This window comes from Malaya genurostris, chromosome 3 (assembly GCF_030247185.1).
Source record: "Malaya genurostris strain Urasoe2022 chromosome 3, Malgen_1.1, whole genome shotgun sequence".
Lineage (NCBI taxonomy): Eukaryota > Metazoa > Arthropoda > Insecta > Diptera > Culicidae > Malaya > Malaya genurostris.
In genome coordinates this window covers 291865155-292441870 of record NC_080572.1, presented here as the reverse complement: position 1 = coordinate 292441870, position 576716 = coordinate 291865155, and the positions used below count along the sequence as shown (strand labels likewise).

At 37.2% G+C, this 576716-nt stretch overlaps 14 protein-coding genes across 20 annotated transcripts in view; 10 read left to right on the top strand and 4 right to left on the bottom strand.

Annotated features, from left to right (window-relative positions):
• Positions 1–103938, bottom strand: part of LOC131434845 (ecdysone-induced protein 74EF) — an 854531-nt gene extending 750593 nt beyond the window's left edge. For all 3 annotated transcript variants that reach the window (XM_058602044.1, XM_058602047.1, XM_058602045.1), the window contains exon 1: positions 102502–103938. The gene's annotated coding sequence lies outside the window, so the exon portion shown is untranslated. The remainder of the gene's footprint in view (positions 1–102501) is intronic.
• Positions 103939–175509: 71571 nt separating this feature from the next.
• LOC131435427 (RNA-binding protein 1) lies at positions 175510–179375 on the top strand. Of its 5 annotated transcripts, XR_009230495.1 has the most exons (5): positions 175510–175669; positions 175950–176205; positions 176272–176361; positions 176842–177980; positions 178617–179375. XR_009230495.1 is itself a non-coding variant. In XM_058603301.1 (4 exons), the coding sequence occupies exons 2-4, from the start codon at positions 175997–175999 to the stop codon at positions 178714–178716; spliced, it is 399 nt and encodes a 132-aa protein (XP_058459284.1). In that variant the 5' UTR covers positions 175510–175669; positions 175950–175996; the 3' UTR covers positions 178717–179375. The 5 variants fall into 5 exon arrangements, 4 of the variants coding, with proteins under 4 accessions (XP_058459284.1, XP_058459283.1, XP_058459281.1 ...); XM_058603301.1 differs by lacking the exon at positions 176842–177980; XM_058603300.1 differs by having other exon boundaries at positions 177043–179375.
• LOC131435429 (anaphase-promoting complex subunit 15) lies at positions 179368–180002 on the bottom strand. The gene is made up of 3 exons (XM_058603302.1): positions 179800–180002; positions 179631–179724; positions 179368–179564 (listed from the first exon to the last, which is right to left on the bottom strand). Exons 1-3 carry the CDS (start codon positions 179917–179919, stop codon positions 179416–179418), a joined length of 363 nt encoding a protein of 120 aa, XP_058459285.1. The 5' UTR covers positions 179920–180002; the 3' UTR covers positions 179368–179415.
• A 54700-nt stretch (positions 180003–234702) lies between these two features.
• Positions 234703–571888, bottom strand: LOC131436695 (putative uncharacterized protein DDB_G0271606). The gene is made up of 7 exons (XM_058605561.1): positions 570354–571888; positions 517428–518284; positions 341870–342053; positions 341693–341750; positions 341242–341402; positions 340584–341178; positions 234703–243313 (listed from the first exon to the last, which is right to left on the bottom strand). The coding sequence occupies exons 2-7, from the start codon at positions 517504–517506 to the stop codon at positions 242846–242848; spliced, it is 1545 nt and encodes a 514-aa protein (XP_058461544.1). The 5' UTR covers positions 517507–518284; positions 570354–571888; the 3' UTR covers positions 234703–242845.
• On the top strand, positions 250126–263200 carry LOC131436705 (uncharacterized). The gene is made up of 4 exons (XM_058605571.1): positions 250126–250341; positions 250407–250498; positions 262766–262880; positions 262948–263200. The coding sequence occupies exons 1-4, from the start codon at positions 250197–250199 to the stop codon at positions 263058–263060; spliced, it is 465 nt and encodes a 154-aa protein (XP_058461554.1). The 5' UTR covers positions 250126–250196; the 3' UTR covers positions 263061–263200.
• On the top strand, positions 263474–264572 carry LOC131436701 (uncharacterized). The gene is made up of 4 exons (XM_058605566.1): positions 263474–263734; positions 263989–264080; positions 264158–264296; positions 264362–264572. The coding sequence occupies exons 1-4, from the start codon at positions 263569–263571 to the stop codon at positions 264490–264492; spliced, it is 528 nt and encodes a 175-aa protein (XP_058461549.1). The 5' UTR covers positions 263474–263568; the 3' UTR covers positions 264493–264572.
• Positions 292853–310915, top strand: LOC131436698 (uncharacterized). Its single transcript, XM_058605564.1, has 4 exons — positions 292853–293247; positions 293486–293577; positions 310162–310306; positions 310506–310915. Exons 1-4 carry the CDS (start codon positions 293088–293090, stop codon positions 310664–310666), a joined length of 558 nt encoding a protein of 185 aa, XP_058461547.1. The 5' UTR covers positions 292853–293087; the 3' UTR covers positions 310667–310915.
• On the top strand, positions 324054–327441 carry LOC131436696 (microfibril-associated glycoprotein 4-like). The gene is made up of 3 exons (XM_058605562.1): positions 324054–324678; positions 324739–325416; positions 325481–327441. The coding sequence occupies exons 1-3, from the start codon at positions 324542–324544 to the stop codon at positions 325590–325592; spliced, it is 927 nt and encodes a 308-aa protein (XP_058461545.1). The 5' UTR covers positions 324054–324541; the 3' UTR covers positions 325593–327441.
• Positions 352085–363564, top strand: LOC131436697 (uncharacterized). The gene is made up of 3 exons (XM_058605563.1): positions 352085–352459; positions 352574–352843; positions 363288–363564. Exons 1-3 carry the CDS (start codon positions 352312–352314, stop codon positions 363446–363448), a joined length of 579 nt encoding a protein of 192 aa, XP_058461546.1. The 5' UTR covers positions 352085–352311; the 3' UTR covers positions 363449–363564.
• On the top strand, positions 363763–364645 carry LOC131436703 (uncharacterized). Its single transcript, XM_058605569.1, has 3 exons — positions 363763–364055; positions 364124–364360; positions 364428–364645. The coding sequence occupies exons 1-3, from the start codon at positions 363914–363916 to the stop codon at positions 364550–364552; spliced, it is 504 nt and encodes a 167-aa protein (XP_058461552.1). The 5' UTR covers positions 363763–363913; the 3' UTR covers positions 364553–364645.
• On the top strand, positions 369544–370594 carry LOC131436706 (uncharacterized). The gene is made up of 4 exons (XM_058605572.1): positions 369544–369841; positions 369908–369978; positions 370040–370154; positions 370307–370594. Exons 1-4 carry the CDS (start codon positions 369688–369690, stop codon positions 370384–370386), a joined length of 420 nt encoding a protein of 139 aa, XP_058461555.1. The 5' UTR covers positions 369544–369687; the 3' UTR covers positions 370387–370594.
• On the top strand, positions 378322–379343 carry LOC131436702 (uncharacterized). The gene is made up of 4 exons (XM_058605567.1): positions 378322–378570; positions 378702–378793; positions 378858–379002; positions 379064–379343. Exons 1-4 carry the CDS (start codon positions 378444–378446, stop codon positions 379210–379212), a joined length of 513 nt encoding a protein of 170 aa, XP_058461550.1. The 5' UTR covers positions 378322–378443; the 3' UTR covers positions 379213–379343.
• On the top strand, positions 379557–390431 carry LOC131436704 (uncharacterized). The gene is made up of 4 exons (XM_058605570.1): positions 379557–380141; positions 380257–380348; positions 380422–380566; positions 389654–390431. Exons 1-4 carry the CDS (start codon positions 380018–380020, stop codon positions 389782–389784), a joined length of 492 nt encoding a protein of 163 aa, XP_058461553.1. The 5' UTR covers positions 379557–380017; the 3' UTR covers positions 389785–390431.
• On the bottom strand, positions 427069–427964 carry LOC131436700 (uncharacterized). The gene is made up of 4 exons (XM_058605565.1): positions 427777–427964; positions 427622–427713; positions 427415–427562; positions 427069–427352 (listed from the first exon to the last, which is right to left on the bottom strand). Exons 1-4 carry the CDS (start codon positions 427904–427906, stop codon positions 427195–427197), a joined length of 528 nt encoding a protein of 175 aa, XP_058461548.1. The 5' UTR covers positions 427907–427964; the 3' UTR covers positions 427069–427194.
• Positions 571889–576716: the final 4828 nt, after the last annotated feature.

Here is a 576716-nt window from a genome sequence, read left to right as displayed (position 1 = left end):
GTCATATAGTTTCGAAACCGGAAGTCGGATCTGGATGAAATTGCACAGTATTTTTTAAGACGATGGTAGCTTCAATTTGAAACATGTGAAAATCGGTTCAATGCGGAAACTGGATACTAGTAGTCCCAAAGTAGGTTTATATATCCACCAACTAACAAGATTGGCTAATAAGCTGAATTAACCAGTAGGTTTAATAAAAAAAACTGCATCTCGTTTCGCCATGACTTGTCAGAAAATACTTATGAAATTGAAAATTTTTCACTTATCGCACTGTACTACCAGATCTGGATGAACTTTTCGGGGACGTTTGGAAGAATTTCAAGACCTTTTAATTGCATCTTAATTTGTGAAAATTGATTAAGAAATTTCCGAGAACATTGAGTGCGCATTTAAATAGATTTGCACATATTACCTTGTAATTCCGGAACCGAAAGTCGGATGGAAATGAGATTCAATAGCAGCAACTTATGAGATCATAAGACCTTTCATATGAATCTTAGTTTGTGAAAATCGGAGAAAAGTGAGTGACAATTGTTAACATTTTTTTTGTGCCTTTCACCCTGTAATTTCGGAACCCGCATATGTTTACGGATTTACAGCATATTTTTGACAAATTTTTAATCTATTCCAGTCAAGTTTGGATGGTGGGTTTGGTTATTATGCAGATGATAATAAAAACAGAGACAGAAAACACCTTTGTAGAGACATTTATTGAAATTTTCGTAACCGACTGTAAATTGAATGTTGATCGTTTTAATGCCCTTTTTAGTTTTTAGTAGTTTCGATTCGCCTTCGGTTCACCAATGCGTTAGCAGTTTATATTGAACGGCAAACGAACCCTAACCGGTTCAACGTAAACAGACGTTAAGTTAATGCTATTTTGAAAAGTTAAAAGAAATAAACACCTTCTGACGGCTTCCTGGCCGTCAGCAGATGGTCTTGTTTCTGCTTCATTGTTTTGAATGCGATAAGTTACATAGGTGAAACTACTAGAGGGAGTCAAAAATATTCTGGACACAATTCGTTTGCGTCGCTCGCTTTATATATCCGATACTGGAGTTTATTGAACAAAATAGATGTTTTCGAGACGAATAATGAGTAAGTATACGTGAGAAAATAGATAAAAAGACTCCTAGAACTAAGAATAATGGTACTTCGTCTGCGACCCCAAGCTCCAGTAGTACCCCAAGTAGCAATAAAAACTTGTTGTAATTGGCATGTTTCACAATTGCTTCAGATCGGTTATATTTGTCAGATATGTTAGACAATTGATTCAACACGTTTTTTGTAAGGGATGTAAAATTCATTCATATTACTGCTTGTGAAACCAACTCAAAAACCTGAATGGATTAAGTTCCACATCCAGTTCTTCAACTGACTGTACGACAAGATCATTTAAACAGTTTCAATTCCGGTTTCCACTTAGCAAACATTACTGTTGTGAAACATATGAAAATTGTTGCACATCTTACAAGAAAAGGGCACTTTTACAATCGCATAATTGTTGCGAGAAGAGTTCATAAATTCAGTACTAGAACAATGTTTGCTACTTGCGGCAGCACTGTCATCGACTACAACACTGTGTCCAGTGAACTATAAGCGGGTCGTCGCAGCAGTCCTAATTGTCACACAACGTCACTGATTTCATCAAACCCCGCACAGTCGAACGATGAGCAACCATGTTTAGGATGACACTCACCCGACCAACCACGGCCACGATTAAGCAAGCCATGATCTAAATGATTTTGACATTGAGGCTTCGTTTTCAGCGTCATCATTTTGATGCGTTTCCCATCATCATCGGTACGGCTGTGAGTGTTAATGAATGAAAAACATCAAAATGGCAGACTTTTTCGCGATTTCTCAATCAAAATCAAACCTTCTGTCACTACGCAATGGTCGTAACCTAAGCGGATACGCATGTTCCGCTACGCACCGGGTGTCAATGATGAGGATTACCGCATCGATGGTTGACGGTCGATGCCGTAATTTATACCGTCAGCCCTTTTTGTTACTAATGGAAGGGCTACCTTTGTTTATTTCTGTTTTAGGTGATAATTATGATGCGGTTTGACTACACAATACAAACCGAAATTATTCAAAGTTTTGCAATGCGCTTTTTTTTTCAATGACAAACTTAATTGCTTACTTCGCACTGCTATAAAAAATTTCACCAAACTCACCGCCTACTGTGTTTGGTGGAGTGACAAGCATACACTCTCAATCAAAATCAGTATCATTCTGCTGTGATAAAATTGAATTCAGTGATCACCAGCTGAAGTAGGTTGGCTCTCGAAATGGCGCAAATAAGGTTACAACCCGATTCCATTAGGCAACCTAATAATGGAGATCGAGTAGCAACAAGCAAGATCGATCCGAAAATTAGCCACCTTTAAAAAGTGCTCTCCAGCCGGATCGAACCGAGATGCCAATGCGAAATCGGCACCGAATTGGTGCGTTTCGGTGCTCACGCACAGCACATGCGTAATTTATCCACATTCACATACACATACGTTCAAAGTCTGATAGCAACACTGAAGCTGCAAAAGACGATCTGACGATCTTCAGTAATTTCGATTGGTTTTCACTTTTGGATTATTAAAAAAATATACATGTATGATTATTTTCTATCAATAGCAGCAGTAGTTCGAATAATTCAATTGTGACACCAGCAACCGAACACTGATTTCACGATCCGACGCTAAATACCAAGACACGGTTCGTGTCGTCACGTCACACGCTCGTTATCACTCATGTTCGTAATAATCTGTCGAATCAAGTAACGCGCACTGAAGTTTCGCTCGTAAACGATATTAGCCATGACCTAAATCGGATTATTTGTTTTTGATTCGAAAACTTCTCCGATTCGCCAATGTTCGTCACCCTTCGCGAATCGTTTTTTTTTTTCATCTGCCCTGTTTCAAAATTTCCGTGAATGAAAAGATTGGTGTCATCGCCGGCGCGTCATGCGTGCCACGTGAAAGTGATTCTTTATTATCAGGGTGTCAAAAATTTACGCGGAAATTTGCGGTTAAGCGTTCGTTGAGAAATAGTTTTTTTTATAACACCCGAACTAGAACGGATGGATCATGATCACGTTTATTACGATTGACCAAGACACTTAACTTACTCTAGTAACTGAAATTCATTTCAATGAGACATTATAACCGTTCTGTTCCACCAGTAGGCTGTGATATGAAAGTGCTGCCAATTTAAATTTTATTCTAAAACGAAAGATTTTCAAATCATCCTATTACAACATTCTAGTAAAAAGCATTCGAAGTTGTGGGCAGTTGGGTAAATAACAATTCTTGTAAACGTTAGCAAAGTGGTTCATATCATAAGCGTAATGACCGCTAGCCAAGTTTGGTCAGAGTAACGATTTTGTTAAATGTTCATTTAATAATTGAAGAAAAAACGAATTCTGAGTTTCTTTTGTCGATAAATATCAGTGGACATCGTATCAGTTTTCATATAAATCGCTGTTTTAACCCACGGCTACAAAGCTCTTACCAAACAAGATATTTTTCAGGACGTTAAATTTTGTGTTCTCGTTCCACATGTTTGAGGCAATCTTTTCTATTTGCAGTCGTGTAAAATATCGATCCCAAAAGATACTAGAGCGGAATAATATTTCATTCCTAACAACACAAGCTCTCTGCTGTTCGTTGAATCTGCTTTTTGTTATTTCGCATTTCGGTCCGGATGAAATTAAACTTTATAAGATGTTGTTGACTATCTGATGTAACGTTCGAAAACAATAAGGACAAGTCAAAACGGAGAACATGATTTTTTTTATTACCAAGCTCAACTAACTACAAGTAGAATATGAGTGAATACTGACACTATTCAACGATGTTTTCAAGAAGCAAAATTGGCATATAGGCTGGTGAATTATGAAGTCACAATCCATAGAATAATCAGTGCACGATTTAAAGTAATATTTGACTAATTTCGCTCCAACTCGAACAAATGTTGGCAACATACCCTCTCAGATTTGAATGAAACATTCTGAGCATGTAGAATTTGTCACTAAAAGCTACTTCGCATACTTTGTTTTCTCCAAAATTCCACTAGACTGCCTTTGAAAAGGGTCAAACTTTTTTAACCTATTTTTTCAGTTATAGTGAAAAAACGACAATCCCTACAAAAACACTATTGTGCTGGTTATTTTCACAAAATCAGTCAAATCAGAAAATACTGCCAAAAGTTCTTATCGAGTCCTGCACTGAAAAACTTGATCAGGTTCATTTCACCGAAAGCCGTTTCGCTGAAAGCCGTTTCGCCGAATGCCGCTTCACCGAATGTCATTGTGCAGCCGAGCCATCTTGGCTTCGGTTATGTGCCTGCGCCATATCAATTATCCAGAAGATATAAAAACAAATAACCCATTCGGCGAAATGACCCGCTCCCGAAAAAATGACTTGAGAAATTTTTTTTTGAAACTGAATTTAGTTTCTCTATTCAGGTTCGGAATTCGAACTCAGAATACGGTTTTATAATTTCTGGATCCTGAAAATGAGTTCAGTTTTATAAATCTAGAACCAAATTCCTGATTACCAACAAGAAATTGAAACCGAATTCTGAATCTGCCTATAATTTAAAATTTAGCGCTTGAATTCAGTTCCAGTTGCTGAAACTTGTTTGTTGTGATTTTTTACCCTCATTTGTTTCATATTATTTATTGGCACGTAGAGCATGCCTGCCGTCAAAAAGTCGTACTTTAGTTTCAATTTTGGAAGCGAAGCTTTAGCAGTTGAAAAATTCATACAACCAATTTATACGAGCGAAGATATCATTCGGAAGTGTAAAAGAAGCATGTCAGTTTGGTTCGTATTCATGACTTCCAGTTATATCCGCCTTTTTTTGCACCAACAGATAATTTCCATCCTAATGATATATGATTAGTTCAGTAGCTTCTCGTGATAAAATTTACAGTTAGTTGATGGTGAAGTTACAATATTTGCTTGTGTTTTTCAATACAATGAAATAACGATATACTTTTGGATGGGAATTTTTCTATCAAACTAATTTCATATAATGATACAATAGAAGAATTTGGAGCTTTGCACGTCGAGCAAACCTATTAATAGCTTCATCAATAAAACCGCTTCGAAGTTGCAAGTGAGACAGCAATTTATTTTTAACTACCATAAGCATAAGCCACTGAAGTCTCTTCTGGAGTTGCGTGCACAAGTTCTCACAGAGCGAATTATGATAGAGAGAACAACAAAACTCAGAGCTGAGCTGAGTCATTACTTCTTATCTTGAATCTGTGCAGTAACTCATGTGCGTGGAAAAGACACTAACTCTTCAAATTCGCTGTATGCCGATTAAATGGTGTGCAAGAATGATAGCGCCACGTTCAAGCGTCGAATAGACTACAACGAGGTATTTTTTCGGTTTTTTATAAGCTAATTTTTACCCGGATTTCCGAAGTTACGCTGTCTCAAATTTTCAATGCCCCAAAGACATTTTTATTCCGAATTTTTTTTAGATTACTCCATATTTCAACTTTTTTTTTTGATTTCAGGAATCTCAAAACTTTTCTCAAAGTTGATTTTCTTCAAAAACAATTTTCTTAGATTACATCTGGACGTTTCTATGATTACACCAGATCTGGACGTTTCAAACATTTCTAAGACTTTTGGCATCAGAAATTTCTTTTTCTATTTTGCGTTTTTTTTTCTACGCGGATTTCCGAAGTTACTCGGTCTCAAATCCTCCCAAAAAGTCCCAAAGACATTTTTTTCAATTTTTTTTTGAGATTACACCAAATGAACACGTGATAAGTCAATAAGTTTACATGCATTTTTAAAACATTTGGTATAAAGAAATGTTTGATTTTGGAAATCTCAAAGCTTTTCCCGAAGTTGATATTGTTCAAAAAATGTTTTTTTAGATTACTCCAGATCTGGACATTTCATGAATTTCTAAGATATTTGGCATCAGAAATTAAAAGGTTTAGTTTTGCAGTTTTTTACGCAAATTTCAGAAGTTACGCGGGGTTTTTTACGCTGCACGTACCCCCTGTGAAAAAAGAGCCCTAAATCTAGTGCTGTAAAACAAAAATTACGATCACGTGAATAATTGAAGCTAAAAGGTTTAAAATCATACTGTCAACAAAAATTCATTCAGTACTAAAAACAAGTATCATAACAAATTGGCTCAAATGACACGTTCCCCTTGATATTTGGAGATTTGTGCCTTGAAACAAAAAGAACAAGTAGCTTGAGAACGAGTTTCACTTGCACTCGAAATTTGTGAACTAGTGTTTGCGATTTAGTTTTTTGATGATGTGTCTTCTTGAGATTCAACTAATAAAGCTTGAAATCACCAACGAAAGATAGTTTACAGTGTTCTAAACGAGAAATTGAGCTCGTTGAGGTAGATTAAAACTATAAATGGGCTCAAATGACTGACCTGTCGTGGAATGACTGGAGCTAGCTCAGAAAAGATTTTTTAAGCCCAAGCCAGTCGAGCTGGGCAACTGTTATTTGTTGATTTATTTTGTCGGTGACAGCAGAGAAAGTGGGATATCGTATTTGTATCGTCTATCTGTATCGTCTAGCGACAGGACGATAAAGGATAAATGGGATAGTGAATTAATGTATAACGATATAGAATACAGTAAATACAATAGTTACGTATCTGTTCCTTACACCTCGAGTTTATATCACTAACGAAATTGAACTTCTCTTGGACATGAAACTGGAAACCATTCAATACAAAAAAATGGCAAAGTAAAAGTGAATATAGACATGTGATGTGGTGTGTGTTTGATTTACTGTTCGATGTGTTTCCATAAGAATATGACTATAATTGAATGCTGTTGTGGCCAAGTAAAGCGAAGCATGCTTGGTTCTTTTAATAAATCAATTTTCAAGTGTTTTCATATGCAAGGTAGTTTAATTAGCAATACAATTTCCCTGGTTAGGAGTTAATTACGGGTTCGAGTCCCGTCTCTGCGGTCATAATATCGAAAGTGCTTGAAAATCGTCGTGTTAGCATTAGAAAGATAGCAGAAGATTTTGACATCTCTTATGGATCGACTCAGCACATTTTAGTTAATGTTTCGGATATGAAACGCGTCGATGCCAAGCTTGTACCGAAAGAACTGATTTTTTTGCATGATTGTGATTGATTGAAGTCATCGCTCAGCCACCGTTTTTGGCCAGATTTGGCCCTCTGTGACTTTTTCCTGTTTACAAAATTAAAACGTTCACTCCGGGGAACGCGCCATGACCTGATTCAGGTTACAAAAAGTAATTCACTGAAGGAACTGAAGGCCATCCCGGCAAAATAGTTTTGACCACTGTAATGCTTATATTGGTTCAAAAGGAGCCGATAATAATGGGTGGGTAATGTCACCGACATAACTGGAGGACGTGAATACGAGTAAAACGGATTTGTTTCAATCACACTTCCGAATATCGATAACCGTCCGTATTAGCTGATTGTGTGAATATTGTAAAAAACAAATGTTTTAATAGAAAAACTTTACATAATTCTTTGGGAATATTTTATTGATTCTAAAACGAACCGATTTTCGGAATTGTTCAGTGCTTTATGCTATCACTACGCCAGAGCCTTAATTCAGGACCAGAACTCTGGAAACTGGAACTTAATTCAAAAGCTAAGTTCGGATCCTAGTAAAGGCTCATAATTCAGTTGCAAATTCAGGTTCGGAATTCAAACAAAGAATTCAATTCATGAGTTTAGTGCTAAGGTTCTGGAAAAAGACACATTTTCGAAACTAATTTATAGGTTCCGAGTTTAGTTCTGGAACTGAATTTTAAACTTGAACTTCAAATGCTGTGCTTCCCCCGGTGAACGACCATAATTAGGCTAAGACCAAAATTCATTTCCCGATTCCAGGTCCAGTATTCATAAGTTGAATGTGATTATTGATTATCTGTGGCTGTTGCTGATTGAGCAGCTGAATGCGAATGCTGCATGAGTGTCTGGGACTTTCTACCACGCAGAATTCATCTATGTGTCGGTTTTGTACGATACGCTTTGTGCGATGATTCAATTCATGCAATTGAAATTTTGGCACTAAATTTCACCTCAATGCTTGTTCATACCAAACATTTTAGAAGATTTCAATTTTGAGTTATTTTTGGTTATCTTAGGGCATGTTCAGGAGTGTTTTAGTTCTAGATGCATAATTTATGTCAGTTACAAAATTTAAATCTGAATTTTATAACAAGAAAAACTAGCAGCCTCAGCAGTGTTTTCCTCGTGTTTCAAATATACAAAAAATAGAACGGCATCGTAGACCAGTGTTAAATTTGACAGAAGAACTGGTCGAATAAATAGAACTAGAACGGTTTGCTGGGGATACGGTTGTTCCAGTTGCTGCTTTATTATAGATCTTCCATATACAACTTCTAGCTGCTTAATTTGCTCTTATACTATACTGAAAATTATTTGTCATAAATTGCTGAACATATTTTTGATGATACGGAAAAAAAATTGTGTCCCTGCCATTAAATACATCAGAATTGAACAGAGTGAATTTTGAAAAGGCAGTCAGTCCGGGTCAAGCTTTCGCCGAAAGCATTTCGCCGAAAGTCATTTCGCCGAAAGCCATTTCCCCGAAAGGGTTATTTCGCCGAAAGCCAATTCACCGAAAGGGTTATTTCGCCGGAAGAATAATTTTTACGAAAGTGGCGAAGCCGCATTAGATATTTTTTCATCTGCACTCAGTTATCGGAAAATACCACAAACAATTGCCTGATACATACACTAATAAAGTCAACAAGTTTTTTTTGGGAATTCGGTTCTGAGGATCATTGCAGAAGTAAGTTCTCTGGATCATTGCAGAAGTAAGATTGTTGGTCAACAAAACAGGAGTAATCAGTTTTGATTTGTCTTTTCTTTATCATTTCCAATCACGAAATTAAGACTAATGAAGAATTCTGTGAAATTACCCTGTCGGCGAAATGACTTTCGACGAAATGGCTTTTGGCGAAATGGCTTTCGGTGAAATGACTTTCGGCGAAATAACCCTTTCGGTGAATTGGCTTTCGGCGAAATAACCCTTTCGGGGAAATGGCTTTCGGCGAAATGACTTTCGGCGAAATGACCTGCTTCCGGTAAAAATGGTGGGAAACTTCTGATTTCCTTTTAAAACATTGAAAAATCGTGACACTAAAAATCCAGAAAATTATTGGATCTCGAACACATGATAACTGATTTGCAACAGAAACTCATTTCATAGCCACACATTTATTCTTCAACTTCTGAAGAGAGGAATTGATGCACAAAAACTGACAATTTTGCTGAGTGCTGAGTGGAATTTTGGCAAAAGTAAATCATTTTAGCGATCTCTGATTCAACGATTTTATTCAGTTTACTATCATTATGTTTAGCGTACTCCTATCTGATACGTCTCTCATATACCAGCAATTATACATAATGAATATGGAATTGGAACACAAAAAAAAGAAACAAAAAAACTATCTGTTTCATCACAACACACCCAGCCATAATAAAACTCACTTTCAAACAGCATCAATTTTCGGCCTCCCCACCTGCCTCCACCTGGTGTGGTGGTCTAGGTCCCCGGAAAATAACGAGGCTCATCACGAAAAGCTCCAAAGCATGCTTCGGAGGCCCCCGCACATAATTTTCCACTAATAGGCAGTAAAACGCAACCACTCTTGTGCGATACCACACTGAAAAGCGGCTCCGCAACGAACATGTCGCATCACTACGACAGCCAACCGCAGTCAATCGGCACACGCACTCAAGGCACCTTAGCAACCAACCAAACAACCAACCAACCCACACACATCGATACAAAAAAAAACCAGCCACGAGATAGTGTTCAGAGAGTTTCACGGTTGCAGCGCGCCGGCACCTTCGAACAGCCAGCCGATGATCGTCTGGTCGGCCGCAGAAACGAAGCAAGCAACGCTCTGTGCCAAAAGCGAGCGGTCGGTGGAGCGGCAAAAATTTAAACTTAACACACTTTTAAATTTCAATAGCAGGCCAGGGTTACCTTACATTGAAAAATAAAATTCACCGTTCCCTCGTTCTGCCTTCGCCACCACCGCCACCAACCGTACTCTTCGGAGACGTGCGCGCGCTGCGGCGCAAATTGCCGTGAGTTGTGTTGCGATCGAGCCGCGGCACACGAAGCGACGCTGAGCCCGAGAGTAGAGCCGAAAGCAGTTGTTTTTTTTTTGTATTTCTCCAATTTCACAGCAAAGAACGCAAACTTGATGGCGCTTGATCAATTGAAACATGCCGTGAGTTTCGCACCGTGCCAGACCAGACCAGGCCAGGCCAGGCATGCTGGGCTGGGTTTTGGCTAGACGATGCGTGCATGGATTTGTTTGGAGGTTGTTTGGTGGGTTGTCATAGGGATGCAACTGGTTGAACATTTCATTGTATTGGGAGATTGCTCCCATTGTTGAACTCAACCTTCATACCTGTGCCTATGAATAACATTGTCCTTCAAATTACTGTTCCCAACCGCCAGAGTTATCACTCATCTGACAGACGGATGTTCAAAGTCACAAATCAATCGTTTGAAACTAGCCAGAAACCATAACTCAACTACAGTCACAACATGTCAGCGAGAGGGAGAAACAACTTCCCAAAAAGCAGACTAAACACAACTTGTCAATTGTCAACGGTCGAACGGGTCTAACCTTGAAATCGAAAGTGAAATTGAAGTGTAAATTTCACATTACATATTAGCTGAGCTGTTGAACGATGTTTGGAGACACGATCGTGTCTGGCCGGAGTGTTACGTAAAAAAAAACAGTCTATGCGGCAATACGAAACCGCCGCAAATTTAGCCCAGACCCCCAGACGGATTACCAAACTTATACAAATACCACCACCACCACCACCATCTTCGCACAATGGCGTTGGTTGAGTCACACCTTCTGTCTGTGATTTGTGTTGAGACCTCCGGACTGTCGGCATGAAACCGGCACGCTGGCTACAGTCAGCTGATGTTCGTCCGAATCGAATCGATAGACATCGAAAAATTTATTAATGTGATCCCAGCCAGTCGCCAGTCCACTGTGTAACACTATGTGATTACTGTCCGCGTTCGAAATCTCCAATTGACGGTACCCCGCGATGGCCCCGCTTTCACCGTAGAGCACAATATTTGTGTCAGGGTCGCGAGGCGAGCACAAACGGAGAGGAGAAAAAGAGACAGAACCGTCACCGCGTACACCGAAATTCGCAAAATTAAACTTGCAAGTGCGCCGAATATGGTCAGCTTCCAGCCATAACCGGACCGGAGAAGAAACCAGTCAAGCATCTTTTCTTGTTCGTACTGCCGAACTTGCGCCTTGGTTACGATTCTGTTGTTTCTTTTTCTTATGTTGCAAGTCTGGAAGAACGAATCGCACGCACTTTAACACCGACAGCCAGAAGAAACGGACGCGAAGCGTGACGATTGAGATTATTAAAGTTGCTTCAAGGTCGCGATTCTGCTAATGGGCACGGCCCGTTAGAAGATTGCGTCATCTCAATCATTCGAACAAACAAGAATTTGTGATTTGGCAGGCGATTTGAAGGTTAGACTGAAAAGCGAAGTCTCGACATATTACACTCCTTTTGTGGAATTTGGCCTTTCTGTTTCAACAGATTTCTTAGTGTACAGAATCATTGCATGGCTGGTGCTACGATCTTACTGACACTAAGAATCCTTCATCAGCGATCAGCTTCCTTTTCAATAAACCGCCAACCCGGTTTAGACTGAACCACGATCATATTTGCAGTGCAGATTAGAGACGGGCGAAACGGCTCATTTCAACGAGCCGCTCAGAACTACCTACGTTCTACCGAACGAACTAAGACAAAGAGAACACAAAGTTAATTTTAATTCAAAATTAACTTCAACGATTTATCTTTTGCCTCACACTTTCACCGATAACCTCTTCATTCGTGTGAAATTTCTTACCGGCGAGCATTTTTTTCAGGTCGGCGAACAGCCAGTAGTCGCTGGGAGCCAAATCTGGCGAATGCGGGGAATGAGGGAAAAAATTCGAAGTTCAGTTTATGTAAAGGGTGATTTTTTAAGAGCTTGAGAACTTTTTTAAACAATAAAACGCATAAAATTTGCAAAATCTCATCGGTTCTTTATTTTAAACGTTAGATTGGTACATGACATTTACTTTTTGAAGATAATTTCATTTAAATGTTGACCGCGGCTGCGTCTTAGGTGGTCCATTCGGAAAATCCGCTTTTTTATCGACAAATTTTGTTCAGCGATGAGGCTCATTTCTGGTTGAATGGCTACGTAAATAAGCAAAATTGCCGCATTTGGAGTTAAGAGCAACCAGAAGCCGTTCAAGAACTGCCCATGCATCCCGAAAAATGCACTGTTTGGTGTGGTTTGTACGCTGGTGGAATCATTGGACCGTATTTTTTCAAAGATGCTGTTGGACGCAACGTTACAGTGAATGGCGATCGCTATCGTTCGATGCTAACAAACTTTTTGTTGCCAAAAATGGAAGAACTGAACTTGGTTGACATGTGGTTTCAACAAGATGGCGCTACATGCCACACAGCTCGCGATTCTATGGCCATTTTGAGGGAAAACTTCGGAGAACAATTCATCTCAAGAAATGGACCGGTAAGTTGGCCACCAAGATCATGCGATTTGACGCCTTTAGACTATTTTTTGTGGGGCTACGTCAAGTCTAAAGTCTACAGAAATAAGCCAGTAACTATTCCAGCTTTGGAAGACAACATTTCCGAAGAAATTCGGGCTATTCCGGCCGAAATGCTCGAAAAAGTTGCCCAAAATTGGACTTTCCGAATGGACCACCTAAGACGCAGCCGCGGTCAACATTTAAATGAAATTATCTTCAAAAAGTAAATGTCATGTACCAATCTAACGTTTAAAATAAAGAACCGATGAGATTTTGCAAATTTTATGCGTTTTATTGTTTAAAAAAGTTCTCAAGCTCTTAAAAAATCACCCTTTAGTTTTGTCATTGTTTTAATTGACTTGTGACACGGTGTGTTGTTTTGAAGAAACAAAATTTTTTTCTTTGCCCTATGCGGTCGTTTCTTTACAATTTCAGCCTTCTAACGCTATATAATATTTACTGTTAATGATATTTCCTTTCTCGAGAGTGTCGATAAATACTACACCACGCACATCCCAAAATACCGAGGCGATAACCTTTCCAGCCGATTGTTGTGCTTTCGGGCGCTTTGGCCGCGGTTCACAATTTGCTTTCCACTCAGATAACTCGTTTTGATTCCGGAGCGAAATGATGAATCCATGTTTCATCCATTGTCACATATCGACGCGAAAATTCCGGCTTGTTACGTTTGAGCTTGGCCAAACACTGCTCAAAATCATCAACACGTTCTCGTTTTTGGTCAACAGTGAGCAAACGCGGCACCCACTTTGAGCAGAGCTTTCTGATAGTCACGTTCTTTTGATACCTTACGATGTCAGCTAACTAGCGCAACTTCACTTTTCGATCATTCAAAACAATTTGGGGGATTTTTTATGTTTTCTGGTGTTACCGCCTCAGTTAGACGTCCACTGTGTTCTGCATTATCGGTGTCTTTAAGACCACGTTTGAAATCAGCAAATCAACGTTTTATTGTCTTTTCTGATGGAGCGGAGTCTCTATAACTCTATAAATTAAAACACGAATTTTTTTGGAGCCATTGTTCTGAAAATAACTAATGAATAGAATGAATGAAATTTTACCAGCTGTCTTTTGAAAAACAACTTTTCAGCCCATGTGCTTTAGTGCTAGATTAGATATATTTTCAGTAAAATCATTCTCATTGTATCCCAGATTTTTCCCAAACTGGTCCCTACAGCCCACTGGGGGGCATTAGCTCATTTTCAGTGGGTTACTACCCAAAATTATTACCAGGTGTTGTTGTTCCTGCTCTTTTTTTCTTCCATATTCTATATAGATGGAAATTATTGATTCGAATGTACACCTACTACTTGACGTCTAAAATTAGTCCACTCAGTTCGATTTAATGCTTTTGTTTGGTTTGAATTTTTGATTGTTTGTCATTGCCAAGATTAGTGAGTGGGCGTTGAATTCCCTGCGATTGCCGCTGTTTTCCAGTCGACGTAGGTTCTTTGCCAGTATAATAAAGCAGATAGTAAACTGTTCCACAGTCCACCAAGTGAAAAAAACTGAAAGAATTCGATGTCAATTAGGGCTTTTGGAAGTGGTCCTACACGATTGAAACTCAATGTTCAATCAAGATCTAGTTGATTGGTCAATTTTTGAACTTTTAGTTACACAATAAAATCTCATATATCATTACCCTGCAAAAGAATTGATAACAATTTGTGTGCGAAATCAGAGCACAAGGGCGACCCTGAAATTCGGAGCACACACACGGAGAACCCTCCGATCATAAAGTTGCGATATCGCAGTTTTTGATTTTTGCGATAGTTGATTCAACTATTTTTTTTGAATCAACCAATATGGTTTTTGACTTGCGTATGTTCAAGTAGTTGAAAAATGTGTTGTTTTGAATGCTGTCAAATGCCGGAGACAGCTGAATGCAAAACAATAATTGCAATGGGAAATCAAATTTTTTTTAGTTGAAATCTGTTCGCGTCGCTTGAAAATGTCAATGAAAACAACATCGATGGTTAAAGCGTTTGGTAAAATTGTGTTCATTCGATTTGAAGAAATTTATGATTCCATGACAAGTGTTTATCGAACATCGGTGTTGCGATAAAGTAAACCTTGTTTCAGTTGAAAAAAGTTTGGTGACAAATAAGAAAACGTTTACTGACTTGGTGTTACAAAAATCGTACAAAAATCAAAATCACCATTAGATCTAATCAGTTGTGATTTCGTAACGATGATTTATTCCTTGGTTAAGATCACTTGTGATGAAATCAGTAGTGATTTTTTATGTACGAGATCAGTGACCTTAAGATCAGCAGTGATCGGTGGTTTTCCCAGCTCTGTTAATAACTAATGATATTACTTGTTTTATTACTGTTTATATTGGAACAACGATACTTATTTCAAATAGATCATGACGTATATCAATAAGTATAGTTTGATCATTATCGCAAATCAATAACATTGTTCGAGTTGATTCAACTAATTGCAATGTCGAAAACAATTAAAACCGATTCGTTTTTCAACTAACAGAATTTTGTTTCAATAACAACGCCAGTTATTTCAACTAAAATATTTGTTGAAATTGAAAGGTATGTGTCCTCACTAATTGACAGTATTTTTTTTCAACCAATTAAATTAGTTGTTTCAACCATCGTTTCTACTGATCGAAAAACAAAAATGACAGTTTAGTTAAAATAACAATCGATTAGTTGTACCAAATTTTAACCAATCAACTTCAGAAAATCAACTAATATTCTGGTTGAAATGGGATCGCAGGTGGTTCCGTGGCACCGACCGTTCAAAGCCTGAACACATCTATGAAGTACTATTTAATCGAGTTGCGTTTCATAAAATCTAGATTAGATCCGTTGACAAGAAGAATTGAACAGGATTGAAGAAGGTTGCGAGTAGAGGTCCGAACCAATTTTGATTCCATTATCATTTTTAATGTTTGTCCTTTCCAGTGACGTCCCGTCCTTACGTACACTTCGTGCACTGTACGACCGGTCAAATAGAAGGAATTAACTGCATCTCCATCCGCATTATATTATATTTTAGATTCTTAATTTATCCGATGAAAGCAGGTCGGATGGTACCGAATATAAAATAATGAGCGATTTTGTCCACAATATGCACAAAATCGCCATAAGCTACTTGCACTTGCTAAACAATGACAGTCAAAAAATGTTGTCATTTCGCATTACCGTAGCCAGAACGTTGGCGGTACGCTCTGAACACGAACACTTTACCTTGTGCACCGAAATTGCATGTATTCACACCCTTGTCATGTACATCCAACTTAAAATGTCAAGTATCTCTTGTCGCAGTGTTAGTGTCTTTTCCGTGCACATGAGTTATTGCACAGATTCAAGAAGAGAGTCCATTACTTAGCTCAGTTTTGAGATTTGTTTTTCTCTCTGTCACCTTTAGCTCTGTGAGAACTCGTATGCTTCAGTGGCTTATGCTTATGGCAGTTGAGAACAAATTGCTGTCTCCAAAGATACCAGGTTAATCTGAGTTTCACAGATTCTCAATATGCTGCATAGATTTTAAAAATGGCACAGATTTTAACAGATTTCTGAAATCAATCACGGACCGGAAATGAGCCCCTAAAAGTCTTCAATTTTTTAGGGGAAACAAAGTTTCCTACAGAGCGTTTGAAAATGAAGGGACCTTTCTTTTGCTCAGACTGATGCACTGATTAAAAAAAATGACCTGGCATCCTTGGCTGTCTCAGTTGACATTATTGACCGATTTTATCGACATACTGTGCGCGGATTTCTTCTATTGTGTCTATGAAACAAAATAAGTTTAATAAAATAAATCCCCTCCTAAAGTATACCGATATTCCATTGTATTGAATAGTAAAAGCGAACATATATATTTCTGATATTACATCTTTTAAGATTTTATCTGATCAACAATTCTTCTCCATGTAACTCGATCCATGGCTGCTTGCCTCCAACCACGTCGGCGCCCGATACTATCCAGGTTTCGCTCCACTTGGTCCAGCCACCGTGAACGCTGCGCTCCTCTTTGTCTTGTACCTGCCGGATTAGAGGTGAACACCAACTTGGTGGGGCTGTTGTCCGGCATTCTCACGACATGCCCCGCCCACCGTACCCTTCCAGCCTGGGCTACTTTCCGGATACTTGGCTCACCGTAGAGTTGCGCTAGTTCGTGGTTCATTTTTCTCCTCCACACTCCATTCTCCTGCACACCACCGAAGATCGTTCTCAGCACCCTCCTTTCGAAGACTTCGAGTGCTTGCAGGTCCTCCTCGAGCATTGTCCACGTTTCGTGCCCGTAGAGAACCACCGGTCTTACCAGTGATTTGTACATGGTGCACTTCGTGCGGGGGTGAAGTTTCCTGGATCTCAATGTTTTGTGGAGTCCATAGTAGGCACGACTTCCGGATATAATGCGCCTCCTGATCTCCCGGCTGGTGTCATTGTCCGCAGTCACCATTGAGCCAAGATAGATGAACTCGTCAACCACCTCGAACTCGTCGCCGTCGATCGTAATACTGCTGCCCAGACGTTGCCTATCGCGTTCAGTTCCGCCAGCCAGCATGTACTTTGTCTTAGACACATTTATCCTCAGTCCTACTCGTGCCGCTTCGCGCTTTAGTCGGGTATACAGATCTGCTACCGTCTCCTTGTTTCTACCGATTATATCCACGTCATCAGCGAAGCACACGAATTGTCCGGACCTCGTGAAAATCGTGCCCCGCATGTTGAACCGCGCTCTTCGCATAACTCCTTCAAGTGCGATGTTGAACAGCAGGCAGGACAACCCATCACCTTGTCTTAATCCCCTACGTGATTCGAACGGTTCAGAGAAACCGCCCGCAATCTTGACACAACACTGTACACCATCCATCGTAGCCTTAATCAGTCTTGTCAGCTTCCCAGGGAAGCCGTTCTCGTCCATAATTTTTCATAGCTCTACACGGTCAACCGTGTCGTATGCGGCTTTGAAGTCGATGAACAGATGATGCGTCGGGACCCGGTATTCACGGCATTTTTGGAGGATTTGCCGTATAGTGAAGATTTGGTCGTTTGTTGATCTGCCGTTGATGAACCCGGCCTGATAACTCCCGACAAATCCATTTACCAGTGGTGATAGGCGCCGGAACAGGATCTGGGATAACACTTTGTAGGCGGCATTTGACACTGTGATTGCCCTGTAGTTTGCACAGTCCAATTTGTCACCTTTCTTGTATATCGGGGTGATGACCCCTTCCTTCCACTCCTCCGGTAGCTGTTCTCTGTCCCAGATCTCTTCGATTATTCGGTGCATGCATTCCGTCAGTTTCTCCGGTCCCCTTTTGAAGAGTTCTGCTCCTAGACCATCCTTACCAGCTGCTTTGTTATTCTTGAGCTGTTGGATAGCCTCCTTGACCTCGTTCATAGTGGGCACTGGTACATCTCCGTCGGCTGCAACACTGACATAATCTTCCTCCTCCAACGCCTGATTGTCCGCCTGTGCACTATTCAGATGTTCATCGTAGTGCTGCTTCCACCTTTCGATCACCTCACGTTCGTCCGTCAGGATGCCACCTTCCTTGTCTCTACACATTTCGGCTCGCGGCATGAAGCCGTTGCGAGAGTCATTCAGCTTCCTGTAGAACGCCCGTGTATCCTGAGAACGATATAGCATCTCCATCTCCTCTCTCTCCGACTCTTCCAGGCGGCGCTTTTTGTCCCGGAAAAGGCGAGTTTGCTGCTTTCGTCTCTGTCGATACGATTCCACGTTCTGACGGGTGGCTTGACGCAACATCGCTGCGCGTGCTGCATTCTTCTCGTCCAATATCTCCTGGCATTCGCCGTCGAACCATTCGTTCCGTCGACTCCTTGGCACGTATCCCAGGACGCTCTCCGCAGCATTGCTGATGGCTGCTTTAGTTCTGGTCCAGCAGTCCTCCAGGGGAGCATCATTGAACTCCTCCTCCGCTAGCAACGCTGCTTCGAGATGCCGCGCGTAGGCAGTCGCGACCTCGGTGTCCCTCAGTCGGTCCAGATTATACCGCGGCGGGCACCGGTACCGTACGTTATTCACAACGGACAGTTTTGGACGCAGCTTAACCATCACAATGTAGTGGTCCGAGTCGATGTTAGCGCCCCGATAGGTTCGTACGTCGATAATGTCCGAGAAATGCCGTCCATCAATCAGGACGTGATCGATTTGTGTCTCCGTTTGCATGGGTGATCTCCAGGTGTATCGGTGCAGGAGGCGGTGCTGGAAAAAGGTGCTTTTTATGGCCATGTTCTTGGAGGTGGCAAAGTCGATGAGTCTTAGGCCGTTCTCGTTCGTTTGCTGGTGGGCGCTGAACCTTCCAACTACCGGTCTGAACTCCACCTCCTGGCCAACCTGAGCATTGAAATCGCCGATGACGATCTTGATGTCATGTCTTGGGCAGCGATCGTATTCACGTTCCAGCTGCGCGTAGAATTCGTCTTTGTCGTCATCGCTACTTCCGAGGTGGGGACTATGCACGTTAATTATGCTGATATTGAAGAACCGGCCCTTGATCCTCAACCTGCACATTCTGTCGCTGACCGGCCACCATCCGATCACACGCTTTTGCATCTCCCCCACAACCATAAAAGCTGTTCCCAGCTCGTGTGTGTTGCCGCAGCTCTGGTATATGGTGTGGTTCCCGCGAAAGACCCGCACCGTAGACCCCTTCCAACACACCTCCTGCAGCGCTACGATGTCGAACTTGCGGTCTTTCACTATATCGGATAGTATACGCGTGCTTCCGATGAAGTTGAGAGACTTACAGTTCCACGTACCGAGTTTCCAATCTCTTGTCCGTTTTCGTCGCAAAGGTCTGAGCCGATTAGATCCATCCGAATTTTCTTGTTGAACTTCCTGAGCAAGTCCTTTTTATGGGCGGCTAGCTAGGCCTGCGCCAACCTTGCAGTAACGCTGAAGGACCGCGAGAAGAGAGAGATTTGGGCCAGGTGCATATTGAAAGGCGGCGCCAACTCGCCTTGTCAGGGCCAACTACTTTAGGTCTTGTGGTTTTTAGGCCTAGAACGTGTAGGGCCCACTACCTCGTCCTACCCACACCTGCAGTCAGCCCCCGCTACATGGTTCGGGTCGCGAGTCACAACGAGTTGCTATCGCGACTAAGCATTATCCACCACCTATGACCCGCCCGGTTGCTTGCAGCTCAGCTTCCCTCATAGTGCTCCTCCTCCACCACAGGGCCCGAGCAAACATGAATTCCTCAATTTGTGTTTTTTTTTCTTACAACGAACTGTTACATTTGATTTAATCGGTGCACAACCCGTAAATTTTGTCACGAGACGCCACTGGTCCTTTCGTTTGGTAAAGCAACGTAGCAAGGTATGGTAAAGTATACCTGATCAAAAATTCACATTTTTCGGATAAACATTCTAAAAGTTGTTGTATAAGATTTAGACTAAAAAACTGTTTTGATAAAACCGGTTAGCATCTCGAATAACTCTATAACTTGGAGTATGAGGAAGTGCCGAAATACGATAAAACTGACTTTGGAGAAGTCAAGCATAGACTAAGTATACCAAATTGGCGAAATGTATTGAGTGTAGAGGGAAATGCCGACGACGAAGTAGACAAGTTTTATCATATTATAAAAGGGGCTGGGGTCCACTAGGAGATTGATAGTACCTATTAGCGTTCTCCGGACAGTACCAGCCTAGATGCCGTGTGGAATCCGGCGGAAAAAAATGAACCAAGAATAGATCCACTGGGTTCCTGCTTCCATGTCGTGAAAGGCGACAATTGCAAGAGTTTCTTTTTCCTTTCAGTTATTAGATATTTTCAATATCTAACTGTTTCAAATAATTCACTTCTGATTACTCCATTTTACTCAATTATCTCTTCATTTACCATTATTACCAGGTGGACAATGAGTCGCAAATACTGGGCTTCAATACTTGGAAAATCTTTCTGAAAAAGGCCCTGAGTAAAATGTGTTCAAAACAAATTTATATTGACATGTGGGTAATATATCATTGCGAAAAACAATTCCGTTCCAATCTATCAGTTGCAAAATTGATGTGATTAGTACATCATTAAATTCTTGTGAGATTTGTGATAAAGGAAACGAAGGTAAGAAGATGAAAATTTAAGTGCAGTTACGACCAAGAATTAGTCAAATAAGAATGAGTGTAAATAATTCCAATGTTTCGTTAGATATCATGTCAATATTTCAAATTCAAATCATACAAAATACAGAATAAAATGTTCGGAATTCAGACCCAGAATCCCGCTTCCCGGTTCTGAATTTGGGTTCAGATTCAAAATCTCTGTCAGGAATTAAGACTCATAATCTAGACCTGGGATCAGAACTTATGTCCAAAACACACGAAAGCTTATGTATTCCTGTCAGGAGTTCAGGTCTTTAACCCAGTGCCAAAATGCAGGCCTTAGATTCGGATCACGATTTTCGCTCAAGAAGCCAGGTCCATGTTTAGAAACAAGGTCCAGAATTCAGCTGAAGAGTTAAGTTTCAGGACCTAGTTTCAGGTTCAAAAATTCTGTCAGAAGCTGATCCGGGGTCAGAATTCCGACCCATAACCAAAGCCCAAGTCCAGGTTGAAAATTAATATCCAGAATCCAGATGCAGAACTCAGGTTTAGGTAAAAAATCTCTGTCAATAATTTTGGTTCTGAATCTGAGTCCAATTTCAGAATTCAGATCCAGACTAAGAATTCCGATCCAGAATCGAAGTCCCGATTTTAGGTTCAGAATGCAGATTCTTCACTCAGATCACAAATTCATGTTCAGAGGTTAGGTCAAATTACTCAATTCAGTTCCAGATCTTGTATTAGAATCCATGTCCTGAGTCAGAATCCAAATAAAAAATCCTGTATCTTATCCAGAAACCTTGTTTAATAGTTCAAGTTCAGTTCAGTGTTGTCCACATGCGACACAAGAAAACACGCCTAATGCATAACTTTTCTCCATTATCCAATAAAAAGACGGTCTGAGATTATGACTGATTAAATGAAAATAATGAAATAAAAAAACTGGCGTCATAAGCTTTCAGATACAGTTATAAATCCGTAACTTCGGAAATCCGCGTAAAAATAAACCGATAAATTGAAAAACTATTTTTTTATGCCAAATGTATTGAAAAAGGAATGAAAAGTCGAGATCTGGTGTAAACTGGGAAAACAAAAAAAATCCGTTCCAAAAGTATCCCAATTATAAGAGTTTTCGAAAAATATCGATAGACCGAAAATCGCCATATTGGAATTTGGATCGAACATAAATATCGGTTTCGGATATCTATGCATTATATCGGTTTCGAAAATATCCATTTTGTAAAGGTTTTCAAGGATTATCAATAAGCCAAAAATCGCTATCTTGAATTCTAAAAAACCTCAGATATCATTCTCCGGAATGTATGTTACTTTTTAAACCCGTTCCAAAAATATCCATATTGTACGGAGTGTATCGAAAAAAGCTATCCAAATACGATAGTGTTGTACGCATGTATTTGTGATGGTTTTTATGCTCAGATCACAGCATGCTCTGCGTTTGGCTGTCAGCTTTCGTTTGTTTCTTTGTTTGTGCGGATGAAATTCTGCGTTTTCAAAATGTCGCGTATTGAAGTGAAAATTAAGGTTCTGGAGAGTGAGAAGGGTATTACTATGCGAAAATTAGTGAAGCGGTTTGGAATTCATTATGCCATCATGTGTTAAAACCATCATTAATAAGTTTGGGGAACACTATTCTTTAGATGAGTTACTAGGAAGAGGCAGAAAACCCGGTTTTTCCAACCCGAAACTGGACCAGAAAGTGGTATCTCTAATCATGAAGAACAAATCAATGTCAATACGTGATTTGGCCAAAAAAGCAGGAACGAGTGTCGGAATGATCCAGCGTATCAAGAGGCGAAATCACCTGAAGACCTACAAGAAGCAGAAAATGTCGAAACAAAGTGTAGAACAGAAGGAGCGAGCAGCAACAAGGGCCCGGAAATTGTATTCGTGCCTTTTGCAGTGTCCGGATGCATGCGTTTTGATGGACGATGAGACTTATGTAAAGGAGGACTCAAAAACCCTTCCAGATCCATAATACTTTACTGTCGTCGTTGGGTAGAATGTGAGCGAAGCGAACAGGTCGATTCAAGTGGAGAAACTCGGTCGAAAGGTACTGGTATGGCAAGCAACATGTTCCTGTGGTTTGACCATTACCATTTTTTACACTACCGGAACTATAAATGCAGAAATCGATCTGAGTGTCTCCAGAAGAGATTGCTGCCTTTATATAAGAAGCATAGTACATCTCCACTGTTTTGGCCGGATTTAGCGTCGGCTCACTATGCCAAAACCACTCTCAATTGGCTGGCGGAAAAGGGTATAAATTTCGTTGAGAAAAATATCAATCCACCAAATTGCCTTCAAAAAGACTGGTAAGGCAGCTGGGAACATGCAGGAGTTCAAAAAGATTTGGGCTCAAGCGTCTAAAAAAATGCGATGCAACACTTGTCCGGAACTTGGTGAAGAGCGTTTGATCAGAAGTTCGAAAATTCCTTAAACCTTAAATTTCATCCGGTTTTCATTATGCTCATGTTTAACCTCGTACAATGAAGGATCAATTTTTATTTTGAATAAAATATCGTTATTTATCATAATTTGAAAGAAAAATTTGTGAATAGCTTATTTTCGATACACTCCTTAGTAGTTTCTATGGAATATAAATGACCCGGAAATCGTTTTCATTGTATGCTAAAACTTCGTTTTACGAAGCAGGCTCGTAAAAAAAAGGTTTACGTTATTTGGAATTTGGTTCGTAAAAAGAGATACGTAAAATGAGGTAATGTGAAGGAAGTGTTCGTAAACGGAAATTTTGGACTGGATTTGGATCACTATTTCCGGTACACCCAAATCTCTGTTTACGAACACTTTTTTACGTTACCATTTTTTACGTAACTCTTTTTACGAAGCAAACCCCAAAAAACGTAATCTTTTTTTTAGCCACCAAATCCCAAATTTTTAACTTCAAATTTTCAGAGATGTCTGAGTAAATTTTTACAAATTTAGGTTCGAGTAGAAGGACTTACGCTAAAGTGTGCTTAAAATCTCATATGCAGTATGCAGAAAATTTCTTACGAATTTGACTCAAAATTGTTTCAAATTGTAGATGCTGGCCAAACGAAGCGCTTTCGATTATATCGGTTCCTAGTTCTCAGTTCCGAAAGTAGTATCGGAAACAGTGATCAAAAAACTCAGAAAACAGAAATTGTTCCATTCATTCTTGTTATTATTCAAGATTCTTTGAAACATTGTTTGAATAATTGCTTAATAATATTCATGAAAATATGAGTAATATGAGTGTAACCAATTGAAAAAGGTCTCTTTTTTCAATTAAATTTATAAACATTTCAATTACCATTTGTATACAATCCAAAAAGAGTTAAAAGTTTGCCCGTATAATATTTAATTGTATCTAGCCTTAGATTTCAACGATTTAATAAAATAAAACAACGAAAGGAAACAATTTTTTTTTGGTTCGGGCCATTTTTGGCCAGATTGGAACCCATTGGTTACATGAGAAAGGCATCATCACACCACTAGGAAGATCAAAACAAAATTATTTTGTTAAACCACCTACACAGAAAAAAATTATGAATTTCACAGGTGACATAATTCTACAAACGATACAGTTCATAGCTACTAAACTTGTCAAGTAAGGCAATATTCCATTCGTACAAAATTTTACTGGCTCCGAGAGTTATTTTCACTCGGCTGTCAAGTGCCGATGTAAGGATTCATATGCATCAATTATTCATTGAATATTAGATATGTGCTTCTGTGGCTCAGTCGATTAACGGCGTGCTTTGTGATCTAATGTTTCGCGGTTCAAGTCGCGCTTTTGCTATCGATCTTTTGTTTTTTATTTCACTCGATTTCAAGGTATGTAATTTTCGAATCACACAATTTTACATGTTCTTGAATACAGATTTGTGTGAAATACGACGTTCCATTTATGTGCATCTTATAAGATGTGAAATCACAAGATTTTTCCAAGCTATGTCTGGTTTTCAGAACTTTCAATTTATTCTAAACTTGTTCGAAATTTAATTAAAGGAATTCAAATAACTTTAATAATTTCTCGCTAATTTATGCGATTTGCAGTCAAATTCTGTTGGAAAATTGAAGTATTAATAAAATTAACTGCTTTAGGGTTCTATTCATAGCAGTTTCAATACGAAAGAATCTATTTTAAAATTTATTATTACTACCGTCTTCGCGCTTATATCAAGCCGTTCTTAGGTACTGACGCTTTTCAATAATTCGCGATAAATGTTCAAAGTTCATGATCATGTTTCAAGATGTTCTGGAGGACATTCGAAAGACCAAGATTTTTTGTTATAATGTTCTTTTCTTGTTGTACTATGGATTAATATTTACATTTTTATAAATTCAAGTTGGGTGTTCAGTCACAAGTGTACCATTGTACCTGAACATCTTATATCGTTCATTAACATCCAAAATCTTACATTTTTCCTACCTTAATGTTCAATCACATACCAGCTGGGAACTTTGTTAAACAAAACACAAACATGTGGCATTTCAGGAGCAATCTACCATTTCACCTTCCGCTCTCTAACGAGCCGAACCGCATCCGTCGCTCCACCCTCATACCTGGTGACCTTTGCTGCTGTTAGCTGGTCAGTAGGTCAGTGCATTACCGTGTATTGATGAGAATCAAACGTCATAAACCGAACATCGTATGCGATCGGATAGCACGCAATGAATGTTCCAACCAACCACTATCGTGCATGTTAATCGAACTGAAACATGGGAAGAGGGGCCGCTATTAGTAGTACAGAGAAAAGAACAGAAAAAAAAACTCTACGGAAATCGTGAAAACTTTTTCTGTCTGGCTGCCTGGCGTTGCTAAGTTGAACGGAGAAAGACGCCTACTATAGTAAAAGGTCGAGAAAAACAAACGTCGAGCGTCTCGCGCATGCATCAGTTCTATCATTCAAAGCCTACTACTACTACTTCTACTACTACTGCTATTATTGTTCTGCCTACTATCAACGATCGATGGAGTGCACATGAACTTGACGGAGGCTTCCACACGTACCAGTGATCTCAGGGACGCTCGGCAGCATGGCTACAGGTTTTCCCCGCTAGGTACGGTCCGTGTTAAATTTTCAAGCTGAATCTTGTCTATCGGACCGTCAACCGCACAGTACGAGACACAACTGTTTGGGTGGGGGGAGGGGAAGGGTTTTCAGCTAGACGAGAGAAGCTGAGTGTGTGTGTTGCATTTTTTAGTATGCAGTTTTGAACTTGAACGCATTGGATCAGGGTAGCGTGACTTGCTGCAGTCGATGATTTGCAACCCTCCGCGCGCGTTCATTCATTGACGGGGGCGGGGGCAATTAGCTGAACGTTGTGTGGTTATCAGTTACTTCCGAGTTCGTAGTCCAACTGGCTACGGAGTTGGTGATTTAATTGCACTCGATCGCTCTGCTAGTGCCAGACTGGTGAGGCTAGTTTTGCTTATTTAAAGCGTGACAGATAGTTGACAGATGAAATACCTGGAAGAGAAAAAAAAGAAGAGGAATATTAATCAAGATAAAAAAAACATTACAACAGTTAATAAATTGATTGAGAGAAACGAGATTGTTTTGTTACATTTATTAAAACGCTGCTGTGCACCACTAGCGAATTGCTTCATTTGTGCAACAATGTGCATCTCAGAACCCAAGCGACGCCACAGCGTTTTGTTTTGATTTACGGTCGTTATCGTTTGGCTGGCGCTTCTTCCTCATTACACATCTCAACGCCGATGCACTTGAATGATACTCGAAAATGTGGCACCCGCACTATTCCTACAGAGAGCCAAACAGAGAGCGCGGGACTTGGTCTGGCAGCGCGAATGATTTTATTTAGAATGAAAAACCGACAGGAAGGGCCGCCACGAAATGGCAATAAACAATTTACGGTGTGTGTGCGGAAAATATCTCTGCGGCAGGAATTCGTGTCTGTGCGCGACAATTTGTCACTTTTCGGAATGTTTACAAAGTGTAGAAAATCACAGTTTAATTGTTGGTATAACACGTTCATGTGTGTTTGGAACGTCATACGAGCAATTTCAATGGATACGTGATCTATGGACAACAAACCGTGATATTTACATATCATGACATGTACAGTGCTTTTTTCATCCGAATTTATCAAAGGTGAACGAAATGAAAATAACATATCTTGAATTCATTTTTGCAGCGAAAAAGATTTGAAACTGATTTTTCGTCACTTTCTATTTATTATATTTCTTTCGAACCTTTAAACTTCTGTTTCCAATGAGAAAGATTAAAATTTATTTTGGAGCAGATATTACAAACAAAAATTGAGAACCGAGTAAAAGAAAATGTCTGGATACAAACATACAAACATACAAACATACAAACATACAAACATACAAACATACAAACATACAAACATACAAACATACAAACATACAAACATACAAACATACAAACATACAAACATACAAACATACAAACATACAAACATACAAACATACAAACATACAAACATACAAACATACAAACATACAAACATACAAACATACAAACATACAAACATACAAACATACAAACATACAAACATACAAACATACAAACATACAAACATACAAACATACAAACATACAAACATACAAACATACAAACATACAAACATACAAACATACAAACATACAAACATACAAACATACAAACATACAAACATACAAACATACAAACATACAAACATACAAACATACAAACATACAAACATACAAACATACAAACATACAAACATACAAACATACAAACATACAAACATACAAACATACAAACATACAAACATACAAACATACAAACATACAAACATACAAACATACAAACATACAAACAATAATAACAGACTAACAGAATAACAGAATAACAGAATAACAGAATAACAGAATAACAGAATAACAGAATAACAGAATAACAGAATAACAGAATAACAGAATAACAGAATAACAGAATAACAGAATAACAGAATAACAGAATAACAGAATAACAGAATAACAGAATAACAGAATAACAGAATAACAGAATAACAGAATAACAGAATAACAGAATAACAGAATAACAGAATAACAGAATAACAGAATAACAGAATAACAGAATAACAGAATAACAGAATAACAGAATAACAGAATAACAGAATAACAGAATAACAGAATAACAGAATAACAGAATAACAGAATAACAGAATAACAGAATAACAGAATAACAGAATAACAGAATAACAGAATAACAGAATAACAGAATAACAGAATAACAGAATAACAGAATAACAGAATAACAGAATAACAGAATAACAGAATAACAGAATAACAGAATAACAGAATAACAGAATAACAGAATAACAGAATAACAGAATAACAGAATAACAGAATAACAGAATAACAGAATAACAGAATAACAGAATAACAGAATAACAGAATAACAGAATAACAGAATAACAGAATAACAGAATAACAGAATAACAGAATAACAGAATAACAGAATAACAGAATAACAGAATAACAGAATAACAGAATAACAGAATAACAGAATAACAGAATAACAGAATAACAGAATAACAGAATAACAGAATAACAGAATAACAGAATAACAGAATAACAGAATAACAGAATAACAGAATAACAGAATAACAGAATAACAGAATAACAGAATAACAGAATAACAGAATAACAGAATAACAGAATAACAGAATAACAGAATAACAGAATAACAGAATAACAGAATAACAGAATAACAGAATAACAGAATAACAGAATAACAGAATAACAGAATAACAGAATAACAGAATAACAGAATAACAGAATAACAGAATAACAGAATAACAGAATAACAGAATAACAGAATAACAGAATAACAGAATAACAGAATAACAGAATAACAGAATAACAGAATAACAGAATAACAGAATAACAGAATAACAGAATAACAGAATAACAGAATAACAGAATAACAGAATAACAGAATAACAGAATAACAGAATAACAGAATAACAGAATAACAGAATAACAGAATAACAGAATAACAGAATAACAGAATAACAGAATAACAGAATAACAGAATAACAGAATAACAGAATAACAGAATAACAGAATAACAGAATAACAGAATAATAGAATAACAGAATAACAGAATAACAGAATAACAGAATAACAGAATAACAGAATAACAGAATAACAGAATAATAGAATAATAGAATAACAGAATAACAGAATAACAGAATAACAGAATAACAGAATAATAGAATAACAGAATAACAGAATAACAGAAATACAGAAGTACAGAAATACAGAAATACAGAAATACAGAAATACAGAAATACAGAAATACAGAAATACAGAAATACAGAAATACAGAAATACAGAAATACAGAAATACAGAAATACAGAAATACAGAAATACAGAAATACAGAAATACAGAAATACAGAAATACAGAAATACAGAAATACAGAAATACAGAAATACAGAAATACAGAAATACAGAAATACAGAAATACAGAAATACAGAAATACAGAAATACAGAAATACAGAAATACAGAAATACAGAAATAAATTATTCGAATAACAGAAAGTTGTAGAAAAAATAAAAAATTCAAGAGACACAGGATGAATAAAATGAGAAACAAAACAGAAAACATGATAAAAAAAACTTAGAAACGGGACTCGAAAACCCAGACAACAAACTTCATTTTCTCGGAGACGGTTTTACAATTTTTCGCAAACTGGAAAAAAAGATTTGTCAATGCCTTCAAAACAGGCTTCTGTTTCTGCAATGACCTCAATATTCGAAGAAAATTTATTTCCCTGGAGAAACGTTTTCAGGTTTGAAAATAGATAATAGTCGTTGGGGTCCAGGTCTGGAGAGTGCGGGGGATGATGGACAAATCCGTACCGGATATTATTCAATTTCACCGTTGCTTTTATGCATGAAACTCGCCTTTTTCCAAAGCTTGATGAAAACTTGAACTCGTCTGACACGATCAGCTGTTATTCAAACACTAGTGGATGGATTGTCATGAAATTTGGTATTGGGTCATCTAGAGGCTTGTTCTCAACAAAAATATACACAATTTGAAACTATTCACGCCTTTTCTGTTAGAGACCTGGGAGTTTTCATTCCATGTAGTACTGCTTCAACTTAAAGGTAATGATGATTGATAACCAATCAAAACTTCAAAGTCCCAAAAATGGCGATTCCAAATAGAAATCAATTGCTTTAAATTAAATATCAATTATTATTGTGCATGTAAATTAGCAAGTTTCAACTATTCATGACCGAACAAATCCTTCTGAATTACTCAATGCTTTGTTCTGGAAACTACTAGCAGCGAAAAGGGTTCTAAATTGATGCAAGACACTCTCATCAATCATCAATGGTTTCGTCAACATTCTGTCCTCGTCAAGTTCTTTCAAAAATGTGTTTCAGTAAGGCTCTAAAAAAAACCAGAAGCATCATCTCAAGGGTTCTTTACCGAAAACCACGTAATCATCAATTTATTGTCACCTGTTTGTGCAAAGTGTACAGTACTTTAGTTATTCTTCATACTTTTTTATGTTTCGTCTTCGACTCATCAGTGCATTAGCAGATTACGTTGAACTGCTAAAGCCACCTTGCGGATCAACATAATCCGCAAAGCCGACGTGAAGTTAATGCTTTTTGCAAAATATTTGCACCACAGTTCAGTGTCTTTCCTCACGTCACGAAACGTAAATAAAAATATCATATTTCTAAATTGCAAGATTACATACAGGCAACATAATGCGCATTTCCCCAGCATTGTCAACTTATTTTATCCATAGACACACGAAGCCAAACTAAGCAGACGTGTTATGGCAGCTAACAGAGTTTTCTAGCGACTCTGTGGCCTGCTTACATTCCATAGTTTGAAGACTCGCATAAAACTTGCTCAATACAATTCGAGTGATCATGACGTATGAACGTAAATGGAGGGAAACTTTCGAGTACTCGGCATGTTAGAGGAAAAATTTGCACTCGATACTCCGCAATAAAGTAGATAATGAAGAAAAGTGCATGGGCATTAGATCTTCGATAAAATACAACAGATAACAGCGAGTTGGACATACAGCAAGAATATCAGAATAAAGCATTATAATAAGTAATACATTGGCTGAAAAGTTCCGGGCCTAATAAAGAGAACACGATTTTTTTGTTCAATATCAACTTTATTCATCAACGTAATCTCAACGCAATCATTCCAGCGCCGCTCTAACATTCCACTACCAATAACCTCTTCATTCGTGCGAAATTTTTACCGGCGAGCATTTTTTTCAGATCTACGAACAACCAGTAGTCGCTGGTAGCCAAAAATGGCGAAAACGGTGGATTTAGGAGCAATTCAAATATCAATTCATGTAGTTTTGCCATTGTTTTGATTGACTTGTGACAAGATGCGATGTCTGGATAAAACAAAAACTTTTCCTCTGTAATACGCGGTGGTTTTGCTATATAATATTCACTGTTAATGGTAATTCATTTCTCAAGACAGTCCATAAATATTACACCACCCACATCCCAAAATAGCGAGACCATAACCTTTCCAGCCGATTGGTGTGCATTCGGAACGGCTTTGGAAGAGATTCACCAGTTGCTGTCCACTCAGATGACGATCGGAATCCGGAGTGGACCCATGTTTCATCCATTGTCACATATTGACGCAAAAATTCCGGTTTGTTACGTTTAAACATGGTCAAACACTGCTCAGAATCATCAGTACGTTCTCGCTTTTGGTCAACAGTGAGCAAACGCGGCACCCACTTTGAACAAAGATTTCTCATAGTCAAATGCTCCTGCAATGTAAAGCCAACACGTTCTTTTGATATTTTTACAATGTCGTCTAACTCACGCAACTTCACTATTCGACCATTCAAAACGATTTTGTGGATTTTGTGATTGTTCTCATTTGGACGTCCACTGCGTTCTGCATCATCGGTGTCCCTATGACTACGTTTGAAGTCAGCAAACCAACGTTTTATTGTTGTTTCTGATGGAGCGGAGTCTCCATAAAACTTTTCAAGCCATTGCTTTGCTTGAACGGTATTTTTTCCCAACAAGAAGCAGTGTAAATAAAAACAGAAATTTTTTTTGATCTATTGTTCTGAAAACAAAAAAAGCAATAGCTCACAATCTAATGAATAGAATATAATGAAATTTCAGCAGCAGTCTTTTTAAGGTCAGTATTAAATTGTCCCGGGTTGGCGGTTCAATGCATAGGGCGCTGGTCTTACAAACCAGTTGCCGTATGTTCGAACCCCGACCTGGAGGGATTCGTAGTGTCAGTAGAATCGTGGCACCAGCCATGCACTGTACACTCTGTACACTCTGAATCGGCTGCGAAGTCTGTTGAAACAGAAGGTCGAATTCCACTACAGGAATGTAATACCAATGCTTTGCTATTTATTTATAAAAAGATTACTTCAATAAAACTAGCACCATTCAAGTGTTAGGCCCGGGACTTTTTAGTCCATGTGTTAGATAACCTGGAAAATGTCGTCGATTGCAGGACAGACTTTGCGCTAGCTGGATGTTCAAGAAATCTAAAAATCGTTCAGTAATGTGCAAGCTTAGAAATCGAACGCAGGTAGGATCCTTGAAAAGCTTTGTTTGTGTCCCTACCAAGAGGAATAGATTTTGTATGATAATTGTACAGGTGATTATTGTTAACATAAAAAGAACAACAAAAAAGAGTAATAGTTCGGTCATTGTATCAAGTTGTAAAAGTAAAAAGTGACACACTTTGTAGATAAATTATTATGCCGTATTTGTATTATTGAGAATTAAAATTATCATGCGCATAAACTACTAGGTGTTAAGAATTTTTAATGAAATTAAAAGTTTGTAGTTTATCTTCTATTTGCATTACCCTGTTTTAAAGAGCGAGTAGCTTAAACTGTTTCAAACATCAGCATTTAAATATTTTTTGTTACAGTACTACTCGAATTACAGGTCATCGAACTTTGGAACGGTCTGACTGAGTCAATTTTTTCTCTAGATTATACGAGGTGTGAATTGTATCCAATACGAAACCTACTGACGAATTTCGCGCTAAATCGTATTCAGAGTTGACAGCGCGCTCTTAGATTTTAAAAAAACATGAAGATTTTGTCACGAAAAAAAAACAGTTTGTTTTGTTAAAAATGACTGAACACATTCTACGAAAAACTGTTGTATGACTGGTTTTTACAAAATTAGTCAAGTTTTTGAATTAAAATATTGAAAAAATCCTAATCGGCTTCTACACGAAAAAATAATCGTTTTTGAACATTCAAAGTTGATTAGCAAAAATCAAATAATTTTTGATTTTGGTGAAATTTTGTTACAAATGATTCCTACTTATTATAAAAAAAAGTTATCTGAAAAAAAAGAAGTTATGATGCAATATTTGTTTAATGACATAAACTCTTTTCAAAGGACTTCTTGATTAATAAAAATATACTTAGTTGCTATATTAAACAATAACTTCTCACATTTTTTTTAATTTCATTGAATTCTAAGATAATTATGACTTTCGTTGGTTCAGTTTTTGATAATATTACACCGAAAAAAAACCAGTTTGGACAAGGAAATTTTTTTCAAAAAATGTTGTTTTTCCTTCAAAGTGCCCAATTTGATTTTTTGACTGTAGTTAGAAAACATAATCACTTATTAATCATAATATTTTTTTAAATGCAAGCAATACTTTTTTGTAGGAGTTTTCGACTACAGCCATTTGAAAAAAATGGTAAAAAGAGTAATCCTTTTCAAAAGACAGTTCAGATCATTTTTGGAAAAATAAAGTATGCTTAGTGTTTTTGTGACAAAGTCTCCTGACGCATTCTAAGTACTAAAATTTAATTCAAAAAAAAAAACAATATAAGGAGTATATCGATAAGTAGTTAGAAACATTCAAACAGTTATTACTCTGAAATGGCTTAATTTTTCGCAGCGTGTTTTGTTTACATGTCAATAACAGCTGCGCAATCGATTGGTTTCGGTACGGTTTATCGTTTCAATGATGAGTCGAATTGATCCGGAAACGCGAAAGAAAATTCTGCACACTTGGTGCTCAGAAAGTGGTGTCACGTACAACGAAATTGCAAAACGGGTGAAAGTGCACCACACCATTATTATCGAGAAGTTCGGTTAGACCCTTTCCATGAAGGATTTGCCCCGATCCGGTAGGAAAACGGGTTCCAGCCAGCCCGACCGGGACTTAAAAGTGGTTGAGAACATCAGGAAAAACCCATCGGCGTCGACGCGGGATTTGGCCAAGCAGTTCAACACCAGGCAGAAGGTGTAGGTCTGGCTAGCAATTTGTACCTGTGGTTTGCGGTCGTCGATTTTCTTCACGAAGGGCACAATTAACGCCGAAATGTACGAGGAAGAATGTTTGAAGAAGAGAATGCTGCCACTATACAGAAAGCATAAGGCTTCTCCTCTCTTCTGGCCGGATTTGGCTTCAGCCCACTACGCCAACTCCGTTCTACAGTGGTTGTCAAAAAATAATGTACAATTCGTGGAAAAGGACATCAACCCACCGAACTGCCCGGATATTCGGACAATTGAAAGGTATTGGGAAATTGTCGAGCGGCACTTTCGGAAGGAAGGTACAGTGTCCCAAAACATGCAGGAGTTCAAAAAAACTGGACAGCTGCCACCAGGAAAGTCACAAAAGTAACTGTGCAGAATTTAACTAAGAATGTCAAGTCCAAAGTGCGAGCGTTTCACAGAAACTAGGATTTTCTTCAATATAATCAGTGAAATGCATAAAAATGTAATTTTTCTGCAATATGTTGTTTTTTCGCTTTTTTATTCAATAAACAATGTTGCTACTTTTCGATACACTCCTTAAATCAATTATTCAACTTATTTCGATTTATCAAAAATGAACCAAAACAAACTGCGTCAGTTGATGAAGTGAAAGTGAGATGTCAAACATTAAATAGCACCTTCCATTGACGTCCGAATCCCGATCCCAACAGAGGCAACAGAGTCGCACCATTTGGGGCGCAGATAATGAAGTGAGTTTCTTGTCTACTCACGACAAAATGGAAAGAAATTGCTAGCTATGATGGTATAACTATTTTATATACAAAAACCCTTTCTTTGTTCGTCAGCCGTCAGCTCGTCATTGACCAGTCTCATTAGTGATCGGTAGATGAGACCGGCCGGACACTATAACCGATCATCTTCCTATTCGATGATTGATGGTGATGGTTGGTAGAGCTTCCGAAGCACCTCCCTCCCTCGAGGAAACGGTCACGACGCCGCGGTCACATGCAAAAATGCTTTTTACTTACTACTGCAGTCACTCGTGCGATCATTTCGCGTATTGGCGTGAACGGGATCGACAGTGGAGTGTAAGTAGAAACAGAACAACCCAGATCTAGGTCAGTCGAACAACACGGAGGTTGTAGGCCAGTGGCAGTGTCGATGATGATGATGATGATCACGAAGAGTTAAAAAAAAACGTTCTTTTCGTTTGCCCCCTTTTTGGGGACAATACACGAAGCGCGAACACGATTTGCAGGTGAAATTTTAACGACGTAACGAAGAAAAATTAGACGCCACTGCGAGAGAAAAAAGAGCTTCACTCGGAACATTTCGGTTGAAGTAGATTCAGAGTTTGACCAGCGATAGAAATTAAATATCGATCGTTTTTGATGTTTTGACACAATAACATAGAGAAGCATCACAGATGGCTTTGGTTTTGGGTTGGTTAAAAATAGAAATGCGTTAGTTTTGCGAATAAAATTGGCGGATCCAAGTGAGCGAGCACATGGGTTGTTTGTATTGAAAACGCTAGTTTCAATCTGAAAAGCCGTCGCCGTCGAAGGTTAGTACGGCTTTTGAAGTACGCATTTCAATCGCATCACCTTGACAACCATCCAAGCAACCAACGAACCACTTGTAGCGGTCCGAACGATAAGATAGTGCTTACACACATACACACACAACCGGTCAAAACCCTTGTCAACAGAGTGAGCACGGTGACAGATAGTGCGTTCGGATGTTCAGGCTACTCCATTCGCTAGGATTTGTCGATTGTCCGCTTGTACGGTAGTGAACGCGTGCCAAAGCCATCACCGAAGTCAATGTTTATCGAAAAGCTGTTGTGTGCCGCACCGCACGCCGAAGATTAGCTGTTAGACCAGCTGTTGGCGGGGTTCAGTTTCAAGTGCATATTGCATTTTCTCCACTAACGGTGCAGATAAGCGCACTTACGATAGCACAATAGTTGCGGACCATTGTCAGATTCCCAACCAACCAAAGTTGAACCAAAAATTCAATCGATTCCTAGTGAAATGATAAGCTATAGCTGCTAGTTGTAAACATACTTTACATTTTCTAGGTTATCACTGATAAGACAACGGAACGACAGAAGCTTATCGATCGCTCATAAATTGCGCGGTCAAACAGAAACTAGTATTTGCAGCACTATTCGGTTCATTACTCGGCAATCTAGCAGCAGGCGATTGTTGTTTCCAAGGCGATTCCTCCCACTCCACCGGTGCACCGGGTCTGTTTTTGACATTGAATTCAAACAATCCGATCCGTTCCGTTAGATTAAGTCTGACCTAGATTAACGATCGAAAACATGACCGGACAATGTAGTTTTCCATCTGTTTTCATCGTGCGAAATCGACAATCCTCATCCCGCGGCAAAGTCAGACAAACTACTAAATTCATGGACATATACACATTGCGCATTTTATCTCTATTTTATGGGCAACCTTCAACTGTAAGCTGCCAGTGAAATGGAGAAATTATTGTAACGGGTGCGGCCGTTCGCCACTGATGAGTCCCGGAAGTTCGTAAAAGTATCATTCTTGACGAAACCTACCTAATTACGATTCACGAATCACGCGCTTATGAGACAGAAATTAAACGTCAAATCCGTGCACTGAATGTAGTGCACGATCATTCACGCCAACCACTATCGTGCGAAGTTGAAAATGGCATCACTGGTTGCACCACTAAATGACGAATGAACTGACTCATCATAGTTGGCATTGGTGTTAATTTATGATGAACAATTCACACGATCCAACAGTGCTCCTCGTCATTGATGTCAGGCGTTTTCACTGTACAAAACATCAAACGCTGGCGGTGTCATTTTCTTTGAACAAGTTTGAGTTGTTTTTTTACGTGACGTCTTACTTTACACTTTTTCAAACTTTATCATATGGGTTTTATTAAACGTGTCAATATTTTTTTCTCCACGTGATTTGTGATAGAGTGTTTTATTAGTTTTAGCCAAAAATAACAGTTTTCCAACATGTTTTTATAAGTAAAGAAGTTAAAAATTTGATGCTTCATTCATTCTAGCCTACGTAGTTTGGTTCAGACAAGAATCTAATTCTAAACTTCAGCTCTGAAATTCAGTATCAGAATCCAAGACCCGATTTTCTTTTACATTTCCAGAATTCATATCTAAATTTCAGTTCCTCATCCATAACCCACGACCGCAATTGAGTTTCAGGATTCAGAGCTCAGTTCCAGAATGCAGGTCTAGATTTTGGTTCCACAATTCTAGAAGTTTAACTGAAGATTTTAAATACAATTCCAGATCTGTTTTCTAGAATTAAACGTTGGAGCTGAATTTTTTCCGAATTTGAAAATTGAATACTGGACCGGAGTTCCGGAAACAAAAAATTCCGCTACAGACCAGAATCAAGCTCCAGAGATCAGTGCTTGGATTCAGGTTCAGAATTCAGTAGCCTTTAGATGTCGCAATACCAAATTTCATGACTATCTATCCACTATCTGCTCGAATAATAGCTGATCGTGTCAGACGAAACGCCCAAGGACATAATGAGGAGTGTATCGATAAGTAGTTAGCAACATTCAAACAGTTATTACTCTGAAATGGCTTAATTTTTTGCAGCGTGCTTTGCGGTGACATGTCTTGGTTAATTTTTCAAAAGGTCGTATAAGCAAGTGACAGTTTCTCTTTGTTTACTTTCTCTTCTATTAATTACCAAGCGGTTTCCACGTTTATCACTCAAATCTTTGCATGAAATGATACCCGAAACTTTCGACTTTCAAAGAGAATAGTGATATCAAAGAAGATCTTTTTAATCACATCACAATAATCGAAAGAGAGAGTGATTAAAGAGAAACTGTCACTTGCTTATACGCCCTAATGAAAAAATCAACCGAGATATTTGTTTACATGTCAATAACAGCTGCGCAATCGATTGGTTTCGGTATGGTTTATCGTTTCAATGATGAGTCGAATTGATCCGGATACGCGAAAGAAAATTCTGCACACTTGGTGCTCAGAAAGTGGTGTCACGTACAACGAAATTGCAAAACGGGTGAAAGTGCACCACATCAGTATTATCGAGAAGTTCGGTAAGACCCTTTCCATGAAGGATTTGCCCCGATCCGGTAGGAAAACGGGTCCCAGCCAGCCCGGCCGGAACTTAAAAGTGGTTGAGTACATCAGGAAAAACCCATCGGCGTCGACGCGGGATTTGGCGTCGATGCGGGATTTCAACACCAGCATCGGAATGATTCAACGGATCAAAGTTCGGAACTCCCTGAAAACGTACAAGAAACAGATGGTGCAAGTACAGCAAGTTCAGGCCAAAACAAGAGCGCGGAAACTGTATAACCGGATTCTACTGAATAAAGACGGATGCATCCTGATCGACGACGAAACCTACGCCAAGGAAGACTGTCGAGCGCTACCCGGACCGCAATGTTATACGAAATCGGTGTACCAGGACCTGGACGACGCTGATACCACGGTGGCGATGAAAAAGTTTGGACAGAAGGTGTTGGTCTGGCAAGCAATTTGTACCTGTGGTTTGCGGCTGTCAATTTTCTTCACGAAGGGCACAATTAACGCCAAGGTGTACGAGGAAGAATGTTGGAAGAAGAGAATGCTGCCACTGTACAGAAAGCATATGGCTTCTCCTCTCTTCTGGCCGGATTTGGCTTCAGCCCACTACGCCAACTCCGTTCTACAGTGGTTGTCAAAAAATAATGTACAATTCGTGGAAAACGACATCAACCCACCGAACTGCCCTGATCTTCGGCCAGGAGTTAAAAAAAAACTGGACAGCTGCAGAATTTAATGAAGAATGTCAAGTCCAAAGTGCGAGCGTTTCACAGAAACTAGGATTTTCTTCAATATAATCAGTGAAATGCGTAAAAATGTAATTTTTTTACAATATATCGAAAACTGATATCAAAATATGTTTTTTTTTTTTCGCTTTTTTGTTCAATAATCAACATTTATTATTGAATAAAAAAGCGAAAAACACTTATTTTGACATCAGTTTTCGATATATTGTAGAAAAATTAGATTTTTAGCAACATTGCTAACTACTTTTCGATACAATCCTTACAACAACGGTGCAATTTTGGTGAAATTTTCGTTACGGATTGGTCCAATCTTTTTTTTTTCAAAGGGCATCAAAATGTTGGAGGACCAATAGGTCATGTGTCAATCGCTCTAGATGGAGATTATACTGCTGAATAAAAAAGTTTTCATAATAAAAAATCGAATTTTTCTATGTTAGGTGCAGGTCATATTTCCCATTCAGAATGCACTTCATTTCCGTCTTGTTCGGTTAGAAAATTTTGATATTTGAACTACTAACGAGACCAGACCTTATGTCAGCACTTGCTACGAAAACATCTTTTTGTTATAAATTTGTTACAGCTTGTTGATCGGGTTACGATTCTGTAGTTCGTTGTTGAGAACATTCTTCGTGGCTTCAGGACCGGGTTCCAAAAGATGCTGTCTTTCTAATGGCTGACAGATCCTATGCCGAGATGGATTTCTGACTGTTTTATCAGTACGGGCTGATGTTCCAAGCCAATTCAGTATAGTTGGTTATGAAGAATTCACCTACTATACCATAGCAAGAAATTTACAGAAATTTATAGGTTAAAGCCGGATATACATAAAAAAATTTCCACCAAGAAAAAACAAATTGAAAAAAGACTGACGGATGTAACTGCAGAATTGAAAGTTTGCGAAAATGTTACCACAAAGACAAAGGTTTTCGGTAGTCTTATTTCTGACGAAACTTTATCGCGCATATTCTTCATTCTTCTTTCGTTCAGTTTTTTTAGTGGAATTACCTTGTTAGATACTGATAAAAGCTTTAAAAAGTGCAAGGCAGCTCCACGTCTTCACAAGACGTTACGAAATTTACAGTTGAAAATATTAAGTCATGTATTTCAGCTCGAACACCTTGATGAACTCGAAGCAGTATATGTCTATAGTGTCTGAAGTTATCACGCCTGATTTGATCAATTAAAATTCTATTCATCAGGGCGAAATTCGCGGTACCACTGAAGTATCTTTCGACCGTAATGGCAACTAGTCAAATCTCACCTGAACGTTACAAAGCCTCTGTGTATTTTTTTTTTCATAAATACATTTATTTCTTAAGGCAGTTTACATAAGTTTTTCTTCGCCGTAGCATCACTTTTACATAATATTCTTATCCTAATTTAATTCTAACATAGTCACAACGTTTTGCATTTATTAAAACATATTCTCCTATTACTTAAATATCATCTTAGGTAACTCGTCATTAATTATGAAATCTACTCGGAAATATTATTTGAACCAAACGATTAACTTCTATAAATTATAAAATAAGCTGTTATTTTCAGACATTTTGTTAATAATTTCATAAACTGTTTCGAGTTTGTTTGTATCATTACATTATTTTTATTCTAATTTAGCTATTGGTTGAACTCATGGACGCAGCTGGGATCAGAACTAAGTCTTGAAAGGGGCCTTTATTAAATTGAAACTCCAGTTTTCTTTATGAAATGATAAATAAGTTTCATGTATGAAAGGTCACGACAAGCAAGAATGTCTCGAACTGGGATATTGGATAGTCTACCTTGGGTACGCAAAGAATTTATTAGTTGAGATCTGACATCACGATACTCCACGCATGTCCAAACGACATGATCAATATCTCGATAACCTTCGCCACAAGCACAATGATTAGTCTCGGAGAGCCCAATTCGAAGGAGATGTGCATCTAACGTGTAGTGATTGGACATGAGTCTGGACATCACACGAATGAAATCTCTACTCACATCCAGTCCCCTGAACCATGCCTTTGTCGATATTTTCGGAATAATTGAGTGCATCCACCGACCCAGATCATCTTTATCCCAAGAAGCTTGCCAGCTGGCAAGTGTTCTTTGGCGAGACGAGCTATAGAATTCGTTGAAAGCAATTGGTCTCTCATAAATTTCACCCTCAATAGCACCACGTTTGGCTAAAATATCGGCTCTTTCATTGCCAGGAATGGAGCAATGAGCCGGGACCCAGACTATAGTGATTAGATAATTATTGTTCAATATGTCGTTCAGGCACTGTTTTATTTTGCCCAGGAAAAACGGTTCAGTCTTGCCAGTCATGTTTGAGCGAATGGCTTCAATTGCACTCAGACTATCTGTGAAGAGGAAATAATAGGTTGGAATTAATGTGACGATTACACTCAAACTATAATGAACTGCTGCTAGCTCTGCTATATAAACAGATGCAGGTTCTTGAAGCCTAAATGAGGCCGAAACATTATTGTTGAACATACCAAACCCTGTCGCTTCTTCAATTCGCGATCCGTCCGTGTAAAACATTTTCTCAGAGTCAATATGCCTGAACTTACTTGAAAATATTTTTGGGATTTCCGTCGAACGTAGATGATCCGGGATTCCACGCACTTCGCGCTGCATGGATGTATCGAAAAATAAAGTTGAGTCAGGGACATTTAGGAGGCTGACACGGATAGGAATATATCTTGAAGGGTTGATTTCCTGTGACATATGGTTAAAATATACTGTCATGAATTTTGTTTGAGATCGAAGCTCGACTAGTCGTTCGAAATTATTAATTACCATGGGATTCAGCACCTCACATCTTATTAGCAGGCGTGATGAAAGCTCCCAAAATCGATCTTTTAATGGAAGAACTCCCGCCAGAACTTCAAGACTCATTGTATGTGTCGAATGCATGCACCCTAAAGCAATTCGCAAACAACGATACTGAATTCGCTCCAGTTTCATAATATGAGAGTTTGCAGCGGAACGAAAGCAAACGCATCCATATTCCATCACTGAAAGTATCGTTGTCTGATACAATTTTATTAGATCTTCCGGATGAGCACCCCACCAAGATCCTGTTATTGTTCGAAGAAAATTTACTCTTTGTTGGCATTTTGTTATCAGAAACCTAATGTGTCCTCCCCACGTGCATTTGGAATCGAACCACACCCCGAGGTATTTAAAAGTTAAAACCTGTTGGATCATTCTTCCCATCATATGGAGCTGAAGCTGCGCGGGATCATGCTTTCTTGAAAAGACGACTAACTCTGTTTTCTCCGCAGAGAATTCGATACCAAGATGAACAGCCCAATCGGACAAGTTATCTAAGGTATCTTGCAATGGTTTATGCAGATCAATAGCTTTGGGTCCAGTAACTGAAACCACGCCATCATCTGCCAATTGTCTTAGTGTACATGGGGTTACTAGACAGCTGTCAATGTCATTCACGTAAAAATTATAGAGGAGCGGACTGAGGCATGAGCCTTGCGGGAGACCCATGTAACTATTTCTGAGTGTTGCCAAATCGCCATGTGAAAAATGCATGCGTTTCTCTGACAAAAGGTTGTGCAAATAATTATTTATAACCGCTGGGAGTCCATTTTGGTGAAGCTTGTCTGAAAGAACATCAATGGAAACTGAATCAAATGCTCCTTTAATGTCTAAAAATACAGATGCCATTTGTTGCTTTTGAGCGAAGGCAATTTGGATGTCAGACGAAAGTAATGCAAGGCAATCATTCGTCCCTTTATTTCTACGGAAGCCAAACTGAGTATCTGACAACAAACCGTTCGTCTCGACCCAAGTGTCGAGACGTCGTAGAATAATTTTTTCGAACAATTTTCTGATGCAGGACAACATCGCAATGGGTCTATATGAGTTGTGATTGGAAGCTGGTTTCCCCGGTTTTTGAATGGCGATAACTTTCACTTGTCTCCAGTCAGGTGGAACAATATTTTGCTCAAGAAACTTGTTGAACAATTCCAACAAACGTCTTTTTGCGAGGTTGGGCAGATTCTTCACCAAGTTGAATTTAATTCTGTCCAACCCAGGGGCGTTATTGTTACAAGACAAGAGTGCTATAGAAAATTCCATCATTGAAAATGGGTTATTAATAAAACCATTGTTTGGAGGAGATTCCCGTATAATGCTCTGCGTAGGAACAGAATCTGGGCAAACTTTCCTAGCAAAGTCAAATATCCATCGGTTCGAGTATTCCTCACTCTCATTGCCCACGTTACGATTCCTCATTCGTCTGGCCGTGTTCCAAAGAGTGCTCATTGAGGTATCTCTTGACAAACCTTCGACAAAATGTCTCCAATAGCTACATTTTTTGGCTCGAAGTATGCTCTTGTACTTGGTTTCTAAAACCATAAGTTTTTCAAAATTCTGAGGAGTTCCTCCTCCCCGTTTTAGAAACGTCTTGCAAGCATTTTGTTTTGCGAGTTTAGCCTCTGAGCACTCTTTGTCCCACCAGGGGTTGGGAGGCCTTCTGTTAGTCGTTGGCCCAGGAAAGCGTTTAGTTTGGGATTGTTCTGCTGCCTCCAGAATCGAACAAATGAGGAAGTCATATTCTTCAAGTGGAGGGAGCTCTTCCATTGAATTCAAAATACTAGAGATCCTACTTTGGTATTTAATCCAGTCGATATTTTTTGTCAAATCATATGGAATACTAGCTGAATTAGCAATACATTTGTTACAGCTAATTGAGATGATGATTGGTAAATGATCGCTACCGTGTAAATCAGGCAGTATTTTCCAGGTGCAATCTAGTCGAATTGATGTTGAGCAAAGAGATAGATCTAATGCACTTGGGCGTGCAGGAGGTCTTGGGATCCGTGTCATGCTACCCATATTTAATACCGTCATGCTAAAATTGTCACAAATGTTTTGTATTAAAGATGATCTGCTATCATTGTAAACGGAACCCCACATAATACCGTGCGAATTTAAATCCCCCAGAATCAATCGTGGTGCAGGAAGGGCTTCAACCATTTCGTTAAGCTGTTGCTGTCCAACTTGTGCTTTTGGAGGAATATAAACCGAAGCTATGCAAATATCTTTGCCTTTAATGTTTATTTGGCAAGCAACAACTTCTATACTAGAAGTTGAAGGGATGTTTAATCTATAAAAGGAATAGCATTTCTTAATTCCCAAAAGCACTCCACCATACGGAGAGTCTCTATCGAGACGTATAATGTTAAAATCATTAAAATTTAAAGCTATGTTTGAAGTAAGCCATGTTTCGCATAAAGCAAATACATCACATTTTTGACTATGCAATAATATTTTAAATGAATCAAGTTTTGGCATGATGCTTCGACAATTCCACTGCAGGACAGTGATTGTATCATTTGCGACGGGTGATAAATTATCCATCAAAAGATACAAAACCTGAGACAATTGGCCATTGAGCTGATAACTGCTTCAAAAAGGTTCTAGCTATTGGAAGGAATGCCATTATGAGGGTCTTTAAGGGTTCAGATATATTGAATGCTGAGAAAATCCATTCAACAATTTCCGAAAACTTCAGTAATCCTGTTGGTGGCTGTGAAATGGAGCCCACTGGATTATTATCTTTTTCTGTACTAGATCCTGGATTGGTTTGTGAATTTGACAAACCAGGAGGCACAGTCTTTGGTTTTGACTTTTTTTGTTTAACACGGGGATCTTTTTTTGAAGATGAAATTTTAGGTGTCTTTTTTGGTAATTTGGAGGAAGACTTCTTTCTCTTAACTGACCCTTGGGTAGTGATAAACGAATTACCTTCACTATTTTCGTCAGATTCAGAGTCCTCTGGTTCCTCTAGATTTGAAAACCCGTTTTCGGTTTCCAAAGGGGGGACATCAATGACCGTTTTAAGCATTTCTGCATATGTGCGCTTAGACCGTGCTTTTAAAGAAAGCTTAATTTTGTCTTTGTGCACTTTAAATGCAGTGCATACTGAAATATCATCATGAAGACTATTCCCACAATAAATACATTTTTCAATTTCCTTGTTGCAATCATTATCTTTATGAGGCCCTTCACACTTAATACATTTTGGTTTATTACTACAGTAAGTAGCTGTGTGGCCGAATTTTTTGCAGTTCGTACAATTCATTACATTTGGAACAAAAAGCCGAACAGGGAGGCGAATTTTATCGACATAGACATGGGACGGCAACGCAGACCCGGCAAATGTCACTCGAAACGAGTCTGATGGGCGATAAACTTTTTTTTCCTCTTCATGAACTACTGAGTACAGTTGTTTGCACTCCAGTATTTTCACACCCTCAAGCATAGAGTTCTTGAAACGACCAACACCATGCTTGAGTAAATCATCTACCGAAAGACTCGCTTCGGTAACAACACCGTCAATTTCGACATCTTTGGAGGGTATGTAAACTTTATACTCTTTATTGAAATGTTCCGAAGAGACAATATCATTCGCGTGTTTCAAATTATTTACCACAACACGAATTTTATCGTTATTTACTTTTATGATCTCTTTGATTGAAGAGTATCGTGATGTCAAACCTTTATTAATTTGTAAAATGTTTAATGGCTTTGATATACGTCTAAAAAAGACTATCCAAGGCCCAGAAGAGCTCTCCTGATATTTTTTCGTTCGTGGGGGTATCGGATTCATGCTAAGATTTACGTCCATGGATTCATCCATTACATTAAAATTTTTAACCAAACTTTAAAATAAAATTTGAAACCAACACTACACAGTACTCAATCAAAAGGAAAAGAAAAAACTTCTACCTTGAAATTGTTGTCTATCTCCGTTGCACTGCCGTGTAGATCCTCGTTGCTCTAGATGTTCTTGTTGGGTGTATCTGGACGTTGATACAATTCTGAAGCTCACTGTAGCGATAGAATATGATGTGATGCTACTGCTACCTGACATCCAGCACCACTCGAATTCCGATTTGCTTTCGTCTTCGCCAGCTGTAACCAGCGCAGGTCACCGGTGTATACCTGCGTGTTGTATGGCAGTGGAAAGACCGAGTTGTCTTGTCTCCTTCTTCCTAGTGCTCCGCACCGATATGCTTCTGCACCGAAGTGCCTTCGCACCGGTGTGCCTTTGCACTCTCCTGCTTCTATGTGCCTTTGCACTCTTCTTCTTCAATGTGCCTTTGCACTCTCCTGCTCAGCACTTGTGGCTGTATATTGTGGCCTGGGTAGAGCTTGGGAAACGCCCTTTGTTGTTTCCTTCACCAGCTTGGCCCAGCACTAGGGCTCTCTTATGCAGCACGACTATACGTTTTAACGGCTGCTGTCAACAGGTCTCTACCTGTAGTTCAACCGTTGTTGTATTTAACGCGTGTAAACCAACCAGCGTTATTAAACTGTACGCTTCTATACACAACCTTCTCGGTTGAACGGCTATTACTGAAAAAAAAAATGACTCTGTGTATTTGGATAAATTGGAAAAATTCGTTTTCAAGCACTTTTCCTTGTAGAACTTCGAGCTCATAGACGTATTTGTAACACAAACTTGAGTTACTTATCCGAGGCAATCAATCGCTTGACAAATCAAATCTTTTTCAGTTAACTATTATTGATCTAACAGACGCAACGAAACGCCATTTCTTGCTATTTTACAGAAAAATACATTCAAATGTGCTGCATTTGAACAACATTTTTTATTTTTTTCGTAGAAAAATATTGAGCAATAAGTTTCAGAGACAGCAAAAAACTCTCAAATCGGATTTTGACGGGAAATAGAAAAATAGAAAGTAGACTTGTGATTGCTGGCGGAGATATTAACATACAGGTATGACTATAACTGAGCTGTGTGGCGACCGAGCACAGCTGAACATGATCGGTTCTTCTTTTTTTTCCAATTAGACTGTTTCTTCGTGTGTTTCACATGCATAGTAGTTCAATTGGCTAAACGATCTCCCCGGATAGGAGCTAGCTACGGGTTCGAGTCTCGTCTTAGCGGTAGCGTTTTCGCGGTTTAGTTTTATTCGAAAATCATTTTTTGAATGTGTTATTCTAGTTAGAAATTGATCAAATTTTTTTTTATTTCGATTATAGAAGTTTTAACTTTACCAGACTTTTTCATTCGCATCTAAAGCCGGACGTGCCAATTTTTAGGAAACTGAGAACATATTTCTCCTTTTTTTTTGCAGTTCCAGAACAGAAAGACGGACCCAATTAAACAAAAAAATTTTTCGTCCGAGAAGTCAGTTTAGACATTACACTCCGGTGTAATAGTAAAAGTGTTTTGCGTTTATGTTGAGCCGTCAGGTCGCGCTAGCAGTTCAACATAAACTGCTACGCACTGATGATTCAAAGACGAAACGTAAAATCAAATTAAAAATATTGTACGTGAGACAGTGAAACCTTTTATTTGAGCTTGAGTTTGTAAAAATTGAGTGCATATTCTTTCGACCTCAAACGGTTAGATTCTTTAATGTAATTTAATGTTCTGTTGGCACAGAAAGGCCAATTTCCTCAAAAGGAAAGCGATGACAAGAAATGAGCATTGCTTTGTTCCAAAGGTTTTTACCGGATAAGATTTCTATTTCGACGAAAAAAGGTGGGTGGGTAATTTCGAGGACAAAACTGGAGGACGTGAATACAAATGAAACTGAGATGTTTTTTTTCACACTCCCGGATATTAACAATCGTTCGTATTAGTTGATTGTCTGTGAGATTTTAGAGTCCACATGCTTAATGGAGGAAATCTTTGCACATTGAGAACATCGTTCTAATAAGAACCGAATTTATTCGATGTTATGTTGACTGTTCTTCTGCCACCATTTATTATCTACACCAGTCGATCTGAATTCTGGAACTGAATTAAAGAACAAAATTCGGAACCGGGGACTGGCTTCGATTTTAGTTAAATTATTTAGTTCTAGAATTCCGTAACCGAACTCAGTTTTAGAATCCAGGCTCTGAAACGAAGTCTGAACTTGAATTTCGAACACAAAATTCAGTTCCAAAATCCAGTTCCAGAACTCAAGTTTTGAATGCCATTTTAGCATGCAGATTCTGAATTCTGGAAATGAATTCTGAAACTGAATTCAGGAAGTTACACAATACAGATCTGGAATTCATATCTTGAATTATATTCCAGAACTTGGAAGTCGGATTCCTGAATTGTAATTCGAGAATAATGAATTGGATTTTTGGAAATAACAAGAGCGCAGGATTTCGTTTGTCTCGAACGCCCAGCAGACGCAGCGCTTGGGCGTTTTTTTTTGTGTTCGTTGTTTTTGCTGATATCGCCAGACAAGCGAGACAATTCGGCACCTTCGCTACTTCCAAAATATACAACTAACAGAACGATTTTAAGATCAGCACAACTCGAGATACTCATATTTAAGTTCTATCCATTCTTCCTCAGAGCGAATTTTGAAAAGGCGCTCCATATTGAAATAGGACGTATTCACGTCAAAATTGGTTCATTATGATGAACCTATGCGCAGAAAGTCTTGAAGAACTCCTGTCTCTTCGACGACGACGACGACGATGACAACACCTAGCTTATGGTCTTATGGTCCTCACAAGGAATCGATATCAAACGCAATTGTTGTCTTTGATAAAGTCATTCGCCAGTATCACAATTCTCAACCTCGCAGTCGCAAACTGGTGAAAAAATGCTTGGAAACGCTAAAACGGGAGATCTCACCCCTCCCATCGTACTCTCCGGACGAGGCTCCATCCGACCTGACCTGACGAATGATGTATATCTGGAAAGTTTTTTCGATATCAAAAAAAATTGATTCATGAATCAACTCGAAAGATAAGCTTGACCCGTGAATTAGAACATAAGATCTGAACGGAGTGTACTTTTAGTGTCAGTAGGATCGTTGCACTATCCATGCAAAATTGTCCTGTGTGCCAAAATTCAGCTGTGATGTTCTTTAAAAGCAGAAGATAGAATTTCACTACTGAATGAAAAATCTTTGCTTATTAAAGTGAACAAAATCATTTGAAAAAGTTTTCGAGTATTTTGAAATGTTGACGTAGGTCTACGTTTTGCATTACCATGCTCACCAGGGTTATTTTCAAAATTTCACAACACGAAAGTGTACCGAATTTACTCCGGATTTTGTTTCTTAATAACTTTTGTTTTGCTTGAGTTATTTCTCAAATTCTTTTACGAAACGTATGGAAGAAGGTGTAAAATAGCTGTTAATGCCCTGATTATTATGTTAAACATTGTTTAAATAGTGAAAAAACAGGTCCAACACGAACCATAAAAATCAATCGAACCCTGTTGCACGTTTGCTTGCTTCAGTCTATGAAAATCCACGAACGAAAACATATCGAGTGCGCGGACCGCCATCTACGTTTAGAAAGTGGAACTACGCCCGGAATTATTCAACTCCAGATTCCATTCCCCCAGCTTAAGCGCAGAAAAAAGAACAACTAGTTCTTCTGTGAGCAAATCTGCTGGTGGTCGTTCGCAGTGTAAGTTTCGCTTCAAACAAGAGCGATTGCGTCATCCAGCTGCTGGTCGTTGGCATTGGAGAGAAAGACAACGAAATGAGGACAACGATGGGTAACATTATACAAAATCAGCGGTTCTAATGGCTCTAATTGTTTTCTAAAGAACTACGAATCGAAGGTAAAAATCATCAGTTTAGTGCAAATCTAGATTAATTTGATTGGTTTTGTGAACTTTTCGCTGTGGCAAATTCACACCAAACGAATGCAAAATGGCGGGTGGGTAATGTCAGAGACATAACTGGATGTCGTGAATACGAAAACAACTGACATGTTCCTTAACACTTCCGAATATCAATTAGTTGATCAATTGTATGAATTATGCAAGCATTCCCCTTTTCCACATTTAGGCTTCACTTGATCTAGATTACTGTAAATTTCACACAGCGAAAAGTTCAAAAATCTAACCAAACTGTTCTCGATTTGCACTAAACTGAGAATATTTCCTTTCGATTTGCGAACAACAAATCCTAATAGTTCTTCAGAAAACTTTTAGAGCCATTAGAACGGCTGATTTTTTTGTAATGCTCTCCACCGTTGCTTTTTCATCCATGCAAATGACTGGCAGCTGTGACGTAATCGCTTTTGTCGGAAGCGAATCTAGCTTTGCGAACGGCACAAAATACATCTGCTCGCATTGGCGAGGCGATAGAATCCAAACTGATTCAATTTTTGTTAGGAGCTTTCTTTTACGTGATTTCGTTTGTAGCTTTTTCACTAATGGGCGGTCCTAACGGCTATAAAAATAGCCGCATACAGAATTTTAATGTCGATTATTTCATTTCGGATTTGCATAATTTATTGAAAGAAACTATTAATATGCTATAGGGATTCGTTTCTAGCATTCAGAAGGACCAAATTGAGGAACTCACTACGATATTCGTTACTTTTCAGAACATTTTTCTCGAACGATTTGTTGTACAGCAGCAGATATTTTGTTCTCTTCCTCAGAACGCGTTCTGATTGGCTGGTGTTGACATGGGTCAAATGAGACAGGTTTTTCAATAGTGTACTATTGAAATACTTCAATGTTATTGCTATACACGTTTAAGTTGAAAAATTTCGATTCTATTGGTAGTTAGATTATATAAATCCTTTCACAGATCACTGAGCTATGAGCTTTCAAAATACGAGAAAGGCAAACGCGCCTTATGAATTATCCTCCTTGATACTCGTTTATACCAAACATTTCAGAAAAGTTTAATTTTGAACTATTTGAGATTATGTCACACAACTGAAAATTTTATCATAAAATTGTGATCATATTTCCGATGGCAAGTAGAAAAAATTATGTTGATTCGTTAGATACAACAAGAGATATTCGCGATCAAAAACTTATCACTCTCTCAGAGGGTAAATTTTGAAAAGGCACCCCATAGTAAAGTAAGTCGTATTCACGACAAAAAGCCAGCATTTGACTGCTTCGCATTCCAGATTCGAGATAGCTCCGAACAGTGTTCAATTTCGTTGAAAATACGACCTTCTGAAAGGCTGAAATGAATCCCATGATTACATCATTCAGCTGTTGGTCGTTTGCGTGTGAGTAACAGGAAAAATACATTTAATCAGTACGAAAAATGAAAATCTGAAGTCTGAAATGAAGTAGTGAACCTTAAAATTTGCCGTTAGAACCGCTTTTTTGAACCTTTGATCTATTATGCTCATCGTTCGCTCCGTTCACAGTGCGGCTTTCACTTCAAACAAGTGCGGAAAATTCATCAAAGTATGAACACAACGGAGAGAATACGTATACAAATCGACAGTTCTAAGGGCCATGTCTCCACAGAATCAAGATAAGAGTTAATTGAATGTCATCCTATACATTGATATGATTTTATAACATCGATTATCAATCATAATAAGTGTCGTCACTAATACATACATACAACGTCCAAATTCATGGGTGCTAAACATTTGCGCTGTAGGGAAGGGCACACAAACAAGTGGAAGATTTACTTTGTGCGCCGTTCGCCGTTTGTCCCGTGTTGGCGGTTCAATGCATAGAGCGCTGGTCTTACAAACCAGTTGTATGTTCGAGCCCCGACCTGGAAGGATTCCTAGTGTCAGTAGAATCGTAGCACCAGCCATGCACTGGTTCTGTACACTCTGAATTGGCTGCAAAGTCTGTTGAAACAGAAGGTCAAATTCCTCTACAGGAATGTAATACCAAGGCTTTGCCCTTCTCCAAACGAGAGGTAACCGATTTTGCTCATGGAAATAATTATCAACTCTGTTGAAAGTTGGAGAAATGGTAACCTTCGGTTCTTTTCTGAATCCAAAGCATTTTACAAAGAACTGATGAGATTTTACTTGAAATGGATGATTTATTAGTAGAACAATGTACCAAAAAAATGTGCATGTTTTAAGTTGTCGACAGCAGCCCTACGTCGATCTCGAGGTTATATCTCTAAAATCGGGGGGCGGCCCGTTTGGCGTAAGGTCATTTGGCGTAATACCGTTTGGCATAAAATATATCGATAATATTAGGTGAAATAGCATTATTATTTTTTATTTTTAAAATTCTGTAGTAAATAGCACACAACCTTTTTATATAAGCAACTCACTTAGTGCCAACACAATATTCTGTTCGTCATAGATGATTCAGGTCGAGACAACCGAAGGCCGCGAGTGCGCCGGCGACCCGCCGTCGTAAGCGCCGACTAATGCAGGGGGCAGCGACCCCGCAGAAATCACCTCTGTCTAGTTGCGGGCGTTTGCCCGGATTACCCAAAGCTAGGAGCTATCCCTCAGTTAAGTCCGAACGATCGGCAGCGAGTTCGGACAGCAGGTCATTGAAATGATGCGGCGTAGCCGCATTAGACCTTTCAAAATTGCACTAAATTAGAACAATTTCTATTAAGCAGCAGGTCCATCTGTTATGTATAATGATTGTTATGCCAAAAGACCATTATGCCAAACGGCGTTATGCCAAACGGTATTATGAAAAACGACTTTATGCCAAACGTGGTAGCCCCTCTAAAATCACCTACTATAAGTTTTTAAAGATATGTTTTTATCATTATCTCTACCTAAAATGGAAACGTCAAATACTGTCGAATATGGTATAAAATCCAGTCGAAATGTAGAAAACCGAGTCGAAATGAAATTTAAGCTTTTTCAGTTTGATTGACAGGCAAATTGAATTATACCCATCCATATTAATTTACAGTGTAATTCACGAGCGATATTCTCGACTCCTAACTGAAAATCACTTTCAACCGAAACACGAAAGATACACGGCGCAGCTGAAATAATGTAAACACGCTTCTACTGACGCGAAGCTCAAGCTCAAGCTCAAGTTGGAATGCCGCGCGTTCGCCCAAACTAATTCGATCCGAGCAATCATCCGGTAGCTGCTCACTCACCGAAGTTTCATGAGTGGCCTCCCGATCGATTAGCACCAGGCAAATGAAATGACAACATCGCGCGACTACTTTCGGACTAGCCGAGCTGCACTGTGGCCTCCTCGAGGTTGGTTTGTGTACAAAGTTTTTCGTGTTTGCTTGAACAGATTTTGACACATGTCGCGTGGTGGCAGCGCATGGAAGGAAGCATCGGCTGTCTCTGCCTGCCTAGCCTAGGCGGTCGGAACTGGCGAGGCTGGCTGGGTGGCTGGCGGGCTGGTTTTGGTTGGAGGTGCAAACAATTTTATAATTTTGTTATTGAAATTGAAGGCCAAGCTCCGACAGTGCCGTAGCGGTTGCGCGCCCGCTTGCAGCTTCGTGCGATGCATTTCGCTGTGCGCAAATGTGTGTATATTTATAAAATGCACTTTTCTATCCGCCTGCACAGGAGAAAGAGAGAGATGGCGATGATGGTTGTTGTTGTTTATGCAAAAGGTTATTCGAAGCGATTAGAAAAGATGTATAAAATGACCGAGCCACCGCCGCCGCCGGCGGCCATGGCGATGGGGGTGGAAATTTATGGCTTTGCTTGTTACTGCGTGGAGTGCAGAGCACACAAATGCAGTGCACGGATCACCAACAACGCAGTATAGCAGACAGAACACAGGCCACACTCTAGCTCTTGCCACACGGAGAACCCTCCGATCATAAAATTGCAATATCGCAGTTTTTGATTCTTGCGATAGTTGATTCAACTAATTTCTTTTTGATTCAACCAATATGGTTTTTGATTTGCATATATTCAGGTAGTTGAAAAATGTGTTGTTTTGAATGCTGTCAAATGCCGGAGACAGCTGAAAGCAAAACAATAATCGCAATCAAAATATTTTTTGTTGAAATCTGTTCGCATCGCTTCGGAATGCAAATGAAAACAACATCGATAGTTAAAACGTTTGTGAAAATTGTGTTCGTTCGATTTGAATAAATTTATGATTCCATAACAAGTACCGAACAGCGGTATCGGGATAAAGTTAACCTTGCACAAAACGACCGAAATTAGCTCTGCGCCTAATTCGTATTACTGTTTTTGAATTAGTTGATTTTAACATAAAAACTGCCCAAATAACTAATAAATTGGATGATATTCAGAATTTAAATTGCTGAAGAAAATTCTTGTTTTTAGAAAGTATTTTTAGTTGGCGAAAATCCTGGACACAAACCAGCAAAAATTCAATCCCACACAAAATTCTCTTTGGCAACTATTTTGTGGTTAAAATTCATCACTGTTGAAAGACAGCACAAAGAAAACAAAAATGCAATTGGTTTTATTAACAAGTTTATTAGTCAAAAACTCATGAGAAGTGTCAAAGCAACACAATTTAAAAAAACAAAACCAACATAGTCTTAGAAATTGCTTGTGAATTGTTTTGATATTTTTGTGTTACATATGAATATTTGATTTTCTAACTGACAGTTATGTAATAATGCAGCAAACTTGCTTTGTTTAAAGTTATTTGTGAAGTGCTTCCAGTTCTCAGTGAATATTGGTGAAAACATAAGATTAAGTTATTGAGATATTGTTGGGACTTGATTCTAGTGCATCGTGCTTTCGAACATTTCAAATCGTGCCAGTGAACGACAGTTTTATTTATAGATTAACTAACAATCATTTTTGAACAAGGGCAGAATGTACTCAAACGTGTTCATTGCATACTCTTTGTTCATATTAAATATATAGGATTTTTGCATAATGCCATACTCATCGAAACAGAATAAACGATATTGTTCATTTAATCACACCCGATATACGAAAAGTCAACCAATAAAAATAGGTTAAGCTCTGCTCCGTGTCGGTATTTTTCCATACGTTGTATTCCGATATTTTGAAAATAACGCTAATCTATTTTAACACAAGAAACAATCTTTTCTCGGTTAATTTTTTAAATGAAAATATAGTAAGTGACAGTGACTCTGGTTACTTTCTCTTTTCTATTGAGTTTTATGTCGTTCAGGAATTTAACTCTGAACTCTTTGTATGAGACGACACCTGAATGATTTGGCTACCGTTTAATAACGTTTGAACGGAAATATTCATAGCTGCTTCACAATATCATATCAATAGAGGACAATTTACAAAATGAAAAGCTACTATCAAAAATGATAAGATTTTGATTAGCTGTTAAATTCTGTGGTTAAGTAAAGCAAATCGTTTGGAATTACACTTCGTGATAGTTTACAAAGAACAAACAAAAATTTGCTTGGGAGAAGCATATCATTTTTACTGTGTATAACCACGAATAGAATAAGTTTCATGAAAAGATTAATAATATGCAGAACACAAGGAAGAGAAGGTTAGTCAGAGTCATTTCGTTTTCTGTCAACTTCCTACGAAGCAACATAAAAGATTCAATAGAAACAATTCGGGGAAAAAATCAAAAAGACTTACTTTCTATGTAAACATTTTAACATTCGTTTAGAATGTAAATTAACAGTTTTTGTGAATGTTTTTTGTCCCTGCTTCGTATTTTTGTTTATATTTTCATCCTCATTATATTCATCAACCAAATTATTTTTTCTTTATCGAGTAATTTGCATCGTACTGACGAGATCAATAAATGTATGAAGAAATTCTATCGATGTCGTAGTATTTTGAGGCCAGTGGTGCGAATCCTGAGCATCTCATAATACCTGAAACAAATAAACCAAAACAGCTGATTTTGGCGAATAAAAGCTTCAATTAGCTTAACAAATAAACGATACATAAAATTTAATACTTCCCTTATTATTTTTCGAGCGTTTTAGTTTTTATTTTACTGTTTACGAAATAAGCAATCAACCCTCAGGGGTGCCAGGTCAGGGTTTTTAAAAGTCGGTTCGGTAGCACTTCAAAGACTCCAATTAAAGTGCTTCACTTTGTAGATTTAGGAATAAAAAAAAGCAATCTGGGTTAGTTTGAAGTGCGTAAATGTTTTAATTGTTTCAGAACAAATTGGAAATCCTTAAAATATCTTCAAAACCACTAGAAAGTCTACAAAAATTTCTCGCATATCTGCAGCTTTTATAAAACCTCTGCAAAATTTGAGACAAATGTGCAAACGTGCCATCACTGTCCATCCAAACAGTTTTTATCAGCCCGGTGGCAAGGATGGGGCGCTCCAGCAAGTGCTATCGTAGCTAACATCTGGGGCATTTGGTGGGCAATCAGAGTGCTCAGAGTATGGTAAACAAACATTCGAGCATTTCAAATCGAGTAAAATCTTAATTTCCTTATCGTAGTGATGATATTTTGATCGATAATTTGCGGGGGAGTGTGGTAAAGGGTACTGAATAAACAAGTAGTTTGTAATATCCAATTTTTTGCCATTCTCCTTCATTGTTTTGGGTTATCAAAGTTTAATTTTTTCTTTAATACTTTTGGTGAAATCTGTATAAATCTGTATTAAATTTAAGAAATCTGTACTCTGTATTAAATCTGTGTGCGCATGTAAAAATCTGTATAATACAGATAAATCTGTATAAATGGCATCTCTGGATGAGAGTATGGAATCCACGTTGTAGAACTAACACTGGCGGCGAGATAGGGCGGTTTTGGCTGAGTTTGTTATTTTCTCACAAAATATAATATAGCGCCGGAATCAACGCAAGTAAACATCGGAACAAAACATGGCTTAACATTCTATTTCAGAGCTAATATCTGTTTTTTCGGGTATATAGTTTAATTGTCCAAGTTATCAATGTTTTCTGTCTTGGTAAATATGAAAAAAAAAAAATTTGTTAACGGTTATAGTCTATTCCAGACCTTATGAATTTTTCCAAAAATAAGGATAACCGACCTCAAGATGGAAAAATATCGCCACCTGTCCATTCACCATCGTGAGTCTGAGTACTCTCCCGTTATCGGATCCGAATGAATTCGAAATCAGAGATGCCAGGTCTGCAGATTCGCAGACAAATATTTCTTAAATAGGACGTTATATTTTGCAGATTTTTTTTTCGAATTTACAGACTTTTGCAACCTTGTCAGAAATTTTTACCTGGCATCTCTGGTAATTAGTAATGGCAGAAGTTTAGATTGGTGTTATTGTAGTGGTGGATGTTTTTACGCTGATCCTAATCGAAAATTGATCGAAATTTCTAAAATTTTAAAGATAAGTACTCTTTTATTATGTATCGATTTTTTTGTTAGGCTCATTGGAGCTCTTATTTTTAGTAAGACGAAGTTATTTGCTTCTCTATCGGACTGAAATAGATAATCCACAAGATGGTGAAAATTACGATAACCTTGAACATAACAGATTCTGAATTTTATAAAGAACGAGCCCAAATGAAACTTGAAACGTGAAAATACCGCGAAAATGTGAGTATCAATTTTGAATATTACTTTCAACTTTAATTATTAATGTTACCGTACACGCAGAGAAAAAATTGTAAATATAACCAAATTTGGGTTTCACGCAACGATTTTTTTTGTTAAAATAATGACAAAAGAAAATCTGGTTTGATATACAAAACATTGCTACTTGAAACTACAAAACATGATAATCAATCTTACTCAATGTGCTAGTTTATGTCAAACGACATTTTGATAAAAAAAAAACAAATGTTTCATCTTTGCGTTTCTGTCAATTTCTTGACAAACAATTTTACAGTGAATTCAATTTGAAAAATTTGTTATGAATGAACGAAATTTAGATAAAGTTAAGAATTTTTGTGCTTTAAAATCACAATCTTTTCAGTTGAAATAAAATACCTAAAATTTAGCTATTTAAACGAACGCTAGTGTTTCTTGAAATCATTCAAAATGTTGCCTTCGGTACGTGAATATTTTTCAATTACGATCTCATCAGTTACCTCGAATTCCAGTCAAAATTTATGCTAAATTGAATATTAATAATTATTGCTACTGCTACTGTTATCAGTTTTATATATTTTTTCATATTCTTTTCAAGTGAATTTGTTATTGTAAGTCGTATGTATAATTTAAATTAACTAATCACCAAAAATTTGCCTGTTTCTTTTTCTTGTGGATGTACCATGTACGGAAAATAAGTGCTAGTCTAGAGGAAGAAAGGAATGAGTATAATAAAACAATTGCTAAATTACAACATTAAGAACGTAATTAACATTCAAACGGAAAGGAAATAACTGAATCGATAGATGCAAAAAATATGTAGAAAAGTGTGTGAACCCCTGTTGGCGGTTCTCGTCGATGCACAATCCCGCGATTGATTAGCTGCCCATGAAGAAACAGGGAGGGTCCTCAAACGGCGCCTCACACTTCGACCAAACATTTCATGTCAACAAAATGAAGTTTCGGATTATAATTTTTGAGCTTTCTCTGTAAGGTAAGTTGAATTTGAATTTCTGTTTCTGATGTGAGTTATTATTCCACTTAAGTGAATTACAGGTGTTAAAGGTTGTTGTTCTTAATCATTAGAATATGAACACTCCCCAACATTCTAACCCGTGTGCATATATATGTATATATTTATACATATAAATGATTGATTTTATTTCACCAATTTTCATATGTATACAAAATTTTACACACATACATACGTATATGTATACATATATAAGGTTCGTGAATGGAAGTTTAGGTTATTAAATTTTTGTTTTGGAAAAACTGGACCATTTCATTTGTTTCCTTTGCTACAGTTTACTGTTATAAACAGTAGAAATATTGCTGAACTCAAGGTCTATTTATCAAATAAACTGACAATTCCAATAAATAAACTAATATAAATTAAACTCGTTATCGGCTGTAGCTAAAATTAACAGTTCGTATTAGTTAATTCAACAACAATTTTTACTGAAATAAACAATAATTATTGGTTAAAAGCAACCACAATTTTTTTGATTCTCCAAAAAACAACTAAAATCGATTTGTTTTTCAACTAACAGAATTTTGTTTCAATAACAACGTCTGTTATTTCAACTAGAATATTTGTTGAAATTGAAAGGTATGTGTCCTCACTAATTGACAGCATTTTTTTTCAACCAATTAAATTAGTTGTTTCAACCATCGTTTCTGCTAATCGAAAAACAAAAATGACAGTTTAGTTAAAACAACAATCGATTAGTTGTACCAAATTTTAACCAATCGAATTCAGAAAATCAACTAATATTCTAGTTGAAATGGGATCGCGGGTGGTTCCGTGCATCCGGGGTCGAGTGTTTATGACGCGTCGTCGTTGGCTGTTCTAATCACTCTTTGAACTGTTCGGATTGCTTCCGGGATTCCTGGGACCGGCGTTTACTCGATGGTAGAATATCAATCTGTGAACGATTTCATTGAGCAATTTAAACTGGTTGAAAATATTGTTTCTTAACAGCAATCAGCAACCTCAGCAAGTGTCATCACTGCGTGACAGAACCATAAGTAGAACATTGCAAGTCATTGAATTACTGCCCAGCTCAACACACGTCGGCGAATTTCCCCCTGCTTTCGATACTAGTTCTGTGGGTCAATCGAGTCAGCCGATTTTGGCTTGTTTCGCAACCGTCGACGTTGTCAATTTCGCATAGTAGGCAGTGACCAATATTTCTGGAGCAGTCGACAGCACAATAACAAATGCCTACTATAGCAGTTCGACCTCGGCCCGCGTAGCGAACAGCAAATCAGGAAGCAACCGTGTCTATCTAATCAGGGTAATCTTATCACGTTCCTGAAAGCCTCCGTGTTCTAATCTGTAATTTGTTCCGCAAAACACAAACCTGCACCGGCGCTTGGCACTCGGTGGCTGGCAAGGACAAACCTCATAGTCCCTATAGCTTGTCAGTAGTCAGATGTGGGCACAGACAGGTAGACAACGGCGAATCGGAGAATCGCCCGAGTGCCGCAAAAAAATAGCAGGAGCTCGACACCCCTCCCGGGCACGTCACCGCAGCCACTGCTATTCGGTGAATGCAAATGAAGCCCCAGCATTAGCATAATTAATAAATTATTATTAAGTGTTGTTTCATTCCCTCCTAAACGGTTTCTTGCCCCCTGCCCTCTCATTCCTAGTACGACGCACTTTCGTTTGTTTTAATACGGACGGCGGACGGCTAATTGGTGTTGATGTTGTAATAATTTACCGATCGACCGTGAAGTACCAGCGATCGATCGATATGATCTTGAAACATGCTTCCAACATGATAGTTTTATAATCAGCGATAAGCATTGCAGACTCCAATTTGCAATTTCTTCCAAGGAGCTCCGCTCTGGAGACATCTCATCGTTAACGATCGGTGTTTTCGCTGATCTATATAATTATTTAACTGTTGTTCGAGAGAAGATTGCTTCAATTAGGAGGTTAGAATGATTCTACTGAGAATCTGTTGTGCATATTATATAACCAGGAAACGAGAACACGACACCATAAAAATCAATAAGTTAGACTATAAAGGTCAAATATGTTTACACGAAAGAAAATGTTCAATGGTTTTAATCATAAGGATTTAAAAATGTCTCAACACCGAAGGAATTAATTAAACTTCAGTTTACATCCATGGTGAAGCAATACCATTGAGAAATACAGTCAACCGAAGCGGTCTCAGAGTGCTTTCCTGTGGGATTTCTTGGCTAAATAAATTGAAACCAAAAACCTTCATCTGATTAATTAATGTCGTTCACAATCTAATTTTCAAGCTATCGAGTTCGAATCAGAAATAATTTCTTGAATAGTCTTAAAAATGCACATTGAAAAATGTCAACTCTGTGTGAAGGAAACGAAATATGGTTAAAAATTTTTACTTTGCTTTTCATCCCTGATCGTTAAATATTCAACCGAGATTACAAAGCAACACAACGAGAAATGTTATTGGAGTACTCTATATGGCATCGAGTATAACCGATCGGCTGAAAAGTTCGTATCGTTTCTATGAGAGGGCGCCACTAGAATTAAATCCATACCATTTTCAGTTAGTACCAACCTTCAAAAGATACGTGTATAAATTTGACAGCTGTCTGATCATTAGTTTGTGAGATATTGCATTTTGAGTGAAGATACTTTTGTTATTGTGAAAAAAATGGATAAAAGGAATTTCGTGTGTTGATGAAACACTACTTTTTGATGAAAAAATGTGCCGCCGATACCAAAAAATGGCTTGATGAGTGTTATTCAGACTCTGCACCGGGCGAAGCAACAATTCGTAAATGTTTTGCAAAATTTCGTACTGGTCATATGAGCACCGAAGACGATGAACGCAGTGGACGTCCAAAAGAGGCTGTTACCGATGAAAACGTGAAAAAAATCCACAAAATGATTTTCAATGACCGTAAAGTGAAGTTGATCGAGATAGCTGACACCCTAAAGATATCAAAGGAACGTGTTGGACATATTATTCACGAATATTTGGATATGAGAAAGCTTTGTGCAAAATGGGTGCCGCGTGAGCTCACAATCGATCAAAAACAACAACGAATTGATGATTCTGAGCAGTGTTTGAAGCTGTTATATCGAAATAAAACCGTTTTTTTCGTCGATATATAACAATGGACGAAACATGGCTCCATCACTTCACTCCGGAGTCCAATCGACAGTCAGCTGAGTGGACTGCACGCGATGAACCGAACCCAAAGCGTGGAAAGACTCAACGATCGGCCGGTAAGGTTATGGCGTCTGTATTTTGAAATTCGCATGGTATAATTTTCATCGACTATCTTGAAAAGGGAAAAACCATCAACAGTGACTATTATATAGCGTTATTAGAGCGTTTGAAGGACGAAATTTCATGAAAACGGCCTCATTTGGAGAAGAAAAAAGTTTTGTTTCATCAAGACAATGCACCGTGTCAGAAGTCGATGAAAACCATGCTGAAATTGAACGAATTGGGCTTCGAATTGCTCCCTCATCCACCGTATTCTCCAGATTTGGCCCCCAGTGACTTTTTCCTGTTCTCAGACCTCAAGAGAATGCTCGCTGGTAAAAAATTTAGAAGCAATGAAGAGGTAATCGCTGAAACTGAGGCCTATTTTAAGGCAAAGGACAAATCGTACTACCAAAATGGTATCGAAAAGTTGGAAGATCGCTTTAATCGCTGTATCGCCTCTGATGGCAATTATGTTGAATAATAAAAACGAATTTTGGCAAAAAAATGTGTGTTTCTATTAAACGATACGAACTTTTCAGCCGAACTGTTATGATGACCAAATGCTTTGATGCAATTCAATAAAGAAAACTATTGCAATCTCAGAGAAACGCTCTACCAGAGTGCAAGCGTTACAAAATATGTCAACCTTGGTGTCCCCCTTGGATTCTAAGTTCTATCGCCAAAGCCGCTAGACGTTCAGAATTCGTTTTCCATTTTAAAAAATTCGATATCCAACGTATTGAAGCTATTCAACGCGAATTTGTCCGATTAGCTCTCGTTCGTCTTTCTTGGTGATATGCTTTGAATCTTTTGAGTTAGTCACCAGGACCGATGTTAACTGATTGATCTCGATTTACTATCTGTCCGTCGCGATGTTAGAAAGTGGGGGAGTGTGGGTCATTTATTCGAGAGCCGTTTCGCCGAAAGGTCAATTTCGCTGATTTCTTCAATTGTTTTTATATCGTAATTGGTGTTGATTCAAAATAATGACAAATGAATGATGATACGCCCGTTTTGTTCACCCAAAATCGCACTTCTGAAATATTAGGTCAATTCGCCGAAAGGGTAATTCCGAATGCATCACATTATTAATTAGAACACTACAAATTATGTCTATTGATTCATTCACTATGATGATTCATTTGCACTATGCTAACGGAAAATATCGCAATCATTTGCCTGGTAGAGGAAATGCTTTTATGCTTAATGATGCTAATGAAGACAATAAGTTTTCTTAGGAATTCCGTTTTGCGGACCATGAACCAATCTAAAAAAAAATATTCTAGATTTTTTAGATTAAACACAGGGAAATTAATTTATCCGTTACTTTTAGTATGATACATTTCAGAAGTGCGATTTTAGGTCAACGAGCTTAAGCACTATTATCTTCGATTTGTCATTATCTTGAATCAATTCGAATTACGATATGAAGACAATTGAAGGAATCAGCTAAATTACTCTCTCGGTAAAATGGCTTTCGGAGAAATTACTCTTTTGGCGGAGTTCCATTTGGCAAAATGAAATTCGGTGAAATGGCTTTCGGCGAAACGGCTTTCGGTGAAATGACCCTAATCCATTCGAAAGGCTACTTTTGTCACAGATCTACTTTAATTACGAATCGATTGCTTCGAGCACTTACATCAATCTACATTTCTAATGCTCTCTGTCATCCTCGAGATTTTTTTTTGAGAAAAAAAAACCAAAAAACATCCAAAGATGGTATACATTTTCAGGGTTGGATTGGAAATGTCAGAAATTGTGAAAAGAAAAATAATAAAAATGTTTAAGACAGTTCTACATGATTTCTGAATGTTTTGTCAATTTGCAGAAGGTTTTTGGTGAATTCAGTATTTGGCAAAAATCGGTTCAGCTTTTAAATGATTTTGGATGGTATTTCCTGAATAACTCAAAAACACAGCTACCGAAAACAGATCAACCGGATTCTCAAAATGGTTGATAAATTTTAGAACAGTACAAAAAAGTTTAAAACAAGGCAGGAGGGTAATGTCAAAGACATAACTGGATGCCGTGAATGCGAATAAAACTGGGATTGAAGAGAATATATTGGGTTTAATTCCACTGTAGGAAGAAAATCAAAATTTCAAAAATCGTGGCTGACTGCCATGTGCAATCACTGAAATGTTTCACAAGTAACTTCCAGACAAAAAGATCATCGATAACAGAACTCTTCGCAGAAAAATTCAGTACTGATTTTTTTGCACACGCGATTCTAACTGAAACTGATTTAACATGGCAAAATATCAATTGTGAAAAGTTCACTAGCAAACATCCTCTCGATGATATTAAAAAAAAACAATTCGCACATTGAATATATTTGATGTGATTCTCGAGCAAAAGATTTTTGGGAAATGAAATCTCAACCCATGAAAGAAAACACGATGAATAAATTCGTAGATGAACAAAAATTGAGCCTTTCGAAAAACGTTCAGTGCGCGTTAGGGTGGTTGATAAGTCGATCAATAGTGGTGATGTATTTGAAATTTGTTCGCCAATACCGTAAAAGTGGAGTAACTTAATCAATAAGACCAACAAGTGCTGTGATGAATAATAGTTTATAATGATAACTAAAATTAAAGAATGATCACAAAGAATGTTATGCAGCTGATTAAAAAAAAATATGCTTCAATTTATCATATATATCATACACAAAAGCAACCGGGGCGCAAGCTATCGCCAATTCAAACGCAATATTCAAACACTGCGTTTGCTGTGTGTTCGAGGCATGCAAAATCCTGCGCTCCTGTTACATCTCTAAATCAAAATTATGTTGAATAAAGTTTTATCGGGTGCATGAGTGTAATCAATCACCTGGAGTTAAAACTGCCTATCGTCGCTATAATCACTATTTGGAATGTGGCAAAATATGTTGTTGTTCGAATGGACCACCCTACGCACATTAAACATATTTCAGTCGTTATTTCTCCGTTGCGATGCAGTTGTGAATTTCTTTAGGAGAGATTTTTTATTGATAAAAATCAGTGTTGGTGATTGCCGAAAATTTGACAGAAGCTGCTATATTGCTTTCTATATTGTATACAACATTTTCAATCCGGTAGAAGATGCTACAAGAACTCGAGTCTCTGAATGCATGAACCTCGAGAGAATTTTTCTACATTTCTTCGCTCCTCTTCATACTCTGAGTGTTTCACGGCCCTTAAAAAAATTTACAGTCTGATATTGATCGTTGCTGTGTGGAATTCCCCAAGAGAGAATCGCAAGTTCACAATTATCGCAGAAAACCGAATCGATGATTCAACTTGATGATTCTCGTACTAGGTTGCAATATTTCAAAACAATTGTGTGGAGCATTCACAGACATTTTCATAGACACAACTTATACAAAGGTTATATGCACATAGTTAGAATAAGCGGCAATAGTAAAATGATTCTATCGCAATAATCAATTGCCTGTATAGAATCGGATCGCGAAACGAGAATAAGCGACCGTTTGTTGCTTCAGAGAGGATCCCCACAGCAGCGTGCTAACCTTTGATTCTCAGAAATGTCATCGAGAGAAATTCGCTCTCGCACTGGTGTCTATTCTATGATAAATGAGCCATGCCGGGTGTTTGTTGTTGCGATGATATCCGCCTCTCTTTGATGGCACTGATTCAATCGTGTGAAGAGTTGCTGGTGAGTGTTCTTTGATACGATAAAAGCCATCCTTGATAAAATATAATAATTAAATTATGCACGAATAACTTCGGAGTCGAACTGAAGCGTAGTTGAAATTCAGCATCGAACTATCATCATCATACCTGTTTTTCGATTATCTCTTTAGCAATATTGCTGTAGGTGAAAATTCGTCATCAAGTTTCGCTGACACAAAAAAAAAACACTTCTGAACTTCGAGGTTCAGAGTTTTGTTGATGCTTGCTTCATGAATGAAAATCTCTGAACTGAACTTTCTTCATCTCAGGCATTACATTTCTTTTGTGGAATTTGGCCTTTCTGTTTCAACAGACTTAGAACAGAATTCTTAGTGTACCGAATTATTGCATCGCAGATACTACGATCCTACTGACACTATGAATCCTTCCATGTCGGGGCTCCAACATATGACAACTGATCTGTAAGATCAGTGCCCTATGCATTGAACCGCCAGCCCGGATCCGGTGACAATGAAAAACCTTTCTCGACCATTGGAGGCAAGATTACAATATCTCAGTAGTTATCATTATATCTCAGAAAATGATTACAAAAAGGATTTCACAAGAAGGCCACTTTGAAAAATTTGGGGGTTTTTTGATTTGTACAATAAGTACGTTTTCGATTTTTTCGAAAAACTTCACTCACAAATCTGGTCTTTTTAGGCGAATTTCTTCACGCGAACGATTTTCTTCAAATAGTGAAAATAGAAGAATACTTTAGAAGATCTCTGGAGAATTTGAGAAAATTGATAAAGTATAGGGTAGATTTTTGAGATTTTAGAACGCATAAAACATTGAAAAAATATCCAGAATTTAATTTAATAAATATTTCAGATTTCAAAAACCTTGAAAAGATTTCTGAGAATCTCAGAGGTTATTTGAAATTCATTGATTTCAGCTAATTTAGAATGATGGTAAAGGATAATGGAATATTTTGAAATAATCTACTGTCTTTTTGAAGAGTTAGAAAATTTTATAGTTTTTTCAAAAATTTCAGAAGATACGAACCATTTTAAATGCCTCTAATTATTTCTGAAGATTTCATAAAAATTAAAAAGTTAAAAATTGATACATTTGTCGAGATTTCATGATAAAAGTATAATTTTTCACATCTGTAATTTTCTTTATTTTTCAAAATTTGCGGTTTCAGCAAATTTTGTATTGGTAAACTGAAGAACTCTGTTTAATATTGAAGTACGTTAACACATATTTCTCCTTCTTCCTCCTTCGGTTGAGTCACTCCTCTTGAAATGATGCCGGTTGATGGCACAGCTTTTAAGCTATATTGCCAGTAAGTTTTTGTTTATAGTCCAATGGGCTACACTTTCACTGATCGTCAATAAAAGCAATCTTAAATTTATCGTTAAATTAAAACATGATGCTAATCTGTTTTTCGTTTCTCGCGGGAGTGTGGACATTGAGAGCGATATGAAAACCGTTGATTTACCACCATTCACTGGCGATCGCAGCAGCCCTAGTTAAAATGCTAGGCAAATAAACAACGCCCTAGCAACTACGTAGTGAACAACATCTATTCAATACAAGGCTACTGTGATCATGAAAATCACACAATCTTCTCAGCACATTAGCTTTGCCAGGTAATTTTTGACTCGAAATGTGCTACTAAGATTGTTCTACATATCAAAAATTGCATCAAGAATATGAGTTCCAGTTGTTCCACCGAACAAGTTCGCACATCAATCATGTGACGGATGACCTTCTAGTGGTAGTGATCAATGATCAGGTATCGAATTCGTGGCCACCGCTCATTCTCGTGTATCATTACCTGTTCCGACAGTTCGTTTAATCCGTTTATGAAGTAGATCGCCAATCGATCAAACTTCACGATCTCCTACTCTTCGCGTCGAGACGGTCACGCAAACTGGCAACTATCAAAATATGCGCAAAAATCGAATCAACAGCGCCAAAATAAAGCAGCATTGCTTCAACGAAAAAAAAGACTCACTCCATGAGCTTCTCGCCAAATCTGGGTCAAGGTTGTGCCGGTTTCATTTTGTTCAATTTTTCACTTACTCATTTCGCGTCTCGTGGCGCGGTTGGTGTCGCGTTTTTTTTTCGGTCTTCTGTTGTCCCCCTTTTCGGTTTCATTACTGACTTCTCCCCGAAACCATACCCCCTGAAAAGCGGAATGTCCGCATGCGTTCTGTGGATCAGTTGAAACAGGTAGCCTGCGTTTTGTTCGGTGTTTGTCCGTTTGTCCGCCCGGACAATCGAAGCTTCGAAATTTTGTCTGCATCTGTTTTTTACGCGAAATACTTTCATCATCATCAGACCCGACGGGTTCAGGATAGTAGCATCAGTTTTAACACTCGCGACCGGTTACGCACTTTTAACTATTTACTACTGTTATTCTACTTCATGAATTAAATAAATATAAATCCTAAAAGTGTGGAACTAAAATCATTTTGAACCAAGTGTCAAGAATTAAATTATGTTCCATCAAAACTATTGTTTGAATTGAAATCCCGAATAAAAAATATTGTAGAGCAACAATATTTCTTTGCAAGTGGACCATTCAAAATTTTATAGCGACCGTAGAAAATAGATTTTATTGGATTAGCGGAGATTGTACAGAGTATTTCTAGATTATCAGACCAGGGACTGGCATCAACAGACAATAGTTAATTGGTTATATTGGTTGATCTGGACAGCCGGCTACCGAGAAAAAAAAATTATTTTTGAAATTAAAATCTATCGGAGTAATATTAATAGGTGATTAAACAAATAAGATTATTCCTACTATTCATTCAATGCATCGATTTACGATATCTCTGTTGCTAACATTGCAATATTAAAGGATCTTCGCAATATCAAACAAAACTTTTCTCAAAAATAAGTTGAGAATCGATAAGAGATCATATTGTCGAAAAATGATAAGAAAATATTTTTGCAAAAATAGCTGTTTGTTAAATGAATAGATAATTAGAGAATTGGAAATAGAGTAACCAGATGCGAAAGGTTGAAAAAATCTGTTTACTGAAGGCATAAAGAAACATCTGCAATTGTCGTCTTTTACTACATGGAAGCAGGAATCAAGTGGATCTAATCGTGGAAAAGTTTTTTTTTTCGCCGGATTCCACACGGCATCTGGGCTGTCCTGCTGTCCGGAGAAAGATAATAGGTACTTTCTATCTCCTAGTAAAACCCTAGCTCCTATGTCATAAATAATACGATAAATTGTGTACAAACCTTTTCAAATATAATGTCTAGATTTTTAGTATCGTAACGATCGTAAATCTCAGATTTTCCTATACACTTTTTCTTCAGGAAACATTTGTGTTTCGACGCGAACACCATCAAATAATTAAATTAATTACTAATTTGTGAAAAGAACACATTGTATTTTTAAAAAAAATTTGGTCATTGAAATTCAATAAACAACATTCAATTATTCGACTTTTTTTTGTTGGTATCCGAGGAAAACGAAAAAAAAACCTTCAAATTGGACAGTTTTTCCCCGGTGCGACGTTCTGCAGAAGGCCTATTATAAAAATATTAATTCATCAAAAATATATTTGACGCGAAAAAAGATTTGAATCCAAGCCACAGGCAAAGTAAAATCTTAGCATAAAATTTCTTTTCTAGATCTCGACTAACTTCACAGTCGATTCTGAGCGTACAATCCGCCAGATGCCAATTCGTCAAACTGGTCGATATGTCGAATGAGACATTTCACAGAATTATTCGCATTGCAATTTTTTATGTGGAGTTTACGTATTATTTTTTTAATAACGAATTGATCAATTTTTCTTGTAGATTTCCCGCGTTCTCCGCTGTATAAAACAAGTTATTATGTTTGCCTTAGATCAGATTTTCTAAAACTAAACAGATTTACTAAAATTATGCACTTTAATTTATCTATTTATTGAGAGGAGGGAAAAGCCCAATGAAACTGAAATCTATTAGTCTCTCTTTCTCCATCAGGCATAAAACCTCCTCATCTTTTCACATCAACAGATTATAATAATTCAACAGATACATTGTCATATACTAATTACTAATAATTAAAACTAACTCTATTGCTAACCTTAATACTTAAGAACTAGAAAAGGAATTTAGAAATATTTTTTTTACGAAAATCTAACACGTGAGAACATCGATTAAATTGACGACACATAATAGTTCGGCTGAAAAGTTCGTATCGTTTAATAGAAACACACATTTTTTTGCCAAAATTTGATTTTATTATTCAACATAATTGCCATCAGAGGCGATACAGCGATTATAGCGATCTTCCAACTTCTCGATACCATTTTTGTAGTACGATTTGTCCTTTGCCTCAAAATAGGCCTCAGTTTCAGCGGTTACCTCTTCATTGCTTCTAAATTTTTAACCAGCGAGCATTCTCTTGAGGTCTGAGAACAAGAAAAAGTCACTGGGGGCCAAATCTGAAGAATACGGTGGATGAGGGAACAATTCGAAGCCCAATTCGTTCAATGGTTTTCATCGACTTGTGACACGGTGCATTATCTTGATAAAACAAAACTTTTTTCTTCTTCAAATGAGGCCGTTTTTTTTAAATTTCGTGCTTCAAACGCTCTAATAACGCTATATAATAGTCACTGTTGATGGTTTTTCTCTTTTCAAGGTAGTCGATGAAAATTATACCATGCGAATCCCAAAATACAGACGCCATAACCTTACCGGCCGATTGTTGAGTCTTTCCACGCTTTAGGTTCGGTTCATCGCGTGCAGTCCACTCAGCTGACTGTCGATTGGACTCCGGAGTGAAGTGATGGAGCCATGTTTCGTCCATTGTAATATATCGTCGAAAAAAATCGGTTTTATTTCGATATAACAGCTCCAAACACTGCTCAGAATCATCAATTTGTTGTTGTTTTTGATCGATTGTGAGGTCATGCGGCACCCATTTTGCACAAAGCTTTCTCATATCCAAATATTCGTGAATAATATGTTCAACACGTTTCTTTGATATCTTTAGGGTGTCAGCTATCTCGATCAACTTCACTTTACGGTCATTGAAAATCATTTTGTGGATTTTTTTCACGTTTTCATCGGTAACAGCCTCTTTTGGACTTCCACTGCGTTCATCGTCTTCGGTGCTCATATGACCAGTACGAAATTTTGCAAAACATTTACGAATTGTTGCTTCGCCCGGTGCAGAGTCTGGATAACACTCATCAAGCCATTTTTTGGTATCGGCGGCACTTTTTTTCATCAAAAAGTAGTGTTTCATCAACACACGAAATTCCTTTTTTTCCATTTTTTTTCACAATAACAAAAGTATCTTCACTCAAAATGCAATATCTCACAAACTAATAATCAGACAGCTGTCAAATTTATACACGTATCTTTTGAAGGTTGGTACTAACTGAAAATGGTATGGATTTAATTCTAGTGGCGCCCTCTCATAGAAACGATACGAACTTTTCAGCCGATCTGTTACGGTTCCTTACAGCCGTTGTTAGTGCGAGCGGATTGAATTCTGAGAAATGGATGAGATCGGAGATGGCGAGAGTTCTCGTTTGAGAAAAGTTTGGGAAATAGTATAGTGAAAAAGAAATTACGGAACATTTTGCAGTGTTCAAGACCATTCTATCGAGGTCGCACAAACTGGAGAAGATATATAACTGTTTTTGCAGGAATCTGACATCTTCCAGGTATTTAATAAGATGGTACAATTGAAAACCGTCGGCGAATGATAGTTTTTTTTTTTGCATTACAGCGCAAGGCTCAAATCATTCAGAGACAGCAAAAATAAAAAGGGTCAAAGATTGCTATCTTGAGGTATCCCCGAATTAGTTAAAAAAGGGGCGGTTTTTAATGCGGATCCCAGAAGTTAGTCTGTTTTATGCAGTACTTGGGAAATCTGGGTTTCAAGCAGATTACAAATGATTTACATTTTAAAGGAATATAACAAATTGTGCAGTTGTATCATGTGAATTTTATAAACAATGCGTTTTGTTTTCAAAGTTATGTGTTTTACGTGAATTTTCCAAATTAAGTGTTAATAATTAAATTTCTAAAGTTGATCTGCTGTTTTTGGGATACCTACATTAGGGACTATTTTATGTGGATTGACCAAATCACTTGGTTGTAAGCTATGTTTTCTTAAGCGTCAGGGACAGTTGTACTGGAGAAAAAGTGTTAGCGCTACTGTAATCAGGGTGTTACTTAAAAACCGCCGTTCATGACAAGTGAGTTCTGGTTCATCTTAATAGAGAAAAACTTAATTGCGAGTGCGGCTTATCAGCCGATCTGGTTTGAATGGCATTCTCATTGAACGATTGGCAATATTCAGTAGTAGCAGCTTTGCATTCAAGGAAAATTCACTCAAATAAACGAAAACGTTTAGCATGAAAGAAGTAATTCGGTTCTTTAAAAAACTAACACACGATCCCAAAGAACTATTTGATTTTTTCTTTCCTTGGAATGATTGTGCCAGTATTAACTTAATTCCCACTGTTTGCAGTTATATTCCCCTCTCGTTAGTCCCACCTTATTGACTGTAAGCGTGTGATGATGCATTATTCAAAGATAGCATTTCCATTTAGCGTCAACAATGATTTAATTCGAATCGTAATCAGTTAAGTAACCAGACAATTGTATTACCTTGCATTCGTTAGGTACCCGCTGGATGACCTATTGGAAGATTTGCTTTGTGCGCCGCTCGCATCGAGAAAATGGCAAGTATTTCCAACATTGTTCCGGCAGCAGAAGCTTCACAAACATTTCAGCTCTTTTAAGAACCTAGAATCGATCCCGAAGTATTATTTTTCAGCATATTTTTCCATTGCAATGCTCTAGCGTCAGTCAGTTTTAAACTTATTTTACGGTGTTTAAGAGCTTATTTGATGTGAAATAGTTGTACTTTAACATGGGTTCATCGCTGAAATTCTGGATGCGAAGAAGTGCAAGTTTACTCAATTCGTAATTTTTTCGTCATTAGTGAGAACGATTATCGATATTCACTGACAGTTTTGACGCATTCAGGTCATCATGCAGTTATGTCTCTGGCAGCCTTTTTTACCTTTCTCTATATACAGGTAACAGAATTGCTGGATCCGATTTCTACAGACTAATCCTCATTTGAAAGCTATTTATGGGTTGTGAAGCAAATTTGCATATCAAGTGGCAGTCACTTCTGGTTCCGGAGATATAAATGGTGATTTTAACAGATAAAGGATTTGAATTTCCGAAAAAATAAGAAATTTAGTGGAATCTGTTGGAATCGATAGAACGATCAATATAATTTTATGTTTGAAAACGATTTCATGCAAATGTTGGCCGCGACTCTGCTTTAGATGGCCCATGCGCAAGGTCCACTTTCGGCACAATCTCTCCAACATATCGGCCGGTATTCCACGAATAAATACTGTAATATTGGCTTCCAGTGCGTCAACCGTAGCTGGTTTACCCTTGTAGACATGAGCCGTAACATGGCCCCTCAAGAAATAGTCCAAAGGCGTTAAAGATCAACTGTTCACCGAAAGCGGCTCTCAATTTGGTCACTATTTCGCGTGCCGTGTGAGATGCGGCACCGTCTTGTGGAAACCACATATCCAATATATATCCAATTCTTCCATTTTGGGCAAAAAAAATCATCGTTCATCACACAGTAGCGCTCACCATTCACAGTATCGTTCCGCCCATCGTCGCCTTTGAAGAAGTACGGCTCGATGATGCCACCCGTCCATAATCCACACCAAACAGTGACTTTTTTGGGATGCATCGGTAGCTCTTGCAGTGCTGGTCTGGCTGGTCTTCACTCCAGATGCGGCAATTTTGCTTCTAGAGGTATCCATTCAACCAGGAATGAGCTTCGTCGCTGAACACAATTTTTCGATAAAAAAGATGATCTTCCTCAAACTTTACCAGCGTCCAATTACCAACTGTTAGACGTTTTAATTCGATTCATGATTAAATAATAGACCAAACTGAACAAGTTTGACAATGGCACAAGACACAATTCACGCGTGTTCTGTCAAAAACAGTGTTGTCAAAAAGATGCCAGCAAAAAAAAAATCTCCCTTTAGTAGTATGAGTGAGATAACCCACAATTTTTTTCTCCGTTCAATTCACTAAACCGATTTTCACACTGAAACAGTCTGAATGAATTTGTATTATAAATCATCCAGAGCTTGTGAATTAAACTGGTTGAAATAAGTATGTTTTGATAAGACTGTTCAAATAACAAGAGAAAAGTAATATCACACCGCTAGCAGGATTAGAAAAAGTTGAATGTTTGAATGTAGATTTTTGCTGTTTTGTGAAGTATGCAGATTTTTCTATTTAATTGTTTCTAAACGAAGTTCTTAGATTTAGCATTTGTTTAGGCGGTCCAAAATTAGTCGGTATTCATGTGGATCGATCAAATCATGCATATCAAATCCTTATGCGCATTTTCTAAATTAATCGCTTTTCCACAACTAAAATGGATGCTTCTGAATTCTGATTTTCCGAGTAGTGTGTTGTTTTTTTAAAAGATTTTCATCCCACAACTAATGTCAATAATTCCATAGCTAATTTAACGGAATTTGACATCAAAGCAGACAGAAAGCTCACATTCAAATGTTAAGCAATGTGATATCAAGTATTCACTCCCAAAAAAAAAATTACCACATGCTTCGTTTTACGTCGTATGGAATTTACAATTTTTCTAGAGTGTAGTTTTTTAAAACTGGACTTACTCCAACTATGCGATTTTTAAAGTAGTTCATCGAAATAAAGCAATTTTGTGCGAGTTTTTGATGCTTTGTAGGTTTTCTGGATTTTCTAAAAAATCTGACAAAATAATAAAACTTTTTAAAACTTACGGGTTGTACGAAATGAGGAGGAATTCTACACTAAATAAAAGCAGCTAACTTGAATAGGATTCAAACTAAACAATCATTAAAAAGATCAAAATACTACATGAAATGAGATGATACACTTGACCAATCTGTCCTCTAACATATTGATGCCCTTTGAAAGAAAAAAGAGAAGGCCTTCAAAATAGGCTTCCTTTTTTGCAATGACCTTAACATTCAACGAAAATTTCTTTCCCTGGAGAAACCTTTTCAGGCTTGGAAATATAGAATAGTTGCTGGGGACCAGTTCTGGAGAATACCGGGGGATGATGGATCAAATCGTACCGCAAATCATTCAATTTCACCGTTGCTTCTATGTAGTAATGTGCTAGTGCGTCTTTTTCCATAGCTTGATTAAAACTAGAGCTCGTCTGACACGATTAGCTGCTATTCAAATACTAGTGAATAGATTGTCATGAAATTTTGTAATAGGCCATGTTATACACTTGTTCTCAACAAAAATATAGACGGTTCGAAACTATTCACGTCTTTTCTGTGAGAGGTCCGGGACTTTTCATTTCAGGAAGTAGACTAAACATGAGCATTCCGAATTACAGATTTGACTTTCATATGACACATGTTAAAAACAAAATACTAGTCAAATCAAATCGAGGAAGGTGTAAGAAAAAAAGTTATCGTATTCTAGTTCGTGACTGATTGTGTCACACCAATCTATGACTCTTTCTGATGTCAACTCAAAAAGATAACAGTCAACTACAAACATCATTCACATATGGTATAAATAACATTGCTCCGAGATGGCTTTCCTGGGGGAGACCCGAAGAAATAATAAAATATTCAGAGAGTACAGTCCTACCTGGAATTTCGGTTTCAATTCAAAAAGAATGGAAATCATAAATCTAAAAGTAATGTTCATAGTAGATGATTGATCTAAGTTTGGTTAACTGATTTGGGTCTCTCACAATCAAAACTCGACAGAACCTCCAGCAAATGTGACATCCAGCTCAATATTTTCAGACTCGTCGAATTACAAATTTGCTCGATCGTGAGAGGCGTCCAGCGCTCAGGTGACGACGAAAGCCACGCCGAGAAGCGACGCGTCACCGTGGAAACATTTTAATCTGAAATTACCACTGAACTTGATACAAAAGCACTTTCCGCTCCAAAAAAAAAACGGCAATCAGTTTCCGAATTAATTTCTGGGTCAAGTTTATTTTGGATGCGAGCCGCTCGGAATCACATCCAACTAATCGCTGTCGAAGCCAATGTTCCCAGTTGTACCAGTAGTGTTGGTGATTGCAGAACATCGGCAGTTGAATTCTCTAATTACGTGACGACAGATCCACCACGCGACGTTGCGCAATTCAATAAATTTGCTTCAATTCCCAGTCACCGGAGGAACGCAAATCGAGGGCGGACTGGTGTGGCATTTTGCTGACCGAATGATTCATGATCGAAACAAACTAGACCACGCGACCGCAGCAGAGTGGGTCAGATTCTGGTTCTGCCAGCTAAGCTAAGACGGTTCGTTCGGTTAAGCGAAACTCTCCTAGCTCTGGCGTAATTAATCAAGTGAAAACAATGGCAATAAATGACCATTGGATGACACCAACGAGGAGCCAATTCGATCGTTCGTTTTGCTGAGAGAGCATCAACCACGGTCCCTGGAAAGGGAACAAGTTTTGCAAACAATTTCTGTGCATTCGAGCAACACTGGCTGGACTGGGCGGCCGCCGTGCAGTGCGACTAATCGAACCGGTGCAAAACAAATTTTCCCTCCGCGTTTTTTACCAGCGCTCGTAGCAGGCTTTGTTTCTGTGAGCCGATTTGTTAGTAATAACATCGATGACAAATGGGTTGAATGTTTTCGAAATTAATTTTCAATATTTTTAAACCTGAAACTGGTAAAAAGTTCAGGTAAAAGTTGGTTTGTAAGCCGGTTGGCCGGTTCTTGACTTTACGGTGTTTGGAAAACAGTCTCCAGAAGTGTTGCTTTCGGTCGTTGAACCACATTCAAAACTGCTGAACGGTGTCCGTGGCGGGTTCAAAGCATCGAAATTTGAAACATTTGTCATTTAGCAACTTTCGCTTTCAATAGATATTTCGATTCAAGTGTTCTAAAACAAAAAAAAAACAATTATTTCATTTGGAGATTGTTGAATAACATACTGAAAAACGAAAAAACAAAGACACCGCTTTAATCGTTTTCGCTTGATGCCAAATCAAACGCAGATTTCCCCCTAACTACTGTCAAACCGCAACGTTGTTGAATTGAAACTCGTGTCAGTTTCGAACCTGATTTCACATCGGATTTACTCACATCCCCCTTGAATATGCACTCAAGTCGATTTTTCTAATGCGGTTTTCCTTTTAGGGGACTGTATTATTGAAAGTTATACGAATTTTCAAATTTATGTGTGTATCATCGGTTTGACATATTTTTACCGAAAATATGTAGAACCAAAAAATGTTTTTTATCGCCGAGCAGCTATTCTCAACCTGTGGTCCGCGATATAAAAAGGCTCCGTCATTTCGACAATAACCATTAAAATTGATTGAAAGTAGTTTTGTTTTATGTACATCTATTCTAATATTATTGAGCTACGAAGTGTGCAGGAGTCCGCTACTCCTTATATAATTTTACGCATGAAGCAATATTAAGACGTAAGAATAACTTTTTGTTTATAAATAATAATTCAGTTCATGTTATAAGTGTTTCATGGCAGGAAGTAACATTCAGAAGTATGCAAATCAAATTTTTTTCGAATCACGAGTGCATTGTTCATTGCCGTTGGTTAGTATGAATAATGTATGGGGATAATCCTAGAAATCACTACAAGTTACTGGCTTCAATAAATTTCCGAATCGTTCGCAACGATTTGTCTTATTTGCAACTTATGCCTCTGAGGAGTGAAATATCAGTTGTAAGATTTGTTTATTTGATCTAAATCAGGTATCAAGTTTACCTACATTACAGTCCAGATCACCGCCACTCATTTGAATAAAATGCTTACCGGTGGACAAAGGCACGTTGTAACATTCTTGATCAATTTGAAAGGATCGTACAGGATTTCTGATTGTATTCTTCCCAGTTCATCTCTCAACAATATCGAGTATTTAACAATAACTGCGGTTTCGGTAAAGACGAGTCTAATTTAAGCTTTGGTTTGATTATGGTAAAGTGTGCTGGTATTATTCCGTAAATATAACTTTCTCTCTCGTGGTCTAAGCGTCTTTCCTTTCACCAAATAATTCATAGTAAGCAACTATCTTCACAAGGCTGGATAGTGCTAATAATTAAATATTCAGTTTTCGCCAATAGACTGATGACTGATGTCGAATGTTTCTGCGAACTCCGATCGCTATCGGCTGGTTATGATGACTTTATGGCACGAAAACTGTTGCATATCACTTATTTAATTCGGACCAAGTTATTAGAGGGTAAGAATTCTGAGTTATACTTGAATATTATAAATGGGAATAGCAGGAGCGCAGGATTAGCGAGTGTGATCTGACGATCTTATCAATTACTGCGAACAAAAAAGTTCTTCGTCTGCTGCCTGCTAGAAAGAAACTAACTTCTGCTGTTTAAATTAAATTCCTGCCAAATAGCGTCTAATTTGGTTTAACCGTTTATAGTAATAAAAAATAAGTCTGTAATCAATATTGAGCATGGAATATTTTTTCATTTAATTTTCATTGCGCATTGCTATGGCTTGTTGAGAGTTATAAAAATACAAGTTGCCATTACAGCAAAACTTTGATTTAAATACCATTCGATAGTTAAAAGCTGGTCATCAATCTGTCAGCGAAAACTGAATGTTTATTCTTCAGCTCTATCTAGTCCAGTGAAGATAGTTGCTTGCTATGAATTATGAGGTTAGACATTCTCTCTTAACGAGAGAAGAAGAAACAATAAAATTTGAAATTTAATTTGTAAAAAAAGTTGTGAAAATTGGCCTCCTCAGTTCTGAAAAATTCAAGTGAGTTCCATTAAAAATTGTGTTCGATTTCCAACCCCGGATATATATATATATATATATATATATATATATATATATATATATATATATATATATATATATATATATATATATATATATATATATATATATATATATATATATATATATATATATATATATATATATATATATATATATATATATATATATATATATATATATATATATATATATATGATTATTTTCATAGGGGAGGTAGCGTAGCAAGTGTCATTAAGGAAGAAGGGGGTCATGAAAAAATCAAATAACTTGACGAGAATCGATACGTCCATGGTCTTCAACATGGAAAAACATTTTCATACCTTAGATATGACTATACGGAGGGTGGATGTTACAAGTGCCTTTAAAAAGGGGGGTGTAATGTTTAAAACGGCATAACTCTGAAACTACTGCACGGATTGCCACCAAACTACTTCTTGCTCTTCTAAGATGGGCATAAGGGTATTTTAATGAGGAAGGGAGCGTAGTAAGTATACTTAACAGAGGAGTCAAGAAAAAATGTATTCAGTTGGACGAGAATCGATACTTTTTGCGCAACTTATATATGATTATAAGGAGGATTGATGATACAAGGGCCTCTAAAAAGGGGGGTGTAATATTTGTTACGGCAGAACTTCGGAACCACTCAACGGATTGCTATCAAACTTGGCACACGTACTTCTTGCTCCACAGAAATGGTGTATGTTTATAGGGGAGGGAGCGTAGCAAGTGTCATTAACAGGGGGGAAGGAGTAATGAAAAATTATATAATTTGACTAGAATCGATACTTTTTTAAGCCCATTGAAACCTTTAAGCATACCGTAGATATGTTTATATAGGTTCAATGTTTTTAACGGCATAACTCCGGAACTACTCTTCAGAGATGATCATTAGAACATTTTTAAGGGAGAGCGTGTGTAGCAAGCATCCTTAATATAATTTATCTAATTTAAAGAGAATCGATACTTTTTGAAGACCATACATACATTTTGAAAAACTGATGTGATGTGATGAGTGCCTCTAAAAAAGGAAGTTTAGTGTGAAGCTGGAAGAATTTTTCATAATACCTTACTTTACTTTTTGCTAAGTAGAGATATTACTTGCACTTCAGATGATTCTAAGAGCATTTTTAAGGGAGGAGTGAAAGGGGGTTGAAAAGTTTAATTTGGTCATATAATCGACCATAACTCCGAAACAAGGCACAAGTTATAATTTCTGCTCTTAGGCTAGATATTTTAAGTGTGGGGGAGGTGTAGTTAGTGTTTGCGAACAATCGAAATTTAATAATAATTATAACTAAAAGCAGTGGCGTCTCGTGACAAAATTTACGGATTGTGCACTACTTATGCCACTTTTAAACGCTCTGTAGGACACTTTGTTTTACCTAGTAATTTGAAAACTTTTAGGGGCTCATTGTCAGTCTGTGATTAATTTCAGAAGTCTGTGTCATTTTTAAAATCTGTGCAGCATATTTAGAATCTATGAAACATAGATTAATCTGTGAACCTAGCATCTCTGGAGACAGCAATTTGTTTTCAACTGCCATAAGCATAAGCCACTGAAGCCTCTCTTGAAAGTGTGCGTACAAGTTCTGACAGAACCAAACGTGATAGATAAAACAACAATTCTTTTAGCTGAGCTGAGTAATGCTTATGACAGACATGTGATATCGGAATCACGGTACGCCATGAAATCACATGTCTGTCACCCTGAATCACGGTGGTATCACGTGAGCATCATGATACAACGGTGATTTCCGTACTACGGTCATTTATCGTTGTACTGTGTAAAATCACATCCCTGTTTACTGCTACCAGCGCCATTGGCGAGCGATGGTGAACTCACGAAACAATATTTCCTTCTTCTGAGAATCGAATTGAAGAATCCAACCAACTCTTTTGCGATCGCTGCGCTGCCCGAGTGGCAAGCTTCGAACTAAGCGATGGTGATAATTTTCAGATTTTGCTTGAAGATTCGAACAAAATGCAGGGTTTTTATTTTTTTCCTCTGAATCGAATACTAACATAAAAAAGCGTGAGAAAATTTGGTAAAAAAATCGATCAATAATGATTCAGTAACTTTCCGTGGTATGTTTGATTGATATTTATGGACAAATCGTAACATGAAATACCAAATTCGAAGTGAGGTTGGGTACTGTTTTCATATCTGGGATATTCTTTGTTTTTTGGGTTGGATTTTGAGATTAATTGATAAATTATGATCAAAAGTTTTATGACTAGTTTATTTACTAATGTTTTATCATGTAAATCAAATCTGTATGTGAACTGAAAATTTCAAATTTCATCCGAGATTGTCAAGAGTATAGGACAATTTGAAATCATATGTTTGATGACAACACGTGAATAATCGTTTTTCTTGCCCATATTTGTAAGGTTTTGTCATCTGCACTCAAGTAAATTGAAAAATTCGTCAAACATTTTTTTCTAAATACATTGGATATGTCAAAACAATTACCATAACGCTATCTCGTGGTGACCACGCAGATTGGATTGTTCAATAATAAACAACCTCTGTTTTATTTTGAAAAAAATCTCTGTAAAATGCTAACAAGCTGCATAAAACTTATATACTTTATCAAAGTTGTAGCATATTTTCAAAAAGCAGTCGAACCAAGAAATGTTCATTAAAGTTTTGAAATAGAAATAAGGAAAACAATATATTCATGTTTGTACATAAAATCAGTACTAATTGTAATTGTTTTCTATTCAATAACAAGTCAAATTATTGTTAAAATGGATTTAAAAACATAATGATTCATTTTTTGAATGTACATATGGTAATTCCATTCATCATATTGGTCCTATATATTCAATTCTGGAAACTAAATCTTCTAATTACTTTGTCTTATATCATCAGGTTGAATGCCGTTGGATAGAGAGAAAACTTGTTTTTAAATTGTTTTGAAAGAGTCTTATTTTGGGTATGAATAGACAACAGCGAATCATGTCTTTCAGTGTGGGTGAATTGAAGCAGAACACGTACCAACTAACATATTCAATTTAATGAATACTTGTAGTAGTTTTCAGTGTTACTTCATAAATATAGCATAACAACTTTAAACTCCTCAAACTCCTAATAAAACCATTATGAGATTATATTCCAACCTACTAGACTATTTTCTTTTTAATATGAAGCAAAATGAAGCATCAAACCTGTGTGAAATCTATTGCGGAATGATTCAAAATTAAAGAAGGTTTCAAAATCAGCTTCATGATAAACATAATCCTTTTTATGAAAATTTCGTAATGAATAAATTGTTACGTTGACAGCATTTTTCTGAAAAATGTGTCTGCCATGCCATTTCTGATTATTACTTAAACTTCATTTACTATTATGAGGCTCAATGTTAAAAGTTTACGTGCTCTTATATTTATGCAGGAATTATGACAGAACACTATGAAATTTATGTGGATTTTGCAAAAGTCGACAAACAAAATTTGATGATTAATCACCTTTTTGGAAGCAGGCTTCGTTGCATATAACATAGTGCTAGTGTTCCGAAAATTAGTTCTAAAAACCTTTTATATTTCCTCCATTTTCTACTTTTATTTTATTTCAGTGAATGTTACGGTAAAACATCAACATTATGGACATCAAATTTTCCCTAATGCTAATTACATTTAAACAATGGAGAAAAAATCCAGTATTCCAGAACAAACGTGTCATAAATGTACCTTAAAACCATAAAATGTGATATGAGTAAAACTGTCATCCGATGAACACATAAAACTAGTTTAATAATTCAGAGAGGCTTTGATTATATATGTCATAAATCAAATACTCGGAATACACATCAAACCGCAAAAATTTTTGGTTTCTACATTATCGATCATCGGAGCATTAAGTAAAGTTTTGAGTTGTTTCGTTTCACTGTACATTCATTCTGTGCGCGAAACATGTCTGTCACCTCATCGTTGTACGCGTACAGCGTTGTACAGAAATCATTGTACGGGAATCACATGTCTGTCAGCGGTATAATTCCTTCTTTCTTGAATCTGTGCAGTAACTCATGTTCCCTCAATTTGACCAGTTGTGCAAGGCACGAGGTGCACATAAGGACGAGACGCCACTGACTAAAAGTATATTCATACGCGTAGAAGGATAGCAAGTGTCGCTAATAAAGAAACTGTAAGTCAAATTCCATAACTAATCAACAAATTATCACCAAACTTGGCACAGGTACTTTTTACAAGTATCATTTCCCACAGATAATACTTCTAAAGGGTGATTTTTTAAGAGCTTGAGAACTTTTTTAAACAGTAAAACGCATAAAATTTGCAAAATCTCGTCGGTTCTTTATTTTAAGCGTTAGATTGGTACATGACATTTACTTTTTGAAGATAATTTCATTTAAATGTTGACCGCGGCTGCGTCTTAGGTGGTCCATTCGGAAAATCCGCTTTTTTATCGACAAATTTTGTTCAGCGATGAGGCTCCGCATTTGGAGTGAAGAGCAACCAGAAGCCGTTCAAGAACTGCCCATGCATCCCGAAAAATGCACTGTTTGGTGTGGTTTGTACGCTGGTGGAATCATTGGACCGTATTTTTTCAAAGATGCTGTTGGACGCAACGTTACAGTGAATGGCGATCGCTATCGTTCGATGCTAACAAACTTTTTGTTGCCAAAAATGGAAGAACTGAACTTGGTTGACATGTGGTTTCAACAAGATGGCGCTACATGCCACACAGCTCGCGATTCTATGGCCATTTTGAGGGAAAACTTCGGAGAACAATTCATCTCAAGAAATGGACCGGTAAGTTGGCCACCAAGATCATGCGATTTGACGCCTTTAGACTATTTTTTGTGGGGCTACGTCAAGTCTAAAGTCTACAGAAATAAGCCAGTAACTATTCCAGCTTTGGAAGACAACATTTCCGAAGAAATTCGGGCTATTCCGGCCGAAATGCTCGAAAAAGTTGCCCAAAATTGGACTTTCCGAATGGACCACCTAAGACGCAGCCGCGGTCAACATTTAAATGAAATTATCTTCAAAAAGTAAATGTCACGTACCAATCTAACGTTTAAAATAAAGAACCGATGAGATTTTGCAAATTTTATGCGTTTTATTGTTTAAAAAAGTTCTCAAGCTCTTAAAAAATCACCCTTTATATCAATGGGGATTATAAGGTTATTTTAAGGAAGAGGAAGTGTAGCAAGTGACCAAAGTGTAGTGGGAAGTGTTAGGTAAAATTGATCGAATTTTACGGAAAACATAAAACCACAAAACTGACCCAATTTGACGAAAATACCATGAAAATTATGATTATTGTGAGATCTGAAATGGAACACTGACCGTAAGCGATCTGAACATGTACGGAGTATTGTTTAATCGGGTTGCCATCTAAGTTATGTTTCTCTAAGCAGGACAACTTCGAGATTTTTTTTGTGACCTTATCTTCGCGAAACAATTCCGAGCAACGCCGGATCATTCAGCTGGTTATTCATACAAAAATGAAAAACATAAACTAAATACGCGTCGATTGCTTGCCAATTGCAAGGGATCGAGCGTCTTTCCTGTAATGTTTGAATCCATTTGATGCAAACATTTGTTTTAGGCGGGGCTGGTCGATGGAACGGTGACCTCGGAACACGATTTGCTTTGTATACGAAATTTGTAGCGCATGTATAACAATGTATTTTTCAATTGTGCACAGTTACCGATTATGGTAACCTAAGCTCTTTAGTTTCGGTAATTTCCTTATTCCCCCAATCCATCGCATCCAGCTCACCGCCTTTTCAAGGTTTCCTCGAGAGCAATGCAAAATCACCACTCCACTCGGGCAAGGAAGTAATCCACGACGAATTCCCTCGTGATCACCGTGGCTGTGACTCGCACCGTTGTTGATCTTGACGAACCCCGCGCGCACGCTCTGTCTCTGTATCACGACTACATTTGCAAACCGGTTCGCCAACATTTCATTTCGATCGTGCGGTTTTGTGCGTCTGCATCAGCCATCATCCTTGCACTATGACCGCCAAAATCGCGCTAGCAAAAGCGCACACACTCTCTCTCTCTCTATGGGGACTATTGACAGATTCAATTAGACGTGACGTGATCGATCGTGAGTGTGCGTTTGGGTACGTACACGAGTCACACACGTCACACCAAACAGTTCGCCTACTGCACAGCCATAGCAACAGGCGCGCGCTCGGATTCGGACTTGAGACGGGTTGTGTCTGTGTGCAGGTTTTTTTTTTTGCACAAGCTTTTCATTCAGCCTGCTGCGATCGAGCTAACGCCGAAGCTTCGCTAAGGTCAAGCACTATCCTTGTGCGCGAATCAGCAAACATTCGAAAAGGCTTTTGCGCAAGGAAAGATCGATGGTTGCGAGCAGATTCGGAAGGTTTTTATGTCAACTCTTTGTTCTATCGAATGTTTTCAAACCATTTCAAGGCCACCGAACGATTACAATTCCAGAACGTTTTGGTACAAAGGCAAGTTTTTTGAAAGCAAACAAACCCGTGTTGGCACGTGAAAGTCATACAGTGAAAGTTGAAAAGCCAAAAAAAAAACACGCAAACTCGAGTACATGAGAAATGAACATAAACACTGTAACCGGGTTGTTGGTTGGCAAACAACAACAACAATAACTACACAAAAAAATCGTAGTGAGAAATGCACATGTCACATCAATATTATTGTTGAACCAGGTTCGGTTCGCTGAGGAGTGATATTTTGCTCCAGAGCACGCGGCCAAAACAGCAGCAAGCAGACGAGGTTATTTTGGTTTCGCACACGTCACTTGTTCCAAACGTTTCCATGGCTCTCACTGCCACTGGCGCTGGCGACAAATGAAAACACGAACGTAAAATGGATGACTAGATTGGCTGGAGTACTTCTACTACTGCTACTACTACTGCTACAGGGGGACCCGTCAGAGTTCGTGGATTTTTTGTGTTGTTACATTTTTTTACTACTTTTCGCGAGCTCGCCAAAACGTGACCGTGCGATGTAAACAGGTCGGACCGTGCGATGCCTCTGATTGACTTGCTGGAATTGGAGAGTTTTCCAGCGAGAGTTACGATATATTTACGATAGATTACTTGCCTGCGAAGTGGCGTTCAGGTTCCTTGGAATGTGTGTTTTTCCGGCAGTAATAAGAATTACGCAAGTACTGTTTTGATTCCAAAACCTAAACAATCACCTCTTCGACAAAGCAGTCCCAGGCACGTATCGCCTAAGTTGTGAAGTGATTTCAATTTTAGGCACGTCTCAGGTTTTGGTAGTTTTATTAAAAGTGATGGCTCAACCTCAACAATGTACCAACAGCTACGCTCTGTAATTGTACAACATAGGACTATCTATCTAAATATATTGTTTCGAATTGACGGAAACCAAAAACTCGCTTGGCCTTGAACCAATTGAATCGACTGGCACAAAAGCAATGCAAGATAATTTGGCCCCGCGCAAAGTACGTTTACGATGGGAAAATGGATAAACGCCTAATTAATGTTATCGTTTGCCAACGGCGTAACACCGGCGGCCCTGACGAAGCCCCCACCCAGCCGAGCTAGCTCCGCAGACATTGAACATCACATCGTCGGCATCGCACACCGCGGCGCGCGCGTGTTGATGTTTCCCTCCCCCCGGTTGAATTGGTAATAAACCTTCAAAATTTTATAATTTTCAAATTAAAAAGCACCAGCACGAAGTACAACACTCTACGGATGGGCAATTGTAGAGCTGGAATTGTTTCAACCGGAGCTTCTGCTGCCGCTGTCAGCCACGAGAAAAAAGCTTCTCAAGGTTTCACGGCGGCCTCCAAAAAGTTCCATCCGAATAATGGCATCTTTTGTTTCGGACCGTTCATTTCTCGTTCGGATCGTTCGACTGAAATCCGTTGGAAGCTTCTGCCGAAAAAAAAACAAAGACGGAAATCCTTAAGTCAAGTTTTCTACCACTCCTTCGGCTTCGAAATAGCGGGAAATGGAGGCTTTTTGCACTGACCCGCCGAGAACAATTAATTAACGTCGCGCATCGTTGCGTCCCCTGCCGCGTTGCTGAAGTTCGACTGATAAATCATTTCGCACCAAGGATGTTAGTTGCTTTAGTTAACCTTTGGCCCACGACGATGGTGTACCGAAACGGGCGCTTGTGTAACACACATCCGCTGCCGTTTATCATCTCAGTTGACGGGGCACCGGCGAGTGACTCTCTGCCAGTAGTGTTAGTGATTTATGCATCGGATCAGTAATGACGTTCGATATTCTCAACTTTCAACTCAAGACGACAATTCGAAAAACTTCAAAACTTTTAACAAACATTTTATTTTTAGTTTAATTAGTCTTGTCAATTTAGCAAAAATAGAAAATTATCTAAAAATAATCTACTGAGTGTTCCGATAACCACTAGAGTGTCTCTCGATTATAGTGGCAAAAAGCCAAATCTTACTAAAATTTCACAGGGACTTGTTAGGCCTCCATTTTTTGTACAGCTCTAAATCTAGAGCTAAAGACTATGAATTTTTTGTAACTGCAAATCACCTGCAAGATTAGAAATCGAATGGATATCCGTTGTAGACAACTTCTCGTCAGTCACATGAAACGTTTGCCGGGAAACTATCAAAGAAGGTCTAGCATTCATTTCCTCGACGACGAACTAGCTCATTGAGCCGTTCGAATCTAGTTCAGAGCTCGCTTCGTCTGCTTTCATTGGAAATACTTAGGTTGTTACTTATGTACTATTAGCCTTGGGAACACTAAGTGTTGCCCGGTGGATCTGACGTTTCCATCATAAAGTATGACATTTTTAACCATTACCATTTTCAGAGCATTCTGTCATTTGAGCGCTATTTGTTTTATTCACAGTGAGTAGAAAATTTTACCTCAGCAAAACATGGAATTGAATCGTGAACATTTTCATGCAATGATTTAATCAGCTTAGTTCGACTTATGGCTGTATAGCACCATCCTATGCGACTATAAAAAAACTGATATAACGAATTCAATCGTGGTCTTGGTTCGCTTGCCGTTGAATTCAAAGGAGGTCATCCAAAATCGGTTGTTTTGCCAGAAAACATCAATGCTGTGGAAAATCTGATAATCGAAAATCGCCTGAAAAGCTCATATGTTATTTTTCATATATATTTAGCCGTAAAAAAAATTTGTTCACATTGGATACCACATTATTTTTAAAATCGCTGTCGACTCGTGTCGATTAATGCAAAGAAATGCGGAAAAAACTCAATCGCTGTGCTTTAAATTTGGTGTATAACATCTGCACAGGTGACGAAACATGGATTAACGCATATGAGCCCAAATCTAAACAGCGGTCGACTGTTGTTTTTTTCCAAAAACAACCCAATTCAACAAAAGTTGTTCGTGCTTGAAGAACTTCAAGGAAAATGGTGGCTTGTTTTTTTCTCGGTAGCAACGGACATATCGTCTGCGTTGCTTTAGAAAATCGTAAGAACGTCAATTCTGATTGGACATACCACCATTTGTTTGCTAGAAGTTTTTCGTGAAATAAGGAAAACAAGCTCTCACACATCGGCTCATACAATAGAATATTTGAGTACCGTAAACGTCGAATTGATGAGCCACCCGCCGTATAGTCCTGATCTGGCCCCTAACGACTTCTATTTGTTTCCTTCCGTGAAGAATAAACTGCGTGAAGAGTAATTCAATACTCGTAAAGAAGCTACTGGAACGTTCAAAACCAAACCGCTCTGAAAAGTAAAGCTAAGCTTCCAGATATTAGGAGAAGCCATTATATGCTTTTTTGCATACAAAGGCAATAGAAATGCTGAAAAACCCGTCTTTCGAACGAAGACTCGAAGGCCAATAGTTTAACATGGTTTAACATCAGGAATGACTGAACCGATTTCAACAAACTTAGGTTCGTTTAAAAGCTACTATTAGGTCACTGATCAAGTTCGAAGATCAAATGGCTGTAACTTCTGGTTCCGAAGACATAATGGTATAAGTGACGTAACCGACAAACCCCACTCTATTTCTTACCGCTCAAATTGTTCAAACAATACTGAACCGATTTCAACTAACTTTTTTTTCGGATTATTGAGTTCGAAAGCTATAATTGGATTATTGAGAAAGTTTAAATACCAGACTGGGGTAACTTCTGGTTTCTAAGGTGTTATGGTATAAGCGACGTAAACGACAAAAAGCTCTTTTTACTCTGTATTTTTTGTCCGACGGCAGAACCGATTTTAACACGCTTTGGCTCGTTTGAGAGATACTATTAAGTCGTGGATCATGTTCGACAATAAAATGGCTGTAACTTCCGGTTCCGGAGATATAATGATACAAGTGACATAAATAACAAAAGGCGCTTTTTTGCTCTCCGCTCATATTTTCGAAGATGGCTAAACCGAATTCAACAAGCTTAGGTTCGTTTGAAAACTACTATTGGTTCATTAAGCAGGTTTGAAGTTCTAATGGCTGTCACTTATGGTTCCGGATATAAAATGGTATAAGTGACGTAAACGACAAAACTCATTACACATGCATTTTGAACAAAAGCGTTTTCATTTTCGTTGACATTTGTGATATTTCCCAACCGATTTGCTGTACCCAAAAAAAAACTTTAATAGAATAGAATTCAAATGGGCTTTTAATTAATTAATTATTTTCGATTTACGGGATTCAAAAAAGTTCATTTTTTAACTGTTCCACTAACTCTTTTATCTAATTTTGGGTCAATGGGATGATGGGATGGGATGAAAAAAAATGCTTGTCCGCGACCAAATCTGGATAGATTAAATTTATAACAAAACAAATTTACTGTTAGCTCAAGATTGCGTTTTTGATTCATTCAATTGTGAGCCATCTTAAAAATTAATTACAGTTACTTAATTAGGCTGCATAAAGAGACTATGAACTTCTGAGTGCACTCCAGTCGTTGGAGTCTGTACCTTGTTTACCGTTCTGGTAGTATTGAAGCTTTGACCCTCTCGACCACTGCTGCATATTGCCTGCCAAATCAAACTGTTTTTAGTCCTCCAAAACATAAGTTTTATTCGTCCATTATCAGGCAGGAAAACTTCGTCAAATGATTGCGATACAACTTGCGAGCGGGGGTTTTTTCCGTCACATTCTGTTTATCATTATGGTTCTGTACAGTTTTCACCTTGCCGGTGCTTGGAAGCATGCGCGAAAGTTGAAAAGATTTTTATTTTTTCAAGCCACAGTACGTAGCAAAAGATCTGGTCTCTTTTGCCATATTTGTCTCATCTTTCCGCCCTTTTGGTGGTTCCTGAGATCCGTTTTTGTTCCGCTTCCAGTCTGTTTAGATGTTATCGAATATGTTATGGACAGTGCTGGCAGGAAAATCGAACTTTTTTGACAGTTATTTTACTGACAGATCTGCTATTCGCACTTGTTCTTCTTTAGACGCTATCTTCTATCTAAACGCTTGTAGTATCGCCAAAAATTTATTTTGCACAATGAATGTTCATTAGTATGTGAAATATTTCACACGTTGATGAAATATTTCCAGGGACATCCGTATTGCCGAAAGCCAATCCGTCTATTTGTTTAGTTTTTGTTAAAAAAAATTACACTATCAGGAATCAGGAATCAGAACAAATTGGCTCAAATGGCACGTTCCCCTTGATATTTGGAGATTTGTGCCTTGCCATCAATTTGTTTTTAGCATCATTTTCCCGATATATAAGAGGGAAGGATTGAAAGGAAATGGTAAGGGTTGGACTAGGAGGATGGGAAAAATTGACGACACAAAAACACATAAAAGCAGAAGTAAATTCTGCACCCCTAAGGGATGCCGAACAATCTGCTGAGGATCACATTTAGTGGAAGCAGAAGTAAATTCTGAACCTCTACGAGGTCCCGAACAGTCCGCTGTTAATAAAACCTCCAACCCCCGAGAGGATTTGAAGATCTTACAAAAGCGACACCATTCTGCACTCCCGGAAGAATGCAGAACGATTCGCAGTTTGTACGAGCAGAAGTAAATTCGGCACCCCCTAAAAGATGCCAAACAATCTGCTAAACCCTATTTAAGGTAAATACAGAAGGGATTCATTCACTCCAGGAAGAACGATGAACCCTTCTGACTATAGCTCCTTACCACATTGGGTAAGAAACGAGAGAATATCCTTCAATTTTAGCTCCGCATACACAGACTCGACCATGTATGGAGAACCAAAAACCCGGATACGTAGCTGCGTCAATGCGGGACAGTTACATATCAGATGATATGAAGTACCATAATCGCATTCACACAAATCACACGAATAATACTCAGCACGTTGAATAGTAGCCATGTGATAATTGAGTTTGCAATGTCCAGTCAGAGCTTTGACCAGAATACTGCAATGATGCTTGGTAAAATGCAGTAGACACTTTGACATTTTCAGATTTAAATCTGGTAGAAATGCTTTTGTCTGAGCGCAAGTTTGCAAGCTGCGCCAGTAGCTGGCATGTTTGGATACAGCCCAAGAACGAATCTTGTGCTTTATCCAACTAGTTGAAAGTGGTAAAGCTGGTTCAGGACCAACGAAATCATTCGTTGCACCAGCTCTAGCCAACTCATCAGCCCATTCATTTCCAGTAATACCAGAATGGCCGGGTACCCATAAGAAGTAAACAGCATTTGAAATGCTGAGGTCTTCAATTTGAGTTCGACATGCGATCACTAGATTCGACCGTGAGTCATTCGAACTGAGTGCTTTTAAGGCTGTCTGACTGTCGGAACAAAAATAAATTCGCTTACCACAGATCCTCTGCTGAAGTGCCGATTGTACTCCACACAGAATCGCGTAGATTTCTGCTTGAAACACAGTACAGTATCTACCAAGTGAATGAGACTGCTCCAGCCTCATTTCACGACAGTAGACACCAGCACCAGCACGACCATTCAACAGAGAACCGTCCGTATAACAAACTATGTGTTCATCAAGTTGTCGTTCCAGACAACCAGACAACCATTCCTCACGAAAAGGATAGCTCACAATGAATGTTTTGAAAGGAAAACTGCATGTGAGAGTTAGGTCACTAGGAGCGAGTAAATACTCATCCCACGTAACCATTTGAGACCACAAGCGAGTGTGGCTGGTAGCATAATCTAATGGGTTACTGTTCCAAAGCCCTGTAACCTTAAGACGATATGCACAAGATAATGCTTCTTGTTTTAGGAACACATGTAGTGGTTTAATGCACAGTAGCGCCTCTAGAGCAGCAGTAGGAGTTGTCGTGAATGCTCCTGTCATCGCCATTAGGACCATCCTTTGGAGATGATTTAGCTTTGACTGAACTGTCGCGACTTCTCCTTTCTGCCACCATACAAGACATCCATATGCTAAAATTGGTCTAACAATAGTTGTGTAGATCCAATGAATATATCTGGGTTTGAGTCCCCATGATTTTCCAAAAGCTCGTCTACATTGGCCGAAAGCCATGCAAGCTCTTTTAATTCTGAAGTCAATGTGAGCAGACCAATTCAGTTTTGAGTCAAGAATAACCCCGACGTATTTAACTTGTTCGACCACAGTGACCTCTGAACCAAAGAACTGCAACGGACGAGCTCCTGTGATTATCCTACGATGAGTGAAAAGAACCATTGATATTTTTTCAAGCCACAGTACGTAGCAAAAGATCTGGTCTCTTTTGCCATATTTGTCTCATCTTTCCGCCCTTTTGGTGGTTCCTGAGATCCGTTTTTGTTCCGCTTCCAGTCTGTTTAGATGTTATCGAATATGTTATGGACAGTGCTGGCAGGAAAATCGAACTTTTTTGACAGTTATTTTACTGACAGATCTGCTATTCGCACTTGTTCTTCTTTAGACGCTATCTTCTATCTAAACGCTTGTAGTATCGCCAAAAATTTATTTTGCACAATGAATGTTCATTAGTATGTGAAATATTTCACACGTTGATGAAATATTTCCAGGGACATCCGTATTGCCGAAAGCCAATCCGTCTATTTGTTTAGTTTTTGTTAAAAAAAATTACACTAACATTACAAGTCTAAGATTTATCATTGATGGCGTTCATTTCGAGTTCGTCACAGATGATTCAGGTTGAGGCGGCCAAAGGCCGCCAGTGAGTCATGGGTTCATCACATGTGTCTAGGTTTATTCATTTTTTCTTCGGTTTCAACCTCATCAACAACCATGTTTGCATGCAAATCTAGACTTTAAAATCTAGAGCTGGAGCAACAGCAAAATTATGTGCGGAATACAAACTAAAATGATATAAAACTGATATAAAATTTTCGTTGTTAGGCTCGGGACTTCTCATTCGGTGCAGTAAATAGTTCGAGAATGAAGAATTTTTCAAAATAGAATAAAGCAATCGAAGTTGTTTTTTTGGAGAAAAATCAGTATTCAAAAATTCTAGTATTGTTTTAGTGGAGAAGTTGAACTGATCAAAGTACGGTACTTGTACCGGTTACGTTACACAAATTTAAACAACGGTATGTTGCTCATTCCTTTCGTGACCGTCGTATCGATCGGATGGTAGTTTGCATTAGAGCAGCTGTGCGTTAATCCATTCTAATCCGTTTCAAGGTCATTTAATATCAGATCTTTTGTTCGAGAGCTTGTGCAGTAGATCAATACAGTATAAACAATAAATACCGTTAGACAGTGCCGGGTGCTATTGTGTTAAAACAATAAGAACAGTGAACAGACGTTTAGTGTGGTGCCGTGAATCGGTGCTGTGTGCATATTAATTCTCGGAGGTCGTTGTAACTAACGCTTGGCCTCAGCGGCCGAGTTGCTACGGATCATTAGCTAAGTATAATATTTTTTCCCTTCGTGTCCCTTTATCGTCTTATATTTTGACTCCCCCTATAATTTGCGCGGAACCTCAACCGCGCTATGGCAAGTCCAATAAATTCTCCCCTGCCCCCCGAAGATAAAATGGAAACTGATTTTAAATCTGCTCCAAATAGTAAGACTCACCGGGTTAAACAGTATCCCGAAGAGCCTTCACCCTCGGCCGGCCTTTATGTGGTTTATTTTCGGACCAAAGAGAAGAATAAACCGCTTAATATTTTGAAAATATCTAAAGACTTGGAGTCGAAATATACAACATTGAAATTTATTTCAAAAATTCGTCCCGATAAGCTCAGGGTCTCGTTGACCAGTCTGAAACATGCTAATGAGATCGCTCGAAACGATCACTTTACGCGGGACTACCGCGTTTATATACCAGCTCGCGAAGTCGAGATAGACGGAGTGATCACGGATCCAAGTCTGACATGCGAGGACATTCTCAAACATGGGGTCGGATGTTTTAAAGATCCCTTGCTTAAGAATGTCAAGATACTGGACTGCAAACGTTTGCATTCAGTATCGATCGCCGCGGATGGGACAAAGTCTTATCCCCACTCGGACTCGTATCGGGTGACCTTCTCCGGCTCGGCTTTGCCGAAATTCGTTCTCCTGGCCAGGGTTCGTCTACCTGTACGACTTTTCGTACCACGGGTAATGAATTGCACTAGTTGTCAACAACTAGGACACACAGCTTCCCATTGTGGAAATCGGCCCCGCTGCTCGAAGTGTGGAGAGAGTCATGCGGATGGCGTTTGCGACAGAGACATTGAAAAGTGTCTTTACTGTGGGGCGGCCCCGCATGACCTCACAGCATGTTCTGCGTATAAATTGCGTGGAGATCATTTGAAACGATCTCTCAAGCAACGATCAAACCGCTCGTTCGCAGAAATGCTGAAAATCGCCACACCACCTGAACAGAACCCCTACACCTGTTTGTCTGCGGACGATTGCGACTCTGACGATCCTCAAGAAGGTACATCTTCAACTGTCCCTCGTAGTTTTAGGAAGAGGAAAAATATATCATCTCCTAAACTCCCTAGAAAGGGTTCGAAGATATCTCTTGAAGGCCCTCCAAAAGTAACAGCAGAAGGAAGTGTTGGTAAAAAAAACGAAAAGAAGAAGCCAAAAGCTCCTAGTTCCGGAGACTTGAAATCGGAGAAAGAATATCCAACACTTCCGGGGACACCCAAAACCCCGAAAGTCCCCAAGGAACCAGAAAACACATCAAGTGCTGGACTTGTAAAATTCAGTGACATTGTGGACTTTATATTTTCCGTCTTCAACATTTCTGACCCCCTAAAAGGTATTTTGATGACTTTCCTGCCAAAAGTTAAAATGTTTTTGATGCAGCTGACTGCAAAATGGCCCCTCCTCTCAGCAATCGTTTCCTTCGATGGCTAATTTTTCGAACGAGGTCAAGGATTCGATCACTGTTTTACAGTGGAACTGTAGAAGTATCATCCCGAAAATAGATCCTTTTAAATACTTAGTAAATAATCTGAAATGTGACGCATTTGCATTGTGCGAAACTTGGTTAACTTTTGATGTATCACTAAACTTCCACGATTTTAACATTATTCGCCTGGATCGAGATAATCCCTACGGAGGAGTACTTTTGGGAATCAAAAAGTGCTATTCCTTCTTTCGAATTAACCTCCCCTCGATATCAGGTATTGAAGTTGTCGCATGTCATGTCACAATTAAAGGCAAGGACCTTTGTATTGCTTCCATCTATATTCCCCCTAGAGCCTCAGTTGGGTACCACTGGCTCAGCAGTATCATGCAACTTCTTCCCGCACCGACGTTAGTTTTAGGAGACTTTAACTCTCACGGTACGGGATGGGGTTGTCTTCATGATGATAACAGATCAGCTATGATCCATGATATTTGCGACAACTTCAATATGACAATCTTGAATACGGGAGAAATGACACGAATTCCCGCACCACCAGCAAGACCAAGTGCGCTGGACTTATCCCTCTGCTCGACATCGCTACGGTTGGATTGCACGTGGAAGGTAATCCCTGATCCCCACGGTAGCGATCATCTGCCTATCGTAATTTCAATCGCCAGCGGATTAAGACCATCGGAAACAATCAATGTTTTGTATGACCTCACACGAAATATTGATTGGAAATGCTACGCAATATCGATATCTGAGAAACTACAAACAACACAAGAACTTCCTCCGGAGGAAGAGTATACGTTTATGGCTGGCTTGATTCTCGACACTGCGATTCAAGCTCAGACGAAACGTACGAATAATACTACGAATAATACGGCGCGAATACTAACATTCGTCCTCCCAACCCGTGGTGGGACAAAGAGTGCTCATCACTGAACGCGGAAAGATCTTTAGCATTCAAAAAGTTCAGAAAATATGGAACACCTGATAATTATAGAAATTACGCAGCGCTTGATAAGCAAATGAAGAACTTAGTTAAAGCAAAGAAACTAGGTTACTGGCGACGGTTTGTTGACGGATTAACAAAAGAAACATCGATGAGCACTCTTTGGAACACAGCCCGACGAATGCGCAACCAAAACACAACGAACGAAAGCGAGGAATATTCTAACCGCTGGATATTCGATTTCGCTAAAAAAGTATGTCCTGATTCTGTTCCGGAACAGAAGATATCCCGCGCCGCGACTTCGAATACAAACGAAACACCGTTTTCGATGGTAGAGTTCTCACTTGCGCTCTTGTCGTGTAACAATAAGGCCCCGGGGTTAGACAGAATTAAATTCAACTTGTTGAAAAAGCTTCCTGACTCTGCCAAAAGGCGCTTGCTGAATTTGTTTAACAAGTTCCTCGAGGGTAAAATTTCCACACGACTGGAGACAAGTGAGAGTTATCGCCATTCAAAAACCTGGGAAACCAGCCTCCGATCACAATTCGTATCGGCCGATTGCTATGCTTTCCTGTATCCGGAAGTTGTTCGAAAAAATGATTCTCTTCCGTCTAGACAATTGGGTCGAGACTAATGGTTTACTTTCAGATACACAATTCGGCTTCCGCAGGGGTAAAGGAACGAACGATTGTCTTGCGTTGCTCTCAACCGAAATTCAAATGGCATTTGCTCGTAAAGAACAAATGGCATCAGTATTTCTAGATATCAAGGGGGCTTTTGATTCAGTTTCTATAAATATCCTATCTAAGAAGCTGCACCAGCATGGTCTTTCGCCGGTTTTGAACACCTTTTTACATAATCTATTGTCCGAGAAACACATGTATTTTGCACATGGTGATTTGTCGACAATACGATTCAGTTACATGGGTCTTCCTCAGGGCTCATGCTTAAGCCCCCTTTTATACAACTTTTACGTAAACAACATTGATGAATGTATCAACACATCTTGCACGCTAAGACAACTTGCCGACGACAGCGTTGTGTCCATTATAGGACCCAAAGCTGCCGATCTCCAAGGACCATTACAAGATACCCTCGACAACTTGTCGACATGGGCTCTTCAAATGGGTATCGAGTTCTCTACGGAGAAAACTGAGCTGGTTGTATTTTCAAGAAAGCGAGAACCAGCACAATTACAGCTTCAACTAGGGGGTGAAACCATAGCTCAGGTCTTCACATTTAAATATCTCGGGGTCTGGTTCGACTCCAAAGGCACCTGGGGATGTCACATTAGATATCTGAAACAAAAATGCCAGCAGAGAATCAATTTTCTTCGCACAATAACCGGAACTTGGTGGGGTGCAAACCCAGGAGACCTGATCAGGCTGTACCAAACAACGGACAATATCGTAATGGAATATGGATGCTTCTGCTTCCGATCCGCCGCGAACACCCATTTCATTAAACTGGAAAGAATTCAGTATCGTTGTTTGCGTATTGCCTTAGGTTGCATGCAGTCGACTCATACGATGAGTCTCGAAGTGCTCGCGGACGTCTTACCGTTGAAAAACCGATTCTGGGATCTCTCATATCGATTGCTAATCCGATGCGATATCTTGAATCCGATGGTGATTGAAAACTTCGAAAAGCTTGTCGAACTCAATTCTCAGACCCGTTTTATGTCCTTGTATTTTGATTACATGGCTCAGAATATTAATCCTTCTTCGTTTGTTTCCAACCGTGCTCATTTCTTGGATACTACTAATTCTACTGTGTTTTTCGACACATCCATGAGAGAAGAAATTCGTGGAATTCCGGATCACGTGCGCCCTCAAGTGGCCCCTAATATTTTTTATAATAAATTTAGAACAGTCAACTGTGAAAAGATGTTTTACACTGACGGATCAAACATCAACAGGTCCACAGGCTTCGGAATCTTCAATCAGAACATCACCGCTTCGTACAAACTCAGTGATCCGGCTTCAGTCTACGTCGCAGAATTAGCTGCTATTCAGTACACCCTCGAGATCATTGAAACCTTGCCCAAAGACCATTACTTCATAGTCACGGACAGTCTAAGCTCAATAGAAGCTCTCCGGGCAATGAAGCCAGGAAAGTATCCCCCATATTTCCTGGGGAAAATACGGGAACATTTGAGAACTTTATCTGAACGGTCTTATTTAATATCGTTAGTCTGGGTCCCTTCGCATTGTTCCATTCCGGGCAATGAAAAGGCAGACTCATTGGCTAAGGTGGGCGCATTAGAAGGTGATATTTATGAAAGACCAATCTGCTTCAATGAATTTTTCAGTATCTCTCGTCAGAAAACTCTCGAAAGTTGGCAAACTTCATGGAGCAATGGCGAACTGGGACGATGGCTACATTCCATTATCCCTAGGGTATCGACGAAACCTTGGTTCAGGGGGATGAACGTGAGTCGTGACTTCATTCGTGTGATGTCTCGGCTCATGTCAAACCATTACACCTTCAACGCGCATCTCCGGCGTATTGGAATCGTGGAGAGCGGTCTCTGCGCTTGTGGTGACGGTTATCAGGACATCGAGCATGTCGTATGGACGTGTACGGAGTATCGTGACGCCAGGTCTTTATTAAAGGACTCCCTAAGGGCCCGAGGTAGACCACCTGAAGTTCCGGTCCGAGATGTGTTGGCTAGTCGGGATATCTCTTATATGCTTCTTATATACCAGTACCTCAAACACATTAATATCCAAGTGTAATCTGTTATACCTCGCTCAGAAAGTATAATCTCCACCTACAGGTTCGACACTAACATCCGCTCGATTCTCTCGATCACCGTCCCTTCACCATCTTCATTGGAACTAACAAGATCTTTTTTTGTTACTAACTTTTCGTTCCCCCCTTCCATGTCTCTTCACCATCTCGATGGCAATTAATTAGATCTCTGTAGTTTTCAGACATTTTGTTTCCATACCCCCTATTTACCTCGGTTTTCACAATATTTACTTTTTTTATTTTCTCATCTCTTCGTAACATCACCATCACCGCCTACGGTCCTACGCTCCAGACGATGACCAGCATGCGGGCCACCCGCCGGGCCTTCGTAGCCTGGGGGTGTTTCCCGCGGACCCACACGAACCGAAAGGAAGCGGCCATATATAGCACCATTTGGAATTCATGCAATATTCAATTCACCGACACCTGCCGAATACCAGCTAAAAGCTTTTTTCAAAAATTCTAGACGACATAATCTAATGATACTATTCTAGTTTTAAGTTAGTCGTTAATTAAGATTAGGAAATACCCTTGGAATCTTAGAGCTTAAGCAATGTGCCTGAAAATATATATTATACTATTGAAAAAAAAAACGGTATGTTGCAGTTCCTGATTCTTAATTTTCATATGTGACAAAGATGTTTTGTGGAAACGTCCTGTCCCATAATGATATATGATATATGTGCACCTGTCACACCATTATTTATTCGAACAACGAGTGCTTAAGGGCTGAGGACAGTACCGTAAAGTGGTAGGTTTTTTGCTATTTTCCCGTTTCAAATTAAATTTTCTTGGAAAAGCTGCAGAATATAGAAAAACAAACCTGACAATGTATTCGAAATTTAGTTGAGAATATTCTGTGAAATTTTCAGAATGATTCATTGAGTTTGGCGGTCGTGTTGTATTTTTTTCTGACTGAAGAACTGCTGAAAATTGGAACGCTCGGAAATACATACCTCTACTTGTTCATCGATTATCTCGGCTTCGAAGGCTTGTATTATAAATCTACCGTGACAAAGCCTAGATAATTTAGTTTAGATGGGATTAGTACATAAAAACATATATGTTATCGCGATAAAAATAAAGTCTTGTATTTTTCTGTGAAACAAAGTCAGTTTCAATGCATCCGCCATTTTTTTTTCGCTTTGGTTTCTTGATAGCATTCTGAAAAAGTAGAGAGGAAAAAAATTGGCTCGACAAGGCTGCCAAACACACAGACATTCAATCTTTGTGAAAGTTGAATATTTTTTCATTGTTCATTGGAATCCATGTAATGTCCAAACCATACGATAGATTAATGTGATAAAACTTTCCATCAAAATAATAAAATGTATGCTGGCAACCCGGTACAGTTTGCTCATATACGAGAGAGTACAAGAGAAATACGATGCGCAAAGGGAATTGAGCGAACCACGTGGTAGATTTAAAACTCAACACGTGGCCCTGTGTCCTCAGACCTTAAGGTGACTACGCAATATCTGCGTACAAGAAACGTCTTTCCCATACTAAAATATATTACATATATACCTCACACTTTTGAACCGTTTTGTAAAATACGAGTAGCTTATCAAGAGTGAGCTCAAAAACAATATTGTTTAATAGCATTTGCATTATTTCATCTCTTTCTAAAAGCGATCCCAGAAATGCATTGCTTACTTGGAATCAAGAAATCTGGAGAGCAATAAAAACTATCGAGAAGAAATTTAACAACAAAAGCGAAAAGCGTCCATTTTTTCCGTGAATTCTATATTTAGCGGTAAAATTCTTTTCGTACCAATTCTATGAATGAAAGTTAGAAAATTTTCAATGAGCATCAATACGACATTCTTGTTTTATTGTTTGCTTCAATTATTAGTCTTTTTTGTATTGCCATCAGAGAATTTCTCAGCTCAAATGAATAGATTTCGGTCATAGCTTACATACACTGCAACTATTTCACTAGCAAGCGAAACTAAAGGTAGAACCTAATCAAGTAATATCACGCTTTAAAAAAAACCCTGTGATTTTACATCTTATTAGATGCACATAAATGGAGCGTCGCAGTTCGCATATTCACATGGAAGAACATTTACTATTGTGTCTAAAAATCCATGGGATGAAATTCATTGAAATAAAAAAAGAATACTGATAGTAACCACCGCGACTTGAACCGAGAATCATTAAATCGCAAGTACGTCTGTTAATCGACTGAGCCACAGAGGCATACATTTGCTTGGCTGGTAGGTGCATTTAAATTCATACAGTCGCACCCTGCTAGCAGAGCAGAGTAAAATTTTCCGTCATTTGACAAATTAGCAAAGTCCTGACATTACATTCCTTTTGTGGAATTTGGCCTTTCTGTTTCAACAGACTTTGCAGCCGATTCTTAGTGTACAGAATCATTGCATGGCTAGTACTATGGATCCTAATGACACTAAGAATCCTTCCAGGTCGGGGCTCGAACATACGACTACTGGTTTTGACAAGTTAGGTCTTTATGAATTACATCGTATGAGGAATTAATCACCTATAAAATTCAAATATCTTTGGTGTGCAGATATCTCGTGTAAACACTCACTTTGCTATACACAGAAAAAAATATGAGTTTTACAGGTGTCATAATTCCACAAACGATACAATTCACAACTACTTAATTTTTCAAAGGCTCTGAGTGTGATTTGCACTCGGCTACCAAATGCCGCTACATGGATTCATATGTATCGATTATTCAACAAGCAGTATATGTGCTTCTGTGGTTCAGTCGATTAACCGATGTCCTCTGTGATCGAATGATTCTCGTCGCACTGTTGCTATTGATCTTTTGTTTTTTATTTCACTCGAATTCAAGCCATCTAATTTAGCAAATTAAACAATTTTACATGTTTTTTAATATGAATTTGTGTGTAATACGACGTTTCATTTATGACTTTTTCGAACTGTGTACGTTTGAAATCAGGTATTCACTACTTCCACTTACTCGACTGTACGGCTTATATTACAAAACGTCCCGACAAAACTCTTCCGTCTTTTGCTGAAACTTTCTTTTTAAAACGATTGGCCCGGAATTAAAAGGTTAATTCAACTGCACAGCCAAAAATTATGAAATTTACAGGTGACGCAAATCCACATATGACGCAATTTAAAAGAACGTAATTCATAAAATGACTGAATTTTACAAGAATGATTTGCAAAATGGGTGAAACACATCCCGATTTTCAAGCAGGTTTAATAAATATCAGAATGCACTAAATATGCGTTTGATCAACTGTAGAAATGATTAAATTTTCTCTCTTAAAAGTTGGATATAGAAGACGATGCGCGAAAACAATCTGTCATAAAGCAAACTCTTATACGAGGTCTGTTCAAATTTTTTTAATTGCGCGCGTCTGGAGAGTCCGGCGGTCAAAATTTTTTTTTATTGTGTTGGTACATATGTCCCTAATGTATGGTGAAATTTTCAGCTGTATTCATTGTTTACATTCTGTCTTGTAGCGGCTGGTGTAGACGTGTTTTTTTGAGCTCGGCGATTTTTGTTAGTTTAAACAATGGAAGAATTGAAGAGTCAAAGAATTTGTATTAAATTTTGCGTGAAAAATGAAATAAAGTGTAACCAAGTGTGCGAAATGTTACAGAGAGCCTACGGTGAGTCTGCTATGAAAAAAACAAGTGTTTACGAGTGGTATAAGCGTTTCCAAGATGGCCGCGAAGACGTTGAAGACGACGAACGCTCCGGTCGACCCAGCACGTCAATAATCAATGAAAATGTGGGAAAAGTGGAAAAAATGATTATGGATGATCGCCGAATCACTATTAGAGAAGTTGCTGATGAAGTTGGCATATCAGTTGGCTCATGCCATCATATTTTTTCAAATGTTTTGGGCATGAAACGAGTGGCAGCAAAATTCGTTCCAAAACTGCTGAATTTTGATCGTGATTTTTTGGCTAAAAACAAGACTTTAATCATGCCCCAACCTCCTTATTCACCAGATATCGCTCCGTGTGATTTTTTCCTGTTCCCAAAGTTGAAGAGACCCATGAAAGGACAGCGTTTTTCATCGATTGAAGAGATAAAGGCAGAATCGCTGAGAGTGCTACAGAGCATTACAAAAAGTGATGTGGCGAACTTCGAGTCTCTTATATAACGAAAAGTAGAAGTATAGGTCGTTTACTATTTACTATCGAAAACGGCCGAAGTAAAGTCACGCAAGTAACATTTATTTTACGACTGTAACAGCGAAACAATGGTAACCCATCAACCAGTTAGATCCAGAGATTTGTTTCATCACATCCATACTACCTCAATTGGCAGAAAAATTTCCGCGAATCGGAAATGGTTACGAATCCTACCACCTCTGTAGTATGTCTTTTCGTAAGTGATCATTTTAGTCTATTATTTCTTAGTTTGTGTTTCGTTGGATGCTGATACAAATTAAAAAGAACTAAACAGTTCATCACAAATAATACGTTCCATGGTTTCAACCTTGAGTGATAATTTTCCTAAATCGGACCGAATCAAATCACACCATTAAATAGAACTTCAAAAAAAAACTTTGGGGATGGTGCGCATGTAACCAATTCTGTATAACGTAACCCATTAGAATCCAAATCCTCCACGAGAAAATCAAATCACAGTCGTGACGCAAAAATCCCTGCTGTATTAATTAGCCTGAAACGTCTCAATTCTGATTTTTTGTGTCCGTGACTGTTACGGCGATGATCTCAGATAGCAGTGTCACATTCACTCACTCACTCACTCACCGACTCGCTCACTTACTCACTAACTTAACTCACGTCAATCGAAGAACACAATTCGTGGTTTCGATTGTGATTTGAGCGACAGGAAAATCGCGGGTTCGAGTGCATGTTTTTGCGGACGACGACGACGACGACAACAACAGCGTCGCTCAAAGCCAGCAGCTTTACGTCCAAAGGACATCCGCCTTGGGGCGCCGTGCGCGCGGATGCAAAGCTTGAAGGCAAACCCGTATCACAAAACCGATTAAAATGCGATTGAGTTTCTCACCTTGACAATCGACGGCGATTGTGGCGGTCGGTTTGCGGACGAGCGGTTGATGGTCTCCGAGCTCGTATTGAAACAACGATAAGAGATGATCCAGAACAATCGGGCCGGTGGGTAATCCAACAAGCCTACTTCGACTTCTTCTATTTTCACGCAGTTTTTTTTTTTCGCTCACTCTGTTAAAGTATGTCACGCCACGCGTTCGGGGTTTGTGTGTTTCTTCTTTTCTACTCAGTGACACGACGATTCACCACTAGTACTGCTCATAAACACGCTTTTAGTCGGTTAATTACCGCTAATTTTACACTCTGTATGCACTTCACACATTCACTTTTGCCCGGTTTTGGCCGTGTTTAATCCACTTTTACTATCTCTCATCGATTCGGCGCGACCGGAGTTGTGTGTGTATGTAACACTTTCAATTTTTCGGACAAATCTTTTCTCGCCGATGGACGATGGACGATTTTTCGGCGGCGGGTAGAAATATGCAAACTTATCATCCCAAACAATAGACCAAGCAATTCAACATGCACTTAACACTTTTCGGGGTTTTGCTGTGTGTGTGTTTCTTTTCTGCTCTGGTATTCCACTTCTCTATTCAACCACTGAGCTTAATTTTCCAATTGCTTCCCTTTCTCCTTCCGCTCCGCGACGAGCACAGATTTCACGATAATAATCCTTCTATTGTTGGCTAGCAATCGTAGGCGCACACCACACTCCTCACAGATTCATTTTCAATAACTTTCCTTCTCAATTCGCGAGGTTTGTATCTTTTATTATTTTTTCTTTTATTTTTTGTTTTGCGCAGGCACTTCTCGTGTTGCTCAATTTGTTGAGGCTGAGGCCTTCGTTCACTTTTTCCCCGCAGAAGCTTCGCAGGAGAAAAAAATCACTTTCTAAACCAGCGTTGAATTTGCGATTGTTATTTCACTTTCCTTCACCGGGGGTTCCATCGAATTCCGCGTTGTCTACGCGTCCTTGTCCCCGCCCCACATCACAGACTGTTTAGGAGGCCCCATCCTGGGCGCGCGTCGATCGGGATAATAAAACTTTTTCCCAGTACATTCACAACAAATTTTCACAAAAGCTATCCTCGGAAGCCTGCCCGAGGGGGTCCAAATCCAGGGAACGGATCCCCCCCAAAGCGAATGTTGTCGATGTAGAACCAAGGTTACGGTGGTGGTTGAATGAAACCGCCGCAAAAAAAAAACAATACGTCAAAATATCACGCGAACGATTAAACAAAGTTAATTGAAATGGACGCGTAACTCAATCCACCGAAAACTAGAAAATCAAACAGAAAAAAGGTTAATCAAACGATAAATCTTCCCGCGAAAAAAAAATCCGACGACGACGACCACGAAAACGACGACGACGACGACGGTAACGGAAGAGACGACCGAATCGAAAATTATAATCAGCGCACGTCAACGCGAATCAAAAGTCACAGATTGACTGAGCGCGAGCGACCAAAGCAACCCATCGGTTGCAGCCAACCCCACTCGAAAGGGGTGCCGAAGACGGACGTGCGAGAATGAACGGAATGAATTTGGAATCGGAATGAACTCGGCCTATCGACGGAACGAAATTCCGCGTGCTTCGTACGAACCAAACGCGGTTTGGCTTCGGTCGTGAGTTACTCCAGCCGCGGGAAGACCTTCAACGGGGTCTCTCTCTCTCTCGTTCGTGAGAGGCTGCTCTCCTCGTGGAGGAAGGAAAACACAATCGGCGAAAAACTGCACGAAAAAGTTGTTGGCAGATACCCAAACAGCTCCAGGAAAAGTTGTTGAACTTTCACGTTTCCTTTTGGATACCCGTCATCCGTTGCCAGATTCCGACTGGGAGCGCAAGCCACTGCATGAACTTACTTAGTGCCGTTCGTCGTCGGGTCTGGTTTAGCGTCGACAAGGTTAGCAGTGTGTGTGCACGGTGCAGGGGGTGCAGTGTGTGTTCATGCGGGCTGCCTTGAGCAGATGATGACTTGAAAACTTGACCCACTTTGGATGCAGGCAAGCCTCACCTTACTACCCGTCAACCGCGAGCGAAGAGGGTGCGCGTATGTGAGTGAGTGAGTAAGTGAGTGAATGAGCGAGTTTCAATGAGCGCCTGTGTATGCAAGTGCGAAAATGACCTGTTCTTTATTGTTATTATTGGGCTGTACGTTAGGAACCTTATGCAGAAATTTGTTGCCACATGCTTCGAGTCATCGACGTCATCGACATCACCGGAGCAGCGTACGCCGTTGGCGGTGATAACCCTCCACTAATGCAATATGTTGTTACTAATGCATGCTATTAGCAATTTACTACAATAACCGTCTGTTCGCTGTTTGCCAACTGCGCTATCGCTGGTTGCACTGCGATCAATCATCCTACGGTTTTGCGAAGGTTGATCGGATGTTTCGGAGGTCTTTCAGTTTGCTGTGCGTTGGGAGGCTGCTTTTGTGTTTCGAAATTAACCTTAGGTTGTCGAATTTCTACCAATTCGATTGACTGTTTCGATTTTTGCTCCCACGTCAGAGGCAATGTTGGAGAATTTCACACGTTTTTTGAAAAGTATTTTATTATTTTTAGTCATAAAACTGTTTTTCAAACACTTAAAAATGAATTGTTTCAAGTTGTTTTTAATTACTATTTAGCAATATCGAATCTTTTCCGGTCAAACTTTGAAACGTACGAACATTTCCCCACTTTCCTGCTATTTCCACTGAATAAATCAACGAAATGAAAGTTTCACTTTTTTTTCGATTAGTTTACTTCTATGCATCTATGATTGAACCATGAAATCAAGTGAATTTGGCTAGTTTTCGCGATTAAGAAAAATCCTTGTGGATTTTTATCGTCGCATTTATTTCTTCTAGTGATGAAAAATTCGGGAAATATCCCAAATAAAGAAAAACAAATAAGTGCGCCCTTTTTTCTCCTAGCAAACGAAGTATCGCTGGGCGATACTTACAAAAAAAAAACTGTTTTAATCCACCTAGTGGTGTAATGATGCTTTTCTCATATTACTTATATTTTCAAAAATATCACCAGAAGATTTTGTGAAGAAATTTTTCTTCAATCTTGAATAAAATAATAAACTTTCTTTGGGTATAAAAAAACATAACCTTTTCAAATTCTAAACAGTTATGTCAAGTTGATAAGAATTTTTCTTTATTTTTCATCGTCGCACTAAATGATTAAACACTCTTTACCCTATGGTTCTGGAACCGGAAATTGGAGCCGGATGAAATTAAATAGCAACCTATGAGACTGTAGGAACTTTTATTTGAGTCTGTTTGTGGAAATCGATCAAATCTCTAATCGATCTAAGAAAATAGAGTGAGCTTCATATACTTTTTGACCACTACTTCTGGTACTTTTGGAACCAGGAACTAGGAACCAGTATAGCCAAAGTCGGTTCGTTTAGTAAGTAACTAATATAGCCTACGAATTGATTCAGTTTTAAGCCAAATCTAGATGAATTTTACCCTTCGTCACTCTAAATGACGGTGTGAAATTCAATAGCAACCTACAGGACCACGAGATTTTTTTTATGAGTGATATTATTTGACACGTACTCACACACAGACACATACATTGCTCAGCTCGATAAACTGTGTCGAATTATATAGAACATATTGTATAAACTTTCTATATAAGAAAGCCAATAAGTGCACTTTTATTGAAAAGCATCGTTATCATGATTTTGTGAAAACACTAACAAGTAGGTACAAATTGAATAGAAGGATTAGAAAGGCTATAGCAGGATAAGCATGTGAAATCTGCCCCCAAAGGGAATTCATATTGTTATACCACATTCGAAAGGTCATAGACTGGAAACATTTTTCTCAAAGTTTCAACCCTTTAACTGCCATATTGACGGAGCTAGGGTGGTTCTATTGATTTTTATTTTATTTGATTTTTGAAGAAACCGCTTATCCGAAAAATTTGAAAAAATCAAGTATGTTTAGGATATCATGGGGAAGGTTTACAATTTTTTTCAAAATTTTTGAAGATGCATTTTTTCCATTGAAAAATACTTGAAAATTTTGAAACATATTTTTTCCCGCTTCCAATTTTTGCACCACCCCAGATTTTTTAGTGATGAATAAAAATTTTTTGGCTATGTTAATGTGGTATGTTTTCATATTTTGAAAAAATGTGTTTTCATATTTTTAAAAAATTCCTAAATAATAAATAACAGTCGACCATGCGTCCCCATCAAGTTCTGTTAGAAGGAAACGCATGGTTTTTTGTTCTAGTAGTTTATGCCACTCAAGCGCAGGGCTTAGGAATCAAAGTAACGAAAAGGAGGAAATGAGTTTTAACCTTTGCATAATACATACACGATCGATCATACTTCGGGTACAGCCCAGAATGCTACAAAGCAAGAACTTACTGGTATGTGGTTCATATATGAATGGTAGTAATATATGAACGTCGCGAGTATCACACATATGCAATTCGGTTACGGCAGTCAAGAACTCGAGCGGGTGTCAGTTTTTTACGTGTTTCTGATGGATGTAATGAAAGAATAATGCACATAGATGCAAATTTTCTTGAAACAGTAGATGAATTGTTAGGCAAATGCTAGTATTCATTCTTTGACAAGGGTTGGAAATGCTATTAAAAATTGTTGATGTGATTAAACAATAAGAAATCTTTAATAAATGCGACTTTTGAACATTGTTTATTCCAACATAAGCACACTCCAAAATTTTAAATTTCGTATAAAATGAAACAATTGGGTGTTCAGCCACAAGTGGTGACTATTCAGCCCTATTGAATACATGATTTGGTTATTACCATGAGGACATCATTTGCTTCCGCAATTCTGAGATTTTTGTGTAGGGAAAATTTTAAACCTATTTGTATTGTGTAATGGGGAAAAGGAACTTATATACTAACTTACTAACTAATACAGAGAGCGAATCGATTCAATTGAAGATTGGATCGATTTTTGTCGGAATTTGCTTATATTATTATGTGACATTACATCTAATGGTTCTATATTTGTGAGTCTGTTTGTACTAAACCAGGGATGACGCTTCAAAATCATTTTCAGAATTTTATTCTGAATCCTTTGAAGCGTTTTCTTCCTGGTGGAACAACAACTTGACCAAATTGGTACTGCATAAAGCATGGCTGGTCTGAAAATCTATATATATAAAAATGCAGAGATCATTCTTTGTAATCGCATCACGTAAGAACGGATGGACGGATTGAGATGCTTTTTTTTTTGTTTGATCAGTTTCTACCCCCACCGGGTTCGTACAAATTACAAAAATTAGGAAAACTTACCGGAAAAGGGGGAAAAACCAATAAAGTTATTTTGTATGGACAATGGAATTTTCCACTGCAAAAATCGCCAATGATTGCTAGATCTACAATTGATGTTGGCGCGCAAGGAGATGCTCAGTATTTCGCCGTTGAAGAAAAGAATACTAGATCTTTGTAAAATCTTTTGGCGCGCAACGAGTAGATTTGGGTGGAGATTTTACATGCATGATTGATTCGTCATTTGGAAACACGTGCTTAATAGGGTATCAAAATCATTACTTGCCAAATGACTGTTTTAGCTATACCGTAAACAGAAGCACAAGTTCTAATATCTTTTACCAGTAGATGTAGTTAGATGAATTATGTTAGCCATCGTGGCCGTGAGTTGAAAAAATCAAATTATGTAACGATTGTTTTACGTATCAATGAAATAATGAGTTCAGATGAAAATATTTTCCTTGCATTTAGCATGCTGACGTTTGTTCAGCCGATTCGAGTGAGTTTTCAAGAGTGGTTTACTTCAAAACGGATGGTATTCATGACATTTGTAAGCTGCTTAAGCCAAATCATTTCATTTTCCGAACTTTGGATTACTTGACGAATTACCATATGCGAATCGTGAATATCATATCTGAAGGAGAAATCGTGGCATGTAAGAACCATTAGTTGTGAGATCTGCTGTTTTATACATTGGCTTTAACGATAAGAAGAATACTGGTATAATCACTCCTCATTTTCACTCCGCTAGAACAGAATATTAATTCTCAGGACTGAATACTAAGCAAACCGATGTGGTGGCTCGACGAATGAGAGGCCTTTTGATACAATTCTTGAACGAATATAGCGTTCATGTCAAAGTTAATTGACACAATATTTAATAAAAGGGTAATTTGAACTTTCGAATGTCCAAGTATTTTTCATTTTATCGCTAATTCGTTAATCGAAAATTGATCCTGTCATTATCCTGCTACGAACATCCATCAAACACGACTAAGTCATATCACTAGCGGTGAAGTTGGTTATGGACAACCGTTCAAAATTAGTTTATTACTTTCGATAATCCCTAAGGATTTGCTATTAAATTTTAAACGTCTTCAGTACAAACAAGTCTTAATATTCAATGATAAACAACAATCCCCGAGGGCTGCTTTTGGAAATTTGTGGGGTCAATTTAAAGTATTTATCTTGGTCATCTCTTTTTCATCCATCTGTTAATTTATTTATTTGTTTATTTTGGAGCAAGGGAAAAGCCTGCTGGAGCTGAGATTTTGGTTCTCCTTCTCCAGCAGGCATAAAACATTCTCATCTTTTGTATCAACAAATAACATTTGAACAAATGATACATAACGAAATCTTTAATTACCCTTATTTAAACTACAAAGCTAACTAACAACTATTCATATTGACTAATTATCCTAATAAAACTAGCGGGAAAAGATTTGGAGAAAACGGGTTTTAATGGCGTTACGAAATAAATTGAAATTAAATCCATCAGAGCAAGTATTGAATACGCGACATATACTCGAAAACGGTTCAATGAACCCATAGTTAGTTCTAGCACGAGAAATTCTGAGAAAGGGATTAAACCGCAAATTACGCAGAAGAATTTCAAAACTTAGCTGTTGTAGGAGATATCAATTCGAGATTGGATGAGGTCCGCGACGAAAACAGCTTTTTGTGTATCACGGCGAACAAATAGCAAATCGAGGTGTACGAGCCTACATCGATTTTCGTAGCTTGGAAGATTCAATGGATCAGCAAAACGAATGAACTTGCGCTGGACAGCTTCAATGCGCAGCTTATCAGTTTGGTAATGTGGTGCCCAAACAACAACAGCATACTACAGTGTAGAGCGAACTAGAGCGCAATATAACGATTTCAGGCAGTATATGTTATTGAAATTTTTTGAGATGCGAAAGATGAATCCTAGCATCTTTAATGCTTTAGAGAGGGTATATTCTATGTGATATTTGAAACTAAGTTTTGAATCCAATAACACTCCTAGATCCTTAATTGATGTCTCCTGTTTTAGTACAGCTTGCGAAATAGTGTAATCATACATGATCGTGGTTCGTTTACGAGAGAAGGAGATAACGAAGCATTTGAAGGCGTTAATAACCATTCTGTTGACGTTGCACCAGTTAGAAAATACATCCAACTGTGACTGCAAAAAGTTTGAGTCTTTCAGATATTTGATGAGATGAAACAGTTTGAAATCGTCGGCGAATGATAGCTTCATGCATTGCAATGCGAAATTCAGATCATTTAGATATAGCAGAAATATGAATGGTCCTAGATGGCTTCCCTGAGGAACGCCAGAGCTCACGATGAATGATGGAGTAACGCAGTCGCCAATTCTCACGGTCGTACTACGACCAGTCAGATATGATTCAATCCAATCCATCATTCCACATGTCAAATCTTTAGTTTGAGAGAGATCTACAATCTCTGTTCAATACACTGACTCGAAGGATGAGATGGCAAACGGTGCATTTGTTTAGTTTTTGCGTATCAAAAGCATTGAACATATCCACAATAATTCTTGATGATATTTCTTCTTCGGGACGAAGTTATTGTGTTGGATATGAATTTGTCGTAATTCGTTTATTGTAAGCCAAGTAATCAGTAAAATAATGGAAAGAAACATGACGTTTGGCAACTCTGCTGTTCGAAAACACAAATTTAAAAAAATAATTTCAGGCGAGACGAAGTTCGACGGGTCAGCTAGTTTGTTTATAAATTAACAATTTGTTTTTTAGACAGAGCTTAGAATTTCTGTTTTTAAGAGGATATAAACATTTAATATATTTATTACACTTTGCCTGGATTCCTTCAATGTGATCCTTGAAAGTGAGTTTTTTGTCATACGTTAAACCTAAGTATTTAGCTTGATCAGACCATGTCAATTCCAAGCCATTCAATTTGAGAATGTGATTATTGTTTGCTTTAAGAAAAGAAGCTCTTGGCTTATGAGGAAAGAATATTTATTTGCTTCTTTGCTGCATTTGGTTTAATTTTCCATTTTGACAGATAATCACTGAAAATATTTAAACTTCTTTGTAGGCGACTGCCGATCACTCTTAGATTTCTACCTGTGGCTAACAGACTTGTGTCGTCACATCATAGCGATTTCTGACAACCAACGGGTAGATTTGGAAGATCAGAAGTGAAAATATTATACAAGATTGGAGCTACGCTCGAACCCTGCGGAACACCGGCTCGTACTTGTAGCAATTCAGATTTACAATTCTGAAAGCTAACCTGAAGAGTACGATCAGTTAAATAATTTCGTATCATTTTGACTGGAAATCAGACATTTTTGCTATTAAATCTTTGTACCAAACACTGTCGAATGCTTTTTCTATGTCTAGAAGAGCAACTTCATAAGTGGATAAGGGGCTGTCCATAAAAGACGTCACGCTTTTTTTGACGATTTTTGACTCCCCATCCCCCAAATTGTCACAGAAGCAAGGACCCCTCACCCCTCCTATGTCACATGTCACGAATTCAAAATAAATAAAATTCATCTCAATACATTCTCAATATGTATGACAAACCATACAAATATGAGGGAAAAATCGATTTATTACATGCTGAAATTAGATTAAAAAATATCCCTAAATCTACAAAATCATCGGAATTATTTTATTAATATCAATTATATAAATTAACAAAAGTATTTGGTTGGAATTGATGAAACATTTAAATCATCTGTTTTATTCCTCCTAGGGGTACACAGATATATTATTGTTTTAGGTAAAGAATAATATTTACAGGGCTGAGAAAATAAAGACCAAAACCTCATCAAAACGAGATCACTGCCGGAGAATCTTTTCATGATCAGTTGATCAGTGAATTTTAAATCACATCAATCAATATCGGTACTGACCTTCCGTCACACAATGGGTAGTGATTTTGATTCTTGATTTATGTAATTGGATCAATCATTGGATGCTTCGATAAGCTTTGATGTTGGTGGAGGAAAATCACATATGATCAAGATAAGACATGACATGATCTACGTCTGAAATCGTTGATCTCCCGCCCTTTTTCAAATGGAGTACAATTGAATAAACTGCATCAGAATCAGATAAGAGAAATTCTTATGATATACTATTATGAATGCTAGAAAATCAAATTATTGACAAAATTGTCAGTGCATAACTTAAGTTAAACCGTTTAAAGGCATCCTTTTCTTTTTTACTCATATTAGGCAAAATTTGTTAATTTCGCTAATTTATTTCGATCACAACAGAAATGATTTCCTGCATCACTCAATTCCGAATTTACAAGAAGAAGCTTTTACATCAACAAATACACGTTTTCCTATAGAATGTAAACGTGTATTGTGGAGATTTTTTCAGGAAATAGGGCAAAGCAGTAATATAATTAGGTATTTCAAAAATGAGCTCATTGAAAATATTGGACGTCACATTCCAAAAACCTCCCCTTCTCCCCCCTGTCACAAAAGGTCACGTTTTATGAAACACAAATTGTTATTGTCAGTAGACGGCCAAACAAATTGATGTCGGCTTTTTTTGATTCCCGGTTTTCGATTAACGACCGGATATTGTGACTATAGACTCAAAAACGTGCTTAATCCACCTAGCAGTGAGATGATACCTTTTTTTATGCGGATTGCATGTGTTTTTTGCATGAATATTCTTCGGTGTTTCAGTTTTCATGACATTATTTTAATGACCGTCGTTTTAAGCTGCATTTTGATATTTTGATCACTCATTACTCTATCTAAAAGTGGGACAATCGATTAAACATTCCATGATATGTCGAAGTAAGTTCCACTTTAGAGTTTAGGGTAATTTAAGGTACTTCCAGAGCCGGTATTCAGGAACCAGCATAAACCAAACCGATTCGTATGGCCATATGACGAATAAATTGCAATAGTTTTGAGTCCAACTTTCAAGCTTTGCGGGATTATCATCTTCTATATCGGTTTGAATTTTTAAAATTCATCCTCCTGTCATTCCAGAATCAGAAGACAGCATTGGATAAAGTAATTAATTTTGTGTGGGACTATAAGTTTATTTTAATTTGAATTTTTGATTCTGAAATTCGATTTGGCTTTATTTGAGAAAACGATTGAGCTTTGAGAAACGATTCGATACCGGAGCCGGAATTCGAAAATCGGTGTAGCCGAAGTCAGACAAATTCACCTGAGTAGTTCACATTTGTTTCAAAATGTTTAAAAATCAGTGTAGACATCTTTGAGAAATCGTAGTACGAGTTAAATTGTTGGGTGCCTTCCGAATTGAAAACTGAATACCACTAAAACTGAAATACGTTTATTTGGTTGCCGACTATTCTAATCAGCAAATCTTAGATGATTCTTAGATCGGTTCAGCCATCTATGTTACGAGGAAAATGAGTTACACAATTTTAATTTCGTTTCTCATATCATCCTGTAGTTCCGGAACCAGAAGTCGGATCCAAACATAATTCAGGAACCTTGTTCGGGAGTATACGACTTTTCATATGAATCTGAGTTTGTAGAAAACTATTGAGTCATCTTCGAAAAAAAGGTAAAAAATTGAGTGAAATTATTTGTCACATAAGCATCTACTGATCTCGACGAACTGATTCGAATGGTATATGGGTGTTATGTTCTTCCAGAAGTTATTGCTGTAAGCAGTTTAAATCAATATAATTATGAAAATGTTCTGAATTCGGAAGTACTGCCATCTTTCCAATATGTCATATTCGAACGATTATGTTGAAAAAAACGAACCGTGCTAAAATCGGTCCGAGGCAAAATGTTATGAATTAGGATGCTGTAGACAGTCTTTTTGGTACTTAGAAACAATTGTATTGTAAAATTGTAGAAAATCGTGTTTTACGTTGCTCCCAAGCCTTTCTTTGCCATTCAGCGCTCAGAACTTCTGCTGCTGGAATATGGGGGAAAAGTCGCTTACACAAAAATTTGGATATCTCCGTTAAAAATGGACGGATTTTAACAATCTATGGCTTGTTGGATAGCTATTACCGTGCGGAATCTAATATTCTGTTTTCAAGGTCAATTGTGACAGATACTGTCAAAAAACTGAAAATTTTGACACATAACTTCGTATAACTCAAAACACAAACATCCGATCTCAAAACCATTCAATAGCGTTCAGGGTGAGAGGGAGACCTTTCATTTGCGACTAGTTTGATCACAATCGGTTCAGCCATCTCTGAGATCTCGACCTCTTAGTTGACAACACACATACAGACACACACACACGGACATTTGCTCAGTTCGTCGAGCTGAATCGATTGTATATGACATTCGGCCCTCCGGGCCTCGGAAAATTTTTCGAAAGTTTGAGCGAATTCTATACCTATTTTTTATATGTATAAAAACCTGTTTTAATCCACCTAGTGGTGTAATGATGCCTTTCTCATATCAATCATACTATCACTGTTATATTCTTCAAAATAATTTTCTTCGATTCCTAGAAACAATAACAGAAATCGGTTTGTTTGACCGTCTGCTGATAAAAAACTATTAAGTGGAGAAGATTTGAGGTCGATTTAGAAAGCTTTTTACGGTTTTTCGTCCTTTTCAATGATGGTATACAATTTTTAACACACTTTACCCTATATTTCCGGATCCGGAAGTCGGATCCAGATGAAATTCAGGAATTACGTATGGGACCACAGGATTTTTCATTTGAACCTAAGTTTATGAAAATCGGTCGCGCCATCTATGAGAAAAGCTAGAAAACATATGTTCATTTTTTTGCACATTTTACCCCATAACTCCGGAACCGGAAGTCGGATCCAAACAATATTCAGGAATTTTATATGGGACTACAAGACCTTTCATTTGAACCCAAGTTTGTGAAAATCGGTTCATCCATCACTGAGAAAAGTTAGTGCACTTATTTTCACAATTTTTTGCACATTTTACCCCATGATTCCCGAACCGGAAGTCGGATTCAAATAATATTCAGGAATTTTGTATGGGACCACAAGACCTTTCATTTGAATCTAAATTTGTGAAAATCGGTTCAGCCATCTCCGAGAAAAGTTAGTGCAAAAAACGTTACATACACACACACACAGACATTTTGCGTACTCGACGAACTGAGTCGAATGGTATATGACACTGGGCCTTCGGGCCTCGGTTCAAAAGTCGGTTTTCACAGTGACTGCATAACCTTTCTATATGAGAAAGGCAAAAAAGGCAAAAATGGATCCCAGTCACTTTTCTCGAACCGACTTCGAGAAAAGTGACCTGGGAAGTACCTTCCAGTCTGTAGGTTATACTTGACGATGGATAAACCTTTTTGTTTTTCAAGAATCAAACAAAATTATTTTGCGAAAATCCACATATTTATATATGATAATATGAAAGATATGAGAAAGGCATCATTACACCACTGGGTGGATTAAAAAGGTTTTTTTTAATTCCGCCAGTTTCGTGTTATTGTTTTTCTCCAATATCCGACTTTTGGGTGGGTGAATAACTACACCTCTTCCAAAGATTCATAGTTTTGCCATTTTTATTTCAAATTTAAAAATGAGTTCGAGTTTGCTCGAACAAGAAGATAATATCGTGGTGATACAAGAGAGGGTATAAATGTAAACATTGAGATGTCATATTCTGATAGCGGACAACTTAGCTGCGTTTCAAAATTAAATTCACTTCTAGAGTTTTCGCTAGTCTAAAGTTGAAGTACTTACTTCATGTTTAACTTTGAGAGCCTAGAGGATTGTTTTATCAGGACATCATTAAACTAAAACAAGCGTTACGCTGATTCCCGGTTCCCATCAAACGGCTTCACCGATTTCACAAATCCGGAAACCGCCCACCCACAAAACGTCATTCACCCACTTCCCACGCTGGGGCCGTTGCCATCCGATTTCGACGGTGAGAGGCTCCGGAAAAAAATGGTCGCGGTCAAACGAGATGGAAAAAGCAAGTCTCTAAGCAGCCCTACCGTACATACGGATACGTTTGCATACAGTTCAAAGCCACTGCAAAAAGAAAAGTGCAACGGAGCTGCATTCGCCCAAGTTCAACGACCCTCCCCCGGGTACCGCTCGAGTCACTGCCTGCCAGCCAACCCAACCCCCACTCACTCACTGGTCATCATCGAACGTAAACATAACTCCAGCAGTCCGGAGACGGAGAAATGTTGGTCGATGCACTTCTGCCGCAGTGCATATAGATGGGAAGAAGAAAGGTGCACTCTAATGTGCATCACATCAACCGAGCAGCAGCGCTAGTTCAAAATATAGAAACAGCCAAACCGACCAGTCTGGGGACCAGTGCAGGGCAATAAATCCACCGCAATTGTGGACCATGGTTGGAAACGATGACGGTGGTGATGGTGGAGGTGGTGGTGGTGGTATTTGATTAAAGTGTAATGAGAGGAAAAGTGCATCCCCATCAAACCCGGTTGGTTAGAGGCTGTTCAGCTGCTGTTGCTGATGTTGCAGCTGCAGTACCACTCCCTGGCAATGTTTGTGATCTCGACGACATCAGCTCTGCGAGCATAGAAGCACACAGACAATGACAATCGCAAAGCTTTCCTACTGCTTCTCATTTTTTTTTGTAGACTTTGAAAAATATTATGTCATCTTTAGTAAGTTCGATCATATTTTTATATTACCTGAAACAAAAACCAAATTTTGCATAGATTAAATATTTTTCGGCTACGGGTTTTTCCTTAGCTAACGGAAGCCTTTCTTTGGTGCGCTGTTATTCCTTGCGGTTGCAGTTGTTGTTCGCTCGGTAAATGGTTTTGAAAGCAAAATGCGCGCCATCGCCGAGATGCATGCTGCATAGCACATAGAAAAATTAACCCCCTTACGTCCGTCGTACGGGTCTCCTACCTCGAAAAATAAGAAAACAAAAAAAAAGAAATACTACCCAATGCACGGCACGGCATAGTCAAGCAAACCGCACGTTGTTCGTGTGGACAAGAGCCCACGGTTTATTGGCACGATAGTGAAATAATTTCACTTTTCTAGCTTTGCGAGTGCGGGGCTGCAGCAAAAGTGCATCGTTCCGAACAGCAGCAGCAACAGTAACAGCAAGGGGGTGCATGGTCTTTGGGAAAAGCGCGGTTTTATGCGGTCTATGTGCGATGGCGTAGGTTGGTAGGTAGGTAGGTAGGTAGGTAGCGATAAGTAGAATGAACCTTTCTTTCTTTCAATGGCGCTTTTCCTTGCAGGTAGTGCCGGCAAGCTAGTTGAAGAAAAAAAACAAATAACCGGTCGAGTGAAATGGCTCGGCAAATAATCGGGCGTTGAACTTGAAATTGAAGAGAAAAAAAACATAACGAATGAACGAACGAAACGGGGTAGGATGTAGCTCTGGGGGTTGCCATATCGATTCACCAGATCCATGACTCCGGGAAAGTCGTGAACTACTCGGACGGATCGGGATTGTAGTTGATCAACCCTTGCAAGCATGTTATTTTCGGGTTGGATTTCAAATGTTTAGCACTCGCCAATATTTAAGGTAACGATATCCTGATGCACTTTTTGAATAAGGCTGCAAAACTAAACGAATATTCAGAGAGTTGAAATATTAATCGATTAATCATTTAGGGGTTAGCCAAATTTTGTGCTAGGGCACATAACACGTCTATGCTGACGTGCCGAACGAAAACGTGTTTTCGATTTTTTTTGGTCGATAGGGGATTGGTCATTTAGGGGTTTAGCAGAAACTTTACGTCAGCTTAGCGGTTCAAATTGAACTGCCGAGTTTAGCACTAAGCAGTTCAATTTGAGCTGCTCTGCACTGATGAGTCAAAGACGAAACGTAAGAATGATATAATCGATTACTAGTAACCAATAAATCGAAACCGCATATTCTCAGACAAGGCCTAGGCATCGCCTATTCGAATTCATTTATTTGCAGATTCACTTATTTTTAGTGTTTTGAGTTGAGTTCAAACATTCTTGATTCAGTTTTTGAATGCTGGCTAGATCAAAATCTGACAAAAAATTCTAGATTCCTTGAAATTGTAAGTTTTTCTTATAGTGAGAAAACAAAGTTTTTTAAAAGGCTTAAAATTATTTTTTCCATGACCTATTTTCATTTTGGAAGAGAACTTGTGGGCGAAGAAAAAGTAGCAAAATATAAAAGACGGGTGGGTTTTGTTAGTGTCATTACCGAGTTGACGTGAATACGATTAGAACTGCTTATTAAAATATTTGTTACTCTTATCTAGGGTAAGGGCTCCCTATTTCATCTCATTTGTAAGGACGTCGCCTTCAAACCCCGATTTAGCCACTAAAATCACTATAACTATTTCATATTACTGCTTTATTCGCCTTGCTCCACGTTAAGAATTGATTCACATTTCTTGAAAATTTAACTAATATTCATAAAACAGCTAAAAACACTTATGATGTGTTCACTACTCTGCTCCTAATTTCATCTCAATGGATTTTTATCCATCCTATCTTTGATCCTTTATTCGTCCTATAAATTAGCAATGGCGACAGCAATCAAAACAAAATATTCCACTATTACACTCTCAGGTTCAAAATGTCAGAATTCTTCTTAAAAACGGCCTAATGCCAACTATAAGACAATATACGATATTTTTAGAACCAGTTTGAAATCATTTCAACGTTTAAAATTTTTTCGGTCGTTTCCGTTACCTTTCGCTTTAAATTTAAAATTTTACTTTAAAGTTAATTTGGTGAACTTTGAATAAAAACAAAAATGTAATTGTTACTATTTATTCATTAGCCCTTCTTAAAACAAAGTGTAGAGCCAGAGATGCCATTTATGCAGATTTATCTGTATTGTATAGATTTTTGCGTTCGCATACTGATTTAAATCAAAGTACAGATTTTATACAGATTTCCTAAATTTAATACAGATTTGTACAATAGAATAGGTTCATAGAAAGAGAGAAGTAAAAAATTAGACTTTTCTCTCTGAGTATCTATTAGTATTTGATTGCAGTGAATCTTGAAAAGTTTATTAATCAACGGGCAAATCACACGTTTAAGTGGAGATCTCTTATGTTGATAATTGATTATGAACACTGACAAACATTTATATCAAAATTTTGAACTAATTTGAACTGATATATATATATATATATATATATATATATATATATATATATATATATATATATATATATATATATATATATATATATATATATATATATATATATATATATATATATATATATATATATATATATATATATATATATATATATATATATATATATATATATATTGTTATTGATAAAAAATGATTTACGGAGATATAAAGAACTATCTTTTAACATCATTTTATTAGTGAAAACAGATAGAGCAGATATAGACTTTCTATGCAACGTAATACATATTTTCTATGAAAATATCTGGCATCTCTGTGCACAGCCGATGAAACAAACACACTTCAAAGCGTTATGTTGGCGTATAGCGGAATGAAACCAGTGCTACTAGATTTGCCACAATGGTTATTTCAATAGTATTTAACACGCTCTTTCTGGTAATATTCGAAGCCGAAACAGCTTTATTGAAATATTAATATCAACAATATAATTAAACTAATGTCACGGATACCAAAAACATACTTTGTGATAATAATTTGAAGAAGAAAAACAATTTATTTTTTGTAACAATATGAGATAACTTGGCAACTTTGCGAAACAAAATGAGATGAAAACAAAGCGCAATCGAGTAAACTAAGTGAAAAACTTTAATCTCATATTTTTGAAGACTTTTATAGGTTGTCGGGTAATTTTTGAAGTTTTAAATCGTTAATTAAACAAGTGGCAAGTGAACATTACTAATTATGAAGCCATCCAGCATTCAATGGTAGTGTAATTGTGCGAAATAGTGATCATGTTTTGAGACGAATCGATAAGTAGATAATCAGAAACATGACGAACTGTAAATCTTGAGACGAAAATGTGTCCTAAATTGAAAAGTGAGTTTATTTTAAATGAAAAAAAAACGATAACCGAAGAACTTAAAACCATTTCTTTCAATAGAAAAGTTTGACAATAGCTTTTATAATCATTTAGAAACATTTCACAGTTTCAGGTTCAGGTAGGTTGTAAAATATTATTCATGTTCAAAGTAATGAGGTGAAGGGATGAGATGAAAATAGGAGCTCAGATGAAATAGGGAGCCGTTACCCCATATTTATAAAAATGGATGTAAGTTTGTATGTTTGTAACGCGATAACTTCGGAACTACAGAACGGATTACCACCAAACTTGGCACAGGTACTTCTTGTATTTCAGAGATGGTTTAGGGAGTATATTTATATGGGAGGGAGCGTAGCAAGTGTCATAAACAAGGGGGGGTCATGGAAAAATTCATATAACTTGACAAGAATCGATACGTTTTGAAGACCGTAGAACCATTTTGCATACCTTAGATATGACTATCTGGGGGGTGGATGTAGCAAGTGCCTTTAAATAGGGGGGTGTAATGTTTAAAACGGCATAATTCCGAAACTACTGAACGGATTGCCACCAAACTTGGCACAGATACTTCTTGCTCTTCTGAAATGATCATAAGCGTATTTCTATGGGGGGAGGGAGCGTAGTAAGTGTCCTTAACAGGGAGGGTCATGAAAAAAAATGTCTAATTTGATGAGAATCGATACTTTTTTTAGACCATACAAACAGTTTGCATATATTAGATATGATTATATGGGTGGTGGATGTAGCAAGTGCTTGAAAAAGAGGGGGGGGGTGTAATGTTTGCACCCGGAACTAATTAAACTAATTAACGGATTGCTATCAAACTTGGTACAGATACTTATTGCTCTTAAAAGATGGTCATAAAGGAATTTTTGTGGGGTAGGGAGCGTAGCAAGTGTCCTTAACAGGGGAGGTCATGAAAAAATTTGTCTAATTTGACGAGAATCGATACTTTTTGAAAACCATAGAAACATTTTGAATTCCGTAGGTATGAATATAGGGGGGTTGTTCCCTAAACTTATTAATGATGGTTTTAACACTGGCATAATGAATTCCAAACCGCGTCGCCAATTTTCGCATAGTAATACCTTTCTCACTTAGCCATGTGTCCAAAACCTTAATTTTCTCTTCTTTTTCAATACGCGACATTTCAAATTTCAACCGCACAAACAAGTAAACAAACGAAAGCTGACCGCCAAACGCACAGCATGCTGTGATCTGAAAATAAAACACCACCACAAATACATGAGTACAACACAAATGCATGTGGCTCTCCGTGCCGCTGCAACACAATAAGTGAATCCGGATTTTAACTGAACAGAGCTTCATACATAAAATTATTTGCGCAATGCACAGAGCAGCGTTTTACATTTTTATGCAAATCGTCTAATATTTTTTTCTAAATAGAGTTTGTCGGTTATATCGCGATAGATATGTAAAATATCAACGGCATTCAGTCGATCTTAATATATTGTGTACAACCTGTGAAGAACCAAAAAACTTCGTTCATTAGAACAAGATGATCCTGGTACTGTAATAAGTAGATGAACGAAACGGACAAACTCTGGAACAAACCCCGTTATTCTTTTATATATTTATAAGATATCTGCAACTTCCCTCATAGTATAAGCCTATTCATTCAGCCTTTTTAGCAGTTGCAAAAACATATCTCTGTCACTGAGTAACCTTTCCTTGTCAAAATCGTTCTTTAAAAATCTTTTCAATAGTTTGAAAAATCGTGCAGAACAAGTTTTGAATCGACTTTTGAGTGACGAAAAAATCCCTACATGCTACTGTAAAGCTGATATAAAACCACAAAAGGCGAAATATTTAGCTGTAATAATGCAGAGGTTGATTGCTTGATTTTTGCATAAGTGAAAATGTCAAAATTGAAGGCCCGAAAACAGCTTTGCTAATGCTATTAACCCTCAGGGTACGGACTGGGTTACCGTAACCCGAGCGAAATTTGAAAGAAGCGCCATACGAAGAGAAGTCGGCGAGGGGGGTCCGGACCAGGGGGGGAAAAAACTTATAGGTACACACTATTAGAGGCCCAAGCGGCAGAGTCAGTCTCCGCTTTGTGTCCGAGCTAGACACATATAAACATTGTGCTCGGGTGTGGTACACCCAGTCCGTATCGAACGTTACAAAATCCAAAATTTTCAAAAAAATTAAACAACGTTTTTTCGCTAACTCGAAAAAACGCGTATTTTCATTTTTCAAAAAAAATATAGTTTTTGGAATAAATCAAAAAACCGTTATGGACATTTGTAAGAACTACTGTTTTACCTTTCAAATGCGAGTTATACAATGTTAATATTTTTTTTTTCAAAAAGTTACAGCATTTTGAAAAAAAACGTTTTTTTCAAAAAAAATTCAAGACCCGTTAACATTTTTCATTATGATTTTTTTTCAATCAGTTAAATGATTAATCTGACAACTCTATTATATTTTTGAGTCAATTTCACACAAAATAAAAAAAAATTATTCAAATTGACAAAGTACAGCTCGATATACACCCAATCAAAGTCGCCGGGTTAGGCTAACCCTGTCCGTACTGAACGTAACTTTTTTATAGTCCGTACCCTGAGGGTTAAACATATGAAGTTTGTTTTTTATTCTTTATCATTAACAAAACTGAAATTGGAACAAGAAATAGCACAAAGAACTGCTCTGAACAGTGCAGTGGACATGTCTGTTGTAATAGTGATTACCTTTTCGAAGGTATTTATTGAATAGGTCCCTACATTTAGCTCCTTATTGATTGTTATTTGAAGCATCTCGAATCTAGAAAATTTCTCTTTGCATTCTTTGTGCTACTTCTTCTAGTTGAACCACGCCGAATACAGTTGAATATAGTGAAGTAGTTATAATTTTAATATAATAGCATCGAGCCAACTATGATGCTACTTGATTGCAGTGTTTTTATGCATTTAAATTTTAAATATATGGCTTAATTTATATCATATTGGTGTTGATTTCATGCCAGTTTAATGCTATCACCTAATGTTTAGATTTGTTAGGGTAGACCAAAGCCGTGCTCGAATTCCGCATAAATCTGCAACTTCTTAAATTGTGCAACGCGTTTCATTGAATTTCTGACAAATTTTATTAATTCCTTTATCGTTCCAATAAGTTTTCTTGATAAATAACTGTTTCAATTGAATCTTGAATGTGCTCGCATCTCATCCGACACAGTCGAAAATTGTTCACGGTCGAGACGATAGAAACAAGGACAATACAGTGTTGTGAACAATAGAGTGAAAAATACGATTTAGCAAAGCTTGAAACTTTTCCTACAAGGCCAAATTCAATCTGTATTGATTTCAAGCGCTTCAGAATTAGACCAGCAGTAAATGAAATTGAAATCTTACTTAAAGAACGAATGCATATAGATGCTAATAATGTAACTGAGATTCAATTCAACATTATGTTCAAACGTGAAAGAGATGCAATTGCATTCGCTTCAGCTAACAACGAGGTGCACAGCGTCGAGCATGACAATGTTAAATACAAAATCCCTGTGTACGTGGTGGACGATGCCATAAAAGTACGCCTGCATGATCTATATATTTGACATGCTATTGACTATAAAATGTGTAGTCATCATTTGAAATTTCAATAGAGGAAAAAAAAGACTTTTTTCGTAAAGTTTTACACATACACTCAAACCACTGGGCATTCGAAATTCCATACTTATAGGGTTTGAGTTGTCTATGCTTGTCAAGTGAACTAAGCACAAAGAAAATTTTTATTATGAAGCTAAACACATTTTCAGTTTCCTTTCGAACATGCTACAGCACACAAACTGATCGTCATCGCCAATCGATCGGTGAAAACTACATTTCCACTCGCTCATGACCTTTATTTCAATGCATCCATGGATGATAGGTCAACAAACTACGCCGAACAAAAGCCGAACACAACACTAGCAACTAGCAACCAGTTCAGTCCGTACCAAACTGCCACCGCGAAGCAATGTAATTACGGCAAGTTTACAAGCGCAAAATTTTCTCCATTTAAAGTTCATCCTCGAAAACAATTTCCATTTTTCTCTACTTGCACTTTTCTCAATAGCATTGCAAACATACCCACCAGCCAGCATAGGTTCAGCCAACAACAACAACAACAACAAACTGCACCAGAGACGATGACGGCCTGGCGACGATGACGGGGCAATCGGCAAAAGACAGCAGAATGGAGCTCGACTAGGTTCGCCGAAAAGAAAAGGAAAGCAAGCAGCAACAGCGCACTAGCATTGGTATATTATGCACTTACCTAGGCGGACCGCGAGGGGGGTTTCGCGATCGGCTCGGAAAATACCCCTAACCCAACGGTTACCCACCTTTCTCCTAGTCTCGCATGTGGTCGGTCGCGTTTTTCCACCGAGGCAGAAACCCCAACGTCGAACGAATCCAACGAAACCTGTTTTAATACAGCTCGGAACAAAAATCTAAACAATTCACGAGTTTAGATTTCCTCCCGGCTTCGAATGCCCGCGCACTGGAAAGAGCAAAAGCTAGAATAAAAAAAAACCATCGGGCTGACGTCGTGATTATGCAGATGCCGCTTTTGTCAAATATTGATAAATTTTTCATGGAGAATCTTGAGTCAAAGGTCCTGTAAAACACAAATGTTCAGCAGATTCGTGATGGAGAAAATCGGACCAGTATGTCATTGTATGAACTGAAGGGAAACGGTAATGGTCCTAAAAGTTTAATAGAAAGTTGAGAAATTTCTATAGTGTAGACTCAAGACTCATATGATGGATGCAATATTAATTAGAATTAACGATAGTAAAAATCTAAATAAATTGAGTTTTTCGGTTTGAATCTATGGAAATTTTTATTACACTATCTGAATTAAGTCACATCGAAAAATCGGTTAAAATTTCCAAAAATTATCAACACAAGTACCAAATTTTCGTCTAGGTGGTTTACGAGTGGTTACAGATATAGTGACATAAGTGACGTAACCTTCACCAAAGTAGATTTTGTGTTGCATGGCTTAGGGCAAGACAATTTTCGATTTATTAATAATTCGTTTTTACAATCAGTTGAGAAAATCATAAAACTGTTTATGTAAATCTATAACAATTAGGCTGTAAACCATTTCGGGAATTATTTTTACTTTTTTAGCTAAAATTTAACAGACGAGTCGTTTTTTTGTTGTTGTCAAAATAACCTCGCTCGAGAGCATGATTATTTTTGACAGTTCGGTAATTATTTTCCCACACTAAAATAAAACCTTGCAAAACAATTCCTATTTCTGAGCTTTACTAAAAACGTGTTTAATCCACCTAGCAGTGAGATGATACCTTTTTTTATCAATCCACATGTGTTTTTTGCATGAATATTCTTCGGTGTTAATGTTTTCATGACATGTTTTTAATGACCGTCGTTTTAAGCGACAATTTGAGATCGGAACCAAACGTAATGCAGGAACTTTGTTTGAGAGCATACGACTTTTCGTATGAATCTGAATTTGTAGAAAAGAAATTTTCCGAGAAAATTGAGTGAAATTATTTGTCACACACGCATTTGCTGATCTCGACGAACTGATTCGCATGGTATATGGATGTTATGTTCTTCCAGCATTTATTGCTGTAAGTAGTTTAAAACAATATAATTAAAAAAATTCTGCCATCATCTGGTTTATATATGTCATATTCGAACGATTATGTTGCCAAAAACGAGCCGTGCTAAAATCGGTCCGAAGCTAAATGTCATGAAAAAGGATGCTGTACACAGTATTTTTGGTACTTTTGGTATTTCGTGTTTTCCGTTGCTCCAAAGCATTTCTTTGTCATACAGCGCTCAAAACTTCCTCTGCTGGAATAGGGGGAAAAGTCGCTAACAGAAAAATTTCGATATCTCCGTTAAAAATGGACGGATTTTAACAATCTATGGCTTGTTGGATAGCTATTACCGTGCGGAATCTAAGTCTGAAAACATATTCTGTTTTCAAGGTCAATTGTGACAGATACTGTCAAAAAAACTGAAAATTTTGACATAAAACTGCGTATAACTCAAAAAGTAAACATCCGATCTCAAAACCATTCAATAGCGTTTTGGGTGACTAGTTCGATCAAAACTAGTTCGATCAAAATCGGTCCAGCCATCTCTGAGATCTCGACCTCTTAGTTGACAACACACATACAGACACACACACACACGCGCGGACATTTGCTCAGCTCGTCGAGCTGAATCGTTTGATATATGTCATTCGGCCCTCCTCGCTAAAATTTTCTAACATAATGTCTCGGAAAATTTTTCTAAAGTTTAAGCGAATTCTAAAAACACTACTGGGTAATCTATTTTTGCCTTTCTCATATAGTAAGGCTATGCAATCACTGTGAAAACCGACTTTTTAACCGAGGCCCGGAGGGCCGTTTGTCATATACCATTCGACTCAGCTCGACGAACTGAGCAAATGTCCTTGTCCGTGTGAGTGTATGTAACAAAAATATGCACTCACTTTTCTCGGAGATGGCGGAACCGATTTTCACAAACTAAGATTCAAATAAAAGGTCTTATGGTCTCATAGTTTGCTATTGAATTTCATTTGGATTTGACTTTCGGTTCCGGAGTTACATGGTAAAATGTGAAAATTAGAGAAAAAGTGTGCATTCGATTTTCTCTGAAACAGCTCAACCGATTTTTACAAACTAAGATTCAAATGAAAGGTCTCATAATTTCCTAAACATTTCTAGAACATTTCATCCACATCCGACTTTCGGTTCCGGAACTAAAGCGTGATAAGTGGAAAAATACGAATTTTATTAGTATATTTTCACAAAAGATAGTCAAAAACAGGTACAAATCCCATAAAACTGTCTGATAAATTCTTCTAGTTTACAGAACTTGTTAGTTTGTGGGCATAAAAGCTTAATTCGGCACTACTGGTCTGTTGAAACAGAAAGGCCAAATTCCACAAAAGGAATGAAATGCCAGGACTTTGCTTTTTGGTCCCCTTTTTCCATGTTCCGGAAGCACCGAAAGTGGTGCAGAAAAACTTAAAAAATAGTATTTCTCTGCGATGCTTGAACTGATTTTCACATATCTTGCTTTGAATTAAAACTCATATTATGTTTAAAGAAACTGTGAAATTTCATCCGGATCCGACTTCCGGTTCCGCAGTTACAGGGCGATGAGTGTCGAAGTTTTCAGATCGCCATATAGAATGACAATATGTACCGCACCGAAAGAAGAAGAAAACACAAAACAAACGATGCATGCTTTGTTCTATTTCGTACACGCTATGAAGAAATCGAAACGGTTACGGATGCCTGCTACTAGTGTGTAATAATGGTAAAAGACGGTGCTGCGGTTGATAAATTTTTTTAGCTATTTTGTGATCAGTACGACCGAAAGAATAAACGTATGTCAATAAATTCAAATTTATTTGAAAACATATGAAATCTTCGCAGCCAATAGTGCAATAATACCGGTGGTATAATGATGTCAATAATAATAATAAAAGTAATAATCCTAATACATGTTTTATGCTGTTTAGCTTGACTTACATATGCAAAAGTAACAGAAACACAGGTTCGCTTCGTTTGTTAGATTTCGTTTAATTGATTTAATCGAAATAAAGCATGAGATAGTCAGTCTAGGTTTAACTAGGTTCAAAACTGTTCCAATTTTTAGGGCATATTTGTTGGTGGAAAATACAGGGAGAGATTTGGCATCACTGGAAGTGCGATGCGGTGTCCTGGTGTCGCTCTCAAAAAAGTATAATTTAAATGTGTTGTTCGATACGAGTAATTAAACATTTGGTTGAAATAGTTATTTTGAGTGACAGTGCTGGTGTGGCAAGTGTGTGTTTAGTAGTGAGAGTGCTATTTATTGAATAATATTGATCCGCGAAACAAAAGATGCTCAAGCGGCAGATACTGTGAATTTGCCGCCCCAAAATTCAACGATGTTAACCTGTTAACATGTTTGAAAATCTTTCTGAGCTTATCTAACATAGAAAAACAATTGTGAAACAAGGGTAAATTGCAATAAGTTACATTTGCTACTTGGGTATTGGGCATATGACCGTAAGCTGAACCAGAAGGTGTTAAGAACCGTCAGAGCAAACCATGGACGCTCGCAGTACCGTTTGAAGAATTCGAAGAATTCGTTGGCAAGCAGGATATCGCTATTGTTGAGCCAGCAAGCAACTAAACAGAACGTGGAAGCAAAGTTTCGTCACTAAAACTCGAGCTCGGAAATTTTACCAGTAGGTTTGGACGAAGTACAAAGGACGAAGCCCATGCGATGAAACCCAAGCCAAAATGGATTTCGGACAGCTTCTTGGTAAAAAATTCTACATAGCGACGGCACGAGGAGATGTTCCGGCGAAGTTTAAGTTCGTTTTTATGGACAAGTTTGCCAAAAAACTGATGGTTTGGCAAGGGATATCCAGCTGCGGAGTAAAGACCAAAGTGTTCGTGACGAATAAGACGATGGACTCGAAGCTGTAGAATGCCTCAATAACCGCGTACTACCTTTTGTTAATGCCCGTAAAGGTCCGGTGAAATTTTGGCTAGATTTAGCGAGTTGCCACTAATAACTTCGATAAAAACATAAATCCACCCAACTGCCCGCAGTTGCGGCCTACCGAGAGATTTCTGGCAATAATGAAACGGAAGCTTAAGATAAGTGGTAAAAACGGCTCGGGACGCGACTCAGATGACCAAAATGTTGAACAACTGTGCCAAGGAAGCTGACTCGGGTGGTGTGGTAAAGGTGCGAACTTTCATCAGAAACCAATTATTTGTATTGATAATTACCTCTGTTTTGATTTAATAACCTAATTTGTACGTTGATTCGTTACCGAAATACAGATGGCTTTATTATTCTAGATTCTAAATGGACACATCAATAATAAATCAATGAGAAAATTACGTGTATATTCTTTCCCATTAATGAACAATAGAAACTCAGTCGATGAATTTTTTTAATAAAGCAAAACTACTCACTGATCTACCGGGTCTGGTGATAGAATACTCCATTGCTCACTTAACACGGTAAATTTATAGAACCGGATTTTGAGTTTGGCCATGTTAGTAATTTTGACTACCATTTTAGTTGCTTCATCGTGCTTAGCGTACTTTGTAACTGATGTCATTTCTCGAAAAAATCATGGATTTTAGTTTTCCTCGACCTGATATTCTTCAAAAAGTTTATTTCATTGGTACAAAAATCTGTTATTGTTGTAAAAATTAAGTTTCATTCAATCTTCGGTTATTCCATCAAATGTTGCTCTGAAAAGTTCAATGACTCCGGCACCGAAGCCTCCGGGCCCATGACCAATTTAGCACTTATTTCAATTTTATTCCAGTACCAAGGGCTCCGATGTTATCCGACATGGCACCTAACCTCGTTTTCAGGGGAGTGCTAATGACATGCAGCTAACATCTCAATGTTGGAAACTTTCACACCTCGAGCGCAGTTCGGAACCCACAACGATGCAGTTGAATCCCCGCGCCGGGCTCCACATCCGTTCCCCTGCTTGTGCAATTTTTCCAAGTTTTCAGTGCGCGCTGTCAAGTTCAATACACCCGAGGACTGACATGCAAGGTAGGCATCCCACAACCCCCGCCGGAAAGTGCAGCAGGAAAAGCTCTGCATATTCCCCTCCTCCTCCTCCTCCTCCCCCTCCCGCATATTGAGTGATGCAGTGCAGGCGGCGGCCAACGTCACGAATGCAAATCTCCACTCACCTGGCAGGCACAATCACGATTTTCACCGTTTTGCAATTATTACCCCTCTGACACAGTCAGTCAGTACCGTCCCGTGGATGTGGATGATCGGAGAGAGAGAGTGAGACACCGGGTGTGCGGTTGGAAAGCGGACACGGCGGTAGCGGAGCGGTTTCGACCACAAGGAAAGTGTAACAGAAGCACCGCAAACATTTTTCCATCATCAGTTTTCCGAACTTTCAATTTCAAACTAATCAGCACCGATGCGGATGGTAATCAGGATTGAGCCTCTGTCATCATGCGAATGAAAGAAGAAGAAAAATTATAATAATCAAATTCAATCAATTTCATCTTCATCGAACGAAGCAATTTCGTTAGAAGCGAAGAAAGAAAGCTCACCAGAATCGAAACGCAGGCTGTGCATTGCATTTGGTATGTCATTTATCTATGAATATTCGATTATTGTGCGTCATAATACCTCCGTTATTTTATCGGATTTTAGTTTTTGTTCCATAATTATTGTATTTCTTTATTGCATACCATACTTTCCAGAAAGACACAATTTCATTGTTTGTGTTGCCTAGTGTAACATTCCTTTTGGAAATTTCAAATTTTTTTATTCAAAAATTTATTCTAATTCTGTCGTTTTTTATCTATTCCCTATGTTAAAACGATTTGCTGGACATTGAGAAAATTACTGAGAATATTATTCGCACCCTTTTCTGCTTTTAAACCCATGTTATTTAAAAAATTACCTTGCAAACCAGAAGACGGGTGAGTAATGTCAGAACCATAACTGGATGACGTGAATATGAAAAGAAAACCGACATGCTTTGCCACACTTCGGTAAAAATTTTCTTTAGTTTGAGTGAATTCTATACATATTTATAGAGTGTTTTTTTTATCGGAAACTAAACTAAACTGAAAGTCCAGGAATTCAATGAATCCCAATTTGAGAGAAGATTTCACAGAATACAGGTTGCCCTATATTTGTAAAAAGTATCAGTAATGGACAAAGAAAAAGTTTTTACTTAAACGGCCCGCCTTACAATACATGGATACGGATACGGATACAGATGAGAAGGAAAATAATAACCTACCTTGGGACAAAAATTTCGTTGAATTCGAAAGTGGTTTTTTGCTTTTGGAAATTAACTTCAAATTTTGAAAACTAGGTCGTCAAATGGCGAGATAACTAAGTCCTCACAAGTTCCTATCTCATACCTCCCCGAGCGTCTATGATGACATTTGGTCAATAGAACGGCGTCGACTGGGTGCTATCGCCTTCTGCGTTAGTAGCAGAATGAGAGGGTGCGAAAAGGCTTGTAGTTTGAAGCACATCCTAAAGTGCAATATTTATCATAGTATATTGCAACATGTGGATCTGTAGTTTGTTGCATTATTTGTTATACATTGAATTAAATTATATTACATTGTATTATATATTGTTGTTATTATTATTATTACTGTTATTATAATTATTTTTATTATTATTATTATTATTATAATTATTATTATTATTATTATTTAAAATGAAATATTATATTTTCTGCAGCACTGCGACGAAAGAAGAGCACAACTAACACTGCGACATCCACTGTTATAAATTGTATCATAGCATATTATTTCATATATTATCTTCTGTTATGTTATATTATGTTGTATGGTATAATACTGCATTGCATTATATTATATTATATTATATTATATTATATTATATTATATTATATTATATTATATTATATTACATAATATTATATCATATTATGTTATAGTATATTGTTAGAATATATTGTGTAATGGTATATTGTATTGTGCTATATTATATTTTATTAAACTGTGTTATATTATTTTATATTATGTTATATCACAGAGAAAAGATATCCAACAGACATTCATACATTCAAAGTCGTGTGCAACGGTAATTTTTAACGGATTTTCACTTGTATGTTTTACACAGCTTTTTAAAGAAGTTTGTACAAGCTTGGATGTCTGTTCTCTGTAATTATATTATATTATATCATGATATATTGAATTATATTATGTTATATTATATTATATTATATTATATTATATTATATTATATTATATTATATTATATTATGTTATATCGTGTTGTATTATATTATATTTTTCTATATTAATATGTATTATATTATTACTTTATATTGTATTATATTGTATTATGCTCAAGTATATCGACAACGGGAAGGGGCAGGGAGTGCATCAGGGTATCTTACAAGTGAATGACTGGATGATGGAGTGGATTGCCAACCTGAGTCACGCGGGGGAAGCTTTGTGTTTCTCCCTAAAGGTCTGAAATGAGTGAGACGCACCCTTCTGACAAACAAACCATCAGGCGGGTTTAAGCTGGTACAGCGAAATTCTTTATTATATGGCCGGATGTTCTTGCTGGAAGGCCCCGAGTCCTCAAAACCCATTTTGGCCTTCTTAACAGCAATTATATGAAAGCTATCTGGTAATCAAATTCGGATCTACTGTAAGTCTACCCGCATACACTGGTAATGCCTTGAACTGATGGTGGCTTCACACATACATACATACTGGATTTGGTAAATGAATCGTTGTACACGGGGCACGTGCCAAAAGTGTGGAAAGAATCTCTGGTTGTTCCTATCCCCAAGGTTACTGGAACGGATAAAGCCGAGGAGTACCGTCCCATTAACATGTTGCACACGCTGGAAAAAATTTTGGAACTTGTTGTTAAAGATCAGCTGATTAACTATTTGAACTCTAACAGTTTGCTAATACCGGAACAATCGGGATATCGTAAGGGTCACTCTTGTGAAACCGCTTTGAACCTAGTATTGGCAAAATGGAAGGAGAAAATCGAAGCCAAAGAGAGTATTTTTGCTGTGTTCTTGGATCTGAAGAGAGCCTTTGAAACAATTTCAAGACCTTTATTGTTGCAGACATTGTGGCGTTTTGGCATCGGGGGAATGGCACATGAATGGTTTGAAAACTATTTATGTGATAGATCTCAAAAGACTGTTTTTAACGATGTAATGTCTAGTTCCCTCGGCAATTCACTTGGTGTGCCTCAGGGAAGTGTGTTAGGTCCTATTCTATTTATCATGTATATTAATGATATGAAGCGAGTCTTACGTTTCTGTGATATAAATTTGTTTGCTGATGATACTGTTCTGTTCATTACGGCTAAAGGTTTCAATGAAGCTGTTGCACATTTAAACGAGGATCTAAGTTCGCTGGTTCGATGGTTAAAATTTAAGCAACTGAAACTAAACGTCGCGAAAACTAAATATATGGTTATTTCTTCTGTTAGCACCGGTCATGACGCCAATGTGGAAATTGATGGTGAAATTATTGATCGCGTTAGAGAAATGAAGTATCTTGGAGTCATAATTGATGAAAAGTTAACATTCAAATCTCATATCAATAACGTCATCAAGAAGATTGCCAAAAAATATGGTGTATTATGTCGTTTGAAAAATGACTTAACGACCCATAGTAAGATTCTTTTGTATAAAACAGTCATTTCACCACATATTGACTTTTGCCCATCCATTCTGTTTCTTGCTAATAACACACAAATCTTGAGATTACAGCGACTGCAAAATAAGATCATGCGATTAATTCTAAAATGTAGTAGATATACCTCCTCAGATTTTCTACTGAACGCATTACAATGGCTTTCAGTGAAACAGAGAATTTACTACTTAACCATGGTATTTATTTTCAAGATATTAAATGGCATGCTGCCTCGATATTTGTGTGATCGAGTTGAAAGAGGAACTGATTTGCATAGGTACAATACTAGAAACGCGTCTGATGCTAGAACACCAAGCTTTTTGTTAGCCAGATCGCAAAACTCATTGTTGTACAAGGGAATAAGTTTTTTCAATTCGATGCCAAGAGAGATCAAACGCGCGGCGACATTGGTGGAGTTCAAAAAGTTATGTATTTCACACATAAAGTCCGCTTTGTAAGCAAATATTTAGTTAGTTAGTTCAATTTTTTTAGATTTTTTATTTTTTTACGTATTACGAAGATTGTATTTTTTTTTTTGTTTATATATATTATTGTGAGACGTATTAAGTTACTATGTTCGGTATGATGATGATGGATTTTTAGTTTTTTTGAGAGTTAAAAATAATGAGCAGTCTACAAACGTTTGAGCCTCGCGCGCGAAGCAGGTAGTGACTATTTGGAAAGCGAACAGGACTGGCCGAAGAGCCTTAGCATTCAGTGTGTTAAGTTTGCTCTTGACCTTGATTGCAAGGTTGGATAATAATTTAAGGAATAGATTCGGGAAACTAATTGGGATCGACAGTTGTTGATGGAATTGGGCTTGGCTCTGCTCATCCGCACTCTCGTTACTCCATCGTAGCTGATGTGTGTAGCGATGAACTGGTCCGGCGGGAAGGGCCAGGTGAATTACTGTCTGATACTGGTAAAGATATCGGGTTCGATTCCTGATGTGATCAAGGATCTTCCCGGGTTGGAAATTTTCTTGATTAACCCTGGATAGTAAATCCGAGATATTTGAATGTTATTTTGTGGTCAGTCGTTCTTTTGAAGAAAAATCTATACCTGCTAGATTAATCAGATCGTTTTCTTTTGTTTACTGGTTAAGATATGTGCAAAAATATTAATTATCATTTAGATAACTCGTTCTGCTCACACCTTTGTAGGGGTATGAGGTGGGACCATCATCATCATCATCATCATACATACATATTAACTTCAAATTTTGAAAACCGATTTATTTCCAGTATAGGATTCGAGTAGACGAATTTTGTACAAAATCGCATTCGGAGTTGACAGCATACAGACTTTATCACAGGGAAGCCACTTTACTCACTTTATTTTTCCAAAATTGATCTAGACAATCTTTTGAAAAGGACTGAACAATTTTAAGATTTTTTGCAAATAATTAGAGTATAAAAATGACAAATCCTACCAAAAAATTGTAATGCTGTTGATGTTCTCAAAATAAGACTAATTTTTGAATGATAAATATGAAAAAATTACTAATTGATTTTACCACTGATAAAAATCGATCTTAAACATTTGAAATCGAATTACAAATTACAAATTACGCCATTCTGTATTTGAATGAAAATTTGTCCCAACATCTATAATGTTCCCTGCTAACCTTTCATATATTGTAAGATGGGTGTTTTGAACGGGAAGCAAGTTTTTTTTTAACAAAAATTTTTTACGATACTTCCTGCTAGCAATAGGATATTCGGTGAAATTTTCTCACAAATTAAGATTCATTGGAATCTTGGATGATTATGACTTTCAGTTTAGTTTAGTTTTTAATAAAAAGACACTGGATAAAAAAAAACTCAGTTTGGACAAGAAATAGTTTTTGTTTTAGAACTTTTTTCCTTGAATGTATCCATCTATTCTGGGACTAATCGTGAAAAAATCAGTTCAAGAGATTTTCTAAAGAGACTCAGTGACTAAAAAAAATCACTTCCGATATTTTCATTCATGAAACAAGCATCCACAGAACTCTGAACCTTGAAGTTCACAAGTGATTTTTTGGGTCAGCCTGAAGAAATGATTGAAAAGTACTTAAATATTCCGTAATAATTGAAAGAGAAACTTTCATTTGCACTTTGGACCTAATCTATTGTTCAAAAAGACTAAGTTGAATTTACCAATTTTCCACGGTCTTCCTAAAAAAAATTGTGGCTCAAGCAAAAATGAAGGGCCACATTTCTTCTGAAGGGCCTTCAAATGTGAATGTGTTAAAATTGAGCCTGCTTGGATCTTAGAAAAAATGCAATCGTTTATGAAACCCCAACGGTGCTGAGCCTTTTGGTGGGCAAAACCAACAGTCCAGAAAAAATGCGGGTGAATGAACTATGATCAATCAACCCAATAAAGAATTTCATTTGCTCGCCAACTCACATGGCTAAACAGCATCAAAAAATTCCAACTCATCGGTGATCATTTAAATTTCCTTGGTTGAAAAGTGAACCTCTATGAGTGCATTACTTTGCAATGCATCTGTGAAGTGCACGTTGACTTATTGCTTCATCTTACTCCACCCCGGGACTTGGCAAACCCGGACTTGGCGAATTGGACCACCTTTCGGGACACCCTGTTTAGCTGGTTGGTTGGTCCGAGGTTGGTTGGATGGGAGTGCATCTCCGTCGAAGAGTCGTAGCCGTCGTCGTCGTCGTCGTCATCGCTTTGGTCCACCAGAAAGTGCAATCGGAGAGCTGTGCCAGAGTTGCGCGGCCAATGGCCACTATTCCGAGGTTAACGAACGCCGTCTATGTGCCCTGCGAGCACATACCTACTACAGACCGGGTCCGGGTATATGCGCAATGTTTGCAATTGCCTACAAGCAGGCAAGCGGGCGCTCGCGCACAGACACATATACTGTTGCATTTGGCGCGCATAGAGCTGCATAGAGCCGAGATATGAATAGTGATGGTAGGAAAGTTGCACGTTCACCCTGCACCACACTGCCAATGAAAACACAACAACTCTGAGCAAGCGCTGAGCCAGCCCGCCAAGGGAAATGAAAGAAAAAGGAAAAATGCATTCACCGGCGAAAAACTAGTGCAGAAAAGCAATATAACAATAATAATGCTACATAAATAAATGAATAATTGAAGCTGCCATCAGGGCTTGCTGATGGGAAGGGAATGAAGTAATCATTGCGAAGTGCGGGGGTACTCGCTGCGTCGAAGTATTTTGCGTGTAGTTTTAGGATATAAATTTTCATCAAGAAATTATCCTAATTTGGTGGGACGACCAGTTTGGAATCCGTTTAAAAATAGCTCAAGTATTTTTATCGTATCCCATTGTAAATAAATAAATCGACATTGAAAATTTTCATCTCTCTCATAATTTCAAATTCAGTAAATTTTGATAAGAATTCTAGAGCTCTGGTAGTTCGTGAAATTAACCCCAAAATTTTTCCTGTCATAACAAAAAAAAAAACGAATTCTGAATAATCGAAAACAAACACAAACTGGTTTTGTAAAAAAAAGCTGTTCAAAAGGCTTTTTTCAAAATCAAGCTCTTCTTCGAGTGTCGTTTATTTAAAAAAAAGGAGGGTGGGTAATGTCAGAGACATAACTGGATGTCGTGAATACGAAAACATCTGACATGTTCCTTAACACTTCCGAATATCAATTAGTTGATCAATTGTATGAATTATGCAAGCATTCCCCTTTGCACATTTTTCGCAAAAACAAAGAAGGCTTCACTTTTTGTTGAGAGGCTTGTTCCTACCTGATTTCGTTTGTAGCTTTTTCACTAATGGGCGGTCCTAACGGCTATAAAAATAACCGCATTCAGAATTTTAATGTTGATTATTTCATTTCAGATTTGCATAATTTATTGAAACAAACTATCAATATGCTGAAGGGACTCGTTTCTAGCATTCAGAAAGGTCAAATTGCGTAATTCTTTACGACATTAAACTCTGGAACATTTTTCGCAAAAACAAAGAAGGCTTCACTTGATCTCGTTTACTGTGAGTTTCACACAGCGAAATGTGCACAAATCTAACCAAACTGTTCTAGATTTGCAGTAAACTGAGGATATTTCCCTACGATTTGCGAACAACAAATCCTAATAGTTCTTTAGAAAACTTTTAGAGCCATTAGAACGGCTGATTTTGTGCAATGCTCTCCACCGTTGTTTTTTCACCAATGCTAATGACTGGCAGCTGTGACGTAATCGCTTTTGTCGAAAGCGAAACTAATTGTGCAGACGACACAAAACACATTTGCTCGCAGTGGCGATAGAATCCAAACTGATTGAATTTTTGTTAAGAGATTTCCTTTTATGTGATTTCGTTTGTAGCTTTTTCACTAATGGGCGGTCCTAACGGCTATAAAAATAGCCGCATACAGAATTTTAATGTCGATTATTTCATTTCGGATTTGCATAATTCATTGAAAGAAACTATCAATATGTTGTAGGGATTCGTTTCTAGCATTCACAAGGACCAAATTGAGGAACTCACTGCGATATTCACCACTTTTCGGAACATTTGAACGATTTGTTGTACAGCAGCTGCTATTTTCTTCTCTTCCTCAGAACGCGTTCTGATTGGCTGGTGTTGACATGGGTCAAATGAGATAGGTTTTTCAATAGTGTACTATTGAAATACTTCAACGCTTTTGCTATACACGTTTAAATTGAAAAATTTCGATTCCATTGGTAGTTAGATTATATAAATCCTTTCACAGATCACTGAGCTATGAGCTTTAAAAATACGAGAAAGGCAAACGCGCCTTATGAATTATCCTCTTTGATACTCGTTTATACCAAACATTTCAGAAAAGTTTAATTTTGAATTATTTGAGACTATGTCACAAAACTGAAAATTTTATAATAAAATTGTGATCATATTTCCGATGGCATGTCGCAAGAATTATGTTGATTCATTAGATACAACAATAGATATTCACGATCAAAAACTTATCACTCTCTCAGAGGGTAAATTTTGAAAAGGCACCCCATAGTAAAGTAAGTCGTATTCACGACAAAAGAACCGATTTGAAGAATTCTGAAATTAATAACTGGATCTGAGTTCAAGAATTAAATTTAGAACAGAACAGACTCAGAACTCAGTTGGATTTTAGTTCTAGAACTACAATCATTTTCCAGAATCCAGTTCAGCACGCAGACTCTGAATTCTAAACTCATATTCCGGAACTAAGCTCTGAAATTTGAAGACGATTTTTCGCCATGAATAAAAAATGGGTTGTATAGAGGTACAGTAAAGTAAATTCCGCATAATTCTTTAGGAGTATTATTATGGTTTTAAGAACAACCGAATAGAAGTCTGGAATAGAGAACTGGACCCTGAGTTCAAGACCTAAATTTAGATCCAATAACAGACTCAGAATCCAGTTTCAGTCGCTGCTGGATCTCGCCTTGGTGGCCAGCAAGCGAATGAGAGATGCGACCTGAGCGTTTGAGGTTTTTATTAACCACGCAGAAGGTGCATTCTCTGTCGCTGCTGGTTGATGATTCCACTCCCACGACGTCTGCTTCCATCGAACGCACGAAAAGAAATGATCGATTTTCGCATTTTTTTTTTTTTTTGCATAAATATCTGTTTATTAATCTTATTTTTGTGTATTACATCAACATTTTACAGTACAAGTGTTTTGACCCTTTGGCCTTTCATCTTTGTTGTTCATACGATTCGTTATTAATATTAGGTGTTTTATTCCACATTGACACAACTACGTATCCGGGTTTTTGGATCTCCATAACATATATGGTTCAATTTGTGTATGGAAATCTTGAATTGATTGTTTCTCAGCCAATGTAGTAAGGAGGGTTCATTGTTCTCCTGGAGTGAATGAAACCTTCCTGTATTGTTTTTTTTTTTTGGGTGTCGAATTTACTTCTGCTCATACATATTGCGAATCGTTCTGAATCCTTCCGGGAATGATTAGGTGTTTTAGTTGTTAGGTGTTTTAGTTACTCTTGTTTTACATACTAATGTTTAATCATAATATTTATTTTAATTATTTATAAAATGTCTACCTACTTATAACTATCCCTAACCTAATACGTACAAATTTTGAATTATTTGTATTTCAGAGATTGAGCACCTCTCTTCAAATTTCGTGCAGTATTGTTCGAATTTTTGTTCTAGTATATCCAGTGAGGCAATCTCATGTACTTCACTAGTCCTTGTCCAAGGAGGTAGATTTAGAATCATCTTTGAGATCTTACTTTGAATGCGTTGAAGCCTAAGTTTGTGTGTTCGTGCACAACCCCGCCAAACAGGGACTGCGTATTCAATTGCGGGGTAGATGATTTGTTTATAGACAGCCATCTGATTCTTCAGGCACAGTTTAGATGTTCTACAAATCAGCGGATACAGAGACCTAATGAGTACGCTGCATTTTTGAACGATTTTGTCAACATGTGACCTGAATATCAGATGTCTGTCAAAGGTGAGTCCTAGATAGATAACTTCATCGGACCATTGAATGACCTCATCACCGAATCGTATTCTGCATTCGTCTGATGGAACAAGTTTTGGAGATCTTGAATGTGGAAACAAGATGACCTGAGTTTTTGCTGCATTGATCACAATTTTCCAGCTTGTAAAATATTCCGTTAAAGCGTCCAGACCTGTCTGTAGTTTATTTTTCAGAGGATTAATGACACGACCTTTGTAAAGAATGGCAGTATCATCAGCAAATTGTGACAGAACACCACCACCTGGAAGAGGTGGGATGTCTGATGTGAAAATGTTGTATAGAATGGGACCTAGGATACTTCCCTGGGGTACACCAGCAGGAATAGTAAATCTTTCTGAAAGTGCATTATTCAGAGAAACCTGGAATGCTCTATCTGCAAGATAATTTTTGATAATTTTAATGAGATACATGGGAAAATTATACCGATGCAGTTTGAACACCAGTCCATCGTGCCACACATTATCGAATGCCTTTTCAATATCCAATATTGCCATGGCAGTCGTTTTGGACACTGATTTGTTTTGCTGGATGACGTTGTTAACCCTTGTGAGTTGGTGGATGGTGGATCTTCCTTTCCGGAACCCAAACTGTTCTTCCAGAAATATGTCCTGTTCATCTGCGAAAGCAAGAATTCGCCTTTGTATTGACTTTTCAAACAGCTTGGATAGGGCAGAGATTAAGCTGATGGGCCGATAGCTCTTGGAAAAGTAAGGATCTTTCCCCGGTTTCAAAACTGGGATAACTTTAGCTAACTTCCACATTGAAGGGAAGTAACCAAGCTCCCAGCACCTGTTAAAAATTTTAGCTAAGAAGACAAATGAGCGAATACTCAAATGTTTCAGCTCAATGTTGAATGTGTTGTCGAAACCGGGGGCCTTCATATTTTTGGATTTTTTCACAAAAGCCATCAGCTCATTCGCAGTGACTCTACTTTCCTCAGGAACCAAGCTGTCTGATTGGTCAACCTCAGCTACGCTATCAGCAACGGCTCTTTCATATGGACTAACAATGTTAAGTCCTAAATTGTGAGAACACACAAACTGCTGGCCTAGCGCATTTGCCTTCTCTACTGGTGTGATTAAAGGTATTCCTTCAGCTGCGTCCTGGCGTGACATCAGAGGAGGAATAGGCTTCGGTTTTTTCTTAAGCACCTTCGTTAAGGACCAGAAGGGCTTTGAATGTGGGAGAATTTCTCGAAGCTTTTGCTGGAAGTTCCTGTTGCGAAGCTCAGATATCCGTTCCTGGATTATCCTAGTTAAGTTGTTATAAGTAGTCTTCCTATCTAGGATGCCAGTTCGTTGATACTGCCTCCGGTAGATATTCCGAAGTCGGATGAGTTTCTTGGTGACACTGTCGATTTGAAGAGAGGAACTCGGCATATGTTGTACTGGAACTGCCCTATCACGAGCGACTGTGATTGAATGCTGGAAGGAAGATAGGGCTGCATCGATTTCCATCGGGGAATCAAGTGGCAAATCGATATTAATAAGTTGGTCGGCGATATGTTGAAATTGGACCCAATCGGTGCGATAATAGTTCCTCCGAGGTTGAATAGGCACTGTTTCTGGTGAAGATCCCAACGTCAATATTACTGGAAAGTGGTCAGAAGAGAGCTCGTTGAAGACAACCGGAGAGCTGTCTATGGCGATGTTGCTGATGAATATATCCAAAATGGAATGAACTCCCGATCTGGAAAGTCGCGTTGGTTGATCCGGAGCGAAGATGTTGTATTGTCCAGCTTCGTAATCTTCGGCAAGTACGAATCCGTTTCGATTCTGTCTTCTGTTTCCCCACAGCTCATGCCGTGCGTTCAGGTCCCCAGCAATGATGAATTTGTTCTGTCGTCGAGTGAGCATAGCCAGATCTCGCTTCAATGATGCACACGTACCATCTCGAAGATTTGTTTGTTTGGGGCAGTACGCTGCAATGATGATGATGGGTCCCATCGTCGTTGTAATCTCAATTCCGATGGCTTCTATGAGTTGCAATTTAAAGGCTGACAGAAGCCTGTGCTGAATGGATCGTTTAACGGCAATGGCAACTCCCCCTCCTCTGGTAGTTGTCCTGTCGAGCCTGTGAATCCTGTAATTGGAAATAAAAATAGAAATTTCAGGTTTAAGATGAGTTTCAGTTAAAATAGCAATATCGGCATTCTTCTCTTGAAGAAAGTCGGACAATTCAGCAGTTTTGCTCCTGAGTGAGCAAGCATTCCAATTTACTATAACCAATTCATTATATTGCATATTCGATGATGAATTTGCCTAAGGCGTTGATTTGATTTAACCGCGTTCTGCAGTTTCGTAGTTTTGTTGTCATTGTTTCAAAAATGACGATCAGTTGTTCAGCAGAGAATAAATCACCAGAGTCATCCTTTGCTTGTGGTTGATTATTGCCCCATCCAGGAGGGATTCTTGAGGAAGATTCTTTTTGAGATCCAGCGGCTGATGTCTTTGGATTGCTGCGAGGAAGTGGCGGCAAATTCGGAATATCCCTCTTCGGTGGGAGCCGTGGGAAATTAATTTCATCCTTCTGTGGAACATTTTTGCGCGTTGATTGTTTACGGGATGCCTGTTGTCGAATTTTTGTGAACTCAGCACGTTTGGGACACGATTTGCTAGTAGATGGATGGTCGCCATCACAGTTCACACATTTTACAGCGATGTCATCTAGTAGGCAATCGTTGGTATTGTGTGGTTCGGCACATTTCCCGCACCGACTTTTCATGTGGCAATTCCTCGCTCCATGGCCGTAGTTCAAACAGTTCGTGCACTGTGTGACATCCCGATGTACCGGTTTATACTTTTGCCATTCGATGATTATGTGAAATAACGATTTAATCGTTTTCAGTTGACTCATGGTGATGGAGCCCTTCTCCAGATGAATCAGGTACAGTTGATCTCTAAACTTTTTATCCGTATTATGTCGCTTCATTTTGAACACCATCAAAGGCTTTAGTCCAGCCTCCGACAGTGCCTGCTTAAGTTCGGCTTCCATCATGTCGGGTAGTCCTCGAAGTACAACCTTCATAGGTTTGTTGGCGGCAATATCGTGTGTGAAGTATTCCGCTTTTGTCTGCTTCAGATAACATTCCACTCCTTTGTAGTGGTTCAAAGCCGGAACAGTTATTTTGTAGCCTTCAGTACATAAACGGATTGTTGCCTGTAGTCCTTTGCTGATCAGTGTGTTGAAATCCGAGCGTAGAGTTGGTGGGAAGCCCTACAGGTAGAAAGGCGGCATTTTTTCCTTCTTCTGCAGTTCCTCTTCGACATCTACTGGCAGATCAGCATATTGGTTTTTACTCAGCAAACGGTCGTTTACCTGTACATCACTTGGCTTCAGACGCTTTGGATCCTTCTCGGATCTATGGCGGTTTTTACCCATAGCTTGGGTAGGGAGACAACTGCGAATAAAAAATAAAACAAAATCGAAATTAGTCGTAGTAGGTTATTCGTCTATCCACATCGAGTGTTAGATGACGAATTGATCGATTTTCGACCACGGTTCCCCTTTTATACGCATTCAGTTGAAGATATGTGCCTGACTATCTCAAAATCGTCGTCCTTGCGCGAAAAACCCAAGCGAAAGTAAAAAGTTTTCCGCGTTGTTTTCAAATTTTAAGAAAACTTAATTTTTGAGTTGTTTGTGGTTATCGCACACTGTTCAAAATATTATCCTGAATTCCTGATCATATTTTTGATGAAATGGTGAAAGAATTATGTTGCTACCATTAATACAAGTCGAGATATTCGCGATTAAGTTCTGCCCATTCTTCCATATGGCTAATTTTGAAAAGGCGCCCCATAGTAAAGTAAGTCGTATTCACGACAAAACCGATTACATATAACACGTGGGATAAAACGCACAAAATACATCATTAGTAACTTAGTTTACTTAGATGCCCAAATATTTAAAAACTTCCACCGACGACACGACCTGACACCACAAACGAATTTCCAGACATGACAGTCAGGATCTTTTTTTGGGGCACATCTACGGTCCTCCGAGAAACTGGCACCAATGCACAGTGGTTCAAAAGCGCAATTCCGCACTCTTAATTGATAACTCATAGGATCGTGGTTTTTGAAGTACACTATCTTCAGCAAAGTTGCTCAGATTGATAGGCGCCATCTTTTGGCAAATTTTATTTATGTGATTAATCTCCCTAAAAGTGAGATAAAAAGTTTATTTTAGCTCAGAGCCAATATAGGGGCTAAGTTACTTCGACAAAGTTGCGCAGAAAGTTATTTCAAACAAGTTTGCTGAAGATACTATTCCCGTAACTTGATTGTAATTCATGATAAAATGTATTTTCTGAAAAGGGTGTCAAAAAACCAGTTTTTATAAGAAAACATATATATTTTCAATTTATATGAGTTTTTCATGTTACAAAAAGTTTTTCATCTTTAAAAACTACACAACTTTCTCAAACATACTGTGCTGCTATCATTTTTTCAGTTTAATGAAATAGAGCAATTTTTCATGTTTTATTTTATAAAATTCCAACTTGTCTATTATCAAAAGGCGCAGGAAGGTGCAGATGAGACTACTTATATATTAAACTACTTCAAAAGAGGTTTCATTCCGTGGTTGAGTTACTCGTCTGCGATCGTCTGCAGGCGAGATATGTTCTTTCCAAATATCCTTGTCCTGGACATTTGCAATGATAAGGTTAATTGTTTATCAGATCAGATTTCAGTATATATTCGTTACCATGGAAACTCTCACAATGAAAGGTTTTTATGGACATCGAAATCTACAAAAAGAAAAGTTTAGTAATAATTACAGACGTTTTTTGAAAATAACTGTCCTACGTTTTTTGACAGTGAGATAAGAAGCCACGACTCTGGAAAAAGGCAATCATCATGACGAATTACGTTATGTAATTTTTGGTAAGTTTCTATAGAAAAGCTCTGCGGATAAATATCCTCTATTCATCAATTAAAGTGGAGATCGATAAACGCTTGCTATATTGTACTGTTCATAATGATTACGAAGTTTCTTTTATACAGATGTGGGGAGTATTATACACGCGAGCAATCCAGATCACTTACGAATCGGGATCCCATGAATTGGTAATTAGTTTCGTTGGATCCTTTGGTTACAAATATTCGTGAATGGCCAAAACAGTCCAAGAAGAATCTGTCGAACGATGCTAAGAGTCTTCTAGTTGGTTAAAAACATTATAATCTATCATAAAATGAATACAAATATTAAAAAAAAACAGTTTTTATAATACTTTTCTCTACCAGAAGATGACATAATTTAATTCGATTTGATGATGGCTTTTTGTCATGAATACGACTTACTTTACTATGGGGTGCCTTTCCAAAATTTACCTTCTGAGAGAGTGATAAGTTTTTGATCGTGAATATCTCTTGTTGTATCTAACGAATCAAGATAATTTTTGCTACATGCCATTGGGAATATGATCACAATTTTATGATAAAATTTTCAGTTGTGTGATATAATCTCAAATAATTCAAAATTAAAATTTTCTGAAATGTTTGGTATAAACGAGTATCAAAGAGGATAATTCATAAGACGCGTTTGCCTTTCTCGTATTTTTAAATCTCACAGCTCAGTGATCTGTGAAGGGATTCCTATAATCTAACTACCAATAGAATCGAAATTTTTCAACTTAAGCGTGTATAGCAAAAGCATTGAAGTATTTCAATAGTACACTATTGAAAAACCTGTCTCATTTGACCCATGTCAACACCAGCCAATCAGAACGCGTTCTGAGGAAGAGAAAAAATATCTGCGACTGTACAACAAATCGTTCAAGGAAAATTTTCCGAAAAGTGGTGAATATGCTAGAAACGAATCTCAACAGCATACAGATATTTTCTTTCAATAAATTATGCGAATACGAAATGAAATAATCGACATTAAAATTCTGTATGCGGCTATTTTTATAGCCGTTAGGACCGCCCATTAGTGAAAAAGCTACAAACGAAATCACGTAAAAAGAAGTCTCCTAGCAAAAATTGAATCAGTTTGGATTATATCGCCACTGCGAGCAGATGTATTTTGTGTCGTTTGCAAGACTAGTTTCACTTCCGACAAGAGCGATTACGTCACAGATGCCAGTTATTTTCATTGATGAAAAAACAACGGTGGAAAGCATTACACAAAATCAGCCGTTCTAATGGCTCTAAAAGTTTTTTAAAGAACTATTAGGAATTGTTTTTCTCAAGTCTAAGGTAAATATTCTCAGTTTAGTGTAAATCTAAAATTGTTTGATTAGATTTGTGCACTTTTCGCTGTGTGAAATTCACAGTAATCGAGATCAAGTGAAGCTTACTTTGTTTTTGCTACAAATGTGAAAAAGGGGAATGCTTGCATAATTCATACAATTGATATTCGGAGGTGTTAAGAAACATGTCAGTTGTTTTCGTATTCACGACATCCAGTTATGTCTCTGACATTACCCACCCGCCTTTTTTAAAAGTCGTGTCAAAACAGTTACTAAACTATTCAATTTATAGACTTCAATGTGCAAAAAAATCAAATTTTGTGGCAAGTACCATAGTAATGAATATATACTGAAATCTGATCTGAAATACAATGAACATAATCATTGCAAATGTCAAGGACAAGGATATTTGAAAAGAACATATCTCGCCTGCAAACGAGTGACTCAACCACGGTTTGAAACCTCTTTTGAATTAGTTTAATATGTAAGTAGTCTCATCTGCACTTTCCTGCGCCTTTTGATAGTAGACAAGTTAGAATTTTATAAAATAAAACATGAAAAATTGCTCTATTTCATTAAACTGACATTATAGCAGCACAGTATGTTTGAGAAAGTTGTGTAGTTTTTAAAGATGAAAAACTTTGTATAATACGAAAAACTTATATATATTGAAAATATATATGTTTTTTACAAAAACTGGTTTTTTGACACCCTTTTCAGAAAATACATTATACCATGAATTACAATCAAGTTACGGGAACAGTACCTTCAGCAAACTTGTTTCAAATATTTTCTGCACAACTTTGTCCAAATAACTTAATCCCTATGTTGGCCCTGAGCTACAATAAAAAAATTTTTCTCACTTTTAGGGGGATTAATCACATAAATAAAATTTGCCAAAAGATGGCGTCTATCAATCTGAGCCACGTTGCTGAAGATACTGTACCTCGAAAATCACGATCCTATGAGTTATCAATTAAGAGCGTGAAACTGCGCTTTTGAACCACTGTGCAATGGTGATAAATTGGTTGCACTGCTGAGTTCCCATCATCACATTCATAATGCAAATCTCAAACCGTGAGAGGACCCTTTCGATTCGGTAGCTCATTTGTATATATTGAGATTTTATGGCACACTTTGGTTGAAATGATATCAATGCAATGAAATAGTGAGCGCCCACGAGCCGAGGCTCTCAAAAAGAACCATGTCACTCAGCATTAAAGTATTGGCCTTCAAACAACAATTCGAGATGTAGAATGCGTTGTTGTTCAAACGATGATATTTTCTAATGAAGCTGTTAAAATACATACGAATATTGATTCTCCAGTGAATTTTATTTGTGGTTAAAATTCGAAATATCGAAGAATATTCTGTTAGAATAGGGGAAAAAACATAAATTTCTTCCAATTGGAATTTGAACTAATTTAGTTCAATATTCGCTTGAAAATAAATCTATTTTCTTTACATTCGGAATGTTTGATTGTATTAGATATGTTGACCAATATCAACACTACACCAATATCTCTCGAACCGCTTCGCCACATTGAGATTTTTTGAGAAAGAGCCATTGAGCCGTTCAATTGAACCGGCTCTTACGAAAGAGGTTTAGAGCCGCTCATTGAAATGAGCCGTATTGCCCATCACTAGGCAAGACCGATTTTCATAATCTTACAAACTAACCGTTTTCGGCTGTACCGGATCCTGCTTCCGGAAATAATGATCAAAAAACTTCACATCGCTTTCACAAACTTAGCAAAACTTTTTTACATGGTTATTATCCAAGTCTTAGTAAATTGTTTTATAGTTATTCGGATCCGACTTTCGGTTTCGGAAATACAGGATGATGAGTATAAAAACTGGCATGCATGTCATTCGGTGATGAGGCTAAACACGGCGATGAGACTGGTCTAATGATCCTTTTCTGATTGCTATTTGCTATGAAAGCGGAAAGTTTTTTTTGAGTTTTCAACCGCTATTTCCGGTATATTTAGACCCGAGGATCGGGGCGATAATAACATAGGCCAGACCTACAAATTGAAATAGTTCTTTACGTTTTTTAAATAACCAGCTCAAATAACGGCATCAAATTTTTAACATTCATCTCGCTATAACTTCAGAACCGCAAGTCGGATCTGAATGAAATTAAACAAAATCGTAAAACCTTTATTTCGATAACAAGTTTATGAAAGTGGGTTCAACCATCTTAGACAAATTAGTATGAGTTACAAAAGAAAATATACAACCACTGTTTCCGGTATTTCCGGAATAGAAAACTGATTAAAATTTGACATTTCGATAGTTATTTCCCGTCGAGTGATTAAATTTAACTAAAACTACGGTGATTTTTATATGTTTACGTTTCGTCTTTGACTCATCAGTGCATAGCAGTTCAAATTGAACTGCTTTATGCAAAACTCGGCAGTTCAATTTGAACCGCTAAGCAGACGTAAAGTTTCTGCTATTTACAGAACACTTGTTTTCTTTGCATCGAAATGCAATGTCTATACTGACGTGCCGAACGAAAAACTACGGCCCAATCAGCGTTGCCAGGTTGCCAGATTTGTCTGGCAAATGCCAGATTTTTCTCCTTTCACCAGACACTCAAACTAACCAGATCTTTTGCCAGATTTTCCAAATTTTCCCAGATTTTCCAAATTTTCCTAGATTTTTTCAGATCTCACTAGATCTTTACGGTCGTGGCCTCTATACGATAGGTGGGGAGACCTTTTATTTTTGTTGTTCACTGAAAATGAAACCCGGCAAAAAATTCCTTGTATATAGTAGACCCAGACAAATCCAGATAAATTTTTGAGTTTTGACAGATTTTTGAAAAAATAACCTGGCAACTCTGGGCCCAATCCAAAATTTGACGAATGGAAAGATAACTTTTTTCCGCGTCGGAAAATAACAATCAAACAGTCAAAGGCACTCTCGAGCAGGGTTATTTTGTTGACAACGGCTGTCCGATTTCAACTGAAAGTTAAAATAATTCGCGAATTGGCTCACAGCCTAAGAGAACCTCTAACTAGGAACAGTTTTAGGGCTGATTCCGAAGAGTGTTTAAGTGTTGTATAGCCTCTCTATAAAACGGTATGAAATTTTTTTAACTAGTCACCCTGTAATTCCGGAATCGGAAGTCGGATCCAAAAATCACAACAGCCCATGATACCATGAGACCTTCAACTCAAATTTTAGCTCAAGAAAATTGAGCTAAGATTTGAGTTGAGTTTCGGAACTTCTGGAACTGAGAACCTGAGGCTGGTAGTGCCAAAGAAAGTTTATATAACCACCAACTAACCAGCAATATCTGCAAACTAGAAGAATTAGAAATGAGTTTTATGGAATTTCACGTCACTCGGAATCAATCGAGTTGACACTCATGAAATTTAATTTTCTTTTCACTTATCGTCCTGTAACTCCGGAACCGAAAGTCGGATCCACATAAAATTTAGAAACTTACTATGGAATCACAGGACTTGTAATTTTAAGCTCAGATTGTGCAAATCGGCTTAGACGACTCCGAGAAAGATTGAAAAAAAGTTTACTTTGTAATTCCAGAACCGGAGGTCGAATCTGGGAAAAAAACAATAGAAGCCTATGGTACCATAAAGACTTTCCCAGAAAGTATGGACGCACTTTGATTTCGCTGTAAATAATTCACAAGTGTTAGATATTCAAATTTTATTCCATATACTGATAATATTAGACTACAACAACAGAATATTATTCTCAACATTTGCTACTTAGCCATTGTAGACTAGCTGGCGCACCTTCTTGCGAACGTTCCTCATTAAATTCCGTACAGACTTCTTGGTGACAAGTTTTGACACTTTTTTCCAATCTTTTTCGAACTGTTGAATGGTTTCGGATGCCGAGACATGTTTCCTAAAATGTGCCTTCGTTAATGCTCAAAATTCCTCAATTGGTCGAAGTTGTGGGTAATTTGGTGGATTCATGTCTTTTGGAACGTAAGTGACATTTTTGGTAGTATACCATTCTACCGTTGATTTCGAGTAGTGGCATCAAGCAAGATCTACCCAGAAGACAACAGAAGGGTAGAAGTGGTGATGAAGGGTCTCGACATCTTACCGAAGCTACAATTTGCTTGCCAGACCTTAGCTTTCTTACCAAATCTTTCGATTTCAATCGATGTCTCGGACACTTGCCCTTCTCGCGCCGTATAATATTGTGGTCCCGGCAAGGATTTGTAATCGAGTTTCACGTAGGTTCCGTCGTCCTTGATTATGCAGTTCAAATTTCCAGCAAGAATCGTATTATTCATGATTGCATTTCGCACGGCTTTTTCACTTACTCCTTCCATTTTTGCTATCTTTCTCAGTGACAGTCCGCGTTCTGTGCACCATTTGCACACAATTTTTCGACGTTGTTCTGCTGAAAGTCCACGCATTTCGAAACAAACTAATGAAAAGTGGTTACAGAAAAGTTTGAACAACAGGTCGCAGCCATAAAAATTGACAGATTTTGAACCACTGCGAAAGGGCAGCGGTTTTGGTTGCGTCCATACTTTCTGGGACAGTCTTTATGACCTTCTATTTTAATCATAGTTTGCGAAATTCGGTTTGACCATCCCCGAGAAACTTAAAGGCCATTCTGCTATCTCAATTAATCACTTTATGTTGTATTATGGAGATCTTATAAACATTAAGGATTTTTTATGCGAATTTCAGAAGAAATTTTTTCAGAACAATTTTTTTCAATGAGGTTTTCAGTAGCTATGCTGTTTTTCAAGCGGATTTTCAAAGTATTGCGTTTTTTAGGTGAATTTTCGAAGTAATGTGGTAAGTGCCTGCTTCAAAAATAACTCAGTCATGGGAGGAATTCACTTCACGGAAGTATTGTTCAATGCATTGTGTATTGTCTAGGGATGTATAGACAAGCTCGAGTGAACCCGATGGATTGAACCTGTTTAGAGAACAAATTTTTTATTTCTCATTGTGCAGTGAAACAAAATTGACAAATGCGACTGCCAAAAAATCAATTCTATGACGAGAAATTCCGATCGTCGAATATAATTGAATAATGCAAGTCCCAATATTCTTAGCGAAATGGCGCCTATCTCGAGTAGTTTTTTAAAGTACCAAAGAAATATAAGTGCATACATTTTTGCATATCTATTTTGAAAAATGACCGCCGTTTTTCATTTGAATTCATGGTACGTATAAGAGATTTTTAAAGGACCGCAACTTTTTCAATGTTCTGTAGTTCAATGAACTTTATTCCGTCAAAGCCTAATAAATATAATATAATGAATCCAATGAACGTATGAGCCACAATTTTCGGATCAGCTAGAAGAGCTGTTTCTGATTCAACGCGATCAGCCCGTCCGAATCAGTTATGTCCACGAATATCTGTTACAGTCACATCTTATAATTTACTTTTTTCATATGAATTACTTGCAATAAAACTACGACATCTTTGCTTTTACATCAGCGACAGAGAAAAACTACCTTCCGTCGATTGAAATTGCCCCCTCGAAGGCGTCTAAACAAGACTCACTTTTTATCTACAGCACCCATCGCTAATCGTGGTTAGAAAACTGGTTTAAAAGTACGTTAACCTCTCGCTCATTTTACTTTTGCGCATTTCTTCGCCCCTTTGCCGGGAGCGCCACACTGCTTACATTGCCCACACTGCCTCCCCTCCCAGCCACATACATCGTCCCACCCTACCACCCACTCGGTTCGCAAGTTAGCAAGTTGACTGCATCTATGATGACTATGCTGCACTTTATGCTATCCGCAATAGTTCGCTATGCTGTACTCGCCGATTGCCGCACATAACTGTAGGGATATGCCTTCGGGGGCCTTAGTGTGGCGCAGAAAGTTACGAAATGGACTACACCGTCCTACGATGATCACCACACATTGAATCATCCTACTGATCATGGTTGGAGGGACAGTCATCGGACATTCGGTTTTGTGCAGTTATCATGCGTGTCTTGAATATGTGCTCGTTGCGCTGTAAAATTAATTAAATCATGTTTGTCCTCTTCCTTCTCGTGTCCGTCGTAGGCAGCTGTCCACGTCCTTTCCCCCCACGATCTCGGTGCCGTTACGGGGAACCGAAGGGGTGGTCGATTCGATCGCAGTGCGATGTCCGACGTTGACGATGCGTGATCCTGTAGAATGCACCCAGGTCGTTGACAAGAGAAATGATAGACAGCAAAGTCACTGTCACTTTCGGTTTCTGTCCCGCCGCGGAACGAGTCGAGTAACTACATAATTGCTTGAGTGCCCGATCGGGTCCGATATGAACGCTGCAGATCGCACAGTGATCCTACATCGTATCGTCATTTTTTGTTTGTAAAATACGTTAGATAAAAACTCTTTTTTTAGCTAAATGGTAAAACGTGCCGTTTTCGGTGAACATTGCCTAAACATCATCAGAACATTTAATTACAAATATGATCAGTATCTAACAGGGAAAACAGATTGGATAGTTAACATGTGAATGCAATTATATAAAGAAAACCGCTAAAATGTTACCGCAGAAACGGGACTCGAACCCGTAGCTAACTCGTAACCTGGAATATTGGTTTTACCAATTAAACTACCCTTAATATGAAAACACATGAAGAGAAAGTCCAATTGACTAGACGAAACCAAGCATGCTTCGCTGTACTTGGTCGTCACGGCATTCTCTTTATCTGCTTCCTGCTATCTACGGAGGTACACGACAGCTTCGTACATCTACATAATGATCTCAGCTGATGTGTGGTAGCAGCAGTGACGATTGTAATCTCGAATACAATATATTGAAGATGATCAAACCTTCGATTGACTTTCAACGATTTGTGTTTTAGTCTTTGTTAACACGTAGGTACACGACAGCTTCATACATCATATTTAAAACTAGCTCAAAGCGAAATTAATTTTTCTTCCAAACCCGAACTCGAACCGTACCCGATATAAAAAATTAAAATCTTTACTCGAGCCCGAAACCCGATATTTCAACCCGAACCAGACACTTACTCGTTGGAAATGACAAAATTTGCACCAGTGCCAGACCCGAACCCGACCAACATATTTTTTTCTGCGCCCGAACCCAAACAATCTTTAGTGTCCAAGAACATGTTATAAAATTCAACACTCCAAAAAAATATACACTATAAAAAAAGTTGAATGTTTTTTACAAAAATTTCAAAACCAAACGATAATCAGAAATTAAGAAAAATAACGTCTCTTTAATTTTACTTTTCTTTACGTTTTGTCTTAGACTCGTCAGTGCAGAGCAGCTCAAATTGAACTGCTTAGTGCAAACTTCAACAGTTCAATTTGAACCGCTAAGCAGACGTAAAGTTAATGCTTTTTGGAAAACACTTCTCTTTAATATTTTTTAAAATAATTTTATTTTAAACCTTAACCTAAAGCCCACATTTTAGTCCAAATTTGGTTAGCTATTATAATTAACCGAAGTTAGTAAAATTTCAAGTTTTCAATAAAAAAGAAAAAGGCTCGTTTGAAAGCTAGTATTGGGCCATTGATCAAGTTCAAAGATTAAATGACTACGACTTCTGGTTCCGGAGATATGATGGTATAAGTGACGTAACCGACAAAACACGCTGTATTTTACCGGTCTAATATATATACGGGTGCGAATATTTTGAGATCCCCTCTTATTTCGTAAGGCGGCAGTGCTCAAAAGTTTGAGCGCTTTGAAAAAAGTCCCCATACAAAATTTAAGCTGAATCGGATATGGGTAAGGGGTGCTGCCCGACAGTTAAGGTTTAAAAAATTTTCGATCTTGAAAAATCACCTTAGGGGGGAGTCCATGAAATTTCCGAGATCGAAAATGGTTTTTTGATGCCAAAAGCCTTACGATTGCATGAAACGTCGAAATTTAGTGACATCTCCAAAAAAAATTGTTCCAAAAAATCGACTTTTTGGGACTTTGGATTTGGAGATTTTTTGTAAGTTCCAGAAAGTCGATTCTTAAAAAAAAATTTTTTTCGAGATAACACTAAAACTCGACGTTTCATGCATTTTTAAGACTTTTGGCATCAAAAAATTTTTGTTTTCGATTTCGGAAATTTCATGTGATGCTGATTTTTCAAGATCTATGAAAATTTCACTAAGTGGATTAGGAAGGGCTTTTTCTTTTGATTTCCACTGCACTTTATACACTGTCTCTTGTTGTCGTTGTGACAAGTTCGTTTGACTCTAACAAAGTGAATAACAAGGGACAGTGTACAAAATGTAGTGGAATTCGAGGAAAAAAAGGTGGGTGGGTAATGTCACAGACATAACTGAAGAACGTGAAGAGGAATTAAACTGTTGAAACCCTTTTTTATTTGACATCATTCAATTTAATTCTTGAATTCTGGAACTGAATTCAAGAACTAAATTTGAAATCTCTGACAGGTTCAGAGTTCAAGTTCAAGATTCAAAGTTGGAATAAAGATGAATAAATCAGACCATAAATTTAGTTTAGAATTATAGAGCTGTCCGAAAGCGAATGAGTTCACGACCTAAGCGTTTGATGCATTATACCATGCAGAAGGTTTGTTGTTACTGAGATGTTGATGGAAGATTCTCACCATCCAGTTCCGTCTAACACATTAGAAGAAATTAACGAGTTTCGATCAAAGTTTACCTTTTATACTCGTCCAGTAGACCATCGGGACTGACTTGTTTCCAAAAGTTATCTCACACTATTGAAAATTTGATTACAAATTGCTGATCATATTTCTGATGGCATGTAAAAAGAATTATGTTGTTACGTTTAGTACAACCCGAGATATTTACGATTAAGTTCTACTCATTCTTCTACAGGGCGAAGTATGAAAAGGTACTATAGGGCACCTATATCACGTCAAAAAGGACCGTCCAAACATCAGTAAAAATATAACAATGAAATAGTTATATTTTGTAGATTTACATAGTAGGAAAACTTCGTATAGTTCTTGGAGAATCTATTAATAGTTCTAAAAAGAATCGATTTATAGAATTCAGGAACTAGACCCCAGTTCAAAAACTAAACAGGCTTAAAATTTAGTTGTAATGTAGTTCTAAAACTGAATTCTGAAATGGAGTTCAGAATTCAGATGCACCAGAATAGATTCGGAATTCAGTTTTAAAATAAATTTACAGAAATAGATACAAAATTCTATTCCCGGACCCAGATCCAGTATTCAGCAGCTGAATGCGATTTGCGTCCAAACGAGATCACGACTTGCAAAGGGTCCGCTCTCATTGCTGGCGACTGTTCCTCCCGACGTCCGAAGTCCAAATGAGAGCACGACCAGAGCGTTTCACGCATTATACCTTTTTTGTTTTTATTAATGTTGGTGGCAGAACCTCACCTGGACATCCTGTTCCATCTGAAGCACTTGAAGAAATGAACGGTTTTCGATCAAAGTTTACTTTCTATACTCGTCCAGTAGAACATCGAAACTGATATGTGCCTAACTACCGCAAAAGCGTCGTCCGGGTGAGGAAAAAGGCTAGGAAGCGTGATGAGTTTCCCTTATTATTTCCAACAGTTTTAGAAAACTTTGTTTTCGAATTATTTATGGTTAACTCACATTGTTGAAAATTTAATCATAAATTCATGATCATATTTCCGATAGCTTGAAAAAAAAGGCGGGTGGGTAATGTCAGAGACATAACTGGGTGTCGTGAATACGAAAACAACTGGCATGTTCCTTAACACTTCCGAATATCAATTAGTTGATCAATTGTATGAATTATGCAAGCATTCCCCTTTTTCACATTTTTCGCAAAAACAAAGATGGCTTCACTTGATCTCGATTACTGTGAATTTCACACAGCGGAAAGTGCACAAATCTAACCAAACTGTTCTTGATTTGCACAAAACTGAGGATAATTACCTTCGATTTGCGAACAACAAGTCCTAACAGTTCTTCAGAAAACTTTTAGAGCCATTAGAACGGCTGATTTTGTGTAATGCTCTCCACCGTTGTTTTTTTCACCAATGCTAATGACTGGTAGTTGTAACGTAATCACTCTTGTCGAAAGCGAAATAAGTTGTGCAGACGATACAAAACACATCTGCTCGCATTGGCGATAAAATCCAAACTGATTCAATTTTTGTTAGGAGCTTTCTTTTTACGTGATTTCGTTTGTAGCTTTTTCACTAATGGGCGGTCCTAACGGCTATAAAAATAACCGCATACAGAATTTTAATGTCGATTATTTCATTTCGGATTTGCATAATTTATTGAAAGAAACTTTCAATATGCTGTAGGGATTCGTTTCTAGCATTCAGAAGGACCAAATTGAGGATCTCACTACGATATTCAACACTTTTCGGAACATTTTTCTCGAACGATTTGTTGTACAGCAGCAGATATTTTGTTCTCTTCCTCAGAACGCGTGCTGATTGGCTGGTGTTGACATGGGTCAAATGAAACAGGTTTTTCAATAGTGTACTATTGAAATTCTTCAATGCGTTTTCTATACACATTTAAGTTGAAAAATTTCGATTCTGTTGGTAGTTAGATTAAATAAATCCTTTCACAGATCACTGAGCTATGAGCTTTAAAAATACGAGAAAGGCAAACGCGCCTTATGAATAATTCTCTTTGATACTCGTTTATACCAAACATTTCAGAAAAGTTTAATTTTGAATTATTTGAGATTATGTCACAAAACTGAAAATTTTATCATAAAATTGTGATCATATTTCCGATGGCATGTAGTAGAAATCATGTTGATTCGTTAGATACAACAATAGATATTCACGATCAAAAACTTAACACTCTCTCATAGGGTAAATTTTGAAAAGGCACCCCATAGTAAAGTAAGTCGTATTCAGGACAAAATGAAGTGGAATCTTTATAAAAACTAGATACGAGCTCAGAGAAAAACCTATTTCTGAGTACTCTTTCTTGAGACTTCGCAGAAGAAGGACGGAACAGTCCCCTTCGCTGACCTTTTCCAATTCTTGTTCGTCCATCACAGAAGTAACAATAAACATTCTGAAGCAACGCTTATAAAAATAAATGTAGTATTATAAATATAAATAATATTGAAATAAGTATAAGAAAAATGTGTCATTTGAATAATTGTAATATGTTGATGCAAAAGATGAGGAGGTTTTATTCCTGTTGGAGACTTTTTTCTCTGTAGTCACGTGAACGAAATGTAAAGCTGCTTTGAAGGGAGAAAATATATTTTTAGCCCCCAAATTTATGCTTGGTGCACAGAAGCATTTTGAATTTGTGTTACGTTTCGTCTTTGACTCATTAGTCAGATGTCATTGTGAATCGTTGGTAACCTAAGAAAATCAGCTGTTTGCACCTCAGTTCTGTGAACAACATGTTCTCTATGGCAAACTCTGAACTGAAACGTTTAACAGCTTTAAGATAAAGATAATCGTTCAGCAGTAGTAAACCGAATACTTCTGACCCAAAAACGCTTACATCGTCGACTCAAACCAGTAACCAATCTACAACAAGTCGCGTCTACAACATCCAGCAACAAACCGAAGACTACAAACAGCTAAAGACAAAACGAACAACTAAGTATTTGACAACAACGACACCAACGAAAACTCTATGGATGAAACGACGAACTGTGAACAAAATGCCCCTCAAACTATGATGGATGGAAATGCTTCGGTAATAAAAAGATTTTTGAAGATTTGTTTCAGTCCTGTTAAGCCGCCTTGAACTATTTTTTATTTTTTTTGTCAGTATTTAACGAGGGAGCCCAGATTGGAAAGATGGCATGTGAATACAACGATGAAAAGGCTTTATAGGTGCAATATGAATCTTCAAACGAATAACAGTCCAAACTTTATGCATGCCAACTGCAACCAAAAAAAAACAAACAAAAACCCAAGAAGCACTCAACTCAACAAGTTGGTATCTAATCCGTTTCGATTGAAATTCCAAAAAAAAGCATGCCAAAGGTGGTTGATTGACTTCAGTCCACCAAACACTCGCCCATCCAAACGAGTGAGTACTCTGGATCGAAACGGAGCAGTGTAGCGAAAGTGGATATGAATATGATGCTGCGAAGCTTCGCCGGTCTGACCCCCGGGATCCCCTTTGTCGGTGTGCAAAATTCATGCGAAACCAGAGGAGAGCTCGGAAAGATCGTTGCCACCGTTTTTCTGCTGTGTCCGTATTCCAGCGGGGCAAAGAAATTTCACATTCAGCAGAAAAGCATTTGCTGCTAAATAAGGCAAAATAGAAGTTGGCAGAGCAATTGCTTCCGACGGTGGATGACGGCCAAGACGACAACGACGACGACGACGATGGAACCAATTTGATAGTGAAAAGTGCATACGTACATCGACCACATGAAGTAGCTGGCGTTTTTGATGCCCCACCATCATACCCGAGTACATTAGCAGCCAAAGGAGACCACTTTCGGTTTTTTTTATATTCGCCCATATCAAATGATGAAAATGAAACCGATGAAAAAGTGAAAAAGCTCACCCTCACCTCTTTCTCGCTCACTGATTCTCACACCCTCACCAACTGTTCGGCCAATTTTCTTGTATGTTGAACTTGCTTACTGTTCCTTCGCTGGTTGGAACTCGTACCGAAGGAATAGCAAATTTGAAATATCACTTTGAATTATTGGGTAAATTCTGAAGATTTCGTTTTCTGTCACCCGAACCATTCCACCCGCATTCCAAATGGTGACATTATGAACGACAAGTATTAAAATGGGTTGAGTATCGGAGTCGGGAGTAATGAACAAATAACTATATCAATCTTATGGATAATTTTTATTTAAATTTTCGCACTTAAACCAACCAAACCTACAGTAAATTCTAACCCACCATCTTTGAATACCCGTTAGAAAATTCGGGTAGACCAAAAGTGAAAGTGACAATCAAGAAATAATGTATGAAAATTCGATATCCTAGACTTCAAATTCCTTTCTATATTTTATACAAATTTAGAAATACCAAACTTCCGGCAGCTTGCCACAAACGAAACCGACAAAGACAATAATACAGTGCACTGAATATATGTTTCTTCCTAGCAACTTCTCTGAAATAAACTTTATTATTTTAGTATCCCTTGAAAAAGGCTATTAGAGACAGTCGAAACGCAGGGAAATTTAGATGCTTAGATGCATAATTTGTCAATCAAATTCTATTTAGTTCACGAAAAAAATACAAACAAACCGATTTTTTTTTCTATCGTGTTTTCTTTATCAAAATTCATAAAATTTTTCTTTATTTCCTAGAATTAAAGACAACGTCATTCAAATGAACATCTAGAAGGAATAAAAATCATGAAATTTAATCATTCCAGCATATTTCAGGCACGTTCGAGTAAAAACCATAGCTTTCTTGGATGATTCTCAGCTAGGACATTGGGACGAATATCTGAAAAGCAATCATAGGCAGATCGTTATTTTTTGGGAGCAAGTCATTTAGTCAAAAACCGTTTCGCCGAATGGCTCATTTCGCCGAAACGGTCATTTTGCCGAGAGGGAAACTCCTAAACTCCTAGAAATAATATAGAATTAGTCCCGAAGGTGCACACGATTTAGAAGTTGGTAAAGAAAAAGGGGGAGACGGTGCGCGACCAGACACGATTAGTCGCGAATGAAAACTTTGATTGGCTTTTTCTCGAAACCATGTTTTTTTTTCAACTGGGTGTTTCTCGTTTTCCAAAACTGTTTGCACGTATCAACATGAACCAAACGGCATTTTACTCGTTAGATGTCCCTAAGTGGTCGGAACTTTTCTTTGTTATTTAAGAAAAATATTAATAATTAAAAGTGCAAAAAAAGGTCGTGTAACGAAAAAATTTGTTTTTTTCTGGGTGGAAATTTTCCATTCTGGTTCCGACTTTAGCCAATTCGATACAGAATACGAAACTGTTTTCTTTATGCTTTCCGATGGTTTAATTTATAAATTTATTTTTTAGTTCGGTGTGTACTTTTTTTCTGGCCAGATGAGGTGAATGACATTATGGCCAGTATATTTTAGTGTGTTTAGAGGTCTATTTTCACGCTTCAAATCTGATTTTCTCAAAAACTGTGACGAATATAAAAAACCCCAACTGACAATCTCTTAAAAAATTAGTTTAGATTAATGCGAAAATTTTAAAAATCCATTGACTTTAGTGGTCGGGAAAGTCTTTTTTCTGAAGGAAGAATTGCATAGCTGAAAACGCCGTCTTTCAACTTGTTCATTGAATATCTTGCCTTCAAAAGCATGTATCAAAAATCTACCCTGACAATGTCTAGATAGTTTAATTTCGAAGCGATTGGTGCATAAAAACATAAGGGTTGTCGCGATAAAAATGAAATGAATGTTATTTTTGTGAAGGTAACAGATCGGCTGAAAAGTTCGTATCGTTTCTATGAGAGGGCGCCACTAGAATTAAATCCATACCATTTTCAGTTAGTACAAACCTTCAAAATATACGTGTATAAATTTGACAGCTGTCTGATTATTAGTTTGTGAGATATTGCATTTTGAGTGAAGCTACTTTTGTTATTGTGAATAAAATGGAAAAAAAGGAATTTCGTGTGTTGATGAAACACTACTTTTTGATGAAAAAAAGTGCCGCAGATACCAAAAAATGGCTTGATGAGTATTATCCAGACTCTGCACCGGGCGAAGCAACAATTCGTAAGTGGTTTGCAAAATTTCGTACTGGTCATATGAGCACAGAAGACGATGAACGCAGTGGACGTCCAAAAGAGGCTGTTACCGATCAAAACGTGAAAAAATCCACAAAATGATTTTCAATGACCGTAAAGTGAAGTTGATCGAGATAGCTGACACCCTAAAGATATCAAAGGAACGTGTTGGACATATTATTCACGAATATTTAGATATGAGAAAGCTTTGTGCAAAATGGGTCCCGCGTGAGCTCACAATCGATCAAAAACAACAACGAATTGATGATTCTGAGCAGTGTTTGGAGCTGTTATATCAAAATAAAACCGATTTTTTTCGTCGATATATAACAATGGACGAAACATGGCTCCATCACTTCACTCCGGAGTCCAATCGACAGTCAGCTGAGTAGACTGCACGCGATGAACCGAACCCAAAGCGTGGAAAGACTCAACAATCGGCCGGTAAGGTTATGGCGTCTGTGTTTTGGGATTCGCATGGTATAATTTTCATCGACTACCTTGAAAAGGGAAAAACCATCAACAGTGACTATTATATAGCGTTATTAGAGCGTTTGAAGGACGAAATTTCAAAAAAACGGCCTCATTTGAAGAAGAAAAAAGTTTTGTTTCATCAAGACAATGCACCGTGTCCCAAGTCGATGAAAACCATGCTGAAATTGAACGAATTGGGCTTCGAATTGCTCCCTCATCCACCGTATTCTCCAGATTTGGCCCCCAGTGACTTTTTCCTGTTCTCAGACCACAAGAGAATGCTCGCTGGTAAAAAATTTAGAAGCAATGAAGAGGTAATCGCTGAAACTGAGGCCTATTTTGAGGCAAAGGACAAATCGTACTACAAAAATGGTATCGAAAAGTTGAAAGATCGCTATAATCGCTGTATCGCCTCTGATGGCAATTATGTTGAATAATAAAAACGAATTTTGGCAAAAAATGTGTGTTTCTATTAAACGATACGAACTTTTCAGCCGAACTGATACACATATGCGAGAGAGCAAGGGGAGAAATATAATGCGCAAAGCGAGACACGTGGTCGATTCAAGCTTATACGCAAACTACTGGCCTCAGCCCTTAAAGTTCAAACCTTTATAATTGAAAAAATAAATAATTTTTAAATTTTGGTTAAGCCTAACCGTTTTTATATTAAAACGATTTACATATCCTAAGCTGGAATGCTTCTTAAAATAACATTTTTTTCAATTTCTCTTTAATATGAATTTTCTCAATAAAGTTATGTTCTAAGAAATTCAATAACCTTATGAGACACAACTTCCCGTGAAAGAGTTTTGTTTTACTTGAATACGACTTACTTTACTTGCAGCGTCTATTCAAAATTTACCCTCTGAGAGAGTGATAAGATTTTGATCCCGAATATCTCCTGTTAAATCTAATGTATCAGCATAATTTTTGCTACATGCCATCGGAAATAGAATCATCAACATATGATAACATTTTCAGTTGTATGACATAATAACAAATAATTCCAAATTAAAGTTTTCTGAAATGTTTGGTATCTATGGGCATCAAAAAAGAAAACTCAAAAATCCGCACTGCGAAAGGTACACAAAGTTAATCAAATTATTTAAGATTTGCACTAAACTGATGATTGTTATCTACGATTTGCAAAAAATCAATCTTTTATAATATTTGGAGCCATTAGAAGGGCTGATTTTCCATAATATTTCCCCATAGTTGTCCAAGTTTCGTTGTATTTTGCTCCAATGCAAACGACCAGCAGCAGGATGATGCAAGCGATCGCGATGTTGTTATTTTTGTGGCCGTTGGAACCCATTTGTTAAAAAGCTACAAAAAAATCACGTAAAAAGAAAACCTTTTACCAAAATGGCTTCAGTACTGAATCAATTCGCACAGGAAGCAGTTCCGCTGCGGGACGTTTCCCTCCAAAGAAGATCGCTTGCGTCATCCTGCGGCTGGTCGTTCGCATTGGAGCAAAATATAACGAAAAGTGATTAACGATGGGGTACATTATGCAAAAGTAACCCCTTTAATGGCTCCAAATGTTATCTAAAGAACTATTTATCTGTTGGTATATGCAAATCGGAAGTAATTAGTTTGGTGAAGTTTTATAGTTTGATATATTACAATTAGAAGATTGTCACATTTTTTTCTTGTTTTTTTTTTACTGGAGTTTGTGTGTATTGGTTTGAATGCGTTTTTTTTTATTCCGGAGTGTGCAGGTGATGTCAGATATTTGATTGTTCATTTGCATTAAATTAGAGGAAATTTTTCGTATGGTATTGAAAAAAGAAGTTTTTTAACGTGTATGTCTTTCGTTTTTATTATTTTTGAAAACAACAAAATAACACTCAACTGTCAAATTTTAACTAGAAGCTACAATAATTTACAAGATGGTTCCCAACCTCAGCCATCACGCTATGCCCATCCTAACTACTAACCATTCATAGCTCCGCTAATGCTAGATAAACCTGAACCAGGCAAAGGATTTCCGCTTTCTTGATATTTTCCATCTGAACGAGAGTGCCGTAATTGGAATTCCATAAACTGATAACAACCACTTCATGACCGTACAGCGAAACCATCGAAATGATAGCGATCAACAGTGGGTCATATAATGCAAAAGTTACGATACCCTTCGGCAGAGAGGTTCGCCTCTCGTAACCGATCGGCTTATAAGACGGGTGGAGACGCGGGTCGTATTGGAAGCAGTTGGCGGCGCAGCGTACCAACCAATAAAATCTGCTCTTGAAAAATATTTTTCTCTCGAGTGCCATCGCGAATCCACGGTTGTCCTCCAAAAATGCCGTATGCAATTTTCCACTTTCGCACAATATATGGGGAAGCATGGATGCGCAAATGTGTTAATTCGATGTTTATTGTATTGAAATCTCCGGCTGACTGGCTCACTGACTGGCGTACTTATCAAATGCGGGGGCAATGTCACGCCTTGTTCGGTATTGCCACAATGAACGTGTAAGATAAATCATGCAATTGACTGAAGTGATGTTCCGATTGTTATCAATAAAATCTTTTAGTCATAAGAAGACGTTTAACGGATCCCATAACATTCTATTCACAGCATTCGTCCGGTTCCTATTCGGGTCAATGACCACGCGGCTCCACTGAAAGGATTTGTGTCGCTGTTTGTGCATCCCCACGCCACCAGGAACTCGGAATTGTCCTTGATTGTGTGGTGTTTGTAGAAGCTTACTTGCCGAGCGGTTCGAGTTTGAAGCGTGTAAACAAGCTGTGATAATGACCATAAAGTGCATACGGCTGCATACAAGCACACACGTACGCATAAACCTTCATGCCACAGCAATTTGATAACGGAATCGAACAAAAATGCATACCGCACAGTCTGCAACCTTCAGTTCGGCCAATAGTACAGTATGTACTGAGAGCAGTAAAGAGATTCAACGCTCAATTGAGGTGGGAATTGGAGGAAGACTCAAGGACGAGGCTTTGGTATTAGTCCGGATATGTATTATGTATGTACATGTTGGGCGGAAAACTTGAAAACCGATTCGCGCCCTTCTTTTGTTACTAGGCATACACGTCAGGCTTTGTGCAAATGGTGCGGTATGGAGTTTGCGAAGTGATAACACTATCACTCCTTTCAATGATTCATGGCGAGTTGACAAGGCTTCGCGCCTGTGTGAAATGTTATGTAAATAATTTAGTATGGAAAAGTCACTTTTCTAGACGCTCGACCTTAGCGGGATGACTAGCTTTCAAATCTGATTTGATTAAATGGTAGCAGTTGTATAAGATCTCAATCAATTAATTTTTGGTATGTTTTGTGCTACTAAAATTCGGCAAGAGAAGTATCCACAAAATCTGAACGAACTGAGTCGAAAGGTATATGACAAATGCCAAAAAAGCCGTAATTTCGTAATATTTACTTAGCCCCCTATTTAGAAAGACAAACAACCCACATTGTTTCATAAATCGACGTGAACATTTCATAAGGTCACATAAACGAATGAGAAATTTTCTATGTTTACACTCTGTTAATAACTCCATAATTTTCAATGTTTACTTACAAAATATTCCTAAAGAATAAAAAAAAATTCCAGCTTTGTAACGAACATAATTGCATAATAACACAGACATAGTCGAAAGAGAAAGTAAACAAAGAGAATCTGTCAATTGTTTTTAGGCCCCGTTTGAAATGTTCACGTCGAAATGGACTGAGTACTGAAATGACATTATAAATGTCATTGAATTTTCCCTCACTTTATGAATGTATTCGTGTAAAAGTTGAGTGACTGACGCAATTTTATTACACTTCAACTGGAGGAGTGGACGATGCTGTCTAAGGTAAACCTTTCTATTGGTTTCCAGCCGATTTCCACAGTTAATGATGAAATTTTGGGAAGAACTGGTCATTTTCTGATTATATATATCCGAGGAACTTGAAGATTAAACTTTATATATTCATTTATATAACATCTTTATTACGAATTCAACTGAACAAAGAACAAAACGAATTGATTATGCAGTTCGCTTATTCATACCCAATTTCCGAATCAATCGGTTTGAGGCGAAATTCATTCGGAATAGATTGCTGCAGAGTTGCTAATGACCTTGACCTTTTCGTTTCCTCTCTCATGTTTCTACTACCTGCTGAAGTGAAAACTTCAAAGAGATAAGGAGTGTATCGAAAAGTAGTTAGCAACATTGATTATTGAATAAAAAAGCGAAAAAAAACATATTTTGACATCAGTTTTCGATATATTGTAGAAAAATTACATTTTTATGCATTTCACTGATTATATTGAAGAAAATCCTAGTTTCTGTGAAACGCTCGCACTTTGGACTTGAAATTCTTCATTAAATTCTGCACAGTTACTTTTGTGACTTTCCTGGTGGTAGCTGTCCAGTTTTTTTTTGAACTCCTGCATGTTTTGGGACACTGAACCTTCCTTCCGAAAGTGCCGCTTGACAACTGCCCAATACCTTTCAATTGGCCGAAGATCCGGGCAGTTCGGTGGGTTGATGTCCTTTTCCACGAATTGTACATTATTTTTTGACAACCACTGTAGAACGAAGTTGGCGTAGTGGGCTGAAGCCAAATCCGGCTAGAAGAGAGGAGGAGCCTTATGATTTCTGTTCAGTGGCAGCATTCTCTTCTTCAAACATTCTTCCTCGTACACCTTGGCGTTAATTGTGCCCTTCGTGAAGAAAATCGACGACCGCAAACCACAGGTACAAATTACTTGCCAGACCAACACCTTCTGCCCAAACTTTTATATCGCCACCGTGGTGTCAGCGTCGTCCAGGTCCTGGTACACCTATTTCGTATAATGTTGCGGTTCGGGCAGCGCTCGAGAGTCTTCCTTGACGTAGGTTTCGTCGTCGATCAAGATGCATCCGTCTTTATTCTGTAGAATCCGGTTATACAGTTTTCGCGCTCTTGTTTTGGCCTGAACTTGCTGTACCAGGGACTATTTCGGCACCTTCTGTTTCTTGTACGTTTTCAGGGAGTTCCGAACTTTGATCCGTTGAATCATCCCGATGCTGGTGTTAAACTGCTGGGCCAAATCCCGTGTCGACGCCGATGGGTTTTTCCTGATGTACTCAACCACTTTTAAGTCCCGGCCGGGCTGGCTGGGGCCCGTTTTCCTACCGGATCGGGGCAAATCCTTCATGGAAAGGGTCTTACCGAACTTCTCGATAATACTGATGTGGTGCACTTTCACCCGTTTTGCAATTTCGTTGTACGTGACACCACTTTCTGAGCACCAAGTGTGCAGAATTTTCTTTCGCGTTTCCGGATCAATTCGACTCATCATTGAAACGATAAACCGTACCGAAACCAATCGATTGCGCAGCTGTTATTGACATGTAAACAAACATGTCACCGCAAAACACGCTGCCAAAAAATAAGCCATTTAAGAGTAATAACTGTTTGAATGTTGCTAACTACTTATCGATACGCTCCTTACTCGACAGCTCGTTTCTGAGTACTCGATCAACCCGGTTGATAGTGACATTATAAATGTCATTGAATATTCGCTCACTTTATGTTAGTGTAAAAGTTAGGTGACTGACGCAATTGTATTGGAGGAGGATTTTGTTATCGTTCCGGAACGTATTGGAACGCTTTGAAAAATCGCAGCGAATAGTCGAGTAGGTGGCAGTAGTGTTTCTATCGTATAGCAAATTTTAAATTTACACAGGATTTTGAGCCTGTAAATCTGTTACCCGTGGTTTTGTTGTTTATTTTGCCTTCCATTAATATTTACAGAGTAGTTAAAATGAAAAACAAAAACTTTGGCGGCATATTTTATAATTTTTCTTTAACAAAAAAATGCATGCCATGCCTGTCAAAGATGTCAAAAATTTCAATGATATCGAATAATAATCAATGAAACACCAAATATCGCAAAACAAATTAGAGATCAAATCTAACCTTTATTGCTTTACAATCTTTTTAAGGGATAAGAAATGAAAATCAATTAGGAAGCAAGACTTTTATCTAAGAGAAGGCTACCTCATATAATGCTCTTCTGGTTTCTTAACCTGATTTGTGGAAGAGGATTTTCTCGGTGTTCGAAAAAATGACCAATACACAGTTGGAAAAAAATATTATTACATTCCTATGCGAAACTTGTCTTTCTATTCCAACAGGCTCCTATGCCGGTTCAGAAGTGTATAGAAAAAGTCTTAGGAATTGTCAGCACATATTTTCATTTTATTAAAGTATTTGAACATCGGATATAGGGAAATCATGAATGAATTTATGAATTGAATCGAATATTTATAAATGTTTACAAACCGCCTGAAAAATTCTAAAAGCGCGTACCAAAATGTACCATCAAATCTCAAGCGTAAAAAAAATCCATTTTTGATCAAGTTATAATTTTTTTGAACACCTCTAACCAGTAGAACAGTAGCGCAAAATTCTACTACAATCTTGACAGGTCGTTAACCCTGCAATGACCGCTTTTCCGTCAACTACTTCTCCCATTCCATTCGGCTGGTATGGCTAACATGACAAGCCCCAGCGAAACTAACGTTTGTATGTTTAGACGAAAATCGTCACTCACGTCTGCCAGGGCCTGCCCACTGTGAACGACATTAATTGAATGTCCATCACGGACGTACGGACGTTTCATGTTTTGCAGGGATTCAGTGCAGCTAATGAGCGTTGAAATGAAGGTCTAAATTAAGCTTTCTTCGTCGCTGCCGTCGCAATGGTTCAGTCATTGGACATTTCTAGAGATCAAGTTTTGAATTTATGAGTTCAGATCTATGAAGATATGGTTGTAATACTTTGTTCGTTTGTAATAAGAATAATTGTGTATAATAATGTAGTAAATGTTTCAATTTTTCATTAACTTAAATCTTAAATTAGTATTTTATGTGGTTCAAGTTATAAATTCCTAACATTTCTTAACGTTTCGTCTTAGACTCATCAGTGCAGAACAGCTCAAATAGAACTGCTTAATATTGGAACTGTTCTGCACTGACGAGCCTAAGAGGAAACGTAAAGAAATGTTAAAATCGACAATATGCACCAACTGGCTCATTTAGCCAAAACCCCTATATTTCTAGATGAAGTATGTTTCGTAAATTTACTAACTACGGTACGGAATTCATAAATCTATAAATCTTATCTCAATTTTCGGAATCGTATTCTGTATAAAATCGGTATGCGCAAGTAAAAATCAGTATAATACAGATAAAGGTGCTTAAATTGCTTCTCTTTCCACAGTCTATCCACAAGTCTCAACCGAGAAAATTACTATGAAGAAATCTTTCTAAAATCTGAACTAAAATACTAAAAAAAATTTAACCGAGTTCAGTACTTTTTTACCAAATTTTCAACAACTGACCGCTCGGTAATGAAATTGTTACTGATTTTTCAAAAGTTTCTAAAAATTCTGTGAACGCAGAAAACATGCACGGATAGTTCTGTAAACATTATATTCATTAGGATTGTTTGATCGAAAATTTAAAGGGTGCTAGACACTGGAAAGTGACTGGATGTAATTCGAACTTTTGTTTACACCCGCTTGTGAGGAATTCTGGCAACCGTCAGAAGGCTGGCTGCATTCCGGCAGCTGTCAAAATTGTCCAGGCGGAATTGCGTCATTATCTCGCCGTACGTGTCTTGTTTATTTCCCTCCTCTTTCTTTTTTCTTTTTTTTTATTCGACTTCATTTGATATTCGTCAATCCCGCATGTACGTACAAAAAAAACGAATCTTGAGACGAGGTAAATGAGATTGAAATATGGGTATGTTTGGTAGTGCGAAAGTAATGTTATTGGCAATAACATTTTCCATGATTAGTATATATGAAGGGCAATAACTTATTGCCTTTCATATGTATCTTTTATTTAAAATATAAAACCAAGACGCTTAAAATGTAGAACCGATTCAAAACGGTTCTGCCAATTTTGTATGGCAAAAATCCGTCAGAAAAAAACCGTTAATAACCGCTAGGCGAAATTCTCTGCCGGAAACGGTTGTTGCATTGTTGCCAGACTTTTGCCGGAACTCTGGCAGAATTCCGGCAAAAATGGCTGGCAAACATAGCCAGCCGTCTGGGGGGAAATCTGCCCGCCGCGTACAAGTGGGCATTTTCGTAGTTTTCTAGTTCTTTAAAGTGATCATCCAACTTAACGAAGCTCAATTGGTATTAGAATAGTAATTTTAGTATTTATTCACGGCACTGGGCGATTGTAAAGATTTATCGTGAAAAACTTATGTATATTTACAGTAAAAAAACTTGTGTGCCTCGTTCGGTTGGATTTTGTTTATTTTCGTGAAAATAAATTAATTTACTGAATAATTGGTCATTTATGATTTTTACTGGAAGTTTTCTTTAAAAAAATACCGGATAGTGAAATTATATCTAACACGCAGAGAAAAGGAGCTTGAGTAATATAACGAAATAGTCAGTAGATTATTAAATTTGATTTACGTTAATTTCGAGATAGAATATGATTGTTTAGAACCAATTTCCCTCTTCATCATCAACAATGATATTGGTTTGATTTCTGATCTAGCAAACGAAAAAATGATTTGTTCCAGCTGATTTTATTGTTGAAAAATTTAACTATGTTTACTGTTTAAATGAACCATATCAATTTTATTTCTTTCTAGCTGACCCGTCGAACTTCGTCTCGCCCAAATGCATTTGTTCAAATTTTTGTTCTCGGACGGTAGAATCATCAAGTGACTATGTGGTTAACATTTCTTTTCATTATTTTACTGATTACTTAAGCTACATTAAATGGAATGCGATAAACTTTCGATTTGGCCCGCAAAAGAAATATCACCTAACATTAATAAATTAAAATGTGCAATATTACTGCTATGTAAAAATGGTGCGAATGCACGGATTATCATCTCATCCCTTGAATCAATGCACTGTACAGAGATCCTTCTTTCTCAGATATGATTCTTGCTACACGGTATTTAAATCGATAAAATGCTCACCAACCAGAATTTAGTATTGAAAAAAATAACACAATGTTGCAGACATTCTTTCCTAGAGTTGCTCATTAGGAAGAGCATGTTATATTTACAATCTGTGTTTAGCCCAACTAGCTAAATCTCGTAAAAAGAAAATAATTTGGCTTAAACAGCTTACAATGAATAGCATTCTAAACAGCCCGTTTTTAAAGAATTGTCCAAACTTGAATGTTGACCCGACGCAACGGAACAAACTTTGAAGCAGCTCTTTGTTCAGCAGTGAGCAAAGTTCATTCAGAACTTGTTCTGTACGTTCAAGTTGCCAAAAAGTGGCACGCTTTAAAGCAGTTAGAAAATTAATATTTTGCAGATACTGTGCAAGTTTAGTTGGTTGCAGAGACTCCACTTGAATTTAAATTTGACATTGATCTTACGAATTCAAGCATTCTTCACCGAATATAAAAGATAAAATGCCAGTCTCAATCCATTATGGTAATCATCTTAAACATTGATATTAAATTGTCGCTTATAATGTGCGCATTTGAAAGCAAAATGCAAGCAAATTTCTTAGTTTGATATTATCTTCTCTACAGCACAATTTTTTCATTGATCCATTCAGTAATTTTCCATATTATTCATCTGTCTCCATTGCACATAATCCATCTACTGGTAAACGATATTAGAACTTCTGCAGATTATATAGCTAGAACAGTCATATGCATTTCGCCATCATTTGGCTAGCAATCAAGCAATAATTTTGAAATCAAATTAAGCACGTGGCTCGAATTGACGAATTACATGGATCAAATATGCATGTGAAATCTCCACCCAAAAGAACTCGTTGCGCGCCAAGCGATTTTTTCTACGATCTAGTATTCTTTAGAGAATTTGCCGAGATTTGATCAGCCGAGTGCTCGGCTACATTAAAACCACTGAAATTCTCGTTATTTTTATTTGACAGATAACTTGCTTTTACCGAGACTTTCGGTTTCGAGAAAACTATAAATTACCATTAGTCTTCGTCGTTTTTGCAAACAAATTACCAAAATTATCGGTGTTCAAGCATGTGAGCTAATAACGAAGTTTTAAGTAATTAATTACAATAAAATTTGAAATATAAAATAAGCAGTTCAGTTCAAACTCGTTATTATTGATTTATTTATTTCAACATTATGTTGGATGTTGAACTAATAGCTATATTTTATTTGCAACTAATTTGCACTTATTTACATCACTCAGTTTTGCACTGAAGAAAAATGGCTACTTGATAAATCACTGAAATTTGGTTGTCTAAAAGTTCATCAGATTTCGGTAAGTTTATGTAATTAAGGTGAAATGTAGCGGAATGCGAAAATCGCGTTTTTGATCAATTATTCAAAAACTAGACCGATTTTCGAAAAACCAAAAACACTTAAGTTTTCGAAATCAAATTTATCACAACTAAGTATTCTTAGAATTTTGAAATGTTTCTTTGGCGAGCCGTAATTGGTTTTTGAAATGTATAAACGGTTACTGTTCCGTTCCACGGGGATGATTTTAGAACTGAAAAGTAGTATTTGTAGCAGAATTTCACAAAGAATCTGAAAATGCAACTCAAAATTATAAAATATTAGCTAAAACAACCGAAATTTGAAAAAGTTTACATAAACTTTTCCGCATTTTTTTTATTGCTTGCGCGCTGCTGTTTCGTATTGAGGTGGTGTGAGAAATGCACGGTGGGCATGGTGGCATTATACCGTGGGCAAAAATTACATACCAAATAATGACACGAATTTATGCAGCATTGGGTTTTGTGTTGAAATAAAAACGAGTTGAATACAATAAAATGGGTATTGTAAGAAATTGTTTATTTTCTAAGTAACTTTCATTTATAATACTAATAATGTCCAATTCTGTTGAGTTCAATGCATTGATGTTGCTGAAGCAATAAATCTTGGCTGTGTAATATCTTATAACAGGTATTATTTTAGATTGTAGCAGTTTTTATAGCAAAACTATAACTTCATCATTGACAAGCTGCTGAATGAAATGAATACAAGCCAAGTATTATCGTTCATTAACCAAATATGTGCTTGAGAAATTCACTAAATAATTTTAATTGCATGGTAAGATGAACTCATGCGAGTCAAGTGAATACTTTTACGTAAATTCTACCTCATCGGCGGGAAGGGCGTGGTGAACTACTGGCAAAGATATCGAAAATACTTGAATGTTCTCTTGTCTTCAATCGTTCTTTTGAAGAAGAATCCATGCTTGCTACTAAGCTCAGGCATATACATGGTTAGCAAGTTATTCAATACATATACATATAACCTCATGTTAGTCATTCATAATTACTCATGATTTATAGCTCTAGTATACGAGTAATCACCAACAATAACTATTGAATTACATATATTCAAAGTGTGAAGGATTCAAAAATCCATTATGTCCAGTCTTTTTACAAGCCAATTTAACGAGAGGTAAACCCACTGCGCTCAATCATTGAAAAAAGTTCTTGTTTCTATGTGTCCGTTTTTCTTGGTACGCTTTGTGCGACGGTTCGTTCAACTGAAGCGGATAAAATTTTGCGCGCATTTTATGACGCTACATTTCACCTTAATTTACTGATTTCGGCAAAACGACCCATTGCTGGTAAACACGGTAATTTACAAAATCGAATATCGGTATAACATTGTGAATTGCCAAGAAATCGGAAATAATAAACCGAGAATTTCAAAAAAAAAACTATCTTAGCCGAAATTTCAGTAAAATATCGCTTTGCCGTTCGTTTTCAGCATTTTTTTTCGCCGAAATCAAATTAAATTTTAAGTGTGTAGGTATTACGTGATACAAATGTGTACTAAGAGTTCATGAGTTCATTCTGTGCTATCTACACTTCACATAAGTATTACAAGAAAAATTCTCTGGATATAAATCACATACGTTTTCACGTAGCATTGAAGTGAGAATTTTTCTGCGTGTAAAATAATTTCTTGAATTATGTCATTGTTGTATTTGGTTCGCATTATCGTATGCTGATCACCTCAACTCTGGGGTATCCAGTCTCCAGTTGGTGGTCGGCAATCGCTTATGTGATGCATCTTATATGGGGATTGTCCAGATGACGTGGGTACTTATCGATGGTGGCTGTATTCTTTCATTCCTGTGGGCCCGCAGAAAACAGCCCCAGGCGACGAAGACCCAGCTTGCATGCAAACTATAGCTTTGAGTGATACCCAGAGATGTCAGATATTTTCATAGAAAATCTGTATTGCTTTGAATAAAAAATCTGTATTAATCTGTATTAACTATAAAACCGAAAATATATTGCCACTCAAATATTGTACTGAATTGTAATTGTATAAAATTCTCATTCATTTATCTTAATAACAAAATCAATAAACCAGAGAGCATAAAATACAGAGTTAGAGCGACGACACGACCAAGCACTCCGAAGAAAAATCAGCATTAAAACTGTTCGCTAACGATTCACCGTCAGTTACCACAAATCTAGCGACCCCCTGTAAATGATAAAAATAATCTTCTCGAGCAACACTGTTTAAGTTGCTATGGACTAATTACCAAGGAACCCCAAAACAAATAAACATGTTTTGAAAGCGGTGGAATAGTTCTATTAGTGTTAAACTTTGTCCAAATTAAGCAGAAATGCATTTAAATGGACTCGATTTTCGGAATTTAATCGAAACTATGGATGAAACCAACGAACGAGGACAATGATCTGCTTCCAGCGATTCATCCGTACACTTCAACTGCTAGCTTTTCTGGGCAGTAAGATTCGGTGTAATATGCCGGTGTCAAAATTGTTTTGTGTCGGTTGATTGCGCAGCAGTGGAAACAGTTTTTCACTTTGTTGGCCACTATTCGAGGATTACTAGTGGAATTCCACGAAGAAATCATTTTACCGTACGTTATGCAGGTACCGCAGAGCACAAGCTTCGCTCAGCTCGTTGTCGGTCATTTCCATGTCTTCCTTCTCACACAACGGTTCCAAGTCAAGACCTGAATTATTAACTTGGCTTTATAAAAGACATAACTCATACTCCTCAATTTTTATATTCCGCTCGAGTCAGGTAAATCCATTAAAATGTTCCGTAATATAATAACCGATCTGAAATTTATTTTGTTTACATTCATCTTGCCTTCGATATGCAGTAACCAAGGTTATGGTGACTGTTATTCAAAATAAATAAATATATCAACTTGTGCTGCAAGTTTAAAAAAAAAAATCACTAGCGTTTTCGATTTGACATTTCCAGTTACTGAGGGGTAGTTAAATTTACGATACAGTTTTGATAGACGAGTGGCAGGTCGTGTCGTCGGTTAGAGTATATTACAATTTCTACTCTAGCGTTATAAAATGTATTGAATATGACATGTTCTTTTCTGTACAATTTACCTCATTAATTAAACCTACCCAAAATCAACTAAAGTGTATCTCCCCAATTTTGGGTAACGAGTGATGACCTCGAAATTTAGGTAAATGTAAGTTTAGTACAAGTATTATGCTATAACAAAGCACACTACGTATTTTTACCAATCAACTCCAAGTTTGAGAAGAAACGACCTAATTTTGGGTAGCGTATAGATGAGCTCGACAATGAGTGATATTTCCTCAAAGTAGGTAGAAATGATTTTCAGTGTACATCTCAAGATCCACATTGTGGATTCTGTTCGTTACTTTTTTTTTATTTTGTTTTTTAGTTCCTGCAGATGGTAGACTCAACCAGTCATTGCCGCGCTTACAAGAATATTTAACGACGAAATTTCAGTTTTTTTTTTATTTTTTTTTATTCACAACAATTGAATTGTAATTCCATATAGTTTAAAATTGTTGACTTCAGTAAAGTTTCATGATGCAATTACTTCCTTGAATATAAGTTCAAATTGATTCCAAATGATAATATAAATGGATTTAACAACAGATTTCCATATTAATTTGTTATTTGTCCGTTGATTGATAGACTTTTATCTCGTCACTGTAATAAAATACTAAAATATAGCTCAGACAGAAATGTTTTTTTTCTTACTTTTTGTGAGATCTGTATAAATCTGTATTAAATCGAGGAAATCTGATACCCAAGTTTGAAAAAAAAACTAATCTGATGCGTTGTAATATCCCAAACATTCATTAACCAACTTATCTTTCTAAATTCTTCATATATTCTACGAATTAGACTAAATCTTACTCGAGCGTATAAGAAACTAGGAGTGACTTCTTCGTCGTTTTTCTCAGTGTGGCTGAAAATCTTTCACACTGGACTAATAAGAAAAAAAAGTTGGCTGCCTCGCTACCTCGTGGCCAACATTGGCATTGCCGTATAGGCAGACCCTGTCAGCTTGGAGCGATCTCAATTTTCAGTTCAGCAACGCCATCGCACGGCATCACATTCAACATATTATGTCAATTGTATGAGTGCGCAGTGCTGCTGTTTTGGCGCGCATGAATTTGACATTTCGCTCCCCTACTTCTATGTACGAGATTCGATGCGGGCTCGCCTGAGGGCACCATACACGCAAAAAAGGATGTTGCCAATGATTTGTTCGGGAAATGTGAGAGCTGGATATCTTGTTAATATGATGTCTTTGGTATAGGTAAACTTAGAGTGCCTTAGGGTATATTCAGGAGTGTTCTAGTTCTAGATGCATAATTTATGTCTGTTTTAAAATTTAAATCTAGAAATTATAACAAAATGAACTGGCAGCCCCAGCAGCGTTTTATCTGTGTTTCAAATATAGAAAAAATAGAACGGCAATGTATACCAGTTTTAAATTTGACAGTAGAACTGGTCGAATATATAAAACTAAAATGGATTGCTGGGGATACGTTTGTTTCAGTTTCATTTACATTATAGACCACCTATAAGAATCTTGCATCTGCTGAGATTGCTCTTAGTCACTCTAGGTAAACTATAGTAGTTTTCAAATGTCAGATTCGTGAAATAATTACAACCCTGCAGCTTGCTGGACGAAAAGTTCATAAATATATTTTTCTTCTGCAAGAAGTGTTCACACGCCATTGTTCGCGAGCTGCGTAAAATATAGGAAAACTACTTGTGATACGGTCAAATCTTGCAGAATATAACAAAAAAGTGAAATTATTTCCTAGACAGTTTGAGGTAAGTAAAATTTCCGAAGAATTTGCCTGTGTTTGCTTACTATTTTGCGGAGAGAAAAAAAATGCTAATAGGTGTGCGATTTCGACATCGGACAGCCATTTTGTAATTTAAGAAGGTCACTAGTTTTCGTTGAATTTTTAGTTTAGTCCGTCGTTTGTGCTTAGTGGTTGTAATTTAAATGCTTTATGCGGATAATTTTTACGTAAAAATAATATATTTTTTTAATTCTATGGATTGTTTTGATTAAACTAACGATTGTGGGTCGCTCTGACGTCAGCAGTACTCTAGAGGATCGTCCTTGCAGCAGCGGAACTAAATCTCCTAAACATGGCACGTTATCGCGAATGGGACCTGCAGTGTAAGGTTTACGTTGGCAATCTGGGTTCGTCGGCTTCGAAACACGAAATCGAAAGTGCCTTCGGCAAATACGGTCCCTTGCGGAACGTATGGGTGGCCCGCAATCCGCCTGGTTTCGCTTTCGTTGAATTCGAGGACAAACGTGACGCTGAGGACGCAGTTCGTTCGCTGGACGGATCGTAAGCGTTTGTTTTGTTTTTGGGCGAGTGTGGATTTACCAATTGTTTTTTTTTTGTTTTCAACAGAAGATGCTGTGGCACCCGAATCCGGGTGGAAATGTCTTCCGGTCGTACTCGCCGTGACGACCGTACCCGTCGGCCTCGTCGTTCGTACAGGTAAATGTTTGTTGTTTTTTCGTTCTTTCTTCGATCGTGTGGAAATCAACAGAAAATTCCACCATTGAATATGATTGGTTTTAAGCGCTAAACGTAACTAAACTCTAAAAATAGAATTTCACCGTTCCATTTCTTTATGTTCAAAAAATGATGGTCTGTCACAATCATTAACGAGTTAGCGAATCACTTGCGTTTGATATGATTAGAATTTGTCGCATTAAATCACAAACAGGAAGGGTTGGGTTTGAGCTTCTCTGGGTGTTGGTGATTTCCTGTGGACAATGACTTCGTTTCCACCGGAAATTGTTGATGCTTATGTTGATAATGCTCATCCGATTTATCCTGTTTGTTGCAAATGACAATGACAAAAGTCTGTTGGGATTTTTTTACCTATATTTAGTTGTAAAATTGTATTATTATATTAAGATGTAAAAACTATATACAAACGAGTTTAACCAACGGTGATCAACCAAATTTCAGGGCAAGTTCTTCTATGAAACTCCACGTCAGCAACTTCCGCCACAGAACTTCATCTAACCAACCTTCTACTAGTAGCTCTACTATTAAGCCTAGCGCAACCATCAACTCCACCACCACCACAACAGCCATCACCACAACCAAAAAAATCACCACTATCACCACCACCAAAAAGACCTCTTCAGCCTCTTCGATCTTTTCTAGACTTGTTTGCTTTTTCGACGCGCAAGTTCTTCAAGTAGTCTCCCAACAAACACCACAACTACCAACAGTACAACTACTGCTACTACTACAACTACTAGCTAAGCAACAACTGCGGCTACTGGTGCAATCGCCAACGTCAGCATTTCAACAGCTGCTGCATCGTTCGACGACGTCGTTGCTGCTGCCGCTGAAAACAAGCACAAAACACACTTGCTCTCAACTGCAGCATCACCTTCTGCACTTTGTCCTTCCAACTTGAGAAAGTTCACTCTAATGTTGAACTGTGGGGACATCAAAATTTGCCAACATGTGCATAGGTTTGGCGGTCAACGAACCGAACAAAAAATCATCGATCTACTACTGGCATCAGGTCCATCAGGGTACAGCGCTTCAGCGATCTTCTGAGTTTTCTCCCGACTCTAGTTTTCGTCCGGGCAACCAACCAACCAACCAATCATCAACTTCTCCAGCAACAATCGTCCTCATCTCATCAGTCTTCTGAATTGCTTCCTCCAACGATACGCCATCGCGTCAACCCTTCTACTACTACTATTACTACTACTACCACCACACCACCATGAATGCCACCACCTCTAGTACTACTGCTACTACTACTACTACTACTACTACTGCTGCTTCTAGCCAAGTGTAGTGCGTCAAGCTAATCAACCGTTCGTGTCCTCTTCTCCGCGTAACCAACATTGAATCGCGCGCTGTCTTCAGATCAAAACAAAAAAATAAAAAAATACAACCGCAGTCTGGCATCAACTGGCATCAAAAAAACCAACGATACCAGGCCAGGGCACGTGCCACAACCACCTCAGCTCGTCAGTCACCACCACACCACCAACATCCTAGCTTTTTTAGAGTTATGCCACAGGCCCTCTCCCTTCAAATACAGAAAAAATCGCCTGCAAAACAGACATTACTTGGAAAAGGTAGGATGATTTGAATTCCTGTATTTTTTGTTTTTAGTTCTGTTGGAAGGTCGATTTTCAGCTCTTACATTTTCTAGGACTTTCTGTTTGTATTTTTTTAATGTAATCCGTGTATGAGTGAGTAAACACCACCAGCCTCTCATTCGACATGTGTCCTGTACTATTTTTCTTCGTTCTCCCTAACAAATTCCTGTACCTGATTCGTCCCGTCCATCCTAACCTTACCTTTGTCACACATCATCACAGGTCATCCTGGGTTCAATCCTGCTCAGCTGAGCTCAGAATATTTTCCTCTTTCAAACGATTCAAAGCAACAAAGCTGCGCAGTTTTTCATCATCATCCATCATTAACAACCCTGCGGCTGCGGGATGGCCACTTCATTGACTTGCAAATGACACACACCCAAAAACGAACACACATCCTACATAAAAATTGTCAAAACGGTCGACGTGTCGTCATCGTCGTCTCAACGGCTCCGCATGCCCACGTCGCTTCCTCGCTCGGACGCTTCCGCTGCTACAGAAAACAGTCAACCACAAGAAAAAATCTGCCCTTTTGGAACCGACACAGTTAACCACATCGTTTCCGTTTTGTTTGTTTTCTTCTTTTTCTCCCCGTTCCTTCAACGACGGTAGATCCCGTTCGCCACGCCGTTCCCGATCACGTTCCCGTAGTATGAGCCGCGATCGTGAACGTGACCGTCGAAGTCGCAGCGGATCCCGGGACCGACGCTAGGATGTGCCCTCGTGCCCGGTTGCGCACAAACGGAGGTTGATGTGGAAGGGAGGAGGCAGCGCACCTCCCAAAACAGCCGAACTCGCCACGTTTTTACGTATAAATATATATATTTGATTAACAGATTTTGACAGAAACTCGAGGAGAATACTACAAAGTTCAAACAGCAGAATTTTCAACCAACATTTCGTTTTTTGAGAGCAGCAGCAATCCGAACAGCGGAAAAGTTTGATTTTTACACCGATTCAGTAGTTTGTAGGCATTTTGAATTAGAACTAGCATTAATCTCGCGCATCAGTATCCTTGGAAAAGAGAAAATTTGTGTAGATAGGTTTGTTGTAGGTTGGTTCACCGTGGCAGCGAAGCAGAGAAGCTGTAGGTGTTATATCCTTTAAGGCACACTCATACACACACATATATACGCATACATATGTATTCACGGTTCAATTTTCCTTCTCATCCTTCCGAAGAAGAATGCATTTCGAATTCGATTGATTTAGACGATGAGCTCATAGCTGAGGACAACAGAGAAAAAAAAGTACTCAACAAGTAGTACAGAACTAGAAAAAAAATCATAAACCACTTCTATTACTATTTTAGGACATATACATGTATTTTTAGTTATCTTACGCAATAAAGTGAGATATAATATTACTGGAGCAAGTCCGAATTTATTTGACATCACAATTTTTTGGTACTTCAGAGTGTATCGTTCGGTTGTATTTCGTCATCCGTGTTGTTGTACGCCGGTTCCATGACCAACCGTTCGTTCGGCCGGATAGCATTATTATCATCCATGTCTTCGTCATCCTCGTCCGAGTTGTCGGAATCGTCACTTTCATCGTTTGCTGAAAGTAAATAGCCGAACGTTGATCAACTTTCAAAAAAAAAAATAGAGCTTCGCGAATCGATACCATCTTCATCCTCCGAGTCCATGTTGTCGGTGTGCTCGTTAACGTTCTTCCCGATCGGTACCAGATCTGCACCGATTTGTGAAATACGATTGAGCTGTAAGCAAATGAAAATAATTGGCATTAATCAATAGAGTATAGTGTCAGGACGTTTTGTTTGTTTTGCTCTTACCCATTCCTGATGTTCAGTTTCCATGGCATTTACCTCGGCATCCTCATCGCAGCATTCATCTGCCGCGAACCACAAATTATTGGCGATTGCAGGTCGCAAGGAAGGAAAGAACGGAAGCATTTTCGATCAAATTGGCCGCTCCGAAAAGCTACAAATTCTGAAAGTGTAAACAATACAGAGGAAATCGAAACCGAGCACCAGAAAAGGGATGCCAAACATAGTTAAAAAAACAAAATATTTTGGTGGTTTTTCGTAGCATTTTAGGTGTGCAAGTTCTCACAGATCTCTGCCAAAAACTGCAAATTTCAGTAAATTATTTTGAATATCCGCTAACATGGCCAAATTTGCATTGAAACTGAACAATCGCTCAAAATGCTCATAATTTGTTCATTTAGAAAACAATTCTCCAAAATTGGCATCCCTGCGGCTGAATGACAGCTTTTGCGAATATGTCAGGGTTGAAAACACGTGCGTGAACATTTCAAAAGGGCCTAAAAGCAATTGACATAACAGCTGTTTTTAAAAGAACGGCGAATCTAACATTGACAGCAAATGGAAAAAATCATCGATGGATGTTTCGACTTTGGTTTCAAATCGTGTTTAAAAATTGTCGTATATTCTCAGATCAATTTATGATTAGTCGATGAATTGTTAGTTTATCTTCAAAAGGCACGCAAATGTTACCACTTTCCTTCTATATCCACTGAATCAATCAACATAAAAAGAGTTTCGCCCTTTTTTGATTTGTTCACTTTTATACTTCCTGTGTGAATTATAAAGATACGCCCTTGCGCATTTTTCATGAAATTGGCTGGTTTTCGCTACTAAGACAAATCTGTGAGTAGTTTTATTGTCTCTTTTACTATTTCCAGTAATAAACGGTTCGGAAACCATCTAAAATAAAGAAAATAAATAGTTTCGCCCTTCCTTACTAGCAATTAAAGTATCGCCCTGTTTGTTGGCATGGAACACGGAGGGCGAAACTTGCGTAAACAAATGGAATGACAGTTTCGTCTTTTATAGTTCTTTGTATTACTAAGATTGAGATTATTGTAGAATAAGAATTTTTAGACAAAATTGTAGGATTTTGAAGCATTTATTGGTAGGAGAGAGAACCTCGATTTGTTTACTTTGTAAGATACGTCCTTCTTTGAAAATCAGCTGAGTGTTACGGTGTTACGGCCAGAGATGCCAGATATTTTTATAGAAAATCTGTATTAATCTGTATTCACTAACAAAATGAAATTCTTACAACAAAATGATGCTAAGATATGTTATTCCAATAGATTGTAGTTGTAGGATGGTAGATTAAATCAGTAATTGCCGCGCTCACAGGAATATTCAACGACGAAGTTTCATTTTTTTTATCCACAACAATTAAATCTCAATTTCATATATTTATCTAGTTAGAAATTTGTGACTTTATAATTTGACATGGAATTTCAACACCCAATATGCAACATCAAGTCGGTTCATACAACTCTCAGTTTGAGAGTAAAGTTTCATGATGCCATTACTTCCTTGAATAAAGTACTGTCTCTGAGCGTATCTTTTTCCAATAAATCATCTTTTCTGTTCGTTTTTCATTCATTTGGCTTCTCCAATATATGTTTCCACTAAGTCATTGCAAAAAAATTGAATATCAGTTCAAATTGGTTTCAAATTATAATATAAATGGATTTTACAGACTTCCATATTAATTTGTGATTTGTCCGTTGATTAATAGACTTTTATATCGTCACTGGAATCAAATACTCAAAGATAGCTCAAACAGAAAAGTTATTTTTTTTCATACTTTTTGTGAGATCTGTATAAATCTGTATTAAATTGAGGAATTCTGTATAAAATTTGTATTCTGTATCAAATCTGTATGAGCATGTAAAGATAAATCTGTATAAATGGCAACTCTGGTTACGGCGCAACGATCCTACACGCTCTTTGAACATAACTCATGGTTTGAGTTGCGTTTACTCAAATTCATAAACTGGAAAAATATGTCAAAATTTGAGTATGGATTTGAGTAAAATTTACTAAGGCCATGAGTTCTCTCGCATTTATTTATACATTAGAGTAAGCGTTGAGTTTTCAAACATTTGAGTGGAAAAAATACTTTTTTTAAAGAACTATTTATTGGAATATGAGTTAAAATTAAATTATTAAGATTTAAATTGGGTGTTCAGCCACAAGTGATGACTTTTCAGCCCTATTATATATATATGATTTGGTTATTACCATGAGGACATTATTTGCTTCCGCAATTCTGAGATTTTTGTGTAGGGAAAATTCTAAACCTACTTGTATTGGCCCTTATTCTGCGAGTCGAGTGAGGTGAGATTAGTCGAGTCGCTTGAGTCACACGATTCTGACAGTCGAGTGAAGTGACAAAAGTCACCAGGATGAACTCTCACCGTATTCTTGCAGTCGAATCACAGTGAGTTTTAGAGTAGATACGTATGAGACAAGTGACAGTAGAAATATGAAACGAAAAATCTTAGAGATTTCTAAACTTTCTGCTTTAGAAAATGTAAATAATGTATGGAAGTGGATTTTATTACTTTCTTTGAGCAGAAAAGCCGAAATTACAATATTGTTAATTTTGTTTTTTGTTGCTAACTAAATCGAACTTTTCCGTTATATTTGTATTTGTTAGTAGTCAAGTTTGATTTATTTGTGCCTTTCTCATACTGAGAGGCTAACTTCTTAGTTTTGAAATCGACATCGGTGGGTAAGTAACAAGGAACAAATTGAAAGAAAGCGCAAGGATTTCAAGATTATGTAAATTTCATTGGGTTTGAATTAATAATGGATTTTTACTGCATCGGAATCCTGTACCCTTCCCACTGTTCCGCGCTCTAATCTACCGGTCACAACAGTTACCCCTCTCTGGATTCTAGCAGGAATGGCTTGCCTAAGTCTAGTATTGCTGCAACATATTTATTAACCCCATCATTCCATGTCACTGATCAGCTCGAGCATTTTCCATTAGTTCAACCATTTCCAGATCATCAGCATCAACTTTGTCGATAAACACCACGACTGATTCCTGATTGACTCCGATTTGTTTGGCAAGTAGCAGATGTTCTCTCGTTTGCAGCATAACACCATCGGTGGCAGCTCCATCCATATGAGCAGTTCCGGTACTTATGTTCTGCATGTCCAGTTTATCAACTTTCACATCGAGTTCCTGAAAACCATGCAAAAAAGATTAAAATCAATCCGTTCTTGTAAATCCAAACTACTTACAGCTTGAATTCAAAACAGTTTTCTTCAAAATTGGTGTTCTTGAAGATTTGTCCCAAGTAAATATTACTGTTCCATTTTTTTTGCTTTGACGCTTGGGAAAATTAATCGTTTGTCACTTTAGGTTCATCATCTCACTCACCATGGAATGAATATGTCACGTCACCCGAGTCGACTCGTAGAATAGGGTGACTACAGTCATGTGACAGCGAGGTGAGATTTGTCGAGTCACCTCACCCGACTCGCAGAATAAGGGCCATTGTGTAATGGGGAAAAGGAACTTATATACTAACTTACTAACTAATACAGAGAGCGAATCGATTCAATTGAAGATTGCATCGATTTTTGTCGGAATTTGCTTATAATATTATGTAACATTACATCTAATGGTTCTATATTTGTGAGTCTGTGTAACTCATTTGTACTAAACCAGGGAGGACGCTTCAGAATCATTTTCAGAATTTTATTCTGAATCCTTCGAAGTGTTTTTTTCCTGGTGGAACAACAGCTTGACCAAATTGGTACCGCATAAAGCATGGCTGGTCTGAAAATTTGTTTATAAATTAACAATTTGTTTTTTAGACAGAGCTTAGAATTTCTGTTTATAAGAGGATATAAACATTTAATATATTTATTACACTTTGCCTGGATTCCTTCAATGTGATCCTTGAAAGTGAGTTTTTTGTCATACGTTAAACCTAAGTATTTAGCATGATCAGACCATGTCAATTCCAAGCCATTCAATTTTAGAATGTGATTATTGTTTGGTTTAAGAAAAGAAGCTCTTGGCTTATGAGCGGAAAAAATACTTCTAGCAGTTCGGTGCGTTTTCATCCTCGGAATCTTCTTATTGAATTTAAGAATGCAAGAATACGTCGTTTTTCATAACCATTTCTAGATCCGGTCTTTGAAATCATGAATCATCAATCATAGATATGTTCATTAGTAATTTTGTGGTTTCAATTATGCTAAGTGAGAGATACTACATAAGGATATCAAAATCGTTCAATTTTGACTCCAATACGGTCAAATTGAACGGTTTTCAATCACTTTTTTGCTCTTCCTATTTAAAAGAAAGAAAAATGATTTCAATTAGGGAATCCTATTATATAAACATCAATAAAAAATAATTTATTTATTTTGAGTGCAAAAAACTCAAATTTTGGGTTAAATTCACTTATATTGTGAATAAAATATTTATTCCTTATTTTGAGTAAAATATACTCAAATTTTTACAGCATTGTCCCTTACTCAAAAATGAGTAGATAGGTGGTAACTCAAGTTCAGAGTACATGCACTTTTTAATGAATTTGAGTGGTGTGTCACTCAATTTTGAGTTATGTTCAATGAGAGTGTACAGATTAATAGCTGCCGCGCTGCAAGTGAGTTAGACATTGCCAGCCGTCAGCGTCAGGTCTTGAAGACGTTATTTCCCAGCTGAGAGCTTGTACGCTCGAAAGAAATCAAGGTTCCTGGACACAAGTTCTGAATCTCGTTTTCGTTTCCTTCGCACGAAAACAAACGGCGAATCTAACATTGACAGCAAATGGAGTTTTTTTTAGAACGGCCAATAAGCCATCCATCAACATTCACTTTGAAGTGTAATTTCGAATGACTCGGCACTAGCTGAGAGTAAGTCATAATAGTAAACGGCAGAGAAAAGTTTTCTCTTTCGTCTGGTGTAAAATTTAATACACTATCTTTCATAGCTCGCTCTTTCAAAGAATTATGCAAATCCGAAATGAAACAATCGACATTGAAATTCTGTATGCGGCTATTTTTATAGCCGTTAGGACCCCATTAGTGAAAAAGTTACAAACGAAATCAGGTAAAAACAAACCTCTCAACAAAAATTGGATTAGTTTGGATTCTATCGCCACTGCGAGCAGATGTGTTTTGTGTCGTCTGCACAGCTAGTTTCGCTTTCGACAAGAGCGATTACGTCACAGCTGCCAGTCATTTACATTGGTAAAAAAAACAACGGTGGAGAGCATTACACAAAATCAGCCGTTTTAATGGCTCTAGAAGTTTTCAAAAGAACTATTAGGATTTGATGTTCGCAAATCGAAGGTAAATATCCTCAGTTTAGTGCAAATCTAGAACTGTTTGATTTGATTTTTGCATTTTTCGCTGTTTGAAATTCACAGTAATCTAGATCAAGTGAAGCCTTTTTTGTTTTTGCGTAAAATGTGGAAAAGGGAAATGCTTGCATAATTCATACAATTGATCAACTAATTGATATTCGGAAGTGTTAAGGAACATGTCAGTTGTTTTCGTATTCACGACATCCAGTTATGTCTCTGACATTACCCACCCGCCTTTTTTGCCTTTCTGAGCTGTTCTCTTGACATTACACTTTTTTTTATCCCATATATGTCACGATGCGGCTCGACAAAACACACTGGGTATTAGCGACATACTCACACTAGCATTCACCACAAAACCACTGAAAATAGCCACACCAACACATTCACACGTGGATTGGACAATTCTCGGTTGATTTTTTATTAGGGCGTATAAGCAAGTGACAATTTCTCTTTGTCTACTTTCTCTTCTCTCAATTACCAAGCGGTTATGACTCAACTCTTTGCATAAAATGATACCCGAAACTTTCGACTTTCATACAGAGTAGTGAAATCAAAGAAAATTATTTTAATCGTAGAGTGAATAAATAGAAACTGTCACTTGTTCGAGAATTGTCCACAGATTTCCCCCCAGAACGAAATAAGCAAGACACGTACGACGAGAGAATAATAGCAAGCAAATCAGCTGTTTTTCAAAGAAGGGTGAATCATACATCGATGAACGTTTCGACATTGGTTTCAATTCCTATTTAGAAATTATCGTATATTCTCAGATAAATTTTAGACAAATCGATGAACTGTTGGTTTATTTTTAAAAGGCATGCATTTTTTCCACCTTTCCTCCATATCCACTGAATAAATTAACATAAAAAGAGTTTCGCCTTTTTTCTACCTGTGTGAATTATGAAGTTATGCTCTTGCACATTTTTCGTGAAATTAACTGGTTTCCGCGACTAAGACAAATCTGCGGGTAATTTGATCGTCTAATTTACTATTTCCGGGTACCACCTAAAATTAAGAAAATCAATAGTTTCGCCCTTCCTTACTAGCAATTGAAGTAACGCCCTGTGTAACTCGGAGGACAAAATCCACGTAAATAAGTGGAACAAAAGTTTCGTCCTTTAAAGTTTTTCCGAATTTTGAGGCAAAATTTTAAGATTTTGAAGTGCTTATTGGTAGGAGCAGAGATGCCATTTATACAGATTTACCTGTATTATACAGATTTTTACATGCGCATACAGATTTAATACAGAGTACAGATTTCTTACAGATTTCTTGAATTTAATACAGATTTATACAGATTTCACCAAAAGTATTAAGGAAAAAATTAAACTATCTATTAGTATTTGAGCTATCTGTTAGTATTTGATTGCAATGACGAGATAAACGTTTAGGAATCAACGTACAAATCACTTTTTTAAATATATATTTTTTGTGCAGATATTTAATGAAGAACACTGAAATCCATTTATATTAAAATTTGTAACTAAATTGAACTTAAAAGTTAGATAGTCATGAAACATTATTGCCAGACTGACAGTTGTATTTCCTGACTCGACGTTGCATATTGGGTTTTGGAAATCCATCTCAACTTATGAAGTGAACATTTTCAAATTAGACAAGTATATGGCACCATAATTCAATTATTGTTGATAGGAAAAAACTATAAAATTTCGTCGATGAATATAATATAAGATATGAAATTTAATCTACCACTCTATAGCCATAATCTATTGGAATAACACCTTTTAACATAATTGTATTGTAGAAATTTCATTTTATTAGCGAATACAGATAAATACAGATATTTTATTCGAATCAATACAGATTTTCTATGAAAATATCTGGCATCTCTGGGTAGGAGAGAGAAACTCGATTTGTTTACTTTTGTAAGATTCACCCTTCTTTGAAAAACAGCTGAAATACCAATTGGTTATGGTATGTGAGGGCATATTCAGGCTGCGAACCATTTCGCTGTTAATTTTAATTTTTGGTTGGAATTTTGTGTCGACTAGTTAAATTTAACTAAAACTGCGGTCCATTTCAAAATTTGACGGACGGAAAGTTATTTAGGTTTATTTTCCACTGGAAATCATTTCAACTAAAGATTGAATATTAGAATTTTCATTGCAAGATTTTTTTCAGTGTCGGGAAATAACTATCGATCTGTCAAAAACAACCATGCTCTCGAGCAGGGTTATTTTTGACAGCATTAAATTAACCGCTCGAGTGTCAGATTTTAACCAAAAGTAAAATTAACCGCGAAATGGTTCACAGCCTCAGTAGTGTTCTAGTCAGTGTTGTCAACTGTTTTTTTTTTCCAAAAATCTGACTGTGCAATATCTTTCTCGAAAAATCAAACATCGATTTAGTGCGGAAACTGATTTTGCGACCAAAAAAAAGTTCGCTCGACCTGGTTTAACCCCTATGGAATCCAACACAAAAACTGAAAATCGGTATTTATCTGTATGAAAATTGAAATATCGATATTTTGAGAGAGCATATCTGTATTCCTGTATCGAGTCCAAAAATCGGTATAAATACCGAGAAATCGGTATAGTTGGCAGCGCTGGTTCTAGTTCTAGATGCATAATTCATGTCAGTTATGAAATTTAAATCTGAATTTTATAACCAGAAAAACTGGCAGCCCCAGCAGTGTTTCACTCTTTAGTTGTCGTGTTTCAAAGATACAAAAAATAAAACGGCATCATAGACCAGTTTTAAATTTGACAGAAGAACTAGTCGAATAAATAAAACTAGAACGGCTTGCTGAAGATACATTTGTTCCAGTTTCTGTTCTATTATAGATCTTCCATGTAGAACTTCTAGCTGCTGAATTTGCCCTGAATGATTCAATCGTTTCGCGACAAAAGGGCTACTTGTCCTGAAATTTGGCAACATCAATCAAAAACTTGATTTTTTATCTTCACATTTTTTTTCTCTGCGTGAAGTTGTCGAGCCGAGCTGACACGGACCCTTTCTTGTCAGTCGTTTTAAAATAATTTAACAGTTGGTTAAACGTCATTCGATGTCCCTAGGTTTCAACTCGTGTGGAAACCACGATCCCTTTTTTATACTGTATTTCCGACATACATTTTGGATTTTGAAACCACTTTGTTTCAGGTTATTTTCTATGCTAAAAAAGGCCCAAGTACCAATCAGCTACTTTCGAATAACATTTTAGGTGCCTAAGAAGATTAGAAATGCTTCTACATGATGGTTTTGAAACACATAAAGCGAATCAATCTGACCAGCACTCAAAATTAAGCAATCGAAATTGCTTTTCAAACTTTCCCGAAACTTTTCTTCCTCTGAAATAGTTCGAGTTGGTTAATGGTTCAAAGGACAGTACCGAAACAAGTAATCAACAGTCAAAGTTCAAACGATAATGTTGTTCTCCACGGTTCTGCTGTCACTGCTAACTGCATTGGTGATCGCACTAAACGATTTGGCGATCTTCGACTGTGATGAATCAGCCAAAACCTATCACAAACTCAGTTCCATCAAACAAATCGAGGATCGTGCAAAAGCGAAAGTGTCCTGGGATGTATTGGCAATCTATCACTTAATCATACTGATGCGAACAAATCCTTGTTTGACAGTAGAGATGACAAACAAATCCTACAATCGACAGCTTCTAACGATTGATTTCGAAGAACACTGCGGAAATGAGCTCATGAATTACCATCACGTGGACTATCAAATAACTGAAAATCAATGGAGAGCAAGTATTGGTTTGAGTGAGGATGATATTTATTGTAGAAATGCTACGAGACAGTTAAGTTATAAAACGGTTTGGAACGATAGTATGAACGGATAAGAATTATCACTGTCGGAGATGCAAGTTTTAATTATTATCCATTTCATGCACTTCAACGCTGACGATCGAATGATCAGACTTCATCCACTGAAAGAGATCGGGAAGGATTTCCTTCCTATCGTGTCCGACTGCGGCTGCACTCATCAGGACGTGATAATTTTGGGATCTTCGTTTTGGAAAATGTCCTGTCTGTCTAATTCACCCCCGGCTGAGAGTCGTCTGATGAACATATTCATAGGAGTCGTGTTCTGTTTGCTGGTTTTAATTCTACTCGTTTATTCATGTTTGCAGATGACAGCTTTCCGTGAGAACAGAATCGTTCCGACGTAAAATAAATTTACTTGAAACACAATCAAGAGTTAGTTATTCTAATAGCGTATTTTCTTTTAACGTGACCACTTTCCAACCGGCCGATGACTGGAAATGAAGGAGGGATCCTTCATTCATCGATAATAGCATACGTATTGCAACAAGGAATAGTTTTGGAATCAGTATTCATAACTGAAAGTTTAGAGTGGTGTTTACATTAACGAGAAAATTATAAAGGGTTTCGGCTCTGAACAGGTACAAATCCCATAAAACTGACTGATACTTTCTTATAAGTTGCAGAACTTGTTAGTTTGTAGGTATATAAACTTAATTCGGTACAACTGGTGTTTCGACCGGAAGCACCGAAAGTAGTGAAGGTAAGTTCCAAAAGTGAAACTTACATCGACGCTTGACCGATATTCACAAACCTTGTTTTAAATTGTACTGTAAAATTTCGTCCGGATCCGACTTACGGTTTCGCAATTACCGGGCGAAGAGTTTCAAGGCTTTAAAACCGTCATGACCTAGTAAAAACCGGTACGTGCTGACACGGAAGAAGGAAACACCACACGCCTTTACGAACGATGCACACAATGTGCTTTGTTCAATTTCTTATCCGCTATAAAGAAAAAGGGAAACCAATAACGAAGCTTGAATTTAAAAAACCACAACCGAATCCATCAGCATCGTAAACACATGACCAGCAGTTTCCAATCGCGTTGAATAAACCAGAATCACGGTGCAGCTACGAATGTTTGCTACTGACCGGTGTGTGATTTTGCTAAAACACGGTGCTGCGGTTGAGAAAAATCCCTGCTATTTTACGATAAGTGTCAGAAAGAATAGAAGAATGTTAATGAATTGATTTTTGCACCGAAACCATTCATATACTATTCGAATCAGTTCGTTGAATACCCAAAATGTCCGTGTGTAACATTTTAGAGCACTTACTTTTGTCGGAGCTCAACCGATTTTCTCAACTTTAGGATTCAATAAAAGATCTTACGGGCTGAGGCCAGCTTTAGAGGGCTATTCTCATACTTCAAATCTGATTTTCTCAGGGAAGGTGACGAATATAAAAAAAAAACCAACAGACAATCTCTTAGAAAATTAGTTTAGATTATTCTGTGAAAATTTCAGACTGATTCATTGACATTAGCGGTCGGGAAAGTCTTTTTTTCTGAAGGAAGAATTCCATAGCTGAAAACGCCGTCTTTCAACTTGTTCATTGAATATATTCTTTTGAATATCCTTCAAAAGCATGAATCAAAAATCTATCCTGACAATGTCTAGAAAATATAATTTATATGCGATTAGTGAATAAAAACATTTATGTTATGGCGACAAAAATGAAGTGAATGTTATTTTTGTGAAGGTAAGTCGATATCTTTGCAAGCGTCACTTTTTCTGCTCTAGTTTCCTGGTAACGTAATGAAACATGAGAGAGAAATAAAATCGGCTCAGTAAGGCTGCCAAACAAGCGGTAGCTTCATTGGATGCAGACACAGACATATCGAAACTTTTCTGGTCACCCGGACCATCGAGAGTAATTTTGCACATATGCGGGAGAGCATGGAGAGGAATATGTTGCGCATTTCATACTTGATTAGACTCCTGCGAAATAAATATTTGCACAGTCCGTTTCCGCAGTACACACATACAAATAAGTCCAGTATATGAAAACTAGTGATGACACTTATGCAGATTTATACCTGAATTTACAGATTTCTGATTGACGCCGTAGATATTTAAGGATTGTACTCATTATCAAATGTTAAATGGACATTTTGGAAAAAAAAAATTGGAAATTTAACCTGGCATCCCTGATGTGCACGGCATATTGCATTTCTTGATAAACATTAGAAAAGGTCCCAAGGGCAAATGACAGTTTCTCTTTCTTTACTTTAATTTCTCTTTCAATTACTCATTATTCCTGTATTTTTCAACAAATTCATAAGTGCAGATCAAAAGTTGATGGTTTTAGTCATCATTCTAAGTGTTAGAGAGAAGGATTGCCGATAGACACGTACTAATCAAAATAGAGAGAGTAAACAAAGAGCAACTGTCAGTTGCACTTAAGACCTTTTCTAGTGTATGTCTTAATTTGTACTAATATTAGTGTGTGTGCAAAAAATTCCTGTCAGAATTTTTAGAGCTAGAGTCTATAAATTCGTAACATTTGCAATAATACGCTCAGCGAGACACGTGGTCGATTCAAGTTTATACGCGAACCACTGGCCTCAGGTTTTAAGATTCCATAGCAAATTTCAGCATTTCAAATTCATAAGACTTTCGATACGGTAGATAGTGCTGAAAATTTTATATCGCTACTTAATGCAATGAGGCAAAATAAAACGTAAAAACTTTCCTAAACTGGGTTTGAAACTATTCCAATCGTGTATCATGGTTAGTAGACAGCCTATCAAAATAACTCCGGCTATCCTGGTTTTCGATTTTCGCTTCCGGAAGTACCGAAAATAGTGTTCAAATTAGTCAAAATGGAACTTAATTAATTTGCTCAGAGATGGTTTGACCGATTTTTTACGAACTTAGGTTCAAGTGGAAGGTCTTATGGTTCCATACAAAATTGTTGAATTTCATCTGGATCCGACCTCCGGTTCTGGAACTGCTGGGCAAAGCGACGAAGCGAAAGGGGGAAAAATTGTTTTTAATTGGGTTCTCGGTAACGAGTGATGATCTCAAAATTTAGGTAAATGTAAGTTTACTCAAAGTGTTATGCCATAGCAAAGCACGCTACTCATTTTTTACGATCAAGTCAAAGTTTAAGTAGAAAACGAACCACAGATAACAGATATACAGGCTCGAACGAAATTTTTCAAAAGCCTGTGTACATTTCAAATTTGCTATGCGTTCGAAACACTACTGCCACCTACTCGACAGTTCACCGCGATCTTTCGAAACGTTCCACTACGTTCCGGAGCGATAACAAAATCTTTCTGCTTGTTAGAGAAATATTCCAACTACAACAATTTAAACACTTACTACACGATTTCCCTAACTGTTAAAGATAATTCGATCGGAATAAAACAAATATAAACTTGTCATTTTAACCAAGAGCAAAAAAAAAATCTGGCGTGAAGTGAATGTTGCACCCATAATTGTGGCACATGTGAAAGCGACACCGAAATCGTGGTAGCACCTCGCGTCGATCGTGGTGACATCTGGAGGTATTCGCCATGCAGATTGAGCAAATTTTACACACAGTTCATATTTGAGCCTGTATATCTGTTTCCTGTGCTATAGATCAATATGGATCACTCTTGCGATTCACGAGGGACGTCACAGTAAAGTGCGGTGGTTAAAAAGGGTTCCTAATACACTGCAAATTTTTTAATGCACATATGACAGCTTCCCCAATCAGTACACTGAAACAAACAGCACCAAATATATGGATTATTTCTCGATATACACTACACGAATATATAAGCTGTTAATACGGTTTAGAATCGCAATCTGATACTAATTCGGAAAAGAACACATTCTTATAGAAAAAATCCTTTTTATATAAATGTGTGTGAAATGTAAACGCAGAACTAAACAAATTAATCTTAACGCTAATTTCAGAATGTTACCTCCGATTTTAGTATTACAATTTCTTAATTTAAAATATTAATCCATTTGTATTCATGTTTCCTGTGATAATGATTACGGTTAGAGTGATATAAATAAACAGTATCAGGTTGTTTAATAAATAAATAAATGCTTAAAAATAAAACAATTTAGTATATAAATCAACCGTAACATGTAATTCGCCTAAACGAGAGCTACGAATAAAAGTAAAAGTAATAAGGAATAAGAACAAGTTATTTCTTATGCTTGCTGTATTGCACTTATCATACTATTCATTAACATTTTTTTCAGCACTAAACAAACTTTCTATTTGTCGAATGTTGGAAGTTAAAATTCAACTACTTTTTAGAAAATAAATATCGAAATTTCAAATTTTGACTAAAAGTTTAAACTATTCCCAAAACAGTTCACAGCCAGGGGCAGATCGCTTAGTATATGCACTTTTAATTCATAGACAATTTAGAAAAATGACAATTTTCTTTTACATTCTAACTTTCCCTGAGAGAAAAGATAATGGGCAGCTAATTTAAATTCAATGTCATGAACGCAATGAAAAAAAATATCGCAATCAAAGGAACTTGTAATACACCGTTCATTTCATTTTAATTTTGTTGATATATTCGATACATCAGAAGTGATCTGCCAAACATTGCCTTCACAGCCTATAGGTTTCGTCTTTTCAGCACTGTTCATAACATTCATGATCAAAGTTGAATACTACTTTATAACTCTTGAAAGTGAAGACGATAGGTCTTGAAGAGCGTAATTCAACATTATTTACAGGCGATATTTACTTTCGTCTGAAAAAAAAAACACATTTGAATATGAAAATGTTCACACCTCTAAAGACTGTCCCAGAAAGTATAGACGCAACTAAAAACCGCTGCCATTTCGCAATGGTTTAGAATCTGTCAATTTTTGTGCCTGCGAACTGTTGTTTACACTCTCCTTTAACCACTTGTGCAGTTGTTTATTCGTTTTCATTAGTTTGTTTCGAAATGCGTGGACTTTTAGCAGAACAACGTCGAAAAATTGTGTACAAATGGTGCACAGAACGCGGACTGTCACCGAGAAAGATAGCAAAAATGAAAGGAGTAAGTGAAAAAGCCGTGCGAAATGCAATCAGGAAGTTCGGTGAGGATAACACCTTTGAGGATAAACCGAAAACGTGTCGAAAAAAAGGTTCTGCTAACCCTCAGTTGGATAAACGTATACTAAAGGCGTTCGAGCAAAAGAAGGAGGATTCAGTTCGGGATGTGGCCAAAAACGTGGACACTTTGAAGTCAAATGTTCTTCGTGTTAAAGAACGTTTGAATCTTCGAACCTATAAGAAGCAGAAACAACCAAAACGTACTCCGAAATAAGAAGCATCGATCAGGCCGAGGGTTCGAAAGCTGTACAATACGATTCTTGCTGGAAGTTTGAACTGCATAATCATGGACGACGAAACCTACGTGGAACTCGATTACAAATCCTTGCCGGGACCACAATATTATACGGTGCGAGAAGGGCAAGTGTTAAACCAGTCCGAGACATCGATTGAAGTCGAAAAATTTGGTAAAAAAGCTATGGTCTGGCAAGCAATTTGTAGCTGCGATAAGATTTCGAAACCCTTCATCACCACTGCTTCAATGAACAGCGAAATATACATCAAGGAATGAATGTTTACAAAAACGACTTCTACCCATGATTCGAAGCCACAAGGATCCTGTTGTCTTCTGGCCAGATCTTGCTTCTTGCCACTACTCAAAATCAACGGTAGAATGGTATAACAGATCGGCTGAAAAGTTCGTATCGTTTCTATGAGAGGGCGCCACTAGAATTAAATCCATACCATTTTCAGTTAGTACCAACCTTCAAAAGATACGTGTATAAATTTGACAGCTGTCTGATTATTAGTTTGTGAGATATTGCATTTTGAGTGAAGCTACTTTTGTTATTGTGAATAAAATGGAAAAAAAGGAATTTCGTGTGTTGATGAAACACTACTTTTTGATGAAAAAAAGTGCCGCCGATACCAAAAAATGGCTTGATGAGTGTTATCCAGACTCTGCACCGGGCGAAGCAACAATTCGTAAGTAGTTTGCAACATTTCGTACTTTTCATATGAGCACCGAAGACGATGAACGCAGTGGACGTCCAAAAGAGGCTGTTACCGATGAAAACGTGAAAAAATCCACAAAATGATTTTCAATGACCGTGAAGTGAAGTTGATCGAGATAGCTGACACCCTAAAGATATCAAAGGAACGTGTTGGACATATTATTCACGAATATTTGGATATGAGAAAGCTTTGTGCAAAATGGGTGCCGCGTGAGCTCACAATCGATCAGAAACAACAACGAATTGATGATTCTGAGCAGTGTTTGGAGTTATTATATCGAAATAAAACCGATTTTTTTCGTCGATATATAACAATGGACGACACATGGCTCCATCACTTCACTCCGGAGTCCAATCGACAGTCAGCTGAGTGGACTGCACGCGATGAACCGAACCCAAAGCGTGGAAAGACTCAACAATCGGCCGGTAAGGTTATGGCGTCTGTATTTTGGGATTCGCATGGTATAATTTTCATCGACTACCTTGAAAAGGGAAAAACCATCAACAGTGATTATTATATAGCGTTATGAGAGCGTTTGAAGGATGAAATTTCAAAAAAACGGCCTCATTTGAAGAAGAAAAAAGTTTTGTTTCATCAAGACAATGCACCGTGTCACAAGTCGATAAAAGCCATGCTGAAATTGAACGAATTGGGCTTCGTATTGCTCCCTCATCCACCTTATTCTCCAGATTTGGCCCCCAGTGACTTTTTCCTGTTCTCAGACCTCAAGAGAATGCTCGCTGGTAAAAAATTTAGAAGCAATGAAGAGGTAATCGCTGAAACTGAGGCCTATTTTGAGGCAAAGGACAAATCGTACTACAAAAATGGTATCGAAAAGTTGGAAGATCGCTATAATCGCTGTATCGCATCTGATGGCAATTATGTTGAATAATAAAAACGAATTTTGGCAAAAAAATGTGTGTTTCTATTAAACGATACGAACTTTTCAGCCGAACTGTTACTACCAAAAATGTCACTTTCGTCCCAAAAGGCATGAATCCACCAAATTGCCCACAACTTCGACCAATTGAGAAATTTTGGGCATTAACGAAGGCACATCTTAGGAAACATGTCTCGGCAGCCGAAACCATTCAACAATTCTAAAATGATTGAAAAAAAGTGTCAAAACTTGTCGCCAAGAAGTCTGTACGGAATTTAATGAGGAACGTTCGCAAGAAGGTGCGCCAGCTAGTCTACAATGGCTAAGTAGCGAAGGTTGATAATAATATTCTCTAAATTTCTGTTTGAGCTGTTAGTAGAATGTTGTCACTAATAGTACTGTTGTTGTACCGTTGAATTCCACTATGTTATATCACGTCATTACACTCTCACAAAGTCACTATTTTCACAGTCACTATTTTTTATAAAACCGATACACTGAAGAAGGATGCAAATAGCATTCCGAAATACGTATCTGTATTATAACGTTTGATACACTTTCGGAAAAATAGTGACTGTGAAAATAGTGACTTTGTGAGAGTGTAATGACGTGATATAACATAGTGGAATTCAACGGTACAACAACAGTACTATTAGTGAATAATATTCTGTTATTGTAGTCTAATATTATCAGTTTATCGAAAAATATTCGAATATCTAACACTTGTGAATTATTTACAGCGAAATCAAAGTGCGTCCATATTTTCTCGGGCAGTCTTTATTAGGAAAAAAAAAAGAAATCACTATTTGTTGAAATGAAAGCACTAGTTATACCTAACAATAAATACATATTTCAGTTTTGCATTAACAAATCCTTTCTAACTTTCGAAACCTTCAAGTTTGTTTTGTTGTGAACAAATATAGCAAAGCCATAGTATCTGTCATCTCTTCACTGTAAATTTGTATGTATTTTTTTACTTGGGAACAATACGATTATCCTTAAAGGCAGGAATTTTAAAACATAAATATACAAGTAGTACAAAAATCACTAAACAGAGTACAACTACTATTGGGACAATGTTCGTTGAACGACTTTTAGCTGGCGCTAGATTAGGCATCAGGCATGCCAACTTCCACGACGAAGATCCCAAAATGATCGTGTCCTGGTGAGCGCAGCCGCAGTCGGGTTCGATTGGTAGAGATTCTTTTCCAGCCCAATTCGATGGATGGAACCCGTACAATATTTCGCCCTCGTAGAAATGCATGAAATGGACAATAATCAGAACTTTCAGCTCCGACAGTGATCTTTGTAGCCCGCCCACACTGTTGTACCAAAACGTTTCGTAGGTTAGTTGTCTTGTGGTATTTTGACAATAAACATTTTCTTCGGTTTCATTCCTGAGAACAATTCTACCGGACCACCCATCCGATCCGTGATTTTCCACTGTGACAGACCATACAGGATGCCTTCCGCAATAATCGTTCACGGAAACACGTTCAAGTGACCGATTATTATACGATTCATTATTGATGATCACCGTCAAGCAAGGTTTTCCTAGCATTAGTATCATAAGATGATAGGTTCGGAACACATCCCACCCAATGTTTACTTTTGCATGATTCTCGATTTTTCCGATGGAACTGAGATTATGATAATGTCTAGCTGCAGAAGCATCACAATCGAGAAGGAAATTAAAGTTCTCTGCGAATGTCTGTGCAATCAGCGAGATGGAAATCGCGGAGATCAGCAACATCGTCGCTTGACTTGACCGAACTAAACTAAACTTAACTAAATGTACCGGTAGCTCTTAGCAGAAAGTTTCGGAACTGTTTGAAAAGTGGTTCCGATTGCTCCACTTAGTTTCGTGTTCAGTTTGTTATATTGTGAAATACGAACAGCTGAAATGTTTTCGAACTCATTAACAAGAAATTTTCAAGGTTTTGATTAGTGCTTCTGAATAACAAAAATCTAATACCAAGACTTTGATTGCTCCAACGAACCAAAGTCTAAAGTCTGCAGTTCATATTTCGAGTTCAAAATCCACAGTCTAGGTTCCCGAACTGTTGCTCTTGTGTGTAGAGTACAAAGCCCAGAGTTCACTGTCTAGAGTCCAAAGTTCTTATTTCAAAATCAAGAATTAAGAATTTAAAGTTTCATGTCCAGTTGAATGCAGAGTCCGGAGTTCCAAAGTCACAATCCAACGTACAGAGACCCAATTTCAAAATTCTGAGTCCAATTTCTAGAATCATGAGTTCAAACCAAAGATCTGAGTCCAGTTTTGAAGCTCTTTTGACGTGACTACGTCTTACTTTACTATGGGGCGCTTATTCAAAATTCGCCTCGTGCAAGAATGGGTGGAACTTCATCGTGAATATCCCGAGTTGTACTCAACGTAGCAACATAACTCTTTTTACATGCCATCAGAAATATGTTCAGCAATTTGTGATTAAATGTTTAACAGTGTGAGATAAATCACTCAAAAACAAAGTACACCCAAACCTCCGTTTACGTAAACTTTTTTTACGTTACCATTTTTTACGTAACTTTTTTTACGAACCTACTCCGTAAAAAGAGGTTTTTGCATACAAGGAAAATCATTTCCGGCTCATTTACATTCCATGGAAATTACTACAATATGGGTATTTTCGTAACGGGTTCTATGAGTAGATGTCGGAAACGATGTTTGAGGTGGTTCTGAACTCTGCTGTAGTTCCTTATATGTAGAAATTCGCTTTATTTACTACACTTGTTCAGCAGTTTCACCAGTCTTGATAATCTGATTTCACTGGTATTTTAGTATTTTTTTATTGAATCTAGTTTTAATTTAGATCTGACACAGATATTACACTACTGACTCAAAATGTAAATGCCTACTCATGAAAACCGTTTCAAAAATATGCATATTGTGAAGGTATTCGAGCAGTTCGAGTAATATCGACACATATTGTAAGGGTTTTCAAGGAATATCAAAAAACGGGAAGTCGCCATCTTGGAATTCAGAACTACCTCAAACATCGTTTTCCAAACTGTACTCAACAAACCTGTTCCGAAAATACCCATATTCTGATGGTTTGTAACGAATATCGATGAACCGGAAGACGCCATATTGGAAATTGATGCGAATTAGAACATCCTTTTCCTGCAAATACTAGTAATTCTTGTTCCATAGTTATCCATTATATTATACATATCCAATAATATACATACATAGGGAGAACTTTTTTTGCGTTGAAAATTCCAAATAACGTAAACTTTTTTTACGCCATAATTCGATTTATGAAGTCCCGATTGTTATTGGACCACCACTTTCACCAACTTCAAAAACAACGAATCTTCTGTGTAATGTGAACCACACACTCAGGTCACAGTTTCCATTCGCTTTTCGAACGTCGTGGTGAGCAGTCGCCTGCAACCACCACCAGCAACAGCGGGGAGCTGAATTCTGGATTAAATTCTAAAACTGAATTCAGAAACTGGATTTTGAACTTGATTCCAAGTTTAGAATTTAGTTCCGGATTAACAGATTCAGAATTCAAAACTACTTCTCTGGAACTGTTTTTTTACTAGATTTTTAACTGTATTGTTTGGTCTTCAGTCAGCATCTCCGCCTAGCAGTTCAATTTGGACTGCTTTAAGCACTGATGAGCCGAAGGCGAAACGCGAAGAAAACGAAACCAAAAATGTGCTTTTGAAACAAACCAACACACCCCTAAATGTTCCTTAATTTATGTTCGGGACTCGAATCCAGGATTCCTTTCTTGAATTTCATCCCCAGGACTCATGAATGAAATTCGTTTCCATTCAAATATGAATTTTAGGCCTAGATTCTGGGACTGAATGTTAGAAACTGAATTTTAGAACTGACTTCTTGACCAGAAATTTCAGAAGTTTCAGAGTTTAATTCCAAAATTAAGTTCCAAAATTCAGAACCTACATGCTAGAACTAAACTCGGAACATGGATTCTGGAGCTAGATTTTAACTGAATTCAGCTCCTTTATTACACTTCGGAACTCATGTTTAGAATTCAGTTCGTAACCTAAATTCTAAACATTAGTTCAATTCGATGAATTTAGAACTAAATTTATAACCTGATTTCTGCAACTGAATTTTTAGCCTGTCCCAGATATCGGATTTTGATTCTTGAATCGAGCTCAAGAATTCAAAAAATAAATTCAATGATGGCAAAAACAATCAATAATTGTGAACATTTGTAGTATACATTTTGCAAACCGGTTATGTTTAGAACCATTGAGTAATTTTTTTAGAGTAATGCGAAGCTCACCTTTACTGAGTAAATCTACAAATAAAGGTGTATTTGTTCTGTAATATTTAATTGTATGGTAGAACATTTAAATCTGGAACAAAAATCTGCATTGAAAATCTGCATATGAAAATCAGCAAAAATCGAAGCACAACGAAATGAAGAAGTTTTTAGAACCCAAATTTGAAGAAACCAAAACTTTTCTTTATCGCGATTTTATGGTGTTGGAGTAAAAAAAACGCTACAAGTAACCACTTATTCTGTTAATTTCCGCTTTCATTTATTAGGTGTAATGTGACATACATGTTCTCTTTTATCAAATATATTGTATATCGATATGGATCACTTTAACGAATTCAATACAAATCGAAAAAAAACATCACAGTAACGCCATGTCGTGTCGGAAAAGGCTATTAGTTCCGTTATGTTTAATAGTTTGCGGTTAGCGTGCAACTAGAAGTGAAACGTCAAAAATAATTGAGCATGATGCCTACATAGAGGTACGCTCTTTTAGACCTATCACCTTCACTTTCAAGAGTTATAAAGTAGTATTCAACTTTGCTCATGAATGTTGTGAACAGTGCTGAAAAGACGAAACCTGTAGGCTGTGAAGGCAATGTTTGGCAGATCACTTCTGATATAGAGAACAAAATTAAAATAAAAACAAACTGTTTATTACAAATTAATTTAATTGCGATAGTTTTTTCATTGCGTTCATGACATTAAATTTTAATTAGCTGCACATTATCTTTTCTCTCAGGGAAAGTTAGAATGTAGAAGAAAGTTGTCGTTTTTATAAATTGTCTATGAATTGAAAGTGTATATACTAAACGATCTGCATCTGGCTGTGAGCTGTTTTGCGAATAGTTTAAACTTTTAGTTAAAATATGAAATTTCGATATTTATTTTCTAAAAAGTAGTTGAATTTCACTTCCAACATTCGACAAAGTTTGTTTAGCACTGAAAAAATTAAATGTTAATAAATAGTATGATAAGTACAAAGCAGTAAGCAAAAGAACAAGTTCTACTTATTACTTTTACTTTAATTGATAGCTCTCGTTGAGGCGAGTCACGGTTTATTCATAAACTAAATTGTTTTGTTTTGAAGCATTTATTTATTTATTTATTTATTTATTAAACAACCTGATATTGTATATTTATATCACTGTAACCGTAATTTTTCAAATCAAGAAATTGTAGTACATAATTCAGAAATGTTGGTAAAATTCTGAAATTAACATTAAGATTAATTTGTTTAGTTCTGCGTTTACATTCCACACACATTTATATAGAAAGGATTTTTTCTATAACAATATTTTCTCTTTCGAATTAGTATCAGATTGCGTATCTAAACCTTATTAACAGCTTATATGTTCGTGCAGTGAATACCGTGAAATATTCCATATATTTGAAGTTGTTTGGTTCATTGTACTGATTGGGAAATCTGTCATGTGTGCATTAAAAAATTTGTGCTGTATTAGTAACCTTTTTTGCCACCGCACTTTACCGTGATGTCCCTCGTGAATCGCAAGAGTGATCCATATTGATATATAGTATATTTGCTTTAATGTAAGTTTTATCCTCTTTGTAGAATTAACAGAAAATTTGGGTAATGGATTTATTTCGTGAAAAAAAACAGTTCCATAATTTAATATTTTTTAATTCGATCATTATTCAAATTTTAATTTGCGCTATCTGTATTTCTGGCCAAAAACCTTTAACCTGTACGTCGGTAGGTAAGCCAATACTCCACCAAAACCACTATAGATGTCACCACTGCGCGCATAATAGCCCTTTTAAAGAAGCCACTCGGCTAACCCAGCCCCGGTGTTCCCTATAGATGCACCGTGACAATTCTGGAAGCGAAATAATAAAAGTTCCAAAACTCACACAATCTACTACTAACGAACGATTATATTTATTCGGAAGTGTGGAAAAAGCATGTCAAATTTTCGTATTCACGTCCTCCAGTTATGCCTGTGACATTACCCACTCGCCTGCTTAATTTTGTTATGAATACTGATTTTCAAAACTATTCCTTGTTACTGCGCATTTCGCTTATAACAATTTACATTGTAATAACTACCTTTCGATTGTGTTTCAACGATATTCATTTTACGTCGGAACGATTCTATTTTCTCGGAAAGCTACAATCTGCAAACATAAAAATACGAGTAGTGCAAAAATCAGCAAACAGAATACAATTCCTATAAAAAATTTCATTCTTTTAGCAGGGGGTGGATTAGACAGACAAGACATTTTCCAAAATGAGGATCCCAAAATTAACACGTCTTGATGAGTGCAGCCGCAGTCGGACACGATTGGAAGGGAGTCCTGCCCAATTTCGTCCCGTGGATGAAGTCCAATCATTCGCTCGTCATCGTCGAAGTGCATGAAATGGATAATAATTAAAACTTGCATTTCCGACAGAGATATTCCCAAACCGTTCGAGCTGCCATTCCAAATCGTTGCATGGGTTAACTGTCTCGTACTATTTCTACAAGATATCTCATCGTTTCTCATTCCAATAGTGGCCATCCATTGATCTTCAGTTATATGATAATCCACATGATGGTAATTCATTCGATTATTTTCACAGTGTTCCACAAAACCTATGCTTTGAAGCTCCCATTTAAGGGATTTGTTTGTTATCTTCACTGTCAAACAAGGATTTCTTCGCATCAGTATAATTATGTGATAGATTTCTGATACATCCCAGGGTACTTGCGTCTTCGCGTGGTCCTCGATTTGTTTGATGGAACTGAGATCGTGGTAGTGTTTGGCTGATTCGTCACAGTCGTAAATCACTAAATTGTTTTGTGCGATCACCAATGCAGTAAGCAGTGACAGCTGAACCGTAAAGCACCACATTATCGATGGTACTCGATTGAACTTTAGCATTTGAATACTTGTCCCTTGAGCCATTAACCAACTCGAACTGTGTCAGTGGAAATGTGTATGGTTTCTCAATAATAGTGGAACCAGAAAGTTTTGGGAAAGTTTGGAAAGTGTTTTCGATTGCTTTATTCCGGGTCCTGCTCAGATTAATTCGTTTTATGAATTTCAAAATTATTACCGAAAAGTAATTCAATTCTTATTAGGAACATAACATTCCATTAGAAACATAGTTTCTACCTAGGGCTGGACATGACAGCTCTTCATATTCAAGCAATGGAAATGACGACTTACTTATATCAGGCGTCTGATTTACAATAACCGAAATGGAGTGGTAAATTTCAAACGATATGTTAGTTTTTAACCTATTGTTTTTTTTTTTCTCAATCTCCAGTTAGCGGGTTACTGAGTGTGAAATATGCAGTTATTCTAAAGGACGGGAAGGGTCTAATACTTTTGAAAAACCGTTCAGTTTTGCTTGTATTTTCTTATAGTAAACTATGAAGAAGAAGTAAGAGCTCGGCGCACAAAAATTTTCGAAACAGAAAAAAAATTTTGATGCCAAAAGTCTCAGAATTGCATGAAACGTCGAGATTTAGTGTTATCTCGAAAAAAATTTTTTGTTGAAAATATCGACTTTCTGGGACTTAGTAAAAATATCAAAATCCCAGAAAGTCGATTTTTCCAAAAAAAATTTTTTTTAGATAACACTAAATCTCTACGTTTCATGCAATTTTAAGATTTTTGGCGTCAAAAAAAAAATTTCGATTTCGGACAACAGTTTTTAATATCTTAGTGAATTACACAATTTGGCCCTTCTGAATGCCAAAAATTTATCTCGTACGGCATTTTGATAACTTTTTTCACTGAAATATTTAAATCCGAAACGAAATAATTGACATCAAAATTCTGTATGGTTCTGTTTAGAACAATAATTGTATACCCAAAGAATTATGCTGTATACGGCCCATTTTTCAACCACTTGTAGTTTGTAGTAGAACTTTCTACTCATTTGCTATATAAAATGCATAGCACCGACTTAGAAGCCATTAATGAAAGGTTCCTTTCAGTACCACCATTATTTTATCATAAAGAACTATACTTGTTATTTCGTAATATTTAATTAAGTGTCAGGATGTTTAAGGCCATCGTCCAAGTACCATGCGCGCGGGTGGTTTTAGGAAATTTTCGATGGAAATGTTGAAAAATTTGACAAAACCAAAAACATACAGACCTTTGAAATATTTTTATCTATCTACAGGGTGAAAATGGCTGGAAAATTCGGAGGATTTTCCGAGTCTTATCAAAAATAGCACTGAAAAAATGAGCTTATTTTGTAATCTTTCACAATTATTTGAAAAAATAATTCGATGGAATGATTTTTTTTTCAAATAAACCTTATGCTGGCAACAAGGATCACATTCGAACACAGTTTTGGAAAACCTTTTCACGCTTTTCATGGAAAATCAACGAATTTCATATAACCGATTTCGTGGAAATTTTTGAAATTCGTGTATTTCCTATGAAAAGCGTGAAAAGGTTTTCCAAAATTGTGTCCGAATGTAATCTTTGTATCCATCATAAGGTTTATCTGAAAAAAAAAACTTATGTCATCGCATTATTTCTCCAGATAATTGTTAAAGATCACAAAAACACTCAGTTTTCAGTGCTATTTTTGATAAGACTCGGAAAATCCTCCAAATTTTCCAGCCATTTTCACCCTGTAGATAGATAAAAGTATTTCAAAGGTCTGTATGTTTTTGAATTTGTCAAATTTTTCAAAATTTCCATCGAAAATTTCTTAAAACCACCCGCGCGCATGGTACTTGGACGATGACCTTAATGTAGATAGGAGTATCGTTTGAAATTCTAGTAGTGGAAAAGAGCAAACTTGCACAATTCACACAATCGATCAATTAATTGATATTCGAAAGTATAAAGAGTGTCAGTTTTATTCGACATCCAGTTATGTCTCTGACATTACACACCCATACTTTTTAAATGTGGTGTGTACCTAACGTATTTTGTGGTATCAATGAAAACGCAAAAAATTAGTAGCCATTTGTAGGAGTATTTGTTACCATTGGATGATCTTCTAACGACTCGGATAAAAATAAGGGAACCATAGATCTAATCTTGATTTGCATTACTATTACTTATACATACATTACTTCACGTTCATTGTTCATTGAAATGTGATGAACTACTTTTAAACTTTCTATTGATGAAAAGATTATACTTATACTAAACCATAGTAACTTATCATCATAATTATTTTATTAACGTCAAGAAATGGCAAAATTTATTTTACTTATTTAAATATAAAAATTTAAACCGCAGATTGTCGAAAAACAGATACGTTATTTCCAAATGTTATTCTATTTCCGACGCCATTGTGGAACCAGAGAACTAAAACTTTTACTTATATTCTCGATGTATGGGAGCTGTTAAGTCGACGACACGACCTGGCACTCGTCTATTAAAACTGTATCGCAAATTTAACTACCCCTCAGTAACTCGTAATTTAAAAACGAAATCGCTTGGAAAAATATTCAAACTGGCAACATAAGTTGATATTTTATTGATTTTGAATAACAGTTACCATAACCTTGGTTACTGTATATTGAAGACTTATGAAATGTAAACAAATGAAACTGCAAAACGGGTATATTTTTACGAAAAAATTAAAATGGATTCATCGGTTCAAGTGGAAGATCCGTTTTATGCAGTTACTGTTAGAGCAGTGGATCAATTAGTCGGTCTTGGTGTAGTAATTTTAGCCACATTTGTGGTTTGAAATTAGCCTATGGGTAGGACTACGAAGTACTACTGTATTTGAAAAGAATACACGGATTCGGCATTCAAAATAATTATGCCATGCTACTAACGATAAATAATGATACCTGAAATAAAATCTACTTGAAGGAAACGGACATACCAAAAACTAAACTGATCTTGAAATGATCGAATGTTTTGCAGAAGCTTGCACTCACTAGGAAAAAACTTTTTGTTTTTATTCGTCATTTTGTTGTCATTCTCCTCAGATAGTTTAATGTACGTAATAGTATGAAATAAAATAAGTGAATGATTTTTAAGCGAATCCTTCAATTCTCATTTATTCATTGTATTGGCAAAATTTTATCAGACAAATAAACTTTGGCAAATGTTTTTCTAGGGAATATCGCCCTTTTCTAGTTTTCGCCCTTGTAGGCCGTACATGTCCAACTCTAAGATCCGAATACGATGAGCTGCAAAGAGTAAAATCTGTGTTAGCTGAATGAAAATGATGTAATATTAAAATACTTTTTGGAACGTAATCATGGTATGTTTATATACCACAACATACCTATATTGAAAGCTCACAAATAAAATTTCAAGCACTCATTTTTATTACTGCTTGCACTCATGATGGCTGTAACATTTGCACGTTCTACTTTCTTAAGTTACTCTTATAAAGTGGTAATGAGGGACCAAAAGTTAAATAATTTTAACTGTTCCTCAACTTAGTTTTGTTTATTTATTCGGGGTTCCTAGGTAACTAGTTCGTAGCAACTTAAACAGTGTTGCTCGAAAAAAAAATTTTTTTTTTTTTTTTTTTTTTTTTTTTAATAATTATTTATTGGAATATGAGTTAAAATTAAATTATTAAGATTTAAATTGGGTGTTCAGCCACAAGTGGTGACTTTTCAGCCCTGTTATATATATATATATGATTCGGTTATTACCATGAAGACATCATTTGCTTCCGCAATTCTGAGATTTTTGTGTAGGGAAAATTCTAAACCTACTTGTATTGTGTAATGGGGAAAAGGAACTTATATACTAACTTACTAACTAATACAGAGAGCGAATCGATTCAATTGAAGATTGCATCGATTTTTGTCGGAATTTGCTTATAATATTATGTGACATTACATCTAATGGTTCTATATTTGTGAGTCTGTGTAACTCATTTGTACTAAACCAGGGAGGACGCTTCAGAATCATTTTCAGAATTTTATTCTGAATCCTTTGAAGCGTTTTCTTCCTGGTGGAACAACAACTTGACCAAATTGGTACTGCATAAAGCATGGCTGGTCTGAAAATTTGTTTATAAATTAACAACTTGTTTTTTAGACAGAGCTTAGAATTTCTGTTTATAAGAGGATATAAACATTTAATATATTTATTACACTTTGCCTGGATTCCTTCAATGTGATCCTTGAAAGTGAGTTTTTTGTCATACGTTAAACCTAAGTATTTAGCTTGATCAGACCATGTCAATTCCAAGCCATTCAATTTGAGAATGTGATTATTGTTTGGTTTTAGAAAAGAAGCTCTTGGCTTGTGAGGAAAGATAATTAATTGCGTTTTTGCTGCATTTGGTTTAATTTTCCATTTTGACAGATAATCACTGAAAATATTTAAACTTCTTTGTAGGCGACTGCAGATCACTCTTAGATTTCTACCTGTGGCTAACAGACTTGTGTCGTCACAGAATAGCGATTTCTGACAACCAACGGGTAGATTTGGAAGATCAGAAGTGAAAATATTATACAAGATTGGAGCTACACTCGAACCCTGCGGAACACCGGCTCGTACGGGTAGCAATTCAGATTTACAATTCTGATAGCTAACCTGAAGAGTACGATCAGTTAAATAATTTTGAATCATTTTGATCAAATAAATAGGAAACTGGAAATCAGACATTTTTGCTATTAAACCTTTGTGCCAAACACTGTCGAATGCTTTTTCTATGTCTAGAAGAGCAACTCCAGTGGATAACCCAGAAGATTTATTTGATTTTATCATGTTCGTTACTCTGACAAGTTGATGAGTAGTTGAATGTTCATGACGAAATCCAAACTGCTCTGGTAAAAAAATTGAATTCTCATTTATATGAGTCATCATTCTTAACAAGATAATTTTTTCAAAAAGTTTACTGATAGAAGAAAGTAAACTAATTGGGCGATAACTTGATGTTTCTGCTGGGTTTTTATCAGGTTTTAGGATAGGAATTACTTTAGCGTTTTTCCATCTTTTTGGGAAGTAAGCTAATGAAAAACACTTGTTGAAAATTTTAACCAGGAGTCTCAAGGCAACATCGGGAAGATTTTTAATAAGAATATTAAAAATTCCATCATTACCAGGAGCCTTCATGTTTTTGAGTTTCCTAATAATTGATTTAATTTCATCAAAATTGGTCTCAAGAATGTCATTTGGTAATAACACTTGGGTTGAAATATGATCATACTTCAGTGAGACTTCATTTTCAATAGGACTCACAACGTTTAAATTAAAATTGTGGACACTCTCGAACTGCTGAGCAAGTTTTTGAGCTTTTTCACCATTTGTAAGAAGTATTTGATTTCCTTCCTTGAGAGCAGGAATTGGTTTCTGAGGTTTCTTAAGAACCTTAGAAAGTTTCCAGAAAGGTTTAGAATATGGTTTAATTTGTTCAACTTCTTTAGCGAAATTTTCATTTCGCAAAAGAGTAAATCTATGTTTAATTTCTTTTTGTAAATCCTTAACTATGTTTTTCATAGCAGGATCACGAGAACGTTGATATTGTCGTCGACGAACATTCTTCAACCGAATGAGCAGTTGAAGATTGTCATCGATGATAGGAGAATTTAATTTAGTTTGAGCTTTGGGAACTGAAAGATTTCTAGCTTCGATAATATAATGATTCAAATTATCAATTGCTGTGTCGATGTCCGCAGAATTTTCTAAAATAGTTTCATGATCCACATGATTTTCAATGTGAGATCTGTAATTCAACCAATTAGCTCTATGATAGTTGAAAATAGAACTAATTGGATTAATTATAGCTTCGTTGGAAAGTCTGAATGTTACAGGAAGATGATCTGAGTCAAAATCAGCATGTGTAATCGGTTCACTACAAATGTGACTTTGATCTGTTAGAACCAGATCAATTGTAGACGGGTTTTTTCACGGAAGAGAAACAAGTCGGATTACTGGGATGAAGAACTGTGAAGTAACCAGCTGAGAGTTGATTATGAAGTATTTTACCATTACTGTTATTTTGCCTACAATTCCACTGGACATGCTTAGCATTTAAGTCCCCTATTACGAAAAATTTCGATCGATATCTTGTAAGTTTTTGCAAATCGCCTTTAAAGAAATTTAATTGTTCGCCGGTGCATTGGAATGGCAAATATGCTCCAGCGATGAAATAAATTCCATGAATGGTTTCAACTTCGATCCCCAAGCTTTCAATAACTTTAGTATTGAAAGAAGGTAATATTCGATGTTTAATTTGCCGTTGGACAAAAATGGCAACTCCACCACCCATTCCAGTAAACCTGTCAAATCGATGAACCACATAATGTGGATTACTTTTCAATTTGACATTTGGTTTAAGAAAAGTTTCTGTCACAATGGCAATATGAATTTTGTGAATTTTGAGAAAATTATAAAATTCATCTTCACTCGATTTCAAAGATCGAGCATTCCAATTTAAAATATTCAAATAATTATTTAACATCACTGTTAAATTTCATTATAATATTATTTGCAAATTTCCATCCGATTTGAAATGCTTCAAAAAGTGATGAAGTCGAATTCATTTGGATGATCATTTGAAAAAGTTGATCTTGTAGGTAGATCATTTTATTTTCAGTTATATCGCCTAAATCGACTTCATTTAAAGAAGCGAATGGCATTGAAGGAATATTTGTAGGTAGACTGCCATTAGAAGAAGATGATTTGGCCGGTCTACCTATTAATAAATTGTTTTCGTTAGAAGAAGAACTGCAAGGCGGTCCTGTGTTTTGATTATTTACATTAGAAGAAATAGGAGATAGATTTCTACCTAATATACCAGCATAACTGACATTAGAAGAAGATGATGACGAGGTCGATCTACCTGTCAATAAATTGTTTTCGTTAGAAGACGAATTGGCAGGTGCCTTAGAAGAATTTTCAGGTATATTCTGTAAATTTAAGGTCGTTGATTTGACTTGTTGTCTAAGCGAACGAGCGTTTAAAATTTTTTCCCTGACAGGACATTTCAAATAATTGGATTTATGATTTCCATTGCAATTTGAACATGAAAATTTATCAGTGGTTTCATTCGTTGGACAATCGTCTTTCGAATGCGATTTACCACAATTCAAACACCGTATATCCATATGACAATTTTTGGTGCCATGGCCGAAGCCTTGGCAACGACGACATTGCGTTAAGTTTGCAATACGATTATGCCGTGTATAATGTTCCCAATGAATTTTAATGTGGGAAATGAAACGTACTTTTTCTAAAGTTTTCAAATTGTTTACATCACTTCGATTGAAGTGTATTAGGTAAAGTTCATGGGAAATTCCAGAGCGTGGTTTAGAAGTACCATTCGCTCTTTTTTTCATAAGTATTACTTGGGAAGGGGCAAAACCAAGCAATTCTTTTAGTTCATTTTTAATTTCATCAATACTTTGATCATTTGATAATCCTTTCAAGACAGCCTTGAAGGGTCTGTCTGATTTTATATCATATGAATAAAATTTATGAAGTTTCTCGGACAAATATCGAATAAGACGTTCGTAATCTTCCAATCCATCCACCAAGACTCGACATTCTCCTCTTCGTCCGATTTGAAATGAGACTTTTACTTCCGGGAGAAAAGTAGAAAGCTCAGTACGGAATGCTTTGAAGTCGGAAATCATCACCGTCACTGGTGGCATAGATTGATGTTTCTTCCCAGAACGACAAGCGTCCATTTTAGGAATTTTTGAAGAATTTTCTTCTATGTCGCTACAATCGGATTCAGGTAGAATCTCGTAAATATTGTTAGACGGCATAGGATCAACGGAAGGGAAATCCGTCCGTTGTCTTTTATTTTTACATTCAGATTCTATAAGATCGTGAATGTTATTAGAAAAATGTTGAATAACGGATTGTGATTTATTCCGTATTGAATTATTTTTAGCCTTAGGCTTGTTGCCTTTCCGGTTGGACGCAGGCATTTTTGAAATTAATGAAATTTTAAATTAAATTAACTAGGCTAAATTAGTCTTCGATTAGACTCCTAGCTAGCCTTAAAAAAGGCTGATTAATTTCTTAGTCACTCTAATATCACTCTTTGTATCACTTAGTCACTTAGTTAGTGATTCAGGTAGCCTTGAAAAAGACTGAAGCCTTGAATCAATGAAACTCTAGGTAGCCAGAAAAAAATTCCAGGAGCCAAGAGCTATACGCGTGCGGTGCGAACGACTGTTCAACACGTGCTCGAGAAGAATATTTTTATCATTATCAAGGGGTCGCTATATTTGTGGTAACTGGTGGTAAATCGCTAACAGACACGTTTTATTCCGATTTTTCTTCGGAGTGCCTGGTCGTGTCGTCGGTTAAGTTGTCCATGGGTTGGTGTGAAATATCCACACAACACAACTCGTTGCACGCCAAACAATTTTTTCAACGATCTAGTATTCTTTTCTTCGACGGTCAAACACGTATGCAGCTCGTTATGCGCCAAACACACATCGATGATCTAGCAATCATTGGCTACTGTTTCAGTGGAAAATTCCATTGTCCATACAAAACAACTTTATGGATTTTCCCCACTTTTCCGGCAAGTTTTCCTATTATTTTTTTTCTCAATGTACGAACCCGACGGGGGTAGAAACTAATCAAACAAAAAAAGAATCGTGTAAATCCGTCCATCCGTTCTTACGTGATGCGATTACAAAGAATGACCTCTGCATTTTTACATATATACTAGCTGACCCGTCGAACTTCGTCTCGCCCAAAAATTATTTGTTCAAATTTATGTTTTCGGACAGCAGAGTTACAAACGACTAAGTGGTTAACGTTTCTTTCCATTATTTTTCTGATTACTTAACCTACAATCAACGGAATTCGACACACATTCGCTCTAACTCAAAACGAAATATCATCAAAAGTTAATGTGAAAATGTGAAATACTTCTGTTAAGCAAAAATTGAACAAATGTATAGATTATCATCTCATATTTTGAATCAAAACACTGAACAGAGATTCCTTTCTAATGACTTCGACATAAAGGATATAAGGTGCAACGTTTTCTCTTCCAGATGTGATTCTTGCTTTCGATAATCGATAAAAAAGCTCACCAACCAGAATTTTAATGTGGATCACATTTTTGTTTTCCATATAGGGGTGCAAATTAGGAACTCAAGGAAAATACACGTAGAAATGTGGTCAGGTTTTGAACAACTACATCTCAGTCAATTTCGTATCCATTATTAATATTATTTTGATTGGAAATATTTCTATGTTTTGATTTGAATGTAGCAAGCCACGTATTTTTAATTGTATATCATTGAAATGTGGATTAATAGCTAACAGTGTCCTATTTTGTCTGCAAACAATCGCCGGCATACTGGATTCCCCTGCCATAGTCGACGGTTTTTAAGGAGTAAGCGATATATCAAAGGGAAAGCATCGCTTTGATTGGTCAATCGATGCAAAAGCGAAGCTGTTGGAAGCACGCGAATCTATAAATATAAGCAAAATTATAGCTAACGTTTCAGTCCAATGAGTAGCATACTAGCATGCTAGAGGTAGGTTGTTGCTAGACAGCAAGACAAAAAGTGCCATAAAACGATTTGAAGCTTTAATTGGTATGCAAGTTCGGGTGAAATTCCATGTTATGTCGTTTCACCTGAAAAATTGACAACTACCCCAGGGTAAATTTGGAGTGCATAAGATTAATTTCCAATTTATATAAGATGAACTCGATTGATAATGAGAAATACTATTTTTTTTTTTAAGTTAAGAAAGAAAATTGTGGGAATATCCAAAGATATTGCGTTTTTGAAAAAATGCAGTAGATTTGGATTAATTCCCACATGCTGTAAGGTAAAGGGTGGGAGATCTTTTTCTAGAAAAATTCTAATTAAAATTCAACACGAAATTTTGAAAGAGAAGGTTAAAAAATTGTATAGCATTCAGAGCATAAAAACTTTGGAATGCTATAACCTTCACTTGAAACTAGCGAAACAATATTCCCAAGGCTTCGAAACTTTTCTAAACAAAGTAAAAATTGCAGAACATTGTGAATCTGAACGCAAACGAATTCTTCTTCATAAGAAATTCGAAAATTTACGTTCCAAAAATCTCCAAAACCCAAAACCTCCAGTACAAATTTTGGAGGATTTTCTTGTAAATCGTTCATCTCAAAATTTTACCAATGAACAAACTAATCTTCTAAATCTTGGTTTAAATTATGCAATTTCTTCAAAAGTAAATCTTGAACAAGTTATTATAGACATAGAAACAGGTTTAAATAACTGTGATCTTTCGTTTCCTCAAATTAATGACGCCAGAACTATCGTAGCTGACGTCATAAAAAGTACTTCTTTGAATAATCAGCAAACCATTGATGAAAAAGAACTAGTGAAACAATTGCGAGAAAAGCCTGTTTTTTATGTAAAGGCTGATAAGGGTAATAAAGTAGTTATTATGGACAAACAAGATTATGACGACTTGATAACCCAAAAAATTAATGACGGTCCTTATAGAAAACAAAGAACCGATCCCCTTCCTGAAATTATCAAAAAAGTGGATAAAACTCTTCTTGAATGTAATCCAAACTTCGATATCAACCTCAATCACCTCAAAGTTCCTAACCCTTCTTTACCCAAAATCAAAGGACTACCAAAGGTTCACAAACCTGGTAACGAAATAAGGGAAATTATTTCTTCAGTGGGAGCCCCTACCCAAAAAATCGCCAAAGGCTAGTAAAAGAATTCCATTCTATGCCAAAAAAATTTTTCAGTAGATCAGTCCCCAACACACAAGAATTTACGAGTCAACTTCAAAACTCTGGTGAAATCGAAGAAGACGAAATAATGGTGTCATTCGATGTAACCGCCTTATTCCCAAGTGAAGATTGGTTACTTCAACAACATAGTAACAATTTATGGAAAAGCAAAGTAAGGTCATATCTGAACCTAACTCGGCTTTGTATGGATGTAAATTACTTCAAATTCAGAGGCGGATTTTATAAACAGTTACAAGGGGCACCAATGGGTAATCCGCTCTCCCCGTTTTTATGCGAATTGTTTATGGCAAATCTTGAAGAACTTTTGAAAAACCAGGGATTATTACCTAATCGCTGGTGGAGATACGTTGATGATATATTCTGTATCATTAACCGCAATGATTTATCAACTTCCTTACGAATGATTAATAACTTACATAAAAACATTAAATTCACCTATGAGGAGGAGAAAGACAACAGTTTACCTTTCTTAGATATCCTCATTATCAGAGAGGTAAAAACCTTAAATTTCGAGATATACAGGAAGCCAACCAACACAGATCGGGTCATACCAAATACTTCTAATCATTCCCACCAACACAAAATGGCAGCTTTCCACCATATGATTCACAGAATGCTGACCTTACCCCTTAAGAGAGATGCTGCAATAAAAGAGAAAAACTTTATTTTCGAAATTGGAAAGCTCAATGGATATCCGGAGCGTTCAATTCAAACAATCCTCGACAAAAAATTAAGATTGTTGAAAAAACAATCACTTACAACTCTGTCTCCCCCATCGGAAAATTTAAAAAGAATATCGGTAGACTTCAATCCAAACATCGCACATCCTTTGAAATCAAAACTAAATAAATTTGGTTTGGATTTAGTATTCAGCAGCATGAACTGTCAATTGAAAAATTTACTAGGTTCTACAAAAGATCCTACGGATAATTTGAAAAAATCTGGGGTATACAAAATCTCGTGTTCTCATTGTGATAAAATATATATTGGACAAACAAAGAGAACTCTAGACATTCGTTTCAAAGAGCACGTCGCTGAAATAGCGAAAGCATCTAAAGAATTAGAGAAAGGACTACCACATCATTTCAAGTCAAAAGTAGCTGAACATGCCTTTTCTGAAGATCATGAACTCACTACCAACGACATAAAAATCATAAGACAAATTTCCAACCCATGGAAATTAGACACAGCTGAAAGTTTAGAAATCTTCAAAAATAACTCCATTTCTTTATTGAATCGTGACCAAGGAAATAAGCCCTCCTGGCTATTCAAGCTATTACCGACACATAAGATACAAATAGATTCAGGTAATACTTAATCCCTTAATATCCCACTTCTCCAGTTTGTTGCCCTCCGCTGACAATCAAACTACCGTTTTACCCGTCTGTTACTACCTGTTTCTTCCCGTTTTTACCCGTTGACAATAAGACATTTCGTATAAAAGGAGCAGCATTACAGCATTCTTTCAAACAAACTTATAAAACCGATACACTGAAGAAGGATGTAAGTAACATTCCGAAATACGCGTATCTGTATTGTAACGTTTGTTATGCTTCATTAAAGTAGAGTGACTTTGTGAAAGTGTAATAACGTGACAGTGAAATAGTGGAATTAAATGGTACAGAAAAAGTGAAACTGTTGAATGAGAAATAGTTTATCGCTTCAACCGAAATTGCAGAATGGTAGTAATGGTACAGAAATACTATAAAAATAACTGCTTGCGTACAAAACTTGAACACAAGCTTAGCGAAGAAAAGCTTAAATATCGATATCCGCATCGTGAACAAACATATAATTGCATACATTTGGGCTATTGGTTTAATTTTGTCGGCTACAGACAAATACAAATCGCGACAAATAAAGTCTATATTCTGGGTTCGCGTGTTCGGTTTTGGTTCCTAATAAAGTTCAATCTATGCAGACTCTCACGCATTTGCGAATTCAAAAGTGTGACGATTGATTGAACTGTTTGATTGTAGATCATTAGAAAATTTGTTTTGCCTTGTTCCACATCAATGGCTCGAACAACCCCATGGGGCTGATCCTTGTAGTTTTTTTTATGTACGAACCCGGTGGGAGTAAAAACTGATCAAACAAAAAAAGAATCATGTAAATCCGTCCATCCGTTCTCAAGTGATGCGATTACAAAAAATGATCTCTGCATTTTTATATATATAGATATAGAAAGATGTTATGCCATGTTCACATTAGCGCTTATATCACTTGATATACCGAGATGATATGCATATCACGTGGAAGTGTTCACATATGATCGAAATGATATCGTTTGACAATCAAGTTGTCATATTGAATGTTCCCATTAGGAGTAAGATCAATAATATTGCTTTTCTCTCCTACAATTCAATCAATCATTGCTTGTATTTAATGGTTTCCGAACGCCAGTATTCGTTGAAAAATTCGAAATTATAATGACTGTTTATTGTCATAGTATGTTCACATTAGCGCTGATATCAAGTGATATACGGATATACTTGATATCCGATGATATCATGTGCGATATCACATGATATCCCATACAATTTGATGTCAACGCGTATCACCATTTTGGCATGATATCCGGGATATCATGTACGATATCATGTCGAGTTGTCGAAAATCGCAACTAGCAACACGGACAATGGCATTGAACGCACTCATTTATGAACGTCACTTCGAGAGTGACAATAAACACTCATTATAATTTCGAATTTTTCAACGAATACTGGCGTTCGGAGACCATAAAATGCAAGACTTCAATTATTGATTCAATTTTAATAGAGAAAGGTGATCTTATTTCAAATGAGAACATTCAATATAATACATTGATTGTCAAACGATATCATTTCGATCATATGTGAACACTTCGACATGATATGCATATCATCTCGGTATATCAAGTGATATCAGCCCTAATGTGAACATGGTATCACCACAAACGAATTTCCAGACATGACAGTCACGATCTTTTTTTGGCGCACATCTACGGTCCTCCGTGAAACTGGCACCAATGGTGATTTATTGGTTGCACTGCTGAGTTCCCATCATCGCATTCATAATGCAAATGTAAAATCGTGAGAACCCTGTCGATACGTTAGCTCATTTGTATATATTGAGATTTCATGGCACACTTTGGTCGAAATGATAACAATGCAATTAATCTCGCGCTCCACCAAGCGGTGAGTGCGGTCATTTTAGAAGGTACCGGGAACGGACCAGATTTTTTTTAAATATTTGTAAGCACATACATGTCTTTATTATTTATCTTTGGTATCACTCTCGAAGTGACGTTCATAAATGAGTGCGTTCAATGCCATTATCCGTGTTGCTAGTTGCGATTTTCGACAACTCGACATGATATCGTACATGATATCCCGGATATCATGCCAAAATGGTGATACGCGTTGACATCAAATTGTATGGGATATCATGTGATATCGCACATGATATCATCGGATATCAAGTATATCCGTATATCACTTGATATCAGCGCTAATGTGAACATACTATTATTCGTCAATAAGTTAAACTTTAGTATAGCAACTACTGCTTCGTTACATTTCTGGAATCGTTACAAAATTCACACAAACAAACAACTAATAAAAACGATTATTGCTTTTCGGAAGTGTGAAAAAATCATGTGAATTTTATCTGTATTCACGTCGTCCAGTTTGTGTTTGTGGCATTACAAACCCACCCTTCCTTTTTGAGTTTCGAAATATAAAAAACTAGTAACTTTAAAGTTTCTTTTTAACAGAATTTAACTATGAACAGCAAAATGATAACATAATACGATATCAATTGATAACTTGATGGTCTGAAATTAAAGTAGAACTTCGCTTAACTAGGTGCGGCTGTTCAAGTAAAGAAAAATTATTTCACAACCGAGCATAATATTCCGACGAAATGTATGATGTTTATAATGATGATTAAGTTTACTTCGTGCTAATGGTCTCGAAAATATGTTTACTTTTATTTCGTAACGCTGTTATTCTATGTTTGGAAATTCAGTTCCGAATCTTAATTGAATAATTGAAGCTACTTTCCAGCAATGAGCACACATTTAGGTGTAATCATATCCAGCGCTCCAACTAAAGAGGAAAAGAAATCAACTGCCACAGTCCAATCAAGTTGAGTCAATGGTACTGTTGTTTTGGATTCAGCTGTCACTGATGACAGCCGAGGTGATCTCGCAAAGTTCTTGGTTTCGCGATTGTACCGGTTCAGCTGGCCAATATCACAATTTCAATTCTATCAAACAAATCGAAAAACATGCAAAGTCCAGCGTTTCCTGGGAAGTACACAGCATTTATCACATTATCCTTCAATCGCGAGCTATCCCCTGTATGACGGTGGAGAAAAGTAACAAATCCTACAATCGACTACTTGAAAATGCTGACGTGTACGAATACTGTGCAAAAACTCTTGTTTGGTCTGTTGGGGTTTCGTATTTGAATGATGTTAAAAATTGGTTCGCTAGTGCTCTGTCGCGGAATGACACCGTAGAAGAAATGTACTGTGAAAACGGTACGAGACAGCTGAACTATTCAACGGTTTGGAACGATAGTGTGACCGGATTAGAAAGACCGCTTTCGGAGCTGCAAGCTCTAATCGTTTTCCATTTCATGCACTTTGACGACGGAGACGTGACGACCGGTGTTTGTGAGGAGTCCCTGCCGATCGTGTCCGACTGTGGCTGCTCTCGTCAGGAGACGTTGATTTTAGGATCTTCGTTCTGGAAGTTGGCATGTCTGACTAAACCCGAACCATCGCGGAGTATCCCATCCAGAATTTTCATCGGAATTTTGTTTTGTTTGTTGGTGTTCGCTTTACTAATATATACAGATTACCAGCTCAAGGCACAACCGGATCGGTCCGATGTAGAAAATGTACGGTCAAAATGTTTGAGAATGAATGGCAATGGAATCTGTATTGGACATCAATTTAAAATTCAATGAAATATAAATTTTCATAATTAATTTGCATGCAAATATTCTATTCGTTCTTAAGTTACGTTAGAGCACAAAATTTTAAATCGAATGAAGTTTTTTTTCTGTCAATCAACTGAATTTTACGCCATTTTGATGTTTAACACATCTTTATTTTCTATTGGGGTGCAAATCAGAAACTCAAAGAAAAATACACGTAGAAATGTGGTCAGGTTTTGAACAATTACAGCTCAGTCAATTTTGTATCAATTATTAATATTATGTCACCATTTGATTGGAAATATTTCTACGTATTGATTTGAATGTTGATAGCCATGTATTTTTTATTGTATATCATTGAAATGTTGATTAATAGCTCGCAGTGTCCTATTTTGTCTGTTAAAATTCTCCGGCATTTCGACGGTTTCGAAGGAGTAAGCGATAGATCAAAGGGAAAGCATCGCTCTGATTGGTCAATCGACGTAAAAGCAAAACTTTTGGAAGCACGCGAATCTATAAATAGTAGCAAAATTCTAGCTAGCGTTTCAGTCCTACGCGTAGCATACTAGAGGTAGGTTGTTGCTAGACAGAACGATAAAAAGTGCCATAAAACGATTTGAAGCTTTAATTGGTATGCTCTGATCTTGTGTCATGCAAGCTCGGATGAAATTCCATGTTATGTCGTTTCGCCCGAGAAATTGACAACTTGATAAATTTCTAATTTATATAAGATGAACTCGATTGATAATGAGAAAAAGTTTAACGCTTCAACCTAAATCGCAGAATGGTACCCTAGCAAGGGTTCGAAGGTATCTTCTGCGGGCCCCCTAAAAGTAACAAACAGCTCCTGATCTTGAGAAACTCAGATCTAAAAAGGAATTTTCGGCACTTTCTGGGTCATCAAAATCCCCAAGTGTCTCAGAAAATCGACCGAGTGCTGGATTCATAAAATTCTCGGATATTGTGGACTGGATTTTCACAACTTTCAATATTTCCGACCCCCTGAAACAGCTTATGATGAGTTTTATACCCACAGTCAAAACATTTCTGAAGCAGTCAACTGCAAAATGGCCCCTCATTTCAGCGATTGTATCCTTCGATGGCTGATTTATTGAACGAGGTAATGGATCCGATCACTGTTTTACAGTGGAACTGTAGAAGTATCATACCGAAAATAGACCCCTTCAAAGTATTAATAAACATCTTGGAGTGTGACGCATTTGCCTTATGCGAAACATGGCTAACTTCTGAAATACCAATTACCTTCCATGATTTTAATATAATCCGCTTGGATCGAGAAAACCCCTACGGAGGAGTACTTTTAGGGATCAAAAAGTGCTATCCCTTCTACCGGATAAACCTCCCTTCGATACCAGGTGTTGAAGTTATTGCATGTCAAATCACAATGAAAGGCAAGGACCTTTGCATTGCTTCCGTATACATTCCCCCAAGAGCTTCGATTGGACACCAACGGCTTTGTGACATCATGGAGCTCCTTCCTACACCTACTTTAGTTTTAGGAGACTTCAACTCTCATGGTACGGGATGGGGCTGTCTTCAGGATGACAACAGATCAACTCTGATCTATGACCTTTGCGATAACTTCAATATGACAATTTTAAATACGGGAGAAATGACACGGATTCCTGCACCACCAGCAAGACCAAGTGCGCTGGATCTTTCCATTTGCTCGACATCGCTACGGTTGGATTGCACGTGGAAGGTAATCCCTGATCCCCACGGTAGCGATCACTTGCCTGTCGTTATCTCAATCGCCAGCGGATTAAGACAATCGAAGACAATCAATGTTTTGTATGAGCTCACACGAAATATTGATTGAAAAGCTATGCAAACTCTATATCTGAGAAAATAGAATCAACACAAGAACTTCCTCCGGAGGAAGAGTACACGTTTTTGGCTGGCTTGATTCTCGGAACCGCGATTCAAGTTCAGACGAAACGTGTACCGGGCGCGAAAACTAACATCCGTCCTCCCAACCCGTGGTGGGACAAAGAGTGCTTAGAGCTAAACGCTAAAAAATCTGCAGCGTATATCAATTTTAGAAAAAAAAAACGGAACACCTGATAGTTATCGGAGTTACGCGGCGTTAGACATGCAAATGAAGAACTTAATTAAAGCAAAGAAACGCGGATACTGGCGCCGTTTTGTTGGCGGATTAACAAAAGAAACATCGATGAGCACTCTTTGGAACACAGCCCGACGAATGCGCAATCGAAACACCACGAACGAAAGCGAGGAATATTCTAACCTCTGGATATTCGATTTCGCTAAAAAAGTGTGTTCCGACTCTGTTCGGAAACACCGTTTTCGATGGTAGAGTTTTCGCTTGCACTTTTTCTGAGTTAGAACTAGTTATTTCTGAGTTTAAATTAGTTATTGCTGGAATACTTTGCGTGAAATATTTGTGAAAAGGTATTGGATCAGATTCAGTCAAGGATCAAAAGTCTTAATGTTGCATTATGACGAATCATTTTAGGACATCATATATGACCAAGGATGCAAACTGCCTCCCATTTTTATTACTGTAGTCTGCTTACCCACATCTACCTTTTTTAATTTTTCTTACTGTACCGCGTTGATGCATCCAAACTAAAATTCTATTACAGTAGGCGAGCGAAGCAGTATCGCGTAAAAAACTACGGCTGGAATCATAGCCGTTCGAAGTAGGTAGAAATTATATTTTTCCACATTTTACTGCCTCCTTGTTCGCGCTACTGTACCACAAAAAAAGTAGCTCGTGGCGGTAGAAAAAAGTACTTTGCCGTTGTAGAAAAGTGTACATAAGTGCGATAGAAAATGTACTTTACGGTAGGCGCTGCACATTGCCTATTTCGTTCGTTATTTTGAAGATGACTTTCACGTATTCGCACGTGTGACTAGTCAATGAATGCTTTAAGGGCTTGTTGGTTGGACAAGTAAACTGAACTCGGCTATACTGGTTACCGTTTTCCTATTCGGGAAGCCTAAAAAGTAATGGTCACAGAAGATTTCAAAAATGAAACTAACATCGATATCTTTGAGGTGGTTAGATCGCTTCTCGCAGTCTTCGAATCAAATAGAAGGGCCCTTCGTTCGGAAATAATAATTTATTCGTTCTCCGGTGTGAAATAATTTTAACCGTTATATAAATGAAGATAAAAAAATCATTTTTTTTTGGTATTTAGATCGAATTAAAGTTTTTAGATTGAGTGAAAGATTTCCATTTTCCGCATTTCGAAATGTTTTGATTTAATGTAAAAAATGTGATTCTGCATTTCGAACAAGTGATGTTTTTTGTATGGAAAGCTCAAACTTCATCGAAATACACAATAGGAATGACTTGTGCGACTCCGTACATCTTCAGTACATAATCAATTTTTACTTTAGGAATTTACCAGTCTGGCGACAGTTAACTTCCATCATTGCTACAAAACAAATCATTTATATGCTTATACTACTTTGGCCAAATCAAAATAGCCTTACCTAGGGTTCTAATAATCACAGTATCATCTTTATTAAATTGCGCATTTATGCCCACTACATGACGGCCATATCGGGTCGCAGAGTCGACTTTAATGCATATTAATCGACCTTGCATTTCAGCTGCAATTTTTTCCCTAATATTTGTTGCGCATTGTTCAATATGACGAGAGATATTGTCTCGATTGATTTTAAATTTAAGTGCTTCGCAAATTGGATCTAGCAGTTCTCGAAAACCTTCCCATTCAACGGCGCATAGGGGCAAGTGATGAAGTGATACCATTTTTACCAAAGATTCAACCACAGCTTGTCTGTCGAGTGCTATTGATGTTTTAAGAATTTTCCTTTTCTTTTCTGGTGCATATCCTTGCTTCAGTAGTCCGTATTCCAGAGGCTTTTACGGATGCACATTTCGTAAATGCTTAACAAAATTTCCGGGATCATAACTACTTCTTAATTTTTTGTACGTGCAGATTCGAGTAGAATCGATGTTACAAATTATATAATCATCTTCACACTTATAACAATCATTGGCTATGTCCCGATAAAAACGCTTTATTTTCGATGAATCAGTCATTTTTCACGATCACGAATTGCTTTGAAAAAAAAACGATTTTGGGAGCAACAACGTTCACTGCTAATGAAGGGAAAAAAATGACAAGTCGACGTAACCATTTCATAAGGTCACAAAAGTAAATTGTTTCTCTTTGTTTACTTTTTCATCTGCTAAAATCTAATCAGTACGTTTCAATGCAGCAAAGCATTGAATTCTTCATTTAAAAAGGGCCTTGAAAACAAATAATTCATTACACCATTCGGGAAGATCATCAAGAATATCAAACGATCTACTATTTAAATAAAATATAATCTGGTCTTGAAAAATACAAAAAAGTCGTCAACACATAATGTTTATATATTAAATAACTAGTAATCATTTGTTAACGTTCAATGTAAACACGTGCGCTACCATTTTGAGCGAACAATGTAAAGTACAGCGGTAGAATACTTTTTTTTCGACGGCGGTAGAAAGCTATATTACATTTTTAAAAGCGGCGGTAGCTTTGAGCAAATGTATCGCCCAGCCTACTGTAGAATGCTGTAAACCTAAGAAAGAGTAGAATGAAGCAGAACAAAATGTATTTTTACCTTCACCGTTCTCATCGTCGCTGGTACACTCTCTAGAGTAAATGTATCTATCAGCAGTTGTAGCAGGCGGTAGCACTCAGAGTGTGTAGAATGTAGGGAAAGAAATGTATTTTACCGGTACCGTTCGCATCACTGTATATGACACCTGGTCAGGATAATAAGTGTCATGACGTAATGCAAATTACAAACGCAGGAAGCTCAATGGATCCTCGAGATCTCGTGAGACAATTCACGAGAACCATACCCTCGAATCTTCTACCCGGGAAAACATGTCGGGAAGCAATATGGCTCATTGAGGACTGCAATTGACCGAGAAAGTGATGAAGCTACAAATGCGATACGGTTCGAGCAATTGCAATAATTGCAAATTGCTCGGACTTATTTATTTAGAAATGATGGTTTGATCTATCGTTTTCCGAAGATTTTAGAGTTTCATCACACTGTAAGTAGTTTGAAAGTAACCTTTTTCGATCGTATTGAACTTTTTTTATTCCGAATTACAGAATGATCCTTCCAAGTCGTGGCACCAGATCCAAGTTCAACAAATGATTATGTAGATTAACGGAGATATTTTGGCCACTAATAAAAGCTCTGTGTTATAAAATTGAAGTACATCGATTCCCGGAAAGACTTCTTCATTCATAAACATATTGGCCCTTATTACCGTTCTCACTTTTACTTTCACATTCACTTCACTTACATGTCACTTTACTTGATTTTCCTTATTACCAGTATCACGCATAGTGAAGTGATCATTGTATTGGAAAAAACTTATTTTTTCAACAAAATGTTGGTGGCGTGATGTTCATAATGACATCAAGTGCATCCAAGTAATTACTTTTGTCTCTGAAGCGACTTCCGTAATAAAGATTTACATTCACTTCATTCGATTTTCACCGTGAAGTGATACCGGTAACAAGGGCCATTAGATACATATCAACCAAAAACATTCCCGTTACCCTGTTTTTGAAACAGCAAGATTAAATCAACTATATGCCCCATGATTTTTTTTCGTAATTTTTAGCGATTCAAAACTGGTTTCATATGATTATTTTGTTTGATTAGAATCTACGAATTAGATCGAAATTTTCACTTGAAGATACCGCAAAGATGCTAGTACAATTCAGTATCTGTTCAAATATGTCCAGAGAGTAAGTCAGAGCAGCATTAATAATAAATCGATTATACACCCTGATTTTGAATAAGGCATATTGACTTTTCGATGGATTTTGCTAGCGTTATTAGGAATAGATTTTAGAATAAGAGCGAATACTTTTGTTTAGAAAAGTTTCTGATATTCGAAAGTTGCGAACCTCGGTATGGTATAAGTAGATCTGATAAATTATGCCCAACTCCTCTAGTAAACATAAATACTACGAATATTCTCTTAATAAGGGCCGTCGTGAACTCTGATTGGTTCCTTATACAAATTTAAACCCATGTTGATCTTGAAAAACATAACAGTGTGGCTTCGAGAACCGGTGCAAAAAAAACTGCATGATCATCAAACGAATGGTATTCTGTAGAGATGGGAGAGCTGCTCGGTAGCAGAACAACTTTCGCTGTTGAAAATATTTAGATTTAATTTTTCTCTTTCAACTGCTGTGAAAAGATTAAGGTAAATAAATGTAACTACGGTAACGGTAGGTGTTATTTTAAAAACATCAGTTTTTCAGGCTGAGTTGCCAGTTTCATACATTTTTCGAACAATTTCGTTTTGACATTACGAGTTACTGAGGGGTAGTTAAATTTGCGATACAGTTTTTAATAGCGAGTGGCAGGTCGTGTCGTCGGTAATATTGTCCCACATGACTGGAGACAAGTGAGGGTTATCGCCATTAAAAAACCAAACAAACCAGCATCCGACCACAATTCGTATCGGCCGATTGCTATGCTTTCCTGTATCTGGAAATTGTTTGAAAAAATGATTCTCTTCCGCCTACACAATTGGGTCGAGACTAATGGCTTGCTTTCAGATACACAATTTGGTTTTCGCCGTGGCAAAGGAACGAACGATTGTTTTGCGCTGCTTTCAATAGAAATTCAAATGACATTTGCCCGTAAAGAACAAATGGCATCAGTCTTCCTAGATATCAAGGGGGCTTTCGACTCAGTTTCAATACATATCCTATCTGAGAAGTTGCATAAGCATGGTCTTTCGCCAGTTTTGAATAACTTTTTGTATGATCTATTGTCCGAGAAACATATGCATTTTTCGCAGGATGATTTGTCGACAATACGATTCAGTTACATGGATCTTCCTCAGGGCTCATGTTTAAGCCCCCTTTTAGACAATTTTAACGTAAGCAATATTGATGAATTTAGCAACACATCTTGCACGCTAAGACAACTTGCCGACGACAGCGTTGTGTCTATTATAGGACCCAAAGCAGCCGGTCTCCAAGGACCATTGCAAAATGGGCTCTTCAAATGGGTATTGAGTTCTCCACGGAGAAAACTGAGCTGGTTGTATTTTCAAGGAAGCAAGAACCAGCACAACTACAGCTTCAACTAGGGGGTGAAAACATAGCTCAGGTCTTCACATTTAAATATCTCGGGGTCTGGTTCGACTCCAAAGGCACCTGGGGATGTCACATTAGATATCTGAAACAAAAATGCCAGCAGAGAATCAATTTTCTTCGCACAATAACCGGAACTTGGTGGGGTGCCCACCCAGGAGATCTGATCAGGCTGTACCAAACAACGATATTGTCCGTAATGGAATATGGGTGTTTCTGCTTTCGCTCCGCCGCGAATACGCATTTCATTAAGCTGGAAAGAATACAGTATCGTTGCTTGCGTATTTCCTTAGGTTGCATGCAGTCGACTCATACGATGAGTCTCGAAGTGCTTGCGGGCGTCTTACCGTTGAAAAAGCAAACGAAGAAGGATTAATAATCAATCAGAATATTAATCCTTCTTCGTTTGCTTCCAACCGTGATCATTTCTTGGATACTTCTGATTCTACTGTGTTTTTCGACACATCCATGAGAGAAGAGATTCGTGGGATTCCGGATCACGTACGCCCTCAAGTGGCCCCAAATATTTTTTATAACAAATTTAGAACAGTCAACTGTGAAAAGGTGTTTTACACTGACGGATCAAACATCAACGAGTCCACAGGCTTCGGCATCTTCAATCAGAACATCACCGCTTCGTACAAACTCAGTGATCCGGCTTCAGTTTACGTCGCAGAATTAGCTGCCATTCAGTACACCCTCGAGATCATTGAAACCTTGCCCAAAGACCATTACTTCATTGTCACGGACAGTCTAAGCTCAATAGAAGCTCTCCGGGCAATGAAGCCAGGAAAGTATCCCCCATATTTCCTGGGGAAAATACGGGAACACTTGAGAACTTTATCTGAACGGTCTTATTTAATATCGTTAGTCTGGGTCCCTTCGCATTGTTCCATTCCAGGCAATGAAAAGGCAGACTCATTGGCTAAGGTGGGCGCATTAGAAGGTGATATTTATGAAAGACCAATCTGCTTCAATGAATTTTTCAGTATCTCTCGTCAGAAAACTCTCGAAAGTTGGCAAACTTCATGGAGCAATGGCGAACTGGGACGATGGCTACATTCCATTATCCCTAGGGTATCGACGAAACCTTGGTTCAGGGGGATGAACGTGAGTCGCGATTTCATTCGTGTTATGTCGCGGCTCATGTCAAATCACTACACCTTCAACGCACATCTCCGGCGTGTTGGGCTTGCGGAGAGCGGTCTCTGCACCTGTGGCGACGGTTATCAGGACATCGAGCATGTCGTGTGGTCGTGCGTAGAGTATCGTGACGCCAGGTCGAAGCTACTGGAATCCCTTAGGGCCCGAGGTAGACCGCCTGAGGTTCCGGTTCGGGATGTGTTGGCGAGTCGGGATAGTTCATATGTGCTTCTCATATACCAGTACCATAAACACACTGATATACAAGTGTAATGTGTTATTCCTCGCTTAAAAAGTATAATCTCCACCTATAGGTTCGATACTAACATCCGCTCGAAACTCTCGAACCCCGTCTCTGTCCACCATCTTTATTGGAACTAACAGGATCTTTTTTTTTGTCTCTAACTTTTTCGCCTCCCTTTCCCCGTCTCTTCATCATCTCGATGGCAACTAATTAGATCTCTGTAGTTTTCAGACATTTTGTTTCCATACCCCCTTTTTACCTCGCTTTCCACAATATTTACTTTTTTTCATTCTCTTCGTAACATCACCATCACCGCCTACGGAATACCGCTCCAGTCGACGACCAGCATGCGTGCCTTCGTAGCCTGGGGGTGTTTCCCGCGGACCCACACGAACCGAAGGAAGCGGCCATAGATATTTAACAACGCCATCTGGAAGGCTCATGCAATATTCACTTCAATCAATTGATACTATTCTAGTTTTAAGTTAGTCGTTAATTAGGACTAGAAAATACCCTTGGCATCTTAGAGCTTAAGCAGTGTGCCTAAAAATATATTATACTAGCTGACCCATCGAACTTCGTCTCGCCCGAATATTTTTTATTTGAGTTTTTTGTTTTCTGACTGAAGAATTGTCAAACGTTTTATGCTGTTAATGTATCTTTCCATTATTTTACTGCTTACTTGGCAGCGATGAATTCATAAAAGAATATTGTGAATATGTTAAAAGTTTTTGTTACGCAAAAATTAAGCGAATGCACCGATTGCCAAATCATTTTTTGAGTCAGTGCATCGAACAACGATTGTAGATCTCTCTCATACTAATGGTTTAGACATATGGGATAAAAAGTGAAACAAAAATAACCAAGAAGACAACTTCAAATCAATTCCGCAAATTTTCAAAAGCTGGTCTAGTATGGTGATATTATTTAGTCGTGTTTGAAGAATGTTCGTAGCGTGACAATTACAGGAACAATTTTCGATTAACAATTCAGCGATAAACTTTTTTTTTTACTTTTGATTTATGACTTCTGGTCAGTCAGTAATTATTTAGTAAAGTTCTGACATATCAGAGACTCGGCTCCTCTGGTTAAAGGCAAAAGTATAAATGCGAGAAACCTTCTTACTTAAATGAACCTTGTTACGTCGAATTTTTCCGCACTTTCTCTTCAAATCCTTACTCTTCCTTAAGTACTATGGCTCTACATTTTCCATATTCTTTCTCCTCTCACAATCTCTAGTTAATTTGATATTGTTAAAAAACCGAAAGATAAAATGAGTAATTCTTGGACGTTCGAAAGTTCAAATTATCATTTTATTAAATATTGCACCCATTAACTTCGACATGAACACTGCATTCGTTAAATAATTGTATCAATAGTCGTCTCATTAGTTGAGTTACCTCATCATTTTAATTAGTACTCGATCTACAATTAACGAATGGCGTTGAGTTCGGTTTTGAGAGACAATATCACAAAGAATTATATGAAAAAATGTGCAACTTTTCTGTTCTAGCGAAGTGAATATGAGGAGTGATTATACCAGTATTCTTCTTATCGTTCAAGCCAATGCATAAAATAGTAGTAGTAATGGTTTTTGAATGCCACGATTTCCCCTCCAGATATGGTATTCACGATTTGCATTTGGTAATTGGTCAAGTATTACAAAGTTCGAAAAATGGAATGATTTGGCTTAAGCAGCTTACAAATGTCATGATGTCATAAGCAGCCTGAGCATCCTGTAATCCACCCTTAAAAATTTACTCGAAGCGGCTGAAGGAACTTCAGCATGCTAAATGAAAGAAAAATCTCTTTATTTGACCTCATTATTTCAGAAGCAAAATCCTGTCATTAATTCGTTAAAAAATCGTTCTATATATTGACATGTTCAACTCACAATAGTCAACATTATTTATCCAACTGATCACATTGTACACAATGCATCAGCTGGTAAACGATGTCAGAACTTTTGATCCTGATTACGATATATCAAGAACAGTCGAATGCGTTCCACCAGTCCTTTGGCAAGCAATAATTATGATACCCTATTCAGTACGTGTTTCAAAATAACGAATCACATGCATGTAAAATCTCCACCCAAAACTACTCGTTGCGCGCCAAACAATTTTCCAACGATCTAGTATTCTTTTCTTCAACGGCGAAATACTGAGCATCTTCTTGTGCACCAAACATCAATCGTAGATTTAGCAAGCATTGGCGACTTTTTTAATGGAAATTTCCATTGTCCATACAAAACAACTTCATGGATTTTTCCCACTTTTCCGGCAAGTTTTCCAATTTTTTTTTATGTACGAACCCGGTGGGGGTAAAAACTGATCAAACAGAAAAAAAACCATGTAAATCCGTCCATCCGTTATTACGTGATGCGATTACAAAGAATGATCTCTGCATTTATATACTAGCTGACCCGTCGAACTTCGTCTCGCTGAAATTATTTTTTTTAATTTGTGTTTTCAGACGGCAGAGTTGTCAAACGTTAATGTTTCTTTCCATTATTTTACTGATTACTTGGCTTACAATAAACGAATTACGACAAATTCATATCCAACACAATAACTTCGTCCCGAAGAAGAAATATCATCAAGAATTATTGTGGATATGTTCAATGCTTTTGATACGCAAAAACTAAACAAATGCACCGTTTGCCATCTCATCCTTCGAGTCAGTGTATTGAACAGAGATTGTAGATCTCTCTCAAACTAAAGGTTTGACATATGGTATGATGGATTGGATTGAATCATATCTGAAAATTGGCGACTGCGTTACTCCATCATTCATCGTGAGCTCTGGCGTTCCTCAGGGAAGCCATCTAGGAGCATTCATATTTCTACTATATCTAAATGATCTAAATGTCGCATTGCAATGCATGAAGCTATCATTCGCCGACGATTTCAAGCTGTTTCATCTCATCAAAGATCTAAAAGACTCAAATTTCTTGCAGTCACAGTTGGATGTATTTTCTAACTGGTGCAACGTCAACAGAATGGTTATTAACGCCTTCAAATGCTTCGTTATCTCCTTCTCTCGTAAACGAACCACGATCATGTATGATTACACTATTTCGCAAGCTGTACTAAAACGGAAGACATCAATTAAGGATCTAGGAGTGTTTTTGGATTCAAAACTTAGTCTCAAAGATCACATAGAATATACCCTCTCTAAGGCATTACAGATGCTAGGTTTCATCTTTCGCATCTCAAAAAATTTCAATAACATATACTGCCTGAAATCGTTATATTGCACTCAAGTTCGCGAGTATGATGTGGTTGTTTGGGCACCATATTATCAAACAGATAAGCTACGCATTGAAACTGTTGAGTGCAAGTTCATTCGTTTTGCTTTGCGTCGCCTGGAGAGATCCATTGAATCTTCCAAGCTACGAAAATCGTTTTAGGCTCATACACTTCGATTTGCTATCAGTCCGCTGTGATACACAAAAGGCTGTTTTCGTCGCGGACTTAATCCAATCTCGTATTGATTGTGCAGATCTCCTACAACAGCTAAGTTTTGATATTCTTCGGCGTAATTTGCGGTTTAATCCCTTTCTCAGAATTCCTCGTGCTAGAACTAACTATGGCTTTAATGAACCGTTTTCGAGCATGTTTCGCGTATTCAATACTTGCTCTGATGAATTTGATTTCAATTTATTTCGTAACTCCATTAAAACCCGTTTTCTTCAAATCTTTTCGCGTTAGTTTTATTAAGATAATTAGACGATATCAATAGTTGTTAGTTAGCTTTGTAGTTAAAATAAGGGTAATCTAAGATTTCGTTATGCATCATTTGGACAAATGTTATTTGTTGATACAAAAGATGAGAATGTTTTATGCCTGTTGGAGAAGGAGAACCAAAATCTCAGCTCCAGCAGGCTTTTTCCTTGCTCCTAAACAAACAAATAAACAAATAAACGGATGGAAAAGAAATGACCAAGATAAATACATTAAATTGATCCCACAAATATCCAAAAGCAGTCCTCGGGGATTGTTGTTTATCATTGAATATTAGGACTTATTTGTACTGAAGACGTTTAAAATTTAATAGCAAATCCTTAGGGATTATCGAAAGTAATAAACTAATTTTGAACGGTTGTCCATAACCAACTTCACCGCTAGTGATATGACTTAGTCGTGTTTGATGGATGTTCGTAGCAGGATAATGACAGGATCAATTTTCGATTAACGAATTAGCGATAAAATGAAAAATACTTGGACATTCGAAAGTTCAATTTACCCTTTTATTAAATATTGTGTCAATTACCTTTGACATGAACGCTATATTCGTTCAAGAATTGTATCAAAAGGCCTCTCATTCGTCGAGCCACCACATCGGTTTGCTTAGTATTCAGTCCTGAGAATCAATATTCTGTTCTAGCGGAGTGAACATGAGGAGTGATTATTCTTATCGTTAAAGCCAATGTATAAAACAGCAGATCTCACAACTAATGGTTCTTACATGCCACGATTTCTCCTTCAGATATGATATTCACGATTCGCATATGGTAATTCGTCAAGTAATCGGAAAGTTCGGAAAATGAAATGATTTGGCTTAAGCAGCTTACAAATGTCGGGAATAGCATCCTAAGCAGACCGTTTTGAAGTAAACCACTCTTGAAAACTTACCTGAATCGGGTGAACAAACTTCAGCATGCTAAATGCCAAGAAAATATTTTCATCTGAACTCATTATTTCAACAGCAGAATCCTATCATTGATACCTAAAAAAATCGTTACATAATTTGATTTGTTCAACTCACGCCCACGATGGCCAACATTATTCATCTAACTACATCTACTGGTAAATGATATTAGAACTTGTGCTTCTGTTTAATGTATAGCTAAAACAGTCATGTGCATTCCACCATAAGGTCATTTGGCAAGTAATGATTTTGATACCCTATTGGGCACGTGTTTCCAAATTACAAATCAATCATGCATGTAAAATCTCCAGCCAAAACTACTCGTTGCGCGCCAAACGATTTTCCAACGATCTAGTATTCTTTCCTTCGACGGTCAAGCACTTATGCAACGCGTTGCGCGCCAAACATCAATCGTAAATCTAGCAATCATTGGCGACTTTTTCAGTGGAAAATTCCATTGTCCATACAAAATAACTTTATTTTGTTTTCCCACTTTTCCGGTAAGTTTTCCTAATATTTTTGATGTACGAACCCGGTGGGGGTAAAAACTGATCAAACAAAAAAAAAGCATCTCAATCCGTCCATCCGTTCTTACGTGATGCGATTACAAAGAATGATCTCTGCATTTATATATATATATAAAGGGTGATTTTTTAAGAGCTTGAGAACTTTTTTAAACAATAAAACGCATAAAATTTGCAAAATCTCATCGGTTCTTTATTTTAAACGTTAGATTGGTACATGACATTTACTTTTTGAAGATAATTTCATTTAAATGTTGACCGCGGCTGCGTCTTAGGTGGTCCATTCGGAAAGTCCAATTTTGGGCAACTTTTTCGAGCATTTCGGCCGGAATAGCCCGAATTTCTTCGGAAATGTTGTCTTCCAAAGCTGGAATAGTTACTGGCTTATTTCTGTAGACTTTAGACTTGACGTAGCCCCACAAAAAATAGTCTAAAGGCGTCAAATCGCATGATCTTGGTGGCCAACTTACCGGTCCATTTCTTGAGATGAATTGTTCTCCGAAGTTTTCCCTCAAAATGGCCATAGAATCGCGAGCTGTGTGGCATGTAGCGCCATCTTGTTGAAACCACATGTCAACCAAGTTCAGTTCTTCCATTTTTGGCAACAAAAAGTTTGTTAGCATCGAACGATAGCGATCGCCATTCACTGTAACGTTGCGTCCAACAGCATCTTTGAAAAAATACGGTCCAATGATTCCACCAGCGTACAAACCACACCAAACAGTGCATTTTTCGGGATGCATGGGCAGTTCTTGAACGGCTTCTGGTTGCTCTTCACTCCAAATGCGGCAATTTTGCTTATTTACGTAGCCATTCAACCAGAAATGAACCTCATCGCTGAACAAAATTTGTCGATAAAAAAGCGGATTTTCCGAATGGACCACCTAAGACGCAGCCGCGGTCAACATTTAAATGAAATTATCTTCAAAAAGTAAATGTCATGTACCAATCTAACGTTTAAAATAAAGAATCGATGAGATTTTGCAAATTTTATGCGTTTTATTGTTTAAAAAAGTTCTCAAGCTCTTAAAAAATCACCCTTTATATATATATATATATATATATATATATATATATATATATATATATATATATATATATATATATATATATATATATATATATATATATATATATATATATATATATATATATATATATATATATATATATATATATATATATATATATATATATATATATATATATATATATGAATGAATAAAAAAATTCACAGTTTTCTGAAAACTCAAGAAAATATAATATTTTACTTTCAGAGTTGATCCATGGATGCGATTTTCACTGTCGCGATGCGTTCAAATGTCATTCAGAGACAACATGGTTGAGGTGTTTAAGTAGCAAAGTTGAATTATCATCGTAATTTAGAACGTTGAATCTATCTAAATTTCACGTTGAATTGATAAGTAATTTATCACCTTCTTGCGTTGACCTGTTCGGGGTATTTCTAATCAATTTCTCTCTGTTTATTACAACGAAGTAATAACTTCTATTAGTACGCAACACTTACACTACGGATTCGTATTTCGATCTACTTTTTGCAGTATTCATTAGTTTATACCATCAAAACTATTAAACGGATACAGATGTTACGATGTCGAAAGTTTTTATTACTGCAATGTCCCCCGTAAAATATTGACTTCAATAAAACGTTTTGTATTGTAGAAGAATGTAGAATATACGTATAACAGAAAACAATAAAATTATTTCACTGAACTGATAATTTGGACATTAGTCATTTGTTGACTGTTCGCAAATATGTCAGAGTGCTTGAGATTTATTAGAATAACTCAACCAAAGAGCTGAATTCAATTAATAAATGTAATGAATTTAGATTGGAATGCGAATAACGTAGGTCATAATTCATAGTGGTAAGAAATCATTTGAATTCAAATAAAACTTGAATTTTTATTTGAGGGACGAGGTTCTCCGGGACAGTTAGTTAAAGATAAATATTAAAACAAAGTGATAGTTCAGTAAAAAGAGTCTCCAGACTCGAAACATTGAGAGAATCTGGTATACGACAGTAGAAAACGAGAAACTTCTGCAATTGTCGCCTTTTACGACACGGAAACAGGAACCCAATTTTTGACTATTTTTCCCACCGGATTCCACACGGTCTCTAGGCTGGTCATCTTGTGGTGATCGGATACTCTTGTGAATTAAAAAATTTTAATATTTCATCAATGTACAATCAAAAAATAAAAACATGATCCGCTTCTGTCAACAGGATTCGAAACACTGAAAGATATTGAAAAAAAATTGGACAGTTAGGTTTAATTAATAATATTTAATCGAAACACTGCGGAAGTTTACAATGAATTTGGCTTTCATCGTGTTAGTGTTTTATTTGCCTTTTTCTTTAGTATGGAAAATTTATACAGCTCGTACAGACTTTTCTGTTGATTTCAATAATTCACTTAAAGTTGAGGGAAAGTATGTTGAGTGCTGTTTATTTTGGTTTTTTGTTTATACAATCAAATTCAAATGCGATGCCGTTCAAAAGTTCGAATAGATTTTTGCTACATCTCTTTAGTTGCGATGATCGGACTGGCGACATTCACGACGACGGTGCCATTGTGGGTTTTTTGTTTTCTCTAGCGTTGGCATGATAAAGTCAGATTTATTAAAATGTATTCTCTACACCGATTGGACGAACCAAACCAGGCTTCCAAGCCTGACTGACTGACTGACTGATCACATTCAATGAAAACGATCGTGTTCGTTCGTTTTTCTCCATCTCCATCGTGATTTATGTTAGATCATTTTTTAGAATTTTTTTTTCAAACATGTTTATCTTTCCATCGAAATTTTTTATGTTAGAATGTTTTGTTTTTATGAAAACATGAGTTTTTGGTAGGAGCTTTGCTCCATTCTGTTTTCCTCATTCAGTTGCGTGTTCTCGGCTTTGGCATTGGAGGTCTCCGACACTTACTAATCATAACATGATGAATTTAGGTGTATAACTTTTTCAGTGTATCGTTTCCTTTGAATGATCGATCTTATTTACACTTTTTTTTACTGATGCTTGATTTCACTAGTAGTAAAATTTAGAAATGTTTAGATTGCTATCAAAGTATCGTTTCCTTATTTTGTGTTATTCCCGTTCTGGTAAAATTGGAGCAATAGTGTCGTCAAACGGGATAGCTTAGTTTGAAACAGAGTTGCTGTACGTTCTAAATTTTTAACATGTCGACAGTGTTACGTTTTTTTTTACATTTGCATTGCGCGGCCATTTTGAAGGTACGAATATCTGTTCTTTTTTTGTCTAAAATAGACTTCTAGTTCTAGATGGGTCGCTCCGCACTCTACAAGCTTTCATTTCTGTTTTGTTTGTTTGTTTATCTAGATGCGCATTCTACGGCTCGGTTTCAGAATCCTGGCACATTCCCGCTTGCATATGCCTGGCAGATTTCTCCCCGGACGCCTGGCACCGGATGCCAGAAGGTTTCGCCGGAATGCTAGCAACAAAGCAACAACCGTTTCCAGCAGAGAATATTGCCTAGCGGTTGTTAACGGTTCTGTTTCTGCCTGTTTTTTTTCCATAAAAGACTGACAGGACAGGTTTGAAACGGATTTTCATTTTTAGCGCCTTTAGTTTAATTTTTTTTCATTGGAAGTTTAAATTAAGAACAATAACATACAGTAATAACAGTAATCAATACGCATGTTTCTGAACTTCGTTGAATGCATTCACTGATATTTCGGTAAAATGCTTCACTTTGCCGAAATTTGGCATAACTGCTTGCTGAATTTATCGGTAAACAACAGTTATGCCGACATCAGCAGAGACGTTTGCCGAGATTTCGGAATATGCGCTAGCTGTTGCCGAGATTCAGCACGACAGCTGTCATTTATTACCGCGTTACATTTTCGCTTCGCGTTCGCATTGCGCGATTATTTTCTGATGAAATTCTCTAGTGAAAAAATGGATAATCTTCCAAGAAGCGTGGAACCATTTGCAAGTAAAAATATTGAATAAATATAGTGACATGTTTCGCTTTATAAAAAGCGACTTTATCAGGGCACTCGCGATTATAAGGGAAAAACACCCAACACGGGGCTCAAAGCGTCCTCGAGACAAAACTTTGGGGAATATGCGAAAAAATAATCCAATGCATGGAATAATTCAATAAATCAAAGTAAGTTTTTATTTCTATTTTCATATTTACAGCTCGACTCGAGGTGGCCGCATCCAGAAACGCCGCTGTTAGTAGTGATGTCTGAGGAATTTGGCGAAGGAGACTGCGCATTAGTTTGGAGAGATGTAATAATTCCCATAGGACCGGAAATACTGTCAGCATTTAAAACTCTTTGCATGGTTTTTACAGTATTCGGTATCAAATGCGAGCCTTCCGACAAACTTTTTTAATTTTTTTTTTATGCTACATGTTTTCAGGTAGAGGCTTTAAGCACTTCTGGACAAAAAATTTGTAAGCCTCCTTTAAGTGTTAATAAAATGAATTTTTGATCCTGAATGGCGTGTTTATAATGTTGAGAAATTACAAGCAAAATTAATGGACTAGATTTTTAATTACTGATGATTCGGTAATTTATTTTTTCATTTTTCCGTTTTATTGGATTGCCGAATATTCAGTGAACGTTTCACTGAGCAAACAGTAAATCTTATGCTGACGATTTCGGCAATATTTGACGTTTGTCAAATTTGAGGGTGCCGAGACGCTCAGTAATTTTATTTTTGCCGAGATGATTACTGATTACTCGGCTGTGCGAATCTCGGCCGAGACTTTAAGTGTGAAGCTTTTGCACTACCAAACATGATATGCAAAGCTTCTTCTCTCAATATATCAGTTTTCATTTTTGGATGTGCATGCAGCATTGGCGAATATCAAATAAAATCGAACTGAAAAAAAAACAATAGAAGGAAAAGCGATTTTGCAGTGGTGTGACGTGGTGAGAGAATGACGCAATTTCGTCTGCAAAATTTTGACAGCTGCCGGATTCATGCCAGGTTTCTGCCGGCTGCGAGAATTTCTCACAAGCGGGTTCATGTCAAACTCTTACCGGCAGAGATGACAGGTAAAATTTTCTAATATCTTGAGACAGGGTTGCAAAAGTGTGTGAATCCGAAAAAAAGTCCGCAGGAAGTCTTACTCTGTAAAGTAAGACACAGAAAACGGGCTTGGCGAGCTGAAAGAAAAAAACCAAAACGGCGCGGTCATTTCAAAAGTCTGGGGAACCCAATAAGAAATCAAACGAATGTGTTCCAGCGTCGTTCAATTTTAGACCATTGATGAACTATTTGTTGGACGTAATTAATGTTGGTTTTTTTTACTGGGGTCCACTTTTTTTATATCATTTATTTATACCCGGCTTTAACCTAATTTTGGTTGTTCGTGAGGTTTGTATCTAAATGTGAGGGGGGTGTGAAATCATGTGAAGAGGGGGAGGGGGAAGGTGGGGTCGACAATTTTCCCTGTTGGCGACAGTCGATGCATTCCTAAAATGCAGACCAAAGCATCGGCTTCCAGACGAATCTGTCGGGCACATGCTGAGTCAACTCATCTGGAAGTTGTAAAAAAACCGATTCAGATTCGAATCGGTTCGGAATCGGTTATTGCATCTGATTCGGAATTCATTTGAAAACCACACTGAATTCCGAATCAAAGTCCAGGACGAGTTAAACTGCAAGTGAAAGTGAGGCTTTGAGCTTGCCAAACTGTCCGTCTTTCGGTGAGCGTTCGGGTATGAACTGTCAGTCTACTTCTGTGGCTTTTTTGTTGCATTGTTCCATACTCTATTGACCATCGGCGACGACCCGTGGAATAGTAGCATTCTCATTACTATACAAACAACTAATGTGCTTCTTTTGTAAATGTCTAGACGTGTCTTCTGCCACAAACTGTCTTCCTTTTTTGTTTTGCATTTGTTCAATTTTTATCTACTCAACTTGGATCTTTTACAAAAAAGGTACAAAAATATATACGGTTATCAAACGTGTTTACGAGCTATTTGTTTTTAAACAATAATGTGTAGCGGCTCTTGCCTCTTGCCACTTGTTTCGTTTTTTTCTTTGTTGTTGTTGTATGGAAAAGCAAAACAGAACTACTACTGAACTGGTTTATATTTTGTTTACAAAAGGGATTCGCTTCGGTGGCGATGTAGAAGAATTTGGGATTTACTATCCATCGGTTGTTTAAGGGGGGTCGGTTTCGGAAATGTTTGTTTTCGAGTTGGGTTGTTTTTTTCTTCTAAATTTGGTAAGTTTCTAGTCTAATTTGGTATTAATTGTATTGACTTCCTCTATCTTTGTATCTAATCATCTCCCGTTCGTACCAAGTTTCGCTTTGCTTCTTTTTTTCTAAATTCTATATGTTTTTTTTTTCATCAACACTTGCTTGTTTACTTATTAAATACTATACTATTAATGATAACTACAATCGGGTGTCTCTTTGTTTAAACATTATATTTTTTTTCTTAATTTTTCTGACACTGTGACTATTTGTAGGAAGGGACTTGGCGGGACACAATTGGTCGGGTTTGTTTGTTTTTTTTTTCTAATGTAAGTGGTGGCTCAAAATGCAATTAAAAATAATTATGAAATTTCGGTACTTCCAGAATTACGTGCACCGTCCGCATACTGCTAAAAACTCACCAGAGTTGTTCGAGAATCTAAAATTAAAACTGAACTTTTGAGACAGTTACGAAGGATAATGCCAAACCTTGATAAAATGGTATTGGATGACCGTGAAATGAAGGTGTGCGAGCTAACATCGGCACATATCATAGTTTAAACAATATACTGCAAACGGAAAGAAACGCAAGCACATTTCGGAAGCTTGTTTCGCTACGCTGATGAAGGTTCGGTTGGATTTTTGGTATTGATTTATGCCAGAGAACAGACAAACTCTTTGACCGCATGAGCTAAGTATATATTATCAGAGCAATTGAAAACCGAAGAAATCATATTTTCGCGACAATGCGCCGGTACACAAGAGCATCGTATGTTCACTCATGCTTCCACGAAATAAAAGGCACATCTAGAACTAGATACATGAAAAATAATCCAGTAGATGTTTTTTTAATCTCTGCGCCCCTCCCGAAACGAAATCCTGGGTACGGGCTTGGATGTAGTGAATGATATCTCTCTTAGAAAAAAAGCGTTCCTTGGTCCAAGAAACGTCCAGACCTTTGTTTGCCGATGTTGAAACAGACCATTGAACCGAGGAGCCACGTAGGACTAGTTTTACTGGAGAATTTCGGAAGTTGTTAATCCCCTTATATTTTTAATTGAACACTACATACCTGTAGAATACTTCTACTTCTGTAGAACAACAACATATTTTCTTTCTATTAGGCACTCTGACAGCTCACTTACAACCACAAATGCAAATGAGATTGGTTTGTTTTCATCAGGAAACGCATGCATTAAACACGGTTCAGACGATCAATCAACTTCCGTCGACGCCCAGATTATTTTTATTAATTTGTTTAGCCGAATATTGCTCACGTATCCGACGTTGAAATGTTCCGTGAACTTGACGTAGTGTCCTTTCATATGAATTGCTTACAATTAATGTTGTTGTTCCGTAATCGTTCCCTGCAGGTGATAGTCACTTGATGCTGCGTGTGAATCGCTTTTACATATTGTTTTGTTTTCATCAGGAAACGAGTTGGCCACCCATTTTTCAGTAGGGCCGCCGTTCATTTTTCAGCGGGCATAGAAACCTCAACATGAAGAAAACACTCAATTTCCACACTATTTTTGTAGGAGTAAAAACAAACCGTTCCTGAAAACTGATCGATTATTTCGTGCAGTATATGCCGTTCAACAAATGCTCAACGACCAACAAAATATAATCGCTTGCTGAGTGGGATATTAGTTTCACCACAGAGTATATAGGCTCACATATGAACTGTGTGTAAAATTTGCTCATTCAGCGCGGCGAACACTTGCAGATTTCATCACGATCGACTGGCGCCGCTCTCACATGGGACACAATTTTGGATGCAACATTCACTTCACGCTAGATTTTTGTTTTGCTGTTGGTTAAAGTGACAAGTTTGTTTTTGTTTTATTCCATCCGAATTCTCGTGTGATTTATGCGACGTTGAGTTGTCTTCAACACTTAGGAGAATTATGTGATAAGTGTTAAAATTGTTGTAGTTGGAATACTTCTATAACAGACAGGATGATTTCAGTATCGTTCTGGAGCGTAGTGGAACATTTTGAAAGATCGCGACGAATAGCCGAGTAGGTGGCAGTAGTGTTTCCAGTGTATAGCAAATTTGAAATTTACACAGGTTCAAAGTTTCTACTTTTCTTGTATTGCCACAAATTGGGAAACTGATCACGTACGGAGTTCGGTACAAATGCAGTGGCGTACCGAGGAAAACTGGCGCCCCCATCGACCATGCAATCACAGTAAAACACGACTTTCGAACCAAGACCCAGAGGATTGAGCATTTATACTATTGTAATCAGTTTGTCAAGATCAGAAAATGTCTGTATGTGTGTATGTAACATTTTTGAGCACACAATTTTCTCAGAGAAAGCTGAACCGATTTTCTTGTGGTCCAATACGAATTTCATTCGGATCCGACTTCCGGTTGTGAAGAGGGTTAATAGGTGGAGATCTGCAGAGTGAAAACACAAGGCAAAAATGAAAGTGTTGATATAGAGCAAATTTTTATACTAGAATGGGTATCGTTTGGAAATATGCCGTGCGAAACTCGGTTGCCACGTATACAGTTTAATCTGTATTTTTATTATAAAAATCTATACTGGTTATTAGATTTCCATGGGACTATCAAACCTGTTAATATGAGTTGGTTTTTATGAAATCTGATGAGTTTGTTTTGCCCCTCTGCAATTAGAATCAAAATTTATTCGCTAATTAAAAGAATTCGCTACTGACATAATTTTAACCAGAGGTCCAGATTCAAATGAAGTTTAGGAACTATGTATTATGTATAATACCATAAGTCCTTTCAATTGAATCTAATTTGGTGAAAATCGGCTCTTCGGGAAAATTGCGTGACAATATTTACATACACACACACAAACAATCGAATGAAATATGACATTCGGCCCTCCGGGCCTCGATTGAAAAGTCGGTTTTTTCACAGTGATTGCACGAGCTTTGTATATAAGAAAGGTAAAAATTACTCGGCCTCGTTAAAAAAACGTTCCGGTTGATTCGATGCTTGCCCTGCTCATAATAGGAATGAAAATAAAAACTAAAATCAATTCTCGATTTGTCATCGTTCGAAGTTGACGGATTCAAAATAGTCACGGCCCACTCGATGAGGTTTTCTTTCCGTCTGTTATTCAAACGTCAGCCAGGGTAGCCAGCCAAACGTATGGGATTTTACCACCCATCTGACTCCGGTATGTGAGCACCAGCCATTTGAAAGTATACCGATTACGTTGAGCCCCTCGCGTTTCGAGCCCCAAACACTGCGATGTTTTATACTCATCGCGACTCTCAAATTGTGAAAATTATCCCCACTTGATGTCCCAAAACACTGTCTGCTGTATTTTAGGTAAACCGGCAAGTTATTATGAGAGAGTCCCAAGATTCACTAATTTTCGTGCACTAAACAAGGTAAACGCGTAGAACAAATGTATTACTGTTTGTTTGTTTACGTTGCAATCAGCTGATTTTGAAGTTCCGATTTTGATTTCATCAAGATGGCGTCGTGACAGGGAGCCGGATTTTACCAACCAATAATGAATTCAAAATTTGAATGTTTGCCATGTGATAACCAGGTTAGGTGGTAAACCATGACCAGAAAAAAAAATTCTTCAGAAAGCAGTTCTGATTCTAGTCACACGTACAGATTGCCGCTGTTCCATACTCTGTCATGGTCCGGTAAGCTTCTTATGGTTGATGGTTGAAGGACGGTGCATTTTCGACATTGCTGGATAGTGTCAGACGCATGTGTGTTTTTGTGGTATGAATTGTGGCTTGTGGAAGGTGGTTCGAGTATCTGTGTTACATTTTAGAGTTTAGATAACAATTCAGTGTCCAATCTTGCCTAGATGTAGGTTTTGTACTCAGTTGGGATTTTTTATAGAAATGGTAGACAAAATAATAGAACGTATTTTTTTTCAAATGGACAGACACACTCACTATTTTTTTGCTTTATCGATCGAATTAAGTGACAACACCCGCATCAAACACCGTTAGATGAACACTTAGAATAAAACATGTTTGCCACTTGCGTCCGAAGACTTCATAATTGCCTATCTGGATTACCACTTAGAAAACAAGGTTTCAAATGTTTAATTTTCGCGATGCGCAAATGTGTTGGAAATCAGGGGATGTATTCTACGTGAACTACAGATAAAAACGTATTCCATCATGGGTCACAGATGGACTCAACAAATCGTCCTAACCGAATCGCAACGTATGAATGATTGGTAATAATAAAAGTAATTATAATTATAATTAGCACTACAATGGATTCACTACTTGTCTAGATATCACGAAAGTTCCTGCGAATACTGTGTGTCCAGCGAGGGTGGCGGTGGTGGTCGTCGTGCGGCCGAAGCAGCCGCCACGGCTGCTGCCCGAGCCGCCGCAACGGCACTAGCCGCGGCAGCTGCATTAGTTCTCAGCGGTGCCATCGGAGGCGGTCCGGGACTGCCGTAGCTGGTGGCGTACAGCTGCGAACAGGAGTCCTTGATCAGTTCCTGTGTTTCGCGGATTTGGCGTTGCACTTGCGGTGCTAGACGTTGAACCGATATGGCTGGTGGAAAACGAGGCGCATCTGGTGGCGGAGGTTGCTGCTGCTGTTGCTGCTGCTGACCGGAGGACAGTAGACTCCCACTACCACCGACGGATATCAACGAGCTGAGCGGGGCGGACGATGGACCACCGGCGGTTGGCAGCGAAGAGGATACCGACGCAATGCCGGACGCGGATTGCTGTTGAAGCTGGCTGGATGAGAGCTGGAAGTAAAGAGGAAGTAAGGGCCTCAATTGAGTCGGTTTATATTCAAGGTGTAAAATTTGATTTAATTTATTGTATATCCGCAATATACAATCGCGTTCGCTTTCGGCGAAAAAAGAAGTTCTCTTCGAGAACGAAAACCTACAGTTAAAGCTGCGTCTAGTTGTGTGGTAGTAAGAGAACTAAAGAAATTTGTCATATCTTTGACGTTGATGGTACAAATTAGGATTTCAAAGTCTAAATCAGAAATTAATATAAATTAACCCGTCAGCACATATCCCAAGTAACATTTTTAATATTATTAAATACTTGTAGCTGTCTTCAATGCTACATAATAAATCTTGCAATAAAACTTTAAACTTCACGAAAGCCTACTGAAAACCTCTATAAGAGCATGTTCCTGCAAAGTGGACCATTCTTCATAAGGTTTATAAATCAAAATTAAGAATCAGCATAAACCTGCTTTAAAACTCCAAATTCAAGAAAATTTTGAAACCAGCTTTACGATCAACATTAAATTTCTTTGGATGGAATGAATTCCGCTATGAATAAACTGTCGTTTTGATGATATTTTTCTTGACTTTGTGTGTCATGTCTACTTTGAATGCAATCAGTAAGAATATATTATATTTTAATTACGAGTTTGAGACCTTTTCCGAACGTAAAAACTTCATGCGCTTTTATTTTTATCGTGAATGTATGGATAAAAATAAGAATTATAACTAATCGCCTTGAAATAAATGCGGTTTTTGCGAAAGTCTCCATGATTTATGAAAATTATTTTTTGTGATTCATCGTCATTTTTGTATAAAACTATTCTGTGGCGATAAAACTTGTGCATACGATCTGAAAATGAATCATGAAAGTCCAACATATTTCCTCGTTTTTGCATTTCGAAGTTTATTTGATGTCAATAAATGCTACGATATAGAACATCATAATGGCGGCCATGAAATTTCTTTTAATGCAAATTACACTTAACCTAAGAAGCAATAAATCAAATAGCCTACAACTAATGTGTCACAAATGTACTTTAGAACCCTCAAATTTACTCTGAGTGAAATTGTCATAGAATTAACACACACACACAAAACTAGATTTATGAAAGAATTTAACTGACAATAATGTTTTAAAGAAAATGTTTGAAAGCAATATTAAGCGTGTTTGCATGGTTTAATTCTAGTGCAAATTTTTTTATTTTTATTTTATTTTTAGAATAGGTAAAGGGTTTTAAAGAAGCTTTGAAAACTATGATATTACTGGTTAAAAGAGACACTTATCATAGTTGTCATAAAACAGGTCAAAAAAAAAAATCAATTACAAAACTCCTATAAATTATAATCAAAACCATAAGGCATTCGAATTGTTACTTGGGATGTGACATATTAAAAAGGAACCTCTGAGAAACACGTCTCTTAATTTTGCACATACCTACAGACACAGACCTTCCCAACTGGAATTGATTTGTTTATGACACTCGGCCCTCCAACCTTTGGAAAGGTTTTCCTAAGTTTAAGCTAATGCTATACCTATTTTTTATCATTTTTTTACGTTTCGTCTTTGACTCATCAGTGCTTAAAGCAGTTCAAATTGGACCGCTAAGCGGACGTAAAGTTTCTGCTATTTGCAGAACACTTATTGTAACGGAGCCGAGTTCAGCATTAGGCAGTTTTAATAGCGAAAAATAGATCCAAACATATTGTTGCACGTTTGGTAAACTACAGTCTATGATAATTCATTAACGGAGACACATCTACGTCAAGACAATGGAACTATACCCGGTGGTGCTTCAGTCAAGTGCGAATACAACTAGTTCTTCTGTGAGCATATCTGCTGTTAGACGTTCCCAGTGCGAATTTCGCTTTCAAAAGAGGGATTGCGTCATACAGCTGCTGGTCGTTTGCATTGGAGAAAAAGTAAACGAAAAGTGGACAACGATGGGAAACATTGTACAAAAACAGTCGTTCTAATGTTATCTAAAGAACTATTAAGATTACTTTCCCTTGCAAATCGAAGGTAAAAATTATCCGTTTAGTACAAATCTAGAAAAAAATTGATTAGATTTGTGAACTTTTCGCAGTGCGAAATTCGCACCAAACGAGTGCAAATAATGCTAGCATTTGGCAGCTCCGCATTCGAGATTAATGCTCCGAACTGCATTCACTATTGTAGAAAATAACACCTTCTGAAAGCGTGAAATGAATCCCGTGGTCGTTTGCGTGTGAAAAAAAAAACACAGAAAAAGTGCATTTATTCGGCCCGAAAAATGAAAAATGATAATCCAAAATGAAGTAATCAACCTCAAAATTCTATATGCTGGTATTTTTGTAGCCATTAAACCCGTTTTTATGGCCTTTTGATCCTACTATGTTCATCGTTCGCTGCGTTCGCTTCAAACAGGTGCGGAAAATACATCAAATTATGAAACAAAGTGTCTCCACAAAGCAAAAAGTTATTTGGATTTCATATACATGAATCAGCTAGAGAAAAATGTAATATGTAATATACTTTTTGCTATATAGTTCCGTATAAATAACACATGGATCAATAAGTCCCGAGACTAATAATGGAAACAACTTTTTTTTTTGCAAAATTTTGTTTATTCATCAACAAAATTACCTTTAAGGGTGATACAATGGTTCCAACGTTTTTCCAATTTTTTAATACCATGTTTATAAAAAAATTTGTCTTTCGCTTCAAAATAAGCTTCAGTTTCAGCGATGACCTCCTCATTTGAGCCAAATCTTTTTCCCTGGAGAATTTTTTTAAAATCAGCAAAGAGCCACTAGTCACTGGGGGCTAAACCTGGCGAGTATGGGGGGTGGGGAAGTAGATCAAAGCCCAATTCGTTCAATTTAAATTGCTTTCTGAATCATCGACTCGTTGCTGTTTTTGTTCCATCGAAAGCAGTCGCGGCACCCACTTGGAAAAAACCTTTTTCATGCTCAATTTTTCATAAAGGATAGTAAATACACTTCCATATGATATCTGTGTCATCTCAGCAATCTCACGGAGCTTCACTTTACGATCTTTCATTATAATTTTTGTCACTTCACTCACATTTTCCGGTGTAACGGCTTCCACAGGTCTACCCGAGCATTCCGCGCCATTTGTGTCGGTACGACCACGTTTAAACTCGGCGAACCACTGACAAATCGTTGCTTTTGATGGACAAGAGTCCGGATAACATTTTTCAATCCATTGTTTCGCTTGAACGGTGTTTTTACCCACTAAAAAACAATGTTTTATCAAAACACGAAACTCGTTTTTTTTCCATTTTTTAAACAAACTACAAAACGACTTTACTCCAACCTCGATAACTCAGCCGTTTCTGGTCGGATCGACTTAAAATTTTGACCCGTTTCAAGCAAAGGTTAGTACTTTAGAAAGACGTGGTTACTGGTTTACTACGAGCGCCATCTCTGCTTTAGTCTCGGGACTTATTGATCCATGTGTTATATATGTTTTACGAAAGTTCATATGACCTTGGAAAATTAATTGTGAAACTCATGCATCCGTCAGTATTTCTCAATAGGGCGGAACTGGGGACAGTTGGGTGGGTTAAGGTTTTTCGGAACAAACTGGACCCCTTTCTCTGCATACCATTCTTGAACGACTTTGCTGTAATGACAGCTTGCCAAACCTGGCCAAAACATTACGGGATGGTCGTGGGATCGAATGAACGGCAAAATTCGTTTTTGGAGACACTCTTTTTGGTATAGTTCCGATGTCATTGTCTTATTTGTAACGAAAACTTTCGTTATTTTTGCCGCAGCTGCAAATGCCCTGCCAAATCATAAATTTTCTTGCTAATTTGTCGATAAGGGGCGATAAGCTAGATTGTTGCAATTACCGCGCAATCACATTGCTCAACGCCGCCTACAAGGTACTCTCCCAAATCTTTTGCCGTCGTCTATCACCAATAGCTAAGGAATTCGTAGGGCCGTACCAAGCGGGATTTACTGGAGCCCGCGCCACTACGGATCACATATTCGCGATAAGACAAGTACTCCAGAAGTGTCGTGAATACAACGGATAAACTGACGCGATTGGTCAAAGCAACGATGGATAGAGTGATGTGCTACGTCCGAGTATCTGGAACGCTCTCGAGTCTCTTCGAATCTCGGAGAGGGCTACGTCAAGGTGATGGACTTTCTTGTATCTTGTTCAATATTGCCCTCGAAGGTGTGATTCGAAGAGCGAGGATCGACACGAGTGGCACGATCCTCCGAAAGTCCGTACAACTTTTTGGCTTCGCTGACGATATTGATATTGTAACACGTAACCTTGAGCAGATGACGGAAACCCACATCGGACTGAAAGCTGAAGCTAGGCGTATCGGATTGGCCATAAATGCGTCAAAAACAAAATACATGAGAGGAAGAGACTCTGGAGAAGAAACACAACGCCTCCCACCACGAATATTGATAGACGTATTTTGGCAGGGAATCGTGCGTACTTTGGACTCAAAAAAACTCTTCGATCGAGAACAGTACTCCAATCATCATCTATGGTGGAGTGCAGATGAAAGGCGGATCACGAACTGCAACAGCTGCTAGGATAATCCAGTGAGCAAGGTGGATCGATCGAGAGGAGGGTGATTTCCAAAGCATCCGTGCCTTGAGCGGAGTAGCCATGGACCGAGTTATGTGGAGACGTATGCTTGATACAGCAAAGGACACCCCAGGCCTATAGCTGTTAGGTAAGGTAAGTAGCTCGATACGACTTGATTCCTTCCCGGAGTCGAATTCTCCTCACGGTACTATGGGCAGCTCCGAATTTTCTGGCCAAATCACGATCCGACAGATTAGAATTCCTCTTAATCGTCTTCAAAATCTTACCACGCTGTTTCCAGTCGACCGTTCCACTCCGACGATTGGCTTGAAGCTTCCGAACCTTATACCGTTTGATAACGCCCCATACGGTATTTCTGGGCAATTTCAGCTGTTTAGCTAGCCTAGATAACTGTGCACAATTTTTTCCCTTCTTTCGGCTTCCATGTTGATTGTTTACAAAGTACAGTCGATTTGCGGAATGTCAAAAAATCATTCGTGAAGCTGACAAAATTCCCGATACGTGGGCGCCCAGAACTTCCAAATCCGTCCACCAGGAGCGCCACAATATGAGCAAAAGTTTGTTCCAATTCTAAATGAAGCAAGCTTTATATTCGCTCCAATTTGGGTGTAATCAAGGCATCCTTTGTCTGTCCTACACTGGTATAATGACACCGTTGAAAACGAAACCCCTATGAGTCTCCTCCATACCCAGAAAGTTTGATTAAAATCGTAGAAGGCGCTGCCAACGTTTGTTGGCGCCAAGTTAAACAAATGTTATGTCGTTTTCGCTCGATGCCAAACCTAACCCAGTTTTCACTCTAACTGCTGTCGAACCGTTTGTTTGAAACCAGGTTTGAACCTAGTTTCAACGTTGTTGACCTGAAAATCGAGTCAGTTTCGAACCTGGTTTTCAAATCAGGTTTGCTTAAACCCCCGTTGCTAAGTGCGAAATCAACACGGTTTCGTAGAAAGTGTTTGTTTGGTGAAACTACCCTGGGTCAGTTTCAGTTTTCTCAAGCGAAAACGACATTAGAGAAACAAATACCACTCATTCCACTGTGACAGTCTGCGGCGCTACCACATTTTCCAAAAATATCAAAATACCACCTCAGTGAGTTGTTGAGTCAACAGACTATCAGCTGGTATGACCCAGGTGCTAAAATTAGCATCGAAAGATCAAACTATTGAAACTTCCATCTCCGATGATGCTGAAATCCAATTCCGAAATTTTCACTTCCTGCCCAAGCAGAACGGCAATCATCATCATCCTTATGCTCAAAATAACCCGGAACAATAACTTTTCAAGCAGCACTTAGTTCTCATCCCCCTCACAACAAAAACCCAGAATTAATGCAGCTGTTTTCACCACCGTCCGGAGTTCTCTAATTTGCTTTCATCCGAAAACCCATTGTTATCTTCTCTGACTCTGGGCTCTTCTGATGAACTCATTCATGAAATTTACACATGCCTTGCCGTCGGGTTTTGTCCCCGGTTGTTGAATTTGCGGGCCCATCCATGCACATGCAATTTACGCCGCTCCTCCGATGACGCCCGGCCCGGCCCGGTGTAAATATTCCGAGACAATAAACGAATCATCCAGGTAAGCCTCAGATAAGCCCGTCGCCAGACAGTCAAAAAAAAAAGTAATAGTAATAAACCAGATTGGCACCTCCACCGACGGGGAAGTTGGTTGAGAATTCCCGAAAGGACGCACTGGATTTTGATTTGGCTCGGTTTATTTATGTTTTGATAAATTATGCTATGACGTCCTTTCGCTCAACCCAACACGTACCACCGTAGGCAGCCTTGATGGAGACGTGATCGTTAAGAGAGAGGAAAAGAAAGGTTCACAGTTTCATGCACGAGCCACGAGTCCGATCCTTTGTCGGGCCACGGCAGGAAAAAAAAGGATCAACAGCCGTAAGAAAACAGAACGAAAATAGTTTCAAGGCGGAGCCGCCTCGTAATAACCATCATCATCATCATCATCATCACCATCGTCATCACCGTCATCTCACAGGACCACATTACCCTCAGCTACCGCAAGCACCAGCTGCAATTTTAGGATTTTCCCTTTTGCATGTTTTCTGTTATTACTATTAAACTGCACTTCCTTCTTTCTTTCAGCTACATACTCTTCTGTTGGTTGGAAACGGTTTCTGTTTATTTCCGTGCTCGTCGGCTGGCCACAGCCTCCTGCGATAGAATGGTAAAATTAACACACAGAAAACTTGTTAGTCTTGCTCAATCTTTGACCACGAAAGGATCCCTTCTTGTTCCGAAGTTCATTTGAAAACAGTGCTGGAAAAACCCCGAACCGTTGGTGATGGGATGCTGCTTGGATATTAAATTTCACGGGTACTTCATCGGTGTGCTGGCCGGTCTGCTGGAACTGATCTCGCTCAGTATTTCGGCCTACACGCAGCTGCTGGATGACGACGATCCGAATCATTCCGAGTTGCCGAAAGATTGTAAGCTTGAGTTGATTATTGGTGTTGTGCCGCGTCGTAACTTATTCTCTATCTCTATTCCGTAGTGCTGGATTTGGTAAGCTGCTCGATCGTGGACTACATCGGCGATATACTGATCCTCATAGCCGTTGGAATGTTGATTTACGGAATCTACAAGGTAGGTGTCAATCGCCGAACGGTACCGTTTTTGTTTAAGTCGGCACAACTCTCCGAATAACTAAGGGAACGTGCCATTTGAGCCAATTCTACAGGTTGTCCAAAAACCAATTTACGGTTTATTTCTACACTACAGATACTTCATCGAAGAAACTGGTCTCAAGATATGCCAAAATGTGGCACAAAATTGCCCTTCGGCTACCCAAAATCGAATTTATGTTCCGTTTGTATTAAAATTTCTTCATTAAAAACGGACAGCAGGCGACCGCGGATAGGTAATAAATAGGGAGTTTTACGCCTTTTCCACCAATTCCATTCAATGAAAATAAAAACGAATACTTTCATTGACAGCTATAAGTGAACATATGTTAATGCTTAAAATTTCTCATAGAAAAAAGTTATGAAATTACTGCAAGCCAAAATAGTAAAGTCTTCTAAGAAAATCTTGACTATTATTATAAGATTTTATGTTCAAAATGGTCTCTATCATGAGCAATATTTCTTCTTCGTTGATAATTTATCATGGTCGCTCGCTACGTGACTACGTGAAATGTATTTCAATCGAAACTCATGACTCTCATTGCCTTACCGGTCTTACCAGTCTGAATCCTTCGAATCAAGTGACAACAGCTATGATAAAACATTTCCAGATAGAAAAAAATGGAAACAATGTAAGCAGTTTTGGGAAAATCATGATCAGGAAAAGTTCATTTCATTATCACTCGTGAAAAAATCAGTTCAAGAGATTTTCTAAAACAAAACTCAGTTACTGAAAAAATCACTTCCCAGATTTGAGCCAAGTTCATGAACCAACCATCCAAAAAACGCTGAAACTCGAAGCTCACAAGTGATTTTTTGCCTTTCTCTATAGAAAGGTATTAGAATTGCTGGAAAAACCGACTTTCGAACGGAGCCTCGGAGACCCATAGTGTTATATACCATTCGACTCAGCTCGACGAGATCGGAAAATGTCTGTGTTTGTGTGTGTGTATGTGTGTGCACTTTTCGAAGATATTTAAACGCGCTCAATTTTCTCAGAGATGGCTGATCCGATTTTAACAAACTTGGGCTCGTTTGAAAGCTACTGGCGGGCCATTGATCAAGTTCGAAGATCAAATGGCTGTGACTTTTGGTTCCGGAGATATGATTGTATAAGTGACGTAACCGACAAAACACGTTGATTTTTACCGCTCTTATATATATAAGGGTGCCAAAATTTTGGTATCACCTCTATTTCCGTTGAGTTCTAGTGCTCAAAAGTTTAAGCACCTCGAAAAAAGCCTTCATGCAAAATTTGACCTAAATCGGACATGCTTAAGGGGTGCTGCCCGGTGGTAAAGGTTTGACAATTTTCGATCTTGAAAAAGCACCATAGGGGGGAGTACATGAAATTTCCGAAATCGAAAATTTTTTTTGATGCCAAAACTCTTAAAACTGCTTAAAACATCGAAATTTAGTGTCATCTCAAAATAATTTTTTTTTTGAAAAAATCAACTTTCTGGGACTCTAAGTCCCAAAAAGTCAATTTTTTCAAAAAAATTTTTTTCGAGATGACACTAAATCTCGACGTTTCATGCAATTCTAAGCCTTTTGGCATCAAAAATTTTTTTTCGATTTCGAAAATTTCATGTACTCCCCCCTATGGTGATTTTTCAAGATATATGAAAATTCCACTAAGTGGACTAAGAAGGCTTTTTGCCTTTCTCTATAGTTTTAGATTAGCATCACTGTTCTCATACAAATAGGCAACGCAAATGTCAAGCACTAGTTTGGAAAAATGATGCTGACTGTGTGACATAAACACTGAAGCATGCTTTTGTGAACTACTCGAATCAATCTGAATCAATTGGTGTCAAAATTAGTATCCAAAATTATTTAATAAAAGTATGAAACATATTTTCATGAGACTGTTATGAAAGAAGAGAAAGGCATTATCACACCACTAGGTGGATTAAGAAGGGTTTTTGTGTTATCGAAAGGCTGTTTTGATTCCAGCTGGTTGATTTCACTGCACTACTTTGATTAAATTAAATAAAACGCTATTCAGCATGAATTTGATTTGCAGAAGTAACAGGAGCACAGCATTGTCAGCATGACGTGTTGTGTTTGAATCAGCGTGGCGAAAGCCTGCGCTCCTGTTGCTTCTGCGTACAGTTTTCAAACTAAACTTGTATTCAGCTTCATAACAGGCTTTGTGATTGTGATATGTGATTTTTATTGCTTGCTACTTTCATTAATATTAATATTACTTCACCACCAAAGTAGTGCCCAGAGATGTCCATCTCTTCTGTGTGAAGAAGAGCAAGTATAATTTGTCCCCTCGCACTGACAACATCAACGAGAGCTCTTCTCTTTCACACATATACACCACTGTTATATAAAGAGTGCACGCGTCATGAGAGCGCGTGCTTATTTTCTATCAACTCTAGCATTGTATCACACCAAATTGCTCGAGCAGAGCTCGAAAATTCTCTGAGGTGGAAGCAGGTTCACATAAGAGAAGCGTGGGGCACGTATATTCAGCAAAAGCGCAATTTATCGTTAAAATTTAGTTCTTCTTTGCTGCGAAAAAGATTGTCATAGGAAGACTATCGTTACCTTCTATAAATTTAAAAATTTAATCACAGAAGTGTTCGCTCACTAGCACGCACCAGTGATCACTTGGGTGTATTTAGGGTGAAGCCAGAGCGAAAGCGACAAGTGACGCGAAGCGATGCGATGCTATCATTAAAGTTCTGTATTTCATTCATTTGTTTACAGCAAAAAAATTAACATGTATTTCAGAGTAAACACGAGGCGTTGCGTAGTGACAAGCGATTTTCGGTACGACAAACAACGAAGCAGTACGTGCACAGTTTTTCATGCGATTAACGGACGACCAAAGGTTTCCTAAATTATTTTTGTTATGGCGAAAGAAGATAATTTTATTGATATCAAAGCACTAATCGGAGCAGTTTTGAAGCTGTTGCGCAAGTGTTGGAGATTTGAAAACATTAGAAATTACTGGCATGTACACTCAATGAAAGCATTAAATGAGTTTTAAGAATATTTCGAGTTATGTCGATGGAAAAAGTTCATACATTTTCCATAAATTTTTAGTTGAAAATGTTAAGAAGCTAGCTTCTAATCGGCACTACTTCTGGAAATAGAACTTCGAAAGTTCAAACTACTGCAGAAAAAAACATTGTCGCGTGAGAAAGATTTGCATTCTGCAAAAAAAAAGCTACAACTTTGGATAGAGCTGCAGGCGATTAACACTACAGCATGTAGATGGCTTAAATAAGAGTTGATTTGGATTCATTTTGATCAGAATTTTCTTTTTCATTAAATAGGAATATAATTAAATTTCTAATGTTTTCAAATCTCCAACACTTGCGCAACTGCTTCAAAACTGCTCCGATTAGTGCTTTGATATCAATAAAATTATCTTCTATTGTTTTATTACTACTATCACTTTGACACTCGCTATCATTGGGAAACTTTCGCATTACGCATCGCGTCGCGTGTCGTGCTCACTCTGGCTTCACCCTTCGGCGAGAGCGATTCATGTGAAGAGAATGTGTTTCACTCGCGCCAGCTGCATTGACCACAAGCACACACTCAAATTTTGTCCATTCAATACTGAGAAGAAGTGCGCTTTCCTTTTTGTGTGATTCACTTATCAACTACCCTACGCGCACTGTTCATTTTCAGAAAGGGTCAGTTTTTTTGTTCATCGGCGAATTTATTCGTCATGAAAATTCGTTTCCCGGAAATCTTCTGCGAAGTTCTTTCTTGAATATCATCGAAGCGAATATTCGCTAGTGAAGTTTTCACAACTGGCAATTTTTGGAATGCCGAATTCGATTCAGTAAGAATCGCGTTGTCAAAGAATCAGTACTGAACTTTTCTACAGTGGGTTTTCTGGTCGATGATTCTTTAGTCTGAAAATCACTTGTGAAAAAATTCAGTTCGACATTGTTTCGAAATTTGGATTTTTTCCCAGCACTAGTTGTAAGCATAAACACAATTACTGCTCCAGTTGTTTGCTTGACTTTGTAATTTTTACGTTTCGTTTTAGACTTCTCAGTGCATTAGCAGTTTATACTGAACTGCTAACGTCACCCAATGGCTTCATAGTGACCGCTGACCAGACATTTAGTTAATGTCGAAGTGCCATTTCTTTACTGAAGTGCCAAAAGAACACGGTTTTCTAGCCGTCAAAAGATGGTAGTTATTTAGAGGTTTTGATACAGATTTTCGGTTTTTTAACGATTCCGAACTAACTAGAGATTATAAGATGTGAAAAAATATAAAAATTTTAGAGCCATAGTATTCAAGGAAGAGCAAGGATGTGAAGATAAAGTACGGAAAAATGAAAAGTTACCTACGATCGCATGTTGCCCCTCTTTAATGAAGAAATTTCAATACAAACAAAAAACAAATTGATACAAATCCGACGATAAGACCACAATTAGGTTAAAACCGGTTCTAAATAAATCTTTTAAACTAAACTAAATTGGACCTTGGGAAGCCGAATAGCTATTTTACTTAACACATTTTGAGATATTTTGAGACCAGTTTCTTCGATGAAGTATCGTCTGAAAATGAGCCATAAACAAAAACATAACCACACATTTGAAATTGATCATTGGTTACTTTCTGAAAAAGACGGATGGGTAATGCCAGGGACCTAACCGAATGACGTGAATACGAATAAAATGGATGATTCGTTTTCTCTGGTGTTAGAAATTTGGATTCTGGACCTGGAATTCTAGAATCGAATTTTGAAACCGAATGGTGGAACTAAATTTTGAACCTGAATTTCGAAGCTCAATTTTGGTGCTAGATTCTGGAACTGAACTCTGAACCTGAACTCGAGGAACTGAATTCTGAAACTGAACTCTGGATTATAGAGCTAACCCTTCAACCTGTGTTCTGAACTGAACTCGAGGTCGAACTTCTGGTTCGGTAATGAATCATAAACCTAAATCCTAGCTCTGAACTCTGGACCTGGATTCCGATCTGCAGTAGAATTTTATCTACAGAATTCCGGTTCAGGATTCTGTCTTGAAATTCGAATCCAGAATTCAGTTCAATGTTCTTCAGAACCTAGTTTATAAGTGCAATTTCTTTTGTGAAACTTAACTTTTGGAACCAAATTCTAGACCTGCATTTTGGAACTGAATTCTGAATCGAATTCTTAAAATACAACTTAAGTTTGGATCGGAGTTCTGGTTCTGGATTTCGGTCTGAATTTCCGGAACTTCAGGTTCAAAACTCTTCTTCAGAATTCGGAAACTGAAATCAAAATCTGGAAACCGAACAGAAGTTTCGGAACTGAACTCTGGTCTGAATCTCAATTTTCGTTCCGTAATTCAGTTTCAAAAATCACAACCAAGTCCAGAATTTATTTCCGAAATTTAGTTCGAGAGTCTCGTCTGGAATCAAGATCCTAATCTCAGTTACAAATTTCGGTTCCCGATTCGGAATTCGATTCTGGGCGAGAAGCTGAATTCTAGATCTGTATTTTAGAAATGAAAACAGAAAATGTGGTCTAGAATTTTGAAACAGAATTTCAGAACTAAAAACTAGAATTGAATTCTGGACTCGTATTGTGGTAACGAGTCAACCACCCCAGGGTAGAAAGAATGATGCTTATAAATTTTACCTTCTTTACTTACCAAACATTATAAAAAAATTTCGATTTTGAGTTTTTTTGGGATTTCAAATTACTGAAAATTCTATTACAAATTGCTGATCATATCTCCGGAGCCGTGGAGAAAAAATTATATTGATGCGTTAAATTAAAAACTTATCACTCATCCATATGATAAATTTTGGAAAAGGCGTCCCATAAAAAAGTAAGACGTATTCACGTCAAAAGTGCGAATTAAAAAAAGGGCGTTTTGTCATTTAGTACGTCACTTATACCATAATATCTTCGGAACTGGAAATGACAGCCACTTGATCATCGACCTTGCCGAAAGCCATGCGAAAGCCGAAAAACAATTACTGCTCCAACTGCTTACTTGGCTTTCTGTTGTATTTATCAACTAATATCAATACTGTAATTATAAAGTTTCATCTTCGCCTTCTCAGTGCACTACTAACGTCATTCAATGGCTCAATACCCACTACTAAACAGTGTATGCTTTTTATAAAACACATTTTGTTCCGAAGTGCCATGTCTTTACTGAAGTGTCGAAAGAACTAAACTTAGTTAAGGCATTCTGACCATCCACAGATAGTAGTTATTTAGGGGTTTCGATATCGTCAGTCAGTGATTTTCATTTTTCAGTCATTTTGACAAAATCAAACTAACTAGAGCTTATAAGAAAAGTTAAAATATAAAAATTATACAGCCACAATACTCAAAGAAGAGCTAAGATGTGAAGATAAAGTGCGGAATAGTGAGACGTGACAAGAGTCACGTAAGTAAACAGAAGGCTTCTCGTAACTAAAATTCTTCCTTCCTTCCTTCCACCAGTGGCAGGGGCGTATCTAAGGCTCCGTCTTTTGGGGTGCGACAAATCAATGATTGGGACCTTTTTTTTCACTTGAGGGAAACATTATTTTTTTTACTAAATCATAGCCCCTGCTGTACGTATCATTTGGTAAAACGGTATTCGGGGTATTCAGACACTGCATAGCGGTTCGAAACGGGAAATTAGCGAGACAAAAATATTTTCGCTATTAAATATTATTTTGTTGTAGTTTATGCCTTCACAAAAGTTGTTTGTATTCAACTGGCGGATCTTTTAATGCAAAAGATTATTTGGTTGGTCCATGTTTGGAATAAAATCTAGAATCTAACTTTCTTATTTGAATTAAAAAATCATTTAACTTCACAGCAAAGTTATAAGAAATTTTATTTAGACCAACTTCACTGAAGAAGCCATCTTCCTACCTCTTCATTTGAATTCTGGTACCGGATTTGGAGTCAAATGTTTTGGACCTGAATTCTGATGCTCAGTTACTAGATTCTGGAACTGAATTCCAAAGCTGCATGCTGGATCTGATCATTAAACCTGTGTTCTGGAGTTGAATTCGAGGCCAAACATCCGATTTGGCACTTATTTTTAAACCTGAATTCTAACACTAACTCTGGACCTGGATTTCGATCTGCAGTTGAATTTTATTTTCAGAATTTCGGTCCAGAATCCATTTTCCAAACTCGAATCCAGAACTTATCTCCGAAAATTCTTGTCCTCGATTTCGGTCTGAAGTTCCAGAACTTCAGGATTTATAATTCTGAAACTGAATTCCGGGCAGGAATATTGAAAACGAATTATTGTCTGAACCACAATTTCAGTTGCGAAATTTAGTTTCAAAAATCACATCCAAGTCCGAAATTCTTTTGCGAAATTTAGTTCCAGAGTCCAGGTCTAGGCCGAGGTCGTATACCTACGAGTATTCTAGTGTGTGTAACTTTTCACATATTTTAAAGCCTTGAAAAACCCTTTTACTATTGTATACATGTTTTAGAGAAGATTTATGGAAACATAAAACAAATTCAATGCAATGCAAGTTTTCGAAGTTATACGCCATGTCTTCTCTTAGAATTGCATCTTGAATCATCGAGAGGTGGAGTTTTCTCGAGCAAAATGTTTTAAAATCCCTGCGATAAAAGTTTCCCATTCCCAGAAAGTCGACATACAAAATTTTTTTTCTCACCAGATCTCGACGTATCATGCTTTCCAAGACATCTGGGGCATTATAAAATCAATTTCGGATATTTCAAAACCTTCTATGAAAGAATACAAACAGAGTGTATTAATTCACATTAAATTCTTCAATCATCATTGGAACAGACCATGAGTTGGGTAAAATTGAGAGTATCCGTGTTTCCTGATGCCCTCAACGATTGTCTTTACGATAGTTGTCAGACCTGAGCTTTCTAGCTGCTATAGGAGATACATTAATCCCAGAGATACCCTTATTCAATACTAAGACGAGTGAAGCCGCTGATGGTATTTCTTCTAAATCATATTTCGATGTAGCTAGCAGTATTTCTTCTAAATTATTTACTGATGTTGCTGGCGAAGCTGTCGTATAATCCGACATCTCGTTGTAGCTGGAAGCTAGTTGCTGTGCACTTTCAGCAGACTTAGGTCGATATGAATATAATAGAAATGAGTCGCAAATATGCATACTGTAGTATTCACAGTAATCATACTATCTGTTACTTTACAACGCTTAGACAAACAAGGTTTTCCATTATCACGAAAAGCTCTACAACAATTATATTTTCCCATCATTAAATTGCACTCACTGAATACTATAGTTTTCTAACGGTACTTTTCACACTGACGCATTGTATTTCAAAAATTCGCTTTTATAATTAAGTGTAGGTAATCTTTTATACCTAAAAATAGGTATTTTTTCCAACATGGCGGTCACTCTCTGTTGAACCTGTGATTTTTATAAACTAGCGATTTGTCTTCGATTTTGTTCTCAAAATATCTCGAAAATAGCTTCTCAAAAAATGATTTATTGAAAATTTCATAAGAATTAGGAAAATAAAAAATTTGGGGATGGAGAACCCAGACTAGTTTAAAAAGCGCGTATTCTCATGAAATATCAATATTCTCGATCTAGTTTCTCATATATTTCGAAAATGACTTGCTTTGTATGAGCTTTTTCATTGAACGAAGCTTGGAGAATAATATTCCATTGCTCAGATACATTTATTTTTATAAAAACACCGTTTAACGAAAATTGGTAAAACTATTTTTTCGAGGAACTTTTGATGTGGAATACATCTTTATTTTCTACTAGCTGACTCGTCGAACTTCGTCTCGCCTGAAATTATTTTTTTTAATTTATGTTTTCGGACAGCAGTGTTGTCAAACGTTAATGTTTCTTTCCATTATTTTACTGCTTACTTGGCTTACAATAAACGAATTACGACAAATTCATATCCAACACATTAATTTCGTCCCGAAGAAGAATTGGCGACTGCGTTACTCCATCATTCATCGTGAGCTCTGGCGTTCCTCAAGGAAGGCATCTAGGACCATTCATATTTCTGCTATATCTAAATGATCTGAATTTAGCATTGCAATGCATGAAGCTATCATTTGTCGACGATTTCATCATTTCATCAAAGATCTGAAAGACTCATATTTCTTACAATCACAGTTGGATGTATTTTCTAACTGGTGCAACGTCAACAGAATGGTTATGAATACCTCTAAATGCTCCGTTATCTCCTTCTCTCGTAAGCGACCATGTATGATTACACTATTTCGCAAGCTGTATTAAAACGGGAGACATCAATTAAGGATCTAGGAGTGTTATTGGATTCAAAACTTAGTTTCAAAGATCACAAAGAATTTATCCTCTCTTAGGCATTAAAGATGCTAGGTTTCATCTTTCGCATCTCAAAAACTTTCAATAACATATACTGCCTGAGATCGTTATATTGCGCTCTAGTTCGTTCTACACTGGAGCATGCTGTTGTTGTTTGGGCACCACATTACCAAACTGATAAGCTGCGCATTGAAGCTGTCCAGCGCAAGTTCATTCGTTTTGCTTTGCGTCGCCTGCCCTGGAGAGATCCATTGAATCTTTCAAGCTACGAAAATCGATGTTGGCTCGTACACCTCGATTTGCTAACTGTCCGCCGTGATACACTGAAAGCTTTTTTCGTCGCGGACCTCATCCAATCTCGAATTGATTGTTCAGATGTCCTACAACAGCTAAATTTTGACATTCATCGGCATAATTTGAGGTTTAATCCCTTTCTCAGAATTCCTCGTGCTAGCACTAACTATGGCTTTAATGAACCGTTTTCGAGTATGTTTCGCGTTTTCAATACTTGTTCTGATGAAATTGATTTCAATCTATCTCGTAACTCCATTAAAACCCGTTTTCTTCGAATCTTTTCCCGCTAGTTTTATTAACATAATTAGACGATATCAATAGTTGTTAGTTAGCTTTGTATTTTAAATAAGGGTAATCTAAGATTTCGTTATGCATCATTTGGACAAATGTTATCAGTTGACACAAAAGATGAGAAGGTTTTATGCCTGCTGGAGAAGGAGAACAAAAATCTCAGCTCCAGTGGGCTTTTCTCTTGCTCCTAAATAAACAAATGAACAAATAAACAGATGGATGGAAAAGAGATGACCAAGATAAATACTTTAAATTTAAAAAAATTTAATAGCAAATTTTTCGGGATTATCGAAATTAATAAATTGGTTTTGAACGGTTGTCCATAACCTGCTTCACCGCTAGTGATATGACTTAGTCGTGTTTGATGAATGTTCGTAGCATGATGATGACAGGATCAATTTCGATTAACTAATTAGCGATAAAATAAAAAATTCTTGGACATTTGAAAGTTCAAATTACCCTTTTATTAAATATTGTGTCCATTAACTTTGACGTGAACGCTGGATTCGTTCAAGAATTGTATCAAAAGGCCTTTCATTCGTCGAGCCACCACATCGGTTTGCTTAGTGTTCAGTCCTGAGAATCAATATTCTGTTCTAGCGGAGTGAACATGAGGAGTGATTATACCAGTATTCTTCTTATCGTTAAAGCCAGTGTACAAAACAGCAGATCTAACAACGAATGGTTCTTACATGCCACGATTTCTCCTTCAGATATGATATTCATCATTCGCATAAGGTAATTCGTCAAGTAATTAAAAGTTCGGAAAATGAAATGATTTGGCTTAAGCAGCTTACAAATTTGTATGAAATGTTCAAAACGACGAATGTAACAATGAGAGATTCTCTTTGTTTACTTTCTATTTGGATTATTACGGTACTCTTAGCAATCCTTCACTCCAATTATTTACCGATAATAATAACTAAAGTTATCATCTTTGAATTTGCACTGAATAAATTACCGACAAAAAGCAGAAATGTTTCGCAATAATCGAAAGAGAAAATAAACAAAGAGAATCTCTCATTGTTACATTCGTCGTTTTGAATATTTCATACAGAAATGTAATGAACATGTGCATCCTAAGCAGACCGTTTTGAAGTAAACCGCTCTTGAAAACTTACCCGAATCGGCTGAACAAACTTCAGCATGCTAAACAGCAGAAGCCTATCATTGATACGTAAAAAAATCGTTACATTATTTAATTTTTGTTCAATTCACGCCCACGATGGCCTACATAATTCATCTAACTACATCTACTGGTAAAAGATATTAAAACTTTTGCTTCTGTTTACTGTATAGCTAAAACAGTCATGTTCATTCCACCATAAGGTCATTTGGCAAGTAATGATTTTGATACCCTATTAGGCACGTGTTTCCAAATGACGAATCAATCATGCATGTAAAATCTCCACCCAAAACTACTCGTTGCGCGCCAAACGATTTTCCAACGATCTAGTATTCTTTTCTTCAACGGCGAAATACTGAGCATCTCCTTGCGCGCCAAACATCAATTGTAGATCTAGCAATCATTGGCGATTTTTTTAACGGAAAATTCCATTTTCCATACAAAACAACTTTATTGATTTTCCCCAGTTTTCCGGCAAGTTTTGCAAGTTTTTTTGATGTACGAACCCGGCTGCGGTAGAAACTAATCAAACAAAAAAAGAATCATGTAAATCCGTCCATCCGTGCTCAAGTGATGCGATTACAAAGAATGATCTCTGCATTTTTATATATATATATATAGATATATAGATATAGATAGATATAGATAGGCAGAAACTTTGATTGCAAGAACCGGTTAAAAAGAATAATAACAGAACCGGAAAAGTTTTTATCCGGTTTTTGCATTCAAAAATACTTAAGTGTCACTCATCCAATTTTTACATTCAACCGTTCAAATAACTGCCTGATTGGAAACAATATCTTTATATTCAAACAGAGGTGTATCTAGGGTGGGTGTGCGAAGGGAGCACTCGCCCCGGGCGCAACAACGTTTTTAGTGGGGTGGCAAACCAATCCCAGGAACCTTTTTTCGGTCTAAGTTCAAATTAGATTCACAGAGTTCTTACTTCTATGTCATAAAAGGTGATTTTTGTAGAAGCTTCTCATTACCAGATTGTTTCAGTTCAACTCAGTTTCCCATGTAAAGTACTAATAATATTATATTACGAGCAGCAAAAGTTAAAATATTTGTGAATCAATTTTGTCAATATTTTCTAAGTTTCGGTTGAATCAATCAGCGAGTAAACAAGAAGAGCTACTGTACTGCGTGTGTTGTCGACTGAACATGAACATTGGTTTCCCAATTTGTGAGCAGAGTTGAAAGTGACTTTTATTTTTTATAATTTTAAATTATTTTTCACTCACAAGTTATCATTGTTTATAGGAAAATCGATACTTCATAATTCCATTCACGTTCGCCATCTGCTTCGACTGGGTGTCCTATCTGGTGCACAACATCGACCGCGGAATGCCCTACCACGTGTGGATGCTGACCACGGGTAAGTCGGTTTCAGGCTGACCATCAACCTAATGACCTAATCCTGTGCCTTCCGGTGCTTTTTTCAGCTTTCTTCGTTTACGTCTTTGTGGCAATGCTCAGCCTGTTTATACTGTTCGGAACGAAAATCAAAACCACCAAAACCACACAGTTTGTCAAGTTTCACAGTCAGTTGGTGTGATCCATTGGATAATCGGTACCAAAGTTTATCAACCAGTGCTAGTTCTAAGTCTTCTGTCATTATAAGCCAAATTGTATGTAATTAATTTATTTTCATTAAAGTAAGTGTTGAATGATCGGTAGTTTTTGGTTTTATTTGTAGTTTGGTTTTCACAAGACTCACGTTTGACTTCATTCATCTTGTCATTATTGGCAAATTGGGGTTGAGAAAAAATTCATCCGAAACATGCATAACCTAGTAGATGAGATAAGTATGGGTACGTTTACCCTGAGCGAAACGAACTCGAATCGTACAAAAGTCTTTCCTTCCGATGAAACCAGGGGAAAAAAAACCTTTTTTGCCCCGCTTTATCTCTAATTGATTTGGGCGCACAACCGCGATTTGTGATGTTTCCATGCCTACTACGACGACGACGACGACGGTGAGAACGACAGTATTGTAGAAGATTTCCTTGCGAGCAGTTGCAGGCGGTGGAACGAGTTTGTATTCAGAAAAAAATAAACAGTCTATGCCTACTACGCGTGAAAGTTGTTCCTTCCTGGACTGTCTGCTCAGTCCCAGACTGTATGGCGTCATCGTGGGTCTCATGAGTCTGTGGGCCATGGTTGCATCCATTTCGGCGTCGCTGTATCTACTGATAAAGTATGACGACGGAAAGGACGTTCCGGACAGTTGTAAGTTCTTTGGACAGTTCAAAAAAAAAATCTGCTAAGCTTCCATCAGCTAGTGCGGTAATCACAGGATTCTAAAATTATAATCGTATCAGACTAACGACTGCATCGGAGATAAGAAACAACCGGAATGGTTTTAGTTTGTAAACAAGTGTTTGACTATGCAGAAAGCCGTCACTTCCGGTGATTAACACCTAACAAATAAACAAACAAACACCAAAGCCGTCATGTTTCAATAAGATTTCAATTTTTTTTAGTGAAACTTTATTATCGGTATGCGACTGCCGATGTTGCCGTCGTTCTGATAGGGATCGTAATCATCGTAGTTTATCTGTTCGGCATTTACAAAGTACGTGTGAACTTCCGGCGATGATGCTTCGCAAAGCTAAGAAACGTGTGCTCACGAGTGCCTTTTTCGCTTTTTAGGCAAACGAGCTCTGTATGATGCCGTTCTTAGTGCTACTCGTGGTGGACTTTTTGGGCTACACAGCATCTGAGACGATGCTGTGGGCCACCGAAACTGGAACTCAGCATCAGCGATTGAAAAAGAATCTATTCGATTTCGGTAGGTGCAATGTTCTAAATGCGGTTCCCCGCCTGAACACGATTTCTCTCTCTTCTTATTTGCAGTCATTTTCATAAGCGTTTTTGCCATCGTCACTTATCTTTATCGAATTTTCAAGCGCAAACGGCACCTCAAGGAGTATAGGTTAGGTGGTTATCAGAACATTTCTGACAGTGCAGAGAACATCGCCTTGTAGGTTTGGCAAAAAAAATTCGTTGTGTATTAAAATTCATATTTAAGTGTGTGTGACTTCATCAAACAAGAAGCCAAAAGGAAAAAAAAGCTTGAAATCGTTCATTTGATCTTCGAAATCCTTCTTGAATTCATATCAATTGTTTCTGTAATATCAAAAATAAATTTCCACAAACAATCAACAAAGTTGTAATTGAAAATCATCAAAAGTTCTGCTACAACCTAAACAAAAATAAAGTCCCTCAAATGGTATAGCTTTTAGATAAATTTTATAACCATTTAAAACATCACAATCATCATTTAGGGCACATAACCGATTTCTATACTTTATATTTCGTCTTCGACTCGTCAGTACATAACAGTTTATGTTAGGAGGCACAAATCTCCAAATATCAAGGGGAACGCGCCATTTGAGCCAATTTGTTCTGATATGTACTGACGAGTCGAAGACGAAACATAAAGTATAGAAATCGCAATCATCGTTTTGAGTTATAAAATCGTCAGCTTCCAAAGCATGACTGAACTTTTGAAAAACTAATTTATACAGAATTGCGATTAGAAACCTGTCTTGTGTATCACAAAGTCAAACAAACATATTTTCAATTTTTATATGGCTTTACTGTCGCTTCTAGTCAATTATTTTATCTTTGACGCTTTTATAGCTTTTATAGTTCAATCCGCTTAGCTTCGCGTTTCAGTCCGATGTATGTTTCCATTATCATCTCAAAGTTTCATAAGCCGTCTATCAATATTCGAGATAGTGCTCCTTCTTTCTAGAGTCTCTCTCCGTTTCATGTATTATGTGTTCGACACTTTCATAGCCGATCCAGCTTTGTCAGTCCGATGTATGTTTCCATCGCCATCTCAAAGATACGTGTTACAATATCAACGTCGTGAATGAAACCAAATCTCTGATGTTCGGATGTAACACACCATTCGATTGATCGTTGCTTCCATCAATTGCACTAAAACAATCTATCCAAGCTGATCTAGATCGATTAAGCGTAGTCAAGAAATAGGAGAGGCCGGCTCCTTTTGCAGCACGATTCGACAATCGTAAATATGCAATCCATAGAGAGTGATAGATGCCGACAAAGGGTAGACAGGAGTGGTTTAGTCCATTCATTCATTTCAGTGGCAACATCTTTTCTTTGATTTTTAGAATCACTCAATGTTCTCCATTTCAGCTACTCACTAGGCATTGGCTGTGTTGTTTCTCTGCCTACTGATCTGCTCAAATATCTACGATAGATTAGATGCTGAGGATCTGTCGTCTGACGTTTGACTTCTTAAGACTTAGACTGAAGAACGTCAGGCTTCAGACTTCCAACTTCAGACTTCGAACTTTGGACTGCATCTTCCCGACTATATTGGCTTCATCACGCTTTGTAATTCTGAAATTTTGACTTTTATTTTACTCTTTTAGATATCTATTTATTTAAGATTCTATTATTTTAGATTTCTTTTAAATTGTTCTTTCCATTTTCTCGATTATTTTGTTGAATTTTTACCATTCTTTAATTTATTTTTTGACTTTTGACTGTCTTTACTACTTGTTAGCATTTTTTTATTTTGTTATTTTTATGTTGTTATGTTTTATGTTTTTTTAATTATACTTTAATTTTTTACTTATCGGATTTATTTTAGTTTTTGATTTGTCTCTTTTTTTGGCCTATATTTGATTTTTTTTATTACCTTCATTTGATTTGTTTTTTGATTTTTTGTATACTTCTTTTAACATTATCTGATTTATATTTGAACTATCGAATTCTTTTAATATTTTAAACATTTTTCTTGCATTTGTTTTACTTTATTTTTTTCCGATTTTTTTTCACTTTTTGATAATAAAGTCATAAAATTTAAGGAAGTCAAAAAAGTCAACAATTCCAAAAAAGTAAACGAAGTAAAAAAAGTCAAAGTCGAAAAAAGGCTAACAAGTAAAAAAAAAAAGCCAAATTAATATAAACCAAAAAACTTCAATCGGTCGAAAGGGTAAGAAAATTCAAACCGAAATAGCCAAAAAGAAAAAGTCTAAATGTCAAATAGGAAATTCTTAACGTCAAAAAGGAATAAAAAGTCACAAAAGTAATAATGCAAAAAAAATGTCTTTAAAGTCAAAAAGATCAAGAAAGTCAAAGAAGTAAAAAATAAGTCGGTCAACAAGGTCAAATAAATCAAAAAGTCGAAAAAGTCAGAAAAAGTTATAAAAGGTGAAAAAGTCAATTAAGTTAAAAAATCAAAACACTATTTGACTTTTTGGACATTTCGACATTTTGGCTTGATTGACTCGATTGACTTTATTGACTTTATTGACTTTATTGACTTTATTGACTTTATTGACTTTATTGACTTTATTGACTTTATTGACTTTATTGACTTTATTGACTTTATTGACTTTATTGACTTTATTGACTTTATTGACTTTATTGACTTTATTGACTTTATTGACTTTATTGACTTTATTGACTTTATTGACTTTATTGACTTTATTGACTTTATTGACTTTATTGACTTTATTGACTTTATTGACTTTATTGACTTTATTGACTTTATTGACTTTATTGACTTTATTGACTTTATTGACTTTATTGACTTTATTGACTTAATTAACTTTATAGTCTTCATTGACTTTCTTGACATTATGACATTTTATCCTTTTGACTTTTCTTTTTTTCTTATTTTAGAATTTTTCTTACTCATTGACTTGTTTATATATATTTCATTAAGATTTTTCGATTATTTTTAGACTTTAATTTCTTTACCTTTCTTCACTCATATGACTTTTATATTTCTTTTACCTTATTGTGATATATTTTTAACTTTTGCCTGTATTTTACTTCATTTACCCTATTTTGACGTTTCATACTTTTTAGATTTTTCTATAGGTTTTGTTTAGTTTTTTAATTTTTTTTTATATTAAAAATTTCTTTAGCTATTCTCGACTTATTTTTTAATTTTCGATACATTTTTATTTCTTTTAACCAATATTTGATTATTTTTACTTTTGACTTTTTTTTTCAATTTTTTTATCGTTTTCGACATTTTACGATTTTTTTTACATATTTCACCTTCATTTGGTTTATTTTTTTACTCTTACCTTTTTTAAATTTTTACTTTTTTGGCTTTATTGTTTTTGTTTTTTTAATGAATATTTTTTACTATTGTGCATTTTTGACAACAATCAGTATGTAAAAGAAGTTTGAGAAAAGTCAAAACCATCAGTGTTCGTTAGCTCAGCAAATTCTCCTTTTACTGTAAGGTGCTACTCCCGCTTCTATTACATTTTGCCAACTGCCGTTTATAGTAGCCAAATAACCTTTATTCTTGCACTCTTAATGTACGCTTCTTATTGACAAACGAATGTTTAACCTTTCTTACGGTAGTTATTACTAGTATTTTATTAATAATTCTAATGTATAAATAATTTCACGGTTAAATGAATAAACTTTGAGCCACATGCTCATGCTAGTCTTCTTGCCTGACGCCCTTTTAACACTGACTCTTTGTCGTGATTATTTCACCTAAATACAGCAGACATCCGATTTTGTGAATTGTAAATGTTGCTTCACCTTGCGGAAACGATCAGTTGATCTTTCAGGGTTGCGCTTCATAGCAGTGTGGAAATGCATTGGTCCGCATTTACTTTACGATCACATCTTCGTACATCCTCCTCCCCGCTGAAATTACTATTTCTGAAGAAGTGCGATACTGCGGTATGAATCGACGAATCAAGGATTATCCTTTCCGTCGGCAATGTGATTAGTTTCTCGATTATGGATTGCATGAAAGAAATAAAGATCAAGTAGATCCAAAATAAAAGTTTGAACATATGGACAGGTCCTCACCTGGACTCTGTATGCAAGAGCCTTATATCTTTGTTTTTACTGACTGATTTGGCATGAAGAAAACCTTGAATGACATCATTTGTTGAATGTAGATGGATTGACTAGCTAGGAACGTCTTCCTCTAATATTGATGGTGATTGACGAAATTTGCTATAACTCATTCTGTCGGCTCAGGGTGTAATGAGCCAATTGGTAAAAGGCATAGTTTCGAAACTGGGCGAGTGATGAGCCCCCGAGAGGTTTGTAGGGTAACTACTCTTACTACTCCATCCGGTCCAGGATGCAGCTCGTGAATTCTGGCGGTAGGCCACCGCGCAGGTGGAAAACTTTCGTCCATGATGACGACCAAACAATTTTTCTTTAAAATAACTGGTGGATTGCACCATTTGGCTCTAGGTTGAAGAGTTACCAAATACTCGCGATGCCAACGATTCCAAATCTGCTGTACCGCCTTTTGTGTTAGCTGCCATCGTGTAAGTCGGTTGCAAGGGATGGCATCAAAATCGGTGTCCGGAACTGATTTTAGTGCCGATCCCACTAGAAAATGACCGGGAGTTAATGGTTCCATGTCCGAAGGATCCTCACTTAGTGGTGTGAGTGGACGCGAATTGAGACAACACTCAATTTGAACGAGAAGAGTCTCCATATCGTCGAAAGCTAGCGTGTACCCACCAAGCACCCTAAGAAAATGTTTCTGTGCAGAGTGAATCGCCGCCTCCCAGAGTCCACCGAAATGAGATGCCTTTGGCGGATTGAAGTGCCATCGAATTCCATTGTCATTGCATTCGATGGAAAGTTTATCCTTGAATTCCTTGTTTTGCATAAAACGCCGTAATTCATTTGCCGCTCCAACAAAATTTCGACCGTTATCTGTATAGACATCTGAACACAGTCCGCGTCGTGAGACAAACCGCCGAAATGCTTGCAAAAATTTACTTGTACTCAAATCCACGACTAGTTCCAGATGAACTGCCTTGGTGGCGAAACAAACAAACACAGCCACATATGATTTTAACGGACTGTCTCGTCGATGTCTTGGCTGAATGCGAATCGGACCCCAAAAATCAATGCCTACCACGGAAAACGGCCGTGATGCAGTTACACGAGCAGCTGGAAGCTCGGCCATAAATTGTTGAATTAATTTGGGACGGGCTCGTACACAAGTAATGCACTTGTGCACAATGTTTCTGGCTGATTTCCGTATGCCCAATGGCCAATATCGTAGTCGAACAGTGTTAATCATTAACTGAGGCGCAGCATGCAACAGTCGAAGATGATGGGACAACAGAAGTAATTTCGTGAGTGCGTGAGAGCTTGGAAGTAAAATTTGATGCTTAACATCCTCTGATAGATGTGACTGTCCCAATCTTCCTCCTATTCTGATTACCTTGTCGTTTGAAGATATGAATGGATGAAACCATCGTAATTTTGAGTTACTCAAAACCGTATTTCCCTTTGACAGACATTTCCAATCTTCCGAAAAACATTGTTGTTGCACTAGGCGAATCAGTGTATTCTCCGCCTCCTTGAGCTCAATTGTTTCGAACCAACCAGTGATCCTGTTGTTCTTTGGTAGCCTAAGGTTTTTTCGAAATCGAAACAGATACGCGGTTATTCTAATTAATCGTTGATAACAGGAAAACCTTGAGCAATATTGATCAATGAAGGAAATTGATTTTGAAGTGCAAATTGCAGCAGATTCAAGCTTGCGTCGCTCGAGATCTGTAGTTCCTTGACAATCCTTAACTACACTTTGATTTGGCCACTCTTCTATACCGTTAGTTGCCCACGACGGACCGTGCCACCATAATGTACTATTGAGTAATTCTGGCGCAGAACAACCTCTTGATAATATATCCGCCGGATTTTCATAACCCGAAATGTGTCTCCAAGTACCATTTTGTTTAGCGTGCTGAATTTTTGACACTCTATTCGCTACAAACGTCGTCCAGGTCGAAGGTGCTGCCTTCAGCCAACAAATAACAATCGTAGAATCCGTCCAAAAATAGGAGTCACATGATAAACAAGTAGCTGATATTATTTTCTCATACAGCTCTGCTGAGAGAAGAGCACCACAGAGCTCTAAACGTGGAATCGATTGTTTTTTAAGTGGAGCTATTTTTGAACGCGAGGTAAGAAGAGCAACCTTGATTCTTCCACTATCATCGATCGATCGTAAATATGCACAGCGGAAGCGTCCGAAAACATATGCAATTCTATTTTAACTGCCGTGGGCAAAAGCACAAAGCGATCTACCCGAAGTCGATTGAGCGACGAAAGTTCCGAATGGTATTTCTCCCACTGATCGTACAAGAGTGGTGGTAGTTCACGATCCCACTGCCATATAACTCCATCGTCATCCATGAGTGACCAGAGTGTCTGCATAAACGCTTTCGCTGTTACAACGACGGGCCCTACCAATCCAAGAGGGTCAAAAATCTGAGCAATATACGACAAAGTCAAACGTTTCGTTAATCTTGTTTTTTCCAACAACGGAAGCTGAATTTGATACTTTAGGCAATCGCTCATCGGCTCCCAGTGCAAACCGAGCGTTTTAATAGTTTGGTATCTATCAAGATCCACCATTCCGTGAATCGCAAGGTTTTCGGGTGGAATTCCCGCAAGAACTATTTTGCTGTTTGATGCCCATTTCCTCAGTTGAAACCCGCCAGCAGCAAGCAACGAGTCTAATTGCTTGCGTAGCTCGATTGCCTCTTCTTCTGTTGCAGATCCAGAGTAAAGATCGTCGACGTAAAAATCTGTTTGAGCTGCCTTTGCACCGATTGGATACTTGTTTGCTTCATCTATGGCCAATTGCTTTAGAACACGAGTTGCCAAAAAGGGAGCAGAAGCGGTGCCATAAGTCACCGTTTTAAGCTCAAAAGTTTGAATGGGTTCATCTGTTGCAGATCGCCAGAATATTCTTTGAAAGTGAGTGTCGTCTGCATGTAACATAATTTGCCGATACATCTTTTCGACGTCCGCAATCAAGATGATTGGATTAATTCGAGCACGAATTATTAACGATCGCAGGTCCTCTTGTACAACCGGTCCGACTAAAAGCGCATCATTTAGAGATAGTCCGGTGTTCGTTTTGCAAGAAGCATCAAAGACAACACGAACCTTTGTCGTCGTGCTGCTTTCGCGAATTACAGGATGATGGGGCAAGTAATAGCATGAACTCAAATCATTTGCTTCATCTAAAACCGGTGACATATGTCCTAATCTAAGGTATTCATTCATGAATTCTCGATATTGACGACTAAGATCAGGATTGCGAGCTAAACGATTTTCTAGCAAATGAAATCTCCGCAATGCAGTTTTTCTATTTTCTCCCAATCGCTCGATCTGACGATCCTTGAATGGAAGTCGAACTGTATATCGTCCGTCAGCATTGCGCTGTACCGTCTGTTTAAATATTTCTTCGCATTTAGTTTCCGCTAATGAATAATTACTAGAATTTTTGCCTTCCTCAATAGTCCAGAACCTTTCCATTGTGGTCTGAAGATTGTCAACAATTGCTAAATTGCAGAGTGCGGAATTGGCGACAAACTCGCCTCGCGCTTTGCCGGACACAACCCAGCCAAACACCGAATTGATAAGTAACGGGCATGTGTCGCCTAGATAAATACGACCAGGAACAGAAAACAAATCAAAAAATATCTCGGCACCCAATACAACATCTATTGCACTAGGCAAGTTGAAGGCTGGATCGGCTAGTGTAATTCCTTCGGGTATTTTCCATGTAGTAGTGTCAACGTTGAGTGACGGGAGATCAATAGTGACCTTCGGTAGAATCAGGAGTTCCACATTCGCGCAAAATTTCGAGTTTCTCGATTTTATTAACGACTGGAATTGATATTTGACTGTAGCCGACGACTTTCCAATCCCAGCTATCGGTAAATCAACTCTAGTTTGTTTCACCTTCATCATTTGGAATAATCTTTTCGTTGCGAAACAACACTCACTACCCGAATCTAACAATGCGCGCGCCAAGTGCTCCTTACCAGTATCATCAATTAATATAATTACCGCAGTTGCAAGTATTATTTTGGTTCGTCCTGGGATTTGTGAATTACAACTGGTAATCCCGGAGTGTGCAACGGTAGCAGTTGTCGTTAGACGTTGACTAGACGTGTTATTTACAGATGCTGGTATCGTTGTGCTGCCTACCATTGGATTAACAGCAGCACTGTTCGACGAATTTCCAGTATTAGAAATAAATTTTGTGCACAGTAAGGTATGATGCCTAGATTGGCATTTCTTACAACAACTCTCCGAAGCACATTCTCGTGCGAAGTGTCCTTTTCTGAAGCAGTTGCGACATAGATGGTTTCGCTTTACAAGTTTTTCTTTCTCATCGACTGGCAAACGAGCGAAAGTGTAGCATTGGTAGACAAAGTGTTCCTCGGAGCATGCGATGCATTTTCGGGACCGATTATCCTGGAATGCTCCATGTGTTCCAAAACGAGGCTGAGTTAGTTTTCTATTTTGCGTTTGTTGCTGCTGTGTGATTTCTACTGGTTTTGTGGCTACTTGTTGCAAAACATTGACTCTTCGTTGTATGAAATCAGTAAGATCTCTGAATTTCACAGTTTCATGAGCTGCAGAATGTTCCTCCCAGTCGCGTCTTGTTACTTGATCTAATCGGCTGGAGAGAAAGTGAACTAGAAGCAGATCCCAATGCTCGGTTTGTTCTCCTAACTGTTTTAACACCTTGACATTCGCTTCGAATTGCTCGACTAGTGAGTGTAGATCGGTAGCTGACTCGCGACGTAAAGGTGGGAAATCGAATAAAGCTTGCACATAGTTCCGCTTCAATACAATTGGATTCTGGAAATGATCCACCAGCAAATTCCATGCGACAGGGTAATTTGTAGCGCTAATCGGTATAGTTTGAATTAATTTTAAAGCTTCTCCACTGAGTGACGAGCGGAGGTAATAAAACTTTTGGATGCTCGACAAATCGGATGAGGAATGTACTAACGATACAAATAGATCGTGGAAGTTTAACCAGGCTTCGAATTTTCCATCAAATATTGGTAGTTTTACATCCGGTAATTTTACTCTGTTCGTGCTATTTACGACTGGTGTTGGTGCTGCTGTTGGAATAGCAGGAACCTGCTGCAACAGAAAACCTTTAACCCTATAGAACGATGACTCGAACTCGGCTCTCCCCTTTAAATATGCTTCTAAAGCATCAGGTGCTTCATCTGTAGTTTCTAACTCAGCTTGAACAGAGTTGAACTCTGCCCACAGTGAAACGACCGCTTCTAGTCGAACTGGTACCTCAGCGATATCTCTCTCAGCGTTGTAGTCAGCAACAAATTGTTTGATCAAATTGAAAGACGTTGTTATACTGCGGCGACGGGTTTTTAAGTTACGCAATTTTCGCTCCAGTCCAGACATGATACGATGATAAATCAGGATCTATAATTTGAGACCAGGTAGCTCGGAATAGAAAAAGATAGGGAATTGGAGCGCTAATTACCTGACCCAGGCAATTAATTGCCTTGTATGAATCAAATATCTCCTGTCAGCTACTCTGAGTTGGTTTCTCAGACGATGATCGATTGTTTCCACGATTGAGTGTGTTGCGATGAATTAGTATAGAGGTGCCATGCAAGCAAAAGACCCGGTAGAATGACCACAAACGGTGTATGAATTTGGAATGCCACTAACCTGATATATTGTATAAAATGTGCCATAAATAGTAGTTAATACTATAAATCGAATCCGAAGTTGCCGTTTTTTTTTTAAGATGGCGGGAAGGTAGCGTCAGGTACGATGTATATGAAATAGACGTATCTTCAGTTTGTTTTCCGGATAAACGATCTCAGTCGTTAATAATCCGGCTCGAAGGACCAGATGTTCGTTAGCTCAGCAAATTCTCCTTTTACTGTAAGGTGCTACTCCCGCTTCTATTACATTTTGCCAACTGCCGTTTATAGTAGCCAAATAACCTTTATTCTTGCACTCTTAATGTACGCTTCTTATTGACAAACGAATGTTTAACCTTTCTTACGGTAGTTATTACTAGTATTTTATTAATAATTCTAATGTATAAATAATTTCACGGTTAAATGAATAAACTTTGAGCCACATGCTCATGCTAGTCTTCTTGCCTGGCGCCCTTTTAACACTGACTCTTTGTCGTGATTATTTCACCTAAATACAGCAGACATCCGATTTTGTGAATTGTAAATGTTGCTTCACCTTGCGGAAACGATCAGTTGATCTTTCAGGGTTGCGCTTCATAGCAGTGTGGAAATGCATTGGTCCGCATTTACTTTACGATCACATCTTCGTACAATCAGAATAGTCAACAGAACAAAAAAATGTCTAAAAAGTCTAAAACGTCTGAAAGGTCTAAAACGTCTAAAAAGTCTAAAAAGTCTAAAAAGTCTAAAAAGTCTAAAAAGTCTAAAACGTCTAAAAAGTCTAAAACGTCTAAAAAGTCTAAAAAGTCTAAAAAGTCTAAAAAGTCTAAAAAGTCTAAAAAGTCTAAAAAGTCTAAAAAGTCTAAAAAGTCTAAAAAGTCTAAAAAGTCTAAAAAGTCTAAAAAGTCTAAAAAGTGTAAAAAGTCTAAAAAGTCTAAAAAGTCTAACAAGTCTAACAAGTCTAACAAGTCTAACAAGTCTAACAAGTCTTACAAGTCTAACAAGCCTAAAAAATCTAAAATGTCTAAAAAGTCTAAAAAGTCTAAAAAGTCTAAAAAGTCTAAAAAGTCTAAAAAGTCTAAAAAGTCTAAAAAGTCTAAAGAGTCTAAAAAGTCTAAAAAGTCTAAAAAGTCTAAAGAGTCTAAAAAGTCTAAAAAGTCTAAAAAGTCTAAAAAGTCTAAAAAGTCTAAAAAGTCTAAAAAGTCTAAAAAGTCTAAAAAGTCTAAAAAGTCTAAAAAGTCTAAAAAGTCTAAAAAGTCTAAAAAGTCTAAAAAGTCTAAAAAGTCTAAAAAGTCTAAAAAGTCTAAAAAGTCTAAAAAGTCTAAAAAGTCTAAAAAGTCTAAAAAGTCTAAAAAGTCTAAAAAGTCTAAAAAGTCTAAAAAGTCTAAAAAGTCTAAAAAGTCTAAAAAGTCTAAAAAGTCTAAAAAGTCTAAAAAGTCTAAAAAATCTAAAAAATCTAAAAAGTCTAAAAAGTCTAAAAAGTCTAAAAAGTCTAAAAAGTCTAAAAAGTCTAAAAAGTCTAAAAAGTCTAAAAAGTCTAAAAAGTCTAAAAAGTCTAAAAAGTCTAAAAAGTCTAAAAAGTCTAAAAAGTCTAAAAAGTCTAAAAAGTCTAAAAAGTCTAAAAAGTCTAAAAAGTCTAAAAAGTCTAAAAAGTCTAAAAAGTCTAAAAAGTCTAAAAAGTCTAAAAAGTCTAAAAAGTCTAAAAAGTCTAAAAAGTCTAAAAAGTCTAAAAAGTCTAAAAAGTCTAAAAAGTCTAAAAAGTCTAAAAAGTCTAAAAAGTCTAAAAAGTGTAAAAAGTCTAAAAAGTCTAAAAAGTCTAACAAGTCTAACAAGTCTAACAAGTCTAACAAGTCTAACAAGTCTAACAAGTCTTACAAGTCTAACAAGCCTAAAAAATCTAAAATGTCTAAAAAGTCTAAAAAGTCATAGAAGTCATGAAATTCATATAAGTCATATAAGTCATAGAAGTCATAGAAGTCATAGAAGTCATAGAAGTCATAGAAGTCATAGAAGTCATAGAAGTCATAGAAGTCATAGAAGTCATAGAAGTCATAGAAGTCATAGAAGTCATAGAAGTCATAGAAGTCATAGAAGTCATAGAAGTCATAGAAGTCATAGAAGTCATAGAAGTCATAGAAGTCATAGAAGTAATAGAAGTCATAGAAGTCATAGAAGTCATAGAAGTCATAGAAGTCATAGAAATCATAGAAGTCATAGAAGTCATAGAAGTCATAGAAGTCATAGAAGTCATAGAAGTCATAGAAGTCATAGAAGTCATAGAAATCATAGAAGTCATAGAAGTCATAGAAGTCATAGAAGTCATAGAAGTCATAGAAGTCATAGAAGTCATAGAAGTCATAGAAGTCATAGAAGTCATAGAAGTCATAGAAGTCATAGAAGTCATAGAAGTCATAGAAGTCATAGAAGTCATAGAAGTCATAGAAATCATAGAAGTCACAGAAGTCATAGAAGTCATAGAAGTCACAGAAGTCACAGAAGTCATAGAGGTCATAGAAGTCATAGAAGTCATAAAAGTTAAAGAAGTGAAAAAAAAACAAAAAGGTTAAATTCCAAAAAGTCAAACAAGTCAAAAACTTCAAAATAGTCGAAATAGCCAAGCGTCAAAAATAAAAAAATAAATCAAATAGCAAAGGTCATAATGTAAAAAAAAGTTTTAGATTCAAAAAGGTAAAAAAAAGTCAAACTACCAAAAAGTAATAGAATTAATAAATTCAAAAAGATCAAGGAAATCAAAGAAAAAAGAAGTCTAACAAAAAATCAAAAAAGTCGAAAATTTTAAAAAATCAAAACAAAAATTAACTGTTTGGCTTTGACTTTTAACATTTTGAATTTGAATTTTTTTTCCATATTTAAACTGTTAAAATTTATTTTATCTTAAAACTGTTTCATTTTAGGCATTGAATTTTTCTGCCTCTGGCTTTTTAACTTTTACTTTTGACTGTTTGAATTTTGGCATATGAAATTTTCTTTCTCGAGGACAGTCCGGGTTTCCATTTATTCGATAAGATAGATAACTTTGGACTAAAGACATTTGAAAATGCCGACAAAACCTTTCTTTTATTTCTATCTTTATGTGTTGCTTTATGACATATGACATTAAAAGCAAAAATTGAAGTACAAAATTGTTATGCAAAAGAACACTTGAATTGTTATTATTCGTTAGCCAATATAAAAATCGATTGGGTCAGTAATTCAAACGAACTGGTATCAGTAAATTCGACCAACAGTTTTTACACTGAATAGAAATTTTTTGAATTGAAAATCGCTTCAAATAGGCCTTGAACCTAATGCATTATCCGCACTGATGCGGGCAGTGTCCATTTCAAATGTTCACAATCGCTTTTTTGTTTTCTTCATTTCAAGACCAAACCGTTTCTCGTTATCATCGGTTCCCAACACCATTAAAGTGGTATGTCGCACGCGGGAACCTAGGCTCTTACAGTTGGTGTGACCTGCACTAAAGCAACGCTTGACCTAACTCAAGATATTTATTTTTTCAAACAGTTTTGACTTTCATTTAATTATGACCTTCACATTGAAGTTGAGCAACCCGAAAGCCGGATTACGGTGCGCGTTTACCTTGTCTTTTGTGGCACCCTCCAACAACAACTGTGTCTACATTTTCGCCTAACACTTGTGTAATATTTTAAGATTGTAGATAATTATGACTCAATTTGTATGAGAGTGGAATCTTTCCAGATAAAAAAGCAAGCACGGTTCATTAGAGGGAGGAGGAAGACATCACCCAAAACACGTAGTAGGCTGTGGGGTGAGAATTAGTGACAGTCGCTAAAATTTGCCATGCGAATCTGTTTATTATTCCAGTTGTTTACATCCATATATTAATCACATTTTTTGAGACATCTAGCAGATAGTGTCAACTGATGAAATACGTCGTACACAGCTTGGCTAATATTGATTCTAGAAGATATTTCACCGAAACTGTACGTTCCTGGAAGAGTTACAGAGTTGAGCGAGAAGTCGGGTCGTACTTTGCAATATGCACCATTTGAGAAGAAATGGCAAGTGGCGAAAAACCTCACCAACACACTCAAACGCAACAGCGTGGTGTAGGTTTCGAACGGTAAACTGACTACCAGTCAAGAATATGCATGTTTTCTTCAAAGAACGGGCAGACCTCAAACGTAAAACAAACTAGAAACGTAGAACGGGGCAGCCATAAAAACATAAACCACCACCACAACATCAGTAGACAACCCAGAGAAAAAGGGAAATAAACATTTGTGCTTCGTAACAGGAAAAGATGTAAAAGATGTATGCATGTACATCATGAATTCAATGCTCGCTGCTGCTGGAAACTTTTCCGACGACCGCAGAATAAATTCAATCTGAAAACTTGAACCGAGCTTACTTTCGGAAATGATGACGATGTTTGCCAATGAAATATTAGTTTCGGTAGTAGAAAATAAATCAGAAAACTGGAAATGCTAAACATTTCCAGTGAATCAGTATAGTTAAAAGGAAATGTCTTCTCGAAGGCAAGAATTAGATGGTAAATGGTTTTGTCGTGTAAAATGCGACATTCTCGATTTTTTAAGCGATAATGAACTGCGTTGTTGAAGTATCAGGGGAAAATTAAATAACCGAGAAGACCACCTCGAGGAATACCAAAATAAACAGCGTTGAACACCTAGACATATTATCATCAATTTTGACCGTTTGTTTACGTGTTTGGCGTCATGACAAGTCAAGAGAGCAACAATTATAGCTCATTATTTTGTTGAGAGACAAAACTACGAAGGAAATAAAAAAAAAAGTTTGATAAATATTATTACGCTTGTTCTCCATTAGATCCCACCGTACCAATGATTTTGAGAGTTTTATAGTGGCCAAAACACCACATCTATAACAGTTCGGTTGAAAAGTTCGTATCGTTTAATAGAAACACACATTTTTTTGCCAAAATTCGTTTTTATTATTCAAAATAATTGCCATCAGAGGCGATACAGCGATTATAGCGATATTCGAACTTTTCGATACCATTTTTGTAGTACGATTTGTCCTTTGCCTCAAAATAGGCCTCAGTTTCAGCGATTACCTCTTCAATGCTTCTAAATTTTTTACCAGCGAGCATTCTCTTGTGGTCTGAGAACATGAAAAAGTCACGGGGGGCCAAATCTGGAGAATACGGTGGATGAGGGAGCAATTCGAAGCCCAATTCGTTCAATTTCAGCATGGTTTTCATCGACTTGTGACACGGTGCATTGTCTTGATGAAACAAAACTTTTTTCTTCTTCAAATGAGGCCGTTTTTATGAAATTTCGTCTTTCAAACGCTCTAATAACGCTATATAATAGTCACTGTTGATGGTTTTTCCCTTTTCAAGATAGTCGATGAAAATTATACCATGCGAATCCCAAAATACAGACTCCATAACCTTACCGGCCGATTGTTGAGTCTTTCCACGCTTTGGGTTCGGTTCATCGCGTGCAGTCCACTCAGCTGACTGTCGATATGAGTCCGGAGTGAAGTGATGGAGCCATGTTTCGTCCATTGTTATATATCGACGAAAAAAATCGGTTTTATTTCGATATAACAGCTCCAAACACTGCTCAGAATCATCAATTCGTTGTTGTTTTTGATCGATTGTGAGCTCACGCGGCACCATTTTGCACAAAGCTTTCTCATATCCAAATATTCGTGAATAATATGTCCAACACGTTCCTTTGATATCTTTAGGGTGTCAGCTATCTCGATCAACTTCACTTTACGGTTATTGAAAATCATTTTGTGGATTTTTTTCACGTTTTCATCGGTAACAGCCTCTTTTGGACGTCCGCTGCGTTCATCGTCTTCGGTGCTCATATGACCAGTACGAAATTTTGCAAACCACTTACGAATTGTTGCTTCGCACGGTGCAGAGTCTGGATAACACTCATCAAGCCATTTTTTGGTATCGGCGGCACATTTTTTCATCAAAAAGTAGTGTTTCATCAACACACGAAATTCCTTTTTTTTCCATTTTTTTCACAATAACAAAAGTAGCTTCACTCAAAATGCAATATCTCACAAACTAATAATCAGACAGGTGTCAAATTTATAGACGTATCTTTTGAAGATTGGTACTAACTGAAAATGGTATGGATTTAATTCTAGTGGCGCCCTCTCATAGAAACGATACGAACTTTTCAGCCGATCTGTTAGTTAAGTTGTAAAATCGAGAATTGAGAAACTTTTTGAACAAACGATTCTCCAAAGTCCAATAAATTTTCCACCAGGGAGAAAGTTCAAACACAAGCTGTGATTGGCTCCAAACGAAGTACAAGCATGTTGATTGTAGAGTCTCGTGGTTACAGTAAACGAAAAGTAAAAACGTATAAAGCTTTCAAGCAATGTGGATCTTTGAAGTCTTTACCGATTTTAGCCCTATATCTGAGTTGTCGCATTGCTTTGCATCCAATACAACACCAAGATTACTAGGACGATCTGCTGTTTGTCCATAAATCTTGTAATTGAACAGAAATGTACCACGAGACAGTCATGTGGGTCCCCTGCTGTTCGTACAATTGTTCAACGATGCCGCCTTGGTTATGGATGCAAGCTGATCCAACTATGAGGATTGCACCCATCTTCATTACTGACTATGCTTTTCGCATGTTGTTAATGAAAACATCTTGTGGTCAGTATTACCATATGTCAAGTTATTACTTATTTCATAAAGATTAGTACTGAGCACAAGAACTACATTTTGAACGAGACTTTGAACATAAAAAATATCCTGCGCTGGGTACCGCGAATGCACTTCGGAAGCGTGTTTGGCCATGCTGACGCGGACACATGGCGTCGATTGGTAATTTTTAAGACATCTGAATTTATCGGTTCTGATCCGGTACCAAAACCCATAAATAACTGAATTCACTACACCCAAACCGGGACTTCGTAAATCGAATTATGACGTGAAAAAAGTTTACGACATTAACGATGTTTAAGGTGGTTCTGAATTCCAAGATGGCGACTTCCGGTTCATTAATGTTCCTTGAAAACCTTTACAACATGGAATGAAGTCGGCAAGAAAGCTCTGAAGTGAGCTACCCGTTCAGAAGAAAATAATAAATGCCGATCATATTAAACTCTAGTCTCCATCTCACAAAAGAGCTTGATATGGTATTAATTAGGATAAAATAAGAGCTATAACAACTAAACTAAATATCTAAAATGGTTACCCACATGAGCAGAGTAATATAAAAATAAACTATTTCCACACTAAAGACTGTCCCAGAAAGTATCGACGCAAGCAAAAACCGCTGCCATTTCGCAATGGTTCAGAATCTGTCAATTTTTATGGCTGCGTCCTGTTGTTTACACTCTTCTCTAACCACTTGTGCAGTTGTTTATTCGTTTTCATTAGTTTGTTTCGAAATGCGTGGACTTTCTGCAGAACAACGTCGAAAAATTGTGTACAAATGGTGCACAGAACGCGGACTGTCACTGATTATAATTATTATATCGTTTATTTATCCCCGGTTTTAACCTAATTCTGATTGTTCACCGGAAGGCTGTCACTGAGAAAGATAGCAAAAATGGAAGAAGTAAGTGAAAAATCCGTGCGAAATGCAATCAGGAAGTTCGGTGAGGATAACGCCTTTGAGGATAAACCGAAAACGGGTCGAAAAAGATGGTCCTGCTAACCCTCAGTTGGATGAACGTTTACTTAAGACGTTCGAGGTTTCAGTTCAAAATGTGGCCAAAAAAGTGGGCACTTCGAAGTCAAATGTGCTTCGTGCTTAAGAACGTTTGAATTTTCGAACCTATAAGAATCAGAAACAACCAAAACGTAGTCCGAATCAAGAAGCATCGATCAGGCCGAGGGTTCGAAAGCTGTACAATACGATTCTTGCTGGAAATTTGAACTGCATAATCATGGACGACGAAACCTACCTGAAACTCGATTACAAATCCTTGCCGGGACCACAATATTATACGGTGCGAGAAGGGCAAGTGTTGAACCAGTCCGAGACATCGATTGAAATCGAAAAATTTTGTAAGAAAGCTATGGTCTGGCAAGCAATTTGTAGCTGCGGGTAGATTTCGAAACCCTTCATCACCGCTGCTTCAATAGACAGCGAAATATACATCAAAGAATGTTTACAAAAACGACTTCTACCCATGATTCGAAGCCACAAGGATCCTGTTGTTTTCTGGCAAGATCTTGCTTCTTGCCACTACTGCCACTAAATGTCACTTTCGTCCCAAAAGACATGAATCCACCAAATTGCCCACAACTGCGACCAATTGAGGAATTTTGGCATTAACGAAGGCACATCTTAGGACACATGTCTCGGCAGCCGAAACCATTCAACAGTTCGAGAAAGATTGGAAAAAAAAGTGTCAAAACTTGTCGCCAGGAAGTCTTTACGGAATTTAAAGCGGAACGTTCGCAAGATGGTGCGCCAGCTAGTCTGCAATGGCTAAGTAGCAAATGTTGAGAATAATATTCTGCTGTTGTAGTCTAATATTATCAGTATATCGAATAAAATTTGAATATCTAACACTTGTGAATTATTTACAGCGAAATCAAAGTGCGCCCATACTTTCTGGGACAGTCTTTAGTATTTTAAAACCAAAACAATATCACAACAAAATTAAAATGTAGAATGCAGTAACTACTACTGTGAGCAAAAAATAGTAAGACTTTGTTCATAACTTCAAAATTCTTCATTTACCCTTCCAAATCTATTTCGTCCCCCTTAAAGTAATCCTCCCTCCGACCACAATACACTTGTGCCAACGATTTTTTTTCAATCCTCGAAACAGTTGTTCAAGTGAAATTCCGAAGTAATCTTCAATGCGCGTAGCGATTCACGTTTGTTGTCCTCAAATGACTCAAAACGGTTTCCCCAAACGGTTTCGTATGAGTTTGTTGAATAGCCAGAAGTCACACGGAGCTAAATCATGCGAATATGGTGGTTGCGGAACGATATTAGTTGAATTTTTGGCGATAAAATCACAAAGAATCAATGCATCATGGAATCCGAAAGCTGCAAATTTTCAAATCCGCTAAAACTTTTGCAAAAAAAAGTAATGTCAGTTCGTTATTTGAACGGATTAAAATCGATATTTTTTCCAATAGTAAAAAACAAGTTCAGAGAAAGAGCAAGCCAAAGCTTCATCACTACCGGAACGATGAACAAGGAAATATACCGTGAAGAATGTCTAAAGAAGTAATTGTTACCATTCCTAAGCAGCCATGACGCTACCGCACTGTTCTGATACGATTTGGCATCTTGCCACTACGCCAAAGATGTTTTAGAATGGTATAAAGCGAATGGAGTCCATGTCCATGACCAAAAGGAGCGTATCCACACTAACTGTCCGGTGTTGCGACCTATCGAGTGGTATTGGGCTCTCCTGAATCGAGAACTCTCTCCATATAAATAACAAGCTATAACGACAGCAACATTTCGATAATCTTGAACAAAAGCAGCTAATCCGGTTGCAGAGGAGTCTACACAGCCCCTAATGGTTGGAATAAACTCAAAAATTCTTGGTTTCTTCATGTAGCCTAATTGAGAAGCTGTAATTAGTTTTAAGATAACTAATGATGAACAATTAAATGAATTAAAAATCCATCTTGGATTGTACTATCAGCAGACTTTGTTTTTGTGATTAAGGACCTTCGTGCCCGAGCAGCAGATTTGTTTTATTCTTAAAGTACCGCTTCTTTGGTTTGAACACAAAAAAGCAAGCGACGCAATTGCGCAAAGAAACTTGCAAATTAAGAAACTTCAGTTCAAAACCCAACAAGAATATGTCAATGATGTGAATGTCATAAATGTCATTCATACTATAATGTGATAATATTGACCGATGTTCGAGCTTACTTGGTGACGTTTCTAATCGTTCTATAACGATTAGGACTTATACATGAAGACACTCTAATGCAGAACGGTTTCGATTTTAATATTTGAAGTTGCAAGCTAGTTATGTAATTTGAATATTTATTCCAGACCTTCCCAGCAAAACCAAATCACAACCTTTCCTCACACATCTCACACCTGAAAATGAAATAGTACACCCAACAAAACGACCTTTTAATCAGTTGACTGATTAGGTTAGACGGCGTTCAGTTGATTTTTGTCTTTTTCTTTAGAGAGTAAGGTTCATATGACAAACCTGAGTATTTTGTATGACGCGACCAAGCCAACTCCAATTCACACAATTTGATGATATGATTAGTATGTTAATGTCAATTTTTGTTCGTTATTAGTGCTAATTGATTCGGTTTGTCGGTGCACTCTAAATGTGTGTAATTTTGTTTTTGATTTGGTTTTAGATTCTTAATACTAAGCGGTTTGAATCTTGGATCAAATAAAAACATGTCTGAGTTTGTGTCCGGAATTGCAAACCAAATCCTTCGACGACGCTTTCGGATTTTCATAGAGATCAGTGATTCCCAAACCGGTCCCTACCGCCCACTTGTAGGTGCTAGCTTTATTTAGTGGGCAGTAATCTTCAAATAGTCAATTTGAAAAAAATCTATCTGAGAAATGGTCAAACCAACATATTAATTGCAAATGTGATGTGAATAGTGAATCAATCGATTCTTGTGAGATTTAAAAAAAAAGATACCAAAAGTGAGCATTCAAAAACGTAAAGGGTGTTACGATCCGAAATTTGTTCAAACAAGAATGAGTGTTTGCCTTGAACTGATACTCACTGATAACAGTCTCTCGCTGCTTTACGAGTTTGCACTTGACAATTTGTCAATATCTGAAGGTTGTTCGTGGAATACCATTCCATGATGCCGAGATGACAAATCCGGCCAAAACAAAAAGAAGCACTTATACTGCTAGAAAACAAGTTTGTTCAGTCGCTCAGGTACAGAAGTTTTTCGGTTGCTTGATTCCGGTCGTGAGTTAATTGTCGCTGTACAATCCATTGGAACAGGTTAGCTCAAAATATTTGAAAATCTCTCTTCCAGTAGTTTTCCGGAAACTCTTTAAAATCTGGAAGCCATCGTCATCTTTAGACATCTGCTTACGCAGCCGACCGACCTAATTTTCGTGTCGCACGATTTGAAGTCATCTCATTTTTGTAAGTCGACAGTTCTGCTAGTTTATCAATTCGGTTATAGACGGCATTTCCAGTTTGCTTGAAAAGTCTTGGGTGGAGAAGACGGGGTTCCGTTTGAAACCGCCCCCGTCGACAAACACTCTCTGAATACTTTTATTACACTAGTAACAGTTAGTTTAGCAATATTAATTAATTTCGACTTTTTTGCTGTGCGAATAGTTTAAATGTACATGAAATTTTCGAAATCGAAAAAAATTTTGATGACAAAAGTCTTAGAATTGCATGAAACGTCGAAATTTAATGTCTTCTCGAAAAATAGTCAAAATCAAAAATCAAAATTTTTTCAAGTCTCAGAAAGTAAATTTTTTGGAAAATTATTTTTTTTAATTTTAATTTTCCAATCTGTTTTTCCCGTTAGATATGGTTCATATTCAAAATACGACAGTTCAAATCCGCAACCTTCTCCGATCCGGGAAATCGTTCTACCAATTGAACTACTCTGGATGTGATGAAACACAACTCAGAAGACTTCCCGTTAGAAAAACAAAACCTACGATCTGACAGTACACGGCTGGTGCAATTCAAGTCTCAAGCCGGTGAACTAATATCGCACGCAAACACTTATCAAGCCCATTTCTTACCAAATTTTCTTGCTCGGCAGTATCCAGAATTAACATTTCCTTATAACCTCGGAATCACTGATCTAGATCATCAGAAACCGAAACAAAACAAGTTTGATGAATATTATGGAGCTGTGGGTCCTGCAGGTTACACCGTGAAATAGTGGTTTTAAGAGTTTCGAGATGGTTGAAACTCAACTGCCATTGAGAGTGTGCAAGGTACATAAAATCGAAATTAAAACGGGGACAAAATAAACGACAATAATAAAAATAAACATAATATTGTGCTGGTAAGATTCAGCAGATGAGAAAGATTTCCTTCTGCTGGATCCCGCACATACTTATTCAAAACTAAAAAAAAAACAAACGCAAGCGCACTTCTAACGCATGTTTGGCAGACTCCATTATTATATGTCAGAGAACAGAATAATTACCCAACAATGGACTGAAGTCAAAACGAGTGCTTCCCAGACACGGCTATATGAGTCGGAAAGATCAAGATCTCGGTTTTCTTGGATTGTCATAATGTACATTTGGATTAGAGATGGTTGGGTTTCGGGTATTTTTACCCGAAACCCGACCCGAACCCGACGGGATTTCTAGTCGGGTACGGATAACGATTTTTCCATTTCAAACGGGTATAGGTCGAGTAGGGTAGAAAAATTCGGTCGAGTTACGGGTATTTGAACCCGAATACGAAATTTTTTTTCGAGTTCAGATCGGGTACGGGAAAAGATTTTTTATTTTTAAACGGGTACGGGACGGGTTCGTGCTTGGAAGACAATGTTGTCTCGAGTTCGGGTCGAGTTTCGAACCGGTCAAAGTTAGATTGTAAGGTCATCAACTAATATGACCTACAATTTTAGAAGATGTTTTCCGTTCTTCGTGAATCGGAGTAAGGGAGCTATCTCGGACCCCTTCTCTAAATTGATTTATTTATTTATTTATTTATATTAACTTGAACTGATTGAATTCGGTTAATCTATACATCTATGTAAGGACATCAGACTACAGATAAAGTTTCCAGGACTGAACGAACAAGGGAGAAGTACAATGATCTCAGACAATATGGATCAGTGAACTCTTTTGCTATATTAAATATAAATCCAAGATTTCGATTAGCTAGCGCAATGATATGAGAGCAGTGGTCTGAGTATCCAGTAGTAGACCAAGATCTCTTGCAACTGATACTTTCTCAAGGCTTTTTCCGGAAATAGTGTAGCTCCAGAGAATAGGATTTTTCTTGAGTATGAAGGTAACATTTGAATACACTTAGCGTACACCAATCACAGAAAACATCGAACTGTCTTTGTAATACAATGCAGTCCTCTTCGTACCGAATGATGAGGAAGAGTTTCAGATCATCTACATAAATAAGCTTACATCCTGGCGTCAGGATAAGGTAAATATCATTGAAGAATTGAGCAAACAGCAAAGGTCCTAGAATGCTACCTTGAGGTACACCCGACAGATTGGGGAAAATAATCTGACTCGTTATTTCCAAGTTTGACAGAGAGTGTTCGACCACCCAACGGAAATAACATGACAGTCAACGCTAGGAAATGTAACGTTGTTTGTTAATAACCTGATCTCGGGCAATTACAGAAATTTTCAAACTGAAAGTGTCATAATTACTCAATTATGACATTTTCAGTTAGAAAATTTCTGTTTGTTATAACATGAGCATCATTCTCGATCGCGAGCTCTGCCTGGTTCTGCTCTAAAGCTTGCTTCATTTAGAATTGGAACAAACTTTGGCTCATATTGTGGCGCTCCTGGTGGACGGTTTTGGAAGTTCTTGGCGCCCATGTGCCGGGAATTTTGTCAGCTTCACGTATGATCTTTGACATTCCACCAATCGACTGTACTTTGTAAACAATCAACATGGAAGCCGAAAGAAGGGGAAAAAATGTGCACAGCCATTTGGAAAATCAATTGTGGTCTGCATCTAGGCTAGCTAATCAACTGAAATTGCCCAGAAATACCGTATGGTGCGTTATCAAATGGTATAAGGAAACATTGTCGACGATTCGGAAGCCTCAAACCAATCGTCGGAGTGGAACTGTCGACCGGAAACTGCGTGGTAAGATTTTCAAGACGATTAAGAGGAATCCTAATCTGTCGGACCGTGATTTGGCCAGAAAATTCGGTGCTGCCCATAGTACCGTGAAAAGAACTCGACTCCGGGAAGAAATCAAGTCGTATCGAGCTAGCAAACAGCCAAATCGGACCATAAAACAGAATAGTGTGGTCAAAATTCGTGCTCGGAAACTATATGACCAGGTGTTGACCAAGTTCGACGGGTGTCTTCTGATGGACGATAAAACCTATGTCAAGAGGCTGACTTCGGGCAAATCCCAGGTCAAAAATTTTACTTGGCAACGGCTCGGGGGGATGTTCCAGTCAAATTTGAATTGGTTTTTGCCGATAAATTTGCAAGAAAATTTATGATTTGGCAGGGCATTCGCAGCTGTGCCAAAAAAAACAAAAAATTTCGTTACAAATAAAACAATGACATCGAAACTATACCAAAAAGAGTGTCTCCAAAAACGAATTTTGCCGATCATTCGATCCCAGGACCATCCCGTAATGTTTTGGCCAGATTTGGAAAGCTGTCATTACAGCAAAGTCGTTCAAGAAAGGGTATGCAGAGAAATGGGGTCCTGTTTGTTCCGAAAAACCTTAACCCACCCAACTGCCTCCAGTTCCGCCCTATTGAGAAATACTAGGCAATCATGAAAAGAAGACTCAAGGCAAAGGGAAAGGTTGTCAAAGACATCAATCAGATGACGACCTGGTGGAAAAAGATAGCTAAAACGATGGACGAAGAAGGTGTGCGTCGCCTAATGAGCCGTGTCACAGGAAAAATTCGAGAATTCCTTCGAAACCGTGACGAATAATTTTATCCGTATTTTTTCTTAAAAGTACGAAGAAAACGCTACATTCGTATAAAAAAAGATCTTGAATTCAATAATAAATAACTGAAATACAGGCAATTGTCTTTGTTCCAATTCTATCTGAAGCAAGCTTTAATTTTTAATTCTGTATTTCTGGAACCAGAAGCCATTCTATCATTTGTGAAAATCAGTTCAGTCAGGTAAATCTATGTACGTTCTTCTTTAGAATTTTTATCCGGGCCTTCCGGAACTGAAAACCGGTACAGCCAAGTTTGTATAGAAACCATCTAACAGGACCTTTAAAATTGAAATAGTTTTCAATCAAGTGAAGAAGATTTTTCCGGTTTTGTTGCATCGTTACTTGCACTGACGATTAGAGATTTTCAACACTCATTATCCTCCTGTCTTTTCCTGGACCTAGAAGTTGGTTCTCGACTAAATTTATTGTCATTTAAGTTCGTGAAATAGGTCGAGTAATATCTGAGAAAGCTGCACGGAGAACCCTTCGATCATAAAATTGCGATATCGCAGTTTTTGATTTTTGCGATAGTTGATTTAACTAATTTCTTTTTGATTCAACCAATATGGTTTTTGATTTGCATATATTCAAGTAGTTGAAAAATATGTTGTTTTGAATGCTGTCAAATGTCGGAGACAGTTGAAAGCAAAACAATAATCGCAATGCAAAATCAACAACTTTTTAGTTGAACTCTGTTTGCGTCGCTTCAAAATGTCAATATCGATGGTTAAAGCGTTTGGTGAAATTGTGTTCATTCGATTTGAGAATTTTATGATAGCAAGTGTTTATCTAACAGCGGTGTTGTGATAAAGTTAACCTTGTTTAAGATGAAAAAGATTTGGTGACAAATTAGAAAATGTTTATGAATAATCATCTCGTACACGGAACCACCCGCGATCCCATTTCAACCAGAATATTAGTTGATTTTCTGAATTCGATTGGTTAAAATTTGGTACAACTAATCGATTGTTGTTTTAACTAAACTGTCATTTTTGTTTTTCGATTAGCAGAAACGATGGTTGAAACAACTAATTTAACTGTTTGAAAAAAAAAATGCTGTCAATTAGTGAGGACACATACCTTTCAGTTTCAACAAATATTTTAGTTGAAATAACTGGTGTTGTTATTGAAACAAAATACTGTTAGTTGAAAAATAAATCGGTTTTACTTGTTTGTTTGTTTTGAGATCAGTAAAGATCTAAATTCTAAAAAAATACTTCTGATTCGATCGGAAATGATTGATGTAGAAAAACGTTTCTAATCAGCAAAAGTGCCCGGAGGGGCGAGTAAATTAGCGAAATTATTAAATTTAACTAAAATGATGCCTTCAAACGGTTGAACTAAAGTTATGCACTGATAATTTTAGTCAATTTATATGAGCTTGAGTGCATCAACCGCTGGGAATGGAAATTTTGCGATGGCATTTCAAACGCGCCATTCAATCGCAGCGCGTTCTGTGTGTTTGAAACCCTTCGCTCCTGTTACTTTTATAAATTAAATTCATGTCAAAAAGCGTTTTATTGCTAATGCATGAACATCATCATCGGTATCAAACAGCTGGAAGTAAAACAGTCTGCTGGAAGTAAATCAATGATCGAATTTGAAGCATAAAATTTTTGCGCATTTTGCGCATACCTACGAGATGATCATTCATTAAAATTTTATAATTTGTCACCAAATCTTTTCCATCTTAAACAAGGTTAACTTTATCACAACACCGCTGTTAGATAATCACTTGTTATCATAAAATTCTCAAATCGAATGAACACAATTTCACCAAACGCTTTAACCATCGATATTGACATTTTGAAGCGACGCGAACAGATTTCAACTAAAAAAGTTGTTGATTTTGCATTGCGATTATTGTTTTGCTTTCAACTGTCTCCGGCATTTGACAGCATTCAAAACAACATATTTTTCAACTACTTGAATATATGCAAATCAAAAACCATTTTGATTGAATCAAAAAGAAATTAGTTAAATCAACTATCGCAAAAATCAAAAACTGCGATATCGCAATTTTATGATCGAAGGGTTCTCCGTGTAATCTTTCAGGTATGCGCAAAATTTTATGCTTCAAATTCGATCATTATTTACTTCCAGCAGACTGTTTTACTTCCAGCTGTTTGATACCGATGATGATGTTCATGCATTAGCAATAAAACGCTTTTTGACATGAATTTAATTTATAAAAGTAACAGGAGCGAAGGATTTCAAACACACAGAACGCGCTGCGTTTGAATGGAGCGTTTGAATTGCCGTCGCAAAATTTCAATTCCCAGCGGTTGATGCACCCAAGCTCTTATAAATTGACTATAATTATCAGTGCATAACTTTAACTAAAACAAATAAAACCGATTTATTTGTCAACTAACCGAATTTTGTTTCAATAACAACATCAGTTATTTCAACTAAAATATTTGTTGAAATTGAAAGGTATGTGTCCTCACTAATTGACAGCTTTTTTTCAAGCATTTAAATTAGTTGTTTCAACCGTCGTTTCTGCTAATCGAAAAACAAAAGTGACAGTTTAGTTAAAACAACAATCGATTAGTTGTACCAAATTTTAACTAATCGAATTCAGAAAATCAACTAATATTCTGGTTGAAATGGGATCGCGGGTGGTTCCGTGTGTGTGAGTTACTTTTCGACGTTCTTGATTGCTTTTTCCGGTAAAATTCGGGGTATGGACCTGCTAGTGAGATTCATTTCGTAGTTGATAAAAGGTGCCACCACCTTGTAAGAGTACAGGCAAAATGCAAAATAAATTGATTTCAAAAAGGCGGGTGGGTAATGTCAGAGACATAACTGGATGTCGTGAATACGGAAACAACTGACATGTTCCTTAACACTTCCGAATATCAATTAGTTGATCAATTGTATGAATTATGCAAGCATTCCCCTTTTCCACATTTTTCGCAAAAACAAAGAAGGCTTCACTTGATCTCGATTACTCTGAATTTCACACAGTGAAAAGTGCAAAAATCTAACCAAACTGTTCTAGATTTGCACTAAACTGAGGATATTTCCTTTCGATTTGCGAACAACAAATCCTAATAGTTCTTTAGACAACTTTAAGAGCCATTAGAACGGCTGATTTCGTGTAATGCTCTCCACCGTTGCTTTTTCACCAATGCAAATGACTGACAGCTGTGACGTAATCGTTCTTGTCGGAGGCGAAACTAGCTTTGCAAACGAATACATCTGCTCGCAGTGGCGATAGAATCCAAACTGATCCAATTTTTGTTGAGAGGCTTGTTTTAACCTGATTTCGTTTGTAGCATTTTCACTAATGGGCGGTCCTAACGGCTATAAAAATAGCCGCATACAGAATTTTAATGTCGATTATTTCATTTCGGATTTGCATAATTCATTGAAAGAAACTATCAAAATGCAGTACGGGATTCATTCCTGCCTTTCAGAAGGACCAAATTGCGGAACTCACTACGAAATTAAGCACTGTTCGGAACATTTTTCTCGATCGATTTGTTGTACAGCAGCAGATATTTTGTTCTCTTCCTCAGAACGCGTTCTGATTGGCTGCTGTTGACATGGGTCAAATGAGACAGGTTTTTCAATAGTGTACTATTGAAATACTTCAATGCTTTTGCTATACACGTTTAAGTTGAAAAATGTCGATTCTAGTTAGATTATACAAATCCTTTCACAGATCACTGAGCTATGAGCTTTAAAAATACGAGAAAGGCAAACGCGCCTTATGGATTATCCCCTTTGATACTGGTTTATACCAAACATTTCAGAGAAGTTTAATTTTGAATTATTTGAGATTGTGTCACACGACTGAAAATTTTATCATAAAATTGTGATCATATTTCCGATGGAATGTAGCAAAAATTATGTTGATATGTTAGATACAACAAGAGATATTCACGATCAGAAACTTATCACTCTCTCAGAGGGTAAATTTTAAAAAGGCACCCGATAGTAGAGTAAGTCGTATTCACGACAAAATGAAATTTTTTACAATCAGTACATAGTAAGCTGACGTTCACTAAAACATTACCTTCTACTGTAACACCGATCGTCAACAGAATGAACCATATTTTGACCATCTGGCTCTCTGGCCGCTCTCACTATTCCACCGTACAGCGGGTAAACAAGTACATCGGACGGTGATGCGCTTGTAGTGTCAGTAGGTGCGCAATAATTTACCCGTCATACTCACATTTGCGCATTGCCGCTTCTCGTACACACATATTCTAACGTCGTCGTCGTCGCCGCCGCCTGCTATGTGGAATCGGGGCCCTCGGCAGTCAGCGCGGCAGAGCCGACGATCGAACTTTAGTCGCAGTTTGGCGATCGCAAACGCTTCACGGTTTGATTAGCTTTCTTTTTTTGCCCCGCGTCTGCAATTGCATTTGCTCGGTTTAGACGAAGAAACTAGAATCCGCTCGGTCGGTCGATCAAAAGTTCTTTGAAGCAGTCGTACGTTCATAAAACGGAGTCAGAACGGATCGCTGCGGGATTCAGAAACTGAGGGCCATGTCGGAGGCGGTCGTCATGAATCGGGTCTTTCGGTACTTCATGAAGTTCCATGGATACTTCATAGCATTCTGTACGATCTTCTTCACGTCGGTGATCATCGTGACCTCATTTACTGGCCACAGTCTGCCCGAGGAACCGTTCATTATTGAGGAGGAATGTGAGTGATTTTTTGTTGTTGTTGCTTCTGTTTTATGCTGCAACCCACCATCCACGGTTACACCTATCCGATGGACATGATCGGTTGTTGACCATAATGATCAATGATCGATGGATGGTGTTTTCGTTTTTGTTGTTGTTGAGGTGCTTCGAGTGGAACTTACAGTGAAGTCGTTCGGAAATCTATTTGAATTGACGTATTTTCCGTTCATTTTTCATGTGACGACGACCCACAACAGATGAAGCGGTGCAGAGGTATCCGGTTTTGATCCAGGTAGAATCGGCACTATGGTTGTGCGCATCTGTGATACTGGCCGTTGGGCTGTACAAGGTGAGCTTTCGTGCGTGCACTTGATCGGTTTTAGTGTATTTGTGTGTGTGCGTGTCGGCGGTTGGAATGGCATGGGAAAATCAGATAATGAAACATCCAACAATTAGGCTAGTGTAAATTGAAAAGCAGAAGCGCTTGCGATCGCGGAATCTTAACTGCACTCAAATCTTAAATCATGCACTGCGTATGTCTTCTACAGCTTGGAGATGGACAAGTAGAAGATAGTTTACTGTTTTTTTTTTGTTTTTTCAGAAGTCTGAAAGTAAGTGCCTTTTTTTGCAATCGATATTTGTTTGGCTCTCAATCAAAATGTTTGCTATGTTTGTTTATTGTATATCACTTTCGTCTGAAAACAGTGTAGGCTAAAAGAATAACAAACTTTTTTTTATCAATGTTGATCATGCGCGCTGTGTGAGGTTTACCGTTTGTATACGAGTTTCAAACAAACAAATATCTTGTTTTGAAACCCAAAGTCAATTCGGGTTCGGTTGAAAGCTAACGGCATAATAGTACTACAAAAAAACTGTCCATTCACTTTATATTAGCTCTAAAATGACCTTGAATTACTCACATAACAAATAAAAAAAAATCCCCGCAATGAGACGCAACATTTTTAACGCCTTGTCAAAAGTGTTTGAGTTTGTTTGTTATGAAAACTCACGATTACCAGTGCTATTCTAAACGACGACGAAAGCGAAATTCTCAGTAATCTTCAGATGATGAGGGGATGACCACGGACACTGACCGAGGTACTATGAAGTTTATTGAAACGAAACAATCAGTAATCTTCCGCGGAAGAATTGGGATTCCAATGAAATTTCCATTAAGGCAATGATTACAAATGTACCGTCTAAGTAGTATGCGATTGGATGCTTTAAAATGTCCCGAAACTCAGCTAAGAACTTGTCCCCAATCAGCTGACTTGAAGTTATGAACGAAACGCACTGAAACTTACACTAAACACTTTTTTGACTGCTTTAAATTGTAAATTTGAGTGAATTGCAACGCACCCTTTTATGTCTATAGAAACGTAAAGTTTTCAAATCGGCGATTCAAAATATTTGAATATTCAGTTGACTTTGCTCAATAGCAATATAAAATTAAACTTTCGTGTTGATCGAAGTAGGCTTTGACTGCTCATGTTATTCTTATTGCCACACGGAGAACCAGTAGATCGCAAAATTACAATATTGCAATCTTTGTTTCAACTACAATGTTGTTTTTTTTTTTTTTTATTCAATATTATAATATAATTTTAAGGCACACTGCTTAAGCTCTAAGATGCCAAGGGTATTTACTAATCTTAATTACGACTAACTTAAAACTAGAATAGTATCATTATGTAATGTAGCGGTAGCGGATTCTCGAGAAGCGATCGGTAGTGGCCGGTGAATTGAATATTGCATGAGGGTCTTCCATATGCCGTTGGCGAAGATCCATGTTGGCCGCATCATTCGGTCCGTGTGGGTCCGCGGGAAACACCCCCAGGCTACGAAGGCCCGGCGGGTGGCCCGCGTGCTGGTTTTCGACTGGGGCGGCCTTCCGTGGACGATGATGGTGTTGTTATGGAAGAGAATGAAAAAAAAGTAAATATTGTGGAAACGGGGTAAAAAGGGGATGTGGGAACAAAATGTTTGAAAACGATAAAGATCTAATTAGTTGCCATCGAGATGGTGAAGAGACAGGGAAGGGGTAACGAAAAAGTTAGTGACAAAAAAAGATCTTGTTAGTTCCAATGAAGATGGTGGACAGGGACGGGGATCGAGAGAATCGGGCGGATGTTAGTGTCGAACCTGTAGGTGGAGTTTATACTTTCTGAGCGAGGGATCAATGTGTTTAAGGTACTGGTATATGAGAAGCATATATAAACTATCCCGACTCGCCAACACATCCCGAACCGGAACCTCAGGCGGTCTACCTCGGGCCCTGAGGGATTCCAGTAGCTTCGACCTGGCGTCGCGATACTCTACGCACGACCACACGACATGCTCGATGTCCTGATAACCGTCGCCACAGGTGCAGAGACCGCTCTCCGCAAGCCCAACACGCCGGAGATGTGCGTTGAAAGTGTAGTGATTTGACATGAGCCGTGACATAACACGAATGAAATCGCGACTCACGTTCATCCCCCTGAACCAAGGTTTCGTCGATACCCTAGGGATAATGGAATGTAGCCATCGTCCCAGTTCGCCATTGCTCCATGAAGTTTGCCAACTTTCGAGAGTTTTCTGACGAGAGATACTGAAAAATTCATTGAAGCAGATTGGTCTTTCATAAATATCACCTTCTAATGCGCCCACCTTAGCCAATGAGTCTGCCTTTTCATTGCCTGGAATGGAACAATGCGAAGGGACCCAGACTAACGATATTAAATAAGACCGTTCAGATAAAGTTCGCAAGTGTTCCCGAATTTTCCCCAGGAAATATGGGGGATACTTTCCTGGCTTCATTGCCCGGAGAGCTTCTATTGAGCTTAGACTGTCCGTGACAATGTAGTAATGGTCTTTGGGCAAGGTTTCAATGATCTCAAGGGTGTACTGAATAGCAGCTAATTCTGCGACGTAAACTTAAGCCGGATCATTGAGTTTGTGAGAAGCGGTGATGTTTTGATTGAAGATGCCGAAGCCTGTGGACCTGTTGATGTTTGAACCGTCAGTGTAAAACACCTTTTCACAGTTGACTGTTCTAAATTTATTATAAAAAATATTTGGGGCCACTTGAGGGCGCACGTGATCCGGGATTCCACGAATTTCTTCTCTCATGGATGTGTCGAAAAACACAGTAGAATCAGAAGTATCCAAGAAATGAGCACGATTGGAAACAAACGAAGAAGGATTAATATTCTGAGCCATGTAATCAAAATACAAGGACATAAAACGGGTCTGAGAATTGAGCTCGACAAGCCTTTCGAAGTTTTCAATCACCATCGGATTCAAGATGTCGCATCGGATTAGCAATCGATATGAGAGATCCCAGAATCGGTTTTTCAACGGTAAGACGCCCGCGAGCACTTCGAGACTCATCGTATGAGTCGACTGCATGCAACCTAAGGCAATACGCAAACAACGATACTGAATTCTTTCCAGCTTGATGAAATGAGTGTTCGCCGCGGATCGGAAGCAAAAGCATCCGTATTCCATCACGGACAATATCGTTGTTTGGTATAACCTGATCAGGTCTCCTGGGTAGGCACCCCACCATGATCCGGTTATTGTACGAAGAAAATTGATTCTCTGTTGGCATTTTTGTTTCAGATACCTAATGTGACATCCCCAGGTGCCTTTGGAGTCGAACCAGACCCCGAGATATTTAAATGTGAAGACCTGAGCTATGGTTTCACCCCCTAGTTGAAGCTGTAATTGTGCTGGTTCTCGCTTTCTTGAAAATACAACCAGCTCAGTTTTCTCCGTGGAGAACTCGATACCCATTTGAAGAGCCCATGTCGACAAGTTGTCGAGGGTATCTTGCAATGGTCCTTGGAGATCGGCAGCTTTGGGTCCTATAATAGACACAACGCTGTCGTCGGCAAGTTGTCTTAGCGTGCAAGATGTGTTGATACATTCATCAATGTTGTTCACGTAAAAGTTGTATAAAAGGGGGCTTAAGCATGAGCCCTGAGGAAGACCCATGTAACTGAATCGTATTGTCGACAAATCACCATGCGCGAAATACATGTATTTCTCGGACAACAGATTATACAAAAAGTTATTCAAAATTGGTGAAAGACCATGCTGATGCAACTTCTCAGATAGGATGTTTATGGAAACTGAATCAAAAGCCCCCTTGATGTCTAGGAAAACTGACGCCATTTGTTCTTTACGAGCAAATGCCATTTGAATTTCGGTTGAGAGCAACGCAAGACAATCGTTCGTTCCTTTGCCCCTGCGGAAGCCGAATTGTGTATCTGAAAGTAAGCCATTAGTCTCGACCCAATTGTCTAGACGAAACAGAATCATTTTTTCGAACAATTTCCGGATACAGGAAAGCATAGCAATCGGCCGATACGAATTGTGATCGGAGGCTGGTTTCCCTGGTTTTTGAATGGCAATAACTCTTACTTGTCTCCAGTCATGTGGGACAATATTATCCTCAAGAAGCCTATTGAATAAATTCAATAAGCGCCAGAGTCAGGCAAATTTTTCAACAAGTTGAATTTGATTTTGTCTAACCCCGGAGATTTATTGTTACACGATAAAAGCGCAAGTGAGAACTCGACCATCGAAAAAGGTGTTTCGTTTCTGTTTGATGAAGCGACGCGCATGATTGTCTGTTCCGGAACAGAGTCAGGACATACTTTTTTAGCGAAATCGAGTATCCAGCGGTTAGAATATTCCTCGCTTTCGTTTGTGGTGTTTTTGTTGCGCATTCGTCGGGCTGTGTTCCAAAGAGTGCTCATTGATGTTTCTCTCGATAATCCGTCTACGAATCGACGCCAATAACCGCTTTTCTTCGCTTTAATCAAGCTTTTCATTTTAGCGTCTAATGCCGCGTAGTTTCTAAAATTATCAGGTGTTCCGTTTTTCCTAAACTCGACAAATGATGAAGTTCTCTCCGCGTTTAATTCTGAGCACTCTTTGTCCCACCACGGGTTGGGGGGACGGATGTTAGTTTTCGCGCCGGGTACACGTTTCGTCTGAGCTTGAGTCGCGGTGTCGAGAATCAAGCCAGCCAAAAACGTGTACTCTTCCTCCGGAGGAAGTTCTTGTGTTGTTTCTAGATTCTCAGATATCAAATTTGCGTAGCATTTCCAATCAATGTTTCGTGTGAGGTCATACGAAACATTGATTGTTTCCGATGGTCTTAATCCGGTGGCGATTGAAATTACGATAGGCAGATGATCGCTACCGTGGGGATCAGGGATTACCTTCCACGTGCAATCCAACCGTAGCGATGTCGAGCAAAGGGATAAGTCTAGCGCACTTGGTCTTGCTGGTGGTGCAGGAATTCGTGTCATTTCTCCCGTATTCAAGATTGTCATATTGAAGTTGTCGCAGATATCATGGATCATAGTTGATCTGTTATCGTCGTGAAGACAGCCCCATCCCGTACCGTGTGAGTTAAAGTCTCCTAAAACCAACGTCGGTGCGGGAAGAAGCTCTATGATATCATTGAGCCGCCGATGCCCAACCGAGGCTCTTGGGGGAATGTAGATGGAAGCAATGCAAAGGTCCTTACCTTTGATTGTAACATGACATGCGACAACTTCAATACCTGGTATCGAGGGGAGGTTAATGCGATAGAAAGAATAGCACTTTTTGATCCCCAAAAGTACTCCTCCATAGGAATCATCTCGATCCAGACGAATAATGTTAAAATCGTGGAGGTTTAAGGGTATTTCAGAAGTTAGCCAAGTTTCGCACAATGCAAATGCGTCACATTTCAGATTATTTACTAGAAATTTGAAAGGATCTATTTTTGGGATGATACTTCTGAAATTCCACTGTAAAACAGTGATTAGATCCGTGACCTCGGTGGGTGTCTTAGCCATCGAAGGATACGATCGCTGAAAGAAGGGGCCATTTTGCAGTCAACTGCTTCAAGAATGTTTTAACTGTAGGAATAAAAGCCATTATCAGGCTTTTAAGAGGTTCAGAAATATTGAAAGTAGACATGATCCAGTCCACAATATCAGAGAATTTAACAAACCCAGTATTTGGTAAATTTTCTGACTGATCTTTAGGGACTTTCGGGGGTTTTGAAGTCCCAGGAAGTGATGGAAATTCTTGCTCGGAATTTAATTTTCCAAGGCCTGGAGCTTTTTTCTCTGGTTTTTTGCCATCACTACCAGTTGTTGTAATTTTTCGGAACCCATCAGAGGACATCTTCGAACCCTTACTAGGGAGCTTTTGAGAAGATTTATTTCTTCTCTTTCTAATTGATGAGCTATGAGGGACAGCCGAAGATGTACCTTCGAGGGGGTCATCATATTCGCTCTCGTCAGTTGACAAGTAAGCGTAAGGATTTTCGGTAGGTGGCGTAGCACATTTCAACATTTCTGCAAAAGAGCGTTTGGAATGTTGCTTGAGTGAACGCTTCATTTTATCCTTACGCAATTTGTACACGGGACAATCAGAGAGGTCATGCGGCCCCTCCTTACAGTAGAGACACTTTTCATTGTCTCCACTGCAGGAGTTATCCGCATGACTCCCTCCACACTTTATACACCGGGATTTATTGCAACAATGGGATGCTGTATGTCCCAATTGTTTGCAATTGGTGCAGTTCATGACCCGCGGCACAAAAAGACGAACAGGTAAACGGACTCGGTCCAGGAGGACGTAATTAGGCAAAGCCGAGCCAGCGAAAGTCACCCGATACGAGTCTGATGGGATATAGGACTTAGTCCCATCCTCAGCGGTCGATACTGAACGCAATTGCTTGCAGTCCAGTATCTTAACGTTCTTGTGTAGGGGGTTTTTAAAACCGCCTGCCCCATGCTTAAGAACGTCCTCGCAAGTCAGACTCGGATCGGTGATCACGCCGTCTATCTCGACTTCGCGAGCTGGTACGTATACGCGATACTCCCGCGTGAAATGCTCACTTCGAACGATCTCATTAGCCTGTTTTGCACTGGCTAACAAGACCCTAAGCTTGTCCGGGCGTACTTTCTCAATTTTTTGTACAGTATTGTATCGCGAGGACAGGTCATTAGAAAGTTTTAGAAGGTTCAATTTTTTACCATTCGCTTTGGTCCGGATGTAAACCGCATACGGTCCGGCCGAGAGTGCAAGCCCATCGGGATAGCTTCTAATGCGAGATTTATTGCCATCAGAAGCATCCATTTGATCATCTAGGGGAAGGTCAGGCAATTCTGTGCCTTTTGTCATGGCACGGAAATGTGTCCGTGCGGGTAAATATTAGGGGGCAATAAAAATCTAATGGTACTGAACAACAGGGAAAAAGAAAAAAAATACTTAGCTTTAGCTCTCGAAGGGTGATCGGCTGACAAGGCCCGGTCCTAGGCGACCGGTGAATACTCCAGTTCAATAAAGTGCAAAAAACCTCTTTGAGGAAAAAGCACTTTGTTTTTAGTCTCTCACTACACTGTCCAATGAAACCAATCTTTTTATCACTATATATATTTACCACTGTTTCTAATGTACAACGATATATACGCAGCGCCCAGCGCTGGCGCTGGCTAACGGTACCACACGCAGTGCTGCTTTACACAAGCTCACAGTTGGCCTTGAGAACGGATTAATTAGAACTATCACTCGACCGCACTGATGCACACAATAGAATACGGAATGACCTTGATAACGGAATAAAACAATTCACCACGCGATTGGAGAAAGCAGAATTTACGTCCGATCGATCCGATAGTCACGACACGAATGATCCGCTTCAGTTGAACGAACCGTCGCACAAAGCATACCACGAAAAACGGACACATGGAAACAAGAACTTTTTACAATGATTGAGCGCAGTGGGCTTAGCTCTCGTTATATTGGCTTGTAAAAAAGACTGGACGAAATGGATTTTTGAATTCTTCACACTTTGAATATATCCTAATTCAATCGTTATTGTTAGTGATTACTCTTACACTAGAGCTATAAATCATGAGTAATTATGAGTGACTAACATGAGGTTATATGTATATGTATTGACCAACTGAATTGCTGAATACGAAATGACGAACTGTCTGTTTCCTTTTGTGCGTCTTGTTTCAAGAATAAAAATCCATCTACTACAGGGCCGCTTTCACGTTTCAATGGGTCCGGGCTCAAGCAATATTTGTGTGAGGACCCCCGAGAACAAGTGATGAGAGCAAAAAAGGTCCCGGTTATATCATTTAATTTATTTTTTTTTGTCGATTGACCCGGGGCCTGTGCAAAAGCGGCCCTGATCTACTGACACTTGCACTCAAAGCATAGTTTGTGCAACCGGTATGATGAAATATTCACATACACAGCCGAAGAAATTTCAAACCAAGCCAAAGAGGCCGACTCATGTGTGTGCAATAATGAAAAGCGGCACATTTTCTCGGACATCACTAGTTGGGTTGTGAGAACTTAGATTGAAATGAACAAACTTTATAGTACCATAAACTACCATTAACTATTTTCCGGAAGCGAATTTCGGAATTATATAGTCTAGAAATGTCTGTTTCAACGATAACGAACCGAAGACCAAACAGCCTCTGGCCTCCGGTGCCAGAAATCATCAAATAATAATTTCATAGATTACATTTTTAATACATTCCAATTATAACTAATAGTTCATCATACCATGCAATTAAAATTATTTAGTGAATCTTTTCTCAAGCACATATTTGGGGATCGAAATTGAATATAAAATTATTTCGTAGTTCTTTATTATTCAATTGATTTTGAAAGCAAAATCAAGCGTTGATTCATTGTATTCATAATAATTGAAAAACCAATGAATTCCAATAAGTTTTCCATGTTGACTGGCTCGAAGCTTACCCTCAATGTTTATCACTTTGTTTGTATATCATGTTAATGAACGATAATACTTGGCTTGTATTCATTTCATTCAGTAGCTTGTCAATGTTGAAGTTTTAGTTTTGCTATAAAAATTGCTACAATCTAAAATAATACCTGTTATACGATATCACACAGCCAGGCTTTATTGCTTCAGCAACATCAATGCATTGAACTCAACAGAATTGGACATTATTAGCATTATAAATGACAGTTACTTAGAAAATAAACAATTTCTTACAATACCCATTTTATTGTATTCAACTCGTTTCTATTTCAACACAAAACCCAATGCTGCATAAATTCGCGTCATAATTTTATATGTAAAAGGTGATTTTTTTGAGGTTAGGATTTTCATGCATTATTATTTGCTCAGTATGCTCTGACATTTCATCATGAATAGACTTACTAACGAGCAACGCTTGCAAATCAGTGAATGGGCCCTAGAAAAGTTGGCAGAAAATCCGCTTTTTTATCGACAAATTTTGTTCAGCGATGAGGCTCATTTCTGGTTGAATGGCTACGTAAATAAGCAAAATTGCCGCATTTGGAGTGAAGAGCAACCAGAAGCCGTTCAAGAACTGCCCATGCATCCCGAAAAATGCACTGTTTGGTGTGGTTTGTACGCTGGTGGAATCATTGGACCGTATTTTTTCAAAGATGCTGTTGGACGCAACGTTACAGTGAATGGCGATCGCTATCGTTCGATGCTAACAAACTTTTTGTTGCCAAAAATGGAAGAACTGAACTTGGTTGACATGTGGTTTCAACAAGATGGCGCTACATGCCACACAGCTCGCGATTCTATGGCCATTTTGAGGGAAAACTTCGGAGAACAATTCATCTCAAGAAATGGACCGGTAAGTTGGCCACCAAGATCATGCGATTTGACGCCTTTAGACTATTTTTGTGGGGCTACGTCAAGTCTAAAGTCTACAGAAATAAGCCAGTAACTATTCCAGCTTTGGAAGACAACATTTCCGAAGAAATTCGGGCTATTCCGGCCGAAATGCTCGAAAAAGTTGCCCAAAATTGGACTTTCCGAATGGACCACCTAAGACGCAGCCGCGGTCAACATTTAAATGAAATTATCTTCAAAAAGTAAATGTCATGTACCAATCTAACGTTTAAAATAAAGAACCGATGAGATTTTGCAAATTTTATGCGTTTTATTGTTTAAAAAAGTTCTCAAGCTCTTAAAAAATCACCCTGTATTTTTGCTCACGATATAATGCCACCGTGCCCTCCGTGCATTTCTCACACCACCTCAATACGAAACAGCAGCGCGCAAGCAATAAAAAAATGCAAGAAAGTTTATGTAAACTTTTTCAATTTTCGGTTGTTTTAGCTAAAATTTTATAATTTTGAGTTGCATTTTCAGATTCTTTGTGAAATTCTGCTACAAACACTACTTTTCAGTTCTAAAATCATCCCCGTGGGACGGAACAGTGACCGTTTATACAATTCAAAAACCAATTACGGCTCGGCAAAGCAAAATTTCAAAATTCTAAGAATACTTAGTTATGATAAATTTGATTTCGAAAACTTAAGTGTTTTTGGTTTTTCAAAAATCGGTCTAGTTTTTGAATAATTGATCAAAACGCGATTTTCGCATTCCGCTACATTTCACCTTAATGAGTTACTTTTGTTTAACGAACAAAAAGATACTCGCATACCCCATCTCATCTTAGCATGCTATGCTTTTCTCGTAAGTGGCAAAATTTACTGTTTTTGATTTTCCGTTCGTGTGAAAGTTTTAATCGTTCGATATAATTAAGTTTCTGATATCATGTCCGGTGTTGATGCAATTGAGGGAAATATTCTGAAATCTCTCGTTTAGTACAGTACGTTCGAGTGTAATTTCAATTTGAAATATTCGCATATGCCTACATCTGATTTCGGTCAAAGTTATGGCAAAAGAGCTGAATCTTTTCCTAAAGTTGTTGCTTCGGAGAATAAATTTATGGGTATGAATGGGAGCAATACGTTTGATTCTGAAGGAAGCTATTTGGGCGGGGATCTGAGATCGTAACGCAAAATAACCAAGAAGAATGATCGTACCGGCTATATCTAAAGATCGGTTCAAAGATAATTTATCGACTGTATATCCAAGCGAGTACTTTCCATATGGAACAGATCGACTTGATTTTGCGGGCTAACTCAAAAGTGGCCAGAGCCCATATATGCGAGTATTGATAGTAGATCTCCAAAAAACTGTAAATCTCCAATAACAGATCTTTAATCATAAATGAAAATGTTTTTTGAATTTTATAATCAATTTATTCATGTTTAATGTTAGATGAAAAAATCGGGATAAAAAGTTTATTTTTTAAGGCCGATTCCGATGCAATCAATTTTCCAACTGCCTTGTTCTGTTGTGCTTACTGCTTACGACATGGATCCTCTAACAGGAAATATTTTCAAGAAATGTTCCTGAACAAGCTCCACTGTTTCATTATTTTTTTATATCCGTGTCTTCAAAACTGTATGAAGCAAGAGTGTATTTTCCTAGAGAGTCGTGATTTTCGCTCATATGAAGCCGTCTGGGATGTCTCCGAAATCATCCGTTAATATAATTGCCCGTACGTTAATGGGGCACTCTTAAATCTTACTATTTCGATGTTAACGAATTTGATTCATATATTCCAAAACATTTTCACATTGAGTTTCGCGGAAAAATATTGATTTTGGAAATTTTAAAAGATTTCGAAAGATACTTGAACTGTTGAAGTAAGTCAATCGGTCAAGACGTAAAATACAGTGGTTAGATAGAAAAACGCATTTTGTCCTTTTTAAAGTTAAGCTACACAGAAAATTTATTGTGAATAAAATAAATATTGATACAAAAATGAATATTCAGAAATTTATATTACATTAAATGGTGAGTTATACAGAAAAAATCGTGTAAATTTACGTCTCTGTAGATGCACATAAAAGGAGCGTCGCAATTCACTTAATATTACACCTTAAGGTCTGAAGACAGAGGGTCGCGTGTTAAGTTTTAAATCGACCACGTGGTTCGCTCAATTCCCTTTGCGCATCGTATTTCTCTTGTACTCTCTCGTATATGAGCAAATTGTATCGGGTTGCCAGTATACATTTTATTATTGTGATGAGAAGTTTTATCACATTAATCTATCGTATGGGTTGGACATTACATGATTCCAATGAACAATGAAAAAATATTCAACTTTCACAAAGATTGAATGTCTGTGTGTTTGGCAGCCATGTCGAGCCAATTTTATTTCTCTCTCCTTTTTCAGAATGCTATCAGGAAACCAAAGCGAAAAAAAAATGGTGGATGCATTGAAGCTGACTTTGTTTCACAGAAAAATACAAGACTTTATTTTTATCGCGATAACATATATGTTTTTATGTACTAATCGCATCTAAACTAAATTATCTAGACTTTGTCACGGTAGATTTATGATACAAGCCTTCAAAGCCGAGATTTTTGATGAACAAGTAGAGGTATGCATTTCCGAGCGTTTCAATTTTCAGCAGTTCTTCAGTCAGAAAAATATACAACACGACCGCTCAACTCAATGAATCATTCTGAAAATTTCACAGAATATTCTCAACTAAATTTCGAAGACATTGTCAGGTGGGTTTTTCTATATTCTGCACCGTTTCCAAGAAAATTTAATTTCAAACGGAAAATAGCAAAAAACCTACCACTTTACGGTAGTGTCTTCAGCCCTTAAAGCAAGTAAAAATGTATCTTATCATGACCCTCACTGCTAGTTTAGCTGAAATTTACATCGAAATAGACACAAAAGATGTAATACTCTGTCATCATCTTCGATTTTGAAATTCCGAATTCATTATTTTAAGAAAATAATTAGCAGATGACTTATTTTCATAAATTCCATAGTTTCTCTTTTGGTTTCCCCTTTCAAAGGTATTTTTAAATTCAATATAAACTAAATAAATGCACAAAATAAGCATCACTTTTTTGCACAAAAATTCCGCGCTTCTCTAAGGAAACGGATAGATTTGACGATGAAATAGATTTAGTGTATTCTTTGTTTCCGGTGGAGACAATTTTCTTTTGTTTTAAATCGACCAAATTTAGCAAAATTGTTGTGACGCGCTCTGAACAATGAATAATGAAAAAAAAACCTAATGAAAAGTAGAGAAAGAGGCCAATCAATTAACTGTTTGCATGCAGGGAAGACCGGGCGAAAATGATCACTTTTTGTCTTGCGCAGAAAATAGATGCAGGAAACAATCACACATAGGTAAATATTGTGTGTAAATGAAATTTTTTGACTGTATTGATATTTTGCAACTGTTTTGTACATGAAAATTGTCATTTCAACTGAAAATGACTGATTTTCTAAAAAGAAATATGAAAAATGATCAGAAGCAAATATGTAGAATAAAATGCAATTACCTTTATGTTAAAATCAAAATTTAAGTGATTAAAAAATGTTTCACTCATAATCTAATAAACAGTTTGACTCAGGGAAACAATTCACGAATTTGAAAATGTTACCTCTTGAGCGCTAAATCTGGGTGAGCTCATGCAAATTTGGTAGCGCTGATTATTGCCTAATTTGTCCTAGTAATTTCGCCCCGGTTTTCCCCTATACGTGTTGTCACTGTTCTTTCTAACGTTTTATATTGCGTTATTCGATGCGTTAAAGATTTAAAACGCAGTATTAATTTTTAGATATGAAAAATACAGTACATTTAAGGCTGAAAAACAGTACGCAGTATTCGGGTCAAAAATACAGTACAATACTGTAAAATACAGTACGGATACGAGCGTTAGTTATATATAAGCTTACTGTTCATATTTTTGGTAATAGGTTATGATTAGCTGCTTTTGTAGACTGAAGATTTGGATACGATTGTTTGCAATCTGTATTATTGATAACATCTCTAAAATGTTTAAATCCATTTGATGCAAACATTGCATTGAGACGGGGTTGAATATGGTTTGTTCTCTATACGAGTCGGTTCTTCGCAATTCGATTCAGCTAATATCTGCTAAAATACTATCCGGAGGTCCATGGGTGATCGTGTCGCAAAAATATGCACTTAATTTTCTCAGAACCGTGTCTGAACCGATTTTTGCAAACTTAGATTGACATGAAAAGTCTTACGAACTATTGCTTTTGAGCTTGATCAAAGTCTGACTTTCAACCCCGAAATTACAGTGGATATGTGTGAAAATTTCATTCAAAAGAACATGTTTCTATTTTACATAGTAAAAAATTATGAGAATTGCAGGGGACGCAAATTCACATATGACACAATTCATTAGAACGTAATCCGTGAAACGACTGAATTTTTCAATAGTAAGGAGTGTATCGATAAGTAGTTAGCAACATTCAAACAGTTATTACTCTGAAATGGCTTAATTTTTTGCAGCGTGTTTTACGGTGACATGTTTGCTTACATGTCAATAACAGCTGCGCAATCGATTGGTTTCGGTACGGTTTCTCGTTTCAATGATTAGTCGAATTGATCCGGAAACGCGAAAGAAAATACTGCACACTTGGTGCTCAGAAAGTGCTGTCACGTACAACGAAATTGCAAAACGGGTGAAAGTGCACCACACCAGTGTCAAAAATACTATCGAGAAGTTCGGTGAGACCCTTTCCATGAAAGATTTGCCCCGATCCGGTAGGAAAACGGGTTCCAGCCAGCCCGGCCGGCACTTAAAAGTGGTTGAGTACATCAGGAAAAACCCATCGGCGTCGACGCGGGATTTGACCAAGGAGTACAACCTCAGCATCGGGATGATTCGACGGAACTCCCTGAAAACGTACAAGAAACAGAAGGTGCCGAAATAGTCCCTGGTACAGCAAGTTCAGGCCAAAACAAGAGCGCGAAAACTGTATAACCGGATTCTACAGAATAAAGACGGATGCATCCTGATCGACGACGAAACCTACGCCAAGGAAGACTCTCGAGCGCTGCCCGGACCGCAATATTATACGAAATCGGTGTACTAGGACCTGGACGACGCTGACACCACGGTGGCGATGGAAAAGTTTGGGCAGAAGGTGTTGGTCTGGCAAGCAATTTGTACCTGTGGTTTGCGGTCGTCGATTTTCTTCACGAAGGGCACAATTAACGCCAAGGTGTATGAGGAATAATGTTTGAAGAAGAGAATGCTGCTAGTGTACAGAAAGCATAAGGATCTTCGGTCAATTGAAAGGTATTGGGCAATTGTCAAGCGGCACTTTCGGAAGGAAGGTACAGTGTCCCAAAACATGCAGGAGTTAAAAAAAAAACTGGACAGCTGCCATCAAGTCACAAAAGTAACTGTGCAGAGTTTAATGAAGAATCCAAAGTCCAAAGTGCGAGCGTTTCACAGAAACTAGGATTTTCTTCAATATAATCAGTGGAATGCGTAAAAATGTAATTTTTCGACAATATATCGAAAACTGATGTCAAAATATGTTTTTTTTTCGCTTTTTTATTCAATAATCAATGTTGCTAACTACTTTTCGATACACTCCTTAGTATAAATATACGTCAAACATACCCTGCTTTCCAAGCAAACGTGTAAGTTTACATGTTTTAGCACTCAAAAATATGTCAGAATGCATTAATCATAAGTTTACTGTAAAATTAAGTCATTTTTGACACTCATATATGTCGGTCTAAGAAGACGAAAATTTTTCTCGACTGTTTCTTGGTGTGTAGACGATGTAAACATTAACGTCATCCTTCGAAAAAAAAAACATATAATACTTCTTTTGTGGCGGCATTATAAGTTAATATAGAAAATATTTCTTTATGAGAATATAAGAAATATGAGAAAGGCTCATTACACCACCAGGTGGATAAAAACAGGTTTTTGTCTGACTCTTGGGCTAAACATATGTCATGACCGGATTTTGTACTCGGTTTGTTTTTTTCAATTCAGATGTTCACATGAGAAATGCATTTCCCTTATTTATGTCATTTTGTCCGTCATGAACTGAATTAAATTTTCATCATCACCTAGCAAAAGAAGACAAGAAATTGTTTCACGAATAAAATATCGAAAATGGGATCTTGTGAAATGGGGTAATGTTTTCGTTGGGTTTCATTTTCACCGTTCCATTCATCAGTCGTCGTCGTCTTCTTTGTGTTTTTCGTTGAAAATAAACTGTTGAAAATTAAACTAAATACTGGATTCGGAAGTTAAACTAACGTCGAATTTGCTACGAAGAAAAAAAAATGAATCCGTCCACTGATAACAGACGAAAACGAACGGCATGCTAAAACTCATTGATCCAATTTCAGAGCGCGGTCTACTTTGATGGATTTATTTTTTTTTTGCTTTTGTGCCGGTAACTTCCGAGTCACATGACAAGCATTATGCTAACAATGTGAGACGTGCAGCATACGCATACTACGATGGCCTAGAAGCTACCCGAAAATTTTCAACTCCAACACAAACGGGTAAGATTATGTTGTGCCAGGTAGAAGATTGTTTCGCGTGACAGAAATAATTACCTGTAATTAACAGGCAAATGATTCCATATCTACTTCATTTTATTCTGATCCCTTAATCAAGTTAATATCTACTGTGAGGTAGATTCAATTATAATGCTGTATCTATAATTTACATGAAATCACAACACAATTGTGTTGCCGAAAGCACTGAATAAAAACATTAAGGTAAAGCAAAATTTGTTTGTAACAATGTGAAAAAATTGAATAATTCTGATAAACTTTGTAGCTCTGAAGCGAATAAAATCAACGAATTTTTGTCATCCAACCATAAAATTGTAACGAAAAATCACCGATCGAACGATTCGTAATTTTGACGTAGAAATTTGTGCATCTCAGCCAGTGCACAAACGAAACAGCGGTTCTTTTTAGTTTTTTTTTGGCTCGATCCAAACAACCGCTCTCGTGAGAGGTAAATTATAATACAATTAGCATTACAATGGGATCGTTAGACCCGTTCAAACGAGGTAGCCAAGTCCCGTTTTACCCTTGCTACCAACCAAGTGCCGCAACCGCCACCGCCACCGCCTGGGGTCCAGTCTGACTTCCCAACGGTTCCTACCCCACTTCCCACTGATGAAAAACCGACCAACCAACCAACGATCGGCATCATTGTTGTGCGACCTACAAATTGATCAAATATTTTCCCTTGGCTCTCGGGGTCGCTTCTGTGTACTTTCAGGAGAACAAAACATTTCTCACCCCCTTTCTGGCGCTGTTCATCATCGACGGTGTGGTCGTGATCGTTCAGGAGATTGTGAATCTCTGCACCGGAAGAGAGTCCGAGCTGGCTACGATCGAAACCCGGCAGCTGCTCGTCATGATACGTGAGTCGAAAAGCCCGGGGCGGCCCTGTGTGCTAATTTCGATCGGATCGGAATCCGTTATGATTCAATGGTTTCCTTGGGAACTTCGCATCGGAACTGAAAGTTGGCACCAAGGCCGCCGTCGCGAATCCACCGAACCGGAAAGTCACACATCCTCTGATTTGTTTTTTTTTGTTTTTCTCTTTTCTTTTTGACACAGTGGTCAACGTGTATGTGCTGGTAAGTCTGCTGATCCTGTACCGGATGTTTGCCAAGGGACCACTGCCCAACACCCAGAACAGCTTCGTCCGGTTCGACAACGAGCGGGACATCGAGAACCAACTGCCGCCGTCTGGCAATCCGCAGCAGAATAGAAGCTAGTATTACACTTTACCCACATATTAGGTATTATTCACGTCGATGTTGGAACTGGTATTAGTGATATCCATGTGAAACAAAGCAAAACAAAAAAGAAAAAAAGAAACTTAGTAATCGAAAATTTAGTGCGTACCCGGCTTACGCTAATTGCATTGTTATTATTACCATTATTTTTAAACGTAAGTGGCATGCGAAATGTACATATAGCGACAGTGAAGAAAGAAGTAAAACAGAAAAAAAGATGGAAATGTAGCAAGTGTTTTCTTGTGTTGTTTCGTTTCAGTGCATCCGCCGTTGCATTGGCCTCAATCAATCGATTGAATTGCGACTGTGGGACTGTGTTTCGAAAAGAACGAACCGTCTGTTGATGTGAGGAAAGGAAACAAAAGTAGTTGCCTTATGCGCCGCCGGTAATTGTTTGCGCGGTGCAAAATAATTTGCAAAACCATTTTCGAGTCGAGGCGATGTCGAGATGTGTGTGTCGATTTTGACGACGATTGCCTTGCAAGCGTTTCATCGCAAGATGTGTCGAATTTAATATGGTTGCGGTACTTGCGAAGACACGTTTCATTATTATCGGTGAAATGAAAGGCATATTCGATGAAAAGAGAAGGACCGTTCGGTTATGGTTTAAAATCGACACTTGCGCATATCAGCTGTTGTTTTGATTCAGTAGTCATTTGCCTATCTGCGCGTACAATAAAATGTTTTAGTGAAAACCGTTGTTTCCGCTTGCTGTGAAATTCGCGCTTTAATAAAATTTTTGGAGGCGAAAGGATTCTCCGCTGTGCTTCAGTCAATTTATCGTGGACCTACCGGGTGAAGCACTGCAGTCAAGACCCAAAAGAAGATTGAAGATTTTTTTTGTCGTGAATACGACTTACTTTACTATGGAGGTGCCTTTTCAAAATTTACCCTCTGAGAGAGTGATAAGTTTTTGATAGTGAATATCTTTTGTTGTATCTAACGAATCAACATAATTTTTGCTACATGCCATCGGAAATATGATCACAATTTTATGATAAAATATTCAGTTGTGTGACATAATCTCAAATAATTCAAAATTAAACTTTTCTGAAATGTTTGGTATAAACGAGTATCAAAATCTAACTACCAATAGAATCGAAATTTTTCAACTTAAGCGTGTATAGAAAAAGCATTGAAGTATTTCAATAGTACACTATTGAAAAACCTGTCACATTTGACCCATGTCAACACCAGCCAATCAGAACGTGTTCTGAGGAAGAGAACTAAATATCTGCTGCTGTACAACAAATCGTTCGAGAAAATGTTCCGAACAGTGTTTAATATCGTAGTGAGTTCCACAATTTGGTCCTTCTGAAAGGCAGGAATGAATCCCGTACAGCATCCGGATAGTTTCTTTCAATGAAATGCAAATCCTAAATGAAATAATCGAAATTAAAATTCTATATGCTGCTATTTTCATAGCCGTTAGGACCGCCCATTAGTGAAAATGCTACAAACGAAATCAGGTAAAAACAAGCCTCTCAACAAAAATTGGATCAGTTTGGATTCTATCGCCACTGCGAGCAGATGTATTTTGTGTCGTTTGCAAAGCTAGTTTCGCCTCCGACAAGAGCGATTACGTCACAGCTGCCAGTCATTTGCATTGGTGAAAAAGCAACGGTGGAGAGCATTACACAAAATTAGCCGTTCTAATGGCTCTAAAAGTTTTCTAAAGAACTATTAGGATTTGTTGTTCGCAAATCGAAAGGAAATATCCTCAGTTTAGTGCAAATCTAGAACAGTTTCGTTAGATTTTTGCACTTTTCGCTGTGTGAAATTCATAGTAATCGAGATCAAGTGAAGCCTTCTTTGTTTTTGCGAAAAATGTGGAAAGCTTTCCCCTGCTTGCATAATTCATACAATTGATCAACTAATTGATATTCGGAAGTGTTAAGGAACATGTTAGTTGTTTTCGTACTCACGACATCCAGTTATGTCTCAGATATTACCCACCTGCCTTTTTATGGGATCTTAATACCACTCATTTGAAACTAATGTTGTAAAGATCGATTCAGCTATCTCCGATGTAAGATGATGCACTTATTTTCTTTTTTTTTTGCCCAATTCATCCCATAATCCCGGAGACATGAGTCGGATCCAAACAAATTCCGGAATTTTGTATGGGACCGTGAGACCTTTAATTTAAATTTTGATTTGCGAATATCGGTTCAGCCACCTCCAAGAAAGGTTAGTGCACAAAACCTCACATACACACACACTTGGCGTTCTAGACGACCTGAGTCGAATTGTATATGACATTCGGCCCTTCGGGCCTCGATTAAAAAGTCGGTTTTCAGAATCCAAAGTCCAGAGTCCAGAGACTAGAGACTAGAGTCCAGAGTCCAGAGTCCAAAGTCCAAAGTCCAGAGTCCAGAGACTAGAGACTAGAGACTAGAGTCCAGAGTCCAGAGACTAGAGACTAGAGTCCAGAGTCCAGAGTCCAGAGTCCAAAGTCCAGAGTCCAGAGACTAGAGACTAGAGTCCAGAGTACAGAGTCCAGAGTCCAGAGTCCAGAGTCCAGAGTCCAGAGTCCAGAGTCCAGAGTCCAGAGTCCAGAGTCCAGAGTCCAGAGTCCAGAGTCCAGAGTCCAGAGTCCAGAGTCCAGAGTCCAGAGTCCAGAGTCCAGAGTCCAGAGTCCAGAGTCCAGAGTCCAGATTCCAGATTCCAGAGTCCAGAGTTCAGAGTCCAGAGTCCAGAGTCCAGAGTCCAGAGTCCAGAGTCCAGAGTCCAGAGTCCAGAGTCCAGAGTCCAGAGTCCAGAGTCCAGAGTCCAGAGTCCAGAGTCAAAAGTTCAGAGCCCATAGTCGAGAGTCCAGAGTCCAGAGTCCAGAGTCCAGAGACTAGAGACTAGAGACTAGAGTCCAGAGTCCAGAGACTAGAGACTAGAGTCCAGAGTACAGAGTCCAGAGTCCAGAGTCCAGAGTCCAGAGTCCAGAGTCCAGAGTCCAGAGTCCAGATTCCAGATTCCAGAGTCCAGAGTTCAGAGTCCAGAGTCCAGAGTCCAGAGTCCAGAGTCCAGAGTCCAGAGTCCAGAGTCCAGAGTCCAGAGTCCAGAGTCCAGAGTCAAAAGTTCAGAGCCCATAGTCGAGAGTCCAGAGTCCAGAGTCCAGAGTCCAGAGACTAGAGACTAGAGACTAGAGTCCAGAGTCCAGAGACTAGAGACTAGAGTCCAGAGTCCAGAGTCCAAAGTCCAGAGTCCAGAGACTAGAGACTAGAGTCCAGAGTACAGAGTCCAGAATCCAGAGTCCAGAGTCCAGATTCCCGATTCCAGAGTCCAGAGTCCAGAGTCCAGAGTCCAGAGTCCAGAGTCCAGAGTCCAGAGTCCAGAGTCAAAAGTTCAGAGCCCATAGTCGAGAGTCTAGAGTCCAGAGTCCAGAGTCCAGTGTCCAGAATATGAGTGAGTTATAAAGCACCATAATTCTTTATAGTGATTACAGCACATTTTAGCAGTCCAGAATTGGATGATTGGATTACGATTCTTTTGAAGCTAGAATTGTAGGAAAAACTGACAGAATATCGGTCCAGATAATAGCCTCACCCGTGTTGTAGTTCTGACTTGCCACCATCCGACTATTGCTTGTTTCGATCCGTGTTCTTCTAATAGTTTGCTTGGTTTGTTTACTCAAGCTCAAGCTGACGAAAATTTGTTTTAGTTTGAACAATATTCAAATTATATAGGACTTAAATCAAAAAAAAATTCGCCAAAACTAGAATAAAAGTTATTGTCTAATGCATAATTTTAAAGGCTCGAGATTTTAAATTTATATTAATTGTGTCGTTCTATTTATGGTACCAATATTTTGGGGTCATCTCTAATTTCGATAAGCGGCAGTACTCAAAATTTCCTTCGAAAAATTTGAGCTAAATCGAATATTGGTAAGTTCCCGGCGGTTAAAGTGAATACAATATATTTAACAAAATTTTTACATGAAAAGTTAATGAAAGAATTTGTTACTGATACGATAGTTTTTTTCAAGCTCAAGTCTCGTATTTAATTTTTTCTTTTGTACTCTAGTTTCAGTTTTGCATTACTTGCGTAATGAATTTCGATTAAAAAATGCAACAAAGTTCATTTAGGAGCTAGCCAAATGTTGTGCTAGGGCACATATTTTTAACGTTTCGTCTTTGACTTATCAGTGCAGAGCAATTCAAATTGAACTACCGAATGCTAAACTGCAAACAAAAGTTCTTTTTTGATCTGTTATGAGTCACATTCGTTTCTTTTAATGTACTGGAAAATGTACTTAGTGTTCTTAAAAAGAACTTAAACATTTTGTGATATTGAAGAAAGTGTTTTTGTGAACTTCTCTTTTCCGGGGATCGAGCATAAGACAACTGGTTTGTGAGACTAGCGCCTTGTGCTCTGAACTGATGTTATGGATATTTTGAAGATAATAGAATTTTGTTTCTGTACCGTTGTCTGAGCAGGCAGTATGATGTTTGTTTTTTTCCTCCACAATTAAGTTGAACTATTTAATCTTTGAACAGGAAATGAAATCAACGTGGTGATCAAACCCAGCATATCTTTATGGCAGCGATGGAACATCTAATTAGTAAGTGATTAGTAATGAAAGTGTAGCCGCAACACAATTGTCCCACGGTCCAAACAAACGTCCACCTGAGACAGATTGGCGACGACGGAGTTTGTACGGAAGTCCATGCTTGCCATTGTTTACGTTCAGTTCGCTACTGAAACTAACATATCATGTTACCGCAGTTACTTTGTTGAAGGGAGTAATTACGAAGATTGAATCAACCGTTGAGTGTGACTGTACCTTAAAACAAATCTTCTTTTGATTTACCGTGTTGGTCGGCCAAAAATGTTCCTTTCCATTGTTAAGCGATTTAAATGGAAACAAATATGCTGCTTATGGTATCAAAAACAGCCAGTCGAACATACGGACACTGCCCCTAAATTAATTCTCTTTCTCGGATATGGACCGACACCGCACTTTATTACCTAGTGCAGTCTTACTTTCTCCTGACACATCACAGATTGTATGTCGACGGATGTATTTAAATAAGTGATGTAAAATCGTTCACTCGCACTTGGACACGTACGGAGAGGGCTGTGGGACGGACAGTTCGGCATCTAGTTAGCCTTTGCATAATCACCATTTTGTATGTGCGCTGCTGAATGATGGCGATGGAAAAGTGATGTTGAGTCACAGGAGCTGACTGCTGATCAACGTCTTCGTCATTACTTTTGCACTGGCCGTAAGTAACGTAGTTTATTGTCGTTGGATCGTCGTTTATCGCAAATTGACGTCTTCTCAGACCGACATATTCGATTGTCAAAAATGATACATTTTTACAGTTGATTCAACGTAAAATTCATTCCGATTTAAGTTATTCTTCTGAAATGCATTTTAAAAGTAAACGTCAATTGTAGTTCCTTTCGGTTTAAAATTTGTACCAAACTACTTTGTTTGTAATTAGGATTGATAAATTCGATAAAGTAGTTTATTTACGACTTACAGTTTTCTAAATGGAATAAATAAGACACAAGTTTTTGTGTGGATGATGTACCACATTGAATTTATTAATTTTTGTTAGTGTTTTATTCTATGAACATTAGGAAAAACACGTTATGATGAAGGAATCGCAGTAAAATTTTTGTCAACATTGTTTCATAGACCAGAGAGTCAAACTTGGTAATAAACTGTTGAGTCCGAAAATCCGGGGAACATAGTTGGTCGTTCAACCAAACGGATAAAGTTTGACTGTAGAGTACAGTGTGATCCAATCAACATCCACACTTCTAGATTTCCAACAGATTTCTGAACAGAATTATTCTACGCTTACTGGAAGAGAATTTTTCAAACACATTGAGTTGTCGAAGTACGCAACGAAATGTCTCGTGTGGCGAGCCATCTCCTACAGCGACTTAAAGAGTGACATAAAAATCGCGACCGAAATCATCAACAAGTACTTGTAAAGACTGTCCCAGAAAGTATGGACGCAACCAAAAACCGCTGCCATTTCGCAATGGTTCAGAATCTGTTAATTTTTATGGCTGCGTCCTGTTGTTTACACTCTTCTCTAACCACTTGTGCAGTTGTTTATTCGTTTTCATTAGTTTGTTTCGAAATGCGTGGACTTTCAGCGTGCACAGAACGTGGACTATCACTGAGAAAGATAGCAAAAATGGAAGGAGTAAGTGAAAAAGCCGTGCGAAATGCAATCAGGAAGTTCGGTGAGGATAACACCTTTGAGTATAAACCGAAAACGGGTCGAAAAAAGGTCCTGCTAACCCTCAGTTGGATAAACGTATACTAAAGGCATTCGAGCAAAAGAAGGAGGTTTCAGTTCGGGATGTGGCCAAAAAAGTGGACACTTCGAAGTCAAATGTTCTTCGTGTTAAAAAACGTTTGAATCTTCGAACCTATAAGAAGCAGAAACAACCAAAACGTAGTCCGAAACAAGAAGCATCGATCAGGCCGAGGGTTCGAAAGCTGTACAATACGATTCTTGCTGGAAATTTGAACTGCATAATCATGGACGACGAAACCTACGTGAAACTCGATTACAAATCCTTACAGGGATCACAATATTATACGGTGCGAGAAGGGCAAGTGTTAAACCAGTTCGAGACATCGATTGAAGTCGAAAAATTTGGTAAGAAAGCTATGGTCTGGCAAGCAATTTATAGCTGCGGTAAGATTTCGAAACCCTTCATCACCACTGCTTCAATGAACAGCGAAATATACATCAAGGAATGTTTACAAAAAGGAATGGTACAAAAAATCCTGTTGTCTTCTGGCCAGATCTTGCTTCTTGCCACTACTCGAAATCAACGGTAGAATCGTATACTACCAAAAATGTCACTTTCGTCCCAAAAGACATGAATCCACCAAATTGCCCACAACTTCGAATTTTGGGCATTAACGAAGGCACATCTTAGGACACATGTCTCGGTAGGCGAAACCATTCAACAGTTAGAAAAAAAAGCGGATGGGTAATGTCATGAGACATAACCGGATGACGTGAATACGAATAAAATGGACGAATCAGTTTCTTCGATTTTAAAGAATCTGAATTCTAGATCCGGAATTCAGGAACCGAATTTTGGAGCTAAACTCTAAACTTGAACTCGAGAATTGAGTTCTAAAACTGATTGTTGAACCGATCACTGAACCTGTGTTCTGGAATTGAATCCGGTTCGACGCTGAATTGAATTAACCTAAATTATAGCACAAAACCTGTGGTATTGTATGCCGCTGAACTTTAGCTTCAGAATTACGGTCCAGGATTCCGTCTTCAAATTCGGATCCAGAATTCAGCTCTGAAATTCAGTTCTAGAATCCAGAATGCGGAATAGAAGTGAGTTTTGATACCAAATTCTGAATTCAGAACCTGGACAACAGAATTTTGGATCTAAATTCTGGTGCTGTATTTCGGTATTAAGTTCCAGAACTGAAACTGAATTCCGGATTGCAATGTTGGAACTGAGTTGCTGACCCCAATTTCAGTACCAGGATTCAGTTTCAATATCCAGATTCTAGTACAGGTTCCAAAACCCAGGCATTAAAACCAATACACAAAAAATTCAAGAAAAGTTTTCTAATTCAAGTCTATCATACTGCAAACGTTCACTATACTTATTATTTTCACTTCCAATTTACTGACTGATTTGTGGAATTTTCACGGCCGTTGTTCACTTGTCGAGGCATTTTGTTCCAATGTAAAGGACCAGCAGTTGGATGACGCAATCGCTTGTTGTTTGAAGTGAAACTCGCACTGCGAACGACCCGCAGCAGAACTGCTTTCTGTGCGGATTGATTCAATACTGAAGCAATTTTTGTGAAGGCAGTGCAGCACGGAACCCATATCTGGCGGTGCACTAAAATGCTTATTTTCACTTCCGATTCGCATATTCCAACAGATAAGTAATTTTAATATTTTTGGTAAACATTTATCGCCCTTAAAAGAGCTGAGTTGTAAAATGGTCACGGTTGTTGTTTACTTTTCGGTATGTTTTGCTCCAATGCAAAGGATCAACAGCTAAATGATGAAAAATATCATCATTTTTTTCAGAATTATTGTTCAACAAAATAAATTCAAATGTTTTGCATGATTGAGGACGCTTTTTTAAAATCATGATTTGCGCTGTCCACTGTATCTCAGCGCAGACTAATCAGAAGTGAACAAATCAAATCAGCGTAGTTAGAGTAGAAGTTTTTCTAAACTTCAACGTTTCTGTTTGATATTTTTTTTAAATTTTCGGTGGTTGTTCAAAGTGAAAACTACGATTTTTCAAGAAAAAATGCGTCGTTTTGTAGCTGCAAAACCTCCCCAAAGTAACAAACAACGAATAGGAAAACGTTGGGGTCTGGTTTTTTATATGTATTTATTACTCCAGGGAACCCGTAGGGTCTAACATTTTCAAAAAATCGAGAATGTTTTGTCAAGTTATTAAGTCAATTGAAGTATGAGATGAGCAACGATAGAGGCCCATAACTTGCTGAGTTTTGTTTCGATAGGCTTGAAAATTTCACAGAGTATTCTTGGAATGCTTTACTATAAGAAAATACAAAGAAAAATTTTTTTTTTTCAAAAGTGCTAGACTCTATCTGCCCTTTAAAACGAAACTCACACCAACTACATCAAAACCGTCATCTCGGGTAGAAGAAAAGCGTCAAGAATTTTCTTCTTTGATACCGAACATATCAGAAAACATTAATTTTAAGTTATTTGTGATTATGTCATATAACTGAAAATATTATTATAAATTGATGATCATATTTCGAATGATATGTATCGAAAATTATGTTGATACGTTAGATATAACAAGAGATATTCACGATCGAAAACTTATCACATTCCTAGAGGGTTAATTTTGAAAAGGCACCCCATAGTAAAGTAAGCCGTATTCACGACAAAAGTGGGCACTTCGAAGTCAAATGTTCTTCGTGCTAAAGAACGTTTGAATCTTCGAACCTATAAGAAGCAGAAACAACCAAAACGTAGTCCGAAACAAGAAGCATCGATCAGGCCGAGGGTTCGAAAGCTGTACAATACGATTCTTGCTGGAAATTCGAACTGCATAATCATGGACGACGAAACCTACGTGAAACTTGATTACAAATCCTTGCCGGGACCACAATATTATACGGTGTGAGAAGGGCAAGTGTTAAACCAGCACGAGACATCGATTGAAGTCGAAAAATTTGGTAAGAAAGCTATGGTCTGGCAAGCAATTTGTAGCTGTGGTAGGATTTCGAAACTCTTCATCACCACTACTTCAATGAACAAGGATCCTGTTGTCTTCTGGCCAGATCTTGCTTCTTGCCACTACTCGAAATCAACAGTAGAATGGTATACTACCAAAAATGTCATCTTCGTCGCAAAAGACATGAATCCACCAAATTGCCCACAACTTCGACCAATTGAGGAATTTTGGGCATTAACGAAGGCACATCTTAGGAAACATGTCCCGGCAGCCGAAACCATTCAACAGTTCGAAAAAGATTGAAAAAAAGTGTCAAAACTTGTCGCCAAGAAGTCTCTACGGAATTTAATGAGGAACGTTCGCAAGAAGGTGCACCAGCTAGTCTACAATGGCTAAGTAGCAAATGTTAAGAATAATATTCTGTTGCTGTAGTCTAATATTATCAGTATATCGAATAAAATTTGAATATCTAACACTTGTGAACTATTTACAGCGAAATCAAATTGCGTCCATACTTTCTGGGACAGTCTTTATAAAACTTCTACTTAAACCCTAAGTGTCATGAAAATCGGCCAAGCCATGTCTGAGAAAATGGTCTGAGTTTCATGTTGGAGTATTTCAACACTATTTTCGGTGCTTCCGGAAACGGAAATCGGGAGCCAGAATAGCCGGAATTAATTTGATAAGCCGTCTGCTAACAATGACTAACGGTTGGAGTTGTTTCGAACTCACTTTAGAAATCTGTTTAAGTTTTTCCGCTTCGCCGCTTCAAGTAATTACAAAACCAAAAGTTGTATCCCGATGAAACTCTAAAGCTTTGTATGGGGCCTTTGATTCGCTATATCTGAGGAAAGTGAGTGAAAAATCAACTTCAGTGTTGGTTTATGGCGTGTACGGCATTGAACAAAGCACACTGCATGCATCGTTTGTAAAGGCGTGTTGTGTTTTCTTCTTCCGTGCCAGCACGTACCGGTGCGTACCGGCTTTGTATCGTCATTTTATGTGACACTATCGCCCTGTAATTGCGGCACCGGAACATGAGACAACATGTTCCAAAAAGTCTTAGATTTTAATGACACGTCCAGATTTAGTGTTATCTCAAAACATTTTGTTTTTAAATATTGACTTTCTGGTACATAGTAAAAACAAATAAAAGTCCCAGAAAGTCGATTTGAGATAATACTAAATTTGGACGTTTCATGCAATTTTAAGATTTTTGGCATCAACAAAAATTTTCGATCTCGGAAATTTCATGTACTCCCCCCTATGGTGCTTTTTCAAGATCGAATATTTTCAAACTTTAACCGCTGGGCAGCACCCCTTACCCATGTCCGATTTAGCTCAAAATTTTCATGAGGACTTTTTTCGAGGTGCTTAAACTTTTGAGCAGTAGCGCTTTACGAAATTAGAGGTGATCCCAAAATATTGGCACCCTTGTATACATTAGAGCGGTAAAAAACAACGTGTTTTGTCGGTTACGTCACTTATACCGTTATATCTCCGGAACCAAAAGTCACAGCCATTCGATCTTTGAACTTGATCAATGGCTCGACAGTAGCTTTCAAACGAGCATAAGTTTGTTCAAATCGGTTCAGCCATCTCTGAGAAAATTGAGCGCGTATAAATATCTTCGAAAAGTGCACACACAGACATTTTTCGATCTCGTCGAACTGAGTCGAATGGCATATAAAACTATGGGTCTCCGAAGCTCCGTTCAAAAGTCCGTTTTTTCCAGCAATTCTAATACCTTTCCATAGAGAAAGGCAAAACTGATTTTAAGGCAATGAGGTAGAAACAGGTGGAGCAAACATAGCTTTTTTGTATTAGTGAAATCAACTTTACTTCAGCACGCCAAGTAAAACTAAAAACCACGTGCTTGCTTTCGTCTCACCGGTCGAACTAGTTAGCATTCAATCCAAGCATGTTTATTTTACATGTATGTCGTCATACCGAATTGTTTACAAAGTTTTGGCTACCAACGCAAGCAAGCGATGTGGTCTGCACCACCTGTTTATATCACATTGGTTTCAAGGGGGTTGCCACAAAAAAAAAAAACGCTTTGTATATCGGAAACGGTGCGACCTAGACTTATGGTATATTCGACAAAGTAAATTATTTTCAACAGTTATAGAACTTTGTAGAAGAAACCATTTTTCTATCTCTTCAGAAAAAAAAGTTGTGATTATATTGTTTGAACATTTAGGGGTTTTTGGTTTGTACAAAGTTATATACTTCGCTTCGATTTGGGGGGTGGAGGGTCTTTGCTTCTGTGACAATTTGTGACAAAGGGGGGATAGGGAGTCAAAAATCGTCAAAAAAAAGCGTGACGTCTTTTATGGACAGCCCCTTAATGGAGTTTGAATTGCACCACCATCTCCGCCTAACAGTTCAATTTGAAATTCAAGGATATAACACTAGGTGCCGTGTACTAGACGTCTCGGACGAAAACGAGTGACGACCGATTGCTGACCTCCGCAGAATTTGAACATTTAAGGGTTTTTGGGGGTAAAAAAGTATAAAGTACAAAGAAGCCGAAACGCGAAGAAATATTATTTTTTGTCGAAGTAGGCCATGAACAATCAGTGATGAAATCAGATTACGCGGATCACGGTTCATCTAGTTCTGCAATTTCAATTATTTCAATTCATGGATTGACTTTGTAAAAGCGCTTTCATGTGACAGACACAGAGACGTCAGTTAGCTGGATATCGCTAAGTCAATTCAGTTTGGCGTGAATAGTGTTCGTGTCAAAAGGTGAGTGTTTTTTACTGAAACTAATTCTTTTTTCATTTTTCCAAACTGCAAGTTGAGAATTGTAGCAGAAAGTTGGAGCTACACAACGGTATAGATAACTTGGGTAAAACCCTAGTTGAAATGTATTTTTTTTTCAATTTCCTGAAACTGTCCAGCTTATCCCCGGTCTCTCCTAACAGATCGGCTGAAAAGTTCGTATCGTTTCTATCAGAGGGCGCCACTAGAATTAAATCCATAACATTTTCAGTTAGTACCAACCTTCAAAAGATACGTGTATAAATTTGACTGCTGTCTGATTATTAATTTGTGAAATATTGCATTTTGAGTGAAGCTACTTTTGTTATTGTGAAAAAATGGAAAAAAAGGAATTTCGTGTGTTGATGAAACACTACTTTTTGATGAAAAAAAGTGCCGCCGATACCAAAAAATGGCTTGATGAGTGTTATCCAGACTCTGCACCGGGCGAAGCAACAATTCGTAAGTGGTTTGCAAAATTTCGTACTGGTCATATGAGCACCGAAGACGATGAACGCAGTGGACGTCCAAAAGAGGCTGTTACCGATGAAAACGTGAAAAAAATCCACAAAATGATTTTCAATGACCGTGAAGTGAAGTTGATCGAGATAGCTGACACCCTAAAGATATCAAAGGTACGTGTTGGACATATTATTCACGAATATTTGGATATGAGAAAGCTTTGTGCAAAATGGGTGCCGCGTGAGCTCACAATCGATCAAAAACAACAACGAATTGATGATTCTGAGCAGTGTTTGGAGCTGTTATATCGAAAACAAAACCGATTTTTTCGTCGATATATAACAATGGACGAAACATGGCTCCATCACTTCACTCCGGAGTCCAATCGACAGTCAGCTGAGTGGACTGCACGCGATGAACCGAACCCAAAGCGTGGAAAGACTCAACAATCGGCCGGTGAAGTTATGGCCCTTGAAAAGGGAAAAACCATCAACAGTGACTATTATATAGCGTTATAAGAGCGTTTGAAGGACGAAATTTAAAAAAAAACGGCCTCATTTGAAGAAGAAAAAAGTTTTGTTTCATCAAGACAATGCACCGTGTCACAAGTCGATGAAAACCATGCCGAAATTGAACGAATTGGGCTTCGAATTGCTCCCTCATCCACCGTATTCTCCAGATTTGGCCCCCAGTGACTTTTTCCTGTTCTCAGACCTCAAGAGAATGCTCGCTGGTAAAAAATTTAGAAGCAATGAAGAGGTAATCGCTGAAACTGAGGCCTATTTTGAGGCAAAGGACAAATCGTACTACAAAAATGGTATCGAAAAGTTGGAAGATCGCTATAATCGCTATATCGCCTCTGATGGCTATTATGTTGAATAATAAAAACGAATTTTGGCAAAAAAATGTGTGTTTCTATTAAACGATACGAACTTTTCAGCCGAACTGTTATATATTTTTAAATAATTTCTCAAAGGCAACTACTGAATTAAGTTCATGTTTTTATCGATTTAAACCATTGTGCGCTGGTTCAAAAAATTACACCTAATTTGAGTCTACACCATTTAAACAAGAAAAACGTTCCATCGGAGCCATTATGGTTCTGCTTCCAGAAGCAACTGCTCACAGTTAATTTATTCACGACCAAGTTTTACCTCAATCAGAACCCGCATATGTAACATAAATACAGTGTGAAATATTGTTTCGATTCGTTGTAGCTCAGTTTGACTGAATAATTTTCCAACCAAATTTAAGATTAATTTGAAGTTCCGTGCTTTGCAATAAACTGCAGCGCAGATTAAAAGAAACTGATCATCTGCAAACTGGCGCCTTTTTGATATTTCCTATGCCATTTTCGAAGAGCTTCACTTTCGCTTGTGAATCCCCGTTTTGTATGTTGACTACCACCAATCTGAAACCAATCTTTCGATTAATCAGTCTGTGTGAAACATGACGAACGGAAGATTTTTAGTGGTTCTGGTTCTTGCATCGTGTAATTTTTTGGTAAAATCATCGGAAAACCAGGAACCTAGCTTGGGTCTTGGAATGGAATTGGTTCTCACCAAATTGGAACAGCTGGAACTGAGGTGAGTATTCGTTTAGGAATTTCATTCCGACACTATCTAATGAAACTTTCTCGATTTTAGATTGATAGAATTGGAACAACAAAATCAATTGATTGTGGACCTACTGAACGGAACTTGTGTGAAGACCTTGTGTGATTCCGAAAAACCTATTCAATCTGCAACGGAATCAACCATAGCAGAACCGAAGATTGCCGAGGCACCACCGGAGTACGATGAAAAAGAAGTTTACTCATCGTGCTACGAGGTGCCGATCGTGAAACCCGGAAAGTATCTTCTGAAACCAACCGAAACGTCAAAACCGTTTTATGCCTTTTGCGATGTAAATCCGTACGGCGAAGGCTGGATGGTGGTTCAGTACCGGTTCAATGGTTCGGAGTCATTCTATCGAAACTGGACCGATTACAAGCATGGGTTCGGTAGTCTGGACGGCGAGTTTTGGTACGGACTGGAAAGGATTCGTCTTTTCACAGCCACTCGCAGGCATGAGTTGATGTTCGAGTTGGTTGACTCTACGGGGATGGTTAGAGTGGCCAGGTACTATCCGTTTACCCTAGGCAGTGAAGAACAGGGATACAGTATATCCGCTATGGGTCCCTACATCGGAAATGGGGGAGATTCTTTCGGCTATCATTCGGGTATGAAATTTACCACGTACGATCGGGACAATGACGAATCAACATCGACGAACTGTGCCAAGAAACACTACGGCGCCTGGTGGTACAAGAGTTGTCATAGAAGGTTATTTTAAAGTGAAGTTAAATTTTTAAATTATTAATAACGATTTATGTTTTTCATTTTGTAGTAATCTGAACGGTAGATACATGAAAGGCAGTAGTGATCAGTCCATGTCTTGGAACACATTCCGTAATGCTGAAAGCTTGAAGCGATCTAAGATAATGATACGAGAAGGCTGAACCTTAGTCATACTAAGCATCTGGATGAAACGTACGAATCACTGCTAGCATCTGCTTTTTCAAATTTAAAAATGATTTTCGATGTAGTAAACTAATTTAGGTGATTTTGTTCTTAGTAATTTTCGAATCAGAAGTCACCAGAACGGTCGTTCCGAGTTTCATGGTGGTGGCTTCTGGTTCATTTTGTTTATTCTACAGCAGGAAAAAACCCACAGGAGCTCAAACTCTCTTGGTATCCTTCTCCAACAGGCATAAAACCTCCTCATCCTTTGTATCAATAGATCATTCACAATCCCAATAATATATCGGGGTCATTCCACCAATTGTCAACACACTTTTGTACCCGTGCATCTTCGAATCCGATGAATCTTCAGAGTATGATATTCTGAACCAAAGAAGATGTTTGGTGTACTTTTTGTTGGGTGGAGTCACTGCACTGATTTTCGGCGCGTGATTAAAATTTTATTATAAAACCAACACATTTAATTCGATTTTTTTTCGACCATAACGCAAAACTCTTGCAACATACAAAACTGTCTCAGCTTTTTTAGAAAAGTGTTTTGAAAATTGAAAAACAATGATAATCCACTTTTTCTATTTTTCCAAAAATTTTCTTTTATTTGCAACATTTTTATTCGATTCCTTGTTCTCTTTTACATAAAAGTCAATCTTGAAAAATATGGTACTTTTTTGTGGAAAGAGCAGTTGGAGTGCTAAAGAATCGCAGTAGCCACATCAGCAGCGTTTAAAATTGGAGCTCGGTGAGAATTGTTCTTTCACAGTTTTCCAAATGCCTGCTGTGGTAATTTATTTTCTCTTCTTTACGTAATTCTCTAGTTTCCTGCGACTTTAACGGCGTCGAAAATGTATTACGTTATTACGCGATTTTATTGTAAAAATATGTTTTCGAAAAATAAAATTTGAGCCTGGGAGACTTTCATAATAATAAATGTTATGTTATGCAGATCTTATTTTAAAGAAAAAAAAACCTGTTTTAATCCACCTAGTGGTGTAATGATGCCTTTCTCATATCAATCATACTATCATATATAATACTGAAAAAAAAATTTTTCTTCTATTCTCAAAAGAATAATCGAAATCGGTTTGTTTGACCGCCTACTAATAAAAACTATCAAATTTGAGGTCGATTTAGAATTTTTTTTAGGTTTTTCCCCATTTTCAGTGATGGTATACAATTTTTAACCCACTTCACTCTATATTTCCGGATCCGGAAGCCGGATCCGCATGAAATTCAGGAATTACGCATGGGACCACAGGATCTTTCATTTGTGAAAATCGGTCGCGCCATCTATGAGAAAAGTTAGAAAACAGATTTTTTTTATGCACATTTTACCCCATAACTCCCGAACCGGAAGTCGGATCCAAATAATATTCAGGAATTTTGTATGGAACCACAAGACCTTTCATTTGAATCTAAATTTGTGAAAATCGGTTCAGTCATCTCCGAGAAAAGTTAGTGCAAAAAAACGTTACATACACACACAGACCTTTTGCGTACTCGACGAACTGAGTTGAATGGTATATGACACTCGGCCCTCCGGGCCTCGGTTCGAAAGTCGGTTTTCACAGTGATTGCATAACCTTTCTATATGAGAAAGGCAAAAAGTTTGAATACTTTGACTTTGTGACATAAACACTGAAGAAAACTTTTGTGAACTACTTGAATCAATCTGAATCAATTGGTGTCAAAATTAGTATCTGAAATTATATAATAAAAGTATGAAATATATTTTCCTGAGACTGTTATGAAAGAAGAGAAAGGCATTATCACACCACTAGGTGGATTAAGAAGGGTTTTATCATATTTCATAAAACGATCTTTTCTTAGTGCATCATTTTATGCACTGTCTTTCTTACAGTGTAGCCATTAGGTTTCGAGACTATAGCAAAAGTCTCGAAACTTAACCCTTGTGGTGCTTCCAGTATGATCCAGAATCTAAGCGTCTAAGCGTTCGGAATGGAAGTTCGTTCCAACTGGTCAACCGGTCACTGGCGCTTTTTATATCGAAGTTTTAAAGCATTTGATGGCCAGAATCCGTCGTACTCGTCGTACCCGAATATCGTGATCCACATCGAAATGATGTGCTTGTTGCACGACAATGCACCGAGTCACAAATTAATCATTGTTCGTCAGTTTTTTGGCCCGAAATCAAGTCCGTGTGCTGAACCACCCACCGTATTCACCTGATTTGGGACCGTGTGACTTCTACTTGTTTCTAAAATTGAAATTGGAAGGATACTCTCTTTTTTTAAATATGTTGAGACCATCAAAAAGGCTTTAAAATGAGCTAAGAAGTGTATCGAAAAGTAGTTAGCAACATTGATTATTGAATAACAAAGCGAATATAAAACATATTTTGACATCAGTTTTCGATATATTGTAGAAAAATTACATTTTTATGCATTTCACTGATTATCCTGAAGAAAATCCTAGTTTCTGTGAAACGCTCGCACTTTGGACTCGACATTCTTCATTAAATTCTGCACAGTTACTTTTGTGACTTTCCTGGTGGCAGGGGTCCAGTTTTATTTGAACTCCTGCATGTTTTGGGACACTGTACCTTCCTTCCGAAAGTGCCGCTTGACAATTGCCCAATACCTTTCAATTGGCCGAAGATCCGGGCAGTTCGGTGGGCTGATGTCCTTTTCCACGAATTGTACATTTTTTTTTGACAACCACTGTAGAACGGAGTTGGCGTAGTGGGCTGAAGCCAAATCCGGCCAGAAGAAAGGAGGAGCCTTATGCTTTCTGTACAGTGGCAGCATTCTCTTCTTCAAACATTCTTCCTCGTACACCTTGGCGTTAATTGTGCCCTTCGTGAAGAAAATCGACGACCGCAAACCACAGGTTCAAATTGCTTGCCAGACCAACACCTTCTGCCCAAACTTTTCCATCGCCACCGTGGTTTCAGCGTCGTCCAGGTCGTGGTACATCGATTTCGTATACTATTGCGATCCGGGCAGTGCTCGAACGTCTTCCTTGGCGTAGGTTTCGTCGTCGATCAGGATGCATCCGTCTTTATTCTGTAGAATCCGGTTATACAGTTTTCGCGCTCTTGTTTTGGCCTGAACTTGCTGTACCAGGAACTTTATCGGCACCTTCTGTTTCTTGTAGGTTTTCATGGAGCGCCGAACTTTGATCCATTGAATCATCCCGATGCTGGTGTTGAACTGCTTGGCCAGAGCCGGTGAAACATGTTAAGCCCAGGTGGGTAATTTGTCGTACCAGGGAGAACGACCCACTATTTTGAAGTATTGTTTAGTCAAATTTTAAATAATATTTTGTTTCGATATAACTTTGCATGAGTAGCGTAAATTCGAAGCGTTTTCGATATTTTGTTGTAAAACAAAATTGCGCATTTAAGGGTTGAATACAATATCAAACTACAAAATTTCTGCCAATATTTGTTTGGAATATTAAGTCAGCGGTCTTTTAGGTTCCGTATAAACTTCGGACTTGACATTCTTCATTAAATTTTGCACAGTTACTTTTGTGACTTTCCTGGTGGCAGCTGTCCTGTTTTTTTAACTCCTGAATGTTTTGGGACATTGTACTTTCCTTCCGAAAGTGCCGCTTGCCAATTGCCCAATACATCCTACTGACACTATGAATCATTCCAGGTCGGGGCTCGAACATATGACAACTGGTTTATAAGACCAGCACCGTATGCATCGAACGGCGCACAAAACAAATCCAGCCGCTGATGTGCATAGCACATTGTTAAAAAAGTCCCGGAACCGACTGAGATGACGTTTGTAATGTCAAACTATCATCATCGTTCAGAAGACAAGTGTTTTCACGTCAATCGCACCACAATCGCAGTCATCATCGCAGTCATCCGAAAAAAAAGGTGAGCAAGTTTTGATAATCGTTATGGATGAACACAAAATCAAAGTCCGACTGAACTGAAAGTGCTTTTATGATCGTGTGCAAATATCTGAGCATGAAAAAAATCTTTTCCAAATAGGTGCCTCGTTCGCTCACAATCTATCAAAAGCAACAACGCATCAACAATCCAGAGAGCTGGTCCCCACTGTTTAGTCGCAATAAAAAGGATTTCTTGCGTTGGTATGAAACAGTGGACGAAACATGAATCTATCTTTTTTCTCCGGAGTTGTTTCAACATTTAGACGGGGAAAACGCAACAGGTAGCTGCAACAAGTATGGCGTCAGTTTTTAAATGCTCGAGGTATAATTAACGTCGACTATCTTGAAAAAGAAGTACCAACAAAAGTTTTTAGTTATTAATGCGTTTGAAGTATGGAATCGTAAAAAACGGCCTCATATGAAGATATCATCTTTAACCAGGATAATGCACCGTGCCACAAATAAATGAGAATAATGACCAAATTGAACGTATTCGGCACCGATCTGTTTCTTCACCCACCATATTCTTAATAACCTAGCCCCCAGCGACTACTTGTCATTTGATGATCTGAGAGAGTCATCGCCGCAACTGAAGCCTATTTTAAGGCCATGGACAAATCATTCTATAAGTATGATATGAAAAATTTAGATAATAAATAAAGAAATTTTGCTCAATAAATGTTGTTTTCCTAGTTAGTTCCTGAACTTTTTGGACGATGTGGAAGCAACCTTCTCTACGGCAGTATCGAACCGCACAGAGTGCAAGTCGATTCGACACTGAATTTTGTTCTCTGTGAGTAATTTTCTCAAATGCGAACGCACTCATTGAAGAGCAGAAATCATATGGAACCCGTGAACTTATGTATACGAAACCGTCATATCAATTAGAGGAATGACAATGGTTTGAAAAACAGGGAGAATAAGACATTGTTCGTGGTTGAGTTGTAGGTGTTCAGAACCTAACCACTGTCTATATGGTTTTACTTCTATATTTTGAATTTGTACCTCGGTATAGAAAACAAAGACGCAATCATACGTCAAAAGATTTTGAGTGATTTCATGTGAAGATAAAGAATGGAATGACGACATGTGACAAGGTTGATTTTAGCAAGCTGAAATCTTTTACTAACTTAACTTTCGCAAGAGGAGTTGAACTTATGCCTTTCATCAATGCAAATCACTCGAGTCTCTGGTCTTTTACCACTTACTATCCGAACCGACAAAAGAATAGTTATCAGAAGTTGTTACTTTCTACTTACGGCTGCATTCTCGTACACAATTCATTCTTCACTATAGCCAATAGTGAAAAAGTAAAAATAGCATGATGGGTTTCCATCAGGTAGCGGTGAGTGCAGCGCTACTGAATACCGCGTACAACCTAGGCTAAACAGCCAGCACGCTTTGTTTCTGGGGGCATAAGCAATAGTTCGAACAAACCTTTCATTCTGATGTTCAACTAGCTGTATAGAGATTGAGCAAAATATCCATACAGTGAAGAACTCAATGTGTATAGGAATGCTGTCGCAAGTAGAAAGTGACAACTTCTGGTAACTTTTCTTTTACCGGCATACCAGAGCCTCGAGTGATTTGCATGAATGAGCTGCTTAAACTCGACCCCGTTGGTTGAAGGTAAAAGTTAAGTCAATAAAAGATTTCTGCTTGCTCAAATGACCATTGTCACGCTTCACCTTTTTGTTGTATATCTTCACATCCTTGCTCTACCTTGAGAACCAGCATTCTATAATTTTGATTTTTTATTTATTATTCTCAGTTACAATAAAACTATTTTTAATATTATAAATGATACTAATATTACTATTATTTTTCGATAGAAATTTCAGGTGGGTAATTACCCACCTTTGGAATTTTCGGGTGGGTAGTACTACCCACCGTACCCACCTCTTTCACCGGCCCTGTGCTTGGCCAAATCCTGCGTTGACGCCGATGGGTTTTTCCTGATGTACTCAACCACTTTTAAGTCCCGGCCGGGCTGGCTGGGAATCGTTTTCCTACCGGATCGAAGCAAATCCTTCATGGAAAGGGTCTTACCGAACTTCTCGATAGTATTTTTGACACTGGTGTGGTGCACTTTCACCCGTTTTGCAATTTCGTTGTACGTGACACCACTTTCTGAGTACGAAGTGTGCAGAATTTTCTTTCGCGTTTCCGGATCAATTCAACTCATTATTGAAACATAAACCGTACCGAAACCAATCGATTGCGCAGCTGTTATTGACATGTGAACAAACATGTCACCGCAAAACACGCTGCAAAAAATTAAGCCATTTCAGAGTAATAACTGTTTGAATGTTGCTAACTACTTATCGATACACTCCTTAGAGCACGCATTTGATTCATTATCGAATCGCTGTAAGAAATGTAATAAATCGAAGGGAAGATGCACTACGATCTCTTTTTACACGGTTTTTTTTCGCACGGTTTTTGTCGTGAATACGACTTACTTTACTATGGGGCGCCTTTTTAAAATTTACCCTCTGAGAGAATGATAAGTTTTTGATCGTGAATATCTCTTATTGTATCTATTTATTTATTTATTTATTTTTTTTTTATTTCGTCAAGCAAATGTAGACTACATATAAATTGGTTACAATGTTCACTTACATACTACGCATTATTTCTACGACAAAGCTGAGATTTGATTTGATTTTTTGACATAGTAAGGTCAAGATGTTCGCAGTATTGATTGTAATGGCGCATTATTCGATTGACTGGACTGTATTTTGCATAATTTGTTCTAGTGTTTCTTTCTAAAAATAATTTCCTGGTTCGTAATTGACGGCTAGGTGTATAAAAATTTAGTTGCGATAATAAAGAAGGTGATTGAATGCGTTGAGAAATAATGTCGCTGATAAAATAAAGCATTGCAAGGTCGCGGCGTTCTTTAAGTGTTTGTATATTGATGAGCATGCAGCGTGCTTCATATGATGGTAGAGGAAATGCTGTCCAGTTTAATTTACGAAGTGCATATAAAAGAAATTGTTTTTGAATAGATTCGATGCGTTCTTCGTGAATAATATTATATGGATTCCATACTAGGCTGCAATATTCCAAAATAGGTCTGACATATGTAGTGTATAATAATTTTATTGTGTATGGGTCCTGAAAGTTATGACTGAAGCGTTTAATAAAGCCCAGCATGCTATTTGCTTTATTGATTATGGTATTGTAGTGTTCCACAAAAGTGAGCTTGGAGTCTAAGATTACGCCTAAATCTCTTACAATTTTACATTTTTCCACAAGTTGATTTCCTAGATGTATGTTTGTGGGTATAGTTTCATTTTTCCTACTGAAAGTTATTGAGTTACATTTTTTTACATTAAGTTGGAGTAGACTTTTGCAGCACCAAATGTAGAATAGATTGATTTCGTTCTGGAATATTACAGCGTCGTTGATATTTTTTATTTCCATGAAGAGTTTCATGTCGTCTGCATATATAAGCACTTTCAGATTTTTGAGTATGAAGGAAATGTCGTTGATTTTTTCTGACAGAGAGATAAATTTCGGTCGTGCCGGAATACGTTAAAATTATTTCCAAATACTTCTTCGCTTCTAACACTTTCATCCCAGCTGCTTTCAGTTCCAAGGATTACGTCGAAAGAGGAGGTTATTAAATTTTGATGAATTTCTTTCATTTTGGCCGGGCTTTTCATGCGGTTGAAATTTTGGCAATAGACCAAAATTTCACTCACATTTTGTCTATGAAGCGAAGAAGTTTTTGAGAATTCTGAAATACTTACATTACTAATTCCTGTTTCTATTCCTTCGTCAGAGGGCGTCGTTATTTCCGAAAATTCGGCCTTGTAAAATTGTGTTCGGCTTCCCGGATTAGTTGGAGTCGGCGGATGTGTTCACTTGTCAAAAATTTCCCATAAGAGTCCAGGTCGGCCTGCGCTTCCTTAGGTTTCATTCCATATTCCTGATGCACTTCGATGAAGATTCGTAGAAGGTGGTCAGGTGTTGTTGGAAGGCCTTCTGATGCTAATAGCATTTTTATACTAGTTGGTGTCATACCCTCGATGCATACTGTAGATTGTTGATTTTTCATGTATGACAAATACAGACGGACGACGTGCATTATTTTCGGGTCACGAAGTCTTGCTTTCAAGAAGCGTTCGTCGCAATTTGCAGATTGTGAAGTAAGACGTACAATTGGAGGACGCATTGGATCAATTTCGAATTGGCTGTCTGTACTCATGTCATGTGATACTGTAGATGTATTTACGTTCTGTGATATTGAAGATGTGTTCACATAGTTAGTGGATGGTGCAGCTTCGATGTCATTACTTCCTAAGTCCGGAGTAGTGTTGTTTTGAATACTTCTTGTTCCTTTGTAAGGGTTGATGGTTTCACCTTTTTGAAAATTTAGGAATTTTGAGGCAATATCTGCACCTGGATTCCCGGAGAATTGAACCCGTGCAGCTGCTAGTAGGTCTTTGTCCAAGGTTAAGGTATATTGTAATGACATATTATTGTTATTGTTGTGGCAGGTATTGTTACTTTTAGTGTTCAAGTTGCTGTTGTAGTGCACATTATTGTCGTTGTTGTTGTTGTTGCTGTTGTTGTTGTTGTTGTTGTTGTTGTTGTTGTTGTCGTGTTTGCTGTTGTTGGTGTAGTTGTTGTTTTTACTGCTTATACTATAATTTGGATTATTTTGTTGTTTCCGCTTCCGATGTTTTCGTCTGAGGTTTGCTTTTTCAGCTTGTTTTTCTTGCAGCCGTCGAGTTCAAAATAGTTCAAAATTAAACTTTTCTGAAATGTTTGGTATAAACGAATATCAAAGAGGATAATTCATAAGGCGCGTTTGCCTTTCTCGTATTTTGAAAGCTCACAGTTCAGTGATCTGTAGAAGGATTTATATAATCTAACTACCAGTAGAATCGAAAACTTTCAACTTGAACATGTATTGCAACAACATTGAAGTTTTCCAATAGTACACTACTGAAAAACCTGTTCGATTTAACCCATGACAGCCCCAGCCAATCAGAGCGCGAGATGTCTGCATCTATACAAGAGCATCCATATAAAAGTTGAGTGGTTCATTTTTCCTACCATTTGCTGAGCAACTATTCCCGAAACAAGGCACACGAGAGCAACATCGAGGACCTGTCTTCTCACTGTTTCCCTTTCTGCGAACAGGAAAAGGAATTTTGGCAAAGGGTCACAGATTAATCTGTATTATTATTATTATTATTGTTATTATTATTATTATTATTGTTATTATTATTATTATTATTAAAATTATTATTAAAATTACTCTTGCGTACCGAAGATCGTCGATACATTTCAGACCAGGCCATTGCAATTGTCTCGTACTGAAATTTCGAGAAGAATCAGATATCTTCAAACTTCATAGCTTCAATAAAAATAAACTACAAATTTGTCGTACCTAGCTTCCAATATTAGCAAAGTAAAAAGAAATTGTTTCAAGTTTGGAATATATAGTTGTAGAATAGTAGCTGTTTAATGTAACTAATCTATGCTTTAATGTAGGTGCATCGCTTCAAACTCTATTAGTGAAAAGGGGGAAAACTTGCACTATTCATACAATCAATCAACTAACTGATATTCGGAAAAGTGATGGGGAGCGTGCCAGTTTTTTCGTATTCACGACATCCAGTTATGTCTCTGACATTACCCACCCACCTTTTTATACACGGATTCCGGAATTAACGCGGTTTTTATTTACACGGTTTTCGCAATTAACAACGTTTCTCATGAGAGTTCAAAAAGAACTGTCATTTGTTTTTTTGAGAAAAATTTTAAAGAAGGGAACAGGTTGTCTGTAAGAAAACGATTATGAGAGTTAATTTAAAGTTTGAAAGTTAACTAACATCATTCATTCAAAATTCACGGGAGTATTGACTGTCGTTCCATAAAATGATTAATCAGTCTTCAGATCTTGAACCCCTTTCGTAAATTACACGACAATGTCTCTTTCGCTCAGTTGTGGTGTATGATGTCAGCATCGTCATTGATATCATCGAGAATTTCGGAGCATTGAAGAACTAGTCAAATTTACTTCAACTATTCATCATATCGAGCAGTACAGTTTTTTATACCCATTTGAATGATATAGCTCTAGTAGTATTATGATTTACGCCGATGAAATGAGTTGCTTCAGCATGACACATAGTTAACGCTCGTATCCGTACTGTATTTTCGACTCAAATACTGTGTGCTGTTTTTTACCCTCAAATCTACTGTATTTTAATTTGTACTGTATTTTTACACTGAAATGTACTGTATTTTTCACACTAAAATTTAATACAGAATTTTAAATCATCAACCCATCGAATTTCGATCTGTGGCAGTACAAGAACAGTAACAACACGTAGCGAATGTGAATGAGAACACAACAACAACACACCCAATTTTTTTCATTAATAATTCTTGTTCAGAGCGCGTCACAATAATCAAGCGAAACTTTGATGATTGGAAAAAAAGAAAAATGTCTCAACCAAAAAGAAAATATACTCTAAATCAAAATCATTATCAAAAACATTCGCTTCTCAAAAAATGTTGTTATTACTTTCGCCCATTTTTCAGTTTTTGACGAATTTTGAAATGCCCCAAAAAGAAAATAAAAAATAATTGAGTTTATGAACTTGCTTTGAACGATTTGTTTAGTCTTGTTAAGACGTAGAGCCGTATTGAGTAAGTTTTACATGATATGCGAATACAACTGTGTGATGAAAACCGCGAAAAAGCTACCGCAGAGACGGTACTCGAACCCGAAAATAGTTCCTATCCTCCTAAATCGAGTTGCCAATTAAGCTATCCTGCATGTGAAACATACAAAAAAAAAACGGACTCATTGAGGGCTGAAACACCTTGCGGAGGGATTGTTATTGAGAAATGACTACAAATGAACACCGTAGGGCCCGAGCACAGCTGAACATGCTCGGTTCTTATGTTCAGTTAGGCTGTTTGTATGTGTGTCTCACATGTAGGATTGTTTAATAGGCAAAACGAGTTACCCGTATTTGGCTCGCTACGGATTTGAGTCCCATCTCTGTGATGGCTTTTTCGCGGTTTTCATAACATAGTTGTACTCGCATGCCATTTTTTCAATCTGTTTTCCTTGTAAGATGCTGATCAAATTTATTTGCTTTTGTTTTTTATTCACCATTTTTAGAAAAAAAAAAAAAGCGTACTGTAAAATGTACTGTATTTTCAAAGTCGATGTACTGTATTTCTTTGATATTTACGCCAAATGTACTGTTTTTCGTAAAAAAAAATGCAAGCGTTACACATAGTAATACCTTTTCTAATTTGATTTATATTCATCTCTATGAATTCTTTCCCTTTAATTCTGTCTCTGCGTGCGTAGATCTTCATCCAATACCCATGTCTTCCCGCTCAGTTTAGTTGAAAATGACTGTTAAGATCGTTAGTGTTTACTACACATCGCACCTTCGGATTTGAAAAGAACTGATTCTCCAGCTTGATTTGTAGTGAAAGTGTTTATTGGTGGTATTACTAGCACTTCTTTAGTCGAACGTTCTAATTTGAAAGTATTGTCGTTTTTTTTTTGAAAACTGAATGCATTATACAGAAGGCATGAGCCATTTAGGTTAATTTGCTTGTCGTATAACGCGTTTTCTAAGTGTTCTAATTTTAATTTATCATCCGATGTGTTTTATCAAGTATGACTGGATCCTTCTCGTAACCTTTGGCTGTTTTTTAGATTTCCGTTTTTATTGTGAAACAACAGTTACATTTTCACAGTTATGTGCAATTTGTATAAATTTGGGAGTTAAAAAATAAGCTTTTTTCAAATTATCAATAGTTACATTTTATCCAAAACAAAACAAACAAATAATCAAATCTACGGCTTTTGAAATTATTACGTTAAATTTTCCACGCGGTTTTTTTAACGGTTTCCGCAATTAACACGGTTTTCTTTTACACGGATTTTTTTTAACACGGTACGTAACCCCCGTGTAAAACCTGAGACCTTAGTGTACTTCAAATCATAAACTCAACTCAAAACTCATTTTTGTTTATTTTGCGATTAATGGAATCAGTCTCGAAACTTAATCAGGGTGGCAAGTGAATTAGCGATTTCAATTTCCCGGTTTTTCCGGTACGCAAGACTAAAAATTCCCGGTTTTTTAACATGTCCAAAAAAACATCGAGAGTTGAGAAATAAGTATTTTGCGGGTATCTCCTTGGAACTACGATTAAAACTCTCATCCACAGTTTGTCCAAACGTTTATCTTCTGAACTAACAGTACCATCCAGCTTAATGTATTCCATCTTTATTTTGTCTTTTACTTCGCCGGTAACTTCGATGTAACAATAGGATTAAAACAAGAAACATATCTAGCCAACGGCGATGAAAGTGATCAGTCTTGCATTTCACGAAGGAATGAAGCATCAAAATTGTTGCAATTTTCTTGAAAAATCAACACAATTTTTTTAAACTTCTTGCTTTTTCCAATACTGCTCTTAAGCGCAGCTTTCACATCATATTCGACGATTATTATTGGTGTTTTGTAGTTTTCCAGAAATATCATCGGTTATTTGAAAGCCTAATGATGAAAAAATAAATTTAAAGTCTTACGATCAAAATAAAATATTTATTTTTCGAACTATTCAATCTTTTTCAAGACTACCACTGAATCAGTCTTTTGAAGGCTATCTGGAAAATCAGTCCTTCTTAAAACTTATGCAAGTTAGGAGTGTATTCTAGAAATGGGCAAAACCGTTCATTTCAAAGAACTGTTGAAAACTTGATAGTTGTACCGAAAGAATTAGATCTATTGAACCGTTCTTTCGTTTTTCTGAAACTTTGTATGTTTCTTCGAAAATAATATGAGAGCTATAAATTATATTTTGTAGTTAACAGATTCGATAATAATAAAGTCTTTTTGCATGTGTTCTACCAATAATCATTTTCTTTTGTATACATTTTCAAAGTTCGCGAAATTCTGCCAGATTCCCCAAACCAGCAAACGTTTTGAAAGGCTATTCTATTGAGAAGAATAGTGAGCTATCATTCTACAATGAAGAACTACAGTATACTCGTTTTTCGAGGAAAATTAGTTCTGTTGGACCGTACGCGGACTGACCATCTCTAGTGTATTTCATTTTTTTTTTAGTTTGGAATAGTATAAGGTTAAAAATTAAAAATGAATGAACTAAAGCACAACACTCCTCCCTCAAACCCGATTACTTCTAACAATAAGTGGCGTCTCGTGACAAAATTTACGGGTTGTGCACTGCTTATATGGTATGATATCAAAACCGTTTCGACGTTGCAACTGAGACAGCAATTTGTTTTCAACTGCCATAAGCATAAAGCACTGAAGCCTCTCCTAAATGTGTGCATACAACTTCTCACAGAGCCTATTTGACCAGTTGTGCAGTGCACGAGGTGCACATGAGGACGAGAGACCATTGCTAACAACATATACGATATTCTTTCAGAGTTGGGTTTTGGCGAGAGAACAAAATCCTTCTAGAATTCTTAAAATGTACGCTTGTCACTTTGGAAAAACAACAACAATCTATGCCTCTAGTGACTGAGATGATCTAAATTTGATTCTCCTATCATCGACACTGAACAGGCTCTTACGAACTCTGGGAAACCAATTTTAGCTGTCAAAGAAGGAAATCAAATACTCCTTGCAAACGGTGGATAAAATGAAAGTCGACAGCTCTGTCGATTTTGTGAATCCTATTGAAATCAATACCAAGATTACTAAACAAGTATTGTCACAATTTGACATTATTGAGACAAATTTTAGTGAATTTAGGGAAATTATTGGCTGGCAACTAAAAACACGGCCCCTAAGATTTCTTAAAAAATTTATCAAACAAACATGTTACTTGATGTCACTTTTACCATTATGCATACTTATTCTGAAATTTGAAGAAAAACACTAGAAAAGGTCCTAAGTGCAAATGACAGTTCCTCTTTCTTTACTCTCTCTTTCGATTATTATGGTCCTATAGGCAATCATTCTATCTTACACTTTGCATAGAATAACGACTGAAACTATCAACTTTCGATCTGCTGTTAAAAAAATGTTGGAAAATACAGTAATAATTGAAAGAGAAAATAAACAAAAAGAAACTGTCATTTGCACTTGAAATCTTTTCTATTATTTGTCGAGATTTAATTGAAATCCAGCAGAAGTATCCAAATTATCCTTATTTTTTATTATGAGCATTCATTGTGCTGTTATTGATGACAACTAAGAGAGCTCTTATTGATTTAAAAATGCTGAGGTGTTGGCTCCATTTTCAATGGATTGTGTACCATTGAACCTGTGAGGGACAATAAGAAGTTTCAAAACTTGTACTGAACTTCTAGTTCAAACACAAAATGGCCTTCATCTTTTCATTTGTTGTATCAGGAAAATCATGATGCTGAAAATCGTTACTAAGATTAGGACTAGTAAATTTTTTCCCGGATTTGCACTAAAATTCCCGACTTTTTCCCGGTTTTTCCCGGTAAAACCAAATTCCCGACTTTTTCCCGGTTTTCCCGATTTTCCCGGTAACTTGCCACCCTGCTTAATGGACGCACTGTAGTTAAATGTAATATGGTGCTTTAAATGTTATCTGATCAAAGTTTGCTAGTATATTTCGGATTAGTAAAAAAAACCTAGGCTTGATTTGTCTGGGGAGCGTCTGAACGTCATTTTTGAAGATTGGATCTCTCAGTCTTTCAATCAAGTGTTTCCAGCTGACACAGCTTCTGTAATTAGCATTCCAAGGCATTAGCATCCCAATCATGTTCAATCATGACTGTGTGATGAGTGTTTTTGAGCGGTCTTCTTGCAACTCTAACAACACAGAAATATGTCTTTCTTCGAGCACACACCGTTCACGAATAGAGTCACGTTCGGTGATAAACACACAACAAAAAAAAAACGTTTCAACCTTCCATAGTAAGATACGGGGCGGAGCATCAGCATTGGTTACAGCAGATGAAGAAGAGGACTTAATTAGGCGAGACTTTGGATGCCCTTGGGTTTACATTTTGAAGTCATCATTTCGGTGCTATTTTATTCAATAGCTACGTCAATCAAATGTAAAGTGTCAAGCATCAATTATTGTTGCACACCTACCTGCAGAGGATGCCTTAGAATATCATTGTAGTATGCGTGAGGTGGTATCGATTGCTGTTGGAACTGTTGCAGGGCTCCTAAGCCGGACAGTGGTCCGGCTAAACCCTGCGATTGCTGTTGTTGTAATTGTTGTTGTTGCTGCTGCTGCTGCTGCTGCTGTTGTTGTTGTTGTTGCTGATAGTAGGACATCTGCAAGCACTGAACCGGTGTTGGCAGGGTCCGGCCGGTGCTGGGACGAAGTTGGGTTGCCGATTGCGGTGGCTGCAGGACCCCGTAGTTCTGATGGATGATGGTTTGCGATAGCAGCTGACGACCTTCCAGACTAACCGGAATACCACCGACGCTGACGGCATTCCCGCTTCCGATCACTCGCTTCGGACTGTTGATGTTCATGTTGATGTTGAAGTTTTGGTGTATGATTTGTTGTTGCTGTTGTTGCTGCTGGTGTTGCAGCTGTTGCTGTTGTTGCTGTTGTTGAATTTGTTGTTGCTGATGATGCTGAAGAATCAACTGCTGCTGCTGTTTGAGCAACTGTTGCTGGGAAAGCAATTCTGCACTGAGCGGCTGCTGGAAAGCTGGCCTCAGCGGAGGTTGTCTGGAATTGTCGAATCATTTTCAATTGTAAGTAAGTAAATCAATAACCACCCTACGACCCTACCTCATTGGCATCTGTCGCACTGGAGTTCCCTGGAGCGATCGGCTGGTGGAAGAACACATCGACGTCGTCAGACTGGCGGATTCCCAGTGCTGCACCAGGGCATTCATTCGTGCCTCCTCCAATGCGAGCTCGGTTTCACTGCTGGAATCGTAGTCAGGCCCCTTGATGTGGAGAAGAAAAAAAACAACAAAACACGAACACGAAACAGCAAAGAAAAGCAACCATGAGAAAATGGATCTTGATGATAGCATCAGTAGAGCTTATTCCATGACACCCATAAACACATGATTCGGATTCGGAAAAACGGGGTTTCAACGGACCGGGCCTTCTGTTCGGGAACCAATTTGTTGTGCAATTGTTGTTTTTTTTCTGCCATAATTTAATTGTTTCCATGTGTTCACGGGCGCAGGTGGCACGCCCCCCCAAGCTGAGAGAAATAAGCCATGATTACCTCTTCAATCTTTTGATCCAGCATCCGAAAAAAGTTCTGCTGACTGGTCGAAATTTCCCTTGATGGTGAAAGCATGCAAATGGGAAGAGGGGAAAGTTTTTTTTTTTGATAAATACCAAACCAACACTTGCATTTTACATTTAATCGGGAAAGGAAAACCCCGAACATAAAACCTACTGGCTCTGGAGTAACGATCCATTTCTCCGCAGTATCGAAACAATCTCGCCGTTCGGTGGCTCCGGGGAACCGTCGTCCCGTAACGACCCATCTTCGTCCAGTTTCTCCTTCTCGCCGTTGATTTCGCGGTCCCGCTCGTCCCGCCCGTTGTGTCCGTCCTCTTCGTCCGCGTCGGCATCCTCTACTGCGAGAAGAGGGAGAAGGAAAAAAACATGAAAATTAAATTCAATGGCTTTGACGTTTTGTGCTGGTGGGATCGCTTCATTGCCGTCAGCGCTGCCCGATATCCTCTTCATTATGTAGGATCAATAGATGCAATCATGGTTCCGCGAAAATTCCGCAATCGGGACCGGATTACCGATCTACTTTAGCTGAGGTGAACGTGATTGACCATGGTCCGCAGTTCAATCATCTTTCTGAGCAACGGAGAAGCATTTTCCCAAGTACCACGTTGAGTTGTTAGTCCGTATTTTCATACCGATTGTGTCAAATTAGTTTATATTACTATTCTGGTAACTGTTGTTGAAAAAGCGCAATTTTCCAGTTGTGATGACCTTGGGAAATCAATCGTGAAACTCATGCATCCGTCACATTACAAATGCAGCAGAGTAAAAATTTCTGAAGCTGGCAAGTGTTCTTTGGCGAGACGCGCTACTGTAGTCGATGATAGCAATCGGTCTCTCATAAATTTCACTCTCAATAGCACCACATTTGGCTAAACGATCGGCTCTTTCATTGCCTGGAATGCACAGTGGTTTGAATCGACAACCGTGGGTCCGATATACATAGTTCCTTTGAAAAACTCATTCACAAAAATATACCTCGTGATTTGATCACAGTAAAAAAATGTGCAAAGCCTACTAAGATAAAAGTTCATTTCAACAACTTTTTTCTCGTAAGAGATGGAAAAACGATGCTAACTTCTAACGAGAAAAAACTTTGCCAAAGAAGCTATAGGTCTCAAGCTAAAAGTTATGGATATATGAAGCATTTTCGTTTGAAAACACTTAAAACCTTTTATTTTTGCCTTTCTCATATAGACGAATGTCTGTGTGTGTCCGTCCGTGTGTGTGTGTGTGTGTGTGTGTATGTGTGTATGTATGTAACAAAAATATGCACTCACTTTTCTCAGAGACTGCTGAACCGATTGTTACAAACTTAGATTCAAATGAAAGGTCTCATGGTCCCATAGCCTGCTATTAACTTCATCCCGATCCGACCACCGGTTCCGGAGATATAGAATGATATGTATAAAAAAATGGAAAAAATATACACTCACTTTTTTCAGGGATGGCTAAACCGATTTTCACAAACTTAGATTCAAATAAAAACACTAACAGTCCCATAGCCTGCTATTGAATTTCATTTGGATCCGAATTCCGGTTCCGGAGTTACATGTTAATATGTGAAAATTAGAGAAAAAGCGTGCACTCATTTTTCTCTGAAACGGCTGAATCGATTTTTACAAACTAATATTCAAATGAAAGGTCTTATAGTATCCTAAAAATTTTTAGAACATTTCATCCGGATCCAATGTCCGGTTCCGCAACTAAAGCGTGATAAGTGGAAAATTACCAATTTCATTAGTAGATTTTCACAAACGATGGTTAAAAACAGGTACAAATCCCATAAAACTGTCTGATAAATTCTTCTAGTTGGCAGAGCTTGTTAGTTTGTGGGCACTAAAACTTAATTCGGCACTACTGGTTCCCTCTTTTCCTGTTCCGAGAGTACCGAAAGTGAAGAAGAAAAACTCCTAAAACTAAATTTACCTCGATTTCTCTGCGATGCTTGAACCGATTTTCACAAATCTTGATTTGAATTAAAGTTCATACTGTCTTTAAAGCTGTTGTGAAATTTCATCCGGATCCGACTTCCGGTTCCGCAATTACAGTGCGATGAGTGTCAATGTTTTGAAATCGTCATATTGATTGACAATATGTACAACACCGAAAGAAGAAGAAAACACAAAACAAACGATGTTTGGTTTGTTCTATTTAGTACACGCTATAAAGGAATCGAAACGGTTACGGATGTTTGCTAATGGTGTGTGATATTGGTAAAAGACGGTGCTGCGTTCGATAAAAATTTTAGCTATTCTATGATAAGTGCGATTAAATGAATGAACGATTGTCATTGAATTCAAATAAATTTGAAAAAAATATGCAACGATTTTGTGTTAGACTTCGTTAAGACGTAAAGCCGCCTTGAGCTAGTTTTAATATGATCAGTATCTAACGGGGAAACAGATTGGAAAATCGACATGTGACATTACATCATTGTGTTCACATGTCGATTTTCCAATCTGTTTCCCCGTTAGATACTGATCATATTAAAAATATGCAATTTTCACAGCCAATAGTGCAGTAATACCGTGCCAGTGGTACAATGATGTCAATAATAATAATAAAAGTAATAATCCTACTACATGTTTTATGCTGCTGATTCATGCTGGTTCGCTTCGTTTGTTAGATTTCGTTTAATTGGTTTAATCGAAATAGAGCACTAGTCTAGGTTTAACTAGGTTAAAAACTGTTCCAATTTGTAGGTCATATTTGTTGCTGGCAAACAAACCACCTTCGGCTATTCCGGTCATCTGAATCAGATTTTGGAAGAATTGGAAATGGTGATTAAAATCTGCAAAAGGGTCACACTCACTTTCGTTCAAGATGGCCACATCGATTTTCACAAACTTATAGGTTCAAAGAAAAAGTCTTACAATTTCTTACGGAATTCCTGAATTTGTTGTAGATACTACTTCCGGTTTTCGGAACTAGAGAGTAAACAGGATTTGAAGAGTTTGTTAGATTTGGTCCGAACAAACTTTCCTATTTCTATTCAATGAATAGTTGTTTTTGCGAATTCCACGGTAATATTTATGATATTATGAGTAATGTCAATGGCACCAAATTTTAAGTCATAGGCAACAACATTACTTATTGTGTTACAATTACAATTATTACAATTACATTACTAATAAATCTAAATGGCTGAAAACATTTGAAATTATTAACAAATACCATTACTTTGATTCGAGGTGTTGTATTTAATATAATATTGAGAGTACTTTGTGGATCATGCAATATGTTGTGAACTAGCAATAATGTTTATTCGTCACAAAAACCTTGAATAAGCAAGATTTTATGGGGAAAACCGTGATATAATTCGACAGTAAGAAAAAGGGAAAGGTAAGTTATAAATGATCTTAAAGCATCGGCTTTGTAAAGCTTGAAGTTTTTTTAGTTTTGATTTACAGGCTCTAGCCCAAACGACTATCAAGTAGTTCAGATCTCAGAATTCCACACATGGTTGAAACGTTCTATTCCATTTCTTTGGTATAATGACAATTTGGTATCTAGGTAGATACCTAGATATTTTAATACCTCTACTTCTTCTATGACATTGCATCCATGACTAAATTGGAAGAACTTTCTTTGGGGATCTAAAGATCATTTATTTAATTTTTTGTAAGTTCAGAGAAAGCAAATTTTTCGAAAAATATGTTTGTAGAATCTGTAGATCTCCGTTCATGTGCCATATGATAGAGTTTGGATAAAACAAAGCCGTATCATCTGCGAACTATCTCGGAATACCAGAGAGATGAATTTTATTTCTGTCATTGATGTACAGTAGAAAGAGCAAACGTCCAATATTACTTCCTTGTGATACACCAATGCTTACTTGTTTTGAAGAACTTATTTCCCCCGTTAAAGGAGACATATTCTGTTTTCCAAGTAACTACGAACTACGCTGTTTAGCAACTCCTTTGAGTTCATTCATTTCTAATAACTGAAGGATAATTTCGTGATTAATAGTATCGAATGCCTTTTTCAGATCTAAAAATAAATAGTTATAGCAATAGTTGTACTGCTCCCGCATTGAAATATAGTATTCAATGTCTATCTAGAAAGTTACTAATACGACTTATCAGTAATTTTTCAAATATTTTATTGAAGACTGGGAGAGTCGCTATTGGACGATAATTATCAGGTTTTGTAGAGCCACCTGATTTGAAAATTAGGACGACATTGCCGACTTTGAGACATTCTGGATAAATACCTGTCTGAATCATTATGCTAAAGGATTCGAGCAAAGGATAAGGCATTATTATTGATAATTTTAGCTTGGGGGCAGGAACAGCGCTTTTATTTGTTTGCAGAAGTATGACCTCGTTTACGGAAGAAGGATGCAGAGTACTGAGTACCATATTTTCAACTCTTTTATCTCTGAATGAAATTTTTATAGCGACTGTTACATTTGGTTTGTTACTGCTATACAACCTCACCGCCGAGCGAATTGAATTGGGAGGCAAAGTGATTCCGATATGTGCTAAGGTTTTGACCACCAACTCTTCAATGATCTTAATTTAATGACTGGCAGTCCCAGTAAAATTCCGTTCTTTGAAATTGCTATTCTATCCACATTTGCTTCTAATTTCTGTATATAATTAGCAAGCTCAGCTTGTGATTTAACAAATCATTTTAAGGTTTTTGAATTCTGAAGAAATTTCATCGAACTTTTTCGAAAGAAAATTTTGCGATTTTTCAATAGCTGTAGTTACTGAGCGAACTTCTTGTTTTAAAAGAGTCATTTGGTCTGCAACTTCAGCTTTAACATGAGTCATTTGATCAGTAAATACACTGGAGATAGTTTCATTTAGCTCCGAAGCTTAAGTTAAGAGTTTGGAAGCTTTCGACATTACATCATCAACGTGATTCTTGAAATCCCAATTTGTGATCGAGAATAACACCTAAGTCCTTTACCGAGGATTCACGTTTGAGCATATTTTGCTAGAGATGATAGTCGTATGTAATTATTGAGCGTTTTCGGGAGAAAGATACAACGGAACATTTGGAGGCGTTTAGTACCACCCTGTTATTGTGGCACCATTTGGCGAATGTGTCAAACTGAGCTTGCAGAAAACGCGAATCTTCTAGTTCCTTTATAGGAAGGGGTGGAAATAAGCAAATTTTTTGATTCACAGTAAATGAAAATAGTCAGTATTATCTTTTCATATCCCATATTTATTGTAGCTATTGTAATGAATTTTGGAAATTCGTTACAGTATCTACAAAACCATTTTTATAGGAAAAATGTTGGAAATCACTGTATGATTCGGAATCAACATTTCAACAAACTTAGGCACGTTTTAATGTGACTCTGTGATCATTAAACAGGTTTGAAGTTCCGATGATATAATGGTATAAGTGACGTAAACGCCAAAACTGATTACCGCTCAATTTTCTCAAATTATCCGATATCAACAATTTTAGGCTCGTTAGGTAAGTTTATTTCGTCGGTTTATTCAGTAATACCGTCGTGATGGCCAAAAAAATTAACATACATGCTTACAATCATAAGGAAAAACATGTTCAATCACAAAACGTGCTATGCAGCTGATTGAAGTTACCCTTTTTAGCTTGAATATCATACACAGAAATAACAGGAGTGCAGGTTCTGCTCCGGCAATTCAAACGCGTAAAGTTCAAGAATTCAACTGAAAGATCTTTTACATATGAGTGTCGCTTTCTAATTAGATGCAGCAATATGAAAAAAAAAACATGATGTCTAAACTATTCGTAGATTCTCAACAAAACGTTATATCAAATGAGCATAAAAATCGAACTTGGCATAATTTTCAAATATATTTTTGATTCTGTTTATACATTCGACGTGGAAGGTAATTTGAAATGTGTGAGATCAGTTTGGCAGATTTATAAACTTTTTGTGTTTATTTATATGACAGTTTTATTTTGTTTATGGAGTTTTTCTGATCCGGAAAGGTGAATAACTATAATGTTAAAATCCTCATCGTTCTGGAATTGCCGAATCGGAAGTTGGAACCTAATGGAATTCAACTAATAATAACTTTGTTTTGAATCTACGTTCGTGAAATTCGTTCGACACCAGTTCCATTTCGGAGTTATGGACCACTATAATTTTAGATTTTTCATCGTGATTCAAATGAGCGACAAAAACAAAAAAGTTTTCTGCGGCCTAATACGCATATTCAAGTTAACATGAATAGACATTGTTTGGGGGAACTAGCCTGGGTCAGTGTAAAAAAATTACTCCAGTTATCGATATTATCAGGTTTGAAAAGTCGTTTAATATAATCTGAATTACTAACGTGATCACTCTATTTAATTCTAAATCATATTTAAATGGTTTTTATGTATGACCACGCAAACAATTTAAATTGATTTCAAGGCGGTGTTGAGTTAGATTGCACCAGGATTTTCAAGAAGTAGATGTAAAATCTTTAGAATGATTGAATAGTTACAGATACTTTGTCCCGCTTCTGATAACCTAATTATTAACAATTGTGTTGTAAGCCAAGGAAAGTAATTAAACAAGTCTCAGAAAACACAGCTGCCGAAAAATGTAGGGTTTAAAATTATTACAAAATTGTATAATTATTTTGATGTATTGTGATCGAGGACTTATTGGAGAGTTGATTAGCACAGGTTGCGATGCCTATTCTCATGTGGCTGGAGCACTCGAACCTCGTTTTTGACTAAATGCACTGAGAACATACGAAGCATTGTACATTCATTTCTGTCGCGGTACATAAATGCGCGAACGAGTTTTTGTGAGAGCAGCTAAAGCTCTTCGCCTGCGCTTGGTTGTCTTGTGAGAATGAGAACAAATTTCTCTCAGCGCAATAAAAAGAGCGCGTAGGTATAAGGTCTACTGCTACTCACAGTTTCCAGTTTCCTTCCACAATTTAGAAAATAATCGCAATTTTTTTATTCACGATGTTCGGTTTTGCCTTTCTCTATAGAAAGGTATTAGAATTGCTGGAAAAACCGACTTTCGAACGGAGCCTCGGAGACCCATAGTGTTATATACCATTCGACTCAGTTTTTTGATTTACAATCAGAAATCTTGATTCATATTTTCGTGCGCAAAATGGGCTTTTTTCCACCTCTTATTTAAACAATGTTTACGTAATAAACGTGGTATTATAGCTTCTTCCATTCGCTTCGTGAAAGAATCAGAGAAAATACTAATACTGGGAAAAAATTATTGAGAAGTCAAATCTGGAGTAATTTCGTTACACTTTCGTGTTGTGGAATTTTTTAAAATGCACCCAGGTGAATATAGTAAAGTATGCGATACGCAAACTCGCATAAAAAAATACTTCAGTGTATACCCAAAGTCGGTTCGTTTAGTAAGTAACTAATATAGCCTAACAAATTCAATCAGTTTTAAGCCAAATCTAGAAGAAATTTACCCTTTTTTGCATCGTCACTCTAAATGACGGTGTGAAATTCAATAGTAACCTATAGGATCACGAGATTTTCTATTTTATGAGTGACATTTTTTGACACATATTCACACACATACACGCATAGATACATACATTGCTCAGCTTGTTGAACTGTGTCGAATGATATAGAACACTTAGCTCTCTGGGCCAATTTTAACTAGTCAATTTTTCAAGTGATTGTATAAACTTTCTATATGAGAAAGGTAATAAGTGTACTTTTATAGAGAAGCATCGTTATAACACTAACAAGTGGTACAGCTTGAATAAAAGAATTAGAAAATTTACATTTTTTTCACCTGAAAAATACAAATTTTAATGTGGCAGCCCTGCACGCTCTACGAAATTGAACAAAGCACGCTGCGAACGGAGCAAAACCGCACGTACCGACGCGCACCAGTTTTGCATCGTCGTTTTGAAAGACGATTTGAATGTTTTGACACTCATCGCCCTATAACTTCGGACCCGAAAGTCGGATCAGGATGAAATTGCACAGTATATTTAAAAACGATAAGAGCATTCATTTAAATCATGATTAGTGAAAATTGGCTTAACCGTTGCTGAGAAATCGAAATGAGTTCCGTTTTTGCCTTTCTCTATAGAAAGGTATTAGAATTGCTGGAAAACCGACTTTCGAACGGAGCCTCGGAGACCCATAGTGTTATATACCATTCGACTCAGTTCGACGAGATCGGAAAATGTCTGTGTGTGTATGTGTATGTGTGTGGCTCGTTTGAAAGCTACTGTCGGGCCATTGATCAAGTTCGAAGATCAAATGGCTGTGACTTTTGGTTCCAGATATATGATGGTATATGTGACGTATTAGACAAAACACGTTGATTTTTACCGCTCTTATATATATAAGGGTGCCAAAATTTTGGGATCACCTCTATTTTTGTTAAGCTCTAGTGCTCAAAAGTTTAAGCACCTCGAAAGAAGCCTTCATGCAAAATTTTAGCTAAATCGGACATACGTAAGGGGTGCTGCCCGGTGGTAAAGGTTTGACAATTTTCGATCTTGAAAAAGCACCATAGAGGGGAGTACATGAAATTTCCAAAATCGAAAATTTTTTTTGATGCCAAAACTCTTAAAACTGCATAAAACATCAAAATTTAGTGTCATCTCAAAAAAAAAAATTTTTTGAAAAAATCAACTTTCTGGGACTTAGAAAAATTTTCATATTTTTTCTAAGTCCCAAAAAGTCGATTTTTTCAAAAAAATTTTTTTTCGAGATGACACTAAATCTCGACGTTTCATGCAATTCTAAGCCTTTTGGCATCAAAAATTTTTTTTCGATTTCGAAAATTTCATGTACTCCCCCCTATGGTGATTTTTCAAGATATATGAAAATTTCACTAAGTGGACTAAGAAGGCTTTTTTTAGATTAGCATCACTGTTCTCATACAAATAGGCATCGCAAATGTCAAGCACTAGTTTGGAAAAATGATGCTGACTGTGTGACATAAACACTGAAGCATGCTTTTGTGAACTACTCGAATCAATCTGAATCAATTGGTGTCAAAATTGGTATCCGAAATTATTTAATAAAAGTATGAAATATATTTTCGTGAGACTGTTATGAAATAAGAGAAAGGCATTATCACACCACTAGGTGGATTAAGAAGGGTTTTTGAAGATTGTCTTCACTATTATCGGTGATTTCGGAAGCGGAAAGTCCTGAATTAGTTTTATATATTCACTAACCAACAAGATCTAGCAAATGGATGAATTTAGCTGTGAGTTTTATAAAAAATACTCATGAAATTGAAAATTTTTTAATAATCGCACTGTAATACCGGAACCGGAAGTCGGATCTGGTTCTGGAAATTTCCGAGAAATTGAGTGCACATTTTTCAATAATCTTGCACATATTTCCTTGTAATTACGGAACCGGAAGTCAGATCCAAATTAAATTTCAAAAAAAAATGTATGAGGCCATAAAACTTTTTATTTGAATCTAAGTTTGTGAAAATAGGATCAGCCGTCTCTGAGAAACGTGTGAGACTATTTTTTTCTCTTATTTTTGGTTCATATCATCCTGTAATTCCGGAACCGGAAGTCGGATCCAAATGAAACTCAGGACCTTAATACCTTTTATTTTAATTTAAGTTTGTGAAAATCGGTTCAGCCATCTCTGAGAAAATTGAGTGATATTACTTGTCACATACACACAGACAGACATTTTGTGATTTCGACGAACTGAGTCGAATGGGATATGACAATCGGCCCTCCGGGCCTCGGTTCAAAAGTTGGTTTTTGCAGTGATTGCAGAGCCTTTGTATATGAGAAAGGCAAAAACCAAAAAAAAATGTTTTTAACATTACAGAATAAATTTTTCTATATTGATATATCATTAGTATAAATCGTAACCTATTAAATTCATTCAAACATTTTTGTGAAGACTGTTTTAAAAATATCTTAAGTAAAAGTATGTACAAAATTTTGTTTTCATAAGACAAACATGTGAAATCCGTACATCTGAAAGGCATTATTCGAATAGTTTGAAGCAAACATTGGCAATTTGACAGAATTCAAACGTGATTTGTTCGTTCGAATACAAATAATTTTTTCCCAACGGGTAGCTTTCGACACTCTTTTCATAGCTACTCTGATTTCAACAAACTACAGTGAGACTTACAACGTGGCCCATTTTTTTAACGTCATCAATATTGACAATGTTTCGGGTGTCCATGGTTACGTGATACATAAGGCAAACCGAGAGTGAAACCTCAGTTTTTTTGGAATAATTACATTTTTTGGAAGGAAAAAAAACAACTTTTACTAAACACTGTAATTAAGTGTGTATCGTCAACATCCTTTCTGATATGACCGCATCTGACGTACGGTGAGCAGCGAGATCGTAAACACGGACGCCACGGACTTTCAATTCTTATCGCCAAGTCGCCACTGGCTTCATTATGCTGTGCTGTGTAGCGTCGTAGCATTACACTTCGGTGTGTTATGTGCAAATTTTCACTACACGGCCACGTGTATTGTAAACCGCAGTCATCGTACTGCGTACCGGGTTCATCAGGACCACGATCAACGATCGCGCCAGTCATCGCTCAAAGTTTGACCGGATCGAATGTTAGTTCTTCTCCTAGATGTTCTTCGTCCCTTTCGAAAGTGGGAGCGTGTGATTGTGAAGTGTAATCCCCGGAAGTATTAGCAAATGCGACGATTGTTTAGCCGTTACATCAAAGCCCACGGCTATGCGATTGCCGTGGCCGCACTTACCTTCGGATGCATTTTCGCATCCGACGTGCTGCAGGCAAACGGCGGTCTACGGCAAGCCCGCTCGCTGGATGACACCGCAGTCGGTGAGCTACTATTTTTGGATCCGCGATCGTCGTCGTGACGAAAATGTTGACAAAATGCTGTCGTAATCGGTGTGTCTCTCAAACTTAATCGGTACGGTTTGTGTTTGTTTTTAGATCGAACCATCAACGCCGCCACCACAGCCGCCAATCGGGACACATACTTTCGGATGCGACCCTTGGGGCAGCTGATCTTCTCGCTGGTGTGGGTACTGGCCGGGATCATCTTTCTCGTCGGGTTACTGTTTGAAAAGAAGGAAACGATTTTCCCGTTCGCCACCATTTTCTCCATCGACTGGAGCGTGATCCTGATCCATCATTTGACCAGACTGGAGCGGAAAAGTTTTCGGGAACTGGTTCTGTCACCCGATGCTGTCGTGCTACTCGGTGAGTATTTCAGTTGTTTATGCTTGAGTGCTTGAGTGAACTGTACTCAGACAGAGAGACAGAGAGAGAGAAGGTATTCTCCGACACCGACCGAGATTAATTTTGTCAGCTGTTCATCGTTATCAAAAAAAAAAGTGCTTGGTTTTTATACCGTTGTCAGCTACGCAGTGGAAAGTTCAACGATTAAAAAGTCTTTTAAATGTTTGTTTGTTATTTTGTCTCAATTTTACTCTCCACTTTTGAGTTTGAGACTTAAATTGAAAATTGGATTGAAATTTTTCCTAATAAGTGCCTTTGTTATGAGTGAGGATATGACATTGAATCCGAACAGTTTTACAAATTATCGTTTTGGTGTTTGTTATCAATATTTTCTCCTTTGAAGTTTATACTAGTTTCAGAAGAAAATACGAGTGTCGTTTTCATTGTTAAATATTGTTTCGATTTCGACGATTTCGGATCCCAAAAGCGGAATGTTTATTTCTTGTAAAAATGAGTAAGTAAGTACTTAGATTTCGTATGTATAGGTCACTAATGGCAAGTCAAAAACACAAAACCGGACTAGTGAGTAGGACTCTTATCCTAATTTGTCAACCAACAGTTTCTAGTTGTGGAATTTTATCGTGCCTGCTGAGTGGCTACATACAGCAAGCAGCATTCATAATTACTAACACTCCTCGACTCATCTTCCTTCATTACTCGTTGAATGAAGACTTCTGCCGCCTGGAGTACAACTAGTTTCCCTGAAGACATTTAGTATTAAAGTGGTATAAATTGTGAGACTCGTTTATAATCTCAATGCAGCTCGTGGGAAATAAAAATTTGTTCGCAAGTGAAATTTTGCTTTTTTTTATGAAGAAAAACATCCGAGGAAGCCGTTGTGATGTTGAAAACAGCTTATGAGAATAGTGCATTGAGTAAGGTCTGAGGACAGGGGGTCACGAGCTGAGTTTTGAATCGACCACGTGGCTCGCTCAATTCCCTTTGCGCATCGCATTTCTCTTGTACTCTCTCGTATATGAGCAAACTGTACCGGGTTGCCAGCATACATTTTATTATTTTAATAAGAAGTTTTATAACATAAATCTATCGTATGGGTTGGACATTACATTGGTTGGATTCCAATGAACAATGAAAAAATATTCAACTTTCACAAAGATTGAATGTCTGTGTGTTTGGCAGCCTTGTCGAGCCAATTTTTTTCCTCTCTACTTTTTCAGAATGCTATCAAGAAACCAAAGCGAAAAAAAAAATGGCGGATGCATTGAAACTGACTTTGTTTCACAGAAAAATACAAGACTTTATTTTTATCGCGATGACAAACATGTTTTTATGTACTAATCGCATCTAAACTAAATTATCTAGACTTTGCCACGGTAGATTTATGATACAAGCCTTCAAAGCCGAGATATTCGATGAACAAGTAAAGGTATGCAATTCCGAGCGTTCCAATTTTCAGCAGTACCTCAGTCAGAAAAAAATACAACACGACCGCTAAACTCAATGAATCATTCTGAAAATTTCACGGAATATTCTCAACTGAATTTCGAAGACATTGTCAGGTGGGTTTTTTCTATATTCTGCACCGTTTCCAAGAAAATTTAATTTGAAACGGGAAAATAGCAAAAAAACGTAAAGTGGTAGACTTTAGGGTACTATTCTCAGCCCTTAACGAATGGTTTCAAGACTGGAGAGTTGGCAATTGAATGGGCGCCACTTAACTTCGAAAATGGACGAAAACATTGAGAAGAATCGTTGACATTTGTGAAGACCGTTGTCTCGAACCATTGATCAACTATGTAAGATGTCTGAATTGTCATGGAATTCAATTTAGATTATTTTATACGAATATTTTAACATTAAAAGGATCGCACCAAATTTGGTACTCGCTGTAAAGCGGTTTTCGGTCACAAACGGAATGACATTGTTCGCCCTTCTTATTCACTGAACCTGGCCCCCTGCAGCTTATTCTGTTCCCCAGACTCGGAAGGGGTGTAAAATGTAAACGTTTTGAGACTGTGGACCAGTTGTTCCTAAACTTTTTTGGTCGAATGCCCATTTAGAATAATTGTTCTTTCTACTGCCCATCAAGTGAAATAAATCTAAAAATAATCTTCTTCTCAATTCTACTCGATAGAAATTAAACGGTAATTCAAGACCCTATCTAGCAAACATTGGGTAAGCAAAATAGACGTCAATTGAGTCAAATCTCATATATCGTTGCCTGATATGCTGACAAATTAAGGAAAGATTCGATTGGTTGGGGAAAGGTTCTATACGAAGTTCTTTTCTACCGGGAAGTCTTCTGAGTTGTGTTTCATTACATCCACAGTAGTTCAATTGGCTGAACGACTTTCCCGAATAGGAATTGCGATAGGAGTTGATTTGTTAGGTACGCTAAGTAGCATTCGACCTCAACTTTGGTTTTGATATTTGCTTCTCGTGATTGTGATAATATCCGTCAAAATCTGTGCTCGTGCATCGCGAAAATTCATACTTTTCGCTAGCAAAGTTATCAAAATTGATGATTGTGACCAAATTAACTGTTACTAATGTAGAAAAAGTATCGACAGCCAGTAAGTCCAAATCGGGTGTGAATCGAAAAGAGTGACCAAGAGGAACTCCGTCTTCTCCATCCAAGAAATGACGTCGACTGTCGTGGATAGAACTTAAAATCTAGCAGGACTGTCAACTTAGAAGAATTTGTTGACTGTGAATTAAGCCATAAGCAAATGAAGTCGCAAAACACAAGAATTGAATGATTTACTATTCATATCATATTTGCAACTAATAGATTGGCTTGATCCTGGATTACATTTAGCAATGATTGATTGAAAAGTTTCTCCCAAGTCTATATAAATTTGTAATTAAGTCTAGATTTTTTGAGTAACGAAGCCAACTATTTGCGACTCATTGCCCATCAGTTGACAATTTGAAATTTACTGCCCAATAAAAATGAGCTAATGCCCATTGGTGGGGGGCTGCAGGGACCATTTTGGGAATCACTGCTACAGACGAAGTAAAACAAAAATCGCTGAAATTTATACCTTTCATAACATAACAACATAAACATAACAAGAAGTGAATTTCAAAACTGTTTTGTAGACTGGTAGAAACAATTAAAAAAGTATATTACAGTCAAAGTCACAGTTACTTTGAAAGTGGTAAAAATTTTGTGTAAAAAAAATCATAAATAAAAATACGACACAATTCTCGTTACTTTTGTAACACCATACCCCCCCCCCCCCCCCCCTGGATTGCATTTCCATTTGAAACGAATACAGCACAAACCATTTTAATGAAACAAGCGCTCTGCTTCACTACCTGCTTTCAGAGTAATTTAATTAGCAGTACGTTTTTCGCAAGTTTTCACTTTCGCTTTTCCATTCATCAGTCGTTTTTTTATTCTGTCTTTCTTCGGAATCTAATCTAATAAAAGTTAATTTCACTGATAGTTAACTGTGTACCAAAACTTTGAAAAGTACGATTCACACATCTTCAGGGTAACTCAACGCCAGAATACGAATTTGTTTTGGTTTTGTTTTGACGTAGGACTGCGTCTTTCTTTACTATTTTCTCTAATTCTGTCACGAAACATTTAAATAGTGAAAAAATAGGTCCAATCACGAAACATCAAAATCAACCGAGTCTAAAATAGACCCTGTTGCAAATCTGCTAGCTTCAGTCTATAATAAGCCATGGGTGGAGACACATCGAAACAATGGAACTACCCCCGACATTATTCAACTGGTGCTTCAGTCAATGGCGAATATCCCGTTCCTCAAGCCTAAACGCAGAAAAAAAGAACAACTAGTTCTTCCGTGAGCAAATCTGCTTGTGAACGTTCGCAGTGTGAGTTTGGCTTCAAACAAAAGCGATTGCGTCATCCAGCTGCTGGTTGATTGCATTGGAGAAAAAGATAACGGAAAATGGACAACGATGGGGAACGTTATACAGAATCAGCCATTCTAATGACTCTACATGTTATCTAAAAAACATTATTGTTTTGCAAATCGGAGGTAAAACTCATCAGTTTAGTGCAAATCTTTTCGCTGACCAAAATTCGCACCAACCGATCGTAAATGAAGCTAGCATTTGACTGCTTTACGTACAATAAAAATGTTTGAAGTGTTAAATATCGTAGACAATTTCACAATTTGGCTCTTCCGAAAGTCGGAAATGAAACCAGTACAGCATTTTGATTGTTTTTTTTTCGCTGAAATATTGAGATGTATGAAATATTGAAATATTGCACGACTTGTGTTACGGTTTTATTTACGTAATGATTTCTTCTTGGTCAAGGCTCATACTTAGAATCGACATTAACTGGCGTCCTTTTTCCAAAGCCACTAACGGTTATTATTTATTCAGAGAACTGTCTTAAATTTCCACTCTACTTCCTAAAATACAAACGCAATCTTCCAAAATCTTCAGGAATGCACAATCTTAAACGGTCAAACGGTATCAAATCAATTAATATTTATACACATCTCGAGTGCAGTCCAACGTCACTCTCGCGGCTATATCTCTGACAGTTTTGTTTAGTTTTTCAATCATTCTTTCTCTTTAAAAATTGAGAGACATGAAAATACGATCTAGTTGGGGCTTTACGCCGAAACAGCATTATACCAAAACCGGAATTTGTGCCTTGCCATGGATTTTTACCTGGTCATGGCTTCTCACCATTTTCCTGGTAGGAAATGAATGCTAAAAGAAACATGGAAAGAGTGATGGGTGAAGTGGGAAAGCAGCACAAAACCAAAAAGAAAGGTTCTTCATCCTAGTAAAGATGCTGAACGATCTGCAAGCATCAAAATGCACATTTAATGAAACCTCCAATACCGGACAGGACTTGGAGATTTTACAAAAGCGAGACCATTTTGAATTGCCGGAAAAAGGTCTTTTAAGATCAGTCGAGCAAGAATTCATTCGTTCCAGGAAGAATTCATTCGTTTCAGACGATTGAATATCCTTTAATTTTCGCTCCCCATTCACAGATTCAACCATATATGGAGAACCAAAAACCCAGGAACGTAGTTGGGCCTATGCAAGGCTATAGTATTCATATGATAGTTGAGATTTCAATGTGATCTGACCAGAATCCTGCAAAGATTCTTGGAAAAATGCATTTGACCTTTTGATATTTTCAGATTCAAATCTGGTAAAAATGCATTTATACGAGCGCATATATTCAAGCTTTGGCAATCGCTGGCATGTTTGGATGCAGCCCAAGAACGAATCTTGTGCTTCATCATCTCTAACCAACTCATCAAGCCATGCATTTTTAGGGGAGCGGGTCATTTCGCCGAAAGCCACTTCACCGAAAGTCGTTTCACCGAATGACATTTCACCGAAAGTCGTTTTGCCGAATAGGTCATTTCGCCGAAAGGGTCTCCTGTATAACTGATGTGGCGCAGCCACATAACCGAAGCCAAGCTGAGTCGGCCGCCGACTCGCCGACGGAAGCGGCGGCCTCTTGCATACAAACCTGTAACCGCCTCATTTGCCCGGTCTACTCAGAGCTAGGTTTCTATGCTTTAGTTAGGTCCGAACGAGCGGTAGCGCTATCATCTTTCATTTGTCTTTATTTTAAACCAATTCTAATTACGATTTTAAGACGATTTCAGGATTCGGCGTAATAACCTTTTCGGCGAAATGGCTTTCGGCGAAACGGCTTTCGGCGAAATGGCATCCGGCGAAATGGCATCCGGCGAAGTGACCCATTCGGCGAAATAACCCTTTCGGCGAAATGACCCTGATCCCATTTTCAGTAAAACCAGAACAAAAATATAAGTGAAGAAACTTCATGATAAAAGAAAACAAAACTATTCGTCTCTTAGGAAGGTTTCTAATAAACGTAAAATGACAATATCACACTGTTACACTTCAATGGCAGTAACTTATATGAAACAAATTCATGAAACAAGTTGAAGACTGCTATGTAACCTAAAAAGTGTAAAAGTCAATAGTCGGAGCTTGAGCGACTTACCGAGGGTTGCCACTAACGAATATTTGATTTTATCCATGGCACATCAGTCGCATTGAAACAGAAAAATATCGTAATCGTAATTTGCAAGCGATGATCAAAACCCGGTTAAAGTTTGAAAATGTTCCTTCTTATAAAATCACCATTTTGTTATGTCAAATGTTTTCGGATATTCGTTTTCAAAAATTGACTCTCTGGGACTTTTTTGAGACTTCGCATAAGTTCCAGAGTTGATTATTATTCGTAAGTGTCGTTAGATTTAAAACTGATTCAAATGATTAATAAAATCGTTTCATTATTAAAAATTTCTGATTTCTAACAAATATTATCCAAGAACTCAGAAACCATGGTATCGATAATTGTATCTTATCTTGCTTTAAAACCCTTGGTAGAAAAGTGACTGATTGGTTTCCTGAATTTATGTCAATAGAAAAAGTCATGATTTTTCTACTAAATGATATTGAATTAAATTGGAATAAGCATTTGTCACACCAAATATCGAATACGATAAATGGATGTTGAATTACTTCAACATTTTTTGCATTTTTTATCGCCATAAAAAGCATCCATATCGTCGGTATGATATGGTACTTTTTGATGTCGTTTACGTATAGTATAAAAATAAATGGGCCTCAGTATGAGCCCTGAGGAACATCTCAAGTGTCGTTAGCGTATAATACGGTTACGTTATGTAAAATATAATTCAAGTCATTCCAACAGTTTTTTGCTCAATGCCTTATTTTTTTAATTTGCAACAGAGCTTAAAATTGTCATACATTCTCCAATTCAACAACCTAATATTCGTTTTTTACTGCCCCATTCATTTTTTTTCTATCTTATTTTGAAGAAAAAAACATTTGAAGTATGAGTTATGTATAACTATTCCAGAAAAGAATAAATCTATGGATTACCTTCTACAAAATTAATGGATTTTATATTTTCTACCATTATTCCAAACAAAGTATGCATAAAAAAATAACTCGAAACAAGTTATGATTAGAAAACTAGTTTTAAGGGGGTTGCCATAATTCAATAACTAAAACTAACTTTGAAATGGCCTAGAAAAAGTTCCATCGAGTTTCACTTAGATTTTTGTTATAGTATTGGGTATATCTTTTCCTATAAATTTTGTAAAAATTAGCTGCATGAAGTTGCATATTTCGCTTTGGTGCAAGTTTTTATCATAGGTAAAAAAAGGTAAAATGTTGTATAACTGGGCCAGGAAAGAACAAACCTATGTACTACCTTCAACAAAAAATATGAGATTTTTTATTTTCTACAATTATTCCAAACAAAGTATACATAACAAAATAACTCGAAACAAGTTATGAATAAAAAACTGATTTTAAGGGGGTTGCCATAATAACGCTTTGTATATCCGAAACGGTGCAACATAGACTTTTGGTATATTTGACAAAGTAAATTATTTTCAATAGTTCTAAAACTTTGTAGAAGAAAAAAATTTTCTATCTCTTCAGAAAAAAAAGTTATCGTTATATTTTTTGTCAAAGTAGGCCATGAACAATTAGGGATAGAATCAAATTAAGCGGTATATATTCGTAAATAATTTCTTAAAGGCAACTATATGCATTAAAAGAACGGTTTGGCAGCTACTGATTTTTGTCCACGTTTTTACTGATTCGAGCCACTGTGCGATGTATTGAAAATCGGTGACGTTTGGCTACAAAAATTGTTTAAAATATGATAAATCGAGATAAATACACCTCAGAACATCTTTGGAAAGCAAAACTACTACAGATTCGAACACCAGTACAGGTAGAAATCATTGTGTATTGTTTTCTGTCATTTTCGATTCTCAAAGATTTGGTTGAATATCGACACTGTACAGTATTCGGTTTTCACGAACAACCAAAAATTATTGAAAGGGCAAATGCAAGAAAGAACACAATTTTGAAACCGCTTTTGTTGTTGACTGGACATGGATTTTGTTATCATAATTTGTAAGCATAGCTGAGAGTGACATTTATTTCTCGTCATTTTCATCTATTATGAGTCAATGACAATGACTTGTATTAGCTTTGGTTTACAATAGTAATAACGGTAGTCAATTATATCTAAAACATTGCTGAAGTGGGTGCACAGTCTTTAGTTTCCTTTGTTTAGAACTTCCAAAGTGAATAACAATCCCTCGAGAAATATGAACGTCAGATTTTGAGCCTGATTATTTCAGGTAACACATGGATCAATAAGTCCCGAGACTAAAGCAGAGATGGCGCTCGTAGTAAACCAGTAACCACGTCTTTCTAGAGTACTAACCTTTGCTTGAAACGGGTCAAAAGTCGATCCGACCAGAAACGGCTGAGTTATCGAGGTTGGAGTAAAGTCGTTTTGTAGTTTGTTTAAAAAATGAAAAAAAAACCGAGTTTCGTGTTTTGAAAAAAAAAACTTTGCTTTTTCAATGGGTAAAAACACCGTGCAAGCGAAACAATGGATTGAAAAATGTTATCCGGACTCTTGTCCATCAAAAGCAACGATTTGTCGGTGGTTCGCCGAGTTTAAACGTGGTCGTACCGACACAAATGACGCGGAACGCTCGGGTAGACCTGAGGAAGCCATTACACCGGAAAATGTGAGTGAAGTGACAAAAATTATAATGAAAGATCGTAAAGTGAAGCTCCGTGAGATTGCTGAGATGACACAGATATCATATGGAAGTGTATTTACTATCCTTCATAAAAAATTGAGCATGAAAAAGGTTTTTTCCAAGTGGGTGCCGCGATTGCTTTCGATGGAACAAAATGCACCCTGCCACAAGATTTGGCTCAAATGAGGAGGTCATCGCTGAAACTTAAGCTTATTTTGAAGCGAAAGATAATTTTTTTTATAAACATGGTATTGAAAATTTGGAAAAACGTTGGAACCATTGTATCACCCTAAAAGGTGATTATGTTGATGAATAAAAAAAAATTTTGCAAAAAAAATGTTGTTTCCATTGCTAGTCTCGGGACTTATTGATTCATGTGTTACATGTCTTTCTTTAGAGCAGTTGAAGAGATAGTATAGAGAAGTTGAAGTTGAAGAGATAGTGTAGAGGTATTACAAGTTCCGTTACTAACTGATTCAGAAATATTGATGTTATTACGTCAAGTTCAGGTCCTTTTTCTGCGTAAAGGTTTTCAAGTGCAGTATAAATTTCTTGCTATGAGTGTATCTACTAGTGACATTCGAAAAATCCGGCATTTCATGGTTCAAATTCAATCGAAATAAATAAATTTTCCTTTCGCGTTATTTCATATTCAGAAACGTCACATTAAAACATGATTTTCCTTTTATAACATACTACAATTGTCAGTCAAGCACAACCCTGTTAGCTTTTTCCGCTTTTTTTTTCGACTACGTCAGTTGACAAGCTGTTGTCGAATCAGTTTTCCATCAAAGTAGCCATGTAATCATAGTACAACAAAACTGGAAACCGGTTTGACCATGTTTGTTTTTTTTCTTGTATTAAAAGGAGGCTTTTTTTGGTCATTTGCTGCTCCAGCATTTTTATTTCACGTTAATGGCCAAAGGGTCGAAGTAATAAACTGGCAATTAACGTGATATAAATATTAAAACCATCAACATACAACATACATAGGAGAAAACTTTCGAAACTGGTTCTGAGAGAAGTAGTGGAAAAAAAAGGGAAGCGATTGACTTAATGTTCGTTCATACCAATTACTCCGAGGCATTGGGGGGAACCTAGCTTCGTGAAACTTCGTAGAGGAACCCAAACAGTTAACGAGTAACCGAAACTCTTTTTTTTCTCAAGAATAGTGTCCATTTATTGCAAATGCGGAAACATATTGCGAATTCTGTTTGAAGTACTCGGAATGGGCATTCATTTGGTAGTCTTGTTTCCAAAAGTACCGAGTTCAATTTTGTAAAAATAATCATTTCTGAGTAAAATTGTAGGTAGACGCTATTTATTAAGATGGTTTTATATTCCTTTCTAATTTGTATTGATTCCATGAAATTTTTCCGACCATGTCTTTCTCAAATGACCTTGTAAACAAAACATGTCTGAAATCTTAGATTCTTCGTTACATAAATTCGAAGCAATAGTTCTAAGTAAGTTTTTAAGAATCATCACTAAATTCTGGATATGCAGCAAAATTACTCAAAACCGTTCATACTGTAACTTGATATTTTTTCAAGCATAAACAAATGTTACCATAGTTACGATGCATGCATGTAGCAATCAGACGCTTGCTGTTTTCTTTTAAAACTCAAACTGACAGTCAACCGAGCTCATCGAGGGGTCCTATTTAAATGATACATGAGAGAATATCCAGCATCAATCCATCTGAACTGAACTGAAAATAATTTTGTTTTATTACAACTTGGCGAACCCCAAAACCATTGCAACATTCTCAAGATCAAAGTGCGCTAATCCCAACCATTTCCAAGCTTAGCAAACGTGATTAACATAAACTAACTACTGCTTCTTGTCCATTCCAGCGATTCCCGTGTACGTTGGATTCACGCTGGCCGCACTGTTCAAGCTATTCGACGATCGCCAATCGGACCGGGAAAACCAGCATTTTGAAGATCTAGACAACGATCGGAAGCCGGTAAAATTTTCGCTGGGTGACGAATTCGATGACATCCGGATCAGCTAGCTCGGTGCAGGAGGAGGAGGGGTTGCACAATCGCACGTGAAAAGACAGCAGCAACCAGTATTATGTTAGGTGTACTTCATTTTGTAAATACAAAATCTGCCAAACAATGAGAAAAATAGTTTTTTTTCTTTTTCTTTTGACAAATCAATACCAAGTCATATCAACTACGGCTAGCGATTACCGATCATCAATACGGAGGCTGATCTTGTTGACGTACTTTTTCCGTTTTAGTAACGATCGAAGTCGGTCAACATTATTATCGCTCTGTCTAGTCGGGACGGGACTTTTCTCATCTCAACAAAGAGAAGCAATGAATTGAACTGATAAGAATTAATTTTGATGTTTCGACAGAAGAATAAAATCCTACTGGCGATTGGTTCGGCTTGCAACCGCACTCAGCGGCGTTAGTTGATCTGGGCAGCCTCGGTTAGTTAGATCGGTCAGGTTCGGTGGATTTTGATCAGCATGGAGAAGCAATTGGTTCGATTCGTAAAATTTCATGGTTATTTGTTTTTCTGTTGTGCTCTGTACTTTGCCCTCCGCGAACTGTGGCTGCTTACCGTAGATGCACTGTACTCGAACCATCGTTACTGGAACGATGATCAAGGTATCCCTTTCTGGTGCCCCGGGGGTTGTTTTAATCGGTGTGACATTTGAATTTCATTCGAATTGCAGATTTTCTCACCAGGAGCTACCCAACGGTACGATGGATCTTTGCCCTACTCTGGTTGGTAGCACTTGCCGTCATGTACTCCGGGTTGCGATGGGAGGATCATGATTATCTTCGACCTGCCAAGTATTTGTTTTCGATCGAGATCCTAATTGCGTTGATTCAGGATTTCTTTCTGACGATCAATAACGATCCCAGCGAACGACTCATCCAGAATGCCGAGTATTTGTTTTTCTTTTGCGGTTAGTGTTTTTGTTTCATTGCAACACACTTGGCAGATTAGTGATTTTATTTTCCTGTTTATTTCAGTGATCGTTATCTATGTGATGTACACGTTCAAAGCACTGGCAACACTGTTCGGCAAACTAAGTGCCAGGGTTGTTAACAGTCCAAGCAAAACGCACATTGTATGTTGTGAGGCATCTATGTTGTGACCTGATAAGACTTGTGGTTTAAACTATTTTTACACCGCTGTATGGCAACAAAGTTGCAACTCATTATAGCAAAATAAACGAATCAAAACTAAATCCGTCATGAAGTTTCTCATTTATGCTAAGTATTTTGATAAATTAGATTACTGTGTTGTCTATTGTCGGGTAATCATTCTGGTCTCTAGCGTATAATAACGGATTCAGCCAAACATGTACTCGAAGTGTGCTTGCGTTCGTCTATCTAGCCCTAAATAAGTATGTGCGGGATTCAGCAACAGGATATCTCTTCTCATCTACAGAATCTTGCTTAACTAAGTCCTGCTCGCGCACTTTCTCCTTCCGATCGTACAGTACAATTTTATGTGTTATTATTATTATTGTCATTTACTTAAACCCCGATTCCATCTTCCATTTTATGCGATTTTTACTCTGTACTGCTTCGTAGGGCCTGCCGCGGCGTGCTTCATCGGCAGTGGAGTTCTGACCATCACGTAACTCTCAAAACCTCTATCTCACGGTGTAATCTACAGAATCAACAGCCTCATAATATTTCGCAAACTTTTTCTTCGTTTCTGTTTCTGACTTCAGCATCCCCTCTGGCTTTCGGTAACATTAAAAAAATTGAAACCGTTGAATCTGGTGAAAAAACATTTCAATTTACGGAACATTTTCTCATCAAGGAAAGAACTAATGATTCCTTCATGGATAGAATAGAATAGAACAATTAATTCACTTGAATAAAATTTATTCTCATTTTCCTTCAAAATCAGATACAAATTTTCGTTTCGATAAGAAATGTCATCGTGCTAATTTTGATCAGTGTATTCCATCTCGTTGTAGGATCATTTCTAATCGTTTCTTAATTTTGAAATTTCCAGTAGATTTTGAAAATAAGGCAACCTTCAATATTTTAAAATTGGGATGCCAAAACTTATGCAACGCTTCCTAATACACAAAACTTACAAAAAAAGAGTAACGAATAAAACACCTCGTTTTGTAACACCCAAAACTTACAGAAAAGTTACGCATGTAATTCACAAAAAGAGTAACGCACGTGACGCCTACAACTCACAAAAAACTAACACATGTCATGTTTCGTAACGCCTGTAGCTAACAAAAAATAATACCTGTAACTTTGAAAAGTCAACCCTTCGTAAAACGTAAAACTTACTAAATAGTAACGCATCATAATGTATGTAATCTAAAAACGAGTAACGCATGTAACATCTCGTAACGCCCAAAACTTATACAAAATAAGACATGTAACGCTTGTAATTTACGAACGAGTAACGCTTGTAACGCTTCGCAACATAATAATTAAACCAAAGTAACGCATGTAACGTTTCGCAACGAATATAACTTTCGGAAAAATAACGTTCCGTAACGTCTATAACTTACAAAAAAAGTTACGCATGTAACGCTTCGTAACACCTATAATTCACAAAAAAACGCATGTAACGCTTCGTAACGCCTATGACTCACAAAAAGTGATACAGGTAGCGCTTCGTAACGCATATAACTTACAAAAAAGTTACACATGTAACGCTTCGTAACGCCTATAACTCACAAAAAAGAGACGCTTCGTAGCGACTATGATTCACACAAAAGTAACGCATGTAACACCTCGTAACGCCTATGATCCACAAAAAGTAGCTCATGTAACGCTTTGTAACGCCTGTAAAATACAAAAAATAACGCGTGTAACGTTTCGCAATGCCTGTAATGTTTATACATTACTAACAAGTAACGCATGTAATGCTTCGTAACGCCTATAACTTACATAAAAGTAAAGCATATAACGCTTCGTAACGCCTATAACTCTCGAAAAAATAAAGTTTCGTAACGTAACGTGACTAAAAAATAACGCAAGTAACACTTCGTAAAGTTTATAAATTACTAACGCCCAAGTTATACCCTATAAACAAGTAACGCTAGTAACGCTAAATAACGTTTATAAATTACTAACAAATAAAGCATTTAACGCTTCGTTACGCCTATAACTTACAAAAAAGTAACGCATGTAACGCTTCCTAGCGCAGTAACTTACTAAAAAGTAATGCATGTAACGCTTCGTAACGCCTATAACTTCTGAAAAATAACGTTTCGTAACGTCTATAACTTACAAAAAAGAACTGCATATAACGCTTCGTAACGCTTATGAACTTACAAAAAAATAACACATGTAATGCTTCGTAACACCTATAACTTACATAAAAGTAACGCATGTAACGCTCGTTACGTAACACCTATAATTTACATAAGTTAACGCAAAAAACGCCTCGTAACGTTTATAAATTACTAACAAGTTACGCATTCTACGCTTCGTAATGCCTATAACTTACAAAAATGTAACGCATGTAACACTTCGTAACACCTATAACTTACAAAAAAGTAACGCAAGTAACGCTTCGTATAGCCCAGTGGCGTCTCGTCCTCATGTGCACCTCGCGCACTGCACAACCGGTCAAATTGAAGGAATTAACTGCATCCCCATACACATGTAATTATTTTTTTATATTCTCCATTTATTCGATGAAAGCATGTCGGATGGTACCGAATATACTTTGCATTGTGCATCAAAATTGCGTGTATTCACACACATCTCGAATGCATCCAACTTAAAGTTCAAAGTATCTCTGGTTGAAGTGTTGGTATTTTTTCTGTGCACATGAGTTACTGCACAATTACAGGAATAGAAGAAATTACTCAGCAAAGTACTGAGATTTGTTGCTCTCTCTGTCACGTTTGGTTCTTCGAGAACTACTGTGAACACCTTCAGAAGAGGTTTCAGTAGATTATGCTTATGGCAGTTGAAAGTAAATTGCTGTCTCAGTTGCAACGTCGAAGCGGTTTTATTGATGAAGTTATTGATAGATTTTATCGACGTGCAGAGCGCCGAAATAAGTTTAACAAAAAATTCTATCCGAAAGTATATCGTTTTTTTATTGTATAGAAAAGCACACGCAAAAATTCATTCCTCAATCTTTCGTTTTCACTTACAACGAACTGTTACATCTGATATCACACCACATAATCAGTGCACAACCCGTATGTTTTGTTACGAGACGCCACTGGTATAGCCTATAACTTACAAAAGAGTAACGCAAGTAACGCTTCGTAACGTTTATAAATGAATAACGCCTATAACTTACAAAAAAGTAACGCAAGTAACGCTTCGTAACGCCTATAACTTACTAAAAAAATACGCAAGTAACACTTCGTAACGTTTATAAATGAATAACGCCTATAACTTACAAAAAAGTAACGCAAGTAACGCTTCGTAACGCCTATAACTTACTAAAAAAATACGCAAGTAACACTTCGTAACGTTTATAAATTAATAACGCCTATAACTTACAAAAAAGTAACACAAGTAACGCTTCGTAACGCCTGAAACTTACTAAAAAATAACGCAAGTAACACTTCGTAACGTTTATAAATTAATAACGCCTATAACTTACTAAAAAATAACGCATGTAAAGCGTCGTATAGCCTATAACTTACAAAAAGGTAGCGCAAGTATTACCTTCATAACGTTTATAAATTACTAACAAGTAACGCATGTAACGCTTCGTAACGCATATAACTTACAAAAAACGTAACGCATTCTACGCTTCGTAACGCCCATAACTTACAAAAAAGTAACATATTCTACGCTTCGTAACGTCTATAGTTTACAAAAAAGAGACGTTTATAACACTTCGTAACACCTATAACTTCCTTAAAAGTAACGCGTCATAACTTGTTTCAGGAAGAAACTAACCCTTATAACGGTTTTTAACATTAGTTGTGCCAAACTTTAACCAATCAAATTCATTTTAGTTACAACTTCCAATTTTTGACATCGAGAAACTTTCATGCATTAGTTTTTGTATCAAGTTAGAATGAAGTGACCATCTCCAAATTCAAAATTGTGGAACCGAGGGGCTAAACCGGACTATGAAGTTTCACATAAAAAGGCGAAGAATGAATCCAAATATAACTTAATAAGCACAAAGGAAAAAACTTCACGAAGCTTCACTGCCTGCTGTACAAAAAAATTGATGTTGAAACTGACTTTAGAGTCCTAAATGAACACTTTTTGATTGTTTTGCTACATATAACTAACGTTTTACTTAAATTTCTAGTAAATGAAGTTTTAATCAGTGATAAGAAAAGGAATAAAACTATAGATATTAATATTGTTCAAAATTCCAGGTCGTAAATTATGTGCTTGGTTTTAAACCGTGTATATTTTTGTTGAGAACAAGCTTTGAATAGTAGCTGATCCTGGCAGACGAGTTCTAGTTTTCATCATAAAAGCAACAGTGAATGATTTGCGGTACGGATTGGTCCACCATCCCCTGTATTCTCCAGACCTGACCCCCAGCGACTATTATCTATTTCCAAACCTGAAAAGGTTTATCCAAGGAAAAAATACTGAGGACATTGAAGGACCGATGGGTCAAGTGTAAAAATTCAACTTTTTCTTTGTTAGGCCCGGGATTTCCAGTTCCATGTAGTACCAACAAGACTTTTCAACGAAACTTGGCACTGTACATATCGATTACCAAACAATCGCCATTCTAAGTTGCCGTTCTGAAACTGGTTTTTTTTACCATACGGAATTGGTTTTCATTGGACAAATATAAAAGAAAATGGCAGAAGCTTTTTATTACTGATCGTCGTTTTGTACACCAATTAAATTCTCGGTTGCGGTAATTTTGTACAAATTGAAACGTAAATATTTCAATAGTGGACTAATTTAAAAAAAAAACCAATGGGCTCTTCATTAGAATTTACCAGCTAATATTCCTCAATTCATCAATACACGAAGTGCTCTGGCTTTTCCTTTTGCTGGTAGAAGGCAAAATATTCAAAAGTCACTTGAAACAGTGAAACATATTTTTCAATATGTAATAACATGAAAAAACGTACGAACAGTACAAGATTTTCATTCCGTCGCTATCTTGAATATCTTCACCAGTATCACTTGCCAGCTTGAAATTCAGGGCAACAGAAATTTTCATATCAGCGAGAATACCAATTGATTTTTGGTTTGTGCCATCAACCGAGCAGGCCATGACATGTGACTTTGACGCGTTTGTTTTGATTTCGCAGCTTACAGTCAAACGTCCCCGCAGTAACAGATCAAAACCATGAAACTCGACCTCGATCGGCTGGCGATTGTCAACGGATACATCCTCGGACTGGGTGCCTTGGTGTTCTTCTCGGTTGCATCCTATTTTGGGAACACGAAAAGTCAGTACTTGAAGGAAACCTTTTTCGACTATAAAGGAGGCTCGGATGGCCGTCAGTATCTCGAAATGGCTGCGCAATTTTCAGTAGTTTCAAACTTTAATTGTTTGCCTATTTCAGTTAACAATGTTGTTATTTTACTACACATCTCCATATTTATTCAATTTGTGCTGTTGATTGGAGTTTTGCATGTAAGTTAAACAATGAGTTTTCGTGCGATAATTATGATCCTGAATCCCGATCATGTTTCAGAAACGTTTCTCCACCATCTTTTGGTACGGTGTATTATGTTTGGTGCAAGTAGTATTCGCCATACTATTAGTTGCCGAGATTCCCGAGAATGGAAATATTGTGGTATACGTTGTGCGTAAGTATGTATGGCTAGTTTCAAACTAGTTAGGATTCAAACTTACAATTCAAGCATAGTTTAAGGGATTATAAGAACAACAAAACTTTTGAACTTCTAAGTAGCAAAGCTCAGCTGGAATTTTAAATCAAAATTTCAATTTCTATTTTCAGTGTACTTTCTCTACGTCGTAATCTCCTTGTTGATGCTAATGTTGTTTGCCGACCTGGATAGAGGATTCTATTTCTATTAAAATTGATTTGCGGAGCATTCGATGATTCGGTCATCGAAAAATTTAGGTTTTTCCGTGCTTAAGACTGATAACAGCGAAGTAATTCTTTTCAGGATTGAGAAAACCAACGAAAAAGCAATGACAAATGTTTCGCCAGCAGAAGAAAAATTCAACGGTTATGAAGATCGGATATTGTTCACAGGAAATTCAATGGAAAATATATAATTGCGTTCAGAATAATCAGAAATTTTTTCTTTTTTCAACTTTTATGAGTAGAAAATATGCCTATAATCTAGCCATTAAATAACGATTGAGTGATAAACCTTTCTAAAAATAAACTTCTAACGCGTCGGTTAGAAAAATCCTGGTCAGACATAGAAAACAAACCATTTTTTTTCCAACGGCATTCCAACATCTATTAACGGCGCACGAGTTCTTCTGTTCAATTAGGCAGTTTCTTCAAGTGTTTCACACGCAGGGTAGTCAAATTGGCAAAACGATTTTCCCCGAACAGGAGTTAGCTACGGGTTCGAGACCCGTCCTGTAGTAGCTTTTTCGTAGTTTTCATAACAGTTTTCCTCGTAAGGTACTGATCAAAATTAAATTTTATACACAACTTTTATATCACAATTCCTCCATACCCTCAAGAATCCGCTTCAGTCTCCAGCAAGCCATTTATTTGCAATCTGAGAACAGTTAATAGTCACTACGGGTCTGAATTTGGCGAATATTATTGATGCGGAAGTAATTTATGGAATTTTACCATTGTAGCGATAAGTTGTTTTGACGTGAATATGTCTTACTTCAAAGATCTGGCCAGAAGACAACAGCTACTATGGGGCGCCTTTCCAGAATTTATCCTCTATTTTTTCTTCGCGTCTTCGCAGATATGATCAGCAATTTGTGATAGATTTATCAGTTGTATGAGATAACCACAAATACCTCCAAATTAAAGTTTTCTAGAATGTTTGATAGGTAAAAGAGGTGAAAATTTCATGCTTCGTTCATTCTAGCCTGCGTACTTGATTTGTTCAGTTTAGAGCAGAATCCAGATTCAGTTCATTGAGTTCAGGTTTAAAACTTAGATTCAGAATCCAAAACCAGATTTCCGTTTTCATTTCCAGAATCTAGATCTAAATTCCAGTTTCTCGTCCGGAATTCAAAGCCAGAGTCGAGTTCCAGAATTCCGGAACTGAACCGATTAATCTGAGCCGGATTTTACAGAAAAATCTGTAACTGAGATCCGGATCTTGATTCTTGACCTGGACTGTCGAGCTATTGAGAGTTGTATCTAAATTTTGAAACTGAATTCAGGAACTAAAGTTGAGATTCAGACCAGAATTCAGTTGAACATTTTCTGTCCGGAATTCAGATTCAGAATTCAGTTTCAGAATTCTGAGACTGAGTTATGAACCTGAAGTTTTGAAACTTCAGACCGGAATGCAGAACCACCAAACGGATTCCCAATTCATTATGGTACAGTTATGATACATGGAATGAGAAGTTTTACCGTGAAAACTTCTTGATTCTTCAGTATAATCTCCATCTAGAGCGATACACTTGACCTAGCGGTCCTCCAACATTTTTATGCCCTTCGTCAAGGCCTTCTAAATAGGCTTCCATTTCTACAATGACCTCAGCATTCGATGAAAATTTCTTTCCCTGGAGAAACCTTTTCAAGTTTGGAAATAGATAATAGTCGCTGGGGGCCAGGTCTGGAGAATACGGGGGATGGTGGACCAATCCGTATCGCAAATGCATGAATGCGCTGGTGCGTCTTTTTCCATAAAGATTGGCACAGAAAGTATGGACGCACTTTGATTTCGCTGTAAATAATTCGTGTTGGATATTCAAATTTTATTCGATATACTGGTAATATTAGACTACAACAGCAGAATATTATTCTCAACATTTGCTACTTAGCCATTGTAGACTAGCTGGCGCACTTTCTTGCGAACGTTCCTCATTAAATTCCGTACAGACTTCTTGGCGACAAGTTTTGACAGTTTTTTTACAATCCTTTTCGAACTGTTGAATGGTTTCGGCTACCCAGACATGTTTCCTAAGATGTGCCCTCGTTAATGCCCAAAATTCCTCAATTGGTCAAAGTTGTGGGTAATTTGGTGGATTCTCGTCTTTTGAGACGAAAGTGACATTTTTGGTAGTATACCATTCTACCGTTGATTTCGAGTAGTGGCAAGAAGCAAGAGCTGTTCAGAAGACTGCAGGATCCTTGTGGCTTCGAATCATGGGTAGAAGTCGTTTTTGTAAACATTCCTTGATGTATATTTCGCTGTTCATTGAAGCAGTTGTGATGAAGGGTTTCGAAATCTTACCGCAGCTACAAATTGCTTGCCAGACCACAGCTTTATTACCAAATTTTTCGACTTAAATCGATGTCTCGGACTGGTTTCACACTTGCCCTTCTCGCACCGTATGATATTGTGGTCCCGGCAAAGATTTGCAATCGAGTTTCACGTAGGTTTCGTCGTCCATGATTATGCAGTTCAAATTTCCAGCAAGAATCGTATTGTACAGCTTTCGAACCCTCGGCCTGATCGATGCTTCTTGTTTCGAACTACGTTTTGGTTGTTTCTGCTTCTTATAGGTTCGAAGATTCAAACGTTCTTTAGCACGAAGAACATTTGACTTCAAAGTGTCCACTTTTTTGGCCACATCCCGAACTGAAGCCTCCTTCTTTTGCTCGAACGCTTTCAGTATATGTTTATCCAACTGAGAGTTAGCAGAACCTTTTTTTTCGACCCGTTTTCGGTTTATCCTCAAAGGTGTTATCTTCACCGAACTTCCTGATTGCATTTCGCACTGCTCCTTCCATTTTTGTAATCTTTCTCGGTGACCGTCAGTGTTCTGTGCACCATTTGTACACAATTTTTCGACGTTGTTCTGCTGAAAGTCCACGCATTTCGAGACAAACTAATGAAAATTAATAAACAACTGCACAAGTGGTTGGAGAAGAGTGTAAACAACAGGGCGCAGCCATAGAAATTGACATATTCTGAACCATTGCGAAATGGCAGCGGTTTTTGGTTGCGTCCATACTTTCTGGGACAGTCTTTAGTTTGATGAAAACTAGAACTCGTCTCACACGATCAGCTGTTATTCAAACACTAGTGGATAGATTGTCATAAAATTTGGTATTGGGCCATCTAATATAGGGTTCGAAACTATTCACGTCTTTTCTGTGAGAGGTCCGGGATCTCATGTGGTAAAGTACATTTCAGAATTCAGTTCCAGAAGACAGCAATTTGGTTCAAAAATTCAGTTCCATAATTCTAGAAGTGTAACTGAATTTAGGAACTAGATTCTAAAGAAATTTTATACTAAACTCCGATTCTGGATTCTAGAACTGAATTTCGCAGCTGAATTGTGGATCCGAATTTGAAATCAGAATCCCGAACCAACTTCTGTAATCGAAATTTAGCTGTAGACCAGAATACAGTTCAGTGCTAGGATTTAGGTTCTAGGTTCAGTGCTGAACCAGAATCCTGGTCTCGAATTCAATTCCGGAGCTTCGGTGATCAGTTCAACAATTCCGAATAAAGTTTTAGAATCCAGCTTCAGAATTCAATTTCCGAGGTCATGTTCAGAATTTATTTCCAGGAACTAGCAACGATATCGAGAGCTCAGGTCTCAAATTTAGTCTACCATTCGACTCTAAAATTTGGTTCCAAAAATCCGCACCTAAAATTCAGATTCTTCAATATCAGAGGAAGTAAACCATCATTTTTTTTTTCGTATTCACGTCATCCGGTTAGGTCTCTGACATTTCTCACCCGTCTTTATGATCAGCTAGCAAGTGCTCACGCAAAACTGTCAATGTCAAATATCAGCTGTCTCCTACAACTTCACTTTTCGATTTTCCATAAAGATGGATAACATTTCCGAGACGATTATTTTATTTTTCGGGGGGGTCCGGGTATAGTGAGATGAGTAAGTCCATGCCTTTCACGCAGTCTGCCTGAGTTCAAATCCCAGCCCCGCATATAGGATCAGAAAGTTTTCTGCTCCGAAGCGGTTAATGACCTTAAGATTAAAACCTCTATAATCGGAACAAACGTAAATTTTTGAGTGACTTTTCGACCTCTGTTATTTTTGCAGCACCCAAGCTTCTGTTTTAAACAATGAAAATTTTCAGTTCCGGTTTCAACATACGAGAAAAAGTTATGTTAATCATTTTCAAATGATACATAACTTTTTCGCGTACATTATTGAATGTTACTTGAAGGACCGCAAACTTAACCAAATATGAGATATTATGATGAAAAGTAGCTTTTTACTGCCTATTGATTTATTCCTCTAGCGTTTCAAAGCAGAGCCGCAGTGGGGGTGAGGCGACCGCTTCAGGCGCCAATATCCAGGGCGCCAAAACATGATGGAATTGATAAAAATTTCCTCATCAAAAAAATATTTTCTTACGAGTTTTTCCAGTGTAACTATTTTAACTAGATCTAGTTTCCGATTAGTATTATACTATTATGTAAATCCGATGAGATGCCGCCGTAATCATTATCTTTTATTCACATAAAGGGGCAATTCCACAGCCATCTATTAGAATACAGAAGCGCCATTTGACGACAACCCTAAAAAATATTTTCCTTAAGTAATAAAGGCCCTCCTCTCGATTGATGATGCACACTATAAATGTTCCTTGTTATACTCAACGCCGCAACGTATTTTTTTCCTTATAGCATCGGAAATATGATCAACAATTTATGATAAAATTTTCAGCAGTATTAGATAACCACAAATACCTCGAAACTCAAGTTTTCTAAAATGTATCAAATAAACGAGCGTCAGAGAGGAAAAGCGTCCATGTCTCAGAGATTTGTTGATAGATTTACATAGTTTAACTGCCATTCGATTCGGAAACATTCCACTCAAACACATATTGCAACGCCGTTCTAGTATTTCTATAGCACATCATTTAAAAATTTTTTAGAACGGACTTATAAATTAACACAACTTGTCAATTAATCTGAACGATTATTGATATTTAGAAGTTTCAAAGAAGTTTGCCAGTTTCATGCGTATTCACGTTTTCCAGTAACGTCTTTGACATTACCCACCCACCATTTTTAGGTTAAATGAAACTTGCATCAAGCGAAATTGCATAAGGAGTGTATCGAAAATAAGCTATCCACATACATTTGTGTTGTACGTATGTATATGTGATGGTTTTTTATGCTCAGATCACAGCATGCTGTGCGTTTGGCTGTCAGCTTTCGATTGTTTACTAGTTTGTGCGGTTGAAATTTTGCGTTTTCAAAATGTCGCGTATTGAAAAGGACGTGAAAATTAAGGTTCTGAACACATGGCTAAGTGAGAAGGGTATTACTATGCGAAAATTGGCGAAGCGGTTTGGAATTCATCATGCCAGTGTTAAAGCCATCATTAATAAGTTTGGGGAACACTATTCCTTGGATGAGCTACCAGGAAGAGGCAGAAAATCCGGATCTTCCGACTCGAAACTGGACCAGAAAGTGGTATCTCTAATCATGAAGAACAAATCAATGTCAATACGTGATTAAGCCAAATAAGCTGGAACGAGTGTCGGAATGATCCAGCGTATCAAGAGGCGAAAACACCTGAAGACATACAAGAAGCAGAAAATCTCGAAACAAAGTATAGAACAGAAGAAGCGAGCAGCAACAAGGACCCGTATATTGTAATCGCGTCTTTTGCAGTGTCCGGATGCATGCGTTTTGATGGACGATGAGACTTATATAAAAGAGAACTCAAAAACCCTTCCGGGTCCACAATACTTTACTGTCATCGTTGGGGTGGATGTGAAACAAGCAATATGTTCCTGTGGTTTGAAGTCAACCATTTTTTACACTACCGGAACTATAAAGGCAGAAATCTATCGATCTGAGTGTCTCCAGAAGAGATTGCTGCCTTTATATAAGAAGCATAGTACACCTCCACTGTTTTGGTCGGATTTAGCGTCGGCTCACTATGCCAAAACCACTCCCAATTGGCTTGCGGAAAAGGGTATAAATTTCGTTGAGAAAAATATCAATTCACCACACTGCTCTCAACTTCGAACCATCGAACGTTATTGGGCAATCGTGAAGAGGGCCTTCAAGAAGACTGGTAAGGCAGCTGGGAACATGCGGGAGTTCAAAAACATTTGGGCTCAAGCGTCCAAAAAATGCGATGCAACACTTGTCCGGAACTTGATGAAGAGCGTTCGATCAAAAGTTCGAAAACTCGTGAAGGAATAACTTAAATTTCATCCGGTTTTCATTATGCTCAAGTTAAACCTTGTACAACAAAGGATCAATATATAGTTTGAATAAAATATCATTTTCTATCATAATTTGAAAGAAAACTTTGTGGATAGCTTTTTTTTTCGATACACTCCTTATCCGCCATTTTGATGATCTACCGGTAGCATTTGTCGACAGCAAATAAATTTTAAAATACAAGAAGGAGAAAATTGACGATTGACACTTATGTTTCATTTTTCAGAACAGACTTGGTGATTCTTCATTTTGCTTTGTAAACCTTATGAAATGCTGTCCACTTGGCTAAAATATAATCTTATAATGGTTTTCAGTAGGCTTTTGTGGTGTTTACAGTTTCTGTGCGAGATAAAATTAATTCAAAACCATACAATTAGAATTAAAATAATTATTTTTCTATTAACTATACAATCTTTTGTAAGACTACCACTGAATCAGAATTTTTAAAGCTTTCTGGAAAATCCGTCCTTCTTTAAACTTATTCAAATTAGGAGTGTATTTTAGGGATGGGCAAAACCTTTCATTTCAAAGAACCATTGAAAACATAATAGTTGTACCGAAAAAAATAGTTCTATTGAACCGTTTTGAATTGAATTCGTTTTTCTGAACGAATGTATGTTTCTTCGAAAATAATATGAGAGCAACAAATTATATTTTGCAGCACACAGATTCAATAATAGTGAGTGCTTTTTGCATGTGTTCTAGAAATAATCATTCTCTCATGTTCACAAACTTCTATCAGATTCCTCAAATCAGCAAACGTTCCGAAAGAGGCTACTTATTTGTTTACATACTCAAAAAGAATTCGATCACTTTCATTTCTATTGAGAAGAATAGAGAACTATCATTGTTCAATAAAGAACTCCAGTTCACTTACTCTTGGAGGAGAACTAGTTCTTCTGGACCGTTCGCGGACTGATCATCTCTAGTGTATTCCAATACTATTTTATCCTAGTATAGTCTAGAAAAAAAGTATAAGGTTAAAAATGAATGAACTAAGGAACAGAACAGAACTAAGATTAGGGATAGTAAATTTATTCCCGGATTTGCACAAAAATTTCCGACTTTTTTCCGATTTTTCCGGCCACTTGGCGCCATGGTCATGCTAAGGAAGATGAAACTTAAGTGGCGCGTTAGGTAAAATTAGCACAGCGTTAGATTGCCAATACTAAACACCAGATGTATTTTTAGTTAATGACGACATCTGTCTGTCAGATCGAGCTCTTATTGACCAACGTATTACAAGAAAACAGTGGATTTTTTATTTTCATGAATAAAAGTATTGATTTTTTTACGCATTTTCGAGCTTCATGAATTCATCTTTTAAATTAAATAACGTTCTCAGATAATATATCAATGTATTAAAACAATAAAAATTTCGGTTTTTCATATAGTAACGACACAAACGCAACGCAAAGCTTGCAACATCTCGCCATGTGACACGCAACGACCGAATGTATGACAGCGAAGCGTCATTTATCACGCTTTCACTGAGACCGTCAGGCGTCAGCTCTCGCGAGTGCGCAACGATTCTTCGATGAAGCAAATTATAGAGAAACCGGAGAGAAAGTGACCTGTCAAAATTCGGAAACGTCTCGGAGAAGACCTGCGGCTATTGTGAGTATGAGCACGAAACAGGAGAGACCGACGCGGCTCGAGAGCACTAGGCTAGCGGGTTTGGACGTCCTTGCAGTAAGTCAAAGCAAGTCTTGCGGTATGTCTTTTTCTGCGGGTTTCGATATCGGTTAGAGAGCCGCATAAAACCGGAAAACGTTATCAGTCCAATAGATTTTTTTCCCGTGCAGCCGAACAATGGATAAATTCTTGCGATTGTTCATCAAATTTCACGGCTACTGTATTGCGGTTGTGAGCAGTTTTCTGACGATTTTGTTTACCTCCATTTTCAGCAGCAGCCTGCACAGCCACAACTGGGAAGAGTGTAAGTATAGTTGCGTCGCTCCGTCGTGACTCATTATGGTGAGAGTACACTGTGAGGGGAAATTTATTGTTTATATGTTAGCATTGCGTGCGATTCCGTTCCGCAACTATACTCGATTTTGTTTATTTTAGTGTATGACCTACGGTACACCGGTATCCCGGTGCTGATTTTTGGCCTGGCCTGGATGGTCGCAAACTCGCTGCTGATTATAGGAATTTTTAAGGTAAATCATTAGAAAATTTCTCTCTCGGTGATAAACTCTGATTCCACTATTTCCAAATGTTCAGGAAAAGAAAGCATATTTGTACCCGTTTTCCGTACTGTTTCTGCTGGATTTGCTGCTGGTGATTATTCGGGATCTTTATTTGATCATCAGTCAGTACACCTGGTATTATACGGTGTTTTTTAACTTTAGCCTGCCAATTTTACTGTGTAAGTATTTCGAGTTGATATTTGGAACAGAAAATACAAACCGGAATTTCTACCGATACAGTCATTATCCCGTACGTTGTACTGAGCATTCTGGCACTGATGAGACTGTTTGATATTGATCCAATCATCCGAACCGATCAGAATTTTGTCCGGTTTGACCGGAACTCCGCTGCCGATGAAAGTTTCAACGGAATTGCCATTGTGGATTGAGTCTAGTCGGCTGCCGAACCGCTCTCGCAAGTGCCATCGTACTGTTTAGGCTCGAAAGTTGCCTAGCAACCGTAAGTGTTTTTTTTTTTATCGAATCTAATTGATTGATCGTTACTTTTATGATTTTTACCCAAATAAATTCAAATATTGAGCATATCTGGTTGGCGGAAATTATGCTTTCGATGACGTCCCTCGTCCCTCGTTGTGGGCACTCAACAAAGCCTTAAGCCAACATCAAAACCCGGCTGAAAAAAAAAATGGAAAAGATGTGCGCAACCAACCAACATTCACTCAGCTCAGCTCAGCTGTCCAATTCGGTGGAGAGTCGGAGTTAATTTCAACGCAACCAGCGAGCAGTGAAGGTGTGCAATCGAGATCACTGTTGATTTAGGCTCGAGATATTTAGCGTTCCGTTCGTCGAGAACTCGGTAGTTTCCCATTTGTAGTCTGTGATCCGGACCGATAAGATTTCGACGCGTGACGACTAGTGACAATCGAATTAGGGCACGAAAAACACGGATGTGAAATCGTTAGATTTGTGTCACTAACACAGCAGAAGACAAACCAATCGGTGTTCGAAATAACAAAAAAAAAAAGAGAAAAGAGCTGACGGCCGTCAGAAAGTAGACAGAAAGTGAAAAACCGTTTCGTGAAAGTAATTATCGTCCAACGACCACACGGGCACGGGCGCAGCAGTCGGCGGTGGGGTAGCAGGAGCGGGAAGACAGAAAAAAAAATCCGAGACGCAGAAGTTCATCGTTCGTCGTGCGCTGCGGTGGCTGTTCGCACCGTGGAGAGTCTCGTGATGGATCGATTCTTACGGTTCTTCATCAAGTTTCATGGCTACGCTATCGCCATGGTCAGCATCTTGTTTGCCCTAGTGAGCGTGCTCTTCACCAGGCTGAATTATCATTACCCGTTAGAGGAGTGTAAGTTACTTGCCTCGTTAATCCGTTTCAAATGGGGTGTTCCGCGCGGAACATTTCTCCGATGGACATTTACCACGCTGTCCCTCTCTCTCTCTCTTTCCAATTCATTCGCCAGGGTACAATTTTCGCTTCTCCGGCATACCGATGCTGATACTGGGAGCAGCTTGGCTGATGGCAAGTGTGGTACTCATAATTGGAGTATTTAAGGTGAATGGACTAATTGCGGTCGGATGCTGGTACCTATTGATAACTGACGCGGAAACTATTTGCTCGTTTGCAGGAGTGCAGCCGGTTAATCTACCCGTACGGTGTCGTCTTTGTCATGGAGCTGACCACGCTGATACTGCGGGACGTGTACCTGCTGGTTGCCGGCAAGGACTGGGGTGAGATGGTGTTTATTAACATCAGTGTCGTGTTGCTGCTGTGTGAGTATTACCTTTTGTGTTTTTTTTTTGGAAATCACGGTTCCTCGCTCTGGGGTTGGGTGACCTTATAACCGAATAATGGGTAATGTAACGTCGATATACACACTTGATGATGCAATGCGTACGCTGAGTGAAGAAAAGCACTCGAAATCTTTTATTACCTGGGCAGCTCGGTGTGGGCACTTTGGTGGATTGCCTCAAAATTTTGTGAAGTGATTGTGATGCATAAAGGTTCATAACGCTTTGAATTTAAAGAACTCAAATCAAACATGTTTTGGTAGTTATATTGCGAACCAGGACATAACCGAAGTACGAATCAATCATCGAATTCATGGAAAAACCAAAGGAACGGTTGGATGGAATCCCAAGCAACTATTTTTTTTACATTAGCTTATTTCTGATCAGTTTACAACACGTACTTACTTACTTGAATGGTGGATCTCCAGGATACTCAATTTTGAGCCACCAACTTCCAATCGCTCTATACTCTCACTGCGTGTACATCGTCTTCGATTGCGCACACCCAGTCCCGCAGTCGACGACCTCTCCCAGGTTCTCTGGTGAGGATCACGTAGACCAGTGATTCTCAAACTGATCCCTACAACCCACTAGTAGACATTAGCTCATTTTCAGTGGGTAGTAAACACAAAATTGTTAATTTTGAGAGGGCAATGAGTCACAAATAGTGGGTACTTAGAAAATCTTTCTGAGGAAGGCCCAGAGACATGAAGATTTTTTTTATCATTGCGAAAAACAGATCCATTTCAATCTATCAGTTTTAAAAATGATGTGATTAGTGCTTCATTCAATTGTTGTGAAATTTGTGAGAAAGAAAACGAAAGTAAGGAGATGAATGCTGTTACGACCAAGAATTGGTCAAATAATGTCAATGTTTCATTAGAAATTCATATCATGTCTAACAGATCGGCTGAAAAGTTCGTATCGTTTCTATGAGAGGGCGCCACTAGAATTAAATCCATACCATTTTCAGTTAGTACCAACCTTCAAAAGATACGTGTATAAATTTGACAGCTGTCTGATTATTAGTTTGTGAGATATTGCATTTTGAGTGAAGCTACTTTTGTTATTGTGAAAAAAATGGAGAAAAAGGAATTTCGTGTGTTGATGAAACACTACTTTTTGATGAAAAAAAGTGCCGCCGATACCAAAAAATGGCTTGATGAGTGTTATCCAGAGTGTTATCTGCACCGGGCGAAGCAACAATTCGTAAGTGGTTTGCAAAATTTCGTACTGTTCATATGAGCACCGAAGACGATGAACGCAGTGGACGTCCAAAAGAGGCTGTTACCGATGAAAACGTGAAAAAAATCCACAAATGATTTTCAATGACCGTAAAGTGAAGTTGATCGAGATAGCTGACACCCTAAAGATATCAAAGGAACGTGTTGGACATATTATTCACGAATATTTGGATATGAGAAAGCTTTGTGCAAAATGGGTGCCGCGTGAGCTCACAATCGATCAAAAACAACAACGAATTGATGATTCTGAGCAGTGTTTGGAGCTGGAATATCGAAATAAAACCGATTTTTTTCGTCGATATATAACAATGGACGAAACATGGCTCCATCACTTCACTCCGGAGTCCAATCGACAGTCAGCTGAGTGGACTGCACGCGATGAACCGAACCCAAAGCGTGGAAAGACTCAACAATCGGCCGGTAAGGTTATGGCGTCTGTATTTTGGGATTCGCATGGTATAATTTTCATCGACTACCTTGAAAAGGGAAAAACCATCAACAGTGACTATTATATAGCGTTATTAGAGCGTTTGAAGGACGAAATTTAAAAAAAACGGCTCATTTGAAGAAGAAAAAAGTTTTGTTTCATCAAGACAATGCACCGTGTCACAAGTCGATGAAAACCATGCTGAAATTGAACGAATTGGGCTTCGAATTGCTCCCTCATCCACCGTATTCTCCAGATTTGGCCCCCAGTGACTTTTTCCTGTTCTCAGACCTCAAGAGAATGCTCGCTGATAAAAAATTTAGAAGCAATGAAGAGGTAATCGCTGAAACTGAGGCCTATTTTGAGGCAAAGGACAAATCGTACTACAAAAATGGTATCGAAAAGTAGTGTATCGCTTCTGATGGCAATTATGTTGAATAATAAAAACGAATTTTGGCAAAAAAATGTGTGTTTCTATTAAACGATACGAACTTTTCAGCCGAACTGTTATATTCCAAATTTAATTCAAACAGAATACAGAAAAAATGTTCGGAATTCAGACCCAGAATCCTGCTTCCCGGTTCAGATCTAAAATTTCTGTTAGGAATTCAGACCTACAATCTAGGCCTGGGATCAGAACTTAGGTCCAAAACAGGCGAAAACTGATGTATTCCTGTAAGGAGTTCAGGTCTAGAACCCAGGTCCAAAATGCAGGCCTAAAATTCGGATCCCGAATTTTCGCTCAAGAAGCCAGGTCCATGTTCTAAAACTAGGTCCAGAATAGAAGTTCCGGAATAGATTAGATTCAGATTCTGCACTCAGATCACAAATTCATGTTCATAGGTTAGGTCAATCCAGATCTAGGTTCTGAGTACCAATTATAGTACGGAATCCTGGTCTGGAATTTAGATCTTGGCTTAGAATACATGTACATAATCCAGGTCCAGATTCAGATTCCAAATAATGAATTTGTATCAGTTTCAGAATACAGAATTGGATCCTGATCAGAACTCAGATCCAGAAACCAGATCCTTAATCATACTTCAAAATTTTGGCCCAGAATCCAAGTCCAGAGTTATGTTTCTGAATCCAGCTTCAGGGTTAGAATCCAAAATCAGAATCAAGCTCCAGATTCACGATTCTGATGCATTCCTAAATCTTGTTTGGAATCCTGAATCCAGCTCCAGAATTCTGCTCCAGACTTAGACCCGAAACCTTCATCGAGAGTTCATGCCGAGAAATCAGGTTCAGGTCTAAAATCCAAATCCATGCTCAGTATCCAAGTGCGTAGATTTCTGCCTCAGGTTCAGAATCTCTGTCAGAATTCTGGTTCAAAAACCATGTCCAAATTCAGTATTCAGATTCAGAAACCTTGTCGGCTATCCAACTCTAGGGTCCTGGGGTTCAGAATCCTGGACTAGGTTTAGAACCTCTGTCAATAATTTAGCTTCAAGTTTATAATTGAGGAATCATATAGAACTCAGTGGGTAAGTCGATGCCTTTCACGCAGCCCACCTGGGTTCGATTCCCAACCCCGCAAATAGGGTCTGAAGGTTTTTCTGACCCGAAGAGGTGAATGACATCAAGGTTAAAACCTCTATAATCGAAAAAAAATATAGAACTCAGATCCAGAAGCCAATTCAGGCTCACAGTTCAAGTGCAAAATAGGTTCAAAGTTTAGTTTCGGAAACTCTGTCAAAAATTAAAAAAAAAAAACATAATTCTGGCGCAGAATCCAGGTCTAGAATCTAGGTTAAGGTCTCTGTCAGGAGTTCAGAACTCCAGGTCTAGAATCCAGATCCATGTTCCGAATAAACGTACTGAACTCTGCTTTAAACTCTAAATCCATATTCGGATAAAGAATCTCTTTCAAGAATCCAGCTACAGATTCAGTATTCTGATCCAGAAACCTTGTTCGATAGTTCAGTATTCTGATCTAGTGTTCAGGACCGAAATCCAGATCTAGATATCGCTTAGTTATTACTGGGTGAGAGGGCTTGGGAGTTTTTCTAACAATAATAGAACCAAATACTGACAATTGTAATAAACACAGTCATGCATAAATTTATCACCAAAAGTTAATTTTCTTTTGTCGTTATTTTCCCTGTGGAAAGTCGACTCGCGTTGAGAGTCGCAAGTAACTATTTGATTTAAAATATTTTCGTTTTTTGTCTCTCACACAAGAAGTAAAACCAGAACTAGACATGACTCGAACAGTTACCTCGTAAAAAAAATCATAGTGTTGTCCACAAATGCCACAAGAAAACACGCCTAATGCAGAATTTTTCTCCATTACCCAACAAAACGACGGTCAGAAATTATGACTGATAAAATGAAGAAATCCAAAAACTGACGTCATAAGCTTCCAGAGACAGTTATTAATCCGTCCGCAACCTTCTCCAATCCGAGGAAATCGCTCTGCCAACTGAACTACTGTGGATGTTATGATATACAACGCAGAAGACTTCCCGGCTAGAAAAGAACTTGGTGTTTGATCTGAATGTGCACGGTCGGTTAAGTTCACGTTTTAGTTGATCCAATTACGCACTCAAAAACTTAATTCCTCTACCAGTCGATCTCACTTGATTTCTCCGATTGAGTAATGATAGGTGAGGTTTTGTTGTTGTTTTGCTTACCCAATGTTTGAACGATAGGGTATTGAATTAACAATTAATTTCTACCCCGTTGGGATTGGGAAGTAAATTATTTTTTGTATCATTTCTATCCATTTTATATTTAAACCTCGAGTTAATTTTTTTCAACTTGGTGGGCAGTAGAACGAATAATATATTTAAAATGGGCACTCGACCAAAAAAGTTTGGGAACCACTGACGTAGATCATTCCCTCTTCCGGCATTCTTGCTACATGTCAAGCCCACTGTAGTCTGCCGTGTTTTATAAGCCTTTCAATGTTCGCATGTTTGTATACATCTGACATATTTGTATACATCTGACATGCATGTATCTGACATAGGACTCTGCATCATCAGATAGTGGTTTTAAGAGTTTCATGATGGTCAAAACTCCACAACACCACTGACAGTGTCAAAACTAATTAAAATGAAGGTTAAAACCGAAGCAAAAAACGGCAGTGACAATAATACATAAAATTGTACTGGATGATCGGAAATATTCTGCATATGAAAACAGATATCCTGCCGCTGGATCCCGCACCTCTTAGAAACTGGAATGACGAACGCAAGCGCACTTCGAATACATGTTTGGATGGATCCTTTTTTATACACCAAAAAGAAGAATGATTATCCGACAATGGACTGATGTCGGCACGAGTGTCTTGGAAAAGGCTCAATGGGTCGGAAAGACGACGATTTGAAATTTTCAACACACATCACTTCGTAAAATAGGCCAAGCAATATCTGAGAAATCAATGAAAGTTCCAGTTCGAAGTTTTTTGACCGCTTTATCCTGTGCTGCCGAAACTGATGAAGTTAACTGGCCCCAACCATCATCAACCATTGATGATAGTTTCGTTTCTCTGCACGCCGGTTCTTCGTCTCGCACCTTTGAGCGCTATATTGAATAACAAGTTTGAGAGCGCGTCGCCCTGCTTCAATCCATCTAAGGTCACGAAAGCATCGGATGCCGTATTTATATACACCTATAATAATATCATAAACCTTCTAAATACTCGAAAATTATCCATGCAGGCTAAATTAACACTCCGAATATCAAGAGAGTAAAAAGTTACGCTGACTACCAAGGGTACCATGAAAAGTGGGAACGCCAGGTTTGACTGACTGTTAGGTTGGGGCAAAAGTTTGATTTCAGCTCTACCAAACCCATGAGAACTATGTAAAATTTTAGCTCGTCTAAACTAACCCCAAAAATACTCCATTCGATAGTCATTATCAGTAGACGATCAATCAAACATATTTCGACTATCCTGATTCCCAGTTTCCGATTCCGGAGGCACCGAAAATAATGGTCATATTTTCTCAAATGGATGTCACTCACTTTTCTCAGCGATAGTAGAACCGATTTTCACAAACTTAGGTTTTAATGAAAGGCCCTGTGGTCTTGTACGTAATTCCAGAATTTCATTCGGATCCAACTTCTGGTTCCGGAATTATAGGATAAAAAAAGTTAAAAATTGTATACAATCACATAAAGTGGCGAAACAGAATACGTGAAAAAATACTAAATCGGTCTCAAAACTACTCCAAGCATTAAACGTTCAACTAAACCGATTCCGGTTATTCTCTCAAAAATCGAAGAAAATTATTCTTATACCACAGAATTATTTTTTTTCTTGTCGCCCAGAGTCGGCGGCTGTCCGAAACCGGGCTTTTATTCGATTGTTGTCCAATAGTGCCATAATGTTGTAGATGCCGGAACAGGCGTTATGCCATCACGGTTGGAGTTCGATTGCGCAAATGCTTATGAATGGTTTCGTAAGACAGTTTCATACCTTTCATGGTCAACTTTTCAATTAATTTTTTTTGCCTTTCTCATATAGAATGGCTATGCAATCACTGTGAAAACCGACTTTTCAACCAAGGCCCGGAAGCCCAAATGTCATATACCATTCGACTCAGCTCGACGAACTGAGCAAATTTCTCAATGTGTGTGTGTATGAGTGTATGTGTGTAACAAAAATATGTACTCACTTTTCTCGGAGATGGCTGAACCGATTTTCACAAATTAAGATTCAAATTAAAGGTCTCATGGTCCCATAGCCTGCTATTGAATTTCATCCCGATCCGACTTCCGGTTCCGGAGTTACATGGTAATATGTGAAAATTAGAGAAAAAGTGTGCACTCAACTTTTTTTGGAACCGCTCAACCGATTTTACCAAACTAAGATTTAAATGAAAGGTCTTTTAGTTTTCTAAAAATTCGACTTCCGGTTCGGGAACTAAAGCGTGATAAGTGGACAATTACTAATTTCATTAGTATTTTTTCAAGAATGATGGTCAAAAACAGGTAAAAACCCGATAAAACTGTCTAGCTTTCAGAGCTTGTTAGTTTGTGGGCATAAAAACTGGTCCCCCCTTTTCCTGTTCCGGAAACACCGAAAGTGGTGAAAAGAATTCCAAAAATAGAACTCAATTTCACAGCTATGCTTGAACCGATTTTCACAAATCTTGATTTAAATCAAAGCTCATATTATCTTTAAAGCTACTGTGAAATTTCATCCGGATCCGACTTCCGGTTCCGCAGTTACAGGGCAATGAGTGTCAAAGTTTACAAATCGCCATATAGATTGAAAATATGCACAACACCGAAAGGAGAGGAAAACACAAAACGAATGATGCGTGCTTTGTTCTATTTCGTACACGCTTTGAAGAAACGGTTACGATTGTATGCTACTGGAGTGTGATATTGGTAAAAGACGGTGCAGCGGTTGATAACAATTTTAGCTATCCTATGATAAGTGCGACTGAAAGAATAAACGAATGTCATTGAATTTAAATTTATTTCAAAAAATATGCAGTAATACCGTTTCAGTTGTGTAGTGATGTCAATAATAATAATAATAATAATAGTAATAATAATAATAATAATAATAATAATAATAATAATAATAATAATAATAATAATAATAATAATAATAAAAATAATAATAATAATAATAATAATAATAATAATAATAATAATAATAATAATAATAATAATAATAATAATAATAATAATGATAATAATAATAATAATAATAATAATAATAATAATACATGTTTTATGCTACTGATTCATGCTGTTTAGCTTGACTTACATATGCAGAAGTAACAGAAACGCAGGTTCGCTTCGTTTGTTAGATTTCGTTTAATTGGTATCGAAATAGAGCATGAGATAGTAAGTCTAGATTTAACTAGGTTCAAAACTGTTCCAATTTGGAGGTCATCTTTGTTGCTGGCAAACAAACCAATTTCGGCTATTCCGAACATCTGAATTCGGTTTCGGAAGAATTGGAAATGGTGATTAAAAACTGCAAAAAGGATCTCACTCACTTTTCTCCTAGATGGCCAAATCGAATTTTACAAACTTATAGATTCACAGTCTTACAGTTTCTTACGGAATTCCTAAATTATTGTGGATATTACTTCTGGTTCCGGAACTATAGGGTAAACAGATCAAAACAGCTTTTTCACTTTATCGCACTCTTTCCTAATGCACATATTACCACATACACAAATTAATCTGTATTTAACAAATTTTTCAAATAAATTTGTGACCGAGATACTGTATATGCAGATTGCAGATTTTCGGTCAGAAATCAGAATTTTACAGATTTTTGATTGCTTGAAATAAAAATTGAGTAATGATCGGTACTGTTTTTTTTCTCAAAGTAAAACCATTATCCTGATTTTGAAAAATGAACATTTTTCTATCCTTATCAAAAAATTTCTTCTGATAAGCTGGAAAAATGATAACCTCGGTCATAATGTAAGGTGGCGAAAACGAAAGATTGCCATTTACATTATATCCAAGAAACGAAACAGAATAAGTTTTCATTTTCAGATGGGGTTTTGAATGTCTTTCATCAAATCATCGTTTCGGAACGCTCAAATGCAAAAATCACTTTCAACTTTTTTTCATCTACAACATCATAAAACTCAAACGTTTTTCGTTTTAAACTTCTAAAGACTGTTTCATTTCGTTGTACTTCAATTTCGCATCATTTTCATATACAGATTTTTGATCCCCCGATACAGATTTAAAAAATTTTTCTGCTAAAAAATACAAATTTAAATGTGCCTATCCTGTTCCCAATCCCGCACATAGGATACGAATAAAGGCACATTAGGTTTGAGTCTTTGTATTGGGAATAAAACTTATGTAAATCAGTAAAAGTAAAAGAGTAAAAGAGTGAATTGAAAATGATCCAGCTAATACAGCTAATACAGGTGTTATGATTACAATAACTTGCATTGGAAAAGCAAACTCTTTTGAAAGCAATACCAATCTGTCGAATAACAAGAACTCAGATACATCGGTAAAGTTTACGTTCTACCTTAGCTTAAACGCATCAACGTGTAGAGACAAATTATTTGAATTGCAAGCAATTTCGTTGCCTACTACGATCGTGATTTTTTGCGCTTATATAGTTTGCATGCCCTTGGACAGAGCTGACATCAAACTTGAGTGTCCATCGAAGTAATCCTAAATTCCGTTAATCAAACTAATTATCTGATTTAATTTTCCGTTAAATAATTATTGAATATGCTGATGGTAATCTACACTTTCAATTATCAACCCACCGAACTGCATTAGGAACCCCACCGAACAGTTAATTTTAGCGTACATCATTGCATCACAAACAAACCCCCAAAAATGGCATTATAACCAACCGCCCAAAACTCGCCTCTCATCATTATCTGCCCCTTTGTGCACTTCAACTAATTCGCTAATTGGTTTTCTCCGTCCTCCCCTCTGCAGTCATCATTCCGTACATCGCGCTGAGCCTACTCGCACTGCTCAAACTGATCGAAGTGGATCCCATCATACCGAAAAGCCGTTCCGATAACTTCGTGCGATTTGACAACACTCAAACCAACACGGAAGCATAAAAGTGGCCGATGGCCGGACCATGCGTCGCGGTAGGTATGTGCGTTATTTGCAGGAAATTCATTGCACTTTATGGACGAGTGCTATTACGCGTGCGACCACACGAAAGATGAATCCGGCCGGACCCAACACCTGAACGATGGAGCGGAAGAGGATTAGGGTTTCTTTCTGTTTTTTTTTATTTCACATACTGTTTAAGTTATACGATATAAGTTTTGGTCCCGGTGTAAAACGGAACTTTTCTAACGTTTCTTCTTCGCTATTTTTTCCCGCGAAAAATACTGGGAGCCTATCGGAACTGCGCAACACGATGGCTGCGCTCCTCTCTAGCTGTAAGAGGAACTGTTACTTCATTCCACGAATTTTAACACTTAGTACTACTACTACTACTACTACTACTACGACTACGGGGTAAGGTAATTCGATCTTGTCTCCACTCGACTGATCCTATTAAATTTTAATTTCAACAAACTAACTGCGATGCTACGATTTTAGCGGTAAGATTTATTGACCTCTCGACAAACACCGGCAGGTGACTAGTTATAAGCAAATTATTTATTCCACATGAAACTGTTGATTCTTTCTTAGGCTTTTGTTTTTCATTCATCAGTATTGAACAATTTTTAATTAGCAGGCTAACGAAAAATATTTTATAAATATTAAAAATTTCAGATAATTTCAGGTCTTTATTTAATACCGAAATCCTGAACGTTCGGCTTTCGATCTTTTTGGTGATAAATCACAAATATATGATAGAAATTTTTGACAACACGATAAGACAAGTAGGCATTGAATATTTTTCAATAATCACGTTTCAGCTACGCGCGTACGCTAAATATCAAATAGGGCTACCAAAACACCAATAGTCATCTCATTAATAGAGTTGCCAGATTTTTGTGCCGTTCATTTGACATTCAATCAATAAATTGTGATAAAATCGGATACAATTCGGCTCTAAGAAGCAACATTGTTCTGTCTGAAGGCGGGTCAAACTGTTCGGAAAATGTTGATAAAAAACTTTCGTAGTATTTTACATAGTTTTTACTTCATTTTGTGTAAAGAAATAGTTCTAGATCTAGCAAATGGTATTGAGAATCGATACTATTCCAACTCAGATTCAGCATCTCAACTACATTATGTAAAATATGGAGACTGAAGCTTTTGAAAGAATTTCGCTAATATTTATAGATTCGCTTGCTTCCACAGTATTACTTTGCATTAAATGATCAATCAGAGCAATGCTTTCCAGTTGATAAATCGCTTACTCCTTCCAAACCATCGTCTCCGTTAGGGAAATCAAGTATTGATTAAAATTTCAGCCATACATAATCCAAAATACGATGCATGATACATTCAAATCGATACGTAGAAATATTTCCAAAACTTGATCTCATTTCTACAGTTATTATTCTTAGAATTTCTAATTTGAGCCTATGTAGAAAACAAATATGTAACAATTTTTGTCTTATTTTAGCAACAGATTATGTGCTCATCATATCCCAATAAGAACAATTTGCAGGGACCTGAAAGCAGAGCTTAAAGTTGTCACGCATTCTCAATGAAAGAAACATCAGTCTCATTTTCAATGTTTTATTGTCTCATTCGTAAATGACCGAACACCAGAACAAACGAAGAGAGACGAAGCATTTTCGTTTCTCATTGAAAAAATGAGAGAGTATAATTGCCAACGTCACTCTTTCCTCTGCGACAAGACGAAACCAACTAACGTCTGCAGCGGGGGAGCATCAGCAGAATTTCAATTCTCATTCTTTCATCGATGTATTGAAAATCTGTGACGCTTGACAATAAAAAGTGACTAAAATATGATAAATCAAAGTAATTACATCCCAGAACCTGCTTGGAAACCAAAACTACTACAAATTCAGGCACCAACAGGTAAAAGTTATTGTGAAACCTTTTTCTGTCATTTCCAATTCTCACAGCTTCGGTTGAATATCGACACAGCATACTATGGGATTTTCACTGAAAACTGCAAATGACTGAAAGAGTAAATGAAGGAAAAAAAACACAATTTTGAAACTACTGTCCCGCTTATGTCATTGACTGGACATGGATTTCGTTTTCATAGTTTGCAACTGAAGCTGAAAGTGACAGTCATTTATTGTCATTTTCGTCTATTTTTAGTCAAAGGAAATGACTTTTATTAGCTCTGCCTAAGGCTATTATGATTTGTGTTTGTTTCTAGTACCACGATAAAAAAATCGAGTCCCACGATAAAAGGGCCTAACGCCTTACTCTTGGCATAACTTTCAAGTTAAAACCACTAGCTTTCGATTTATATTGGAAACGTTCGACCAAATTTCAGTAATTGCTCCGTCATAATCAAAAGAGATAGGTAAACAAAGAGCGTCTCCCATTTGCAGTTAGGCCCTTTTGTCGTGGGACTACAGAAATGTTGTTTGCTATACCCGAGCGGAGTTTGTACACTGATACAAAAAATCAGCTTTCAGCAGACGTAAAAATTCGTGACCGGTTCACTGTGAGTTGGTGAAATACGCTTAATTTTATTTTAGGGATGAATTATGCAAAAGAAGATGCTTAACGTGACCGATTACACAATATGATAAGTTACCCTTTTCTCAAGGGGGGGAGTAAGAGATAATTTGAATCAAAATGAAGACTTTTTTTTATAGTTTATTGCGGAGAAACAGCTAAGCAAATTTACTCAAACTTTTGTCGTGAATACGACTTACTTTACTATGGGGTGCCTTTTCAAAATTAGCCATATGGAAGAATGGGCAGAGCTTAATCGTGAATATCTCGACTTGTATTAATGGCAGCAACATAATTCTTTCGTTATTTCATCAAAAATATGATCAGGAATTTAGGATAGTATATTGAACAGAAGAAGATAACCACAAACAACTCAAAAATTAATTTTTTTAAAACTTTGAAAACAACGCGGAAAACTCTTTACTTTTGTTTGGCTTTTTTCGCACAAGGACGACGATTTTGAGGTAGTTAGGCACATATCTTCATCTGAATGCGTATGCGTCGTCGAGGGAAAGATGCCATCAACCAGCAGCGACGGAGAGTGCACCTGCTGCGTGGTTAAAACCTCAAACGCCCAGGTAGCAACTCTCATTCGCATTCTGAAACTGGATTCTGGAACTATATTTCGGAGCTGATTTCAGTTTCGAAATGGTAGTTCTAGAATTGCATCTGAACTCTGAGTCTGCTCTTAGTTATAAATTTAGCTCTTGAACTCAGGTCCAGTTCCTTATTCCAAAATTCTTCTATTCGGTGCTTTTTAGAATCATAATAATACTCCCAAAGAATTATGCGACGTTTTACTGTACTCTACGCAACCCATTTTGGTAGTCGTGGCGAGAAATCGTCTTCGAGTTTCAGAGCTTAGTTCCGGAATATGGGTTTAGAATTCAGAGCCTGCGTGCTGAACTGTACTCTGGAAAAAGATTTCGAAACTGATTTCAGTTTCGAAATTGTAGTCTACTAAAATCCAACAGAATTTTGAGTATATTCTAAGCTCTGAATCTAGGTCCAGTTCCTAATTCCAGAATTCTTCAAATCGGTTTTTTTTTGTCCTGAATACAACTTACTTTACTATGGGGCGCCTTGTCAAAATTTACTGTACAAGAATGGGCAGAACTTTACCACCAATATCTTTTGATGTACTTAACCCAACAACATATTTTTTTTTTTCAAGCTATCGGAAATATGAACAGGAATTCGTGATTAAATTTTCAACAACGTGAAAAAACTCTAAAAAATAATTGTAAACAAAGTTTTGTCAAAAATTCAGAACTGCTCATCAATCCAACAATACTTTCTCTCCAGAGAGGAGACTGTTTAATATGTGCAATGAACTCTTCTCTCAAGGCTTCGATATTCAGTTGCTAAATATTTCCGAAAAAAATCGGACACAAGTTACTCAGCCAATCGGATTGACGGTGTTAGCTAAAGCGCGAGGTCGGCAATGTCTTGCTTCGATAACCGTTGCTCAGAAAATGATGGGCAAAAGTGAAATGTTCATTTTTTATCTCGATGTAGTTGTACAGCAGCAGATAATTTGTTCTTTTCCTCAGAACGTGTTCTGATTGGCTGGCGCTGACATGGGTCAATTTAGACAGGTTTTTCAATAGTGTACTATTGAAACACTTCAATGTTGTTACAATACACGTTATGTGGAAATAGCGCCTTAATTTCATCGAAACCCAGTTAAAGGTAAATTACATTCATCAACTATCGATTAAATGAAGCAATCCGTATTTCCGGAACAGAACCAAATGAATTGAACAAACAGAATTAGCTTCTCGTAAACCAGTCGGTAATGATTAATTTAATATTAATCGAATTAAGGGTCGTTTTTGTAAGAAGCTGATGATTATAATAACTAGACTCCGTTGACGTTTTCTCAGTTTACATCCAACAGCTGTCATCAAAAAATATGTTAGTCACAGTGTTTCTGATTGTGCTTTCCCGATCGTTGTCGGCTGTTGCCCATGACTCGTACAACATGAGTCAATGTGATCAGACGAACAGTGAAGTGCCAGCCATCGACACGAAATCGACCAACGAACAAATCGAACAACAATTCCTGATGAATAGCGAGACCGACTTCGATGTGATCTACCATATCGTCGTGCATCTGAAGCCCGATCCTTGCATAGACGTCCACATCCAAAACAAGTCTGCTTCACACGCATTGAAAGATGTAACATATTTCGATACGAATCGAGCGAATAAATTCCACATTAAGATTAGTTTCTCCGAGAAAGGAATTGCCACGCTTGAAATTCTAGAACAGACACTGAGATCCGACACAAATCTAGGGTTAACGTACGCCATTTCTTGGTTCAGCAAAGCGCAGAAAAGTACAGACCGCTTCTACCACATACCTAAAGAACGTCCAAAATCGTTGATTTTAACTCATTTACTGCACTACGATCCCCGTTTGTTCTCAGGCGAATTGGACATCATTGACACGGCGTACAAGGTGCCCCTGGACAATGTTTCAACAGGTGATTTTTGGCGTTACGAAATCCTGCATCCAGAAAATGGCCGTGTTATCATTTACAGTGTACACTGTTTTCCGACGAGCAATTCAAGCTGGAAGATAATGATTTATGTGGTTGTCATTGTTCTGTTTCTGCCGGTTGTGGTGCTCTCCCTAAGGAATGTCTGTCCGAAGAGAAACCGTGTTGTACCGCAGTGAAGTAAGTGAATTCCTTCGTCTGAGAACCATTCGGGAGAAGTTAGGGAATGTTAGAAGTTTTAAAATGTAAGAAGTTGTTTGGTATTTGCAAAATATATTTCAATTCTAACAACCCAAATTTGTTTTATTCCACTAGAAAATGTATTATTTAACATTTAAAAAGGTATCAAAACAAATCTCAAAAATTAAAAACCCTTCTTAATCCACCTAGTGGTGTGATAATGCCTTTCTCTTCTTTCATAACAGTCTCATGAAAATATGTTTCATACTTTTATTAAATAATTTTGGATACTAATTTTGACACCTATTGATTCAGATTGATTCGACTAGTTCACAAAAGCATGCTTCAGTGTTTATGTCACACAGTCAGCATCATTTTTCCAAACTAGTGCTTGACATTTGCGTTGCCTATTTGTATGAGAACAGTGATGCTAATCTAAAAAAAAAAGCCTTCTTAGTCCACTTAGTGAAATTTTCATATATCTTGAAAAATCACCATAGGGGGGAGTACATGAAATTTTCGAAATCGAAAAAAAATTTTTGATGCCAAAAGGCTTAGAATTGCATGAAACGTCGAGATTTAGTGTCATCTCGAAAAAAAATTTTTTTGAAAAAATCGACTTTTTGGGACTTAGAAAAATTATGAAAATGAAAAGTCCCAGAAAGTTGATTTTTTCAAAAAAATTTTTTTTTGAGATGACACTAAATTTCGATGTTTTATGCAGTTTTAAGAGTTTTGGCATCAAAAAAAATTTTCGATTTTGGAAATTTCATGTACTCCCCCCTATGATGCTTTTTCAAGATCAAAAATTGTCAAACCTTTACCACCGGGCAGCACTCCTTAAGCATGTCCGATTTAGGTCAAATTTTGCATGAAGGCTTTTCTCGAGGTGCTTAAACTTTTGAGCACTAGAACTTTACGAAAATAGAGTTGATCCCAAAATTTTGGCACCCTTATATATATAAGAGCGATAAAAATCAACGTGTTTTGTCGGGTACGTCACTTATACAATCATATCTCCGGAACCAAAAGTCACAGCCATTTGATCTTCGAACTTGATCAATAGCTCGACAGTAGCTTTCAAATGAGTCCAAGTTTGTTAAAATCGGTTCAGCCATCTCTGAGAAAATTGAGCGCGTTCAAATTTCTTCTAAAAGTGCACATACACACATACACACACACACATACACACAGACATTTTCCGATCTCGACGAACTGAGTCGAATGGTATATAACACTATGGGTCTCCGAGGCTCCGTTCGAAAGTCGGGTTTTCCAGCAATTCTAATACCTTTCTATAGAGAAAGGCAAAAAGTTACGCGCACCAAGCCTCAAAAAATGTTGGAATGCGGTAACTTCGAGCTGTCATAGCTCAGTTGTTACTTGACCAATTTCGATAAATTTTACACCCTCGAATTTTGTGAAGTTTGTAGATTATTTTAAGTATATCAGTATTGACGATCGTTTAGGAAAAACTAATAAACATCTGATTTTTCCCGTTCCAAGTTTTTTTTTTCAAGTTTAAAATTTGCCCTATCTGCATTCATGCGGCACCTGCATCGCTAATCGGATATTGAGAACTTCAACTTCACCGAGTCATAACTTTGTTGTTAGTCAACCGAAATTCGAAATTTGTTCACCAGTGGAAAGGACTACTTCCAGAAATAAAATGCACTGATAAAAAAACGAAAAAAAAGGGTTGTCTACCCAAAGTTATAATGAAAACTTTAGACATATGACTTCAAAAATGGTGAGACTTTTTTCAATGATCGTAAATATTTGATGTTTTATACATCATTCGATTGCTAGTGATACCAGCTACAATTTTCGCTCAACTACCATTCCTGTACAATCAAAAGAAAACATTAAAAAATCGATAAATTTATTAATATATATGAATTTTTCATTTTTTTTCACATGTTTGTATATAACTCAAAAATTAAAGCGATGATATGTAAATTTTTTTGATTCAGAATATTGGAATCATTACCAGAAACAATGTATTGATGAACAAAACTATATATCCGTTCGAAGAATTTCGAAAAATTTAGTACAAATTCAGAGAATTTCTATTATTGGGAAAATTTTACCAAACAAAATCAAAAACAAAAATTTTAAACTTTATGACATATATTTTTTCAATATTTTAGTTGGAAATTTATTATGAACAAAATTTACAAAAAAACTGAAACTTGGATTTCACTGACAGTCTTAAAAATTCTGGTAAATATACCTAAACTCTAAAAATAATTATATTTTTGTATTGCACAAAAGATCTTAACAATTTTTGTGCACAACCCAAACGCAATTGATAACTACTAAAATTCTGACTTTGTTGTAGGTTTGCCGTAGAATGTCAAAAAATAGGTAAAAGATCAGAAATTTTAAAATTTCCGAGTTAAATTGCATTGCACAGTGGTCCGGATCCACAATTTAGGGGGACAAAAACATTTGTGGCTTAACCTTATACTTTAGAGCTATGATCCGTTGCTACTACGTCTGTTTCGCGTTTTAGAGTGACTAAAACAAGATCAGAGTGGCGAAATGGTAGCGCGTATGCACGGAATGCATAAGAACGCAGGTTCGAGTCCTGTCTCTGAACGTATCTTTTTCCAAAAAAAATCATCTTTTCTGGTAGTTTTTCTTTCACTTGGCTTCTCCAATATATATTCCCGCTCAGTCATTGCAAAAACTGAACTTAGTCATGGCGGCTTTACGGCAAACTAAAATTAATAAATCGTTAAAAACATTATTTGTCTTATTGCATTGAAGTAAATGCACACGTTTAATGTCAAGATGCATTTGCTCCTTAAGCTTCAAGTTCTCGTATCGAAGGTCGAGTTTTGCACTGCCTGAAGTCAACAACAATTGTATTCTTCCGTGTCGGCGGTAGTTTTTGTTCGTTTGGTTCACTCATTTCGAGGTCGCTCTATTGTTCACTACACAATACTGTATTTGTTTTTTTCTGAACGTAAGCGGTTTTATTTTATCGACTGACTTGGATGAGATGTGAAAGCGAACTGACCTTCGAACCATGAATATTCGGCTTTTGACTTTGTTGAAGTCGATGGCAACACTGTCTCTCGGTTTCAGTTCACAAGACATCCAACTGCCTTACTTTTGAATCATTCCCATGGATTTGAATCGTACAGAAATTGCTTGTTGAGTCACTTCCATTGATTGTGCAAGATTCTCTTGCGTTTGACTTGGATCTTTTTCGAGTAATGCCTCCAACTGTTTGTCTTCGATATATTTTTTGTTTCCCAGAGCAAGGCCTGTCTTCAACGCTGAAATCTCCATTCTTGAAGCGACGAAACCATTCCCTACATTTAGCATTGTCACCATAAACAATTAAAAAAGACTGAAACTTTCCGCAAATACTGTTTAGTTAACACAAAATTGCTCATAATTAACAGATCGGCTGAAAAGTTCGTATCGTTTCTATGAGAGGGCGCCACTAGAATTAAATCCATCCGATTTTCAGTTAGTACCAACCTTCAGAAGATACGTGTATAAATTTGACAGCTGTCTGATTATTAGTTTGTGAGATATTGCATTTTGAGTGAAGCTACTTTTGTTATTGTGAAAAAAAATGGAAAAAAGGAATTTCGTGTGTTGATGAAACACTACTTTTTGATAAAAAAAAGTGCCACCGATACCAAAAAATGGCTTGATGAGTGTTATCCAGACTCTGCACCGGGCGAAGCAACAATTCGTAAGTGGTTTGCAAAATTTCGTACTGGTCATATGAGCACCGAAAACGATGAACGCAGTGGATGTCCAAAAGAGGCTGTTACCGAAGAAAACGTGAAAAAATCCACAAAATGATTTTCAATGACCGTGAAGTGAAGTTGATCGAGATAGCTGACACCCTAAAGATATCAAAGGAACGTGTTGGACATATTATTCACGAATATTTGGATATGAGAAAGCTTTGTGCAAAATGGGTGCCGCGTGAGCTCACAATCGATCAAAAACAACAACGAATTGATGATTCTGAGCAGTGTTTGGAGCTGGAATATCGAAATAAAACCGATTTTTTTCGTCGATATATAACAATGGACGAAACATGGCTCCATCACTTCACTCCGAAGTCCAATCGACAGTCAGCTGAGTAGACTGCACGCGATGAACCGAACCCAAAGCGTGGAAAGACTCAACAATCGGCCGGTAAGGTTATGGCGTCTATATTTTGGGATTCGCATGGTATAATTTTCATCGACTACCATGAAAAGGGAAAAACCATCAACAGTGACTATTATATATCGTTATTAGAGCGTTTGAAGGACGAAATTTAAAAAAAAAACGGCCTCATTTGAAGAAGAAAAAAGTTTTGTTTCATCAAGACAATGCACCGTGTCACAAGTCGATGAAAACCATGCTGAAATTGAACGAATTGGGCTTCGAATTGCTCCCTCATCCACCGTATTCTCCAGATTTGGCCCCCAGTGACTTTTTCCTGTTCTCAGACCACAAGAGAATGCTCGCTGGTAAAAAATTTAGAAGCAATGAAGAGGTAATCGCTGAAACTGAGGCCTATTTTGAGGCAAAGGACAAATCGGACAACAAAAATGGTATCGAAAAGTTGGAAGCTCGCTATAATCGCTGTATCGCCTCTGATGGCAATTATGTTGAATAATAAAAACGAATTTTGGCAGAAAAATGTGTGTTTCTATTAAACGATACGAACTTTTCAGCCGAACTGTTAATACAGTGAAAAAAAAATGTTTTTTTTAAACAACTCCAAGTAATATGAGCTGAACTTTAATGGCAGATTTTCAACCTCCTGGAACTATCGAAATCAGCTGTTGCTGCTCAATATTCATAATAGCCAGAGCCATATTTCGGGAACGGACCGAACTTATTTGTATTTTCAATGTTATATTGTGTTATATTTTTTAGTTCTGTGCAATTTTTCAAAACTGTGCCAATTGCATTATGTGTTTTAATAATTTCTGAATTTTTAAAAATGTCAAAAACGTTTCGGAGCATTTATTATTTTTGTTAATTTTTGGAAAAAACTCGAGAACTTTTGTTTTTAATGTCCAAATCTACAAAACAATTTCATGTCCGTTGCTACGATCGCACTAAATTATGGGACGTTATTTTGAGCTGATGATGGTAACAAACATTCGACTGAAACTCGAACCTAGATGAAGCTAATTAAACAAAGTCTTGATATTACATTCAGGTCCGTACCCAGGAGCTCGTTTCGGGAGAGGCCTAAAACAAACGCTTTCAATAACTTTGTTGATTCTAAAGTATCAGTGCTTTATTAAAAGTTGATAACAGTGTAAATTTTATGTAAAATTGTCAAGTTGTCCTGATATATGGTTGCTCAAAGTGGATGGTACTGTGAGAGATTGAAGCAAAAATCTCTTTGGTGTTAAAAGGGTAAAAGATTATATTAGATTTTGTCCAGATTCGACTTCTCGTTTTGTAATCCCAATTCAATGTGAAAAGAAAAAATAGCCTAATACTATTCAGTAAACTCTTTTAGTTTGCAAATTTTTGATGGTTATTTACTGAAAAATTTTCTTCCACTATAGCTTTCTAGGTTAGTCTACCAAAAGTATAACATGACAATGCTAGAAAACAGTTTCAGTTCATTACCGGGTAATCGTGTTTATAATAATCGATCTAGGTTTCATGAACATCAGCATAGCCAAACATGCTTCCGAAATGCGCTCGGGTTCGCCTGAATCAGCATGTTTTGGCACCCAGAAGCAAGATATCTTTCCAATCTGCAGAATCTTTCCCAAATTTATGAGGCAACAACGACATCGAGCTGGTTGACAAATTACTGTATCCGGACAAAGATACCAGCAGAGAAATCCAAAGAAGTGATTTCCAATGATTATGATGAGATTACAACTTTGTTACGAAATTGCGCCGTGATATCGTCATTGTTTGGGTTGCAACATTTTTCTCTTCGGACATGAATGGACATTCATCAACTATCGTTTTAGTGAAGCAACGAGTGTTGGCAGAACCAATTGAATTCAGTAAACAAAATTAGTGCTCAGTAAAGGCGTCGATGGATGATTGCTTGAGTCGTTAATCGAACTGAGAGCTTCGTTTTTAGTGTAGCATAAAATTATAAAAACTAAACTCCGTCGCTGGTCTCTTCCCAGTCTGCACAAATCGTCTGTCACGGAATGATCAAGTTAGCCTTGATGCTTCTGATTTCGCTGTTACTGGCGATTGTCGGCGAAAAAATTTACACTCTAAATCAATGTGTTCGATCGAACGCCGAACTGCCCACCATCGAGACCATCGACGAAATCGAGCGGAGCATCCTGATGAAGGCCGATGACGTCATCACTCAAACCCATCACATCATCATCCATCTGAAGTCGGATCCTTGTGTAGACATCAGGCTGCGAAATGAATCGTCTTATGTGTTGAAACACGTTGTCTATATCACAAAAACATGGGCGTACAATGATTTCTACATCCGCATTGATTTATCTCAACAAAATGCAACACTTAAAATTCAAACACAGACATCGGCCGTGTATGCATATAAAGGATCGAAACCGATATTAATTCACAGAATTTTGTGGATCAACAGAACACTGGATCGGTCAAGTCGGAATCTCACCAAGGCCATGTTCGAAGAGCGGCCGGAAATTTTGGTTTTGACTCATCTGCTGCACTACGATCCGCATCTATTTTCGGGAAAGCTGGGAATCATAGATACGGCGGACAGGAACTTTCTTGACATCGGTTCCGATTGCCACTGTTCAGCTCATGACATTCTGTTTCCAAACCAGTCCGAAGTGATTATTTACAGCACTCGTAGTCTGCCCAGCACTAATTCCTACGGGCGGATAATGATTTTGGTGGTTGCTGGTGTTCTGTTTCTTTCGATTGTCCTGTTGGCATTTGAGAATGCTTTTCCAAGCAGAAACCGTATTGCGCCCCGAGAAAGTGAGTGAGACTAATGAGAAGATTATTGTTAATGCTATTGTACTCTATTCCTTTATTTCATCTGTCAATAAAAGGTTTTTTCTTCTGATTTAAGGTAGTCCTTCAAAAGTTTACTATGCCGATCCCAGAAAACCGACATTGCGATCTTTTCGTCCCATTTGAGGTACTCGTGCCGCTTCGAAACACTCGTGCTGACTTCAGTTTATTGTCGGGTAATCATTCTGTTTTCTGGCGCATAATAATAGATTCAGCCAAACACGCACTCGAAGTGCGCTTGCGTTCGTCTTTCTAGCCCTAAATAAGTTGGTGCGGGATCCAGCGGCAGAATATTTTTTTCATCTGTAGAATCTAGCTTAACTAAGGCATACTCGCCCATTTTCTCTTTCCGCTCCTCCAGAACAATTTTCTGACTTATTATTATTATTGTCATTTATTTACCCTGGTTCCACCCTCCGTTTTATGTGGTTTAGGACTCTGTTCTACTGTGTGCGTTATCGGCAGTAGAGTTTTGACCATCATGTAACTCCCAAATCCTCTATCTCACGGTGTAATCTACAGGATCAACAGCCTCATAACTTTTTTTTCGTTTCTGTTTCTGATTTCAGCATCCCCTCTGGATACGGGGTTTTCGGCTTTTACTGAATAATATCAAGAAAAGAACTAATGATTTCTTCATGGATAGAATAGAACAATTAAGTCAAACAATTGAATAATGTTTATGCTCCTTTTCCTTCAAAATCAGATACAAATTTTCGTTTCGATAAGAAATGTCATCGTGCTAAATCATTTCTAGTCATTGCATAATTTTGACATTTCCAGTAGATTTTGCAAATAAGCAACTCTTCAATATGCTTAAATTGGTATGTCAAAACTCTTGTAGTGCTTTTCAACATCTATAGCTTACAAGAAGTAATAAATATAACGTTTCCTAACACACAAAACTTACAAAAAACAAAGAATATAACGCCTCGTAACGCTTGTACCTTTTAAAACTCAAACACATGTAATGTTTTGTAACACCCGAAAATTTATCAAAAAAGTTACGCATGTAACGATTTGTAACACCCATAACATACATAAGAGTAACGCATGTAATGCTTCGTAACGCCTCTAACTTACTAAAAACTAACGCATGTAATGCTTCGTAGCGTTTATGACTCACAAAAAAGTAACAAAGGTAACTTACTAAAATGTAACGCATGTAACGCTTCGTTACGCCTATAACTCATAAAAAAGTAAAAGTAAAGTAGGTCGCTTCGTAACGCCTATGACTCACAAAAAAGTAACACTTGTATCGCTTCGTAACGCCTCTAACTTACTAAAAAGTAACACATGTAACGCTTCGTAACGCCAATATCTCACGAAAAAGGAACGCATGTAACGCTTCGTAACGACTATAGTTTACAAAAAAGTAACACATGGCACGCTTCGTAAAGTCCATAACTTACTAAAAAGTAACGCATGTAACGCTTCGTAACGCTTATAACTCATGAAAACATAATGCATGTAACGCTTCGTAACGCCTATGACTCACAAAAAAGTAACGCATGTAATGACTATAATTCAAGAAAAAGTAACGCATATAACGCTTCGTAGTGTTTATGACTCACAAAAAAGTAACACATGTAACGCTTATAACTCATGAAAAAGTAACGCATGTAACGCTTCGTAACGTTTATGACTTACTAAAAAGTAACTCAAGTAACGCTTCGTAACGCCTATACTTTATCAAAAAAGCATCGCTTGTAACGCATATAACTTACAAAAAAATTCAGCATGTAACGTTTCGTAACGATCATAATTTACTAAAACGTAAAGCTTGTAACGCCTATGACTTACAAAAAAGTAACGTATGTAACGCCTCGTAACGCCTATGACTCACAAAAAAGTAACGCATGTAATGACTATAATTCAAGAAAAAGTAACGCATATAAAGCATCGTAGTGTTTATGACTCACAAAAAAGTAACACATGTAAGCGTTAACTCATGAAAAAGTAACGCATGTAACGCTTCGTAATGTCTATGACTTACTAAAAAGTAATTCAAGTAACGGTTTGTAACGCCTATAATTTATAAAAAATTTACGCTTGTAACGCTTATAACTTACAAAAAAATAACGCATGTAACGCTTCGTAACGCCTATGACTCACAAAAAAGTAACACTTGTATCGCTTCGTAACACCTCTAACTTACTAAAAAGTAACTCTTCGTAACGCCTATAATTTTTTAAAAAAGCAACGCTTGTATCGCTTATAACTTACAAAAAAATTACGCATGTAACGCTTCGTAACGATTATAATTTATTAAAACGTAACGCTTGTAACGCCTATGACTTACAAAAAAGTAACGCATGTAACGCTCCGTAACGCCAATATCTCACGAAAAAGTAGCGCATGTAATGACTATAATTCAAGAAAAAGTAACGCATGTAACGCTTAGTAGTGTTTATGACTCACAAAAAAGTAACACATGTAACGCTTATAACTCATGAAAAAGTATCGCTTCGTAACGTCTTTGACTCACTAAAAAGTAACTCAAGTAACGCTTCGTAACGCCTATAATTTATAAAAAAAAGTATCGCTTGTAACGCTTATAACTTACAAAAAAGTAACGCATGCAACGATTCGTAACACCTATAACTTACTAAAGTGTAACGCATGTAACGCTTCGTAACGCCAATAGCTTACAAAAAAGTAAGGCATGTAACGCTTCGTAAAGTTCATAACTTACTAAAAAATAACGCATGTAACGCTTTGTAAAGTCCATAACTTACTAAAAAGTAACGCTTCGTAACGTCTATAACTTACTAAAAAGTAACGAAGCGTATGATTGTTTTTTTGCACTCATTTCTCTCGGAGATGACTGAACCGATTTTCACAAACTTAGATCAAAATGAAAGGTGCAATTGTCTCATTCAAAGTTCCTGAATTTGTTTTGGATCTGACTCCTGGTTCCGAAATTACAGGACGATTAGTGTAAAAATTTCAATTTCAAATTACTAACTTACTTTCGAAACATATAAAACTTCCGAATATCATCCGGATCCGATCTCCGGTTCGGAAATTACAGGATGAATAGTGTTGAAAATTGCAAACAGTTATACAGAGCGGTGATGCAAAATAAGAAAATGTGTTTCAAAACAGGGCTCAAACCAATTCCAATTGTTAGGACGGCCAAGCGAATTGACTTCGGCTATACCAGTTCTCGGTTCACATACTCTAAAATCGAACTTGGCTTGAATTGTGTTGGCAAAATTAGATTCATAAGAAAGGTCTAACGATGTGTGATAATGTTCCGAAATTACCGAATTATGCGTGTAAATAATTTAAAAACGTCATATAGAGCACCCCGTACTTACATGCCCTGGTACGGAAGAAGAAAACACAGCGCCGCCTCTACGAACAAAGAGCACAGCGTGCTGTATTCGATTTCGTACATGCGGTAAAGAAAAAGATAACTGACACCAATGCTCGGGGTGGAAAACACAAGTGAAAAACTGAGATTGAGTTTCAATATTATTACCCTGTTATGAATGTTCAAAAGTAACATAAGCTTTTCGCTCGTTTTATTTGTTCAATAGAAATAGTGCATGGAGGCATGTAAATCAATCAGCTTTAATGAAAACAAAGTCATTGTCTCTATAATCAATATTCAGAATGAAATATTTTTGCTTTTCTTGTAATTGTAATTGATTTTTTTTTGTAATTTTCTCACGAAATTAAGTTTAGTGTCGGGATCCACGCAAGTAAACTTCGGAACAAAACATGGCTCAAAATTCTATTTTCAGAGCTAATATGTTTAGTTTCTTCAAGTTATCAAATATTCCCGTCTTGGTAAATACGACATAAACCTTTGTTCTCGGTTATAGCAACTGGACGTGATTTGACGGATGATCCGTGTGTTTTCCAAAAACAAATGACAACCGCACAAGGTCAAGGTTTTAACCACAGTATCAGTCGGCTCTCGGGCAAGAAACACGTTCGGACTCTTTGTGCGGGGTTGGAAATCGAACCCAGGTGGGCTACGTAAGAGGCATCGATGTATCCGTTCCCCAAAAAAGTTATTGTTTTTTAATTCAATTGTTTTTAATTCGTTTTATTGCAATAAAGTACAATACTCAATGGATCCATTTTGGTAATTTTTCCTTTCTCAAACAATTGGAATAACGAACAAAATGGGGCCAAATTTTCTTTCGGCTAAAATAGCAGTTGTCAAGAACAGAATCAGCTTACTCACGCAAGTCAATACGCATTTCCCACGCATCGCTTACCTTTCGGTAGTTGGATTCCTAGTTTGAAGTGTCATCCGTTTGGAGCTACTTTGAAGACAGGATCTGTGTCACAAAGGTAAGTGAGTACTAATGAATTAGCTACGATACCAATGGAGAAATTATTATGTATGCTAGAGAAATTACAATCACTTAAATAAGCCACAATAATCGACAAACGACCCCTTCACGGAAAAGTACCGCTGGTTTAGACGGAGTAGTTCTTACGAAAGCGACTGGACATGAATTTTCATTCGGCAACTAACGATTCAATGAAGCAATAGGTATTGCCAAACAACAGAACCTAATGAATTGAGCTAACAAAACAAAACAAGCTAATGATGGAACGTGGTTTCCTCCTGGTGCAGCGTAGAATTATAACAGTTAGTCTCCGTTGAGGTTGTCCCAGTGTTAGTCTAAATCTAAGTCTGAATAATGTTAGTCTTAGCCTTTTTGATTGTGCTTTCTCGTGCAGAGATCATTTATGAAAAAGTTTACGCTTTGATGACCTGTAATCGAACGAATAGTGATCTACCAACCATCGAAACCATCAACCAAATCGAGCAACATTTCCTGGTGGAAGCTGAGATCGGCATAACCAGCATCTACCATGTCATCTTACATCTGAAGTACACACCTTGCGTGGACATTCAGATCCGAAATGAATCATTGTATGAGTTGCATCAAATTAATTACTATCGGAGCGAAAATAATTTACTTCTCCAAATTCATTTTTTCTATGGCAATATAACGTTTCATATGCCGACACCGACGGTGCCTAAGGGAACAAAACTTTGGTTGACCCACAGGATTCTGTGGATCAACGAAACGAAGTCTAGCTCATCAAAAAGTATAAGCAGTGATATGTATAAAATATTTCCGGAAATATTGGTTCTCACTCACTTACTGTACTACGATTCAAGTCAATTTTCGGACGTCATCGACGTGGCAGACATGGTACCTCTCGACATCGGTTCGGATTGCAATTGTTCCCGTCACGAAATCCTGTACCCTGGACAGCCCAACGCGATTATTTACAACATTCGTCGTCTCCCCGGAAACAATTCCAGTTGGCAGATAATTATTTTGGTGGTTGTAGTTGCTTTGTTTCTACCAGTTATTGTGTGCTCGTTTTGGAACGCTTCTTCGAAAAGAAACCGAGTTGCACCTCAATGAAGTGATGTTTAATGGAATGGGTAATGAACCAAAAAAAAAAACAAACAACTGTACGATGGAGCATCTCGCAAAGTATCAAATAACATAATCGCAATATTTCAATTTCTTCTTGGAAATACACACTGTTTTACTGTCATATAAAAAGTGACTCTGGAAACCAGGCTGTGGATTGGAGTTTCGTTTGTTCCGTGAGAAATAATATAACCGTTCAATAAAAGCACATTTTGATCGTTTGTAGTCGTTTTTCCTTCGTCTGTAAAACGTCCATCTGGGTCTTTAAGGGCTGAGGCCAGTATGTTTTAGGGCGTTTTAGAGGGCTATTTCCACGCTTCAAATCTGATTTTCTCAGAAACGGTGACGAATATCAAAAAACCCATCGGACAATCTCTTAGAAAATTAGTTTAGATTATTCTGTGAAAATTTCAGAATGATTCATGGACTTTAGCGGTCGAGAAAGTCTTTTTTCTGAAGGAAGAATAGCATAGCTGAAAACGCCGTCTTTCAACTTGTTCATTGATTATCTCGCCTTCGAAAGCATGTATCAAATATCTATCCTGACAAGGTTTATATAACTTAATTTAGATACGATTAGTGCATACAAACATATCTGTTGTCGCGATAAAAATGAAGTGAATGTTATTTTTGCGAAGGTAAGTCGATTTCTATGGCGGCGTCATTGTTTTCTGCTCCAGTTCCCTAGTGACGTAACGAAATATGAGAGAGAAATAAAGTCGGCTCAAAAAGGCTGCCGAACAAGCGGTAGCTTCATTGGAACTTATGTGATGTAGTCAAACTAACCGAAAATATCAAAACTTTCTTGGCCAACCGGCCACATCGAGAGTCATTATGAACATTTGCGAGAGAGCATGGAGAGAAATGTAATACGCACAGCGAGCCACGTGGTTTTACGCGACCTACTGGCCTCAGCCCTTAAGATGAAATGTAGCGGAACGCGCGCGTCGCGTTTTTGATCAATTATTCAAAAACTAGACCGATTTTCGAAAAACGAAAAACACTGAAAATTTCGCAACTAAATTTATCATAACTAAGTATTCCTATAATTTAAAAAAAAATTGATTGCCGAGCCGTATTAAAATGTATAAACGGTTACTGTTCCATTTCACAGGGATGGTTTCAGAACTGGAAAGTAGTGTTCGTAACAGAATTTCACAATGAATCTGAATCGACACTTTTTTAAGACCATAGAGAGAATTTGCATATACTAGATATGATTATGCGGAGGGTGGATGTAGCAAGTGCTTTTAAAAAAGGGGGGTGTAATGTTTGTAATGGCATAATCGGCAACACTTGTGTGCTGAAACTTCGTTAGTTTTTTACGATTTTTGGCGTGTTTTTTTAAGCATATTGATTTTGTTCGATATTAATCGTATTCGAAAGTGTATTTTACAAAACCGGTCATTGGAGTGTGCATCGAGTTTGAGCCTGTTCATAAGCTATTTGCCGTTAATTCGGATAAAGTTTTTATTGTTTTGGCGCCACACTGATTGTTAGAACCAGTACCTCTTCTTTTGTTCATTTATTGTGTGTTTGGTGAACCAGAACAAAACAAAAATGGGAAAAAAGCTTTGCGGAGAATGCCACTTGCTGATCAACGAATTGGAACCAGTGCGATGTGGTTTTTGTGATACATTCTTTCACACCAGCCAGCAATGCTGTGGTTTTAATAACCGTTCAAACAGGGATCTGTTTACACAAGGAAAAGCAATGTACGTTTGCTCCAAATGTAAAACTGAACTGAACGGCCGCAGTGTGTCTTCCTACATCAAGGATGTGCTAGGTTCAGAGCAGTCCCATCCAACGAATTTTGATAGTCTTTTTGCTCAGGTTCGCCAACTTTTCGATCTGATCGAAGCGCTTGGCAAGCAGGTCAAAAATTTAGCAAATAAGCGATCCTCTGCCAACTCTATGAACACAAGCGGCTGGCCAAAATTAGGAGTAAAACGTCGCCGTGGAAACAATGGACAAGCCGTGCAAGATGCTGCTGTACATGGAACCAAATCTATCGAACTGAGCTATTTATCTGTTCCGTTCATTGTTTCTCCAGTAGCATCACACAAATTTTGGCTCTACTTATCTGGATTTCAACCATTGGTGACCGTTGAAGATGTGCAAAAAATTGTCTCTCGCTGTCTCGATGTATCTGACGCTGTCGATGTCGTACGGCTTGTTCCAAAAGATGCGGATCCAACCAAATTGACGTTTATATCGTTTAAAGTCGGACTAGACCCATCTTGAAAAGAACAATCACTTGACGCATCGACCTGGCCCAGTGGACTTCTCTTTCGCGAATTTGTCGATCACGTTAAAGTGCGTACTGCTGAAAAAGGAGCACTTACGACCCCTTCAGACAACGGCACTCCTCAACCATCGTCGTCGCAGCCTCGGATCCGGGACACCCAGTAACAAGCACTAAGGAAGTCTCCCTACCACTCCACCCAGTCGTGCTCTCCGAAGACATCCATCATCGTCATCGTCCCGGTCCTGTGGTCGGTGATGGTAGAGGAGGCTTCCGACATGCTACTCCAGGCGAGTATAATGAGCTACTAGAACCCGCTGTACTTGACAATTTTCCGCTTTCTAGTGTTACTTTTTCGAATGGTTTACGCATTTACTACCAGAACGTGCGTGGATTGAGGACAAAAATTGATGCACTCTTCCTAGCTGTTTCGGATGCCGAATACGACATTATCGTCCTAACGGAAACCTGGCTGAATGATCAAATTTTCTCTGTGCAACTCTTCGGTCACCTGTATGCTGTTTACAGGAGTGATCGCTCCCCGCTGAACAGCCACAAAACACGCGGAGGAGGCGTACTGATCGCAGTATCGAAAAAATTTAGCAGTTCGATTGATCAAACTATCATATCTGTATCGTTTGAGCAGTTATGGGTATTGGTTGAACTGCCACGAAATTCGCTTAGCATCGGAGTAATCTACCTACCCCCTGATCGTAAAAACGACTCGGTGAGTATCAATGAGCACATAGACTCCTTGAGTTCGATATCTTCCCGATTAAGCCCCCGCACTCCTGCGCTATTGTTCGGTGAATATAATCAATCCGGTTTACGATGGTGTTTTCCTGAAGGCGAATTACCTTTCGTTGATCCACTGCTGTCGCAAATTCCGACTGCCTGGAGCACTCTTCTCGATGGGTTCAACCTGAATGGATTTACCCAGATTAATACATTGCTGAATCGAAACGATCGTCTGTTAGATTTAATAACCGTTTTCTCGCCAGTTGAGCCACTGATTGACCTTGACGCGGACCATCCCGCTCTAGGCGTTGAGTTTAGGATACCAACGCCAATTGAGTACGACGAACCATCTATCTCATTCTCTCTTGACTTTCGTCGAGTCGATTATGCCGAACTGAACGATCTACTTTCCGTTATCGACTGGCGATTCATTGAAAGGACTGCTAATGTCAATGACGCTGTTGAATGTTTTTCTGTGATGCTGTAGAAAGTGTTGTTTCCCACGCTGTTCCAGCTAGTCGTCCACCGCTAAAACCGCCGTGGTCTAATCCACGTTTACGTGCTCTTAAGCGAACACGTTCTGCCACTTTACGAAAATATTGTAACACTCGTTAGCAGTACATCAAACAACAACTGAATACAGCAACTAGACAGTATCGTCGTTACAACATTTTTCTATATCGTTGCTATATTAAACGAATTGGAATGAATCTTCGTCGAAACCCTAAACGTTTCTGGTCCTTCGTTAACTCAAAAAGGAGAGAGGCTGGCCTTCCGCACTCTATGTACTTAACCGATGAAACGGCCCGCAACGAGAAGGAAAAGTGCGATTTATTTGCCCATCATTTTAAACAAACATTCAACGAAAATTCTGCCACACTGATGCAAATAGACGAAACAGTTATAGATGTGCCTCGTGATATGTTTAATTTCAGTATTCCGCTTGTAACCGAAGACATGGTTAGAGTCGCATTGAACAAATTGAAGTTGTCGTTCGCTGCTGGACCCGACGGAATTCCCTCATCTGTGCTGAAGCGTTGTGCAGGTGCTCTCAGTTATCCACTAGCAAGACTGTTTAACCTTTCAACTCTACAATGTGAGTTTCCTTCTCGATGGAAGTTCTCCTATCTGTTTCCTGTTCACAAAAAAGGTGATAAACGCAATGTCTCCAATTATCGAGGAATACCGTCTTTGTGTGCTTGCTCAAAGCTGTTCGAAATTATTGTGAACGATTCCCTCTTTGCCAGCTGTAGGAACTACATAGATAACGAGCAGCATGGGTTCTATCCGAAACGTTCGGTGTCATCTAATCTCATGTTGCTCACTTCGAAATGTGTGCATAGTATGGAAGACGGATGGCAAATCGACGCAGCGTATATGGATCTCAAAGCAGCATTTGACCGAGTGGATCATGGAATTCTTCTATCAAAATTGCAACGACTGGGAATCTCATCGACGAGCGTGGAATGGTTCAGATCCTACCTAACAAACCGTTATGTCAGTGTAAAAATTGGCTCCTCGATTTAAGAAGTTTTCTCAAACCTGTCCGGAGTTCCGCAAGGCAGTAATCTTGGACCGCTGCTGTTTTCGATTTTCATGAACGATTTTCTGCTACTGTTACCACCGGACTCTCCTATGCCGATGACACAAAAATCTTTAAAATTGTCTAATGTCTCCTGGATTGCATTGAGTTACAGGAAATGATACAAACGTACGTTGAATGGTGCTCAAAAAACTATTTATGTTTAAGTATCGAGAAATGCTGTATCATCTCCTTCCATCGTAAAACTGATCCTGTCATATTCGATTATTTCATTGCGGGAAGATACATAACCCGAGTGAAGAATATAAAGGATCTTGGTGTCATTCTGGATAAAAAAATTACTTTTAGACTTCATTATGACGAAATTTTAGCCAAAGCCAATCGCTAACTCGGTTTCATCATGAAGATTGCCTCAGAGTTTCGGGATCCGTTGTGTTTGAGATCTTTGTATTGCTCATTTGTACGCTCTATACTTGAGTCAAACGCTGTGGTATGGTGTCCTTACCATGCTCTCTGGAATACTAGGATTGAAGCTGTTCAACGAAAATTTGTGCGACACGCTCTGCGCCTGCTACCGTGGCGTGACCCCATGAATTTACCGCCCTATACCGATCGATGTAGTCTATTGAATCTTGAGCCATTGGAAACACGACGAATCATTGCTCAAGCTACATTTGCTGCTAAACTGCTTTTGGGGGATATTGACAGCCCACCTTTGCTAATGCGGTTAAATCTCTACGCACCGGAAAGATCACTTCGTCAACGCAACTTTCTGAAGGTACTGAACGGATTGCTATCAAACTGGGCACAGATGCTTCTTGTTCTTCAGAGATGATCATAAGGGTATTTTTATGGGAGAAGGAGCGGAACAAGTGACCTTAACAGGGGGGTTCACGAAAAAAAAATTCTAATTTGACAAGAATCGATACTTTATGAAGACCATAGATTTTGTATACCTAATATATGATTATAAGGGGGTTGATGTAGCAAGGGCCTTTAAAATGGGGGGTACAATGTGTATAACGACAAAACTCCGAAACTACCGAACGGATTGCCGCCAACAGATACTTTTTGTTCTTCAAAGATGGATATAAGAGTATTTTTAGGGAAGGAAGCGTAGCAAGTGTCTTTAATAGGAGAGCACCATGACTAATTTTACCTAAATAGATACTTTTTGAACCACTTAGATATGATTATAAGACTATTCGTGAGGGGTGGATGTAGTAAGTGCCTCTTAAAAAGGAAGTGTAGTGTTTGTAACGGCATATTTTTGAAACTATTGATCGGATTGCTGTCAAAGTTGGTACACATACTTCTTGCTCTTCAGAGATGATCACTAGGACATTTTCAGGGAGAGTGTGTAGAACAAGTGTCCTTCACATGGGGGTGGGGGGTGATATATGTATCAATGACGAAATTTATTTTATTTAAACAGAAGCGATACTTTTGGAAGACTAAACATACTTTTTGGAAAACTCGAATATGGTCTTTAGGGTAGATATAATGAGTGCCTCTTAAAAAGGAAGTATAATGTGAAGTTGTTGGAATATTCCAAAATACGATACTTTTTGCTAAGTACAGATATTGTTAGCACTTCCTAAGAGCATTTTTAAGGGGGAGAGGGAGGGGGTGTGGCTAAGGTAAGTCTCATCCAAGGAGGCGCAACTCAAAAGATTAACACACCGTACTTGTCACAAATTATCAATGCTATTCATAGGTTGCTATAAGGATATTTAAAGGGGGATGTAGTAAGTGGTTGCTAACAGGAAAAATTCGAGGCGTAATGTTTCGAATTTGTGAAAATGGACATGTTCCGACAGGCACAAATATTTATTACAACAAATAGATGGTCGTAAGAGTATTCATAAGCGTGAAAGGGTTACAAGTATCACTAATAAAAAAGGCCTATTCTGAGGCAAAAGATAAATCGTTCTACAAAAGTGGTGTTGAAATGTTAGAGCGGTGCTGGAATGATTGCGTTTCTCTTGATTGGAGATTACGTTGATGATTAAAGTTAATTTTGAACCAAAACATCGTATTCTCTTCTTTTGTTGGGCTCGGGACTTTCAAGCCCATGTGTTAAATCAATATGACGAAAAGATGTGGTGTTGGAAACTTGGTAAATAATTGTGTTACGAAGAAACACTGCTGTCATTATCATTATCCTAGAATTTCAATAATTTTGGGCTTGTTCGACACATCTAATGGGTCGAAAAACACAGTCGGTGTTGAACATTCGTTCGCACCGCACGCGTATAGCTATTGGCTCCTGGAAATTTTTTCTGGTTACCTAGAGTTTCATTGATTCAAGGCTTCAGTCTTTTTCAAGGGTACCTGAATCACTAACAGTCTTTTTAAAGACTAACAATTAGTCAGCCTTTCTCAAGGCTATACAAAGAGTGATATTAGAGTGACTAAGAAATTAATCAGCCTTTTTTAAGGCTAGCTGGGAGTCTAATCGAAGACTAATTTAGCCTAGTTTATTTAATTTAAAATTTCATTCCTTTCAAAAATGCCGGCGTCCAACCGCAAGGGCAACAAGTCTAAGGCTAAAAATAATCCAATACGGAATAAATCACAATCCGTTATTCAACATTTTTCTAATAACATTCACGATCTTATAGAATCTGAATGTAAAAATAAAAGACAATGAACGGATTTTCCTTCCATTGATTCTATGCCGTCTAACAATATTTACGAGATTCTTCCTGAATCCGATTGTAGTGACATAGAAGTAAATTCTTCAAAAATTCCTAAAATGGACGCTTGTCGTTCTGGGAAGAAACATCAATCTATGCCACCAGTGACGGTGATGATTTCCGACTTCAAAGCATTCCGTACTGAGCTTTCTACTTTTCTCCCGGAAGTAAAAGTCTCATTTCAAATCGGACGAAGAGGAGAATGTCGAGTCTTGGTGGATGGATTGGAAGATTACGAACGTCTTATTCGATATTTGTCCGAGAAACTTCATAAATTTTATTCATATGATATAAAATCAGACAGACCCTTCAAGGCTGTCTTGGAAGGCTTATCAAATGATCAAAGTATTGATGAAATTAAAAATGAACTAAAAGAATTGCTTGGTTTTGCCCCTTCCCAAGTAATACTTATGAAAAAAAGAGCGAATGGTACTTCTAAACCACGCTCTGGAATTTCCCATGAACTTTATCTAATACACTTCAATCGAAGTGATGTAAACAATTTGAAAACTTTAGAAAAAGTACGTTTCATTTCCCACATTAAAATTCATTGGGAACATTATAAACGGCATAATCGTATTGCAAACTTAACGCAATGTCGTCGTTGCCAAGGCTTCGGCCATGGCACCAAAAATTGTCATATGGACATACGGTGTTTGAATTGTGGTAAATCGCATTCGAAAGACGTTTGTCCAATGAATGAAACCACTGATAAATTTTCATGTTCAAATTGCGATGGAAATCATAAATACAATTATTTGAAATGTCCTGTCAGGGAAAAAAATTTAAACGCTCGTTCGCTTAGACAACAAGTCAAATCAACGACCTTAAATTTACAGAACATACCTGAAAATCAAAAAACCGTTACAAATGCCACGCCTAATTTTTCTAAGGCACTTATTTCTTAGAATTTAAAACAAAAAACAGGTACGCCTGCCAATTCGTCTTCTAACGAAAACAATTTATTGACAGGTAGATCGACCTCACCTTCACCTTCTTCTAATGTCACTTATGGTAGTATAACAGGTAGAAATCTACCACCTATTTCTTCTAATGTAAATAATCATAACACAGGACCGCCTTGCAGTTCATCTTCTAACGAAAACAATTTATTATTAGGAAGATCGGCCAAATAATCTTCTTTTAATGGCAGTCTACCTACAAATATTCCTTCAATGCCATTCGCTTCTTTAAATGAAGTTGATTTAGGCGATATAACTGAAAATGAAATGATCTACCTACAAGATCAACTTTTTCAAATTATTATCCGAATGAATTCGACTTCATCACTTTTTGAAGCATTTCAAATCGGATGGAAATTCGCAAATAATATTATAATGAATTTAAAATTTAACAGTGATGTTAAATAATTATTTGAATATTTTAAATTGGAATGCTCGATCTTTGAAATCAAGTGAAGATGAATTTTATAATTTTCTCAAAGTTCACAAAATTCATATTGCCATTGTGAGAGAAACTTTTCTTAAACCAAATGTCAAATTGAAAAGTAATCCACATTATGTGGTTCATCGATTTGACAGGTTTACTGGAATGGGTGGTGGAGTTGCCATTTTTGTCCAACGGCAAATTAAACATCGAATATTACCTTCTTTCAATACTAAAGTTATTGAAAGCTTGGGGATCGAAGTTGAAACCATTCATGGAATTTATTTCATCGCTGGAGCATATTTGCCATTCCAATGCACCGGCGAACAATTAAATTTCTTAAAAGGCGATTTGCAAAAACTCACAAGATATCGACCGAAATTTTTCGTAATAGGGGACTTAAATGCTAAGCATGTCCAGTGGAATTGTAGGCAAAATAACAGTAATGGTAAAATACTTCATAATCAACTCTCAGCTGGTTACTTCACAGTTCTTCATCCCAGTAATCCGACTTGTTTCTCTTCCGTGAAAAAACCCGTCTACAATTGATCTGGTTCTAACAGATCAAAGTCACATTTGTAGTGAACCGATTACACATGCTGACTTTGACTCAGATCATCTTCCAGTAACATCCAGACTTTCCAACGAAGCTATAATTAATCCAATTAGTTCTATATTCAACTATCATAGAGCTAATTGGTTGGATTACAGATCTCATATTGAAAATCATGTGGATCATGAAACTATTTTAGAAAATTCTGCGGACATCGACACAGCAATTGATAATTTGAATCATTACATTATCGAAGCTAGAAATCTTTCAGTTCCCAAAGCTCCAACTAAATTAAATTCTCCTATCATCGATGACAATCTTAACTGCTCATTCGGTTGAAGAATGTTCGTCGACGACAATATCAACGTTCTCGTGATCCTGCTATTAAAAACATAGTTAAGGATTTACAAAAAGAAATTAAACACAGATTCACTCTTTTGCGAAATGAAAATTTCGCTAAAGAATTTGAACAAATTAAACCATATTCAAAACCTTTCTGGAAACTTTCTAAGGTTCTTAAGAAACCTCAGAAATCAATTCCTGCTCTCAAGGAAGGAAAACAAATACTTCTTACAAATGGCGAAAAAGATCAAAAACTTGCTCAGCAGTTCGAGAGTGTACACAATTTTAATTTGAGCGTTGTGAGTCCTATTGAAAGTGTAGTCTCACTGGAATATGATCATATTTCAACCCAAGTGTTATCACAAGATGACATTATTGAGATGAATTTTGATGAAATTAAGTCAATTATTAGGAAACTTAAAAACATGAAGGCTCCTGGTAATGATGGAATCCTTCCTATTCTTATTAAAAATCTTCTAGATGTTGCCTTGAGACTCTTGGTTAAAATTTTCAACAAGTGTTTTTCATTACCTTACTTCCCAAAAAAATGGAAAAACGCTAAAGTAATTCCTATTCTCAAACCTGATAAAAACCCAGCAGAAACATCAAGTTATCGACCAATTAGTAAACTTTTTGAAAATATTATCTTGTTCAGAATGATGTCTCATATAAATGAGAATTCAATTTTTTTACCAGAGCAATTTGGATTTCGTCATGAACATTCAACTACTCATCAACTTGTAAGAGTTTCGAACATGATAAAAGCAAATAAATCTTCTGGGTTATCCACTGGAGTTGCTCTTCTAGACATAGAAAAAGCATTCGACAGTGTTTGGCACAAAGGTTTAATAGCAAAAATGTCTGATTTCCAGGTTCCTATTTATTTGATCAAAATGATTCAAAATTATTTAACTGATCGTACTCTTCAGGTTAGCTATCAGAATTGGAAATCTGAATTGCTACCCGTACGAGCCGGTGTTCCGCAGGGTTCGAGCGTAGCTCCAATCTTGTATAATATTTTCACTTCTGATCTTCCAAATCTACCCGTTGGTTGTCAGAAATCGCTCTTCTGTGACGACACAAGTCTGTTAGCCACAAGTAGAAATCTAAGAGTGATCTGCAGTCGCCTACAAAGAAGTTTAAATATTTTCAGTGATTATCTGTCAAAATGGAAAATTAAACCAAATGCAGCAAAAACGCAATTAATTATCTTTCCTCATAAGCCAAGAGCTTCTTTTCCTAAACCAAACAATAATCACATTCTCAAATTGAATGGCTTGGAATTGACATGGTCTGATCAAGCTAAATACTTAGGTTTAACGTATGACAAAAAACTCACTTTCAAGGATCACATTGAAGGAATCCAGGCAAAGTGTAATAAATATATTAAATGTTTATATCCTCTTATAAACAGAAATTCTAAGCTCTGTCTAAAAAACAAATTGTTAATTTATAAACAAATTTTCAGACCAGCCATGCTTTATGCGGTACCAATTTGGTCAAGCTGTTGTTCCACCAGGAAGAAAACGCTTCAAAGGATTCAGAATAAAATTCTGAAAATGATTCTGAAGCGTCCTCCCTGGTTTAGTACAAATGAGTTACACAGACTCACAAATATAGAACCATTAGATGTAATGTCACATAATATTATAAGCAAATTCCGACAAAAATCGATGCAATCTTCAATTGAATCGATTCGCTCTCTGTATTAGTTAGTAAGTTAGTATATAAGTTCCTTTTCCCCATTACACAATACAAGTAGGTTTAGAATTTTCCCTACACAAAAATCTCAGAATTGCGGAAGCAAATGATGTCCTCATGGTAATAACCAAATCATGTATTCAATAGGGCTGAAAAGTCACCACTTGTGGCTGAACACCCAATTAAAATCTTATTAATTTAATTTTAACTCACAGTGCATGTTTCGAAACTATAATCGTACATGTGACGTAACCGCCAAATCAATTTGTTTCCTATCCGTACAAATGTTTCAGAAAGTGATATATGATCAAGTTCAAATGTACTATTGCTGATACATTAGGTTTGGGGAACGTTGCCGGATATGTGTTAATGTGACGTAAGCGCTGAAGCATACTTTTATGTGATCTACCCGATTCAATCTGAACGAATTTGTATCAAAAATGAGCCCATATTAGTGTCAGCAATTATCTTACTAAAAAGGCAAATAAAAAATTAAATTAGACTGTGTTAATGACAAGTGAAAGATATTATCACAACTGTCAAAAATATGTCCAAGCCTCCTATGATTTCCTTGTTTAAAACGGGGCACAAGTCTATAGAGAAATGCAAGCACTAATAGACATCACAGCAACCTTAGCATCCAGCTGCGCTTGGAAGTGTTAGCAAACCTATAATTGAATTATTCCTTCGCCCATCGTTGCCAGACCCGTTGGATAACAAGCTGAGAAACAATGAACAACAAACACATAAGTTCAAAAACACACACAGTTCCACAAACTTTTGCAAATTTCATCTGCAAGCAAGTTTACATATTCATCACCATCAGCCACAACACTCCATAATTCAACTGAGCCAACTGAGCCCCAGCAAAACCTAGTTTGGGCCTTTGTTGCGATGCGGGTGTGCAAGTGCAGCATTGAAATCAACAAGTTTTTCGATAGCGCCTTACTATGCCACAATCACTAAAACTTTGCCTTAGTTCTTGCACTGTGCTTGATCCCTCCCCCACCCGCACAGAAACCTTCTGCCAAACAGAGAGAACGGTTTAGTTCCGGAGATGTGTTTTCTCTGCCATGACTGCCATGACGCACGTGATGTATTTGGGAAAGTTGTCCGTTTGTGGCAGATAAAATTAGTTTGAGTGCACATTCTGATACCTCATAGCGCTTACTCGACGATGAAATCCCGTCCTTATTCTCAAGCGTGTGTTTCTTTCTGCTAACTATAGCGAAAGTTCTGGGCGGGCAATAACAATATGCGAATTTGTGTAAACTTTTCTTATCTGCATGATACATGGGTCTAGAATGGAAGTATCTCTTTGCACGAGGAATTCCCATCGGGCCATATTTCGTTTCGTTGTGTATGTAGGTGAAATGAAAAGATTAATCCTTTTTCATTAATGATACTGTACAACGACTAGCTACTGATAACGGTTCAGATATTTAGAACATATGAGTTTCCGCAGGGGAGCCACTACAGCCCTTTGATTTGCTTACTGTACGTCAACTTTGTCGTCCTTCCTTTAACAACAGTTGATAATCATTGCAGATCGGTGCAAGGTGAATCATATGACAGTGAATCCGAACTAAGCGTTTGAAGCGACATCCCTTCGATATTTGAACGTGATCCATGAACCAACAGTTTAAGCTCGTTGGAATCGATTTTGTCAACGCCGAGAAAAATGAGCCTATATAGCATTGTCATGCTGAAACAACTTATCTTTCCATAACATGAACCTAACTTGTTTTTAAGTAAACTACTACAGTCTCATTCATCAACGGCATTGTACAAAATTCAGAATACTTCACTATCAACATGAAGAAAGCAGCATAATATTTGAAATTACAATGCAACTTTGCCTTTCTCATATAGAATGGTTATGCAATCAAGTGTCATATACCATTCGACTCAGACTCGGAGATGGCTTGACCGTTTTTGACCGTTTTAGATTCAAATGAAAGGTCTCATGGTCCCATACGGAATTCCTGAATTTCATCCGGATCCGACTTCTGGTTCCGAAGTTAAAGGGTAAAGTGTGTCAAACTGGACTCAAAACCGTTATTCCCAATTTTGAATAGAAATACTACTGTATTATATATGAGAAAGGCATTACATTACACTAGGTGGATCAAAACAGGTTTCTAACTAGTTAACCACACTTTGCGCGACGCAACCGAACGAACTTCTAACCTCTAAAGGGTGTTTTTTCATAGTTTACTGATTTTATATTTAAACAAAACACATGCCAAATTACGAAATGGCCACATTTTTTTATTTGATAAATAATTGTCTTTGCTTCTATTTCTTTCTCCGAGTATTTTTCACAAATGTTCTGGAAACCTAATTTCGACCACTTTTCCAAGCATTTGAGGGGCGTTTTTCAGCAATAATCGTTGCTGGTTCATCCACATAAACCAATGACTTCACGTATCCCCACAATAAAATAATCGAGTGCCGTCGAATCACAGGAACGCGGTAGCCAAATCATCGGTCTATTTCTCGAAATAATATTTTCGGTGGATTGCTCTTTCAATAAGTCGAATGTTTCGGCTGCAGTATGACAAGTAACACCATCGTGCTGAAACCACATTTCGTTCACAACCATATCTTGAAGAATTGGCAACAAAAATTCATTGATCATCACGTCGTCCTTCCTCATTTTTGAAGAAATAAGGACCGATTATTCCACCATCACATAGGCCGCTGGACATCGTTAATTCTTGACAAATTTACAAGATTATATAACGCTTCCTTTGAAAGTGGCACCTTAATTTTTGTTAAGGGAGTAGTACTAATTTCGAATAAAAGTAATTTTTTTTTCAAAAAAAATTTTTTTTTTCTATCTCATTTTAAAGAAAAAAAAACATTTGAAGTATTTCTGCTGAAGATATGAATAATGTAAAAAAAATATTTTTTGAGATATATTCACTTTATTTTAAAAACAGTTTTTTGGATTTATCTACGTAGAATCTACCTCTATTACCTAAGTATCTACTCCAAAGTGCGCGTAAACACGCATAAACAAGCTCATGATTGCACGCGCAACTTGAGCAAATAGTTGTGATTTTTATTATGTTTACTTTTTGACAATTAACAATATTAGAAAAAAATCTAAGTGGAACTCGATGCAATTTTTTAGGCCTTTCCAAAGTTAGTTTTAAATTTTGAAAATTCGAAAAATTATCAAAAGTTAGACACATATTAGAAAAATAGAAAAATGTTTTCCAAACAAAATATGAAAAAGTATTGTAAAAGCTACAAGCCTTTACGAAGAGATTTCATTTTTAAACGTGTAAATAAATTGAGTTATCGCGAAGCAACACGTTTTTTCAAGACGATATGTTGATCATGCGACGCTCACTTAGAGATGTGCGAAGCAGCTCATATCGCTCATACCGATCAGCTCACTAAAGGGAATCGTTTCCATGTAGGGTAAGGGCTCCCTATTTCATTGATCTTTTATTCATGCTATAAATAAGCAATGGCGACAGCAATCAAAACAAAATATTCCACTATTACACTCTCAGGTTCAAAATGTCAGAATTCTTCTTAAAAACTATGCCAACTATGAGACAACATACGATATTTTTAGAACCAGTTTGAAATCATTTCAACGTTTAAAAATTTTTCGGTCGTTTCCGTTACCTTTCGCTTTAAATTTAAAATTTCACTGCAAAGTTTATTTGGTGAACTTTAAATTAAAACAAAAAAGTAATTGTTACTATTAAGGCATAAGCCCTTTTTAGAAAAAAGCGCAGAGCCAGAGATGCCATTTATACAGATTGAACTGTATTGTATAGATTTTTGCGTTCGCATACTGATTAAAATCAAAGTACAGATTTTATACAGATTTCCTAAATTTAATACAGATGGTCGTCAAATGGTGAGATAACTAAGTCCTCACAAGTCCCTATCTCATGCCTCCCCGAGCGTCTATGATGACATTTGGTCAATAGAACGGCGTCGACTGGGTGCTATCGCCTTCTGCGTTAGTAGCAGAATGAGAGGGTGCGAAATGGCTTGTAGGTTGAAGCCCATCCTAAAATGCAGTGTTTATCATAGTATATTACAACATATAATTCTGTTGTTTATTACATCATGTATTATTATTATTTTAATTATTATTATTATTATTATTATTATTATTATTATTATTATTATTATTATTATTATTATTATTATTATTATTATTATTATTATTATTATTATTATTATTATTATTATTATTATTATTATTAGAAGAGCGTAACTTACATTACGACATCAACTGTTATATTGTATCATAGCATATTATTTCATATATTATCGTCTTACACTATTTTATGTTATTATATAACATGTTGTATGGTATTATACTGCATTGCATTAAATCATATCATATTGTATTATATTATATTACATTTTATTATATTATATTATATTATCGGGTTTATTATGAGTAGTACTACGTGCCTCTGCGCAACATATACATTTGTTTTCCTTATAAGTTATCATTTTTAAAGTAACTTTCTACTAAATATCAAGGTCGTCACAAGGTGAGCTTGGTCCTCACTGGTTCCTGTTTCATGCCTACACGTGTGTCTGTGGTGACAATTGGTCGATGGAATGCGTTGATGGCAAAATGAGAGGATGAGAAATGACATTTAAATTCAAGTAATATAATATCATAGCATATCGCAACATATCATTTTATTTATTCTATTATTTATTATATAATTCATTGTACTATATTATATTGTTTTTTATTGTTATTTTCATAATTATATTTATTGTTATTATTATTAATTTGTCATCAATAATAATAACATATATTATTTTTATAGATGTAGATATTATTATTGTTATTAGAAGAGAAATATTCTACTTCCTGCAGTATTGCGAAGATAGAATAGCATAACTGACACTCTACATTAACTGTTATTTTATATCATGTTTTGTAATATATTATATTATATTGTATGACATTGTATTATATTATAATTAATTAATATATATTATATTATATTATGTTATATTATATTATTTTGTAATCTATTATATCATTTTATGTTATATTAATTTCATTACACTATGTTTCATTGTATTTATCAATATAAAACATTTTGCACGGGGGCGTAAAGGGGAGGGAGCATCAGGGCATCGGACGAATTGATGACTGGACGAGGGATTGTGGATAGCCAGCCCAAGTCACTTGAAGGAAACTTGTTTCCTTCTGAAGGTTTGAAATGAGTCTGACGCGCCCTTCTCAAACAAACCAACAGGCGGGTTCAAGCATGTATAGCGATATGCTTCATCCATGCACTGGATATTATGGTTGGAAGAGCATCTTTTATTCCCGCGGAATACGAGTAAGTGACTCTACTTACGTATCCGCCCAACCCTTTTTGTTCGCTTTTCGGTAACAGCTATAGTAAGAAGGTGAATGGATGAGTCATATCGGGGCTACTGTAAGTCTACCCGCATCCACTGGCAAGTCCTTGAACTGATGGTGGCTTCACTTCACATCACATCACATTTCCTAAATTTAATACAGATTTGTACAGGTTCTTTTCTCTCTGAGTATCTATTAATATTTGATTGAAGTAATTCCTTTTGAACCAATTTGAACTGATATATATATATATATATATATATATATATATATATATATATATATATATATATATATATATATATATATATATATATATATATATATATATATATATATATATATATATATATATATATATATATATATATATATTGTAATGACTTACGGAGATATAAAGAGTTATCGTTTAACATCATTTTATTAGTAATAGATAGAACAGATATAGCCTTTTTATGCAAAGTAATAGGGTAAGGGCTCCCTATTTCATCGCATTTGTAAGGGGATGTTACCTTAAATACCATCAAAATCACTACGATTTTATCCTATTTCTGCTTAATTCGCGTTGCTCCACATTGGGAATTGATTCACATTCCTTGGAAATTAAAATAATAATTAAAAAATCTGCTAAAAACACTTCTGATATGTTCACTACTGTGCTCCTAATTTCATCTCAAAGATTTTGTATTCATCCTATCGTTGGTCCTTTATTCATCCCATAAATTAGCAATGGCGACAGCAATCAAAACCAAAATATTGCACTATTACACTCTCAGATTCAAAATGTCAGAAGTTTCCTTAAAAAGGGCCTAATGCCAACTATGACACAACACACGATATTAAAAAAAAAACAGTTTAGAATCATTTCGACGTTTAAAATTTGTTGGATCGTTTTTATTACCTTTCGTTTCAAATTTAAAATTTTACTCTGCAGTTAATTTGGAGAACTTAAAAAAAATCAGAAAAAGATTTGTTACTATTTAGGCATTAGCCCTTCTAAAAACAAAATGTAGAACCAGAGATGCCATTCATACAGATTTATTTATCGGTTACGTCACTTATACCATCATATCTTTGATCTTTGAACTGGATCAATGGTCCGAGAGTAGCTTTTGAACGAGCCTAATTTTGTTAAAATCGGTAAAAATATCTTCGGAAAGTGCACACACACAGACATTTTCCAATCTCGTCGAACTGAGTCGAATGGTATATAACACTATGAGTCTCCGGGGCTCCGTTCGATAGTCAGTTCTTCCAGCAATTCTGATACCTATCTACAGAGAAAGGCAAAACCTTGCCATGAAAACCGTAAAAATATATACAATCTGCGTTTTCGATCACTAAATTCGATTTTTTTTATATTGAGATACATCCAGCAAAAAAAATCAAGAAATCGAATCCTACACTGAACGAAAAATCACAAGATTTGATACTTTTTGCATATATAGACGATAGAGGTTTCTGTACAATCTCCTCACAAAATGAGTGACATTCGATTTTTGGATGATAATGACCCTCAGTTTAGTTTTATTTTTCAATAAATTGACACTGGAAAAAAACATTCAGTTTGGACAAGATAAAGTTTTAGTTAGACACTCTACTACCATCTACTTGAAAGCGCCTATTTTTGAATGGAATTTTCATTCTATGTGGGATCAAATTTGACCAAAATCACATGTGTTATTTTTTTGCAAAACGATTTTACATTTTTTAAAGTCAATTTTTGTCAGTGTATGACTCGGTTAGAAATATTTTTAGTGTATTCCAACATAAAACTAATTTTGTGACAATCACTTTGCAGGGTACGTCATTTTTCGACAAAAAAAAATTGGTAAAAAAACGGGCAGGTAATGTCACAGACATAACTGGAGGGCGTGAATACGAATAAAATCTACATAGCTCTTTCACACTACTGAAAATCAATAATCGTATGTACTTTAAATTGTTACGAGTTAGTTAGTAAATTTAGTTCTAGAATTCTGAAACTGAACTCATTTTCCGAATTTAGTTCTAGAACATGAATTCCGGGTCTGAATTAAAAAACTGGATTCCGTTGCAAAATCCGGAATTCAAGAAATGTGTTTCGTGCATGCAGGATCTAATTCTGAATCCTAATTCAGAAAGTAAATTCTAATACAGAAATTCAGGTTTACAGTTCAGATCTAAAATTTAGTTCCAGAACAAAAATCTAAAAGTCATGCTATAAATTTGGATCCAGCGTTCTGAAATTGAATTTCTGAATCAAAATTCTAAAATCAAATTCCGAACATAAATAAAGGAGCTAAATTCAGTTTCCTTCAGCGAATCACTTTTTATGTCCTCGATCGAGTGATGGCGCGTTCTCTGGAGTGGATATTTTAGTTTTGGAAAGAGGAAAAAGTCACTGGGGGCCATATCTGGTGAATACGGTGGCCGAGCGATGACTTTTGTTCCGTGTTTGGCCAAAAATTCAGTCACAATCATGCAAAAAATTCAGCAAAACATTTTACAAAATGTGCTGAGACAATCCACAGGTGATGCCAAGATCCTCTGCTATCTCTCTAATGCTAACACAACGTTTTTTCCAGCACAATTTCCTTCACATTTCCGATGTTATTGTCGTTAACAGAGGTGAACAGGTGAGCTGCTGCTGAGGCAAATTTTCTACGATCTTACGACCCTCACTGAATGATTTATGCCTACTCAAAAACTTGCGTTCTCGGCAGAGTAGACACCCTAAAACACTTTTCAGGCAACATTTTTAGTGATTTCGTAGCCCAAATTCCATTTGAAACACAAAATTTTAAGCAAACTCGTTGTTTTAGTGTCGTAAACAAACAGCTGCCAAACATACACTAATTGACATATCCCGCTCAAACTTTACAGGAATGCCAAATGAGGTTGAATTACCGATTGGTCGAATCGGGAGAATTGGACTCTGTCGAGATGTGGTCCAAGTAGGAAATGGTGTCACATGACATACGGCACGCGTAACCATGCACCAATCGAACCATACACGGTTGTGTCGTTGATTACGTTACTTACTCAAGTCCATGTTCATTTTTTTATCAATCGCGAGAGCAATTTGGAAACATTATTACCTACAAGCAACATGAACTAAATCAAACACAAACTCTACCAATTTTCCATAACAAGTTTGTATTTACAAAACTTAAATCAGCATATACCAACAGTGTCACTCGACCAATTGCTGGAATCTAATCAGTCCATTCGGAGAACGAATCAGCATCATCAGCTTGGCCTCAGTTCACTCAACCACAAGCGACACTTCGTCTTCATTTAGCGGAACCGGCTGCGGATCGTCGGATTTGAAACGGACAAAGTTGGATCCACTCTGGGAGACCGGATCGTAGCTGAAAAGTCGACCCAAAGCCACGACACTCAGCATGATGTGGAGGGTAATGTCTGCAATGAATCGTCAGTTCTCCGTATTGTTCCGGGAAAATGCAATTTGTTAAAATACTAACACAGAACAACGGTTGCGGTTACCGGATTCAGAAGCGCTATCTTGTACCATCTCTCGTTCTGCCAAACCAGTGCGATGTCACGAATGAACAGGAAGAACAGATCCACCATGTACAAGATCGTAAAAGGGATCAAACATACTTTCACTTCCTGTAAGTTGAAGTCCAATGTAGGATCAATCAAGGAAATCAGGGAGACACGAAAAATACCTTATAAACGCCGTAGAGCATTGTGATGCCAACAGTAAACCAGAGAGCTCCGAAAACGAGTGCCGCACTTCCCATAAAGCGATAATCGTAAACTGCAATTAAATCTCGTTTTTTTAGAATCCTTCTCGACAGTAAACTCTTCATTTCGTACTCACATTCTTCCAGAGGAAACACGAAATCCGTGGCATTATAGATAATAAACGACATCAGAATTGATCCCAGAATGGTTCCGATCGCCAGCACATATCCCTGGAATTTTATATAAAACCGCAAGTAGCGCTCCATTCTGCACCGAACTCTGAACAACGTTGATCGCCGGATAATTGCAACTAACTAATCAGCACTAACGTTAGAATTAAAAAAAAACACAACTACACAAGTACTGACCACTTGATGGGACCGTTAGTTAGTTGTCGGCTGGTTGGTGGTGTGCTAGTGATCTTGAAAATAAACTTGATCGGTTCGTTGCAACTGTTTAGAGTAGGACAGACTACACATAGGGAGCGGAATTAACACGACGCACAACGACATAACGGCGATAAGAAGTTCTATTATAAAAACAGTCCGTACTCTAGCCGTAGCAGCATGTGAGTCACGATGTACTATTTTGAAAGCTTTATGCTCCTGGGCTGCTCTGACAGATCATCACAAGCGTAATCTGTTCAGTCATAGGGTTTTTTTTCATGAAACATTTTCGATCGAGGATAGGATTACTACCATGGGAAATTCGTAATTAAGAAAAAGGTTTTCCAACTAACCTTTCGGTTTGTATAGAACATCTACACGCAATTAATCCAAGGTAATATTTGATGCAGAAATTGCACAGACGAAAAATTAGATATAGAAGATCTTTTATTTTATACGTTTCGCTTTCAGCTCATCAGTGCGTCAGCAGCCGTTACGCAACCTAACGGTTCAACATAAGCCGCTGAGCAGCTTCTTTTATATTAGAAAATGAGATTTAAAAAATTAAAATTCAAGTAAATAAATGTGTAGAAGTACCAGGGGCGCACGTTTAAAATATCGTTTTTTCATCAATAATAATCGAGTATTCAAGAACGTTGGGTTGTCCCATCCATGGAACGAAGTGATCATTAAAAAGGCCAAAACTAGTGAAAAAAAAAACAGGTGCGGTAGATGTTCCCAATCAAGTGTAAAAACGGCTTCTTAGATCACTTTGGCTGAATGTGGCGGAGCGTTGGCATGATGCAAAATGACTCTGCTCTGTCTTTGAGCTTATTCTGGCCGGTTTACGATTAAGGTTTAGTTCAAATTGATCATTTGTTTTGTGACAGCGAACAGTATTGACTGTTTCTTCGGGCTTGAGTTGCTTGAAAGTGCCAAGCCTAACAAAGAGAACATGATTTTTTTGGTTCGAAATTAACTTTGTTCATTAACATAATCTCCATCAAGAGCAACGCAATCATTCCAGCGCCGCTCTAACATTTCAATACCACTTTTGTAGAACGATTTATCTTTTCAGTGATAAACTCTCCATTCGTGCAAAATTTCCAACCGGCGAGCATTTTTTTCTGATCTATGAACACCCAGTAGTCACTGGGAGCCAAATCTGGCGAATACGGTGGATGTGGGATTCAATTCATGTAGTTTTGCCATTGTTCTGATTGACTTGTTACACGGTGCGTTGTCTTGATGAAACAACATTTTTTTTTGCCATATTTGCAGGAAAACACCATTATCAGTGAATATTATATTATATTGAAGTGTTTGAAGGCTGAAGTCAACCCGGGACGAAATATTACACCACCTTACCTTACCTTACCAAACAGCTATAGGCCTGGGGTGTCCTTTGCTGTATCAAGCATACGTCTCCACATTACTCGGTCCATGGCTGCTCGTCGCCAGCCACTCAAGGCACGGATGCTTCTGAGATCACCCTCCACTTGATCGATCCACCTTGCTCGCTGCGCTCCTCTTCTTCTTGTACCAGTCGGATTAGATTCAAGAACCATTTTCACTGGGCTGTCGTCCGCAATCCTTATGACATGCCCAGCCCATCGTAGACGTCCGATTTTTAGCTGTCCGTACGATGGTTCTCCTAGCAGCTGTTGCAATTCGTGATTCATACGCCGTCTCCACGTTCCGTTTTCCATCTGCACTCCGCCATCGATGGTCCTCAGTACCATTCTTTCGAAAACACTGAGGGCGCGTTGGTCCTCTGCCAACATAGTCCAGGTCTCGTGGCCATAGAGAACAGCCGGTCTAATGAGCGTTTTGTAGATGGTCAATTTCATGCGGTGGCGTACTTTTCTCGATCGAAGGGTTTTTCTGAGTCCAAAGTACGCACGATTCCCTGCCAAAATACGTCTATGAATTTCTCTGCTGGTGTCATTATCGGCGGTCACCAGTGAGCCCAAATACACGAACTCGTCAACCACCTCGATATCGTCACCGTCTATCAATATTCGTGGTGGGAGGCGTGGTGTTTCTTCTTTAGAGCCTCTTCCTCTTATGTATTTTGTTTTCGACGCATTTATGGCCAGTCCGATATGCCTAGCTTCAGCTTTCAGTCCGATGTAGGTTTCCGTCATCCTCTCAAGGTTACGTGTCACAATATCAATATCGTCAGCGAAGCCAAAAAGTTGTACGGACTTTCGGAAGATCGTGCCACTCGTGTCGATCCTAGCTCTTCGAATCACACCTTCCAAAGCAATATTGAACATCACCTTGCCGTAGCCCTCTCCGAGATTCGAAGGGACTCGAGAGCGTGCCAGATACTCGGACGTAGCACATCACTCTATCCATCGTTGCTTTAACTAATCGCGTCAGTTTATCCGGGAAACCGTATTCGTGCATTATCTGCCATAGCTGTTCTCGATCGATTGTGTCGTATGCCGCTTTGAAGTCAATGAATAGGTGATGCGTGGGTACGTTGTATTCACGACACTTCTGGAGTACTTGTCTTATCGCGAATATGTGATCCGTAGTGGCGCGGGCTCCAGTAAATTCCGCTTGGTACGGTCCTACGAATTCCTTAGCTATTGGTGATAGACGACGGCAAAGGATTTGGGAGAGTACCTTGTAGGCGGCGTTCAGCAATGTGATTGCGCGGTAATTGCAACAATCTAGCTTGTCGCTCTTTTTGTAGACGGAACATACCACTCCATCCATTCATTCCTGCGGTAGAATCTCCTCCTTTCAAATCCTAAAAATCATCCAGTGCAGCGCTCTAGCCAGTGCCTCTCCTCCATGTTTGAGCAGCTCGCCTGGCAACTGGTCATTGCCCGCGGATTTGTTGTTCCTCAGCTTGCCGATCTCCTCAATTATCTCCGACAGATCAGGGGCTGGGAATCTGTCGTCGGCTGAGCGTGCACCCAGATTGATTCCTGTGTCGTTCTCTGTATCTTGTACTTCGCCCTTCAGATGCTCGTCATAGTACTGCTTCCACCTGTCGATCACCTCACGTTCGTTCGTGAGAAGGTTACCACTGGTATCTCTGCACATTTCGGCCTGTGACGTGTAGCCTCTACGTGAGCGGTTCACCTTCTCATAGAATTTCTGTGTATCATTTGCGCGGTACAGCTGTTCCATCGCTTCGCGATCTTGGTCTTCCTGAAGGCGCTTTTTATTCCGGAAAACCGTGTTCTGTCTGTTCCGTGCCTGTCTGTATCGTTCCTCGTTCGCTCTAGTGCGGTGTTGCAGCATCCTCGCCCTTGCTGCATTCTTCTCTTCGACCAACTGCTGACATTCGCCGTCAAACCAGTCATTTCCTCGATTCGATAACATCGTACCTAGAACGGTTGCAGCAATGCTACTCTAGGTTTAACGTATGACAAAAAACTCACATTCAAGCATCACATTGAAGGAATCCAGGCAAAGTGTAATAAATATATTAAATGTTTATATTCAATTGAATCGATTCGCTCTCTGTATTAGTTAGTAAGTTAGTAGTAGAAACTACAGTTGACAATATTTTAGGGCATAGTTATAAATAAGGAGTGTATCGAAAAGTAGTTAGCAACATTGATTATTGAATAAAAAAACGATAAAAAACAAATTTTTACATCAGTTTTCGATATATTGTAGAAAAATTACATTTTTATGCATTTCACTGATTATATTGAAGAAAATCCTAGTTTCTGTGAAACGCTCGCACTTTGGATTTGACATTCTTCATTAAATTCTGCACGAATTGTACATTATTTTTTGACAACCACTGTAGAACGGAGTTGGGGTCGTCAAATGGTGAGATAACTAAGTCCTCACAAGTTCCTATCTCATGCCTCCCCGAGCGTCTATGATGACATTTGGTCAATAGAACGGCGTCGACTGGGTGCTTTCGCCTTCTGCGTTTATAGCAGAATGAGAGGGTGCGAATGATAAATACTTTAGGATCGGGTTTAACTTATAAATCATGTTAAACCCGATCCTAAAGTATTTATCATAGTATATTACAACATATAATTCTGTTGTTTAATACATCGTACCCTCACAGGTTCCTGTCTCATGCCTACACGTGTGTCTTTGGTGACAATTGGTCAATGGAATGCGTTGATGGCAGAAATGGTATATAAATTCAAGCCCATTATATATCACAGCCTATCGCAACATATCATATTTTTTTCATTCTATTATTTATTATATATTTGATTGCACTATATTTTATTGTTTTTCATTATTATTATTATTAGAAGAGAAATATTCTACTTCCTGCAGTGTTGCGAAGATAGAAGAGCATAACTGACACTCTACATTAACTGTTATTTTGTATATTGTTTTGTAAATAATATATTATAAAACAATATACAAAATAACAGTTAATTATAGTATATTATTTTATATTGTATGACATTTTATTATATTATATTATATTATATTATATTATATTATATTACATTATTTTTTAATCTATTATATCATTTTATGTTATATTAATTTCATTACACTATGTTTCATTGTATATATCAATATAAAACATTTATCACGGGGACGTAAAGAGGAGGGAGAATCCGGGCATCGGACGAATTGATGACTGGACGAGGGATTGTGGATAGCCAGCCCAAGTCACTTGAAGGAAACTTGTTTCCTTCTGAAGGTTTGACATGAGTCTGACGCGCCCTTCTCAAACAAACCATCAGGCGGGTTCAAGCATGTATAGCGAAATGCTTCATCCATGCACTGGATATTATGGTTGGAAGAGCATCTTTTATTCCTGCGGAATACGAGTAAGTGACTCTACTTACGTATCCGCCCAACCCTTTTTGTTCGCTTTTCGGTAACAGCTATAGTAAGAAGGTGAATGGATGAGTCATATCGGGGCTACTGTAAGTCTACCCGCATCCACTGGCAAGTCCTTGAACTGATGGTGGCTTCACTTCACATCACATCACATCACATCACCACTGTAGAACGGAGTTGGCGTAGTGGGCTGAAGCCAAATCCGACCAGAAGAGAGGAGGAGCCTTATGCTTTCTGTACAGTGGCAGCATTCTCTTCTTCAAACATTCTTACTCGTACACCTTGGCATTAATTGTGCCCTTCGTGAAGAAAATCGACGATGGTAAACCACAGGTACAAATTGCTTGCCAGACCAACACCTTCTGTCCAAACTTTTCCATCGCCACCGTGGTGTCAGCGTCGTCCAGGTTCTGGTACACCTATTTCGTATAATATTGCGGTCCTGGCAGCGCTCGAGAGTCTTCCTTGGCGTAGGTTTCGTCGCCGATCAGAATGCATCCGTCTTTATTCTGTAGAATCCGGTTATACAGTTTTCGCGTTCTTGTTTTGGCCTTAACTTGCTGTACCAGGGACTTTTTCGGCACCTTCTGTTTCTTGTACGTTTTCAGTGAGTTCCGAACTTTGATCCCTTGAATCATCCCGATGCTGATGTTGAACTGCTTGGCCAAATCCCGCGTCGACGCCGATGGGTTTTTCCTGATGTACTCAACCACTTTTAAGTCCCGGCCGGGCTGGCTGGGACCCGTTTTCCTACCGGATCGGGGCAAATCCTTCATAGAAAGGGTCTTACCGAACTTCTCGATAATATTTTTGACACTGGTGTGGTGCACTTTCACCCGTTTTGCAATTTCGTTGTATGTGACATCACTTTCTGAGCACCAAGTGTGCAGAATTTTCTTTCGCGTTTCCGGATCAATTCGACTCATAGCGCAGCTGTTATTGACATGTAAACAAACATGTCACCGCATAACACGCTGCAGAAAATTAAGCCATTTCAGAGTAATAACTGTTTGAATGTTGCTACCTACTTATCGATACACTCCTTAATCTGAGTTCATTGCATTTCATGTCTAAATATCTTGAAAATGATTACTTCTATCTTGGGAAGAAGTTCGCCATAAGGTAATTTACTTCTTTTCATGTGATGCTCACAAATCATTGACGACAGCAGAATTTTTTCGTGCCTATTAACCTAGATTTTAAAACCATCTCATTTATAGAAGTTTTTGATTTTCGCTCTAATTTCAATGTAATTGGTTCAGCGGCGAAAACTACCGATTCACTTAACCCCGAGCGTATTTTCATACTTTAGTGACCTCCAAGGAATAAATACGCATAAATATTCACCAATCAACAACTAATTTTCGTAGGTTTCTGGTTTTGTTTTCTCAAACATCTTATTCGAAAAATGTAGATTGGAGAAGTTATCCTCTGCGCACTGCAACAGTAACGAATATTTAATTTCTCTTCTAATCTCAAAAATTTCTGTCGGTAAAGTAGATTCAACAAAATGTATTTCAAGATTCTATAAGGAACAGATTTCGAAAAAGAAGGTGCGGTTCGATTCTTCCCGTGCACCTCACAGTCTTGGTCTTCCCTACATTAGAAATCGATGTAAGCACAGTTTCAGAGTTTCATGTTTTCTTGTTTTATCCATAATCGAGAAGCGAAGACGGACATAACCTAAGTTAATGTTTGTATCATTGATAAATTGAAAGAGTTCGTTTGTATGACAGTTTGTAGGTTTTGCCCTGTTACCGCCGATCGGATCTAGATGGAATACACCTTCCATTTAGAGCTTTTGATCACTATTTCTGGCACTTTCCGAACCGGAGTTTAAAGACCGAAGAAGACGAAGTGAGTTTGTACGGCCATCAAATGATCTGACCTACAAATTGAAATGATTTCAAAAACAATGTTGGTGGGTCAATGTTGCTTTCAATTTTCTGCAGGTCGGTTGAGTCAATTCTGAGAAACGGGTGTAGGCTTCATTTCGATGGGACCATGTACGCTTTTCATTTGAATCCAAGTTTGGGAGAATCGGTTTAGCTATCGCTGAGAAAATTGAGTGCATAAGATTTCCAAACACATATCTCTCCGTAGCTCCGGAACGGAGAGTCGGACCAGTAAAACAGAAACAAGATCGCGGTAGGCGCGTATTAAAAGTCATATATTTCGCAAAACAAACAAAATTCTACATTTCACTCCATACTACATATGATAGATACTACGACCGTAAAAACTAATTTCGCCAAGGTGCACGGTTTGGTTCCTTTTCGGACAACTGTTCCAAAATGAGTAAACAATTGGAACGTACAGAATAATAACAGCCACACAAATCAACATCTTTCGTTCTGAAAAATTCTTGAAAACACAATCAACACTGTAAATAGTCACATTGAACTGGCTCGCTGGAATAAGAAGATCGTAACGTGGAAGGTCACACGTGGAAACTATCTCCAGGCGTTTCTTGTCTGCCGTGTCGATGATGCCCAACTTTCCCGAGAATGTATGCAAATCGTAGTACAGCAGATGTGTTATGACCAACGCTTTCATGGTATTATTTCGCGAGCGAATGTAAGCACCACATTCCGAATTATTTTTCCATTGAAAGCAATGATTCATCTGCTGTGTAATTTCGTTGCGCTGACTGAATGGTGATTGCAATGTAAGTTCTCCGATCCGTCGAGGGAACCGAATGCTAATGTATTTATCGATTCTGCTCAGACCCATACTGAAATAATCCGCATCTAGCAACTCATACGACGTTTCATTCCGGATCAGGACATCAATGCATGGATGGCGTTTCAAATGCACGACGATATGGTAGATCTGAATGATGTCGATCTCGCTACTCGTTAGGAATTGTTGCTCGATTTGATCGATGATCGATTCGGTCACGACGAATGGCTGTAGGCTTTTCGTTCGATCGCATTGCTTCAGAGTGTAGGCTTTTCGGGCGGCAACCGTCAACAAACCGTCAATCAGAAGCACTGTGATTAGCATACTTTCGGGCCCAATGTTTCAGTCAGACTGGAACGATAAACGAATTCACGAAATCAATGAATCAATCATTACCAATTGGCTCACGAAAAGCTAATTCTATTTGCTCAATTCAATTGGTTATGATAGGGAAATCCGCATAGCTTCATTAAATCGATAGTTAATGAGCTTAATTTGTGTACACTTTCCCTAATCATGGAGAAACTATTTCCTGGGTACGAAGAAAATGTTGCAACCTAACTAACACCAACTTCAATTCATCTGTCATTTGAAGATTCTTATATCTGATACCCAAACAATAAAAAGTTTGACAGTAACCGAAAAAAAAAATCCAATTTATTGCTGCCTAAAATCCTCTGGCTAATTTGATACAACCCTCTGGATACCTCGATACCAGAGCGTGCGAATTGAAGAGAATTTCACCCACTGTGCTATTCACAAACATTCGTATGTCGGGTAAAATTCACAGCGCTTTGTTCGTTCATTAGTTCATGAACATGTGCGCCAGAAGATGACTAGCGTTATGAGGTTAGCAATTGATGAATGGCTCTCATTTTTAAGATGCCCATGAGACAACTAGATTCAGAAATTTTAGTTCCAACGAATATTAACTTTGAAAACCTTGATTTTAGAGTTTCTAGCTTGTATACACAGTGTAAACTCCCAAGAAACAAATTGATTGTTTAGAAAATGGGCTCAAATGCAAATTTGGTCTTAGAGTGCAAACATTGTGCTCAAAAATGATTTCTGTAAACCTACACTGAAAAAACACCGTATGACCTTGCTTCGCGTCTTGTAGCACGCCGTGAAGCAAAGTTCTTCATTCTCACGCAATAGTAACGAGAGCGAATCCTTCTTTCCATTGCATTGTCATGGATTGCTTAGTTCATGTGATATCACTCAAAGCAGTTTACTCGGAATTAGTTTTACACTTTGGCTTTTAGGATAGCTGGCGGTCGAATTAGATAGCTAGTTAAAATCCGTTTTTGCCGATAAACTTACCGCTTCTGATCTGACTTTGCAGTTGCGCCTGCGGACAAAACACAGGTTTTCGTGACAAACAAGACTGTATTTGATTGTACAAGTAGGAGCGCCTAAAAGTGCATTTTCCACACCAAAGGACCTGTGAAGTTTTTGGTTAATCTGGCAAGCTGCCAAAACAGCGGAGAAATGCTATAGTGGTATGGATTTTTTTTTTCGAAAAGGACTTCAATGACCTCAATTCCGCCCATTGAAAGAAGGTCACTGGAAATTCAACCTAGATGAAAAGATGATGGAACAAAATGGTTGCTAAGTTTTACAAACAAAGTGTCCAAAATATGGCGAGAGATATTCTAAAGAAAAGTTCGATATTTCATCATGGACTAAATTGTCATATATGAGACCGAAATGACTGAAGAACCTTATATTTTTTAATTGGTATTACCTATATTTTACTTATAATAAGACATCCCAGCAGTTTTAGGCAAAGGACACTACATGGTTGAGAGAGGTATACACAAAACCGCGGTAGAAATAGTGCAGAATGGCCAAAAAACTAGAGGCTGGGCTACTGATGAAGTAAAGGAATGCTAGAAAGTACAGTGCACAAAATAAACTTCCGAAAGTCGTCAAACTCCAGACAGTCGGCTGTCGAGAGATCTGCCACATCATTCGTTAGTTGATGTTCCCACTTTTGTCTTTACGATAAATAAGTATAATATTCATAGTTTATCGACCGAATGATTATGGAACAAAAAATGATCATAGCAAGCTGTGAAATACTATCTTGAACCCTGCTTTCAAATCAATATATTGAAATAAGTTTACTAGGGCAGCCGGCTACCGAGAAAATGTCGGCAACATTTAAAATATTGAAACTGTTGAATCATGCAAAAAAAAACATTCCAATTTACTGAATACTCTCATATCAAGAAAACAAAAGTAATGATTCCTTCATGGATAGAAGAGAACAATTAATTCACTTGAATAATATTTATTCTCATTTTCTTCAAAATTGGACACAAGTTTTCGTTTCAATAGGAAATGTCATCGTGCCAAATTTGATCAGTTTATTCCATATCGTTGTAGGAACATTTCAAATCGTTTCACAGTTTTGACATTTCCAATAGATTTTGCGAATTAGTGATTCTTCAATATGTTAAAATTTGAGTACCAAAACTTTTTAAACGCTTTCTAACACACAAAACTTAGAAAAGAGTAACAGATGTAACGCCTCGCAATTTTTGTACCTTTTAAAAATGTTACACATGTAAGGTTTTGTGACACCTAAACTTTAAAAAAAGGAACGCATGTAACACTTCGTAATACCTACAAATTACAAAAAAGTAGCGCATGTAACGCTTCGTAAGACCTATAACATACAAAAAAGTAACTCATGTAATCCTTCATAACGTCTCTAACTTACAAAAAATAACGTATGTAACACTTTGTTACGCTTGTAACGTACAAAAAAGTAACGCATGTAACGCTTCGAAACGCCTATGAAGTACAAAAAAGTAACTAATGTAACGCTTCGTAACGTCTTTAACTTACAAAAATGTAACGCATGTAACACTTCGTAACGCCTATGATGTACAAAAAAGTAACTTATGTAACGTTTCGTACGTCTACAAATTAGAAACAGTAACGCATGTAACGCTTCGTAACGCCTACATATCACAAAATAGTAACGCATGTAACCCTTCCTAACGTCTATAAAGATAACGAATGTAATGCTTCTTAACGTCTTTATCTTTCAAAAAAGTAACGAATGTAACGCTTCGTAACGCCTATAACTCACAAAAAAGTTACTCATGTAACGCTTCGTAACGCCTATAACGCCATGTAACCTTTCATAACGTCTATAACTTTCAAAACTGTAACGCATGTAACGCTTCGTAACAAATACAAGTTACAAAAAAGTAACTCATGTAACGCTTCGTAACGACTATGATGGACAAAAAAGTAACTAATGTAACGCTTCGTTCGTCCATAAATTAGAAACAGTAACGCATGTAACGCTTCGTAACGTCTACTTATTACAAAATAGTAACGCATGTAACCCCTCGTAAAGTCTATAAACATAACGAACGTAACGCTTCGTAACGCCAATAAATTATTAAAAGGCAACTCATGTAACGCTTCGTAACGCCTATAACTCACAAAAAAAGTTACTCATGTAACCATTCATAACGTCTATAACTTTCGAAACTGTAACGCATGTAACAGATCGGCTGAAAAGTTCGTATCGTTTCTATGAGAGGGCGCCACTAGAATTAAATCCATACCATTTTCAGTTAGAACCAACTTTCAAAAGATACGTGTATAAATTTGACAGCTGTCTGATTATTAGTTTGTGAGATATTGCATTTTGAGTGAAGCTACTTTTGTTATTGTGAAAAAAATGGAAAAAAAGGAATTTCGTGTGTTGATGAAACACTACTTTTTGATGAAAATTTCGTACTGGTCATATGAGCACCGAAGACGATGAACGCATTGGACTGTTACCGATGAAAACGTGAAAAAAATCCACAAAATGATTTTCAATGACCGTGAAGTGAAATTGATCGAGATAGCTGACACCCTAAAGATATCAAAGGAACGTTTTGGACATATTATTGACGAATATTTGGATATGAGAAAGCTTTGTGCAAAATGGGTGCCACGTGAGCTCACAATCGATCAAAAACAACAACGAATTGATGATTCTGAGCAGTGTTTGGAGCTGTTATATCGAAATAAAACCGATTTTTTTCGTCGATATATAACAATGGACGAAACATGGCTCCATCACTTCACTCCGGAGTCCAATCGACAGTCAGCTGAGTGGACTGCACGAGATGAACCGAACCCGAAGCGTGGAAAGACTCAACAATCGGCCGGTAAGGTTATGGCGTCTGTATTTTGGGATTCGCATGGTATAATTTTCATCGACTACCTTGAAATGGGAAAAACCATCAACAGTGACTATTAAATAGCGTTATTAGAACGTTTGAAGGACGAAATTTAAAAAAACGGCCTCATTTGAAGAAGAAAAAAGTTTTGTTTCATCAAGACAATGCACCGTGTCACAAGTCGATGAAAACCATGCTGAAATTGAACGAATTGGGCTTTGAATTGCTCCCTCATCCACCGTATTCTCCAGATTTGGCCCCCAGTGACTTTTTCCTGTACTCAGACCTCAAGAGAATGCTCGCTGGTAAAAAATTTAGAAGCAATGAAAAGGTAATCGCTGAAACTGAGGCCTATTTTGAGGCAAAAGACAAATCGTACTACAAAAATGGTATCGAAAAGTTGGAAGATCGCTATAATCGCTGTATCGCCTCTGATGGCAATTATGTTGAATAATAAAAACGAATTTTGGCAAAAAATGTGTGTTTCTATTAAACGATACGAACTTTTCAGCCGAACTGTTAACGCTTCGTAACACCTAAAAATTACAAAAAAGTAACTCATGTAACGCTTCGTAATGACTATTATGGACAAAAAAGTAACTGATGTAACGCTTCGTTCGTCCATAAATTAGAAACAGTAACGCTTGTAATCCTTCGTAACGTTTATAACTTACAAAAAAATAACGTATGTAACACTTCATAACACCTATAATTTACAAAAAAGTAACGCATCGTAATGCCTACAACGTTCAAAAAATTAATGAATGTAACGCTTCGTAACGCCTAGAATTATAAAAAAGTGACGGATGTAATGCTTCGTATAGTCATAACATACAAAAAAGTAATGCAAGTAACGCTTCGTAACGCTTGTATATATAAAAAGTAACGCATGTAACTTCCTTAAAAGTAACGCATCGTAACCGCAACAACCGCGTTTACCGCAAGAATTTAACCCTCATAACGGTTTTTAGCTTTCTTAATTCCCACAAAATAACTTATATGATTTGTAATCCTCAATTTAAGAAAATTATCATATGCAACGCTCTCTAGCTCACGGTAATTTCGAGTGAAAAGCTTCATAAAATGGAACATTTTCCCATATTAAGGACGAGTATAGTGTGATGAGAGTAAGTCGACACCCATCACGCAAACCGCCTGGGTTCGATTCCCAACCCGGTTATAGGGTCAGAAAGATTTTCCTTGTTCGAAAAAGCTAATGAACTAAAATTCCATAGTACTTTTACTCAGGCGTTGACTCAGATAGGCCTAAAAAACTTCGTAACGTATAAAGCTTCCAAAATTAGACTACTATTTTATGTATTTTATGTATTATTATTCTTGTCATTTATTTTACCCCGGTTTCATCATCCACTGTGACTGTTATAAGAACTATCAATCTTCTATTGATCTTTTCCAACCCTCAATAATAAGAACTATATTAGAACTGATACTAAACATTTTAAATTGTTACACGTTTTTTTTTATTTGTCCGACAAGATACTAACCGAAAAATCAGTCAAGTAAATTTGACGTTCTGCATGACTTGAGTTCAAACTGATTTTCCAATCCTTTACTGCTTCAGTAGCTTCGTCGTGCGTGCAAACACTTTATCCAACTTTCCTACGAAAATGTATCCAATCATCTGAAATGGATTTGTTTTGGTATCGAAAACATCTCCAAACATATGCACGGAGGGAAAGTTTCCACAGTGTTCGGTATCTGACAGATAGGAACGGATAGGAATACTTTATGCAAAGCTCTTACCTGCATCGTTCGTACTCAAATTATGCCACCCATAAGGAGTTATGATGGCGAAACAACATCCTAGCTACGGGAAAGAGTGTTTCTACCATCTTTCATCTCCATCTACGAGGCTAGTTTCAGGCGCTGGATGGATGGATGGATGGATGTATGGACGGATAGTTGCAGTAGGCGGTGAACTGTTCAACGCTAGTCAAACGACGGTCGGGTTAAAGGAAGCACACGATGCGATGGAACCAGGGAGATCAGTGTAAACAAATAATGTAGACAAATTGAAACATGTCATGCTAGTGCTTCCGAAGATAATGGTCGTGTGGGTGGAAACCGTACGGTAATTGGCGGTCCGTGCGGGTGATGCGTTGTATCATATTAAGAGATAGATTTAGGTACTTAGGTGGATTAGAATGCACAAACTTTAAGTGCGTGTCATCCCGGTGGGTGAGTCAATAGATTCGCTTACTTCCTTCGTTAGATTAATATAGCTGATAACTTACTGATACGGGGGATACTCGTATCTGTACTGTATTTTACTGTATTGTACTGTATTTTCGACCCCAAAAGCTTTCGTAATGTTTTTTACTCTCATATGCACTGTATTTTAATTTGTACTGTATTGTCCCATTGATATGTACTGTATTATTCAAATCAAAAATAAATACAGATTTTTAAGTCTTTAACGCATCGAATATCGATTTACCACAATAGAAGACGCCTACAAGTAGCAGTCGGACTAACAAAAAATCTGCCAGGCCGCAGAACGACCGACGACTTTTAAAGATTCATATCACTTTAACGATATGGATTTTCTGGAACTGTTCTTCCAATTTTACTATGGTTGATGTAAAATACGGCATTTTTAATTGGCATCTTGAACCTCTATATTAACATACATATTGCATTCAGGCTTACCCTTGTTAGATTCGCACATCTTCTTCTGGCATTGATAGTTTTGGACAAGGGTAAATATTCTTATCCCGACGAACTTTTTTAAAGATTCTGTAGATCTAATACGTTTTTATTTGTAATATTTTATTGATGAACAATGTGCCCAATTCTCGCCATTTGCGGGAAGTTTTACTTTTCTGTTACAATTCGAAAAAAATGCAGCTGAAGCGTGATGCTGCTCTGAGTGAAGGAATGTGTCGGGAGTGGTTTCAACGTTTTAAAAATGGTGATTTCGATGTCGAAGACAGACATGGTGGTGAAAGAGTGTTTGGTGGAATCAGCTCAGTGTGATTTACTACGAGCTCTTAAAACCGGGTGAAACCATCACAGGTGATCGCTACCGAACGCAACTGATGCGCCTTAGTCGCGCGCTAAAAGAAAAGTGGCCACAATATCAAGAGCGACATGACAAAATCATTCTCCAACACGACAATGCTCGGCCTCACGTCGCAAAAGTGGTCAACAAGTACCTAGAAACGCTGAAATGGGAAGTCTTGCCCCACCCGCCATATTCCCTAGATGTCGCCCCTTTTGACTTCCACCTATTCCGTTCGATGGCACACGGCCTGACAGATCAACATTTTTAATCCTTCAAAGAGTTGGAAAAATGGATTGCTTCATGGGTAGCGTCAAAAGAGGACTCCGTTTTTCGAGCCGGGATCCGAAAATTGCCGGAAAGATGGGAGAAAGTTGTCGCAAGCGACGGACAATACTTTGAATAATACATCTGTAAGAACTTTTTCGCAATAAAGCTTTTAATTTTGGAAAAAAACGGCGGAAGCAAAGTTGTACACCTGATATTTATTTTTATTTTTTTATTTGGAGCAGGAAAAAGCCCAATGGAGCTGAAATAATAATATCTCACTCCAGCAGGCATAAAACCTCCTCATCGTTTATATCAAAAGATTACAACAATCCAGCAGATACATGTATGTACTTAATACTATCAATTAAAACTAACCCTAGCTAACTAACTCTATAGTAATTAGATGACACTAAACCTATCGAGTAAACGATGATGATTTTGCATTAAAACTAGAGAAGAAAAGAAATATGCTTTAAAAAGGGAGGAATAAGGAGGGAGTGGTGAATGAGAGTTGGCGAACGAAACGGGGTTAGGTTCGGCATGTAGATCTAATTAGTGGTCGAAAAAGATGGTGGAAGACGGATAAAAAAAGAGGGCGAGCAAACGTGGTTAGAACCGACATATAGATCTAATTAGTGTTCGAAAAAATAGGAGAAGAACGATGAAGAGCGGAGAAGAGTGTTACAACAGGATTAGTTACAACGAGCGAATTTATTAGTTTTCAATGGAGATGGTGGAGAGAACGGAGGGGTGGTCGAGCGGAAAGAATGACCATTAGTATTATAACTGCAAAAATAAAGAATCGTGGAATAATCGTTGTATCGCATTACGAGAGAGATGAAAATCAAATTCCTGTGAGCAACTATTGAATAAACGGCACATACTGGAAAAGGGTTCATTATATCCGTAATTGGTTCTAGCATGGGGAATTCGTATAAATGGATGAGAACGAAGACTTCGACGATGAATGTCAAAATTGATCAATTGTAGGAGATCAGGACTGTCAACACGTGATAAGAGTCTTCAGGCAGTGTATGTTGGTAAAGTTCTTAGTGATCCGAAATATGAAGCCTAAGAGTTTAGAAGCTTTCGAAATTACATAATCGACATGATTCTTGAAATCCAACTTGTGATCGAGAATAACACCTAAGTCCTTAACCGAGGATTCACGTTTGAGGACATTTTGCAAGAGATGATAGTCATATGTAATTATTGAGCGTTTTCGGGAAAAAGATATAATGGAGCATTTGGAAGCGTTTAGTACCATCCTGTTATTGTGGCATCATTCGGCGAATGTGTCAAACTGAGCTTGCAGAAAACGTGCATCTTCTAGTTCCTTTATAGGATGATATAGTTTGAAGTCGTCAGCAAATGATAGTTTGAAACATTTCACGGAGAAGTTGAGATAATTGAGGTAGAGTAAAAATAGAATCGGTCCTAAGTGGCTTCCTTGAGGTACTCTAGAACTAACAGTTGTGAACTTTCCTATTTTCAACTGTTGTGAAGTCTCCTATTTTCACCGACATCTCGCGACCAGTAAGATATGAACGCATCCAATCCAGTAAAGCGCCACTAAAGCCCAGTCTGTCGGGTTTGGCAATTGTTATTTGATGATTTATTTTATCGAATGCCGCTGAAAAATCTGTGTAGATAGCATCAACCTGTAGATGCGATTGTAGAGATCGGATGGTAAAAGATGTGTAAGCTACAAGGTTTGTAGATGTTGACCTCTTAGGCATGAAACCGTGTTGAGTTTCCGATATGTAGTCCTTGCATTTGTGAGTTATGAAATCGAGAATAATTATTTCAAATAACTTGGACACAGCACATAGTGAAGCTATTCCACGGTAGTTAGGAATATCAGATTTGTTACCTTTCTTAAAAAACCGGAAAAATATATGATTTCTTCCAGGGGTCTGGGAAAGTCCCCGCATTAGGAGAATCGTTGAACAATATAGTCAGTGGTGTTAAGAGTGAATTCAAGCATTTTTTAGGACTATCGAAGGAATGATTTTGAGCACGCCGTGATTATCATGGTCGAGGTAATAGGAGGATGAGCTCCAACAGGAGAACGGAGAGGGACGTTCACGATTGCCTCTGATACTTCTTCGCTACTAAGAACTTCATTGGAGAAAACGCTACTGAAGTGCCTTCGAAAATTTGAATTCGTTGTGATGTCGGAGCTTTTTGTACACTGTTAAGAGTCAGCAATACATTATGCTTGTTTTAAATTAACTACATTCCCTATTGCTGTTGTAGTAAAGTCCCAAAGGGGCTCGGAAACTGGCGGAAACCATCCTTCGCATTCACTACTAATCTTTACAAAACGACGATGAGATTTTGATAACGTTTCAAACTGAAAACAAGCTTTATTTTGAATATTATTAGCTCACATAGATAAAACAATGCGCATATCCCACGCATTGTTAAATATGTAGTAGCTGAATCTATAGCTAGAATAATATCCATTAGACAAAATGAAAACAATGTAATGTTTTATGCAAGAAATGTTTGATGATAAATTCGTGCATTTTTTTAGTTTTTAATAAATTAAAAAATGCCTTAGAAAAGGGAAATGGATAAAATTGTTCAGATTATTAAAATAAATCATCTGATAATTATTTACTTTTTGTGTTTAGTCACTATTGTTAGATAAAATGCGTTTTGTTTTAAAGTCGATGTACTGTATTTTCTTGATTTTTACGCAAAATGTACTGTTTTTCGTAAAAAAAAACGATACGAGCGTTAGAGATACTCCATACTTAATTCAAGGAAGATGCTTCATTGATTAAATAATTGAAACAATGGGGAATCACTTTCAAAGTACGTAACTATCTGCGTTACTAGTTCAAGGTCAAGCACTGCACAGTGGGGAAAAAACGATCAAAAACGCGACTTTGCTCAATAATTTTATAAAAACATGAGCAAATATTTTCAAAATTAGTATTTCTTATGCAAATTTTCCTGTGCAATCGATTTATGATAGTTAGAAGATCCGCAAAATTCACTATCATGCCCGTTTTGCTAAAATTCCTCTTTTTTCAGACTTTACTTTGGAAACTAACTGTGAAACTCAGGAAAAAAAATCAATTCCACCAATCGGAAGGTATTCCTGACATGCTCATAAGTTAGATAAATGGATTATTTTTAATAAGATTGACCGCAAACAACTGTATTCTGTTTTACTCCCAGTCATCTTCTTCCGTGAATTTACAGAAAAAAAAGTTCTACTGATCGTTGTTTGGACCAATTTTGGTTAAACAAGACAGTTCTATGTTTCGCATATAACCTCAAATAATAATTTACAGATAGTGTTCATGATCGCATGCTTCGTGCTACATCGTTTTACCCCAATTTTCTGACAAATATAATTTTATGTTGAATTCAAATTTATAATCCCGAAGCAGATCCAGTATGACCTACCAATATTGGTTCATATTACGTGCAGAACATTTGTGATCCAATTAAACACAACGGGAATGACAGTACTAGCCTGTTTAACCCGTTTTACTCCAATTTAATTCATAAGTCGTATTTCTTGTTAAACTTTCTTTCGCATACCGAAAGCAGGCTGATTGCGGTTGATGAAAATCGATTGATATTACGAAGAAAGACCTGAAAATTGGATTACAAATGAATTCAATGTGGAGCCAAATCTCAAGACTCAGTTGAAGGATGAATTGAGGTAAAACGGTATGAAAAGATTCGTGCGATCATTGAATTAATTTGTAATCCTATTTTCAGGTCTTTCTTCGTAATATCAATCGATTTTCATCAACCGCAATCAGCCTGCTCTCGGAGAAAGTTTAACCAGAAATACGACTTTTGATATGAATTGGGGTAAAACGGGTTAAACAGGCTAGTACTGTCATTCCCATTGTGTTTAATTGGATCACAGATGTTTTGCACGTATTATGAACCAATATTGATAGATCGCATTGGATCTGCTTTTGGATTTTAGATCATATTTCAACTGAATATTATAACTAGAAACGAAATGGGGTAAAACGGTGCAACGAGTTTTCTGCTGTCAATAAAACTATATGCAATCGATTTGTTAGACATTTTTACATCGGAAACACTCTATTCGCTCTTCTGCAAGTTCTTCGGTTTCATGTTATATAGTTAAGCTTGAATACAATGCAGTATAAAAAGGGAACTTGGGGTAAAATGAACATGATAGCGTTTCGTGCGGTCCTTCTAAATACATGGAATCGATTTTACTGACCATTTTACACCAAAAAAGTGCTTTGTGGTCAGCTGTTTCATGCCTCCAAAAAAATCGTCGCGTTTTTGGTTCATTTTTCCCCACTGTGCACTAGTTCAATTAGGCAAACACAGAATTTCTGGAAAATCCGACTTCTGATCGAAGCCTGGGAGACTCCCAGTGCGATATGCCAATCGGTTCAACTCAACGTTTGAGAAAACGGTAGAATTAGCCATATTGTATGATTTCGAATTTCAAGTCTACGACGATAACGATGGAAAACTAACTTTTTCAATTTTCTATAACTAAAAGGAAAAAATGATGAGCGAATTTTTTTTTCGGTCACTCTAGAGCACAGCCTACTACGATTGACTAACCAGTTGTGAATAGCTTTAATTTTCGGAACGAACAAATTACGATTACTGTAACGAAAAATCCGCCTACCCGTTTCAGTAGAAAAAATTGTATCCTTACTCACCCCAGCAGTGCGATGAATCCTAAATGAATCGTAGTAATTACCGCACCAAATCGACTATCATTAATGGTCACCTTTCCCATTAGGGCAGCTGCGATTCGTACGACCAAAGATTCGGGCAATTAGCAGTTCACGTAATAATTATATATCGTCGTTTCCCACCTGGTTCGCTATGGGGACAAAGTATTGTAGCTGCCACGAAATATCGAACGTCAATACGGAATCAAATCAGAAATCAAACTCCTGCGTTTGTTGAATTTGTGTTCTAAACGAACATGGCGAGTTACGTAGCAATCGTGTAATTTTCAACGAAATAATTCCAACGCCTGCTGCGATTGTACGGAACTGGGGCTGTTTACTCATCGGTTTATGTTGTGTCAGTTTTGTATAGTTTTCCGCACCTGCAACTCTATTGAATATGACGACGGATATTGATTCAATTGTAAAAAATTAACCTCCAAAAATTAGCACAACCTCAATTCATGATAAGGCTACTTTTAACCAATGTGCAAACAAGAGGGCATTTGTCAAAACTGGAGACAATTTGTGTTTGTGCCGTACCTTCATTGCCACGTTTTCATCTGTCACCGCTGTTTGCTAGCTGTTTTACGCCTGTTCCAACTTTCCATCGGACATAAATTATGCCACCGTCACAGACGGACCCAAACTATTGGGACGATTTATGAGCAGTGTTAGTCAAATTGGATGTAAAATGATTTACGACCGCTTGTCGACTAGACCCGGTCTAGAGGTCCGCTAGCAGTGAAAAGATTTCCACCGACAAAAACGGAACAAATTAATAGCAAGTTTTGCCATTAAATCAGAATTACTAAAGTATGAACATTTTATTGCCTTGTCATCTTTCGGTTGACAAATAACAGTGTAATTATGGCGAAAGGAAATGGAAATTTTAGCTTCGAATCAGCATAATCCGGTTATCCTAGAGCAAGTTAAACATAGGTGACTTTAGCCTGTTTCTGGTGTATCATGACAAGGAAATTGAATAAAATCCGGAAGCATAGCCAGTGTTCTCTTTTTCATTGATTGGTACTATTAGTACTCGAAAAAATCGTTAGATCTCGAAACTAATAAATCATATTTATGTTTATTTAGAGTGTCTACGACCAAACAAGAACAACAAAAAAATCAGACCATATGTACAAAAAGCCCTGTGTATTCAGTTTGTAAATATATCGGTTGCTCATTTCTGGATTCTGAAAACAATGACAAAAATTAAAGAAAAATGTACTTATTTGATAAAATTACAAGTAACTAGTTTTCTACATAAATGGAGTTCGGAAAGATTGGATACAGTTTACAAAATGTCCCATTCGACGAAAAGCACACCTGGTAATTTGGGTGCACGATAAATACGATTACTTTCAAGAAACAAAGTTTTCGTGCTATATTTCTTTTGTATGTTAGACCAAAAGACAACGCAGCCGATTCTAAGCTCATTTCCATTTCTTCCTATTAGCACGATAAAACTTTACAGGTCGGGGCTTAAACATACGACAATTAACCTACAGGGTCAGTGTCCTATACATCAAATCACCAACCTGAAAGCTTTTAAATATTCTTTCCTAATTAATGAATTGCGATAGTTCTACCCAACGGGTCTTCAAAAATTACGTTGTACTTATTTATTACTTAAATAAGTACCTATTTCATGTTATTTATTCCTTACTTTTTTAATTGTTAACATGCCAACATAAGAAAATAAACAACTTGAGATAATGAACTCACTATGCATCTGAGCCAGCTGCCATACGATTGATACTGCTTATCTGCATCTCTGTATTTAAACTTCTATGCTTTTCGGTTTTCCTGTTTTTTTTGTACCGCTACTTTGCTGACATTCTATCCATCTGCTTTCCTACATTCTGGATGTTTTCTTTTGCTTTTGATTTTCTCCGTTTCGATGATTGTCAGTTTGTTTGTGCTATTTTAACTAATTTCTCTCATTTTATTTTTTTTTCATTTCTCTAATTTCTCTCATTACTAATTTCTCTCATTAACTAATTTCTCTCATTTTCTAGTGTTCTAGTTTTCTAGTATTCTAGTTTTCTAGTTTTTTAGTTTTCTAGTCTTCTAGTTTTCTAGTTTTCTAGTTTTTTAGTTTTCTAGCTTTCTAGTTTTCTAGTTTTCTAGTTTTCTAGTTTTCCAGTTTTCAAGTTTTCTAGTTCTCTAGTTTTCTAGTTTTCTACTTTTCTAGTTTTCTAGTTTTCTAGTTTTCTAGTTTTCTAGTTTTCTAGTTTTCTAGTTTTCTAGTTTTCTAGTTTTCTAGTTTTCTAGTTTTCTAGTTTTCTAGTTTTCTAGTTTTCTAGTTTTCCAGTTTTCTAGTTTTCTAGTTTTCTAGTTTTCCAGTTTTTCTGTTTTTTCCGTATTCAAGTTTTCTAGTTTTCTCGTTTTCTAGTTTTCTAGTTTTCTCGTTTTCTCGTTTTCTAGTTTTCTAGTTTTCTAGTTTTCTAGTTTTCTAGTTTTCTAGTTTTCTAGTTTTCTAGTTTTCTAGTTTTCTAGTTTTCTAGTTTTCTAGTTTTCTAGTTTTCTAGTTTTCTAGTTTTCTAGTTTTCTAGTTTTCTAGTTTTCTAGTTTTCTAGTTTTCTAGTTTTCTAGTTTTCTAGTTTTCTAGTTTTCTATTTTTCTAGTTTTCTAGTTTTCTAGTTTTCTAGTTTTCTAGTTTTCTAGTTTTCTAGTTTTCTAGTTTTCTAGTTTTCCAGTTTTTCTGTTTTTTCCGTATTCAAGTTTTCTAGTTTTCTCTTTTTCTAGTTTTCTAGTTTTCTAGTTTTCTAGTTTTCTAGTTTGCTAGTTTTCTAGTTTTCTAGTTTTCTAGCTTTCTAGTTTTCTAGTTTTCTAGTTTTCCAGTTTTCAAGTTTTCTAGTTCTCTAGTTTTCTAGTTTTCTAGTTTTCTAGTTTTCTAGTTTTCTAGTTTTCTAGTTTTCTAGTTTTCTAGTTTTCTAGTTTTCTAGTTTTCTAGTTTTCTAGTTTTATAGTTTTATAGTTTTATAGTTTTATAGTTTTATAGTTTTATAGTTTTATAGTTTTATAGTTTTATAGTTTTATAGTTTTATAGTTTTATAGTTTTATAGTTTTATAGTTTTATAGTTTTATAGTTTTATAGTTTTATAGTTTTATAGTTTTATAGTTTTATAGTTTTATAGTTTTATAGTTTTATAGTTTTATAGTTTTATAGTTTTATAGTTTTATAGTTTTATAGTTTTATAGTTTTATAGTTTTATAGTTTTATAGTTTTATAGTTTTATAGTTTTATAGTTTTATAGTTTTATAGTTTTATAGTTTTATAGTTTTATAGTTTTATAGTTTTATAGTTTTATAGTTTTATAGTTTTATAGTTTTATAGTTTTATAGTTTTATAGTTTTATAGTTTTATAGTTTTATAGTTTTATAGTTTTATAGTTTTATAGTTTTATAGTTTTATAGTTTTATAGTTTTATAGTTTTATAGTTTTATAGTTTTATAGTTTTATAGTTTTATAGTTTTATAGTTTTATAGTTTTATAGTTTTATAGTTTTATAGTTTTATAGTTTTATAGTTTTATAGTTTTATAGTTTTATAGTTTTATAGTTTTATAGTTTTATAGTTTTATAGTTTTATAGTTTTATAGTTTTATAGTTTTATAGTTTTATAGTTTTATAGTTTTATAGTTTTATAGTTTTATAGTTTTATAGTTTTATAGTTTTATAGTTTTATAGTTTTATAGTTTTATAGTTTTATAGTTTTATAGTTTTATAGTTTTATAGTTTTATAGTTTTATAGTTTTATAGTTTTATAGTTTTATAGTTTTATAGTTTTATAGTTTTATAGTTTTATAGTTTTATAGTTTTATAGTTTTATAGTTTTCTAGTTTTCTAGTTTTCTAGTTTTCTAGTTTTCTAGTTTTCTAGTTTTCTAGTTTTCTAGTTTTCTAGTTTTCTAGTTTTCTAGTTTTCTAGTTTTCTAGTTTTCTAGTTTTCTAGTTTTCTAGTTTTCTAGTTTTCTAGTTTTCTAGTTTTCTAGTTTTCTAGTTTTCTAGTTTTCTAGTTTTCTAGTTTTCTAGTTTTCTAGTTTTCTAGTTTTCTAGTTTTCTAGTTTTCTAGTTTTCTAGTTTTCTAGTTTTCTAGTTTTCTAGTTTTCTAGTTTTCTAGTTTTCTAGTTTTCTAGTTTTCTAGTTTTCTAGTTTTCTAGTTTTCTAGTTTTCTATTTTTCTAGTTTTCTAGTTTTCTAGTTTTCTAGTTTTCTAGTTTTCTAGTTTTCTAGTTTTCTAGTTTTCTAGTTTTCTAGTTTTCTAGTTTTCTAGTTTTCTAGTTTTCTAGTTTTCTAGTTTTCTAGTTTTCTAGTTTTCTAGTTTTCTAGTTTTCTAGTTTTCTAATTTTCTAGTTCTCTAGTTTTCTAGTTTTCTAGTTTTCTAGTTTTCTAGTTTTCTAGTTTTCTAGTTTTCTAGTTTTCTAGTTTTCAAGTTTTCTAGTTTTCTAGTTTTCTAGTTTTCTAGTTTTCTAGTTTTCTAGTTTTCTAGGTTTCTAGTTTTCTAGTTTTCTAGTTTTCTAGTTTTCTAGTTTTCTAGTTTTCTAGTTTTCTAGTTTTCTAGTTTTCTAGGTTTCTAGTTTTCTAGTTTTCTAGTTTTCTAGTTTTCTAGTTTTCTAGTTTTCTAGTTTTCTAGTTTTCTAGTTTTCTAGTTTTCTAGTTTTCTAGTTTTCTAGTTTTCTAGTTTTCTAGTTTTCTAGTTTTCTAGTTTTCTAGTTTTCTAGTTTTCTAGTTTTCTAGTTTTCTAGTTTTCTAGTTTTCTAGTTTTCTAGTTTTCTAGTTTTCTAATTTTCTAGTTTTTTTTTAAGTTTCTAGTTTTCTAGTTTTCTAGTTTTCTAGTTTTCTTCTTTTCTACTTTTCTACTTTTCTACTTTTCTACTTTTCTACTTTTCTACTTTTCTACTTTTCTACTTTTCAACTTTTCTAGTTCTCTAGTTTTCTAGTTTTCTACTTTTCTAGTTTTCTAGTTTTCTAGTTTTTCAGTTTTCCAGTTTCATGGTTTTCCAGTTTGCAAGTTTTTCAGTTTGCCAGTTTTAAAATTTTCCAGTTCTCCAGTTTTCCACATTTCCACTTTTCCGCTTTTTTATTTTACCACTTTACCACTTTTCCAGATTTTCATTCATCCAATTTTCTTTTTTTCATTTTTTCCTTTCTTCAACTTTTTCAGTCTTAATCCTTTTTTATCCTTTTCTTTCTTTGCTTTTCTTTTCATTCTATTTTTTTTCTTTTTTTCTTACTTTTTTTTCCTGTTTTTTTGTTATTACTTTTTTCTAGTTTCCTCTTTTTCCTGTTTTCCTTTCTTTCATTTCTCCTTTTATTTTAATTTTTTTATTCTTTTTTTCCTTTTATCCTTATTTTTTATCCTTCTACCTTTTCTCCACTTTTGCATGTTTCACATCTTCCACTTTCCATTTCTTCATTTAAAATATTGTTTTTTAATTTTCGTTTTCATTTTTACATTTTTCAATTTTTCATTTGTTTACTGTGCCATGTTCGTATAATTCATTTTTCCATTAGTCTTCTATTTTTCATTTTTCTCTATTTTTACATTTTACCCATCCGAATATTTCCATTTTTCACCTTTTCATTGTTTCATTTATCTCTTTTTATTTAAAATATTTTTGGTTCATTTTTGGATTTTTTAAATCGTTTTTGCTTTGTTTGAATAAATTTTTTATACAATTTTCGTCTATCTTCCGATTTTTCAATTTGCTCTATTTTTCCATTTTTACTTTATTTTAGCGTTTTCACATTTTTATGTATTTCACCAATTTTTCGTTGTTCCATTTCTGCATTTTCTATTCTTTCGTATCTTTCCTTTTTACGATTTTTCCGTTTTGCCATTTGTGCATTTTCCATGTTTTCATTATTCTGTCATTTTTTGTATATTCCCGTTTTTATTTTTTCCATTTTCTTTCTTTCCTTTTTTCTATGTTTCATTTTTTCCACTTTTCCATTGTTCCGTTTTCTAATTTTCCAATTTACGAATTCTCCATATATCTATTTGGCGAATTTTTCCTTTTTTCCACTTTCTATTATTAAATTTTTCATTGTTTCATTTTTTTTATTTGTTTTCATTTTTGAATTTTTTCAATTTTTTATTTGTCATTTTTGCCATGTTTAATAATTCAATTTTTTACTATTTTCTTCTATTGATCCATTTTTCAGTAATTACATTTTTGCAAACTCTTTCATTGTTGCACTTTCCAATTGTCCAATTATCCTATCAAACAGTTTCCAATTCAATTTTGGTTTTTGTTTTTTTTTGGAAAATTTGTGTAGTCTAGGTTAGAAAAAGGTTTTTGTTTCGTTAAAAACTTTTAATCAGAACACATGCATAAAAAACGATAAAGCTTCCACTTTGAATCAAAGGCTAGTAACGTTTTTATCACAGCACAAATAACAATTCTCAAATAATTCAAAACACATCCCTTCTTCCAAAACGTTTACCCTAATTCCGATTATTGGAAGTACACATAAATTACAAGCATCAGTCGCCAAATTAGTATGCTTAACCCCCTCTTCAGTAAAGATACGGATGGAGAGTACAGCCACACTTGTCTCGCCAGAAGCATGGATGATGCTTCAGCGGAGATTGTTTGCTGATAGTTTTTCTTTGCATCTTTACTCTCGAAACATGTCATCAAACAAAGTCTGAAACAACCGACCCACCACCCCCACCCACAGAACCCACACCGTTTTCGTCGTTTTCGGTGGTGAAGGAATGAGAAAGACGAATCGGTGGCACCGCAAAACGAAGCAACGTTTCGGTTTTCTTTTTTTTGGCCAAGAGATTTAGATGGGTACTTGTCGCGGCACCCGAAATACACACATACAGATTAACCCACACTAGTCTGGTTGGGTTTTTGGAGCTGGTGGGGGCAGAAAATGGTTGAGGATCTTTGGACGAATGGGAAAAAGTGGAAAACCTTGTACTCATTCGACAGGATAAGCTGTATTGATTTTTGCATGGTCAGATGCTTCGGCAAACGGCAGCAGGGACGATACAAAATGAATGAAGTTTCGTTTTATTTTTAGTTTTGGGTTAATTTGATTTATTCGAAGCAGGCTTCACACTCTCGACGCTTGAATCCAATTTAACTTTTGAGCCTGTTACCCTCAAAACTCCGGACGATTAAATTATGGTCAGAAGGTGACAGGAAGAAAAATTCAGTTTGAATTCCATCAAGGCTTTCTTTCAATTAGCACCCCCCTTTCGTTGTTATCAAGTTGATTCTCATTATAGGACTCGGAATGACTTTATCATCAACCAACAACGCCGGAACGTGTTTAATGCATCAACAAGCAGAAGCGGAGAAGAATGGAAAAGTTTTGCACAGTTCCGTTCCACTTCTGGAGCCAACTTACTGTTGGAGGCGCATTGCATTGTTAACTTTTTTGTTCCAGAGCACCTGAACGCGCGCAGTTCCGCAGCAGTTTGGAACAACCAACGGAAACCGGAGTGGAACCGTAGCTCGGCTGCATACTCGACGAAAGTTCTTATCGCACACTCCGGCTTTCAGTGCACTGTGCAGCTTTTGATGACCATTGAAACTTTGCTTTTACCCAGTCTGATGAACTTGCCTAATCATTTTTTGTGTGTGTTTTGATTACGTAAGTTTTTACCTTGTGGTCGTTTGCTTCCCCAATCCAACGGGCCCTTAGCAGTCGTTATATGAAGCAAGACCCGGGAGATATCGGACCAGTATGCAAGCTCAGCATTTTGATGGGAAGAGTTAGTAATGAATGTGAATTTGACACAACGAATTTTTATGGAAATCACAGTAGGCTCAACAAAAACAGCACATGAAAATTATCTAGAGTCATAATTTTCATCTAAACTTATTTTACAATTTATTGATTTGAGTGCTGTGGGAATGCGATTGAATACCAAATATATTTGGGTTTAGACTGCATTCATTTGCAGTGATTAGTAAGAAGACTTGTGCAATGCACGTCCCCCACCAGGATCACAACTGGTGTGGCAGATTTGAGTCGCAGTAGGCATGTGCTTTTTCTGTTTTCCGATCTTGTCAATGTTCTGTAAGAAGGAAAAAATGTGTAGTAGGGTAAGGGCTCCCCATTTCATCTCAGCTCCAATTTCCATCTCATTCCTTCACCTCATAACTTTGAACATTAATCATATCTTTAAACGTACCTGAACAAAACTGTGGAACGTTTCAAAACATTTATTCTAGGTTTTGCCACACTTTCCAATTGAAAAAAATAGTTGAAAAACCTTCAACGATCGCTTTTTTCATTTAAAATATACTCACTCTTTGTTTTTGGAACCACTTTCGTCTGAAGTTTCACAAATCATCATGTTTCTGAATATTTACTAATCGGCTCGTCTCAAAACATGATCACTATTTCACATAATTACACCACTATTCAATGTTGGATGATTTTATAGTTAGTAATGTTCACTTTCCACTTGTTTATTCAACGATTAAAGACTTCTGAAATTACCTGATAAAAAGCAATGAAACATATGAGATGAAAATTTGCACTTAATTCACTTGATTGCGCTTTGTTTTCATCTCATTTCGTATCGCAATGTTGCCAAGTTTTCTCATCATGTCAAACAAAAAAAAAGTATTTTTTGAAATCCGTGACATTAGTTCAATTATATCATCAACTAGCTGAATTACCCGGCGTTGCTCGGAAATGTTTCGTAAAGGGAAGGCCGAAAAAAAATCTTCGAAGTTGTCCTGCTTAGTGAAATACTCTTGTAGTGAAACATAACTTAGACGGCAACTCGATTGAACAATACTCCGTCCATGTTCAGATTGCGAATGATCAGTGTCCCATCTCAGATCTCACAAAAATCATAATTTTCATGGTATTCTCGACAAACTGGGTCAGTTTTAAATTTGAACCCTTTTTTTAGAAACATTTAAAACACCTTTCTCTCTATTAATACCTTCTTAGTAACCTCTGAGTTTCATATGTATATGTGCTTGTAACGTACTTCAGTACTTCCTCGTCATAATCGATCTACAATGCCTTTGGCTTCCATGGATATAATCACTTGCTACTCCCTCCTCTTTATAAAAATTTTATGACATCATGAATTGTTCAAAATTTTCCATCTGATAATGATTATTTAATAACGAAAGGTTGTTTAACATCATAACTACATCCGTACTATAGAATATAAATTTTATATAATTTATTTTATCAAGGCTTTAACCATTTTGGCCGTTTATCGGGGAGGAAAACTTATGGAATAACGATTCAGTTAATACAAATGTTGTTGTAAACTTATTTCCATTACCTTGAGTCGACAGTTTTTTCAATTTACATAATAAAATGTACATTGGATTTTGTCAATTCAGATCAATGTTGAGAATACTTATTCCCCCTCACTCTTGTGAATATTTTTGTGAACCTCACTTAGTTGCTAGAAATACACTGTACCAATTTTTCGTAAAACCCGATCAATTTTCCCTTTCACTTTCCATGTTCGGGGCACTTACTCCACTCTCTCACCATTAAAATAACCTTATAATCTATTTTTATTTAACTTACTTTTTGTCAGTGAACTTACTACAGATCTCCTCCACGATTACCCTAAGTAGTGTAGAAAGTATCTGTGCTTGTCAAAAATATCGATTCCCTCCTTTGGTACATGTGCCAAACTTGGTGGCGATTCGTTTAGTTGTTTTGTAGTTATGCTGAGACTTGAATACACTCACGTTCATAGGCAGACAAAGATTATTTTCCCTTAGTTCTTTGAATTCCCCGGCAAAATGGAACCAGATCTTTTGTAATTATTTAAAGAAAAATACGACCTTGAAATTCTTGCCACTCTCTTGTTTTATAAAAAATGGGAGATTGAAATTTATTTTCAAAAACCCCTCCTTCTAGTCTAAATGTCGATTCTCTTCAAATTTCGTCATTAACCCTCTCCCCCCATGTTAAGGACACTTCCTACACACTTTCCCCCCTAAAAATGTCCTAATGATCATTTCTGAAGAGCTTCTTTGTGCCAAATTTGATAGCAATCCGTTCAGTAGTTCCGGAGTTGCGTCGTTACAAACTTTACATCTCCTTTTTAGAGGGATGTACTACATCCACCCAACACGAATACCCTAAGTTGCACAAAAAGTATCTATGGCCTTCAAAAAGTATCGAATCTCGTCAAATTAAATAATTTTTTTCATGACCCCTGTTAAGGATAGTTGCTACGCTCTCTCCCCCATAAAAAATACCCTTACAACTATCTCTGAAGAGCAAAAAGCAGCTATGCCAAGTGTGATAGCAATCCGTTCAGTAGTGTCGGAGCTATGCCGTTACATCCCCCTTTTTAAATGCACTTGCTACATCCACTTCCTATATCTATCATATCTAAGGTATGGAAAATGTTTGCATGATCTTCAAAAATAATCGATTCTTGTCAAATTTTATGATTTTTTTTCATGGCCCCTCCTGTTAATGATACTTGCTACGCTTCCTCCTTAATAAAAACACTTTTATGACTATTTCTGAAGAGCAAGAAATAACTGTACCAAATTTTATAGCAATTCGTGCAATAGTTTCGGAGTTATGCCGTTACAAACATTACACCCCCCTTTTTAAAGGCACTTGCTACATCCACCCCTCATATAGTCATATCTAATATATGCAGAATGTTTCTATGGTCTTAAAAAAGTATCGATTCTCGTCAAATTGGACAAATTTTTTCATGACCTCCCCCTGTTATGAACACTTACTACGTTACCTCCCCCATAGAAATACGCTTATGACCATCTCTGAAGAGCAAGAAGTATCTGTGCCAAGTTTGGTGGCAATCCGTTCAGTAGTTTTGGAATTATGCCGTTTTAAACATTACACCCCCCCCCCCCCCCCTATTTAAAGGCACTTGCTACATCCACCCCCCCATATAGTCATATCTATGGTATGCAAAATGGTTCTACGGTCTTCAAAACGTATCGATTTTTGTCAAGTTATATGAATTTTTCCCCTTGGTAATGACACTTGCTACGCTCCCTCCCATATAAATATACTCCCTAAACCATCTCTGAAATACAAGAAGTACCTGTGTCAAGTTTGGTGGCAATCCGTTCAGTAGATAGACGCCATAACCTTACCGGCCGATTGTTGAGTCTTTCCACGCTTTGGGTTCGGTTCATCGCGTGCAGTCCACTCAGCTGACTGTCGATTTGACTCCGGAGTGAAGTGATGGAGCCATGTTTCGTCCATTGTTATATATCGACGAAAAAAATCGGTTTTATTTCGATATAACAGCTTCAAACACTGCTCAGAATCATCAATTCGTTGTTGTTTTTGATCGATTGTAAGCTCACGCGGCACCCATTTTGCACAAAGCTTTCTCATATCCAAATATTCGTGAATAATATGTCCAACTCGTTCCTTTGATATCTTTAGGGTGTCAGCTATCTCGATCAACTTCACTTTACGGTCATTGAAAATCATTTTGTCGATTTTATTCACGTTTTCATCGGTAACAGCCTCTTTTGGACATCCACTGCGTTCATCGTTTTCGGTGCTCATATGACCAGTACGAAATTTTGCAAACCACTTACGAATTGTTGCTTCGCCCGGTGCAGAGTCTGGATAACACTCATCAAGCCATTTTTTGGTATCGGCGGCACTTTTTTTCATCAAAAAGTAGTGTTTCATCAACACACGAAATTCCTTTTTTTTTTTCATTTTTTTCACAATAACAAAAGTAGCTTCACTCAAAATGCAATATCTCACAAACTAATAATCAGACAGCTGTCAAATTTATACACGTATCTTTTGAAGGTTTGTACTAACTGAAAATGGTATGGATTCAATTCTAGTGGCGCCGTCTCATAGAAACGACACGAACTTTTCAGCCGATCTGTTAACTGCAGAGTAAAATTTTAAATTTGAAACGAAAGGTAATAAAAACGATCAAAAAAAATTTTAAACTTCAAAATGATTCCTAACTGTTTTTGAAAATATCGTGTGTTGTGTCATAGTTGGCATTAGGCCCTTTTTAAGGAAAATTCTGACATGTTGAACCTGAGAGTGTAATAGTGCAATATTTTGGTTTTGATTGCTGTCGCCATTGCTAATTTATGGGATGAATAAAGGACCAACGATAGGATGAATACAAAACCTTTGGGATGAAATTAGGAGCACAGTAGTGAACATATCCGAAGTGTTTTTAGCTGATTTTTTAATTATTATTTTAATTTCCAAGGAATGTGAATCGATTCCCAATGTGGAGCAAGGCGAATTAAGCAGAAATATGAAAAAATCGTAGTGATTTTGATGGCTAAATCAGGTTTTTAAGGTAACGTCCTTACAAATGAGATGAAATGGGGAGCCCTTACCCTACATCACTTTTCAGTAAATTAGAGTGAATTTACTACATTTGAAAGTTTAAAATTAAACTAGCATGATTTTCATGATAACAATTCATGTAGAGATTTGTGATGCTGTGCTAGATGGGAATACATCCAACCTGATTCGTTCGGACACTCTGACGAAGGACATCGTATATAATTCAGCTAAGTATTTCGATTTTATTCCATGGCTGGAATTTTTCCATTGCTGATTCTTCAAAAAATATAATAAATTTTGTATTTGATCTTGATGTTCTGATTCAGCCGAGATGCCGATTTTGTTTTTGCTGCCCGACGAATCAAAACGAGGAATATTCCAACCGCTGAATATTCGACTTCGTCAAAAAAAAAGTATGCCCCGACTCAGCTCCGGACAGAAGATCTCCTGTGCCCCGACATCAAATATAAACGAAACACCGTTTTCGATGGTAGAATTCTCACTTGCGGTCTTGTAATGTAACAACAAAACTCCGGGGCTAGACAGAATCCAATTGTTCCATTTCGGGAATTGAAAAGGCATACTCATTGGGTAAAGTGAGCGCATCGGAAGGTGATATTTGTAGAAGACCAATTCAAACTATTTAATAGTCTGCAATGGTTTTTTTTCATTGAAAAAAAACAATGTTTTATGACCACACGAAACTTTGTGCTCCGCAACGTTTCTAACTTTTCAAAAGTAGCGTCACTGAAAGCACAACAACTAACACACTAATGAACCTAATGTCATGATTTTTTGACATCTGAAGTTTAAACTTATTAATTGGAATGTTATTTGTGCTGATAAAAAAATAATCGTTTCTCGTCGCATCCGATCAATTATGCCTCTGACAGCCTCCTTTTGCTATGATTACTTACTAACCTCTTTTCGCTATAAATATTCTTATAACAATCTCTGAAATGCAAGTGGAAATCTTCTCATCCAGGAGCGTTATACCCGCTTATCTACGCTGTTTATCATCACAAGTTACATGCGTAATATAAGATAAACGATCTGTTCGCACAAATTTCAATTTGAATTAATTTACATCGTCTTGGGTCAGGAAATATCTCGATTTACAAGAAAAACATAGCAGGATTAATTTCTTCAATTTAGATCAATTTTACCCCTTTTGTTAGCGACACTTATTCACCCTCGGTTCTTGTAATTATTCTCATGACCAGACTCATCCGCAGTTGAAAGAAATGTTCGATCAATTTGACTTTACACTTCCCATGTTTTAGATGCTCACTACACTTCCTATGTCCTAAAATACCCTTATAATCCCTTCTGATTTGTAATTAATATCTGTACTCACCAAAAAGTATAGTTTCTCGTCGAACCAGTTGACCAATCAAACTCATCATGACAGTATCGAAAATACAAGAAATACTTGTTGGGCAAGCATGGTTGCGATCCGTTTAGTTGTTCCGGAGTTATGATGGACTGATTGACCTTTCCTCGCGATCAGTTGAATGCTCTCTTACTACTTTAAATTTTCTGACAAAATGGAACCTGTTGTCTTGAGAGTTTATGTGTAATTTTCACTTACACAATTGCGTTTCATTCAATTTAAAGCTTACTTCATGTAGAATTGGAACAAAGTTTTGCTCATATTGTGGCGCTCCTGGTGGACGGATTTGAAAGTTCTTCGCGCCCACGTGTCGGGAATTTTGTCAGCTTCACGTATAATTTTTGACATTCCGCAAAAATGGAAGCCGAAAGAAGAGAAAAAATTGTGCACAGTTATTTGGAAAATCCATTGTGGTCTGCATCTAGGCTAGCTAAACTGCTGAAATAGCCCAGAAATACCGTATGGCGCGTTATCAAACGGTATAAGGAAACATTGACAACGGAACTGTCGACCGGAAACTGCGTGATAAGATTTTGAAGACGATTAAGAGGGTGATTTGGCCAGAAAATTCGGTGCTGCCCGTAGCACCGTGAGGAGAACTCGACTCCGGAAAGAAATCAAGTCGTATCGAGCTAGCAAACAGCCAAATCGGACCATAAAACAGAATAGTGTGGTCAAAAATTCGTGCTCGAAAACTATATGACCAGGAGCTGACCAAATTCGACGGGTGTCTTCTGATGGACGATGAAACCTATGTCAAGGCTGACTTCGGGCAAATCCCAGGAATAAAGTTTTACTTGGCAACGGCTCGGGGGGATGTTCCAGCCAAATTTAAATTTGTTTTTGACGGCAAATTTCCAAGAAAATTTATGATTTGGCAGGGCATTCGCAGCTGTGCCAAAAAAAACAAAAAATTTCGTTACAAATAAAACAATGACATCGAAACTATACCAAAAAGAGTGTCTCCAAAAACGAATTTTGCCGATCATTCGATCCCAGGACCATCCCGTAATGTTTTGGCCAGATTTGGCAAGCTGTCATTACAGCAAAGTCGTTCAAGAATGGTATGCAGAGAAAGGGGTCCAGTTTGTTCCGAAAAACCTTAACCCACCCAACTGCCCCCAGTTCCGCCCTATTGAGAAATACTGGGCAATCATGAAGAGGAGACTCAAGGCAAAAGGAAAGGTTATCAAAGACATCAATCAGATGACGACCTGGTGGAATAAGATAGCTAAAACGATGTACGAAGAAGGTGTGCGCCGCCTAATGAACCGTGTTACAGAAAAAAATCGAGAATTCCTTCGAAACCGTGACGAATAATTTCATCCGTATTTTTTCTTAAAAGTATGACGAAAACGCTACATTTGTATAAATCTTGAATTCAATAATAAATAACTGAAATACAAATATGTGGTCGTAAAACCTGTTAGTAAACACTTATGGGAGCGGACCATTTCGCCGGAAGTCGTTTTATCGAAAGTCGAAAGTGGTGAAGCCGCATTAGACAGTTTTTCATTTGCACTCAGCCAACGGAAAATATTGATACTTAGTAGCTTATAAAGTCAACAAGTTCAGTTCTCAATAAATCAATCTATAAAATTTAACCAAGAGAGAAGTTTTCCTAGATTTAACTCGGGAAAATAAATTATCGATTTTTTGGAATATTTCAGAAGAACAGCTTTAGATTAAATCAAAAACGGTTATAAACAATATTGTCTGTCATTTGTCTTGATTTTAAATATATTCCAAGTACGATATTTAGAGAATTGTGCGATTCAGCGAAATGATTCTTTCGGTGAAATGGTCCAGTACAGTACTACCAAAGAAAATGACAACCGTTCAGTAACGTTAACTACCCGATCAGACGTGATTATCAAAAATTTCAATATTATAAATAACACAAAACCTATCTGAATTTGATATAAATTCACTATGAACAGTTGCTAAAATATCAACATTTTATATCAAACATTTGTATCGATTGCTATATCTAGGATGTAAAATATTATTATTCTATCTTAATGATTTTAAAATTTAAATAATTATAATATAATAAAAAAAATTAAAAAAATAATAATTATTATTTCACTATAATATATTTTTCTTTGTTTCAGTTATAGAGGCTTTAACATTAATGTCATTCGCCTCTTCGGGCCAGAAAAACTTTCTGACCCTATGTGCGGGGTTGGGAATCGAACCCAGGCGGGCGGCGTGAAAGGCATCGACTTACCCATCACGCTATACCCGTGCCCCTACACTATAATATTTAAAATACACAATTTGAGTTTGATCAAAGTTTCACGAAACAATAAATACCACTAATGACAAATGAAGTTTTGGTACAATTTAATGGACCTTTTTCACCACTAGAATTTGAAAAGATACACCCAAAGTATTCAAAATAAACTTTTGTGAAGGTTATTTTGAATACTTTGGGTGTATATGAAACTCAATACTACGGGCCTCCGTTGAAAAGTAGGATTTCACAGTGATTACATAGCCTTTCTATATGAAAAAGGCATAAAGTCGAGAAAAGATTGCAAACATTTTCTAATCAAGAGCAGATAAGTAATTTTAATAGTTCTTTAAATGTCGTTTAGAGCCCTGAGAATGGCCGATTTTGTAGAATGTTTCCCATCGTAGTTCACTTTTCGTTGTATTTTACTCCTACGACCAGCAGCCGGATGTCACAATCGCTCTTATACCGTTTTCGTTTTAGAACCTACACGCGGGCAACTCTGAATCCGAGTAAAACGAACACGTGTTACGCGCCCTAGACAACAACTCATACAAAAAGAAAAAATAAACACACTCGCATGGATGCGTGGTGTGACCCGAGAAAATTTTCAGAGCGAAACTTCGCGATTGGAGTCCGATCTAGAGCGACACCAGGTTGCTAAAACAAACTCATCAAAAGTTGTTTTGGCGACTCTGGGTCAGCTCTCGGGCTGCTCTGATCAATAAACGAAAACGGTATTAGTTTTATTACCAACTAACAAGACTTTAAAATTGAAACCGTTTTGAACAAAAAGGAAAAAAAATTCTGGTTTTATTGCATCGATACTTCTAGTTTGAAATATTCAACACACAACAAAATATGTCATTTGGAATAATAACACCTTTCATATGAATATTAGTTCGTGAAACAGTCCCAGCAATATCTGAGAAATCGACGCGAGTTCCATTCCGACGTTTTTGACCGCTTTTTCCCACACGAACAGCTCGTTGCGCGCCATTCGATTTTTTAGTAATCTAGTATTCATATTTTGTCGTGAATAGGACTCACTTTACTATGGTGCGCCTTTTAAAAATTTGCCCTCTGAGGCTGTGAACCATTTCGCGGTTAATTTTAACTTTTGGTTGAAATCTGACACTTGAGTGGTTATTTTGTGTCGAGTAGTTAAATTTAACCAAAACTGCGGTCCATTTCAAAATTTGACGGACGGAAAGTTATTTGGGTTTATTTTCCACTGAAAATAATTTCAACTGAAGAATTTATATTAGAATTTTCTTTGCAAGATTTTTTTCAGTGTCGAAAAATAACTATCGATCTGTCAAAAATAACCATGCTCTCGAGCAGGGTTATTTTTGACAACATCAAATTAACCGCAAGAGTGTCAGATAGTTTAAATTAACCGCGAAATGGTTCACAGCCTGAGAGACTGATAAGTTTTTGATCGTGAATAGTCCTTGTTATACTTAACGCAACAACATAATTTATTTCTCCATGCTATCGGAAATATAATCAGGAATTTGTGCTTAAATTTTCAACATATTTAGATTCATACTTCAATTTCAAAGCTTAGTTCCAGAGTACAGGTTCAGAATTTAAAATTGTGACTCTGGAACTGAATCCTAATTCTGAATTTTGGAACAGGTTTCTTGACTATATTTTGAAAACTGAATTTAGTTACTTATTTCGGGATTCGAATCCACAAATTGCATTCTCAGAATTCATGAACACAATTCAGGATATGAATTTTACATTTGGATTCTGAAACTAAATATTAGATCTGAACTAAGAACCTGTATTTTATAACTGAATTCAAAACCAGAGTTTAATTCCTGAATGCAGTTTCAGAGTTTAATTCTTAAATTCAGTTTCATTATTCATTTCTGAAAGTCAGAACCTACATGCTGGAACTTAATTTTTTCATCGAGATTGCGACCCTAAAATTTGGATCTGAATTCGGAGTGTGCCCCAGATTTCGAATTTAGTTTTTGAGTTTTAGTTCTGGTGTAGATAAATAAATGATCGCAAATAAAAATCATCAGTTGAACAAATTACGCAAAGCGGTTTTTTAGAACCACTAAAATATTTCCAAAGGATTATGAAAAGTTTACCTCTACTGAGTGTCTAAATCTACAAAAAAAACTGCATTCGTTCCGTGTTATTTAATTGTATGGTAGAATATGTTTGCCGATATGTTGATTGTTTTCATTGACAATTGAAAATTTTAAACCGATTTCAAGACTTCATTCTCAAGCTTTGTGTTTTGTATATACGGCTTTTTATATTAGTGAATATTAATATTATTACTGTTTTAACTAGTATTTGCAAAAAAGCTTGACCATTCAGTAAACCTTGTATGTCATCAGACAGACATCAGTCGCGTCGTCCGTCGTGCTTGCTTCTGTCAGTGACGGACGGCAGCAGCAGCAGATAATAATTTGTCCACTCTTGGCGAATGTCAAAATCATTCTTTCTTGCTGTACCTCTAGTTGCCACTTCAGCCCGGTAGTGCCCCGTCGGTACTTACCGTAGGGTAAAATATGCTATTTTATGTAAAAGTTTTGCGTTTCCATCGCCTCCGCCGTCGGCTCCACCAACGGGCATTATTTATGATGGCGCTGGGTGCACCGGAAATCTTGTGATCTTTAAGTAGTCGGGCATCATCCCGTTGCCACTCAGCACGTCACGTTCGTCGTCGTTGTCAGGCCGCCAGGAGGAGGAGGAGGACATCACTGCACACTCTGTCTGCTCGAGTGCGACTGTTCCTGGCAGGGACACGTTGGTATCGCGTTGCAGTGCCGGTGCCAGGAGGCCAGAAGGATATTTCTGCGACATCACGTCACCGTCATCTTCAGCATGAACGATGAGACTTGTCGTGGTTTGCCGGTTCTGCTGAGGGAGGTTTGGATTAATTTCCTACCAAGCAAACGACCGACAGACCGACCAACTGACGGATCGACACGAAAGGATTGCAGTGGGGGCCGGAATTGCCGCTGATGATGATAGCTGAATACAGAGAGAGAGGAGAAAAAAAGGACAAAAGCGAAGCGACAGAAGGATGCACTCACTATCCGAAGTCTGTCTGTCTGTCTGTCTGTCTGCCGTTGGTGCAGTGCCGTATGCCGGACCGGTGTATGATGCGCTATTTATAGGAAAATAATCCGAGGAAAAAGTAAATGCACAGTTTCGTCAGGTGCTGAAGTGCAGCTGTCACTTGTTAGCACTGGAGTGTGTGTGTGTGTGTGAGAGTTAGCTCGTGCGATGTGTAATTGGGCTCGGGACAATAAACCGGATTTGGCGACATTTGATTTGATTCGAGATTGAAGTGCCAGAGATCATCAACTGAGCTAGTGCCTTTTTAATGACATTTAAATCGAATTTGAAAGGAACATTCCTGACAAGCCTCTTCGCTGGGATCCAACCATTTTCACTCTGTGAAAAACAACCCAACCCAAAATCATGATAGCAGCTAATCATCATCATTTAGAAGTTTGAAGGCTTAACAGTTCTGTGTTCTTCCATGCTGAAGAGCCATGTTAGAATTAATTAATTTAAGCTTTCGTCGTCGGATTAGTGGGAAATTTTAATGCGCTTTCAACAATGAATGCATTTAGTCGTTGGCTTTAGAAACACGATTCGGGTATTAGAAATTTGATTTTCAAGATGTTTGCTGTGGAATTTTTATAACGGATTACGTGTCCGTACTGTGCTTTTAGGTTTTTTGGAAATTAATTATCAATTTTAGGAATGCTGGCTTTGTGGTTTGTGACATCTAACAGTTGAAATTCGACGGTTAGTCTTTGGAATATGGGAATCGTAGAATTTGTTCACGTGGTCGATTGAGCCATGAACACGTCTAAGAGAGTGATAAGTTTTTGATCGTGAATATTTCTTGTTGGATCTAACGTATCAACATAACTGTTGCTACATGCCCTCGAAAATATGATTAGCATTCTCTGATAAAATTTCCAGTTGTATGACCTAACTATAAATATTTCAAAATTAAAATTTTCAAACATGTATGGTACAGAGAGTATCAAAGCCTTTCTCGTACCTGGGTAGGTATAAAAAGGTAACACTTGATTTCGTTCATTCTTGCCTGTGCAGTTCACTGAGCAGAAAGTAAGTCAAGTGCATCATTGTGGTTGGTTTAGGTCCAGAGCTCAGTTCCAGTTCCAGTATCAAGAATTCAGTTCAGTATTGAATCAATTGCGGGACACTCACAGAGCCAGTTTCCCTTCAAAGAAGATTGATTGCATCATCCTGCTGCTGGTCGTTTGCATTGGAACAAAATACAACGAAAAATGGACAATGATGGGGAATATTATGCAAAATCAGGTCTTCCTATTACTCTAAATGTTATCAAAAGAACTATAAAGATAGATTATTTGCAAATCGATGATAAAAATCATCAGTTTTGTGTAAATCTGAAATATTTTCATTTTCTTTGTGCAATGTTCGCAGTGCGAAATTAGCACCAAACGAGTGTCGATAAAGTTAGCATTTAGCTGCTTCGCGCTGGAGCGAAATGCTCCGAACAGTGTTTAATATCGTAGAGAATTCCACAATTTGGCCGTTCTGAAAGCCTGCATTGATATTCCGTGTTGCGATTCATTTGTTGAAAAATGCAAATGTTGATAGTTTCATTTGTTGAAAAATGCAAATCCGGAATGAAATAATTAACATCTAAATTTTGTATATTGCAATTTTACGAGCTACGAGGACCGGTAACTTGTAAATAAGCTGCAAACGAAATCACGTAAAAGGAAATCCTTCCACAAAGGTTGCTGCAGTATTGATTCAATCCGCACAGGAAGCAGTTTTGCTGCTGGACGTTCGCGCTCCAAGCAATGTTTAATATCGTATAGAATTCCACAATTTGGCCGTTCTGAAAGCCTGCATTGAATTCCGTGATGCGTTATAATAGTTTCATTTGTTGAAAACTGCAAATCCGAAATAAAATAATCAACATCAAAATTTAGTATATTGCAATTTTACGATCTGCGAGGACCGCCCACTTGTGAAAAAGTTGAAACGAAATCACGTTAAAGGAAACCCTTTCACAAAGATTGATTCAGTATTGATTTAATCCGCACAGGAAGCAGTTTTGCTGCGGTACGTGAAAATCTAACATAATTTCATAAGCTTCGTGCACCTTTCACAGTTGCAATTCGAACTAAACGAGCGCAAGTAAAGCCAGCATTTGGCTGCTTCGAGCTCGATCGAAATGCTCCGAACAATGTTAAATATCGTATAGAATTGCACAATTTGGCCCTTCCGAAAGCCAGAAATTGATCCCGCAACAACGAAATGAAATAATCAACATAAAAATTTAGTATATTGCAATTTTGCGAGCTGCGACGACCGCCCACTTGTGAAAAAACTGAAACGAAATCACGTAAAAGTAAATCCTTACCTTCAGTATTGAATCAATCCGCACAGGAAGCAGTTTTGCTGCGGGACGTTCGCAGTGAGTTTCTTTTCAAATAAGGGTGATTGTGACATTGCTAGTTAGTTTTTATACTAAATTGACTTTACCAGATACCGGTTTTCGATTCTGGAAGTAGCTGCCGAAAATTCTATTTCTTAACATTTTCTGTAATACAATTTCTGTCACACATGTCTAAGACCTTCTAAATGAACATTCATAAGGAGTGTATCGAAAATAAGTTACCGCAAAGCCCAGACTCAAACCAGTAGCTAGCTCCTAACCGGGGATATGATTTTGCTAATTCGAAAATCGGTTGCTTAACAAGAAAGTTATGACTCGATAAAGGGGAAGTTTTCCATATTTTATGAATGTCGCATCATGCCAAAGAAAATAAAATAGGAAAGCAGCAAGGGCATATTGAGAGGCGTGAAAAAAATACCTGGAACGGGAAAAATCAAATTTTCATTGGTTTCCCTTAACCAATCGTCTGCTACAAAGTTTTTGTATCAATCTACGAACTTCACAAAATTCGAGGGTGTAAAATTTATTGAGATTCATTGAAAAACAGCTGAGCTATGGACAGCTCGAAGTTACCGTTCCAACTTTTTTTTTCTGGCTTGGTATTTGGAGTGTTAAAAGTAAGTTAGCTGGCCTTAAGAAAATTCATTTTTCCTCTGATGGACATCATAACTGCAAAAGAGTTTTATGATTTATTTTATTTTTTTTATTTATTTTGGGGAGCAGGGAAAAGCCTGAGGGGGAGCAGATGAAATATAGCAATCTCTCTCTCCAGCAGGCATAAAACCTCCTCATCTTTTGTATCAACAGATTACAACGGTCTAACAGATGCATTTACGTTGAAAACTAACAATTAAAACTAACAGTTAAAGCTAAACCACTAACTCTATAACTATTTGATGACACAATATTACAGCATTACAGCGCAGCTTCCTTGAAAGGCGAGATAGAAGAGAAAAGCGGATACAAAGATGGAAGAAGAAGGTTAGTTGAGGGAGCAGTGAGTGAACGTGGACGAACGACGGGGTTAGAACCGGCATGTAGATCTAATTAGTGAACAAAAAGATGGTGGAAGACGGAGATAATGAGAGGGAGGACGAACAGGTTAGTTTCGGCGAATCTGATTAGTTTCCAAAGAAGATGGTGAACATTTATTTACTGGATAGTTAAGGAATCGTTGAATAAGCGTTTCATCGCATTACGCGAGAGATGAAAATCAAAGACCCGCGTGCAACTGTTTAACAAACAACACATACTGAGAAACGGTTCATTATATCCGCAGTTAGTTCTAGCACGAGGGATTCGTAAAAATTGACGTGAACGAAGCGGCTCCAGTTCGATCAGTCGGCAACGATCATTATAACTTCGAAGGTTTAATAGGTCTCCATGGTAGATTTCGGAGAGCAAACCTAATGAATTTGCGTTGAACATCTTGAATACGATCAATATAAGTTTGATAATGAAATGACCAAACGACAGCCGCATATTTAAGCGATGATCGAACTAGTGCACAATAAAGAGTTTTCAAGCAGTGTATGTTAGCGAAATTTTTGGTAATTCGAAATATGAAGCCTAAGAGTTTCGATGCATTCGAAATCACGTAGTCAATGTGATTCTTAAAATTAAGTTTATCATCAAGAATAACTCCTAAATCTTTCACGAACGATTCACGCTTAAGAACATTTTGCGAAAGATTGTAGTCATATCTTATTACCGAGTGCCTGCGGGAAAATGATATGACGGAGCATTTAGAGGCGTTTAAAAGTATCTTGTTGGAGTGACACCATTCAACGAATGTATTCAATTGAGCTTGCAAAAAGTGTGCATCTTCTTGTTCTTTGATCAGATGGTAGAGTTTGAAGTCATCCGCAAATGATAGTTTGAAACATTTCAGTGAGAAGTGCAGATCATTAAGGTAGAGTAAAAATATATACGGTCCTAAGTGACTTCCTTGAGGTACTCCAGAACTCACAGCAAACGGTGATGTTGTACAGTTTCCTATTTTTACCGTCATCTCACGCCCAGTAAGATATGAATGCATCCAATTCAGTAAAGAACCACCAAAGCCAAGTCTGTCAAGTTTAGCAATTGTTATTTGATGGTTTATTTTATCAAATGCCGCTGAAAAATCAATGTAGACAGCGTCTACCTGAAGACGAGATTGCATGGATGGCCTGATAAAAGATGTGTAAGTTACTAGGTTAGTAGATGTTGACCGTTCAGGCATAAATCCGTGTTGATTTTCAGATATATAGTCATTGAACTTATGAGTTATGAAGTCGAGAACAATGATTTCAAATAACTTGGAAACGGCACATAGGGAGGCTATTCCACGGTGATTTGTAATATCTAATTTGTTGCCCTTCCTTAAAAACCGGGAAAATGTAAGATTTTTTTCCAGAGGTCAGGAAATGTTCCCACGAGACGAGGCTATCCAAGCACTTTTTTAGTACTATTGAAGGAATACCATCAGGTCCTGCGTTTGTAGAGCTTTTAAATTTAAAGCATGCTTTACTTATCATAGTCGGTGTAATAGTAGGGTGTGGTCCAACAGGGGAACGAAGAGGAACATTGTTTATCGCTTTAGATACTTCGAAGCTGCTGAGGATTTCATAGGAGAAAGCGCTACTGAAGTGTCTTTGAAATAGATTGCAGGTATCAGGCAAGGTAGATGATTTAACCTCTCCGAACGACATATGAGTAGGCAGTCCTGTTTCTTTACGTTTTTCATTAACATGACACCAAAAGCTCTTTGGGTTTTTCTTTGAATTACTTTGAACTCGAAGGAGGTGGGTGTTGTACAATGATCTGTTCAGACGTTTATATCGATTATTAAGAGACACATAATGAGACCTCAGATGTAGAGTTGGCCGCTTCGTGAGTTTTTTCAAGACAGATCTCTTAGCTCTCTTTTATTGCTTAAGGTGAAATGTAGCGTCATAAAATGCGCGCAAAATTTTATCCGCTTCTGTTGAACGAACCGTCGCACAAAGCGTACCAAGAAAAATGGACACATAGAAACAAGAACTTTTTTCAATGATTGAGCGCAGTGGGCTTACCTCTCGTTATATTGGCTTGTAAAAAAGACTGGACGTAATGGATTTTTGAATTCTTCACACTTTGAATATAAGCTAATTCAATCATTATTGTTAGTGATTACTCTTACACTAGAGCTATAAATCATGAGTAATTATGAATGACAAACATGAGGCTATATGTATATGTATTGACCAACTTGCTAACCATGTAGCTTAGTAGCAAGCATGGATTCTTCTTCAAAAGAACTATTGAAGACAAGTGAACATTCAAGTATTTTCGATATCTTTACCAGTAGTTCACCAGGCCCTTCCCGCCGATGAGATAGAATTTACGTAAAAGTATTCGCCAATTAGGGGCACGAAATTGAATATAAAGTTATTTCGTAGTTCCTTATTATTCAATCGATTTTGAAAGCAAAATCAAGCGTTGATTCATTGTATTCATAATAATTGAAAAACCGATGAATTCCAATAAGTTTTCCATGCTGACTGGCTCGAAGCTGACCCTCAATGTGTATCACTTTGTTTGTATATCAGGTTAATGAACGATAATACTTGGCTTGTATTCATTTCATTCAGTAGCTTGTCAATGTTGAAGTTTTAATTTTGCTATACAAATTGCTACAATCTAAAATAATACCTGTTTTACGATAACAACGATAACAGAGTTGGACATTACTAGCATTATAAATGACAGTTACTTGGAAAATAAACGATTTCTTATAATACCTATTTTATTGTATTCAACTCGTTTTTATTTCAACACAAAACCCAATGCTGCATAAATTCGCGTCATTATTTTATATGTAATTTTTACTCACGAAATAATGCCACCGTACCCACCGTGCATTTCTCACACGACCTCAATACGAAACAGCAGCGCGCAAGCAATAAAAAAAATGCGGAAAAGTTTATGTAAACTTTTTCAAATTTCGGTTGTTTTAGCTAATATTTTATAATTTTGAGTTGCATTTTCGGAATTTTTGTGAAATTCTACTACAAACACTACTTTTCAGTTCTAAAATAATCCCCGTGGGACGGAACAGTGACCATTTATACATTTCAAAAACCAATTACGGCTCGGCAAAGCAAAATTTCAAAATTCTAAGAATACTTAGTTATGATAAATTTGATTTCGAAAACTTAAGTGTTTTTGGTTTTTCGAAAATCGGTCTAATTTTTGAATAATTGATCAAAAACGCGATTTTCGCATTCCGCTACATTTCACCTTAAGGGTTGGATTAGACCAAGGAGGGTAAACTGGTTTATGGCATTTTCTCTTAAGTACGAACTGATCAATAGAAATTGAAATTATATTTGTCAATGATGCAGCCGCATAGTTTCCATCATTATTTGATAAAATAGTCTCCCAGTTTAATGAAAATAGGAACTGATTCATTGCGTTGAAGTTTTTTTTTTTTTTTTTTTTAAATAACTATTTATTGGAATATGAGTTAAAATTAAATTATTAAGATTTAAATTGGGTGTTCAGCCACAAGTGGTAACTTTTCAGCCCTGTTATATATATATATGATTTGGTTATTACCATGAAGACATCATTTGCTTCCGCAATTCTGAGATTTTTGTGTAGGGAAAATTCTAAACCTACTTGTATTGTGTAATGGGGAAAAGGAACTTATATACTAACTTACTAATTAATACAGAGAGCGAATCGATTCAATTGAAGATTGCATCGATTTTTGTCGGAATTTGCTTATAATATTATGTGACATTACATCTAATGGTTCTATATTTGTGAGTCTGTGTAACGGATTTGTACTAAACCAGGGAGGACGCTTCAAAATCATTTTCAGAATTTTATTCTGAATCCTTTGAAGCGTTTTCTGCCTGGTGGAACAACAACTTGACCAACTTGGTACTGCATAAAGCATGGCTGGTCTGAAAATTTGTTTATAAATTAACAATTTGTTTTTTAGACAGAGCTTAGAATTTCTGTTTATAAGAGGATATAAACATTTAATATCTTTGAATCTTGAAAGTGAGTTTTTTGTCATACGTTGAACCAAAGCTTGATCAGACCATGTCAATTCCAAGCCATTCAATTTGAGAATGTGATTATTGTTTGGTTCACGAAAAGAAGCTCTTGACTTGTGAGGAAAGATAATTAATTGCGTTTTTGCTGCATTTGGTTCAATTTTCCATTTTGACAGATAATCACTGAAAATATTTAAACTTCTTTGTAGGCGACTGCCGATCACTCTTAGATTTCTACCTGTGGCTAACAGACTTGTGTCGTCACATCATAGCGATTTCTGACAACCAACGGGTAGATTTGGAAGATCAGAAGTGAAAATATTATACAAGATTGGAGCTACGCTCGAACCCTGCGGAACACCGGCTCGTACGGGTAGCAATTCAGATTTACAATTCTGATAGCTAACCTGAAGAGTACGATCAGTTAAATAATTTTGAATCATTTGATCAAATAAATAGGAAACTGGAAATCAGACATTTTTGCTATTAAACCTTTGTGCCAAACACTGTCGAATGCTTTTTCTTTGTCTAGAAGAGCAACTCCAGTGGATAACCCAGAAGATTTATTTGCTTTTATCATGTTCGAAACTCTTACAAGTTTATGAGTAGTTGAATGTTCATGACGAAATCCAAACTGCTCTGGTAAAAAAATTGAATTCTCATTTATATGAGACATCATTCTCAACAAGATAATTTTTTCAAAAAGTTTACTGATAGAAGAAAGTAAGCTAATTGGGCGATAACTTGATGTTTCTGCTGGGTTTTTATCAGGTTTTAGGATAGGACTTACTTTAGCGTTTTTCCATCTTTTTGGGAAGTAAGCTAATGAAAAACACTTGTTGAAAATTTTAACCAGGAGTCTCAAGGCAACATCGGGAAGATTTTTAATAAGAATATTAAAAATTCCATCATTACCAGGAGCCTTCATGTTTTTGAGTTTCCTAATAATTGATTTAATTTCATCAAAATTCGTCTCACTAATGTCATCGTGTGATAACACTTGGGTTGAAATATGATCATATTTCAGTGAGACTTCATTTTCAATAGGACTCACAACGTTTGTGGACTCTCGAACTGCTGAGCAAGTTTTTGAGCTTTTTCACCATTTGTAAGAAGTATTTGATTTCCTTCCTTGAGAGCAGGAATTGGTTTCTGAGGTTTCTTAAGAACCTTAGAAAGTTTCCAGAAAGGTTTAGAATATGGTTTAATTTGTTCAACTTCTTTAGCGAAATTTTCATTTCGCAAAAGAGTAAATCTATGTTTAATTTCTTTTTGTAAATCTTTAACTATGTTTTTCATAGCAGGATCACGAGAACGTTGATATTGTCGTCGACGAACATTCTTCAACCGAATGAGCAGTTGAAGATTGTCATCGATGATAGGAGAATTTAATTTAGTTTGAGCTTTGGGAACTGAAAGATTTCTAGCTTCGATAATGTAATGATTCAAATTATCAATTGCTGTGTCGATGTCCGCAGAATTTTCTAAAATAGTTTCATGATCCACATGATTTTCAATGTGAGATCTGTAATCCAACCAATTAGCTCTATGATAGTTGAATATAGAACTAATTGGATTAATTATAGCTTCGTTGGAAAGTCTGAATGTTACTGGAAGATGATCTGAGTCAAAGTCAGCATGAGTAATCGGTTCACTACAAATGTGACTTTGATCTGTTAGAACCAGATCAATTGTAGACGGGTTTTTCACGGAAGAGAAACAAGTAGGATTACTGGGATGAAGAACTGTGAAGTAACCAGCTGAGAGTTGATTATGAAGTATTTTACCATTACTGTTATTTTGCCTACAATTCCACTGGACATGCTTAGCATTTAAGTCCCCTATTACGAAAAATTTCGATCGATATCTTGAAAGTTTTTGCAAATCGCCTTTAAAGAAATTTAATTGTTCGCCGAATATGAAATAAATTCCATGAATGGTTTCAACTTCGATTCCCAAGCTTTCAATAACTTTAGTATTGAAAGAAGGTAAAATTCGATGTTTAATTTGCCGTTGGACAAAAATGGCAACTCCACCACCCATTCCAGTAAACCTGTCAAATCGATGAACCACATAATGTGGATTGCTATTCTATTTGACATTTGGTTTAAGAAAAGTTTCTGTCACAATGGCAATATGGATTTTGTGAACTTCGAGAAAATTATAAAATTCATCTTCACTCGATTTCAAAGATCGAGCTTTCCGATTTAAAATATTCAAATAATTATTTACCATCACTGTTAAATTTTAAATTCGTTATAATATTATTTGCAAATTGCCATCCAACTTAAAATGCTTCAAAAAGTGATGAAGTCGAATTCATTCGGATGATCATTTGAAAAAGTTGATCGTGTGGGTAGATCATTTTATTTTCAGTTATATCGCCTAAATCAACTTCATTTAAAGAAGCGAATGGCATTGAAGGAATATTTGTAGGTAGACTGTCATTAGAACTGCCATTAGGAGAAGATGATATGGCCGATCTACCTATGAATAAATTGTTTTCGTTAGAAGATGAACTGCAAGGCGGTCCTGTGATTATTTACATTAGAAGAAATAGGTGGTAGATTTCTACCTGTTATACTAGCATAACTGACATTAGAAGAAGATGATGACGAGGTCGATCTACCTGTCAATGTACCTGTTTTACCTTTTTTTATAAGTATAAAAAATAGGTATGGAATTCGCTCAAACTTTCGAAAAATTTTCCGAGGCCCGGAGGGCCGAGTTACATATACCAATCGATTCAGCTCGACGAACTGAGCAAATGTCTGTGTGTGTGTGTGTGTGTGTGTGTGTGTGTGTGTGTGTGTGTGTGTGTGTGTGTGTGTCCGTATGTGTGTTGTCAACTAAGAGGTCGAGATCTCAGAGATGGCTGGACCGATTTTGATCAAACTAGTCGCAAATGAAAGGTCTCCCCGTCACCCAGAACGCTATTGAATGGTTTTGAGATCGGATGTTTACTTTTTGAGTTATACGAAGTTTTATGTCAAAATTTTCAGTTTTTTGACAGTATCTGTCACATTTGACCTTGAAAACAGAATATGTTTCCAGACTTAGATTTCGCTCGGTAATACCTATCCAACAAGCCATAGATTGTTTAAATCCGTCCATTTTTAACGGAGATATCGATATTTTTGTGTAAGCCTTATTCCAGTAGAAGGAATTTTGAGCGCTGTATGAAAAAGCAATGCTTGGCAGCAACATGAAACACGATTTTTTATACTGTTACATATAATTGTTTCTAAGTACCAAAAAGACTGTGTACAGCATCCTTTTTTATGACAATTTGCCTCGGACCAATTTTAGCACGGTTCATTTTTGGCAACATAATCTTTCGAATATGGCATATGTAAACCAGATGATACCAGCATTATCGAGTTGGAAGTAATTCCATAATTATATTGATTTAAACTATTTACAGCAATAAATGCTGGAAGAACATGACTTCCATATACCATACGACTCAGTTCGTCGAGATCAGCAAATGCGTGTGTGACAAATAATTTCACTCAATTTTCTCGGAGATGGCTAAACCGTTTTCTACAAACTCAGATTCATATGAAAAGTCGTATACTCCCAAACAAGGTTCCTGAATTACGTTTGGATCCGACTTCTGATTGCGGAACCACAGGATGATATGTGAAACGAAATTAAAATAATGCAATTCATTTTTTTCGTAGATGGCTGAACCGATCTAAGATTCAAATGAAATCTAAGAATCATCTATGATTCAAATGAGAGGTCTTAAAATCCTATAAAACCTCTTACTTTTTAGTCAGATCCGACTTCCGAATTAGTATAAAAATGTTCATTCACATAAATTAATCAGGTTTATCGGGTTTGTGCGTCGGGTTTTCGTCATTCGTCGGTCATTGCGTTGAAGTTAGCTTTCTTGTAATCGACGAAAAACTCTAAAGTGGAACTTACTTCGACATCTCATGGAATGTTCAATCGATTGTCACACGTTAAGACTGAAATTCGATATGTTTTGCAGTTTCGGCATTACAGGGTAATGAGTGATTAAAAACTCAATTTGCCGTTTAAAACGACGATAATTAAAATAATGTCATGAGAACTAAAACACCTAAGAATATCCATGCAAAAACACATGCGTATTGATAAAAAAAAGGTATCATCTCACTGCTAGGTGGATTAAGCTCGTTTTTTGTTTTTAATTCTAAGAAATCAGTACCTTAGAAGAATTAGGCGTGGCATTTGTAACGGTTTTTTGTTTTTCAGGTATGTTCTGTAAATTTAAGGTCGTTGATTTGACTTGTTGTCTAAGTGAACGAGCGTTTAAAATTTTTTCCCTGACAGGACATTTCAAATAATTGGATTTATGATTTCCATTGCAATTTGAACATGAAAATTTATCAGTGGTTTCATTCGTTGGACAATCGTCTTTCGAATGCGATTTACCACAATTCAAACACCGTATATCCATATGACAATTTTTGGTTCCATGACCGAAGCCTTGGCAACGACGACATTGCGTTAAGTTTGCAATACGATTATGCCGTTTATAATGTTCCCAATGAATTTTAATGTGGGCAATGAAACGTACTTTTTCTAAAGTTTTCAAATTGTTTACATCACTTCGATTGAAGTGTATTAGGTAAAGTTCATGGGAAATTCCAGAGCGTGGTTTAGAAGTACCATTCGCTCTTTTTTTCATAAGTATTACTTGGGAAGGGGCAAAACCAAGCAATTCTTTTAGTTCATTTTTAATTTCATCAATACTTTGATCATTTGATAATCCTTTCAAGACACCCTTGAAGAGTCTGTCTGATTTTATATCATATGAATAAAATTTATGAAGTTTCTCGGACAAATATCGAATAAGACGTTCGTAATCTTCCAATCCATCCACCAAGACTCGACATTCTCCTCTTCGTCCGATTTGAAATGAGACTTTTACTTCCGGGAGAAAAGTAGAAAGCTCAGTACGGAATGCTTTGAAGTCGGAAATCATCACCGTCACTGGTGGCATAGATTGATGTTTCTTCCCAGAACGACAAGCGTCCATTTTAGGAATTTTTGAAGAATTTACTTCTATGTCACTACAATCGGATTCAGGAAGAATCTCGTAAATATTGTTAGACGGCATAGAATCAATGGAAGGAAAATCCGTTCATTGTCTTTTATTTTTACATTCAGATTCTATAAGATCGTGAATGTTATTAGAAAAATGTTGAATAACGGATTGTGATTTATTCCGTATTGAATTATTTTTAGCCTTAGGCTTGTTGCCTTTCCGGTTGGACAGGCAATTTTGAAATTAATGAAATTTTAAATTAAATTAACTAGGCTAAATTAGTCTTCGATTAGACTCCTAGCTAGCCTTAAAAAAGGCTGATTAATTTATTAGTCACTCTAATATCACTCTTTGTATCACTTGGTCACTTAGTTAGTGATTCAGGTAGCCTTGAAAAAGACTGAAGCCTTGAATCAATGAAACTCTAGGTAGCCAGAAAAAAATTCCAGGAGCCAAGAGCTATACGCGTGCGGTGCGAACGACTGTTCAACACCGACATTGCGTTGAAGTTAGCTTTCTTGTAATCGTGATAAGTCGTCTCTGTTAGATTTTCGAAAGAAACCGGTTTATATACCGCTAGAGTAATTTGGAGCGGAGGATGATGACGGCATGATTTGACAAGAACTGAAGGAGCAACGATAACGGCACAGTCGCTAATTAAGTCTTGACTGACAAAACAAAAATCAAGCATACGACATATGATTCCTAGATTGATTCAGAAAGGCTTTAAGCCAGAAAATGAAAGTTCAACATAAACTGCTACGCACTGATGAGTCAAAGAAGAAACGTAAAATCAATGTGGAAGAGCTTTTCTGTGAATCAACAAAGTTAAATCCGGAAGATGGAAAGTTCGAGAATTTAACTAAAAGTTGCACTAAATCGAAATAAATGATTTGTTGTTGAAAACGTTGGTCCAAGTGTTTAACATCCCTAGGCCGGTCTCAATCTACCGGAATTATCAACCTTCCGTACAAACAGGGAAACACGTTAATCTTCAGGGCCCGCAGGGAAACACGTTAATCTTCAAACGACTCACGGGCAGCAGACCTTGTGGATCTGGCTAATGAATCAATTACAGTTTTAATGAATTTCGGGCCTCGTTTCCGATTACTGCACATTCTCGTTTTTTTTTGCACATCGTTCGGACGAAGAGAAAACAATATTCCCTCATCAGGTACCTTTTTTTTACGGGTGGGGTTTACTACGCCCTTTATGACGGCCAACGTCGCCAACGGGGTTTGTTGCGGTTATCTGAAAGACCACCGGCGAAACATGAATAATCCTTCGCTAGGCGGGGTTCCGTGTGCATGAAAAAAAAACAAAACATCCCCAGGATGACGGTAAATTTGTCTTCAAATTAGTTTAGGAGCCGTCTGGGATCCGGAAAAGCCACACCTGAACCGCTGCTTACCTGGCAATTGTATATCCATATATTAAAGTTACAGTCAGTTGTTTCGGAATGGAAACGGATGGAAATTGTGACATACTTATGATAGCGGAATGCCAAAAACTGTCCCTTGCGTAATGTCGACAACAATATGCAATTAGATTTCAGCAGCCAGATCCACAAAACTGATTCGGTTGTGCCAGGTTTTGTGAAGAATGACCTTCCAGCAGAAAATTGCTTTGCCACATAAAATGGGCCGCAAACCACCAGCAAACGTCACAAGATACAAACGGAAATCCATTAGCATTTTCATATCCTTTTTCCCTCGTCGTCGGTCGGTCGGTCGGTCGAATTTCAGACGTCGAAAACCCATGCAAGATGGGTAGCGTAGCGTCTCATCGCGTGCGTCGAGTGATGAAGCCCGGTCCTTGGAGAGTATTGCTTTGCTCTCCCCGACTTTTTGAGAAGCAACCGGCGACTATGCGTCCCGACGGTTCCATCCTCACCCCATTCGCAGTAGACTTGGAATTGGAATCGTTCAGGGACTGAACCAAGTTAATTTGATTTCATTTTCAATATCCTCTTGACGCAGTTCAGCAAGCAAGGTTATGACCTGAGGTTGAGGTTCGGTATTGACTTGGATGATCCCCTCTCCGATTGGTCGGGCAGATCGATAAATCGATCGAACTACTGACAGACAGGTGTTTGCCACTTGTTGCTATCCTTTCATAAGCCGCTAATCAATCTAAGACGCAGTGTCAGTTTCCAGTTCCCAAGCGATACCTTGAAATAAGCCCGGATCGGTTTCAATGGATTCACGACAACGCAACAGGAACAGGACAAAAGCCAGAATAAGCCAATTATGGTTCCATGAAACAACAAATTCTGATTGGTAGCTAAAAAGATTTCTTGGCACAACGGCACAACAAAAAAAAAACAGAAAACTTCGTGTGTTTGTGTCGGATCGACTACCCGAAAGCGGAAAAACTTTGTAGGCGGAAGGTAACATGGAAAACGAAAACAAACAAAATCCGTTTCCACCAACGAAAAACGACAAAACGACGTTCGGTTTGTGTACCAAGTAAACAAGTAAGGAACAGAGCTTCGCACCAGTGGTTTGAAAGTGATGCCAAATAAGGTTTCGATGCCAGTAACTCAACTTTGATTTGAGCTCGAACGATTTTAATTAAAGTTTCTGATTCATTGAAGCTGGAGTCAATCCAATTAGTTCCTATCAAATTTCAAACGTTAAAATAATCAAGAAATTCTTGATCAACGGTGGAACGCAAATAGAAATGCAATTCCCAGATTCGCACACGGGAAACCGGAGCTTTGAATCATAAACTAATTACCGAACCTCAGAACCGCTCCACAGCAACGCGCAATTAATAATTGTGAAAAACAAAAAAAACGGGAACCAGCAACCGTGGAACAACTAATTAGGAATTCACTTCCCAAATGCGTGGTGCGTGGGAGAAAAGTTTACTAAGAAATTCATGCGACACCAGACGAAGCAATGTGTGATCCCCCGTAAGCTATCATGCTTGAGGAACAAAAATGCTAACCCATTTAGCGACACAGCTGCGAAAACACTTGGAATATTTCAGTCGAAGTTAATTTTTACAAGAAAGCCAATTTCAGCTGAAATTGGAAAAATGACTTGTTTGTTTGTTGAAGTAGATCTTACGCTTCAGGTTGGCCCTGAAATTCGCGATGGGACAAAGCTGGGAGACGTTCGACAGTTTCGCCGACTGCAACGATCGCTTTGAGTAGTGGGCCGACACCAAATCCGACCAGAACACCGCGTCTTCGCCGTTATGGTATTTCTTGATGAGCGAGGCAAATTCCGTCAGGCATTTTGTACTACAAATTTCCTCGTTGACGGCAAATTTTCATGAATAATTTTTCGTAATTTTTAATTCTTGAAATAATAGAAGAATATTGCAATACTTGTTTTTCTATCAGTACACATTTACTCTTCGTATAACAAGAACCCTATTATAGTCAGCAGAACTTGAATTCTTCCTGAATACAACAACGAAATTATATACGACTTTAAAAATGTCGTTATTTAACTGTAACGTCTTTAACTAAATGAAGAAAACAATTTCCAAATAAAAAATCTTTGTTCAAATACCAGAATACAGAACACAAAACGTAACGCATGGGTTGAGAAGTCCTGAGCCTAACACATAGATGGAGCTAGTTTTATTGCAGTCACCTTTTTTCAGTTAATACTAACCTTTAAAAGACAGCTGTTAAAATTTCATGATATTCTATTCATTAGTTTGTGAGTTATTGTGCTAAGAGTGACGCTACTTTTGTTATTTTCAGAACAATGGATTAAAAACAATTTCGTGTTTTAATTTTACACTGCTTCTTGCTGGGGAAAAAATACCGTTCAAGCGGAGCAATGCCTTGAAAAGTGTTATGAAGACTCCACTCCATCAGAAACAGCAATAAAACGTTGGTATCAAAAGAACGTATTGACCTTATATTGCATGAGCATTTGACTGTGAGAAAGCACTGTTCAAAGTGGGTGCGGCGTTTGCTAACTGTTGACCAAAAACGAGAACTGAGCAGTGTTTGGCCATGTTTAAACGTAACAAACCGGAATTTTTTCGTCGGTATGTGACAATGGATGAAACATGGATTCATCACTTCACTCCGGCATCAAAACAATCGCCACCTGAGTGGACAGCAACTGGTGACCCTCGTTCAAAGCACAATAATCGACTGGAAAGATTATGGCTTCGGTATTTTGGGATGTGCGTGGTGTAACATTTATCGACCGTCTTGAGAAAGGAAATACCATGCACAGAAAACATTATATAGCGTTATTGAAGCGTTTGAAGGCTGAAATTGCAAAGAAACGACCGCATATAGCAAAGAAAAAAATTTGTTTCATTAAGACAACGCACCGTGTCACAAGTCAAACAAAATAATGGCAAAACAACATGAACTAAACGTCGAATTGCTCTCATATCCAATTTTATTCGCCAGATTTGACTCCCAGCGACTACCGTCTGTTCGCCAACCTGAAGAGGTAATCGCTAAAACTGAAGCCTATTTTGAGGCAAAAAATAAATCGTTCTACAAAAGTGGAATTGAAATGTTAGAGTAGCGCTGGAATAATTGCGTTGCTCTTGATGGAGATTACGTTGATGAATAAAATTAATTTCCGCCCATGCGTTAGAACTTGAAAAACCAAACTTGGTGACTAAACCTCAATCTCTGAACTCGGTTATCACAAATTAGAACTAAGAACTCAGTATAAAGGGCTTAGTATTCAATAGTCAGTACTTAGCATATGAAATACGAAATACGAAATAGGAAATAAAAGAAGAGGAAAACAGGAAAATAGGAAAATAGGAAAATAGGAAAATAGGAAAATAGGAAAATAGGAAAATAGGAAAATAGGAAAATAGGAATATAGGAAAATAGGAAAATAGGAAAATAGGAAAATAGGAAAATAGGAAAATAGAAAAATAGGAAAATAGGAAAATAGGAAAATAGGAAAATAGGAAAATAGGAAAATAGGAAAATAGGAAAATAGGAAAATAGGAAAATAGGAAATTAGGAAAATAGAAAAAAAGAAAAATAGAAAAATAGGAAAATAGGAAAATAGGAAAATAGGAAAATAGGAAAATAGGAAAATAGGAAAATAGGAAAATAGGAAAATAGGAAAATAGGAAAATAGGAAAATAGGAAAATAGGAAAATAGGAAAATAGGAAAATAGGAAAATAGGAAAATAGGAAAATAGGAAAATAGGAAAATAGGAAAATAGGAAAATAGGAAAATAGGAAAATAGGAAAATAGGAAAATAGGAAAATAGGAAAATAGGAAAATAGGAAAATAGGAAAATAGGAAAATAGGAAAATAGGAAAATAGGAAAATATGAAAATAGGAAAATAGGAAAATAGGAAAATAGGAAAATAGGAAAATAGGAAAATAGGAAAATAGGAAAATAGGAAAATAGGAAAATAGGAAAATAGGAAAATAGGAAAATAGGAAAATAGGAAAATAGGAAAATAGGAAAATAGGAAAATAGGAAAATAGGAAAATAGGAAAATTAGAAAATAGGAAAATATGAAAATAGAAAAAAGGAAAATAGGAAATAGGAAAATGGAAGTAGGAAATAGGAAATAGGAAATAGGAAATAGGAAATAGGAAATAGGAAATAGGAAATAGGAAATAGGAAATAGGAAATAGGAAATAGGAAATAGGAAATAGGAAATAGGAAATAGGAAATAGGAAATAGGAAATAGGAAATAGGAAATAGGAAATTGGAAATAGGAAATAGGAAATAGGAAATAGGAAATAGGAAATAGGAAATAGGAAATAGGAAATAGGAAATACGAAATAGGAAATAGGAAATACGAAATACGAAAATCCTCAGAAATCAGAAATCAGAAATCAGAAATCAGAAATCAGAAATCAGAAATCAGAAATCAGAAATCAGAAATCAGAAATCAGAAATCAGAAATCAGAAATCAGAAATCAGAAATCAGAAATCAGAAATCAGAAATCAGAAATCAGAAATCAGAAATCAGAAATCAGAAATCAGAAATCAGAAATCAGAAATCAGAAATCAGAAATCAGAAATCAGAAATCAGAAATCAGAAATCAGAAATCAGAAATCAGAAATCAGAAATCAGAAATCAGAAATCAGAAATCAGAAATCAGAAATCAGAAATCAGAAATCAGAAATCAGAAATCAGAAATCAGAAATCAGAAATCAGAAATCAGAAATCAGAAATCAGAAATCAGAAATCAGAAATCAGAAATCAGAAATCAGAAATCAGAAATCAGAAATTAGAAATCAGCAATCAGAAATCAGTGTCCCAAGTCACAAATCCCAAGTCCCAAGTCCCAAGTCCCAAGTCCCAAGTCCCAAGTCCCAAGTCCCAAGTCCCAAGTCCCAAGTCCCAAGTCCCAAGTCCCAAGTCCCAAGTCCCAACTCCCAAATCCCATGTCCCAAGATCCAAGTCTCAAATCCGAAATGAAAAATCTCAAGTGTCAAAGTGGACACAGATTAACAAAATGCCATTATCAGAAAAGTTTATTATGTGTTCAGAATATTCATTAAAATACTGAATTTGAAGAAATGACTTCCGAAGGAATCGTTTTACAACGGTAAATTACACCATTGCCCAAAGAGAAGAGCAAAATGCGTGTAATATTTCATTGCAGTCTTCAACAATAGCCAACAACATTCCTATGGTGTACAATTTTCGCCATTTCAAACCTTTTAAGGGCAGCTTTTGAATGCATGGTGCAGGAAAAATACTGAACATGTGTTTCGTCACAATTCAAAACTGCTAGCAGTGGAAAAAATACCGAACAATGGAGAAAACTGCGAAATTTATTGTACCGGGAAATAGCAGGTCAACAAAACAAAACAGCTTCAAAAAAAAAACAAAAGTTTTGATTTATGATGTACAGCAAACGGGTTGTCCTTCTTGCCCGCTACAAAAAAAATTGACGTTGCAACTCGACAAAGAAAGCACGGCATGCTATGTTCGCCGGTGCCGGCTGATGGTCGTAAATATTTCGTAAATGAAAAGGACTGTGCGTGGTTGGAATTGCCCCCGTAAAAAAGAAATCACGTGGATGAGTGACCCAATTAGAACGGAAAGGATTATCAAAATTGTTGTGCACGATTGTTTTGATACCTGTTTAGAAGATAACGTGTGATATGAAATACCTGACAAAAATAGTTTTATTTTAACAATTTAGCACTGGGTATAGAAAGCTCTACTACTGCTAATTTGCTTATTGAAATATCTTTAGCTCACCTGCAGATCGCAGCAGCAGGAGCCGTTTATCGAGATTTACTCGCCTGAAAATTAATGTACCGTCAAATCAATATTTGTGCCCATGAGAAGCCTATTTTTGGCACATATACATCATCCGTTCGGTTCGAACTTTTCCAACCCCGCCAATCGAGATGTTGTCACGGCAGCACTGAGTCTGATGTACTCAAATGTGAAAAACTTCCGCAGGGAAAACTTTACCGTTCAGTTGCTTCTGGTTGAACGCTTGAACGGTTTCCCTACCCACGGGTTTGCTCCGTTTCTCTCTTCCACCCACCACGAGCGTGCACGAACCCCTGTTTCTGTCCGTACACGGAAAATCTTGCTTGAAAGGCTAGCTTCGTTGCCCCAACCCTAGGCGAAACCTCAATCCTCCTCCTCATCAAACCAGCTTAAGGTTTGACACGGTACCTGCGAATGAGCAAACCAGTCGTCAAATGCTATTTTTACCACCACCGACCGTGACAAAGAGCCTAAGAACCCCCCTCCCGAACGACCCTCAAGCCCTTTTTTATGAGCTTCACAACGAGCTGATACCGAAAAAACACACCGTCCTGGAAGCCGGCTGACAACTCCATTGCTGAGTCAAATTTTAATTCGAGATACATCAAAAATGGTCTGATGAAGTGCTTCCAACAGTTTAGAAAACAAGCGTCGAAATTTGACAGAGTTTACGTATTAATTATCTTACGGAATTCGGTCGTTATCTTTTTTTTCTTTCGAACGTTATTAGTCTGAAATTGTTACCCATCCAAGTGAGCATATGTAATCTACAACTGTCAAATTTATTGCACAGTAAATAGCATCGCCTGCTATTCTTTCATCCGTTGGAAGGTTCTGCTTTGTAGAATGAAGCACATTGTTTGAGTAACTCATCAACAAATAATTCAAGCTGCCCAGCTCACTTCTTCACAAAGAAAACTCGTAATGTTCTTACATAACAACAGCAAATAGTTTTGCTTTGCCGTTTATACAGCAGCTAGTTTTTTCGCATTGTTGCTCAATTTCTCCCTTCTTGGTGTTTAGCACCAGTCGGAAGCAACCACATCGCTCGTCAGGATGTAATCCTTCAAAAGACGGTGGGTACATTAAACAGAGAGGATGGGAAAATGAGTTCTTAAATAAAAGTAAATTCAAATGTTTTGCACAATACAAAGCATCATCCGAACAACATTTTGTAATTTTTTCGTAGAAGAATTATTTTCGAGGAAGCGTTTCAGAATTCATGATTTGAGGTGTCTAAAAAATCATCTAACATAGTTGTAGTAGATGTTTTCATAAACCCCTACGTTTTCGATTATTTTTTTAAATTTCTTGTTGTTTTTTAAAGTCCAAGACTACCATTTTCCACGAAAAAATCAACCATTATGTCGCTGTAAAAACTCCCCAAAGTAACACAAAATGAAAAGAGAAAACGTTGGGATTGGGTGAAATTGTGTAGAAAATTCAAAAATAATTGATTAAGTAGTTTTTAAATAACGATGAACACGGACTTTTGAAATGTGCTTTCGAAAACAACGAGTTTCGAGTATATGGTCTGTAAAATCGAAGGAAAAATAAACATCATTGTAAAGTCAATCAAAGAAGAACTTTGCATCTTGCCTTTTTGCAGTATGAAATAAGAAAAGATAAAAGTCTACAACTTCCTACTAAAGTACTAAAGTACGACAGTACTATAGTACGATAGTACTAAAGTACGATAGTACTAAGGTACAACAGTACTAAAGTATGACAGTACTACAGTACTCCAGTTCTAAAGTACTACAGTACTAAAGTACAAAAGTACAAAAGTACAAAAGTACAAAAGTACAAAAGTACAAAAGTACAAAAGTACAAAAGTACAAAAGTACAAAAGTACAAAAGTACAAAAGTACAAAAGTACAAAAGTACAAAAGTACAAAAGTACAAAAGTACAAAAGTACAAAAGTACAAAAGTACAAAAGTACAAAAGTACAAAAGTACAAAAGTACAAAAGTACAAAAGTACAAAAGTACAAAAGTACAAAAGTACAAAAGTACAAAAGTACAAAAGTACAAAAGTACAAAAGTACAAAAGTACAAAAGTACAAAAGTACAAAGTACAAAAGTACAAAAGTACAAAAGTACAAAAGTACAAAAGTACAAAAGTACAAAAGTACAAAGTACAAAAGTACAAAAGTACAAAAGTACAAAAGTACAAAAGTACAAAAGTACAAAAGTACAAAAGTACAAAAGTACAAAAGTACAAAAGTACAAAAGTACAAAAGTACAAAAGTACAAAAGTACAAAAGTACAAAAGTACAAAAGTACAAAAGTACAAAAGTACAAAAGTACAAAAGTACAAAAGTACAAAAGTACAAAAGTACAAAAGTACAAAAGTACAAAAGTACAAAAGTACAAAAGTACAAAAGTACAAAAGTACAAAAGTACAAAAGTACAAAAGTACAAAAGTACAAAAGTACAAAAGTACAAAAGTACAAAAGTACAAAAGTACAAAAGTACAAAGTACAAAAGTACAAAAGTACAAAAGTACAAAAGTACAAAAGTACAAAAGTACAAAAGTACAAAAGTACAAAAGTACAAAAGTACAAAAGTACAAAAGTACAAAAGTACAAAAGTACAAAAGTACAAAAGTACAAAGTACAAAAGTACAAAAGTACAAAAGTACAAAAGTACAAAAGTACAAAAGTACAAAGTACAAAAGTACAAAAGTACAAAAGTACAAAAGTACAAAAGTACAAAAGTACAAAAGTACAAAAGTACAAAAGTACAAAAGTACAAAAGTACAAAAGTACAAAAGTACAAAAGTACAAAAGTACAAAAGTACAAAAGTACAAAAGTACAAAAGTACAAAAGTACAAAAGTACAAAAGTACAAAAGTACAAAGTACAAAAGTACAAAAGTACAAAAGTACAAAAGTACAAAAGTACAAAAGTACAAAAGTACAAAGTACAAAAGTACAAAAGTACAAAAGTACAAAAGTACAAAAGTACAAAAGTACAAAAGTACAAAAGTACAAAAGTACAAAAGTACAAAAGTACAAAAGTACAAAAGTACAAAAGTACAAAAGTACAAAAGTACAAAAGTACAAAAGTACAAAAGTACAAAAGTACAAAAGTACAAAAGTACAAAAGTACAAAAGTACAAAAGTACAAAAGTACAAAAGTACAAAAGTACAAAAGTACAAAAGTACAAAAGTACAAAAGTACAAAAGTACAAAAGTACAAAAGTACAAAAGTACAAAAGTACAAAAGTACAAAAGTACAAAAGTACAAAAGTACAAAAGTACAAAAGTACAAAAGTACAAAAGTACAAAAGTACAAAAGTACAAAAGTACAAAAGTACAAAAGTACAAAAGTACAAAAGTACAAAAGTACAAAAGTACAAAAGTACAAAAGTACAAAAGTACAAAAGTACAAAAGTACAAAAGTACAAAAGTACAAAAGTACAAAAGTACAAAAGTACAAGTACAAAAGTACAAAAGTACAAAAGTACAAAAGTACAAAAGTACAAAAGTACAAAAGTACAAAAGTACAAAAGTACAAAAGTACAAAAGTACAAAAGTACAAAAGTACAAAAGTACAAAAGTACAAAAGTACAAAAGTACAAAAGTACAAAAGTACAAAAGTACAAAGTACAAAAGTACAAAAGTACAAAAGTACAAAAGTACAAAAGTACAAAAGTACAAAAGTACAAAAGTACAAAAGTACAAAAGTACAAAAGTACAAAAGTACAAAAGTACAAAAGTACAAAAGTACAAAAGTACAAAAGTACAAAAGTACAAAAGTACAAAAGTACAAAAGTACAAAAGTACAAAAGTACAAAAGTACAAAAGTACAAAAGTACAAAAGTACAAAAGTACAAAAGTACAAAAGTACAAAAGTACAAAAGTACAAAAGTACAAAAGTACAAAAGTACAAAAGTACAAAAGTACAAAAGTACAAAAGTACAAAAGTACAAAAGTACAAAAGTACAAAAGTACAAAAGTACAAAAGTACAAAAGTACAAAAGTACAAAAGTACAAAAAGTACAAAAGTACAAAGTACAAAAGTACAAAAGTACAAAAGTACAAAAGTACAAAAGTACAAAAGTACAAAAGTACAAAAGTACAAAAGTACAAAAGTACAAAAGTACAAAAGTACAAAAGTACAAAAGTACAAAAGTACAAAAGTACAAAAGTACAAAAGTACAAAAGTACAAAAGTACAAAAGTACAAAAGTACAAAAGTACAAAAGTACAAAAGTACAAAAGTACAAAAGTACAAAAGTACAAAAGTACAAAAGTACAAAAGTACAAAAGTACAAAAGTACAAAAGTACAAAAGTACAAAAGTACAAAAGTACAAAAGTACAAAAGTACAAAAGTACAAAAGTACAAAAGTACAAAAGTACAAAAGTACAAAAGTACAAAGTACAAAAGTACAAAAGTACAAAAGTACAAAAGTACAAAAGTACAAAAGTACAAAAGTACAAAAGTACAAAAGTACAAAAGTACAAAAGTACAAAAGTACAAAAGTACAAAAGTACAAAAGTACAAAAGTACAAAAGTACAAAAGTACAAAAGTACAAAAGTACAAAAGTACAAAAGTACAAAAGTACAAAAGTACAAAAGTACAAAAGTACAAAAGTACAAAAGTACAAAAGTACAAAAGTACAAAAGTACAAAAGTACAAAAGTACAAAAGTACAAAAGTACAAAAGTACAAAAGTACAAAAGTACAAAAGTACAAAAGTACAAAAGTACAAAAGTACAAAAGTACAAAAGTACAAAAGTACAAAAGTACAAAAGTACAAAAGTACAAAAGTACAAAAGTACAAAAGTACAAAAGTACAAAAGTACAAAAGTACAAAAGTACAAAAGTACAAAAGTACAAAAGTACAAAAGTACAAAAGTACAAAAGTACAAAAGTACAAAAGTACAAAAGTACAAAAGTACAAAGTACAAAAGTACAAAAGTACAAAAGTACAAAAGTACAAAAGTACAAAAGTACAAAAGTACAAAAGTACAAAAGTACAAAAGTACAAAAGTACAAAAGTACAAAAGTACAAAAGTACAAAAGTACAAAAGTACAAAAGTACAAAAGTACAAAAGTACAAAAGTACAAAAGTACAAAAGTACAAAAGTACAAAAGTACAAAAGTACAAAAGTACAAAAGTACAAAAGTACAAAAGTACAAAAGTACAAAAGTACAAAAGTACAAAAGTACAAAAGTACAAAAGTACAAAAGTACAAAAGTACAAAAGTACAAAAGTACAAAAGTACAAAGTACAAAAGTACAAAAGTACAAAAGTACAAAAGTACAAAAGTACAAAAGTACAAAAGTACAAAAGTACAAAAGTACAAAAGTACAAAAGTACAAAAGTACAAAAGTACAAAAGTACAAAAGTACAAAAGTACAAAAGTACAAAAGTACAAAAGTACAAAAGTACAAAAGTACAAAAGTACAAAAGTACAAAAGTACAAAGTACAAAAGTACAAAAGTACAAAAGTACAAAAGTACAAAAGTACAAAAGTACAAAAGTACAAAAGTACAAAAGTACAAAAGTACAAAAGTACAAAAGTACAAAAGTACAAAAGTACAAAAGTACAAAAGTACAAAAGTACAAAAGTACAAAAGTACAAAAGTACAAAAGTACAAAAGTACAAAAGTACAAAAGTACAAAAGTACAAAAGTACAAAAGTACAAAAGTACAAAAGTACAAAAGTACAAAAGTACAAAAGTACAAAAGTACAAAAGTACAAAAGTACAAAAGTACAAAAGTACAAAAGTACAAAGTACAAAAGTACAAAAGTACAAAAGTACAAAAGTACAAAAGTACAAAAGTACAAAAGTACAAAAGTACAAAAGTACAAAAGTACAAAAGTACAAAAGTACAAAAGTACAAAAGTACAAAAGTACAAAAGTACAAAAGTACAAAAGTACAAAAGTACAAAAGTACAAAAGTACAAAAGTACAAAAGTACAAAAGTACAAAAGTACAAAAGTACAAAGTACAAAAGTACAAAAGTACAAAAGTACAAAAGTACAAAAGTACAAAAGTACAAAAGTACAAAAGTACAAAAGTACAAAAGTACAAAAGTACAAAAGTACAAAAGTACAAAAGTACAAAAGTACAAAAGTACAAAAGTACAAAAGTACAAAAGTACAAAAGTACAAAAGTACAAAAGTACAAAAGTACAAAAGTACAAAAGTACAAAAGTACAAAAGTACAAAAGTACAAAAGTACAAAAGTACAAAAGTACAAAAGTACAAAAGTACAAAAGTACAAAAGTACAAAAGTACAAAAGTACAAAAGTACAAAAGTACAAAAGTACAAAAGTACAAAAGTACAAAAGTACAAAAGTACAAAAGTACAAAAGTACAAAAGTACAAAAGTACAAAAGTACAAAAGTACAAAAGTACAAAAGTACAAAAGTACAAAAGTACAAAAGTACAAAAGTACAAAAGTACAAAAGTACAAAGTACAAAAGTACAAAAGTACAAAAGTACAAAAGTACAAAAGTACAAAGTACAAAGTACAAAAGTACAAAAGTACCAAAGTACAAAAGTACAAAGTACAAAAGTACCAAAGTACAAAGTACAAAAGTACAAAAGTACCAAAGTACCAAAGTACAAAAGTACAAAAGTACAAAAGTACAAAAGTACAAAAGTACAAAAGTACAAAAGTACAAAAGTACAAAAGTACAAAAGTACAAAAGTACAAAAGTACAAAAGTACAAAAGTACAAAAGTACAAAAGTACAAAAGTACAAAAGTACAAAAGTACAAAAGTACAAAAGTACAAAAGTACAAAAGTACAAAAGTACAAAAGTACAAAAGTACAAAAGTACAAAAGTACAAAAGTACAAAAGTACAAAAGTACAAAAGTACAAAAGTACAAAAGTACAAAAGTACAAAAGTACAAAAGTACAAAAGTACAAAAGTACAAAAGTACAAAAGTACAAAAGTACAAAAGTACAAAAGTACAAAAGTACAAAAGTACAAAAGTACAAAAGTACAAAAGTACAAAAGTACAAAAGTACAAAAGTACAAAAGTACAAAAGTACAAAGTACAAAAGTACAAAAGTACAAAAGTACAAAAGTACAAAAGTACAAAAGTACAAAAGTACAAAAGTACAAAGTACAAAAGTACAAAAGTACAAAAGTACAAAAGTACAAAAGTACAAAAGTACAAAAGTACAAAAGTACAAAAGTACAAAAGTACAAAAGTACAAAAGTACAAAAGTACAAAAGTACAAAAGTACAAAAGTACAAAAGTACAAAAGTACAAAAGTACAAAAGTACAAAAGTACAAAAGTACAAAAGTACAAAAGTACAAAAGTACAAAAGTACAAAAGTACAAAAGTACAAAAGTACAAAAGTACAAAAGTACAAAAGTACAAAAGTACAAAAGTACAAAAGTACAAAAGTACAAAAGTACAAAAGTACAAAAGTACAAAAGTACAAAAGTACAAAAGTACAAAAGTACAAAAGTACAAAAGTACAAAAGTACAAAAGTACAAAGTACAAAAGTACAAAAGTACAAAAGTACAAAAGTACAAAAGTACAAAGTACAAGTACAAAAGTACAAAAGTACAAAAGTACAAAAGTACAAAAGTACAAAAGTACAAAAGTACAAAAGTACAAAAGTACAAAAGTACAAAAGTACAAAAGTACAAAAGTACAAAAGTACAAAAGTACAAAAGTACAAAAGTACAAAAGTACAAAGTACAAAAGTACAAAGTACAAAAGTACCAAAGTACCAAAGTACCAAAGTACCAAAGTACCAAAGTACCAAAGTACCAAAGTACCAAAGTACCAAAGTACCAAAGTACCAAAGTACCAAAGTACCAAAGTACCAAAGTACCAAAGTACCAAAGTACCAAAGTACCAAAGTACCAAAGTACCAAAGTACCAAAGTACCAAAGTACCAAAGTACCAAAGTACCAAAGTACCAAAGTACCAAAGTACCAAAGTACCAAAGTACCAAAGTACCAAAGTACCAAAGTACCAAAGTACCAAAGTACCAAAGTACCAAAGTACCAAAGTACCAAAGTACCAAAGTACCAAAGTACCAAAGTACCAAAGTACCAAAGTACCAAAGTACCAAAGTACCAAAGTACCAAAGTACCAAAGTACCAAGTACCAAAGTACCAAAGTACCAAAGTACCAAAGTACCAAAGTACCAAAGTACCAAAGTACCAAGTACCAAGTACCAAAGTACCAAAGTACCAAAGTACCAAAGTACCAAAGTACCAAAGTACCAAAGTACCAAAGTACCAAAGTACCAAAGTACCAAAGTACCAAAGTACCAAAGTACCAAAGTACCAAAGTACCAAAGTACCAAAGTACCAAAGTACCAAAGTACCAAAGTACCAAAGTACCAAAGTACCAAAGTACCAAAGTACCAAAGTACCAAAGTACCAAAGTACCAAAGTACCAAAGTACCAAAGTACCAAAGTACCAAAGTACCAAAGTACCAAAGTACCAAAGTACCAAAGTACCAAAGTACCAAAGTACCAAAGTACCAAAGTACCAAAGTACCAAAGTACCAAAGTACCAAAGTACCAAAGTACCAAAGTACCAAAGTACCAAAGTACCAAAGTACCAAAGTACCAAAGTACCAAAGTACCAAAGTACCAAAGTACCAAAGTACCAAAGTACCAAAGTACCAAAGTACCAAAGTACCAAAGTACCAAAGTACCAAAGTACCAAAGTACCAAAGTACCAAAGTACCAAAGTACCAAAGTACCAAAGTACCAAAGTACCAAAGTACCAAAGTACCAAAGTACCAAAGTACCAAAGTACCAAAGTACCAAAGTACCAAAGTACCAAAGTACCAAAGTACCAAAGTACCAAAGTACCAAAGTACCAAAGTACCAAAGTACCAAAGTACCAAAGTACCAAAGTACCAAAGTACCAAAGTACCAAAGTACCAAAGTACCAAAGTACCAAAGTACCAAAGTACCAAAGTACCAAAGTACCAAAGTACCAAAGTACCAAAGTACCAAAGTACCAAAGTACCAAAGTACCAAAGTACCAAAGTACCAAAGTACCAAAGTACCAAAGTACCAAAGTACCAAAGTACCAAAGTACCAAAGTACCAAAGTACCAAAGTACCAAAGTACCAAAGTACCAAAGTACCAAAGTACCAAAGTACCAAAGTACCAAAGTACCAAAGTACCAAAGTACCAAAGTACCAAAGTACCAAAGTACCAAAGTACCAAAGTACCAAAGTACCAAAGTACCAAAGTACCAAAGTACCAAAGTACCAAAGTACCAAAGTACCAAAGTACCAAAGTACCAAAGTACCAAAGTACCAAAGTACCAAAGTACCAAAGTACCAAAGTACCAAAGTACCAAAGTACCAAAGTACCAAAGTACCAAAGTACCAAAGTACCAAAGTACCAAAGTACCAAAGTACCAAAGTACCAAAGTACCAAAGTACCAAAGTACCAAAGTACCAAAGTACCAAAGTACCAAAGTACCAAAGTACCAAAGTACCAAAGTACCAAAGTACCAAAGTACCAAAGTACCAAAGTACCAAAGTACCAAAGTACCAAAGTACCAAAGTACCAAAGTACCAAAGTACCAAAGTACCAAAGTACCAAAGTACCAAAGTACCAAAGTACCAAAGTACCAAAGTACCAAAGTACCAAAGTACCAAAGTACCAAAGTACCAAAGTACCAAAGTACCAAAGTACCAAAGTACCAAAGTACCAAAGTACCAAAGTACCAAAGTACCAAAGTACCAAAGTACCAAAGTACCAAAGTACCAAAGTACCAAAGTACCAAAGTACCAAAGTACCAAAGTACCAAAGTACCAAAGTACCAAAGTACCAAAGTACCAAAGTACCAAAGTACCAAAGTACCAAAGTACCAAAGTACAAAAGTACAAAAGTACAAAAGTACAAAAGTACAAAAGTACAAAAGTACAAAAGTACAAAAGTACAAAAGTACAAAAGTACAAAAGTACAAAAGTACAAAAGTACAAAAGTACAAAAGTACAAAAGTACAAAAGTACAAAAGTACAAAAGTACAAAAGTACAAAAGTACAAAAGTACAAAAGTACAAAAGTACAAAAGTACAAAAGTACAAAAGTACAAAAGTACAAAAGTACAAAAGTACAAAAGTACAAAAGTACAAAAGTACAAAAGTACAAAAGTACAAAAGTACAAAAGTACAAAAGTACAAAAGTACAAAAGTACAAAAGTACAAAAGTACAAAAGTACAAAAGTACAAAAGTACAAAAGTACAAAAGTACAAAAGTACAAAAGTACAAAAGTACAAAAGTACAAAAGTACAAAAGTACAAAAGTACAAAAGTACAAAAGTACAAAAGTACAAAAGTACAAAAGTACAAAAGTACAAAAGTACAAAAGTACAAAAGTACAAAAGTACAAAAGTACAAAAGTACAAAAGTACAAAAGTACAAAAGTACAAAAGTACAAAAGTACAAAAGTACAAAAGTACAAAAGTACAAAAGTACAAAAGTACAAAAGTACAAAAGTACAAAAGTACAAAAGTACAAAAGTACAAAAGTACAAAAGTACAAAAGTACAAAAGTACAAAAGTACAAAAGTACAAAAGTACAAAAGTACAAAAGTACAAAAGTACAAAAGTACAAAAGTACAAAAGTACAAAAGTACAAAAGTACAAAAGTACAAAAGTACAAAAGTACAAAAGTACAAAAGTACAAAAGTACAAAAGTACAAAAGTACAAAAGTACAAAAGTACAAAAGTACAAAAGTACAAAAGTACAAAAGTACAAAAGTACAAAAGTACAAAAGTACAAAAGTACAAAAGTACAAAAGTACAAAAGTACAAAAGTACAAAAGTACAAAAGTACAAAAGTACAAAAGTACAAAAGTACAAAAGTACAAAAGTACAAAAGTACAAAAGTACAAAAGTACAAAAGTACAAAAGTACAAAAGTACAAAAGTACAAAAGTACAAAAGTACAAAAGTACAAAAGTACAAAAGTACAAAAGTACAAAAGTACAAAAGTACAAAAGTACAAAAGTACAAAAGTACAAAAGTACAAAAGTACAAAAGTACAAAAGTACAAAAGTACAAAAGTACAAAAGTACAAAAGTACAAAAGTACAAAAGTACAAAAGTACAAAAGTACAAAAGTACAAAAGTACAAAAGTACAAAAGTACAAAAGTACAAAAGTACAAAAGTACAAAAGTACAAAAGTACAAAAGTACAAAAGTACAAAAGTACAAAAGTACAAAAGTACAAAAGTACAAAAGTACAAAAGTACAAAAGTACAAAAGTACAAAAGTACAAAAGTACAAAAGTACAAAAGTACAAAAGTACAAAAGTACAAAAGTACAAAAGTACAAAAGTACAAAAGTACAAAAGTACAAAAGTACAAAAGTACAAAAGTACAAAAGTACAAAAGTACAAAAGTACAAAAGTACAAAAGTACAAAAGTACAAAAGTACAAAAGTACAAAAGTACAAAAGTACAAAAGTACAAAAGTACAAAAGTACAAAAGTACAAAAGTACAAAAGTACAAAAGTACAAAAGTACAAAAGTACAAAAGTACAAAAGTACAAAAGTACAAAAGTACAAAAGTACAAAAGTACAAAAGTACAAAAGTACAAAAGTACAAAAGTACAAAAGTACAAAAGTACAAAAGTACAAAAGTACAAAAGTACAAAAGTACAAAAGTACAAAAGTACAAAAGTACAAAAGTACAAAAGTACAAAAGTACAAAAGTACAAAAGTACAAAAGTACAAAAGTACAAAAGTACAAAAGTACAAAAGTACAAAAGTACAAAAGTACAAAAGTACAAAAGTACAAAAGTACAAAAGTACAAAAGTACAAAAGTACAAAAGTACAAAAGTACAAAAGTACAAAAGTACAAAAGTACAAAAGTACAAAAGTACAAAAGTACAAAAGTACAAAAGTACAAAAGTACAAAAGTACAAAAGTACAAAAGTACAAAAGTACAAAAGTACAAAAGTACAAAAGTACAAAAGTACAAAAGTACAAAAGTACAAAAGTACAAAAGTACAAAAGTACAAAAGTACAAAAGTACAAAAGTACAAAAGTACAAAAGTACAAAAGTACAAAAGTACAAAAGTACAAAAGTACAAAAGTACAAAAGTACAAAAGTACAAAAGTACAAAAGTACAAAAGTACAAAAGTACAAAAGTACAAAAGTACAAAAGTACAAAAGTACAAAAGTACAAAAGTACAAAAGTACAAAAGTACAAAAGTACAAAAGTACAAAAGTACAAAAGTACAAAAGTACAAAAGTACAAAAGTACAAAAGTACAAAAGTACAAAAGTACAAAAGTACAAAAGTACAAAAGTACAAAAGTACAAAAGTACAAAAGTACAAAAGTACAAAAGTACAAAAGTACAAAAGTACAAAAGTACAAAAGTACAAAAGTACAAAAGTACAAAAGTACAAAAGTACAAAAGTACAAAAGTACAAAAGTACAAAAGTACAAAAGTACAAAAGTACAAAAGTACAAAAGTACAAAAGTACAAAAGTACAAAAGTACAAAAGTACAAAAGTACAAAAGTACAAAAGTACAAAAGTACAAAAGTACAAAAGTACAAAAGTACAAAAGTACAAAAGTACAAAAGTACAAAAGTACAAAAGTACAAAAGTACAAAAGTACAAAAGTACAAAAGTACAAAAGTACAAAAGTACAAAAGTACAAAAGTACAAAAGTACAAAAGTACAAAAGTACAAAAGTACAAAAGTACAAAAGTACAAAAGTACAAAAGTACAAAAGTACAAAAGTACAAAAGTACAAAAGTACAAAAGTACAAAAGTACAAAAGTACAAAAGTACAAAAGTACAAAAGTACAAAAGTACAAAAGTACAAAAGTACAAAAGTACAAAAGTACAAAAGTACAAAAGTACAAAAGTACAAAAGTACAAAAGTACAAAAGTACAAAAGTACAAAAGTACAAAAGTACAAAAGTACAAAAGTACAAAAGTACAAAAGTACAAAAGTACAAAAGTACAAAAGTACAAAAGTACAAAAGTACAAAAGTACAAAAGTACAAAAGTACAAAAGTACAAAAGTACAAAAGTACAAAAGTACAAAAGTACAAAAGTACAAAAGTACAAAAGTACAAAAGTACAAAAGTACAAAAGTACAAAAGTACAAAAGTACAAAAGTACAAAAGTACAAAAGTACAAAAGTACAAAAGTACAAAAGTACAAAAGTACAAAAGTACAAAAGTACAAAAGTACAAAAGTACAAAAGTACAAAAGTACAAAAGTACAAAAGTACAAAAGTACAAAAGTACAAAAGTACAAAAGTACAAAAGTACAAAAGTACAAAAGTACAAAAGTACAAAAGTACAAAAGTACAAAAGTACAAAAGTACAAAAGTACAAAAGTACAAAAGTACAAAAGTACAAAAGTACAAAAGTACAAAAGTACAAAAGTACAAAAGTACAAAAGTACAAAAGTACAAAAGTACAAAAGTACAAAAGTACAAAAGTACAAAAGTACAAAAGTACAAAAGTACAAAAGTACAAAAGTACAAAAGTACAAAAGTACAAAAGTACAAAAGTACAAAAGTACAAAAGTACGAAAGTACAAAAGTACAAAAGTACAAAAGTACAAAAGTACAAAAGTACAAAAGTACAAAAGTACAAAAGTACAAAAGTACAAAAGTACAAAAGTACAAAAGTACAAAAGTACAAAAGTACAAAAGTACAAAAGTACAAAAGTACAAAAGTACAAAAGTACAAAAGTACAAAAGTACAAAAGTACAAAAGTACAAAAGTACAAAAGTACAAAAGTACAAAAGTACAAAAGTACAAAAGTACAAAAGTACAAAAGTACAAAAGTACAAAAGTACAAAAGTACAAAAGTACAAAAGTACAAAAGTACAAAAGTACAAAAGTACAAAAGTACAAAAGTACAAAAGTACAAAAGTACAAAAGTACAAAAGTACAAAAGTACAAAAGTACAAAAGTACAAAAGTACAAAAGTACAAAAGTACAAAAGTACAAAAGTACAAAAGTACAAAAGTACAAAAGTACAAAAGTACAAAAGTACCAAAGTACCAAAGTACAAAAGTACTGAAATACTACAGTACTACAGAACTAAAGCATTGCAGGAGTTTCTTTTTTTCCTCCAGTAATCAGACTTTTTCAACGTTTCACATCTGTTTACTAAATTATCTCTTCATTCAAAAAAGTTTTTTTTTTTTCAAAAATGTTTTCTCATAATATGATCTCCTATCGATTAGGTTCTGAGTTTTGTTTGTTTTTTGTCTGCTTCCATGTTATCGTTTGTCTTTAATGTCATCGTCTAAGTACCATAGGCGCGGGTGGTTTTAGGAAATTTTTAATGGAAAATTTGAAAATTTTGCCAAAACAAAAAACATACAGACCTGTGAAAAACTTTTATCTATTTGCAGGGTGAAAATGGCTGGAAATTTTGGAGGATTCTCCTAGTGTTATAAAAATACTTCTGATGAATGAGTTTTTTGTGATCTTTCACAATTATTTTAAAAAATATTGCGATGATACGATTTTTTTTAAAATAAACCTTATACTGGCTACAAGGAAAACATTCCGGAACATTTTTGGAAAAGCTTTTTGACACTTTTCATGGAAAATCAACGAATTTCATTTAACCTTTTTCGTTGTATTTTTAAGATTTTGAATAACTAAATAAAATACAAATTATTTTGCAACGATGGTAAATCAATTTATAAACGGACTAATGTTAGTTTTGTAAAGTTTTCTACGTTTTCCACAGATCAAGATTTATTTTTCAATGAACTGAAGAAAATCCGCATCGTTGCAAAATAATTTGTTATTAATTTAGCACTTCCAAATCGTCGAAATACAACGAATTTGGTTATATGAAATTCGTTGATTTACCATGGAAGCTTGAAAAGCTTGTCCAAAAATGTGCCAGCGTAAGGTTTACTTGAAGAAAAAAACGAAATCAAATCATCGCATTATTTTTCCAGATAATTATAAGAGACAAAAACACATATTTTTTAGAGGTATTTTTGATAACACTCGGAGAATCCTCCGAATTTTCCAACCATTTTCACCCTGCAGATAGATAAACGGTCTGTATGTTTTTGGTTTCGGAAAATCTTTAAAATATTCCATCAAAATTTTCCTAAAACCACCCGCGCGCATGGTACTTGAACGGCCATAAACATTATAAATTGCATGATAGAAATCAACTATCGCGAAAATCGGTTTATATACCTTATGATAAAAAAAGAACTGGAATTTTCATTTTTAAAATTCCCGCGCTTTTCCAATCGGTAAACTTTTGTTCTCTAAACGTTGGAAACACTTTTATACACATTCTGCCAAATTTTGACGCATATCGTACGATTAGTTTTTGTTTGGCGTCTATACAAAAAAGTTGAAAATTTTTCGTGTGGCGATTTTTATAATGGATGAAAATTTAGACCAACGGCTCGCCTTCGAAGCGCCATTCGGTCGATTAATGTGCGGTTTCGTCGTCATATTCATAGATCCACACCTCATCACCAGTTATGATGCATTCGATGAATGTGGGGTCACTATCTGTGTTGGAAATCATCTCTTTGGCCACATCAACACGACGCTGTTTTTGAAAGAAATTCAGCTTTTTTGGCACCAGCCGAGAAGCGACGCGTTTCAAACCCAAAACATCAGTTAAAATGTGTTCGGCTGATCCATAAGAGATGTCCAACAACACAGCAATCTCTCTAATCGGTACAGAACGATTTTGCAACACGATTTGCTTCGCCGGTTCAATGTTTTCTTCAGTAACAGATGTTGTTGGGCGGCCAGGGATCTCATCATGATGCAAGCTTGTACCTTTGAAGCGTTTATATCACTCGTATGCCTGTGTTTTTCCTAGACACGATTCACCAAAGGCCTTTTCTAACATTTTAAACGTTTCGAAACACTTAAATCCATTTGCAACACAAAATTTGATGCACGCACGTTGTTCTAAATTTTCATCCATTATAAAAATCGCCACACGAAAATTTTTCAACTTCTTTGTATAGACGCCAAACAAAAATTAATCGTACGATATGCGTCAAAATTTGACAGAATGTGTATAAAAGTGTTGCCAACGTTGAGAGAATAAAAGTTTACCGATTCCACAAGCGCGGGAATTTTAAAATGAAAATTCCGGTTCTTTTTTTATCATAAGGTATTACTATTTTAATAACATAGATCGATATATTGAATAAATAGTAGGAAGATGCTTGTTTGTTTAATCACCTAACTGCGATAGATTTAAAGTAAATGAAGAAATAATTTTCTCTCGGTGGTCGGCTGCCCAAATCAACCAATCAAGACGCACGTAAACTCCGTTGATCCATTTTTTGGGTGATTTAAAATGAATTGATATAATTTATTGAATAATTGATATACGTACATTATCTGTAGCAGGTAATTTCATGTAGAACAAAATTCTCCTTCAGCTTCCACGGATAAGAGCTGTGAATCAAGACTTTCCGGAATTTCAGTATCGGAGATTTTTGAAAATCATCTGGAAATTCTCTGTACAATTTCCGGCTATCCCCACCAGCAACGGAGTAGCAACCAGGGCTAGTCACTCAAGCTCAAGCTCAAATTTTCACTGATGATTGCCAAAAACCTCCACAAATTCGAACGACAACGATAGAAAACTAAATTCCGCCGAATGACAATCAAATGTTTTCCGTCTTCTCAGGCGCACAGCCTACTACTAAGTATTGAATAAATTTCTTATCAACCATTTGAGGACGTTACCAGGCTTCTTTCCGTACTTATGCATAATGTAAACATTATTCAGAATTGTCTTCTGGGCAATAAGCCATTAACAGTATTATCTAGTGGGCATCATTACCCGCAAGTCCCGTAGAGTCAGTCATTTAGATCTAAAATTTTACGAGCAATAATCAGCAATGCGATTCCATTGGAAATTGTCCGGATGGAGACGCTTGGTTATTGAATTGTATTTTTTTTTCTCGGTGTGTGCGAAAGAAACGGCCTACTGTTATTTCGGTGACGCAGAAATAAAACCGCAAAACAAGAGAGATGTCCGATTTTCGTCCGTGCAGTCAAAATTCGAACATTTAAATCACTTCCGTCGCCGTTGATTACGAATCATAAATATTTGAGAATTAATTCTAGCATGATTTGAAAGCATCCATCCCAAAAATTCAGGTTCGTTTTTCCGTTTCACTTTTAGTGCTGCTGTGGGCGTTTCGCCCAAAAGTCTTGTTCATAACGAACACATTCAAGCCACAAACCGGTCGAAACCTTTCATTCCCATCGCTTATGTTGTCGTAGTCGTCGTCGTCCTGAAGGGTTTATACCTTTCAAATGTCATAGAAAGGCTACAAAATACTGTTATTGGTCCGGTAAAGACCTTGAAGTGAGAGAAAGAATGAAAAAAAAGCGAATGCATGATCGTTCCCTGTCACAATAACGTAATACTTCCTAGGGGTTCGGGGCCTCCCCGGTGTCCTGCCGGAGGAGAAGAGTGCGAGGTAATGAAGCTGGAAAATTTACTGCTCTGATTTCCAGTCGTCACCACCACCGTCCGCGCCTGGAGCAAATGGCTATAAATTCCCGACTAGGTCCGCAGCACTGGCGTGGGAAAGTGGGGGCGTTAGATCGAATCCGGGCCGGTCTTGTCTAGGAGCGGCCGTTTCTTGGATCCAGAGGACGGAGAAAGGTCATTTTCATACGAACTCGGCTGGAAAACTTTGCCAATTCCAACAAGGTCCGCAAATAGATATCCTCCCGTTTACGTTCCTCTCGAGAACTCCAGGAGGTTAGTCCATCGGATTGAGTGATGACATGCGGCGGATTACGGCAGCATCCGATTCATGGAAGTTCTGAATAATTTAAAAGCTGCTGATGGCTGTCAGTGGGCGTGTATTAATTTTTAATTTTACGGCGATTGTTTAGATCTTGACATTTCACAGATCAGTAAGACCTGAATCGTGTTTAATTTTCTGTCATTGCACGTGAATATTAAATTCCATCCGTGCACCCGCATATTAACTCGCTAACTTCAATACAACTGGATACCAGTTAGGATCCCCAACACCCACAAAACCGCAGTGGGTGGTGTGGGTGGAACTGGAAAGTATATAGAGAATTTTAGTGATGATAAAGAGAAGGTGCGAATGGGAAAATAACGGAAAAGAAAACTTTTTCAATTCAAACACAGAGAAGATTCCATCGTCCGCACAGGTGTTTATTACTTATACCGGTTCGTATCCAGCTGAGAGTTCGCATTTAATACACACACACATACAGAGCGTTAAAGCGACCGTAAAACGTAATGCAATTTATTTTCGCGGAAGTTTGCTGGAGGATATGAACATTGCTTTCTCGACCATCTCACGTAGAAACTATTGTCAGTTCCACTACCGGCGGTGCCAACAGGTAGGTGGGATATTTTTCGATAGCACCGGTGGTAATGGTTTTCCGAAATGCTTTTAGGAAGTTTCTCAGAAAACGTGTTTACTGTCGTGTCACCAAACGGTACAAAAGTTTCTAGCGTTACGTGTTAGTTTAATATGGAGCACCTTCTCAGAACTCGCTCTGTGAAAGAATGGGTAGAATTTATTTGTAAATATCTCGAGTTTTACTAAATACAACGATTTTATTTTTTTCTCCATGCCATCAGAAATACGATCAGCAATTTATAATAAAATTTTCAACAGTGTGAGAAAACTAAAACTAACTCATAAATTAGGTTTGCTCATTTTTTGGGAAACAATGAGAAAACCTCATCGCGCTTGTTCGCCTTTCTCGTACCCGCGACTACGGTTTTTAGGTAATCAGCACGAGTATTAACGGTCGAAAATCGATCATTTCTTCTTGTGCTTTGGACGGAGCTGGACATCATGATGAGAACCGCTACAATCGACTAGATCAATCAGCACATAACAATCTCAAAGTTAAATAGACTAGGAAAGTTAAGGTGAAATGTAGCGTCATAAAATGCGCGCAAAATTTCATCCGCTTCAGTTGAACGAACCGTCGCACAAAGCATTACAAGAAAACCGACACATGGAAACCAGAACTTTTTTCAGTGATTGAGCGCAGTGGGCTTACCCCTCGTTATGTTGGCACACATTTTTAATATATGCTAATTCAATCGTTACTGTTAGTGATTACTCTTACACTAGAGTATTAATTTAATTCAATAGCCTGTCAATGTTGAAGTTTTAGTTTTGCTATAAAAATTGCTACAATCTAAAATTATGCCTATTATATGATATTACCCAGCCAAGCATTATTGCTTCAGCAACATCAATGCAGTGAGCTCAACAGAGTTGGACATTTTTAGCATTATAAATGACAGTTACTTAGAAAATAAACGATTTCTTACAATACCCATTTTATTGTATTCAACTCGTTTTCATTTCAACACAAAACGTTATGCTGCATAAATTCGCGTCATTATTTAATATGTAATTTTCTATCACGATATTCAGAATAAGGGCGATTACTCCACCACAACGGTATTACTGAATATATTTTAAATACATCATGAAACATGGAATTTCGATTCGACCGACGAAATAAACTCACTTAACGAGCCTAAAATTATTGATATCGGTTAATCCATATCCGAGAGAATTGAGCGGTAATCAGTTTTGACGTTAACGTCACTTATACCATTACATCACCGGAACTGTAAGTGACAGCCATCTGAACTTCAAGCCTGTTTAATGAACACAGAGTAGCATTAAAACGAACCGAACTTTGTTGAAATGTTGATTCCGTATCAGACAGTAATACAGATAACAATGAAGACATTTATAGAATCTAAGTAAAATCAAAATTTATCTTATCAAAAATCATTCGTTGCAGAATTCTATAATAATAATATCTACAGTAAATATGTAACATTAAATAATAATACTGACTATTTTTATTTACTGTGAACCAAAAACTTCGCTTATTGCCACCCCTGGGTTGAAAGATGAAAATTGTTCTTCCTATGAAATACCGCAGTATAAAACCTTTTTGGCTTGTATAGAACATTCTATTCTATAGAAAGTTTGATGTGTTCAGTCCAACCGAAGCATACGTGTTTTATTGTTGGTGATACAAATGTTCCAATAAATCATTTTCATTTAAACATTCCTTCTACTTCTAGTACAGAAATGGTTGCTTGTCAAATAATCATTAAAGGAAAGGACATTTGCATCGCTTCGGTATATATTCCTCCAAGAGCTCACATTGGACAGCGACAGCTTAATGAAATTGTCGAAGCCCCTCCTGCTCCACGTTTGATTTTAGGAGATTTCAATTCGCACGGAATGATGTTGGATTCCGTTTACAATGATAGCAGATCATCTTTAATATATAATATTTGCGATAATTTTAGCATGACGGTACTAAATATGGGTAGCAAGTGCATTAGATTTATCTCTTTGCTCGACTTCAATTCGACTAGATTGCACATGGAAAATATTTCCTGATTTGCACGGTCGTGATCATTTACAAATCATTATCTCAATTAGCAGCAGTAACAAAGGCATTGCTAATTCAGTTAATACTTCATATGATTTGACAAAAAATATCGACTGGATTAAATACCAAAGTAATATTTCAAGTGTCTTAACTTCAATGGAAGAGCTCCCCCCACTTGAAGAATATGACTTCCTCGTTTGTTCGATTCTGGAGGCCGCAGAACAAGCCCAAACCAAATGATTTCTTGGTCCATCGTCTAACAGAAGGCCTCCAAACCCTTGATGGGACAAAGAGTGCTCAGCTGCTAAGCACGCGAAACAAAATGCTTTCAAGACGTTTTTAAAACGAGGAGGAGGAACTCCTCAGAATTTTGAAAAATTCTTGACTTTAGAAACCAAGTACAAGAGCATACCTCGGGCCAAGAAATGTAGCTATTGGAGACATTTTGTCGAAGGTTTGTCAAGAGAAACCTCAATGAGCACTCTTTGGAATACGGCCAGACGAATGATGAATCGTAACGTAGGAAATGAGAGTGAGGAATATTCGAACCGATGGATATTTGATTTTGCGAGGAAAGTTTGTCCAGATTCTGTTCCTACGCATAGCATTATTAGGGAATCTTTTCCAAATAATGGTTCCATTGATAGCCCCTTTTCAATTATGGAATTTTCCATAGCACTCATATATTGTAACAATAACGCTCCTGGGTTGGACAGAATTAAATTCAACTTGGTGAAAAATCTGCTCGACCTCGCAAAAAGACGTTTGTTGGAATTGTCCAACAAGTTTCTTGAGCAAAATATTGTTCCACCTGATTGGAGGCAAGTGAAAGTTATCGCCATTCAAAAGTCAGGGAAACCAGCTTCCAATCACAACTCATATAGACCCATTGCGATGTTGTCCTGCATCAGAAATTTGTTCGAAAAAAATATTCTACGACGTCTCGACACTTGGGTCGAGACGAACGGGTTGTTGTCTGATACTCAGTTTGGCTTCCGTAGAAATAAAAGGACGAATGATTGCCTTACATTACTTTCGTCTATCATCCAAATTGCCTTCGCTCAAAAGCAACAAATGGCATCTGTATTTTTAGACATTAAAGGAGCATTTGATTCAGTTTCCATTCATGTTCTTTCAGACAAGCTCCACCAACATGGACTCCCAGCGGTAATAAATAATTATTTGCACAACCTTTTGTCAGAGAAACGCATGCATTTTTTACATGGCGATTTGGCAACACTCAGAATTAGTTACATGGGTCTCCCGCAAGGCTCATACCTCAGTCCGCTCCTCTATAGTTTTTACGTGAATGATATTGACAGCTGTCTAGTAACCCCCTGCACACTAAGACAATTGGCAGATGATGGCGTAGTTTCAGTTACTGAACCCAAAGCTATTGATCTGCATAAACTAAGATACCTTAGATAACTTGTCCGTTTGGCCTCGAATTCTCTGCGGAGAAAACAGTGCTGGTCGTCTTTTCAAGAAAGCATGATCCCGCGCAACTTCAGCTTCATATGATGGCAAGAACGATCCAACAGGGTTTGACTTTCAAATACCTTGAGGTGTGGTTTGATTCCAAATGCACGTTGGGAGGACACATTAGGTATCTGATAACGAAATGCCAACAAAGAGTAAATTTTCTTCGAACAATAACACGATCTTGGTGGGGTGCTCATCCGGAAGATCTAATAAAATTGTATCAGACAACGATACTTTCAGTGATGGAATATGGATGCGTTTGCTTTCGTTCCGCTGCAAACTCTCATATTATCAAACTGGAGCGAATTCAGTATCGTTGTTTGCGAATTGCTTTAGGGTGCATGCATTCGACACATACAATGAGTGTTGAAGTTCTGGCGGGATTTCTTCCATAGAAAGATCGCTTTTGGGAGCTTTCATCGCGACTGCTAATTCTTATGTGAGGTACTGAGTCCCCTGGTTATTAGTAACTTCGAAAAATTAGTCGAGCCGTATGTCACAAGAAATCAGTCTCCTAAATGTTCCTGACTCCACGTTATTTTTCGACATATCCATGCAGCGCGAAGTGCGTGGAATCCCGGATCATCTACGCTCGATGGAAATCTCAAAAAAATTTCAAGTAAGTTCAGGCATATTGACTCTGAGAAAATGTTTTTCACGGACGGATCACAAATTGAAGAGGCTACTTGGTTTGGTATATTCAACAATAATGTTTCGGCTTCATTTAGGCTTCAAGAACCTGCATCTGTTTTTATAGCAGAGCTAGCAGCAGTTCATTATAGTTTGAGTGTAATCGTCACATTAATTCCAAACCATTATTTCCTCTTCACAGATAGTCTGAGTGCAATTGAAGCCATTCGCTCAAACGCTGCTGGCAAAAATGAACCGTTTTTCTTGGACAAAATAGAACAGTGCTTGAACGACATATTGAACAATAATTATCAAATCACAATAGTTTGGGTCCCGGCTCATTGCTCCATTCCAGGCAATGAAAGAGCCGATATTTTAGCCTATTGAGGGTGAAATTTTTTGAACGACCGATTGCTTTCAACGAATTCTATAGCTCGTCTCGCCAAAGAACACTTGCCAGCTGGCAAGCTTCTTGGGATAAATATGATCTGGGTCGGTGGATGCATTCAATTATTCCTAAAATATCGACTAAGACATGGTTCAAGGGACTGGATGTGAGTAGGGACTTCATTCGTGTGATGTCCGGACTCATGTCCAATCACTACACGTTAGATGCACATCTCCTTCGAATTGGACTTTCCGGGACTAATCATTGTGCTTGTGGCGAAGGTTATCGGGATATTGACCATGTGGTTTGGACATGCGTGGAGTATCGTGATGTCAGATCTCAACTAATAAATTCCTTGCGTACCCAAGGTAGACTATCCAATGTCCCAGTTCGTGACATCCTTGCTTGTCGTGACCTTCCATACATGAAACTTCTTTGTTATTTCATAAAGACAATTTGAGTTTCAATTTGATAATTGATCCTTTTGAGACTCCTACTGCGTCCACTAGTTCATCCAATAGCTAATTTTGAATAGAAATAATGTTCTGATACAAACAAACTCGAAATAGTTTATGAAAATATCAACAAAATGTAAAAATTTCAACTTCTTGCGTTTGTCATATAGAAAGGTTATGCAATCGCTGTGAAAACCGACTTTACAACCGAAGCCGGGAGGGTTCGTCGAGATCACAAAATGTCTGTGTGTATGTGTCTGTATGTATGTATGTGAGTGTGTGACAAATAATGTCACTCAAATATCTCAGGGATGGCTGAACCGATTTTCACAAACTTGGATTCAAATGAAAGGTTTTAAGGTCCCTTACAAAGTTCCTGAGTTTTATTTGGATCCGATTTCCAGTTCCGGAGATACAAGGAATTATGTGCAAATTTATTAAAAAATCTCGGAACTTTCTCAACCAATTTTTACATATAAAAAAGAAAATAAAAGGTTTCAAAATTCGTTAAAAAGTACTCGAAAAAATTATCCATATCCGACTTCCGGTTCCGGTATTAAAGTGCGGTTAGTGAAAATTTTCTATTTCATGAGTATTTTTTCACAAGCGATGACGAAACGAGGTGCTCATTTGTATAAAACTTACTGCTAAATTCATCTATTTTTACGTTTCGTCTTTGACTCATCAGTGCAGAGCAGTTCAAATTGAACTGCTTAGTGCTAAACTCGGCAGTTCAATTTGAACCGTTAAGCAGACGTAAAGTTTCTGCTACTTACAGAACACTTTTTTGTTTTGCAACGAAGTGCAATGTCTTTTCTGACGTGCCGAACGAAAACGTGTTTTCGACTATTTCTGGCCGATGCAGGTATGGTCATTTAGGGGTTAGCCAAATTTTGTGCTAGGGCACATAACCGTTTTCATGTAGTAGCAGTAACTTTACGTCTGCTTAGCGGTTCAAATTGAACTGCCGAGTTTAGCACTAAGCAGTTCAATTTGAACTGCTCTGCACTGATGAGTCAAAGACGAAACGTAAAAATAATGAAAACAGTTATGTGCCCTAGCACAAAATTTGGCTAACCCCTAAATGAAATTCATCTAGTTGGCAGATCTTGTTAGTAAGTGAATATATAAATCTACTTTGGGACTACTAGTCCGCGGTTTCCGATTCCGAAAGCACCGATAATAGTGAAGAAAATCTCCAAAAAACGGAACTCAATTCGATTTGTCAGCAACGGTTAAGCCGATTTCCACGAATCATGATTCAAATTGAAGCTCTCATTGTCTTTAAACATGCTGTGCAATTTCATCCAGATCCGACTTTCGGTTCCGAAATTAGAGGGAAATGAGTGTCAAAACATTCAAATCGTCATGACTATGCAAAACTAGAACGCGACAGTATTTGCGGCTTTGCTCCGTTCGCAGCATGCTTTGTTCAATTTCGTATAGCGTGCAGGGTTGGCACATTAACATTTATATTTTTCAACAAAAAATGTGAATTTTCTAATTCTTTTATTCAATTTTTACTTACTTCTTAGTGTTATAACGATGCTTTTCTATAAAAGTACATTTATTGCCTTTATTGAAAAATTGACTAGAATTGGCCCAAAAGGCTATGTTTTCTATATCATTCGACACAGTACATCAAGCTGATCAATGTATGTGTCTGTGCGTATATGTGTGTGAGTATGTGTCAAATAATATCACTCATAAAATAAAAAAATGACATAGTCCCAAAGGTTACTATTAAATTTTATCATGCTTTAATATGGTGAAGTGTGTTCAAAATTGCACACCGTCATTTAGAGCGACGATGCAAGAAAGGGTAAAATTCTTCTAGATTTGGCTCAAAACTGATTCAATTTGTAGGCTATATTAGTTACTTACTGAACGAACCGACTTCGGCTATTCTGGTTTCAAGTAATTCAAATAGTGGTCAAAAACCCTAGAACGAGATTCACTCAATTTTCTCAGAGATGATTTGATTGATTCCTACAAACTTAGGCTGAAGTAAAAGTTCCTATAGTCTCATAGGTTGCTGTTTAATTTCATCCGGGGTCGACTTCCGATCTAGATCTATTAAGCGAAGTGTGTTCAATCATTTCATCAACTCAAATCGTTGTGACTGTATAAGAATTATATTAGGATAAGAATTCTATGTAAAAGTGATGCTACGGCGAAGGAAAACTTATGTAAATTGCCTTAAGAAATAAACGTATTTATGAAAAAAAACCCTTCTTAATCCACCTAGTTGTGGGATAATGCCTTTCTCTTCTTTCATAACAGTCTTATGAAAATATGTTTCATACTTTTATTAAATAATTTTGGACACTAATTTTGACAACAATTGATTCAGATTGATTCGAGTAGTTCACAAAAGCATGCTTAAGTGTTTATGTCACACAGTCAGCATCATTTTTCCAAACTAGTGCTTGACATTATTAATTTTCGGGACCACCAACAAATTACAGACCTACAATTAATTTCCAAAGAGGACCGACGATTAATCCTTATCGAGAGCACAACCTGCAACTAACGATGCCGAATCAAATGTCTGCTGAATGTTCGTCAACTGATACGTGCGTGGCCTGTCGTGCTCAACATTCGTGTTTTCGGCAATTTTGACGCATTACCCAGAAGAAGAGAATAATGACAATATTATCATAAGTCAACAATCATGTTCAATAAGATCTCCTCATCTATCGTCGTCGACAGAAATCGTAGCATATTGTCAAAATTTTAACCGTATGAAGAGCGCACTAAAGATTAATGAAATCCATAAAAATATTTTAGGGTGTTCGTATGGAATTATTCTAGCAACCGAAACTAGTTGGGATGATAGCGTTAACAGCACGGAAGTCTTCGGAAACATTTACAACGTTTTTAGAAACGATCGTGAGCTCCATACATCTGATAAAAAATCGGGGGGAGGTGTTCTTATTGCTGTTTTAGCAGAATTTGACGCCGAAATGATAACCACTACGAAATTTAAAGAATTTGAACACGTATGGGTAAGAATTCATTTAGCAGGTGAAACACATATTTTTGTTTCAGTATATTTTCCTTCTAACAATGCCCAAAAAGCCACATATGAAAAGTTTCTGCATGTTGCTGATGAAATCATGACTGAGCTTCCATCGGAAGCTAAAGTTCATATATATGGAGACTTTAATCAGCGCAATATCGACTTTATTCCAGACGCTGAAAATGAGAGCATTTTACTACCTCTCGTTGGGGAGAATGAAACACTTCATTGCTTATTCGACAAAATATCCGGTTAGTGTTAATCAAATTAATCATTTAAAAAATCAGCAAAACTGTTATTTAGATTTTTTATTTACTAATATTCACGATGATTTTTGTGTAATAGAATCACCAACTCCATTGTGGAAAAATAAGGCTTTTCATACAGCAATCGAATTCTCAATATTTATACATCAGATTAATAGACCCGACGACTATGAGTATGAGGAGATTTTCGATTACCACTCAGCAAATTATGATAGTATTAGTCGTAAGCTACGAGAAATAGATTGGCAAGAACTCCTTAGAAACGAAAGAAATGTCGAAATTTCAGTCGATATTTTCTACGCACGGCTGTACGACATAATGAATGAACATGTCCCATTAAAGAAAATTAGGCGACAAAATAATTCAAAGTATCCTGTTTGGTATAACGAGCATATTAGAAACCTAAGAAATCGAAAACAAAAAGCTCATAAAAAGTACAAAAGAGAAAATAATAGTGACAATTTATCGAATTACATACACATCTGTGACCAACTAAGTTCAGCAATTGATACTTCATTCAAAGAGTATAACTCAAGAACTGAACAGGAAATAAAGTCTTGCCCAAAAAAATTCTTTAGTTATGTTAGAAACAAATTGAAATCAGAAAACTTTCCGTCAAGAATGTATCTTCAGGAAAACATTGGTGATAACTCGCAAGAAATTTGTAATCTTTTCGCTAAATTTTTTCAACAAATCTACACGAAGTTTTCTGAAGATGATCGCGATCGTGAATATTTTAATTTCTTTCCAGAGTTTACTGAAGATATTAATGTAAATCAAATCGAAGTGCTAGACATATTAGATGCCCTAAACAAATTAGATGTCTCTAAAAGTGCCGGACCTGATGGGATTCCACCCATATTAACCCTCAGGGTACGGACTCTAAAAAAGTTACGTTCAGTACGGACTGGGTTAGCCTAACCCGGCGACTTTGATTGGGTGTATATCAGGCTGTACTTTGTCAATTTGAATAATTTTTTTTTTATTTTGTGTAAAATTGTCTCAAAAATATAATAGAGTTGTCAGATTAATCATTTAACTGATTGAAAAAAAATTATAATGAAAAATGTGAACGACTTCTCTTCGTATGGCGCTTTTTTCAAATTTCGCTCGGGTTACGGTAACCCAGTCCGTACCCTGAGGGTTAATGAAAAAATTAGCATTAGATCTTGCAACCCCTTTGTGCTGGCTTTTTAATAATTCGCTTCAGTCTGGAGTTTTTCCAGAAACGTGGAAAAACTCTTTCCTTATACCAATTTTCAAAAAATGGGAAAAAACAGACATATGCAACTATCGCGGGATTGCTATTCTTTCTTGCATTCCGAAGCTCTTTGAAGCAATCGTTAATGACAAACTGTTTAGTCAAATAAAAAATAGAATTACTCACATGCAACATGGATTTTTCAAAGGACGTTCCACTACTACTAATTTGCTTGAATTCGTCCACTATACCCTGACCGCTATGGACAAGGGAAATTACATTGAAGCTCTTTATACAGATTTCAGCAAAGCATTCGATCGTGTTGACATACCCATGCTTATGTTCAAATTACAGAAATTGGGAATCTTACCAGGTCTTCTTAAATGGTTGGAATCTTATCTAACAAATCGTCAACAAATTGTAAAATTCAAGGGTAAAAAGTCGAGCCCCATTCACGTCAGTTCCGGGGTCCCCCAGGGATCTCATTTAGGTCCTCTTTTATTTATCTTGTATGTTAACGACATTTCCTTTCTTTAAAAAAAAATAAAAATTCTAATATATGCAGACGATATAAAACTATTTTTAGAAATGGAGAAAAGTGAGGATGCCAAGGTTTATCAAGAAGAAATTCTTCCTTTTTATACATGGTGTAACAAAAGTCTTCTTCAACTAAATGTGAAAAAATGCAGTAGAATAACATTCAGTAAAAAAACGAAATACACCTGACTTGATACTTACTCTTGGAAGTCAAACAGTTCAAAAATGCGAAACAATTAGGGACTTAGGAATAATACTAGATTCTAAAATGACTTTTGTTGACCATTATAATACAATCATAAACAGAGCCAATAACATGCTAGGATTCATAAAACGATTTTGTTACTGTTTTCACGATCCGTATACAATTAAAACATTATACATTGCCTATGTTCGGTCAGTACTAGAATACTGTAGCTTAGTTTGGTCACCTTACTTAATCACATGGGAAGATCGAATAGAATCAGTTCAAAAACAATTTTTGTTATTTGCACTTCGTAAATTAGGTTGGACAAGACTTCCTCTTCCGTCATATAAAGCCCGCTGTATGCTAATAAGTATTCAAACATTAAAAGAACGCAGAGAATTTTCAATGGTCTCATTTGTAAATGACATTGTCTCGAATCGCATAGATTCCAGTCAACTCCTGTCCAATCTAAATTTTTATATACCATCTCGGCGTTTAAGAAATCGAAATATTTTTATTACAAACCACCAGCGAACAAACTATGCGAAAAATGAACCAATAAATCAATTGATGGCTGTATACAACAAGCATTCAGAAGCAGTCGATTTCACTATGTCAAAAAACAAACTAAAGCAATATTTCAGTTCTATTCGGTAAGCCAATTATTATTATTTAACTCATAATAAATTATACATCTATTTAGAATCTATTTAGAATAGTTTACAAATTTAAGACGATTATTGTAATTATCCTTACGGTCTACTTTTGATTGACGACAAATAAATAAATATCATTTGCGTTGCCTATTTGTATGAGAACAGTGATGCTAATCTAAAAAAGCCTTCTTAGTCCACTTAGTGGAATTTTCATATATCTTGAAAAATCACCATAGGGGGGAGCACATGAAATTTTCGAAATCGAAAAAAAAAATTTGATGCCAAAAGGCTCGAGATTTAGTGTCATCTCGAAAAAAAATTTTTTTTTAAATCGTATTTTTGGGACTTAGAAAAAATATAAAATAGAAAAAAGTTGATTTTTTCAAAAAAAATATTTTTGAGATGACACTAAATTTCGATGTTTCATGCAGTTTTAAGAGTTTCGGCATCAAAAAAAATTTCGATTTTGGAAATTTCATGTACTCCCCCCTATGGTACTTTTTCAAGATCGAAAATTGTCAAACCTTTACCACCGGGCAGCACCCCTTACGCATGTCCGATTTAGCTTAAATTTTGCATGAAGGCTTTTTTCGAGGTGCTTAAACTTTTGAGCACTAGAGTTTAACGAAAATAGAGGTGATCCCAAAATTTTGGCACCTTTATATATATAAGAGCGGCAAAAATCAACGTGTTTTGTCGGTTACGTCACTTATACAATCATATCTCCGGAACCAAAAGTCACAACCATTTGATCTTCGAACTTGATCAATGGCCCGATAGTAGCTTTCAAACGAGCCCAAGTTTGTTAAAATCGGTTCAGCCATCTCTAAGAGAATTGAGCGCGTTCAAATATCTTCTAAAAGTGTACACACACATACACACAGACATTTTCCGATCTCGTCGAACTGAGTCGAATGGTATATAACACTATGGGTCTCCGAGGCTCCGTTCGAAAGTCGGTTTTTCCAGCAATTCTAATACCTTTCTATAGAGTAAGGCAAAAAGCATTGAATCGATACAAAAACAATTTCACTTCGTAAATTAAACTGGACAGCATTTCCTCTACCATCATATAAAGCACGTTGCATGCTCATCAATATACAAACACTTAAAGAACGCCGCGACTTTGCAATGCATCACTTCATCAGCTCCATTATTGTCGCAATTACATTTTTATATACCTAGCCGTCGACTACAGTCCAGGGAATTATTTTTAGAAAAACATACTGGAACAAATTATGCAACTGGACTGTATAATCAATCGAATAATGCGCCATTACAATCAATACTGCGAACATCTTGACCTTACTATGTCAAAAAATCAAATAAAATCTCAGCTCTTTCGTAGAAATTATACGTAGTATGTAAGTGTACATTGTAAACCATTTATATGTAGTCTACATTTGCTTGACGAAATAAATAAATAAATGATTAAAAAAGCTTGTTTTTGGGATTTGATTCGTAAAAAGAGGTAACAAAAAAAAACTGTTTGTAAACGGAGGTTTAGGTATAATAGAAAGTAAAAATAAATATTATCGTCACTGGCAAGTATTGTGTTAATTCTTGGTAATTCTGATCCATGGTTGACCGGATTCCACCAAAAAACGAGCTCTAATTTACTAATGAAAACCATTTTCTCCCGTTCGAATCGATTGAGCTTAATGCTAGTAGCATTAAAAACGTTGCGGGAAAACACCAGCACGATAAACCATCACGGCTGATGATAATCGTGCTGATTCCCGCTGAACAATTAATTTATGTTTCTGATCAAAGTAACCACAGACAAACAAACAGGTTCCCTTGTTTCGCCCTCAGAGAGGATAACTGGCAGCACTGAGTTGTTGGTTCATAGAAAAAAGAAGTTCACAAAAAACGGATGAAATACTTACTGTGGCCACTTTTCTTGCCGTTTGATTTACTTTTGTTTTTCCTCGGATAGAGGTGAATCTTGCTTTGGCCGCAGCCCATCCTGTCTGCTTCAGCCGGTGGCTTATCCGAGCTGGAGTTGGGGGGTTCGATGAAAAGGTTGTTTTTTTTTCAGCTACTTTTCCGTACGATTATTCCTTAACTCAAAATTGCTGGCCACAAATTTCCTGCCTCTTGTTTTCAACCGGTAACACACTCCTATCTATTTCAATTTCATCTCCGTACCGACACTTGACACTTATTGACAGAAATCTCCGACTGATTGATTGCTGGAATTTTTTTTTTCACATCACTCGTCCAGGTCCAGGTCGGGTTCTTCGAAAGCCCAGCTGCTACCTGCACGGAACCACTGATCACCATCCATTCTACGTCACTACCACCACCACCACCATCGACTCATTAAACAATCATAAATCTTCATTTTCCTGTCGAACACATGACAACACTCGGTTCACCCACCCCCAGCCCTGCACAAATTGATGACAATTTCCGGATTCCGGGATGCGATAACTGCAGAAGAAACAAACTTCCCTCTCTCTATCTATCTCTTTCCCTACCCGGAAGCGGGGCAAAGTTTCACTTGCAAATGATCCTAGACACTGCGGTGCGCTGATGATTCCAACGGGACAAAATTTTCAATCCGGCTACTGATTACTGAGTCGGTCACGTACAACTCTTGCGCTGTCACTACTAAAATCGTACACGAACGGGTCGGGACGGGGGGGATCCGGAGGAAGAGAAACACTCCAGAATGGCAATTGTTGTTCAATTGGCCGCCGAGCACGCTGCTGTCCGGATCACCACCGTGTTGGACGATGACCTGCAAATGAAAAGAATCAAATCGAGAGATTTAGTTTGACGTTGGGTGAATTATTGCGTTTTGATGTTTTGTGTGTCATCGTATGTGTGTGTGTTTGGCTGAGAGTAATAAATCAGTTTATTGTGTGTGAGACGGGTTCATTGACTGGCACCTGATTTGGTCATTTTGTCAGTGGATAAAACTGCTAAATTGTTTCGTGAATCGAGATTACATATGAATTAAAACACTTATCGCAGGACAATCAGAAAAAAACGGATCTCCCTGAAAACGGGCTGTATTGACCGGTCAGAAGGATTGCGTCTGATAAAAACCTGAACCGCGACAAAGAAAACACTGACTTGTGACGTTTATAAATGAGCTGCCTCACCTCATCCAGTTCAGTTCAAAGAAAGACTTCATTAGTGTTGTCTGGGGGTAAAGATAATTCCAACAACAGAATCAACAGAACGCCTGTCCCGTGCCGGGTCCCAGCGTGACAGAAGGACAGTGGTGGAAATTAGCAGCTGACCTCTGGTACAAGTCGAGGACACTGAGGAGAGTAGCTTAGAAAACAGAAAAAAAATCACCGGTCGGTCGGTCGGTGCTTGACGTCGGAGAAGCTGTAATCAACTCATGGCTGGTGATTATTTATCTTCTAGTCGCTTGTGCTATAGTTGACGGGTTCCGCCACACACACATGGCTTACACAAAGCAGAACCTTATCTGGAGCCCACTGTTCGAAGTTGCGACATGACCAGAAAACAAAGCAGTCCGACAAACGGTGTCTTGTGGTTCTCATGGAAATGGGTTTTTCACTGCTGGCTATAAATACTAACTCCGGTCTATTTTTTCCGATTGCGTTTTTTTTTCTTCGTTCGCTGTTAGTAAATGGAAAATTTAATTGGCTTTCCTTTCACCGCAGTAATGCTCTACTTACTGTGGCATGTGAAAGGACATTCTCGCGCAAATTACACTCACACTGATGCAGTAAGGTGAAATCATTTTATTTGTAAATTCACTTTCAGTGGTTTTTTTTTATACTTCACGTGGCCTAAATTGAATCATGGATCATTAATGTAATGCAAGCCGGTGAATATTGTTTCATTTTAAAAACGCATTGTGGATCGATCATTTTTAATTACATTGAATCGAAAAACGTTTTAAATTATTCAATCCATTCTCAGTGTATATTCTGCTCGAGCCGGTAGAAAAATTGTGCAGTTAGTCGTGGAATATAATTACGCTCTTCCATAATTCGTACATCTGTTACTGTGGCAGCCAGACTGAACACGGACTGCTTGGATCAAATGTACGGAGTTGTCAAAATCACGCAGCGTCACAAAGCGCGCTTAGTGTGCTGTTAAAAAAAAACATCAGTTTAGCAAAACAAAAAATTTAGAACTATCGTTCAACGAAAGCAAATATAATAATATAATAATTTTCTATCAGGATTGAATCATGGCTCTGCAATCAGTTACCGAACGTGGAATGGATTTGTTTTATTATTGTATGCAAAATTTTGTGAGTTACTGTTTTCTTATTTCACTTATCTTGTCACGAAATATAACAAATCTGTGTTCCTTCTTCCAATTTATAAATACAGGGTTGTTACGAAAAATTTAAAAACCAAAACACGCGAAGTCGTAAACTAAAACGCACGAAATCCGCGCAAAGTGGAAGACTAAAACGCGCGATATTCGTGCGAAGCATTACACTACTATTTTTAATGCAGGTGAGTCTTCCCGCAGAACTTTAAAATCCACTTACATATAGTTTAAAAATCTGCATAAGTTTCTCATATAAACACAATAAATAAGTCCGCATACAACACGTCACTTTGCGATGACTGTTCAGTGTTGCTTTCCAGCAGGCATAAAACCTCCCCATCTTTTGCATCAACAGATTAAAATCATCCAAATGATACATTCCCTTAAATCTAGTTCTTCTATAGTAACTAAATCTAATGAGACAATAACACGAGGAACGATTTTGAGTCGCTTCAATGCGTTGGATATCCTTTTCGTAATAAGGTGACCAGATAACAGCAGCATATTTAAGAGTTTAGCGAACTAAAGTGAAATACGGAGCTTTCAAGCATGTACAGCAGATAATATTTTAGTAACGCGGAAAATAAATCCGAATAGCTTAGAGGATTTGGTGATAGTAAACTTTATGCGCTCCTTAAAATTTAACTTTGAATCCAGAAAAACACCCAGGTCCTTAACAGACGGTGTGCGTTCGAGAACAGTTTGTGAAATATTATAGTCGAACTTGAATACAAACTTTTTGCGACAAAAAGAGATGACGGAGCATTTAGTTTGTTTCTATTTTGTTGATGTTACAACAATTAGTTAAACTGTTCTTGTGTCAGCTGCAGATGTGATTGTATGAAATTATTTAAAATCAAGAACGAACCATAATTTCATACACTTGATCGAAAAATTTAGATCGTTGACATACAATAAAATTATAAACGGTCCAAGGTGACTTCCTTGAGGAACTCCAGAGGTAACAGAAAATGATGAGGTTGTTCAGTCTTATATTTTCACTACCCTAGTCTACTTCATTCGGAGATCGTTATGTGATGAATGATTTTGTCGAACGCAGCAGCGAAATCAGGGTATGTAGAATCTACTTGTAGTCATACTTGTAAAGAAGGTATGATGAAAGAAGTGTAGGTTTCTTAATTTGTGGAAGTTTAAGGATTTGGCTTGAATCCATGCTGACTCTCAGATATGTATTATAAAATCCATGTATTATAAAATCCATGTGTTACAAAATCCATGTGTTATAAAATCCAGAACCATAATTTCAAAATTTGGTCCTCTGAAGAAAACATTTTCTGGAACCGCCTTCTCGTAAATTTTGATTTTATCAAGGTGAAAATTTACCAATTCGGCCAGCTCGACGATTGCTGAAACGTTCGCTCATCTTTAATTTTGTTGGGTTTCTCAAAACTCACAAGCTTCAAAAATTTATAAAGAATTTTTTTTCTTGGAACAAATGATTCACAAATGTGAAATGTTGTTTCTTGAAATTCGTGCGAAATCCGCGCTAACGCATCAAAATCTGAGCAGAAACCGCGCTAAATCCGCGAAAATCGCGAAATCCGTGAAAACCACAAAATCCGCGCGACCGTAACAACCCTGTAAAATATTCCAGCTCCACGAGCAATGGCGACGTAATGCTTCGATCATCAAAAAAATAATCAACAAAATTGAGCAACAAATTCAAAACTACCGTAACTCATTAGCAACTAATGAGCAACAAGTTATGGTTTTGATTTGTTTTAAAAGCTTACTTTGGAGGGGTGTTTCGTCATCAAAGTACTAAAAAATTTATCGAAATTGAGTAACAAATTAAAAACTATCGTAACAAATTAGCAACTAATATGCAACAAATTATTCACTGGGTTAGACTTGTTTTTAAGCCTATTTAGAATGGGTACTTCGTACTCAAAGTACTCAAAACAAATTTGAAAAAATGAGCAATGGATTCAAAACTACCGTAACTAATTGGCAACTAATAAGCTACAAAGTATACCCTGGATTTTGATTGGTTTTTAAGCTATTTTAGTATGGGTGTCTCGTTAATTTCATATGAACTTAACGAAGGACTTGACAAAATTAAGCAACATATTTGAAACTACCGTTTCTAATTAGCAACTAATAAGCAATAAATTATCTACTGGATATCGATTTGTTTTCAAGCTTATTTAGGAGGAGTACTTCCTATTCCTTTCGTGACCGTCGTATCGATCGGATGGTAGTTTGCATTAGAGCAGCTGTGCGTTAATCCATTCTAATCCGTTTCAAGGTCATTTAATATCAAATCTTTTGTATTCGCGAGCTTGTGCAGTAGATCAATACAGTATAAACAATAAATACAGTTAGACAGTGCCGGGTGCTATTGTATTAAAACAATACGAACAGTGAACGAACGTTTAGTGTGGTGCCGTGAACCGGTGCTGTGTGCATATTAATTCTCAGAGGCCGTTGTAACTAACGCTTGGCCTCAGCGGCCGAGTTGCTACGGATCATTAGCTAAGTATTATTTTTTTTTCCTTCGTGTCCCTTTATCGTCTTATATTTTGACTCCCCCTATAATTCGCGCGGAACCTCAACCGCGCTATGGCAAGTCCATTAAATTCTACCCTGCCCCCCGAAGATAAAATGGAAACAGATTCTAAATCTGCTCCAAATAGTAAGACTCACCGGGTTAAACAGTATCCCGAAGAGCCTTCACCCTCGGCCGGCCTTTATGTGGTTTATTTTCGGACCAAAGAGAAGAATAAACCGCTTAATATTTTGAAAATATCTGATGACTTGGCGACGAAATATCCAACATTGAAATTTATCTAAAAAATTCGTCCCGATAAGCTCAGGGTCTCGTTGACCAGTCTGAAACATGCTAATGAGATCGCTCGAAACGATCACTTTACGCGGGACTACCGCGTTTATATACCAGCTCGCGAAGTCGAGATAGACGGAGTGATCACGGATCCCAGTCTGACATGCGAGGACATTCTCAAACATGGGGTCGGATGTTTTAAAGATCCCTTGCTTAAGAATGTCAAGATACTGGACTGCAAACGTTTGCATTCAGTATCGATCGCCGCGGATGGGACAAAGTCTTATCCCCACTCGGACTCGTATCGGGTGACCTTCTCCGGCTCGGCTTTGCCGAAATTCGTTCTCCTGGCCAGGGTTCGTCTACCTGTACGACTTTTCGTACCACGGGTAATGAATTGCACTAGTTGTCAACAACTAGGACACACAGCTTCCCATTGTGGAAATCGGCCCCGCTGCTCGAAGTGTGGAGAGAGTCATGCGGATGGCGTTTGCGACAGAGACATTGAAAAGTGTCTTTACTGTGGGGCGGCCCCGCATGACCTCACAGCATGTTCTGCGTATAAATTGCGTGGAGATCATTTGAAACGATCTCTCAAGCAACGATCAAACCGCTCGTTCGCAGAAATGCTGAAAATCGCCACACCACCTGAACAGAACCCCTACACCTGTTTGTCTGCGGACGATTGCGACTCTGACGATCCTCAAGAAGGTACATCTTCAACTGTCCCTCGTAGTTTTAGGAAGAGGAAAAATATATCATCTCCTAAACTCCCTAGAAAGGGTTCGAATATATCTCTTGAAGGCCCTCCAAAAGTAACAGCAGAAGGGAGTGTTGGTAAAAAAAACGAAAAGAAGAAGCCAAAAGCTCCTAGTTCCGGAGACTTGAAATCGGAGAAAGAATACCCAACACTTCCGGGGACACCCAAAACCCCGAAAGTCCCCAAGGAACCAGAAAACACATCAAGTGCTGGACTTGTAAAATTCAGTGACATTGTGGACTTTATATTTTCCGACTTCAACATTTCTGACCCCCTAAAAGGTATTTTGATGACTTTCCTGCCAAAAGTTAAAATGTTTTTGATGCAGCTGACTGCAAAATGGCCCCTCCTCTCAGCAATCGTTTCCTTCGATGGCTAATTTTTCGAACGAGGTCAAGGATTCGATCACTGTTTTACAGTGGAACTGTAGAAGTATCATCCCGAAAATAGATCCTTTTAAATACTTAGTAAATAATCTGAAATGTGACGCATTTGCATTGTGCGAAACTTGGTTAACTTCTGATGTATCACTAAACTTCCACGATTTTAACATTATTCGCCTGGATCGAGATAATCCCTACGGAGGAGTACTTTTGGGGATAAAAAAGTGCTATTCCTTCTTTCGAATTAACCTCCCCTCGATATCAGGTATTGAAGTTGTCGCATGTCATGTCACAATTAAAGGCAAGGACCTTTGTATTGCTTCCATCTATATTCCCCCTAGAGCCTCAGTTGGGTACCACTGGCTCAGCAGTATCATGCAACTTCTTCCCGCACCGACGTTAGTTTTAGGAGACTTTAACTCTCACGGTACGGGATGGGGTTGTCTTCATGATGATAACAGATCAGCTATGATCCATGATATTTGCGACAACTTCAATATGACAATCTTGAATACGGGAGAAATGACACGAATTCCCGCACCACCAGCAAGACCAAGTGCGCTAGACTTATCCCTTTGCTCGACATCGCTACGGTTGGATTGCACGTGGAAGGTAATCCCTGATCCCCACGGTAGCGATCATCTGCCTATCGTAATTTCAATCGCCAGCGGATTAAGACCATCGGAAACCATCAATGTTTTGTATGACCTCACACGAAATATTGATTGGAAATGCTACGCAATATCGATATCTGAGAAACTAGAAACAACACAAGAACTTCCTCCGGAGGAAGAGTATACGTTTATGGCTGGCTTGATTCTCGACACTGCGATTCAAGCTCAGACGAAACGTGTACCCGGCGCGAATACCAACATTCGTCCTCCCAACCCGTGGTGGGACAAAGAGTGCTCATCACTGAACGCGGAAAGATCTTTAGCGTTCAAAAAGTTCAGAAAATATGGAACACCTGATAATTATAGAAATTACGCAGCACTAGATAAGCAAATGAAGAACTTAGTTAAAGCAAAGAAACTAGGTTACTGGCGACGGTTTGTTGACGGATTAACAAAAGAAACATCGATGAGCACTCTTTGGAACACAGCCCGACGAATGCGCAACCAAAACACAACGAACGAAAGCGAGGAATATTCTAACCGCTGGATATTCGATTTCGCTAAAAAAGTATGTCCTGATTCTGTTCCGGAACAGAAGATATCCCGCGGCGCGACTTCGAATACAAACGAAACACCGTTTTCGATGGTAGAGTTCTCACTTGCGCTCTTGTCGTGTAACAATAAGGCCCCGGGGTTAGACAGAATTAAATTCAACTTGTTGAAAAAGCTTCCTGACTCTGCCAAAAGGCGCTTGCTGAATTTGTTTAACAAGCTCCTCGAGGGTAATATTGTTCCACACGACTGGAGACAAGTGAGAGTTATCGCCATTCAAAAACCTGGGAAACCAGCCTCCGATCACAATTCGTATCGGCCGATTGCTATGCTTTCCTGTATCCGGAAGTTGTTCGAAAAAATGATTCTCTTCCGTCTAGACAATTGGGTCGAGACTAATGGTTTACTTTCAGATACACAATTCGGCTTCCGCAGGGGTAAAGGAACGAACGATTGTCTTGCGTTGCTCTCAACCGAAATTCAAATGGCATTTGCTCGTAAAGAACAAATGGCATCAGTATTTCTAGATATCAAGGGGGCTTTTGATTCAGTTTCTATAAATATCCTATCTAAGAAGCTGCACCAGCATGGTCTTTCGCCGGTTTTGAACACCTTTTTATATAATCTATTGTCCGAGAAACACATGTATTTTGCACATGGTGATTTGTCGACAATACGATTCAGTTACATGGGTCTTCCTCAGGGCTCATGCTTAAGCCCCCTTTTATACAATTTTTACGTAAACGACATCGATAAATGTATCAACACATCTTGCACGCTGAGACAACTTGCCGACGACAGCGTTGTGTCCATTATAGGACCCAAAGCTGGCGATCTGCAAGGGCCGTTACAAGATACTCTTGCCAACTTATCCACATGGGCTCTTCAAATGGGTATCGAGTTCTCTACGGAGAAAACTGAGCTGGTTGTATTTTCAAGAAAGCGAGAACCAGCACAATTACAGCTTCAACTAGGGGGTGAAACCATAGCTCAGGTCTTCACATTTAAATATCTCGGGGTCTGGTTCGACTCCAAAGGCACCTGGGGATGTCACATTAGATATCTGAAACAAAAATGCCAGCAGAGAATCAATTTTCTTCGCACAATAACCGGAACTTGGTGGGGTGCCCACCCAGGAGATCTGATCAGGCTGTACCAAACAACGATATTGTCCGTAATGGAATATGGATGCTTCTGCTTCCGATCCGCCGCGAACACCCATTTCATTAAACTGGAAAGAATTCAGTATCGATGTTTGCGTATTGCCTTAGGTTGCATGCAGTCGACTCATACGATGGGTCTCGAAGTGCTCGCGGGCGTCCTACCGTTGAAAAATCGATTCTGGGATCTCTCATATCGATTGCTAATCCGATGCGATATCTTGAATCCAATGGTGATTGAAAACTTCGAAAGGCTTATCGAGCTTAATTCTCAGACCCGTTTTATGTCCTTGTATTTTGATTACATGGCTCAGAATATTAATCCTTCTTCGTTTGTTTTCAACCGTGCTCATTTCTTGGATACTTCTGATTCTACTGTGTTTTTCGACACATCCATGAGAGAAGAAATTCGTGGAATCCCGGATCACGTACGCCCTCAAGTGGCCCCAAATATTTTTTATAATAAATTCAGAACAGTCAACTGTGAAAAGATGTTTTACACTGACGGATCAAACATCAACAGGTCCACAGGCTTCGGAATCTTCAATCAGAACATCACCGCTTCGTACAAGCTCAGTGATCCGGCTTCAGTCTACGTCGCAGAATTAGCTGCTATTCAGTACACCCTTGAGATCATTGAAACCTTGCCCAAAGACCATTACTTCATTGTCACGGACAGTCTAAGTTCAATAGAAGCTCTCCGGGCAATGAAGCCAGGAAAGTATCCCCCATATTTCCTGGGGAAAATACGGGAACACTTGCGAACTTTATCTGAACGGTCTTACTTAATATCGTTAGTCTGGGTCCCTTCGCATTGTTCCATTCCGGGCAATGAAAAGGCAGACTCATTGGACGGAATGGCAGACGAAAGACCAATCTGCTTCAATGAATTTTTCAGTATCTCTCGTCAGAAAACTCTCGAAAGTTGGCAAACTTCATGGAGCAATGGCGAACTGGGACGATGGCTGCATTCCATTATCCCTAGGGTATCGACGAAACCTTGGTTCAGGGGGATGAACGTGAGTCGTGACTTCATTCGTGTGATGTCTCGGCTCATGTCAAACCATTACACATTCAACGCGCATCTCCGGCGTATTGGAATCGTGGAGAGCGGTCTCTGCGCTTGTGGTGACGGTTATCAGGACATCGAGCATGTCGTATGGACGTGTACGGAGTATCGTGACGCCAGGTCTTTATTAAAGGACTCCCTAAGGGCCCGAGGTAGACCACCTGAAGTTCCGGTCCGAGATGTGTTGGCTAGTCGAGATATCTCTTATATGCTTCTTATATACCAGTACCTCAAACACATTAATATCCAAGTGTAATCTGTTATACCTCGCTCAGAAAGTATAATCTCCACCTACAGGTTCGACACTAACATCCGCCCGATTCTCTCGATCACCGTCCCTGTCCACCATCTTCATTGGAACTAACAAGATCTTTTTTTGTCACTAACTTTTCGTTCCCCCTTCCCCCGTCTCTTCACCATCTCGATGGCAACTAATTAGATCTCTGTAGTTTTCAGACATTTTGTTTCCATACCCCCTATTTACCTCGGTTTCCACAATATTTACTTTTTTTTTATTTTTTCATCTCTTCGTAACATCACCATCACCGCCTACGGTCCTACGCTCCAGTCGATGACCAGCATGCGGGCCACCCGCCGGGCCTTCGTAGCCTGGGGGTGTGTCCCGCGGACCCACACGAACTGAAAGGAAGCGGCCATAGATAGCACCAACTGGAAGTCATGCAATATTCAATTCACCGACCACTGCCGAACGCCAGCTAAAAGCTTTTTCCAAAAATTCTAGACGACATAATCTAATGATACTATTCTAGTTTTAAGTTAGTCGTTATTTAAGATTAGGAAATACCCTTGGCATCTTAGAGCTTAAGCAGTGTGCCTAAAAATATATATTATACTATTGAATAAAAAAAAAAAAAAGGAGGAGTACTTCATATGAACTTAACGAAGTACTGGAACAATATTTAAAAAAATTGAGCAACAAATTCAAAACTTCTGTAATCAATTTGGAACTAATTAGTAACAAATTATCCACTGGGTTTCGATTTTTTAGGTTTATTTAGTCAGCCCTTAATCTCATCTGGCACAATTATCGGGGTAATTTAAAAGAATGAATATCTACTCCCTGAAGTTTGCTATTTAGCCACTATGGATCTAATTAACGGAAATTCAACGATGCGTCTGATTTGCGCATTGTTTTGTCTAAGTAATCTGGTTCTTTGATTGACAACAATGTATTAGTGCACTTATGGCTTCTGAATGGAGCGATTTCATTTTCTATTGGAACGTAGGCTTATCCAAATTAAATTTTGTTGAATCTATCTTGATTTCAAGTCTTTTAGCATGAATCGGTATAAAACATTTAAAAAAATTTGTCGGGCATCGTCTCTTTTATTTTCATGATTTGCGGTGTCCTCTGTGTCTCAGCGCAAACTAATCAGAAGTAAAAAAAATCAATGCAGCATAGTTACAGTTATTGTTTTAAATTTTTTGAATTTTTGGTTATTGTTTAAAATCAAAATCACAACTAAACACAATTGCGATTTAATTTTTCGTAACAATAGGACTTCTTCTAGGACTACTTCTGGTAGGAAACGGGCAGACTATCAATACAACCTTCACAGTGGTCTGTCGCTGACGATGTCCAGCCAGTGACTGGCACCAGTAGAGAAGTAGTAGGTGACAAGCGATTATAAATACACTCTCCTCCTCAGTGCTTGAGCGGAAAATAGGTATAGAACGAGAAGAATAGTGTTTGATGAGCAAAGAAGATGTGTGGATGTATGATACCCGATCAGATGGTAATAACAGAATTATAACAATTGGAGTAATTTATTTCAGAAGTATTTTGTAACAAATTTTGAAATGTTTTTGGCTGGTAAGCTGTTAAAATAACAAAAATCATAACACAAAAGAATATAGCGGGAACAAAATCGTAACAGATTTTGGAACGTTTGTATCACAATCATTATTGAATTTGATATAACTACAAAAGTCCGAAAGCAGAAATTTATAACAATAGTTGTAATAAATTAAAGGGCAAATTTAACACAGAAAAACTATATCACAGCTGACTTTTAGCATCGTTTCAATCCAAAATTGTTGAATAATTTTGTTTATTAAATGAATAATTTATTTAGTGATCGGAATTCTTCTTCTAGATTTTTGAAATTCTGATCATTATATTTCGATGTAGAGCTACGGAAGAACTCATTTTTTTCAATTAATGAACTTCATCATGAGTTTTGCAAATGAAAATAAAACATCATAACTGATTTTGTTTTTAAATTGTTATCATAAGTTTTAATTTTCAACTGTTTTCATTCGTTAAATATCTCAAAATAACACAAATTGTTATACATATCAACTGTTGATATACTTGTGTTATGATTTTGTTATGCGCATCTGATCGGGTACCGGTCGGTTGACGGCCAGGATGTAGACCATTTTCGATGTACGTGCCTAACCGTGGTTTAGAGCTGTGTTTATCAGAAGGTTCAGGGTGGCGAAATGGTAGCGCGTATGCACGGAATGCATAAGAACGCAGGTTCGAGTCCTGTCTCTGAGCGTATCTTTTTCCAAAAAATCATCTTTTCTGTTAGGGTTTTCTTTCATTTGGCCTCTCCAATATATGTTTCCACTTAGTCATTGCAAAAAACTGAAGTTGTCAATGATTTGTCAAATTTTTAAGTCAATCGCTGTAGAGCTCGTGGGCCTGTTCGCCGAGCTTCAATATTGGCATCCAGTCCGTCAACCGTTGCTGAGTTATCTTTTAGGCATGAGCCCAGAAGAAAAAGTCGAAAGACGTTAAGTCACATGATCTATTCGGCCAATTATTGGGCCTAAAACATTAGATAAACTGTTCACTCAATTTGGTCAGTGTTACGCGTGCCGTGTGGGATGTGGTACCGTCTTGCTGAAACTACATGTCAGATATGTCCAATTCATCCATTTTGGGTAAAAATCATCAATCCTCACACGATAGCCTTCAAAGAAACACGGCTAGATAATGCCACCGGCCCATAATCCACCCCAAGCAGTAACTTTTTATGGATGCAATTGGTAGCTGTTTCAATGCTTCTTCCGGCTGGTCTTCACTCCAGATGCGGTAATTTTGCTTGTTAACTTGTCCATTCAACCAGAAATGAGCTTCGTCGCTGAACACAATTTTCCGATAAAAAAGTGGATAATCGAGCATGAATTTTGATAGTGAAGTTCAATAATTTGCAAGCGTTGCTCGCTCGTAAGTCGATTCAAGAGTAAATTGTAAACCAAACTGAACAAGTTTGAGAATGACAAAAGACACGATTCACGCTTGATCTGTCAAAATCATCCTTAATAAGAGTTTTCAATGAATATCTATAAACCGGAGGTCGCCGTCTTGGTTTTCGAAACGACCCCGAACATTATTTTCCGGCTCCTACTCATTAAATCCGAACCGAGAATTCTCATTTTGAAAAGGTTTAAAAAAAATCAATAAACCGGAAGTCGCCATCTTGGATTTCAAAAATACCATAAACTGAAAATCGTTTTTATTTTATTCAAATTTAGAACGTTTACGTTATTTAAAATTCTGATTTGTAAAAAAGATGAGTGAGTAATGTCACAGACATAACTGGACACATTTACAATTACTGTCACTTTTATTGCTTCGCTTCCAGAATTGCACCGGAGCATCCATACTAAAGTACGATTTATTTGTTTAATAATTAATATAATTTTTAATGCAAACTTAAGCTCTAAGATGTCAAGGGCAAGTTATTAACGACTAACATATTCCTACCATACAATTATCACACAACACGAAACAAATAGTTTTCGACGTCAATACGTCTTACTTCACTATAAAGTGTCTTTCCAAAATTCGCCCTGTGAAAGAATGAGTAGAACTTAATCTTGAATATCTCGAGTAGTACTAAACGTAGCTAAATAATTCTTTTTACATGCCATCAGAAACATGATCAACAATTTGTGATTAAATTTTGAACAGTGTGTGATAACCATAAATAGCCCACAAACGAAGTTTTCTCAAACTTTTGGAAACAATGAGAAAAACTCATCACACTTGCTTGTCTCTCTCATACGACGGTCCCGATGTTCTACTGGACTAGTATAAAAGGTAAACATAAGTAACAATGAAGCCTTCTGCGAGGTATAATGCCTAAAACGCTCAGTTCGCGCTCTCATTCGCATTTTGGACGTCGTGGCGAGCAGTCGCCTGCAACCAGCAGCAGCAGGAAATTGAATTTTGGATTAAATTCTAGAACTGAATTCAAAAATCGAATTCAGAACCTGGACTTGGATATCATCCGAAGAATTCACGAACAAAATTCAAGATATGAATTTTCGAGCTGGATTCTCCGAACCTAAATTTTAGAACTGACTTCTTAACCACAAATTGATTCCCAAATTCAGTTAAGAATTTTGTTCTGAAGTTCAGTTTCAGAATTCATTTCCAAAATTCAGAACCTGCACGCTAGAACTAAATTCGGAACATGGATTCTGGAGCTAGATTAAGGCTCAGATCTTTCAAGTTCAGAATTTAGTTCTCGCCACAACGTCCAGTTCCGTCTATCGCACTAGAATAAATGAACGATTTTCGGTCGAAATTTAGCTTTTATACTCGTCGAGGAGAACGCTATGATGGCTATACAACATTTGTTTCGGAATAACCGGATTAGTTTTCATTTGGTTTTTGCTTACAAAAGACTTTTTTGTCCACTTCTTTCAATAAACATGGTTTCAGTTCGGTTCTCTAACGTTTTTTTATATTGCCAAATTCGTGTCCGGTTATACATTATGATATACATGAAAATGCAATTTTGCAGCCATTTAGAATACAGAACCGCCATTAAGCGACGGCCGTCACAAGCTTCTCGATAGTGGATGTACACTTGGACCTACCAAAGATCTGATTCACAGAGAGATTCACCTGCGAATCTCTTAAAGTGCAAAAAATAGATTTTATAAAAGCAATTGAGAAGATTCCACTTTCTCCCTAAAAGGACTACCATTCCCGAAAATTGGCTATTAGGAAATGAAAATATGTAATCAAATATACAAGTACGTAAATATCTGCATTAATATTCGCTTTACTGATATCGCAAGTGTTGACGTAGGACTACTCTTTGAATTATATATAGGATACGGAATCAAAATATGAAAAACCCATGCAAACAGTGGTCAGGCATCGATTCGAATAGATAAAACTATATATTTGCGATAGTTGGTGGTCGAATGTAACTCGAAACGAAACAAAATAACTAAAAATGTATTATTTTCCATGTTTACCAAGCCGTACTCATAGCTTCCCCTAACAGAGAAGCCAATTTCGTATACATGAAATCTCTTTGTCTTTCGCATAGAATGGACACGACTATTTAAACTGAGCCTCTTCATACAATCGAAATTAGCATTGAACCGACTTGCAGTTTTGTGTGGTTCGTTTGTGCCGTGGAATAGGATTCTATGCTATTTAGCCTTCTGTAGATTTTTATGCGCCGTTCGCTTTGCATGAGAGGCAAAGATTTCTGTCAGAGTTCTACTGATTTAGGATAACACCTTTGAGGATAAACCGAAAACGGGTTGCAAACAAGGTCCTTCTAACCATCAGTTGGATAATGTATACTGAAGGCGTTCGAGCAAAAGAAGGAGGTTTCAGTTCGGGATGTGGCCAAAAAAGTGGACACTTCGAAGTCAAATGTTCTTCGTGCTAAAGAACGTTGTAATCTTCGAACCTATAAGAAGCAAAAACAACCAGAGCATAGTCCGAAACAAGAAGCATCGATCAGACCGAGGTTTCGAAAGCTGCACAATACAATTCTTGCTGGAAATTTGAACTGTATAATCATGGACGACGAAACCAACGTGGAACTCGATTACAAATCCTTGCCGGGACCACAATATTATACGGTGCGAGAAGGGCAACTGTTAAACCAGTCCGAGACATCGATTGAAGTCGAAAAATTTGGTAAGAAAGCTGTGGTCTGGCTAGCAATTTGTAGCTGCGGTAAGATTTCGAAACCCTGCTTCAATGAACAGCGAAATATACATCATGGAATGTTTACAAGAACGACTTCTACTCATGATTCGAAGCCACAAGGATCCAGTTGTCTTCTGGCCAGATCTTGCTTCTTGCCACTACTCGAAATCAACGGTAGAATGGTATACGACCAAAAATGTCACTTTCGTCCCAAAAGACATGAATCCACCAAATTGCCCACAACTTCGACCAATTGAGGAATTTTGGGCATTAACGAAGAAACATCTTAGGAAACATGTCTCGGCAGCCGAAACCATTCAACAGTTCGAAAAAGATTTGTTAAAACTTGTCGCCAAGAAGTCTCTACGGAATTTAATGAGGAACGTTCGCAAGAAGGTGCGCCAGCTAGTCTACAATTGCTAAGTAGCAAATGTTGAGAATAATATTCTGTTGTTGTAGTCTAATATTATCAGTATATCGAATAAAATTTGAATATCTAACACTTGTGAATTATTTACAGCGAAATCAAAGTGCGTCCATACTTTCTGGGACAGCCTTTACTGACACTAATAATCTTACCAGGTTGGAGCTCAAACATACGACAACTGGCTTGTAGGCTTTGGAGCTGTGCACATCGAGCAAATCTGTCAAAAACTTCATCAATAAAATCGTTTTGACGTTGCAACTGAGACAGCAATTAGTTTTCAACTGCCATAAGCATAAGCCACTGAAGCCCCTCCTGAAGGTATGCAAGTTCTTACAGAGCTAAACGTGACATAGAGAACAACAAATCTTAGATCTGAGCTGAGTAATTCGTTCTTTTCTTGAATCTGTGCAGTAACTCATGTGCATGGAAAAAAAACACTAACACAGTGACAAGAGATACATGAAATTTTGTGACATTGCTGTGGATAAAATCGCTCATAATTTTATATTCGGTGTCATCCGACCTGTTTTCATCGAATAAATTCAGAATCTAAGAAACAATTTCACTGAATTTTACCGGTAGTGCAGTGCACGAAATGCACATGAGGACGAGAAGCCACTGCACACTTAATCTAACGATACTTTTCATGAAATTCAAAGTTCTGAAAAAATATCGAAACCTGTTTGATTTTTGATTTTTCGTTGATGCCAAATGATTTAGAAATGTCTGAAATGTCGAGATCTAGTGCCATTTCGAAAAAATTTTTTTGAAGAAAATCGACTCTGTGCATTTTGAGATTTCCGAGATCGTAAACTTTGTTTCGATGCCAATTATGCAATTATATGACATTTGGCACAAAAAAAACGATTTCGGAAATTCAGAATCCAAAACAAAAAATTAGATGACACTAGATCTCGAAGTTCCAAGCAATTCTAAAGACATTTGGAATCAACAAATAGAATTTTCGATTTCGGAAATCTCAACATTTTTTCAAATTCAGAGAGTCGAAATTAAAAATAACTATTTTTTTATATCACACTAGATCTCGACGTTTAATGCAATGACATTTGCCATAAAGAAATATTTCGATTTCGGAAGTCTCAAAATCGATTTAGATCTCGATGTTTCATGAAATTCTATTACATTTCTAGAGTTGAGTTTCAAAAAAAATATATTTTAGACGTCAATTTCGGAACAAACGGCTCTGGACTCATATGACATTTCATTTGAATCTTTTTTTTTATTGGCCACTATTTCTTCAGTCAGCAACGCTTCAGTCCAGCAACGCCATCGCACGGTGTCACATTCAACATATCATGTCAATTGTATGAGTGCGCAGTGCTGCTATTTTTGCGCGCACGAATTTGACATTTCTCTCCCCTACTTCTGTGTACGAGATTCGATGCGGACTCGCCTGAGGGCGCCATGCTCTCAAAAAATGTTGTTGCCAATGGTTTGTTCGGGAAATGTGAGAGTTGGATATCTTGTTAATATGATGTCTTTGCCATTAACTAATAAATCCTGCAAACAAGAAGAATTTACAAAATAGTTTGCTGCTTCCACCACCTAACTTGTACAACTATTCTCTTGGGTTGAAATTTTGGCATTTATTAACCTGTAACTCCTGGATCGGAAGACGAATCCGAATAAAATCATAGAATTTGCTATGGGATCGTGAGATCTTTGATATTTCTCCCCAATGTCATAAATTTACTAAAAACAACAAAATAGGGAAATACTTTAGTTATCATTACTGTTAGTACTATCAATTAATGAAATTTCTCTAATATGGCCCTCCGTAGTTCAAAAAAATTTGACAGATCCTAGGTCAGCTGAAGAGTCCTCACTGATTATCGAGTGGATGATACTAAAACACAAACTTCCCAAGCGTACGTTTCCAAGTACGTACTTATCGTGGCAAAATCCATCAAAGGTCAAAGACGCTGTAAATCAAATTGCGATGCACGCGCCAGAAAGGATAACCGGACCAGTTCCGCTGCGATAAATATTGATTGATCCAAAAATGGAACCGTGTTTGGGCGTGCTTCTCGGATGGTGGGCAGAACTGGGTTGGGATTGGCGAAGGAGACGAGTCCTGTGATACTAAAACCGGAAAGATTTCGCAACAGCCTTTAGATAGAAACACTTTACTCGCAAGGACGGCCGTAGGCGATTTGGGGCTTTCAGGTTATATTTAGCCTGTGAGACCGGTAGAACATAATTGAATGATTATGTTATGGTTCTGTTTTGATAGCTGCCTTAAGCATCCTTTTTTTTCTGTGTCGGGCAGCTGATGGCCGGTGGTTGGTTTCCGCATGATTCGATTCCGGCGGTGGCTCTTCGCTCGGTCGGTCACAGCCAGTCACGGTTTGAACTCGCTTTATGCAACGCCATTCCATAATGAAGAGTGGAAAGTGTTTTTTTTTCGCTAGCTAACTTATTTACATGAAAGCGAGCAATATTTTGAAGAGGTTTCTGTTCCATTCTCTGCCGAGTGGCCCCCGGATTCTGTTGCAGCGCGTAGATTGGAACGGTGTACCGAGCGCGAAGTTCAATTGTAAAAGTGCGATCCGGAGCAGCAGGATCGTCTATTATGAATAATTTGTTTTTAAAATTTCATTACTCAACAGAGTAAAGCACATTTTCCAAAAGTTAAGTTGATGGTTTCTGAGGTAAGGGCATCTCAAAATAGGCTGCACATTTAGTAGTTGCTTTCTTATTTGAGTTGAATTTCTTACCGGTTAGAATTTATTGTTTTGAGATCAGCGCATAGCCAGTAGTCACTTGGTGCCAGATCTGAACTATGCGATGGATGAGGAAGCAATTCGAAGTGTAGTTCGTTTAATTTAACCATCGACTAGAGAATCGGTACATTGTCTTGGTGAAACAGTGGTTTTCTCTTCGACATTTGAGGTCGTTTCTTGATTTTTTGCCTTTAAACAATCTAACAACGCAATATAGTATTCGCTATTGATTGTTTTTTTCCGTTCCTTAAGATAGTCGATGAAGATTATGCCATGTGCATCCCGAAATACTGAAACCAAAACCTTCCCAGCTGACTGTTGTGCCTTTGGATGTGTCGGACGTTGTTCATCGGCTTCAATCCACTCAGATGATGATCGCGTTTTGATTCCGAAGAGAAGTGATGGATCCATGTTTCATCCATTGTCATATATCGACGCAAAAAAAAGATTTATTACTAGTAAGCATGGTCCAACACTGTTCTGAATTATCAACACGTAATCGTGGCACCCACTTGGAAAAGAGCTTTATCATGGTCAAATGTTCAGGCATAATTGTAAACACACTGTCTTCCGTTATCTTTACAGCTTCAGCTATCTCATGCGATTTCAAATGATAATAAGATAATTAATGGTCGACCAGAGCGTTTACCATCCCGATAACAAATTGTTTCTCCTTACGAAAGAGCATAATCTGGATAACACTTCTGTGATTGTGCAGTATTTTTTTCAAATTACAATGATAAATTAACACAATTACTTTTTTTTACTAATCGACTAATCGTTTCAAGAATGGAGATATCAGCGTTGGAAGCGCTCTGGACAATAACAAAAAAAATTAGAAGACAAACAGTTGGAGGCATTACTCGATGAAAATCCTAGTAAAATGCAAAAGGAGCTTGCAAAATCATTGGACAAGCAGTTTTTGTGCGACTAAAATCCAATGAACGATTCAATGTAAGGCAATTGGAGACATTGAAGGGCAACTTACGCAACTCTACTTATGATCAGCTGATTCAAAGGCAACAAAGAAAAGGGTTTTTACGTCGAATCGTTGCTGGGGATAACAAATTAATCTTCTTTGATAAGTGAAAATATTACACTATTACTATAACGGGCGATCGTTACAGGCTGAAAACTGATGCGTTTGTACCGTGCATTACGAGAAGAACAGCCGGAATACAAGCAAAGACATGATAAAGTTATTCTCTTGCACGACAACACTCGGTCTCATTTCGCAAAAGTGAAAAAATATTTGGAAACAGTCAAGTGGGACATTTTGCCGCACCCACCGTACTCTTCTGAAAATGCTCCTTCTGATTACTGGTTGCTCCGACGGATGCAGCACGATCTGGCAGGTCATCGGTTTACTTCTTTCGCAGAAATCGATAATTAGCCGGGACTTTTTTTCGAGATGGAATTCGAAAATTGCCTGATAGGTGGGAACAAGTAGTAACTAGCGAGGGATGATACTTTGCTCAATCTTTATATTGATTTTTATTTTGAAATAAATGCATTTTCGACTCCAAAAACGGAAATAATTAATTTATACATCCAATACTTCACAGAAGATGAGATCAGAGACGAATCGTCTTTTTTAAATAATGATAATGTTTATTCTCGAGAAAAAAAATAAATCCTTATGATTTAACATTTTCTAAATGTTCGTGGCCTTTCAGAAAAAAAGTATTTTTCTGGTTCTGGATTCAAAAATTTAAAGGAAGATGAGAAAAGGCTGTGATTCCAGACGGACAAAACTTTTTATAACGGAAAGCTTTTTACAAAGGACTAAATTTTATTCGGCTAAATTGTCCTGAGTCAATTCAAAGAAGTAAGCAGTTTTCACCCCGTTGACAACGCCAATGACAACAAGCGACAACGACGACAATGATGAGAATGACAGCGAAAATGGCAACGACAACGATAATGAGAATGAGAATAAGAATGAGAATGAGAATGAGAATGAGAATAAGAATGAGAATGAGAATGAGAATGAGAATGAGAATGAGAATGAGAATGAGAATGAGAATGAGAATGAGAATGAGAATGAGAATGAGAATGAGAATGAGAATGAGAATGAGAATGAGAATAAGAATGAGAATGAGAACGGGAACGGCAACGGGAACGGGAACGGGAACGGGAACGGGAACGGGAACGGAAACAGGAACGGGAATGGGAACGGGAACGGAAACGGAAACAGAAACAGAAACGGAAACGGAAACGGAAACGGGAACGGGAACGGGAACGGGAACGAGAACGAGAACGGGAACGGGAACGAGAACGAGAACGAGAACGAGAACGAGAACGAGAACGAGAACGAGAACGAGAACGAGAACGGGAACGGGAACGGGAACGGGAACGGGAACGGAAACGGGAACGGGAACGGGAACGGGAACGGGAACGGGAACGGGAACGGGAACGGGAACGGGAACGGGAACGGGAACGGAAACGGGAACGGGAACGGGAACGGGAACGGGAACGGGAACGGGAACGGGAACGGGAACGGGAACGGGAACGGGAACGGGAACGGGAACGGGAACGGGAACGGGAACGGGAACGGGAACGGGAACGGGAACGGGAACGGGAACGGGAACGGGAACGGGAACGGGAACGGGAACGGGAACGGGAACGGGAACGGGAACGGGAACGGGAACGGGAACGGGAACGGGAACGGGAACGGGAACGGGAACGGGAACGGGAACGCGAACGATAACGACGACGACAATAAAGACAAAATCGACAAGAATGACGAGAACATCAACGACAACAATAACGACAGCGACGAAAACGACTACAAAAATGTTCCTTGAATAGTAATCGCTTTTGAATATTGTTTATTAAGCTCCTACTAGATATTCCCATATTCCATTGCAGTATGCGACTGTAAAAGAGCTTTTCTAGTCCAATCGGAATAGTTCATTTGCATTTTTGATACCCATGTATTTGCCTATTACTTACATTTCAATACTACATGGAATGAAAAGTCCCGGGCATGAATAGTTTCGAACCGTGTATATTTTTGTCGAGAACAAGCCTCAAGTGTTTCAATAACACCTGATCGTGTCAGACGAGATCTAGTTTTCATCAAGCTATGGAAAAATACACACTAGTGCATTCATGCATAAAAACAACGGTGCATTGAATAATTCGCGACACCGATTGGTCCAGCATCCCCCATATTCTCCAGACTTGGCCTCCAGCGACTATTATCTATATCCAAACCTGACGAGGTTTCTCCATGGAAAGAAATTTTCGTCGAATTCTGAGGTCATTGCAGAAACGGAAGCCTATTTTAAAGGCATTGACAAATCTTTTTTTAAGGGCTTAGAATGTTGGACCGATGGGTCAAGTGTATCGCTCTAAATGGAGATTATACTGAAAATAAAAAAGTGTTCACGATAAAAAATCAACTTTTTCTTTGTTAGGCCCGGGACTTCAAGAGACAAAGTTTCTAATAATTTCGGATTTCTTGGACCCGAAAATTGAAAAAAAACTAAACGTGAGAGAAATTTTATTATCTGCGAATCCAAATATAAAAAAAATCTTAGAGTTTAAATCCTTTAAGTATCTTCGAATTCCAGAACATTCAAAAATATAAACAACTCAAACTCCAAGCCTCCGTGATTTCAAAACCCGAGAGTTCGAATCTTTTAGAATTGGAAACATCCGTAATCCAAACTACCTGAGAGTTCAAAAATAATATATTTCAAAAGTTCAAGAGTTTTGGATTTCCGATATCTAGCAAAATTTTAACATGAAAAAAATTTAAAAAATTTCGAATCGAAAATTCTAAGCAGTTAAAATATTTCAGAATATGTTCAGAACTTCTCGAATCAAAGTATCAAAGAGCTCAATGCTGAATTAAATCAAAATAGGATGAATTCAAAACACAAAAAAGCGTTAAAAAATAACTGACCAGTCATTTTCAGAATTCTGAACTGGACATACCTGACATGTGGTTTCAACAAGACGGTGCCACATTCCACACGGCACGCGAAACAATGACCAAATTGAGAGCCGCCTTCGATGAATAGTTTATTTCACGTTATGAGCTCGTCAATTGCCGGCCTAAATCGTGTGATTTAACATATTTGGACTATTCCTCGGATTTTCGATTTTCTAAGACAGTTGTTCTCGTATTGATCATTTCTATTCGCAATTACAGGAACAAGAGAGAGCATTTATCCAGCTTTTTAGAAACATGTTCCTGGTAATGGAGCAGATGATTTCAAGCTGTCAATAACGTCAAAACACGGATAATCAAACACTGGAATTCTCTGCCAACAAAAAAAGAACTACCGATTGAGCTTCCGTTTCATCCGTTTTCAGTCTGACAGCCGGGTTTTACCACGCCTAGTCTTTTATGGTCGTTTGCTTCTATTCGACGAGAAAGACTTTCCACGCTGCCTAAAGCAAATGCACTTCTCGTTAGAATGTGCAATTACAGCATGTTGTCCTAGGTCGGCGGCAACAACCCAGTCAGGCTCCCGGGGTCTATTGATCATGGCAGAATTGTGCACTCTGGTAGAAGGCATCGGGCAGGAAGAAAAAAAAATGGTTGTCGTTTTTTTTCGTACACAACCAGCAGCTTGTGCCGTGCAGAGCGTTTGCCAGTCAGCCCGTGCTGTCTAATCTGCCACAAATAGGCTTCAACTGCTCACCGTTCCGTTATCTCTGGATACGGGATGGCACATCCAATTGACATGCTTGGCAAAAACGATGGAAACGATTGTATCAGACAGAATTTTCAGCAAACCCGTCTACGTTCGTATGTGAAAAATGGGTTGCCTTGCGATTCTTTTTTAATGCTCGGTGATGCTTTCTTCATTTTATTTGAAGAATTTGTCGAGTATTTAATGCAACCTGTTTTGTTGAATTTTTAGCAACAAACCAAACTAAAAAAAACTATCTAACGTCGTTTGTGCCACTGAAGAGGCTTACGAATGACAGCTGGCTTCGGTTTGGTGCTTTGAAATGGTTTCCGTCCGCGTTCTTTCCGTTCTTGGGAACACTCCAAACGTTTCACTATAAGATACAAACTCTGGCGCCTGAATGTTCTTTTTCTTTGCCGGCATCAACATCCTCGCATCTCGAGTTGGTATATTCAGGATGCTGTTGTTGAAAATAACGTTTCTTTTTTTTCACTGGAACAAAAGCCGATGGCGGTGCAACAACGAGCAGGTGTCTGCGTCTTGAGCCATACGGAACAAAACAAAACAAACAATCACGTGTCTATCTTTGAGTCGCCTGCGTTTGGCTACTGACGGAACATCACTTGCGACGGCAAGGTCATAACTACTACCCACTCGTATTAGATAAAGGATTGTGTTGGTGCTTCTATGGACTGCTATTTAAAGCATTTTTTTAACTGTCTTGTGTTTATTGTTATTTATTTATTTGGGAGCAGGGAAAAGTTCGCTGGAGCTGAACTCTACAATCTCTCTCTCCAGTAGGCATAAAACCACCTCAGTAGAATACTATTAAAGCCAAATCTGTCGAGTTTAACAATTGCTATCTGGTGGTGTATTTCATCAAATGCCGCCGAGAAATTTGTGTAAAGTTGCGATTGTAAAAATTGAATGCATGCCGTCGCAATTGTGGGTTATAAGTTCAAAACCTTTTTTTGTTCAAACAACTTTGGAACAGCACAAAGTGAAGCTGTTCCACAATAATTAGTTGCAGAGTTTGGATAAACGAAACAGTGAAGATGAGTATAACACATGGGCTGAAAATCCCGGGAATAACAAAGAGAACACGTTTTTTTTCGGTTTAAAATTAACTTCATTCATCAACGTCGATCTCCATCAAGAGCAACGCAATCATTCCAGCGCCACTCTAACATTTCAATACAACTTTTGTAGAACGATTTTTCTTTTGCCTCAAAACATGCCTCAATTTCAGGGATAACTTTTTTATTTGTGCAAAATTTCTTAAAGGCGAGCATTTGTTTTCAGATCTGCGAACAGCCAGTAGTCGCTGGGAGCCAAATCTGACGCATACGGTGAATGTGGGAGTAATTCTAAGTTAAATTCATGTAGTTTTGTCACTGTTTTGATTGACTTGTGACACGATGCGTTGTCTTGATAAAACGAGATTTTTTTCTTTGCCATATGCGGTCGTTTCTTTGCCATTTCAGCCTTCAAACGCTCCAATAACGCTATACAATATTCACTGTTAATGGTGTTTCCTTTCTCAAGATAGTCGATATTTACCACGCACATCCCAAAAAACCGAGGCCACAACCTTTCCAACCGATTGCTGTGCTTTCGGTCGCTTTGGACGAGGTCCACCAGTTGCTGTCCACTCAGATGAATCCATGTTTCATCCATTGTCACATATCGATGCAAAAATTCCGGTTTGTTACATTTAAATATGGTTCAACGTCCACGTTTGTAGTCAGCAAACCAAAGTTTTATTGTTGTTTCTTATGGAGCAGAGTCTCCGTAACACTTTTCAAGCCATTGATTCGCTTGAACGGTATTTTTTTCCATCAAGAAGCAGTTCTGAGAATAACAAAAGTAGCGTCACTCTTAGAACAACACCTCACAAATTAATGAATAGACTATCATAAAATTTTAACAACTGCCTTTTAAAGGTTAGTATTGAAAGAAAAAGGTAACTGCAATAAAACTAGCGCCATCTATGTGCTAGGCCCGGGACTTTTTAGACCATGTGTTACATGCTTCACGGCGTGTGATATTCATGAATATATCTAGTTTATGAACTATGTCAGTTTTGAGGAACCGTGAGCCTTGTTATTTCATTGGAATGGCTGTCCTTGCACGAGAATGTAAGAGAGCGAAAAATCTCTCGGTAAGAGAGAACTCATAGCAGGGAACTATCTTCACTGGACTAGATAAAGCTGAAGATTAGATTTCAGTTTTCGCTGACAGATTGATGACTGTCTCCTAACTGTCGAATGTTATTTGAATGAAGGTTTTTTTTGTAATAGGGACATGTATTTTTCACAGCTCTCAACAGGAGAGCAGGAATTAGTACCTCTCTAGCAGCAAGCAGACGAAGAACTTTTTTGTTCGCAATATTTGCTTAGATCGCCAGATCACCATCGCTAATCCTGCGCTCCAGACATTCTTGCTAGTCGTGACCTTCCTACATGAAACTTCTGTATCATTTCATGAAGACAATTGGAGTTTCAATTTAATTTTTATTTTATGTTAGACTCCTTCCTCTTCAACCAATAGCCAGCTATCTTTTATTGAATAAAAGTGATGAACTGATACAAACAAACCTGAAACAGTCATGCACAAAATAAATGTTTTTTTATTTAACGGAATTTATAATGGCAAATCGCTTGATAACAACAGTGTTTAAATTAACTAATCAATTCCGACATACTAATATGATATTCGAAATGTATTAGGTTTAAAGTACTATGTATTGTGGATGCTACGGCGAAGAAAAACTTATGTATATTGCCTTACGATATAAACGTATTTATGAAAAAATACTGCGCTCCTGCTATTTATGTTTATAATATTCGAATATAAATAAAAATTCTCACCCTCTATTAATTTGACCCGAATTAACTAAGTTATATATTAACAGCAGCTAGCGATCGGAGTTCGCAGCAACATTCGACAGTTTAAGTTAAGAAAACTGAATATTTCATCTTCAGCACTATCCAGCCTCGTGAACATAGTTTGCTTGCTATGAATTATTATAAGAGGAATGACGTTCAAACCACGAGAGGGAAAATTATCTTCACGGCTTCTGTGCTTCATGAAGACACTAATACCAGCACACTGTTCCATCTGTGTATATGTGGAATAAAATTGCTTCCACAAGCTTTTTGTTAGTGTGGTTCCTTTTGGCTGGCATGGCAGTCTCTTTGTGAGCGGTGAAACTGTTCGCTCACAATGCAATGGAAACTATACGTTCGTTCACTGATGAATGACTTCTTTCAGGATTCAGAGAATGTTCCCGACTAGAGAGATGCATTGTCATTTCCATGTAAATGAAGCTCAAAATCGATATTTTGTGTTTTTTTTTAACAATAATCAAATAATTATAAATATCATTATTTCTTACTGGTGACCTAAACTAGCATGCACTTAAGAACAGCTTGTTATATTTCAAAACTATTATTATTATAGTTTTTAAACGGAATCACACCGAGAAAAATGTTAATTTTTTTATATCGTTTATTTTGACCCTGCTTTAACATGTTTATGAAAGATGATTTCACCTTTTCTAAACAAATTTGACAAAAAAAATTTGCTAATTTTGTTACAATTTTTGTAAAATATGTATTATTTGTTCCAAAATTATCTCCAGAGGATCAACCAGGCACGCAATTTAACTTATCAAAAATAACATGGTTCGGTTTTCAAAAGACTAAATTTTCATTGTCTACTGGTAAAAGCCTCGTGGCGTCGCTATTTCAATTCGACACAGCTTGAAATAATATTCTACCATTCTCGCGAAATACGCCAAAATCACGAAGAATCGTTCGAATTCGGAAGCAAACACTGAAGTTAGTTAAGAAAATTAAAAAAAAGCGACTTATTTGTAACTTGGGTTTTCTGTCTACCGCTGCAAACCGCTTGCGAAGTCGAAATTTATATAGTAAGCAGAACACGAACTTATGCCTAGAAAGGAAGTTTTTTTTTCGAACAGGTCACACATACTAGAGAAGCCCTTTCCGAGAACGTGTTTTTTAGATATAACTTTTTCAGTGTAAAGGAACGACAAGAATATTCTTAGCAAAGACGGGTTCTCTGGACAGAGTTTTGTTGGCATTTTATTTCGAATCACATTCGATTGTTGCGCTTGAATCGAAAGAGTTGCAGTTTCCAATATATCGGTGGTTCCCAAACTTTTTTGACTGAATGCCAATTTTGAATATATTATTCTTTCTACTACACACCAAGTTGAAAAATTTCTACTACACACCAAGTTGAAAAATTGGATTGCTTTTTTGCAGTTAACTTGAGTTTTGAATATAAAATAAAGAGAAATTGTAAAAAAACTAGTTTTTACCAATCCTACTAAGTTGAAATAGAATGTTAACATGTGGTAAGAAAAATAGATGACAACAGAGACTCAACTAAACCTAACCTAATCATTATCCAGCCGGAGAATCAAAATGCATGCGCTATTAGATCTCCGGCTTGAGACTTATATTTAAACTACATAGAACGTGCGCAGTCAGATCATATAGCAAGTCCTTTTCTACCGGGAAGTCTTCTTAGTGGTGCTTCAACACATCCAAAGTAGTTCAGTTGGCTGAACGATTTCTCCGGATCGGAGAAGGTTGCGAATTAAGATGTGTCTTTGAGAATTGGTGTCGCCTGGCTTCATTTTTCTTATTTACTTTTTCGTTTACTACGACAAAAAACTTTCGCAGTTAATACCATATCCAAAAAAAAAACAGCTAACCGTCAGTAACAGCAGTAAAATTTGTAAACCAACCTCACTATTCTTTGGTGCAAACGTTGAATTATTTCGAATTCGTAATTTTATCAATTTATAGGTGGAGATTTACATGCTTAGAGTACGCTATGTCGCCTTTGACCTCATCAAACATCATGCCTACTCTCATTTGCTTTTCGATTGTTAAAATGGCATCGAAGCAATCGGTAGCAACGCGCCCGAATTTGGCTCACACATCACGAAAATTCAAACTACTCGCACCCAAAGTAGTCGAAATTTGGGAATGTTACCAAACAAACAATTATTAATGTAATAAAACAATTTCCATCGAATGTCACAAAATCGTAAAAAAGAGTATCAATCTGTTTTTCAAGCACACCAAAAAAAAACTGAATAATACAGGAGACTTCATTCCTCATACGATGTAATTCATAAAGACCAAATTCGTCAAATGACGGATAATTTCATTTGTATTGCCCTAATGTTAGATTAGCTTAAATTTTACTGGTTTCGACTGTAACTTGCATTATGTTAGCAGGTGCGACTGTATGAATTTAAATGCACCTTTTACCAACCAAGCAGATGTATGCTTCTGTGGCTCAGTCGATTAACAGACGTACATGCGATCCAATGATTCTCGGTTCAAGTCGCGGCGGTTGCTATCAGTATTCGTTTTTTATTTCAACGAATTTCATGTCATGTGCATCTAATATGATGTAAAATCACAGGGAGTTTTTAAGTGTGCATGCATCGAACGGAAAAGCTAGCATGGACATCGACCTACAAGAATCTAAATCGTGAAATAAAGATAAACAAATCAAGTCGGTCGGTCGCGCAAGCAGCCGGCGAAATTTGATCACAAGGCACAGAATGATGAAACCTACATGGAGACTTTCAGATTTTAAAATGCTTTGTGAACGGAAATATTTTACGATCACTACAAGAAAGATTTCCTAATACCCTGAGCTGTCAAAGTTTGCAAAGAAATCTGTTCTACTTACTGGAAGAGTGACATTCAAATCAATTTTTTCTTATAAGTAGCCACAGTGGCAGGTTGCTTCAGTTCTATACTGGACCCTTGATAAGATTTGCTTCTATGAGCTTATATTTCAAATATGATATAAAATTGTCTTTATGATGTATGTTCATAGTAGTTTCTTATAGTTTAGTTGTAGTTTTTGTCATTGTCGTAGATCCGTTTTGTAATAATGTATATTATGTGTTCGTGTTTTTAGTACTTCTGGTAATGGTCTATATCTTTTGATTATCCGTTAGTGTTGCCAGTTATATAAAAGTAATAGTAATAATGGATACTTGAAACGCATAAAATCTTAATCGGGATTTTTCTGATTTCGGGATTTTTTTTTCATACTTATCTTATTTGTATTTTTCCTGCATTATTCATCCGCTTCTTTTCTTTATTCTTTCTTGGTCATTTGCATCATTCTTCTTCTTCAAGTTTTAGAACTTTTCTCAGTTCGATTCTCCAGTTTTTTCAGTGTGCAGTGTTCACTTACATATCAAATCATCCTTCGGGTCTACCAGTAAAGTGACACAACCGCACACAACACACACTGGATGAACATCGTTTGGCAGCTATCAGTGGTTTGCTCACATGTTCAGTCTATATTATTTTATTTTATTCCACATACCACAAATAAACGTCAAAGATGAACTTGATTTATAGTGATTGTGTGAAACTCAATTCTTCTGGTGAGGAAAGTTACCGAGCAAGCGGTACAAAACTAGATGGAAAGAGTCAAACGAAAGGCCCGGATATTCGCTTTTGCATAAAAACAAAGCATGAGTAGAAACTTTTTTCTAGACTCTGCTTGAATTGAATCTGCGATGTTGATATGGAATTGTATTTTTTTAGAGCCTGTAACCTACTTGCGCTTTTTTTTTTGTTTTACCAATTTTTGATTGTAGCTCCCTTTAAATTTTAAAGTGCTCAGTTTTATCGTCTTTCTTATAAATCTCATAAGAACTGAATAACTCACTACGCATATCATATTTTCAGCTAATATGTGAGCTCGATCCAGGACAAAACTTAGCAATAATTTCATGAAAATTTTTCCTATGCTTGCTTGACCCATTTTTCACATAGATTTTTGTTTAATGAAGATGCCCACTATTTGAGTCATATTACCCACTAAAAATAAACTAGCGCCAACTGGTGGGCGGTAGGGACCAGTTTGGGAATCACTGCAATAGATGACAGCGTGGTAATCGACCGATTCGACTGATAGTGATAAAATAAATAACAATTTTTTTTTTAACAATTTACATCTGTTTTTGCAATGACTGAGCGGAAACATATATTAGAGAAGCCAAATGAATGAAAAACTAACAACTCGAACCTGCGTTCTTATGCATTCCGTGCATACGCGCTACCATTTCGCCACTCTGAACCTTGTTTTTGGACACTCTAAAACGCCATTCAGAGTCAGAATTTACATCTTCCGTTTATTACGAAATTACGTAAATGCTAAAACGTTTCGTAAAAGTAGTCTTAACGATATCATATATTATTCAGCTCAAGACTGTACTGAAAAAATATCACCCATCCAAGTACTAATCGCGCCCGATGTTGCTTAAATTCGGTGATCGGACGAGAACCGGTGTTTTCAACATGGTATGGTCGTTGACGTGAAAAAATATCATTTCATTTACGTGATAAAACGCTAAATTGAAATTATCCTGTACGACTGAAAAAAATACAACATCGTTAGACGATTCGGAGAATTTCGCAGCAAAGCGCCCTTCTCGCAACCAATCTACTAAATCATCCGTGGATGTGTGAATCTCCGCGTGAATAAACTTTGCACTTAGTTTGAGGCATAATTCCGAACAAACTTTTGCATTTTTCCATGCGATAAAATGTTCTCGGTTCGAGGGGGGTCTGAAGTGCCCTTACCTTACCTGCCTTATCGCCCCGGTCGCGAGTCGTGAGAAAAGAAAAAGTTACACCTTCCACCGATATTACCAACCAATAATACTGAACCGTCGCGTCGGATTGTCGTGATAAAATTTTAATTTCATTACAGCGGCAATGTTGGAAAGCATTCTGCTGTTAATAAAGTTGCTGCTCCCGTGGAATGTAGCATAGGGACAAATGGATGGATGGCATCGCAGGTGGCGGTGCCGATGGAAAGTACGATACAACTTTTCCTCCGCCGTGTAGTGTATTCGCGTTTCGATGGCAACGCGAACGGATATGGCATCTGTGTTGTAGTAAGCGAAGACAAGCGTTTTCCAGTGACACAAGCTAGATTGAACTCGCACTTGCCACAACCGACAACCTGTCATTCATCGTGTCAGAGAAGTGTGCAGAGGCGGGCGGTGGGGGTGCAAAAATGCTAATTGAGTTACTTTTTCCTAGCTGGCAATAGAAACTGGCATTCTTTGCACGAATTGTTAATGCATTTTATCATTTTTTTTTTGTCTAGATTTGATATTTCTCAGTTTCGACTAGGAAAAATGTTCAATCTAACTTTTTCAGGTTTTTCAAACACGTTGTTGATTATTTTCTGAGTGTATGAAAAAATACTAGCGTATTACTTCGTTCTAATTAGATTACTGGTTGCCGTCTTTTGCAACCTAAGGCACTACTGTTTCCGGGATAGCGAGAAACCGCATGCGCTGGTACACCATTTTCTCGGTATGAAATAGTGCTGCAAATATTGTACTATTTGGATGCAAGAGCACGGACGTTCCTATTTCTATATGTATTTCTTGAAATTTCTTTGTGAGAAAGGCAAAAAGTAAATGATCTGAATGTTTTTTTCTCGAAAATTTATCTAACGATAGCAAAAAGAAATCTACTTTTACAATTTCCAACAATGGCTGCTATCCCATGAATGTAAGTAGAACCTTAAATATAAATTTGTGAAAATCGAAATTTCAGAAAAAAAAATGAGACCATAAATCCTTTCTTTGGAAACTAATTTTGTGGTGCTCTGGGCCAGTAATTTCTGAGAAAAGTTAAACTTGCACAAAACATAACCTCACCAAACGGGCTAATTCCGTTTCTTTCTAAAGATGAAACAGAATTAGCCCGTTTTGTGAGGTTATGTTTTGTACAAGTTCATCTGAATCCCGAAAACCCCAATATACAGTGAATTCTATAAACCTCAAAACGATTACAACAGCAAGAGTTCCGGCAATGAGAAGCAAAATACTCACAATTAGAAAATGACAGGTTTACCGAGCTAGCAGCCTTCATTAGGCGTCATGCATAAATTACGTCACGCTAAATTTCGAAAAATTTCCAGAATAACACGGTGAAGATTGTTAAATAATTTATACCGTCACTAAAAGCGGCAAAGTAAAAAACGTAAAATAATTTCTAAACTCGCCTCAAAACTATTCCAGTCAGTAGACGGCCAAACAGAAATAATTTCGGCTTTCCTGGCTACCGGTTTTTCGTATAACGACCGAAGATTGTAGCCAAAGAGTTAAAAATGGACCCCAGCCACTTTTCTCGAATGGAATTCGATTGAACCGGTTCCCGGATTCCGGAGTTAGAAGTAGTTAGTAAGACTCACATCATTTTCTCAGAGATAGCCCTACCGATCTGAGTACCGATTCACTCTGTAGGTTATACTGGTATTTTGAAGAATACCACACATTTATAAATGAGAAAATGTGAGATATGAGAAAGGCATCATTATACCACTAGGTAGGTTAAAACAGGTTTTGCCTTTCTCACATAGAAAGACTATGCAATCACTGTGAAAATGACTTTTTAACGGAGGCCCGACAAAAATATGCACTCACTTTTCTCAGAGATGGCTGAACCGATTTTTACAAACTAAGATTCAAATGAAAAGCCCCATGGTCCCATAGCCTGCTATTGAATTTCATTTGGATCTGATTTTCGGTTCCGGAGTTATATGGTAAAATGTAAAAATTGGAGAAAAAGTGTGCACTCAGTTTTCTCTGAAACGGCTCAACCGATTTTCACAAACTAAGTATCAAATGAAAGATCTCATAGTTTTCTAAAAAAATTGTACAACATTTTATTAGGGTCCACCTTCCGGTTCCGAGACTGAAGCGTGAAAAGTGGAAAATTACAAATTTCATTAGTATTTTTCCACGAACGATGGTCAAAAACAGGTACAAATCCCATAAAATTGTCTAATAAATTCTTCTTATCTGCAGAGCTCGTTAGTTTGTGGGCATAAAAACGAAATTAAGCATAAAAAATAAATAGAATTCACTTCGATTTCTCTGCGATGCTTGAACCGATTTTCACAAATCTTAATTTGAATCATAGCTCATATTATCTTTAAAGCTACTGTGAAATTTCATCCGGACCTCCAGTTCCGCAGTTACAGGGCGATGAATGGTTGGCTGCTCGGCCATCCATGGAAGTTGACCATCAATGTCAACTTCCCTCTCTGAGCAGCCTAGATAGCCGTGTAGTGTCGGTAGCGGTTTCCCAACTGGCTAAGAATAATGCTACGGTCCACCTGTACCGGTGGTATAAGTCCACCGAACAGGTAAGCCGTGTGGCATCCGGCGGAATTATTTTCTACCAAGAATTGATCCACTGGTTTCCTGTTCCATGTCGTAAAAGGCCACAAAAATTGGAACTCCAAAGTCAAGGTGTACTTCCGTGCCGATGGCTGAATGGCTGCAGGAGGTTAAACAATGCAGTCGTGTACGGAATATCTTGGGGGTTTCCCTTACTGTGTTAAGCGAAGCTCTGGCACAGTGGATGACTTCTTTCTTCGCAACTCGTGGGATTTAAATGATTAAAACATTTAAAAATATCCTTACATGGTTCGCTATAGGCGATTTAAAGCAAATATATTCGGTTTCTTGTAGTTGTTGTACGATAAGTGCTGCAGATGGAGTGTTCATTTCTCTGATAATGGTTAGAGTGGCACAAATCAATCTTCAGCATAAACGTACACACTAAGATTTAATTCCTTTGTTCGGTAATATTTTTGACGAGAAATTTCGGTAATCTATAGAAATGACCGATATTTCGGTACATGAGTTTTCTTTTACAATAATTATGCAAATTTTTACCGGACGATCAGTCTTACGTACATTTTCATTACAGAATTTTGTAAACAGATATACAATTCATACGGTAAATCAGAATAGTTGCCGAGTACGGTAAAAACCATACTGTCCGTATGGTAAAATGATCTTCCAATAACCGAACTTCTGCGAAAACTGATTGTCATGAGTTTCAAACAGTTTTTAGTAAGTGTCTTTTTATTAACCAAACAAAACAATCTTGAAGAGTTCATCGAATGGATTGAGGTACAGGTGCAAAAGTTTTTAAAACATTTGAACCACTAAAAGCTTTTTGTTTACTTATTGGCAGAAAATAATTTTGTATCACTTGTCCACTTGCTGCCTACACAAATTCGAGGATAATTTCTGGTGGAGTCGACGGATTGTGCAGTGTTTTGAAAGGCGCTCATAATTCCGGTCAGCCGGAACATTTGACCTTTTTTGTGGAATAAAACCATAGCCACAACAGGTTGGAATTTCCTTCATTCGTTTTTGTGAATTTGTGTTGTTTTTGAAATCCGAAAATCCAGAATTTTAACCTAAGGAAAACAAACAATAAATTACCGAACAATCAGTTAGATCCAATTGGTTTACAGTGTACGGTAGTTGTTTGACAGTTCAGCAATTACCGAACGATCGGTAATCAATTTAATTACCGAACTGATTACCGAAGGTTCAGCTGTTGAAAATTCGGTAAAAAATTACCGAATTCTGCGAAATTTTCTAAGTGTGTACAGCAACTATGAATCTATCCAGACTTCTGCAAGAAGGTAAAGCTTCTATAGCTTTGGTTCAAGAGCCATATTTCCAAAAGGGAAACTTCTACGTTGGAAAATTGTTAAACCCAGTCTTTGTTGCCTTGAACAAGACCGGTATGACTAATCCACGTGAAATGCCTCGAGCATGCATACTTGCAAATAGTGCTCTCGATGTTTCTCTCATATCGGAGCTCACAACTCGGGATATTTGTACTGTCACAGTTGGTATGACTATTGATGGCATAGACAGAAAATATGTCTATTGTTCGGCATATTTACCGCATAACCAACCTTCGCCAAGCGATGACTTCAAAAAGGTTGTATCATACTGTTGCAAAAGTGATTTACCGCTTGTAATCGGCAGTGACATAAATGCTCACCATATCATTTGGGGCAGCACAGATATAAATTCGAGGGGCTCTGATATGATGGAATTTGTGAGCAGTACAAACCTGCACATAGTCAATGTAGAAAACCGTCCAACTTTTGCGAGATCTGGAAAAGAGGAGGTTTTGGACGTAACTCTCTGCTCTGATAGAATTGCGCATGAGTCGTCTCCGATGAGCTCGAAACTTCGTTGTCTGATCATAAGTACATCTTCTTTGATCATTCAAACGTTAAATTTGATATTATCACATATCGTAATCCCAAATCTACAAACTGGGACCTCTATGAAGAGGGCTTGGCGACTAGATTTTACGGGTACCAACCAACAATTGAAACCCCAATTGATTTGGAAAATGTTGTCGACGAGACAAATTCACTCATAGTTGCAGCATATGAAGAGGCTTGTCCACTTCGGATTGTGCGAGCTACTAGAGGAACTCCTTGGTGGAATGCTGAACTTGCTAGACTAAGGAAACTATGCAGAAAAGCTTGGAACCACCGACGCAGAGATAGGTCGAAGGCAATCGTGTCGGCTCGAAGGGCTTACAAAAAAGCTCTTCGATCGTCTGAGCGAAGTGGTTGGAAAAGCCTCTGCACAAATGTCTCTAGTCTCAACGTGGCTAGCAGATTAAATAAGTTACTTTCGAAGTCCAAGGACTTTAATGTCAGTTTCTTAAGAACTTCAGATGGTGAACACTTGTCTGATGAAGCTGATGTACTTCACTATCTGTTTAACACTCACTTTCCAGGATGTATGGATCACCGACAGCTCTTCCCGAGGATTTTTCAGGTAGTTACGATTCTTGGGCCCTTGCTCGAAGCGTTGTGACGATTGAATCGGTCAAATGGGCAGTTGAGAGTTTTGCTCCGTACAAGTCTCCTGATAAGGATGGAGTTTTCCCATTGTTACAGCAGAAAGGGTATGAACATTTCAAACATGTTTTGAAGAAAATACTTACTTTTAGTCTGGCGACAGAATATATTCCAAAAGCTTGGAAGGAAATAATTGTCAAATTTATTCCCAAAGGCGGTCGTGACACTTATGAGGAAGCGAAGAGTTTCAGACCTATCAGTCTTAGCTCATTTATTCTTAAAACAGTGGAACGCATAGTCGATCACTATATTAGGAATGTTAGTTTTTGCGTGCATCCGCTACATGTAATGCAACATGCTTACCAGCTTATAGCTAACGTTTCAGTCCTACGCGTAGCATGCTAGAGTTGGTTGGTTGGTAGGTTGTTGCTAGGGAGCAAGACAAAAAGTGCGGTATGCTCTGATCTTGTGTCATGCAAGCTCGGGTGAAATTCCATGTTATGTCGTTTCGCCTAAGAAATTGACAACTACCTCACGGTAAATTTTGAGTGCGTATTTTCTAATTTATATAAGATGAACTCGATTGCTAATGAGAAATAGTTTATCGCTTCAACCGAAATCGCAGAATGGTAGAGAAACTTAACGCTATAAAAATCACTGCTTGCATACAAAACTTGAACACAAGCTTGACGAAGAGAAGCTTTTATATCAAAATCCGTATCGCAAATATATACAAACATATAATTGCATACATTTGGGATATTGGTGTAATTTCGTCGGTTATAAAACAAACAATGTTCGGTGTTGTTCCTAATCGAGATCAGTCTAGGCAGACTCTCGTGCAATAGCGAATTCAAGTGTGACGATTGATTGAACTGTTTGATTGTAGATCATTAGAAATTTCGGTTGCCTTGTTCCACATCTTTGGCTCGAACACCCACATGGGGCTGATCCTTGTAATTTTTTAACAACATGTTGGAAGTGATGACACTGGCGGTCTAATGTATTTGCAAAGAACTCGACGATGCAACAAAAATAATGCAAGACGCACTTTTCTCCATTCTTTGTCTAGAACTCTAGTTTTGCCGAACATTGAAAACCGAATGAATAATGTTCATATAATCAAACATTTTGTCGTTCGTTCGTCTGTTGAAAACCAATCAACAATCCATTGAATGTTGTGGCTAATTGTGCAAGCGTCGGTACCGAAACACTTATATGCAAGATAGGCTGCAAGAATGTTTACTTGAATCAGCTCGTTTTTATTGCTTCAAATTGTTCATCTCCAGTTTGCCAACAGCATTCAAAGGTTCAAAACATATGTTTTGCTACAACGACAAAATCATAAAAATGTTCAGATCATATTTCATGAAAAATCTCTTTTTGTAAATTCAATAAACGTTTCTATGAAATAAAATTTAAAAAAAAACCGTACACAAAACATTATTGGTTATATTATTCCCATTTTGCCGTGTAATATCTTTACTTTTATAAGAATTCAGAAAATCATATGCCATAACAAGTATGAAATGTAAAAAACGCAATATACCTGGTTTGTAGAGACCCATCAGTCAAACCGAAGGTATAAACATATTTGTCAGACGGAGGGTTAAAGTTGATACACATATGAAAACAGAAAGTTCGAATGAAAAACACATACTTTAGTAGTTAAAATGAAACTTCCGTGACGTTAAGTTTTACTAAGTCTCCCCTCTCCCCTTGTCTGAATATGTCCAAATATTTGAAACTTCCTCCCATCCATTAAAGCGTAACGTAATTTGTGCACGACGCCTCACGTGCTACTCGAACAATGGTGGTTTAATAACAAAGCAACCTTTGGGGAAAAAGCACCAGGTAAATGGTGTTATCAAACAGCATTATCTATTGTCAAACGTAAGATTCAGACCGTGTGGCCCCTGAAAGCTCGAAGCTTGTTAACGAAAAAGATCCAATTATCATGCTTTCGGATCTAAATGACAAGAATTTCCATCGTCGTCCGCTTCCGTATCAATGAGCGCCCCGAAATTGTGGTGGACATTTTGTATGCCAGAATGAAGCATGTCGAATAATTATGTTCCAAAGATGCTTTCATTTATGATGAGTTTACATCCTCTAGGCAAAGGCACAAAGAAGGCCATGACCATTTTTCAACTAAGTGGTTGTCAATTGCGTAAACATTAAAATTGTATCATTAAAAGTAAACAAATTTTCTTTTTCGAGTCCAACGGAGCGAGAAGAAACTCGAAAACGAATAGTAACGAAATATTGAACAGAAGGATAGATTTTAGGCAACTTTCTTTACGGAAATATTCGCCACTCAACTTCGGATATGAGTTCCAAATTCGACACATGCTTCGAGTAAGGGTGAGGTTTGCTAATTCCACTAGCTTTCGAGCCATGCATTTTGAAACATCCAAACTCCAACGATGAAATAGTAGGCCAGCCATGGGTTCTAGTAGTAACCTCATCGGTCAGCTTTTTGAGCTTGTTGCAATCCCACTCGAAACAGTTACAGGCTACTACTGCACTCGAATGACCGGCCTACTTCGACCTTGTAAATCCGAAATCCGATCCGATTCCAATACCGGTATGAGAGCATATGCACACACGCATTTTCCTGCTCTCGACCGAATTCAGGAGGAAGCCACGAGGATATGCAATAATACGGAAGCGGTGTTCTTCCGGCTGTTGGTTACCACCGGAGGTACACACACTGAACAACAACAACAATAACACGTAAAGAGCAGAACTCACCAACTTATGAATATTTAGTGGCATATTGGCAAGTCAACCAACGATTGCGGCGATGTCACTGACAACCGGCAAATCCGGGTACTCCGGTCCATATGTGCGGAAAGCATTCCAGGAAATTTCCGCACCATTCGGATGGTATCGACGAGTGGCAGTGGCGTACCTAGGAATTTTAACGAAAAATAAAAGTTTTCTAGAGTTACCACCGCACCCCCTGGATACGTCACTGCGACGTCGTCTACGATAGTTTCAACGTAAGCCGCCGTACGATTCATATTTTACGATTGAAAAGTTTTCTCATATGGCTAGTAGAAATTTCAATCCTTTCAAAGAGCATTTCCTGAGGCGATCCCAGGTGAATAGGAGATTTTATTATTCAATTACATGTGTGAGTGTGTTTGTGAAGAAATTTAACAGAGAAGAGTAAATATATCAAATTTAAAAATCGAAAGATGAAAGTTTCAGTGTATTTGTTTATTTCTACAGGCTTTTACTCCCCAGTTGAATCCAGCTGTTCCGGTTGAAATAGTGAATCAGTTTTTATGAGGTTTCGATCATAAAGATCATTCGTCTCTCGAACGAGAAAAACTTTCTCACCCTTTGTCAGGATTGGGAATCAAACCTAGGTTGGCTGCGAGAAGGACACCGACTGACCCATCACATTATACCAAATAGTATAACTGACAGGTTTTGGTTCATTGCACTTAGAAAATTTCGCAGAATTGGTTATTTTTTTCTAATGAATTTTTAACAGCTGAACTTTCAGTAATCAGTTCGGTAATTGCTGAGCTGTCAAACAACTACAATGGTTCAGAAATTGTTGTGTTGGTTTTCTTTTGATTAAAATTGTGTATTTGAATGACTTTGCGGATATCGAAAACCAACATAAATTTTCAACTTACGATTAGGTTTTTTCGGATTTGGATTTTTTTTTTACAGAAACGAATAAAGAAATCCGAATCAGTCGTGGCTATTGTTTTATTGCACTGTATATCCATGAAAAAAATAAAAAAAAGTGTTGGGGGACGGGTATAGCGTGATGGGATAGTCGATGCCTATCACGCAGCCCACCTGGGTTCGATTCCCAACCCCGCACATAGGGCCAGAAAGATTTTCTGGTCCGAAGAGGCGAATGACCTTAAGGTGTTAAAACCTCTATAATCGAAACAAAAAAAAAAAAAAAAAAAGTGTTAAGAAAAAAATTTCCCGGTTGACCAAAAAAATGAGCGCCTTCCAGAAAACTGCACAATCTGTCGAGTCCACAAGAAATTGCCCTCAAGAACGAATTTAAACCGTACTCGGCGACTTTCTTAAAAAAAATTGTAAACTAAAATTCATGTACCGAAATTTCGGTTATTTCGACTGATTTCCGAAAGTTTTCGTCAAAAAAATTACCGAACAAAGGAATTAAATCTTAGTGTCTACATACCCGATCAACAAGGGAGAACAAAATTGTATCTGGGGTTGTTTCGTTTTTTCTATATAAATTAGTCATAATCTTGGCCTCGTTAACCTAGGTGATAACAAAATTGTTACAAACCTTGATATGCAAATATCAATATTATATCTTAATTTGTTACAAATTTAGTACGACTTTTCAGCTGTTATTACTCAGTTTTTGGGGGGAAAGGTTTTACCGTGCCAATCTAAAAATAGATTTCGCGAAGTGGAATGAAATTGCATACCATTAGGCGATTTGATTTGCCATAAAAAAAAGTCATCCACAGTTAAGCGACTGGTTCCGAACCGGGAAGTTTTGAGTTGCCAACATACGCGACGATTGCATCGGGGCAAGAGAACCAACTGATGTTGGAAGGATATATTGGCATCATATAATAACTATTGTAAGGCCATATTACTACAAAAATAATCTATCGCTCTCCACCTCTTTCGTCGTTTCCTTCCAACCGGCATAGGAATGACAAAGGGGCTCTTTTAGAACTATGAGCAAGCTTTTTTGGTACTGAAGAATAGTTGTAAATGAACGTAATGAACTGAATTCAGTGAAACAAAACTACCTTATAGAATCTGAGGAAATTAACTAATGAATGATAGTTTTTCAGTTTTTTCTTCTTTGTATCAAAAGGCCGACTTTCAATTCGAATCAGTTCGCTCGCTCAATTTAAGTAGTGAATTGTCTGTACGTGTATGTATGTCGATTGGCGGGTATAATTGATTAAAATGTGCACTTAATTTTCACGGAGATGACTGAGTTGATTTTCGTAAATTTAGATTAGAATAAAAATTCGTTTGAAAGTCAGTGAAGAATCAGAAGTGTATATAACATCGATTCGAATAGCAAGTGTTTATGATTGATGATCAACCAATTGCCTATTAGTCACATTAGTTTGCGATATCCGCAGCCAGAAGCCCAGCAAGTAATGTTCAAAAACCATCAAAATTGAACTTTCATTCCGGTTTGATTGTTAGATATCTACTTAGATTGACTCACAGAAAAATGATTCAAATGGAAAATTTCATCATGCAGGTCGGTTGCTTTGAACTCTACATTGCAAATTTCGAATCCCAGCTCGTGGTTCCAATTGGAAGTAATCAAAGTACTACGAAATGAGACTATTATAAATTTATCAGATATGGATAGATTGAACTTTTCAAATCGAAGGTATTATGGTGCGATAAATCGTTTTTGTCTAATTCATGATTCAGGCCCGTACCCAGGATTTCTTTTCGGGAGGGGCACAAAGATTAAAAATAAGTTCCTAATTCTCGGTGTGCCTTTTACGGGCATTAAACATTAAACTTTTCCATTTGAACTGATACTGCATTACATTTCATTACGTTTACTGTCTTGTAATTTGTGTAACACATGTCTGAGACCTTCTAAATAATTATATATCTGTTTTTTGATTTAGGGAGGGGCCAGGGGCTGAGTTTAGATTTTGGTTCTGAGCCCAGTTTAGATTTTGGTTCTGAGCCCAGTTTAGATTTTGTTTTTCGTTTATTGCAGCGTCACTTTTGAAGACGTTTTGTAATTTTTGACACTTATCACTCTGTGTTTTCGGAAACAAAAATCGGTCACCGATAATCCACTTTTTCCAATATTTTTTAGTCGAACTTTAAACCTTTCTTTGTTCGTAAGAGAAAAAGCGAAAAATCATCTTGAAGAATATTTATTTTCAATTTAAAATTAATATTTTAATAAAAACTTTACACAATTTAAGTAAGAATTACTTAGGAACGTTCTCACATCAAAAATTTAGGCCGTCATTTTGAAATCAAATATCAAATTATTGTTTTCAAAAGCATTTTCAGGAATGTGAAATTGGAAAATATGTTTGTTACTGCTCTTTATTGAAGTATAGCATTTTTCGGGTTGAAAGTCAAAAACATGATCGACAAAAGTGGTTGAACTCTCTTTTTCTCAATTCTCTAGTATAGTTTTATCTGAAATATAACGGCCCTTAATATAATATCTGGACTTGCTATAATCTTAATAAAATCTGAATGTTTGCTTCTGATTTGGAATCATATTTATAACATAATGAGATATAAATATCAGGATCATACATAATTTTGATAGAATCCTGTTATGCTCTGTTGATCGGGTTTCCATCATAATTCTTCAAACGAGTCCTAAGCTTATTGAAATCTGTTCAACCATATCCGGGAAACTTGAGTCGCAAGAAAAATATTTGAATGATTCACACATTCAGACATTTTCCAATCTTGTAGAGCTGAATCGAATGGTATATAACACTAGGAGCTTGCGAAGTTCTGATCAAAAATCGATTTTTTCCATCAAATCTGTATATCCCTTTCATAGAGAAAGACATAAAGTCACCGAAAACGTTTTCTGTCCGAACTGATATTTTTCGTAAGTGTGAAAAACATCAAGCCAAATTCTTTCGAACAACCGTGTGATTCTTCAATTAGGCAGATAGGGTTAATTGATGAACAAATACGTCTATTTAACTTCCGGTTGCGGAACAACAGGACGAAATTTGTTTAAAATTTTATATTGTCATTTAGAACGAAAATGCAAAAAATAACGAATTCCTGTTAACTTGGGCCGAAACTGTTAAAAATTGTGAAGGTTTTTTATTGAGAAGGTTTTCTTGTTCGTATTTTATATTGAAAGCAAAGTATCTTGAAGAATTCCTTAGTAATAATAAGATCTCCTGCACGTCCAAGTGCATTAGATTTATCCTTTTGCTCGACTTCAATTCGACTAGATTGCACCTGGTAAATATTTCCTGATTTACACGGTAGCGATCAATTAGCAATCATCATCTCAATTAGCAGTAAAAAATTCTTTGATAATTCAGTTAATATTACATATGATTTGACAAAAAATTAAAAATCTCCACTTGAAGAATATGATTTCCTCGTTTGTTCAAGCCTGGAGGCCGCAGAACAAGCCCAAACCAAACGATTTCCTGGTCCAACGACTAACAGAAGGCCTTCTAAACCTTGGTGGGACACAGAGTGCTCCGATGCTGACCATGCGAAACAAAATGCTTGCAAGACTTTTCTAAAATAATGAAAAATTATTGACATTCGAAACTAAATACAAGAGGCATACTATGGGCCAAGAAATGTAGCTATTGGGGACATTTTGTCGAAAGTTTGTCAAGAGAAAGCTCAATGAACAGTCTTTGGTACACGGCCAGACGAATGATGAATCGTAACGTAGGAAATGAGAGTGAGGAATACTCGAACCGATGGATATTTGATTTTGCGAGGAAAGTTTGTCCAGATTCTGTTCCTACGCATAGCATTATTAGGGAATCTTTTCCAAATAATGGTTCCATTGATAGTCCCTTTTCAATGATGGAATTTTCCATAGCACTCATGTCTTGTAACAATAACGCTCCTGGGTTGGACAGAAATAAATTCCACTTGGTGAAGAATCTGTCCGACCTCGCAAAAAAAATGGTCTACAAGTTTCTTGAGCATAATATTGTTCCACCTGACTGGAGGCAAGTGAAGGTTATCGCTATTCAAAAGCCGGGGAAACCAGCTTCTAATCACAACTCATATAGACCCATCGCAATGTTGTTCTGCATCAGAAAATTGTTCGAAAAAATTATTCTTCGGCGACACTTGGGTCAAGACGAAGGGTTTGTTATCGACGGACGAATGATTGCCTTGCATTGCTTTCGTCTGACATACAAATATTCTTCGTTAAAAAACAACAAATGGCATCTGTATTTTTAGACATTAAAGGTGCATTTGATTCAGCTTCCATTGATGTTCTTTCAGACAAGCTCCATCAATATGGACTTCCAGCGGTTATAAATAATTATTTGCACAACCTTTTGTCAGAGAAATGCGTGTATTTTTCACATGGCGATTTGGCAACATTCAGAATTAGCTACATGGGTCTCCCGCAAGGCTTATGCCTCAGTCCGCTCCTCTATAATTTTTACGTGAATGACATTGACAGCTGTCTTGTAACCCCATGTACACTAAGACAATTGGCAGATGATGGCGTGGTTTCAGTTACTGGCCCCAAGGCTATTGATCTGCAAAAACCATTGTTCATCTGTTCATCTGGGCATCGAATTCTCTGCGGAGAAAACAGAGCTGGTCGTTTATTTCAAGAAAGTATGATCCCGCGCAGCTTCAGCTTCATATGATGAGAAGAATGATCCAACAGGTTTTGACTTTCAAATACCTCGGGGTGTGGTTTTATTCCAAATGCACGTGGGGAGGACACATTAGGTTTCTGATAACAAAATACCAACAAAGAGTAAATTTTCTTCGAACAATAACAGGATCTTGGCGGGGTGCTCACCCGGAAGATCTAATAAAATTGTATCAGACAACGATACTTTCAGTGATGGAATATGGATGCGTTTGCTTTCGTTCCGCTGCAAACTCTCATATTATCAAACTTGAGCGAATTCAGTATCGTTGTTTGCGAATTGCCTTAGGCTGCATGCATTCGACACATACAATGAGTCTTGAAGTTCTGGCGGGATTTCTTCCATAGAAAGATCGCTTTTGGGAGCTTTCATCGCGACTGCTAAAAAGATGTGAGGTGCTGAATCTCCTGGTTATTAATAACTTCGAAAGACTAGTCACACTTCAATCTCAAACAAGATTCGTGACAGTATATTTTAACCATATGTCACAGGAAATCAACCCTTCAAGATATATTCCTATCCGTGTCAGCCTCCTAAATGTCCCTGACTCAACTTTATTTTACGACACATCCATGCAGCGCGAAGTGCGTGGAATTCCGGAACACCTACGCTCGATGGAAATCCCAAAAATATGTACAAGTAAGTTCAGGCATATTGACTTTGAGAAAATGTTTTACATGGACGGATCCCGAATTGAATAGACTACTGGGTTTGGTATATTCAAACATAATATTTCGGTCTCGTTTAGGCTTCACGAACCGGCTTCTGTTTATATAGCAGTTTATTATAGCTTTAGCGTAATCGTCAATTTATCTTCAAACACTCACCCGTTCATTGCTTCATTCCAGGCCATGAAAGAGCCGACAATTTAGCCAAATGTGGTGCTCTTGAAAGTGCAATTTCTATAGCGCGTCTCGCCAAAAGACACTTGCCAACTGGCAAGCTTCTTGGGATAGAGATGATCTGGGTCGATGGATGCACTCAATTGTACCTAAAATATCGACAAAGACATGGTTCAGGGGGCTGAATGTGCGTAGGGATTTCATTCGTGTGATGTCCAAACTCATGTCCAATCTACAACATCAACGTTCTTGTGATCCTACTATGGAATAGTTGAGGACCTTCAAAAGAAAATTAAACAAAGATTCACTGAACAAATCAATCCATATTCTAAATCTTTCCATGATTCTATACTGCTCCTCAGAATCCAGTTTCAGATCTCAAAGAAGGAACTAAAATACTTCCTGCAAACGATGGATAAAATCAAAACCGACAACTTTTCCAACCTTGTGAGTCCTATTGACATCTTACAGAAATTTGAGCATAACACAAGCATGACATTGCTGAGACAAATTATGAAGAAATAGGGACAATCATTAACAAACTTATTTTATTACTAATTTTCCCGATGTTACTTTGAGGCTTTGGCATTAATTTTGCAAGTGTGCTGAATACTTATTCTAAAATTTAATAAAAATCCAACAGAAACATCCAAATTTACTTCAATTTTAAAATGCTATCATTGTGCTGATTTTAATAATTTACATTTGTTGAAAAAAACATCATGATGCTAACATCTGTTACTCATATTTAAACTGGTAATATTTTTCCCGGGTTTTCACTAAAATTCCCAACTTTTTCCGGGTTTTTCCCGGGCCACCCTGATAGTTATGATATCATGTACAGTATATCAGTCGTTGTTGAACAGTCGTTCGCACCGCACGCGTATAGCTCTTAACTCCTGGAAATTTTTTCTGGCTACCTAAAGTTTCATTGATTCAAGGCTTCAGTTTTTTTCAAGGCTACCTGAATCACTAACAGTCTTTTAAAAGACTAACAACTAGTCAGCCATTCTCAAGGCTATACAAAGAGTGATATTCTAATATAATCAGTCTTTTTCAAGACTAAGAAATTAATCAGCCTTTTTTAAGGCTAGCTATCCAAAGAACTATTCCTCGAACTAATCAGTCTTTATTAGGACTTCCACAAAATCAGTCTTTATCAAGACTTTTTCAAACTATGAGTCTAATCGAAGACTAATTTTGCCTAGGTAATTTAATTTCAAATTTCATTCATTTCAAAAATGCCGGCGTCCAACCGGAAAGGCAACAAGCCTAAGGCTAAAAATAATTCAATACGGAGTAAATCACAATCCGTTATTCAACATTTTTCTAATAACATTCACGATCTTATAGAATCTGAATGTAAAAATAAAAGACAACGGACGGAATTCCCTTCCGTTGATTCTATGCCGTCTAACAATATTTACGAGATTCTCCCTGAATCCGATTGTAGCGACATAGAAGTAAATTCTTCAAAAATTCCTAAAATGGACGCTTGTCGTTCTGGGAAGAAACAACAATCTATGCCACCAGTGACGGTGATGATTTCCGACTTCAAAGCATTCCGTACTGAGCTTTCTACTTTTCTCCCGGAAGTAAAAGTCTCATTTCAAATCGGACGAAGAGGAGAATGTCGAGTCTTGGTGGATGGATTGGAAGATTACGAACGTCTTATTCGATATTTGTCCGAGAAACTTCATAAATTTTATTCATATGATATAAAATCAGACAGACTCTTCAAGGGTGTCTTGAAAGGATTATCAAATGATCAAAGTATTGATGAAATTAAAAATGAACTAAAAGAATTGCTTGGTTTTGCCCCTTCCCAAGTAATACTTATGAAAAAAAGAGCGAATGGTACTTCTAAAACACGCTCTGGAATTTCCAATGAACTTTACCTAATACACTTCAATCGAAGTGATGTAAACAATTTGAAAACTTTAGAAAAAGTACGTTTCATTTCCCACATTAAAATTCATTGGGAACATTATAAACGGCATAATCGTGTTGCAAACCTAACGCAATGTCGTCGTTGCCAAGGCTTCGGCCATGGAACCAAAAATTGTCATATGGATATACGGTGTTTGAATTGTGGTAAATCACATTCGAAAGACGTTTGTCCAATGAATGAAACCACTGATAAATTTTCATGTTCAAATTGCGATGGAAATCATAAATCCAATTATTTGAAATGTCCTGTCAGGGAAAAAATTTTAAACGCTCGTTCGCTTAGACAACAAGTCAAATCAACGACCTTAAATTTACAGAACATACCTGAAAATCAAAAAACCGTTACAAATGCCACGCCTAATTTTTCTAAGGCACTTATTTCTTAGAATTAAAAACAAAAAACAGGTACGCCTGCCAATTCGTCTTCTAACGAAAACAATTTATTAACAGGTAGATCGACCTCACCTTCACCTTCTTCTAATGTCACTTATGGTAGTATAACAGGTAGAAATCTACCACTTAATTCTTCTAATGTAAATTATCAAAACACAGGACCGCCTTGCAGTTCATCTTCTAACGAAAACAATTTATTATTAGGAAGATCGGCCAAATCATCTTCTTTTAATGGCAGTTCTAATGGCAGTCTACCTACAAATATTCCTTCAATGCCATTCGCTTCTTTAAATGAAGTTGATTTAGGCGATATAACTGAAAATAAAATGATCTACCTACAAGATCAACTTTTTCAAATGATCATCCAAATGAATTCGACTTCATCACTTTTTGAAGCATTTCAAATCGGATGGAAATTGCAAATAATATTATAATGAATTTAAAATTTAACAGTGATGTTAAATAATTATTTGAATATTTTAAATTGGAATGCTCGATCTTTGAAATCGAGTGAAGATGAATTTTGTAATTTTCTCAAAGTTCACAAAATTCATATTGCCATTGTGACAGAAACTCTTCTTAAACCAAATGTCAAATTGAAAAGTAATCCACATTATGTGGTTCATCGATTTGACAGGTTTACTGGAATGGGTGGTGGAGTTGCCATTTTTGTCCAACGACAAATTAAACATCGAATATTACCTTCTTTCAATACTAAAGTTATTGAAAGCTTGGGGATCGAAGTTGAAACCATTCATGGAATTTATTTCATCGCTGGAGCATATTTGCCAATCCAATGCACCGGCGAACAATAAAATATCTTTAAAGGCGAGTTGCAAAAACTCACAAGATATCGACCGAAATTTTCCGTAATAGAGGACTTAAATGCTAAGCATGTCCAGTGGAATTGTAGGCAAAATAACAGTAATGGTAAAATACTTCATAATCAACTCTAAGCTGGTTACTTCACAGTTCTTCGTCCCAGTAATCCGACTTGTTTCTCTTCCGTGAAAAAACCCGTCTACAATTGATCTGGTTCTAACAGATCAAAGTCACATTTGTAGTGAACCGATTACACATGCTGACTTTGACTCAGATCATCTTCCAGTAACATCCAGACTTTCCAACGAAGCTATAATTAATCCAATTAGTTCTATATTCAACTATCATAGAGCTAATTGGTTGGATTACAGATCTCACATTGAAAATCATGTGGGTCATGAAACTATTTTAGAAAATTCTGCGGACATCGACACAGCAATTGATAATTTGAATCATTATATTATCGAAGCTAGAAATCTTTCAGTTCCCAAAGCTCCAACTAAATTAAATTCTCCTATCATCGATGACAATCTTCAACTGCTCATTCGGTTGAAGAATGTTCGTCGACGACAATATCAACGTTCTCGTGATCCTGCTATGAAAAACATAGTTGAGGATTTACAAAAAGAAATTAAACACAGATTCACTCTTTTGCGAAATGAAAATTTCGCTAAAGAATTTGAACAAATTAAACCATATTCAAAACCTTTCTGGAAACTTTCTAAGGTTCTTAAGAAACCTCAGAAATCAATTCCTGCTCTCAAGGAAGGAAAACAAATACTTCTTACAAATGGCGAAAAAGCTCAAAAACTTGCTCAGCAGTTTGAGAGTGTCCACAATTTTAATTTGAACGTTGTGAGTCCTATTGAAAATGAAGTCTCACTGAAATATGATCATATTTCAACCAATGTTGCTCGAATATCAAAAATACAACGAATGTCAATGATCATCGCTCGCTTTCCTTCGCCTTTGTTCGATAATCGTTCTGGTATTCGGACTTGTCCGTATATTCGGGCGGGAACGAAGCCAACGCTGCTTCGTTACTTGCACGAATATATATTCCTTGCAGTTGTTATTCGCATTGGACATACTCCCGAATGACTTAACGTGAATATCGAACGAATATTCATACAGCGATCATCGCCAAACCTAATTCGCGATGATCGTTCGTGCTGTCTTTGAAACATGCAAATTAAGATGTTTCCCCCCGCACTATTACCATAGTCTTATGTGTATGTGATGAACCATATTCCAGTATTCTCCCATTGCTGCTATCCAACGAGATATGATGAATTTATTAGATGAAGAATGCTTCGAGAAGAATGGAAACCAACGATCTTCGCCGTGACGCTATTCGATCCAACTCGAAGAATAAAATAAATGAACGAATGACAAACGAATGTTTAAAACGAACATGCACGACGTATACCAGCAGCGAAGAATGTATTAGTATATTCGGGTTCTCTACGATTATTGCTTATTCCTTTTACACCCTTCTCTCTTTCGAGCAGTGAATAGTTCAACGTTGTTCGAGACTGGCATATTCGAAGGCAGTATAATCACAGCGAGGATGCGTGAATGAATTAGTTACACGAAGAATATTTGCAACATTGATTTCAACTCAAATGTTATTACAAGATGACATTATTGAGACGAATTTTGATGAAATTAAATCAATTACAGGGTCCGGCACTCGAAGTGTAACCAACTTAAGACCTTCGAGCGTGGCGTCAAGGTAAATGCGACATATTATCGGGAAAGTATTCTGGAGGTTGCTTTGAAGCCGTGGGCAGACAAACATTTCGGTGGCAGACCATGGACGTTTCAGCAGGACTCGGCACCGTCTCACAAAGCTCGAGTGAACCAAGAATGGCTGAAAAACAACGTTCCGAACTTCATCACGTCCACACAATGGCTCTCGAATTCACCAGATGCGAATCCAATGGATTATTCTCTTTGGGCCATTTTGGAGAGCAAAGTCCGAACTAAAAGATACACCAGTCTCGAGGCGCTGAAAAAAGTTATTGTCCGCGAGTGGGCCAAAATACACCTGCAAGTCACATTCGGGCAGCTTGCGATTCGTTTTTTGACCGTCTCAAGGCCATAGTCAAGGCAAAAGGTGGTCATATCGAGCAAAAGTGAATTTATTCTGAATTTTGTATTATTTTTACACATTTTGTACTTTGAATTAAGTAAAAGTAATTTTCCAAACTGAATTTATGGCCTTTTTAATTGGTTACACTTCGAGTGCCGGACCCCGTATTAGGAAACTTAAAAACATGAAGGCTCCTGGTAAGGATGGAATCTTTAATATTCTTATTAAAATTTCTTCCCGACGTTGCCTTGAGACTCCTGGTTAAAATTTTCAACAAGTGTTTTTCATTAGCTTACTTCCCAAAAAGATGGAAAAACGCTAAAGTAATTCCTATCCTGAAACCTGATAAAAATCCAGCAGAAACATCAAGTTATCGACCAATTAGCTTACTTTCTTCTATCAGTAAACTGTTTGAAAAAATTATCTTGTTGAGAATGATGTCTCATATAAATGAGAATCCAATTTTTTTTATACCAGAGCAGTTTGGATTTCGTCATGAACATTCAACTACTCATAAACTTGTCAGAGTAACGAACATGATAAAAGCAAATAAATCTTCTGGGTTATCCACTGGAGTTGCTCTTCTAGACAGAAAAAGCATTCAACAGTGTTTGGCACAAAGGTTTAATAGAAAAAATGTCTGATTTCCAGTTTCCTATTTATTTGATCAAAATGATTCAAAATTATTTAACTGATCGTACTCTTCAGGTTAGCTATCAGAATTGTAAATCTGAATTGCTACCCGTACGAGCCGGTGTTCCGCAGGGTTCGAGTGTAGCTCCAATCTTGTATAATATTTTCACTTCTGATCTTCCAAATCTACCCGTTGGTTGTCAGAAATCGCTATTCTGTGACGACACAAGTCTGTTAGCCACAGGTAGAAATCTAAGAGTGATCTGCAGTCGCCTACAAAGAAGTTTAAATATTTTCAGTGATTATCTGTCAAAATGGAAAATTAAACCAAATGCAGCAAAAACGCAATTAATTATCTTTCCTCATAAGCCAAGAGTTTCATTTCTTAAACCAAACAATAATCACATTCTCAAATTGAATGGCTTGGAACTGACATGGTCTGATCAAGCTAAATACGTAGGTTTAACGTATGACAAAAAACTCACTTTCAAGGATCACATTGAAGGAATCCAGGCAAAGTGTAATAAATATATTAAAAGTTTATATCCTCTTATAAACAGAAATTCTAAGCTCTGTCTAAAAAAAACAAATTGTTAATTTATAAACAAATTTTCAGACCAGCCATGCTTTATGCAGTACCAATTTGGTCAAGTTGTTGTTCCACCAGGCAGAAAACGCTTCAAAGGATTCAGAATAAAATTCTGAAAATGATTTTGAAGCGCCCTCCCTGGTTTAGTACAAATGAGTTACACAGACTCACAAATATAGAACCATTAGATGTAATGTCACATAATATTATAAGCATATTCCGACAAAAATCGATGCAATCTTCAATTGAATCGATTCGCTCTCTGTATTAGTAAGTAAGTTAGTATATAAGTTCCTTTTCCCCATTACACAATACAAGTAGGTTTAGAATTTTCCCTACACAAAAATCTCAGATTGCGGAAGCAAATGATGTCTTCATGGTAATAACCAAATCATGTATATAATAGGGCTGAAAAGTCACCACTTGTGGCTGAACACCCAATTTAAATCTTAATAATTTAATTTAAACTCATATTCCAATAAATAGTTATTCAACAAAAATGTACAGTATATACATAAATCCATGTTTTTCGTTTTATGTAATTTATAGAAGCTAATCGTTTGATGAAAAGTGTAGAGTTTTTTGAGTAGATTAACTAATGAATACCGAAATACTAATGTGATATGACGAATACTTGTACCCATCAGTGTATGAAAGGATATGAAAGGTAATACTTTGATGACTACCATAAACCGTTTTGAACGGGGCAGAGCATAGAGAAAGAGCGAATTCCAGTAGCACATCGAATCAAGATGGTACGATACAAATATTCGAAACGTCTACAATCCCTCACATAAGGATCCGTCCTAATATCCTTGTTTACCAGTTTCGGTTATGTGCCTGAACAGGTGGTAACGAAATTCAAAACATCAATAAAATGACTGGAAAGGTGAATTTCTCATTTATTATCTTGTACTCTATAATGTATATTCTCGAATTGAACAGAAAAAAAAGTTAAATAATGAATCCATTTGCAATACGATTCATTGAACAGAACGAAATACTGAAGGCTGAAAAAAAAACCTTACCGTATAAGCTCACATATCTCTTGAGCACGAGTTCCGTTTCCACATAAACATACGCACACACATACACAGACACAGTTCCGGCCTGCTGTTCGAAAATTTTTATCCTCCGATAGTGACCTTTATCCCTACGTACGTGCAGGTAGTTGCTTCAAATTAGCAATGGTTATTATATCCTTTGAAGATGAACCACTTCTTGTTACTTCTCATTTACACCTCCCCCTTCTCCCTTTCGGTCACACTGCAGCTGTAGATACCTCCACCCCCCGCACATTTCGATTATGTTGGTAAAATTACGCGTCAAGGTTTATTATTTCTTCATTCGCTATATTCACTAGTGTGCGCACCAATACCAATACACCAATTCCTTGATCGATATTGCTCACGCCTGTGTGTATCCTTTCTTTTTTTTTTATTGTGACTGCACTAGACAACAATGGGATCCGGACATTGGGAACAATTTTTCCGCTAAATCACACTCAGCCGAAGCCGAAGGGTTAAGAGGGGAGATTCGTGCAGCAAAGTGGTTCTGCGAACTCAAGGGCGGTAGGTGAATCGTGCATTCGACATTCCACTTGGGGGCAACCACCTGAGCACGCTGGTCGGCACCTATGTCGGCTTTTCAGTCAGTAGTATGGTACTACTACGTAAAGCGGCACAGGAAATCATTGCGAATATGTGGCAGCAACAGCAGCAGCGACGAGACACTTGCTTTCTTCCCCATTTGCACAATATTTACACTCGTGTTGGCATTTTCCTTTTTTTCGCCTGGATCCTACTCTCTATACTAGGTCAAAACGGGACCACCTGCTTGCGCGCGCTCTCTTTCCCTCTCACCAGCGGTTTTGATTGCGCCGATAGGGGCTTTCGGACTCACGTGCAACGTTTTGCCAGAGTTTCCTTTTATCGCACCTTTATCTGTGTTGTTGAATACACCACTTTTCCATCAATGCCACATTAATCACGTCTACTTTTTTTCCCTCTGCTGCAACACTTATCTCTCACCATTACTCAAGATTACACCGGACCGGCAGACGAAATTTCGATACGACGGCGCTTGGTCAGCCAAAGCAGCTTAGGAATTCTTTTCACAAAAGAGCCTTGCCTTTCATGTCACTTTATCTGGCGAAACTCGGAAGAGCCAACGAACAACATTCTTCTCTCGACCGCACGTCGACCGTCGCGTGAACGCATATAGAAAAAAATTAAATCCTTACTGGCAAACTACAACCGTCTCTTTCACTCCGAACGCACAAACGCTAATATCCTTTTTATCTGATGACAGCCCTCAGAGGTAATTTCAATCTTTCCAACCGCGATAACCGACACGATTCTTCTGGTTTTATGAAACCAGTTCCGACCGAAAAATGTTTCTCTACACAGGCGGAAAATCAATCCGTAGCCTAGGAGCACTTTTTCACACTGCAGTTGAACTAGTTCTCATGAATGTCCACTGGATTGCGGTCCACTGAGTGATAGCAAAAGTGTTACAACACGGCGCCGCGAACGAATACTGACCACGGATCGTAGCAGTGCTGTGGCAAAACAGGAGGAAAACTGAGAAAAAAAACGGGAAATTTTCCCGAGTACCATTTTTTTTTCTTTCTGTTCCTTCTGCACTGTCATGCGTGCGTAACACAGCCGAGAGTTTCGATTTTGCTTCTCTCGTCGAAAACGCAGTGAGAGAGAGAGAGGGCAGCGCACACTCATACACCCACCCGGTAGCGATTCGTCAGACAACCACCAGAATCCAAATGTTTTCATTTTCCCGTTGCGGACGATATTCGGAAAAGTCGAGTTTTACACACGCACAAAACAAGAGTTCTGCTCTCTCTCTCTCCCGCTTTCTCTCTTTTCGGATCAGGCAAAAAGGGAAATTTTTCACCCTCTACGGAAAACCACGCAGTGAATAATTCATCAACACACCAGACATGAAAGAGCATGAGCATGAGATGTGGTGTCCGCTCATGGTTCCATTCCATAACCGGAGGAACCGGAGGCGACAACGGTTTTCTCGAGTGTTTACATGCTCTGGCCCCTTGTGCCGACGGCGGAAGGTGAGTGGCCGGGAAAAATCGATCCAATTTTCGACTTTTCACACGTCGCAGCCGACGGGACGCGACAGTTTTTTGGGATTTATGCTCTCGTCGTCGTCTTCTCGCCTGCTGAGACTACAGACTTTCCGAGTTCGGCGTTTGACATTTCGGTTCGGTTCGTTCTGCGAAGCGCCGGATGGGTTTTTTCGACTGCTACGGTGAGGGTGCGATTTCGAGAACCATCGATTTCTGATTTTGTAATTATCAACGTAATCTCAAAATTACAATATTGCAATTGTTGTTTCATACAAACTTACCTTACCTGTCCGCCTAGTTTTTTGGTGTTCTTTGCTATATCTAGCAAACAACTCCTTGTAGCTTGAGCTCCATGGCCGCTCTTCCCCGTGCCACTCAAGGAACGGGCGCTTCGTAAATCACCAGAGCAGAGCAATTCTTGTTTCATGCTCTAGTTTTCCAACTAAAATATGATTGCTTTTACTATGACATCTGTTGATTTTCTCATAACAAGGTACACGCAGAGAAAACGTGAACAAATTTAGGCTTCACACAACGATTTAATCAATATTTTGATAAAAATAACAAATAATTTACTTGTACGCTCTCGTCAGTTGCTTGACAAATAATTTCACAGTAAATTTAATTCGAAAAATCAATTTCAAATGAACGAATTTTAACGTAGGACTACGTCTTTCTTTAATATGCTCATTATGGGTGCATTTTCAAGATTTCGCCACACGAAAGTGTAACGAAATTACTTCAGATTTGTTTTATTACTAACTTTACCCTGTTTGAGTATTTTCACTAATTCTTACACGAAACAAATGGAAGTAGGTGTAAAAATGTTGTTAATACCACGTAAACATTGTTTAAATAGTAAAAAATTGGTCCAAATGCCAAACATCAAAATCAACCGAATCTATAAATAGAACCTGTTGCACCTGTTCAGTCTATGATAATCCATGAGCGGTGATACATCAAGTGCGAAGACCCCCATCTACGCCAAGACAATAAAACTACACTCGGCTTTGCTTCCTTTCAATGGCAAATACTAGGTTTCGTTCCTCAAGCCTAAACGCAGAATAAATAACTAGTTTTCCTGTGATAATATCTGCTGTTTGACGTTCGCAATGTGAGTTTCGCTTCAAACAAGAGCGATTGCGTCATCCAGCTGCTGGTCGTTTGCATTGCAAAAAAAGAAACCGAAAAATGGACAACGATGGGGAACATAATACAAAATCAACCATTCTTGTGGCTCTAAATGGTACCTAAAGAACTGTTAAGGTTATTTTCTTTGCAAATCAGTAAATTTTCTTTGCAAATGGCTACTGACGGGATTGCGTAGGCAAGATCATAGCAGCAGCTGAAAGATGTTCTAGTCTGCACTACCGCCTACTTGCATGTGATAAAGGATTGTGTTGATGCTTTTATGGACTGCTATTCAAAGCAATTTCTTAAACTTGTTTTTAGTTATTTATTTATTCGGGAGCAGTCTCTCTCACAATCTCTCTCTTTCTTCGGCAGGCATAAAACCTCCTCGTCTTTATTGTCAGCAAATTACAAAAACCCTGTATCTTCATGATCTTCTATCAGATAACGTAGTTTGATGTCATCAGCAAATGATAGCTTGAAACATTTCACAGTGAAGTTGCAGGCATTGAGAGAGAGAGAGTAAAACATAAATGGTCCCAAATGACTTCACGGGCACTCCAGAGGGGGTAAAATGCGCAAATAAGTTAAAATATGTACACAGTTTTTTTTTCTGAGATGGCTGGACCTAATTTCACCTAAGGGTGAAAGCAAAGAGAAAACGATGCGAAGCGAAGCGATACGAAACTTGACAGATCTGACGGAGTCGCGCGGCAGAGCTCCGTCCAATCAAGTTCTGCAGAAAAATGACATGTATGTCAGAGTGAGTGCGATGCGATCGGTCAGTAGTCTACTCAATTATTTTAGCCTTTTAATCGATGCTTTGACCAAATGTAATTTTCATTAGCTTGTTGACTTCGATAAGCTTGGGAATTGGAAGAATAAAAAATAACTCTTCAATGCTCAAGATTAGTTTCCAATTTTTATTGAGAGAACACATTTTGTTAGGAAAATATTTTTATAGCTTTCTTCAAAATAGCAAACTGATAAAGCCTTAGTGCGAACTAGAACCGCTGCATAACGCATTCCCTAGCGGAACTTAACGCTATAAAAATAATTGCACACAAGCAAAACTTGAATACAAATTTGGTACAAAGTGGTTAAATACCCAAATCCCATGCACTATGCATAAACATTTCGGTTGCTTACATAACTTCGTCGTACACAAAATAAATGCAAATTATGGTCAACAGTGCATTTTCTTGGTTCGCGTGTTCGGTGTTTTTCGAACTCTCACGTAAAAACTGTAAAGTTTGCGTTGTGACGCTCGTTCAGATCGATAATTGAGTATTATAACGACTGTTTTATAGAAATTTTCAGTTATTCAACTTTCGGTAGCCTTGTTCCACATCAACAGCTCGAGCAACCCAATGGGGCTGATCCTGATATTCTAGTTTTTTATTGGATTTATTGTTAATGGGTATTGAAAACGGAACAAATTCTTTCAAACTAGTCAGTAAACTCTACCATGACTGAACCGATTGAACTATGAATGTGGTAAAATTTTATTCGGATCCAACTTCCAGGATGATGAAAGTAAAAAATGTACAACCTTCAACCTTGGATGACACAAAACAGTACAAAATTTTCAAAACAGATTGTAAAGCTTTTTGAATTTGAAGGCCTGGCCAATATGAAACTTGCATCGATTTCACGTGAATTTTTAATGAGAAAGGCGACATTACACCAATAGGTGAATCAGAAAAAAATTTCACAGTGTTTTGAAAAAGAACGAAAATAAAACAAATCAGTAAGAGCATAGCAACCACAAATAAGGCTACCAACTATAAACATTTCCGATGATTCTGAAAGACTGAATGTAAAAATAAGCTAGGCTAAATTGAATTGGTTCGGTGAACAAAATAATGTCGACCCGTTTGTATGAGATATTTGTATTTGATGAACGTGGAAACACAGAATATTCCGCGGTCCTGAATACTCAATAGTAGCTCCTACTTGTCACTGCCCAGAATGGCTGCAGTAGCGTGTTACGTGCTGTTTCCGGGGAAACCGGTCGCGTGCGATTCGATTGCTGCGTTCGGGTTACTGAACAATTTTACCGAAATCGAAGAAACATAATTCCAATGTTATTCATTTCTTTTAGGAGATATCCTTCATAGATAATTGCAAATAGTCTCACGGAACGAGTAAATTGGAAACAGACAGCCGGTTTGAGAAGAAACACCAAATTTCCATCCGTACCGAACCTGATGGATTACAATGAAGGAACACATCTCTTCACTAGTATGTTTATTCGTCCCGGTATGTATGGGTATTATCTCTTCTGACGGCATTCGTTATGCTTCATCCGTCTCGCATACTCAGGGAAATGTGGGTGGGAGGATTTCTGGAACAAAAAAAAAGTGACACAGACATACTACAGATAGTGTGAGGAACTTTTGGTAGTAGCTTTTCGCTGTCTGTCCGGAGTTTATTATTGAGGCCAATCGATAGTCTGGCGACGATTGTCAACACAGGTAGAAAACAAAGTAGTATGCTATGATTTAAAATGTCTGACTGTTTTCCGTTTTACATGTGCTTCTGAGCTTCATGTGCTCTGACATATCCTCAAATGTCATTTTGACATTATGTCATATCTAAAATTCTTGTTTTTTTCTTCAGTGCTACTACGATGCGTGTCAAGTCCGGGTCCTATTCAATTCCACTCTTGCGTTCTTTCACTTAGAATACATGTACAATACTTGGCCATTCTTTTATCTGAATATTGAGCATTACATCTATTGTAATAGGAACGTTTTCATTGGGGGAGATTTTATTTTCCTATCGAAATGCCTTAACTGATCATCAATGAACATCGAAGCCGTAGACAAAATTGGTTTATTTGCTTCTTGATATGGCGAAGCAGAACTCATTCGGCGGAGGAAACAACCAAACATTCACCGTTGTGAAGACACTTGAAGTCCCCTGGCTTTTCCTACCAACTCTTTTCCGGATGGTTTGATGGCAGGATTGTTTTTCTCCCCTCAGTTTTGGCCCACCAAAAGTAAGACCGACGACCAAACAGGGGTATGATGATAAAAGCTAGAGCTAGAAACATTGTTTTGTTGCATGAACTCCTTGAAAAGTTACATTTCATTTCAACGACAAACCTGCTTCTCTCTCTCTTTCTCTATTCGTCACATCCATTATGTTATAAGCATCA

Bases quoted from the DNA above. Each gene is read 5' to 3' on its own strand.
- LOC131435427 (XM_058603298.1), top strand. From the start codon at position 175,997: ATGGCACGTTATCGCGAATGGGACCTGCAGTGTAAGGTTTACGTTGGC. The intron at 176,206-176,271 runs GTAAGCGTTTGT...TGTTTTCAACAG, and splicing joins GTTCGTTCGCTGGACGGATC to AAGATGCTGTGGCACCCGAA. The intron at 176,362-176,841 runs GTAAATGTTTGT...ACCAAATTTCAG, and splicing joins CGGCCTCGTCGTTCGTACAG to GGCAAGTTCTTCTATGAAAC.
- LOC131435429 (XM_058603302.1), bottom strand. From the start codon at position 179,919: ATGCTTCCGTTCTTTCCTTCCTTGCGACCTGCAATCGCCAATAATTTG. The intron at 179,725-179,799 runs GTAAGAGCAAAA...ATTTGCTTACAG, and splicing joins AAACTGAACATCAGGAATGG to CTCAATCGTATTTCACAAAT. The intron at 179,565-179,630 runs GTATCGATTCGC...ATTTACTTTCAG, and splicing joins GGACTCGGAGGATGAAGATG to CAAACGATGAAAGTGACGAT.
- LOC131436705 (XM_058605571.1), top strand. From the start codon at position 250,197: ATGGGATGCTGCTTGGATATTAAATTTCACGGGTACTTCATCGGTGTG. The intron at 250,499-262,765 runs GTAGGTGTCAAT...CATTGTTTATAG, and splicing joins TGATTTACGGAATCTACAAG to GAAAATCGATACTTCATAAT. The intron at 262,881-262,947 runs GTAAGTCGGTTT...TGCTTTTTTCAG, and splicing joins CGTGTGGATGCTGACCACGG to CTTTCTTCGTTTACGTCTTT.
- LOC131436701 (XM_058605566.1), top strand. From the start codon at position 263,569: ATGCCTACTACGCGTGAAAGTTGTTCCTTCCTGGACTGTCTGCTCAGT. The intron at 263,735-263,988 runs GTAAGTTCTTTG...AATTTTTTTTAG, and splicing joins AAAGGACGTTCCGGACAGTT to TGAAACTTTATTATCGGTAT. The intron at 264,297-264,361 runs GTAGGTGCAATG...TCTTATTTGCAG, and splicing joins AAAGAATCTATTCGATTTCG to TCATTTTCATAAGCGTTTTT.
- LOC131436698 (XM_058605564.1), top strand. From the start codon at position 293,088: ATGTCGGAGGCGGTCGTCATGAATCGGGTCTTTCGGTACTTCATGAAG. The intron at 293,578-310,161 runs GTGAGCTTTCGT...GTGTACTTTCAG, and splicing joins TGGCCGTTGGGCTGTACAAG to GAGAACAAAACATTTCTCAC. The intron at 310,307-310,505 runs GTGAGTCGAAAA...TTTTTGACACAG, and splicing joins GCAGCTGCTCGTCATGATAC to TGGTCAACGTGTATGTGCTG.
- LOC131436696 (XM_058605562.1), top strand. From the start codon at position 324,542: ATGACGAACGGAAGATTTTTAGTGGTTCTGGTTCTTGCATCGTGTAAT. The intron at 324,679-324,738 runs GTGAGTATTCGT...TCTCGATTTTAG, and splicing joins TTGGAACAGCTGGAACTGAG to ATTGATAGAATTGGAACAAC. The intron at 325,417-325,480 runs GTTATTTTAAAG...TTCATTTTGTAG, and splicing joins TACAAGAGTTGTCATAGAAG to TAATCTGAACGGTAGATACA.
- LOC131436697 (XM_058605563.1), top strand. From the start codon at position 352,312: ATGCGACGATTGTTTAGCCGTTACATCAAAGCCCACGGCTATGCGATT. The intron at 352,460-352,573 runs GTGAGCTACTAT...GTTTGTTTTTAG, and splicing joins GCTGGATGACACCGCAGTCG to ATCGAACCATCAACGCCGCC. The intron at 352,844-363,287 runs GTGAGTATTTCA...TGTCCATTCCAG, and splicing joins CGATGCTGTCGTGCTACTCG to CGATTCCCGTGTACGTTGGA.
- LOC131436703 (XM_058605569.1), top strand. From the start codon at position 363,914: ATGGAGAAGCAATTGGTTCGATTCGTAAAATTTCATGGTTATTTGTTT. The intron at 364,056-364,123 runs GTATCCCTTTCT...TTCGAATTGCAG, and splicing joins TTACTGGAACGATGATCAAG to ATTTTCTCACCAGGAGCTAC. The intron at 364,361-364,427 runs GTTAGTGTTTTT...TGTTTATTTCAG, and splicing joins GTATTTGTTTTTCTTTTGCG to TGATCGTTATCTATGTGATG.
- LOC131436706 (XM_058605572.1), top strand. From the start codon at position 369,688: ATGAAACTCGACCTCGATCGGCTGGCGATTGTCAACGGATACATCCTC. The intron at 369,842-369,907 runs GTCAGTATCTCG...TGCCTATTTCAG, and splicing joins TAAAGGAGGCTCGGATGGCC to TTAACAATGTTGTTATTTTA. The intron at 369,979-370,039 runs GTAAGTTAAACA...ATCATGTTTCAG, and splicing joins TGTTGATTGGAGTTTTGCAT to AAACGTTTCTCCACCATCTT.
- LOC131436702 (XM_058605567.1), top strand. From the start codon at position 378,444: ATGGATAAATTCTTGCGATTGTTCATCAAATTTCACGGCTACTGTATT. The intron at 378,571-378,701 runs GTAAGTATAGTT...TGTTTATTTTAG, and splicing joins CAGCCACAACTGGGAAGAGT to TGTATGACCTACGGTACACC. The intron at 378,794-378,857 runs GTAAATCATTAG...CCAAATGTTCAG, and splicing joins TGATTATAGGAATTTTTAAG to GAAAAGAAAGCATATTTGTA.
- LOC131436704 (XM_058605570.1), top strand. From the start codon at position 380,018: ATGGATCGATTCTTACGGTTCTTCATCAAGTTTCATGGCTACGCTATC. The intron at 380,142-380,256 runs GTAAGTTACTTG...TTCATTCGCCAG, and splicing joins TCATTACCCGTTAGAGGAGT to GGTACAATTTTCGCTTCTCC. The intron at 380,349-380,421 runs GTGAATGGACTA...GCTCGTTTGCAG, and splicing joins TCATAATTGGAGTATTTAAG to GAGTGCAGCCGGTTAATCTA.
- LOC131436700 (XM_058605565.1), bottom strand. From the start codon at position 427,906: ATGGAGCGCTACTTGCGGTTTTATATAAAATTCCAGGGATATGTGCTG. The intron at 427,714-427,776 runs GTGAGTACGAAA...ATTTAATTGCAG, and splicing joins CGTGTTTCCTCTGGAAGAAT to TTTACGATTATCGCTTTATG. The intron at 427,353-427,414 runs GTTAGTATTTTA...GATTCATTGCAG, and splicing joins AACCGCAACCGTTGTTCTGT to ACATTACCCTCCACATCATG.
- LOC131436695 (XM_058605561.1), bottom strand. From the start codon at position 517,506: ATGGGCTGCGGCCAAAGCAAGATTCACCTCTATCCGAGGAAAAACAAA. The intron at 341,751-341,869 runs GTAGGTTTTATG...TTCACCATCAAG, and splicing joins GGATCGTTACTCCAGAGCCA to GGAAATTTCGACCAGTCAGC. The intron at 243,314-340,583 runs GTAGGTGTGCAA...CTTTACTTCCAG, and splicing joins TTCTAAGGCATCCTCTGCAG to CTCTCATCCAGCCAGCTTCA.